This window comes from Acinonyx jubatus, chromosome E1, assembly GCF_027475565.1.
Source record: "Acinonyx jubatus isolate Ajub_Pintada_27869175 chromosome E1, VMU_Ajub_asm_v1.0, whole genome shotgun sequence".
Classification (NCBI taxonomy): domain Eukaryota; kingdom Metazoa; phylum Chordata; class Mammalia; order Carnivora; family Felidae; genus Acinonyx; species Acinonyx jubatus.
Genome location: NC_069397.1, coordinates 41,475,007 through 41,945,213, shown reverse-complemented (window position 1 = coordinate 41,945,213; position 470,207 = coordinate 41,475,007). Strand labels below are relative to the sequence as shown.

The 470,207-nt window shown below is 45.9% G+C and overlaps 13 protein-coding genes, 3 long non-coding RNA genes and 1 pseudogene across 54 annotated transcripts; 7 read left to right on the top strand and 10 right to left on the bottom strand.

Moving 5' to 3' along the window:
* The first annotated feature begins 7,981 nt into the window (after positions 1 to 7,981).
* Positions 7,982 to 46,634, top strand: GJC1 (gap junction protein gamma 1). Of its 5 annotated transcripts, XM_053211750.1 has the most exons (4): positions 32,882 to 33,404; positions 34,635 to 34,711; positions 39,763 to 39,838; positions 40,796 to 46,634. In XM_053211750.1, the coding sequence occupies exon 4, from the start codon at positions 40,816 to 40,818 to the stop codon at positions 42,004 to 42,006; it is 1,191 nt and encodes a 396-aa protein (XP_053067725.1). In that variant the 5' UTR covers positions 32,882 to 33,404; positions 34,635 to 34,711; positions 39,763 to 39,838; positions 40,796 to 40,815; the 3' UTR covers positions 42,007 to 46,634. The 5 variants fall into 5 exon arrangements, with proteins under 5 accessions (XP_014942073.3, XP_026904628.2, XP_014942075.3 ...); XM_015086587.3 differs by lacking the exons at positions 32,882 to 33,404; positions 34,635 to 34,711 and adding an exon at positions 7,982 to 8,172; XM_027048827.2 differs by lacking the exons at positions 32,882 to 33,404; positions 34,635 to 34,711 and adding an exon at positions 8,532 to 8,730.
* A 13,394-nt stretch (positions 46,635 to 60,028) lies between these two features.
* On the bottom strand, positions 60,029 to 80,738 carry ADAM11 (ADAM metallopeptidase domain 11). 6 transcript variants are annotated; one of them, XM_027048857.2, is made up of 27 exons: positions 80,553 to 80,735; positions 79,930 to 80,105; positions 71,342 to 71,418; positions 71,072 to 71,138; positions 69,977 to 70,062; positions 69,812 to 69,887; positions 69,345 to 69,411; positions 69,209 to 69,276; positions 68,777 to 68,851; positions 68,625 to 68,696; positions 68,248 to 68,414; positions 67,627 to 67,711; positions 67,418 to 67,508; positions 67,234 to 67,285; positions 66,632 to 66,731; positions 66,465 to 66,536; positions 66,259 to 66,351; positions 65,780 to 65,860; positions 65,209 to 65,259; positions 65,030 to 65,093; positions 64,715 to 64,814; positions 64,371 to 64,490; positions 64,109 to 64,277; positions 63,903 to 64,017; positions 63,725 to 63,815; positions 63,087 to 63,104; positions 62,397 to 62,565 (listed from the first exon to the last, which is right to left on the bottom strand). In XM_027048857.2, exons 1-27 carry the CDS (start codon positions 80,617 to 80,619, stop codon positions 62,550 to 62,552), a joined length of 2,316 nt encoding a protein of 771 aa, XP_026904658.1. In that variant the 5' UTR covers positions 80,620 to 80,735; the 3' UTR covers positions 62,397 to 62,549. The 6 variants fall into 6 exon arrangements, with proteins under 6 accessions (XP_026904656.1, XP_026904659.1, XP_026904658.1 ...); XM_027048855.2 differs by lacking the exon at positions 64,109 to 64,277 and having other exon boundaries at positions 60,029 to 62,565; positions 80,553 to 80,738; XM_027048856.2 differs by having other exon boundaries at positions 62,422 to 63,104.
* A 5,571-nt stretch (positions 80,739 to 86,309) lies between these two features.
* Positions 86,310 to 118,895, bottom strand: DBF4B (DBF4 zinc finger B). Its single transcript, XM_053212756.1, is given in 15 exon segments — positions 86,310 to 87,407; positions 87,410 to 87,522; positions 87,524 to 88,192; positions 88,998 to 89,122; positions 89,249 to 89,357; positions 92,097 to 92,209; positions 94,742 to 94,791; positions 96,239 to 96,272; positions 97,929 to 98,005; positions 100,316 to 100,403; positions 101,173 to 101,223; positions 101,841 to 102,026; positions 105,246 to 105,400; positions 117,824 to 117,889; positions 118,374 to 118,895. Coding segments are annotated over 15 exon segments (1,956 nt in total). The 5' UTR covers positions 118,396 to 118,895; the 3' UTR covers positions 86,310 to 87,309.
* Positions 118,896 to 129,719: 10,824 nt separating this feature from the next.
* On the bottom strand, positions 129,720 to 141,251 carry LOC106989533 (uncharacterized). The gene is made up of 3 exons (XR_008294421.1): positions 141,095 to 141,251; positions 140,245 to 140,542; positions 129,720 to 134,902 (listed from the first exon to the last, which is right to left on the bottom strand). It is a non-coding gene; the product is annotated as an uncharacterized LOC106989533 (long non-coding RNA).
* Positions 141,252 to 141,260: 9 nt separating this feature from the next.
* Positions 141,261 to 152,194, top strand: CCDC43 (coiled-coil domain containing 43). Of its 2 annotated transcripts, XM_015088023.3 has the most exons (5): positions 141,266 to 141,518; positions 145,700 to 145,787; positions 147,362 to 147,497; positions 148,966 to 149,024; positions 150,585 to 152,194. In XM_015088023.3, the coding sequence occupies exons 1-5, from the start codon at positions 141,315 to 141,317 to the stop codon at positions 150,770 to 150,772; spliced, it is 675 nt and encodes a 224-aa protein (XP_014943509.1). In that variant the 5' UTR covers positions 141,266 to 141,314; the 3' UTR covers positions 150,773 to 152,194. The 2 variants fall into 2 exon arrangements, with proteins under 2 accessions (XP_014943510.1, XP_014943509.1); XM_015088024.3 differs by lacking the exon at positions 148,966 to 149,024 and having other exon boundaries at positions 141,261 to 141,518.
* A 1,294-nt stretch (positions 152,195 to 153,488) lies between these two features.
* MEIOC (meiosis specific with coiled-coil domain) lies at positions 153,489 to 170,276 on the bottom strand. 4 transcript variants are annotated; one of them, XM_053212751.1, is made up of 8 exons: positions 170,121 to 170,276; positions 169,348 to 169,482; positions 165,679 to 165,836; positions 162,691 to 162,795; positions 159,903 to 161,775; positions 159,234 to 159,368; positions 155,670 to 155,850; positions 153,489 to 155,246 (listed from the first exon to the last, which is right to left on the bottom strand). In XM_053212751.1, the coding sequence occupies exons 1-8, from the start codon at positions 170,124 to 170,126 to the stop codon at positions 155,017 to 155,019; spliced, it is 2,823 nt and encodes a 940-aa protein (XP_053068726.1). In that variant the 5' UTR covers positions 170,127 to 170,276; the 3' UTR covers positions 153,489 to 155,016. The 4 variants fall into 4 exon arrangements, with proteins under 4 accessions (XP_053068726.1, XP_026904769.1, XP_053068728.1 ...); XM_027048968.2 differs by having other exon boundaries at positions 170,061 to 170,215; XM_053212753.1 differs by lacking the exon at positions 169,348 to 169,482 and having other exon boundaries at positions 170,121 to 170,228.
* Positions 170,277 to 170,507: 231 nt separating this feature from the next.
* LOC113596292 (uncharacterized) lies at positions 170,508 to 270,620 on the top strand. Of its 8 annotated transcripts, none has more exons than XR_008294224.1 (4): positions 170,508 to 170,847; positions 178,083 to 178,211; positions 259,922 to 260,131; positions 269,889 to 270,620. It is a non-coding gene; the product is annotated as an uncharacterized LOC113596292 (long non-coding RNA). The 8 variants fall into 8 exon arrangements; XR_008294223.1 differs by having other exon boundaries at positions 269,883 to 270,620; XR_008294225.1 differs by lacking the exons at positions 259,922 to 260,131; positions 269,889 to 270,620 and adding exons at positions 222,063 to 222,341; positions 223,630 to 223,856.
* LOC113596311 (uncharacterized) lies at positions 181,915 to 182,039 on the bottom strand (annotated as a pseudogene).
* Positions 209,378 to 223,576, bottom strand: LOC128313467 (uncharacterized). Its single transcript, XR_008294230.1, has 3 exons — positions 223,438 to 223,576; positions 214,121 to 214,306; positions 209,378 to 211,759 (listed from the first exon to the last, which is right to left on the bottom strand). It is a non-coding gene; the product is annotated as an uncharacterized LOC128313467 (long non-coding RNA).
* Positions 238,134 to 240,399, bottom strand: FZD2 (frizzled class receptor 2). The gene has a single exon (XM_015071470.3). The coding sequence runs from the start codon at positions 239,950 to 239,952 to the stop codon at positions 238,255 to 238,257; it is 1,698 nt and encodes a 565-aa protein (XP_014926956.2). The 5' UTR covers positions 239,953 to 240,399; the 3' UTR covers positions 238,134 to 238,254.
* Positions 247,810 to 281,734, bottom strand: LOC128313466 (uncharacterized). Of its 3 annotated transcripts, none has more exons than XR_008294222.1 (7): positions 280,103 to 281,734; positions 273,815 to 273,986; positions 257,028 to 257,113; positions 256,619 to 256,707; positions 255,832 to 255,862; positions 251,302 to 251,626; positions 247,810 to 249,309 (listed from the first exon to the last, which is right to left on the bottom strand). XR_008294222.1 is itself a non-coding variant. In XM_053212210.1 (6 exons), the coding sequence occupies exons 1-6, from the start codon at positions 280,143 to 280,145 to the stop codon at positions 249,119 to 249,121; spliced, it is 612 nt and encodes a 203-aa protein (XP_053068185.1). In that variant the 5' UTR covers positions 280,146 to 280,324; the 3' UTR covers positions 247,810 to 249,118. The 3 variants fall into 3 exon arrangements, 1 of the variants encoding a protein (XP_053068185.1); XR_008294221.1 differs by lacking the exons at positions 247,810 to 249,309; positions 251,302 to 251,626 and adding exons at positions 252,966 to 253,582; positions 254,657 to 254,784 and having other exon boundaries at positions 280,103 to 280,322; XM_053212210.1 differs by lacking the exon at positions 251,302 to 251,626 and having other exon boundaries at positions 280,103 to 280,324.
* On the top strand, positions 280,350 to 380,702 carry GPATCH8 (G-patch domain containing 8). 8 transcript variants are annotated; one of them, XM_053212205.1, is made up of 11 exons: positions 280,443 to 280,506; positions 306,463 to 306,537; positions 307,545 to 307,579; positions 312,552 to 312,569; positions 314,899 to 314,971; positions 334,246 to 334,290; positions 336,365 to 336,432; positions 338,642 to 338,728; positions 356,298 to 356,441; positions 370,586 to 370,716; positions 374,448 to 380,702. In XM_053212205.1, exons 7-11 carry the CDS (start codon positions 336,406 to 336,408, stop codon positions 378,334 to 378,336), a joined length of 4,278 nt encoding a protein of 1,425 aa, XP_053068180.1. In that variant the 5' UTR covers positions 280,443 to 280,506; positions 306,463 to 306,537; positions 307,545 to 307,579; positions 312,552 to 312,569; positions 314,899 to 314,971; positions 334,246 to 334,290; positions 336,365 to 336,405; the 3' UTR covers positions 378,337 to 380,702. The 8 variants fall into 8 exon arrangements, with proteins under 8 accessions (XP_026904724.1, XP_053068180.1, XP_053068178.1 ...); XM_053212203.1 differs by lacking the exon at positions 334,246 to 334,290; XM_053212204.1 differs by lacking the exon at positions 307,545 to 307,579 and having other exon boundaries at positions 280,453 to 280,506.
* Positions 380,703 to 385,630: 4,928 nt separating this feature from the next.
* ITGA2B (integrin subunit alpha 2b) lies at positions 385,631 to 399,934 on the top strand. Its single transcript, XM_015071538.3, has 30 exons — positions 385,631 to 385,946; positions 387,491 to 387,612; positions 387,701 to 387,798; positions 387,912 to 388,077; positions 388,353 to 388,402; positions 388,478 to 388,523; positions 388,617 to 388,745; positions 389,121 to 389,168; positions 389,323 to 389,366; positions 389,513 to 389,566; positions 389,702 to 389,754; positions 389,949 to 390,160; positions 392,870 to 393,052; positions 393,302 to 393,347; positions 393,447 to 393,551; positions 393,635 to 393,690; positions 393,784 to 393,935; positions 394,080 to 394,205; positions 394,598 to 394,665; positions 394,815 to 394,962; positions 395,950 to 396,042; positions 396,311 to 396,390; positions 396,752 to 396,832; positions 396,954 to 397,050; positions 397,154 to 397,306; positions 397,429 to 397,554; positions 398,027 to 398,140; positions 398,374 to 398,475; positions 398,690 to 398,806; positions 399,746 to 399,934. The coding sequence occupies exons 1-30, from the start codon at positions 385,759 to 385,761 to the stop codon at positions 399,800 to 399,802; spliced, it is 3,114 nt and encodes a 1,037-aa protein (XP_014927024.2). The 5' UTR covers positions 385,631 to 385,758; the 3' UTR covers positions 399,803 to 399,934.
* A 2,147-nt stretch (positions 399,935 to 402,081) lies between these two features.
* Positions 402,082 to 413,081, top strand: FAM171A2 (family with sequence similarity 171 member A2). Of its 2 annotated transcripts, none has more exons than XM_053212209.1 (8): positions 402,082 to 402,509; positions 406,636 to 406,863; positions 407,097 to 407,189; positions 409,638 to 409,796; positions 409,881 to 410,060; positions 410,176 to 410,292; positions 410,414 to 410,540; positions 411,072 to 413,080. In XM_053212209.1, the coding sequence occupies exons 2-8, from the start codon at positions 406,719 to 406,721 to the stop codon at positions 412,552 to 412,554; spliced, it is 2,304 nt and encodes a 767-aa protein (XP_053068184.1). In that variant the 5' UTR covers positions 402,082 to 402,509; positions 406,636 to 406,718; the 3' UTR covers positions 412,555 to 413,080. The 2 variants fall into 2 exon arrangements, with proteins under 2 accessions (XP_053068184.1, XP_026904790.1); XM_027048989.2 differs by lacking the exon at positions 402,082 to 402,509 and adding an exon at positions 403,083 to 403,336 and having other exon boundaries at positions 411,072 to 413,081.
* A 104-nt stretch (positions 413,082 to 413,185) lies between these two features.
* Positions 413,186 to 420,339, bottom strand: GRN (granulin precursor). Of its 2 annotated transcripts, none has more exons than XM_027048990.2 (13): positions 420,186 to 420,339; positions 417,106 to 417,250; positions 416,855 to 416,980; positions 416,662 to 416,746; positions 416,063 to 416,175; positions 415,831 to 415,966; positions 415,616 to 415,728; positions 415,281 to 415,404; positions 414,903 to 415,000; positions 414,567 to 414,812; positions 414,085 to 414,318; positions 413,764 to 413,994; positions 413,186 to 413,667 (listed from the first exon to the last, which is right to left on the bottom strand). In XM_027048990.2, the coding sequence occupies exons 2-13, from the start codon at positions 417,241 to 417,243 to the stop codon at positions 413,530 to 413,532; spliced, it is 1,782 nt and encodes a 593-aa protein (XP_026904791.1). In that variant the 5' UTR covers positions 417,244 to 417,250; positions 420,186 to 420,339; the 3' UTR covers positions 413,186 to 413,529. The 2 variants fall into 2 exon arrangements, with proteins under 2 accessions (XP_026904791.1, XP_026904792.1); XM_027048991.2 differs by having other exon boundaries at positions 415,616 to 415,710.
* Positions 420,340 to 436,771: 16,432 nt separating this feature from the next.
* Positions 436,772 to 441,174, top strand: SLC25A39 (solute carrier family 25 member 39). 4 transcript variants are annotated; one of them, XM_027049004.2, is made up of 12 exons: positions 436,772 to 436,929; positions 437,788 to 437,887; positions 438,022 to 438,081; positions 438,207 to 438,251; positions 438,508 to 438,617; positions 438,951 to 439,018; positions 439,162 to 439,286; positions 439,468 to 439,641; positions 439,984 to 440,093; positions 440,320 to 440,401; positions 440,481 to 440,561; positions 440,654 to 441,174. In XM_027049004.2, exons 2-12 carry the CDS (start codon positions 437,803 to 437,805, stop codon positions 440,767 to 440,769), a joined length of 1,056 nt encoding a protein of 351 aa, XP_026904805.1. In that variant the 5' UTR covers positions 436,772 to 436,929; positions 437,788 to 437,802; the 3' UTR covers positions 440,770 to 441,174. The 4 variants fall into 4 exon arrangements, with proteins under 4 accessions (XP_026904805.1, XP_026904804.1, XP_014927021.1 ...); XM_027049003.2 differs by having other exon boundaries at positions 438,484 to 438,617; XM_015071535.3 differs by lacking the exon at positions 436,772 to 436,929 and adding an exon at positions 436,993 to 437,686 and having other exon boundaries at positions 438,484 to 438,617.
* A 648-nt stretch (positions 441,175 to 441,822) lies between these two features.
* On the bottom strand, positions 441,823 to 451,240 carry RUNDC3A (RUN domain containing 3A). 5 transcript variants are annotated; one of them, XM_053211820.1, is made up of 11 exons: positions 450,987 to 451,240; positions 447,210 to 447,325; positions 446,693 to 446,829; positions 446,419 to 446,504; positions 445,375 to 445,464; positions 445,194 to 445,274; positions 444,884 to 445,049; positions 444,620 to 444,777; positions 443,730 to 443,867; positions 443,487 to 443,593; positions 441,823 to 442,451 (listed from the first exon to the last, which is right to left on the bottom strand). In XM_053211820.1, the coding sequence occupies exons 1-11, from the start codon at positions 451,091 to 451,093 to the stop codon at positions 442,309 to 442,311; spliced, it is 1,329 nt and encodes a 442-aa protein (XP_053067795.1). In that variant the 5' UTR covers positions 451,094 to 451,240; the 3' UTR covers positions 441,823 to 442,308. The 5 variants fall into 5 exon arrangements, with proteins under 5 accessions (XP_053067795.1, XP_026904798.1, XP_026904797.1 ...); XM_027048997.2 differs by having other exon boundaries at positions 446,693 to 446,826; positions 450,987 to 451,239; XM_027048996.2 differs by having other exon boundaries at positions 446,693 to 446,841; positions 450,987 to 451,238.
* Between the last annotated feature and the right edge of the window lie 18,967 nt (positions 451,241 to 470,207).

Genomic DNA, 470,207 nt, shown 5'->3' with positions numbered 1-470,207 from the left:
TCATGAACAAAGTGGGCTGTAAATAAAATGCCCCAATTGTGGGAGGCAGGCCCTCTGGTCTTGGTCTTGATCCTTTTCAAGGATGCTTTCTGGATCAGGGAGATTCATCCAATTTGTAACCATTAGGACTACCTCGCATCTCCAGGGATCCTTGTACTACAGGTGGGGGACGGGGGCATGGGGAGAGGGGGGATGATGTTCACTAGGGACAGAGGTGACAAGTGGCCAGGCTTACCACCTATTCTGTTTGAGGTATTTACTTTTCAGACCTTTCAAATGTTCTATACAGTAGGGAAGGAACTGAGCTTCGGAGAGGCTAAATGATCTCCAAGGTGCACAGCTAGTAAATGGCAGTGTCAGCATCTGAATGTAGGTCTGACTGGTTCCAGAGTTTGTACTCCTAGCCTACTTCCCAGGGGCTGGCTAAGCAGAAACCCTCTCCATTGAGGCTGAAGCTTAGGAGTGCTAATCAATCTCAGCATCCTGGATTCGGAGAAGAGGAAAGTACCTTCTTGCTAAGCAGGAGTGAAAAGATTGACGTACGCTACGGAGAATCCCACTCTATCCCAGTGCTTTGTTCTTACCCTAGATACTCAGCCCCATGTGCCTGTCCTAAAGGGGCTTTACAGCACAGAAAATCCGTCCAGCAGCTGATGTCTTTCTTTTCTCTCTCCAGCACTCACTGCTCTAGGAAGAGACCCAGGGTCACAGCAGCTCCCCAGAGCCTTCACATATCCCCAGCGTCCATGGGAACTCTCCTCCCAGTCATTCACACACACTCTCCCAGGCTGCCTCTCCTGGTCCCAAGAGTGACCTGAATTCTCAAGAGATGGATGGTCTAGGCCAGAGGTAGGGGGATGGAAATGCCTGGATGACACAGAGCAAGAATCAGAATCAACCCCAAGCCCTTTGTAGAACAGGGGCCAAGCTGTAGAGGGCAAAGTTCAATTTAATTGAGAAGTTCTCCCTTCTTGTTGGGATTCTGTTGATGCTCCTACAGCATCTCAGCCCAGAATTGAGAAAATAATAATAGACATAGTTGCCATGGTTCTCTGAGCACCTATGGGGCAAGAAGTGTGCTAATTGCTTTAAGGAGGTTATTTTATTTCATCCTCACAACTCTGTAAGGTAGGTACTGCTATTCCCCTTTCACAGATGAAAAACTGAGGCTTGGGTTAAATGTCCCACTCCAGGTCACAATAAGTGACAGAAAAAAGAACCAGACTTCTAACTGTTCCTAAAATCAAATCTCACTGTTCTGGACGAATGGGAGGACTATTAAGCAGAGGGAAAGTCTTGAAATAGAAGAAATAAAATTGCTTTTTACTCCTGAGAGCACACAGTAACCAAAACTTCAAGGAACAGATTTCTGTAGAGTCCTGCTTCAGTAAACAGATAAGATAAATTATAACATTTTTGTTAATAGGCCAAGTCTTCAATAATTATTGCTATTTAAGCATTTCTCCATAGTCATTTATGTCGTAGGCCTTTTTTTTTCTTCCAGGTCACATCACACCCCGAGACATTCTAATTTCGAGGGGTCTCAATTGAGTGATGTGGACAGACTTAACGAATCCGGAGTGTAGGCCAGAGTCAGAGTCAGACGTGGGGTCAGTTAGCTGCTTGGCCACTCTGAATATTTGGTCTTCTATCACTCAACCTCTTGAGTCTGTGTCGTCATCTGTAGAACGGAGGTAGCATCTCCCCAAATGGTTAGAATTTCCCTCCATGCTGCCTGCTCCTCTTCCTCCCAAATGAGCAAGTGTCAGGAAACGGGTAGAGGCTGGGGGAGAAGTGGAAAGTCTCTGACAACAGATAGAAAGGTTACCACGTTCTGGGTGGTCCAAATTCAGCACACCCCTGTCCCTCTCCAACCTCCTTTCTCTGGCTTCCCCACCCTAACAGGAAGCTTTGGGCTCATTCTCCCCATTCTGTTGGGAGGAGGGGTGGCCAGGACTTGAAGCTCTATACAATCTAAGGCACCGCTGTGCTATATATAGCTCCAGGGAGCTGAGGGCCAGGACAGGGGAGAGAGGGCCAGCAGCTCTTTTGCCTTGAGCTAAGGAGTGCTGTGAGGGAGGAGATGCTGAAGAATGAACTGGATAAGGAACAGAAGATCTGAGTTGGGCCTGGAATGGGGAGGACCCAGGCTGAAGGGCTGGAGGAATCACAGGAGAGAAAACACTAGGCCATATATAGTAGTGTCTCAGGGACTTGAGGTGCAAAGAGTGGGGGGAACAGAAACAGGCTGGGGCAGTGGAAGTTTCCAGACAACATGGCTAGACTGAGGCACCCTCTAGAAAGTGCCCGGGGTAGAGAGGGTAAGACATCCTCCCCCTAAAAGCAGGCACGGGGTTCCAAGGACACCCCAAGAGTCATGGGCCTGGGGCCAGGAAAGTGCCTTTGGTACCACTTATCTTTCTGGAAGACTATGCACGTATTTAAAAAGCTCCGGGGAGCTCCTAGCTGGCTCAGTCAGGGTCTTGAGTTCAATCCGCATTTTGGGTATGGGGCCTGCTTACAAAGGTAAAATAGGGGCGCCTGGGTGGCTCGGTCAGTTAAGCCTCCACCTCTTGTTTACTGCTCAAGGTCGTGTTCTCACGGTACTGAGATGGAACCCGGGTCAAGCTCCACACGCTGAGCCTGGAGCCTGCTCCAAATGCTCTCTCTGCCCTTCCTCTGCACGCATGCTCTCTTCTCTCTCAAAATAAATAAACAAATAAATAAAATGTTTTTTTTTTTTTAAAGGTAAAATCTTAAAAAGCTCCTAAGAGGGTGGATATAGCGACTGGAAGGCTGCATCTGACTGTAGTGAGGCTGACATAGAATCACATCTTGTGAAGGACCAATTTGGAGCTGTGTATTTACACACACCTGTCTCAGATGACAAATGGATGCTCCAGAGATGGGAAACATTTTGCTAAGATCCTTATGTTGCATGCTTTTGAATACCCAAATTACCTGGCTTCCTCTAAAGAACACTGTGGGAAGGAGCTAATGCCTTTTGGAGCCTACAAGGATTACGCACTTTACATATTTTACTTAATCCTCACAACAATCCCAACAGATGGATCTCATCCCCATTTAACAGATGAAGAAACCACGGCTCAGAGAGCAAGTAAATGACTGACCCATCCAACCAATAAGTTAACCACTATAGACCACTTTCCAGTGGAAAACTAACATATCAAGGAATAATGTGACTTCATGTACAGTTCTCTCTCTCTCTTTTCTTTTTTTTTTTAACACTTATTCATTTTTGAGAGACAGAAAGCACGAGCAGGGGAGGGGCAGAGTGTGAGGGACACAGAATCGGAAGCAGGCTCCTGGCTCTGAGCTGTCAACACAGAGCCCTATGTGGGGTTCAGACTCACAGACCCCGTGGGATCATGACCTGAGCTCAAGTTGGACGTTTAATCGACTGAGCCACCGGGGTGCCCCCCTCTTTCTCTTTTTTTTCAATGTTTATTTTTGAGAGAGAAGGCGACAGAAGATCCAAAGTGTCCTCCGCACGAACAGCAGCAAGCCCAATGCAGGCCTTGAACTCGCAAACGGAGAGATTGTGATCTGAGCCAAAGTCGGACGGACATTCAACCAACTGTGCCACCCAGGTGCCCCCATGTACATTTCACCATCACATTCTCCCACCATCTTAGAAATAAGAGTAAACAAGTGCAAACAGCTGGGCAGAGCGAACTTGCAGAAATTCAATGACTGTGCAGCTACCCCACTCCTTCTCACCAACACAGAGAGTGTTGGGCATCCAAAAGTCCTTGCCTGGTGGATGGTACCAGAACGGGACCTCTCCCACCTTCCCCCTCTCTCCTCCCTCCCCCAGCTCCTGCACACTTCACTTATTCTTCATTTGCAAGTAAATTGACCTTAATTTAAAATTCTGCATTAATACCCAGGAACTGCTAACTGGGCTCAGGGAACCAGCGGTGGGGGTCTCATCTGATGTGGGTAACAAAGGCAGAAGGAAATGGCAGATAAAATTAAATTTCCTTATAACCTGTAGCCCGTTGACAAATAACTTGAGGCTGGCAGGGTAAAACATTTCTCCAGGAACTCCCTACTATCTTAACGTTAATGCTTTGCTTGAGGGAAAAACAACCTTAGCTTGACAAAACCGTACCTCTCTGAGCCTTTGCTCCCATCCCCCAGGACACGAGAATCTACTTGAGTTTACTGGCCAAGTGGGGACCCTGGAAAATGTGTAATGGAAATAGTGACACACTGCAGTCTTCAAGTTGACCCTACGGTTCCCAAACCACAGAGCCCCAGGGTGACTCTCAAGTTTTCAGACTGGATTTTGATCCTTTCCTGCCTGGGCCCCATGTGAATAAAAAGTGATGCGGTTCTCACAGCACCCGACTCCATTCCTCTCTGCCAGAGGCTTGAAAACCAGACCCATTTCCCTGTTTGAAGCTTGAGGCTTTTTTTCCTTCCCTCCAGTAGCCTGCCTTTTTGTGCTAGCCATGGCAAGCTTTCAATCACTCACTCTTCATTCTGCATATACTTGCTAAGCACCTACTATGTGCTGAGCTCTGGTCCAGAAACTGAGAGGCAGGCAGTGGTCCTGCCCTCAGAAAACTCACATTCTAATAGCTGCCCTGGTTTGCTCCAGACCCTGGTGACTCCCTGGATCAGAGATCCCCTTGATGTGGGAAACAAAGACAAATGAAAAATTAAATTTCCTTACTGCCTACAGCCCATTGACAAGGCCTTGAACAGTCAGTGACCTTCCTCTAGGGGCTCAGCTGCCTCGATGATGACACTTTGCTAAGGGCAAAAGGGAATCTTAGCTTAACATCCCCCCACCCCCACCCCAGGATCCTGTAGGTCTACTTTAACATATAAAAATTCCTTTGGGGGGCAACTGGGTGGCTCAGTCGGTTAGTGTCTCACTTTGGCTCAGGTCATGATCTCATGTTTCATGAGTTTGAGCCCCGCATCAGGCTCTGTGCTGACAGCTCAGAGCCTCGAGCCTGCTTTGGATTCTGTGTCTCCCTCTCTTTCTGCCTCTCCCCCACTTGCACTCTGTGTGTGTGTGTGTGTGCGCGCGTGTGTGTGTGTGTGTCTCAAAAATAATTAAGCATTAAAAAAGAAATTAAAAGTTCCTTTGGAAACTTCCTTTATCTCTACTCCCCCGCCTCCTGCCACCAAGATATATGTTAGCAATCATAGTCCAACCTTATGGCCCCCTGATATACATCTGAAGGGTTTCATGACTGAGGTTTTAAGAAACAGTAATAAATGACCATTTCCTAACAGCAGTTAGCCCCTCAAGGTCCTGGAAAACTTGTTTCCAAAATACCTTAGAGAGTTACTCTATCCCTAACTGCCTCCCAACCTGAAGGTATATAATCAGTTACCTGTCACAACCCCAGTGCAGCTCTTTCTGCCCACAGTCCTGTCCCGTGCTTTAATAAAATCACCATTTTGCACTGAAGACCTCTCAAGAATTCTTTCTTGGCTATCGGCTTCAAACCCCAACACTTCAAACCACATCACTTTGGCTCGGGTTTCTGGCCTCAGTTTCCCACCTATAACTGAATTAAGAGATGTTACTAGCTGGCAAAGTGATAGAAGAGAGAAGCATTTTATTTCTGTTTTGTTTTGTTTTGTTTTCTAACTGTCCAGAGGTAAAACAGCTTAGCTTCCTTGGGTCTCATTATTTCCATCTTTAAAAGGTTTCTCTACCAGAAGAGACAGGGCTACAGGTTTGGTAGTAAGGTAACAAATATAGAAACGGTATTGTTCTGGGGCGCCTGGGTGGTTCAGTCAGTTGAGCATCCGACTTCAGCTCAGGTCATGATCTCACAGTTCATGAGTTCGAGCCCCGGGTCGGGCTCTGTGCTGACAGCTCAGAGCCTGGACCCTGCTTCAGGTTCTGTATCTCCCTCTCTCCCTCTCCGCTCCTCCCCTGCTCACATGCTGTCTCTCTCTCAAAAAGAAAGAAAGAAAGGAAGGAAGAAAGGGTATTGTCCCAAATCTCCATGAAGAATGGGCAATGCTAAAAGGTAGGAAGCCTTCCTCAGCAGTTTCATCCATGAATTTATAGGATAATAATACCTAATGAACATTTAATGTATATTATTTATACACAGTATATAATACATGCTTATTCATATATTATTTTATATACAATATATACATATATAAGTGTTTTTATGTTCATTCATTTATTTTGAGAGAGAGAGAGAGAGCGAGTGAGCAAGCAGGGGAGAAGCAGAGAATCTCACGTAGGCTCTGCATTGCCACACAGAGCCCGACACCAAAATCAAGACTTGGACGTTAACTGGATAAGCCACACAGTGCCCCTATAATCAAATGTCTTAACACACTTTATAAATGTATAAATGTTTTTTATGTTTATTTATTTATTTGAGAGAGAGAGAGAGAGAGAGAGAGAGAGAGAGAGAGAGAGGCAGAGAGAGAGAGGGAGAGAGAGAATCCCAAACAGGCTCCGAGCTGTCAGTGCAGAGCCAGACTCGAGGCTCAATTTCACAAAATGTGAGATCCTGACCTCAGCCAAAATCAACAGTTGGACGCTTAACTGACTGAGCCACCTAGGTGCCCCATATTTTAATATAGCACTTTAAAGGTTATTATTGAAGTCTTACTATGCCACGAAGAAGTGCACTATCAAATGTATACGGCTCAGATGTGAACACTGAACACATTTGTGCATTTAGCATCCTGATCTAGAACAGGACCAGTCCCCCCAGAAGCTCCCTCATGCTCCCGGGTGCCTATCCTTCCCCCAAGGTAACCACTATCCTTACTCCTACCAGCACAGAATACTTTGGGCTGTTTCTGAACTTTATATAAATGGAAAGTTTTGTGAGATTCCTCTATCTCGTGTGTGATTGTAGATTGTTCATTCTTATTGTCGCATAAGGGATCATTGTGTGAATATAACATTTTATCTATCCTTTGTACAGTTGTTGGACACTTGGGCTGGTTTCCAGCACAAATAGTGCTGCTATGAATACTTTAATACATGTATCTGGGCAAACGTTTGTACATATTTCTGTGGAATTCCCATGGAACTGCAAAATCATAGTGTATTCATATGTTCAGCTTTAGCAGATAATTGCCATTTTCCAAAGCAATTTGTTCCAATGTATAGTGGCACTAGCAGGATGTTAGTTTTAATATTTCAATCAGCTTATACAGTGATGTCTGTTGCGTTTAGTTTGACATTTTCTTTTATCGTATTTTCCTATATTTACAGGGTCTTTACACTTGTCATTTTAAAAACATTTGTAGAGAGGTAATGTGGTAAGGAAGGGGCCTGGGGACGACTGAGGCATGGAAAGTGGAGGCAGAGGGCAGGGCAGGGTGGGGAGGAGAACTTAAATACAGAGGCCAAGCAGGTAATGAAATGGACTCAAGCAGTTAAGTTGAAATAAACAAATATTACTCAGAAGTAGCTGCCCAATGAACCTAGAGGCTCAAAGGGAGCAATTTTTTTCTTTCACTAGAGAGAAGCCAAAAATCTGGATTTAAAATTTTTGGCAGTTAAATCATACTTTCAGAAAACGTGCTGGCCAAACAACTTTGGTCAGTGGGCCAGATGCCCAGCCCTCTGGACCAGCCGTTAGTTCCGGCCTGGCTTGAGAGGTGGGAACGTTTGACCTGTAACAAGTCACCTCATTTGTTAGAGCTTCATCTCCTCTCTGGTCAAAAGGGTAAAATGGAAGCCTATCCTTTTGTACAGTGACGGTCAAAGGAGATAATTCAGGAGTACAGGAGTCGTCGAACACTATACAAAGTACTCTCCTTCGTACGCCTTCGGTCGTCACGCATGGACTCGCTGTCCTTAAAGCATTTGAATTTTCAGATTCCTTGGAGCAAGTTTAAGACTGGAGATTCCCATGCAAATCTCCCGAAGGTCCTTTGAATGGGATCCTGCTGGGATGCAAGGGGTTAAGAGGAAATGGCCTATTAGGGTCTTGCTAATCTGAGAAGTCCAGGACCTCAAAAGTATCCAGAGCGCCACTAAAAGCCACGACGCAGAGCTAGGATGGTAAACCCGACGAGGGCCCGGAGGAGCAGAACCTAGAACGGGGCATCAGCATCCTGATGTGTCACACTGGACCCAGGCCTCGGCGGAGCGCACGGAAGACAACTCCCCAGCTCGCAGGACCAACCTAAAATGCCCAGGTAAGGCGTGTCCTCACGGCGCCGTTAGTAGCCCGCCCAAGTGAGGCACTGCGCGCCGGGGGACTGCCGTCCCGAGAACCAAGCGGGAGGAATGAATTGTGCGGGAGGCGAGGTCTGCGCCCACCCGGGTCCGGACTCCACGCGGGTGGCACCCACACGCTCTGCACCTCCGGGACCGCCCGGGAGCGCGCGAGGGCCCGACCGCAGAAAGTTGGGACGCTCGCGCCGCCGCCCGCGCGCTCCGGGGCGCCCCCTCCCACCCGAGCGCCACGTGCCGCGCGCCCCCTGCTCCCAGGCCGCGGCGGGACGCCCCCGCCCCCACCGCGGCGCGTAGTGCGCAGGCGCCTCCCCGCGGGTCCGGGCGGCGGGAGCGGGAGGCGGCGGCGGGAGCGGGTTCGGCCTCGGCTGGAGACTGAGGCGAGGGCGGCGGCGGCGAGAGTTGGAGGAGAGGCGCGGGTGGCGGCGAAGGCGATGGCGACGCGGGGCACATGAGGCGGCGGCCGGCGGGACGGGCCGAGGCCCGGCGGAGGAGGCGGCTCCGGGGGAACACGCCGCCCGGTGAGGGGCGGCCGCAGGGCCGGCTGAGAAGCGGGCAAGGGGCGGGGCCGGGGGGGGGGCGGGAGAACTTGTGGGGAGGCCGGAGAAGGGGCGGGGGGGGGACGCGGGGGATGGGGGTCCCGGGAAGAGTGCGGTGGGAGGGGGTGCTGCCGAGACTTCCCGCCGATCCCGGAGGGGCGTCTGCCCCGCGGCCCGCCGCTGCCCCCGTCGCGCCCTCCCCCTTTGTCCCTGGGCGCGCGGTTCCCAAATTGGGAGGGAAACGGCCCGGGGGTGGGCCAGGGCGGCGGCGGCCGCGTCGGGCGGGCGGGGAGCCTGGAGGACCCCGGGCACGCACTTGGGCGGCGCTCGGCGGTGCTCGCAACTCCTCGGGGCGGTTAGGGGCGCAGGGCCGCGCCGGGGCCGCCCCTAGCCGCCGGGGCGCTTCGCGGGCTGGTCTTTGTCTCCCGACGCTCGGTGCCTGACATCTCTTCGGGCGGCGTGCGGTTCGTTTGACTCTCCTCTTAACACCGCTGCCGGGACTCCTGCCTCCCATCAGTGTTTCAGACAGGATTTAGTTCGAGGGCTGGAAGGAGGGAAACGGGGGGCGGGGGGAAATGGCGCTGTCGCCTCTTGATGAACATGTTTCCTTTACCTAAAATGATTTTTTTCCACTTTGTGAAACTTTGGACGACTTGTTTTGTTTTCCCCTCGATCTCCAGATTCAAAATTAAGAGAAGGCGCTAAAGCTGTGATTGTGGCCAATTGTGTGGTTGGTGGCTGCGTTTGGAGCTGAGTTGAAAGGATTTACGTGAATGTGTGGTTTAGAATTTGCGTTTTCTCCCTCTTCCCCTGCGATTGTTTCAAAGAGTGGGATTAGTTTTTCTTTGCGAAGCGGGCGAGTTTGGATTATCATTTGAAGGAGTATTTGTTGATTGAGAACCTGCAGTGGTACCGATTTCATTGTGCTCACGCTTTATTTTGTTAGCCTGAAGACTGCACTTTGTGGAATCGAGTAAATCGAGTTAGAATAAGTTCTGAATTAGCCTTATCTTGTGCCTGAGTAGTCCAAAATTATTATACGTTCCTGTTGTGTATACTTTCAAGTGAGTATATGTGAAAGCTCTTTAAAAATCAGGTTGTATAAATGAAAGGGATTTTAATTCTGATAAACGGAGAACAGTATATCTCAAATACATCACATATGTGTAGAAAAGGGGTTCAATAATGTAATTTAGGGATCAAATTCTTTACCCCCTAAAGAGAGTTTAGGTATTCAGATTAAGAATGCGGAAAATTAAAAATAAATAAATAAATAAATAAATAAATAAAATTTAAAAAAAGCATTCAGAAAAATAAGCTTAATTCCAGAGCTCCTGACTAAATACACTGTGAATTGTGGTTCGTTTCCTGGAGTTTTTGTTGGTTTTATTTTTTGGAATTTAGTATAGTATATTACAGTTGCTTTGGATTTCTTAAGTGCTATATAATGGGAGAATTCAAGAAACATGAACTGACTCTTCTGGGTAAAATGTAATAAGCTGTGGTAAACAAATGTGCATCATTGTGTTGGCCAGGTCTTTGTGAGCAGAGTGTTGTAAGCAAAAGACATTTTGAAGAGAATACATAGGAGCTATATGGAAGTTCTCTCTTCTTCACTTGTCCTGATTTGTAATGGTTTAATATTATATATACTACTTGTCTTAAACTGTTGTGCACTTTTCCAAAGCATTGCAGACATCCTTTCTAAAAGTCAACGCTTTTAGCTTCTTTAGAGGTTGTGTGACTTCAGAATTGGTTTTCCATCTGTGCTAGACCACAGTTCTCTGAAAAAGGAGCAGAGGACCCAGTACCTTTCTAGTCAGTTAACGAAGGTAGAATTGACTTTTAGTCTTCAATCCGAAGGATTTAAGAAATTAACATATCTTCAACATAACAATTTGACTTAAATACTGTTACCCCTTAACTTTTTTGTCCTTCTTTTAATTATTCGTATAAATTAGCCAAAGGGAAGGGATGGAGGGTCTGCCTCTGATTAGCCACACACCTCCCACTTTAGCTCCAGGCTCTCCTGTCAATTCAGTAATTGGGATTCTAGAATACAAAATACGTAATTAAAATCCGGAGTATCATTCTCTTAGCAAATGGATGGTTTGTTCCATGCCTAATTCAATGCAGAGATGAGTTCCAAAAAGCTGGGTTTTTTTTTTTTATTTGAAGTTTGTTCACATTTCAAAATAAATGAGAGGTGTTCCCTTTTTTAAATTATTATGAGTCTGAATAGTTAGTGCAACTGGAAGCATACTTATTTTTTTCTGAATTGGTGCTTTTTTTTTTACTTGCAAATGTATTTATTTATTTTTATTAATTGATGCTTTGCTTGTAGCATAGAAACGTGCGGCTCCTATCAGAAATATTGGATAGAAATTTAGGCAAAGAGGGGTGCCTCAGTGGCTCAGTCTGTTGAGTGTCCTACTTCGTCTCAGGTCATGATCTCACAGTTCGCGGGTTCGAGCCCCATGTCGGGCTCTGTGCTGACAGCTCAGAGCCTGGAGCCCGCTTCAGATGTTATGTCTCTCCCTCTCTTCCCCTCCCCTGCTGATGCTCATTCTCACTTTGTCTCTCAACAGTAAATAAAAATGTTAAAAATTAAAAAAAAAATTTAGGCAAAGAAAAATGGGATTACGTTTTTTGTAGACCATTTGTTTGAGAATACATATGATAACAGATCTTAGCTGATACCATTAACCTGAAACTTAACAGTTCTGAACTGTTATCAGCTAAGTGCCAACAATTTTCATACATACTACTGCAACTGATGAGTTTAGTTTTTGTGGAAGTAAGGATCTATTAAGTCTGAGCATTGCTGTTTTCTACAGGTCTTTAGAATGAATGACTAGAGGGGCGCCTGGGTGGCTCAGTCAGTTAAGCATCTGACTTTGGCTCAGGTCATGATCTCACAGTTTGTGAGTTCGAGCCTCACGTTGAGCTCTGTGCTGACAGCTCAGAGCCTGGAGCCTGCTTCAGTTCTGTGTCTCCCCCTCTCTCTGCCCCTCCCCTGCTCACGCTCTATGTCTCAGTAATAAATAAATGTTAAAAAAATTATTAGAATGGATGACTAGACAGGCAATACTGGCTGGCATGTGGTGGTAGTACATTCTTGAGTCTCGCCAACATTGCAGGAGTTGACTGCCCTCAAGTTTGATATTTAGACCTATATGTGTAATGTGTTGCCCAAAGCAGTTTTTTTCCCCTAGGGATGAGATCTCTTTGCAGATAGCATTTTATTTCTGAAGAAAAGAAGTGTTCTGTGGAATGAGTAGAGCCCTCAGTTAAAGCTGGTTTTTTTGAAGCTGTAGTGCATGTAGCACCAGCACAATTTGGACAAAAGTACTCTGGTGGCCATTCATTCTTCTAGTGAACTTCTTTTTTTCTTCTTTCATTCAAGTATTTATGTTAGGCACTGAATTAGGTGCTGAAGATGAATACTATGTGGATTTTGCTCTCAGAATGTTTATATTTTGAGCACTTTGAATTTAACATGCTGAAAGGTTTAGCAGTTTGGAAATTATCTAAAATCTTTGGAACAAAAGAAACGTATAGGATTTTGGAGTAAGTTTTTTTATTTTTTTCTTTTATAGAAATGGAATAAACTTCACACATCCTCATTACCTTCTAATCTCTAACTCATTCAAGACTCATATACTTACAGAGATTATTTTCATCTACATCTTTGTATGATTTATCAGTTTTGACTGAATTTATTGTTACTTAACAGTGTTACAACATTCCTTTTGGGAATGTTCAGAATAAAGTAGATCTGGACTTCTATTTTTATGGAATTCCCTTTGACTCATTCTTGGACCTCAGATTCCTAATTGCCCATTTCAGAATAGGTGTTTATTTGGATTCAGAAATGTCCTTTCTGAAGTACTCTTTTCTCTTGGGTTCTGATTTTCCCTCCTTGCTCTCTGGCTATTCAGGTTTTCGCCCCATCCTCTTCTACCAGATCTTTAATTGATGGTTTCTCTCAAGTCTCAATCCTCTAATCTAATCTGTTCTGTGGCTTCAGTTACTCCCAGATTTTTGCCTGTAGTTCAAACTTATTTTCTGATCCCAGCTGCCTGCTCAACGTCTCCACTTAACCACTCTCAGAGGTACTTTGAATTGAGTTGCCCAGACTGACCTGTTGATCTTGGCTCCAAAGCTAGATCTTCATTGTACCATTTCATTAAATGGCTCTATCAACAACTTACTGAGGCGCAACTCTTTCGATTTCTCTTTACTTTTAGTCTCCCCATCCTAGTCTAGGCAGGCCACCTTGTCCTAAGACTGTTAGAGTCAATTATAAATGGTCTTTCCTCATTCACTCTTGTTTTTAAAGGGGGTCAGTAATATGGGATATTAATACAGAAAAAGTAGTAAGTAATACTACAGTAAATACTTACCCACCTTGCAGCTTAGGAAATAAAACATTACCACTACAGTTGGTGTCTTCTGTGTTTCCTTACCTGCTTGCATCTTCCTTCTTCCAGCCTCCATTGTGGGCCTCCTTACCAGAGATAATCACCAGTTGAATTTATTGTTCCTTTGCATTTCTTTATACTGTTACTACATATAGTATGTAACCTAAGCAGTATATCCTCATCTACTCTTCTCACAGCAGTTAGAATTATCTTTATAAAACAAATTTAGTCAAGTCACTTACCTGAAAACTTCTGTTTTCCCTTTAATCTTCATTTAACCAGATGTGATCTGGCCTTGCCTACTTCTCCACCATCGTTTCTTTGTACTTTTTTGTTATGAATGGTCTAGCTTGCTGACTTTTTCCCCCCCTGTTCCTTAAAGGTTCAAAGCTGACCCAAGGACTTTGTACATGCTGTAGCTAATTCTTCTGCCTGGAAAGCAGCTCCTCAGTTCTTCAGAATATGCTTAAATATCAATTTGGGGATAAATCTTTTCTGATAATCCTAGATTTGTGTAGGGAACTCAATGTACTCTGCACGTCTCTTTTATAGGATTTATCACAGTTTTAATTAATTATTTGTATGATGCCTGTTTCACCATTAGACTCTTCTGTATATTCCATAAAATCAGACGTAATAATCTAGGGGCGCCTGGGTGGCTCAGTTGGTTAAGCGTCCGACTTTGGCTCTGGGCTGATGGCTCAGAGCCTGGAGCCTGCTTCCGATTCTGTGCCTCCCTCTCTCTTTGCCCCTCCCCCGTTCATGCTCTGTCTCTCTCTGTCTCAAAAATAAAATAAAAACCTTAAAAAAAAAAATTAAAAAAAAAAAGAAGTAATAATCTATCTTGGGTAGCCCAGTATCACAACACCTAACTTATAGCTTATAGTTCATTTCTGTATTCAACAATTATTTGAGTGCTTTCTAATTTCTTTTTTAATTATAATTGCTAACTGTAGTAAAGTAACTTCTAACAAAGCTCTTGTTCTTCTAATTAGAAGCCTCATTATTGTATGTTGTTTTTTGCATTATTAGTCTAATAGGCCAATATAGTGCTAGTTCCTTGGTAAAACTTACTTTTGTAAACTTACTAATAGCCATGGCCTGAGCAATCTTCAGCAGTTTTATTTATCTGTTTGTTTATTAATATAATTTATTGTCATAATTTAGCAGTTTTAATAGACCAAAAATACAGTGGTCACTAATGGTATAATGTACACAAAGGGAGCTCTTGCCTCCCCAGAAAATAATCCTAGCCGGTTTAGGCAGACTGTCAGATGTAATAAAGAACTTGAAGATTAGTTTTTTTCTTTGACATCCTATACCTAGTTCTGATTTTCATTTCTTCCTGGGCCAAGGGTCAGTATAATTAATGTCCCAAGACACTAGGACAGTTCTACATTAAGGCCAATGTCAACAGTTTTATACTTGAGAATTTCACTTTGTTGACTTTTTTTGGAGTAGGTAGTACATTATGTAGTATAAAATCTGAAAGGTATAAAAGGATTTGCAGTGAAAAGTAAGTCTTCTCTTCGTACTCACTCATTTTTTTTTTCTGCTGAAGCAATTATTATTTACCCTTTTTTTGTGAATTCTTCTAGAGGTACCCATACATTCAGTATGTCCCTACACACATACATAAATGGTAGCATACTATACACACTGTTCTTTAGCCTGCATCATTCACTAATGTATCTCAGTTTATTTCGTATCATTAGAAATAGAGCTGTCTCATACTTTTTGCCTACCAGATGTGCTGTAATGTCTTTACCCAGTCCCTTCCTGATAGACTTTTAAATTCTTTCCAGCACATTATCAGCAGTGCTGCAGTGAATATTCTTGTACATTATTTTGTATGTCTGTGAGTGTTATTTGTTAGATAAACATTGAGAATTAGCATTCTGGCTCAAAAAGTATGGGATTCATGTACCAGTTCACTCCACCACTTGTAGTAAAGCACAAAGAATGACTTTATACATCCTTCCTTGACAATAACCTGCTAGCAATTCTTATCTCTTTCCAGTTGGATAAATATAAAATGATATATTGGTGTAGTTTTAATTTGTGAATCTTTAATTACAAGTGATATTAAATGTCTTCTCATGTTATTAAAAACCATTAATATGTTTCTGAGACCTCCATATCCATTGCATATTTTTCTTTTTTTTTTTTTTTTAATGTTTATTTTTATTTTTGAGAGACCGAGTGCAAGGAGGGGAGGAGAAGAGAGAGAGGGAGACACAGAATCAGAAGCAGGCTCCAAGCTCCGAGCTGTCAGCATGGAGCCCCATGCGGGGCTTGAACCCATGAACCGTGAGATCATGACCTGAGCCGAAGTCGGATGCTCAACCTACTGAGCCACCCAGGCGCCCCATTGCATATTTTTCTATTGAATGGTCTTTTTATTATTGATCTGTTAGAATTCTTTATGTGTTAGAGAAATTAACCTTTTACTCAGAATTGCAAATCATTTTAATTATTCAGTATATCTTTTTTTTTTAAGTGTATTTGTTTTGAGAGAAAGAATCCCAGGCAGGCTCTGCAGTTGTCAGCGTGCACTTATCAGCATGGAGCCTGATGTGGGGCTTGAACTCTTGAACCCGTGAGAGCAAGAACTAAGCTGAAGTCAGGAGTCTGACGCTTAACTGACTGAGCCACCCAGGTGCCCTACCTTTCAGTATATTTTTTGAGTTGTTTACAGTATTTTTTTTTTCCAAAAATTATACTTTGTATAATTGAATTTGTCATTTCTTTCATTTGACCTCTAGGTTTTATATCATTTTAGAAGTCTTCTCTACTCAGTTAAGAAAAAAATAGGGGCGCCTGGGTGGCTCCGTTGGTTAAGCGTCCAACTTCGGTTCATGTCATGATCTCGCGGTCCGTGAGTTCGAGCCCCACGTCGGGCTCTGTGCTGACCGCTCAGAACCTGGAGCCTGTTTCAGATTCTGTGTCTCCCTCTCTCTCTGACCCTCCCCCGTTCATGCTCTGTCTCTCTGTCTCAAAAATAAATAAACGTTAAAAAAAAAAAAATTAAAAGAAAAAAATGGCCATGGCTTTGTCTAACTTTGAGTGTTTTGTTTTTAATTTTAGATCCTTGATTCATCTGGAATTTAAAGATCCAACTTCTAGGGGTGCCTGGGTGGCTCAGTTGGTTAAGCGTCCGACTTCAGCTCAGGTCATGATCTCACGGTTTGTGGGTCAGTCCCCGTGTTGGGCTCTGTGCTGATGGCTTGGAACCTGGACCCTGCTTCACATTCTGTGTCTCCCTCTCTCTGCCCCTGCCCTGCTCGTGCGCTCTCTCTCTCAAAGATAAATAAATACACAAAAAAAGTTTAAAAAAATAAAGGTCAAACTTCTAATTTTTTTCAGATAGCTACCCATAGTAATTCATTATAATTTATTGAATATTCCATCATTTTTCCATTTGTTTGAAATGTCACCTTATCATACATTAAATGTCCAGATGTATTTTGATCTTCTGGACTTTCTATTCTGTTACATTCATTCTATTGATCTGTTGATCTTTTTGCCAATTTCACCTTTTAAATTATTAGAACTTTATAATGCATATCTAGAGAAGCTTGTATGCTCTCCTTACTCTTTCAGAAAGTTCTCTACCATTCTTACTATTTGTTTTTAACATTAAATTTATTTATTCATTCATTCATTTAAGTTTATTTTATACAGTAGTAATCTAGGGGCGCTTGGGTGGCTCAGTCAGTTGAGCGTCCAACTCTTGATTTCAGCTCAGGTCATGATCCCAGGGTTGTGGGATGGAGCCCTGCATCTGCCTCTGCACTGAGCCTGGGGCCTGCTTTGGATTCTCTCTTTCCCTGTGCCCCACTCCCCTGCTCATGTGCACTCTATCTCAAAAAAATAGTAAATTAAAAAATAATAATAATAAAGTAATCTCTACACCCAGTGTGGAGCTTGAACTCACAATCCCCAGATCAAGAATCTCATGCTCCTCCAACTGAGCCAGCCAGGTGCCCTTTCATGTTAATTTAGAATCAGTTTGTCTGGTTCCTAAGAAATCCTTTTGGCATTGTATTTTAGATTACATTACATTTTAGATCAATTTAGGGAGAACTAATATCTTAAGATGGCTTTTGTATCCAAGAACATGGAATGTTTTGTCTTAAGAATTTAAGTTTTTGGTGTTCCTTGGCAGTAATTTTTAAGTGTTCTTCATTTAAAATCTGTGTTTCTTGTTAGTCTTTTCCTAAGTATTTCACCTATTTGTTGCTATTTTATTATTTAATACTTTTTAAAGTTTATTTTTATTTATTTTGAGAGGGAAAATAGCAAGCAGGGGAGGGGCAGAGAGAGACGGAGACAGAATCCCAAGCAGGCTCTGTGCTGCCAGCACAGAACTCAGTACAAAGCCCAGTGTGGGGCTACAACTCAGGAACTGTGAGTCTAACTGCAAGATCATGACCTGATCCGAAGTCAAGAGTCAGATGCTTAACCTACTGAGCCACCCAGGCACCCCCTTTTTTTTTCCTTAATTTTTATTCATTTATTTATTTTTAATATTTATTTTTGAGAGAGATAGAGACGGAGTGTGAGTGGGAGAGCGGCAGAGAGAGAGGGAGACACAGAATCCAAAGCAGGCTCCAGGCCTGAGCTGTCAGCACAGAGCCCGACTCGGGGCTCAAACTCATGAACCACAAGGTCATGACCTGGCTGAAGTCAGACACTTAACCAACTGAGCCACCCAGGCTCCCCTCTTTGTTGCTGTTTTATTTATTTATTTATTTATTAAAAAATATTTTTTTTAATGTTTATTTATTTTTGAGACAGGGAGAGACAGCATGACGGGGGAGGGTCAGGGAGAGAGGGAGACACAAGAATCTGAAACAGGCTCCAGGCTCTGAGCTGTCAGCACAGAGCCTGACGCAGGGCTCGAACTCACGGACCGCGAGATCATGACCTGAGCCGAAGTCGGATGCTTTAACCGACTGAGCCACCCAGGTGCCCCTCTTTGTTGCTGTTTTAAATGAGACTTTTCTTCAGTTATATTTATATTGCTTGTATATTATAATCAGCTTTTTCAGTGACTTTATGCGTGGTCTGAAAATAAAATTAAACAGTACACCCACATAGTATAGCAAAAAGATCATTAGGTCCCAAGTTGTATTCTAGGCTTTGCAGCTTATTAGTTGTGTGATCTTAAGCACATTATCCTGATCTTTAATATCCTCTTAGGTAAAATAAGGATATAGTCTCATACTCAGATATCAAACAATGGGCCACTGCAGAATTATTGAAAGATAACCTTAGAATCCATGCAGGTATTATCTGTGAACTATATAAATAGTGTCTTACAAATATATATGACCTTTTCAAATGTATATATAAATAATATTATAAATAAATTACAAGTTTATTTTAAAACTTTAACAGTTTATAGTAAAGTTTTATCTTTTTGTGTTTTTTCCAAAATCAGAAACTATATGTATCGCCACTATTATATAGGGCTCTAGAAACTCTTGTAATTACTACATAAAGTCTCTCAGACCCTAAAAATGAGGGGCTACTGGCCTAGCTGATCTGTAACATTTCTTTTAACACTAATAGTGTGTGAGCCTATGTAACTGTAACTTAAAATGTTTTTAAGTTAACTTAAAACTTTTAATGTTTATTTTAATTTTGAGAGAGAGAGAGAGAGAGAGAGAGAGAGAGAGAATTGAAGCAGGCTCCAGGCTCCAAGCTGTTAGCACATAGCCCAACCTGAGCCAAAGTCGGAGGCTCAATGGACTGAGCCACCCAGGCGCCCCAAGATAATGATTTTTAAGCTTAAATGTCAAAAGTGTGTTCCTGGGATCTTTCTCTCTCTCCCTCTTTTAAAAAAAAAATTGTTTTTTAATGTTTATTTTTGAGAGAGAGAGACAGAGTGTGGGGGGTGGGGGGGAGAGAAGGAGACACAAAATTTAAAGCAGGCTCCAGGCTCCGAGCTGTCAGCACAGAGCCTGATGCAGGGCTTTAACTCATGAACTGTGAGATCATGACCTGAGCTGAAGTTGGACGCTCAACTGACTGAGCCACCCAGGTGCCCCTCCCTCTTTTTTTAATAAAAATTTTATTTTTAAGTAATCTCTGCAGCCAACATGGGATTCAAACTCCCAACCCCGAGATCAAGAATTGCATGCTCTTCTAACTGAGCCAGCCAGGCACCCCTTAGGATCTCTTTTTAATAGACCTGAAGAGTAGCCTGTCTAGATTTGTATAGAAAATGCTTTCATGAGAAAAGACATATAATACTTTCTGAAAGGGGTTTTATTGTTCATGTGTCTAACTCGACTAGCTTGCTTTGACCTTACATTCTAGTTCAGTAGTAGATGTTCATGTTATTCAGAGTAAAAGCTTTGTATATATTTATTGTATGTTGAGCAGGTCAAGCAGATGTGCACTTCTCAGATTGACTTAGGAAAGTTTTTCTTTGAGGTTGGACAAATTGTTAGGAATTGGGAGAGTGTCTCAGAGTGTCTCAGTTCTATTGAATTGTGTATCTGAAGCCATTGTATCCTTTTATTCTTGAACTCAGAAAAGAAGAGGATGGAAAAATGTGTTTATGATTTGAGGTATATCCTGGGAAGGAAACTATATATGCATAGCTTGCAAAGCATTCTACTGAATAGATTTATTTTGGCTACCAGTTAATTATGGTTACTAGTTCAATGAGAAATTTAAATCAGGCTTAGTATTTATTTATTTGTTTGTTTATTTATTTATTTATTTATTTATTTAGAGAAAGAGAGAGAATCCCATGTGGGCTCCGTACAGACAGTGCAGAAGTGCAGAGCCTGATGTGGGTCTTGAACCCACAAACTGTGAGATTATATCCTGAGCTGAAACGCTGAACTGACTGAGTCACTCAGGTGCCTGAGAATATTTTTAAAGTAAGCTCTTTGCGTAACATGGCACTCGAACTCACTACTACCTGGAGATCAAGAATAGCACACTCCATAGACTGAGCCAGCCAGGTGCTCCCTGCCCTGCCCTTAGCATTTTATTTATTTGTTTGTTTTTTAAGGTGATTTATTTGTTTTTTAAGGTGAATCCCAAGCAGGCTCCATACTGTCAGCATGGGCCTGACACATGTCAGGTTTTTAAGGTGATTTGTTTGTTTTTTAAGGTGTTTAAGGTGATTTGTTTGTTTTTTAAGGTGAATCCCAAGTAGGCTCCACACTGTCAGCGTGGGCCTGACACATGTCTTGAACCCATGAATGGCGAGATCATGATCTGAGCTGAAACCAAGAGCCTAACGCTTAACTGACTGAGCCACCCAGGCACCCCAGAAAATGCTCTTTAAAAAAAAAAAAAAAGTTTAATTTTTTGAGAGAGAGCAAGCCAGGAAGGAGCAGAGAGAGAGAGACAGAAACCCCAAGCAGGCTCCATGCCGTCAGCGCAGAGCCTCATGTGGGCTTGAACCATGAGCCATGAGATTGTGACCTGAGCTCAACCAACTGAGCCACCCAGGCACACCCCTACATGCCCTGGAAAATGCTTTTAATAGAAGTTTGTTTCCTACTGGGGTCTTAGAGCTTACTTTTTTTTTAAAAAAAAAGTTTATTTTCTACTGTTTTTTATTTATTTTGCCTCAAAACTGTCATTTTTTTCCTTTGTGGTTTGAAATTACGTAAATATCAGCATGGTTTCTCAAAGTAAGGAAATGGAGATGAGATCAGTGCTCAGAATAGTGATCTTTTAAGATTCCAGTTTAGCTAATCTTCAAAGCGTTAAAGTAACATGATTTTGGTTTAAATAATTTACCTAGTGTAGTATATTAACATTTAGTATTTTCTCTCGGAAGAAATGTCCTTTGGGTTTGTACTGACTATTATGGGCATATTCTTGTCCCAATAGAAGAATCCTTGATACAAAGTAGAGAAAATTAAGTAGAGTGATTAGGACAGGAAGTAAGAGTTTTATAACATATTCACATGTCAAATAAACATTTAATAGAACTCACTTATAATGGAGACTGGTAAGTTTTTGGTGGCTACTTTAATAATCATTTTCTAAAATAAAGGTGTCTCTTTCCAAATACTCAGTCTCAGATACTCAATAACCAGCAGGTAGCAATTATAACTATATATTTCAAGGGAATGTTGGATATGTTAATTTTCTCTGTTGCTTCTGGACCATTTTATAGTGAGTTTCTAAAGGAATGAGAGGAGCAACAGTATGATAGTAAGCTGCTATATAAGCCATCATGTCAGAATACTACTCTTTTGGGGCACCTGGCTCACTCAGGGTGGTGAGTTTGGGCCCCATGTTGGGTGTAGAGATTGCTTAAATAAATAAACTTAAAATCTTAAAAAATATACTACCATCTTGTGATACAGTCTTACAAATTAAGAATTACCCTCTAGACTCTCTTTTACTCTGGAGTAGAATTTTATATAAGTTCTGTCTTGGACCCCTGTATACGGGGGTGGGTAGTAACTGTATCAATGGCTCTATGAGATCGTTATACTTTTCTGTGATCTATCCATTACTTAATTAGGTCTTTATGAATGTATGCAAAATGAAATTTGTACCCGACCTACTTTTTAAATTTCCCTCAAGGCTTTTGTTGCATAGGAAAGCTTTGCCAACTCCATTATTACATGTTTATTGTAGAAAATACTGAAAAAGCAAATTGAAGAGAAATCGTTCATAGGCCATTGTTAATGTTGGTGTATTTCCTTTCAAGCATATTATGTTACTGGAGGTTTTTTGTTTTTTGTCTCTTTACTACATGTGAACATTTTCCCATATAATGAAATATTCTATTTATTTTAAAAAGTTTATTTATTTTGAGAGAGAGAGAGAGAGCGTTCATGCACGTGAGCCTGGGAGGGGCAGAGAGAGAGAGGGAGAGAGAGAATCCGGAGTAGGCTTCATGCTTTTCAGCAGAGCCTGATGTGGGACTCCATCTAACAAACCACAAGATCATGACCTCAACCAAAATCAAGAGTCGGATGCTTAACTGATTGAGCCACCCATGTGCCCCTGGAATACTCTTTGTAAACGGGTCACAAATTGTCAGGGTATATATATTCAGCTATAAGATATCTGGCTCAATATTATTTAAGTTTCTTTTTTTTTTTCTATTGCTAGCATGAAAGAAAAGGAGACAAGAGTGTAAATTGATACAACTCCCTTTGGAAAAGTACTAACTTATTGAAGCTGACATAACAATTTTGCTTCTAGGTATTCAACAGGAATTCATACATATATTCACCAGAAGACCTATACGGAATGTTCATAGTAGCATTATTCATAATATCCTCAAACTGGAAACTGCTCAAATACCCATCAGCAGTGGAATGAATAAATTTGTGATATAGTCACACAATGGCAATATAATAAAGCAAAGAGAATGAACAGACTGGAGCTAAATGCAGCAGGATTGGTGACTCTCAACAGATGCTGAACAAAAGCAGTCAGGCACAAAAGAGTATATTCTTTATGATTCTGATACAAGAGAGTCCATTTTGTAGGATTCCATTTATATTATATTAAGCTCAAGAACAGGGTAAACCAGTGGGTCTCAGTGTGGTGTAACATTGTTCCCCAAGGGGCACTTGGCAGTGTCTGGAGGCATCTTTGGTTGCCACAACTGGAAGAGACCAGGGTTGCTTCAGAGCACCCTACAGTGCACACGACTGTCTCATAACAAAGACCTATCCCTGGGCTAAAGTACTCTGTACTGTTAAAGGTAAGGGTGGCGGTTTCCCTTGGGTAGGAAGGGTGTGATTGTTTTTGATTTTAGTGCTGGTTACGTAGGTGTATTCAGTTTGTGAAAGTTCATTGAGCTGCATGCTTCTGTTTATCTTCCTGTAGGTATTTTACACTTCAATCAAAAATTTGTATGAAAATCAGACTTCACATAAAAATCCAGGTCAAAGACATCTTGTTTTCATTTTTTAACCTTTATTTATTTTTGAGAGACAGTGCGAGCAGGGGAGGGGCATAGAGAGAGGGAGACAGAAACCAAAGCAGGCTCCAGGCCCTGAGTGGTCAGCACAGAGTCCAATGTGGGGCTCGATCTCATGAACTGCGAGATCATGTTCTGAGCCAAAGTCAGACGCTTAACCAACTGAGCCACTCAGGCACCCCTCGAAGACTTCTTTTGAAAGATAGGACAGTCTGATAACTCCCATAGTTGTAGCTAATAAGCAGTAGGCACCCCCCCACCCCACCCCCTGCCCCACACCCTTTGGTTGGTGCCTGTTTTCCAGGCCCCATTTTCTTGTTTCAGTTACTTGTATCCCCTCACTGGTATCTTAAACAGCTTGAGTGAGATAGAATTCATACACACCATACAGTTTACCTATTTGAAATGTACAATTCAAAAATTTTATTATATTCACAGGGTTGTGTAGCCATCACCACAATTTAATTTTAGAATATTTTCATTCCTCCAAAAAGAAACCTCATACTTACTAGCAGTCACTCCCTCCCCCCACCCCACCCCACCATCTCTTTCAGGTCTAGGCAACCGCTAGTCTTAGTTTTTGTCTTTAAATAATTGTATGCATTTGAATTTTGTGGTCTCTTTTCTAAAACAGGATTTATAGTAGTTATGCAGTATTTCATCATGAAGTTATGTCATAAATTGTATAAAATTTATCTTATATTGGGCACTTATTTAAGATAAATTACTAGATGTGGAATTACTGATCAAAGGATATAAACATTTTTAAATTCCTGATAAATATTAACCACAGTGCCTTCTGGAAAGGTTGTATCAGACTGCCCTCACCATCAGTGGATGATGGTATTTTTTTGCAAATTTTATGTTGTCATATTGGACAACATGTAGTTATACGCAGTCATATTGGAAATGTTACACGTTTTTTATTTTGTCTTAGACATGTTCATTCTCCTAGACTGATGATTATTCAGACAGTTGATTTGACCTAAACTCAGGCTGTTTTGGACAAGTGTACCAATATTGTCCTTTTTTACGTGAAGACAGTACCACTTAGGATGTGAATGAATGCATTATCCCAGGTTCCCCTTACTTCTCCAGCTGGTTCCTGAAGGTTCTTACATTTAAATAGAGTGGCTTTTTGCCAGCACAAATTGACACTTCAGCCCATAGTGATGTACTTTGTTTCCTTGTTGGTTAATAGAGCCAAGATTTCAAACTACTTACGACTAGGTTTTATAATTTGACTCACAATAAATTAAATTTTGTGTTTCTCCAATAACGTCCATAGCCAAGACCTCTTTTGAAAACAAGTTGTTTGTATGTTTGTAATACATAGATTACTGTTTGCTAGTGAGCTGCCATGATGCTTTTGCTTAGAAATTGTCACTAGCTAGTTATTAAACCTCTATTATCGCTCATGCAGAATTAACTTCCACTTAAAGCATTCCAGTTAAACAAAACTTCATTGTAAACCCTTTAATTGATGCCTTGTCTCTGCACATAAAGCAGTCTCATTCAGGAGTGTGAGTCACTAGCACGATTCTTAGTGGATTGCTCAGCTCATGATCTGGGATGCCCAGATAGTTAATACTTTAGAATCATGGTGAGTCAATATTACATTTTTTTAGTTTTATTCAACCATAAATTTTCTGGGGGGATGACTGTTTGGGAAATGCCTTTTTGAAAATTTGACATCTTGTCATTGTTTCATTTCACTGCAGTTACTTCTTTCCTGCTCCTTAGAGTTCTGAATGCCACATAATTTGTTGGTTGTTTTATGAATTTTATTCTGCCTGAGGTTATTTTCATCAAATGTTAATAGCAAGACCTTAGAAATCATCTGATATTCTCCACTTATTTCACAAATGAAAAAAAAAAAAACGGGGTGGGGTGGGGAGAAATTATCCTGAAGTGCCTGTTAGAATCTCTTACCTCCAAGTTCAGTGCTTGCTCTGTCTTGTTGTCATAAAATTCAAGGTTAGGAATCACTATTCTAGAATATTAGTTTTAGTTCATCCTGGACTTTGTTTTTATTAAGACACATGTTTTTTTTCAATATATGAAATTTATTGTCAAATTGGTTTCCATACAACACCCAGTGCTCATCCCAAAAGGAAGACACATTTTTTTAATGTTTATTTTTGAGAGAGTCAGAGACAGAGTGTGAGTGGTCATGATCTCACAGTTCGTGGGTTCAAGCCCCACGTTGGGCTCTGTGTAGACAGCTTGGAGCCTGCTTCACATTCTGTGTCTCCCTCTGTCTTTCTCTGCCCCTCCCCCACTCACATTCATATTCTCTCTCTCTCTCTCTCAACAATAAATAATAAAAAAATGTTTTTCATTTATTAAGGATTTGAGAGAGCTGGCTGACTCCCTATATGCCCAGAGGGCCAGAGACCAACCCCACTGGGGCAAGTCTCCAAGAGACTCCTGCTGGCATTAGATCACACTGCGGCTGGGCCCAGGACCCAGAAGCTGGGACCCCTGAAAGTTGGTAGCTCTCTCTTGCTCAGTCCTGCTCTCCCCAGAGCAGACTTTGCCAGATCCTTCCTGCTCTCCGTGGAATTACTCTTGATGGTGCATCTCACCAGCAGAGCACACACAGATCACAGGCCTGACCCTCAGTTTGGAGGAACTCTGAGAAAATGAGTTGGGTTTCTTTTTATTTTAATTTTTTTTAATGTTTGTTTATTTTTGAGAGACAGAGTACAAGTGGGGGAGGGGCAGAGAGAGAGGGAGACAACAGAATCTGAAGCAGGCTGCAGACACTGAGCTGTCAGCACAGAGCCCAGTGCCGGGCTCGAACTCATGAATTGTGAGATCATGACATGAGCCGAATTTGGATGGTTAAGCAACTGAGCCACCCAGGCGCCCCTGTTTTTAATTTTTAAAAGAAACTAAGATTTTAAAATCTGGTTTGTAATAGGCTTGGGGTTGGGGTGTTTTTTGTTTTTTAATTAGAGGGAGATTAAAACTTGGCTCTGACCCATTTGGACTTTGTTGTTGCATTTGTAAAACATTTAGAATTTAGCACTACTTACTTGAAAATTTTTAATTTCCTGTTTATTATAGTTTCGTTTAGATTAAAAATTGACAAGGGACAAGTTATTGGGTTTTTTTGTTGTTGATTTGGAACCCTTGGGAGCTTTTTTTACATGAGTCTATTCCAAAGATATATATGAAAGTGGTATTTTTGGATTAACTTTTTGTGGCCAACGTTATAGTAAAGAGCTTGCAATGGAAAAAATGAATCAGATAAACTGAAAAGTAAAGCATTTCCCTGTAGTGTCACTACACTATAAAATATGTTGAAAGTTAACAGATGATTTTAGTTTGCTTCTTCTAGTTCTCTGTTGTTTAGCATATATAACTGTATAGTAAATATCTCTTGAATACAACTGTAGTTTTTAAAACGTGTTTGTAAATATCCTACAAACTACTACATTGCAAGCTTATTGATGATAGATAAGTACCAATTGCATGAATGAATTTTAGTCTAAAACTTTTTTATCCTTTTGTGGTATTAACATAAAATTGATCATTTTAACCGTTTTCTAAAGTGTATAACTTTGGGGCACCTGGGTGGCTCAGTTGGTTAAGCGTCTGACTTCAGCTCAGGTCATGATCTCTGGTTCATGAGTTTGAGCCCCACATCAGGCTCACTGCTGTCTGCACAGAACCTGCTTCAGATCCTGTCTCCCCCTCTGTCTGCCCCTCCCCCATTCATGCTCTCCCCCTCTCTCTCAAAAATAAATGAACATTAAAAATATATTTAAAAAAAGAATTAAAAATAAAAAAATTAAAAAATATGTGTATAGCTTTGGTGCATTAAGTAAATTTATATCGTTGTATGACCATCTCCCGAACTTTTGAATCTTCCCGGCAGAAACTGTACCCATTAAACACTAGTTCCCTGTTCCTCTCAGCCCCTGGCAATCACCATTTTATTTTCTGTTTCTATGAATTTGACTATTGTAGGTACCTCATGTAAGTAGAATCATGTAACATTTGTCTTTTGTGACTGACTTCTTTCACTTAACATAATGTTGTCAAGGTTCATCCATGTGTCAGAATTTCCTTCCTTTCGAGGCTGAAAAATATTCCATTGTATATTACAAAATGTCACGTTTTGTTTAGTCATCTGTCAGTGGACAGTTGGGTTGCTTCTACCTTTTTTGGCTCTTGTGAATAATTCTACAGTGAACACGAGTATACAAAATCTCTTGGCATCTCTGCTTTTGTTTCTTTCACTATATACCCAGGAGAATTGCTAGATCATAAGGTAATTGTATATTTAATATTTTGAGGAAACTGTAACCGAACTGTTTTCTGTAACAACTGCACCATTTTAGATTCCCAGCAGCAGTGCTCAACAAGGATCCAGTTTCTCCATGGCTTTGTTGACATTTGTTCTTCTCTTTTCTTTTCTTTTTTGGTAATAGCCATCTTGATGGGTGTGATGTGGTATCTCATGGTTTTTGTTTGAATTTCCCTAGTGATTGTGATAGTCTAAAACTTCTTATAATTTAAACTCTTATTAACCCAGACTTTGTTTCTTAAAAAATATATTGAAATCATTGGTGAGGAAATGAGGGAACCAGATTCTCATACTCTGATAGTGGAAATATAAATAAATAGGTACCAGCTTTTTGGAAGGGTAATTTGGTAATACAAATCAAAAGCTTTAGAATTTTTGGAGAGCTAGAGGGCAAAGAAATTGACCTTTTTTTGTAAACATGCAAAAATATCTTTCGCAATGTACAACTGTTCACCAGCAATTCTTTTAGAAATGGGTGTGTGTACCAAGTTGAGTATTACAACAGACCACTATAAACAACCTACATATTCAACCATAGAAGCTTGGTTAGATTCTGATTCGGTAGGTCTGGGAGTGGGAGTTGGGTAAATAGAATGTGAGAATGAGCGTTTTCAACACGCGCTCTGGGTAATTCTGATGAAGGTGGTCTGTGGACCACATGTGAGGTTCCTTTATTCATCACTACTTACATGCTTTAATTTGAGGTTCCATGGTATGCTAAGACTCTCTTGCAAACTGGTCTTTGACTTCCCTGTTCAGCCTTCTCTATGGCTACTTCCCAAACATCCTTCATCATATTCTAGTCTAAGAGGCTTCTTTTTTTTTTTTTTTTAACTTTTATTTATTTTTGAGAGACAGCATGAATGAGGGAGGAGCAGAGAGAGAGGGAGACACAGAATCCAAAGCAAGCTTCAGACTCTGAGCTGTCAGCACAGAGCCTGATGTGAGGCTTGAACCCATTAACTATGAGATCATAACCTGAGCCAAAGTTGGATGCTCAACCAACTGAGCCACCCAGGTGCTCCTGACATTATTTTTTTCAAGGTTCATCCATGTTGTGTAACATTTTTAAGGGGAATTTGTTGGGGGGGGGTGGTTGCCATGGAATGTCTGCTTGTGTCCCTTGCCCCTCTCCTTTTGGATTGTTGGGTGTTTTGGGGGGTAGGTTTTTGTTGTTTTTGTTCTTGGAACTCTTTATATAGTAGAGAGATTAGGTCTCTACCTAGGAAAGAGTTACCAAGGGGGTACCTGGCTGGCATGCCTAGTAACTGAGTTAGCCAGGCACCCCAGGGGGGACATTTCATTAAGGAAGTGACTTTTGAGCAGACTTGAATGAGAAAGTCCTGCCAGTATTGATGCCAGCGTTCCAAGCAGTGAAAATAGCAAGTGCAAGTGCAGAAGTCTTGGGACAAAAGCATGGCATATTTGTCTTTTCTTTTCTTTTTCTTTTTTTGATGTTTACTTATTTTGAGAGAAGGAGAAAGAGAATCCCAAGCAGGCTCCACCCTGTCAGAGCAGAACCAGTTGCCAGCTCGAACCCATGAGTCCTAAGATCGTGATGACCTGAGCCAAAATCAAGAGTCAGACGTTTAACCGACTGAGCCACCTTTTTAAAAATTGTTTATATATTTTGTTTATTTATTTCTGCACTGTCGGTGCAGAGCCCGACTTGGGACTTGATCTTACAAACTGTGGGATCATGAACTGAGCCAAGATCAATAGTCTGATGCTTAACTGACCCACTTAGGTGCCCCCACTTTTTTTTCTTTTTTCTTTTTTTAAGAATATATATTTACTTATTTTTAGAGAGGGGGGACAGGCAGAGAGAGAGAAAGCATGGCATATTTGGTGCAGTCTGAGGAACAGTGAGGATACAGGTATTTCTGAGTCAGAATGAGCAAGAGGGAGGATGGAAGGAGATGAGACCAGGAAGTGAACTGTGGTCATATGGGCATGTTGTAGACTGTGGTAAAGATTTTTGATTTTATTCCAATAGAGTTTTGAGCAGGAGAGGGACATGATCTGCCTTACTTTTTAAGAGCTTTATTGGGGTTACTTTTTGGAGAATAGATTTGAGAGGGATAAGAGCATAAACTAGGAAACCAGTTAGAAGATTTTGCTTTTACAGTAATCCTGGTTAGAAATGAAGGTGGCTTGGGGTGCCTGGGTGGCTCAGTTGGTTGAACGTCCGACTTCGGCTCAGGTCATGATCTCACAGTCTGTGAGTTCGAGCCCAGCGTCGGGCTCTGTGCTGATAGCTCAGAGCCTGAAGCCTGCTTTGGATTCTGTGTCACCCTCTCTCTCTGCTCCTCCCCTGCTCACGCTCTCTCTCTGTCTCAAAAATGAATAAAAACATTAAAAAAAAAATGAAGGTGGCTTGAATCAGAGTGGTAGTAGTGGAGGTGGTAAGGAGTGGTTGGAAGGATCTGCCAATGGTTTGGCTAGGAGTGAGGCTGACTTGAAGGTTTTTGACTAGAGGAACCACATGAATAGTGGAGCCATTTACTTAGATTTGGAAAACTGAAAATGGAGTAGGTCTTCGGAGGATGGGAGGATTGTGGTATGAGAAATGTGGGGCCTATTAGACATCCAGGAGATGTAGAGTAGCAGTTGAATTTCAGGCCTAAAGTTCAAGGGAAATGTTGAAGCAAATGGGACATCATTTACAAGTTGAATTCTGGCTGGAGGAACCTGCAAAGAACACTGAAAAAGATAGGGTAACAAGATAGGATAAAAATCAGGACATGTATTTAGAAGTTTAGAAAAGGAGAAGTGACACTGAAATAGGAACTGAAAAATAAGAGCCAGAAGAGTATGGTATCAGGGAAGCCAAGTGGAAAAAAAAAAGTATTTTGGAGAGGAAGGAGTAATCAGGTATATCAAATACAGCTTAGGAGTGCCTGGGTGGCTCAGTCGGTTAAGCATTTGACTCTTGATTTCGGCTCAGGTCATGATCTCATGGTTCTTGAGTTTGAGCCTTGAATCAGGCTCTCTGCTGTCAGCACAGAGCCGGCTTTGGATCCTCTGTGTCCCTCCCCCGCTTGCTCACATGCTCTCTCTCTCTAAAATATTTTTAGAAATTTAATTTTTTTTTTATCTTTATTTATTTTTGAGAGAGAGAGAGCGTGAGCAGGGGAGGAATAGAGAAGGAGACACAGAATCCGAAGCAGGCTCCAGGCTCTGAGCTGTCAGCACAGAGCCTGACACGGGGCTCAAACCCACGAGCTGTGAGATCATGACCTGAGCTGAAGTTGGACGCTTAACCGACTGAGCCACACAGGCACCCCTATTCTTAGAAATTTAACAGAAACAAATTAAACATTTAAAAAATATATATAGCTTAAAAGGTTGAATAAGAATTGACCATTGAATTTGGCACTGTGGAAGTTATCATTGGCAAGTAGTTTTGGTAGATTGGTGGTATCTAGGCTTATTGATATGTGTACTGTTCCATCACATAGATGTTACCATAGTTTATTCACCACTCATCATCAGTTATTAGCCATTTAGGTAGTTTTCAATTCTTAAGGTATTTTACATATGCAGATTCAGATGGGCATGCTGTATTTGAGAGCATTGTGAAGTAATTTATAAATCAATGCCTTATTGGATATTGGAGTTAAGAAAATACTGCATAGCAAAAATAAAAGACTTTGAGTTAAACTAGCCTGTTTGAACCAACCTGTGCCAGTAGCTGACTTTGTCTACATTACTCAAGTTTCATGAACCTGATTCTTATCTAAAAGATAAGATTTTATGAGGATTAAAATAAATGAGCACTTTGTATGCTTCCTAGCACATGTGTGTTCAGTAATCCTAAATTGTGTCTTGTTCTTTTTTTTTAAGTTTATTTATTTTAATGTTTATTTTTGAGAGAGAGAAAGCGTGGTTGTATTTTATGCAAGCGAGGGAGGGGCAGAGAGAGAGAGAGGGAGACAGGATCTGAAGCAGGCTCAGTGCGCTGAGAGCAGAGAGCCATATTCTGGGCTCTCACTCACAAACCATGAGTTCATGACCTGAGCTGAAGTCGAATGTTTAACCGACTGAGCCACGTGAGTGCCCCAAGTTTGTTTATTTTTGAGAGAGCATGAGTGGGTGAGGGGCAGAGAGAGAATCCCATGCAGGGTCTGAGCTGTCAGTGCAGCACCTGACACGGGGCTTGATCTCACAAACCATGAGATCATGACCTGAGCTGAAATCAAGAGTCAGGCGCTTAACCCACTGAACCACCGAGGCACCTCTTGTTGTTTGTCTTACAGGGAAAATAAAACTTTCTGAATAAAACTTTCTGAAAAAAAGTGTTAGTAATTGGTCTTGGAAATGTAAGGTGTATTTTGAGGGTGGAGAAGAGGAAAACAGTTCTTTTGGGTCATTCCTATGGAGATTTTTCGGTGATAAGAGAGAGAATAGGGGAAGATAGTCAATTTGAGTGATTATCCAATTTAATTCTATTGTGATCAGAGCACATACTTTGTATGATTTGAATAATTTTAAATGTATTGCAGCTTTGATAATGGCCTAGAATATGGTCTATCTCAGTACGAGTTCTCTGTGTCCTTGAAAAAATTGTGAGTTCTTTTGCTGTTGGGTGGAGCGTACTCTAAATGTCAGTGGTTTTGTGGTTTAGTGGTTGATAGTAAGTAGTATTTGTTTTTTATATGCTTACTGTTTATTCTGTGAGTTATTGAGTGAGCGGTGTTGAAATCTCCAACTATTAATTGTGGGTTTGTCGATTGTTCTTAATTCTATCAGTTTTTGCTTCCTCTCTTGAGGCTCTGTTAATATGTGTATAAACGTGAATTTTTATGTTGTATTGATGAATTGACCCCTTTATCATTGTAAAAGGACCTTTATTTGAGGCTATTCATTGCTCTGAAATAAACTTTTTCTGGTAATACATAGTTACTTCTCCTTCTTAATTAAATTTTTAAATAAAGTTTATTTATGTATATAAAGAATAGGTGGGGGAGGGGTAGAGAGAATCCCAAGCAGGCTCCACACTGCTAGCACAGAGCCCAATGTGGGGCTCAATCTCCTGAACCGTGAGATCATGACCTGAGCCACCCAGGGGCCCCTCCTCTTTTTTTTTTAAAAAACATGTTCATTTGAGAGAGAAAGTGAGCAAGCAGGGGAAAGGCAGAGAGACAGGGAGAGAGAATCCTAAGAAGGCTTTGCCTGTCAGCACAGAGCATGACATGGGGCTCAATCCCACAAATCTTGAGATCATGACCTGAGCTGAAATTAAAAGACACTCCTTCCTTTTCTTTCTTTCTTTCTTTCTTTCTTTCTTTCTTTCTTTCTTTCTTTCTTTCTTTCTTTCTTTCTTTCTTTCTTTCTTTCTTTCTTTCTTTCTCCCTCCCTCCCTCCCTCCCTTCCTTTCTTTCTTTCCTTTCTTTTCCTTCCTTCCTTCCTTCCTATTTATTTTTGAGAGAGACAAAGAATGTGAGTGGGTTAGGAGCAGAGAGAAAGGGAGACACAGAATCTGAAGCAGGCTCCAGGCTCTGAGCTGTCAGCACAGAGCCCGACATGGGCCTTGAACTCACGAGCTGTGAGATCATGACCTGAGCTGAAGTCAAATGCCCAATGGACTGAGCCACCCAGGTGCCCCTCCTCCTTTCTTTTGATTACTGTTAACATGTTACATCTTTCTCCATAGTTTTGCATTTAATCTCTTTGTGGCTTTATACCTAAAGTGGATTTCTGTGTAGGCAGCATATAGTTAGATCTTGTTTATTTAGTCTGACAATTTCTGCCATTTATTTATTTATTTGTTTGTTTGTTTATTTATTTTAATGTTTATTCATTTTTGAGAGAGAAAGAGAAACAGAGCATGAGCGCAGGAAGGCCAGAGAGAGAGGGAGACACAGAATTTGAAGGAGGCTCCAGGCTCTGAGCTGTCAGCACAGAGCCCAGTGCAAGGCTTGAACTCATGAACTGCGAGATCATGACCTGAACCAAAGTCAGGCACTTAACCAACTGAGCCATCCAGGTGCCCCAATTTCTGCCTTTTAATTGAATATTTAGCCTGTTTACATTTAATGTGATTGTTGATGTCATAGGGTTTAAATCCCCTGTCCTCCTATTTATTCTGTCTCATTTATTTTTATGATTGCATAGTATGTCCTTCATTGGTTTATTAGCTGTAACATTGTTTTGTTATTTTAATAGTTGATTTTGGGTTTACTACAGCCATCTTTTAAGTTATTACAGTCTACTTTCAATATTAAATCACTTCTTGTATTATATGATAACCTTACAACAGTATATTTCCATTTCCTTTCTCTCTGCTTTTTGTGATATTGTTTTTACTTCTATTGTTTTACTACTTTTACTTCTATGTAAAAGAAGTGTGATAATAAATATAAATTCCAGGGGCTCCTGGCTGGTGCAGTTGGTGGAGTATGGGACTTTTGATCTTGGGGTTGTTAGTTCAAGCCCCACATTGGGTGTGGAGATGACTTAAAAATAATTTTTTTTAAGAAAGAAAGATCACTCCTACAATAATTAGTTGTTGCCACTTTTACTTTAAACAGCCAGTTATCTTAAAAATTTTTTTTTTGTTTTTAATACAGCACATGTAAGCAAGGGAGGGGGCAGAGAGAGAGAGAGAGAGAATAAGAATCTCAAGCGGGCTCCAGACTCTATCCCACAACCCTGAGATCATGACCTGAGCCGAAATCAAGAGCTGGATGCTCTTGTCGGGAGACAACTAGGGAGAAAGCAAATGGTTTTCTGAAAGGTGTTGAACAGAGATTAAAAACAAAAACTTTGAAGTGAAAATTCCTAATTTCTAGTCCAGTGTTTTACCTGACACCTCACTCCATACAACAGCCCGTTTTCTGCTTAAACTGTCCTGTGAACCAAGCAAGGTTCATTGCCTCATGAGGCTGCTTATTCTTTTTATGGACAGGCTGATGCAGTGGGAATTTATTTTCTAGGAGAAAAAAGTGGAGAGATTGTAATAAGTATAAAGCAGGTCCCATAGGAATGCATTTATTCATCTGTTTGTCAAACATTTATTTAACACTTAAAATGTGCCAGTTATTGCTAGAAGCTAGGGAAGCAGAGGTGAAAGACACAACATCTAGGGGCTCCCGGTCTGATGCAGTAACAAACCCAAAAGTTGCAGCAGCTTTGGGAGTAATGGTGCTTGCCTTGAGGTCTGGCACAGCTCTTAGCTCCGCATACGTCCACCATTTGACTGTCTCCCATTGTACAGGACACTGGCACATCAGACCTGGTGTCTACTGAATGGAGTTTATACCAACTTCTCTTGTCCCTATTCTCAATGCCCGAGTAAGTAATTAAACTTGTAAACTTATTAAATAAGTAATTAAACCATTTCTGTTGGAGATACCACTTTTCTAGTTTTATTCTTCCTTCCCAACTGCCAAGAAACCTGAGTTCTTTTTGTTTGACTTTGAGTTCATTCTGCACATAAGATCTTAAACTCTGAAATTTCCCCTTTTGATCTTTGTGAATTTTTTTATTAAAAAATTTTTTTAATGTTTATTTTTGAGAGAAAGACAGAGCACGAGCAGGGGAAGGGCACAGAGAGAGAGAGAGAGAGAGAGAGAGAGAGAGAGAGAGAGAATTTGAAGCAGGCTCCAGGCTCTGAGCTGTCAGCAGAGAGCCCAACACAGAGCTCGAACTCAAAAACCGTGAGATCATGATCTGAGCCAAAGTCGGACACGACACTTAACTGACTGAGCCACCCAGGCACCCTGATCTTTGTGAATTTATTCTGATCCCATGGATTGAGCCACCCCGGTGCCTCAACCACTTTAATAACTGTATGATCTTAGGCAATTTTGTAACCTTTCTAGATCTCATTTCTTCATCTTTAGAAGGGATCTAATCATGTGATCTACCTCCTGGGATAATCCAAATAATATGCTTTGTATTTAATCTTCAAAAATCCTATGAGTTTTGTTCTACAGAAAAATGTGGTAAACTTTGGATCCTGTTAGGGTATAACTGTAGAAAACTTCAAATACAAAGAATTTGGGAGGGAATTATGTAATTTATTACCATGTTTATGCCAACTAATTTTTAAAATTCTGTTTTCTAGTACAAGACAAGGTAGATTTGTAACCTTAGTTATTTGGAAAACTGACTAAAAATAACACATTTGGTTTGTGTCCAATAAATGTTATATAAGCAAACATTTTTTTTCAGTGTGTGTTATTTTGTTTGTGTGAATCCTTTTGAATTATGGGCTACCATGAATTGTAGTATTCTTTACTTAAAAAGTCATCCTAGAAGGAATAGTTTTTCCACCTTTGAGTCTATTCAAGAAATTGACTGATGTGACTATATAGAAACAAAATTTGAGGGACACCTAGGTGGCTCAGTCAGTTAAGCTTCAGACTCTTGATTTTGGCTCAGGTCATGATCTCAACAATTTGTGAGATAGAGCCCCACATCAGGCTCCGTGCTAACAGCTGAGAACCTGCTTGGAATTCTCTCCCCACCTCCCTCTCTGCCTCTTCCCTGTTCGCATTCTCCTTCTCTCTCAAAATAAATAAACGTTTAAAAAAAATAAAAATTAAAGGAAGACAATAAAGTGAAGTGTTATGTTAAATGCCAAATGATTAATGTCTATACTATATTAAAATATATTCTGCATGGGGTGCCTGGGTGGCTCAGTTAAGCATTCGACTTCATCTCAGGTCATGATCTCACGGCTCCTGAGTTCAAGCCCTGCGTTGGGCTGTGTGCTGACAGCTTGGAGCCTGGAAGCCTGCTTTGGATTCTGTGTCTCCCTCTCTCTTTCTCTGTCAAAAATAAACATTAAAAAAATTTTTTTAATAAAAAAAGAATATATTCTACAAATACATGGGCAAAAGGCTAGAAATAGTCCATGAAGTGGGGAAGGATATGGGGGAAGTATGTCTTGGTATATTAAAAACATAAATTGGGGGCGCCTGGGTGGCTCAGTTGGTTAAGCATCCGACTTCAGCTCAGGTCACGATCTCACGGTCCGTGAGTTCGAGCCCTGCCCTGCGTCGGGCTCTGGGCTGATGGCTCAGAGCCTGGAGCCTGCTTCTGATTCTGTGTCTCCCTCTCTCTCTGACCCTCCCCCGTTCATGCTCTGTCTCTCTCTGTCTCAAAAATAAATAAACATTAAAAAAAATTTTTTTTTAAATAAAAAAGAAAACATAAATTGAGGGGCGCTTGGCTGGTAGACTGTGCGACTCTTGATCTTGGGGTTGTAAGTTTGAGCCTCATGTTGGGAAAGAGATTACTTAAAAAATCTTTAAGAAAAACGCACAGTGGCGCCTGGCAGGTTCAGTCGCTTAAGCGTCTGACTTTGTCTCAGGTCAGGTCATGATCTCACGGTTCGTGGGTTTGAGCCCTGCCTGGGGTTCTCTGTCTCCCTCTCTCTCTGCCCCTCCCCTGTTCATGATCTCTCTGTCTCTCAAAAATAGATATTTTAAAAAAAAAATTTTTTTCAAGTTGGATGACAGTGCAAAGCAAGAGCCATGCAGATTTACATTTCCTGTGACCTAATAATACTGCTTCCTAGAATTTGTCTATAGATAAATTCAACCAAAGCATAAAGAATATATTTTTTCAGGAGGATAAGTACATATGTACATGTAAATCAATTGGGCTTTCTTAGAAAAAAACATTTAACAGTTTGCCATCCCCCTCCTGTTGTGCTCCCATGTGCTCCACTCGTGCTCCACTCATCCTGTGCTCCCATGGCACTTGCTTTTAAAAGATGAAGTATGGAAATGATTTTTATGTTTCCATGAGAGCCATTCACAGAGTAATTGCATACACTCACTCCCCATTCTGTATTCATGTCTGTTTGCTGAAAAAGGGAAGTCAGAGAAGATTATGTCCTGAATTTTAGGTTTCTGATAGCAGAGCAAAAAATGGTTCAGAAGAAAGGGAACTGTAGTGGAACATTTCTAAAGAAAGAAAATTTCCCATTACCCATTTTATGAGATGCTGGAGTTAAGTTACTAAACACATCACATATACTGAAGGTATGGGTACAGGGTGCTGTGGCATTTGTGATTGCCCTTGGGAAGCCAGGTTCTTAGGGTTCAACATTTTCTAAGTCTAGACTGTATCTTAACCAGTATACAGTGCCTACTTCTATATGTGTATAAGTTGCTGCTTTATAAGCTCTGAAGGACATAGGACTAATTCCTCCTCTCCCCAGAAAAGGTAGATTATTATATGAGATGCTGAACCGTTGAGAACTGTTTCATCACATTAATTGCTAAAAAGATACTTGTCTTTGGTATGGAGAGAGGTGTAGGGGAGGAGTTTTCTAACAGTTACACTGTGATTTTGACTAATTGGAGTAAATCGAACTTCAGGCTTTAGGGAAAATGCTTTAGATGTGGTGTTTGGAAAAATCTGAGTCTGAACTTGGGGGTGTGAATCATTACAGGAGTTGTTAGAAACTTGACTATGTCACCATTTAAAGATTGCATATTACTCTTGTGGTTTTATAACTTGTATTCAGTGAGAGAAGTGGTAAAATGCTTGTGTGGTCAGATTCTGCATGTCATCTTGATACTTCCATGTTCTGTAGGTGCCTGTACTGTCTTTTTTTTTTTTAAGTTTATTTATTTTAATAGTGCAGAGAAGGGGCGGAATGAGAGGGAGAGAGAGAATCCCAAGCAGGCTCTTCACTGTTAGCACAGAGACCTACTTGGGACTCAGACCCACAAACCATGAGATCATGACCCGAGCTGAAACCAAGAGTCAGACACTCAACCGACTGAGCCACCCAGGCACCCCTTTTCTTAGTTTTTCATTGACGTTTTGGAAAATTTTCCAGGTTTTTTTTCCCAATATCTTACCCCCATCACCACCAGTTTTTCTTATTAAATTACTACGAACACATAACACTTAGAGATTGTTTTAAATTTATTAAATTAAATGATAGCAAATGAACAAAGTTGGCACCTTATGGATGACTCCTGGCCATGACTATTCAAAGTTGGCAGAACTTGATAATAAGTAATAATTTGGGGGCTCCTGAGTGGTTCAGTTGGTTAATAAGCGTCTGAGTTCGGCTCAGGGCATGATCTCATGGTTCGTGAATTGCAGCCACACATTAGGCATTACGCTGGCAGGGCAGAGCCTGCTTGGGATTCTCTTTCTGCCTCTCTCTGCTCCTTCCCCACTTGTGCTTTCTTTCTCTCTCCCAAATAAACTTTAACACAAACACACACACACACACAAACACACACACACACTAATTTGTCCTGGTTTTATTTTGCGAGACAGAGTATGTATGAGAGGGGGAGGCACAGAGAGAGGGAGAGACAGAATCCTAAGCAGGCTGCACACTTTCAGCACAGAGAGCCCCAGTGGGGCTTCAACTCACGAGCCGTGAGATCATGACCTGAGCCGAAGTCACACACTTAACCGACTGAGCCACTCAGGTGCTCCCCGCAAGATTTTATTTTTAAGTAATCTCTACACCCAGTGTAGGGCTTGAACCCAAAACCCTGAGATCAAGAGTCACATGCTCCACTGAGTCAGCCAGGCACCCCGGTGTTATTATTTTTTTAAAATCACAGTACAGATGCAGGTGTTTTCTTTCCGTGAGCAGTTTCTTTGTGTGAAGCTGTAAATCACCTCCAGTGTATTCAAGTGTCCCAGTGACTGAGAGCCAGCTGTTGGGTGTTTTAACTAAACAGCTTGCTCATTGTTGGCCATTCAAATCCCAGTGAGAGGTATTAGCTGCTCCAGGGAATAGAACGGGAATAGAGCATCCAGGGTGAAGATTTTCGCAAGGCCTTTAGTGACCCAGCTTAAATTTGTTGAGATTTTTCTGCTTTGGCTTTTTCCTATAGGTGCCAGAGTTGATCTGCTTCAGATTTTCATGAATGACTCATCTTCCTGTCGTGTTTTCTTTTCTTTCTTTAAAAAAAATTTTTTTTAGTGTTAGTTTATTATTGAGAGAGAGAAGGAGCATGAGCATGGGAGGGGCAGAGAGAGAGGGAGACACAGAATCTGAAGCAGGCTCCAGGCTCTGTGCACAGAGCCTGATGTGGGGCTCGAACTCACAAACCACGAGATCATGACCTGAGCCAAAGTCGGACGCTTAACCAACTGAGCCACCCAGGCACTCCATCCTGTCGTATTTTCTTAGACTACAATAACTTAATCTTTGGGTCACTTTAAACATAGTTTCTCCTATCACATGTATTGGGAGGAATATACGGAGGTATTCAAACTCAAGCATGTTTCTTCCTCATGCTGATTAATTCCTCTGCTCCATAGAAAACTTATTTCTTCCTGAAAATGGCATTTTAATGATTATTTTCTGTAGGAGGAAGCTTGTGACCTTCACTTGTCTTTTTTCCTTCCAGAGGGAATCTGGAAAAGTTATAAGCAAAACATCATTTCTCTAAGAAAATTCTGGATAACAGAAGTTCTGAGTAACAGGTAAAGTATATTTAAACTTCTTGGATGCTGATGATCACCTATAATCTACAAAAGTAAACTGGGAGTGGGAAGAAGAGAAGAAGGAGAGAGAAGTGTGCTTTGTGTCAGGGGTTGCATTAGGAATTGTATATACATCATCTCATTTAGATGATTGTTACCCAGATGCTGGGTGTATAGATCTAAGAATCTCAGAATAAAACTGCCCTTCAAAATGCTGTTTTGAATGGATTTGCCTATGGATTGGATTTAATGTCCTCACACCACAGTTTGCAAACGTAAATCTACCATAGACCAAATACAGCGGTACACAGAATCCTGGAATCTGCTATCCTGTGCAGTCTAGCCAGTTCCTAGTCTTCCTAGTTCCTTTCTGTCTTTTGTTTTAGTTCTTGATCATTGCCAGTTATTTGCAGCTGTATCATCTCCTTGATTCTTTTTAATACTTTGTCACCAGGTCCAAAATTTAAATTTCCTAATAAGGTACCTCTTCACAATGGGGTCCAACCCAAGTGTCCCCATTATGTTCTTGGTGAGAGTCTTACCATGACTGGAAAGAATAGCTACACCTCTCACACTGTTTTCTTATTTATATCTCACAGAGAAGTTTATGAAATAATAGTATGCATAAAGAATCTAGTATGCTGGGTCTGAGAAACACATCTCAGATGTTAGCTACCATTTTACCTTTGGAACTAGGGAAGACATGAAAGCTAACCAGACTTCTAGGATTCTGTAGGTCCAAAGATGTGCTCATAGACTGAGGTGAATTGTCCTTCCTGGGGGTAGTAGAGAGTGAGATGCTCTTTATTCTAATTAGCACTCTGGCATGAGCCTTGAAGTTAGATTTCAAGTATTCAAAAAAGTAGTTCCTAGAGATACCATCAAAAAATTAAGTTGTTCAGATTTTTGTATTTGTTGATTTTCCTTTGACATTTTTCATTTTTCCATTTTTATCAGGGCAAACCAATTCCATCACCATGAGTTGGAGCTTCCTGACTCGCCTGCTAGAGGAGATCCACAACCATTCCACATTCGTGGGGAAGATCTGGCTCACTGTACTGATTGTCTTCCGGATTGTCCTTACAGCTGTAGGAGGAGAATCCATCTATTATGATGAGCAAAGCAAATTTGTGTGCAACACGGAGCAGCCAGGCTGTGAGAATGTCTGCTATGACGCCTTTGCACCCCTCTCCCATGTGCGGTTCTGGGTATTCCAGATCATTTTGGTGGCAACCCCCTCGGTGATGTACCTGGGCTACGCCATTCATAAGATTGCCAAGATGGAGCATGGCGAAGCAGACAAGAAAACAGCTCAGAGCAAACCCTATGCAATGCGTTGGAAACAGCACCGGGCTCTGGAAGAAACAGAAGAGGACCATGAGGAGGATCCCATGATGTATCCGGAAATGGAATTGGAAAGTGAAAAAGAAAATAAAGAGCAGAACCAACCTAAACCCAAGCACGATGGCCGCCGGCGGATTCGGGAGGACGGGCTTATGAAAATCTACGTGCTGCAGTTGCTGGCAAGGACCGTGTTTGAGGTGGGTTTTCTGATAGGGCAGTATTTTCTGTATGGCTTCCAAGTCCACCCATTTTATGTGTGCAGCAGACTTCCTTGCCCTCATAAGATAGACTGCTTTATTTCGAGACCCACTGAAAAGACCATCTTCCTTCTGATAATGTATGGTGTTACAGGCCTTTGCCTATTGCTTAACATCTGGGAGATGCTTCATTTAGGGTTTGGGACAATTCGAGACTCACTAAACAGTAAAAGGAGGGAACTGGAAGATCCGGGTGCTTATAATTATCCCTTCACTTGGAATACACCATCTGCTCCCCCTGGCTATAACATTGCCGTCAAACCAGATCAAATCCAGTACACCGAACTGTCCAACGCTAAGATTGCCTACAAGCAAAACAAGGCCAACATCGCCCAGGAACAACAGTACGGCAGCCATGAGGAGAACCTCCCAGCTGACCTGGAGACTCTGCAGCGGGAGATCAAAATGGCTCAGGAGCGCTTGGATCTAGCAATCCAGGCCTACAGTCACCAAAACAACCCTCATGGTCCCCGGGAAAAAAAAGCCAAAGTGGGGTCCAAAGCTGGGTCCAACAAGAGCAGTGCCAGTAGCAAATCAGGGGATGGAAAGACCTCCGTCTGGATTTAATCTTGGCTGGGATTAAAACTTGTGCTCTTCCATAGTCCGTGGTAAGCAGCGGCTCACTGAATAATGGCCTCCGTTGAGTAAACATTTGGCTCTGGTTATCTTCAGGGATGCTGTTGGCTCATGATCCACGCTCAGGGGACTCTGAAAGCGGGGCTGGGACAAGGGGGAGAAAAGGGGAAACACCGTGTTCGTGGGCACATATTTCAGCAATAATACTGTTACAGAACTTTACATTTGTGTCTTCCAGATCTGGAAAAAAAACAGATATATTTAAATCATTCTTGTTGAAAAGTTTTTGTATGTACAGTATTATGGTACATTTTTTTAGTATGAGTACTTTTTTTTGTATTTGTATATTGGACCGCTGTAGTTACACTTTTATATTAAAGGGAAAAAAATCCTTAAGGTAATGCCTATTAGGCCAGTGTTACTACTTTGTTCAGCAAATTCCACCCTGGGTTTAAAGTTTTAATAGATGCTACACCTAATAAAAGTGCCTCTCGTGTTGCAGGGAAGATTTCGGATATGTCAGGAGCCGGAGGAGGAAGCATCAATTTTCAATCTTGGAAAGAAAGTCCACAGTAGAAGGAGGCTGAGATCTTTTCTTCTTTACTTAAGAAATCTTTGAATCTCATTCACCTACCCAAACCTATATCCAATCTTTGAAAACCTGTTTGTATTTTCAAAGGATATAAGTGATTAACTGCAGGATTCGTTTAATTATCAAGCATTGCCAGCATATGCCTCGATGGTGTGCACATAATTTAAGTTCTCCCAAAAGGCTGATACACAAAAGTGTCCTCAGTCTGGTAGCAGCTTGGAGACCCTGACCAGAGGTGTTACTAAGATTCCTCTATTGCAAAGCCATGCCTGGAAAATGAGCCCTGCTACAATGTTTAGTTGTGGACCTATTTGATTTGCCTTAAATCTCTATCCAGAAACCTGCCTTTCTGGTTTCTTAAGAAACCAGTGGTGGATATTTTCTTTGGATGTTAACATTAGAAATAAAAAAAATTCTCTTCTCGGCTAAAAATACTCAGAGCCATTTGTATTGCCTGTGGCAGAAGGCCTAAATCCAAATTCCTTATTTTTTTTGTAATTTGCTGCGTAACTTTTATAATTTCTGTACTTCTGCCAATGTAGATTTCTTTCTGTATAGAAGACCAGTCAGAATGGGGATTCTATCTGTAAATAGACCTAAAGAGAATTTCAGAATTTATTCCCTCAAGGCATATCTATTTGTTAATGACAAGCATTGATGTTCACATAACACTTACAATTTGCAGTATTTTATTGGTATTTTCAGTCCTGTATTCTTTGGGAGAGCTTCGCTCTCCCAGCCCATTCACATCGTTTGTCTTCCAGTTTATGAGCTTGTAAGCAAGAGCTTGGTAAGGATGTAAAGGAAGGGGCCTTTGTTTCCCATGGAGCTTTTGGGTTTGAGTGTCTAACTGTTTTCTAATAGAAAGCAAGCCACCTCTGACTTTGAAATTGCAAAAGTATTATTTTTTAGGTCTTAATTTTAAAATGTCCATTCTTTATTATTTAGGAGAATCCTGGAACAGCACCCTTTGGGCATTTCTTTTTCATTTCTTTCTTTGTTCTACTCAGAAAATTTCAGCTTATCTTCTAGCCATGCATTAACTTTTTTTGCCCTTTTTTTTTTCTTAATCTATAAATTTTAGCCTAGAGAAGCTCCTTATAATCTCTAAACACCTTAATCAGAAAGTAAACTCAGGAGAGACTGAAGGGGAATTTCAGAAAACGATAGACCTGACATGTCTTGGATCATTAGCAGACTCGTGCAGTTTCCTTCATACCAAGTGTTTTATAAAGAAATTCAAGTGCTTATTAGAAAACAGGCAAGCTTTTAAACACCTAAGCTTATTTAAGATGAAGATCTATCAGTCCCCTCTGGTGTCACTAGAGATTCAAGGAAATTTCTTAACCAAAGGACAGAAGATACATACACACTCAATGCACATCTACACAGAGCCTGAAGGAGACAGTGGCTTCGCCAGAGGAAAGGCTGGGGGCTCGAGAGTGACAGAGAGGAAAGGAGTCAAGCAGAAATGCCAGGCAAAAACGTGTGATGCCAGAAGCGTCTACTTAGTTCCTACAAACAGTGCCCTCGGTGTTTCCTCTTGGCTTGTTCCGATGAAAATGTTATTTTGTGTCTGGTTAATTCTTCCAGTATCTTAAAGTATATAGAAAAATATTCTAAGTCACTTCACATGTGCAAGTCTACACTCTCACCAAAGTTTTAGCTATGACATAGAGTTCCCAACTCTCACTGCTTTCTTGGTACATTTCTTCAGCCTTTGAACCATGGGAGTTTGCCAAAGCCATTTCCCCATAATGGCATGTTATGGACCTCCATTAGGAAAATGGCCCTATCAGTGTCTAGCTTAGCCCATGAATTGGGTCTACATCGGATCTATAAAAATATCATTCTGTTTATTCTGGAACTTACAGGTATTAGTATAAAAAGCCTGTCCGCAGGTTTTTTTTTCCCCTATCAAAATTGTATTCCTTGGAATTGCCATAAAGTCATGTCTGTCCTATGACATTTGCTTCTCTAAATAGTTGAGTGCTTAGTCCTTCCATCTACTAGAACCAGGATATGGTCAATATGTTTATATTTCTTAATATACTATTGGATCTATTCCAATGCGTTTTTTGCTCATTTGTGTTAAAATGTGTTACCAGGAGAGATTTATAAAACAGGCTTTTTTCTTAACTCAAATTTGAAGGGAGAATTAGATAACATTTTCTCCTAAAGAAGTCTTAATGTTCACTTTGTGGCTTCATCTTTGCCTTATGACTTAGTTTTTCCTGTTTCTATACTTGCTCATTGAAAGCCACAAATATGTTATCTCATTTGAAGTCCCGTTTTTCTGGGGATTTTCCTTGACTAATCTGCAAAAAACTACTTTTGATAAAAATGAACTTTGTGATCTAAAATGGTTTTCACAGCCCTGACAACTCCCACATATCTGTCTTTTACAAGGACACCTATGTCTTTAAAGAGAAAAAAAAGTCCTCATTCGGTACCGTAACTCTGTCATTTCTTAATGGTGTAAAATTAAGCAGTTCACCTGACTTTCCCAAGTTTCAGGAGCTACTTCTTGGAAGTGTTATGAAGTAGTTAGAGCCTATGGTAAAAGGTATTCAAAGACCAACTATTTATTGGTCATGTGTCTGAACTTGGGTCTTCAAGAAAAAAATAGTTGACAAAACTACACAATGGCAGTAGTAAACCATCCTCCAGTGCTCTTGATCACAGGAGTTGGTGATGGCTTAAAACACTTGGCTTTAAGCAGTTTATACCAAGAATGGACTTAAATGTCATTCCCGTTAGTCATACTGATGCTTTACCCTTTCAGCTTATAAATGTCCATGCTTTATTCCTTCTGTCTCATTTAGGAGACCGTATACCTCTAACATCTACAGTTTATGATAAATTTTTGGCCAGCTAGCTTGCAGTAAAGGCAAGTATGTTATACTTGAACCTAGTTTAAGAAATGCCTTTTTATAAAGGAAGGGTCTTTCTTGACTGAAAGGGACCTGAAAGTCAAAGATACACAGTTGTGGGTCATTTTGATTGGAAGATTCCAGGTATTAGGTTAATTGTATCTGTATAAAATCATGTAATCTCATGAAGAGACTTACCACCTGAAAATAAGAAAGCCCCAGCGCCTCTACAGGGTAGAGTTTGGAAATAAAAGTTACATTCTGGCCACACATCATGGAGAAATTAAAAGATTTTATTTGTTGCCCCTAATGCAATTGTGTTGTTTTTAATAATAACGTTAAGTGAGTTTGGTTCATGCACATTCCACCTTAATAGTCATACTTTTTAGAAAGAGGCAATACAGGGGTGCCTGGGTGCCTCAGTCAGTTGAGTCTCCGACTTCGGCTCAAGTCATGATCTCACAGTCTCTGAGTTCGAGCCCCAGGTCGGGCTCTGTGCTGACAGGTCAGAGTCTGGAGCCTGCTTCTAATTTTGCATCTCCCTCTCTGCCCCTCCCCTGCTCATACTCTGTCTCTCTCTCCCTTTCAATAATAAAAAAAAAATTTTTTTTAAAGAGACAATCCATAGTATTCTAAAATCCAGGAGTCCAAACAAAAGAAAGTCTTACTCCCATGCAAAGTCCCTACAGAAATAAAAGGAGTAAGTGTTTTACATTTCAAGGTTGGCTTGTTGAACCAGCAAAGACATTGGCTATTTGCTTCCAAGATTGGAAATTTTTCTTTATTGTACTTTCCAATTGTGTTTTCTTTAATAAAGCTCTTACAGAAGTCTCTACCTCAGGCTCTAAGTATTAGATACAGTTAGCATATTGATACTGAAAAACTTAGCTAGGACTTCTAGCTTTTTAAGATAATTGAAATATAATTTTCAACTGTTAACCAGCAATCTAATGTCATGTGTGGTTTGGATGTTGTATGAACAGCTAAGGAATTACCATTCTAGTGCCAAAGATCACTCATTGCTAATTTTGTTCTGTACAGTTCATGTAAAACTTTTATGGTGGGGACAGACTTCTGTGCTCGGGGCCTTGTCTCTAGGAAGATTTGTCAGTTCCAAATGTTTTGTGAGTTCCAAATACAGTTTAGAAGATTCATTTGTGGTCTGTGCATCTTTTCCCAAACTTGAGAACTCGGCTGCCAGTAAATGTCATATTGAGGATTTTACCCCATTCTTTGCGTAAAATAGTACCTGATGGCTTAATGGTTTGTACAGAAAACCTGATATGAAAATCTCTCCTAGTACATTCACCTGTAAACTGATCTCAGTGGGAATGCATGAGCAGAAAAACTTCCAAGCAGGTGACTTGGGCTCAAAACATGCCCTTGTTCATAGCTGAGTTACACAACTCCTGATTACTGTGGCTACACGGATTGGCATATTACTGGCATCCTAAATCTGGGAAGGGGATGTGGCCTTGTGTAAGAGGAGTGGGGGGGTCTGGAGGCTAAGCACAGAAACTGGGAACACAGCCTGTCTCGCTCCCTGTAGTTCTCAGGGCCTTTTCTCCAAAAGGGGGGCCTTCTGAGAGGGATGTTCCCTGCAGACCCACACTGGTCTTGGTATGGCTAACGTGCCTTTTGGGCAGGAAGTGTGGGAGGGGGTTAGGAGAGGGTAGCATTTATTGCAAAAGTGCCCTGTGTTCACCCCACCCTGGGCCCGGACACAGAAGGCTGGCTGGTAGGTCACGCAAAGAGCGCACCCTCAGCAGCAGAGTGTAAACTGGTCAGCCAGCCATATTTGGTAATAAACTTGTGAGCCGTTCCAAGCTGTTGGAGCAGTGAAGGCACCCTGTTAGTTTTGAAAGTGGATTCTTTGGCAGATTGGCCATCAGAACAGAGACTAACACCTGGAAAAGGTGTCCTCCCTCCTCAAAGTTAAAAATCTTTGCTGTGTGGAGTTTAAAACTATTTCTAAGACTTCTGTGAATCTTAAAGTACAATATTTTTAAGGTTTCTCGCCTTTAGTTACCCCAGATTGGAAGCCTATCCCCCACGGGCGTGAAGACTGTTAGAGGTTGAGGCAGAGTGGAGAACAGATCCGGGCCTGCACCCTTGACTCCTTTCCCGGAGGAGTGGGCGGCAGCTGCTGGTGGGGAAGGCAGCGTTGCGGATCTTTGCTGGGTGGACCTTGCTGTACCTGCCGTGTTTTTTCCAGATGTGACCATTGAGCTGCCTGTGTAAGAAGAGACAGGAATGCCTGTTAAAATGTTGGTTCCTTGGACCCTTCTCAGGTCTGCACATTCAGAACTAAGTTCCCTAGGTGATTCTTAAGACATTTTTTATTAAGGTATAATTTACATGTAAAATTAACCCTTTTTGTTTAGTAGTTACCAATGCATACAGTTGAGTAGCCTCCCCCAGAAGACACAGAACACTTGCTTCACCCAACAATTTTCCACATGTAATATCACATATTAAGTTTTGAGAACGACTTGGCTTAGGGAAAAGAAAAACTTGAGGAGGCGCCTGGGTAGCTTAGTCAGTTAAGTGTCCGACTTCAGCTCAGATCATGGTCTCGTGGTTTGTGAGTTCGAGCCCCCTGTCTGGTTTTGTGCCGACAGTTTGGAGCCTGCTTCTGATTCTGTGTCTCCCAGTCTCTGCCCCTCCCCCGCTCGCACTCGGTCTCTAAATAAATAAATAAGCAAAGAAACGTTTAAAAAAGAATGGGCCAGGAGAAAAAGGGGAAGAGGGATTATTTTGAATGATCTCTGTTTCACAGAGGTTTAGACCCTGGCATAGCACAGGAGTATCTTCTCTGACAGCCCAGAATGACTGATGGCAGCCTGGGGGGAGGGCTGTAGAGGGATGGGCAGAATAATCCAGAAGTGATGTGCAGGGGGTGGGTGCCGGGAAGCATGCGGTCCTTGACTAACTGTGTGTACGGGAGTTTTCAAACCACGATCCAGTGTGGATTCAGGACTTCCGTTCCAAGACTGTGACCAGTCCTGCGTAAAGAGAAGTATCTCACCTTCTATGTCAGTGAGTTGGTGTCATTACTGAGAAACTTCTCCGCCCTACATCCAATGACATCTTTGAGGAAATCAGAAAGAGGAAGTGACTCAGAAGTGGAAAGTAAGAAAAAGAGAAGATGACATGGTGACAAGCATTTGCCAGCCACTGGTTTTCTGCTGCCCTCTCAATCCTGAGGAGGTAGCACAGCATTTCCTTGCCCTGCCCTTGACACGCCAGGCCTGTTTTCAACTAGACTCAGGGACTGTGAAAGAAAACCTAAGGAAGCCCCCTGCTAGAGCCTCGAGGAAAAGCTGACCGGATTCCCTCTTTACCCTCGGCCGAACCTTCCACAAGTATCCTTGTCTGCTCTGCTTTCCAGGGCCATCACAGAGGGCATGGCTGGCTGACAGCCTCAAACCCCAGGCAAGGCAGAACCGAGCAACTGTTCATAACCGATTTCCGCGCACAGCCAGTGACCTGAATGGGACCTGACCATGGGGAAAAATGATACAGAACTAGATCGCTTTTTTTTCCCCTCAATTTTATTTTTAGTTTCTGTAGCCCTGTGAAAGTGAAATTTTATCTTTGCACTGGGAACATTAAAAAGCACTGACAGGGAGCCCCTTTGGCCTGGCCCATTTTTCTGAAAGCACGTTGCAGCTGTGGCTTGTGCCCAGCAGGCAGACTGATGTTCGATCCTGTACCCAGGTGCTGTTGACAGCGTTGACAGGCGCAGAATGGTCTGCGCGAGGATTTGGGCTCCTCGAGGTGCTTTTAAAGGCAAAATCCTGGAAATAGGGTTGAACGCAAATGGTCAGCGGATTGTTTACTTCACGTTCCAACGGGAAAATGATCGTGGACAGAGGTCTGTGGCACACTCGGCCCCCCCGTCTCGATTATAGACCGGCTTGTGATTATGCTGTTTGATTCCAGTGGCCTGCTTTTTGGGGCTTGTTGGCCGAGAAGGAGAGCGTGTGGGGTGGGGACCTCTTTTTCTTTTATGTATCTCTTAAAGCGGTGAGTGGCCATTCAAGCCAGCTCTGGAGATAGCTGGGAGGAGGAAGGGCCCAGCTTCCAGCATGGGGCATGGGGGGGGGTGTTGTGTGGTCAGGAGGAATGTGAAACGCCAGAGCACAGCTAAGAACCGTCGGAGAAGGCTGTGAATAGATCAGCATAAGTTGGCCTGGAATAGATGCCCATTCCCTTTGATTTAGGATTGCCAGATAAAATACAGGATGCCTGGTTAAATTTGAAGTTCAGATCAACAGTGAATCATTTTTTTTATGTATTATATCTTATATATGGGAAATGCTGATATATTAAAAATTATTGGGGGGCACCCGGGTGGCTCAGTCGGTTGAGCATCTGACTTTGGCTCAGGTCATGATCTCATGGTTTGTGGGTTCGAACCACACATCAGGCTCTGCGATGACAGCTTGAAGCCTGGAGCTTGCTTCAGACTGTCTCTCTCTCTCTGCCCCTCCCCCTGCTTGTGCTCTCACTCTCTCTCTCTCAAAAATAAATAAACATTAAAAAAATCATTTGTTGCTTATCCCAAATTCAAATTTAACTGAGCATCCTGTATTTTTATTTGCTAAAACTAGTAACCCTACCTTGATTGGACTCAGATGTAGATTCTGAGACCTCGTAACAGAGAGAAGATAGAAAAGGCTTTAGTCAACTATTAGAAAAACGATGAGCATAAACTATGTGCTGAGTCTGAGCCACTTCGTGCAGAAAGATAAGAAATCATGCTCCCGGTACGGAATGCGTTTTGGTCTTCCCTGTTTATAGCCACTCTGCTCTAATGCGAACCGTTTTTTGGTTCTATAATTTTATCCGTAGCAATTTAAATAGCCATGTCAACCCAAACTCAGGCCAGCAGCCAGCCTGCTTTTTTAAAAACTCATTATCAACCCCACTGCTGGGTCTATCCAAAAGAGTTGAAAGGAGAACCTTAAGGAGATGTTTACACACCCACGTTCATTTCATCATTGTTCACAATATCCAGGAGATGAAAACAGCTCACATGTCTATCGGCAGGTAAATGGATAAAGAAAATACGGTATGGGAGTGCCTGGGTGGCTCAGTCGGTTGGGCGTCTGACTTTGGCTCAGGTCATGATCTCGCGGTTTGTGGGTTCGGGCCCTGCATCGGGCTCTCTGCTGACAGCTCGGAGCCTGGAGCCCGCTTTGGATTCTGTGTCTCCCTCTCTCTCTGCCCCTCCCCCTCCCCCACTCACACTCTGTCTCTGTCTCTCTCAAAAATAAACCTTAATTTTTTTTTAATTAATAAATAAAAATAAACTACAAATGCCATGAGGCACCTGAGTGGCTCACTCAAACATCCAACTTTGGCTCAGGTCACAGTCTCATGGTTCGTAAGTTTGAACCCCCGCATCAGGCTCCTCTCTGGGGGGAGCCTGTTGAGATTCTCTCTCTTCCTCTCTCTCTCTGTCCCCCCAACTCACGCCTTCTTTCCCAAAAATAAATAGGCTTTAAAAAAATAAATAAATACAAATACCATTGCCTGCTGGGTTTTTTTCTTCCTTTGCTTTGTTGGTTATTCTAGTTTAATGACATTTTTTTTTCTGTTTATAAAGGTCATTACATGCCGTTTATGAAAGACTTGGAAAATTCAGAAACAAAGAGAAAACAAAATACATCAATAATTGCCCCATCCCTAAAAAGTCATTCTTAACATTGTCTCTTGTTAAAAGCACACATGCATTTATTCACCTTCAAACACATAAAAGTGTGTGGGGCATAAAAATAGCCCACAACCTCCCTACTCAGATAATCCTTGCTGACACTTAAAGGTGATATACACGCACATCTTTAAAAATTAACATTACCACCCCTAGTGCCTCGGGCATGGAGTGGCCTTCCGCAGTCTCCCCTGTGCCCGGGGGGCCTAGCGTCCCCGTCCCCACCACCCGGAATCACGTGCTGTGACCCGTGAGTGGTCCCCGCCAAGGTTTCCACCAGCCCACAAGTGACAGCATGGCAGCCATGCTCCAGCTGCTCGCTCATGCTCACCCGCGACTATCACTGGCACCCCCGGGGTTCCGCCTCCAGTAACAGCTCCCGAACAAGGGCAGAGCGTCCCTGGGAAGCCATCACTGATGGGCAAGCTTCTCTTTTCGGGAAGTCCACCCTCCTGTCCGTGGCCACCGTGTTGGAGTCCCCAGAACGGTGGGCCCACCTTCCCGGGGGCCAGCGTGGGAGATGGGGGCGGCGGGGGGGCAGCCTCTCCAGCTGCACGATCGCCTGTGACTTGGCTGTGGAAAGCCATGAAGAAGCAGCCCGGTGGCCAGCCTGGCCAAGCCAACAGCAGGCCCCAGACCTGCGTGGCCACCGCCAGCCAGCAAGCGAACTCGGGAGGTTGGGAGGGGAGGCTGGAAGGGGGAGCCACCACTCAGCGTCAATCACGGGAACAACCGTCGGTTACAGACCCAAGATTAGAACCCTCCACAGAGAGAACCACCAGGCACAGACCCCACCAGGGGAAGGCGTGCCCTGCGGCCTGTACAGGAAACCCACCGCCCCTGCAGCTTGGCCATTGAGACACCTCCTCGCCCTGAACCCCTGCTTTCCTGCAGACTTTCCTTCAAAACCACCCTCCCAACTTCCTCTTCTCCAGGCTTCAGGAGGCTCTAGGTGCATCAGAACCCCTCCGCTTACCGCGGACTACAGGCTGCAGCAAGCAGAAGCCGCAGGGTTCTTTTCTATCAAAAGTGCAGAACCCCAAAAAGGAAGTTGAGAGAACCCCACTCTTTACCGTCCAAACTGCGTGCAAGGCTTCCTGACTTTCTGACACCCTGTAACCGTGTACCTGGCCCCAAGTGGCCAATAAACTCTAGGCAGCCAGTAAATTAAAATGACCAAAATGTATTAAATGAATGAAAAATAAACATCCCTGTCCCAGCAGTGTTTCTCCCCACGGGTAACCACTGGTCCATTTTTGTGAATTCTCCCACGGTGTTTTCCTGGGCACATAGCAGCTGACATGTCAGGTGCCCGCCCACAAGCACTCCTGCATTGTGGTTTTCATTTACATCTGGGAGTGTTTCTCATGCACGCACTTGTAGACCTACCTCGCTGTTTAAAAAAAAAAAATTTAACGTTTATTTATTTTGGGGAGAGAGAGGGAGACACAGAATCCAAGGCAAGATCCAGGCTCCGAGCTGTCAGCACAGAGCCCAATGCGGGGCTCGAACCAACGAACTGTGAGATCGTGACCTGAGCCGAAGTCGGATGCTTAACCAACTGACTCACCCAGGAGCCCCTGTACCTCGCTGTTTAAATGACCACTGGGCTGGATGGCACAGCTGTGGATGCCTTCAGCTTCCCATTTCCAGCTACCAGTAACGTGGCGTCACCTGCCTCCATGTTGTCAAGAGAACAAAGAGCGATCACTTCACAGAAGTGAATTTGCAGCACTTACCAAAAGGAAAAGACCACACAGATCCTTAACCCTGGGTTCTCAGCAGTCTCTCCAAGCATAATTTCTACTGTCTACATGTAGTAAGTTCTTTGAACAAGGATTGACATGCAGTTTCTGGTACCTTCCTAAAAACTAAAAGCTCTATTAGAGGCAGCTGGTTGGCTGAGTCCGTTAAGTGTCTGACTCTTGATTTGGGCTCAGGTCATGATCTCACAGTTTGTGGGATCGAGCCCCGTGTCGGGCTTTGTGCTGACAACGTGGAGCCTGCTTCAGATTCTTTCTCTTCCTCTCTCTCAAAAAGGAAAAAAAATTAAAAATAAATAAAAGCTATCTTACATTTAATTCAAAGAACTTTCTCAGGGGCGCCTGGCGGGCTCAATTGGTGAAGCCTGCGACTCTTGATCTTGGGGTTGTGAGTTTGAGCCCCACGCTGGGTGTAGAGATTTCTTAAAAATAAAATCCTAGGGGGACACCTGGCTGGCTCATTGGGCTAAGGGTCCGACTTTGGCTCAGGTCATGATCTGACAGTTTGTGAGTTTGAGCCCCGAATCAGGCTCTGTGCTGGTGGTACTGAACCTGCTTGGGATTCTCTCTCCCTCTCTCTCTGCCCCTCCTCCACTCACGCATGCATGTTCTCTGTCTCTCTCTCAAAATAAATAAACTTTAAAAAAAATCTTAAAAAATAGCATAACTTTCTCACATTTCAGGTCTACAGATTTAGGCCAAATCCTGGTAAGATAAAGGCCAATAAATACACATTCCTGATGTGTCTGATCAAAGCACAGTTGCTACTTGCACAGAAATAAGATTTCCTCATCAACGAAGGAGACAGACCCACGGCTCCAGCCCTTCTGGGCACACTGTGCAAGGTATTCTCTGTTTCTGGGCAGCACACTTAGGAGATACGAGGGCAGGTTGGGGGTGCCCAGAAGGCAGCGGTGGGACAGGGCGGACAGGGAGGAGCACTTGAATTCGAAGGATCTGGAGCCTGAGGAAGAGAAGACTTGCCTGGGGTCGCTCCCAAGGTGTTCATGTACTTAAAGGACTGTCCTAGGAAGAGGACACCAGTGCGGAGAGATTGGAGGGAGGCCGAACTTGGTTACAGCTTAAGCTTTCAGGTAAAGAATCTGTTGCTGGGGGCGCCTGGGTGGCTCAGTCGGTTAAGTGTCTGACTTTGGCTCAGGTCACGATCTCATGATTTGCGAGTTCGAGCCCCGCGTTGGACTCTGTGCTGACAGCTCAGAGCCTGGATCCTGCTTCGGATTCTGTGTCTCCCTCCCTCTCTGCCCCTCTTCCACTTGCACTCTCTCTCTCAAAAATAGATAAACATTTTTTAAAAAGAATCTGTTAGTTTTTGAAGTGTTCCATGTGAATTCCAGTTCAGGAATCTATACAGGCCAAATTGGGGGTCTGGCAGGAGGAGGCGGTTGGGACGTCGGACAGATACTCTCTTGGGTCCCGTGGTCTCCAGATTCTGCAATTCTATCTGAATAAGCAGGATTTCGGTCTCCATCCCCTTTGCGATAACAACGGTTATTAGATTTTTTTTTCCTCACATCTTTCTTCTTTCCCCTTAAGCTCCTGGAGATGCTGGGCAAGTATTTTAGCAAATAAGCCCTATAAACCTTTGACATTTATGAAAGACTCGGAAAGGGGAAAAATGCAGAAAAGTCCTTCGAAGGGAGCGATTGGTCCTTGTGTCAGGCGGCAGACTTGGCCCTCAAGGCTCCGCTGCCCCCACTCTGGGCCACAGGGATGGCACAGGGTGTCATTTGTCCTCACCAACGAGGACGTGTTGAGTGTTCCTGTGCAGAGGCTCTGGGGAAGACATGAGGAGAGTCCTGGGTGGCAGAAAATAGGACCTTTCCATAAAAGCAACAGTGTCAGATGAATTTTCTAGAAACATAGTGAATTCAAGGGGGTGTGTCCGCTAAGGCTGGGTTTCCTTATCTGTGAAGTGGGGCTGGTGACGGCGCTGCCCTATTTGGTGAGTGATGGTCGCGGGAGATGCTGTGCCCACGGGGGGCCCTCGGCTGGGGCTCTGACTTCGAAGGTTCGTAGAAGAGCGGGGGGGGCCTGGTGCTGGAAGCAGGCTGTTTCTGACGATCCATCTAGAGAAACTAAGAGGGAAGCTGGGTGGGGACAGGAAGGATTTGCAAGTAGACTCTTCTAATTCTCTTTTAAAAGCAGCAAGTCAGTTCTTCTTTCTATTGTGCATTGGGAAAGAAATTTCTGCTATGACCACATGCCATGGGGTATGTCTCAAATGAAACCGTTTTGCTCCCACATCCCAAAGGTCGCTCAAATTCCAGCTTAAACTCCAGTTAAACAAGCACAGTGGTGAGCCAGCCTGGCTTTTCAGGTCCAATTTTATGTTTCCCCTCTTTCTCCTAGCCCAACACACAACCAGCCAGCCTGCTGTGGTCTGTGGATGGTCCTCCTTTTTTTCATTCAACAAACATCTGTTGAGCACCAGGAATGTTGCGTGTGACTGTGAAAGGCAGACCCAGCCCCCCCTTCATGGAGCTGATGTGGGGGACCATTCAGGCCAGCAGGCTGAATGTGGATTGAGGACGTAGACCTAGGGAGGGCTTGAGAGCCTGCAGGGGAGACATGCAACCCAGGCTGGCCTTCTGGAGCAAGCCACGTAGAGCTAAAGGTTGAATAGGAATTAGCCAGATAGGGGCACCTGGCTGGTTCAGTCGGAAGAACATTCGACTATTGATCTCAGGGCTGTGAGTTTGAGCCCCATGTTGGGTGTAGAGATGATTTAAAAAAAATTTTTTTTTTAATTAAAAAAAAAAGGAATTAGATAAAGTGGGTGATGAAGTCGTAAATGGGGAAAAGGTCCAAGGGCAAAAATTTTCAAGCAACCAAAAGCCATTGGAGCCGAGAGGGGAAGGTGACCCTGAAATGAGCTGTAGAGGCAAGGAGGGGCAAACGCGTGATCCAGAGCTCCAGGGGTGAGGCAGAACTGGAGAGGGCAGGGCCAGAGAAGTGGAGGTGGCCGTTGCCGGGATCCAGATGTTGAGGTGGAGAAACAGATGCATTTGGAGTTGGGAACCTCCGCCGTTTGCTCGAAGATCTGGATGGACGGTGAGGAAGCAGGGCAGTGGGAGCAGGGGTTTCTATCAACAAGTGTGGTTGTGAAGATGTGAGGCCCGTGGCGGGGGCCGGTTTTGGTGGCCGTGGTTTTGTTTTTAAGGACAGAAAGGTGTTGGGTTATGGGAAGAAGGAGTAGAAGTTATCAGAAGAGAGGATTGGTGAATGGCAGAATGATGTCCTAAGAAGATTGGAGGGGAGGGGGCTCACAGAGGAGTTGATGCTTCCGGGGAAGGACCCAAGAACAACAGTAAGGATGCGAGTGGCGGGCAGTGGGGAGGGGAGCGGCGCAGCTGGGTGGCTCAGGTGGTTGCCTCCAACTCTTGGTTTCAGCTCAGGTCATGATCTTGCAGTTTCGTGAGTTCAAGCCCCTCATCCGGCTCTGTGTGGACACTGCAGAGCCTGCTTGGGATTCTCTCTCCTCTCTCCACCCCTCCCCAACTCACGCCGCCTCTCTCTCTAAATAAACTTAAAAAAAGAATGCAAGTGGGGTGCTGGCAAGACCTTAAGAGGGGTGTTCAGATTAAGTGTGAAGTAGGAGGAGAATGCGGGGCAGGGGAGCATTTTGTGATGAGCAAAGGAGGAAAAATGGTGGGGAGAGGGAGAAGCAGCCACCAGGTGAGGGCAGGTGCACCTGCGCCATTGCTGTGAGCGCCCAGTTGAGGCTGGAGACCACCGTTTTGCACTGGTGCCAGTCTGAACAATCTGGGGGCTCGCTCTCCCCATACGATCAGTCCTGCTCGCAGCACCCCACACCTGTGCTTCAATCCTCAGGATGACTTTCAGACCGGAGGAGTGACAGGTGACAAAACGGAGTTTCCTGGGACGAGCTTTGTAGGGTCTGCCCTCAGCGGAAACACTAGAGCGTGTTCCCTGAGGTGGCGAGGTGGTGGCCCCATATTTGCAGAGGCAGCCAGGATCAGGCTCAACCCGGAGGCAGCTCCTGGGTCAGGCGAGCAGACAGTGAGTTTATTTTTAAACCCAAGTGGGCACTACAGCTGCCAGGGAGAAGCAGACAGCTCTTGGGGAGAATAGAGATTGGCATCTGGTCAGACACTCGTCAGGACGCCTGCAGGCTGCCAAGCGGGCAGGGGTTCAAACTGTCTGAAGGCCAGGACTGTGCATGAGGGGCCAGGGTGGGGGTGAGGGGAGCAGCAGTTAATGCTTCGGAGCCCAACGAAGCATCGCCCAAGAAGGCAGAGGGGGCTCAAGGCCTGAGCCCCGAGGCCCGGGCTGCCCCCCAAGGCAGTTTGGGGCCAGTGAGTATAGAGAATACAGCTGTCATCCCTGAACTTGGGGGCTGAGTCAGACTTGGTCTCAATTCTTAATTCATGGTCAGATGGACCACGTGAATGGGGAGAGCAGAGGGCAGGCGAGCATCAGGGGCATTGTGTCAGCCGTCTGGAGGACCAGGTGGTACCTTGTCCCCTTACAGCTGACCTGGAGGGCTGTGTGTGACCGAGTGGAAGGCTCTCGTGGGGCTCTGCGTGGACGATGTTATCCGTGGCTTCACAGCCTCGTCAATCTCATAGAGCAGGGAGACACTTCTCTCCCGAAGGGTCAGGTGACGACGGGCCCCCGCTGATTCCCACGTCATTGCAAGGGCTTCCCGGGCGCGCTCTGGGACTTGTCACCAGGGATGGTCTTTAGGCTGTAAGACCTTAGACCTCTTACACAATAGCCATAGCTGAGGCCCAGCCCCGACAACGCTTGTTTCCTGCCTTTTCTTTCAACACCAGAAGGCCTGAAGGGCCCCCATGGAGGCTGGAGCCCGGCCAGCGGTGCAGAGGGTTTCAGGGGCTGGTGGGAGGACCTCGGGGATCTGTGTGCGGGTGGGATGCAGCTCTTACTCCCTTACTACCTCTGTGGCTTCTCAAGAAATGAGAATGGAACTCCAGCTTCAAAGCCCAGAAGTTGATGCTCAGCCGCTGCTGGACAGCCCTTTGCCTGAGAAGCGCTTTGGGCCAGAGGAGGCTTCCTGGGCATTGAGCCTCCGGGCCGGGGCTGCCCCTGGCTTCCGCTGTGCTTCTGAAAGGGTGATAGAAATCCCACACTCCCTGCGGCACGTTCCCCAGGGCCGGAACCGCTTCCAGGGCCGGAAGCATCTAGCTCTCTCACTCTAGATGAAGTTAAAATTCCCTAATCCTTCCAAGGTCATCCTGCCCTCGTTCATTTCCCCTCTTCTGGCCTTGCCTTCTTTCAGTTTCCTGGGTTTAGAGAGTGATACTTAGTAATTCTCGTCTAGACCTGTGCCATCCAGCATGGTAGCCGCCGGCCGCAGGTGGCTTTGGGGCACTTGCAGTGTGGCTAGTGTGGCCTTAGGTCCAAAATACACTCCTGATTTCAAAGACTTAGTACAAACAACAACAACAACAGAACAATGTAACATCTCAATGATCATTTTATGTCGATTACATGTTGAAATGAGAATATTTTGGACATATTGGATTTGCTTCGTAGTATTAATATTCATTTTACCTACTTCTTTTTTTAATGAGGTTACTAAAAAATTTAAAGACACATACGTAGCTAGCCTTCCTGGGCCGCCCATTTTATTCTATTGGACATCACTGGTCTAGACACTGGGATGAGCTATAATCAATGTATAGTCATTCCTTCGACTCAACGAACACACTCTGAGCACCTCCAAAGTGCAGGGTGGGCTTAGTGACCCCGGCTGTCCATCGTGGCCACCTTCAACTCAGGAGGGCACCAAGGAGGCCCACACACAGAACTGGGAACTGAAATCTGAACCCATGATCCATCCAGAACAGAATGAACATCCTGTCCATTCTGAACAGGTGAGTGCCGGGTTCGGGGGGGTGACTCAGAGACAGTCTGGGGTGGTAATCCTATCAAGGGATTTTCGACTTTTGAAAAAACATGTACCTGGGAATTCTCACAATAGTGGCCTTTACAGCAAGTTTTGACCTTCTGGTCCCCCTCCACAGTCTTTAGGAAACACTCTGCCAGAACCGCCTGTGACATGTTCTGAAACCAAAGTAAGTACTTTTCCAGACTATCTGTTTCCAGATCTGATATTCCATTCCAGCCCATGGAGCCTTCCACCACGGCAGATAGGAGGTATGCAGGCAGCAGAGGGCAGCAGAGGGCTGGGGCTCCCTCCCTAGAGTTCCCATGGCCAGCCATCCTCGTGCACCTCTGGGCACTCACACAGGTGACTTCTCAAGCTCCGGGGTTCGGCCTGAGGCTGAGAAGCAGATGTCGAGAGTGACTGAGCGCTGACCTTCACGAGTCACCAGTAACAAGCCTCACCCATGCCCTCTTCCAGAAGCCGCATCTTTCACTACCTGAAGGGTCAGCCGTGTGATGCCTCAGAGTCTGAAGGTCAGGACAGACCGAGAAACAAGAAGGGAGTGGACATGAGGAAGGAGAGTGGAGAGGCAGCAGCAGGAATGAAGAAAAGTTAAAAAGAAGGTTTCCCACCCAGAGCAGACAGGGCAAGTCTAGAGGCAGGCAGTGACTGGTGGGTTTGAGAGGGATTCCCGCTGGGCTGCCTGGTCAGCTAGGGTGAAGAGATGGGGCGTAGAGTGTTCCCGAAATCCTGGGGGGACTCAGATGTCACCACAGGGTGGGGACCAGGAACCGGGGCTGGCGCTGCCCTGAATCCTACTCTCTCTGCTTGTGAGCTGCGGTGGTCCTGGGACACCTGCCCTTTCGGCAGTGGGGGGCTAGGCTTCTGGGGCTGCTCATTGTCTCCAAGCTCACGACCGCTGCTGCTATTTCCTGCTCCCATGACCTCTACAGTATCTTGGCATCTTACGTTGCCTTCATTCCCTGCCCCTGCCTGGCATCTTATCTTTCCCCTGAATAAGCAGGACCTCCAGAGCCAGACACCTCCAGGCCCAAAGCCTCTAAAGGGGAAGATGGGAAGATAGGTTCCTGTGGGGTGGGAGGGGCTCGAAGCCTTGGCCTTGCTCAGTCCCTCTCTGGCATGGTGGGGGAGTGGCAGCGGTGAGAGACAGCAAACTCTGCAGGCTGAAGAGCAGGTGCCCCAGGACCAGATTAGCGGTTTTATCCACCTTTCTGGAATCTCTTCGGAGGCAAGAGAGGCTTCTCTGACCTTAACCATAAAAGGGAAGCTGGGTCTCCTGCCTTTGGGTAAGAGGCTTCCTATTCACCTCCGCTTCTGCTTTGCCGAAGCCAGAGGAAGGCAGTTATCTTTGCTGGGAGAGCCGAGGAAGCGGAAGGGCTGGCCCTCCACCCAGTCTGCGCCTATTTCCTGGCCGGGAATGGAAAACTACACCCCCTCGCCCGGGTCTCCCAGCGCCTGGTCCTGGGTGCTCACTTCCTCCCCTCAGTGGCCCAGTCATCATGTTCCCTCTGGGGCCAGGGAAGGGTCCCGAGTCACAGTGAGGTCATTTACAGAAAAAGAGACACAGGTTGGTGTGAGCTCCATGGAAGCCCCAGGACATGATCTTTAATTGATGTTCCTGTCCCTGCCTCCCCACCCCGAGCCCCAGATGACATATTTACAGGATGCTGTATGGAGCCAGTTCCAGGCCCAGGCCAGGGCAGCCTCCACTCCTCCCTGGGTGCTGCCGGGGTGGGCCCGGCCCGGGTGGGGCGGGAGGATGCAGACGGCTGGGAGCCAGGTGGACTGGTCGCAGGAGGTCTTGAGTCCTCCACATCCCCACGCCCACTCCCGTGTGTGCGCACACACAGGCATGTCTGCGTGTGTAGAGGTATTCACACTTGTGCAGAGATGTGGATCCAAATGCTTGTGCCAGATGCATCGCTGGCTATGTGCACACGCATACCACCAGAGTGTCTTCCGGTACCGGTACGGCAGCAGCGGTGCAAACCCCAGCCCTTCCCCTCCTGCTTGTGGGGCTGGTGGAGCAGGACTGGCCAGAGGGTGCCCCGCCCCCCCTTCTCTTGGGCAGTGCCAGCTGGACCGCAGTATTGAGGACCCCACCGTAGCCACATCCGGCCACCCAAAAGGGTGTCAATGGGTCTCAGTCCCCAGTTTGCCCTGAGGGGTGTGCAGATAAACAGGGAGCCATTTCCTCCTCACAGATGCCCCAGAAACAGAGGGACTATAACAGCTCAAAGGCCCTGGGGTGTTCAGAAACCCCTGCTGTGTCTGGGTGGGGTATTCCTGGGGAGAGGGGCTCTGCTCATTTGTGGCTTTCATCCCATAAGGTAGCTTGATCCCCATCTTGCCCTTGCCAGCTGGTTTTTAGCAGTCGAGCCAAGGCTTCACTGTCCCATGGGTCTTGAGGGAAGGCCATGCATGGGCAGGACTGAGTTCATGGGAGGGCTGAGGAATCCCGCCCAGCCTCGGCCTCTCAGGCTCGGCTGCAGTGGGAATCGGAGGACGTAATGGGGAGAACAACTGTAAACTTACTACTCAGCCCTGGAATGGGGGTAAGGAGCAGAATGAGTTTGACAGGGCCTTGAGGACTTTTCTAGAAGCTGAGGATCATATAGGAGACCTGCCTTTTCTTACCTCCTCTTGGACATTGCAGGCAAAAGCCCTCACCCTCCAGTCACAGGGCCACCCCTGGCTTTTCCTGCTTGGGAGAATCCTCCCTGGGAAGATGGCCCAGCCTGGGACCTCTAGGCCACAAGGGGGGGTGGGGGGGGCACCTAAACCCTGAGTCAGCCCCGGAATCACCCTTCTTGAAAGGGGGAAGGTGCCTTTTTAGTTCAGGGACTGTATTTTCTAGACCCCCAAATACATGCGTCCTGGCAGGGACAGCAGGATGGTCACTTTGAAATTGTAGACAATCTGGGACATGTGGTCGTCGCACCCATGACTTAGGCCTTGGGCACAGAACAGGCAGCTTTGGTTTGAATCAGCGCTCATTCTGCTCTCCAAGCTCCGCAGGGCTGGGCCGAGGGGCAAGCAAGGACGCCCTACCCCTGCATGGCTTGGGGACAGCTATGTTCAATGAGAGGATTCCAGGTGTGATCATCCAGGTAAAGGGCCCCAGGGAAGGGCCAGGCCTCAGTTCCTCTGGTCCCTCCTGGAAATGTCAAAATATCCCAACTTCCCTCGCCCCAGCACCCCCAAAGTTACATTCATCAGTTAAGATTCAGTTTAAAAAAAGTGTAGGTGTCAGCCCCCTCCCCCTAAGTCCCAGAGAGCTAAAACCCTGGTCCCAGCTGCCTGGTTTTGAGGAAGGGCCTTCCCAGGCCATGCCCACTGGGGGGAGGGCATCCCTCTAGCCCCCCCTCCCACCTTGAGCTGTGGCAGTCCGTGATGATGGAAGCTACATTCACACAGGGAGAGTTGGTGTACAAGGCCAAAGCCGCATGAGGTGGGGTGAGGGACCATGAGGGAAAGGCCCCAGGCCTGGTCCACCCTGGTGATGTGAAGGACGAGGCCACACCCCCCCACCCAAACCCCCATGGGACCAGGAATTGAAGGGCTTGGGCCCGGAAGACATTTGCATGGTGCCTCCCTCCGTGGCTGGGCGGGGGCAGCCTCGTGGTTCAGGGCGGAGACGGTGGGCGCCAGGCTCGGAGGGAGGGGGTGGCACTTAGGCCCCTCCGGACCTGGAACGGAGAGGGGGCATCAGGGGAGGATGTGAGGCAGGGCCCAGAGGGAGAGCCCCTGAGCCAGGCCCTAGGAGGTCAGTGCTGGGCCCTAGAGGCGGCAAGTCACAGGCTGGCCAGGGAGGGGATCTGGTGGGAAGTTCAGACAGCGGTGACATGGAAGACAAAACAGATGGGACGCAGAGGTAGCTCCTCTCCCCGGGGATGGGGACTACAGGGGACACAGCTCCAGGGCCCACCTGGGCAGGGGTGATGTGGCCATTGGAAGGGCAGGAGTAAATGGACCAAGGCCTGGGAGGGCAGGTGGGCAGGAGGAAGGGGCAAGGGCAGGTTGAGGGCTTTCTTTCCGGAGCGGGGCTCTCCCACCCCTGTAGTGACAGCAGTGACAGCAGGGGTGGGGAATCAGCCCCTGGCTCCCCCATCGACAGAATGTGAGGTGACGAATGAGATGGAGGAGACAGGCACAGCGGGAGGGATGACGTGGCCGGTGTCACACTGCCCCCTGCTGGGTCGGGTCGTACCTTCCCCGGCGGATGTTTCTTCAGGAGCCAAGGAGAGGACAGGCAGAGAGGGAAAGAAAAGGAGCCATCTGTGACCTTGCCCTTCTCTCAGAGAGGGCCTTTCTGGCTCCCATGAGACCCCTTGCCCCAGAGATTAGCCAGGGTCCCTAGGACCTGGTCACTAAAGATAGGCCTAGAGAGAGAGATACCTGGGTTTGAGTCCTGATTCTGCAACTAACGTACCACATGACCCTGGGCCTCAGGTCCCTCCTCTGTACCTTGAAGGGGTGAGACCAGCTCCAGGGTCCGACTCAGATGCTCACAGAACACTGTAGGCTAGGTGGGGACTAGGGGCCTAGGGACAGAGGACACAGCCCTGTTTTAGGCAGCCCCTGCTAAGCTCCACTCCATGGCCGTGCTGAGACGTACTGAGGGCCAGTCTTCTTTTGCAAGAGAAGCTAGAAATCAGGACTGTTAATGTAAACCTCTTGGTTTTTTTAAATGTGAGCAAAACAAGACCCTGTGGCTGGCTCAGACTCTGGCTTATTAGCTAACTTCTCAGAAAGGCCCCCTCAGCTCCAACACTCTGGGATTCCAATATCCACCCTCCACACACAATGAACACCTAGTGGTGTGGGGGGCGCATGTGTGTCTCTTACTTAAATCCCCAGCCCGTGCCGCCCAGGACGATGGCTGCAACCAGGACAGCCCCCGCGATGGAGCCGATGATGATGTTGGTACCGCTGGGACCTGGGGAGGAGGGCAGGGCTCGGTTGGCAGGGACAGGCGCGGAGAAGGGGAGAGACAGAGCCCCATCCCGGCCAGCTGCAGTCTCACCCTTATATCTCTCCGTCTCCCCCGTGGGTGGAGACGTGGGCAGGGGGTTGTGAATGCTGCAGTCTTTTCCTGTCCAGTCGGGCTGACAGATGCACTTCCCTTCGTTGCTGCAGACCTGGAGGTGGGGTGGGGCCAACAGACGTGAGTGGGGCTCTGTCTCGCCCGTCGTGAGCTCCTCCCACCATCCCCAGCCTCCAGGCACGCACTCCGTGGTGGGAGCAGATCCGGCGTTCCCCGCTGCCGGGGCAAGTGCTGAAGTTGAAGGCAGAGGCAGGCAGGCAGCGATGATCCAGGCACAGCATGTTGGGCCCACAGGCTGTGCCATCCTCCACGTAACTCAGGTCGGAGCCGTCAGCCAGCTGGACGTGGCCACCCCTGGGGGAGCCGGCATGGCCAGCCTCAGCCCTTGTCCCCCACCCCCATCACGGCTGCAGTCTGCCCTTCCCCAGACCGGGTCCCAGCCCAAACCTGCAGTCCAGCTCCTTGCCCTGGTGGTAGAAGGTGACACTGTTGATGTCCCCCCCTAGATCTCCCAGTCGAGGAGCTCCAGAGATGTTCACACAGAGGAGGAAGCCACAGAGCACGTCCCTGTTGGGGCAGCATGGAGACAGTGAGCCCCAAGTCTGACCTTCAACCCAACTACTACTACTATTACTTCTGAACTCGAATCTGCCTTCTCCCCACCGCCTAATTTTTCACATATTCTCTGTTGGGACTCATAGGCTCATCCTAGAACCTTCTGTCCCACCTCTGACAAAAACCCTCCCCAGCCCCAGAGCTGGGGAGGCCAACCAGGAGCCTTGGCAACTCACTGTTTATTGCACTGGACCCAGCCTGACCCCTTGCGTCCACAGTTCCCACGCTCTGTCCCCTCCACGTTCAGCTTCTCATAGCAGAAGCGATCAGCAGCCGCTGTAAGGAGATGATGCCAAGCGTCACCCACTCGCCCGGGGACCTCAGGCCTGCATCTCCAACACTCTGGCCTGATCCCCAGTCCAGCTGGGTTCCTGAGATCCTGGAGAGCCACGCACTCGTAAGAGGGTATTTTTAGCGAGAACTTGCCCCTCCTCAGCCTCTTGATTCTGGGTCCTCCAGAGACCCTCTCCCACTCCCAGCCAAAGACTCACCGTGGCCCCAAAGGGCTTGGCACTGCCGGTCCCGGGTTTTGCAGCGACCTCCATAGCAGCGGCCCTAAGGAAAAACAGGAGACAAGGGACTGAGACACGGAGTGGTCAGAATGGATACAAGACAAGAGACTGTACTGAGCCGGAGGCCCTGAGGAGGAGGAGCCCCCACCCCATCATACCTGTTCGTGATCACAGTAGTAACCATCCAGCTTGTGCAGGTTAGGGGGACACTGTGGAGAGAGGTGCTGGACTGAGAGCCGAGGGATGAAGGGGTGCCAAATGCGCCCCTCGTGGGGCTCATAGTTCAGTGCTCTTTCATGTCAAGGACAAGAGGTCTGGCTCAGAACTCAGGCTACGACGACGCAGACTGGCAAATCCCATAGCCTCTCCCTGTATCCTGTACCTACTTCACAGAGCTGGGAGAACTAAATGGAACTAAGTACGTGGCACGTAATAAGGACTTAAGAGATGTTAACTAATATTATTACACACTTTGATCCCGAGTACACACCAGGCACCGTGCCAGGCCCTGGGAACCCCAGCCAGACTATACTGATACAATGACTGAAGAAACAAAACCAGGAGGCATGAAGAACCGGTTTCTCAGTCGAGGAAACTGAGGCTGACCAGCGGTAGCGACACCAGCAACGGAGGGAAGAGCCTCAGAGACACGTAGCTCCGCGGAGCCAAAGCAATAGGGATAGGGGTTGCCTCGCCCATGGTCCCTCAGGGCGGCTGGGCCGGACGAACCTGGCTCGAGTCCCCGGTGCAGGTCTCCGCGATGTCGCACTCGTTCACCGCCTCTCGACAGGACACACCCCGCGGCTCGTACTGGGAAAGGGATCCTGGCTCAGTCCAGAACCGCCGACTCCCCGCCCGCCTTTCTCGAGGCCCCTCACTCATCTCGGCAACTCCTCGCCCGCCCCTCGGCCCCTCCCGGCCCACTCAGCACCGCCCCCAGGCCCGCTCACGGTTCCGCCCCTCCCACCACCTCCGGATAGGTGCCTCGCCCCGTTCCTCGTAGCCCCGCCTTTAACAGGCCCTTTGGGGGGCGCACGCCCCGCCCCTCTCCCGCTCCATTGGCGCTTTCTTTGCGTCAAGTCCCGCCCCACACTTACTCCGCCTCCGGCGGCTCCTCCTCCCTAAGCACCGCCCCTTATCGGGAAGTCCGCAGCCCCCATCCCTCCTAGGTGTGCTTCCGTCCCGCCCTGACGGTAGTTGCCCCTTACCTTGCAGCGGCGACAGCAGAGCCCGTCGCTGCACATGGCGTCGTGAGTCAGGGTGCATTTCTTGCAGCAATTCCCGCCCGCACGGCTGCACTCCTGAGGGACGCGGGGACAAGGGCAGGGAGGTGGGCAAGTCCTGAACCTCCCCACCCAGACGTTCTCTGGCGCGCGCCCCTGTCACCCACCTGGAGCCCTCACTCGTCTCTCACCTGCACCGAGCCACAGTCGCACTCCTCTCCCGCCTCCACGAAGCCGTTTCCACACTCAGGCGGGTCCAGGAGCTGGACGGGGGAGGGGTGTCGGGAGTCTGGCCGGGACCCTGTCCAAACCTCGTTCCCACGTCCCCCACCCCTACCCCCACCCCAGGGGCTAGTACCTTGAGAGGCTTGTTGAAGAGACAGCTCCCGCCTCCTTCCTGCAGAAACTGGTTGTATTCGTCGATGCTGCAGCGCGAGAACTTGCGGGGCAGGTAGAATCTGGGCAGGGGTAAGGGACGGAGCCGCTGAGTCCAGGCCCACTCTCTCGCCCCTTCTCAAGATTGGGGATGGGGTGCATAAGGGTAGTAGGTCACCATCTCGAGGAGCCTGAGGATCTGTGTGTCCGGAGACTGCGTAATAATCCTCCTGCCACCAAGCAGAAGTGGGCAGGGGACGTTGCTCCTGTCTCCCACCCCGCTCCAAACCTCAGGACTCAGCAGTTGGGAGGTTGGAGCGCTAAGGCGGAAAGGTGCCTCCAAATGAGGCTTTGGCGGCACCCAGTGGCGACAGCGCGCACTACAGCCTAGCAGTTTTTGTGTCCAGCTAGGGAATGTGGGTCTCCTGGTGCAGGGTCCTCAGAAAACTGAAAACTGAGGTTATTGAAATCCTAAGAGGTCCCAATAGCTGGGCCTCCCGAGGCCACTGGGTCCAGACTACCACCCACTGGGTCCAGATTTTCCCTCGCCCAAGACCCTCCCCTAGTTTGTCCCTAAGAACTCACCCAGTGTCCTCCATGATGCAGCCCAGCCAGTTGTCCGGGCATTTGCAGTCCCCTGAGGAGTAAGCCAAGTGGATATAAGGGAGGGTGGAGGACTGCCCCCCTCCCATGGACACTCTCTTCACTTCTAGAGCTGCTGGGAGTGGGTCTAGGCTGGTTGTGGGGCCACATGGGTCTTCATTGATACCTGCTGAGCTCCGGTGTTTATTCCACATCATGCCCAGGTTCTGTCCCAGCGTTTGGGCCAGGGTCACTGCCATGGCCCCCATGTTGTCGTACTTGAGGTGAGGAAGATGGAACACAAAGATGTCTACATCTGTCCAAAGGCACAGGGCTCATGCCCTTCACAGTCCCTGTCTTCAACCCCCACCCCCAGCCATGCCCCACACTGCTTACCTCATTCACACCCCCACCCCTGGATAGCGAGCAGATGCCCCCCACGTAGGCGGCCCCACTACTGGTGCTCTGGAAAGTTCTGCCCCTGGAAGGGAGAGGATTGTCATGAGAACCGCCTGCCTTGCCTATGGCGCCTTCCCCAGGCTGTGAAGGGGAGGCTGGGGAGCCTCCTACACTAGAGCCCTTCTTTGGGGAGGTGAGCACTGCCTTTCCTGTCAGCCTGTGTGACCTCAGGCAAGCCCCTTCCTCTCTCTGTTTGTCCGTAAGTCAAATGAGAGGCTCCTATAAGATCATCTCTAATCATAAGGAGTTTTATCAGATTTTTTTCTTCTTTAGGGCATTGGGTCCTTGAGGAAGGAATGCTGGGACAGTTTGAAAAGAGAAGAGGGGACAAAAGGGAGATGACAGGCAGAGGAAGATCGCTGGGGGGCAGGGAAAACGGGCATCAGCCTAAGATGTAAGGGACATTGTCCAGCCTGTGACAAGTGGCTGGGGGCTGGTGCAAGGCGAGCCCAGTGCCCGGGCCCTGCAAGGGCACCTGACGCAGAGCAGGTGTTCAGCAACCCTGTGCACTGCAGCAACCATGAGAGGCTGACAGGATGTGGGGGCTGCAGGACTCACGAGAAGAGATGGGTGGCATCACTGGGCTCAGGCAGGCCCTCCCGCCGATAGACCATGAGCCGAGCTAAGGTCTCCAGGAGGTCATCTTGCACCTGGATCTTGTCCCCGTCGGCCCACGTTTCCATGGCAACCAGCACGATGCGGGTATTGAGCTGCTCCTTGTACATCTGGGCTCAGAGGGGAGAAGATGAGGGTGGGGCTGGAGGGCAGGAGAGTGTCGGGGGGGGGGGGGACAGGGCTGGGGGAGGGCCTCAGTCTGTCTCTCCCTATCCGAGGCTGACAGGGCCCCCACCCCCCAAGCTCACCCAAAGCCTGTGTGTGGTGGGGCATTGGGGCAGGGGCGACAGAGGAGTGGGAAGGGAAGAGAGGCGGCTCACCACATCCGCCAGGTTCACAACGGACTTGGCAAAGTTGCTGGTGAGGACCACCGACTGGCGCATCTGCTCAAACTGGGAGGAAAGAGAGTGGGTGGAGGCCCAGGCTGCTTCGTGCCCCCCTCCCAGAGTTGCCCCCAGGCTGGGGATCTTACCAGCTGGTGGTCGTTGACCACGATCAGCTCCACGTACTTGGTCTCACTGTGCACAGTAGGGTGGCCCCGGCGGACCTGGGGGGTGGGTGGGCACTTGGAATCAGTCCCCTCCATGCCCAGTGTCAGGGCCAAGCCATGGACAGGCTCGAGGGTGCTGAACTCCAGTCAGGGACAATGCCAGTCCCCCACTGGTGGGGATCCCCTCTCTCCCCAGCCTTGGTATGAGGACAGGCAGTCTCAGTTTGTCCATAGTGTGGACAGGTGTAGACACGGGTGTTAGGAGATGGGGTGGGGGCTTCCTCCCGGGCATGGTTCCCTGGCCCCCAGCCACATCAGTCTGAGCCCTCCTTTGCCCCAGTCCTGGATGGGGTGTCCTGCTCTGGACCGCAGCCTGAGGTCTCTGCAGCCCGAGGTCTGTGCGGGCCCCCGTACCTGCCTTTTCCTTCTCAGCCTCGGCCGGTTCACAGGAGCAGAATGAGCAGGGGCAGCAAATAGGCAGCCTGGGGGAAGGGGTCAGGTGAGGGGGGCACAGCCGGCCCCCTCCCCAGCCCCGCTTTCCCTCCCTTACCTGGTTCCCTGCATCCGAGGGGGGCTGGGAGGAGAGGGGTCCGGTAAATGAGGTGGGGAAGGGGTCCCTGCAATGAGGGGGAATTAGTTCTTGGGGGGCTGACCAGGTCTGCTCTGAGTCCAGCTGGGGAGGGACAGCTCCAGCCCTTCCCCCCACCCCACCCCAGGGTGACCCAGAACTGGCCAGAGCTCCCATGTCGGATCTGATCTCCCAGATGCTCAGATTCCGGGGTCAAGACCTGGGGTCGCCCTGAGAGATAGGGGCAAAGGACACTGGAGCCCAAAGGGAGGTTACTTGAGGGACAGAGGGGACATTGGAGCTGAGGGCACAGGGGGATGGAACCAGAGCTGGGGTGACTGAGGAGGGCAGGAAGGCTGAGGTTACCAAGGGAGGAGGCAGCGACAGCCATTGGGACAAGCCATCGGGATGTGCGTAGGAGGGCTGTCAGAGGACTGTGAGGGGCTCACCTGGGGGGGTTCCTGAGGCCTGGCCATCTCGCGGGGCTCCACGATGTAGGTGAAGTTCCCGTCCGAGAAGACCCCACTGCGGAGAGAGAGGTGCAGCTCCCCACCATGCATCCCCAGGCCGGCGCTGGAGGCTCTTCCCGCCGCCCAGCCCCTCCCCATACTCACTGCAGCCCCTGGCAGGTGGAGAGGGCGGCAAAGGAGTGGGGGTTCCCGCGGAGCTTCCCCTGGTAGTAGCAGTGGTCTCCGGCCCCCTGGAGGAGCAGGAGGTGAGCAGACATGCCCCCTGCCCTGGCAGGAGAGGTCAGGGCCACCAAAGCTGCTCGGTGCGCAGGTGGCTGCGGTTCCTGGGGGTCCTGCTTCCCCTCCGGGTGTGCTCCTAATTGGCTGTTTCGCCTGGACAAGTTCCTAGCCCTCTCCTTTCCCAGTTCCTAGCCTCCTTCACCTCACCTACAAGATGAGGAAGCTGGACTACATCAGTGGCTCTCAACCATCTGGTGCACGGTTCACAGATTCCTCCAAGAGCTAGTGCTCGTGTGCCAGGCACTGTTCTGAGCACTTACCACAGATGAGCTCACTTGATCAGATGAAAGCTGTGGACCCCCCACCCCGCCCCCCAGCGCACACACACGCAACTGCACACACAGTGCGTTCTCGGACACCACTGCCTCCGTGGACCCCCTCTGGACACGGTCTGTGGCTGAGGAACCGTGAGCAGCCTGTGTCCACTTGGCTGGGGCTCTTGGGTCAGAGGGGCCAGCACCCCCTCCCTGCTCCTGCAGAATTGTGCTCCAGTTACTGAACTGGCTGGTTGAGGGGTGCGGGGCTGGGGGTGGGGAGGAAGGAGGCTATTTATAGACACTCATTCATCTTTGCTCAGGCCCCTGGGCTTCTGGGGCTGGGACCCTGGTGTCCCAGGCAGCCAGGAATTCCCAAGGCCTTGGTGCTGAGCAAGAAGGGCATTTCCCCAACTGTCCCCTCCTAGAAGAGTCTGGGGGGCATGGAGCAGGGAGGGTCCCTGAAAGCCTTGATGTCAGGTAGAGAGGCTGGCTGGGAGTCAGACCTTGGGAACTGGGTGAAGGGAGTCCGGGCTCCATGCCATTCGCCATGGTGACTCAGACTCTGGGAGCCTCCGTGGTGGGGACAGATGGAGGACCCCAAAGGGGCTGGGCCCACCTGAGTATAGGTGTACCTCGGATCCCATCTCCAGGGACCACCTGTCTCTTCGTCCCACCTCCCCTGCCCCCTTCCCAAGGCACTCACAGTGCTGTGCTGAGTTGTCCCCTCCCGGCTAAAATGGCGCTCCACATACTGTGAGGAGAGGAGGTGACTGAAACAGACAGAAGGGGTGGGAGGAAGGAGGGGGGGTCACCGCTGGGGTTGGGTCAGGCTTGGGTCCTGCCCCAGTTCAAATTCAGGCCACAGGACCCAGCCCTGCCCCCACCCCCACCCCCCCCCACCCCAGCCGCATCTAGGCTGTGCTTTTGCCCACCCGCCTTTTGCCCTTTCTCCCCGGCTCCCGGCCACACTCACTGGTTCAGCTCCAGGTCCAGAGTGAAATTGGAGTTGAAGGCTGGGATGACGAAACTCACCTGGGCCAGGTGGACAGGCTGGGGGTGGGGAGAGGGCAGAGGGGAGTCAACCTGAGGAATCCCAGAATAGGGAGTAGCACTGGGGAGGAAGGGATGGCCCAGCCCAGCAGCTGACGGGACCATTGATTTGGGTGGGAGATGCTTTGTACAAGCTCATCTTCCTCCAAGACCCTGTGCCTTTCCTGGGAGCAGGGACAGGAGAACGCACCCCTGGGTACAGCCCAACCCACCCTCTGGGCCCGGGGCACTGTGAGCAGCACAGGGGGCAGGGGCCAGCCCATCCACCTGGTGTAGGTGCCTCCTGGGGCCAGTCTACCCAAGCAGTGGGGATGGAAGGCAGCTCAGCCCGCCCACTGCTTCACACCACCCTCCCCCCATTGGCAGCCCCCCCCTCCTCACGTGGACTAAAGGGAAGTCCCCAGAAGTACCATGGGAAAGGGGCAAGCCGGAGATGGGGTGCAGTGTGATCCTTGGGCTCTGTAAATCAGGCCCCTCCCTTCCTGTATCCCGGCCCCAGCCTCAATTTACGGAGGAGGCCTCGGACTCTGCAGACAGGGTGGCGTGGGTGAGAATTGGAAGCTGGGGTGATGGGAAGATGCCATCCTGTCAGGAGGGAAGAACTTGGCTCCTCTACCCCCAAGTCCATTGCCCTCTGCCTTGCCCAAAGCAGCTCATCTTTAATATTTCAATCCCGTGGTTAATTTTTAAACACGGAAGTTTTCCTGATAAATTTTTCAGAGGGGCCTTTGCAGTGGGAGGCTCCAGGTTGTCATGGCAACATACCAGGCCTGAGCAAGATGGCTGCCCTTCCAGGTCTGGGCGCCCAGCTCCTGTGGGGAGTGAGGACTCCAGGCCTGAAGCTAGTGTGCCTGGAGGAACAGTGACCTCAAGAGAAGAAGGGGCACGAGAGTCTGGACTCAGGGGATGAGTTGGCCTTCTGGGCTCTCATGTCCCCACACCAAGCATCAGGTCTCACAAAGACCTGGAAGCACAGCAAGGGCCCCAGAAGGACTGGAGAGCCTTCTTCACCCCCATATTCATTTAAGACTGAAATCCAGATCCCCAGGTGAGGGTCCCAGCACTGGGCCATGCAGATGTGAGGCTTTTCTCTGCTGCCTTTCTTTTGTGGGGAGCAGGCTGCAGGATACAAGGGAGCCCCAAGGTCACAGAATCTCATTGCCTGGTCCTACCTGGCTTCCTCATCAATCACTTAGATTCCTCATTTTTATTGAGCATTTATTATGTGCCAGGCACTGTTCTAAATACTTTGCAAGTATTATCATATCTGATCTTCATAATAAGCCAGTGGGATGGATGCCACTGTTATCCTCATCTGACAGATGGGGAAACCAAAGCACAGAGAGGCTAACATGTTCAAAGTCACGCAGCTAAGAAGTCATGGAGCTGCGATTCAAGCCTACAGAAACAGTTTCCAAGGCCTCCTCACCCCAAAGATAAGATAAGGTAAGACAGAAATGGCCTAGCATCCATGAGAGGTCATGGGGGGAGGGGGGGTGAAGGCGCAGAGCCTAGGTAGACAGCCCTCTGAGCGCCAAGGACACTGACTTGCCCCATTCCAGGCCAACTGGAGCTCCAAGCTCCATCCCAAGCCCTTAGAGTGTCGATCAGAATTGAAATAGAAAGTCAAGGACAAGGAGTCACTGTTTTCCCGGCCTTGGCCTGGCCCAGCCCATCTCTGCTTCCTCCGTGCCCCTGGGCCTCTACCCTTCCCACCCACCCCCTCGGCCCTCCTTCTCCCCTCCTGGGCTTGGTCTATCTCTGCCTTTCCCACCTGTCCCTGCCTAGACTACTTCTGCCCTTCCCTGCCCTTAAGTCTGTACCTCCTTGTTCTTTCTGTCCCTGACAGAAAGCCCCTGTTGGCCACCCAGAGGTGCAGACTGTTCAGGCTCCTTGCCCTGAGTCCACTCTCTCAGGCTGTGCAGCTTCAGGGATGATCCAGCAGCCTCTCTGAGCCTCAGATCTCCCCAACGAAAATGGTAAGATGAGCCCAGATGCAAGCTGTGAGGTTGGCTTTGGGTGGTGGGGGTTGTCCTGGGCCTGGAGAATTCTGGCAGGGTCGGCCCTGGTGCTAGCAGGATCTCCCCCACACAGGAAGTCAGCAAGCTAACCATCTGGCCTCCCCCATCTCTGTGCAGACCAAGCTGACCCCCACTCTGGGGAAAGCCCAGACTGTTGGAAGAGCAGACACTAGGTCCCTTTTGTCCCCACCATTTCCTGCAGCCTCTTCTTTCCCCACCCGGTAAGGCCCAACCTGGGCTGGACTGCCCCTGCCCCAGCAGGGCACAGGGCACGGGGGCCAATGAGAGCCAGAGCAGCTCTTGGGGCTGGGGGCTGGGCCCAGGAAGGGCTGGGGGAGCCATCAAGGGTGGTAGAGGAAGAGGAGGGAAACCAGATAGCTGGGCAGGGGGTTCATGGGGACACTCCCTGTCTGCAGTTAGAGAAAGAACAGGCAAACCCACCTCGGTCCCCAGGACCTCTGTTCTCCAGTCACCTGGGGTGGGGGCTGCTGCTGGCACCAGAGTCCTAATACCCCCTCCCCCCAGCCAAGTTTTAGGCCCGAGTTCTATCAAAGCCAAACTGCTCCTTGCTTGGTCTGCCTCCTGCCCCTGACCTGCCCCCGACCTCGCCCATCATCCCTCAGTCCCTCCCTCAGGAGCCCCTTCTGTCCCCCTCCACCCACCCCACCTACCCGCCCTCCTCTGTGCCCAGCTCAGCGCTGCTGGTGACTGGCCGGCTGGGCCTCGACCCCGTGCCCTGCTCTTGCCTCCGGCTCTCACGTGCCCTGGCTCATTTGATCTCAACTCGCCCGGGTCATCTGGTGCTCATTTTACAAATGGCAGGCCAAGGCTCAGGGAGAGACACTTGGAGGTGACTGGCCCAGGGCCATGCTGGGGAGGTGTGGGGTCAGATCTCACCCTGGGGCTGCAGTTCATGTCTGCCATGGCAGCTGGGGCCACCTGGTTTCAGTGACTGTGCCCTCCCTAAAGCTCCCTTGTCACCAGCCCGTTCACCCCCCTAGGCATTGTCTTATGCTCCGTGTCAGGCTCACCTAGATGTGGGGTGCAGAAAGAAGGAGGCAAAAATCCCACTGAAGTCCCAGAATCACAAATACAGATGCCAGGCCCCCACCCTAGACCTACAGAATCACTGGCTCGGGAAGGGGGAGACTGAGGATCTGGAGGATTCTCGGATGCTCCAGAAAATCCGAGTGTCCAAGCACTGCCCCTCAAACTGTCACCCCAAATATCTCCTCCCAAACTTCCATCTCCTCCCATGACTTTCTCCTCCCCACTATGTCTACAATGCCAGCACTGCCCAACCCACAGGGGGCTGTGGCCCCCACTACTCCTGGACCTTTAAGCACACAGTTCTGGACGTCTATTTCTCTGATCACTGATTCAAATTCTTGCACGGTGACTTTTAGTCCCCAGAAGCACAGGCTGTGCCTACCTTTTTCCCTGCCCAGTGGGCTCAACAGTCACGTTGAATGGAAAGGCATCAGAAGGCCTGAGCCTCAGTTTCTCCATTGGTAAAATGAGTTTGTCATGGAGCTCAGATGGAAGCCCTTTTTAATATGTTATTATCACAAGGATTAGTAATAATTGAAAAATGGAGTGTACATGTTCCAGCTAAACAGGGCTTTGAGGACTAGATGAACCACATGGGCTGGGTGGTGGCAGATGGCAAGAAGCCAGAGAGGCAGGGAGAAATCCCCTCCCCACAATAGTAACCCCCCCACCCCCCCACCCCACGATGTGCTGAGGCTCTATTGATCCACAGGACAGCGGGAATCCCAGACCGTGAGAACGGTTGAAAATTTTCTGATAATGGGATTTGACCTAAATTTTTGATGACAGTCACTTCCTTAGAGGGTCATTAGTCCCTCTGGGGACAGACTCTGGGCAACTGGGTCCCTGTAGGCAGCCAGGAGGGGTAATCAGGCAAGGCCAAGCCCACAGGCCAGTCTGGCCGGGGAGAACTCAAGACTCCTGCCACATTGTCCCCACCCTCCACCAGCACCACCTGGAGCCTGACAGGTAACCCCCAAATGCCCTGGCTTCTGTCTCAGACACCAGCCTTCAAGCTGGTGCCAGCTGCCCAGCACCCTGCCCCTGACACGCAGGAGCGAGGGCAGGCCTTACAGATGTTAAACACCTGCTCTCGCCAAATCCCAGGCAGGACATCTGACAAACATCAACTCCTCGAATCCTCCACGCAGCCTGGCAAAGGAGAGACAACTATCAGCCCCATCTTATGGATGAGGGGGGTGGGATTCAGAAGGCAGCAGTGGCTGACCCCGGTCACTCAGTCAAAAGCAGTGGGGCCAGGAGCCACCAAGGCTGTCCTCCCCAAAGCCTTTCAGACCCAAGCTTAACCTCCTGCGTGAATGATCTCTCTTCGCAGCCCTCACCCTTCCAGACCAAGCTGGGCTCAGCTCAAGTCCCAGAGGCAGCTTCTGGCCACCAGCCCCCTCCCAGGAACCGTCTCCTGCCTCCAATCCCAGGACAGAGCTGTGACCTTGGCTGCATGGCCATAACCCCAGTGGGGTACTAGGGCTCCTGGCACAGACCCGGTGGCTCCCTGCAATGACTGCCATCTAGCAAGGGCAGGGGACTGAGCCTTGCTGAAGTGACCCCCTCCAGCAAGAAAACACAAACACTGAAACACACACCCTCAGCAGAGGGCTTCCAGGGTAGCATTTCCAGTAAATGCTGGTCTGGACAGCTTTCACAGGAGCTCAGCCCAGTGACTAGGATCCCCCCTCCTCCAGCTGGCTCTGATAAGTCTATCTCCTAGGCCTGGAGGCTGGAATTTCTCCACCCCCATCCTGTTTGCTTCCCCCACATCCTGCCCTTTTCTTGGTTCTGAAGGAGTCTGGGTTTCCCCAGGGGGCAGGCATGACCCACACAGCAGCTCTGTGTGGTTTAGAAGAGTCCCTTCGGAACACATGTAGCCTCATGAGCCCACAGATTTCAGTCTACTTGTTGGGGCACCCTTGTGCAGTGAACAACCAGCCCAACTGTACACGGTGGCCCTGCTTATTCTTTTGCCTCATCCTTCAGCTTCAGGCTCCCTGTGACCACAGGTTTCTGCACTTCCAGAAGCTCCCCCACCTCTCTGGGCCTCAGGCCCAGCTTTCTTCCAAACTGGACAGAAGTGAGGTGTTGAGATCAGTGGCAAAGAGGGCAAAGGGACCCCTGTGGCCCTCTTCACTATACCCCTGAGAGAGAGGCAGGCCGGCCCAAGTGTATCAATCTTGACTCTGCTACTTAAGTGCTGTGTGACTTGGGCTTGTTATTTCACTTCTCTGTGCCTGTCTCCCCCCACCTGTAAAATGGGAATAGCGACAGCCCCATCTCCTAGGGCTGTGATGAGCATTACATAAAATCAATATATCTAAAGGCATAACAGTGTCTGCCCCAGTAAGGGCCCAGCAATTGTAATATCTCTAGCTTCTAAAGTCCTTCCTGGCTACCTTCTCTCTCCCCCACAATCCCCCACAAAAACCAGGAGCCCTCAGCACACAAAACCCTTTCCTATCGCCACCTTCTGGAGGTGAGTGATGCTGAGATTGATGTTATCATGAATCATCCTGGTTTTAGGGCTCAGGGAGCTAGGCCTCAGACAGGTGATATGACCGGCCCGAGGCCAGAGCAGGTGAGCACACAAAGCCCCATCATCCTCACCCTGCTGGCCAGCGTGTGCCCTCAGACTCGCCACATGACCTGCAGCAAATAGAGATCTTGCTGCTGGCTCAACACCTTTCTCAGCCTGAGTTTCCAAACCAACGCAATAATTTCGGACTCAGTCCAGCAGCGCCAGGGTGTGGCACTTCCTGCTGGGACATGGGCTCAGTGCTGCATGGGCTCCATCATCAGCCCCGTACATGCCGAGGCCAGAAGTGCTTCAGGGAGAAATGCCAGGTGGGAGGTAGAGGGCTGCAAAGTGTCCTTCCAGTCAGGGGGAAATATTTTGGACACGTGGGATTGCCCCTGTGCCGAACTTGAGAGTCCTTGTGGTGGGAAGTACCGGGTCTGGGAGAGAATCACTCCACTGCTTAAAGATCTGGTTGACTTTGAGGGGCGCCTGGGTGGCTCAGTCGGTTAAGTGTCCAACTCTTTTTTTTTTTTTTTTAACTTTTTAAATGTTTGTTTATTTTTGAAGGAGAGAGACAGAGCATGAGCGGGGGAGGGGCAGAGAGAGAGGGAGACACAGAATCCGAAGCGGGCTCCAGGCTCTGGGTCGTCAGCACAGAGCCCGATGTGGGGCTCGAACCCACGAGCTGTGACATCATGACCTGAGCTGAAGTCGGACGCCCAACCGACTGAGCCACCCAGGCGCCCCAAGTGTCCAACTCTTAATTTTAGCTCAGGTCATGACCCCAGGGTCGTGGGATCAAGTCCTGCATCATGCTCTGTGCTGAACATGGAGCCTGCTTGGGATGCTTTCCCTCTCCATCTCTCTCTGCCCATTCTCCGCTTGCGCTACCTTGCTCTCTCCCTCTCTCTCTCTTTCAAAATAAATAAATAAACATAAAAATAAAAAAGATCTGGGTACCTGGGTGGATCAATCTGTTGGGCATCTGACTTCGGCTCAGGTCATGATCTCACAGCTTGTGAGTTCAAGCCCGCATCGGGCTCTGTGCTGATGGCTCAGAGCCTGGACCCCGCTTCGGATTCTGTGTCTCCCTCTCTCTCTGCCCCTCCCCCGCTCGTGCTCTGTCTGTCTCTCTCTCAAAAATAAACAAACATTAAAAAAATTAAAAAAAAAGATCTGATTGAGCAAGTTACTCAACTTCTCTGAGCCTCAGTTTGCTCATCTGTAAAATGGGCAGGCAAAAGTTACCTGCCTTATAGAGTTGTGAGAATTCCACCCCAGGGGAGACTGAGGTACAGATAAGGCAGGGCTATGACTACGTCCCCTGGGGAGGCTGCAGGGAGGTCTCTGGGAAGGCTCAATGCTAGAGAGACCCCCATTGGAGGTGACCACAGCCCCATAGATCCACAGAACCCTCCACTCCTAACCTCACCCCCTCAGACACCCTGTTGGGCATATTCAGACTTGGTCACTCACACACATATCACAAATGCACACATGCCACCCACTCAGCCAGCAGAACGACACCCAAAGAGACTCCCCTGTCGCCTGCATACCCAGTAGTCAGGCTGAGCAGTCAACTCCTAGCCAACACAGGCTTGGGTGCACAGTTCTCAGATGGGGGTGACATCAAGGATGAAAGCTGGACCAGGGACAAAACCCAGCCAGGATACCCCATCCCTGGCCTTGGAACCATCCCTGCGGCCCACCCCCCGGGAGCCTGGGCAGACACTGAAGGCAGCCTCCAACCCCTTCTCTTTCACCCCTGCTCCACCCCCACTCCACCCCACCCCCACCCAGGCCTGCCTGCTCAGGACCATTAACCACCCTCTTCCTCACTGCCTTGAGTGATGGTCCATCTATTATGCATGCTGCCTTCCTGCTCTATTCCATTTCCCGAGTATCCCCCCACCCCCCCCCCCCCCCACAAACCCCTCCACCTCCCCTAAGGGCTTTTAACCAAGTACATTAGGCAGGGCCAGATGCCAGTCTGACAGATGTCTGTAATGCTAGCCTCCGTTTCCCTCCTTCCTCCCTCTGCCCAGCCCAATTTACCTCCCACCACTCCCAGCTGCCAAACTTCCCAGACCGCGGTTGTACCCCTCCTCTGAATCTCTCCTCTACACCTCCTAATTCCGCCAGGCCTTTGCCATCCTGCCCTCCGCCGCCCCCAGTTGGCCTGGCTAACTTTCCGCTTCCAGCTCCTGGAGAGCCAAGCCGTGCTGAATGAATATTCCATCTGGGTAATTATTATTCACATGATATTAATTAATTATTAATTGCAATTAATCTCCTTCATTCCTAACTTTCCTCTGGGAGGCAGGAGGGGCCTGGCAGCTGAAAGGGACAGAGGGCGGGTGGAGCTGGCATTTGTGGGTGAGCTTAGGACCTCCAAGCCTTTTCCCAAGGCCCCACCCTCGGGCGAGGACAGGAAAGAGAATGACAAGCCTATCAGTGCACAGAGGGGAAACTGAGGCAGGATCAAGCACTGAGCTGTTCCAAGAAAGCCCACTGAGGGTGGCTGTGATGAGAAACAGGAGCCCTAATCCTTGATGGAGCTCTTAGCTGCTTCTCCCTGCCCCCTACTGCCTTGCCCAAGCCCAATTTGGTGTAGAACCACTTGCTTTGGCAGGAGAGGAGTGGGGGCTGGTGGAACCCTGACCCAAGGCTGGACTGTACCCTGGGCATTCCAGGGTCCACGGAGGACAGGGGATCCCCATGATGATTGGAGGGGGCCTGGAGTGAGGCAGGTGGGTGCTCCCCACTAGTGGGCTCCAGCACCCATTATACAGAAGGAGAAGCTGCGGGAGCCGGCTTCTTGGGGAGGTGCCCAAACCCTGGCTGCCTGGTGGTCTTCCCTGGGTTCCAGGCCTGCTCCAGACCCCTGGCCTCACACCCAGGGCCACTCACCGGGCCCCCTGGTGGCTCCTGGCGGACCCTGGTGTCCAACTGCTGCTTTCGGACCTCTCCTCCGGAGCTCTCCCCCACCAGACGACTGGGCTCTGTGACCTCAGGGGCTTCCGGACTCCCCAACTGGGGTGAGACCCGCCAGTGCAGAGCTCCGACAGGACCCCGGGTCCCAAGACCTGAGGAGACAAGGCCATAGCTGCAGGCGGATGCCCACTGAGGGGCAGGAGACTTGGGACTGGGGTGAGCACACTTCATCCCCCACTCTGGTGTGCCCCTTGGAGCTGGGCGGATCTGGTCCCCTGCAGAGGAAGAGCCTGATGGGGAGGGGGCCAGGAGCTTTCCTCCCGCCCGCCTGTCACGACTGCCCCCCCTCACCCGCAGAGACCTGCAGAGTCCGTTGGCCGGCGGCAGGGGGCTGGCCGCGGTGGGGCGGGCCAGATGGGGACAGGTGGGTGCACGCGCCCTCCGTCCCCCTTTCCCGTCCCCCCCGCTCCCCCCCCCCCCCCGCGATCGGACAGGCTGTCACCCCGAGCACTGCAGGAAAATGTGGCTGCAGCAGAAAGCGCCGCAAAACCCGGGGCGGGGGCAGGGAGGGCGAGGGGGCCGGGGCCGGGGGCACTCACCGGGCGGGGGGAGCAGCGGCAGCAGCAGCAGCAGCGCCGCGAACGCCCAGCGCCGCAGCCGCCTCATGGCTCGCTCATAATCCTCCGGCTCCGGGGGCTGCGGCTGCGAGCGGCGCGGCGAGGGCGGGAGGAGGCGCGGGCGGGAGGCGCGGCTGCGGGAGCCGCGGGCGGGGGCGCCGGCCGGGCGGGGGGCGAGGCTGGCGGCGGCGGCGGCGGCGGCTGCGGGGCGGGCGCCCGGCTCAGCTCGCTCCGGCCGCGGCCATCCCGGCTGGGCGGCGGGCCGGGTTAAGAGCCGAGCGGCGAGCACGTGAGCCCAGGGCCCGCCCCCGCCCCCCGGGCTCCCCCGCCCCCGCCCCCCCCCCTCACCCCAGCCGGCCAGGGCCGGGGCCGGGGCCGCCGCGACGGGAGGACAAAAGAGGCGCCGCCCGGAGACCGGCCCTCCCGCGGCTCCTCGGGGCCCTCGGCAGGTGCACGGCGGGGCGCGCCCGTCCCGGTCTCGCGGCCCCTGTCTTGGCCATCCCTCGCTCCGAGGACCTCAGGGTTTGTAGGGGGGAAAGGCGGGAAACAGAGGGACGCCAGGCTCTGACCCCGAGGCGGCCAGTCTGGGGGACCACACGGTCGGGGGTCGGGGGCGTGTCTTTCCGGCTCAGGTTCGCCCCTCCGGCGTGGTACCCAGGAAGGGGTTTCCCTGGACCCAGACACGAGGTCCCCGGTCGAAGGCTGTTAGCGCTGGGAAGTTTAGAGAACCAGCGACGGGACCGAAGGGATCTCTCACCCACCCACAGGAGAGCAGGTCACTGCAGAGTCGTCCCACACCCTGGGTCCAGACACCTTTCCATCCTCCTGCCTCCAGGAGGGCTTTGGGGATTGCAGTCACCAGAGCCACCAGCAAGGGCTGGTCTACTAACTCTGGGCTCCTGAATCCCTCACACAGGATACCTCAATTCTATCCCCTAAATATATAAAATAGCCAGGTCATTTACATGCTGTTAGCATACCTCATTCCTGCCCCTCCCTTGCCAGCCCAAATCTTTGAGGAGAAGACACCTCTGGAAACACCCACCCTCTGTCTTCCACTCTTTGGCCAGACAAGGTTACCCTGTCTGCAAACCTACCTGACCTTCCAACCTTTTCTCCCACTGAGCCCCCTAGTGCTCTTGGGCTGCTGGGTAAGATGGACCCCCACCCATACGGGGGGGCTGGGATCTCTGATTTCAGCTAGGGATCTCAAGAGCCTGAGACCTGAGATGGATGGGGGTGTGGTAGGGCTCGGGCACTGCTGGTGAGGTCCCACCATGACCTTGTGCTCAAGACCAGAGCATCCTCAAACCTACACTGGGAGGCCACAGGTAACTGCAGAGTGGAGTGGAGGCAAGGAATCCCTTCCTGGGTCCTCTGCTTCCCTAGGGACCCAGGGACTCTGCCTGGGATGGGGGAGCTGTTTCTGGCTCCTGACTGCACCCCCCCCCCCCCAGCTCTATTTTAGGCCCAGGAGAGGTGAGAAGGCAATTTCCTGGGAGGTGCTGACATCAATGCTGGGAACGGGGTGACTACCCCCAACAACCACCTACCACTCCAGACCCAGATACTCGGCAAGGCTGAGCCGATTGGTCCTTCACTCTGGAGACATCTTGGAAACCTCTTTCAGGGTGTAGGGGCTCCCAGGAATGAGGACCTACTATGTGATATTCCTTAGGAACTCAGTCAGGAAGGAGAGAGTGTTTTCGTTTCACAGGTGGGGAACCCGAGACTCCAAGAAAGAGGTACCCATGTGAGCTTCCCAAAGTCCAAGAGCTGGCAGTGAGTGGCCATTTATCCCACCTTCCACTCTCTGACTCCTCCAGACACCAGTGTTTGTCTTGTCCCACCAGTTCCAGGGCCACATCAGTGAGCCCCAATCTTGTGTGCCTCCCAGAATAGGTGGGGTTTGTCATTGCACAGTGGAGGGCACTGGGTCTGGGGGAGTCTGGATCCCCTCCCCCAGCATGACCAAGACCACACAGCATGCTCAGTCTGTGGCCTGGGCCTGGTCGAGGCACATTGCTACCATTTTCTGTGGCTCTGGTTCCTTGAGGTTCCTGTTGAGAGTTCTTCCTGGCCCCCAAACTGGCTCTTCTCTGGTGGCATTCTGAGCCAGCTCCCATGGTAGCTCAATTATATGGCCCCATGACCCCCAACAGCCCCCTTTTCTCCCTGGGTGGGTCGCTTCAAGCAGGCTCAGCTGGTATCTTGACCCTCCCTTGAGCGCACCTCACTCTCGAGGCTGAGGTCCCACCTTCCCGCTCCTGTGACTCCTGTGTTGCTTCTGCTACAAGCTTCACACCTCTCCCACACAGCAGCCTGCCTGTTTCTCTCACCCACCTTCTCTCCTGAGGTCAAGAGCTGTGGAGGTAGCATCTCTTCACACCAGGGGCTCCCTGGGAGAATCCTTACCCCAGTACACAGCTATGGAGGGCTACTTTGGTCCCTTCTGCCCATTGCTTGTTTGCTCCAGGAGGAGGACGGGACTCTGGAAATCAGAGACTGGTGGTCACTATTCTGTCTTGATGGCCACCCTCTGGTTCACTCTTGCTGAGGGAGCTGTTAGGCTCTGGTCCCCACCCCCAGCCCTCCTTCAGGAGCCCTTACCACCGAGAGGCCTGGGGCCTCCTTCCCTGAAGTCCTGCCCTCCAGCCAGTTCTTCCCTCAAATTTTCCTGCACAGGGGCCAAGCTGGGCTGATGTGGGGCCAAGATGTAGTCCCAGCAGCTGCAGGTAAGGGAGGGGTGTCTGCTGCCCTTGGCCCCTCTCCTTCCCTCTGCCCAAAAACTCTATCCTGGAAGACATGGTGGGTGGGAATTCCTGCCAACGGAGTCTATCCAGGCCCCATGCCCAGGCTTCGAGGCCTGCCGCAGAGGCCACGCCAGGCGAGGGCAGGGTGGGGCCACGTGAAGAGCAGGACTTAGGGCTTCAGGCAACCAGCCGATGTCCCAGTCCTGGTTAAGGGCTATGTGACCTTGAGCAGGTCTCCCGGCCTCCCCAAGCTGGTTTCCTCATCTGTGAAATGGGGGTTAGAATGCCCCTTCGCGACAGTGTTGCAGGGGGTAAATGAGTGGCTGGCGTCAAATCCTCAGAGCAGCACCTGGTGTACAGAAATGCTCCCTCGATCTGGGCTCACACCATCCATGTGGCCCTGAAGGTGCCATGGAGAAAAACAGCTTCCTGGCCCTTGTCCTAGACCCAAGGGACTCCTTTGTGGCTTGGGGTCTTGGGGCCCTCTACCCTGCACATGGAGAGACTGCCTTTGACAGGATGCTGAGGGGTGGGGAGCAGAGAAAACGCCCAGACCATCAGGACCAGAAAGTCCTTCTGCTTCCTCCCAGATCCCAGCCCAGTGCCCTGTCCTTCCCACTGGGAAAGAACCACTCTCCTCACCTGATGAGATCTTTCCCGAGGGAAGTCTAGTGCTCCTTCCTCCCTCTCAGTTGTCCTTGAGAACCCTTCCTGCAATCTCAAGCTCAGGGAGGAATTGGAGGAGCCTGGGATCCCAGGGGCATCCATCCTTTGAGAGGTTTGTAGGGCACAAATATAGTCATGCTCCCGAGGGCCCAATATGCCGGGGTTGGGGGGTGTGGCATATACCCCACTCCCCTTTCTCCCCCTCACATGGGATTTCTCGGGTTGTGGAGAACCAGTTGTTGGAAAAGTGGGGGCGGGCCTGGGGACAGGGCGTCTCACAGAACCCCTTAGCAGCTTCACCCACAAGTACACAAGGAGATAGGGCCATAGGTCATGAGGTGGGAGATTAGTGAAAATGAGCTCTGTTGAAAGGTCCAAAAGAGAGGCCTCACGGGTACATGCTGCAGAGGGGAGGGGAGGATAAAAAGTTAGTTTGTTGAATGTTTATAACATCATAACCAGATTTAATTCTTGTGACTTCCTAGTAAGGCAGAAACTACCATTATCTCTGTTTTTCAGCTTAAGAAAACAGCATCTCAGAAGCCTTGCCCCAGGTCAGAGTTAAGGGAAGGACTGGGAAGTGAACTCAGGCCTGTGTGACTTACACTATAGGATTCTCAGAGTATGGAATCTGGACCTTGAATCATAGGGCATCCTTGCTGTTGTCGAGGGGGATTCCAGGTCAGTGTCAGAGAGCAGCCTCAGGGCCGGAGTGCCCACGGTGGCCAGACAAGGGACCAGCCTGGCTGGTCTGGGGACAGGAGGTGTCAGAGACCAGGGAGATAGGGTGGCTGTAAGGAGAGGATGGGCATCAGGGAGAGTGACCAGGAGGACCTCAGCCTGATGGGAGAAGCTGAGGTAGAGGGCACCAGGAGAGGCGCAGGACAAAGGGGAAGGGGAGCCGGTCTCGGAAGGAGGAACAAGTCTTTGGGTAAGTAGGTCTGTGGTGGTGGCAAGGACAGAGGGATCTAAGGGAGCCGGTGGCCATCAGGGCATTTTATTATTGGAAAGGACTTTTGAAGGTCATGTCATCTAAGCCCCTCACTGAAAGATGAGGAAACGGAGGCCCAGATTAATAAAGGGACCCCCCAAAGACACACCGAGTCAGGGTGTGGCTAGATTCCCTGCCTTCCCACCTTGCACAGGTGGAGAGTAGAATTCAGAAAAGGAGTCTGGGTGGAGCTTTCTCCACCCAGGTCACATCTGTGAAGGTGTGCAGAGGTGAGGACAAAGGTCCCCCAGGCCCAGGTTGGGGAAGCAGGGGTGTTAGAGGGCTGGTTAGGGCTCTAGGAGCTGACTCAGGGCAGACATTTGAGGTCTGTGCTGAATGAGGCTGGTACAAGAGGGCAAGGCTGGGGGAGGGGAGGACCAGGCTAGAGTGGGGTCGAGCAGGGGAGCCAGGTTTCAAGGCGGAAAAGGAGAAAGTGAATCTGCCTTTGAGAATTATCAGGTTATGTGGTGACCTTGGAAGGGACAAGCCCAGTGGAGTGCTTCAGGCAGAGCCTCCGCGGGTTTGGAAGGGCAAGAAGGTGCAGACATGGAGGCAGTGGCTGTAGACCGCAGGAAGGAGCTGGAGAACAGTGGGGGGAGCCTGCTGAATCAATGCAAGTGTTTTCCAGGATGGAGTTTTAGGGCAGAGGGAAGAGATGGCAAACCCAAGAAAAGGAATTTGATGAGGCTGGCTGGGTGTAGAGCAGGGACAGTGACAGGAAGGAAGGACACTGCTTCCTTTGTAGGAGTTGGATGTGGAAAGGGGATCAGGAGCAAGGAGAAGCAATGCCTGTGGAGTCTGAGTCAAGGTCATCTGTGGAGGAGTGGAAGGGGTTTGAACAGTCCCCATGCCAAGGAGCCACTGAGGGCAGCACCCATCTGTCCAGCCTCAGGTCTCCTGGGGCCCCCTTTAGCAGCAGAGCCAAATGAGTGACCAGAGACTGGACAGATGCCGCGTGACCTCCCCTCGGCCCTCAGAGGCTGTGACATACGCTCTCCCACTTGCAGGGGGCTCCTATCTGGCCATCCACTTACTCTGTCCACATCTGCTGGGCTTGAGTCCTGCTTTGGGTCACTGGAGGGCACATCAAGGCCTGACACACTGCATTCCAGCCCTATCCCTTTGCTATTTGTTATTAACAAATTTATTTACAGTTCCTGAACCAAGATTAATTGTGAAATTTAACAGGAATGGCATAAAAAGGCCAAACATGACCTCTATGAGGGTTGTACACACAGTTGCTCTATTTCCAAACTAACAACTCAGGTCCTCACCCACAGCGAGGCCCCCCTTTCTTCCTCCAAAATGAGACACAGAATAGCACCAGGCTTCTTGTAGCTTCAACATTTAAAGAAACAAACACACAGACGCAGAGAAGGGTGAGAAGAACCACAGCACAAAATGTAAAAAAAAAAAAAAAAAAGTGGCCAAAGAATCAATAGCAAACCCATCTCGTCTCCAGATTAATGGCTTGGCTGAAAGAAATGGGGGGAGGTCCTTGGGGAAGGAGGGAGAGAAGAGGGTGATGCAGAAGTTGGCAGGTGAATCCCGACCCTGGAACAGCAGAAATGGCAGAGGGCAGCCAGGGAAGAGCAGAGGGGTCCCCAGAGGGGGCTCTGGCCATATCCTGGGCTCAGGAGAAAGGTCATTTCAGCGCCAGGCTCCCACCAAATGCAGGGGGGCGAGGGAGCTCTGGAGGTGCTGCAGCCCAGCCCCTCCTCTGCTTCGTATGTTCCTGAGGATCTGTGTGCACAAGCGTGGGGGGCTGGGGGAGGGGACAAACAGGCATTTCAGAAAGCAGGAGAGCCACATGCTCCTGGGAAAGGAGGCTGGGGTGGGGGTGGGGAACACCAAAACTCGGCTCTGCAAGAGGCAAGTACCTTCAGAGGGACAGGAAGCCAGGCCAGGGCTCCTGCCGTTCTAGATGCTTTGTGGTCCCTCCCTATGCCAACCTTGCCTCTGCCTCCTGGTGTGGCAGCTGGCAGGGATGAGCAAGCCCATCAGATTGCTGCCTGGTCAGGGAGCTGGCTGGAGGAAGGGGTAGAGGGCAGCCCCCAGCCCAGACTCTCTTGGTCCTAACCTAAGACCCAGTGAGTGGGACGACTGGCTCTGTAGAGCCTACAGAGCTTGGCCATGACAACTGCTGTTCTCTTGGACTTCAAAGGCCAGGCCAGCGGCTCTTCTGGCTCTGGTGGGGAGGCCCTGAGGTGCTGTCCTCCCTGTGCTTGGTCTGGCCCCTGCTGGCTGTGCAGCACTCAGCAGAGTATAACTTCTGTGTATCTGGCCCTCAAGTAGAGAGCTACTGCGTGCCCCCAGGAGACTCATGGTATCAGTTCTCTGCTGGCACTGGGCTAGGGCTGAGACAGGGAGGCTGGGAGGCCCAGAACCATTGGGAGCAGCTGGCTCCCCCGCTGGCTGAGAGCAGGGGACAGAGGTAGACGGGCTCTCTGCGGGTCTTCCTGCAGGCTGCACGTCAGCTGCTGAGTGCAGGTGGGCTGACAGCTGGCCTGGAGCCACAGGGCAGCTAGGGGGCTGGTCAGCCAGGGCCAGGGGCGGCACACTCAGAATCCTCAGATCCCAGGGGGCTGTCCTCCCCTGGCCAAGGGGGCTGTGTGGCCCAGCACTCTGCTGGCCCATCTGTGGGGAGGGGGAGGCAGGTCTGTGGGTGGCACCAGGGGAGGAGAGGGGCCAGAGGCCTGTGCTCACAATCAGGAGGGGGAAGGAAGAGGGGGTGCCCGCCACTGGCTGTCCTGGCGCCACAAGGGCTGGTGGCTCTTGGAACAAAGAATGAGGCCTGTGGCCGGGAGACCCCTGACCTCTTTTCAGGATTGCCACTGGGGAGCCGAATCTTCCGCTTGTGGCCAAAAAGTGCGACATCCGAGCCAGAGAGTTCTGTAGAACCAGAGCTTGTCAAGAGGCTCTGGTGTGCAGGGCTCCTGGACACTGGTGTCTCTGGGGGGTCTGCAATGACATCAACTGACCCTCCCAGCTCCTGGCAGCTTGCTACTGGTCCCAGCATCTCACCAGCCCCCACAGGTTCATCGGTTGCCTTCATGCTGCCCACTGTCCCATCCTGCTCTGGAGTGCCTGGGGCCTGATGCTCATCTTCCTCTTTCATCCTGGGAGATGCTGCCCTGGGATGGCAGGGCTGGCTAGGAGGCGGAGTCTCAGGACACAGCAGGTCACGATCTGAACACGGGGAGCCTGGCTGCCTGCGGGACAGAAACATTGGGCCTCAGGGCTCAACTCCAGAGCAGGTGGCAAGTTGGGATCTTTCTGGGTCAGGGCTGAGGGCAGGGTGTGGGTGGGGCATGCATGGCACTACCCTTCTCAGTTTTAGCATGAAGAGAGTGGCCCGCTCTAGGGCTCTGTGAGAGGCTTGCTCTCGGGCTGCCCCTGCAGTAGCGGCCAGTGCTGTCTGCATCTCTTTTGGCTCTGTGGCCTGTGGTCAGGGCTGGCCAGAGGAACAGGTTAGAGGCTGTTCCATTTAATAATTCCACAGCAGAGGCTGTGCCCTTTGGCGGCTGGAGAATGCAGCACAGAGCCTGGCTCTCCAAGCTGAGCCCGGGGAGATGAAGACTTGGGTCAAGAGGAAAGAAGCCACAGCAAGCTGGTGGCAGCAGAGAAAGCTGGGCTGGAGATCCCCCTGCAATCCTTTCTGGGGGTAACTTACAGAGAGGCTGAAAGATACTGCATCTTACCTGTCTGGGAGGAACCCAGGAATCCCCCTCGCTACTTTTAGAAGGCCACACAGGGACATCAGCAGGCACATGCCAGGAGCAGCCACTGCTGAGCTGCCCTCCCTACCCACACAACCATGGCGATGGCTATGCATCAGGATGGGAGCCATGTGCTGATCTGGACCAGTCCCCATCAGCTGAAGCCACAAATGGAGGGCTTCCAACCGCCACCAATCCCTGGTCCTGTTTGGCTCCTTCCCCTCTGGAGTGGGCAGCAGCAGGACGGTGAGGACACGGCAGTGCCCACCATGCCAGCAGGGCCGCTCATGGTGCTCACCTGGGGAGGCTGGCCTGCGAGGGGGTGTCAGCAAAGCTGTGGCCGAGCTGGGCAATGACCCGATCGACTTCTGCATACGGGTGGGCTTCTAGGGCAAAGCCCCGGTGCTGGGCGCTCTGGAGATGCTGCCCGGGGTGAGAGGGGCACAGGGCATTAGTCAAGGCCAGGGTGAGATGCGAGTGGGGTGGAGGCAGGTAGGAAAAGCGTGGTCAGAGCAGCCTGGGAGCAGCTGCTTGGCAGGGAAGGCTCACCGCGTGGAGCTCTTCAAAGGCCTCTTGACAGCACTCACAGAAGCCCTTCCTTCTCCTGGGTGGGGTGCGGGTGGCCAATCGCCGGCTTGGCTCTCGGTCCTTGGGTTCTCTTGAGGAAAGCATTGGGTGGGGGTGGGGGAAAGCAGTCACTGTTGGGGCCCTTGGAGGGAAGGACCAGAACAGTTAGGCAGACCTGCCTACACTTGGCACTTCCCATCCAGGCAACGAGGAAGGCGAGACCTCTCAGAGGGGTCCCTGTCCGGTCCCTGCCCACACATCTCAAACCATAGGTGAGGGCATGTGCCAGCGGCAGCAAAAAGGCCTCCTAGGGCAGTTCCAGCCTGACACTCAAACCCACGCTCATCTGACCTGCAGAATCAAAGGGCCTCAGTGGTAGTGAGGGCACCATACTGCCCCCAACCTCCTCCACCCTGAATGTCCCCTTCCCCTGCTTCAGGTGGCTTCCTCCCTCACACTGGCTTGTTCCTTGCATGGATGCCACCTTCGTTGAGGACTTTCCAATCTCTTTCTCAAACGTGTCTTCTCGTCTGAATTTCAGGCCCATCTTTCTAGTGGCTGCTTGGCTGTATGAGCAAGCTCAACCAAGTCCAAAACAGCCCTCTCTGAGGACTTTCTAAGCACGATGCAAAATGTAGAAAACATGGGAAAAAGCTGATAAATTCAACTATATGCAATCTAAAAAAATGTTTGCATGGCAGAAAATGTAAATAAAAGATAAATCACAAACTGGGGGAGGGGGAGGTGTATTTATAACTAATAGGGCTCATTTCCCTAATACATGAAGGGCTCTTTACAAATCAATAAGTGATCAATAACCGAAAAGAAAAATGGGCAAAAGATATAAAGAAGGTTCATATGAAAAGAGTCAAACGATCAAACATATGAACCTACTTAACCTTATTCATAATGAGAAAAATGAAAATGAAAATTACACTAAGATACAGTTTTTAAACTATCAGACTGGCAGAGGTCAGGACATCGGACAGCGCACTGTACCAGCCAAGGCAAGAGGGGAGATGGGCTCAGGGCCAGGGCGTGAGAGCACACACTGGCATCACCCCCACGAAGAGCAATTTGGCTGCATTTATCAACATTATAAATGCAGGTACCCTTTGACCCAGCACCTCCGCTTTTAGGAATTTATTCTACAAATTCACTCTGCGTAAGACTATTCACTATAGCATTATTTATAATAGCAAAAGCCTGGAAATAATCTAAGCATCCATCAGTAAGAGACTGGTTAAATAAAATACTGTAAGACCACACAATGGAAGACACTGAAGCCACAGAAGAGAATGAGGATGCTTTCTAGGGACCAACAGGAAATTAATCTAGAGTACATCGGTGGGGGGGCGCCTGGGTGGCTCAGTTGGTTGAGCCTCCGACTTCAGCTCAGGTCATGATCTCACAGTTCTTGAAGTTAAAGTCCCACATTGGGCTCACTGCTATCAGTGCAGCAGAGTTGGTTTCAGATCCTCTGTCCCCCCGACTCTCTCAAAAATAAATAAATCATTGGGATGCCTGGGTGGCTCAGTCAGTTAAGCGTCAGACTTCAGGTTAGGTCATGATCTTGTGCTCCGTGAGTTCGAGCCCTGCATCAGGCTCTGTGCTGACAGCTCAGGGCCTGAGGCCTGCTACAGATTGTCTCCCTCTCTCTCTGTCCCTCCCCCACTCATGCTCTGTCTCTCTCTGTGTCTTGAAAATGAATAAACGTTACAAAATATATATTTAAAAAAATCATTAAAAAATGAGGATGCTTTCTAGGGACCAATAGGAAATTAATCTAGAGTACATCAGTGGGGGGCGCCTGGGTGGCTCAGTTGGTTAAGCATCCGACTTTGGCTCAGGTCATGATCTCATGGTTTGTGAGTTCGAGCTCCATGTCGGGCTCTGTGCTGACAACTCAGAGCATGGAGCCTGTTTCAGATTCTGTGTCTCCCTCTCTCTCTGCCCTTTCCCCACTCACGATCTGTGTCTGTCTCAAAAATAAATAAACATTAAAAAAAAAAAGAATACATCAAGTGGAAAAAGCTAGAAACAGCCCAATGTTATGCTACTCTTTATATAAGAGAAAAGGATGCATAAACTACGTCTGGACACAGACTCACACTATGGAGATTAGAGGGCAGGTGTGGAATACAGACTTTTCATTTTAAACCCTCTGTAACTTCTGAATTTGGAACTAAAATACAATAATTTAAAAATGAAAAATATTAAACATTTCCTCCCACAGATTTTCTCCAGCTCGCCCCTTCTGCCCCCGCCCCTGGGCCACTCTCTCCCTGTAGTCCTCCCTGCTGCATTCTGCTCAGTGAAGGTTCACATTCTCACACAACTGCGGAGGAAGAACACCCACAGCCTATGAACCACTCTGGGCCACACAATGCGGTAGGTCCCCAGATTCCTTGCCCCTTAGTTATTCCTGATGTTTAGCCCCAAAGGCCTCCAGCTCTGATGTGCATAAAAATCACCTGGGAGCTCACAGGAATGCAGTTTTGGGGGATTCATCATCAGAGACTGTGATTCTGTAGGTGTGGAGTATGAGAACCTGCCTTTTTAATGGGACCCCAGGGGACTCTGATAAAGATGGTCTGTAGACCTGTTAGAAACCAGTCTACTGCCCTCTGGACACAAGTCAAATTCTTCAGTAGGGACGGAAAGCACCAAGTAAAACGGATGAAGACTCCTAGGGTCTGGGCTAAGTTCCCAGAATAGACTTTGCCTAAGGAGCGAACACATGGCCATTCCCAAATCAGACCAGCAGGCTCTGGAGGGGGAAGGACCTTGCCTGCAACCAGCCCTTGGTACTCAGACAAGAAAGACCCACCTGGTATGATGCGAGCTGCCCAGGGTCATCGGGGCTTCAAAAGGGCTTGCATCTTTGGGTCCCAGAAAAGAAATTTCAGGAAAGGATTTAAACTGATGGTGGAAAGGACGAAACTTCCTGAAACACAGAAAACTTCCATTTTGACTACAGTGGGGCAAGGATAGGATGAGGAAAGCAGCCAGTCCCAACCCCTAGAATTCCAATCCTGATAAAACGGCCACTCCCCTGCACAGGGTTTTCGGTTCTAGAACCAAACCCTCACCAGCCTTCTGGTTAGATGAATATTTATGCTCTCCCGGTCTACTCATCAAAGCCCAGTTTACCTCGCTGCCTCATCTGAGCTAACGGGAACAAGTGGTTCTTAGCCCATTTTTACACAAGAGGAAACGGAGCCCAAAAGGTTCTGTGACTTGCCCAAGGGCTCATGACTGGTGAGTGGTCAAGACCAGGCAACAGGGCATGTCTCCCAACTAGTGATCTATCTCTCTACTTTGCTTCCTGACCCTGAACCACCTTTAAGGGGGCGCCTGGCTGGCTCAGTCAGTGGCGCATGCGACTCTTGATCTTGGGGTTGGGAGTTTGAGCCCCACATTGGGTGTGGAGATTATTTAAAAATAAAGTATTTAAAAAATAAATAAAACAAACCATGTTTGAGGACTCTAGCCTGACAGACCTAAATGGAGGAAGGTTTAAACCAGAACAGTGATTTTCCTATTCCAAGAAGAGGAACATTTTTGCTCTGGGCTGCTCCTTTGTACCACCCGAGTGGAGGTATTCTGAATGGGAAAGAGAAGCACAGTGAAGGTTCTGGGTAGTCAGATCTATACTGAGTTGTTTTGGTGGTTTGCCTAAAGTTGCTCATGTTCCAGAAACTTTCAGAACCAGATCTGGGGATCTGTGGATACTCAGCAAAGCCTGCTCATAGAACTTGCAGGCTTGGAAACCATGTTTGGTTGAAACAGTGGGCACTCCAGGAGAGAGTGCAGGCCATGGGTTCCCTGGGCAGGGCATGGTGGGAGCCCTGTGGCCCACAGGGTCTTCTTGGATCCTTAAGAAGAAGGAGGTGCACTTCACCACCCCAGTACCCCTCTTTCTTCCTCCTCAATGTTTTGTTTCTGCTTAGAAGGTTGCAAAGTTGAGGTGGGTGAAGCTACAAGGCTTCAGAAGAGCGCATAAACAGAACCACAAGAAACCTCATCTCCACTCCTGCCTGTGATGCCAGGGGCACACAAACACGTGGACACCATTCCAGTAAGTGATGTCGCCTGTGCCACGTGCAGTGAGACGCTGAGGCACTGGTGGCGTCTCTTATGCCGCTGTGTATGAGTCATCGCTACTTGTATTTAACTGGTAGTGAAGGGGCTGAGTTTGGGAAGTACCCCCCGCCCGCAACTGGAACTGAAGGAGAGAGCACCTCATTACCTTTCTGTGTTCCCTCCGCTAATTTTTGGGTCACCAAAGCCAATTCTGTACTGTGGTCAGGTACAGAGAAGGAAATCTAGGTCCAGCTGGAGGGTAGGCAGGCATGCCAGGCTCCCAGCACCAGGTCTTTTAGCTGCCCTGCCTGAGGCTTAGGGACCCAGAAAGCTCTGGTCCTGGGAGTCTCTGCTAGGTTCACATGAGCTTTTTCTTTAAAAATAAAAAAACAAAAAAATCTTTAGGGGCACCTGGGTGGCTCAGTTGGGTAAGTGTCCGACTTCGACTCAGGTCATGATCCTATGGTTCGTGGGTTCAAGGCTCAAATTGGGCTTTGTGCTGACAGCTCAGAGCTTGGAGCCTGCTTTGGATTCTGTGTCTCCCTCTCCCTAAGAAAAACCTCTGAGATAATTATAGATTCGCAGGTTTTTGATCTAGTGCTTATCGAAGAGTCAGTAATAACCAAGGTGACTAACAGCTCATAGATTATAACCAATGTGACCCTCCTGCTCTAGGTAAGAAGGGGCCATACTGGTGGACATTTAGGGCTGAGTGAAAAGGACACCAGGCAGGACATCTAGATTCTGGCCTCGGGCTAAGATTCATTGGCAAAATGGCCGTATACAAGTCCCTTAATTTCTCTGACCTTGATTTCCCCACTAGGAAAAGGGTAGAGTCTCCTCATGCCAGTCTTTCTCCTCATGAGAGAGCAGCTGTCAGAAAAGGGTTTTGCACAGCCAACCAGAAAGGCTTCCAGTACAGGGTGGTTTGACAAGGGAGTCTCCAACACCACCCCAAGAGCCCTGGCTTTGGTCACGAGGACCATACTGGCACTGTCCTGGGCCAGCAACAATTCGGTATTAAGCATCAGTGTATGCCACAGGGAAACGAGGAGCAGTAATGAGCCTGGATGGGACATCATGTGCTCATAAAAGCAGAGCATTAGAAAGAGGTAATTCACACACAGGGTCACTAACCTCTGACTCATGACCAAGAGGAGTGCCACCTGTGCAATGCCACCTTCAGAGGCTCCTCCTGGTCTGTGGGAGACTTCTCCATGACAGGGGGAGAAAGCAGTTTCTGGGGAAGACGAAGGTGCAGGGCTGAGGGGCTCCATGACCCCCACGTCAGCTTGGGGCCCCTGAGCACCTCTCCTCTGTGAGGGCCTGGTGGGTCTGAGGGGAGGGAAAGGGGAGAGGCCCCCCCACCCCCCAGCCAACCACCACTACTTGCCTGCTGTCATCTTCAATTTTGAGGAATGGTGCCTTCAGTCTGGCCACTGGAAAGAAAAAGCACACACGTCAGCCATCTGTGGGCTCCGATGCAGGGCCCACACCACACACACACAGGAAACGCTAGAGAGGTAAGGCTCTGCCAAGGTTTAAGAGTTGCTCAGAGCAGGAGCCTACGCCACCCCGAGGCACACCTTTCCATTTGGCTGAGGCAGGACACCCATTCCCATCTCCTCCGGCCTCTACCCTGGGAGAGAGAATTCCCCCACTGGGGAGAGGCCGCAGGGTGCCCCGAGCCCCAAAGCAGGGTACAGGACCCTCCCGTGTGTGGATTCTGGAGGCTGTGAGCCGCAGGTCAGAAACCTGGCTGCGGGGCAGAACCCAGCCCCAGCTGGTTTCTGCTTAAAGCCCTGGGTCCTTCCCTGACCTTTCCTCTTGGGAGTCTCAGAATCCTGAGGGGCCCGAGAACACTCTCAGGCAGAACACTCCCGGAGGATCCTGGGTTTTCTGGGGGAAAGCTGGGAGGAAGAGAGCTAAAGAGTGTTTAGGGATCACAGCAGAGGGCAGTAAAAAAAACGTATCAAGGGTGAAATCTTGTTCCTGAATGAACAGGGCAAAGGGGTGCTGGGAAGACAAATTTGCTCAGTTAATCAGGAGATTCATCCTCTACTAGCTAATTATTCACACAGTTTCTAAAACCTCTTAGGTATTAAGAACCACCTCTACTTCCCACAGTGACCAAAGCCCTGTCAGAGATAACAGCCCCAGACCCCATCCAGAGGCTGGCGCCTCCCAGCTCGCAGACCCACTCCAGGCTCCACCAGCGCCCAAGCAAAAAGCAGCCTCACTCCTCACATGGCAGCAGCTCCCATTAATTACTTTTTGGGGGCGATTTCTTGTCTTTCTAATTAACTCAGACAGTGATTAAAATCAATTCCCCCACAGATTTCCTTGAATTTTGAACATGAGAGGTGCCAAGTGACTTTTCTTAGCTCCTGCTTGTGCACGAATAAATGCCACTTAAAGAGCATCTTTGGGAGAAACATCCAGGGGGAGAAACTCTCTTGCGGTCCAAGAGGGGCTGGGAGCCGGGCTGTCAATCTGCCTGTTTGTCAATTTCAGGGAGTTTGGCATTTGGGAAAGTGGTAGGCAGCTGTCAAACTGCCCACCCCAAACTGCTCTTGAATCAGAAGGAAAAGGAAGCCGAACTTCAGTTAATGCCCAGAATGGGCAGGGGATGTAGGAGCCAGAGCGGCCGCGTGGGGTCTTGGCGCCAAGGAAAAGCCCCGGCTGGGCAGCCCTGGACTTGCTCATGGATACCCCTCTCTTGCCCTCCTGTCTGCAAAGCTCAGGCCCTGGAAACACAACAGGGCAACACAACCTGGACTCGCTTCCTGCCGCAGAAAAGTGAGCAGATGCTGCCACAGAGGGAGCCGTGGGGAAGCGTTTAGGAGGGAGGGACTGCAATTAGATGAGGAAAGCTACCACACTGACCTTTCCGCGTTCTTGACTCTGCTGGACACGTTCCCTAAATGGAAAGGGAAAATAGGTTAAGGATGCGAGGGAGCTAGAGGGTCGAGGAAGAGGGCCTGGTGAACCCAGTCGCTGTGAGTCTGCCCCACTTTGCTTCCTGCTATGGGCTGGGCCCTGAGCGGAGCCAACTTGACAGGATGGCTCCCTCTGCCTCCCCAGGGACATGAGGAGCGGTGAGTGCGGTGTGTGCATCTCAGTGGCAGCTGACTTTGTGGAGGAAATGCAGGACAGTGAAGAGCAAGAGCCACAGAAGCCCCAGGCCTGGGCACCAAGTGGAGCTGTGCCACCCGGGGTGTGACAAGCACCTCCCTACCTGGCCGATGTGGCACAAATGCAAACAAAGTAGATAATAGACTGATGCAGAGCAGGTGCTCACTAAATGGCAGCTTGCATTTCCTAGGCACTGCTGGCATCCCAGATCAGCTTACAGGACAAGTGTAAAGAGACTGCCTCTTGCCTTCCTGTGCCCTGTCTTGTGTATTAGGACTCTCTTGGTCAAGACCAACGTTTAGGCCAAGGTCAAACTAATATTACAAACTAAATGGAAAAATGTAAGAAAGCAGGTAGAATTGGGGTGGGGGCGGGCAGGAGAGATCTAGTGGGTCCATGACTGTCTGTGCCTCTGGGCCCAGTGAGATTAGGATTCTCTAGGCCACACCTCCAGGGCAAACATGACCCAAAGCAGCTTCCGTATTTCCTCAAACATCAGCAGACTGCACCCAGAACTCACTCTGGAAGATCCCTAAGTATCTACAAAATAGATTATTAAGTGAACAAAGCAAAGTAAAAATACTGTGCATTTGCATAAGGGGGGGGGGGGGACTTTGACCTATCTGTTTGTACATGCACGGATCCTGGAAGGAAACCTGAAAAACTGTTTGCACTGTTTATCTCAGGGAGGGAGCTTGGTGGCTGGGGAAGAGAAGTCGCAGGGGAGAGAGACTCATTGCATAACCTTTTGAATTGTGAACAATGAAAATCTATTTAATAGCAGCAGCAAAACCCCGAAGACTCCCAGACCAGAGGGTGTGGAGCGAGGGGAGCTGAGGCAGAGGTTCCATCTGGTATGGCTGTGGTCTACTACCACTGTTGGTCCTATTCCTGGGTGCCAGGCCCTGGATGAACCTGCAAGGCTTAATCCTTTCTCAGATTTAGACTGGATGAAGACACCGTGACTTTAAAAATCAGCCTGGGTTTTGGTGTGTGGTACACACAGTTCCAACTCCAGCAAAGGAAGGAAAAGCCAAATAAGAATTTGGAAGGTGACAGCTATTTCAAACCACAACATCCCCTGCCCCCACCCATGCAATCTGCAGGCTCATCCCTGGCCAAGAGCTGTCCCCGGAACAGCAGCCTGGCCAGCAGGCCATGATCATTTATGTTTTATCTAGGCCAGGACTACCCACAGGCAGTCCCCGGCCTAGGCCATGGTGAATGCCTCAGTATACCACGGGAGATCTGTAGGTAACACAGGGAAGAGGGAACAGGGCAATGCGAGGCTGTGGACATCAAGGGTGTGCTGAGAGGCTGCACTTCTTGTACATGATCCAGGATGGCCCACAGCTGCACGGGGCACTGATTTACCAAAGTTGTCACAGACTTCACTGTTTACAAACCATCTATTTCCTTTCAGTTCAGCAGGATGACTTACCTCTGGCTTCTTCTTTGGCCCCTGTTTCTTCACACGCAAGGCGTCAAGAGACAGCTGTTGCACGTGCATCATCATTTCTGTGGAAGAAACAGAGGGCTGTGGCCAGACTGCCACTCCTCATCTCCCCAGCATGGCCCTTTCCTGGGGCCAGGGACTATACTTTTCACTGGCCTGGCCCACTGGATCACACCAGCCTTGCCTGCCACCTTCTGGCTATGTGTCACCTCTGCACCTGCTGATAATAAAAGAAAGGGCTGGGTCCTCTATCCTGGGAAAAGTACCTAAGCTGGCCCCACTCTGTTTTGTAGTAGTGAACACAACTCTTGAACAGGAGGTGCCTTATGGCTCACAAGGGCTTTAATGTACCACTAAAGAGCTGCTTCCATTGGGGGGAGACCAGTCATGCGACTTACTCAGATGTATGGCAGACCCAGCAGGAGCTTCCCTAACACACTGGAAGGCAGGAAATTAGACCACGTCAGAAATGGCTGATTTTCTAGTGACAATGGAGCCCCCCACATCCCAGACCAGGACCTTCCTGATCAGTTTTCTATTGCCCTGGCAGATCTTGGGCTGGATCGGGTTCAGCCCCCTACAATGCATTAGAGAAAACCCTAGACTCAAGGTGGAGCTGCGTGTGAGAGTCAGTCACTGCCAGCCGATTCTTTTTTTTTTTTTTTAAGTTTATTTATTTGGGGGCACCTGGGTGGCTCAGTTGGTTAAGCATCCGACTCTTGTTTTCAGCTCAGGTCATGATCTCATGGTTCATGGGTTTGAGCCCCGCATCGGGCTCTGTGCTGACAACATAGAGCCTGCTTGGGATTCTCTCTCTCCCAATCTCTCCTTGCCCCTCCCCCGCTCGTGCTATCTCAAAATAAATAAAAACTTAAAAAATAAAAAATAAAGTTTATTTATTGACACAGAGAGAGTCTGCACATGTTGTGTGTGCCAGCAAGCATGAGCAGGGGAGGTGGGGGAGAGGGAGGGAGAGGGATAGAGAGGGTGAGACAGAGAGAGAGAGAGAGGGTGAGAGGGGGAGGGGGAGAGAGAGAGAGAGAGAGAGAGAGAGAGAGAGAGAGAGAGAGAGTGTGATATGATCCCAAGCAGGCTCTGTGCTGTCAGTGCAGAGCCCAATGTGCGGTGCTTGATCTCAGGAACCATGAGATGATGACCTGGGATGAGTTGCTTAACCAACTGAGCCACTCAAGTTGCCCCTAGGATAGCTATTCTAATGTAAATTTATTACAGCCTGCAAACAGGTGGTTACAGCGAGGAAACCCTACATAAATACGAAAAAAGTTTCTTTTTTTTTTTTTAATTTTTTTTAACGTTTATTTATTTTTGAGACAGAGAGAGACAGAACATGAATGGGGGAGGGTCAGAGAGAGGGAGACACAGAATCTGAAACAGGCTCCAGGCTCTGAGCTGTCAGCACAGAGCCCGACGTGGGGCTCAAACTCACGGACCGCGAAATCATGACCTGAGCCGAAGTCAGCCGCTTAACCGACTGAGCCACCCAGGCGCCCCACGAAAAAAGTTTAAGATTTTATTAAAAAAAAAAAATGTTTTTAGTTAAAATTTTGTATAAAAATAATTTTAAGAAATTAGAGGTTATGCCAAATGTGGGCCTCGAACTCACACCCCCAAGATCAAAGAGTTGCATGCCCTACCCACCGAGCCAGAGAGGCTCCCCGAAAGCACATGAAATTTAGTCAGGTCAAACTAGGTTGGAATGTGGGCCACACCCCTCACTTCTTTTTTATATGACTATTTTTTTTTTTAACGTTTATTTATTTTTTTGAGACAGAGACAGAGCATGAACGGGGGAGGGGCAGAGAGAGAGGGAGACACAGAATCTGAAACAGGCTCTAGGCTCCGAGCTGTTGGCACAGAGCCTGACGCGGAGCTCGAACTCGCAGACCGTGAGATCATGACCTGAGCTGAAGTCGGACACTCAGGCGCCCCACACACCCCTCACTTCTGATGAAACTATGGGTAATTTATTTAACATCTAAGGCTCAATTACCTCATCTGTACAATGGACAAATGACTGCAGTGGGGACTGACTTGAGCTCATTCCTAGCACAGAGTCACAGCTGGTAAGTGGTTGTGGCTACCAGGAGGGTTTCCGGTTTGTGAAAAGGGTCATCACACCAGCTTGAGGAGAGCTGTAGGGCGTTCCACAAAGCAGCACCGTCCTAGGTGCTAGGACCGAGCACCTGCTAGGACTACTGCTGGTCTCCACACCCCCCACCGCTGGGGGGCCACATGATGAGTGGGTACATTCAGCTTTCAGCTAGCTCATACTGGCTGACATCCCTCTAAAAGCGGATGTTCCCAGTCAGTCACCAACACCCCTCTGCAGAAGCCCTGGGCAGAAACGGTACCGTCCACATGCAGGATCCTCACTCCCCAGGAGCGGGCACTGGTCAGGAGACTGTTGCCGCTCCCACCACCTCCTCCGCTGCTGCTCCCCTGGGAAGACAAAGCAGTCAGGCAGGAGCAAGAGACTCCCCAAGGCCTGAGCGGCTCCGAGGCACCCCGTGAAGAGACGTTATGGGAGAGTCTACCCCAGTCCCCTGAAAGACCCTCTCCTCCACAAGCGCTGGCCACAGCGGGAGGCGGGGGCTGCTGCTCCAGGCACTTGTGACCAGGAAGCAGCACAGGCTTCCCAGAGAGCTGTCAGGACGGCCTCTTGGAGGAAAGCTCTCACAATAAATACTGGCGACCGACCGACCATCACCATCATCAAGCAGGAAGCTGTGCTGGCCTCAGGCCGTTCCTGCCCTGCTGCCCCAGGACGGCACACAGCCTTCCCCCGCCACAGCCTGCACCCCCTTCTCGATGCCACTTTACCCACTGTGCTCCCGAGATCACCTGAACTCCTCCCCCCGCTGCTTCACTTTCATGGCTCTGGGTCCCACAAAAGGGACAAACTGCTAAAAGATGCACAAAGTCCGGCTTATGTGCAGCGCGGCATCCCCTCCAAGGTGCTCGTGCTAGGCTCTGGTGTTGGAAGGATTAGGGAGTCAAATCTGGGCTCTACCCCCGCCACCCTGGGCGACCCTGGACAAATCACTGAACTTCTCTGAGCTCTACTTCCTCATTTGTAAGAAGAAAAGAAGGACGGTACGTCTCACAGGTTGTGCGTTCTGTGTCAGTACTTCAGAAGCCCCTCCTAAGAAAGGTTAGATCCTCCCCTGTGCCAGAGAAGTCCACCTGCAGCCCGCCCCCCTCCGCTCACCTGGTTTCTGATGGCTTTCTGCAGTAGCTCCTTCCCTCTGCTCAAAGGCACCTGACAGGAAGAGAAGGGCAATGAGGTACACTGTGCAGCCCACCTGTGCACAAACAGATGTTCACACAGGTGCTGGTGAGGGCTTGGGAGTCATGTGTCTTGGAAAGCTGGGAGCATTGACAGCTGAGGAGCAGCAGAAACAGAAGCCTAGAGAACCTTTTGGAGGTAAAGGTAAAGCCACACACAGTCCCGGGTCACCCACAGGTAGCTGCAGCTTGGACCCAGGTGGAGAAGCGCATTCTGAATTTACCCAAGGCCAAAGTGTCACCAGTACTCTCAGACCTCTCTTTACAAGTCTCCACACCCCCAGCAGACAGGTCTGAGCCAATTTCAACACGCCCTCTCTGGTTTACAGAGGACCTTCCTATTGTTTTTGACCCTCTGACTCTGAAGTCCCTTAAAAAGTGAAATGTATCACAGAAGGGACAGCGTGGGGATAACCAGTTGCGAAGGTTTTTAGATCTAGAGCTATGATAAAATATTTTCAGTCTCTGAATTCAAATGAGAGGTTAAATTAATCCAGATGGAACTAAAGCCAGAGACCGCCCACAACAGCTCACCGAGGCCTATTTCCGTTGCTCAGAAAACACACCTTTCCTACCTGACGAGGTTCTTACCGAGTCTGTGGGTTTCTGTGGAGGCCGGGGGTGGCCGCACTTCGGATGGGCTGTGGACGGTGTCTGCACCTTGACCTCGCTGGGACTGGGGCAGCCTCTGTGGTCTGTCGCACTGCTCTCTGCCTTCACTTCCCTGCGGCTGGACACGATGTAACTTACTTCTTTGCTCAGAAAACCCTCAATTACCTGAAAGCAGATCACAGAGGTGGCTGAAAACCAGAAGGCAGATGTAGAATTATCGATTCTGAGAGGTTGGGGAAGGAAATCTCGGCTGCCAGAAGTTTCAGAATCAATGTCCTTAAATAGACCAAGTGCAGTTTTGTACCGAGCCCTCAAGAAGACATCATCCTGAAACATAATAGGGTTTATATATATAATACAGGTTTTGTCTCCAGAACTGCTGCTCCTGACCCAGCAGCAGAAGGCCACAGGCTCTGTGGTTTGACCAGATTGAGTCTGCACAGAGAAAGAGCACACTGGCGGGGCCCAACAGGATTAAAAGTAGCTGGTTAAGCCATGGCATTCCTGTGAAGATACTCGGGGGCATCCAGACACCACGCCTGTGATCCTGACCACACTACCAAAAATAGGAACAAAAACATGAAACAAGACAAGAGTTTGGCTGCTACTGAGCTGCACAGGTATCTGCTCATCCTACCTGTAAGCTCCTTGTTGGCACTGAGAGGGTCTGACTCATCTTTGTATCCCAAGGGCCCAACACAGTGCCTGAAGCACAAGGACACTCAACTCATATTTGTGGGGAGAAGAAAAGATGGAAATAAGCAGTGGCGAGGTGGCTAATGCTTAGTGACCCACTCGCCAGGGAAAAATCCCTGCCACGAAGCATGTGCTGATTTCTGGGGGGTCAGAACTCCCACTATGGCTGACTGCAAGCTACTGACATGATGTTACTGAACGTGGAACTGGAAAGAGATGCTAACAACTGGCTCCACCTCCAGCACACCACTAAAAGTCAGGATGAATGATGGCCCTCTCTGAAGGGTGGACTGGATGAGAAACTTAGCACTGAGCTTAAAACAAAACAAAAACAAAACAAAAAAACCAACAACTGTTTAAGTCCCTCAAAAAGCTAAACACGGTCTACCAACGTCTACCACAGCAATTCTGCTTCTAGGAACGCCCCCCAAAGAACTGGAAACAAGGACTTGAACAGATACTTGTACATCCTTGCTCACCGCAGCATTATTTATAATAGCCAAAAAATGCAAATAACTCAAGTGACCAACAGATGATAGACAAAATGTGATGTGTACATACAACAAAATATTGCTCAGTCATGACATGAAGTGAAGATACACACTACAACATGGATGAGCCTGGAAAAGATTACGCTAAGTGAAAGGCGGCAGACACAAAAGAATGACTATCTGTGAGTCCACTGACAGGTCTCTAGAATAGGCAAATTCACAGAGACAGACGGGGGATTGGACAGGGGTTGCAGAAAAGGGAAGTGGGAAGTTCTTGCTTACTGGTTACAGAGTGTCTGTCTGGGGTGATAAAAGTTGTGGAAACAGTGGTTACGGCAGCCCAGCTGCGTGAATGTAATTAATGCTGAAAACTGTACATTTACAAAGGATTAAAATGGCACATCTTATGCTGTGTACGTTTTATCACAAAAAGAATCTTTAAAGTTATGGCTTGAATGAGAGTACCTATGTTCTGTAATATGGCAAAAACAAATGGTGGGGGGGGGGGGGAGGAGGACAATGACTGTCCTATATAAATGCGGCCGATGGTTCGATGGCTGCATGTGGTTCCCACTCCAGTCTGCCTACTCTTCTGCAATGTGACGGCTATTCCTATCAGGAGGCAGAGCCCCCTCTTCCATCGCCTTCAATCAGACTCCTCTGGAACAATACAATGTAATGAAACGTGTTCCAGAGCCTGAGTCTCAAGAGGTCATGTAGCTTCTCCCTTCACCTTCTTAGAAAGCTACCATGACACCGCCGTGTCAACAGGCTGGTCTAGCTTACTGTATACACATATGATGTTACGCGTATATACAACATATGTAAGAAGCCTCTCAAACGACACCTGAGAAGCCATAGAGAGGCAGCCAGCACCAACTCCCAGATGTGTGAGGTCAACTCCATCCTTCCAGCCAAGCTGACCCTCCACCCAAATGCAGCTGTAGGCGGGAGCCTTGATGAAACCAACAGAGAAACCACCCAGCTGCTCCACAGAGTAGTAAGAAATAACTTGTTTTAAGCTCCAGTTCTGGGGTGGTTTTTTCACACAGCACAGGCTAAATGATAGAAGGGACTAAAAGTTCAAAAGGTAATTTGGGGCCAGTTTGGGTGTATAATCAACACTTGGTACATTCCCCATTGCCAAGCTTCTATATTCCTGAGCTTCTGTTCATTTGACAGAAAAGAGCCTCTGCATTCCAAGCTTATTCAAGTCATTTCCCTAGTTGCCCGCCTCTTTGGAGCCGAGCACTATCATCCCATTTTCGAAACTCGAGAGTTCCCCATGTCAACCCCTTACTAAAAGTGCCACACGGCACACAGATGGCTTAAAAATATTTTAAAGGACTCAAATACGGCAAATGCTTCTTATGGGAAGTTTTTCACCAGTGTTATGTAAAAGAGTTAAAATTTAGAAATAATCTCAATGTCCACAGAGTAACCATTAGGTAAATTAATAATCCACTCGAAATATATTCTCATTACAAATAACATGAGGGACAATAACGATAGCAAAGTGCTAATGCTTTAAGGTTATGGGCAAAACGTTGGTAATCAAAAATGTATTCATGATCACATAGCTACACAGAAAATAAACATAAAAAAAAAAAAAAGAATAGAGACAGAAGTAGAGGAGTGGTTACCCAGGTTGGGTGTATTGAGGAGAAATGGGGAGTGACCGACAACGGGTATGGCTTTCTTTTTTGGGGTGATGAAAAGGTTCTAAAATTGTGTATTCACACAGCTTGCATATCTCTGTGAATACACCAAAAACCATTGAGTTGTACATTTTAAATGGGTGAACTGTATGGTATATGGATTACATCTCAAGAAAGCGGTGAAAAAAGGGGCACCTGGGTGCTAAGCCTTCAACTCTTGATTTCAGCTCAAGACATGACCTCACAGTTCGTGAGTTCGAGCCCTGCATTGGGCTCCATGCTGACAGTGGGGAGCCTACTTGGGATTCTCTGTCTCCCTCTCTCTCCACCCTTCCACTGCTCGCTCTCTACCTCTCTCTCTCAAAATAAATAAATAGATATTAAAAAAGAAAAATAATAATAAAATGAAGCTGTGAAAACTAAGAGTCCAGAAGCGAAGATATCAAATACCTAGAAGTCACAGATACAATCCCTCTCCAGCTCCTGCCCGATAACCCACAAAGGCACATGATATCACAAGTCACAAGCAGGTTACATACCCCACCCAGCTGCTGGATGGCCCCCGTCAAAAACTGGAGACTCTTGCCAGCAGGCAGATCCAGATAAAAGGACTTTCCAGAGAAGGGCTGCCTCCCAGCATCTGCAGAGCTCATCCGGCATTTTTCCAGACAACTGGAAACTTCCAGTTGAGCCCCTAGGAAAGAACAAAAGGGAACAAAGTGAGAAGCATGGGCTGAGAGTCACGCAAGCCGAACAACGCTCAACGACAGCCTCTGTGGCATGCCCCCGCTAGACCCTGGGCACATAAAGATGAACCTGGGACTGGCGTTCATTCCTACCTTCATGAAGCCCAGATGTGAAGGGATCAGAACCCTGGTACGTGGATGGCAAGAACCTAAAATGGTGCAGCCACTTGAGGAAATAGTTTAGCAGCTTCTCAAAATGCTAACCATAAAGTTAACATGCAACCCTGCAATCCCACTCTTAGGCATAAACCCAGGAGAAACGAAACTGTATGTCCAGATAAAAACATGTATAAGAATGTTCATAGTAGCATTATTCATTCAGCCAATAGGAAATAATTCAAGTGTAAATAAAATAATAAGCAAAATGTGGTGTATCCATTCAACGGAATATTATTGGGCCAATAAAAAAACAAACAAACAAAAAAAAACGAGCCACTGACAAATGCTACAACCAGGATGAATCTCATACACATGCTAAGTCAGAAAAGCCAGATACAAAGACCACATATTATATGATTGCATTTATATGAAATGTTCAGAAAAGGAAAAGATACAGAAATAGAAATTGGATTAGTGGTTGCTTAAGACCGAGGGTGGGAATAACAAGTGACTGAAAATGGGCATGAGGCTCTCTTTGGGGTAATGAAAATATTCTAAAATTAAATTGTATTAGATGTACAACTCTGTAAAGTAACTAAAAATCACTGAAAGCATACAACAAATGAATTTTATAGTGGGTAAGTTACACCTCAATAAAGCTAAAAAAAAAAAAAATCCAAAAAACAAAAAACCCAACCCTTCAGTGAATATAATCTTGAGATTTGTGCATTTCTTTGTATATAAAAGAGAAAAACCTATAAATACATATGGGATTCTGATCAATGAAATGCATGCTATATTATTTAGAGAGAAAGGTACTGTCTACAAATCCCTTGAAATGTATCAAAAATATAATGAATAGAAATCCATCATGATAGGGGCGGCTGGGTGGCTCAGTTGGTTGAGTATCAGGTTCAGCTCAGGTCATGATCTCATGATCTCATGATCTTGAGACCCACAACAGGTTTGATGCTGTCAGTGCAGAGCCTGCTTTGGATCATCTGTTCCCCTCTCTCTCAAAAATAAACATTAAAAGAAATCCATCATGATAAAATAAATATATTAAAATGTCAATGATAAAATCTAAATGGTGTGTATATGAATGCTCAATGTAAAAGTCTTTAGACTTTGTTGCAGGATTGAAAACTTTCATAAAAAATCCTTAACGCTTGAAGAGATAGGAGTGCCTGGGTGGCTCAGCTGGTTAAGTGTCCGACTCTTGGTTTTGGCTCAGGTCACGATCTCACGATTTCGTGAGTTCCAGCCCCGCATCAGGCTCTGCGCTGATGGTGCACAGCTCACTCGAGATTCTCTCTCTCCCTCTCTCTGCCCTTCCCCCACTCACACTATCTCTGTCTCTCTCAAATAAAACTTAAAATAAAAACCCGAAACTTGAAGAGATAAAAAGGATTCAAGAGAATGTGACAACCACTGAAGCAAAGAACTTCTAATATACAGATGAGAGTCCCTGAAGACAAAAAATACAACAAAAATCCCCAAATACTAAAATCATAGTTCCCTGAAATAAAAAAATGTTTTGAACTAACAAATTCGAAGAGTTTATCACATAGTTGAAAAAATGGACCCAGAACAGCAAACACCATGATATAGTTAATAAAACTGCTGGATTTTACATGAGGGGTTTGAGGCGCCTGGGTGGCTCAGTCAGTTAAGCATCTGACTCTTGATTTCTGCTCAGGTCAAAATTTCATAGTTCGTGAGTTCGAGCCCCCCATTGGGCTCTGTGCTGATAGTGCGGAGCCTGCTTGGGATTCTCTCTCTCCCTCTCTCTCAAGGTATATAAATAAACTTTGAAAAAACTGGGTCATTGACTTGGCCGTTTAGAAAGTAAAAAATAGGGGCGCCTGGGTGGCTCAGTCGGGTAAGCTTCTGACTTCAGCTCAGGTCATGATCTTGCGGTTTGTGAGTTCGAACCTCGCATCAGGGTCTGTGCTGACAGCTTGGAGCCTGGAGCCTACTTCTGATTCTGTGTCTCCCTCTCTCTCTGCCCCTCCCCCGCTTATGCTCCGTCTCTCAAAAATGAATAAATGTAAAAAAAAAAAATTAGAAAGTAAAAAATAAATAAATGAGGGGTTTGGAACAGGTATTTTTATAAATCTCCTAAAACTCCTTGACTCCATAAATTCCTGCATCGCTCCTTGCTACTGCCCAGTCAGACTCATTTGCACCTCCTCAGTATCTTTCTTCTTCTGAGTTCCACATTACTTATCATCTTTCCTCCTAGTATTTTTCAGCTTCATATTCTTGTTTACTCCTTCAGGATGAACCCCTGGACTCCCCATCAGACTGGGAACTATTTAGGGAAGAGATGTTGACTTACATATCAGCATTATTCCCCCCAAACCAGAGCCTGCTCTCCCATCCTCAGCTGGCACCTGACCTTCAGGCACTTACCTTCTGGCCCCCTAAATCTCTCCCTGAAAGCCCTAGTTCAGAGACAGAAAATACTGGAAAGTCACCTTGACATTTCACAGAAGAGACCTTGTTGTGAGTCCCTGCTCTGCTTCTTACTAGCTGTGTAACTCTAGGCAAGTCACAATCTCACTTCATGTCTTTGAATCTCTATTTCTTCACTTCTGAAAGAGTGATAATAATTAGTACCCACCCCCTTTGGACAGTCCATATGCAGTAAATCAAATATTGTAAATTGTGTCACATAATCGTATTGAGGGGATATTTAAAAACTTAACAGGCATTGTGATAATATGGATGAATTATATAGAATATGAATCATACCTCAATAAAAAACTATCGTTAAACAATTTTTAGGGGTGCCTGGGTGTCTCAGTCAGTTAAGTGTCCGACTTCGGCTCTGGTCATGATTTTGCGATCTGTGGGTTCGAGCCCCTGTGTCAGGCTCTATGCTGACAGCTCAGAGCCTGGAGCCTGCTTTGGATTTTGTGTCTCCCTCTGTCTCTCCCCCTTCCTTGCTCACTCTCTATCTCTGAAAAATAAATAAATGTTAAAAAAAATTTTTTTTTTTAATTTGATATTTGTGGGGCACCTGGGTGGCTTTGTTGGTTAAGTGTCCAACTTTGGCTCAGGTCATGATCTCACGGCTCGGGAGTTTGGAGTCCCACCTCAAGCTCTCTGTTGTCATCTCAGAGCCCACTTCGGATCCTCTGTCTCCTTCTCTCTCTGCACCCCTCCTAAACTAGCACACACTCTCTCTCTCAAAAATAAACATTAAAAAAAATAATACAGGAGCGCCTGGGTGGCTCAGTCTGTTAAGCATCCAGCTTTGGCTCAGGTTGTGATCTCACAGTTCGTGGGTTCAAGCCGAATGTCAGACTCTGTGCTGACAGTGAGGAGCCTGGAGCCTGTTTCAGACTCTGTGTCTCCCTCTCTCTCTCTGCCCTTTCCCAGCTGACACTTTGTCTCGCTGTGTCTCGCTCTCTCTCAAAAATAAATACAAAAAAAAAAAAAAAAAAAGTCCTCCAGAGTAATTTATTGCATTCAGTTGATCATACACAGTGTAAATACAACACTGCATTTTACAGATCACCTTGACTGCTTTGCGTAGATGCCCTTTTTTTCTGAAGTTAATGTGAACTTTCTATTGTTAATTCAATAGTTCATGATTTTTTGGTAAAAGAATCAGAAAGGCTTTTATTTATTCAACTTTTGTGCTATAATCTGTTGGTCAATATTTTTTACTAAACATTTCTGTGATATGCAATTTTAATTCTGGCAGTGAGTTTGGAAAGTTAGTTTAATTCTTACTGCCTGTGTTTTCTAAAATGACAAATATCTTCTAAATGTCTATTTGTTTTTAATATGATTTTATTTATGAAAAAAAATTTTTAATGTTTTTAAATTTATTTTTGTGAGAGGGAGAGACAGATGTGAGCAGGGGAGGGGCAGAGAGAGACAGAAGCACAGAATATGAAGCAGGCTCCAGGCTCTGAGCCTGACACGGGGCTGGAACTCGTGGACTGCAAGATTATGACCTGAGCCAAAGTCAGCTGCTGAACCTACTGAGCCACCCGGGTGCCCCTATTATAATTTTATTTTATTTTATTTGTTATTTTTTTCCCTATAATAATTTTAAATAAGACACTCATGTCAATTTTTATTAGGTATATCATTCTTTTAAAATATTTGTTTTGAGCTACAAGAATAGGCATGCTTCAGTAAAGATCATTTATGATCAGAGTAAAAAAATAAATAAATAAACAAACCTCGGTATTTGTATAGTTTCAAGACTATTATAAAGGTAAAATGGTAACTTATGATTGAAGAAACCTTCCAGACACCACTTTAATCAAATGATCAAGTTAACGTGGCCAGTGATGAGCCTTAGCCACTCATGTGCCTTCTGACACCACATCCTACAAAGGGCACAACATCACTTCTCTGTCAAAAATGCACAACCTAGATCCAACCATAGGGACATAGTGAACAAACTCAAATTGAGGGGCATTCTGTCCTTCTGAAGTACCAAAGTCATGAACAACAAATAAAGAAGACCTCCTCCCAAATAGAAGGGAGGCTAAGGAGATATGACAACTCAAAGCAGGGCGTGATTCTGGATTGGATCATAAACCAGAAAAAAAGATGCCAGGAAACAACTAGTAGAATCTGAATAAGATTTATAGATTAACTAATATTTTATCAATATTATAATTTCCTGAGTTTTCAAATTGTACTATGGTTACATAAGATGTAAGTATTTGGAAGAAGCTGGGCTAGGAGTATACAGGAACCCCCTGTTTTTGAAATTTCTAAGTCTGAACTTTCTTTAAAGTGAAGAATGAACAGGGAAAAAACCAAACTCTAAATAGATGGGAGTTAAATCTTGTAACACAGTGTGAGCTGCTAGCTCAGGTGGAGGGACTCTTCCAGAAGGTATCGAGAGGAGATAAAGAAATGGAGAGGACAGAAATAGAAGTGTAAGCAACATCACAGAGGGGCTGCAAAGGGAAAGAAAAAAAGAATGGAGAGAAGAAAACATTTGAAGAAGCAACGGTCTAGGCTTCTGAATAAATATGGAGGAGGAATATGAGAACTTTTGTTCTCTCCTTAAATCCTACTAAAAATGACAAAAAAAAAAAAAGGAATAAAAATGGACAAAGACACTGGCAAGATGACAAGAGACAAGAGATGCCAGTAAACTGTGGAAGCTGGAAAGCAGATGGATGAGTGGAAAACAGGCAGGAGACCAGAGAAAGTGGCATCTAAGGCCAACGAGAAGCAAGCTGGAGCTGAAAGGCCCTGAAACTGGAGGGACCAGAAGAGAATGCTGGAGTGAAATGGGGGGCTGAAAAAGTTATCTGGAAGCCTTTCAAAGGAACGGCTAGATACCCAGAACCTTCCCCTACCCTGGCAGAAGACTACAGCAATGGTGGGGTACCTAGATGGCTGTCAGTAGAGCTTGTGACTCTTGATCTCAGAGTCGTGAGTTCAAGCCTCACGTTGAACAAGGAATCCATAAATAAATAAATAAATAAATAAATAAATAAATAAATAAATAAATACAAACTACAGCAGTGGTTCTTCACTGAGGGAGATTTTGCCCCCAGGGGAAATTTGACAATGTCTGGAAATATTTTTGGTTGTTAGGGGGTATGCTCCTAGCCGATAGAAGCCAGGAATGCTGCTTAACATTGTATAAGCCACAGGACAACCCCCTGCAACAGAATTATCTCATCCTAAGCATCAATAATGCTGAGAATGAAAAATCCCTGGACTAGAGGAAACTGAGCACAGGTGAGAGCAGGGATAAAGTCCCAATGAAAACACAGAAGATTAAGAGGATATCCACATGATGAATGGTGAGACCTGTAGACCTCATCCCCTAATGAACTCCCAGAATGCGGACAACCACACTTATAACCCGCAATGTGATAGTAGTAGGAAGTGACCCCTTGGAAGGTAGTTAGGTTTAGGTGAGATCATGAAGTGTAGCTCCCCTAAGGGGACTGGTGTCCTTACAAGAAGAGAGACCAGAGCGCGTGCTCTCTCTCTCCATCCATGAGGGCACAAAGAAGAGCTCATGTGAACCACATAGTGAGGTGGCAGTCATGTGCAAGGCTAGAAGCGAGCCCTTACCAAGAACACAAATCTACTGGTATCTTGATCTTGGGACTACCAGCCTCTGGTAATATGAGAAATAAATGTGTTTAAGCCACTCAGTCTACCATGTTTTGTTATAGCAGCCTGAAATACAGGATATCCCCCAAGGGGTGTCTGGGTGGCTCAGTCGGTTAAGCATCTGGGCTCAGGTCATGATCTCATGGTTTGTGAGATTGAGCCCTGAAGTTGGGTTCTGCGCTGACAGTGCGGAGCTTGCTTGGGATCCTCTCTCTGCCCCTCCCCATGCTGGCACACTCTCTCTCTCTCAAAATAAATAAGTAAACATTAAAAAAAAAAAAAGGACAGGGGCACCTGGCTGGCTCAGTTAGTCACACGTCTGACTTCGCTCAGGTCATGATCTCATGGTTCATGAGTTTGAGCTCCCCCCCACATGGGGCTCTGTGCTGACGGCTCAGAGCCTGGAGCCTGCTTCGGATTCTGTGTCCCCCCTCTTTCTCTCTGCGCCTCCTCTGCTTGTGTACTCTCTCACGCTCTCAAAAATAAACTAAAAAAAAAAAAGACACCCCCCCCCAAATTGCCAGGTTCCAGCATGATTACCTACAATGAAATCTACCAACTGATAACCCCCTTCCAATTGGCATTTCATTGCCTCACTTTTAATTTTTTTTTTTCAACGTTTATTTATTTTGGGGACAGAGAGAGACAGAGCATGAACGGGGGAGGGGCAGAGAGAGAGGGAGACACAGAATCGGAAACAGGCTCCAGGCTCTGAGCCATCAGCCCAGAGCCTGACGCGGGGCTCGAACTCACGGACCGCGAGATCGTGACCTGGCTGAAGTTGGACGCTTAACCGACTGCGCCACCCAGGCGCCCCGCATTGCCTCACTTTTAAATATGAATGGGTAATCAAAGATCAGATATTTAAAGAAAGCTTCTAACAAGAAATCTAACTACCAAACAGAAAAAAGACTTAGAGGAAATAGAGACAATACAGGAAAGCAGAAGAAACCTGAGACAATACAGGAAAGCAGAAGAAACCTAAAAACAATACCCTATATATCCTTGGAGAGATAAAGGAATACATTGCGTTCCATAAACACATGGACAAGTATAAAAAAGGAAGCACAAGAAAAACTTTTGGGGTGCCTGGGTGGCTCAGTTGGTTGAGCATCCAACTTCAGCTCAGGTCATGATCTCATGGTCTGTGAGTTCGAGTCCCGCATCGGGGCTCTGTGATGACAGCTCAGAGCCTGGAGCCTGCTTCAGATTCTGTGTCTCCCTCTCTCTCTGCCCCTCCCCCACTCATGCTCTGTCTCTCTCTCTCTCTCTCTCTCTCTCTCTGTCAAAAATAAATAAACATTTAAAAAAAAGAAAAGAAAAACTTTTTAGAAATGTATAATATGAAAAAAAAAAAAAGAAAGAAATGTTGCAGAATGAAAAGGAGTTTCCAGAATGAAAGTTTCCACCGAGTACCAGCTCCATGAATGAAAAAAGTCCCCCATCAGGGCACACTGTCAAGAAATTTCAGGACATTAAGGAGAAAGAGGAAAAAACAAAACAAAACAAAACAAAACCCCACAAAACACAGGATTTTGGCTTCATTTCAGGTAATACTGGAGACCAGTAATTTAAAAGCCTTCCTAATACAGGGGTTCAGTGGGTTAAGCGTGACTTGATTTCCACTTAGGTTATGATCTCACAGTTCCTGAGATCGAGCCCTGAGTTTGGCTCTGCATTGACAGTGAGTGTGCAGCCTGCTTGGGATTTTCTTTCTGCCCCTCCTTGCCACATGCTCTCTTTCTCTCTGTTAAAATAAATAAACATTAAAAACAAAACAAAAAAAGCCTTTCCAATACAAAATATCTAAAAATACCAGTTAAAATATAAATACAAATCCCACCTAACTGCTAAGTTCACAAAATCATTAAGTAAGATTCCACAAATGACCCCAAATAATGAGAAAACTGAAAACCACAGTGGGGAAAGCCAATGCTGACTGCCCTGAGGGAGTTTGTGGGCTTAAAAGCAAAGGGTTTGGGACTGATGAGCCTGACACGCCCAGGAGATCAGGAGATAAGGTCTTGCACCTGCCTAGAGTGAGGAGTTAGAATTGAGAAATCCCACATGGATCTAGGAGAAAAGGTAAATCAGAAAATAATCCATCCACCAAGAGACCTTTTAAAAGGAATACTTTCTTAGCCTGGCTCTGCAAGAAAAATGTCTTCTCTGAGAATTCATAACCATATGTCTCCCAAGAATTTGGAATTCAAATTCACATTACTTATGTGGTCTAAGAATCCACTACCATCACCATCAAACAGAGAAATTAACATAAAAAGTAATCCCAGCTCCTAACACCTTTGGCATACTTTCAAGTAACTAAATGCAAATCAATTCTAGAGGCACAGCTTAGCTCAGGGTTCCCAAAATTTCCTCATATAAAGCATCATCAAACATTAACTCACCCTCCAACATTATAAAACACATGAAGGAAACAAACCACTGTGGGTAAGAATCAGCAGAAATAAAGAGCAAAATTAGATCCCCAACAGCTTCGAATAGAAGCTTTTAGAGTCACTGTAGACCATAAAATAATTAAATTATTAAATGTTTTATTTCACTAAAATAAGTATTTAAAATGCTGGGAGAAAATAAATGTCAAGTTAGAATTTATATCTGACTGGGCAATTATTCAAGAATGAGGGCAAAATAAAGACATTTTTCAAACAAAGAAAATCCATTTATTCCCCAACCACTTCTTACTGAAGGACTTCGCAGAGGTGTACTTTGGGATGAAGGAAGCTAGACCCACAAGGACTGAAATGCCAAAAATTTGCCAAAAATATGTATAAATCTAAACAATCACTGTATAAAACAATAATGATAATAATGACTAATTTGGAAGTAAAAAAGACACACAATAATCATATTGCTGCTAGATGGCAATAATGCTATAGATGGGGACAGGGATGGTTCAGAGACAGACCAGTCTAGGCCTTTGTTGTGTCAGGAGGAAGGTAGAAATATTCACAGAATCAGACTTCGCCCTACACTACAAACTACAAGTGGAAAGTGGCTGAATCACTATATTGTACATATGAAACAACAGAATACTGCATGTAAATTATACTGGAATTAAAAATTACAACAGGGCACCTGGGTGGCTCAGTCAGTTAAGCGTCTGACTCTGATTTTGGATGAGGTCACGATCTCATGGTCATGAGATTGAGCCTCGAGTTGGGCTCCAAGCTGGGTGTGGAGCCTGCTTAAGATTCCCTCCACGGGGCGCCTAGGTGGCTCAGTCAGTTAAACGTCCACGTCCGACTTCGGCTCAGGTCATGATCTCACAGTTTGTGAGTTCAAACCTCACTTGGGCTCTGTGCTGACAGCTCAGAGCCTGGAGCTGCTCCCGATTCTGTGTCTCCTTCTCTCTGCCCATCCCCTGCTCACACTCTGTCTCTCTCTCAAAAATAAATAAAAAACGTTAAAAAAAAAAAAAAAAAAGATTCTCTCTCTCCCTCTTCCTCTGCCCCTCCCCGTCCAAAATAAAAAATTAAAGAAAACAAAAAGATTGTACACTTAAAAGAAAAAAGTGGAATATGTCTTCAAAATTCTGGGGAAAAATTATTTGCAGCCTAGAACTATTTAACCAGCTGAACTATCATTCAAATATAAGTTAACATAAAGAATTGTAAGACCTGCAGGTCTTGAAAAATTTGTCTAGTACCCTTTCTCAGGAAGCTATACTAGAAGGGGTACTCTATCAAGATGAGGAAGTAAATGTAGAGAGAAAAACATAGGAATTTATGATAGAGGGGATCCTACACAGGAAAAACCAAGGGAAATCCCCAGAACGATGAAGGGAGTTTCTAGGATGAAATCAGTGCAACAAGCCTAGCGCTCAGCTGGACCAGACTAGAGTACTAAGATAAATGGTTTCAGAAGGTATGTTCTCCAGACAAAGAAGAAACTGATGGATTCTCAGATGAGCGTGAAAATACTGAGGGAAGGCTTATACTTCTGGTAAGAGTCTGAACATGAATTAGGGATCATACATAGAAAATGAAGCATATTGGGGCTCAGTCAGTTAAGCCAGTCAGTCCAACTTTGGCTCAGGTCATAATCTCACGGCTCGTGGGTTCGAGGCCCCACGTCAGGCTCTGTGCTGACTGCTCAGAGCCTGGAACCAGCCTGCTCTGGATTCTGTGTCTCTGTCCTCTCTCTCTCTCTGTCCCTCCCCTGTTCTGTCTCTCTCTCAAAAATAAACACACATTAAAAAAAAAAGAAAAGAAAAGAAAAGAAAAGAAAATGAAGCATATTTCCTAGTTTACTACATGGGTCATCTGTGAATAAACATAATCACCATCCTGCAAATAAATAAATGACCAATCAAAGATGACTACATATGCACTAGGAGGAAGAGAGGAGGAAAATGTGTGTGTTTGTGTGTGCTAAGTGGGGAGACAGAAAAAAAATCTTTATTTTCCATACTAGGAAGTCAACAGATATAATTTAAGTTAAAAACAACAAAAGCAGGGGCACCTGGCTGGTTGGGTTGGAAGAGCATTCAACTCTTGATTTTGGGGTTGTGAGTTCAAGCCCCATGTTGTGTGTAGAGATTACTTAAAAATAAAATCTTAAAGGGCGCATGGATGGCTCAGTCGGTTAAGCGTCTGACTTCGGCTCAGGTCATGCTCTTACAGTTCGTGGGTTCGAGCCCCGCATCAGGCTCTGTGCTGACAGCTTGGAGCCTGGCGCCTGCTTCGGATTCCGTGTCTCCCTCTCTCTCTGTTTCTCCCCTGCTCACACTCTGTCTCTCTCTCAAAATAAATAAAGATTAAGAAAAAATTGTTTTTTAAATATTAAAAAAGAAAACAAAGGCAGTATGGGCATGCTATTTAGAAATAATTAGGTAAATATTGGAAGAAATAGCTGTAAGAGCTGTAAACAATGGCACTCTAGAGAGTAGGAAACAGGAGGCGGGGGGGGGCAGGTGTGTGAGAGGCAGAGACATAGACATAGACCTAGCCTCTTAAAATTATGAAACCATAAAACTATAATAAAAATTTTTTAAAACCCTTCAAATTTCATAGTCATATTACAGTGCATTTTAAGAACAAATATGAAGATAATCATCTAAAATCTTCTAATGAAAAAAAGTAGGCCAAGGGGGCACCTGGGTGGCTCAGTTGGTTAAGCATCTGACTCTTGATTTTGGCTTAGGTCATGATCTCGGGTTCATGAGTTCAAGTCCCACGTTGGGCTCTGTGCTGACAATGCAGAGCCTGCTTGGGATTCTCTCTCTCAAAAATAAAAAAGAAACATTAAAAAGAAAAAGAAAAAAAGCAGATCACTTACAAAGAAACAAGAATCAGACCTACATCAATTATCAACAACACCTTTTTTTGAGAGAGAGAGAGAATGCGTGCAAGTGGGGCAGAGAGAGAAAGAGAGAGAGAGAGAGAGAGAGAGAGAGAGAGGGAGAAAAGATCTGAAAGAGATTGTGCGCTGACAGCAGAGAGCCCCATGTGGGGCTGGAACTCACAAACGGTGAGATCATGACATGAGCTGAAGTCGGGTGCTTAACCTGCTGAGCCACCTGGGCACCCCAACAACATCTACTTTTTGCAGGAAGAAAATACTGAAGGAAAAAAACTTTGACTCAAGAATTTAACATGAAGAAGAAATCAAGATATTCTCAGGCACACAAGCTTCAGAAAGTTTATCACATAAAGCCCCCTTTTGAAAACACTCTTGGAGAAAGTCCTCCAGCAAACAAAGAGTAAATAACTTAGTAAAGTGTATTGCTGTTTCAAAGGCAACCAAAGCTTGTATCTCTAACAATCCAGAACTAAAACTAGAAGAAACTAGGGGAGGGGAAGGAAGTGACGGAAGTGAGTATGGCTGCAATACTTGTCTATTTCGGTGGGTTTATGGTAAAAATAACCATGAATATGAGCTTAATAAGGTACTCTATCCTGACTCTCCATCTGCTCATCTTGTTAGTAATATCAGACTGAAAGCTCTTATTTGACCTTTACCACGAATTCCTAAGTGATTCATGCCATCACTCCATATACACACACTCAGAGCCACTAAGTAATTAGGAAACCTCAATAGCGCTAACAATTCTCGACCATGATTTTCATTCCAAAAGACTTGGTGCAGGAGTACCAACTTCGACCTCGCATCCCTAGTTCTGACCTGTTACCTACCTACGATAGGAGCCCGGAGCCTACTCTCAGCCATAGAACTCTGCAGCTCTGAGAATTTGCCGTCACCTGAGAAAGGACAAAACAGCATCAGAACCACCTTCATTAGCCTTCGACCTTCTACTACCCTCTCCCCCAACCCCCACCCCCGGCCTCCCAATTCCTGCAAACCCCCCAGCGCGGCTCTCGGGGAAGGGGGGGGGGGGGCGGAAAGGAAGACTCAACTCCATCACAATCCGTATCCCATCTCACCTCCCGTGTCTCTTGTCCTTCAATCCCGCCACCCCCTCTAGAACTCTGCGCCTTCACTCCCATGGCCTCTTGGCCACCCCTTTTGTATTTCAATCCCTGTGCTTCCCTCCAGGCTCTTGTCCCCTCAGTCCCAACTTGCCACCTTTAGACCTCTACCTCCTCAACGCCAGTAAGCCCTTCTTCTCGGCTCCTCTACGCTCCTCAGCTTCTGCCCCTATCAGCTCCCCAATTCCTGTGCACCTTCCCGATCTCTTATCCTCTCTACACTCGTTTAACCCCTTCCTTCCACCTTCCTTCTTACCCCATCTTCCCCTTCCCGGCATCCGTACTCTTTCCTGGCTCCCTCCTCAAGGTCTCCGTAGTGTATTCGCGGGCTCCATGAGCTTTTTCAAACGACCGAGTGGCCGTGGCCTCTCCGCAAGTACACGACCAGTCTCCAGGCGCCCTGGGCCGCGGCTCGGGTTTAAATTTCCTGTCGGCCCCGCCCCTAATACAGCGTAATAGCTGCGAGGGTCTGCCCTACGGTGGCCCTGCGAGGTCAATGTTAACCTCAGCAAAACCTCCCTTCTCCCTTCCTATTCCGGCCGGCGTTCTCCATCCGTCCCTTCCCTTCATTTCTTGGCTTTTCATTGGGTGGAGATACTCTGCGCCTTAACAGACAGGAAGTTGAGGACTAGTGGTAGCCTAGTTTTCATGATTCTTCACACTGAGCTGGTTTGAAATTCCTAGGAGTTCGATAATAACAAAATAGGCCTATCACGGAGCATTTACAAAAAAATTTCACATACACATCATTTCATCTTCACATCTTTGTTTCCCTCCCTTTTCTCCACTTACCCACCCAACAAAAAAAATTCTCAAAAGAGGTGTCTCCTCATTTGTTCAGCTCATGTAATTAGTGTGACCCTCACCTCTCTACTAAAACTGTACTTGTCTAGGTCAACTGTAACTTCCACGTTCCCAAATCCTATGGTCACTTTGCTGTACTCAACTGATCCAACTTCTAGAACATTAAAGGAGACTATTCCCTCCTTCCTGAGCCAGTTTCTTCATTTTGCTCCTTTTTCTACGAGCCTGCACCTTCCCTTAATGGCTCCACAATCTCCTTTGCTGAATCTGAAGCCATTGTTCCACCTATAATGTTGCAGCATGCCAAGGCTTTAGCCCTTAGTCCTATTCTCTTCCATATTAGCACTTTCTTCCCAGGAGGCCTCATTCAACTCCATGGCTTTACAATCAGTTCTGTGCTAATGCCTGCAGAACTTCTACATCTGGTTCGGATCTCTCCCTTGATTTCCAGACTTCTATATTCAAGTGGATACTGGACATTTCTGCTTGTATGTCTAATGGACACCTCCGGCTCAACACATTCAAAACAGAACATTTCTTTCACTGTCCCACGCTTCAAAAAACCCCAGGTATTCTTCTCCATCTCAGTAAATGTCACATAATCCACTCAGTTGTTCAAGACAAAAACCTAGAGGTTATCCTACTTCAGCTTATCCCCACTCCCACTCTAGAAACAAATTCTACCAACTCCGAAGTACATCTTGCATCAGACCACCTCTACCATCTTAGTTCAAGCCACAATACCTTCTTGCCCGAAGCACTGTGTCAATTTTTAACACAACTTCTACTTTTTCTTTTTTTTTTTTTTTAAAGTAAACTCTATCCCCAATGTGGGGCTCAAACTCATGATTCTGGATCAAGAGTTGCATGCTCTACTGACTAAGCCAGCCAGGCACCCCAACACTATTTTTACTCGAGTAGCTTCCTACATCCACCCCAAATAATCCATTCTCTAAGCACTATATTATTTATATATACGTGTGTGTGTGTGTGTGTGTGTGTGTGTGTATACACACACACTTTTTTCCCTTCCAGTGGGGCCCCTCCCTACACTAGACTATACATAACAGCTCTGATGAACTAAAGCTTGGCCATGTGACTCGCTTTGGCTGATGAAAAAAGAAAAAAAATGACATCACTTTCAAGCACAAGTTTTAAGAGACAGGATCATTTACCAAGTTCTTTTATCCCATCACGATGACAGGCAATGTCCTAGCTAGAAGCTGACCTGTCGGCTTGAGTTCCTGAGTAAAGATGACAGGTAACAGAACCAGGGGCAACCCCAAATAGATTTGTAGCATAAGCAAGAAATAAACCTTTATTATTTTAAGCTACTGAGATTTTGATATCATTTGTTACTATATCATATCAAATCCAAGGTTCCCAAAGTGTAGCACAGTCCTTTCAGAAGGATCCATGAAGTCAAAACTATTTTGGTAATAACACAGAAACATTATTTTCCATTTTTCATTCTCATTCTCTCATGAATGTTTAGTGGAGTATGCAGAAGCAAAAGTAAGAATCTAACACTCTTCTGTTTAAAATATTAGAAACAATGCCATTCTTCTAATTATTTTTGTTTTGGAAAATATTTTTTCATTAAAAGTGCATTATTTAAGTTAACACATAATGGACTTATTCTTAAATGGACAATATATTTTTAAAGTTTTTCCTTACTGAGAGAAAGAGACAGAACGTGAGCAGTGGAGAGGAGGAGCCAGGGAGGGAGGGAGGCAGAGACAGAGAGAGAGAGAGAGAGAGAGAGAGAGAATGAATTCCAAGCAGGCTCCACACTGCCAGCATAAGCCCAACGCAGAGCTCGAACTCCCAAACCATGAGATCATGACCTGAGCTGAAATCTAGAGTTGGACATTTAACTGACTGAGCCACCCAGATGCCCCTAAATGAACAGTATTTTTATATTTTTAATTTTAATTTTTAAAATTTTTTTTTGAGAGAGAACTAGAGCGTGAGTGGGGGAGGGTCAGAGATAAGGTCAGATCCACACAATCTGAAACAGAATCCAGGCCCTGAGCTGTGAGCACAGAGCCCAACGCGGAGCTTGAACTGGGGAACTGTGAGATCATGACCTGAGCTGAAGTTGAACCCACTGAGCCACCCAGGTGCCCCAATCAACAATATTTTTAAACTTTAATTTCTAATGTGGTAAATATCACAGATTTTATTTTCTAAATATATATTCAAATATATAAGATCTTTCTATGTATAAATTAAAAATCTTAATGTTTATTTATTTTTGAAAGAGAGAGAGACAGAGACAGAGAGACAGTGAGAGAGCACAGGCTGGGAAGGGCAAAGAGTGAGGGAGACAGGGATCCAAAGCGGGCTCTGAGCCGATAGTGGAGAGCCTGATAGGACACGGGGCTCGCAACTGACAAACTACGAGATCATGAACTGAGTTGAAGTGGGACACTTAGCTGACTGAATCACCCCAATTTATAAATTTAAATTGAAAAATACCCCCATTTGTGGTGTCTCTCTCAATTGGATAGGGGCCCCCAAATGTGGGGCATTCTGATAGGGTGAGGGCCGGGGGCACAGGCAGTGGAAGGATTCACCCTAGGCAGAACAAAGGAGAAAATTTATTAAATACACTACAAGGGAGCGGTGGGCAAGACAGCAGAGGAGAGGCTGTTGGTAACGAGGCAGTGGCTGGAGGCGGTTTTTTTTTTTTTTTAATTTTTTTTTTTCAACGTTTATTTATTTTTGGGACAGAGAGAGACAGAGCATGAATGGGGGAGGGGCAGAGAGGGAGGGAGAATCGGAAACAGGCTCCAGGCTCTGAGCCATCAGCCCAGAGCCCGACGCGGGGCTCGAACTCACGGACCGCGAGATCGTGACCTGGCTGAAGTCGGACGCTTAACCGACTGCGCCACCCAGGCGCCCCTGGAGGCGGTTTTTAAAGAGAGGAGGTGAAGAGGTATGAAGACCTGTGGAATTTTCCCTTTTTTGGTAACTGTGCCTGCTTGTAAATAGCCCATTGGTTAGTTAGGGCCTATGGATATTTTGAGGTGGGTAGCCTGCTGGGCCTCTCTGTATTCAGCCAGAGAGCTGGGGTCACCCTGGGCTCTTCTACCTTACTCAGGTTTCCATCGTTCAAGCCTGTTGCCTAAAACCGGCCTCTACAACATTGTGGTGGCCAGTCTCCCCAGATGGCCTGTAAGGATATTCAATTCCTGGTAGTCGTGACCACATCAAACAGGGTGAGTTACCATTAGAGGAAATAATGATGTGCAACTTCTGAGACGGGGTCATAAAAAGTATTTCAACATCCATATTGCTGTTTCTTAGATCACCTGCTCTGAGGGAAGCCAGCAATCATGGCTTGAGAACACTCAAGTATGCTGTGGAGAGGCTCTTGTGGAGACAGAGGAATGGAGGCTTCCTGCGAACAGCAGCACCCCCTACTGTGATGGAGCCATCTCGCAAGGAGATGGCTTCTTCAGCCTTAGCTAAGCTTTCGATGACTGCAACCCCACAAGAGATCCCAAGTCAGAAAAGCCCAACCAAGCTGCTCCCAGGTTCCAGGCCCACAGACAACCCAGAGACAATCAGTGTCTGGCGTTGTTTTAAGTCATATTTTGGGGTGACACAGCAACAGATAACTGATAAATGCATAAAAAAAGCTGTTTGGAATCCTCAATTTTTAGAAAAGAAAATAGGGGGCTGAAACCAAAGCAAACCAATTTCAGAATTGCGAACCTAGCTTATCCTGACTGACAAATAAAGCCAGTCAAACTATCCTCCCTTTCCAACCCACCCAACGGCTTTCCCTCTTTGCTCCCCTGACCAAACTTACCTGTGTCTTTTAAAAAATTTTTTTCTTAATGTTTATTTTTGTGAGAGACAGAGAGAGACTAAGCGTGAGCAGGGGAGGGGCAGAGAGAGAGGGAGACACAGAATTCCCAGCAGGCTCCAGGCTCCGAGCTGTCAGCACAGAGCCTGACACAGGGCTCGAACCTGTGAATCGGGAGATCGTGACCTGAGCCAAGGTCAGCTGCTTAACCCACTGAGCCACCCAGGCCCCCCCAACTTCCCAGTGTCTTGAATGAGCCAAACTTGTTGCTGCCTTAGGGCCTTTGCACTAACAGCTCCATTTCCCATTTCTTCTTTTTCCTTCTAGGCATCAGATTGAATCTCACTTTTTCATATGGGACTGCGGAGACCATCCAACCTAACAGCAGCTCCCCCATTCCTTGCCGGGTGTGCCACTTTGGCTTATTTTGTTCACAGCACTTAACACTCTCAGAAAGTATCTTATCTGTTTACCGGTTTGTTGTCTATATTTCCCCAGCCAGAATGCAAGACAACAAAGTGAAGGACCTTTCCTGTTTCCCTCACTGCTCTTTGCCCAAAATGAAGAACCTGGTGGGTGCTTACTAAATATTTGTTGCACGAATTGAATGACTGAATCTCTCTGATCTTTAGCTTTTTCATTTCTAAAAGGAAGATAACATTATCTAACAGAAAATGGGGTTTTAATTTTTTTTAAGTTTATTATTTTGAGACAGAAAGAGAGAGAGAGAAAGTGTACACACGTGAGCAGAGGAGGGACAGAGAGAGGGAGATAGAAAATCCCAAGCAGGCTCCATGCTGTCAGCACAGAGCCTGACATGGGGCTCGATCTCCCAAATTGTGGGATCATGACCTGAGCCCAAATCAAGAGTCCCACTGAGCCACCCAGCCACCCCCAGAGTGAGGTTTTGAATATTAAACATGCATTTAGTGCAAAGTCAGTGACCAGAAAAAGGTACCTTTTACTATCTGGCAGAAAATATTTTGAGATAGTACTTCAAAATCTTCTTTCTCAGCATTTTTCTTGATTCCTGAAGGAAAGTGCTTAAAGTGAAAAAAAAAACCATTCAGCTCATCATAGAACAAGGACCTCCCAATATCTAAAACACTTGCATAAATAGATCTAGAAAAGAACAACCACCCAATTGAAAATGGGGAAGGGAACATTCATAGGAAAATAAATACAAAGAGCATTCCAATATGCTCAATCTCACTTAAAATAAGGGAAATGCAAATGAAATCTACACTGAAATGCCATTTTTCATTTAACAGACTGGCAAAGATCAATTTTGCTAGATAGTGCCAAACTTCCTTGCATTGGGGCTGTACCAGCCTCCTATGTAAGGCAATTTGGCCCTCCCTAGCACAATTACAGATGTACGTCTTTCCACCTGGCAATCTCATTTTTAGGAGTTACTCTACAGACACACATACTCACACATATGTGCTAGGACTTACATAATATCTACTGCAGCACTGCAGTATCTACCAGTTATATATGGTGTTTATCAGAGGAATGCCTATAAAATGATGACACAGAAAAGGAACGCAGATATATTTAATTACTCTATTTTATAAATACATAGGTAGCTCTTATACCATGATATTCAAGTGCTTTAAAATTAATTTATTTATTTTGAGAGAGAGAGAGAGAGTGCACAAGCACGGGCAGGGGAGAGGCAGAGAGAGAAGGGGAAAGACAGAATCTCAAGCAGGCTCATACTGTCTGCGCAGAGCCTGACTGTGTGATGGGGCCACTCCTGTGAACTGTGAGATCGTGAACTAAGCGGAAGCCAAGAGTCTGACCCTCAACCCAGGGGCCCCCAAAGTGCCTTAAAAATAGTAATTACTTTAATCCTCCTAAAAACCTGGTGAGGTGAGTAGTTAACAATGCCTGTTTTGTACATGGGAACACTGAGGTTATAACTTGCTTGAGGTCACACAGCCAGAAAGTGTTAGGGCTGGGATTTGAACCCAGGCAGTTTGACTAGAGAGGCCATTCTCTTTTTTTTTTTTTAATTTTTTTTAACATTTATTTATTTTTGAGACAGAGAGAGACAGAGCATGAACAGGGGAGGGTCAGAGAGAGAGGGAGACACAGAATCGGAAGCAGGCTCCAGGCTCTGAGCCATCAGCCCAGAGCCCGACTCTGGGCTTGAACTCATGGAGGGCGAGATCATGACCTGAGCTGAAGTCGGACGCTTAACCGACTGAGCCACCCAGGCACCCCAGTGGCCATGCTCTTAACACGGCTCTGTGCTGCCTCTCAATGTCCGGCAATATGAAGAAAGAAAACTGACACAGCAATATTAAAATCTGTTAAAACACACACACACACACACACACACACACACACACACACACATTTAATGTTTATTTTTGTGAGAGACAGAGAGAGAGAGACAGAGAGAGAGACAGAGAGAGAGAGAGAGTGGGGTACGGGGTAGGGTTAGAGAGACAAGGAGACACAGAATCTAAAGCAGGTTCCAGGCTCTGAGCTGTTAGCACAGAACCCCATGTGGGGCTCCAATCGACAAATTCCAAGATCATGACCTGAGCCGAAGCTGGACGCTTAACTGACTGAACCACCTAGGCACACAAAACAGATTTTAAGAGATAAAAGAATTATTAGGGATACAGGTATCATTGCTTGATGATAAACAATTCACTAGGAACTAGGTAAAACCTAGCATTCACATGAATCTAACAAACAGAGCCTCAAAATACTTAAGGCAGAAATACAAGGGAAGACTGAAATCTACATATATCGTAGGACATTTTAACAGATTTTTACCCCGAAAAGACAGATGAAACAAAAATAAAATAAAATTTGTAACATATAAAAGATTAAATGATATGACAAACTTTAATATACAAATATTAGAAAATAAATATGATTTTCAAGTACACACGGAGGAGTATAAGAATAGACTTACATTATGCCACTAATGTATCAACGAATACCAAAAAAATCAACATCATATAGAACATCTCCTATGACCATATTATAATTAAGTTAGAAATCAATAAAAAGGGGCACCTGGGTGGCTGAGACAGGTAAGCAGTCAACTTCAGCTCAGGTCATGGTCTCATGGTTCCTGAGTTTGAGCCCACTCTAGCTGCCTGCACAGAGCCCCCTTCGGATCCTCTGTCCCCTTTTCTCTCTACCCCTCCCCCACTCATGCTCTGTCTCTCTCTCTCTCTCTCTCTCAAAAATAAACAGTAAAAAAAATCAATAAAGAAAAAAATTTTAAGGGAGTAAAACCAAATGCATACCCCTGGAAATTAAAACCATACTTCCAAATAATTCATGATAGGAGAGTAAAACAATGAGGAAATGCAATATATTGAGAACTGCCAACAGTTAAAAACTATGTATCAGGAAAACTTGTTTCAGTCAGTAGAGTGTGAGACTCCTGATCTCAGCCCCATGTTGGGTGTAGAGCTTACCTAAAAACAAAACAAAAACCAAAGGAACAAACAAAAACAAAAACACTACATATCAAAAGCTGTTTAAGAAGTTGTAAAATTCAGCTAAAGTAACTAGAGGCAAATGTATGACCGTAAATGGATATGCTGTTAGAAAATAAGACAGAATGAAAATGAATCAGCTAACTGTTCACCTTGAGAAGTCAGAACATGAAGAACGAGTACACTCAAAATTCCCAGTGGTCAGAAAGAATAAAGAATAGAAAATGATGAAATAGAAAAAAAAAAAGAAAAATAGACTCTTACAAATCAGTATGGAAAAGGCAATCCAACAGAAAAGTCTACAAGAGCTATAAATAGGCAATTCAAAAATGAGGAAAATTTAATGCATAATAAACATATAAAAATGCTCAAACTCACTAGTAATTAGGAAAATGCAAATTAAACAGATGCCATTTCACACCCTTTTGACTGGAAAAATTATGACAAAACCAAGTTTTAACAAAAATGTGAGGAGGAGGGGGGCAGGGGCACTCAGTTGGTTAAGCATCTGGCTCTTGATTTTGGCTCAGGTGGTGATCTTGTGGTTTGGGAGTTCAAGCCCTGCGTCGGGCTCTGTGCTGACAGCTCAGAGCCTGCTTGGGATTCTGTCTCTCTTTCTGCCCCATCCCCTGCACTTTCTCTGTCCCTCTCAAAAATAAATAAATACACATTAAAAAAAATTTTTTTTAAAACCTACTGTGTGAAACACTATACTAAATTCTTTTTTTAAAAAAGTAAGGAAAAGGGTGGGAATATAACCTGGAACAAAACCTTAGGAGAGCAATTTCAAGACATCAAATATGGTATGTGCCGTTCAACCCAGCAATTGTTTCTAGGTATATCCTAGTCTCCAGAGAGAGGTGTGTACCCCCTCAGCACAAGATAATCACAGAGCTGCTGGAAGGAAACATTAGAATTAAATTTATTTAAAAAGTTTTGTAATGTTTGTTTTTAAGAGAGAGAGAGATAGAGCGCGCATGAGTGGGGAGAAGCAGAGACAGAGACACAGAGTCCAAAGCAGGCTACAGGCTCCGAGCATTCAGCACAGAGCCCGATGCGGGGCTCGACCTCACAAACAGCGAGATCATGACCTGAGCCGAAGTCAGACGCTTAACCAAATGAGCCACCCAGGTGCCCCTAAATTTATTTTTTAGCTAAAAGAATAAACATAAGTAAGCTTTGCTAACCTATTGTAAATCGATTGACACTGGTGCCCTCCCCGGGGCCTTTCTTGTCACACACCTTGGTTATGTAGTAAGTCAGGTGAGTTACCTGGGGAAGGGGAAGTGGAAGCTTCATATCTGGAGGGGTATTGTGTGTTTTCTTTCAGCTCTGTGGTGTGTTTGTGTGTTCGTATTCTATGTAGTTTACATATGACCAGATAGATGGATTAAACATTAAAACATAATCCAGATTATGCTATCTGGATTTGATTTTCCTAACCCTCCAAAGTAGACACAGGATTTAACAAAATTGGTTCAAAGGAGCAAGATTTAGATTACTCACAAGTGAATGCTCCAAGTACAAACACTCAGGTTCAATGAAAATCCAACCAGCATTGAGAGGGAGGCAGCTGGCCAACAAGTGAAAAAAATCACTGAAGTTCAAGAGAAATTCTTGCCAGTAATGAATCCTTAGCACTACTGAACTGTACAGTCAAAAACGGTTAAGGTGGTGGGGCACCTGGGCGTCCGACTTCAGCTCAGGTCATGATCTCACGGTTCATGGGTTCGAGCCACACGTCAGGCTCTGTGCTGACAGCTCAAGCCTGGAGCCTGCTTCCGATTCTGTGTCTCCCTCTCTCTCTGCCCCTGCCCTGCTCGCACTCTGTCTCTCTCTCTCTCTCTCAAAAATAAATAAACATAAAAAAAAAAAAAAAGAAAAGAAAAGAAAAAAAGAAGTGGGCAAAGTAATGAAGCATATGCAACCTTATTTTGACTACAGATTTTTGCAATATGTAAGATATTTGTAATATGTTATTTAGTTCTTTTTTTTTTTTTTTAAGTAATCTCTATTCCCAATGTGGGGCTCAAACTCACGACTCTGAGATCAAGAGTGGCATGCTCTATGGACTGAGCCAGTCAGGAGCCCCTTCCTTCGCTTTTCAATCCCCCCTTTTATATGTTTTATGTCTTATCATGGACACACTAATTTGTTATAGTGGTTCACATATATAATTCATAAATAAACACACATTCATACATTAGAAATGCATGGTGAATTATTTTTACTTCTAAGAGTATGTGGCAAAAATGTTTGATGCTTACTGGCCTACTGAAACTTTCCCACAAACATACAAGGAGACATTTATAAGATGTGAATTGGAGCACTATTTGGAAAACTGGGAAATAATCTAAATGCCTGTCAACAAAGGAATGGATCAACTAGATATATTCAAGCAGCGGAATACTATACAGTGGCTTAAATGAATGGATAAGAGCTGTATGTATCAACATGGGTAAATATTTTAAAGATTTTAGTTTTAAGTAATCTCTACACCCTGAGACCAAGAGTCACATGTTCCACCGACTGAGCCAGCCAGGTGCCCAACATGCATAAATATTTTAAACAGTTTTATGTGAAAAAAAGCACACTGTAGAATGAAAAGTCCAACATGCAAAACAATGTCACATTCTGTTTATGGATACATATATATGTATGGATACATACATACACACACATACATACACAGTATATCATACTGTGTAAGATATACTATGTTTCAAAACATTCAAGAGGAAGATAAACACCAAATTCAGGAATAGTGGTTACCTCTGGGGAGGAAAGGAAGAAAATGAGATTGGAGGAAGTATTCAAGTAGGATTTCTTTTTTTTTTCTTTTTTAAATGTTTGTTTATTTTGAGAGAGAGAGGGCACTGGCATGCTCAGTTGGGGGGGGGAGAGAGAGAGAGAGAGAGAGAGAGAGAGAGAGAGAGAGAGAGAGAGAATCCCAAGAGAAAGAGGGACAGAATCCCAAACAGGTTCCAAGCTCAGTCTGGAGCCCACAGTGTGGAACCTGATGCAGGGCTGGATCCCACAACAGTGAGACCATGACCCAAGGCAATATCAAGAGTGGGACACTCAACCAACTGAGCCACCCAGGCACCCCTATTTCTTTAAAAACAAATGCAAGGTAAATAAATATAACAAATAGCTCATAATTTTAAAACAAGATGTTTTGAAACTAGTCTCCCAGTGTTCTCTTCCTCAGTGACAACCACCCTCCCACCCCTTGTGTATATTTCCAGAGCTATTTTATGCACATGCACGGATACATATGTGTATGTATTCTCTGTACCCCACCTTCTTTCAAACACAAATGGAAGCAAACATCACATACTGTTCTGAGCCTCACTTTTGTCTTTAACAATCTATCTTGAGTTTTGTTACCTGTCAGGACATAAAGAGCTTCCTCCATTTTTACAGCTGTCCAGTACTCCTTTCTGTAGCTTGAGCCAGTCTCCCAGTAACAGAATGGAGACTATTTCTGTCCTTTCACTGCAATAAGTATCACCGTAATGAATATCCCTGAAAATATGTCATTGTGCACACATCTACATATTATAATAAGTTCCCAGAAGGAGAATGCTGGATCTTTTCAAATTGCCCTCCAACAAGACTGTACTGATTTACTTCCAGCTTCAACGTTTTCCAGTGCCTGCTACCCAATCACAGATCAACACAGCATATTATCAGACTTTCTGTAAAGTTTTTTTTTTTTTTTTTTTTTTTTTTTGAGAGCGAGGGCCAGAGGGGGAAGGGTGGAGGGAGAGAGAATCTCAAGCAGGCTCCACACTCACAGAGAACAAGGTGGGATGGTCCCACCACCTTGGGATCATAACCTGAGTAGAAATCAAGAGTCAGACACTTCACAGAGGACTGAGCCACCCAGGCGCCCAGCCCCAAGACTTTTTGATCTGAGAGGCAAACATGGTAACTCATCGCCAAATTTAATTTGCATATTTTAAAAATTATGCATCAGCATCTTTTTATAGTGAAAAACGTTGTATTGATGTTTCCTATAAATTGTCGTTTGTCCATTTGTAAATTTTTTTTAACTATGAGCAAGAACTTTTGTAATAACATGGCCAATAAGGATTTTTTAAAATTTTTATTTTAATGTTTATTTACTTTTAAGAGAGAGAGAGAGAGAGGGACAAAGGCGTTATTGGGGAGGGGCAGAGAGGAAGACACGGAATCTGAAGCAGGCTTCAGGCTCTGAGCTGTCAGCACAGGGACCGACATGGGGCTGGAACTCATGGACTGTGAGATCATGACCTGAGCCGAAAGTCGGATGCTCAACCGACTGAGACACCCAGGCACCCCAGGATTTTTTTTATAATGGAGGGTCTGAGCAGCCTTCACTCAGTTTTGTGATAAGCTCGTGATGCCTTCAAAAACTTTTGTGCGTAGCACCGATATCAGTTTCCTGATTTCGATATTGTACTATAATTATATAGTACCACTGGGGGAAAGCGGAAGAAGGGGCACAGGTCTCTTTGTACTTTTTTTGCAACTTCTCATGATGTCTGTAAGTATTTCAAAATAAAAAGTTAAAAAAAAAAAAGCTAACAAAACCTCATGGTACTTTTCTGGTTGGGGGCTCTGTACTGACCTCACGCTATGATCCTTGAGTCATGATGGCTCCCAAGTTGGCCAACTGACAAGCACTACCTGCAAGTTAGCCACTGGGTTAGAAGGTGTATGAGGGGACACGTGACTGGCTTGATTGGTGGAGCATGCGACTCTTGATCTCAGGGTTGTAAGTTTGAGCCCCATGTTGGGTATAGAGAGTACTTAAAAATAAAATCTTTAAAAAAAAAAGGTGTATTTGAGGACTGAAACAGGGGCAAGTCTTTGGGGGAGGACTTTGGCTTTTGACTGCATTACCGTCACATTCTAAGCACACAGCAGTCATGGAGATAATATTCACACTATCTTGTATTTCCTAGCTTTACAGTGTTCCATGCCCATCCATTTACATTATCTCAATAATATGGGAACTCTCTCAAGAGATCCTTTGCAAAGTATAGAAGTTCACCTTTCTTTGTGCTGTCACTCCCTGAGAATCTTCTATCTGAACTGTGTTGCTCAAGCTATACATAAATCTCTGGAGGTCCCTAACAAACTTTTGCACACAGTTCCCTTCATCGGGGTCTGCTCTCTTTCTCTTCTAGTCTTTTTGCCTAAAGAACTTTTATTCATGGGATATCTGGATGGCTCAGGCGGTTAAGCATCCGACTTCGGCTCAGGTCATGATCTCATGATCCATGGGTTTGAGCCCCGCGTGGGGCTCTGTGCTGACAGCTCAGAGCCTGGAGCCTGCTTCGGATTCTGTGTCTCCCTCTCTATCTGCCCCTCCCCTGCTCGCGTGCTGTCTCCCTCTGTCTCTCAAAAATAAGTAAAATGTTAAAAAAAATCTATAAAAAATAAAAATTAAAAAATTATAAAAAAGAACTTTGATTCATTCTCTAAATAAAGTACAAGTACCATCTCCACTAGGCAGCCCCCATCTCCACAGCTCTAACCCCACTGCAACAGGACTTAATCTTCTGTGCGCCTTACTACAACCTCCATTGGACAAGTCTCCATTAAAACGTTTATCTTGCTATATTGTCATTAAACATGCCTGTTCCCACCAGACTGAAGATCCTTTGAGAGCAGAGATTTTGTGACGTTTATCTTTGCATTTTCGGTGCTAGCAGCAATGCATGCTGTAGATAATAAATATTTAGTGAATGCAGGAGTCAGGCCAGTGACCTACCAGCCTCTCTGCAGTTTAGGAAAAGCCAACCCAGGTTCTTGGGTAATTCCTTTCAGCCCAGAGCCAGGTGTTTTGCAGAGTCAGCTGAAGCTCTCGTTGTTATGTATGAGCCCTTGCCTCTAGTTAGGCTTCCCATAGTTGTGGGCCTCTCTGCCTCAGTTTCCTTACCTTTAATACAGGGACATTAAAACCACCTCTTCACACATACTTAGCTCTTAGCACAGTGCCTGGAAAAGAGTAGAGAAGTCTCTTCAAAGATATGCATTTAAGTGTTGAATGAACGAGTAAAAAATGACTTGAGGTTGCCCGGTCATTTATTGAGCACCTACTGCATCCAGTACTACGTTAAGTGCAGCATGCTAAGTACAGAGAAGCAACTGCAGCACACTGGAGTGGTCTTAACACAGACTGCAGGGAACCACGGAAGGTTTCCTGGAGCTTGAGTTTTGATACTAGAGGCGCTTGGAAAGGCAAAGGTGGTGCTAGTCGATAGTGAGGACAGGTATTGTTGTTACAGAACCAGGTGGAATGCTGGTGGAAAAACCAAGCAGCACTTGGAGATCTTGGCGGATTGGAGATTTATTTAACACCGGCGGACTGAGAGAGACCGTTTCTCCAAAGGTCTGAGCCCTGAATGCAGATGGGAAGGGTAATTTATAGTGTCATCTTCTGCACTGGTGGCACGGCTTTCGCATGCGTGGCAAACAGGGCAGAAGTACCCAGAAGAGAAGTTTCTAAGCTAGGAACTAGAGCTTGTTTTAGTCCCGTCGGCCATCTTATGGTGCAGAACTTTACTTATTTTCCCAACATTCCCCCCTTTGATGCCTTAAAAAAAATTTTTTTAAATGTTTATTTATTAAGAGACAGAGTCAGACAGAGCATGAGCAGGGGAGGGGCAGAGAGGAGGAGACACAGAATCCAAAGCAGGCTCCAGGCTCGGAGCTGTTAGCATAGAGCCCGGCACGGGGCTCGAACTCACAAACCGCGAGATCATGACCTAAGCCAAAGTCGGGTGCTTAACCAATGGAGCCACCCAGGCGCCCCCCTCCCTCCACCTTTGATTCCTTTTTAAAAATCTTTCATTAAGCATCACCTTTTAGCTCTAGGGGTTGGTACCCTGGAGGGCTAAGATACGTGCTGCAGTTTGGCAACAGTGTTTTCAATAAAATTACCAAGGTACTTAGTATACAGGAGCTGATGGTCACAAGTAAAATTATGGAAAGTAGGGGCCCTGCCACGGCAGGGAGCCAGGATGCCCAGTCTGTGAGATCCCATCCTCTCCACTGACTGATATTTTCCTGTTGTCTACGTTGAATTCTTTCCTTGAGTTCCTTAATCTTAGTCGTGACTATTCCTGACTGGTTTATAAAATAGCAACATTCCTCCCCCAGAAAGATACAAGTCCCTCCTTTTTCTGAAATGAGGAGGTCGAGGGCTCACCTATTTTGGAGGGACACTGCTGCCAGGGAGTTTATTTGGCTTTGTAAGGTTACCAGGGAGTCTGCTACCCGTTCCATGTCTTCATTTAGTTCTCGATAGTTTGTGGTATAGCCTTACGGATGAACCTATGCCTCCTATTCCAGTTCCTATTCCCTTGCAATTCCTGCTTCTATCAGGACGGGTAGGAGGACTGCCCGTTTAGCCCGGGACTTGGGGCTAAAGGCTGTTAGGAACTGATCTTCAGTGTATACAGTTATCTCTGGAACTAGGAAGACGGAATAGCACATCTGAGTCCAGTTGGCCTTCAAGCATCAGTAGGCCGAATTGCAGCACAGATAGAATACCCCAGGGGTTGAGCATAGGGTTGTATTCTTTTTTAAGGTTGTATTTCTCCCACATAGGGAAGTGCCGTTCATACCTTCAGGGACCGTACAAGTTAGATTATCAGCATTCGTGAGAAGGACCCCAGTGGCCAAGGGTCCAATCAAGACAAGTGGTGTTGGTTGTGAGATTGTCAGGAGCTTCCCAGGCCAAGGCGATAGGAGTGGCTAAGTAAGTCCTGAGAGGCCTCCTGAGAGGCAAGCACATCCAGCAGGTTTGGGTGTGGTTATTCACTTTGTGAAGGACTTATAGTGTTGGCCCAGCGTTGGGAGCTGGGAATTGGTAAGCACTTAATTAAGGGCTTAAAGGTTTAAACCCTGGTAGGATGCTGGGGAGTGGTTGCCTTTACAGCTTGTATTAGCCTGGTCCAGGTATTCTTTATGACCTTTTGAAGGGCCCTATCTTGCACTCCTCCCCCGTCCGATGTCCCTAGTTGGGGAAGATATGTATAGCAGACTCGCTTTCCTTTCTGGAGACTCTGTTTGTTACATGGGCTTCTGCTATTTTGGGTTATTTCTACGGTCCAAAACTTACGTGCTTGGGCATCTGGCGACTGGCAGAGGGTGGGTGTCTTTCCCTTATAACAATCTTTGTGGAGGGAGGTGAGGGAGCTGAATACCCTTGCATTCCTGATACCATGGGCTACTGTCCTTATTGTCTTATAACAATCCTGGGGGCAAGGTGGGTATGTGGCAGTCGTGAGGGTGAGAGAGGTTAACATAATATACAGGCAATACTTAATAGTCCTCCCATTCAGAGGAGGTATGTGAGACCCAACATTCATCTTTTGTCCAGTTTGCTGATGCAGTCTCTATTAGCCCAACAGCAAGAAGCAAGATCAGGGCTATGATACCAGTAAGGGGTAAGGGCTGGGAGAGTTGCATCCAAACCCCTAGGCTCGGTCCACACGTTGATTCCTCAAGCTTCTGCCGTGCGCAGGCCAGCCAGCTTCCGGGGTGTGGCTGGAGCAGGGCTGGAGACCTCAGGGGACAGTGTTTTTTTGAGGGTCAGTTTAAGCAGGTTGATTGGATCTGGATCACTGTACCAGGTTGAGGGTTCCTCTGAGTTGGCCTTCTTAACTCTGGAGTGATGGACCCATGGGGTGATACCTGAAACTTTAAGGGCTGTAGGAGTTAGAATAACGGTATGGGGCCCAGTCCACAGTGGTTTAAGAGGTTCCCTCTTCCAATCTTTGACCCATACAGAGTCCCGTGGCAGAAAGGGATGAGCGGGGGTCCCTAAAGAAATTGGAGCCCTCTCTATGGTGTATCTTTGTAACTTATTTAGGACTGCCCCCAAGGCCTGAAGCTGTTCCCTTATTTCCTTATCTCCAATCTGGTGTTGGTCTCCTGGGAGTTTTCCTAAACGTGGGGGAGGCCGCCCATATAGTAACTTGAAGGGGGGAGAATTCCAGTGCCCCAGACATGCATCGGGCACGCAAGAGGGCCAGTGGCAGTAAATATGGCCATGGGAGATTAGTTTCCTGATGGAACTTAACCAGGGCTTCCTTGAGGGTGCGATTCATCTGCTCTACCTTTCCTGAGCACTGGGGTTGGTAAGCAGTGTACAGTTTCCAGGTAATGTTGAGGGACCTGATCATGGTTTGTATAATGTCTGCCACAAATGCAGGTCCGTTGTCACCACTGCCCTATGGTTAAGGGCAGACCAAACCGAGGCACAACTTCCCATAGGAGAGCTTTGGCCACCTCACGACTTCATTCCGTCCTGGTCAGGAAGGCTTTGACCCATCCTGAACATGTGCAGATTATTACAAGATAACTGAATCCTCTATTTGGTTGTCTATCTGTGAAGTCCACCTCCAAGTCTTTGAAAGGGGCGGCCCCCATCCTTTGTATGCCAGGTGGGGGCCATGGGGCAGACCAGGCATTGTTTTTGGCACATGTGACACATCATTCACTGACAGCTCGGCATAATGCCAGCAGCTGGCTGCATAGTAGTTCTTTTTGAGGAGGGCCTCTAGTGCAGTTTTTCCCAGGTGCGTGAGTTGGTGATATTCCTTGACTAGGTGTTTTCCCACAGATGACAGGACAAAGATGCGCCCGTTTGGCATGACCCACCATCCCTTTTTGCTTAGTGTGCCCCCTTCTGTCGAGGCCCAACTTCTTTCCTCTTGTGTAAAGGAGCAGAAAGGCCTCCCTTGGGGGTACGAGAGTCATAGTGTAGATGGGAGCTTCGCCTGGGTCATCACAGGCAACCGCTCTGGGTGCTTTGTCGGCCAGGCAATTTCCTTGAGTTACGGCGTTGTTTTCTTTCTGGTGTCCCTTGCAGTGCAGGATAGCTACCTTGTCTGGCAGCCATACAGCCTTGAGAAGGTTAGTATTTCTTCCTCGTTTTTAATAGTTCTTCCTGCAGCAGTAAGGAGGCCTCTTTCCTTACATATGGCCCCGTGTACATGCACAGTAGCAAAGGCATACCGAGAGTCAGTATAGATGTTGACTCGTTTGTCTTTGCTAAAGATGAGGGCTCGGGTCAGGGCGTACAGTTCAGCTTGTTGTGCCCACCATCCTTCTGGCAATGCCTTGGCTTCTAAAACTACAGTAGTTGTGGTTACTGCGTATCCTGCTTTTCGCGTGCCCTCTTGTAAATAGCTGCTCCCATCGCTAAACAGGGTGATATCTGGGCTTGTTATAGCCTGGTCTCGGAGGTCCAGGTGGCTAGTATAGACGTCATCTATTACTTCGGAACAGTCATCGTCAGGTTCCCCTTCTTCCGTGGGGAGGAAAGTGGCTGGATTCAGTGTCCTCACTATTTCGAGAGTGACCCTTGGGTTTTCGGAGAGATGCCCTTGATATTGTGTCAGCCAAGAGTTGGAGAGGAAACGATATCCTTGGTGTTCATGAGGGACGTGACCACGTGCAGCACCTTAACATTAAGTGTTTGTCCCAGGGTGAGTTTGTCCACCTCCTTGATGAGCAGGACTGTGGCTGCTAGTGCCCTAAGACACGGTGGCCATCCTGTGGCCACAGAATCAAGCTTTCTCGACAAGTAGGCTACTGGCCGTTGCCAGGGCCCTATGTTCTGAGAACTCCAAGGGCTATTTTGTCTTTTTCGCATATGAAGAGGTTAAAAGGTCTTCCTATGTCAGGTAAACCCAGGGCTGGAGCTCGTCCCAGAGCCGACTTTACTTCTGCGAAAGTGGCCCTCGCTTCCTCAGTCCAGGTGGGGAGCTCCCGCTATGGCTCTCCCAATTGGTCAAAGGGGCCTCACTATGGCTGAGAATTCAGAAATTCAAATGCGACAGAACCCTGCAGCTCCTAAGAATTCACACAAGCCTCGTTTTGTTTGGGGCTGTGGTAACGTGATAACCTTTTTCCTTTCCTGTTCTAGTTCTCTTTTTCCTTTTGTGAGGAGGAAGCCTAAGTATCGGACCTGCTGTTGACAAATCTGTGCCTTTTTCCAAGAGGCCCAGTACCCCGAGTTGGACAGGAGCTGCAGGAGAGCCTTTGTGCCTCTTGCACAGTTCTCTTGGGTGTTGTTGGCAAGGAGGAGATCATCTACATATTGGAGGAGGACACATCCTATGGTTTCCCTCGGAAAGTTGGCGAGGTCTGCAGTCAGTGCATCCCCAAAAAGAGTGGGAGAGTTCTTGAAGCCTTGGGGAAGTTTCCAGGTCAGCTGCATCTGGTGGCCTGTAACGGGTTCAGTCCATTCAAAGGCAAACAGTGGTTGACTTTGAGGAGCCAGGCGGAGGCAGAAGAAAGCATCCTTTAGGTCGAGGCATGTAAACCATCTGGCTGACCCTGGAACTTGGCTGAGGCTGTACGGGTTCAGGGCCACTGGGTGTAAGGAAAGTCACTTTGTTAATGGCCCTCAAATCCTGTACTGGCCGGTATCCTTCTCCTGGCTTCTTGACTGGCAAGAGTGGGGTATTCCAAGCCAATTGGTGTTCAATTAGAATACCTGTTTCTTTGAGCTTGATCAGGTGCTCCTGTATGCCCATTCTAGCCTCGAGTGGAAGGGGATATTGCCTTTGTCTTTGGGGTTGGGCTCCAGGGATCAGATCAACGATGGGGGCCCAGTTCCGGGCCAATCCAGGCAGGTTATCTTTGGCCCATACAGAGGGGAATGCAAGCCTGAATTCTGATGGACTACAGGGTTGGGCCTGGGCACAGACGTCTCCACTCCTCTTCCCTTGGCATGGTCATTGCCAGGACCAGGGTTTCCCTCTGCCTCAGGTTTAATTGGAGGCTCAGTGTGTCCAGTGGGTTCAAAAGTTATTTGGGCCCCAAGTGTGGAGAGCAGATCTCGGCCCAGGAGGGGAATCAGGAAGTCAGGCAAGTAGAGGAACTCCTGCCAGACCTTGTGGCCCCACGTTCACATTGTCGAGCCTGACAGAAAGTTGTTGTATTGCCCGCATCCCAGTAGCCCCAAGTATGGTTGCTGTCTTTTGGCTGAAAGGGGCTACCGGGGAAGTGATAACTGAATGTTCAGCCCCAGTGTCAACCATGAAAGTTATTGTTTGGCCCCCTACTTTCATTTTGACCGTGGGCTCATGGGGGCCAAGACAGAAAGAGCCCGGTCTCCTTCAGTCTGATTCTAGCTCAGCCAGACCAATGAGGTTCCCATCTCGGGGTTGCTCTCAATATTGGCTGGGTTTTGGGAGCCCCTTCTGATTCGGGCATTCATTCTTCCAGTGTCCCTTTTCCTTGCAGTAGGCACATTGGTCTTTGCTAAGGGGGCTCTGGCCTTTCCCCCTTTTGGTGGTTTCCGTTTCTTTCAGTGCTGCTGCGAGAAGGGTGGCCCTCTTCTTTAGTCTTTTTTCAGCTTCTCTCTCAGCTGTGACCTCCCTGTTCATGAAACTTTATTGGTGACCTCTATCAACTGAGTGATATTCATTCTGGCAAAGCCCTCTAACTTTTGGAATTTTCTCCTGATGTCTAGGACAGCCTGTGCCACAAAGGAGGTATTTACCATTTGTTGACTTTCTGGTGCCTCGGGATCAAACAGGGTGTATACACGGTATGCCTCACACAGTCTTTCATGGTAGTCTCCGGGAGACTCCCCAGGCTGTTGTGTGACCGATGTTATTTTAGTCACGTTCATGGGCTTTTTGGCTCCAGCTCAAATTCCCTGAAGGAGATCCTCTTGGTACCAATGGATGTGAGCCTGTCCTTCTTCTGTGGTGAAGTCCCATGTCAGGCACGGCAGCTCAAGCCCAGGCAGCAGGGTCATTGATGCCTGGCAGTGCATGGTGTTCTAGGTACTGTCGCGTTTCCCTCATCCTCCTCCTTCTTTCTTCTGTATTAAACAGGGTACGGAGTAACTGTTGGCAATTTTCCCAAGTCGGTCGGTGGGTCTGGAAGAGGGACTCCATCAAGTCGACCACTGCTTGTGGCTTTTCAGAGTATGATGCAGTGCTATGCTTCCAATTAAGAAGGTCGGTTATAGAGAAGGACTGATAATACACCATGGAACGGCTGGGCTGGACTGTTCCGTCCTCATTCTGTCTTTCAGGTTCTCTTGTCTCCCTTACTGGCATTTGGAGGGCGTCAGGTCTGGTCTGGGTTGCAATCTGGCTGCTGGCCCTGGTGAGAGAGGGTTCTCCAGGTCTGGGGGTAAGGAGAGATGGATGGCAGATCCGGGCTAGAGGAGAGATCGACGGAGGAGGAGTTTTAAGCCCCAGGGCAAGGTGGGGGGCAGGGGGTGGAGAGTTATAAGGTGGCGGAAAGACAAGGCCTTCCTCTGGGTCCCCCGCAAATACCGGGGGAGCGGTGGGCTGCTTCTTTGGTTCTCCAGGTGAGGCAGCTAAAACCCTTTGCCTGACTCTGCTTGTTATGGATGAATCGCACCCAAGGTGGGAGATTTCAGGCAATTTCAAGCCAGGAGTCGATATATGGAAATTGGTCAGGGTGACCTGGGTTCCCAGTGACTATTAGCCAAACCCGCTACACCTGTGCATCTAATGTCCCTTCTGGGGGCCATCCTACATTGAACGTGGGCCATTCTAGTTCACCAAAGGTTCTTAGCTTCCTGGGTATCATTTTCATCCCATAGTCGCCTGAGAATCCCTTTTAAAGAATCCCTTAAAGTTTTTAAGCAGGACCTCAAGAATCTTGGGCTTACTGTTTTGACCCCATTACTAATCCCTTTCTCGTGTTCGGTGTTGCAGAGACAGACAAAAAAGGGGTTATCCCCTCAGATGAGAGGACCAAACAGCTGCTCCACTGGTTGCGGTCTGGAGGGAAACTTTAGGTAAGGCTTGGCCGTGGTGGGCTCAGCTTTGTGACTTTCGATGGGAGTCTAATTCGATGCCGCCCTGGACTGATGCCTTTCACCAAGACACCACTCAGACTCCGGAGACTCTTGGGGACCTTAAGGGTGCCCATCTGTGGAGCCACAAATTCGAACCGACGGGCAAGCCTGGCTGAGCTGCACATTCACACACACATATACCAGAGGCTATTACATTCTCTCCCACAGAATTTTTTACCTGTGAGACCACTGAGGTCCCCGGGGAGTGATCAGGTCTCCCTTCCAGCCTTTTGAATGGCCCTGACTGGGTTGGGGCCCCAGCCTTACTGGTTCCGACATCGGGTCCAGGTCCTCACCTACCAGGTCTCTCTGAGTACCGCAGGAAAGACGGAGCAGGGCCAGCCTGGGCGACTGAGGGTACTGCCGAAAATCAGGCAGGGCTCCCCTTCTCCTCTGCGATTCCTCGCTCCGTCACCGTCACCGCCTCGCCCATCTCCCAAACCTGTGGCAACAGTGGGCCAGCGCAGTTGGGTTTCCTGGTCAGGGAACCAACCAAATATGTTCGGAACCAGGCTGGAACGCTGGCGGAAAAACCAAGCGGCACTCCAAGGCACTCCAAGCGGAGATCCTGGTGGATTGGAGATTTATTTAACACCTGCAGGCTCAAAGGAGACAGTTTCTCCAAAGATCTGAGCCCCAAATGCAGGCGGGAAGGGTAATTTATAGCGTCATTTTCCACGTTGGTGGTGGCTTTCCCGCGCTGCAAACAGGGCAGGAAGAGCCTAGGAAAAGGAGTCTCCAAACTAGGAACTAGAGCTTGTTTTAGTCCCGTCGCCATCTTATGGTGCAGAACTTTACTTATTTTCCCAACACTCTGAACAGAGTCAGCAGGTTCCCTATTGAAAGCTGTGTGGGAATGCGCGGCGTAGTATCTACCGAGGCGCGCGGAAGGGCAGCTCGGTGAGATGCACCGAAGCGCTGGAATCGAAATTGAATCCCAGCCCCCTTCCTAGCCGCGTGACTTTAGCCAAGTTACCGAACCTCTCAGAACTTCCCCAGCTGTAAAAAAGTCTGTTAAGAATACTCACCTGCCAGGGTTTCCGAGCGATGACGTAACCATGCGGTCGCCAACTGGCGCTGTATTTAGAAGGTGCAAAATGCCCTAGCCGGTCTCTACTGGTCGATTGGCTCTACGCCCGACGGGCCGGGGAGTGTGTTACCTCTAGGGGCATGCGCAGTACGCCCGCGGCGCGGCCCGTCAGGCACTGCGGTAGGCGCCCTGGAGGCTGGCAGGACCCTGACCCCAAGATGGCGGCGCCCAGCGAAGTGGCCGCGGCTGCCTCCGGCGAGAATGATGGCGGGGGCAGCGGCTTTGGGTCGTGGCTGGACGGACGGTTGGAGGCGCTGGGAGTGGACCGAGCCGTTTACGGCGCCTACATCCTGGGTGTCCTGCAGGAGGAGGAGGAAGAGGAGAGGCTGGATGCTCTGCAGGGGATCCTCTCTGCTTTCTTGGTGAGAAGCCGGGACTCGTTCCTTTAGCTTCCTGGCGGCCCCTGTCAGTACTTCGTACCCCCTTTCCCATACCTTGTGTCCCAGAGGATTAGTGGTATCCCATGGGAGAGGAATATTCTGAGCTCTGGGACGCGGGGGAAGGGGGTTGCTCACCAACCAGGGTTTTGGGAAGCCAGAAGGTTGCAGGTGCATAGAGAAGAGTGGCTTTCCTTTTTTCCTGGGGACACGGCCCTCTTGGATCCCCGTGGGTGAGCTGAGTGAGTCTTCTTCCGAAGGCACTGAAATGCCTAAATGAGAATTTTATCATAGACGCCTAACGACCAATTTCATTCCCATCCGTTGACAGTGTTCAGAGAGAGGAGTAAAGTGCTCTGGGATGTCTGTGGTCTTTAAGAGACAGTGCCCAGTGCTATCCCATGACAAAAGCCTGCAGGAAGTACCTTCTCAGTTCCTATCTTGGAGGTAGGAGTTCAAAAAAGGTAAGCTGGAGGTAGAAGTCTAGGTATAGGTGTAGGCCTAGGCCAAACTGAAGCAAATATTGTGCTTGATCTTTTACAGTATTTAGAAATGCAGTGACCATCCATGTTTGCTGGGGGAGGTGGCAAATAAAGTCAGAGTTTTATCATTCCAGCTTTTAGTATATGTGCTGCCAAAGCGACCATTAAGGTCAGAGTTTTAAGGGAGGGAGAGAAGCTTGGTATTCTTCTTTTTCTGCTTCTTCTTCTTCTTTTTTTTTTGGTACCCAGCTTCTTAAAAGCAGATTCAAGAATTGAGATGTGTACTTTAATCTGTGTTTAAGTAGTAAATCACCAGATTGTCCACTTTTCCAACCTGACCATTCTGCTGCCTTCATCTCCATTTACACTTACTTGGTGGAAACACAGTTTGATGACTGGGCATAGGGTTGATATATAATACTAGTGCAGCTGTCTCAGGTTCTCCTGGCACGGTGCCCCATTTAGTCCCGAAGTCTGCTCTGGTGAGATTGACCTATGAATGGGAAAGTTTTAACACTGCTTGTGATACATCTTACAAGTTTGGTGGGGATAGAGCGCCGTAGTAAATTCTTTTCCTGGACCCTGATGACATAGCAGGTTGGTGGGGGGAAGAGTGTAAGGCAAGCAATTTAAGTTAGTTTTTATTTCCAGTTGGGAAGTTTCTAAAGACTCCGTGAAAAAGAGGTTGAAGTAACTTGGGTACTCATTGGTACTAGCTCCTTGACCTCTTCTTTTCATGGTGTCGTTATTTGGAACTGCACATCTGCTGATGAAGGCAAGCATGAATTTGCCTTAGACTATTAGCAGTCCCTTGGTAGAAGTGAGAAGAGTTATCTAGAACCATATTTTCTCTATATTTGCTTCTTGTTTACATGAACTACAGAAGACAGACATTTTTAAGGGTGGTTTCTCGCTCTCTCTGCCTGATTCACACACCATTCTTAATTTTCTCTTGATTTTCGCAAGCCCTTCTATATAGGAAATTGCCTTGGGAAGAACTGGCCAGGAAGTATATGGTGAGGCAGGGGTCCTGTACACGAAACACCTGAGAAGGAACTTTAAAGAGCAGCAAGGACAATGAACATGGTATACATCAAATGTATAATTCACGGTGTTGCTTGCTTTTTGTCAGTCAGGCTGTATCTAAAAGACCCTGACTATTGTACCAAATCCCTTTCTAGGAAAAACAAAAGGCATAGCTAAATCAGCTACCAGATTGGGCTCGGATTCAATATTAGGAATTAAGAAGTTTGTCAGCAGCAACTTGAGTTAAGATTCAAAGACAGTGTATATTGTCAGGAGCAAATAGCAGTTAATAATAAAAGCTTTCTATTATCATTTTTAAAATTCCTTCCAGTAGCATTTATATTGATTGATTGATTCATCAAGTTTTTATTGATGGATTACTCTCTACCAGGCATTGCCCTAAGTGCTTGGGGTACCTTAGGGAACAAAAGAGAAATCCCTGTCACCCCTTATGGGGTGACATTCTAGCAGGGAAAAAAAAAAAGCAGTAAATTATATAGTATGCTAGAAAATAGTAAGTACTGGGAAAAAAGGAACATTATAAGAGAATCAGAAGTGGAATGGAGGGGTGAGTTGTAATTTTAAGTAGGATTATTGCATTAATGGGGGTAGTAACACTTTAGGGCAGCTATTTATATACTAGCCTTCTAAATTGTCAGTGTCTTGAGACCAGAGACTGTTTCTCACTCATTTCTTATCACTTATCTTAGTGCCTTCAACATGGCAGACAGTATCTGGATAAATAAATGAACAAATGGATGAATGAACTACTTTGGTCTGGGTGAACCCTAGGAGAATGAACCACCTCATCCTCCAAGAGCATCTTTTCTCTTATGCTTCGCCACTCCTTTTCCTTCTTTTTCTTCTTCTTCCTTTACTTTTCCTGCTGGGGTTCCTTGAATTAAAGAAAGAAACTGTGGACCAAAGAAGTTTTGTATGTTTGGCATGAGTGCCAAAAAGGACACAGGGTAGAGGATATAATCCTTTGTTGGGTGGAAAGTAAGGAAATCCAAAATAGGGTTGGCTGCCTGGCTTATTCAGTAGAGCGTGTATCTCATGATCTCAGGGTTGTGAGTTCGAGCCCCACGTTGGGTATAGAGATTACTTTTATTTTATTTTATTTTATTTTATTTTAAATTTTTTTAACGTTTATTTATTTTTGAGACAGAGAGAGACAGAGCACGAACAGGGGAGGGGCAGAGAGAGAGGGAGACAAAGAATCTGAAACAGGCTCCAGGCTCTGAGCTGTCAGCACAGAGCCCGACGCGGGGCTCGAACTCACGTGAGATCATGACCGGAGCCGAAGTCAGACGCTTAACCGACCAAGCCACCCAGGCGCCCCTAGAGATTACTTTTAAAAAACCAGTAAAATCTTAAAAAAAAGTCTGTGTTCTATCTCTCCTCGCTTTCTTTGAGAGATGGTATAATATAATGGTTGAGAACATGGGCTCAGAGCTAGACTGCTGGGTTCAAATCCTTTTTAATCCACTTATTACTTAATGACCTTGGGCAAGTTACTTAACCTCTAGGCCTTGGTTTCCACATCCATAAACTGAGAATAGTACTTATATCTTGGGATTGTTTTAAGAATTAAGAGTTCTTGGGGCGCCTGGGTGGCGCAGTCGGTTAAGCGTCCGACTTCAGCCAGGTCACGATCTCGCGGTCCGTGAGTTCGAGCCCCGCGTCAGGCTCTGGGCTGATGGCTCGGAGCCTGGAGCCTGTTTCCGATTCTGTGTCTCCCTCTCTCTCTGCCCCTCCCCCGTTCATGCTCTGTCTCTCTCTGTCCCAAAAATAAAAATAAACGTTGAAAAAAAAAAAAAAGAATTAAGAGTTCTTATGTGAAGTATTTAGAACAGTGCCTGGCACATGCTAAGCACTTAGTAAATGTGAACTCTGACAGCTCATTTTGAAGAGTGGAGCATGAAGATGGTGAAGCAGCCATAATGAAAATGGAGGGAAATACCTATATCTGTTGAAATGCCTATTCTTTGCCAAGCAGGGTAGGGACTTCGTACACATTGTCTTTCATCTTTCCTAAAATCCTGGGAAGATGTGAAGCTCAGAAAGTTAAGAATCTTGTTCATAGATCTGGGTTTGAATTTAAGTATGTCTGACACCAAAGCCAACATCCTTTTTCTTATATCATGGTAAGGAAGATTGATTGGCATGTGTGTGGACGATACGTGTGTTTGTGTAAAGTGAACAAAAGGATGGTTGGATAGGAGACCATCTACTCATTTATCACCTAAAGAGGTGGGGTCAGCTCAGCAAGGTCACGGATACGTTCCAGCTCGAAAGTGGATGAACCTTGGAGAATGTACTGAGTTGAGTGTAGCAGCCAAGAAAGATTTCACGGCTTTGATTCAGGCAACAGGTTTTTGCTCCAAAAGTATGAGGAAGACTGTCCTGAATTATTGGGAATCCTTTCCCCTGGTGCCTGGCAGGATGGAGTGGGTGCTTTTGACCTAGCAGGTGTGGATTCTCAGACACAGGATTACTTCTGTTTCCAGAGCCTCAAAACAGAAACATGCTTTTTGTTCTGTGGCCCCCAGATCCTCCCCGTGACTTCTCCTCACCAGCAGGCAAGCTGTGCCCTGTGCATGGGCTTTGTTCAGGCTGAGGGCCTCGGGAAATTAACTGGTCTATTTCTCCAACTAGGAGGAAGATTCTCTTCTTCACATCTGCAAGGAGATTGTGGAACGATGGTCGGAAAGTCAGAATGTTGTCACCAAAGTGAAAAAAGAAGGTAGAGTTGGGAGTTTGTCTAAACTGCAGTGCCTTTTCCAATGACCTTTACTGTACAGCTGTTAGAGGATTTTGAGTTTTTGCTATTTTCTACGCATTTTGCCTAAGATAATTTAAGCTGGCAAACACCCAGCAGCTTACTGGAACTTTTTAGCTGGATGTTGGTTTCCTTTTCTTTTTTACAGTTTTCCATTCCACCTGACCATAGTCCCCTCCATTGTGGCTTTTGCTTTCTTCCTCTTCATCCTCTTTCTACTGTCCCTTGTAGATTTTCATGGCAGGTATGGGGCCAACTATATTTTCCCACCTCCTACCTTTTCCGTATTCTCATTTCATAACAGTTGTGGTTGATGTTTTGCTTTATTCAGCTAAATTTGTCACCCCTGGAAATGAAAGAGAAGTGGGTTAATATACTCACCATTAGTATGACAGATTAACTGCAGAAAACTGAAATCCTAGAAGCCAAACTTGAATCTATTCTAAACTACACATTGGTTCCCAGTCTTGGCTGTACATTAGAATCACTTGATATACTTTAAAACGTGCCAGTGCTAGGGCCATACCATGGACTAGTTGTAGAAACGTCTTTGGGGTTGGGGCTCAGGTATTGGCATTTTTTAAAAAGCTGCACCAGATGATTCTAGTGTGAGTCCAGGCATAAAAACCACTACTGGACACCACTGCCCCCTTTCTTTGAGAATGGATAACTTAGTTGACTTTATTTTAAAATAATCTATGGCGTTGCCTGGGTGGCTCAGTCGGTTGAGTGTCCAACTTCAGCTCAGGTCATGATCTCGTGGTTCGAGAGTTCCAGCCCTGCCTTGGGCTCGCTGCTGTTAGCACAGAGCCTGCTTCATATCCTCTGTCCCTCTTTCTGCCCCTGCCGTGCTCATGCATGCTGTCTCTCTCAAAAATAAACGTTTAAAAAAATTACATATTTCACCTGGCATCATCATCATTATGAAAGGGACCAGCAGAAGTTGATTCTAGATTCCTTCTTATGTTTCTGGTTTGAGAGGAGAGAAAGTTGCATGCTTGAAGCCAAATTTTCTATGGTTCTAATGCAGTGCTTTTCAACTTTTTTTTTTTTTTTAATGTGTACTTATTTTCGAGAGAGAGAGCTCGCAAGCAAGGGGAGGGGCAGAGAGAGAGAGAGACAGAGGATCCAAAGCAGGCTCTGCACAGTCAGCGCAGAGTCCGATGTGGGGCTTGAACTCCTCAACCATGAGATCATGACCTGAGCCAAAGTCAGATGCTTAACCGACTGAGCCACCCAGGCGCCCTGACTTTTTTTTTTTTTTTTTTGGTAAAGCAGCAAAACTCCAATTTATAAAACAGGTTAAAGCAGGGCTGCTCTGATTGAAGATAGATACAAGACCTAAAGCCTAGCCTGCAGGGCCTTTTCTTTCCTTTCTCTTTGGCCCCTGAGGCACCTCCTTTGAACCCCAGGGCCCTAAAGAGTCAGCAGATGCCATTGCCTTGCCTGCAAGCACTGCCTGGGTGGACTGGTGGTTCGGTGAGCTTGTTTTCTCCTACATACAACCTTGTTGTCCCTCCCTTCCCTTCCCCTCCCAGATGAGGTACAGGCCATTGCCACCCTAATTGAGAAGCAGGCACAGATTGTGGTGAAGCCCAGGATGGTGTCAGAAGAAGAGAAACAGAGAAAAGCTGCCCTCCTGGCCCAGTATGCTGATGTGACAGATGAAGAAGAATATCCTTTTTGGAGTCTTGGGTCCATCCCCTGAGGCTCAAGTCAGACATGTTTGCTGGTTTGCAGTGAGCTTTGGGAAGTTGCCAATCTCTCCGTGTAGTTTAATTTTTCTCTCTGAAATGGCATTGATCTCTGGCCCTTCGTGGGTGTGAGAATTGATATTGGGATAGTTGGAAACTTCAGTGTGAAAGAAATAATGCCTTAATAATGGACTGTTTATATTGTATTTCCAGAAACTAAGATGCAGCTGTATGTTTATATTTGTATAATACCTTTCTGCCTAGTACAGTGTCATACGTATAACCAGTCTTTATATTCGTTTCCCAGTTGATGAGGGAACGGAGACAGTGAGAGTGGAATGTGTAATCAGAGATATGCATAGATTTAGTGGCAAAACCAGGACTAGAATACAGATCATTTTGGATGAAGGATTCCCAAATTTGGGGCAGTTTCATTTGAATCTCATTATTTTTTTTAATACTCCAGCGACCACATAATTGAAAGATCACATCCCCAAATCTGGAATTTGGGCACCGTGCCAAAGGCAGTTGCCCTTGACCAGAGACAGGCTTGGTTCCCTTTGAGTTTGAAATTGTTTAGGAGATGCTTAGCTTCCAGAGCCTGCTTGACTGGAGTATGTGGTGCCTTATGTGGTGGACATGATACCGGAAATGTTAGTTGTCTCGTCACGAGCTTAGGAAATAATTGTTAGGCTCTTTTGGGCCAACTTGTTCTTCTCCTGATGTTTTTATTGCCAGGGTCAGCAGAGCTAGGGTTCCAATGACACAGTCTCATTTCCTGGGCTAGAAAAGAACAATGTTTTAAGCAGTGGTTCCCCTGGAGAACTTGTTAAAATCCAGGTTGCTGGGCCCCACTCCCCAGTTTCTGATTTAGTAGGTCCAGTGTGGGGCCCAAGAATGTGCTTTCCTAACAAGTTGCCAGGAAGATCTGGGAACCATGCTTTGAGAAGCACTGTTTTGGTTTGTTTTGTTTTTAAGTTTATTTTTTTTATTTTGAGAGAGAGAGGGAGAGGAAAAGAGAGAATCCCAAGCAGGCTCTGTGTGGACAGCACAGAGCCCAATGAGGGGGCTCAAACCCACGAACCGTGAGTTCATGACCTGAGCCAAAATTAAGAGTTGGACGCCTGACTGAGCCACCCAGGTGCCCCTGAGAAGCACTGTTTTAGAAGTCATCTCGCCATCCCCTGGCTTCCAAGTCCTGGGCCAGTCCACCCAGACCAGGCTAAGTTTCTTTTCAGCTGCCAGGAGATAAGGATCTTACAGTAGCTCTGAATAATTTCCCCCTCGTTGAGATTTTTAAAGATGACTCTCCTGGGGTTACCACCACATCCCTGACAGTTTTTCTTCAGCATGCTTTTCCTACCCATCACTTCGTCGAATGTTTTCTGATGTTGGGTTGGGATGTGCTAGCCTTTGTTTTCCATCGGACTTTCCTTGACATCACTCACCGAAGCAGATGAGAAGGATGATTCAGGCGCCACCACAATGAACATTGGTTCTGATAAATGTATCCTTCTCTGTGTCCATCCCCAAGTGTTTCTCCATCAAATACTCTTGAGGAACAGTTTTTATTTTGCTGTCATTGCTGGGGCCTCCCTTTTACCAATAGGAACTCATGTCAGGCCAGCGTGTGAGCCCCATTCCTAGGACAACCATAAATGGTCACTCTTAACAAGAACTTTTCCCGAAGAAAACATGTTCACCTGTATTGTGAAGGGAGGAAGGATTTCTTAAGAATTTCTAAGGGAAAATAAGAATCAATACACCCTGTGTATAGCACTGGGATCCCCAGTGATGGAAGCAAACTAAAATAAGATTAAAATGTGACTTTGTCCTCAAAGACTTTATAATTTGTCAGAAAGAGAACACAAACACTGAATACTTTTGAGCTAAAATTACGGACAGGTGGAAACAAGTGCTGAGGAACGTCCCAAAAGAATCACTTATGAGAAGTTTCTACATTTAGAATCCACTGTTTTTTGTTTGTGTGTTTGTTTGTTTGTTTTTTTAAGAACCCACCTTCTTAAAGACAAGTATGGTGGATTATCACAGAAGAGGAAGACTGAGTTATTTTAAAGCACTAAAGCAATAAAAGTTATGTTTTAAGAGTAGGAAGGAGCTTGTTTGGTAGTAACAGGGGTTTGTTCTTTTTCTGAGCTTTTTGTTTTTTGGTTTTTTTTGTTTGTTTGTTTGTTTTAGTAATCTCTACACTCAGCATGGGGTTTGAACCCACAATCCTGAGATCAAGAGTCAAACGCTCTTCCGACTGAGCCAGCCAGCCACCCCAGGTTGTATTTTTAAAGTCCTAAGAAATGAGGGGTAAAGTTTTTGGCTAGGTATTTTCTAACTGGTTAAACTTATTTTGTATCTTCTATAAATTCAGAGTTTGTGGTTATTAGGACATAGTTTTTGCTTAAGCTTCAGTGGTGTAGGGAAAAAAGCAAATTGATAAAGTTTAGTAAGGTTAAACAACTTATTTACCTCTTTTCAAGCATCTTTTTTCAATGTTTATTAATTTTAGAAAGAGAGAGAAACAGAGACAGAGCATGAGTGGGGGAGGGGGAGAGAGAGAGGGAGACACAGAATCCGAAGCAGGCTCCAGGCTCTGAGCTGTTAGCACAGAGCCTGATGTGGGGCTCAAACCACAAACCACGAGATCATGACCTGAGCCGAAGTCAGATGCTTAACTGACTGAGCCAGCCATTTTTAATAGTGCTAAGTACATAAAAATTTTGCCAGTTACATTGATATTCTTGTTGACTGAAAGTAGCCTAGATACTTCAACAATAGTCTGCCATGATCTAAGTGCTTATTCTGGAATGAAATTTCATTTTCATAAAATATTTTAACATTTAAATTTAGATAAGTCTGAGGTTTTTATTCTGAGGATTAATTTTAAACGTTTGTAATGGTAGTTTCAGGATTTCCCATTAGACCAAAGATAAATTATCATAAGGAGTTTTCTTGTAAAGATTAGGAACATGTAGAGGGAGGACAGCAAGAATAAGGAAAGAGCAGTAGTTGAGGCCTGTGTGACCTGTACCCTAATCCCTTAACTCATCTGTAGCTCTGTTCCGAAACACCAATGTGGAAGATGTCCTCAATGCCCGAAAACTGGAACGAGACTCACTTCGGGATGAGTCCCAAAGGAAGAAGGAACAGGACAAGCTGCAGAGGGAGAGGGACAAACTAGCCAAGCAGGAGCGCAAGGAAAAGGAAAAGAAAAGGACACAAAGAGGGGAGCGGAAGCGATAACCTTGGTCCACTCTGTTCTTTCTCCTCATGGACTTGATCAAAGGGAGAGCTGATTGTGCACATGTGTATTTAAGAGAAATGAGAGAACATTGCAGAGTGCTTTTGTCCCTTTTGTTTACATGGTCAAAAGGAAAATCACAAACACTTCTAATTACAAAATGTGCCATGTCTGTGTGGTGTGGGTAATCAGATTATTGTAGTTGATGTCTGTACCAAAGATCTGGAATGGCGGCAACTTTTATATTTTAATCTTGAAGTTCTGGCTCCTTTTGGCTACTTAAAAAGTCTTCCCTTACCTAGGATCGATAACAGAAATATTCAGAAAGCTGACAGTTACAGTTTTCATCCTAAAGGAGCAGAATCATGACGACTCCTTTCCTGAGATGAAATGTGGGAGCATAAAGTACTTTGAAAGTACTATTTACCCCTAAATGTATTGTTTTATGGATGAAATAGAAAACTAATGAAGAGCCCTACCTGGGTCTAGATATTATGTTAACATGGCAATGACCTATGAAAATGGAAGAAATTATGTGGTGGATGTTCTAGATTTGAGGGGAAAACAATTTTTTTTAAGTTTCACTTATGGGAGGAAAAGGAGTATCTTTTTAAGTGTAGTCACATATTTTTTTCCTCATAAAGGCTGCAGTTTTGAAGAAGGATGTGTATTGGGTGGAAGGAGATCATTGTTAGCTAGATTCATTTTTTATAATCATGTGTCCTCTTGAGCACTAGCAGAGATTTTAATCCTGATGTGCCCTAAAACATGAGTATAAAGACCTGATAATTACAGGTTGAGACAAACTGCAGGAACCATGCATTTAAGGAACAAACACTGGAAATCTCTGCGAACACAAAGATATTTAGGAGTGTACGCTGTGGGTGCTCAACAAATTTATTGAATGAATGGAGAAACCAGGAGAGTCAAAAGTGAGCGGGAACTCTGTTTCTACTTTGGTCACAAGCCACATTCAGTTGTAAATACGGCCTTTCTCTACTTCAGGCAGTGGACTGTCAAGAAGCCTGAAGGGAGGCATCTCCCTGACAAGACAAAGTAGGTATTTTATACCTGAGGTTGGCAAACTACTGCAGACAAGCAAATTTGGCCCAGTCTGTTTTTATATAATGCGAGTCAACAGTGAATATTGCATTCTTAAAGTGTTGTAAAAGAAGAAACATGTGATAAAACTTTAGGCCTGTGAAGCCTAAAATATTTACTGTCTGGTCCTTCAGAGAAAATGTTTGCTGACCTCTGTTTTGTACTATTAACTATGAGGTTAACAAAAATTTTTACCTTTGTGCAGAAGGTAAAAAGAAGCATGGTTAAGGAAAAGATATGTCACCTCTATACACTCCTATAAGCGTGGCATTGCATTTTAAAAAAGTAACCACCTTTTAAAAAAAATAAACTATTTAAATCACTGTTTTCTGATTTATCCTGATTCCTTCCAGCTATCCATGGAAATGAATTGTGTGAATAGTCACTTAGGAATGTGATGAATTTTGCTCTGTATTTTATTTTGTTTAGTCCAATATGCTCTTTTAATAGTAGAACCTTTTCCTAGAATCAAATTCTCTGCCTCAGTTTTCTTTTCTGTGAGGTTAGGTATTAGGAGATCAGAAAGATTACTGTGTTTTTTTGTTAAGTCAGTAAATTGACTTTGAAAGCCTTGGAAGTACTTTGGGAGTTTTAGTCCTCTGTGGCAGCAGCAATAGGCTGTGGCTACAGATAGGGTATGAGGGAGCCAACTTTATTAACCCTTATTTTGGATTTTTGGTTTATTCTCACTTTGATTTTGGTCTCTGCAGCAGAGTCAGGCTATATCCATGAATCCCTGAAGAGTACTTGCAATTATGTATTTTCTATTATGTATTCTACAGTTAGGCATATCCTGAGCTAATGTTTAAGAAAAAAGGATCAGCTCCCTAGACTTTGAGTAAGGTTAGCCACTTACTTCAGGTGCTGAGAAATCCTTTATGTCTAAAATGTTCAATATTGCAAAGGGCAAATTTTAAACAACTGTATCTTTTATAGTGTGATTGACATTTTAAGCCAAAATCAGAATTTCAGTCATAACATTAATTCCCAACCCTCTAAAACTTTATAAAGTAGCGGATGGTTCAAGTGGAAGGACACTGATATAATTCAAGGTAATTTTCAACCACTTTTGTATAAATTGCTTTATTAAAAGAAATGGAGTACACCAAATTCTTTTGGATGAGAAATAATGGGAACATCAGTTTCATTACAGATTATGTGTGATGTTAATTTTATGTTCTTATAGATTGTAATTCAGAAGTACTATATATAAGAACCATCCATTAGAGAGTATACCTATAGAAGGGGATAACCAACTAATTTGAGAATTATCTGCAGGGTGATGTGATTAACAAAATTTCAAATAATTTTTGTTTGGTTTTTATGAATAGACTAGTGTTTCATTTCTGACAACGGTCATGTAAAAACTTATCCAGAATTTTTATTTTGGTTTGCCTGGATTAGTATAAAGGCAAAGCAAAAATTTCATCTTTGAAGGAGGGGAGGTTCAATGCAAGGATATCTGAATGGCATTGCTTTGTCTACCAATATTCTTGTTGATGAAATATAAAACTCGGCTCCAGTTCTTGTCAGTGAAATGAAATTTGACTGGTTTTATGACCTTTGTGATACTTAAGGTTAGAAACTAACACAGAGATGTAAAAAAATGAAACCAAATATTTTCAACAAAGTAATTTATTAATTTTTTCCTGAGAGACTAAATTCAGTACAGTATTTGTTTTCATAACATCCAACATGTCTTATGTCAAACTTAACCACTTTCCATGCAGTGACTGTGGTGGGGTGATCTATTTTATTTGACTACCCTCAATGTAATTCATTTGGGTAGTTCTAAAGCATATCAGTGATCAAAATGTTTCTCCTTACAGTTACTCCTGCATTCTCAATCAGTTTCTTCCGCACATCATCTAAAGAAAATTTATGTGGTGTGATTACACTCTTTAATACCAGGATTTCTAAAACTAGGAAAAACACCATTTAAAACATCAGTGTTTCCAGTCAAGGATAGTTCAATTAAATTTCATCAGTACATTATATTATAGTTTAACTCATGCTAGAAATGTTAAAACCCAAGATCTTCTGAGTCACATAATACCAACATTTCATATTAATGAATAAATTACTTGGGTTTCATACAAAGATATTAAGTGATGAGAAACAGAAAAAGCCAAGCTTTCAAGAGCTCTTTTAAAAAAATACAGAAGCTAACTAATGAACACAACTACACAAAATATACACTAACCAATTGCAAACTAAACTAAAGATTAACCTTAAAAAAGTATATTTTAGAACTTAATGATACCCTCATAAAATGCTCATAAGGGTATTATTACCTCATAGGGGTATTAAAACAATAGTCATTATTTTAGTTACTGTGCATCAAGTCTAAAAGATCCAGATAAAGGAAATGTTTTGTTTTTGATTGAATTTAAATACTTTAAAACTGGAAATATTTAATAATTGATAGTATAATTAAATTTTAAAGAATATACGCAAATGATTTGAACAGGTTTTATATTCAGTAACTTGCATGGTTTTTACACTGGCACTTTTATCACTAATTTAGGAGAATCAGATGCATTTCCCTCCATATACGCAGGCACTAAGATTTCAAATTTATAAATATGGTAGTATTTTTAAATATTAAATTTTTACATGAATATTGGGTTCATCCTTGTTTTCCTTGGTTTCCTAGGTATTATCCAGTTTTGTAAGGAAAACACAGTTATATCACAATCAAAACTTGTCTTGGTTACTAGACTGTAGCCATAATTGGGTTACAGTCACTTAGATTCATTATTTGGAATTATACTTACTAAGGCAGAGCTAAATGAAACTTATCTTCTAGAACAATTTCACATTTGCATTTACCTGCACTGCAAATGGGCTTAAGCAATAGTTTAGCTGTTAGGAAATATTTAATTAACTTAAACTTGTTATCTGTGACTACTCAGAACTCCCTAGAGTAGTCAACTTTCTCTCTGAGTTCACCTTAAACTATTGTATCTGATCCATTCCAAATAGAAGATTTTTGAATAGAAGTTAAACTTCATTAAGGTACTAACTTTAAATCTGGAAGAAAATTAATGTACTGAAGTTTTCAAGTTTGACAAGTTCATTAAAATTTTTTAGCATGTCTTGATACATTTACTTATCAGCTTTTTACTCTTCTGCTGGCATTTCCTTAATGTTTGTTTGCTTCACCTCTCTGGTTCATTGGATTGCTATTATTTATGTTTTCATGGACTTTATCTTCACAGTTTACTGTATCTTGTAAAGCCTTTTCCACATCTGTTTGGCCAGCTGTACTGGCTGTTTTTGGCAAGGTCATCTGAAGTGCACACCACAGGGTAGTGCGTGCTTTCCGAGTAGCCACACACATCTCTTTAATTGCTGAAGCAAGGGCAAAAACATCTGTAAAGAAAACACTCAGTGTCAGTTCATATTAGATACCTTTTATGTATCCTTTAACTCTTAAAAAGCCCAATGCTGTGCTATTAAATGATCAAACATTATTATTTTCATAAGAGACAGGTGGCTATTGACTGAGTTAACTATTTGACTTAATATCAAAAAGTGTTGATACTGTTTCTGACTTGTGTGACAATGACTATGCTTTGGGGAGAACACAGACTTTGACAGAGTTGTAATTAAATGGGTAAAATTAACCAAACTGACCAAAGTACTTATGGAGTAAATTATGTGGGCATGATTTACCAATTTACCTTTAGCTAAGTGTAAATTTTGGAAATCCAACCTTTAAACTCAGAATCTGATTTTAACAACATTCAAATTATCTCACTGCCTTATCAACAGAATATGCATTAACACTTATACCTCTGTCATCTTGGCATCTAGGAACTCCTTGCCTTTGCCGATTTGAAGCATTAACAATTTCATCCTTTCTACGTGACTGTACAATGTGAACGGACTCCAAGTGTCTATCAAGAGCAGTAGAGATATTGGCATGAAGGGGAGAGCTTCGAAGACGTTCCATTTTGCCTAGTAGAGTCACAACCTGAGGGAAACATTTTAAATTTTGATAAGGCATGTAACCACATTGCTCTGTCTTTAAGAACAAATTTTCAATGAAGGAGAACAGAGATGAGAGCAGTAATATTCATCAAATAAATACTTGAATGCCTACTGTGTACTGACACCATGCTGGGGAAAATAAAGATGTTAAGGCAGTCTTTTGTACCTACTTGTTTCGGTAATCAGTTACTGGGAATAAACAGTTAAAAAATCAAACATTTAAACATTTCCATGTTTAGCTGACAGGGTGTGTAAATTTAAGATGTAATATTGTTTTTGGCAAATAAGAGAACAGCCTGCAAATAAAACATTTTTAGGAGGTAGTGTAATCTAAAGGGAAAAACATTGAGCTAAAAAGGGAGAAGTCCTAGACTGATTAATCCTGACCTTGGCAAGTCCTTTCTGGGCTTTCAATATTCTCCTTTTGAAAATCAGAAATATTCAGGTCATACTAGTGGTAGTTTTAAGGAATCCCTAATCCAGTAGGATCAGTAAGGGGAGTACAATTCATAGTTGCATATACCTATATCTCAAATTCTAAACTTGAAAGGTGTATGGAAAGAGAACTTTTTCAATAATTAGGATTTGAACATCAAATAAATATAGTCATTGCCTTTGGGAACTAAATGATTTAAAATTCACAGAAGACCTTGGTGTTCAGTGACTGGGGAGAGTAGAAAAATATCTCTCAATGAAGAAGCTAATGGCACCTGAATGAATGCCTCTAACCTCACGCTCATTTCAAGTTTCTTTGGAGTAATGCCACTTTGGGTCTATGGAGAAAACATAAGTACACAGTTATTAAATATTTTCCTCCCAATTACAGAACCCACCAGGATCTTTGAGGAGGAAACAAAACAACAAAAGAAAAAAAAGGAAAAATCGCATAGAAAAACTCCAGTGAGCTACTAATTACACATTTTTTTCTAACTATGTATTTTTAAAATAAGAATCATTTAAATAAATGGTAAGTGTAAATAAATTTGCACAGGTGATTTTTAATAAAAAAGGTGGTTCTTTTCAGAATTGTATAAAACCTGCAAACCAGAAAATAGTACATGTAAAAATATTTTTGCCCTTTGTGATCATCGGTCTAATGTTGCTAAATATAAAAAAAATTTTTTTTAATGTTTATTTATTTTTGAGAGACAGAGAGCATGAGCAGGGGAGGGGAGGGGCAGAGAAAGAGGAAGACCCAGGATCCAAAGCAGGTTCCAAGTTCTGAGCTTTCAGCACAGAGCCCGACACGGGGCTCGAACTCACAGACTATGAGATCATGACCTGAACCAAAGTCGGATGCTTAACCGAATGAGCCATGCAGGTGCCCCTAATGTTGCTAAATATAGATAAATTATTACAACAGCTATAAACATAACCTAAATTAATGTGAAGCATAAGCAAAGCTGAAAAAGTTTATTTAAAGTTTGCAATTCCTTGATTAATTGCCTAGAAATGTGTTGCTGAGAAAAAGGACTTTTAACTTGGAATGGTTTTTTTAATTTAAAAAAAAATTTTTTTTTAACGTTTATTTATTTTTGAGACAGAGAGAGACAGAGCATGAACAGGGGAGGGGCAGAGAGAGAGGGAGACACAGAATCTGAAACAGGCTCCAGGCTCTGAGCTGTCAGCACAGAGCCCGACGCAGGGCTCGAACTCACGGACCGTGAGATCATGACCTGAGCCGAAGTCAGATGCTTAACCGACCAAGCCACCCAGGCGCCCCTAACTTGGAATGGTTTTAAGAAAAAGTAATAAAAGATTGAAGTTTTTATTAACATCTGGCTGTAACCCATGTTGGTATCTGACTATAATACTGATAAATCCATTGTAAGAATTTACAAATTTGATAAAAGAATTTCAACCGACCAACTGAAAGCTAGGTAAAAATCACTCTTTTCCATTGAAGTAATTCATATCTATATTTTAAAGACAGCAAAGTAGATGAAACTGATGTTCCAACAGACTCTGCTATGTTGATTTTTCTGGTTCCTAAAATGGCTTTTATTCAATCATAGAAGCAAGCTGTCTTCACTGCGTGCTTTTTCCCAGGAATTTGTTTTTGTTTTTGTTTTTGTTTTAAGTAATGTCTATGCTCAGTGTGGGGCTCAAACCTATGACTTTCAGATCAAGAGTCAAGTGCTCCTCCAACTAAGCCAGCCAGGCGCCCCTCCCAGGAATCTTTTATCATATTTGAAAAACAGTGTAAGTTTTTAAAAGAGGAAGGTCAAAAAAGAAAAACTTTACCCTACTGTATTAAATTCTAGAAAATTCTGAAATTTCAAAGGAGGTAATAGAAATAATCATTTGTTAAATTACAAAATGACCTAACGTCAGGATTCTTTACATTTGAAGTGATATACTACTTTTCTAAAACAAAGCTATTTTATAAATTTATGCATACCTACATTCTTCAGTATTTTTTCAGTTTATCAGTATTTAATACATTGTTGGATACACTTAATGTTTGTTGAATAACTCAAGTGTGCAGGGTTAAGAAAACAGTAATTCCCTGTTAATGTCCCATTTTGTATAATGCAAATACAGCTTGTTCATCTAGCTAGAAAACAAATGGGGTTTTTTTTTTGGTTTTGTTTTGTTAGAGAAATGGGACTTTATAAATAATATTCAAAATTATTTTTGTCTTAAAATTCTGTTGAGAGTTAGCTGTATTGCTGATATAGATTTCTTAAAGAGAAACCATTTAAATTCCTAAGCCTACTTTTTTTTAATGTTCATTTTTTTATTTTGAGAGAGAGAGAGAGAGAGAGAGAGAGCGCAGGGAAAGGGGCAGAGAGAGAATCCCAAGCAGGCTCTATGCTGTCAGTGCAGAGCCTGATGCGTGGCTTGATCCCATGAACTGTGAGATCATGACCTAAGGGGAAATCAAGAGTTGAACCCTTAATCAACTGAGCCACCCAGGTGCATCTACTAAACCTACTTTTAAAAGGATTGAGGGGTGCCTGGGTGGCTCAGTTGGTTAAGCGTCCGACTTCTGCTCAGGTCATGATCTTGCGCTCCATGAGTTCGAGCCCCGTGTGGGGCTCTGTGCTGACAGCTCAGAGCCTGGAGCCTGTTTCAGATTCTGTGTCTCCCTCTCTCTCTCTGTCTTTTCCCCATTCATGCTATGTCTCTCTGTCTCAAAAATAAATAAACGTTAAAAAAAATTTTTAAAGGATTGAGGGGGTGCTATTTCTCCTTTCCTGACTATTAATCATAGTTGTAGGACCAAGCATGGAAAAGATAATTATTTCAGAGAATTATGCATAAATGTGATTTAAAAATCATTCAGAACTCTGACTTGCTGAAATGTTTTAAAATTTTATCAAGCAATGAAATAATCCATCATTGGATGTTTTTACAGCTTACTCTGGCTTGTTCTCGAAGTTCGTCCACAATTAAGCGATCAACTCGAGATGGGTTGGAGGTCAGCCTTGGAATTGGAGTGTTGTTAGTACTGGATACTTTTTTTCCTGGGTAATTCTTGGCCAGGGCCAATTCAGTCTGTAAAAAATTATATAATTTTTAGATGCTGAGTTTTCTAAATATGATTCAGTTATGAGTGACATTTCTCATAGGCCTAATAAATAAATTGAAAATGAGTACTTTAAAATTGTTTCAGTATCAAACAGAACAAATGCAAACCACTGTATTTTCTATATTTAATGCATATAAAATACCTGCAAGTCTCCCTGCACCCCATGTGGGACTTGAACTTATAAAACTGGTATCAAGAGTCACATGCTCTTCCAACAAAGCCAGCCAGGAGCCCCAAAAGTAGTAAACTTTTGGCTCATTAAGGAAAAAGTCTACTTCACAGGCAAAAAACCCCCCAACTTTATATAAATAACAATTTTTTAAGCCTCACATTTTTTTAGTTATGTCAGCTAATTCCTTATAATCATGGACTTAAATACTGCACATTATGGAAGAATTCAGCTTAGAAATAAGGCCAAGTACTCTTGAACTACACTAACAAAATGAAGATAGGCAGAGAGAACATCCCAAGTTACTCCTAAATGGACAGATTTGTATTACCTTTTTTCTCTCCTTTTCTAATGCTCTCCATTGTTCATAGCACTCTTCTAGTCGAATATGAAGTTCACTGGCTGGTCCACTACGGGTTTTAATTGGTCTTTGAAATCCAAAAGTTGGCACGAAACCAGAAAACGAATTATCACCATACATCATATCATTAAAATAAGGGTACAAATGGCTTAAGTCATCGTAAGAAAACATATCATAAGAATCCAACAGTGGAACAACTGAATGGCCAAATGGGTGAGTGGATCTTAGGGGAAACCCATTTGAACCAACTTGTTGAAAACTCTGATTATGCCTTAAATCTCCCATCATATAATTATTAGAAAAGCATGATGCCTGTGTGCGATTCACACGGCTATTAATATTGTTGTCTCCACTTCCCTGTCTGTGGCTATTAAAATGACCCTGTGACTCCAACAGATCTTGATACGTATTTTGAGATAAGCCATCTAAGTGCTTTGGACCTTCCTCAGCATCATAATGTCCACTCTGAGACTTAGCTTGAAAATTGTGTTTGTTTACATTTTCAATGATCCCATACTGCTGAGTTGCATAGTTATCACAAAATCCATTTGGCTGCTTTATTTTTTTATCAGTAACTGATTCAAAGAGATTTTCTTCTCCAGTCTTTGTCAGTCCTTCCATGTGATTGACAGATTGAATTCTTTCTGCACCATTGTAACTGAAATCAAAACTAGAAAATGCTGAAGGATTTTCTTGGCAATACTTCTGAAATAAACTGCTATTTGGGGTTAAATTTGTGGATGATAGTTGGGGGAAATCTGAAGAATGGTTAGAACCTTTAGAAGCTACACTTAAGTGACTATTTAATTTCATCAAGTTACCTTGATTTCGATAAGGAATAGGAGTGTTATTTTTTGTTTGGACATTCATCCAAGTTGGTCTGTTTAACCTGATACCTCCTGACGGTGTTGCTGAGTTCGATAATAAATTTACAGATTTAAAATACTCAGAATTTGAGGGGTCAGGTTTAGTAAATTGTTGTTTTTCTGTGACATTAGCAAAATCATTATTAGCTGGACAACCCGCATGAGGTTTTAGTCCATATTCTGATTTTAAGCCAAAATCAGCAGTGAATGTTGCTTCATTTGCCAACTGTTTTTCTGTCAGATGTGGTGTGGTTTTTGGAAATGTGAAATTCTGCTGGTCAGCTATTGTCTCTTCCATTTTTTTCTGATTTGCTGGTTTAACCTGAAATAACTTTGTGTAGGTGTCTGCTTCTATCGTTGGTGTTTCAGGTGTGCCATTGGCTAATTTTTTACTATCCTGGACATTAAAATTTGAACACTTATTAAGCTTAACCTTATTAGGATGAACATATTCTGGGTATCTACAATAATCTGTGTTTTCACTGTATCTATTAAATTGAGAAAGAAACATCTCTGCCCTTTTTTGCTGTAATGGTGCTTCAAGACCTTTAGCACATATTTTCTCTCTTCCATAAGGGTAAGTATCAATTCCTGATTCTTTCATGAGGTCAGACAGACCAGTCTGTGATGTAAAACAGTTTTTGATAAGTGGAAAATCTTGGAATGTTGTCTTAGCTGTATCATTTGTCTGGATATTGTAACAATTAGAATGATCACTTCGTGAGGGGTACATCCATTGTTCTTCAAGGTCTAACCCAGTAAATCCATGATAAAGTTCATCTATTTTTTGCTGTGGTGTTAGATTACTATTATGCAGGTATTGCTTTTCCACTGCTGACACAGATTCACCACTATAAAAAGCTTGCTGAGAGATGGCTGTATCTATTGGCCTTTTGGTTTCTGTTAAGAGGTCATGGTGATCTGCAAATCTGCTTGTGTTCACTGGCCAAACTGACTTTAAATTGGAGGAGCAGGTCCTAGAACAAGTAAATATATTTAATTACAACTCAGATTTTAAATGACTTTATTTTCTCAGTGGACAAGGTAGAACAGGTTCTCAAAACATTTATATTGCCTCACTTCCCCATTATCTAATCCTTTCTAACCTTGCCTTATAAATTACCATTACATCCAAATAATTTTCTATCACTTGAAATGTGCCACATACTACATTAATATGCATTTTTTATCTTAATATGTCTTCAGTATACTTTCCCAAGAGGCATCAACTGAGGCCTGAGGCTGGGGACTACATGGTCTTGCATGAATTGTTTATCTACAGTAAGCAGAAAACAAAATAAGTTTTTCCTTTAATTAGGTTATTATAGAATACAAAAATGTTGTTGACCACATTTTTTTAAATTAAAAAGATGTACTTTGATAAAACTATTACTAAAATTAAAATATTTTAATTGGTTACATGTGTGCTGCATAGTTCCCTATTTATGAAGTACCGCATTTGGGTAATATGGCCTCCATCCCCGAAAAATCAATCAAAGTGTATTTAAAAAATTTTTACCATAAGAACAAAGTCCATACGTATTTCTGCATACCATCAATGATAGTTTTATTCTTTAGGATAGATGTATAAAAGCTCTTTGGAATTTGTACTCTTTAAGCCAAACTTTAGAACTCAAGGGAAATAGCTCTGAATTATGCAAGAATAACTTTCCAAAGGAGAGTTCTTAATAGCAAATTAAAGTCTGAAACTTCCAATTGTATGGCAAGTACCTCAGCAAAGTCAAGGCTGCTAGAAACAAATATTTGAATTAAGATGTCTATTGTCAGATGATCCCCTATTAAGTAAAAATAAAAGCTAATAAATACAGTAATCTAGTATGTGTGAATTTAAAAGCTTACTATATACCATATAGCTTATATAATATACTAACCCCTCAGCAAAATATGGCTGTGACTTGTCTTGTTCTTCCAAAATGTTAGACACAAGTCCATATAAGTCTGTTTCACTGCCATAGTCATTTCTTTCCGTTTGAATCCTAAAAATAAATGAATATCACATGTAAATTATTTTCCTCATACTGAAATTCAATATATTGATTTCTATTTCCAGACTTCTTATACCATTATTTTTCTATAAAATATCTGGATTGAATTTATCCCATCATTTCAAATAAAGAGGCAACAGAAACTCAAGAATATTTTCCACTTTAGGGGAGCCTACGTGGCTCAGTCAGTTGAGCGTCTGACTCTTGATTTCTGCTTGGGTTATGATCTTACAGTGGGTTTGGGCCCCATGTTGGACTATGTGCTGGTGGTATGGAGCATGCTTGTGATTCTCTCTCTCTGCACCTCCCACTTTTTTTTTTTTTTTAAAGAATATTTTCCACTTTAGCATAGTGCCTATGGTACATGTTTCTCCATTTCAAATCCTATGTCTAGTTTGCAATGTATGCTTAACTCTTGTTTCTCCCAAACACATGCTATTCATTTTAAGTTCCAAGATATAAATCTCTGACTTACGATGTTTTAGACACACTTGGCACCACGGCTGCTTCTAAAAGCATATCTGGTCCCATTATGTTATTCCGTCCACACTTGCTCAGTTTTTTCATTTGTGATTTGGAAACCATATGAATCTGCTACTCTATTTTTGTGACTCTTTAGACCAAATGTTGGATTTAAAAAGTGAAATGTGATATGGTCATCCTAGATACCACAGCAATATTACAGTTGTCACTTAAATCTAACAGATTTGTTGGCTATCCCTAAATCCTTACTAAAGTAACTGGAGCTCTATGTATCTGAAATCCCACCTTGTGACTAATGCTCTCTAAATAATACAAAATGTAAAAACCACAAGGAGATGGAAAATTAGTGCCTATCTATTAATGTCCTGTCTATTTAATGTCCTATCTATTTCAACTAATCTGTTCCTAGAAGTAATATGTTGCTTTAAGTTATAGCTTCTTATTTTCTCGTACTTTATTTCTAACATTTCATAGTGTTAGGACATCTTAGAAATAAAAATACCTTTATATTTGCATAATACTCAAATAGTTCATTGATCTTCATAACATAAGATGGGCAGGTATTAGTAATCATTCAGCTATTGAAGAACGATCATTTGAGATCTTAAGAAACTTGTATTTTACAAGTGTATGTGATTTGTCATACTGTACACCTGCTGAACAAATGGTCTGCCTACAAGTCTAATGCTTTTTCTACTATATCGTGTTGTTTCAAAAAGATTGGATAAGTTTTTTGATATAATAATATATTAGTATATCTCTAAAATAATTCAATGTAATATATACTAAACTACTAATACTTGTTATTGGGAACTGTTAAGGGTTAAGGTGAACTTCCACTTTTTTTTATGATTTCTGTAAAGTCTGAATTTTTTCAATGAACATATATCAACTGAAAAAATATTTTTGTAGAATTATATATTATATAGTCTTTCTAATAAGATCACTATTATACAGAACTCACCAAAATTTCCAAAATTTTAACTTTTTTTAAACTAATCTCTGTACCCAACATGAGGCTCAAACTCATGACCCCAAGATCAAGAGTCACATGCTTCACTGACTGAGCCAGCCAGACACCCCAATTTTTAACATTTTAAAAACATTTTTTAATTAGTAAGATTTTTAAGGAGGGTGCCCGGCAGGCTCAGTTGGTAGAGCATATGACTCTTGATCTCGGGGTCATGAGTTTGAGCCCCACGTTGGGTATAGAGTTTAAAAAGAAGCTTAAAAAAAAAAAAAAGAACATATAAGATTTTAAAAATAATTATTGTCCAATTAAACTAAAGCTGTATCAGCCTCTATCAACTGCTCCCTTATACATAATTAAAATAAAGGTAGATGTTACTTCTTTAGACTTCTCTTTCCAACAGGCTCCCATAATATCCTATACTTCTTTTTAAACCTCACTATACTTGTGCCCAGCAAGTCGTCACTGTCGTCGTTGTCATTATCATCATCATCATCATCCTCTTTATTGTAAGAGCTATAAGTTGGAGATAATATTTGCCGTGTTAATTGTAATATCCCTAGTATGAGAGATCTGGCAGAGTTAGGCCTCTAATATTAATGGAATTAAAAAGTAACTAGAGGGGCGCCTGGGTGGCTCAGTCGGTTAAACGGCCGACTTCCGCTCAGGTCATGATCTCGCGGTCTGCAGGTTCGAGCCCCACGTCGGCTCTGTGCTGACAGCTCAGAGCCTGGAGCCTCTTTCAGATTCTGTGTCTCCCTCTCTCTGACGCTCCCCTGTTCATGCTCTGTCTCTCCCTGTCTCAAAAATAAATAAAACATTAAAAAAAATTTTTTTAAATAACTAGAAGGGTCTGGGTGGCACAGTCGGTTGGGCGTCATGCTCTTGATTTCATCTCAGGTTATGATGTTGCAGTTTGTGAGATCAAGGCCCTCACTGGGCTCCATGCTGACAACATGGAGCCTGCTTGGGATTCTCTCTCCCTCTCTCTCTGCCCCTTCCCTGCTCGCTCCTTCTCTCTCTCTCTCCCAAAAATCAATCAGTCAATCAATCAATCTTATGTTTGATAAAATCCTGCTTGCTCTACACTTGTGAAGGAAATAATTACTGAAAATTTAGATTAAATTGGATGAAAAATAGATCTAAAAATAACCCATGTATATAAGTCATCTTTAGAAAGAGGAACTTAAGATTTACTCACTAAGGGTTGCCTCTAATGAATAAACAAAAAGTAATGAGCTAAAAATTACAACACAGAACTGCCCAGTATAGGGTTTCTAAAAGTTTGATAAACATAATATTGTAATGCCATAACATTAAAATGCTGATGTAAGGAATAAAGAGCTAATACAACTGGGTTCCCATGTAATCAAACTTTAAAAGTTTTCATTTAGCCTGAAAAATATAATTTATTAATTTACCTGTTCTTTACATTGATCTGAGAATTAGAAGGCTGTTTAGTATCATCTCCATAAGTAGACCATGGTGCATAGAAAAGTGAAGAATCTATAGAACTTGAATATTCTGCTGATGAAGAAAGTGGAGTATAGGTCTGCCTTAGATCAACACTGTCTTCACTCTGAAAATTTAAAGACATGTTTGCACATCAAACACATCAAAATTACACAGAATATTAGTGAAATAATGAGATACGAGAGGAAATAACACATGCGTAGGAATTGGGAGACTTAAAATCTAGACTAAGCCACTTAAACTTACTTTCCACTAGGGGTTCATGAATGTTTTCTGTAAATGGCCACAATAAGTATTTTAGGGTTTGCTGGCTGGTGAGGTCTCTGTCAAAACTTCTCAACTCTGCTGTTCTAGCACCAAAGCAAACCATAGACAATATGTAAAGGGCATAGCTATGTTCCAATAAAATTTTGTTTACAAAATCAGGCACTCAGCAGATTTGATCAGTATTTGTTGCTTATCCCTGATATGAAATACCCACAATTACTGCACTTATAATTTTTTTTAACAGATGAGTGTTATGTAGACACTAGCAGTGTTATTTTCAAGAAATCATTTACAAAATTCAGTCTTAATGCCCCTAATCTGTGGGGGGAAAAAAGGTGAATGTACATTTATTCATATGGAATTTGCAAAGAAATTCTACATAAAATTATATTCAGTCAACCTTGTGACAAGAGTACTGTGCTATAAAAACAAGGAAACTGAGGCTACAAGTTATTGAGCTGATAGGTGACAAAACTAAACCCAAACTCAAGGCCTTCTTACTCCTACTGTAGGAACTTTTAAAGAATATCTTTTAATTTTCAGCCTAGTTTCTATTTCTAAGAGATATTATAAAAATGATGATATATAAAATTTTATGTCTTCAGAAATTTAAAAGCTATTACTATAATTAGAAGAAAAAATATAAGCTCATTTTTCTTTTTCTTCTTTCTTCACTCAGATCGAAGTATCAACACTCACTAGGTGTCATTTTTCTTTTTTTGTGAATGGTTCTATAATTTCAGTAAATAAGGTAAAAGTTTGAGTTTTAAGATTTTATTCACTTAAAATACTGCCTCTTAGGGCATCTGAGTGGCTCAGCTGGTTAAACGTCTGACTCTGGATTTTGGCTCAGGTCATGATCTCACAATTGTGGGATCAAGGCCCATGATGGCCTCTGCCCTGAGCTTGGAGCCTAGTTAAGATTCTCTCTCTTTCCCTCTGCCCCTCTCCTTGCTCACATGCATGCTCTCTCTCTCTCAAAAATAAGCAAATAAACAAATAAAATACTGCCTCTTTTCAAGAGGGATTGATATGCAGTGACAATAATTTTAAATACTTAAAATAGAATGAATTTAAATAATAAAGATTAAACTTATTTAGATGTATTTTATTCTGAAAATGCTTCTTTAAAGAGGTCTGAAAGTATACATTCACATATTTTAACTCTCCAAATGAAATCTGAGATGTAATAACTATAAATATCTAGACACAGTAGAAATAGTATTTTCTTATAAATACAGAGGAAATATAATCCTAGATAAAAATATTTTCTAATTGCTTTTACAAAATTTACATAGAGAAGACATATTAGATCAAAGTATTCTTAAATTTTTGTTCTTCATAGACATAATTGAAATACAACTCTTTAAACACTAAGTTTCTGGGGCACCTGGGTGGCTCAGTTGGTTAAGCGTCTGACTTTGGCTCGGGTCATGATCTCACGGTTAGTGAGTTCGGGCCCCACGTTGGGCTCTGCTGACAGCTTGGAGCCTGGAACCTGCTTTGGATTCTGTGTCTCCCTCTCTGTCTCTGCCCCTCCCCTGCTCACGCTGTTGCTGTCTCTCCCTGTCTCTCTCTCTCTCTCTCTCTCTCTCTCTCAAAAATAAACATTAAAAAAAATTTAAACACTATGCCAACAAAGTATTTACTATACCAATAAAATATGAAAATTAATATCTTCCAATCACCAATCTTTAAAAATGTCAAATACTGGGGCGCCTGGGTGGCGCAGTCGGTTAAGCGTCCGACTTCAGCCAGGTCACGATCTCGCGGTCCGGGAGTTGGAGCCCCGCGTCAGGCTCTGGGCTGATGGCTCGGAGCCTGGAGCCTGTTTCCGATTCTGTGTCTCCCTCTCTCTCTGCCCCTCCCCCGTTCATGTTCTGTCTCTCTCTGTCCCAAAAATAAATTTAAAAACGTTGAAAAAAAATGTCAAATACTTTACAACCATTTGTTTAAATTGCGGTTATGACTGCTATTTGAAAACTACGTTATAACTGTCTTGTATATACATGTATATACATATAATGCTGACTATTCTGAAACTGGGGAAACTGAGGAACCGAAATAATTTTGCTGTGTCACTAAAAACTACTTTCCAGAATTTCTTAGCTAGCAATAACTTTTGCAAAGGCTTTTATCTTTGGAATCATTCATAATTTTATTCCTTTAGTTCTGAAATTTTTATCATAGACCCACCTTAACTCTCTTTTAGTGTGAAACATCCAAAGTGACATAAGTAATTGTTCATCTTTTTGAGATAGTGACTTAAAAGAAGTATTTTCAGATTATGTAATATCAAAAATATCAAACAAGATACACAGTATTTGAAACTAAATGCATTTTAGGAGTATTCTTTCAAGTTTGTTTTACATTTTAAAGTAAGAGTTGAGTATTAGCAATAAATCCGTTTATAAGATTGATTTCAATTTCATATTCTAGGATAAAACAAACAGCTAAAATAAAACATAATTATATTTTAAATATCTGGGAATTAAATTAAAACATTTATGGGAATGTTTTAAACATTTATGGGAATTAAATTCCCAAATGCTTGGGTTTGGCATAATAATTAGTTTAGATAACTGCAAAATGTATCACTTATATACCCTGAATGTACTTGATTGAAATTAAATTCACGTAAATTCTAGTAGCTGTGAAAACAATATGGAGAGCAGTGGAATGCTGGTCTTGGCAGGAAAAAGACCTAGGGTCCATTTAGGCTTTGTCACTTAAGACATGAATCAAGCTGAGCCTCAGCTTCTCAGTCTGTATAGCAGGTGTAATATTATACAAAGTTGTAGGATTAAATAAAATTATTTATTTTGGGCTATTGTTATAATTCAAAGTATAACAATATCAACACTGATGTCCTGGATAAATAATTTCAAATGAAAATGACTTACACTACCTAAAGCCTGGTTTAATATGATTAATAAAACTAAATGTTTTAGATGCAGTAAAAGGTAGCATGTAATCCAAGACCCTGTTAAAGCCAGAAAGCGAAGCAGTGAAGAAAAACTTCACCTTCAAATTAACAAAGGTATGTTTGTGCCGACTTGCACTAAATGTTGCAGCAACAACTATTTTACGGTCTTACTAAGTATGGATTTTCTTACATTTCTGAGGACAAAATGAAAACAAGAATAATGTAAGATCTTGTTTTCAAAGCAAAGTATGGAACTGCGCAGACTCTGTACTGAAATTATTACCGGCTTTTAAACAGAAAGAAAGAATGTTCTTGGCTTTCTGGTCCTAAACTTGGGAGCAATTTCAACACCTTATATGAATGGGCTCCGGGAAACGAGTTTGATTTAGGGAAGAAAAAAAAAATCCTCTAACAAAGGATGGACCTGCGATTTGTAGCAATCATAGAAGGACGTGGAGCCGGTCAGCATCACGCTGTTGAACACGTCCGTTAGCCTACCGCTGGGGTCGGCACCGAGGTTCCAGCAGCGATTCGCGCTTCCACGGAACGCTACCTTGGGCTGCACGAAACGGACAGGGAGGAAGCGGGAGAGGCATCACGCAGTGCAAAGGCAGGACCGAAACGACGGACGGCTGGGGCACCGCCGTTGTTCTCGCCACTCCACTCGGAATCCTCTCTGAGAACACCGATCCCGATCCCGGGGCCGGTGCCTCTGTCCCCGGGCTTCCCTCTCTGCCTTCGGGCCGCCTGCGGGCCGCCCGCAAAGGCGTGGCCCCCGACGGCCGTGACAGACCCACGCCGCCGGCCATTGCCTCAGCGCCGCCGCCGCCCGACGCGGAGGAGATGGCCGTAGCCCCGGCGTCGCGGCCACCGCGGCCCGGCCCGCCCGTCCTATCAGCCCGCGTCGCGCCCCCCAACCCGAGCCCGGCCCCGACCGAAGCGCCCCCCGCCCGCACCGGCGCCTCGACCGGACGGGGCGTCCCGTCGGGGATCCTCCCCGACGACCTGCACTCTCCAGCACGGCCGCGGACTCCTCAGAGAACCGCGTCTGGGAACGCTCCCGCTCTCCGCCTCTCCTCACCGTAGCCATCCTCCAAGCTCGACCGCCCCCGGACCCTGACCGTCCCCACCGTTTACCTCAAGTCCCTCCCTCAGGCCTGGGGGGCTAGAGGGCGGGCAGGTGACTCCGCCTCTCACCTCCATGGAGCCCCCCAGCCCCTCCTGGACTAGGTACAGCTCCTGGGGTACGGGGGTGAGGGGGGGGCGTCGAAGCCCGGCTCCCTCAGCCCGCACCCCGCCGCTGCCGCTGCTGTCGCCGCCGCCCCGGGCGCTGCCTGGAGCCAGTCTGTGGGTGAGGGGACCGGAGTGGGGAGGGAGGAGCGGGAGGAGAGGCCGTTACATTGCCTACCCCTGCTCGAGACCCGGCACGCGACCCTGCACCAGCCCGCCCCGCCCCCTCCCTCCTAGGAGGCCCGCCCCTCGCTTCGCACCCTCTCATTGGCCCGCTGCCCAGCCAATAGGCAACCGCCTCCAGGGCCTGTTACCCCCTCCGCCCCTCCACCCAGACAAAGCCTAGAAGGGGCCGTTAACTGACCTCGCTCTCCCGCAGCTTCTGAATCTTTCCCGCTCAAAGTAAACCTGTTCGGGATTGGCTCTGATTGGCAAGCAACAGCTCTATGATTGGCTCATAGGGCAGCGGAGGGGCGGGGCGTGGAAGGTAAGGAAAGAGAGCAGGCCTACCCCGTGGGAGAAGCGGTGGAGGTGGTCGGAAGATTTGAGAAGTCGCTCAGCAACTGGCTGATAATCTAAACCTATCGCTGCGCACCTTGTGCCAACATTTCATTTTTGGCCCTTGGGCCCTTCCCTAACTCCCAGAGTCCTTTGGAACAGCCAAGAGAATAATAGACGTGCCCGTTTACAGAAGGTGAGGAACCCGTATGGAGTTGGGTGTTGTGGGGACACCCCCTTCCCGAGGCCAGAGCTGCCCTCTGTTCTAGGACCCAGGCTACAATCGGGGTGAAGGCGTTTTGGTCTTAACGTAACTCCTGAACATATTTCACTCTGACTTGCGCCAGACAGGCCATTTACGTGGGCAGTCTCATTTGGAGATATGATAGTCTCAGAGAAATGCTAAATGTTGTGTGCGTTGAAATATGGAAGATGAGAAACCTAGAGGCTGCGAACACCTTTAAGGTGCTTATATTTAAAATCAAAACCTGAGAAGCGCTCACTAAGGTGAAAGATGTTCTTTTAATTCAGGAACAAACGGAAATAGTACAGGGGGATAAGTTTTATTGCGCATATTGTCCCAATAGTTATTTTGGATCTCTACCCAGCTTTGATTTAAGAAAGCAGACCAGGAGAGCTGCCTGGGTGTCCATTGAGAGTTGGACTCCATTTCGGCTCAGGTCATGATCCCAGGGTGGCCCTGGGATCCAGCCCCCAAGAGGGTTCTGTGCTGAGCATGGAGCCTGCTTAAGAATCCCTCTCTCTCTCTCTCTGCCCCTCTCCCCCATTTGTGCATTCTCTCTCTCTCTCCCTAAAATATAATAAAAATTATATGTATGGGTGTGTGTGTGTATTCTTGTTTTACTTATTTTGAGATAGAGTGTGTGAGTTGGGAGGGGCAGAGAGAGGAGGAGGGAGAGAGAATCCTGCACTATTAGTGCAGAGCTGGATGTGAGGCTTGAGCCCACAAACCGTGACATCATGACTTTTTTTTTTTTTAACGTTTATTTATTTTTAGACAGAGAGAGACAGAGCATGAACAGGGGAGGGGCAGAGAGAGAGAGAGAGGGAGACACAGAATCTGAAACAGGCTCCAGGCTCTGAGCTGTCAGCACAGAGCCCGGCAGGGCTCGAACCCACAGACCGCGAGATCATGACCTGGGCCGAAGTCGGACGCTTAACCGACCGAGCCACCCAGGTGCCCCATCGTGACATCATGACTTGAGCTGAAGTCCACCGCTTCATAAACTGAGCCACCTAGGCATCCCTAATAAAAAAAAAATGAAAGAAAGAAAGAAAGAAAGAAAGAAAGAAAGAAAGAAAGAAAGAAAGAAAGAAAGAAAGAAAGAAAGAAAAAGAAAAGCAAGCAAGCTGATCAGGTGAAGTGGCTGTACCAATTAAATTTCTTTCCGTACTTCACCCTTAAAGTGGCTGATGTGCAGCTCATTCTCCCCTTTCATTGACAGCATTCTGTACCCTCTCCCTCCCCCATTGTACCCAAAAGAATTTTGAACAAGTATGAAACCTCTTATATATCTTCATTATTGTAGTAAGATATACATAAAATTTACCATTGTAATCATTTTTTAGTGGACAATTCAGTGGCATTAAGTACATTCCTAGTGTGCAGCCATCACTGCTATCCATTTCCAGATAATTCTCACTATCTCAAACAGAAACTCTGCACTCGATAAACAATAACTCCCCATTTCCTCTCCCGTCAACCCCTGATAACCTCAATTCTAATTTCTGTCACTTGGATTTTGCCTCTTCTAGGTACCTCACCTAGGTGGAATCATACAATATTTGTCCCTTTGTGACTCTTATTCATTAGCAAATGTCAAGGTTCATCAGTGTTCTTGCATGTGTGAGAACTTCATTCCTTTTTATAGCTGAGTAATATTCCACTGTACATGTATACCACATATTGTTCATCCATTTATCAGTTAATGGATACTTGGGATTTTTCTCTTTTTCACTATTGTGAATAATGCCGCTATGAACATTAGTGTATAAGTATCTGATTTCTTGTTTTTTTAATTCTTTTGGGTATTGGGGTGCCTGGGTGGCTCAGTCCATTGAGCATGTGACTCTTGATTTCGGCTCAAGTCATGATCCCCAGTTAGTGAGCTCGAGCCCACGTTGGGCTCTGTGCTGACAGCTCGGAGCACGCTTGGGGTCCTCTCTCTCCCTCTCTCTCTGCCCCTCCGCCACTCATGCTCACTCTCTCTGTCTCTCTCAAAAATAAATAAATAAACATTAAAAAAAAACCTCAAAGGTTATAGGAAAATTTAACATTCCGTTGAACACAAGTGAATACATTATTAAAAGAACACTTTGGTTATGAAGCAGTGCAAGTATTTAGTATGTAAGTAGTTCTTTATTTCAGCTCTTGTATTTCTTTTTTAGAAGGTCTCATTCTTAAAAATTTTTTTTCAATGTTTATTTTTGAGAGAGAGAGAGAGACAGGGCATGAGTGGGGGAGGAGCAGAGAGAGAGGGAGACGCAGAATCTGAAACAGGCTCCAGGCTCTGAGCTGTCAGCACAGAGCTCGATAAGGGGCTCGAACTCACCAGCCGTAAGATCATGACCTCAGTCGAATTTGGACACTTAACCGACTAAGCCACACAGGCACCCCTAGAAGGTCTCATTCTTAATGTATGTGTTGGGGGGGATGGATTTCACAATCATACCCAAAGATATATACAAACCTCAGATTAAAATGAGGAGTTAGAAATACCTACATAATTGTTTTATGTATTCTCTGCCGTCATCTGAATTTAGTTTTTTGGGGGAATGGTGACCTTCTTTCTCCATTTATTGAATGTTCCTATATAGGAGCAACCATAAAAGAATTTTATGTCATAAAATTGATTACATTTTGATAACCTTGGTCCATCTCAGAATGATGGTGCCCTCAAGTAAACTCCTTTTTTTCCTTGTTATTTTGGGATATTTAAGTGAATATGAACTTATGATTGGATTTTTAAAAAATATTTAAGAACGTTCTTTGATATAACTGGAAACGTTTTAAACCTATTCCATCCTTAAAAATTAGTGCAGAATGCACACTTCATCAAAATATGCAAGGTTGGGTGTTTTTGTTTTATAACTGGAAGACAATGTACAATGTGGTACTCTTCAGTTACATTAGTGAAGCCCTTTTTATACTTTTACACATACTTAAACATTTTGTTTTGTAACAAAAATAATCAGTTTCATTGAAAAAAGTCAGTCTGCCCCCTAGAAATGTTTTGAGTGATAAAATAAATAGGATTTCATTATTCTCCCAACTAAAACTTCAAGTTCAAATAACATACATATTTTTGAAAGTTCAAGGTGTATCAGGGGCACAGTCTCAATGCCAAAGAGAACTCTGAATTAATTCTTCATAGAAAGCAATCATATAATTGCAAGTCAGTATATAATTAATTATATATCACTGCAGGATTATTGTTTATGCTCACATCTGTATTAAATGAATTGCTTTTCCAGTTTCCTAGTGGACTAGTGGTCCAATGACTTAAATGGACTGCAAATCTACCTCAGTTCAAACCATGCAATTCTTTATAGGCTTCTCTGACTTGAGGGGTTAAATTATCTAAATTATACCTTTGAAAATTAACTGGGCTTCCATATGTGGTTTCTCAACCTCAACAGGTTGTGGGAAGAGTGAAAATTTATTAAGGAAACTTCACTCAAAACTGGAGTTGGGAAAACATGAAGGGCAAGCTTTCACACATGTACGACCATTCCTCCCAGCTTGCCTAGTGCAGCAGGAGGGAAGATTTTCTCTCAGCCCAACAACAGCAAGCTACCCTCACCTGCAGCCAATGAGAGGCTGTCACCACTTCCAGCTCTCATTTTCCTCCAATGAACTTTTGTTCAAAGCATCCCTCCCAACTTCCTCCTTAGCTCTATGAAGGACCACTCTCACTTTGTTCTCAGGACTTGCTTGTGGTTTGCCAGAGTTTGCTTGTCCTGAATTGCAGTTTTCCTGCTATTCCTGAAAAAACTCTTTTGTTGGCTGAATGGCTTACCTTTTTCTTTTAAAAAGGATGACAGAAGCCTTACAAAAGGCTCCTTATCAGAGCTATTTGAAACTACTCCCTTTTTTAATTACTCAAATTAGTGTTTTTCTGTTTCTCTAGCATTATATTTATAGCTTCTTCATATATATATATATATATATATTGAACTAGAGTTTTCACTATGAAAAGTTCTGAATATCTGTCTCACTGCCCTCCAGAACTGAGTTTCTATTTCTCAGTGTTTGATTGGAACCAAACATTAGATGAGGTTCATAGAAGAGTGCCACCAGAAAAAGACATCTTTTAAAGCTGTCTTTATAAATTTCCTTTAGGCCTTTAAATTTCTCCTGAATTTAAGGGATCCCCAGACCATATAAGGGTCTTCTGACACAATGAGCCAGAAAACAGCTCCTTAAAGAAAATTAAGATCCAGAGTTTTAATTTAGGCTACAGAGTTCAAGAAGTTATGAAGGGGTCTATTTTTAAAGTTCTAGCAAAGCTTTGTGTGTTGTGATGTACCACGGCAAGTAAGCTTGCTTCCCAATGGTAATTAAGTTAAAAGAACATTTATGGAAAAGAAAAAAAAAGGGGGAACCTGGGTGGCTCAGTCGGTTAAGCGTCCGGCTTCGGCTCAGGTCATGATCTCATGGTCTGTGAGTTCGAGCCCCGTATTCGGCCCTGTGCTGACAGCTCAGAGCCTGGAGCCTGCCTTGGATTCTGTGTTTCCCTCTCTCTCTGCCCTTCCCCTGCTCATGCTCTGTCTCTCTCTGTCTCAAAAATAAAAAAAAAAAAAGAATATTCATGAAAACTGTGGTTTCCAAATTGGATGATTATATACCCTTAAGGTGGGAAAAAATTCTGTATTTATAGAATCTTTCTGAAAACTCACAGCTCACCTTATTGTTGCAATCTTTAAGCAGCACAAATTTCTATATTATTTCATCTATCTTATATTCTATTTGAGCAGCCTTAAGATACTGTGAGAGCACCTACCTATAGGTTCAGTCTGAAAACTGGGTTGTTTTAGAAATCATTGTGTTAAATAATGAGACTGCATCTTTTTCAAGTTGTCAGAGCCTGGAGATAGCTGTTCCACTGCAAGAGATTTTAAAACCTGGTTTAGGTTCTGAGCTGGCCCCTGATCAGGCAGGGTTCTCCAGGCTGTCGATCCCTAGGGTACCTACAAAGTTGAAACCTGGAAAAGCTACTTCCTTGACTCTTGGAGAGCAGAGTATGGGAGGTTTACCCAAGGTCTTTACCTCTGATCTGGAGTCCTACTGCTTGTCTGGCCTGATGATCTGGTGCTTGCTCCCTCCTGCTCTTTTTTTTTTTTATAATAGACTTAATTTTTAGATGAGTTTTAGGCTCACAACAACACTGAATGGAAAGTACAGAGAGTTCTCATATACTCCCTGCCCCACACATGCACAACCTTCCCCATTATCAGTAAGTATTCAGCACCAGAGGGGTACATTTGTTACAGTTGATGAATTGACACATCACTATCAGTCAAAATCCATAGTTTACATAAGGGTTCATGTTTAGTGTTGTACATTCTGTGGGTTTTGACAAATGTATGATAATGTGTATCTACCATAATAGTATCATACAGAAAAATTTCACTGCCCTAAAAATCCTCTGTGCTCCACTTACTCATCCATCCCTTCCTCCTAACCCCTCGTGACCACTGATGTTTTTCCTGTCTTCATATTTTGCCTTTTTCAGAATGTCATATACTTAGAATTATTCAATATGTAGCCTTTTTAGATTGGCTTCTTTCTCTTAGTAATATGCATGTAAGTTTCCTCCATGTCTTTTCGTGGCTTGATAGCTCATTTCTTTTTAGCCCTGCATAAATATTTCATGTCTGGATGTAGCACAATTTATACATTCACCTACTTAAGGACATTTTAGTTGCTTCTAAGTTCTGGCAATTGCGAATAAAGCTGCTGTAAACACCCATGTGCTGTTTTTCGTGTACACATGTCTTCAACGCATTTGAATAAATATCAAGGAGCATGATTGCTGGATTATACAGCAAAAGTATGTTTTGTTTTGTAAGAAACAACCAAACTGTCTTCCAAAGTGGCTGTGCCATTTTGCATTCCCACCAGCAATGAACAGGAGTTCCCGTTGCTCCATTATCCTCACCAGCATTTGGTGTTTGTTAGTGTTTTTAGTTTTGGCCATTCTAATAGGTATGTAATGATATCTCATTGTTTTACATTTGTTTACCTCTTGTACATATTCCTGGCTCCTAATTGTTTCTCTTCTTTTTCCTACTGCTCAGCTTCTAGACAAGTAGTTCTCACATCTGGTCCCCAGATCAACACCACCACCACCACCTAGGAACTTGTTAAAAATGGAGTTTGGGGGCCTTGCTCAAACCTACTGAATGAAAACTCTATATTTTAACAGCCCTCCAAGTGATTCTGAGGTAAGCTAAAATTTGAAGACACTGTTCTAGACCTGCACTGTTCAACATGATAACCTCCAAAAATGTAGTTATTGAGCTCTTGGGATATGGCTAGAATGAATTATGATGTCCTCTAAGTGTATAATGCACCCCAGATTTTGAAAACTTAGTATGAAAAAAGAAAAAGCAAGATACCTTATTGGTAATTTTTATATCAACAACATTGACATTAAAATACTTTGGATATATTGGGTGAAATAAAATACATTATTAAAATTAATTTCCCCTGCTTTTTTTTTGGTTTTGACAGAGGGTTACTAGAAATTTTTGAGTTATATTTGTAGCTCTCATTGTATTTCTGTTAGCATTACTCTAGACTGTGAGTCAGTGAACTACAACCTGTGGGCTACATCTGGCCTACTGCCTGTTTTTATATGGCCCATGAGTTAAGAATGGTTTTAAATTTTTAAACAATTGAAAGTAAATTTTCAAGAATTATCACAAAAGAATGATATTCCATGACATGTGAAAATTTTATGAAATTTAAGTTTTATTGTCCATAAATAAAGTTTTATTGGACTGTGGGCACACTCATTTATTTTTGTATTGTCTATGGTTGCTGTTCCTCTAGTTTCTCATTTATTTTTGTATTGTCTATGGTTGCTGTTCCTCTAGTTTCTGCTGGCAGAAAACTAGCTGTGGCAAGAGCCCTATGGCCTACAAGTCTAAAGTATTTACTATCTGGTGCTTTGTAGAAAATATTTGCTAAGCTCTGTTCTAGACTGTCAGCTTCCACATGCTGTCTAGGAGAGGACCCTGCTTTTAACTTGCCCCTATTCTTTGTTCCCAACCTTTGCTTACCTTTTAGGCCCAACTCCTTGACCCTTACAACCCGAATCTCAGTGGTATTTTGGGGCTGCAAGATTTGATCTATGCATTTTTCAGGCTACAAACAGGTAGACCAGTAATGTTCTTGCCTTCCAGAACTGCACAAGGAACTATGGACCCAGCAAAAGGAACAGAGAGATGCTCAGTAGCTTCTTTCTCCAAATGCGGGGCCTTCCTTCTTAAGGACGAGAGAACGTCAGATTGATAGCTCCACCAAACTGAGAGGTAAGCCTATGATTTAGGGCTGGCCCCTTTCTTTAATAACTCAGCAACACCTCTTGAATTAAAACTCTCACTCTCTCTGTGCAGCTTATGCCTACTCTCAGCCAGTGTATTTGGCTTCTGCAGCACCTTGTTCTGCCAGATATATTGTGGAAATTATTATGATGGTTTTTTCCACTCCAGTGAAGCAGACGTCTGGATCCCTTTGTGAGCCTCTTGATCCTTATTCCTTACCACCCCCACCAATATGCAACCAAAGTCTTGTTGGCTCAATGAATCTATATGGTCTCATTTTATAGAATCCCCAAAGAAGAGAAATATGGCTGTGTTTTCCAGAATGTTAATTGATAACAGTTCTTGGCAACAGTACTCTTCCTGGCTTTCCCTCTTTAACCTACTCCTTCCACCCATAATAATAGCATCATTCCTGAGTAGATTGGCACCAGTCTGGAGTTTCTCTCTCTCTCTCTCTCTCTGTCTCTCTCTGTCTCTTTCTCACCTCTCTCTCTCCCTCTCTCTTTCTGTCTCTCCTCTCTTCCCCCAGCCCCACCCATAGGCCCTTCATTCCTTTTTTCCTTGCTCTACTGATTATACCTGGACTATTTAACTTTCTAATATGAGCTGGTTTGTTGCACACTCTCTGAAAATTGTAATGATGTGAATATTAATAATTAGAAGAGGCCTCACTGAGAGGTGTTATTCCCGATTTCAACCATACTTCATTGTCAAAGTTAAGGAGAGGTCTTGCATCTCTGTTCACTTAAGAACTGTCTCCTCTACTCAGTTATCTTTAGATTCTGTAGTTGAGTCGAGTTTAGACTCTGGGCTGCGAGTGGGAAGAGGCAGGAACTGTTTCACGTAGGTAAACCCTACACAAATCTGGCTTTTCCTGTCTAGCTCATCTTAAATATGGGGCATCAAGAGGGAAATCTATCAGGAGGTTTCTGTTGGAAAGTAAGCTGGGGGATCAAGTGGCCTAGTGTTTTATTCCAGCTTTTCTCCAGATGATCTCCAGATTTCTGGCCTTTACCTTCTCTGGGCTTCAATTTCCTCATCTGTAAAATAAAGGGTGTGATAAATCACCCTGTAACATTCCTTCCAACTCTAAATTGTTCTGGTTCAAAATGTTGAAAATTTCAAGTTAGTATAACCATAGAATTAAAGTTGTTTTTTTTTTTTAATCTAGAAGTGCTCTTGGGGATCATTTGACCCAATCCTTAGGCGTCCAGATGAGGCTCAGAGAAGCACAAATCACAGAGCTGGTGGTGCCAGAGCTGACTCTAGAACTCCCATTTCCTTCAAAGGATTGCCTCTTGGAGAAAGGGACATTAACAAGATCACAGGCACTTTGTTTTCAACTCTTGGTCTGTAGTAAGGCATCATCTTATAATTATCTGCTCATGTAATCATCATCATAATCATTGATCACTGAGAGAATTTGCTACTACCCAGGATAGTGCTGTTGTCTTTTGGAAATAATCAGTAAAATGTGGGGCAGGTGGGACCACCTTAGTACTGTTTTTTTAAAGAGATAAAATTTAAGTTTTTTGAAACCAAAGTTGGTGAATATTTTATTTGCAGAAACTTTCATATTTTACCTAGATGTTTTGGCATCATGTAGATCAGATTCCCTGACTAGTAAGGTATTTCCTCATAAATTTAGAAGCAACCATCCTGGGGTAGCCCCAGTTTCTTTGGTAGGAAGGAGAATATAATATACAATAATGTTTTTTTTCCCTGTATATATATATATATATATATATATATATATATATATATATATATATATATGCTTTATAAGTAGCATATTCTCCAGGAAAATAAAAAGTGGCTTCTTAACATACAAATTCCAGGGACCTTTGGAATAAGACACCAGTTTTGTATGTGTGGCAATAGCCATACAAATTTTGGTAATCAAACAAATTTAGGGAACTATGTTCTGGGCCAATGATCTTATTCTGATCTACCACTATGATTCTTTTTGTGTCATAAGCAACCTGACTGGCTCCAAACATCAGTTGAATAGTTTTGTTTTGTTTTGTTTTGTTTTTAATCTCTGCCAGTGGCTCTCACACTTTAGCCTACCTCAGAATTTCCTAGAGGACATACTAAGAAACAAAATGGTGCAACCCCCAGCGTCTCTGATTAAATAGATCTGGGGTGTGGTCCCATAATTTGCATATTTAAACAAGTCCAGGGGTGATGCTGATGCCTCTGGTCTCAGGACTATACTTTGAGAACTACTGTTCTACCTATGCCTTTTGGCCAAGAGCTTGCAGGTGAATACTGATTGGTGAATTCAGTGCACAATGCAGGTGATGGTGAGTTTGGCTGGTGTTATGTTTGGTCCCTGTAAGCCAGACCAAGAACAACTTTACTATCCTGTTATCACATTAAATGCTAACTCAGCTGAGATCAGGGGTTCCAAGAGCTTTTGACAGGGAAACTTGAGATTACCTGGGCCATCCCCTGTCTTTGTGCAGAAAATATATTATTTCCCTCCTACTCCAAGACTCAGAGAGGTGATTTACCTTGTCCATGATTACATAGCTGTTAACTGCAGTACCAACACTAGAACCTTGACCTCCAGCCTCCCCAAGCTTTTCATGACAATGAAATTAACATTGATAGCGACTGCTTCCCTTTTGCTTTCAGAACAATCTTCTCAGCAAATGTCTACCTGATTTCAAATGGACATTTTCCAGTGGTCATTTGGCCGAAAGGATTAGAACTTTCCATTCATGTCATTGCTCTTCAACCACATGTGTCCTCATAATGCCAGCCAGCTATTTTTCAGTATGTTCAAAGTGTAAGATGAGAGAGTGTGGACATAGCCATGCAAATTTATCTATACTTTTAGAAAACAGGCATATGTTTCACTAAATATTATCATCATATTGAAAAGACAAACTGTTAGGTAATTTACTCCCGCTGGTCTGAATATGAAAAGCTAGGGAATATCCTGATGGAACTTGCTCATCTGGTAGTACAGGCAATAAAGATTTTGATCCTATAGATTCCAACTTCAATTATGCAGCAACATTGTTGGCTGGAAATGAAAGACCAGACTTCTTAGCCTCCTGTCTATCCCTAGCATTTCTTCTACCTTCTACATCTTAAAGAGTGAGACGCCTGGCTTCCTGCAGCCCTTCCAATTAAGAGGGATAGATCATGAAATATTCTCTCCTCACAGCAGGTCAGTCATGGTAACTACATAACCAGAAATGAACGATTTCATAACTGTGATGTTGATAAATTTTTAAGCAGCTCTCTCTGCAACCTCCACTCCTGAGAAGAGATGGCATAGCTTTGAGTCTGAACAGCGTTGGGGGGAAGAGAGATGGAAAGCAGAACTAAAGACTTCATATGTGGGGACAGTATGGTTAAGAGTGGAATCTCCTACCCATTTTTTTGTCTTTGTTTTTAGATTTTGGAGATCATGCTTTTTTATTTTATTTTATTTTATTTTATTTTATTTTATTTTATTATTTTTTTTTAATGTTTATTTATTATTGAGACACAGAGCATGAGCAGGGGAGGCGTAGAGAGGGGGGAGACACAGAATCTGAAGTAGGCTCCAGGCTCTGAGCTGTCAGCACAGAGCCTGACACTGGGCTCGAACTCAAAACTGCAAGGTCATGACCTGAGCCAAAGTCGGTTGCCTAACCAACTGAGCCACCCAGGTGCCCCATACTTTTTATTTTATTATTTTTTTCCCAGCAAGTTCTCAAAAAATCAGTGAACAATTCTGAGTCCAGAATTGTTTCTCTCCATGGAGCTCTTCAGTAAAAGGTGAAAGATTTTATGCAATCTGAAGAGAAACCAGAGTATGGAGATCCTACTTTTTAAAAAAATCTTTTATGTTTATTTATATTTTTGAGAGAGAGAGAGAGACAAAGTGCAAGCAGGGGATGGGGAGAGAGAGAAGGAGACACAGAATCTGAAGCAGGCTCCGGGCTGTGAGCTGTCACCACAGAGCCCAACATGGGGCTCGAACTCACAAGCCATAAGATCATGACCTGAGCTAAAGTCAGCCACTCAACTGACTGAGCCACCCAGGCACCCTTGGAGGGCCTACTTTCTAACACAGTATGAACCAGTGGTGAGAACCTTAACGCTAATGCTCACAAGAGCCATTGGAAAGCGCTAAGCCCTGAGTATGACTCTGAAACAATTTTTCCTATAAACGATTGGGGCTTCTCCCCCTTCCCCCCATTAAATGTATGTGCATATAATATGCAAAAAAAAACCTATTTGACTTCAGAAACCTAGTTAGATTTACTAGAACACAAATCACAATCTCTTGAACTGAAAATCAAAGTCAGTTATTTGGTATTATGTGGACTAGACTGGTATTGAAATTTTCCACTTTTTTTTTTCTTTTTAAGGAGAACATTCTCTTTTCTCTTCCCCATGGTTTTACCCTCCTTCATTGTCCCTGAAACTTTTCCACTTTTTAACGGGTTGTGTTGATATTTTATTGACGTACCTACCTAGGTTTATTTTTGTGAGTGCAGTAAATTCTACCAATCATGGAGCTGTTTCGGTGATTGTACAGATAAAATCCCTGAATAAACAGTACTTGGAGGGAACTTGTGTGACCTGGTTTTGTCTGGTCATCTGTATGGTTATTGCATTTTTTGTGATTTAGGAGAAAGGAGGATTCCATCTGATAAACTCTGGTGGGGAACTATGATCTGTACTAGTCAGAGATGCTACATGATCTTCAAGGGCTAAGGGGATTGTGGTGATGTGGTTTACAGGTCCCCTCACTGGATATTAAGAGTAAACCCTGCCTGGCGAGTTCAGCTGTTTCTGTTTACCCAGTACTCCCAGCCTCACACACAAACCCCCCCATCTTGATTATTTATTTCTTGTTGTTGGAGCTTTCTTTTGGGGCTTTAGGAAAATGTCATACGTTGAGGGAAGGGGTGTTGCATGGGTCATGACTTTGACATATTCTTTGGCCAGTGCACAATCAGAAAACACTTTCAGGAATTCCTCATGCTGGGAGCAGTTACTAAAAAAAACTTAACTAAAAAAACATACATTTTATGTTAATTTTCACTTCTTCTGTAAATATTTTTTTCCACTTTGCAAGGATAACAACTGCTTGTGGAGAGATTAAACAATATAGAATAGGTTAAAGAAAAAGAGAAAAAGCCCCTAGGAATCGCATCATACTCTCAAAGCCTTTAGTCTCTCTCTTCCATGTATATGTGTATACTCATGCATGAGCATAATGGAAAGCACATGCCATACTAATTTTCCTCCCCACAGCACAAATAGAAACAATGGGGCATGATTTAATATGGTAGTGGTAAATATTATCTCCATGAAATGGTGCTTTAGTTTTAGCAAGATCTTTAGTTTTAGGTTCTGTCCTGACAGTTGTGAAATTATAGTTACATAGATAAGTTCATGCACTACCACATTCATGTACATCTTTGTGTGTGTGTTTTATTACATTTAAGATGGTTATAAAAAATTCCCCCCCCTTTGGGCTTCTGGTTATTACGTTGTTTTTTTTGGAAAATACTATAAAAGAGATGGGGATACATTGTGATGTACATCTGCCATTTTCACCAGACAATATTTGATGGAGATCTTTCTATCTGTAGACTTAGAAGAAGATTATATATATATATATATATATATATATACATACGTATGTATATATATATATACATACGTATGTATATATATATATATACACATACAGTATATATTATATATACATTATATAATAGTATATATGATATATATTCCTTTGAAATATTCTCTTATGCAAATTCTCTATAATTTATAATTAATTCTCAAATTTGTTTTATTTGATTATAAAAGTAATATACACTTGCTTTAAAACATTTGAAAACACTACAGAAATGTGCAAAATAAAATGTAAGTTTCTTCCCCCTAGTTTCTTCACTCCCTTCTAAGAGTATCTACTATTAATAGTTTGGTATGTATCCTTCCAGACATTTTTTTTTTTTTGAGAGAGAGAGAGAGAAGTCACGTGTGTGAGCTAGGAAGAGGCAGAGGGAAAGGGAAAGAGAAAATCCTAAGTAGGCTCCACGCCCAGAACAGAACCCAACTTAAGGCTTGATCCCACAACCATGAGATCATGACCTGAGCCAAAATCAAGAGTTAGACGCTTAACCAACTGAACCACCCAGGCACCCTATTCCGGACTTTTTTACTTTTGATACAAACAAAAGTAAATAATATGGGTTTGTTTTTTTTTTTTTTTTTTTTTTTTTTTTTTTTTTTTCAAAAAATGAGGTGATACTATAGTATAATGTGATTCTGCAACTTACTATTTTCAACCAACAATATATCATGAGACATTATCAAAGTATTTTCTTTCTTTCTTTCTTTCTTTCTTTCTTTCTTTCTTTCTTTCATTTATTTATTTTGAGAGAGAATGAGCATGAGCAGGGGATGGGCAGAGAGAGAGGGAGAGAGAGAATTCCAAACAGGCTTCATGCTGTCAGCGTGAGCTTTGAACCCACAGACTGTGAGATCATGACCTGAGACAAAATCCAGAGTCAGATGCTTAACCAGCTAAGCCAGCGAGGCACCCCAAAGTGTGTATTTTTTTTAATGACTGCAGAATAATTCAGTAGTATGGACCTATCTTCTATTGATTAACATTCTGGATTCCACCCCCCCCCCAATTTTTACCTATTATTTTTGTTCACTTGTCTTATAAAGATTATGTTCATTTAAATTTTTTTAGCATTTATTTATTTTTGAGAGACAGAGAGAGACAGAGCATGAGCAGGGGAGAGGCAGAGAGAGAGGGAGACACAGAATCCAGAGCATACTCCAGGCTCCAAGCCATCAGCACAGAGCCCGACATGGGGCTCAAACTCACGAACGGCAAGATTATGACCTGAGCCGAAGTCAGACACTTAACCGACTGAGCCACCCAGGCGCTTTGAAGATTAAGTTCACTTAATATGTTGATACATGAGACAAAATGCCCTCCAGGAAAGTTACACCATTTTATATCTTTACCAAAAGTGCAGAGAGGATCTATTATCTGGGTATCATATATTTCTTCTTTTATTAATTTGGTAAAGAATAAATATAATCTCCTTGTTCATTTTATTTGTATTTCTTTAATTACTAATTAAGTTAAATATCTTCTTATGTCTATTGACCATTCAGCTTTTCTTTTTTTTTACAAGTATTTTTTTTAAGTTTATGTATTTTGAGAGAGAGTGTGTGTGTGTGTGTGTGTGTGTGTGTGTGAGCAGGGGAGGGGCAGAGAGAGAGAGAGAGAGAGAGAGAGAATACCAAGCAGCACAGAACCTGATGCAGGGCTCCATCTCATGAACTGTGAGATTATGACCTGAGCCAAAACCAAGAGTCAGACGCTTAACCAACTAAGCCACCCATATACCCTTCAGCTTTTCTTTTATATACTATCCATTCTTATGCTCATTTTCAATAGAAGTAATTGACTTTCTCTTTTTAACTTGTAAAAGTACTTCGTGTATTGGAGAAATTAGTTATCTGTCATAAGAGTTGCCAATATTTTCCCAACTTATTTGTCATTCAACCTTGTTTATAGTAACTTTTGCCATACAGAATGTACAGAAGTTGCTTCTGTTTGTATGTTTTATGTGTGGAGTCAAATTTATCAATCTTTTCCTTTTTGGTTCAAGGGCTTCATGTCAAGCCTGTAAAAATCCCTCATCACCCCAGGATTATACAAAGTACTACCATATTTTCTTTCTCGTACTCTCCTGCTTCCATTCTTCTACATTTAATTCTTTAATCCATCTGGAATCCATTTTGGTATGAACTGTGAGGTATGGGTCCAACTTAATTTTTTTCCCAAAATAGTTAGCCACTCATTCCAACAGCCTTTATTGAACAGTCCATCTTGCCCCCACTGATTTTAACTAATTTTTTTAAACATGTATTTATTGTTGAGAGACAGAGAGCAAGCAGGGGTAGGGCAGAGAGAGAGGGAGACACAGAATCTGAAGCAGGCTCCAGGCTCTGAGCTGTCAGCACAGAGCCCAACGCGGGCCTTGAACTCACCAGCTGTGAGATCATGACCTAAGCCAAAGTTGGATGCTTAACCGACTGAGCCACCCAGGTGCCCCTTAACTGTCTAATTTAGTGTACACTAATTTTCCAAACACACTTGAGTCTACTTTTGGACTCCATTGTGTTCCCTCGATCTGTCATCTGTTCCTGTGCCAATAACACAATGTTTTAATTTCTGTAGCTTAAAGATATTTTCTTATATCTGGTAGGACTACTCCTTTAAAAAATATTTTTATTTCCACAAGTTTTTTTATTTTTATTTTTTGTTTTAGACAGAGAGAGCAAGCGGGAGAGAGGGGCAAAGAGAGAGAGAGAGAGAGCCCCAATGCAGGGCTTGATCCCATGACCCCGGGATCATGACCCAAGCTGAAATCAAGAGTTGGACACTCAACTGACTGAGCCACCCAGGCACCCCTCCACAAGTTTTTAAATTGAGGTGAAATTCATGTAATATAAAGTTAACCTTTTTTTTTTTTTTAATTTAAAGTAGGATTAACACTTAGCATGGACCCCAACGTGAGGCTTCATCTCAAGACCCTGAGCTGAAATCAAGAGTTGGATGCTTAACCAACTGAACCACCTAGGTGCCCCAAGTTAACCATTTTAAAGTGGACAATTCAGGGGCATTTAGTACATTCACATTGTTGTGCAACCATCGCTTCTATCTGGTTCCAAACATTTTAATTACCCTAAGAGGGAAACTTCATACCCACGAAACAAGTTTTTCCCCACCCCACCCCCACCACACACACAAATTTTTAACACAAAAAATTAAACTTATATTATAAAATCCCAGGCTTCAAGTCACTAGATTCTACTCCTGAAATCATTATTGCAATATATGCTAAATAACTTGGATGTAAATGAAAAAAAAAAAAATCCCAGGTTTTAGATCCACCATGTGTTAAGGAAGCTTAAAAATCCAAGTCCAAGTTCAGAATTATAGAGAAGCCTTTCCTTTCATTTATTTTATTTTATTTTATTTATTTTTTGAGAGAGAGGGGGCACAAGGGAGTGAGGGGCAGGGAGAGAGAGAGAGGGAGAGAGAGAGAGAGAGAGAGAGAGAGAGAGAGAGAGAGAGAGAGAAGCAGGGCTCACCCACAGTGGGGCTCATGTTTTTTTACCCAAAGTTGGGCTTGTGCTCACCCAATGTGGGACTCAAACTCACAAACTGCGAGATCATGACCTGAGCTGAAGTCAGATGCTTAATGACTTAGCCACCCAGGTGCCTGAGAAGCCTTTCGTGATTAAGGAATGCCTCTGTATCCCCCAAGCTTACTTCTACGTCCCCAGTAGCCCAAGACTCAGCTCGGATTCTTTTAGTCTACTGCTAAATTGCTTTGTGATTTTTCTTAAGCATCTGTGACTTGTGTTACGTCTCCTCAACCACCTTGTAAACCTGCTACTTTTTTTCCCTCCAGTCCACCCTCATAGCATCTGGCACTAGCTTTACACAGTCACGGTCTCATTAAAATATTGTTGATTGATTGTTATCAAAACTTCCATATTGGATTTAGTGGGGTGTCAGGAGACTGCATGGTGCATGATTTAAATGGGAATTAAGAGGGAATTCAACATACAGCATTTTACTTGCAGATAATATACTACTAGCTGCCATTTATTAAGTGCCTATTAATTGTCCTGTCATACACATTAACTCACTGAAAAATTCTTACAACAATCTTCTGGGGTGGAGGTTTTCTGATGATATTCACTGAGATGAAATAATTTGCTTAAAGTCCCTGGGTTTAATGTCGGATCTACACTTTGAACCCAGGTTAGGGTTCTACCCTGCACCTTCTACCGTGCTTCATTGTGTCCATATAGTCTCTCCATCAAGGGCTACCCATCACATTATCCCAATGAATGTTTTTACATTCATTGTTTGTTTTTTTTTAATGTTTATTTATTTCTGAGAGAGAGACAGAGCATGAGCATGAGCATGAGCAAGGAAGGGGCAGAGACAGATGGAGACACAGAACCCAAGACAGGCTCCTGGCTCTGAGCTGTCAGCACAAAGCCTGATGTGGGGCTTGAACTCACGAGCCATGAGATCATGACCTGAGCTGAAGTCGGAGGCTTAACCGACCGAGCCACCCAGGCGCCCCTACATTCATTGTGATAGTCAGGTTTGTCTTGAAGGAATGTGCTTGTCTCACAACCTTACTTCATGCCCTGGCCAAGCTATCAAGGATCAAGTTCATTTCTTGCTTTATTATGTTCTGTGTTCTGGATGGAGTCCCATGCTGGCTGGCCCAGGTGTTAAAACTGTCACCTTGGCTGGAGCTGGAGCTGGTATGTGGAGTCAAAGCCAGGCACAGCAACCACCAGAGGGATGGGAGACATCATTTTCCTAAAGGGAGGAATCCTGGGAGCTTCATCTCTTCTCAGTCATCCCATATGTAGCATCTCCCTCTTTTCTTCTAGAAAAATGTATGAAGTTTGGGGATGTCAGAGAGCACTTTGGAGAAATTTAGTGTAAACGAATCAGAAATATATGGATTGGCTTTCCCGCAGAGGAGACTCACATTTTAAAGTAGAAAGGAAAATATATGAGACAAAGACTAGGTGGGCTTCTGAGTATGGCAGGGTGGGGTTGGGGTATTTCAGCAAATTCCAAGAAGTGGGCCATACCAGCCCAACCTGCCCTTCACAGTTGCAGAAAGACAGCCAGCTCTGGGACGTGTAGTCCTGGATGTGTGTTCTCAGAGGACAGAGGCCCTACATATGGAAGTGAGAGGCACGGGTTCAGGATGCAGTAATGCCACTTTGGCAGCTCTTGCGACCTTTGTGATTGGACAATATCATCACTTGGTCCTGGTAAATTTCTTCATCTGTTTAAAAGAAGCAGGGGGTTATTTAATGATAGCATCTTTCCCACCTGCTTGTGTGGTTTTGTGACATGTTTCCAATTTGCTATAAACTAGTAAGCCATTATCATCATTTAGATGCATACTAAAGACTTTAGAGAGATAATAAGTGATGATAATGAACAAATTAGGTCAAGTGGACTGACAGTTTTTAAAATGGCTATGAGACTTCTTCAGGGCGCCTGGGTGGCTCAGTCGTTTAAGCGTCTGACTCTTGATCTCAGCTCAGGGCATGAGCTCATGATTTGTGAGATCGAGCCCCACACTGGGCTCTGTGCTCACAGTGCAGAGCTTACTTAGGATTCTCTCTCTCTCCCTCTCTCAAAATAAGGAAATAAACGTTAAAGATTAAAAAAAAAAAGACTTCTCCTTCAAGGGATGTTAGATGAGAACTAACATGAATAACTGTATGTTTATACAGATGACCCCTTTTCAGCCTGGATTTCTGACATACATTCATTTAGTAATAACAGGATCCAGTTCCCCGTGCTGAGTATAAGTGTGCTCTGGGGGATGGGGGGATGGGTGGAGCATGGGGACTAAAAACCCTTAATGCTGGAAGGAAACTTAGGAATCATTAATTCCTATTTCCTCATTTTTCAGATAAGCAAAATGAGGCCCAGAGAGACAAGGTAATTTGCCTGAGACCACTCAGCTAAGGCTGAGCTGGGGCTCAACCTCAGCTTTTGGTTCTTGCATTCTAGTGATTTGATAAAATAGTAAATGATAGTGAACTAATTGAAGAACGCTTTGAAAACATTGTCAAATAGGTCACTTTGCACCCGTTTTTCTTCTGTCCTCAGGGAATGCAGAGATGGCTGATGCCTGATTGGTAAGGTAGGGAAGAATTGGCTCCCACAAAATCCACATCAGACCTCTTTAAAACTTCCAGGTGTCTTGCTTGCATGGAGAGGTTTCTCAGATCTCAAGCTCATCTGCAGTGAGCCACAGACCTGGGAGCTCCAAATGTCTCTTCCCTATCCTCCTCCTAGCCTTCTCACCCCAGGAGACAAGCAGGCTGATTTCATTCCCAAAGGAATGACTAAGTGATCATTGGACTCAGACCAGCATAGGGAGAAATAGTAGGAATATGTTCATGGTTGTTTCTGTAAGCCTCAGAAACATCCTTGGCCAGGCAAAAGATAGGATGATAATGGAACAACCATCATCAAGTTATAAGAAACACACATCCTGAAATGGGTCTGGTTCTAGTTGGGAAACGGAGACCCCTTGACTTGTAATGGTTTTGGCTGCATTTTTGCTGCTCTTTTCTGACGCTTAAGGTTCAGCCCTATGCCTGGTGCCTCACTGGTTGCTTTCCAGTTTCCCAGCCTGGGTTCCTGCTCCCTGACATTTGATTTCTCAGACTATATTTGCTTTGTCTATCTACCCACACTATGCTACCTGCTTTTTCCTTTCTGCCCTAGGACCCCTAGATTTGACCTCTTGCTTGTTTAACCCATGGTTCGTTCCTTCCATCCTTTACTCTCTACTCAGGATTTGAGTTTTTGTCCCCACAACTTACTCAGCTGCCTTCTCTGCCTGCCCCTAACTCTGACCCCTTCTACTATGGAAACTTGTTACTACTCCATTTCTGGGGTGACTCTTCCCTGCCACATCCTCATCTTACATTCCCCATGCCCAAACCCCAAACTGACAAGAACGTGGGACAGCTATTTGCCAGGTACTTTGCCGTCATTATCATCCCCCACAGCCATGTGGTGTCCTTACTCGGATGTGGCTGCAGGACATTGCCCATCTCTTCTGGCCTGTGTGCCCTCCACAATAGCAAATCATCAACAGCAGACTTGGAGACCAGTTGCTTTGAGTGCAACAAAGCTCCTCAGTCCTCCCAACTCTCCTAGATCCAGTGCTTGGCATGGGGGAAAACAGAACCAGGTTGATTCTTCTCCCTAGCCATCCACAGTGGCACCAAAAGGAGAAAAGGCATATCAAGCCATGTTGTACATTTGGATCAATTAATTAAATGCCCCCCCCCCCCATGACCCTCTTTGCCTTGCAGAAGCGGAATGTTTCAATGTCAAGATGTCTGAGCGACGCCTGGGTGGCTCAGTCAGTTACGTGTCCAACTCTTGGTCTCAGCTCAGTTCTTGATCTCAGGGTTTTGAGTTCCACCTCTGCATTGGGCTCCATGTTGGGCGTGGAGCCTCCTTTTTAAAAAAAATTTTTTTAACATTTATTCATTTTGGAGAGTGAGAGAGACAGAGCATGAGCGGGGGAGGGGCAGAGAGAGAGGAAGACACAGAATCTGAAGCAGGCTCCAGGCTCCGAGCTGTCGGCACAGAGCCCGACACGGGGCTTGAACTCACGGACGGCGAGATCATGACCGGAGCCGAAGTCGGACGCTCAACCGACTGAGCCACCCAGGCGCCCCGGAGCCTCCTTTTTTAACAAGTTGAAAAAGATGTGTGTGACAGGGCACCAGCTAGAGGGTTATTGTCAGAATCTGAGATGTAAGGACCAGAACCTGAACTGGAGACATGGCCCTTGTGTAAACATGACAAGAAAGTAAGAGACAGATATGAGACATTTTCATGAAAAAGAGCAACAGAACTTGGAGACTACATGGATGTAAGGGATAGAGAGAAGGATCGGTCAATGCCAAGGCCATTGTTGGAATTAACCAGGTTAAGGTATCTCCAGCTGCATGGCCCCCTGAGCACCTGCAACCAACTGGTTTAAAACCTAACAGTTTTCATCTCCAAGCCAGTTCTTCCTGTTTCTCCCCATTCGATTCAGTGGATCTAGCACTCCCTTAGCTCTCCACATTTGAAATTCTGAAAGGTCTTTGACTCCATCCACAAGGTCTTCCTGAAATCCAGTATATCACAAATCCTGCTGATGTTCCCCTTATAATGTTTCTTAAAGTCCACCCCATCTTTTTATTCTGAGTGCTCCCACCCTGAGTTAGGGTCTCAGAGTTTCCAGCCAGGAATATTGCCTCAGTTCTACCTTCTGTCTCCCTGCTTCAATCCATGCCACACTCAGCTGCCACATCATCTTTCCAAAACACCACTTGAAACATGCTACCTTCACTGCAAAAAATATGCCCGTGACTTCTGTTGTGTGGGAAATCAGCTTACTGCAATGGTAGCTTCCCAAGTTCATGACCAAGTGAGCTATCTCTAAGGTCGCAAAATAGAAAGGATGCATAGATTGAGTTGAAATGCTCAAATCGTATGGTTTATTAAGTCAAATTAAAACACATAGCAAGAAACAAGGGGAAGGAGAGGGATGGGACTACTTTATCAACTTAGGGTAGTGTACAAGCAGGGTGGAAGGAACACACTACCTGAATTTTGGGGTATGCAGTGTCTATATATTCTGTATCTCTCTGTGCTGCATCAGGCTTCTCTGTTGAAATTATAAGGACCAGAGTCCTTATAATTCAAGCTAGGGGACCCACAGAATGAAAGTGCACTGGGGGCCAATGGCAAACATATGAACAAGCATGCGGGGCCATAGCTGTAACTTGCTATTTAGCCTCCTGAGCAGCCATGAGTATATTTGTATATCTCAGCAGAGTAGACAGGGAACATACCAGAGTAGATGTCACCAAAGTGTCATATTAAAACCTCATGTGGGGCACCTGGGGGGCTCAGTCAGTTAAGCATCCGACTCAATCTCAGCTCAGGTCTTGATCTCAGGGCCATGAGTTCAAGCCCCATGTTGGGCTCCATGCTGGGCATGAAGCCTACTTAAAAACAAAAACAAAAAAACACCTTATGAACATCGAGTCCTCATGTACATATAGTCTATCCTGAATATTATTGCCTTTGGTATATTTAGTGCCTTATGTATCTTATGCATGTTTAGGATGTCATAACTATTTAGTAACTTTTATGCATTTAGTGTCCCATGACTATTTAATACGCAAGCATCTTGTGAATATTAGTCATCTCTTAGTCCTACCACACATGCTCTACTTGACCTCGGCCTAGGTCTAACAAACATGTTGCTTACTAGCTACTCACCTATACTTAAAACATCTTAAAATGTTTCGCTCATGTTTTAAAAACTACCTACTTATTTCTCTTCTATAACAGGATTGAATAACCTCAAATCGTATCCCCACCTTCCCTTTGCCCACAGTGCTGTAAACTCCTGGTTCACCCCCGCTGCCCCAAATCTGCTCCTCCTTCAGACTTTCCCATCTCCAAAATGGCACTTCCAGACCTCAGGGTGAACCTTGACAAACACTCTCCTTACCCTCTTCATAAGCAGTTTGTCCTCAAGACCTCACCTCTCTACTCCTGAGACACACTTCCACCCCCATCCAAGCTGTCACCAGCCTTCTTCTGAGGCAACTGCAGTTCGCTGCTGCTGCTTCCACTCTTAGCCACCTCAGTCCTGTCCCACACAGCGTCGCAGACTGATCTTTTTCAGAAGTCAATTGGATCATGTCACTCTCCTGCTTAAAACCAGTCACCAATTCCTCATTGCCCTGAGGGTCAAGTCCGAAGTTCTTAATGTGGTGTCTGTGGACCTGTGAGATGTGGCTTGTGCCACTCCCCAGCCTCACCTCGGCACCCTCTCCCTTCCCAAGGCTCCTCCACATGATCTCTAGTTTCTTCCTTTGGGCCTTCATATTTTCTATTACTTTTACCGGGAATGCCCCTCTTGCTCGGGATTCTGTCTCCCTCACACACACACAAACCAGTGCTACTTATTTTTCAGGCTTCGGCTTAAACGTGACTTACTCGGAGAGGCTGACCTCCCAGTCTATTGAGGGCCTGCATTGTTCTGTCTCATAACACCCTCTCGTTTTGTTTCCTTCATAGCACTTATTCGGCTGTGGATTTATTTAAAAGCTGCCTGGCTTCCAAGCCATAAAGTCTCATTAGGGCAGGGATCTGTTCCGTTCACAGTAGCCCAGCCAGCGCTTAGCACAATACCTCACACATAGTAAACACTCACTAAATAGTAGTTGAATGAGTGAAGGAATGTGAGTAAAATGTGGATTTCCTTAGCCTCATGTCGCCAACTTTAGTCCCTTTCCGTGGATTTTGTGGCCAGAGTTCTGGGTTTGAATGTTGACTTTCCATTTAGGAAGCATGACTGTTAGTGAGTTACTTAACCTCCTTGATTCTCAACATTTCTCATGTATAGAATAGGGAGAGAGATGCGCACTTCACAAGCTGCAGTGAGGACCCAGTAAGATGAGGTCGGGGAGAGCCTTGGCGTGGCGACTGACCCCAGTGCGGGCGCTCAGTCAGCACTTGTGCGGTCACTCCTTTCTCGTCCTGCACCCCTGCACCGTTACTCTGCTCTCCATCAGGCCGCACTTCCTTCTTCTCAACTTTATTAGGTCCCAGAAGGTCTCACTCACATGTCTTCGGGGAGCCTCCTTCAGCAGTTCAGCCCTTGGTGGGTGCTCATTCCTCAAACCGTTCACCTGCTCATTTCCAGTCCTTGGAACGTATAAATGGTGACCTTTGTTGGTTTTGTTTTTAAATCTTCCATGTGTCCTGTTTCTCCAACTAGACTCCAAGCCCTTTGGCCACAGGATTCCCATCTCAGGCTTCTTGTCTCCCTCACAGTACCTGACTCAGTGCCTTACAAAGAGATGCTCAACTCCATGTTTGTGAGTGCCCTCAGGGTATCAGGCACTGTGGTAGTTTTCACATTCATTGTCGCCTAACTTCATCTTCCGTGAGAACCCACCAGGTAAGTATTACTATGTCTGTTGGGAAAACAGAGGCTCAAAGTATAGTAATCTGCCTTAGGGCACCCAGTGAGCAGAGAGCAGTCTGTTAACTCTGTGTGTTTGCTTGATAGCCTGGCACATCACAGACGATTGATAAATAGTTGTTAGTGCACTTCCCACCACACCATATTGCCTGTCTCGGGAAGTATTTATTCACGCTGAGGATGGTCATTATCATGTTCTCACTTCCTCCCTACCAAGAACTTGGCTGAAAATCCCCTGTCCTTGAGCCTCTCCACTAAAGCCCTCCCAGTGTCCTGTACCCCAAGTTCACACTCAGTTTCCTATTTGTGCTACATCTCGTTGCTAAATTCTCATAGACCCTGACCCGGCCCACCTCTTGTCTCCCCACAAGCCCTGTTCTCCATATCTTTCCCCCAAGAAAGCTTTTCTTCCTCATGGCCCTCCCTTCTCCCATCCCCCTTCCAGTCCAATTTTACTTCCGGTTGCAGGGATTAAGAAACACACCCCCACCTGGAAATGCCCTCTGAACTAGAGCACTTATGTCCAGGAGATGTCTAAGGTTCTTTAGAGGGAGAATTATTACTACTCATTAGTTGGATAGCTTGAACGAGGCACATCTCCTCTCATAGCCTCAATTTCCTCACATATAAAATGGTAAGACTCGCTCACATTTATCAAGCACCTACAAAAGGGACATAAGCATTGGATATATTAGAAGTCAATAATAGCAGATGCTTACTCAGCACTTTTTGTGTGCAAATGCTTCACATGTATTTACTCACTTAATCCTCACAACAACCCTACAAGAATGTTGTTTTTTTTAATATTTATTTATTTTTGAGAGAGAGAGCGGGGGAGGAACACAGAGAGAGGGAAACAGAAGATCTGAAGTGGGTGCCATGTTGACAGCAGAGAGCCCAAAGCAGGGATGGAACTCACTGTGAGATCACTGCCTGAGTCCGAGTTAGATGCTTAACCGGCTGAGCCACCCAGGCACCCTGAGAATGTTATTATTAACACTATTTGACAGACAAAAAATGGAGGTCTCCAATTTAAGTAATTTTCCCTAGATCACCCAAGCCAGTGGGTGGTTAAACGGGGCTTCCAAGTGCAGCAGTTCTGGCTGGGGAGTCCTTGTCTTAACCACTGCCCTATACTACCTCTTATTTCCTCATAAAACGAGAGGGGCTAGTTAAAAAATAATCCCCTAGATTTTTATAGCTCTTTTCCAATCCCAAAGCACTGTTCATACTCCATACCCTATTTGATCTTCAAAACAACCCTAGAGGTAGATATTATCAGAGCAGTTTATGGGGTAAGAGCTGAGACTTACTAAGAGGGTCATGTGTCCAAGGGCACACAGCAGGGTGAGGGCAGAGTCAGGACTCGAACCCAGGACCGCTCATTCCCAGCGCCTCTCCCGCTACATCTCTGATGCCACTGTCCTTTCTGAGTCTCCTCTGGCTCCAATATTGTACACTATCCTTTCCTCTCTCTTTTTTTTTTTTAAAAAGAAACCCCAGTGTTCCTCAAAGAATCCCCTGCCCTGTCACCCCCACACCTTCTCTGCGCAGTGCGTGCTCACAGACAGCACCAGGGGGTGCTATAGACTAGCACACAGGGACGTGCTGCCCTGGGAGCCCCTGCTGGAGGAAACAACCAGAAGCTTCCCTGACTGTTCCTTTCTTTTTAATTTGTTTATATTTTAAAAAAAAAAAAAAGTTTTTTTGTAAGCACTACTTGTACATAGTACAAAATTTTAAAGGTAAAAATGAGTATACAAGGTACCTGCTCCCCAGTTACCCAGCTCATCATCCTGGGGGGCAAACCCAAGAAGTTTTCTAGTGTTTCTTTCTAGAGATAGTCTGTGCTTATGTAAGCAAATATGTATTCTTCTTCCCACACAAATGATAGCATACAAACATGCACGCGTTGTTTTTTACTGCTCATGCAAATGGTACCATACTATGCACACTATTTTTCCTGTAGCTTCTGGGGGTAATTTATGTAGCAGATCAGTCCTCGTCATAATTCATAATACCTGTATTGAATTGAATGGATAAACCATAATCAATTTAACCAGATCCCTATTATTTTCTATCTTGTACCATTACAAGCAAAGCTGCAGATAAATACACTGTACGTAGGTCACTTTGCACATGTGCGTATCTGCAGGATAAGTTCGCAGAAATGAGATTGCTTGCCTCAATACAAATTACACACATTTGTAATGCTGATCAATACTGCTAAATTGCCTTGCATAGAAGCTGCCTGTTTATGGCTGCATCAGCAGGGCATTGGAGGGTATGTTTCCTACACCCTCACTAACACAGAATCTTATCAAGACTTCTGATCTTTGCCTTTCCCATAGGTGAAAGATGGTTTCACCACGGTTATAATTACATTTCTCTTGAAATGAGGATTCCCTGACCTCTGGGATTCATTCATGCAATCTGTAATTAATTAGCAGGTGTCTCCCATGTGCCAGGCACCATGTTGGGGCATCTTCTCCTCCCGCTGTCCCTGGTCTGACTTTCACAGTCTTTTCTGCCTGTCCCATGCTGGCCTGCCTTATCATGCCTCCCAAGCAGCCATTTTCCTTGCTTGGCCATCCTCACCAGGTCAAGCAGGGGCGACCTCACTTGACCTCTTCTTTAGAGGCTTAAGAGTGAGGAGAATGTGGTTTCTTGCCTTTTCTCTGTTCTCAAGACTAATTCCTGTAACCCAATTAAGCAAAGCTGAGAGGTGGGGACGTGTCTTAAGGTCAGAATTAGCCCTGAGACCTGGGGCTTCACAAACCATCCAGTCCAATGGGTCAGTCACTGCTTCAGTTTTCCCATCCTTCCCCTCTAGGTGTGAGGAAGATGAACAAAGAGCAGGTACCTGGACACTTGTCTGCGTTCAGGGGTGTTATTTGCTCAATGAGTGGCCGGTTGAAACTTCCTCAGATTAGATGTCAGCTAAACATAAATGCATCTATGAGCAGTACTATTTAGATGAAAGTGGGGAAGAAAAAGATGTTAGGATCGGTGTTCTTTTCTACATGGGAAACCTCTGAACCGTTTCTCAACTCCCCCTTTTTTTGCAGTCCCAGAGCACTTGACCCTGTGATGCACTTAACCCTGTTACCGTTTAGCTGCTCCTTTACTTGCTTTCTCCATAAGGCTATATATGAATCAGCTTAGGGCTGGCGTCTTTGTTCATCTTTGTATCTGTCCTCTGAATAAAGATGGAATCAAGACATGGGACTTTTGAATGAATATCTTTCTGCCCTCCAATACCCAAGCATGGCGTCTGTATGAAGGCCCGCATCATTCTCTAGTAGCTGAGCTAACGGGACCTCTACCTCTAGTTCATCCCACGCACGACTGCTGGAGTTTCTCTCCTAAAGCACACTGGTAATCCAGTCACTTGTGGAGGTTCCCTGTGGCCTACTAAATGAAGTGCAAATTCCTTAGCTTGGAATTTAGGGGCCCCCATGGTGATATGGCTCTGGTCTACCTTTCCAGTCCTTTCCACTACCTCATGCTCCAATCAAACTGAATTACTCAATGCTTCTCAAGTGCGCCTACATTCCATCCCTGTGCTTCTGCCCCTGCAGGGCCTCCTGTGCCTAGAACACCTTCCTCTTTGCTCCCCTTCCATCACTTATGCCTGCTTCAATCTCTCTCTCTCTGTCTCTCCCCCCACCCCACCCTTTGTTTAAAAAGTAAGGGTAATAAGTTTCTAGAAAGAAGATAAATTTACATATCCTTCTGGGTCCTTTCCAAATGTAATTGGCCCCAAAGACTCCTGTTCAGATCCCCCAGATTTCCAGCTCAGCTCCTCAGTAGGGCTTTGTTGTTTATATTTCTCTCATAACTCATGTCTGCTGACATCCTCATTCCTGCCGCACCTCAAACTGAAGACTGGAAAGCAGAGACTGTGTGACCCATCTTTGGGTCACCTACAGTTGGTCAATGTTTGTTAGAGAGCAGGCTTTCCTTGACGTGTGGCCTGTTTTCTTTCCTACTTTGAGTTTGAGAAATGAGAAGAGTTTGGGACCCATTTCCACAACCGCTGCAGCCATCCCTGTAGACCCTCTTCTGAAAGGGATCTTAAAGCAGAGCCACCCCAATAAAGTGAGGAAATCCTATCAGCCCTACAGAGAACAACAGGACCCTGTGCCTACGGCTTGGGAGAATAGTGTCCTGTTTGCCCTTTTTCGGAGTGAAGGGAGCGTGGTGACTATGTCTGATGGAAGGAGGAGCATTTGTTCACTTTGAGTTCTTGGAAGGAGAAATGGAAAGCCATCTCTCTCCTTCCCCTGAGGCAGACAGGCACAGATGCTTCTCTCTTAAAAGGCCTGTCAGCAATGTTGGGTGGTGATGTGTGCACTGGCAAGGCCACAAGAAGTCAACCTGGTCCTTCTCCAGGGCTTTCTTATGGTGCCTTCTTCAGAGGACAGAGTGGTACCTCAGAGTTTGAGCACGAGTTTTGGTTCATACTCCACCATTCAATGGCTTGACCAGGTCCCTCAGTCTCTCTCGGCCTAAAAATAGCAATAGCTTTACCTTTACCTTCCACATGGACTGTTCTGAGCACCAAAAGAAAAAATGTACATGAGAGCATTTTGCAAATTATACGTATTTTTAAGTTTATTTATTTTTGAGAGAGAGCATGCACGTGCACAAGTGGGGAAGGGACAGAGAGGGAAGGGGACAGAGGATCCAAAGCAGGCTGATAGCAGAGAGCCCGATGCGGGGCGCAAACTCACGAACTGTGAGAGCATGACCTGAGCCAAAGTTGGACGCTTAACCAACTGAGTCACCCAGGCGCCCCTGTAAATTTTATTTTCAAAATGTTATTTATATCCTGCCTTGCTGTGCGATGGGTTTACAGAGGCTTACAAGATACAGAAGATGCAAAGTAGCATAAATTAAAGATGAGAGTTAAAAGCAGAAGAAAAAAAAGAGTGAAGATGTAATAATAAGCCCTAAATGAGGTTAAATGCATACTTAGTTTGCTCTGGGTGGGTCTCAACGTTGTTGGGAAACTGTACGGTGTTCTCTGAATCAGTGGAAGGGGTCACTTGGATGGTGGTGTTCCAGGGTGTCCAATATGGAGGTTGAAGGCTTCGTAGTAGGGCTGACAAATTCTGGACGGGCCTTGGATCTCCATGAGTGGGGACTTGTCCCAACCTCACCCTCTGCATAGGTCCCATTGCTTTAATCCCAGATTCACTCAAACCTGGAGGCAGCCGGGTCCTTCTAAACATCTTATCCTAATCCCTATTCACCCCACACAACCAGCATTACCTCCCTGTGGGGACAGAGTTACCTACTGCTGACTCACTCATTTAAAAAAAACCCACAAACCAGTTTTATTGATATATATAATATACATATCACAAAGTTCACACTTTTAAAGTGTACAGTTTAGGGCACCTGGGTAGCTCAGTTGGTTGTTTGTTTGACTCTTGATTTCAGCTCAGGTCATGATCTCACGGTTCATGAGTTCAAGCCCTGCATTGGGCTCCCAGGCTGATGGTGCGCAATCTGCTTGGGGTTCGTCTCCCCCTCTCTCTGCCCCTCCTCTGCTCGCTCTCTCTCTCTCCCTCTCATAATAAGGAAATAAACATTAAAAAAAACATAAAGTATACCGTTCAGTGGTTTTTACTATACAGACACTCTTAACCTCTTGTAGTAAATGCCGTGCCCGTCTGGTCTACTTTGCCACACTAGACCTCAGTTTCTTTTCCTGCTCTCCCTCTGCCCTAATTCTTAACTCTCTGAGTCAGGACTCAAATTCTGGAAAAGGTGCCCCATAATTCCAGCATTTCCCACCTCGGGCCCATCTCTTTGGCTGGGTGCCCTTATTAGGTCTGCTGTACCAAAAGTAAACTGGCTCTGGGGATGGTGGGGAGTACACAGAAAAGCCGCCAGCATGATCTCCACGTTTTGCAAGATTGAGGAACGCCCAGGAAGAATCCAGGCGGCAAGAGGTTGTGGGCAAGACCAGCCCAGGGAGCTGCAGCACTTGACAGATCACATTGTTAGACCGTGACTCACTCCCGCCGCAGTCTGGAAAACTGAACCTCTCAGCCTGGCCTTCAAAGGAGGGCCGCTCGGACTGAGGGCCGCTCTGAGCAATCCTCTGAGGGCCAGGTTGGACAAGCAGAGTTGGGACCTGTTAATTCCAGAACTGGACTGTTTCACACTCCTTGCCCCCACATTGGAAATACCATGTTAAAAATCCTATGTTAAAAAATCAAATGTTGAGGGGCACCTGGGTGGCTCAGTCAGTTAAGCATCCAACTCTTGATTTTGGCTCAGGTCATGATCTCACCGTTCCTGAGTTCGAGCCCCACATTGGGCTCTGTTCTGACAGCGCTGAGCCTGCTTGGGATTCTCTCTCCACCCCTCACCCCCTCGTGTGTGTGTGTGTGTGTGTGTGTGTGTGTGTGGTCTCTCTCTCTCAAAATAAAGAAATAAGAACTTAAAAAGAAAAAGAGTAAACTTGTTCCTTTCCACAGGCTGAGGAGGGGGTACCCAGTGAAGACCCTCTGCCCTTCTAGCACAGCACACAGTCCCGCTCTCCTCACATGCCACGGCTGGGACCTGACTGGAATGTTGAGAGCATGACCCGGAACTCCCTGTCTGATGGGGGAGACAAAGTTTGGTCTCTAGGAACCCACGTCCCATAGAGGAACTTTTGACTAAAACAGTTAAATATTATTTCATAGAGAGTGTGTTCCCAACTGCAAATCCTACAGAGTGCTGAAGCCACAGAGAGGGGACTGGGGTCATGTCAAGTGTCTTTCTGAAGCTCCTTCCTTAAAGCCCTTGTGGGAACCATCACATATATGTGGGCATGATTTCTTTCTTTGTTTTTTTTTAAGGTTTTATTTTTAAGTAATCTCTACACCCAACATGGGGCCCGAACCCACCACCCCAAGATCAAGAGTCTCAGGCTCTTCCCACTGAGCCAGCCAGGTGCCCCTGTGGTCACAATTTCTAACACTCCTCCATACAAAGCTATGTGGAGAGAGTGTCCATTGCCCAAGGAAGTTAAGGCTGGGCTGGATTAGGGGAAACTGCCTTTGGGTTAGGAAACAGGAAAGACCCCCAATTCAGTGGCCTTTCCACCGCTCCAAGCCACTGTCTTTGACATGAGGAACACAGGGACTGGACGTGTTGGAGTGTGGGCTATGCAGTCAAGTAGGACAGCTACTAGATGGTGAGAGCCGCTCCATCTAATCAGGGAATGGGGATGAAGAAGTAGAACCAGGTTTCTCAAAACAGTATTTTCTCTTCTATGGGAATAGCCAGTGCATCTGGAGAAGACAAGGACAGCTTCCTATTTTAGGGGGAGGTCGGATGGTTGGGAGACCATCCCATAGCCAGTAAGAACACCTGCGTGGTCACTTTCCCCAGCTACACAAGTTCTTGGCCCCACTCACATTCTATAAGGTGGTCACTGGTACTACCTCCATTTTCTAAGTGAGGCTCTGAGAAGTGAGACCACTGGCAGCCGGCTCACTGCAGATTTGGGACCGGAGCCCAGGTCTGATCACAAGTCTGGTGGTTGTTCCACTATGCTGCGTTGTCCACCTTATGAGGCTGGTGTCTAGGGTCATTATTGATTCCAAGGTCGCCACTGTAGGCCCCTATTCTTGACCCAAGCCAGTGCCCTATTCATTATTTTGGGCAAAGTTGGAAAGGCTCATACTCAGGGCGTATAAACCCCTGGCCCCTTTCCCAGGCTCGCCAAGCTGTTCTTAGTCAAGATGTTCTTAGGCTTAGTTTTGCACCCCCTCCAGCCCCCACCCACACCCTTCTAGCCCCAGCTGACTTGGAAGCAGGGAGAAAGACACAAGGCCAGAAGTCTTTTGTTATCCAACGATGGAGAAATGGCTGAAATCCCGGCATCTCCCCCAGAAGACAGAGGCAGCTCTGGATTTCCTGTTGCTCCCAACACGGGCCAGATAATTGGAGACAGATTTTTGGGCTTGGGTTGGGAGGTGAAGCTTAAAGTATAGTCATCGGGCCTCCTGTGAGTCCATGTGCGCGAGCTACTTTGTTGGGGTTTCTTTGTTGGTACTGTGTGTGTGTGTGTGTGTGTGTGTGTGCGCGCTTGTGTTTGAGACAGTATGTGTGTATATCTAAATGTGTACATATGTGTTTGTGTGATCTGCCTGTTTCCCTTGTACTTCTTTGTTAGTGTACTGGACCTTGCATGTGTGTATCTGTGTAAGAAAGTGTGTAAGTGTGTGTCTGGGTCTCTGTGAGTGGCTGCCTTGTTTTATTTTCCTTTGTGAGAGTCAGCCTAGCCTGGGGAGACCTCAGTAGTTCTTTTTGGATCTTATTACTCAAGACTTAGCGATTAAATGTAAAACAGTAATTAAGATTAAAAAAAAAAAAGGCAGGAAGGCAGATGGCCTTCAGCAAGAGGCTATGAAGGATAGAAACAGCCGGAGGACAGTCAGAGGAAAGAGCAAAGGGGAATCTTCTTACAGGGCAGAGGGTCTCTTTTCAGGGGTACAGATAAGCCCCAGTTCCCCCCATCTGTCTAATGGAGAAAGGCATCACATACCAGAACAGCTCTGCTTTCTCTGCACTTGCAAGGTTGGGCAAGGGAGGGAGCTGCTATTACCTTCCTGTCTGAATCAAGCCCCTTTCGTCTAAGCCTCTCTATGCACATTCACAAATGTAGGTTCTTTTTGCTACAAATGAGATACAGTCCAGTTGGGACGCAGCCTAAATCATAACAGCAGTTATGGCCGGTCATGATATACCTGCTGCAGGCTCCACCCCTGGGCTGGGCACTTCACACACATTTGGTATCAACAGTTTAATGTATGTATGTATGTATGTATGTATGTATATAACACTACTTATGAGCTGAGAATTGTTTTTTGCAGAGGAAATGACCTTATGGTAGAGCAAGGACTTTAACCCCCCCCCATGTGTCCCCCAAGTGGTAATTTATTTGCTCACTCACCAAACGTACTTCCTAGCTACCTTCATCAGACACTATGCCAGATATCAGAGGGGACGCAGAGATGGACAAGTCATAGTTCCTGCCCTCACAGAGGCCACCCTCTAAGGAGAAAATCAATGATGCTCCGAGCAGTGCCAATGTCAGTGCCAGAGCAAGGTGGCTGTTGCAGGGCTGAGGACTTTTCAGATGGGGGCAGGATTCATTCCCAGAATGAGCTGTTCCTTATAGAGACATTGGAAATAAGGACTAGCTGGGGAGAAGACATGCTGGAAATGAAGGGCAGTGGATGTGTGCTCTGGGGGCTTGTGTGGGAAGAGATGAGGAGGACAAGGCCTGACTGTGCTCTTCATAGCCCCGCATTCGCTGGGTGGACTTGGTGTCCTTAGATGGTCCAGCCCCTCTGGCGGGAGGAAGGAGGAAACTGGGGAACATGCACACAGCTATGCCTCTCGGGACTGGTTTCTGAGGTTCCCAGGTGGCTGGTTGGGGGGGCGGGGAGGGAGCACACAGGGAGGGTAGAGTCCCCTACTAGCTCCTGGTGGCCTGATCAATTCCCTAGTGCAGCCGCCTCAGCAGGCAGCCAGCGTTCCCGGCCTAAATCGCTTCCAGTTTGTTTAGTCAAAACCCTTGGCCCCGACATCAAAGTCATTTGGAGTTTCTGGGGGTTGTTGTTCTTAGAGGGTGTTTATTTCGGAGATGGTTCTCTGTCACCGACTGTGCCTTGGGGGGGGGGGGGCGGGGACGGGAGGGGCTGCTAGGGCCTTTGGGTCTCAGAGACATCAGGTTGCCTGGGGGAGAGTGACAGGACAGTTTCCATAGCAGTTGCCCCCAGGACACTATCTCTCCTATGCCTGCCTCTACCTGGTGCAGAAAGAGAGGCTGCTTCTTCCCTGTCCAGGGCCCCACAGAGGAGCCTCCATTCCCGTCAAATTTGTGCCAGACATTTTAGTCTGGGCTTCCAGGGGTCAAGTCTAGGCCACATCCCCCCTCTGCCCATACCAGCCCTCATCTTAGAACCCATGGGCTCACTCCAAGCACACAACTCTCCACTGTCCACCTCACCATCCTCTCCTCAGAAGAGCCTTCCCCGCCTTGCTTTTCTTTCTTTCTTTTTTAAGTTTATTTATTTATTTATTTATTTAGAGACAAAGACAGCATGAGCAGGGGAGGGGCAGAGAGAGAGACAGAGGGACAATCCCAAGCAGGTTTTGCACTGTCAGCACAGAGCCCAACGTGGGGCTCGAACCCACAAAACCATGAGATCATGACCTGAGCCGAAACTAAGAGTTGGATGCTTAACCAACTGAGCCACCCAGGTGCCCCTGCTTTTCTTTTCTAAGGTTTTTTTGGTTTTTGTTTTGTTTTGAGATGGGGAGGGGAGCAGCATGAGCAGGGGAGAGGCAGAGAGAGAGAGGGAGAAAGAAAATTCCAAGCAGGTTTGCTCTGTCAGCACACAGAGCCTGGAGGCCGACACAGGACTCGATCTCACAAACCAAGAGATCATGCCCTGAGCCAAAATCAAAGAGTCACTCAACCAACTGAGCCACCCAGGCACCTCACCCCCTTTTCTTTTAATCTGATTGGCTGAATGTGCACCCAGCTATTTGAACTTACACTGGGCTCCATTTGGCTCTGGAATCTGCACCTTTCTTACTTCTGAATTCCTGCAGGTTCTAGTTGGTCCCCTTTTTCTGTGACTTGTTCCTCAGTGCCTAGCACAGGTGTGCACCCAGAGAAGAGGAGATACTCTCTATCCAGGCGAGCTTGCTCCATAGGGGCTCTTAGCAAGCGTGCAGACCCCATGGCCTGGGTGGGGGCAGAGCTCCCAGGAGTCTCCCAAGGAAAAAAAAATCTGCACCAGGTGAAGTGGAAACCAACTCCAGGGCTTAGCCATTCGCTAGGGCAGGAACAAAGGAAGCAAAGAAACACAGGGAAGAGGAGAGAGAGAGCTGGGGAGAGAGGCATGAGAACAGGTAACAGGCCCAAGTCTTCAGTAACCAGTTGTTAAACACAAAAGTTTCCAAGCATGATCTATAAGGACAAGTCTACTCTGAGTTGACTACCTTCTTTCCTAGGGGGTTCCTAGGGGCCAGAGGGGTCTCTAGACTCTCCCCAGTTTCTGTTCTCCCTCCACCACCTCAGCTGCCTCTGTTTTCTCCTCCTATCATTTTCTTGGGCTGTGCCCTTCCTGCTTTCTTAACTTCCCATCTGCTCTCTCAATGCTCCCAGACAAAGGGAACCTGAGTGCGCCAGTGGCCAGTTTTCTCCCATTGGCTAATAATTTACAGTTGCTTGCTAAAAAACAGAACAGTAGCCTGGCTGGGAGAGAGGGAGGTAAGACTAGGAGTGGACTTAGCAATCACCTCTGCTGTGGGATGATGGGAAGGGCTGAGTCTGAATCTCCTGCACTTTTGCACACACTGGTGAGCCAAGAGCAAGGTCTTTACAGGGAACCCCTGTCTAGAAACTTGGCCAAGCATAGATAGGCGAGCTCCCTGCTCCGTGACATTCCCACAGGGAGCCTAATTGAGGGTAATCCAGAATGCCCGGACACAGGCTCCCTATCCTCAAACCAATGTCTTCAGTCCCCTAAGGAGCTTGTCTCCTAATTACGGGGGGGTGGGGGGGAGGGTGCAGTTTTGAACCACTCTCCCAGGGTGGCCCCTTGGCTCAGTCATACAGCAGGTGCCTCCCTTTTCACCCCAACCCCTCACTCTGTACCCACCCCCAACTTAGCAGGCTGTTCATTAGTTAATAATGTTAATGTGGCTGCAGCTAGTGATTAAAACCATTGGTTTGACTGAGACTTAGCGATCAACATCCCTGGCATAGTTGCTAATCCCTCGGAAATATGTGTTTAATAATCATAGGGGAGGAGGTCAGGGTGGGTGGTCCTGGGAGCTGGGATCCAGTGTCTCCTATTCCCCCAGCCCTCCGTTCCCATGGTTTCTCACAGGCAGGCACTCCGGGATGTGTCCTAGCAGGGGAGCCACTTGGGAAGACTGGCCAACTCTGCAGCAGATGGAGGCGGTGCCTGGTGCACAGCTGCCTCTGTGAGCGGGGCAGAGATGGGCTTGTGCCAAGGGTGTGGCTGGCATGGCTCAATGAAGTGCCCAGGGTCAAGAGGCTTTAGCCACGTGGAAGGATTAAATCTGAGTCCTGTACTGCTCACTCCTATGCCAAATGCCCAGGGAGGAACCACGGGTTCCAGGAATCACCTCCCCAAAGCAGCTCAGGCGGAGGCTTCCTCGGTCTCTCCCAGTCAGAAAAGCCTCGAGTCAGGATTCCATGTCCATTGCCTTAGGCTTCTCAGGCCTCCTGATCATCCCATTCAATTGTTTAATTTATGTAAGGCCTTTAATAATACATAATTATAATTGTTATATTAACAATATAATAGGCACATAAAAATGTAAACTATTAATATATTATGTGCAAGAATATAATTATTATGGTTAACATTTTATTTACTGCCTACTTTGTCAGGCCCTTTATATATATTACCTCTTATGTTCATAACACCCTGCCAAGCAGGCCTTATTATCCTGTTTTATATATGAGAAATCTGAGACTCAGAGTGGTTAACTTGCTCAGGGTCATATAGCTAATAAGGGGCAGGGCCAGCATCAACCCTAAGTCTTTGGCTAACTTCACACCCATTCTTTCCCAAGCCTAACACTATAAGGAACTGGAAAAATAAAATAATACACTGACAGTGCTATTGAAACACTTACAGGGGGAACCTGGATGGCTCAGCCAGTTAAGTGTCCGACTCCTTATTTTGGCTCAGGTCATGATCTCACGGCTCATGAGATCAAGCCCTGCTTCTGGTTCTTCACTAAGCATGGAGCCTGCCTGGGATTCTCTCTCCCCCTCTCTCCACCCCTCTCCCCTGCTCTGCACGGTCTCTCTCTCACGCGTGTGAAATTAAATAAATAAACAACAAAAAAGGAAAACACTGATGGCGCACCTGGGTGGCTCAGTCAGTTAAGCGTCTGACTTCGGCTCAGGTCATGATCTCACAGTCTGTGAGTTGGAGCCCCATGTTGGGCTCTGTGCTGACAGCTCAGGGCCTGGAGGGTGCTTCAGGTTCTGTATCTCCCTCTCTCTCTCTCTGCCCCTCCCCTGCTCACACTCTGTGTGTGTGTGAGTGTGTGTGTGTGTGTGTGTGTGTCTCAAAAACAAATATTTTTTAAAAAGAAAAGAAGAGAAAAACACTGATAACACAGTTCCCAGGACATGGTACATGAGCGCGTGTGCACACACACTAAAAGTTAGATTATGGCACAAAATAGCTTTTGGAGGGCTGATGCAGGCAGTGTGGGTGAGGGCCCACAGACTGGTACTGGCAGTAAAAGTCACAGTTTGGAGGAGGGAGAGGCCACCAAGGGCAGTAGGGATCACTGAAGACTATGGAGAGAAGAGAGGCATTTAATGGATGGGCAGGCGTCCGTGGCGGGAGGAGCAGGAGAAAGGTACACAGGGTGGAAATTCAATGGCAGCAAATAGATCAGACTGGTCTACACCGCGCTGGTAACTTCTATCCTTACATTCACCATCCCTGTAAGCAGGCCTGCCCCTAACATTTGCGGGGCATGGGACAAGAGTACAAATAAAAGCCCACAAACAAAATTTCTAAATATTTAAGAGGTACAAATCAAGTGAACAAATGTAAATAAGATAGATCCTATCCTCTTACCTTGACAAATACACTTTCATAATGACTTTGGAGTTTTGCACTGGAACAGGGTGGGGCCACTCCACCTCTCACCTACCCACCTTGTTTCCACCAGCAATTCCTTTCTGCTCTGCTCTGGCAGGGACACCTCCGTGGCCCATGTGTGCAAGCCCTACTCACACCCACAAACAGCCAACCCTTGACAACCCCTCAGGTCTGAGGGTACGTGCACTTGAGCTCCGCCTGCCCAAGGTTGAGGGGGCAGGGAGTCTAGGGTCACTTAGATGGGGAATTTGGGGGGTGCCTGGGTGGCTCAGTCGGTTGAGCGGCCGACTTCGGCTCAGGTCACGATTTCTTGGTCTGTGAGTTCGAGCCCCGCGTCGGGCTCTGTGCTGACAGCTCGGAGCCTGGAGCCTGTTTCGGATTCTGTGTCTCCCTCTCTCTGACCCTCCCCCGTTCATGCTCTGTCTCTCTCTGTCTCAAAAAAAGTAAATAAACGTTAAAAAAAAAAAAAAAGATGGGGAATTTGGGAAATCAGGGAAGCCCTCAGTTCAGGTGCAAAATTTAAGGAACACCAAAAAATTCAGTAATAAATAATATTTTAACACAATATTTAAAAAATCAAATTAAATGCAAAATATTCATAGTAAAATATCAAAATTTTAAATAAAGACAGGGTCAACAACAACTGTTTTTGTTGTTACTACTGTTTGGGCTTTTGGTTTTTGTCTTTCCCTTCCTTCCTGCCTGCCTTCCTTCCTTCCTCCCTTCCTCCCTTCCCCCTTCCCTCCTTCCTTTCATTCTTTCTCTTTCTCTCTCTCTCTCTTTCCTCCTTCTTTGCCTCCTTCCTCCCTTCCTTCCCTCCTTCCCTCCCTCTTTCTTTGTTTCTTTCTTTCTTTCTTTCTTTCTCTCTCTCTTTCTTTCTTTCTTTCTTTCTTTCTTTCTTTCTTTCTTTCTTTCTTTCTTTCTTTCTTTCTTTCTTTCTTCTGCCTCAGATATCAGTATGGTTTCACACAGCACTGGGCCAGGAACCCAGGGCATGGTCTAGAAGGAGTGTGGAGGGGACCATGCAGGTTCAGGGGAGACGCATCCCATGGACTTTGTGCTGTGGAGTCTCAGCACTGGGTACCCTCTTGCCTAGAGCCTAAGGGTGATATGTACTGTGAGTTCCTGACCAGCAGCTAGCAGAGGATCTGACATTTAGTAGGCCCTCAGTAAATGCTTCTTGAATAAGCTTGAATAACTTCTTAAATAACTTTTCTGAATTGTCACAGTTATATTCATTACAAGGTTACTGAGTGAGCTGGGTTATAGTCACTCTCAATACAGTATCCCTGTTATCTGGCATGTTGGCTGGGTCAGGGACACGAGTGAGGGAACAGAGGCAAGGAACCTGTCAAGACTTAGAGAAGACTGACCTAGGATCCTAGAACAGTTTTGGGCAGCAGGAGGCAAGGCTGTGGTTGAAGAGAGTGAGCTCCAAAAAGAGGAGATCCAGGGGAGACGGTGGCCAGGAGTCTCAGAGCCTTGGCCGGAGCAGAGTTCTGAAGATGGCGAGGTGGGGTGGTGGTGGAATAGAGACTTCGGTGGGGGAAGTGGGGTGAGGGAAGAGTGGACTCCGGGAGAACCAAGGAGCAGGCCAGGGAGTGAACAAGAGTGGGATGCAGGGAAGGTAACTATGGAGCCTGGCAGGAAGAACACAGGGTCTGGAAGGAGTGGCCGGTGTTGTGTGTTTCTGCACAGTGAATAGGGGCCTGAGAAGGGGGGAGTAGAAGCCCCAGAGTGGGGATCCCAGAAGCCAAGAACAGGTCAGTTCCTCAAGAAAGGTTCTGGGCAGCCCCCTCCTCCCTTCCCGGACTCGGGTTACACACTGATGTTTCCTATTTCAGGCCCTAAGCCCTCCACCACGTCCTCCCTCCCCCTTGCCACTCCCCCCTCCCATTCCCCAGGGAGGGACAAACACACTTGATATATGAAGTGTTTCCACCTCGACTCTTGGGAATCCCACAAAGGCTTCAGTGTGTGGCGGCCCCTCCTCCCTTTCCACTCCCAGCCCCTCCGCTCCCTCTGTCTGGGAGTCTGGGAATGCCTCTTTTTGGGGTGGAGGGAGGCGGCAGAGAGCAGGAGGACAAGCAATGGGTGTGGAGGATTCTCATCCTCTCCAGCCATGCCCCCCATAGCAGGCGGGCGTGGGTGAGTGTTGGGGGTGCCCGCTGATGATCCCTGGTTTCTTCGGCTTCTCACCAGGGCCAGGCTCCAGAGGTGAAAGTGGTGGGGGTGGTAAGGGGTGGGGGGCTTGGCTTCTACATTTGCCTCTTTGCCCACCTTGCCTGCCTCACTCACTTGCTGCCGAAGCCCCCTCCCACTGGTCAGGGGAGTGTTGCACACCCCGCTCTCCTCCACACAGGAAACCAAAGGAGAAAGAAGGCATATTCAAATGCACTCCAGGTGCCAGGCATTGTGCCAGGCCATTGTACCATAGTCATCTCAGCTCCTTCCGGGCAGCTTCTGAGGTAAGACAAGTGACGTTGGAGGCAGTATGTCACGGTGTTCAAGACCATGGACTTAGGCGGCAGGCAGACCTGGGACCAAATCCCAACTCTTGGCCTCATGAGCGGGGCACGTTTCTATACCCCCAAAGTTTCAGTTCCCCATCCCTAAAGGAAGAGTAGAAGGCTTTCACAAGCTAGTTACAAGCGTTAAATAGCAGGGGCTCCTGGCTGGCTCGGTCAGTGGAGCATGCAACTCTTGATCTCTGGGTTGGGAGTTCAAGCCCCACACTGGGGGTGAAGTTTACTTGAAAAAAAAAAAGAAATATTAACTAAGATATTGTGCATGAAGTACCTGGCGAGTGGAATGTAGTAGATGCTGACTGGTAGGGGGCGGAGCAGCCCCTGAGCTTTTCACTCCCCAGCAAGTCTCCTTTTGGAGGGCAGGAGCTCTGGGCCCTATGGAGTGGGCTTGGACCCCGCAAAACGAGGCTAGGCAGGGGATATGGTGTGCAGGAGAGAACTCCCTTCCAATTCCTAGGAGCACCCTTTGGAAGTACAGATGGCACTCTTGACTCCAAGAGAGCCTGAAGTTGGGGCGCCTGGGTGGCTCAGTCAGTTGAGTGTCTGACTTTGGCTCAGGTCACGATCTCTCGGTCTGTGAGTTCGAGCCCCACGTCGGGCTCTGTGCTGACAGCTCGGAGCCTGGAGCCTGCTTCGGATTCTGTGTCTCCTTCTCTCTCTGCCCCTCCTCTGCTCACGCTCTGTCTCTCTCTCTCTGAAAAATGAATAAACATTAAAAAGAAAAAAAAAAAAGAGCCTGAAGTCAGGGACCTTGAGGACACAGACGTCCCACCTCCCATCCCCAGGCAGTGTGTGGGGGGGAACCCCCCAACACAGTGGGTGGTCTCTCTGGCACTCCTCCTCTGACTCGGGGAGAAGCTGCCGCTGGCCCTGGGCCACACCAGCCACTCACAAGGGCCAGTCACACCACATGTGTCCAACACTCGCGTCTTCCCCACACAGCGTCACAACAAAGAGTGGAAATGGGCACACGTGGGGGTTTGGAATAATGTTTCACACGTGAATGAGTGAGCTTATGTGCCGAGCACAGGTACGAGACACCCATGTGGGGCGGGGGCGGGGGGGGCGGTAAGCTTTGGGTACCTGTACATTGCATCTTATCTACATGTGAGGGGGTGCCTGTGTACATACACATTTGTGCTCACACAACTCCTAGACTCACCCTGGGGTCCCTGGGGGCATGTGTGCACCATGTGCCAGGTTGTGTGTGTGTGTGTGTGTGTGTGTGTGTGTGTGTCCACGTGTGTGACTGCATGTCAGACAAACTCCCTGGAGCTGGGGCTCTGCGGGAAGGGTCAGACAGCAGTCTGAGACACTTTTCATGTGTCAGGCAAATCAGGCTCCCCTTTCAGGAAGCCTTCCCAAGGAAAATAAACTAGCCCAGCTCCTGGGGCAGACGGGGAGGGAGCTGGGGATCGGGAAAGAGAGAAGGGATGACTGAGCGTGGAGGAGGAGGTCACAAAGCAAGGCAGTCAAATGACACCCCTCTGGCTCCACGCTTGACCCTATTCTGATCTCTGGAAATTGTCTTCTTTTCACTTTGTCCTGGGAGAGGTTTGTCCTCTTTCTCCTCTTCACATCCTTTTTTTCTCTTGTCTGTCTCTCCTGCCCTCCTTTCTTTTCTCTATAAGTTTATTTATTTACTTTGAGAGAGCGAGCAAGTGAGCACGTGAGTGTGCATGCACACGCATGCACAGCGAGGAAGGGGCAGAGAGAGAGAGAGAGGGAGACAGAGAGGGAGAGAGAATCCCAAGCAGGCTCCATGCTGCCAGTGCAGAGCCCTTCGAGGGACTCCATCCCAGGAACCAAACCCCAAACCGTGAGATCATGACCTGAGCCCAAATCAAGTCTGAGGCTTAGCTGGTTGAGCCACCCAGGTGCCCCTCCCCCTGTTTTCTTCTCTCCCTTCTCTTTCATCTGCTCTTCTCCAATTTCTCCCTCTCCCTCCCATCTCCTACTACTCTGGCTGCCAGCCAGTCACCTCTGCTTCTCTCTCACCTCTACAGAAGGGACCAAAACTATGGTGTACCAATGAGAACAAGTGGTCAGAAAATCCCCATCAGGAGCAGTACAGGTGTAGCAGTCGTTGGAGGGTTTTTTGTTGTTTTGTTTTGTTTTGTTTATATGGACTGTTTTCAACTTTTGTCTTTGGGTGCCAGATTGGCTGCAAAGTTCTCTGGCTGTTGCCTTCAGCTATGGAGGGGATCTTTTATTTGTCAACTGACTAACTGACTGCATCATTAACCACATGTTTATTAAGTACGCTGTTAGTGCCAGGCACTGTTGTCGGCCCTAGAGCTACAACAGTGGGCAATAAGCAGAAGAAGCAAAGGGACTCTGCCTCACAGAAATTTCACACTGATAGGGAAGTCAGAAATTAAAGGGACACACATAACGTAAAATTAAAACAACCTTGAGGGTTACAGACAGAGGAATACGCATATATATACGTGTTGTGACAACCTCTAAAGGGGGAAATGACATGATCAGAAAGATGGGGAGGATTTGCTAAGGAAGTGATTAGCCTAGATTTGTAGAAAAAGTAAAAGTTAACCAGGCTAAGGAGTGGAAGGGATTGTGAAGTGAGACAGATTATTGGACTGTAGTAGGCAAAGGGAACTGCATGTGCAAAGGCCCTGAGGCCAGAGGGAGGAGAGGGAGTTAGGTCAATTTGTGCAATTGAACTAAGGCCTGTGTGGTGAGGAGGGGGAACTTGAATGGAGCTGGGGCAATAGCCTGTACAAATCATGCACGCTCTCTTAGGCTATGTTGAGGATCATTCATCTTGACAAAATGCCAAAATGCTTTGTAAGTATCATGTATTTTGTAACTTTTTTAAGTTGAGAAAGTATAAATTCATTAAGACTTTTAAATGAGTATATATTTTTTCATACAACAGCATCCATACATATTTGAAAAACATTAACACACAGACCTGGTGGGAAAATTCTACTCTACAGGTGATGCTTGGTCCACATATGGAATCCTCCGGGACCCCCAGGTTGAAGGTCACTGTGCTGGGGAAGAGAAGCAAGGAAGGGATAGAGACTCACCCCAGTACGTTGCCAGGCCTAGGTTCAATAGAAGAAGGCAGGCTGAGCCCAGCTCTACTCCTGGAGAGTCTGACCTTGGCCTCTGCCACCCCCACCATGTGCTTCGCCACTAACAGCTGAGCTGGCTTGTGCTTGATGGGTGGAGGGGCAGGCAGGCGGGCAGGGGATGGGAGAAGGATGAGACAGCTGAGGAAGAAAGAGAAAAAAGGAGTAGTATCCTACTCGAAGCGTGGCCTTGGACCTGGAGCGTCAGCACTACCTGGGAACTTGCAGGAACTTCAAATTCTCAGCCCCCACTCTAGATCTACTGAATCAAAATCTCTGAAGTGAGGTGGACTTCATGGCATTATGTTTTAACAAGTAACTCCTAGACACTGTTAAAGTTTCAGAACCAGTGATACAGAGGGCATCACTGGTGGGGGGTACTCGGCTGAATCAGTGAAAACAGGACTTGAGTCTTCCATTCAGCCATCCAGCCACCGTCTATTGCTGGGTACTCCATGTGACCCAGGAGCTTTTCCTGTAAGTCTTTCTGATGGAAAGGTGCTGAGACGGAAATAACACAGCTCCCTCAGGCCTAGTCCCGGCTCTCAGCTCTCCCGGGTCACTGTCTGACCTCTTGTTCTGGGGTGGAGAGTACCGCCCCCCTCCATCATGGCCCACATGTGTAGGGTGAGGGAGGGGAAGTGTCTCAGGAGGGATGTCAGGCCAGGCTTCCTGGCAGACCCAGCTGTCCTTTCCAATCCACACTGCCCCCCACCTCCCAGCTCCTTCCCAAGGAGCACGCCCAGCAGCTGCAGGAACCACCCAGCCTGGCCCAACTCTAGCCCCAGTGTCCCCCAGCTCCGGGGAAGTAGAGTTCAACCTGTTCTTCCCTGATGGGCCCTCCTAGACCTCTGCAAAGGGACCCAGACCCACCACAGCTGGAATCTAGGACATCCCTGGAACCCTTCTCTCCTTCCCCACAAATCTCCCCTACTTGAGGGTATTGGGAAAAGTTGCCACAAGCCATGTCCTCACCCCTGTGCCCCCTGCCTGAGCCCCAAACCCAGCTGTCAGCTCCTCAGGTCACAGCCCACCCCCACTGAACGCCATCCCACACTGTGGGTGGGATCTCATCTCCACACAGGCCAAGCAGCTGGCTGGACCACCTGCCTCAGGAGAGACCAAATGGAAGGCCGAGAGGAAGGGCAGGGGTGGGGGAGGCTCTGAGGGAGAGGAAGCAGGGGTGAGAGGGCTGGGGCCAGGAAGTCTAGTATGTTAAAGCTGAAAGGGATATTAGGGATCAGCTAGTGCAGCCTGGACATTTCACACCCCTCCCCAAGACGGGAGAGATAGTTGGGGCATCCCTACAGAGAAACGTGCTCTCCCCCAACTGACTGTAGTCTACTTTATTGTTTACCCTCTTCCTCCAGGAGCTTCCTAGAGCGAACTCCATATTTCTTCTCCCCTATCATTCATTCTACTACTCCTGACTGCCCATAACTGGTACTTGGTTCATTAGCTTGTCTCATAGTCGCCCCATATCCATAATTTTTTGTATCATAGATGGAGATCCATCAGCAGACTGGAGGTTTCCTAAGGACAAAGGCTATATCTCTCGTCTAGATGTTCCTGGAGAACAAATGATGTCTCCCTTTCACTAGAACACAAGTTTCCTGAGAGCAGGGGCTGTATCCCGTCTTAGACTAGGGTTCCCCAAAGGCAGGAACTGAGCCTCCAGAATTTTGTGGGCCTCCTACTCACCTCTCTGATTCTGTTCCACAGAGATAGCCCTTGTTTAGTTCCTTAGACATGTGGCCTGGAACCTAACTGCAGTGAGCCCCTTGGACAGGAGTACTCACTTCAGAGGCTATCTATGCCTGAAATGGCCGGTGCCATTTGGAGCCATTGGGGCCAACACTTTGCAGGCATGACCTGGGAATTCTCAGACAACTGTTCCCATTCCTTGCCCATCCCAAGATCCTAAATTTTTGTCAGAGTAATTACAAGGCTTGGTGTTCTATGGTTCCTGTCCCAGCAGCCCTCCTGGGAAGTTCTCTGACGTTTTGAAGGGAGCTCTACCTGAGCTAGAGACCCTGTGAACTCAGGGACTGTTGTGGGGTTGGGGGTGAGAGGAGAGGCCTTCCTTCCTCCTGTTTGCAGAGGCTTCTGGGGATGGCTGAGGCAGATGACCCCTCTCCAAAGCTCCCAAGGCCCCAGCCCTTTATTGACTTTCCCTCTCCCATTTGCCCCATTCCCTCCTCACCATCTCCCAGGATGAAATTCAGCAAAGGCACCAAGCTAACCCTCTCTCTCAAAAAAAAAAAAAAGGGGGGGTGGCTACCCTGAGTAGCTCAGCCTGTTAAGTGTCAGACTTTGGCTCTGATCATGATCTCATGATTTGAGCCCCGCATCGGGCTCTCTGCTATCGGCATGAGCCTGCTTGGGATCCTCTGTCTCTCTCTCTCTCTCTCTCTCTCTCTCTCAAATGAATAAACGTTAAAAAAAAAAAAAAAAAAAAGCTTCCCCAAAAATAAAGCTAACCTTCTCTATCGAATTGGTCATAGAGCCTTCCTCCTTGGCCCTCAAAGGGGTTTCTGGGATTTCTGTCATAGCTCCCAACCTACCAAAGTCCTAGTTCATTCTGGAACTTTCTGGTATTATCACCCTGAGCATCCAGCAGCCCCAGCCCCAGCTGGAGATGTGCCAGCAAGTACAATGAGACCTCAGTTCTGTCTCAGAGGATCCTGCCACGGCCTCTTTCCACACTGTGCTGGGCATATAGTGTACAGGGCACCTTCATACATGTTATCCTAAGAACACACCTGTGATGGGCTGGCTAGCACTGCTTCCTCTTCCAGTCTCCATGACACAGGGTTAGAGCTTGCCACATTACACTCTATCCGTGTATATGATAACCCCACACCACCCCATACTATTAAGGATGAGCTTCTAACGGTCAATGTCCTTATTCACTTTTAAGGCCCTGGTCACTAGCAGAATATGTGGCATATAGTAGCCATTAAGTTTGTGGGATGGATGGATGGATACAGAGACAAAGGAACATGATCTGTACAACAACCCTATAAGACACATAGGACCGACCCTATCCCAATAAAGGAAGCAAGGCTCCGAGGAGCTAAGAAATGTATCCCAGGCCCCACAGTTAGTCCGTAGAACTGGGACCCCAGGCCAGGCCCTTTGTTTCAGTTTCAGTGCACCACCCTATCCGCAGTGCTAGCTTGGAACTAAACCCAGGCCCCCAGACTCCCTACACCCGGAGCACTGTGTGTGGCTGCACAGGTCACACACTGCACCACTCCCAGAGGTGCTCTTCACGTTACTAAATGGCCACTCCTGGAGCTGCTGCAGGATGTGGCCCCCGTGGCTGCCTCCCCACTCACTGCTCAGCCCTCTTTGTGCACACACTCAAATACTTAAGCCAACAGGAATTCATGACCTCCTTCTCTTCTCCTGCTGTAAGAGTGCCTGCCAGCAAGGAGCTTCTGGGGGGCAGGTGAGGATCCCTGAGGAGTACACAGCACCCCCTCCCAGCACCACCGTGTGCCTCCCGCCTCCCCAGGTAGGAGCACTTCTGTGGAACCTCACCGCGTCCCCCACCCCCCACAGGCCCCTTACCTGTGCCCACACCCACCCCTCCACACTCGCCTCCCCACACACATGTGCACCATGCCAGCCAGGCACAGGGCCCCAGATCTCCAAGCTCCTGATGGAGTCTCAACCAAGCAGGGGGCTGAGGGCTGGGGGCCGCCTCCTGCAGCAGAGCCCCGTCCCCCTCCACTCGTGTGCAGGGCCCTGGCCCCTCCCGGGGAACAAGGCTGGGATTAATAAGCGGCGCGGCTCCCTCCCCTAATGGGCTCCAGCTGCACAAACATTCCCAGAATTCAGAGCCTGCTCTGTCTGGGGCGGCCCAGGCCTCAGCTCCAGCATTCCTGGCCCCCTCCCCCTCCCAAGCCTGGGACAGCTGCTCCGGAACTCCGGCAACTGGCTGGGGATCGAATCCCAATCTGGCTTTTCCAGAGGTGGGGGGTATTGGAATGACTGGGGGTGGGGTGGAGTGGGGAGCAGAGGAGGAGGGAAGAGGTGAACAACTCTGAAGGGACGTCTCAGTTCCCGCCCTACCCGCCCCTCCCCCTCGGCTCTGTGGCCCGCCCCTCCCCCAGCACTGCTTACCCTCTTAGCAGTAGGTACCAGGGGCCCAGCTCAGACTTACCTAATTTGTCTCACCAGGCGGTGCCCTTGGCTGGCAATGCCCAGGAGGAGGTGACAGGACAGAGCTGGGAGGAAAGATAAACATCTCCCCTTGTGTTTTAAGAGATCCAGCTGTGTCTCAGATGGAATCTATGGCCTGGCAGGAGCTTCATTCAAACAGATTCTTATCAAGACGGGGAGAGGGGGGTAGCAAAGGGAGCAGAAAGAAGAAGGAAAGTGGGGTCCTCACCCTCCTGTTATCCTCTCAGGGAGGGACATTTAGGGACCCAGAGGCAGGAGTTCTAAGTACATAAAGATGTGCCACGTTGATGACAGCTCTGAACCTGTCTTCTCTTTCCCATCTCTGGATCAAGGGCCAGAACGGGTCATTCAGCTGTCCTTACCCAGGTGCCACCAGTTTAGCTAGTTTGTGGGACACCAAGGGCTGAGGCCAGGTGAGGAGTCTTGTGACTTGACTTTGTGCCAAGGTCCATCTGACTGGGGGGACTGGTGGAAAGCATAGGTGACCCTAAAGGAGGTGTGTGACTGTCCATGTGTGCATGTGTATCGATGCCCAAGCCTGAGCAGCTGTGTTAAGTGGCGCCGCTTGACATGTTCGGAGTGCACACACCTCATCTGCCTTCTGTATGTCCCACATCCATTAGGACAAGCTGCCTGCTAGCCACCCCCTCCCCTATTGGGAGTGTCCCTACGTGGGGCATGTGCTGGAGAGAGGCTGAGAAGAGAAGGAATAGTATAAAGGAAAGGGAGGTCAGAGAGGGGAGAGCCCTGCGGGAGGCTGTGTAAGCAACAGAGGGCACCAATTTGGGAGTTGAGAAATGTGGGTGCTGGCCTCACCTCTGCCATGAACCAGTTGGGGCGTTTGGACAAGTCACTTCCCTGACCTGGGCCTTAGTTTCCTTATCTTGAATATGGGAAAGTTAGACTAGAGTGTCTTCTGAGTTCCTTCTTAGATTCCACTGTCACTAGAACTGGGTTTGGGGCTACAGGGAAGATGCCCATCTCCTCAGACCTGTGGAGAAATGGGCTCTGGGCAGGCCACCAAGAGCAGTCAACAGGAACTGCATGGAGGGTACCCAAGTCTCCCTGGAGAGGCAATCCAGAGGAGGGGAGTGATGGCAGGCTCTCCCAACTGGCATTTCTTGGCGGCAGTCCCGTGTGAGGGCAGAGAAGGGCCACTGAGACAGGGAGCATGGGGTCAGTCACCCTCTCGCCCTCATGCAGCAAATATACACGTCCCCTCTCCTGCTGAGGAACATAGACCTCTCTAGGTCTTTGTCCCCACACCCGCTTGTGTCACATCACCTGCTTCCTCCTGGGCCCAGCCATTTCTCCATGGAGGCACAGACAGATGGCTCTCTGACAACGTTGAAGCCCCTTAACTCATTACTGTACATGAGTCGGAAGGAGTGCGGTGAGACCTTCTTGCATAAATGGAGAAACTGAAGGCCTCTGGTTAGAACAGGAAGTTAGGAATTGAACCCCATTTAGGATTCTCTCCAAGTGAGCCTCATTAGTCATTCGTCTGGCATTTAGTGAACAACTATACTTTACAGTTAGCCCTGCATTAGAAAATGAGGAATACAAAAAAATAACATTTCTCCCTGGGGTATGATGTTAGAAAAAACAAATTCCTCCTCCCTCCCCCCCCACTGCCGAAACAAAGATAGAATTGGAACCAACCCTAGGTTGACCCAAGGAAACAGTAATCAACATGCAGTTGGGTTTCAGAGCTGTTGATGTGGGCACTGGAGAAACAGTAGACCAAGACACCTGAACCTTCTAGGTGGAAGATTATAAAGCTGAATTATAAAGCTGCAGGTGTTTCACAGGGACACTGAGGATTTTAAGAATGAAAAGAAGGAAAGACCATGGATACAGAACTTCTACCCTCTCTCCCCCATCCCTCCCTACTTCTTTCAGTTATCTATTGGGTGACAATCCATCCCAAACTTAGTGGCTTAAACCAACAGCAATCTTTTATGTTATTCTGCAGTTTGGGCAGGGTTTGGTGTGGACGGCTTGCCTCCGCTCCCTGCAGTGTTGGCCGGGTGGGCAGGGGGGGGGGGGAGTTCAGCTGGGCCTGGAGCATCTGAGGTGGCCTTACTAATGTGTCTGGCGCCTCTGCTAACGTGGCAGGGAGAGATGGGGGTGCTTCTCTTTCCTGCCTAGTCTCTCATCCTCCAGAGTGTCTCTCTCCCTCTCTGAGTAGCCTCTTTCTCTCCTGCAGCGTGCTTACGCTTCACATGGTGGCTGGCTTCCGAGACGCCAAAGTGGAAACTGTGGCGGGCCTCCTAAAACCTACACCTGAACTGTCAGGACATCAGTTTTACTGCATCCTATTGATCAAGGCAAGTCAAAGGCCACCCAGATTCAAGGAGAGTGAAAACTAGATGAAAGGCTCCGAATGGAGAAGGCATTTCTTTGCAGACCGTCCACCACATTCCCCTCCCTGTGCTCCCCTTTGTTCCCCCGGCTCACTGAAAGGCACTGTCCTCCTCCCTGGGCTGTCATCCTTCACCCCTGCTTCTAATCTGTGCCCAAGTGCTGTTGTTTCTGCTTCCTAAGCACCTTTCAAATCATTCCCACCACCGCTACTGTCCTCTCTTACCTAGAATGTGCAATAGCTTCCTAGAAGTTCTCCATTTTCCACTCTTGCTTCATTACCATGTTGCTTTCCACACTGCAGACAGAGAGATCACCTATGGGGGGCTGGTAAAGTGGGGGACGGACGAGCCAGGGAGACCTGTGCTTCATGATACACCTTTTGGTACCATGTGCGTACCATTCCAAAAACTAAAATGCCTTTAAAAAGAAAATTTTTTTAATGTTTATTTATTTTGAGAGAGAGAGAGAGAGAGAGAGAGAGAGAGAAAGAAAGCATGAGCTGGGGATGGGCAGAGAGAGAGGGAGACACAGAATCCCAAGTAGGCTCCAGGCTCTGAGCTGTTAACACAGACCCCGATGCGGGGCTTGAACTCACGAACCATAAGATCTTGACCTGAGCCAAAGCTGGACGCTCAACCCACTGAGCCACCCAGGTGCCCCTAAAATGCCTTTTAAAAATGGATTCAGGGGGCGCCTAGCTGGCTCAGCCAATAGAGCGTGGAATTCTTAGTCTCAAGGTCATGGGTTTGAGCCCCACATGGGTATAGAGATTACTTAAATAAATAAAACTGAAAAACAAACAAACTTTAAAAAAAAGAACTGGATGGGGGTTGCATGTGTGGCTCAGTCGGTTAAGCGTCCAACTTCGGCTCAGGTCATGATCTCACAGTTTATGAGTTTGAGCCCCTCATGAGGTTCCACACTGACAGTGTGGAGCCTGCTTGCGATTCTCTCTCTCCTTCTCTCTCTCTGCCCCTCCCCTGCTGGTGCACTCTCTTCCTCTCTCTCAAATAAATAAACTTAAAAAATTTTTTTAATAAATAAAAATTAAAAGAACTGAAAGGCTTTTAAAAAATCGGTTCAAAGTCAAATTTATTAATAGACAAAAGAAACCAAATCCTCACGGTGTCATTTTTCTTCTGAAAACCCCTCAGTGACGGCCCACAACACCTTCAAGTTTAGATTCCTTAGCAGAGCTCACAAAGCCCTTCAGCATCTGCCCCACCTAGCCCCCACAGCCTCACCCCTTCCCACTTTGCACTCTGCGCTCCAGCTGAGCGGAACATCTCTGACCTTCCTGCAGTTCCTTGAAAGCACCATTTCCTCTTTTGCCTTGCAGGTTTTACACAGGCGGCTGCTCACAACACTCTATTCATCATTCAGGTCTCCGCTTAGATATTGTTTCCTCCAGGAAGTCTTCCGTGGTCCATAAAGTTGGGGTTTGACGCCTCTTCTGTGAATTCCCATAGCACCCTAGACTTGACTAGCACTGTGCTCATCACGCTGTGTTGTAATTACCTGGGGTTTCAGCTCGCCCTCCCACTAGAACATACCCTTCCAAAGGAACAGGAACCAAATCTGCATTGCTCACTGCTGCTTCCCTAGCACCTTTGCAAAGGTACTTTCTACATACTGATGGAAGAAAGGAAGGGAAGAAGGGAAGAAGAAAGAAGAGGAGAGGGAAAGAGAAGGATAGGAAGTTGGTTTAAAAGCTGGAACAGCGGGGCACCTGGGTGGCTCAGTCGGTTAAGCGTCCGACTTCAGCTCAGGTCACGATCTCGCGGTCCGTGAGTTCGAGCCCCGCGTCAGGCTCTGGGCTGATGGCTCAGAGCCTGGAGCCTGTTTCCGATTCTGTGTCTCCCTCTCTCTCTGCCCCTCCCCCATTCATGCTGTGTCTCTCTCTGTCTCAAAAATAAATAAATGTTAAAAAAAAAAAAAAAAGCTGGAACAGCTCAAGATAAGACCAGGATTCAACTATGCGGATGGACCTCATAGCCATTAGATACAAACAAGGGAATATTATATTATTTCATTGCTAGAAGTTCTTGAACAGACACAAGTAATTGATTGTGATAGAAGTCAGAATAGTGGTTGCCTCTAGAGCAGAACTCACTGGAAGAAAGTGTCCTATATCTTAAATAGTGTTTATGTGAGTGTTGACACACGTAAAAATTCATTAATCTATACTTAACATGCACTTTGTGCATTTCACTCTAGGTTATATCTCAGTAAGAAAATAGAAAGGGAAGGAAGGGAGGGAGGGAGGAGAAAAGTGAGGAAGGAATAATGTGGGCAGATAGTCACATAAATTGCCTAGTTGGTAACAGTGATAAAGGAGTTATCATCTAGGATTATGATACAGAAGTGGGATCTGGGATCTGGGCAGAAAAAGGTGTGTGTGTGTGTGTGTGTGTGTGTGTGTGTGTGTGTGTACACATTATGTGCTTGCAAGTGAGGAGCCTGGTTTCCACTGAAGGGAGGAAAGTAATCCAAAAAATGTTCCTATCTCTTCTTCACACATCTATCTGTGCCCTCTCTCTCCAAAGCCTCCAGTGGTTTTTTATAACTACAGCATAAAGTCCGGGCTCCTTGACCTGGCATTAAAACATTCCACTATCTGCCCCCTGCCTACCTCCGCTTCTAGACTTCTCTCTTTTGCCTGGTGCCTCTCTCCCCAAATCTACCATACTTTGCTGCTCTCATGCACTCCTTACCTGTGTCGGGTCACCAATCCATTGAGAGGTCGGCTATCATTGCCCTTTGCTTGTGACACTCCTACTCACCGTCATGGGATTCACTGCTCCTCCATCTTTCCTTTCATGGCACTTTGCTTGTAGCCAAATAGCATGTAACTTGACCTCTTGCAGATCACAGCTATTTATACATATGTTTCTCTTCTTGTCCAGAATGTCTCACATGGGTGTAGGCAGGCCGCCATCCCTCAGATTGATTGACTGATAAACCCTCCAGAAGGCAGGGACAAGATCAGTGCTCAAACCTACAGCTCAAGCTCTCAACTCCTGTCTGAATGTCAGAACCACATCTCCAAATGCTTACCGGATATCTTCTGCTTGAAGTAAATGCGTTCAAAACTGAGTTTATTACCTTCTTGTAATAAACAGAGAAAATCATGCTCACCAAGTATTCTATGTGCTCCCCTCTACTTTCCAAACTTCTGTAGTTAGGAGAGGCCATAAGACTGGTTCTGGCCAATGAAATGTGCATGGAAGCAACGTACATCATGTCTGGGCTGGGGTAATAAAAAGCCCTGTACACAATTCTCTAGTATCTCTCTCTCCTCCTGTCATGTAACTGAGGACGTGACTAAAGGAGCCATGTGTTGTAGGTGGTGTGGCTACAAGATGGTGGAGCTTGGATCCCTGAGTGACTGTATGGAGTGGAGACCCCTGTGGACCACATAGGACCTATAGTATGAGTGAGAAAACAAAACAAATCTTTGTTTTGTTAAGCCAATGAGATTTCAAAGTTATTAATTACTGCAGCATAATCTACATGATCCTAACAGATTCTCTACTCTCCAATCTGCATGTTATCTTTATTCCTTCCATTGGTGAGTGATGGCTCACCCATCCAATTATCCCAGCTGGTAACTTCAAGCTGCTTCCTCCTTCACTTTCCTTTCGATTTGACAGACAGTGCTTGGGCTAGGCCTCATCTGACCCCTCTCTTGGATCAGAATCAGCATCCTGCCTGATTTCTCTGACTTTAGACTCCTCTTTCCCGCCATCCTCCTTATTGCCTCCAGAGTTCTCTTTCTAAAACACAAATCTGATCACAGTACTCACTGAGCTTAAACACCTCTACCTGTTATTTCCTGTAGGATAAAAACCAAAAATCTGAGGCTGGCACCAAGTACCTTGATTAGTCAACCAACCTTGCCAGTCTCCCCTGCCACCTAGTACTCTTAAGATCTAGCCACATTGGGAGCGTCTGGGTGGCTAAGTCAGTTGAGTGTCCGACTTTGGCTCAGGTCATGATCTCATGGTTCATGAGTTTGAGCCCCACATAGGGCTCACTGGTGTTAGTACAGAGCCCACTTCGGATCTTCTGTCCCCCTCTCTCTGCCTCTCTCTCTCTCTCAAAAAAAAAAAAAAAAAAATCCAGCCACATGGGATGACCAGTGAGTCCCCAAACATACTAGGCTTTCTTGGCCTCTCAGTACAGGTAAATGTAGATCCCACTACCTGGAAAGCTCTTCCTTCCCTTGTCTTCCTGGAAAATTCCCACCCCTTTTTCAAAAACCCAAATTAAATGTACTCTCAATAAAGCCAGGCAGAATTATTTTTATCCCTCTTTTGTGTTGCTCAGAAACTCCGGACCTTCCTCTATTTGCATTTATCACTAAATTTTAAGAATCCATTTACAAGTTCGCCTCTCCCACTAGGCTGGAATTTGTATTCCTAGGGGCAAAGCAGGTAGAAGTGTATTCAAAGAATGAGTGAATAAGTAGATGGATCAAGGAAAGAATTCTTTTATATCTGTCTCTTACTGTTTACATCATTTGTACCCTAGAATTTCCTCAATGTGCAGTACATTGGTTATCTACTGCTGTGTAAAAAAAAAAAATTACCCAAAAACTAAGTATTTTTATTTAAAAAAAATTTTTTTAAGTGATTTTAATGTTTATTTTTGAGAGACAGAGACAGAGTGTGAGTGGGGAAGGGTCAGAGAGAGGGAGACACAGAACCTGAAGCAAGCTTCAGGCTCTGAGCTATCAGCACAGAGTCTGACGTGGGGCTCAAACTCACGGACTGCAAGATCATGACCTGAGCCAAAGTCGGACACTTAACCGACTGAGCCACCCAGGTGCCCCAATTTAAAAAAATTTTTTTAATGTTTATTTATTTATTTTGAGAGAGAGAGAGAGAGCACACACACATGCTCATGTGCAAGTGGAGGAGGGGCAGAGAGAGAGTGAGAGAGAATCCCAAGCAGGCTCCACACTGTCAGATGGAGCCTGACACAGGGCTCAATCCCACAAACGGTGAGATCAAGACCTGAGCCAAAATGAAGACGGGGACGCTTAACCAACTGAGCCACCCAGGCGCCTCTAAAACTAAGTATTTTTTTTAAAGATTTTTGGGGGTGCCTGGGTGGCTCAGTCTTAATTAAGCATCTGACTTCGGCTCAGGTCATGATCTCGCGGTTGGTGGGTTCAAGCCCTGCATCGGGCTCTGTGCTGACAGCTCAGAGCCTGGAGCCTGCTTCAGATTCTCTGTCTCCCTCTCTCTCTACCTCTCCCTCGCTCATGCTCCGTCTCTCTCTCTCAAAAATAACATTAAAAAAAATAAAGGTTTTTACAAAATGTTTATTTATATTGAGAGAGAGAGGGAGGGGCACAGAGAGAGGGAAGGAGAGAGAATATCCCAAGCAGGCTCCATACAGTCAGCCCAGAGCCCGACGCAGGCGGGGCTTGATCTCTTCAACCGTGAGATCATGATCTGAGCTGAAATCAAAAGTCAGATGCTTAACCGACTAAGCCACCCAGGGGCCCCTAGAACTAAGTATTTTTAAACAACAGGCATTTATTATCTTGCAGTTTCTGTGGGTCATAACGGCGAGCACAGCTTAGGTGGGTGCTTTTGGCTCAACAAATCTCGCGAGGCTGCGGTCAACTGCCAGCTGGGGTTGGGGTCTCATCCAAAGACTTGACTAGAACAGAGTGGGGGAAAGGGAATCCGCTTCCAAGCTCACTGACATGGGTGTTGGCAGGCTTCAATCCCTTACCACGCAGGGAGGAGATTACATAAAGACGTGAACACCAGGAAGCAGGGATCACTGGGGGCCAACCCAGAAGCTGCCTACCACATGCAGTCATGCAGTTTTTCTACTTTAAACGACATGAGGAAAAGAGAAGGACCAGAGAAATTCCTAGTGCAGGATCTTGAGCCAGCCTAATACCTTTGAAAGCAAAAATCCTAACCCCTGAGAGGGAGTCAACAAAAATTTTACCTAGCTCTGACGAAAACGGATGTATATGTGTGTATGCACACACCCAGGCATTTGTGTACCCAGAAGTCCTGAGAGAAAGCTAGTCATTTTTACACATGTACAGTAAATGGCAGAGATTGAAATCAAGGACTTTGTATGGTGACCCTGAGACAGAAGGCAGGTATGGTGGTCCAGAAGGAAGGGCAGGTTGAGATAGAAGAATGTCCCATTCTGCTTTTCCCCCTAGACTGAGAGTCAGCAAACGTAGGATCTGGACTTGACGTGGTGCAAAGAGACTGTGGGATCCCAGGGCTATTCGTTTAACCCTCCTGTTGCTCCACTTCTTTATCTGTAAAATAAAGGGGTTCGGTCATATGATTTTTTTAAAGATTCTTTTGTATTTTTTTTTTAGTGATCTCTAACACCCAACATGGGGCTTGAACTTAAAACCCCAAGATCAAGAGTCACATACTCCTCCAACTGAGCCAGGTGCCCCTAAATATTTTTATTTTATTTATTTATTTTTAAGATTTTATTTTTAAGTCATCTCTACACCCAGTGTAGGGCCCAAACTTACAACAGTGACATCAAGAGTTGCGTGCTCCACTGACTGAGCCAGCAAGGCACCCCCGGTCATGTGATCTTGAAGAGCCTTTTAATCTCTATTATTCTACAGTATAAAGTAGAGGTTAATAGCATGAGCTCTGGTGTCAGACTACCTGAGTTCAGGTCTAAGTGATCACACTTACAAGCTGTTACCTTGAAAAAATTACTTAACTGCTCTGGTTTCCAGCCCATTCTTAGGAATAAATGAATTAATGCCTGTCAAATACTTAGAACAATGTCAGATACATAGCAAGTACTTAATTAACTGAATTATTACTATCCATTTGTTTCAGTTCTCTAGTGCTGCATAACAAAGTACCCCAAAACTGAGTAGCTTAAAAGAACACCCATTTTATTATATCCCATAATTTTATGGGTCAAGAATTTGGATAAGGCTTGCTTGGGTGTTTCTCCTGTTCCACAGGCATCGTTGAGGATATTTAGTGATATTCAGCTGCTAGGTGGGCTGGTCTGGAGGATTTAAGATGGTTTCACTCACCTGTCTAGTGTGTCAGTAGGGATGGCTGAAAGGCTGGGCTCAGCTAGAAATATTAACCAGAGCACCTCCATGTGGCCTCTCTAGCATGGTGGTCTCTGGAAAGCCTGACTTCTTAGATGGCAGCTCAGGAATCCTGAGGGTGAGGGTTCCCATGAACAGGCTGAAGCTACATGGGTCTTCGTGACCCAGCCTGGGATGTCATGTAGCATCACTTCCACCATAGTCAACTGGTCAAAGCAGCCCATATTCAAGGTGAGGAGACACAGACTCCACCTCTCAATAGGAGAGCCAAATAATCTGAAGTTATGTATTATAGCCACCTCACTTTCTGACCCCCAAGGAAGTTTCTCATATGAATCCTACAGGGATGTCAATGGACCAACCTATCCCTCTTTCTCTGTCAAGGAATTCGGATTATCTCTCCCTTCAAGGCAACAATTCACACTCCTCCCTAGAGATATGCATGTATACACTCACACATGTATAGCCATACACGCACGCACACACACACACACACACACACACACAGTCACACAGGTCTGGTACATGTAGCCAAGGCTGCCTCCATTTGTAGCCATGTCTTAGGTCAGGGAGACCCCAAGTCCTGCCCTACAGTTCTTTACCAGGAAGTTCACTGATTATTCCTACTCCTATTGGTGTGAAAGAGGGCATTAGTAGGGATGGAGTCCAGTCATTGATTAGAAAGAGACCATGTGTGTGTATCTGTGAGTGTGTGTGTGTGTGTGTGTGTGTGTGTGTGTACATGGCTCTTGCTTCTGATTGGCTCAAGTCAGTAAAGAAATGAGATCTGCTGTTGAGAACAGGCAGGCGTGGCTCAGATGTGTGTGTCAGGGCCAAGCTAGCGTGAGATTGAATTTTGCTGGGGCTCAACCCAAATCCTCACTTAGATCAGCCCTGCCACTCTCCTCTACACTCATCCGATGTTCCAGGCACGCTTTACTTCTCACTGTTCCCTGACTACGCCATGTTCTTCCATGGCTTTGCCCATGGGGTTCCTTTTGCACAGAAAGCCCTTGTCTTTTTCCCACCAGCCACAGTGTCTGTCTTTTGTATCACATGGTATTGTGATCATCTGCTTATATGGCCACTTTCTTCAAGAGCAGAGACCATGCTCCATTCTTCACTGTACCCCCATGCCTGGCAAAGAATAGTTTTCAACACTGGTTGAACCAACGGCTGAATACCCAGCTATTGCTCCCAGATTCAGCAACTATTCCTCCTCCACATCTGTGTGCTGCCTGATTCCACCCCAACTCCCTGAGCCCCTATGAGAAGGGGTGAAGGTCTCAAAAGCTAGGGTGGAAAGTTGGGGCTGGATTCTTGAGGCCCTAGAGAGACTCTGCAAAGTCTCAGAAAACAGGAAAGGACATGGCGCTGAGCTGTAGAGGTGTGGCCAGCAGACCCAGAGGCACTCACATTCCTAGTGGGAAAAGCCAGAGAATCCTGCAAGGTTTTTCCAGTGTGGAAGAGGATGTCTTAAAGTTTTCAAGCCTCAGTTGAAATAGTCCGTAAACACACCTGGTTCTGCTGGGTTAAGTGTTAGGGTCTGTAGGGAATACTCAGACCTGGACCTGAGCCAGCACCTTCCTGGAAGATGATTCTGGCTGCTGAGGTGGGGGCAGGTGCAGCTGAGAAAAGAGGTCCCCTGGACCAGTGCTCCTTACACTTGAATGTGCAAACAAATCCCCAGGGAATCTTGTTAAACTGCAGCTTCTGATTCGGTAAGTATGAGGTCAGATCCAAGACTCTGCTTTTCTAACAAGCTCCCAGGTGTTGGCACTGCTAGGGGGCAGGGGGGTGGGTAGAAAGCAGATGGAATCACACTTTGAGTAACAAAGACCTAGAAAACTGGCATTAAGATCCAGACATTGAGGGCTCAGGCCTTAGAAGGAGAGGCCACCATCAGCAATGTTACAAAAATGTTCAAGAGATGATGCAGGAGATGATATAGTATAAAGTCAGCCTGACCTTTATCTGGTATAGGTGCCAACCTTTACATTCTTTGAGTCGCTGACCATGACAGACATCACTAGTGGATTCCAGCACTATCTCCCATTAAACCAAGAGGAAGCCTCAGAATCCATCTTAACACAGTACTCCTGGGTAGCCACTACCAACGCATTACAGCTGGCATGAGAAATGACCCCATTTGCTATTTCTGGTATTGTGGTTAAAAGTCTGACTGCCTGCGCTCTTCTTGGGCTGGCTAGATGCCCTCTGAACAGCTGTTTCCACGAAATTCAGTTGCTTTAATATGCTGTAATTTGAGGTAAAGACAGCACTCATTTCGTAGTTCTTTTGAACATCAGATGCTATTATGAATGTATAGTGCTTAGCACAGTGTCTAGCACATAGAATGTCCCCTGTAAATGATGGCTACCACAAGGAGGCTGAAAGGATTGGCTGCATAATTGGGGGAGATGCGAGTGGTGAGGCGGGAGAGGAAAGTAAGGGAGAGAAGCCAGAGAGCTAAGAGTGGCGAAGGTTAGGTGGACAAAGGCTGTGCCAACCCTGGGAGGGCTGGGAGATTCCTAGCTCTCTCTGGATGGAAATGGGCCCCCTCCTGGCACAAAAGCTGTTTGATCAGAAGGGTTGCATGGCTCAGGTCATCTTGAGGTATCTGAGTTCAGAACTTCTTGTCAAGGAGGGGCGCCTGGGTGGCTCAGTCGGTTAAGCGGCCGACTTCGGCTCAGGTCATGATCTCGAGGTCCGTGGGTTCGAGCCCCGCGTCGGGCTCTGTGCTGACGGCTCAGAGCCTGGAGCCTGTTTCAGATTCTGTGTCTCCCTCTTTCTCTGACCCTCCCCTGTTCGTGCTCTCTGTCTCAAAAATAAATAAATGTTAAAAAAAAAAAAAAAAGAACTTCTTGTCAAGGAAAATCGTGAAAGACTTTGAAATGGTTAAAAAGATTACTGGGGGGGGGGGGGGTTGGCGAAGACTACTGCATGTCCTTGCAGGTTATCTTTGAGTTTTATTGTCTTTCAGTTATTTTACAACTCCGGCAACTGTAATCATGGACACTATTTTTGTCCATAAAATGTAAACAGTGTCTGGTGAAGATGTAACTGATATTACCCAGTGAATATTGCCCAGTTTTACATTAAGCAAATTTATTCCAACATTCTTTTTAAGTTTGCTTGTTGTTTGTTTAGAGCGGGCACAAACAGGGGAGGGGCAGAGAGGAGAGACAGAACCCCAAGCAGGCTTTGCGCCATCAACACAGAGCCTGATGCAGGGCTCGAACTCAGGAACGGTGAGATCATGTGAAATCATGACCTGAGCCAGATGCTTAACCAACTGAGCCCCCCCCGAGGTGCCCCAACACTGTCTTTTTTAACACTTTTATTTTTAAGTACTCTCTACACCCACCGTGGGGCTTGAACTCATGTCCCCGAGATCAAGAGTCACACACTCTTCTGACTGAGCCAGCCAGGCGCCCCTGTTTCAGTGTTCTTGATGGCCTAGATATCTTTCGGTTCTTTGGATTCTCCTGAACATCTTGCTGATTACTTCATTAATTGATGAGTCAAATGGAAATTTTGATGTATTTATTGTATCTTTGTATAAGAGTAATGATTCTGTCTGGTAAAAAAAAAAATTTTTTTCAGCATTCTCATTAGCAGTGAAGATTGAGCAAGAGGCTTCCAGGACCCTCTGTCCTAGACAAGTTTTCTCATGTGCTCCAAACAACACATTACACATGTTAAGTTTATAAGGGATTATGTCCAATTTCATTACTTGTTTTATACTATCCAAATAGATACATCATGATTTGATATTTGAACACGGACACATTCTCAAACGCTTATTTAGAGAGCTTGCTTAACAAAACATTAAAAACTCAGAAGCACCACAAAAGTACCATCTATTCATTCATTCGCTTAAACTAGATGGTTGTCTCCATGTGGGCAGGGACTGAATTTGTGCCTCTCTAGAGCTTAGCAAGTTCCTGAACTTGTGGTAAGCACTGAACACCCGAAATACTAACTACTGAGCCAATGCAATGAACGAATAAGCTTAACTAGCATTTATTAAGCACTTGCTCTGTGCCAGGCACTGCTTTAAACATTGTACTTGAATTAGTTTATTTAATTCTCCAACCAGTCTTGCAATGTAAGTATTATTACTATTCCCATTTACAGATAATGTACAGAGAGGTCAACACCTAGCAAGGGGCTAAGCCAGATTCAGGCCCAAGGAGACTGGCTCCGGAGCCTGATGTTGGACACCCGCTATGTGCCAGGCATATTGCTAGGCTCAGGGAGAGAGAGAAAAGACTAAACACAGGCTCTCCTTCAAAGAGGTCATAGTCAAGAAAGGAATGACAAACAATACTGTGATGTGCTGTGACCATTGAGAACACAGTGTGGGGACAGGATTGGCCAGGGGTATGGCTGGCTGCAGAGGGGCCACCTGACCTCAGGGACATTCTGAGTCAACAGTAGTTAATATGTAAAGCTAGGAAAAGGGAAAGGCATTCAGGCCACAGGAACAGTACATGCAAAATCACGGGGCATGGTTGGTCTGAAAACACAAGAGTTCCAGAGGATGGCACATAGGAGTGCAGGGGAGGACAGTGGGAAGTGAGACTGGAGAGCTAAGAGCCAGATCCAGACCTTGGAAAGCCTTCTGAGCTGAGTTGCTGAGGGAGGGAGGGGTTGGGACACTCTTTGGAGGCCTTGTAGGATTTTAACCAAAAGACATTAAACCCAGTACACAGAATTCCCTTCAAGCCACATCCCACCCCAGAGAGTTCCCTAGGAGACCTAGACCAGTTGGGAAATGCAATAGGACTGTGGGTCACACCCAGTGCCACCTGGGAGCAGTGGCTGGGAGTACTCCCTCCCTCACACCCACAACTCCTGCTGCTGTGCTCACCCCCACACACAGCATGGCCACTTCAGGCCCACTCCCTGTCACATTCCCCCTAGAGGGTGAGGCCAGAGAGATGAGAATTAAGCACCCTCCCTTCTTACATCCCTTCCTTGCCCACCCTCTGACTCCACTATCCTAAGCAGCTGCAGAGCCCGGCACACCGTAGGCCCCAGTCAGAGGAAGAACGGGAGACTGGCGCTTCCTGGGGGGGCCAGGGCTCTGGGCTGTACCCTCCCCTCCCAGCGGGCTGAGGCTGGTGATTAGCTGGGTTAATTATATCCAAGCCATTTCCGATTGGCACAAGCCCACCCACCCACAGAGCCTGCCCAGAAGGCGTGCAGGCCGGGCCGAGGGTCGCAATGCCAGGGCACCAGCGACCCTGGGAGGGGGTCCTGACCCTTGCAATGGCCAAAAGGAGGGTGGTTGTCCTCCCAGCTCCAGGACCTCCTGCCCTCCCCTCACCCCAGGCCTCCTTCTCAACACTTCCTACCCCATCCTCCCTTTTGCATGTCCCCGCACAAATCCCTTTCCTGCCCCTCCTCCTCCAGGTTTGGAATGAAATCATGGGGCTCTGAGTTCCGCACGAGGCCCCTACATAAACACTCTGATTGGGGCTAATTATAAGGGCCAGGTTGGGAGGCTGGAGCCTTCAGAAAGCTTGGCTCTCAAACAAAGGGCCCAGGGCTCAGCCCTCAGCCCAGGCCGGCCCCTCCCCAGGCTTCATTAGGAATAAGGAGGGTCCTGGGCCACAGGCAGTCCTCTCTGAACTCAATCAATAGTTTCTGGGCTTGTTCCATGTCCCAAGTCCCATCTTGTCCTTTCTCCAGGCATCAAATCCGGGCCCTGCCCAGATGGTTTGGAAAGGCTGCAAGCCTGCAGTGGAAGGCAAGGCAGCTGGGGAGGGGTTCTCAGGCAGTGAGGCTGGGGATGGGGCAGAGCGGGGGGGGGGGGGGGGGGGGGGGGGAGGGGGGGGGTAAGGGGGGGCAGGGGGGGGAGGCGCAGGGGAAGCCAGCTGTGACAGCCCTAGCCCTAATTAGCCGGCTTCAAAGCTGGCTGGAGAGAGAGCCCGCCTGCGTGTGTGCCCTGCTCACTCAGGCGGGTAAGACATTTCTGTCCTAATCAGAGGAGAGGCTGGGAGAAAAACACTGCCCACCACCCCCAGGAGCCTCTAGACTGTGAGCTCGAACCCAGAGTCAGGTGCAAAACCTGGGAGCACAGGAAATCATTCTGTTTTGTTAAAATTATCAGCAACAATAGAGTAAAAAGCCCTGAAGAAATGCACATCCTTTGATCTAACGATTCTTTTAGGAATTAGCCTAAGTATCAGGGAGATGCTACAACTTATTGAACTTTTATGTGCTGGCTTTGTGTATACCATCTGATAAAATCTTCATGGCAAGTTGCCAGACAGGTACAGCCACCTTTTTACAGATGAGGACAGGGGCTCAGAGGTTAGGAGACTTCCACAGGGCTCATAGCTGGCGATGTCTCATGCCAGAGCCTGTACTCTCTATCATGATCTGCCTGTGTGTCTCTTTTTTGCCTGCTTTTCTCCCTCTACAACAAAGGTATTTACACACTCATTCCACTCTGCTGCACTTGATAATTTGTTACCTTCCAGAGAGGCAGGAATGAGGGAATAATCTGGTTTGGGGGTGTTTCTGGTTTTGTAGACCTGATGGTTTTCCCTCCTGAACTCCGCCCCCCCCCCCCACCTTTCCATAACATAAGTGATTAGACACTTGAGGGAATACCAGAGTTCCCCCAAGAAGGTGAAGGATGCCCACTGGAGAAGTGGAGATACCCAGTCATCAGGACTAGAAAATGTCTAAACCAGGAATTGGAAAACTAGCTTGGGGATGGGGCGATGGAGGGGGGCACAGAGAGTTCACCAGCCACCTAAAGTTACATGCAAAATTGTTTGTTCACTAGAGTCTGCCCATCTTCTCCCAGGAAAAGCTCCAAAGATTTTTTAGGTTCTCAGATGGGTCAGTGGCCCCAGTTTAAAATTCATTTTGAGGAAAGGAAGGGGAGTCCAGAGAAAGAAGGGACCATCTACAGTGAGCAGGTAGATGATCAAAGGCACGATGCCTCTGATATAGCAGAATCTGGGCTCAGCTTCCCCAGACATGGGCCCCATGGCACCCTGGGATGGCATCTCCCCACTTCTGGAATCCAGCCCAGATCTAGGGCCCCAACACCCTATAATACAGAAGTCATCAGCCCCAGATCCTAGTGATCTTCATTCTCTGGGGATGTTCAGAAGAATTTTGTCTTGGAAAACTTTACTGTCCTCTTCTGCGGCTAGTTCTTAAAGGACAATGAGTTTGTAACTAATAGAACCATCTTTAGGAGGGGAGGCTGGGAGCAGGTGTGGAAAAGCCAAAGTCTGATCCACGATCGAGGAGTCTGGAGGAGAAATGCCCTGAACCTAGAGAGCCTGTTGCTCCTTTGTGGGATGGAGTGAGGGTGGGAGAGCAGGTAGAAAGCAGCTGCGTCTGTGATGTGACTGGCCTCAGGTGAAAGGTCTTCCTTTGGGCCCTTGACCCTCCACCAGACAAAGCCTCTCTCTTCCAGAGGGAGGCCTCAACCCACTTACAACTACTCATAGGGTGGCCCAGAACTCTGCAAAAGCAGACCTCTGAGCCCATGTGTTTAACTGTGTTTTCCAATCAAGGCAGTGGAGACCCCTCTCCAGATATGGCAGTGAGTTCAGGTAATCTGCCTTTGGGTCTCTGCTCCAGGCACGGTCTCTCCTAAATTCCCTGCACTTGGGGGTAACACTTCCCTTCCTCTGAGAGCTGATTCATTAAAGCAAGGAGAGCAGCCAAGTGGGACATTCCCCACTACTTTCCATAAGGTAATTAGCCCTTGCCCCCCTCCCTGGCCTTTGGGGAAGGGGAGGGTATCTAGAACTGTCCTGTCCAAAGGAGGCCATTATCATCTACCCTGTCCCCCGTCCCCCCCCCCCATAAAACCTATTTTTTCCACTTTCTTGGGCCCTCTTCTGCGTTGGCAGGAGACTTTCAGGGAAGGGGGTTAAGAACAGTCTTTACCAAAATTCCCTCTCTCTCACCCCCACTCAGGGAAGGAAAAGAGATCATTGCTGTTAGGCCACCAAGTGTTCCTGCTATCAGCGTGAGGGTCCACTGACAAATGCACCCAAAGCACTAAGAGCTGGGCTCCTGGGCCTTGGGGGGTGGGGGGTGGGGTGGGATGCAGGATGGGCTCTTACCCAAATCTTCAAGAGACCAGTTCTCCTCTTTCCACTGGGTTCCATCTCAGCCGCTGCAACCCCCCTCCCTTTCACCATTCTTTCCAGGAGAGGCACTCACAATTTGTAATTTAACTCTTTCCTGCAGCCCTTGCAGGGTTCCTTTAGAATTTTGCAGCAAACGGAGCTCCGGGAGTGACTCCCCTGCCTGCTTCTTTGATAGTTGAGAGAATCTCATGTTGGGCCTTCACACACATCATCATTTGAGAAAGAGTTACTTTTAACATATAAGGTTGACCACCCGCACAAACCATTTGGGGGAAGGTTATATATTTTGGGAAGGGGGCTCTGCTGAAATCCCCAGGCTTCATACAATTCCAAACAAAGCCCAACATACGACTTCAATTACCACCAAACATTTCCAGATCCCCTCCCCCAACATAAACTAACACACACAAACACATGGAAGTAGGGGTTCTAACTTACTTTCTCCCTTGTCCCAAAGACTGCCAACAAAGGGTGGTAAGGCACCATTTCCCCCATCATCATTTAGCTAAAAAAAACAAGGTCTGGGGGCAGGGAACCTCTTCTCCACCCCACCCCCAACCAAGTAGGCCAAGGGGAGAGGGAAAGAGGGGGTGTGGTTTGGTTAAACTAATAAAATGTTACAACCCTGTTAAATACAATTAAAGGGCTAGATCTCTAGAAGATAATTAAATGCGCTTTATTATGATTAGTAGCTTTTAATTTGCACTATTATCAAGAAACAGGCGATGGTGAAAAACTGAGTTATGTGGCATAGTTGTTCCACCCTACCCTTTGGTCTTCAATCCTTTGGAATTAAAATTCTAAAATATTCCAAATAGTTGAGGGAAATGATGTGTATTGGATACGGCAATTCTCTTACCAGCGTCAAAAATACTTTAAGAAAAGTGTTGCCTTTTATTTTGGGGGGTTTAGGGGGAAGATAAGAAACATCTGTTGTAAACATTCTATCAATCTTGTGATATAGAATGTCATGTAAACACTCAACCCCACCCCCACAGCACAAAGAGCCTGCCCAGAGCCTCCTTCCAAAGCAAAGATACCCACCTTTCCCTACCCGGCCTTTCTGGACAAGTTTGAAAAGAAACGTCTTTTGTTAAAGGAAAACTAAAAATCCCACCAGTCCATCAGTCCCCTCCCTCCAACCCAACCCATTTTTATTGCTTTTGGGGAGGAAAATTGAGGCAAAACAAAAAAACAAAAAAAACCAAACCCCACACAGAACACACAAGCCAACCCGCAAACTTCTAATCTCAGTGCGAGAGAAGATATTCGGTTTGGGGGAGTTGGGGGGGGGGTGCCGCGGAAGGAGCCGACTACAGGGGAGACGGGGGAGAGACGCAAGGGCATCTCCAAACGGTTGACTTTTGCGAACTAATGCTCCCCCTGAAAATGGAGGCAGTCAGGATTGATACTCCAGGTAGCAGCGGGGTGGGGTGGGGTGGGGTGGGGTGGGGTGGGGTGGGGGTGAGGGGTCGGGAGTGGTTTTGTTTCAAAACACTTTTCACAAAGCACTACAAAGCACTTTCTGCCCACTCCAAGCGCCTGGGGGCAGCCAGCTGAAAAGAAGTAAAGTCAAAGAGGAGAAAGATCTTCCGGCTTGCAGGGGAGCAGGCCACAGGGGTGAGGAGCATTCCACACCCCATCTCGCCCTATCCATCCCCACCGTCCCACTGGCGGGTTTGGGTTCCCCCCACCCCCCACGTCTTCATCTCTTTTAGGAGTGCTCCAAAGATGGAGTGAAGGGGACAGGGCACGTGGGGAGAGAAAGGGAAAGGGAATAAAACCAGAAGAATCCGAGTCTTGTTCAAAAATACCCAACAGCTTCCACAGGCCCAGCGTCAGCGAGAAGGCTCACGTATTTGGCTTTGGGAGTTGAATGTAACCAACTTCCAACTCCTCGCGGCAAACACCTCTTCCAGCAGGCCCAGCCCTGCCAAAACCCACAACACTAACCCAAGTAGGAGATGGTGTTTGCAAGGGCACTGAAGAAAGGCGAGGGCCCCCTTAAACGCCTCCCTCCTTTCATTCCTCAGCCCTGGCGCCCCTTGCTGCTCCTTCTCCGCGCCCCCCCCCCGCCCGTTTTTCTTTTAAATAGAAAATATATAATTAAATTTACAGACTATTTACAGTTTTAATTACAAACCTGATGGGGGTGTTGAACAGAGAATTCTCTTTAAAAAGCAACCTAAAAAAGAAATGGTTTCGATTGTTCTTTATTTAAAAAAATAAAATAAGGAGTCTGTAGGAGGCCCCCCCCCGGGCAGAAGCAAGCGCGGCGCGGGTGGCCTGGGGACGCGCGGCGGCGTAGGGACACCCCCTCACACGGTGGTCTCGCCGTGCCGGCTGTTGGTGAGACGGGTGTAGAACTTCCTCCACGAGTGCAGCGTCTTGCCGGACCAGATCCAGAAGCCCGACGTGATGCCCACGATGAGCGTCATGAGGTATTTGATCATGTAGACGGTGAAGTCGGGTGACATGCGCGGCGTGTAGTGCGCCGGGCACGGGATGGCCAGGCTCTTGCAGTGCTGGCTCACCCACGAGCGCTCCCAGTGCTCTCGAAAGGCCTGCTCGTAGAAGTAGCAGGCGATGACGATGGTCGCAGGCACGGTGTAGAGCACCGAGAAGACGCCGATGCGCACCATGAGCCGCTCCAGCTTCTCCGTCTTGGTGCCGTCGTGCTTCATGATGGTACGGATGCGGAAGAGTGACACGAAACCAGCCAGGAGAAAGGACGTGCCTATGAACAGGTACACGAAGAGCGGCGCCAGCACGAAGCCCCGCAGCGGGTCCAGGCTGTTGAGGCCCACGAAACACACGCCGCTCAGCAGGTCGCCGTCAATCTGGCCCATGGCCAGGATAGTGATGGTCTTGACCGCCGGCACGGCCCACGCGGCCAGGTGGAAGTACTGGGAGTTGGCCTCGATGGCCTCGTGGCCCCACTTCATGCCCGCCGCCAGGAACCAGGTGAGAGACAGGATGACCCACCAGATGGAACTGGCCATACTGAAGAAGTACAGCATCATAAAGAGGATGGTGCAGCCCTCCTTCTTGGTGCCCTGCACCACTGTGCGGTAGCCGTCCTCGGAAAAGCGCTCGTTACACACGACGCGCTCCTGGAGCACGAAGCCCGCGATGTAGGCCACCGAGACCATAGTGTAGCAGCCGGACAGAAAGATGATGGGTCGCTCCGGGTAGCGGAAGCGCTGCATGTCTACCAGGTAGGTAGTGACGGTGAAGAAGGTGGAGGCGCAGCACAGCACCGACCAGGTGAGGATCCAGAGGCGCGCGAAGCGCGTCTCCTCCTGAGAGAAGAACATGGAGCCGTCGGGCCGCGCCGGCTCACAGGGCGCCGCGCAGTCGCGCTCGCCCAGAAACTTGTAGCTGAGATAGGATGGCACCTTGAGGACGCGCGGGCAGTGGAAAGGGTGCTCCAGCGTGGCGTAGCGCGGGGGCGAGCCGCCGCCGCCCGGGCCGCCCGGGGTGCCCCCGGCACCCGGCTGCAGGCCAGGCGGAGGCGCGGTAGTGAGCAGCGCGGGCGTGCCGTCTTCGGAGTGGTTTTGGCCCACGCAGATCTGCTCCGCGCCGTGGCGCGGAAAGTGCTCGCAGCGCAGGCGCTCGGGCCACTGGAAACCGAACTTGTTCATGAGCGCCTCACAGCCCTGGCGCGCGCGCTCGCAGATGGAGCGGCACGGCGGGATGGCCTGCTCCAGCACGGTGCACACGGGTGCGTACATGGAGCACAAGAAGAAGCGCAGTTCGGGGGAGCACTGCACCTTCACCAACGGGTAGAACTGGTGCACCTCCAGGCCCGCGTCCTCCTGGTTCGTATGGCCCAGAAGGTTGGGCATGATGGTCTGGTTGTAGGCGATGTCCGTGCACAGCGGGATGGAGATGGGCTGGCAGAAGCCGTGGTCTGGGATGGAGATGCCCTTCTCCCCGTGGAACTGGGCCGGCCCGGCGGCGGGCAGCAGCAGCAGCGGCAGCAGCAGGCGGGGCAGGGCGCTGCGGGGCCGCATGCTGGCCGCCGCCCCCCACTCGGCTCCCGGGCGCCCCCCCGCCCCCGCCCCCAGTCCCGAGACCGCGCGCCTTCCCAGCCGCCGCCGCCGCCGCCTCGCTGCCGCCTCCCGCGCCTCTTTGCAAAGTTTGCTGGCGGCTGCAGAGTTGGGGAGGCCGGGCGGGGGAGGGGGGCGGCGCGCCTGCCGGCTCGCTCGCCGCGGTCCGACTGAGCCGCCGGAGACACCGCGCGCTGCTTGCCCTCTCTCCTCTTCTTCCTCCTCCTCTCGCCTCTCCCCTCCCTTCTCCGCCCAGAGACTCCTTTGTGCCTTCCTCCAGCCCTCACCTCGGCCTCTCCGATCCCAATTAGTCGGTTTCAAGGGGGCCCCCGCCAGCGGCCCCGCCCTCCTCTCAGCCCCCCAAAAAAGGGATCCTTGAAACCGCCCCGTCGAGCGCTAAGCACCATCCCAAAATGTGCTCTCGGCCAATCAGATTTAAACTCCAGGACCAGCCCCGAGGGCTGGATTGGTCGACCACAACATAATGAGATCAGAAACCAGATGCCAACAAAACTTCCCCCCCCCTCTTTTTGCTTTTTAAAGAGACAAGCTATTATTATATTAAGGGCTGTTTGCCCAGCACGGGATTTCTCCGGAGTCGCGGCGGCGAGATTCGGAGACACACATTCTCCAGAACTGCGGCAGACTCAAGCCACTCAGCCCTGGATCATTCTTCTTCTGGGGGGCCAAGGCGGTCTCCGGCGTAGGGCCACTTTAAATCCTTACCTCCGCCCCTGCTCCTAGAACCCCACCTATTCCAGTCCAATTTTTCAAATCAACTGAAAAATCTCAAGTTTAAAGTGTTTAACAAGAGAGAGAAAAACTTAAGAAACTAGCAGTTCACAAAGACTTTTCTCTCAACCCCGTCTCAAGGAATCCAGACAAAAGTTTCTCTTCACGCCTTACGTAGACCCCAAGGAGTTTGCCTTGCCCCTCCCCCCCTTAAACACACTCTTCAATAACCCTCTGAAAAATGAGAGCCTGTCTCTTTAAGAGGCTCTTAAAGGGGCCTGGACTCCGGGGCGTAATTGCCCCGTAGCGAGCACAAAGGAGCCCATTATGGTTCTTTGTGTTCGGTGGCACCTCAAAGTGAGAAAACTCAGGAACTTAGAGGCCCAGAGCTGGAGGATTGGGGCGGGGGTTGAAGGGGGCGAGGTGAAGGAGAATGGCCCAGAGCTCCGGCTTCTCCCTCCTCCTTCTTCCGAGGCAAATCTTAATTATGCAAAGTAAAGTTTAGTTGCCATAACGAGGAGGTCTTAATCGAAAGTTAATGGTGGGGGGTGGGGGGTGACGGGCAGTTCTGAGTGAGGAGATGACTCTCTTAGACCGTTTGGGGGAATTTTCCTCCTTTCTCCCTACCTCTGCCTCCGCCCCCCTGAAAGCTTCCAGATACAGCCTCCTGGGAGAGAGGGAGCTTTACCCAAACCTTAAGCGATTCCACACTAGAAAGAGGTGGCGTGTGTGGCGAGAGAGAAGCTGGGGCGGAGGGGGGGTGGCGTTGTGGAGGGTTACCCACCCCTCCCCCCATCTCTCACCTGGTTGGGGATGTGTAGTAGGCTAGAAGGGTTCCTACTAGTTTAGCAAGGTCTTTTTTTTCTCCTTCTAGGATGTTAAATTTGGGAAGAGGTTTGGGGGGGAGGATGGGGGGATTTGCATGTAAATCTCCAGGGCCTGATGCTGGATGATGGATCAATTATTTCTGTTGTCTCTCCGGAGGGAAAGGCGGGGCCGGGGGGGGGGGGTGGCATTTAAAAAGAAGAAAGAAAATTGAGTTTTGGAAACCCTTTTGCTTCTCAGTACAAACCAAATCCTCCCAGCCTGGCGAGCTGTTTCCTGCTCCGTTCTAGAAAAGGATTGCTTTAAAAACAACAACAAAAGAAATTTGAGAGACGGAAAGAAGAAAGGAATAGGTGGGCAGAAGAAAAAAAATTCTAAGTAGATACATACAACACATCCAGGTCTGACAGGATTCTTTTTTTTTTTTTTTCTGGATTGAATGATAAACAGATTTTCAAGTTATTTACAACATAAAAGTGTTCCTTATCGGACCCTGGAGAAGTTGCCTTTTCGCTACTTTAGGAAGAATATTTTCCTTCAGAATCAGAGGCATGCACCTTCACTCTCCATTCCATTTCCAGTCCCCCCCCCACCCCCCACCCCAAGACCACTTGGTCGCAGAGCTGGCTGGGGAGGGGACAGTTGTACTCTAGGAGGCCGGAGCCACGCCTGAGGCGCTGCTCCTTCGGATCTCCCCTCCAGTGTACATCCCAGCACATCTCCAGAGCTGGGACCAAGCCTGTGAGCAGAGCAGTGAAAACAAAAATGAGTTAAGACAGGTTCCTACTCTCCACTCAGGAAGCTCACCGTCTGATAGGAAATTGAGAGTAAATCTCCAATAGAAACGCGGCATCTTCAATTTCCTTCCACGACAAACTTGTTTTCCTGCCCTAGGGCCAGTTTTGAGTGACAGTTATCCCTTCCCCAGCCGCCCCCACAAAGGGGGAGCTGGAGGTGGAAAAAAGAAATAATAGACATAAAAAATGTCTATTATTTACCCAGAAAACCAGTCATCCCTTCAACACACTTTTATCGAATCTTCTAATTTCAAACCACTGTGGGAGGTGTTGTAGGCAACACAGGAGGAAATGGCAGCAGCCCTTTGCCCTTCAAGAGTTTATGGCGTCTCGAAGGAAGAGTGATTCTACTAAGACCTTACATGTAGCTAGCATTTTTCCATGAAATAAGAAATCGCGACAATTCATGATTACTCTTGCCTTTCACGTGAAGGTCTGGAGTGTGAACAGGACCAGAACCTGTATCTTCAGATTTCGGGTGTATCCACAGCACTCTCCCGTCTACCCACGGGTCTATCCGTACAGCACTTACTATATACAAACGTTTACACAAAGCCACCTTTCAACTACAGATTTGTAACTAAAAGAAATTAATAGATTCTCTCAGTTTAAACACTATATGATGTCATTTGATAGATACAGCACTTAGTTCTGATTGCTTTTTAATTAGCTTGAGCGTTGACCTGGACCTGATCCCTAACTCAGATAGTCATTTTACTTTTTTGAACCTTAGTTTCCCCATCTGCAAAGTGGGAATGAGTCAACAGATTTTTAAAACATGAGACTACACATCCAAAGCAATTTCAGGATGACAAGAATACATTTTGTAATCATTAAGAACCTTTCGGGGCGCCTGGGTGGCTCAGTCGGTTAAGCGGCCGACTTGGGCTCAGGTCACGATCTCGCGGTCCGTGAGTTCGAGTCCCGCATCGGGCTCTGGGCTGATGGCTCAGAGCCTGGAGCCTGTTTCCGATTCTGTGTCTCCCTCTCTCTCTGCCCCTCCCCCGTTCATGCTCTGTCTCTCTCTGTCCCAAAAATAAATAAACGTTGAAAAAAAAAAATTAAAAAAAAAAAAAAAGAACCTTTCAAAACAAGAAGTTACATGAATTAAATGTTTATTCAGCAAACATCCTTGGAGACACAGGGTAACTGCTACCATTTATTGAGCTCCTACTGAGCACTGCACATACATTATGTGTATCCCTACAAAGTAGGTATTGCATTCTTTTTATGGATGAAGAATCTACAATTAAAAATAAAATAATTGGGGCACCTGGGTGGCTCAGTCGGTTAAGGGTCAGACTTCAGTTTAGGTCATGATTTCATGGTTGATGGGGTCAAGCCCTGCTTTGGGGTCTGTGCTGACAGCTCGGAGCCCGGAGCCTGCTTTGGATTCTGTCTGTCTGTCTGTCTGTCTCTCTCTCTGCCCCTCCCCGGCTTGTGCTTTGTCCCTCTCTCAAAAATAAGTATTAAAAATTTTTTTTAATTATTAAAAAATAAAATAAAATAATTAGTTAATTAAAGATGAAGAATCTGACCTTAGGTGAGATTTGACAACTTTCTCAAGGTCCCACAGTAAGTGTCAGAGCTGAGATTTAGATCCAGGCCTTCTTGGCTCTTAAAGCTGGCTACTGTCTCCTACACCACACAGCCCCTAACGTGTATAAGAATTGTGTGCTTTTATGCACTTAACAACTATGTATGAGAAACGACAACTCTGTATTGGTCACCAGGCCCAACCCCTGTTCCTGTGGAGCTTCCATTCTAGTGGTCAGCACTCACATTTATCACATAGTCTCTTACATGGATGCAAAATTGCCACAGGATTCACTGCTATGGAGGGAAAGTCTATGCTGGGATAGCACAATGGAGGAGGGAATCTGAGTTGGGGAGGGCAGTGGAGGACTGTGTAATTGTGGGGAGGATTAAATAGGATGAGGTAAAGACAGCCCAGATCTGCAGGGCCTTGCAGACCATACGTAAGGTGCTAGGTGTAGAAATGTGAACCCACCATCTCCAGGCAGGGATAGGCATTGCAAACAGAGGGAATGGCGTGTCCAAGAGCGTGGTGGAGGACATGGCAGGAGCACAAGTATGCACATATTTTGGCCCTGTTAGAGCCCTGTGTACATCTGTGTGCATCACATCTGGGAGAGTGATGGCAAAGGAGATAAGCAGGGACCTTAGATATTGTGCACCCAATCTGGACTCCTGCCGATGGAGATGCTCTGAAGTGTGGGGAAGGGAGACAGTCACGCTTAAGCTTTAGATAGTGCATTTGGGGAGCCCTGGGCAACATGACTTGGCTGAGTCAGGGATACCAGTTAGGAATAGATTGCAAAGTCCAGGCAAGAGATGGTGAGGGCATCATTTGGACCGAAGCGGTGTCGTTGGAGAGAAGTAAGGGAGGAGGCCCACCAAGGTTTCTGACCTAGATGCCCTGATGTCGTTAAGGAGGCTAGGAAATGCAGGGACCGGGTGGATAATGAGCACAGTCGAGCCAGTCCAAGCTGATGGTCCAAGGGAAGGTGTCCAGAACGCAGGTGGATATTCTAAGTCAGGGCCCAGGAGGGAGCTCTGGGCTAGGTTTAGATCTGGTGGCTGTGGCCTATGATTGTGGCTGTGAGAGTAGTTGAGATCACCTAGGGGAGGCAGATTGGATGGGAAGACCGACATTTCGGAGATGCCAACGTTGAGGACCATGGGCTGAGGAGGAGGGAGACTGAGAAGGAGTGGTGGGGCCAGAAGAGAGATTCCAGCCAACATGTGAATGTCACAGATTTGTTTCTTCTGAGCCTGAGAGCCTCAAGTCAGAATTTTTGTTTCCCTTGTTTCAGTTGTGACAATGAAATGAGGTAGAGCATGACACTAACTTGACCTGATGCTAGGCTACAAGCTTGAAAAATAATAGCGATTGTTCTTAATTCAACAAATTATTGAGCACCTACTGTATGTAAAGCAGCCGACGTCTGTAGAGACCTATGCTCCAGCTTCAGGAAACTTCGAGTCTAGGGGGCAACAGTCTGCCACCTGCTGCTGAGAGGGACTGCTGTTCAGCCCTGAGGAACATTCTGGTTGGTCTTGGGCTCCTCCTGTAGGCCGGGAGCCTAAGTGTCCCCAGTGCACAGTGCCAGTGCCACTTCTCCAAATCTTGAGGCACTGCTGTGCCTCAATCGTCTCTCCACCTACAAATCTGATATCTGGAATGATTGTTGAGTGCCCCCGCTGCAATGACACCGTGCACCCCGTTTCGCGGGATGGTCTGCTAGAGCAGAAATCTCAGCCTGATGGGAGAATAGAGCACGTAGCCAGTGGAAAGGCAAGAAACCTGGTCTGGGGCTCAGAATGTCTGGGCTGCAGCCCACATCTGCTGAGTGACCTTGGGTAGGTCACCTTTCCTTCCTTAGCTTCAGCTCCCTCATCTGTATAAAGGGATCATAAAAACATTTCTTGATTTTACCTTTGGGCCAGATATGGGGAGCTGTGGGAATAGTATGTTCGGATCATGGAAACTGCCCTCGCTCGAAAGGCTTGTGTGTTACAGATAAGTGAAAGACCGCCAGTTGGCAACATCCAACACACCGCAGGCCTGCTCAGAGCACAGGGATCTTCTCTCAGCTAAGGAAACCTTAGCTCATCGGCCCTGGTAAGGTTAGGCATCTTTTCCTTGTTTCCTCAATCCTGTTTAGGAGGGAAGGGCTGAGGAAGAGAACACAATTTTAGATACTTTGAATCCTCAACGGTTTTATTCTCTAAGCAAAAATACTCCCGATGGGGAAAACAGGTTTGAGCTATCAGAGTCTACTTGGCCACCCCTCCCCCAACCCACAAAGTATTTGTCTCTGCTGTGCAAGAATCTTCCTTTTCTTCCTTTCTCCCAGAGTCTGGCCACCAAGACCTGGAATCCACCTTCAGGTGAGACGCCAAATTTCCTCTTCCAGAACTTTGTTCTCCATTGAGCTCTCAGGGAACCAGCCCTTAGAAATGGGCCTCAGAAAAAATCAGGCCTAGGACTCCCAGAGCCCCCCATTCCCTGCCCACTTGGAGGTCCCCTTTTGGGGTACTTCACCCCACCCCCTGCCAATTTCCAAGGCTGCTCCAGGCTCTGGGGACAGAGGAGGAGGGCGACGTGGCAGAGTATAGCTGTTATGCCCTTTATCTCTCTAGCACCCTTCCCCAAGGTCTCTGGATGGCAAAATGGGCCATAAAGGATTAAACAGATATAACAGATGATCTATCAATTAAGGACTTTAATTCGCCCAGGCCTAGGCCAAGCAAGAGTAAGGTGCCGGCGGCTGCTCAGAGCAGACTGGGGAAAATGAAGCTGAAAAATCAGTGCTGAGTTTGGTTAGTGCGGTTCTTGGGGGAGACTCTGCCTTCTCGGTCCAGGAAATAAGTGTCTCTGGGAATGAATGAGTCAGATATTTTGTCTCCTGGAACCTTCTAGAACCTAATGCCAAAAGGAGAGGAATGGGAGTGCCTGCATCATAGACTTGTGGATGTGGAGGAGTCAGTCATCAGGGGTGATGGGGGTGGGGGATGCTCATGTGGGGAAGGATGACCAAGATAGGTTTGCTTCCCAGGTGGGGTTTCCTCTTGTTCCCATAGGGCACACGTTTCTGTTACTGGCTACACCCCATCTCCTAACTTCCTCTATCTTTTCCCTCTCATTCTTCCTTTCTTTTCACTCTCCCTTGCCCCCTTCACTTCTCCCAGAATTTCTCTCATTTTCCTCCAGGCTGGGCCACCTCACCCCCTCCCCCTTCTCTTTCCTGTAACTTAAGCTGTAGTTGGGAGTTGGAGGAGCTGGGCTGGTTTGAAAGGAGGCCCCACTGCTTTTCAGGGAGGAATTGAAACCGTGGAGCTGGGGGTGAGGGGGTGAGGGGAGGCAGAGGGGGAGGGGGCGGCTTGAGAAATCAAAGCGGCTGCAGCTCCATCTGGGAAACCAACTTTGATTTACTAGCAAGGACCTGGCTCTCTAACACCCCCCCCCCCCTTTCCCTGGACTTTGCTTTGTGGTGATAACTGGGGGCTGGGAAGTCTGACTCCCTCCCCCAGCCTGAAAGCCTGTGCTTCTCCTGGGAGAACCAGCCCAAGGAGGAAGGCCCAGGGGACCCTGGCTAAATAGGGCTGCTGAAGCTTCTAAAGGGGGCCCTGTGTGTCAGGAGCTGGGTGTGGAAGGGTGCCCCCGGGGAGGAAGGAGGAAATGTCCTCAGTGCAGGCTGTGAGCCCCACAGACTTGGCCCCGCTCTGGCTCGAAGTGACACTCTCCCCAGAGATGGGGCGCTGGGCTGGGGGCGCTGCCAGGAGAAGGCCAGGTCTTCTTCATGTCTGTGGCCTTGCCCTCTGAACTGGCTGGGGGTGGGGGTGGGGGAGGGGCTGGGGCCTGGGAGTGGCGAGTAAGAACCAGGAAAAGAAAATGAGAAAGAAAGGGAAAATCTATTTTAATAGATTGTTTTGTGTTGAAATTCAGTGTGGGTTATGGACAACACTGGCTTCGAGTGGGGACTCCAGGCCACTCTGGATGGCAGGGCCAGCCAGCTCTCTCCTCCCTCTCCTGTCCCCTGTTTCTGTTTCAGCTTGCTCCTTTTCTGTCAAATCCTTGAACCCCCCAGGGTTTAAGGCACTGTCTGACCTCTGCTATCAAAATAGGGTCCCAAAGGTCCTGAACACCAGTGCCGGGGGCTGCAGGGAGAACCCAGTGAGCCACAGCTCCAAGAGATGCTTGTGCTTGTCACTGACTGACCACCTAGTTCTTCCTGGGTGGTTTTTTTCGGGGGTGGGGGATGCGTTAAATCCCTAGACTCCTGGGTTCCAGCAGAGCCCCCTGCCCCTGCACTCCCACTATCACTGGTACTTTTCAGGGTTCAAGCATCCGGTCTTTAGAACTAGCTCTCAGGAAGGAGAAGAAGGCGCTAACTGGGCTAACTGTGCCCCAGACAAATGGAACCTTTTCAGAGCTCACTGTACTATGTGGAATTGCCCATCAGAGCTCCTGTCCCAGGACAATGTTCCTAAAAGCCTAGGGTCCACATGCATCAGAATCACAGAAGAAGGGGCACTGGGGCAGGATTTTCCTATTAGAAATACAGATTCCCGGGTCCCGCCGCTGATCAGAATTGATAATCCCCAAGTGATTCTTATGCACACGCCAGAGCTTCCTGCTTTCCAGAGCCCTCAATTAGCTTTCAGAGCCTTGCTTCATCTTGGCAGCTGCCCAGTCTTGCCCCGTCCCCCACTCCAAACTCATTCAACAAGCTTTCAAACTCTAACCCCAACGTAGCTTTCCAGCATTAACTTCTACCCCCACTGCCCCAGTGTGTGGACAAGATGGACCGGCCCCCAGCATCCATTCCCACCTCCTTCTAGTACCTTCCAGCACTTGCAGAGGTTGGAAAGCCAAGAAACTCATCTCTTAGCTTTCCTCGCAGCTAAAGGTCTGGATGCAAAGTGCATTGTTCGGGACTTGAAAGTTGGGAGGGTGATGAGACCGCGTTCTTGTTGCTCTGCTATTTCTGCTGGCAGGCCAGCCCCTGGAGATGGGGTCTTCCTGCGGCAGCATCCACAGTGTTCAGTGTCTGGGACGGTGGTGGAAGCCTGGCACCGATTCCTGTGGAGCTTTGGGGCTGCATCCATGATATTAGTTCCAGCCGTAGCCTCTTCATTCTCCCTCCCCCCCGACTGCGGCAGAGGTAGGGGCTCCTACTGGACCATCGTTTCTGGGGCTTCATTATAAAGTCCTGCTTTTCCAGTCCATCTAACAATTTGGTAGGCACCTATTTCCCCGTGGTCTTCGTCTGCTTGGACGCCAAAACCAAATGCCATAGACCAAATGGCTTAAACAACAGAAATTTATTGTCTTTGTTCTGAAGGTCCCAGATCAGGTTGCCACATGGTTGCGTTCTAATGAGGTCTCTCCTCTGGCTTGCAGGTGGCTGTTTTCTCCCTGTGTTCACAAGGCCTTTCTCTGTCAAGAGAGAAAATTTAAACTTAATTACCTCCTGAAAGCTCTGTCTCTAAATATATTCACACTGAGGGTTAGGGCATCAACATACGAATGAGGGGACACAGGTCGGTTCATAGCACCTTCTACATAAAGCACCTAGGGGCGCCAGGGTTGCTCAGTAGGTTGAGCATCTTTTCTTTTTAATTTTTTTTAATGTTTATTTACTTTTGACAGAGAGAGAGAGAGACAAGAGCATGAGCAGGGGAGGGGCAGAGAGAGAGGGAGACACAGAATCCAAAGCAGGCTCCAGGCTCTGAGCTGTCAGCACAGAGCCCGACGCGGGGCTCGAACTCACAGATCTCGAGATCATGACCTGAACCGAAGTCGGATGTTCAACCGACTGAGCCACCCAGGCGCCCCTAGGTTGAGCATCTTGATGAGGTTTTGGGGTGATGACGGGGGGGCGTCCGGAGCCGAAGGCCAAGAAACAATTCTTGAAGACGTCTTTGGTGCAAAAAGGTGATTTTATTAAAGCTCGGGGACAGGACCCATGGGCAGAAAGAGCCGTGCTGGTGTTGTGAGGGGTGACTTGTTGTATACCCTCAGGTTGTTAGGCTGGGTCCCTCAAGGTTAGAGACACCGTAAGTCTCTAAGGAATTTTGGAAGCAAGGTTTCTAGGACCTTGAGGGTCTAGCTGTTGTAAGGAAGATGCCATTTATTACCGTTCAGTAAAACCTCAGTCATGAGACCCTTCAGACGTATATCAGGGCGCCATAAGCTTGGAGTATGATTGCCAGCATATATCTTGGGGGAGTTGAGATAAAGGAAGTTTCCAGAGGAATTTTTATATGTTGATGTAGACCTACAGGATCCTGGGGGAGGGGGTTCAGGATAATGTTAAGCCAAAATTCCCTTTTGCCCTTGCCCGTAGCGAAGTGTCATCATTGAGGCAGCTGAACTCCTAGAGGGAGGTCTCTCTGCCTGTTTCAAGGACTCGTCAGGGGCTGTAGGCAGTAAGGGAATTTAATTTTTCCATTACCTTTGTTTCCCACATCACCATGGCAAGCACTCCAACCCCCTTCCATCTTGATGAGGGTGATATTGGGGCTCTAGAAAACAGAGTCTATAGGTTTCTGGAGATTAGGCTATGGATAAGGTTGCCTTTTTCTTACTGTTTACTAAATGATCTGTAAACTGAAGGAGACTCCTGTCCTGCACGACCGTGATCTCTATCAGTCAACCATTTGCTATCTTTCCTTGCTCCTGTTCTTGGGCAGCCAGGGGTGTCCCACATATGACACACATCCCACGGGGCAGGGGTGGGGGTGGAGGTGCTGTTAGACTGTGCTTTGCCCTCAGCTTGCTCCAGGCTCCCTCATCAGTCTGACTCTTGATTTCGCTCAGGTCATGGTCTCATGGTTCATGAGTTCCACCCCACCTTGGGCTTTGCACTGACTGGGCAGAGCCTGCTTCGGATTCTCGGTCCCTCTCTTTCCCTGCCCTTCCCCCACTCATTCTCCCTCTCCCTCTCTCTCAAAAATAAATAAACATTAAAAAAAAAAAACCCTCCTAAAATGGTCTTTGTTTCTTGCACCAAATCCTGCCTTCACCTATGAACTAGACAGAACAGCTGGAACTTTCATACTCTAAGTACTTGCTCCACTGGTTCCACCCTTGTAAATCCTTTAAGATCCCTTCCTGTAGCACTTCTCTGGGTGACTGTTTATCTTGTGGCATTTAGCACTTGGTATGTCTGACTACCCCCAACTCACAATAAGACAGTCTCTTGAGGGCAGAGACTGTATCTTAGTTTTTGTGCATACCCTAGTGCTTATAAGAGGTGGCATATAATAGGTGTTCAGTAAACATCTGTTAAGTGAATCGATGCCCTCTATAAATAGGACAGGGACTGAAGAACTCCCTAAGGTGGGCAGTTGAGAGATCCAAGCATCCTGCCTGGACACCAGTCCAATGCCCATAACCCTGACTGCTTTGCCCATCTCTGGAACCCACATTTAGGGAGGCAAGAAGCTAAGCTCTGAGGAGAAGTAAGCAAGCCAGGTTTCTAGGTCCAGGTTTCCATCCTCCAGTTTTGGCAAGATTATCCAATTTCTTGAAGCCATACTGAATTGTAAATATGTTCCCCGATCTGAGAAGTGAAGGTAAAAAACAAATTTGATATAATGGTGGGAACCCATGAAGCGGCCCCGGGGAGACCAAAGTGCTCAGGTCCTGGCCTTGGTACTTACTACCTCTCTGGCCTTCAGTGAATCATTTTGCTTCTCTGAGTGTCAGTTTCTCTATCTGCAGAACGGGTACAATAAATCTGCATTGTTCCCTTGAGGCGAGGATTGAACAAGAAAATGGATCTGTATTGACAGCTGCTTTGGGAAAGGAAGTTTAGGGTGGTACATGCTATTTTGTAACCTGGAAGCAAATGTCAAACATAGATCACCCAGAGAGGCCTGAACACAAGCACATGAGACAGACTTACTCATGGGGCAGCATGCTTGGGGCCGAGCACTGGACTCCACAGGCGGAGAGAGGAGGTTTGAATCTCAGCTCTCTACTTCATTACTACCTTCCCTGGACAGGCCACTTGAGCTTTCTGGAGCTCAGACTCTTCATCGGAAAGAGAGGGGTGTGAATCTGCTCTCTCAAAGGGTTGGGAGGACCAGTCATAAGTGAGCAGTACCTTCACCCAATGGACACTCAATACAAGTCTTTAGTATTTGTTTTCCTCCTCTCCCTAGATGAGGTAGAGGTGGCCAGGAGGAGAAAAATTGGGGCAGGTGTCAGACTCCTAAGACCTCAGGGGTTTGGGAGGCTTCCTCCATGGCTGGGTCACCTCTGAGTAACCCGTGAGGAATTCTGTGGCCTAAGATCTGGCAGTAGGGACACATACTGGAGGGACACATACACTAATGCTGGATTCGGCAAAAAACCTACAGCAGATTTCAGTTTGGGGGACAAAGTAACAAGTCTTCTTTGAGGCTGGTTCTGACTCAGTCACTCTCCAGGCATCCCTCTTTTGATACTCTCCCCAGCTCTTCCGGAGGGTGAGCACCCCAAAAGGCAAGAAACTCATTAGGAAGCAAAGAAAGAGATCAGACCTCAGCTGAACTCTCCTCTGAATGTCTCCTTTTGTTGGGAGGGGCACTAATGTGGAGGCAGCTTGAGGGAGGGGGGACCCCAAGGATGGAATTGGGAGGGGCAGGTCCTACCTTGTGGATGGGGGTCATTGGGAGGAGAAACAAACACTTCCCTCCTCTCTCCAGGAAGCTTCCCTTCCCCGCAGCTGGTGCCCCAAGGATTCCCCCCGCTCCACCCCAGGCCCTTCCCTTAGAGAGAGCCTGCTGAGCCTGGAATGAGAAGAATCTGAACTACAAACAGACCTCCCAGAGGCACCCCCAACTCTCCCCTAACCACTTCAAGCCAGCGAAAGCCTGGCTTCCTTGAGTGGGAGGCTGACTGAGAAGCAGGGCTGGGGTTTGGGCTACAGGGAGGGGCTGAGGTGGTGGTGGTGGGGGGGGCAGGGGGACTCTTTCTGGAGAGGGAGAGGAGGGAAGGGTTGAGGGCAGGGGAGGGACTAGGCTATATAAGGACTATATTTTCCAAACCAAAAATCAGAATTGGTAAGAGTATACTTGCAAGGGCCATGGGATTGCGGGGGGGGGGGGGGGGGGGTAGGGATTGAAGTCAAGCCTGTCCCAGAATAATGCAAATTCTGAGGCCCCCACTCCAGTCATCCAAATATAACGCTGGAGGAGAGAAAAAAAAAACCCCAGTCTGTCCCCTCCCCCCAAAGCTCTTCCCCTCGCTTGGCCTGTGTCTCTGCTTATCTGATACAGCAGGTTATGGTGAGCCAGGGAGGGTCTTTAGGCTCTCCAGGGACGAGGTTCTCTCAATCCTTAGTCTGGGCTGCAAACTGAGTCCGCGGAGGCTGTAAATGAACTTGGAGAAGTGGAGGGCAGAGGCTAGAATCAGAGGAAAGATGGAGGGACCAGCCAAAAGGACCAAAGGCAGAGGGGCCTCTCCTGTCTGCCACACTTCCCCAGACCCTGGCCTCCTGCCCGCTGTCCCCCTAGCATTCCTACCCTCACCTGGACCCAGCCTGGGGCTTTGACGTGAGTTAGCAGGGGCTGTCCGTGTCCATGGATGCCCAGACAGTGCATCAGATGGGGCGAACCCCCTAGGAGGTGACCAGGGAGGAGAGGCTGCTGGAGCTGGAAGCTGCCTTAGGCACGATGACCTCTTTGCAGGGGCGCTCTCTCCAGCTTGTATAACACAGCTCCTGCCAAGGTTGGTATAGAAAGGCACAGAGCCCACAGCGGGCTGGGGAAGGCCGCTGAAAAGGCAGCTTAAGGGCTTCCTGCTGGGTGAGAGGGATTAGGGGCCTGTGGGGAGGGAGCCAGGCAGCAAGAAAGGCACTGGCCCAAAGCCAGAGCCCCTTGGCTGGAGGCCCTCTGGGATGAGGATCCCCAGGGTGTCTAGCGGGCTGGGGTCAGCGCTCTCCACCTGGATGAGGTGCTGGGAGAATAGGGATTCAGCCAGGGCAACATACTGGGATGAGGAGGTTCCACGGAGCCCCCAAAAGGAAGGGAGGAAGGAAGGTTAGCCAACACTCCTGGATGAACTAGCACACTTTTAGTCAGAAGGGGGAAGGAGGGACCGAATGGACTACCCAGCTATTTTGTCCCTTGTCCCCTCCTGGGCTGCCTCCCACATGCAAGGTTTCATCTCAGAGGCTCCCAAGCTAGGAGGGGACAGCTCTCTGCTTCTCAGGACCTCCAATGTGGAAGAGAATGAAGGGGCCCCACATGGTCCGAAGTTCCCACAGGAGCATGGATTTAGGGGAAGAGCCCAGGAGGGGCTCTTGTCACCTAGAGACCCTGGGCAGAGGCCTGGATGGGGACAGCTAGGGCTGGTCTCACCCTGGCCCTGGGCTCCACTGTCTAATGTGTGAGTTGGGATCTTGGAGGCCACACTGTGTGGGGGAAAAGACCTGTTCCACTTGTGCTTCTTGTCCGAGAGCTGACACATGCATTCTGGAAACTGTAAAGTGCTATATAAATGTGAAGTACCCAGACCCCATCACCCCTGGAGTGTGTGTGTGTGTGTGTAAAAGGATGGATGTTCCCAGGAAGGGGTGGGAACACATCGAGAACTGGGGACTGCCAAGCCAGGTGCTTTGCATGTCTATAACCTCAAAAGAACTTTAAGAACATTGTATTATTGTTGCCCCCATTTTATAGATGAGAATACTGAGGCTTATAAGGTAATGCAATTTCACATCCTAGTTTATAGAAGTTTATAAAATGGTGCATCCAAATTAGAAGGCAAGATTCTCTGGTCTTTAAAAGGTTACCTGGCCCCAGGGTTCCTACGTTTAGAGGATTTCTTCAGAGGTTTGGATCCTTCTCCTCCCTGGTTGGGCTCAGGCTTAGATCCCCAAGACCTTTCCCACTCCCACTCCAGAACAAGACCTTGAGAAGGCTGGAAAAGGGGATGAAGTCTGAAACAGGGCCCAGCTGACCAGATAAGGTACACGTGGCTACCAGGGCTATTTTCTGGGAAGGGGCTCCCGCAATGGGTACTTCAAGCTCAGGGCATCCCTGGATCAGAGCTGCCCTGTCTCCCAACTCAGCTGGGCCAGCCCCCTTCTTTGTGCTCGGTTTTTTCCCACAGCCCCGCAAGGGGGGTGCTGGGATCCCAGGCCCACCCCCTCCTGCTGGGCAGCACCCCATCAAGCCCCACCATAAAAAGCTCGGCCGTGGAGGAGGAGGGGGTGTCCTTACTCAGAGAAGCCATCGGTGCCCTTCTCCCTTTCTGGGGAACAAGAAGCTTGCTAATGGCTTGGGCCCCTTCCCCAGCCCCTGGCCCCAGCCCTGGCTCCCCCAGACAAAAAGCTGCTTTACATGAGAAGAGCAGGCTGGCCTGGCCTTCCCCGGGCACTCAAAGAGGCGGTAGCCCCTGACAGCCGAGAGACTGCCCCTTCCCCCACTCCGAGGCCTCGTTTAGTTGCAATTAGCAATTCTTTGCAACCCACGGGGCTGAGGGGGGACGAGCCCCTCACCTCCCAAACCCGGCCTCCACGCCTGGGCTCCCTTCCCCTCCTCCCTCCCCACCAGTCTCCTCCTCACTGCCCCACCCCCAGCTCACGGCTAGTCTGTGGGCTTCCTTAGAGTTCCAAGGAACCCAGCAACCAGAGGGGCGCCTCGGGGCGGGACAGGGTTTGCGAGGGCTGGAGGACCCCTTCCTCAACCCACACGGCCCCTTGCCTCCTCTCTTCCCACTTGCCACCCCTCTCCGAGTCAGGCTTAACTCTTGGATCAGTACGAGGGGTGAGAGATGGAAGGAAGAGATTTTAGGACCGGGAGAGTGTGAGCTGGTGGCGTAGGGCACAGGGTGCTGAGGGAGGGGAGGAGGCCCTGGCTCCAGGAAAGTCTTCCTTGGTTGACCTGACCCTTGACACTGCAGTGGGCTCCCCCTTTCACTCAGGGCACCGCCGTGTAGGGCTGGGAGCCCAGAGCCTGGACTCACTTCCAGCCAGGCAGTGGGAAGATGGTGCCATCTGGAAAATGAAAGGGGAGAAAAAGAATTTCAGGGCCCTTTTCTAGGCTCACACAAATCCACTGCTTGGTGTCCGGTCCTGTGAAGGGTGGGGTTGGGGTACGAGTGAGGGAATGGGGGGAGAGAGATCTCCAAGCCTTTTAGCCCCATTAGTAGTTTCTTCCAGGGTAACTACTTCCTGCCCAAGTCTCTGGTAGTCTCTTCCTGACGCCACCAGGGGGAGCCCTAGGCACAGTGGGCGCTCCAGACTGGGGAGAGGTGGTGATGTTGTCCTGCTGGGTCTGCACTAGAAGGCCTGTCCTTCCCTGAATCTACAGGACCTTTCCTCCTCCTTGGATGGAGAGTGAGAATCCCTGGAAGAGAAGACTGATCCTCTACGGGAATTCTGCTTCCGGCTTTAAAGAGTATGTGGAGGGTGGGACAAGATACCAATATTGTGGTTCAGATGGTGATCAAGGGACAAGGCCAGGTAAAGGGACTGAGGCTCCCCTGGGGTTCTCAGCTCTCAGTGCAGCTGCTTTGGAGGAGTCCAGGATTTCTGGCTGGTGTGGTCTTTTAGAGGTCTCCAGGATTTAAGAAAGCAATAGGACAGGGGTGACTTAGACGCAGAGCCCAAGGTTTGCAGCAGAGATGAGCTGGGTTGTTTTGGGGCTCCTCCATTTTAAGTACTGATATTACACCACCCACACAAATGTGTGGGGAGGGCATGGTTTAGGCTTGGGAAATAAGAAAGAAAAATCTGGCCCCTTTTACCAACCTTCAGTGGACTCTCAAAACTCCTATCCTTGGAGCCTGGTCTCGCATCACAACCAGGGAGGAGACTGTAGACAGAGGCGCCAGGTGGTTCTAGGGAAGGAATCACTTAGGATTATTTCCTGTGGAATTTGCACGTAGGCCCCTTTCCCATTCGAATCCCCCAACTTCTGTTTGCGGCAGGGGGTGGGGGGGTGGGGGAGAGTGCCCCATAAATGAAGAAGAGATGTGAGTTCCCGCTCAGAGCTGAAGGGCCCAAAGGAGTAAACAGACCAAAAGATAGGAAAGCTGGGTCCTTGCCCCCAGGGGAGGAAGGCAGGGTCAGCCCCTCCAGAATCTGTCCAGGAGATTCACTGGGAGGCCTGAAATCCAGATTCCTCAGAAGGGCTGGGGGAGGTGAAACGTCGGGACACCTGGGATCTTGCCTCTTCTTGCTGCTGAGGTGCTTGGGTCTCTGGACCTGAGAAGCCTGTGAGGTCCTCCTGGCCACCCACTGCCCCTGGGAGGAGGAAAACATTTAAGGGAGGTCAAGTGTTGGGATCTCTGGGCAGGAAGCCTTTGCGAGCCAAGCCGGAGGCAGGAAATGCTCCCCAAGAGTTATCCTCCCACAGCGACCTCCTCTGAGGAGTCGGGTCACTGCACTCCCCTGGGGGAGCAGCAAGGCGGAGGGTGGCAGACCTGCCATTCGCTGCCCCGCCCCCTTCCTCCCCCCACCCTGCCAGAGCCTCCCTGCTGGCCATTTCCCCAGTCCCCACAGGCCCTCCTCAGCTTTCAGTTTTTGGAGCTCCATGCTGCCAAGAATCTTGGCCCCACAAAGCCCCTCCCCACCCCCACCCCCAAGTCGGAGGTCCACTGGCCTTGGCTCCCCCAGGAGCACTAGATGTCCCAGCCTCCCTGGTGGACTTGGGGTTCCCTCTGCTTTGCTGCTTTGGCACTTGCTGTCCCCACTGCTTCTCTCTGCGAGGTGGAATCCTGCACACCTCTGGAATTGTCACTCTGTGCTGGAAGCCTCCCTGGGTTCCTATACCACCTTAATCTCCCTTCTCAGAACACACACCGCGTTTTCGCTTGGTTTTGAATTATTTGAGATCTTGTCTGTCTTTCCACTGGGCTGAGAGATCTTATAACTCTGCCCTACAGAAACAGAAAGTGAGCTGGCTATACCATTTGAAGTGTTCTTGTAACTGTGTTAAAAAGTAAAAGAAGGACGCCTGGGTGGCTCAGTCAGTTAAGTCTCCGACTGACCCAGGTTATGATCTCACAGTTCGTGGGTTCGAGCCCCAAGTTGGGCTCTGTGTGGACAGCTCAGAGCCTGGAGCCTGCTTCAGATTCTGTGTCTCCTGTTCTCTCAGTCCCTCCCTGGCTCTTGCTCTCTCTTTCTCTCTCAAAAATCAATAAACATTAAAAAAAAAAAAAGTAGAAACAGGTGATGTTAATTTTGATATATTTTATTTAGCTCAATATATAAAAAAATCACTTCTATATGTAATCCATATAATAATTTTTGTAAAATATTTATTTATTTATTTAGAGACAGAGACAGAGACAGGGAGCACATGAGCAGGGAAAGCACAGAGAGAGAGAGGGAGAGAGAGAATCCCAAGCAGGCTTCATACTGTCAGCTCAGAGCCCAACACGGGACTCAAACTCATGAACCGTGAGATCATGATCTGAGCCCAAATCAAGAGTCGGATGCTTAACTGACCGAGCCACCCAAGCACCCCTCGATATAATTATTAATCCTATATTGTATATATGTATTTTTTTTTCAAAGTAAGTCTTTGGAATTCAGTGTGTATTTTACACTTATAGCACATCTCAATTTAGATGAGTCGTGTGCTCAGTAGTCATGCGGTTAGTGTTACCATATTGGACAGTGAAGCTCTAATCAGAGATGGAACCCCATGTCTGTACTAAAAGTAGAGATAGCATGTTGTTTAAGAAGCCCAGTTGTTTGAACCAGACTTCTTGGTTGAATATTGGCTCAGCCACTAGCTGTGTGACCTTAGACCAGTCCCTTAACCATTCTGTGCCTTAATTGTCTCATCTGTAAAATGGGCCTAACAAGCCTTATAGGTTATTGTGAAGAGTATGTAAGTGCTTAGGACAACATGTGGCACATAGTAGTATTTGCTCAATCAAGGCTGGCTGTCTGGATCTCTGCATGATGAGAACCTTGGCCCCAAACAATTGTTAGCTGAGAGACTGAATGAAAGAAATAGTCCTTTGCCCTGCAGCAGAATGAAGCAGAAGAAGCTGGTTGGGGTGAGTGAGTTTTGTTTGGAGAAATTGGAACAGGACTGGAGAAGAGAAGGCTGTGGGTGGCTGGCAGAAGGCCCTTCAGAGGGCCAGACGGAGGTTTATAACTGTGCTGCCATGGAATTTGGAAACAGTAACAGAGCAGCATAAGGCCGATATGATTCATTGCTGAAATGAAGCTTCTGGGGTTCTAAGAAGGGAGGTCTAGAGCTCTGAAGCCTTCAAAGAGCAGGGTGAGCTTTAGAAAACCAGCCAGCAATGGGTGATGGGGAGTTTGCTGAGTACTTGGAGAAAGGGACTAGTTAGGGCAACTAGTCAGGCCCACCCCTCCTGCAGGTACCCTCCCTCCCTGGCGTCTGGCCTCTAGAAGGCAGCAGTTAACGGCTGCGGGCTGCATTTTGAGGCCACAGCGCCCTCTGCTGGATTTGGGGGACCTGGGGCAGCAGCAAGAGTAAATGGTACTGGAATTTAGGGGAAGGGGTGACAAAACGCTGTGCGCGCCAAGTTCTGTACCAGATAGAGTCCTTCCTGATCCCCAGATACCCCCCAGGAGATCACACAATCGGAATCCCTTGACGAGGACGGAGGAAGTTTATGGAAAATGATCAACTTCTGGGACACCTGAGGGGGCTCAGTCGGTTGAGCGTCCCACTTTGGCTCAGGTCATAATCTCGAGGTTTGTGAGTTCAAGCCCCACATCCGGCTGCTGTCAGCCTGTAGCCCGGACCCCGCTTCCCATCCTCTGTCCCCCTCTCTCTTCCCCTCCCCGCTTGCGCTCTTTAAAAAATAAATAAACATTAAAAAAGAGAGAGAGAGAGAGAGAGAGAGAGAGCAACTTCTGAACCTCTGAATTGTAAGTGTCCGTCCTTTATTTGCTCAGTTGGTATAAATGTATACTATATTAATTTCTAGGTCTGGGAGTTAGAGGCAAGTAATAGTAATAGTAATAATAGTATAATAATAATAATAATAACAATAATAATAATAATAGAGGCAAATAATAGTAATCATCACAATAAAATTAATAATAATAATATTGCTTTTGCAGCTAATGCTTATATAGCCCTACTATGTGCCAGGTGCTATTCTTTGACACAGCTGACAGACAGCGGAGCCAGACGGAACTGAGCAGCATAAGGCTCACCATAAGTCTGACACCAGTGTGTTTACTGAAACTCCATGAGATCTACTGCTTCTCAGAAATAATCAAGACTAGTTTTCTCCTTTATGTGAGATATAGTGAGGCCAAGCGCTTCAGGTACCTGGACGTTTCTCTTTTGGTTTCTGATTCTTTGACGACTGCTAAATAATTTTGGAGAAATTTGAGTTAACATTTATTGATTTGTTGTGCACTAAATGTATGCCAACCACTGTGCTAAGCCCACTGTTGGATTATCTCACTGAAGCCCCACAATAGCCCTATGAGGTGACTACTGTTATTTCCCCCCTTTTACAGATGGGGAAGTGTATTAGTTTTCTATTGCTATAAAACAAATCGCGTCAGGGGTGCCTGGCTGGCTTAGTCAGTAGAGCATCTGACTCTTGATCTCGGGGTTGTGAGTTCAAGCCCCACATTGGGTGTGGAGATTTCTTAAAAACAAAATCTTACCATTTTAACAACAACAACAAAAAAACCCCTGCAAACCTCATGGCTTAAAACAACACACATTTAGGGGCGCCTGTGTGGCTCAGTTGGTTGAGCATCTGACTTCGGCTCAAGTCATGATCTCGCAGTTGACGAGTTTGAGCCCCGCACCAGGCTCTGTGCTGACAGCTCAGAGCCTGGAGCCTGCTTCAGATTCTGTGTCTCTCCGTGCCTCTCTCTCTGCCCCTTCCCCGCTCATGCTCTGTCTCTCGCTGTCTCAAAAATAAACACTAAACAACAACAACACACACTTATTATCTTATAGTTCCTATGGGTTAGAAGTCCAGACATGGTTTATTGGGCCAAGGTCTCACAAGACAGCAGTCAAGATGTCTGCTGAATTGTTTTCTCATCTGGAAGTTTCACTGGAGAAGAGCCTGTTTCCAAATTCGATCAGATTGTTGGCAAAATTCATTTCCTCCAGGGTACAGTATCGAGGGGCCCGCTTCTTGCTGGCTGCTGGCTGCAAGCCACATGGGCTTTCCCAATGTATCAGTCAGTGTCTTCCAGAGAAATAGCACCAGTAGGATGTGTGTGTGTATGTATGTGCGTGTGTGTGTATAAAGGCATTTATTCCAAGAAATTGGCTTACATAATTGTGGGGGCTGGCAAGTCTGAAATCCATAGGACAGACTGGCAAACTAGAAACTCTCAGACGGGAGCTGATGCTGTAGTCTTGATGCAGAATTTCTTCTTTATTCCTCAGGAAAACTGGTTTCATTTTTAAGGATTTTCAACTGATTGGATGAAGCCCACCCAAATTACCGAGGTTAATCTTTACTTAAAGTCAACTGCTTGTTGGTATTAACCGCACCTACAATTTACCTCCATAGCAACACCTAGATATGCATGTGATTGAGTAACTGGGGACTATGGAGCCTAACCAAGCTGACACATAACACTCACCATCACACCTAACGTGACTGCTTGCTTCACCAAGCCAGCAAAGAGCGTGGGTTGGCTAACAAGAAGTCATTTTGTATGATGTAATCAACCACGGGAGTGACATCTCATCCCCTTTGCCATATTCTATAAAGTAAGAAGCAAGTCTTGGGTTCTGTCCACGATTAAGGGAAGAGGATCACACAAGGGTGTGAACACGAGGAGGTGATCTTAGAATCTGTCCACCATGGAAGCTAAGTCTCACCGAGGTTAGGGGAAAGGCCCAGCATAAGGCAGTGGTAAAGCTGGTGGCCTGTAAACCAGAAGCTACCCTGCTCTGCTCTTTGCTGGTTCCGTTTCCATGTGCTAGCCCAGACGTTGTGCCCGGGTTCCTAGCTTTGCCACATACTCTTTCCACAAAGAACTTGGCCTCTCGTATGTTTAACCATCACATACAGGCTGAGGATGCCAAATCTGGGCCTCCCGGCTCCAGACTGTCTGATTCTCATCTGCCTGTATTTCCACTTGGGTGTCGGCATGTCTCAAACAGTGTGGTGGAAAGACCCTGGTCTGGTCTCAGCCTTGGCTCAGCCGCCAGCTCTTTGAGGACGCTGGCAAATCCCTGGACCTCTGCCTCTCAGTTTCCTGGACTCCTCCCTTCTCACACCCCCAATTACTCTCTCTCCATTTACTGTCTCTCTCACATCTGGCCACCATGCTCCAGCCTCACTGCCTTTCAGTGAAAACCCTGGAGAGGCTCTCTGCTTCCACCATCTCCTTCCAATCCATTATGCTCAGCAGCTGGCATGATCACGTCCTGTCCTGAAAACTTTTCAATGACTTTCCCCCGCTCTTGGCATCAACAGTGAGCTCCTCAGTCTGACCTACCAGTCCCTGGGTGGTAGGCTCTGGTTCGTATCTCCACCCCCTTTCCTGGCCACACAGTTCCACGAAAGCAGAGACTATGCAGCCCTGTGGCCCCAGCACCTAGCTAATCACAGCTAGGTGATAAATTACAGAAATTATGTATCAAAGAGTAGGGTGAATCAGGCAACCCTTAAGGTTCTGTTTGTGATTCTTTTCTTCTTCTTCTTCTTCTTTTTTAAGTTTATTTATTTTGAGAGAGACAGAGAATGAGAGAGAGAGAGAGAGAGAGAGAAAGCTAGGGAGGAGCAGAGAAAGAGGGGGACAGAGGATTCAAAGCGGGCTCTGTGCTTACAGTAGAGAGGCTGATGCGGGGCTCGAACTCATGAATCGAACCATAAGATCATGACCTGAGCTGAAACCAAGAGTCGGACACTTAACTGACTGAGCCACCCAAGGGCCCCTGTTTGTGATTCTTCTAATCTGTCTGCTTTGTCGAATAACACTAATCTCAAGTAGCCAGGTGTTACTGTAAATAGATTTTACTGGATCCCCAAAGGGGCCACACTAGGCCTTATTGCCATTTCTGTGACTTTGTTTCTATTCTTTTAGTGATGACGCTACAAATTACATCTTATATTTACATATAGGGCATGTTGTTTGGGCCCGTCTCCTGAAAGTTTCAGTGTGCATCAAAGTCTGAAGTTAATCAATACCTTTAAAAAAATTTTTTTTTTAATGTTTATTCATTTTTGAGGGACAGAGACAGAGCATGAGCGGGGAAGGGGCAGAGAGAGGGAGACACAGAATCCGAAGCAGGCTCCAGGCTCCGAGCTGTCAGCACAGAGCTCGATGCGGGGCTCGAACTCATGAACTGTGAGATCATGACCTGAGCTGAAGTCGGATGCTCAACAGACTGAGCCACCCAGGCATCCCTAATCAATACCGTTACTTACCTTTCTCCTGGACCGTGGAATACTTTAATTTCATTTATCATTTATGTTGCACATATATATATTTTTAAATTTACATCCAAGTTAGTTAGCATACAGTGCAACAACGATTTCAGGAGTAGATTCCTTAAGCTCCTTACCCATTTAGCCCATCCCCCCTCCCACAACCTCTCCAGTAACCCTCTGTTTGTTCTCTATATTTCAGAGTCTCTTCTGTTTTGTCCCCCTCCCTGTTTTTATACTATTTTTGCTTCCCTTCCCTTATGTTCATCTGTTTTGTATCTTAAATTCCTCATAGGAGTGAAGTCATATGATATTTGTCTTTCTCTGACTAATTTCACTTAGCATGACACCCTCTAGTTCCATCTATGTAGCTGCAAAGTGCAAGATTTCATTCTTTTTGGTTGCCGAGTAATACTCCCTTGTATATATATACCACATCTTCTTTATCCATTCACCCGTCGATGGACATTTGGGCTCTTTCCATACTTTGGCTATTGTCGACAGTGCTGCTATAAACATTGGGGTGCATGTGCCCCTTTGAAACAGCACACCTGTGTCCCTGGGGTAAATACCTAGTAGTGCAACGGATGGGTCGTAGGATAGTTCTATTTTTAATTTTTTGAGGACCCTCCATACTCTTTTTTCCAGAGTGGCTGCACCAGTTTGCATTCCCACCAGCAGCACAAAAGGGATCCTCTTTCTCCACATCCTTGCCAACATCTGTTGTTGCCTGAGTTGTTAATTTTAGCCATTCTGACTGGTGGAAGGTGGTATCTCATTTGTACTTCCCTGTATTTAATTTGTATTTCCCTGATGATTTATTTTTTTATTTTTTAAAAGATTTTATTTTTAAGTAATCTCTACACCCAACGTGGCGCTCAAACTTATAACCCCAAGATCAAGAGTGGCATGCTCTACCGACTGAGCCAGCCAGGCCCCCTATGTTGTACATTTTAAATTCTCCTTTTTAACCTCACTGGGCATTAGTATTATTGTTTACCCCGTCAATGCTTTTTTCGATTATGTACATATCTTTTCACTTTTTTAAGATTTTTATTTTTTTATTGAGATATCATTCACCCCTTAATTAATTAATTAATTAATTTTTTGAGAGACTGCACACAAGTGGGGGAGGGGCAGAGAGAGGGGGAGACACAGAATCCGAAGCAGGCTCCAGGTTGCAAGCTGTCAGCACAGAGCCCAACGTGGGGCTTGGACCCAAGAACCTTGATATCATGACCTGAGCTGAAGTCAGACACTTAACCGACTGACACACTGAGAAGCCCCTCATTCACCATTTTAAATGTGCAACTCAGTGGTTTTTAGCATATTCACACAATTGTACAACCGTCACTGCTATCTAGTTCCATAATATTTTTGTCTCCCCAAAATGAAATCCTGTACTCCTTAGCAGTCATTCCCCACTCTTTTCTTCTTGTAGACCCTGGCAACCACTAACCTACCTTCTGTCTGTCTCTGTGGATTTGCCGGAATCACATAATATGTGGCCTTTTGTGTTTGGCTTCTTTCATTGAATATAATGTTGTTAAGATTCATCCACGTCACAACATGTATCAATACTTAATTCTTTTTGTAACCGATTCCATTGTATGGACAGACCACTATTTGGTTACGAATTCATCAGCTTATGGACATTTGGGTTTTCACTTTTTGGTTATTATGAAAAATGCCGCGATGAACGTTCATGTGCAAGTCTTCACTCCTTGCATCTCGGACCTTCCATGTTTGATCACTTCTGTCTGAATTGCATCCTTTAGAATTTCCTTCTGTGAAGCTCTGCTAATGGCAAATTTTCTTAGTTTTTGCTTGTTTGAAAATTTACTCTTGATCTCTCGGTCAGAAGTTACTTATTTTTTTTTTTTTAAGTAATCTCTATGCCCAATGTGGGGCTCGAACTCAGGACCCCAAGATCAAAAGTCGTGTGCTCCAACTGAGCCGGCCAGGTGCCCTAGAAATTATTTTCTTTCAGCATGTTCAAGGTATCATTCCACTGTCTTTTAGTTTCCATTACTGCTGGTGAGAAGGCTGCTCTTAAGATTTTCTTTCTTTCTTTGTCATTCTAAAGTTTCACTGTGATATATCTACATGTGCATTCTATTTTATTTGCTCTGCTTGGGATTCTCTGGGCTTTCAGGACTTGTGGATTGATGCCTCATCAGTATTGGAAAATTCTTTGGCATTATCTTTCAAATCTCGCCCTTGCCACATTCTCTTGTCATTTCCTTCTAGAACTCAGATCAAGTTTTGTTAAACATTTTCAATGTATCCTCCAAGTCTCTCAACATCTTTTCTCATTTCGCCCCTCTTTTCTGCATTCTGGGTCACTTCTGCTCCATATTCTAATGCCTTTCTGGGATCCCACTCTCTCTTAGGCTTTGCCATGGAAATTTATAACTCTCTTGTCATATATTTGTGCTATTGTTAAGGAGATTTAAAAAATATTTTATAAAGCATTTGCAGTTGCTTTCAGTGGGAAGGTTGGTCTGAATAACTTAGCCCATCATTACTAGAAATGGAAGTCCCACTGGCCTCTTTATTCCCTCCACTTGGTATACGTTCTCCCTTCCCTGCTGACTCAAACTGGAGCCATTCCCCAAAGACGGCCTCCAGTTCCATGTCTTCCAGCAGCCCCGTTCTTTCCTGTCCCCTTAGAGCCTTCTTACCCCACAGCCAGAAGTGATTGTCTCCCATTCAGTGGCAGCACCTTGGGGCTTCTCCTGAATTGTTTACTTATCAGATAAATTTATGGATTGATTTATGTCTCCTACACTAGATGACTGGCTCAGGAAATGCAGGAATTGCCCCACCACAGGCTCCAGATCCTGGCAAATCAGGGTGTGTAGTGGGGATGGGAGAAATTCAGGTTCAGAAGGTTTGAGGTAGTTTCTGATTCTGACCAGGCATCTGGGGGTGCATTCTAAGACTCCTCCTTCCATGGAGCACGTGGGTGGCTCACTTGGTTAAGCCTCCAACTCTTGGTTTCAGATCAAGTCACCATCTCACAGTTCCTGAGTTCGAGCCGCTTGCTTCGGGCTCCGCGCTGCCTGTGGAGAGTCTGCTTGGGTCTCTCTCTCTCTCCCTCTCTCTCTCTCTCTCCAAATAAATAAATAAACTTAAAAAAAAAAGGACTCCTCCTACTAACTGCTTCATTAAACCCCTGTTGGCCCTTACACATCTCCTCCTCAGAGTTGGAGATTGATTGGAGAGGGAGCCTGGGGTCTGGAAACCAGGATCTGAGATCAACTTGGGGGGGGCCAGGAAACTCGAAGGTGACTGCATTCTCTCAGCATGTCAGTAGGTGGCAGCACACACATACTCATTTGCAGCCCTAGTAGCTGCTTGCACACTTCCGGGCCCACCGGGACCTAACTGGGCACTAGGAGTGTGACTGCCCTAAGTTGGACATAACTTAAGTGCCAAAACAGGATACGGTAAAGAACGTCCCCTCCAAACCTCTCCCTGTTCCCTCTCCCCTTGGGTCCCCAGCTACAGCGATACCCACCACACTCCAGTCCAGTGTTTCCTGCCTGCTTAGTCTTTGCCCTTGCTGTACCTTCTGAAAGGCTCTCCCTTTCAATCAGCTCTTCTAACCATTCCCAGCTCAAAAAAAGTTTTCTGAATTGGTTACAATTATCTTAAACTTTATATATGACAACGAGAGCCAAGGAATGTATGAGAAAGAACAGAGTGAGGAAGGACTTGTGTGTGACTACCACAGTAGTGGTAGTCTTGGTAGGAAGGACTACCAAGTGTGAGAAGAGACCAGGAAGGCTCTGTAATTAAATCGATACTGCATTGATATGGGAGTAGACAAATCGATCAGAAGATCAGAACGGAATAAGGAATCCAAAAATAAGTCCCACAATATATGAAATTCTAATATATAACATAGGGGGTGGTTTAGTTGATTGGGAAAAATATAAAAATGATTTCCCAATAGCATGCTTTCCAAATGGAAGAAAATAAAATAAGAGTTTCATCCTATATACAACAATGAGGCTTAGGTGGATTAAAATTTTAAATGTAAACAATAAATTCATCTCACAGCTAGTAGATAAGTTCTGGAGATCTAATGCACAATATAGTTATTATAGTAAGTGGTACTGTATTATAAACTTCAAAGTTGCTAAAAGAATAAATCTTAACTGTTCTCAACTCAAAGAAATGATAAGTATGTGATACGATAAGGTGTTAGCTAACATTGCTGTAGTAATCATATTGCATACATAAATGTATCAAAGCAACACATTGAATGCCTTAAATGGCATGTCTGTTATATCTCAGAAACATCATAAAATCTTGTATGAAAATCTAGGAGTCTGCATGCATGATGTAGAGTGAGAAAATATTGGGGCCCCTGGGTGGCTCAGTCAGTTAAGCATCTGACTTCATCTCAGGTCACAATCTCACAGTTCATGGGTTCGAGCTTCACATCAAGCTCTGTGCTGACAGCTCAGAGCCTGGAGCCTGCTTCAGATTCTGTCTCCCTCTCTCTCTGCCCCTCCCCAGCCCACTTGCACTCTCTCTCTCTAAAATAAATAAACATTTAAAAAATTTTTTTAAAAAGAGTGAGAAAATATTAACCAAGATTGAAAAACCTGGAAGCTGTAATAGAAAAAAACAAATGGGGTGCCTGGGTGGCTGTCTGTTAAGCGCCAACTCTTGATATCAGCTCAGGTCATGATCTCACAGTCTGTGGGTTCGAGTCCCACATCATTGGGCTCTGCGCTGATGGCACAGAGCCTGCTTGGGATTCTGTCTCTTCTCTCTGCTCCTATCCCACTTGTGCACATGTGTGCATGCTCTCTCTCTCTCTCAAAATAAATAAATAAACTTAACAAAGAAAAAAGAAAAAAAATAAATTGACTATGTAAAAGTTAAAAAGGAATCGTTTTGCAATTATATGTATAGCAAATCACCATGTCATATACCTTAAAATTATACAGTGTTATGTGTCAATGATATCTCAATAAAGCTGGAAAAAAGTTAAAATGGTTTGGGGATGGGAAAATAGAACATAAGCACAGTTGTTAGGTAAACGGTAGATTTACTTATTTTTTTCTTTTTTAATAAATATTTTTATTTGTCATTACTTTTGAGAGAGAGAGAGCGCGCGTGCAAGTGGGGGAGGAGCAGAGAGAGAGACACACAGGATCCGAAGCAGGCTCTAGGCTCTGAGCTGTCAGCACAGAGCCTGATGCAGGACTTGAACTCGATAACTATGAGATCATGACCTGAGCCGAAGTCGGATGCTTAACCAACTGAGCCACCCAGGCGCCCTGGTAAATGGTAGATTTAGAAAAAAAATTGTAACACAAATGGCAAATCATGGGTTAATAGTTCCACTATGCAAAAAGATTTTACAAATTGACAAGAAAAAGACAAACAACCCCATAGAAAAGTGGCAAGGCCAAGAATAGGTAATTCATGGAAAAACAGTAATTTTTAAAAGACTCAGATTCACAAGTACACAGGGAAATGAAACATTAAGTAACAATAAGTTGTCACTTTGTACCCACCACACTGACCAAAATTAAAGGGAGCAAAGACACTTCCTGGCAGGAATATGCAGAAAGGTGCACTCTTGGGTATTATTGGACACTATTGAATGAAGGAGGTGGTGCAGCTTCCCTGGAAAATAACCCAGCAACATTTATTAAAATAAAAAAAAAAAAACAACCCTCCTTTAACTGAGCAATCCCAGCCTTGGGAATTTGCCCCATGGAAACAGGACCACCCATACATAGGAAGGAGAATACAAAGATGATCAATGTAGCATTAGTTGCAAAGACAGTGGTAACAATGAATGCCCATCAGTGAATGGTTGAATAAATGTCCATCAGCAAATGGTTGAGCAAATGGTGACATGGCCATACAATGGCATATTATGCAGTCTTTAAAACAAAAAAAATGAGAGCCGTTTCAATAGTCTTGGAGAACTTTTCACAAGGTATTATTGAGTAAGATAAGCAAGGTGCAGGTGTGAATAATAAGATACTGTTTCTTTAAAACTAACAACAACAAGGGGTGCCTGGGTGGCTGAATCAGGGTTGAGCATCTGACTCTTGATTTCAGCTCAGGTCATGATCCCAAGGTTGTGAGACTGACCCTCATGTCGAGCCCCATATCGGCCCCACTTCCGGCTCCATGCTTAGCATGGAGCCTGCTTACGATTCTCTTTCCCAGTTCCTGAGTGGCTCAGTCGGTTAAGTGTTCGACTTCAGCTCATGTCAGGATCTCACATTTCCTGAGTTTCAGCCCCGAATTGGGCTCTCTGCTGTTAGTGTGGAGCACACTTCAGATCTTCTGTCCCCCTCTCTCCCTGCCCCTCCCCTCCACTCTCTCTCTCTCTCAAAACTAAATAAATATTTTAAAAAATGATTCTTCTCCCTCTCCCCCACTTGTGCACGTGCTTTCACTCTAAAATACAATTTTTAAATTTTGGAGACTGTGGGGGTGTTATCGCCATGTTCCTGTCTGTGGTCACCTAATCTTAGCGGATCCCTACAAGTAGTTACTTGAGTGACAACCCATGGCATACTTCATGACTTACGTATTTATTACAGAGATTTATATGAACTTTGCATAAGAAAGATAATAAATTGATACTTTCTTTTCTCTTTCAACCTTTCCTCTCCGAGAAAAAGTTGCCAAGAGCAAGTCACAAACCATTCTGGTAGAAATGCTGAGCCAAGCTGGGACGGGTTACTTCCTCAACATTAAGAGAAGCCGACTCTGGGAGAAACTGACTCTCCTACGTTATGATCTGATTGTGAAAACAAAAGTCCTCTTTGTGGAACAGAAAAACATACACTCCCTCTAAACAATGGATTGAAAATGAATTTGATTTATAAATGAGAAGACTGAGGGCGGGATACTGATTCAGAAATTCTGCAGCGTGTAATAGAAGAAATGGCAGGGAACCACTGCCTCCTGTGATTTGAAGGCCACTGTGAAGGAAAACAATGTACTGAAAGTTTTTCATATTAGGACATAGATCATTGCATGACATTCATTTATCTTTCTGGATATTTTCATAGCCCTTAATAAAAAATATTAAAATAAAAAAAGGAAATAAAACACAATTTTTAAAAATTGCTTTAAGGGACCCCGGGTGGCTCAGTCGGTTAAGCCTCCGACTCTTGGTTTCGCTCGAGTCATGATCTCGTGGTATTGTGCGTTCGAGGCCTGCATGGGGCTCTGTGCTGACAGCTCAGAGCCTGCTTGGGATTCTTTTTCCCTCTCTGCCTCTTTCCTGCTCCGGGGCATGCAGGCTCCCTCTGTGTCTATCTCTCAAAATAAATAAGTAAACTTAAAAAAATAAAACCACACCAAACTTGTGTGCATTAAAAAATTTTTATGCTGATATGTGGAAAAAATAAGCAAAAATAAAGAGAAAAAAGAGGAAAAAATCTAGTTCAGATCTTCCATGTTCTTTCACATCATCCCCTGTAAAGGAGAGTTGGCCTCTTCAGAGTTGCACCCTGAACCCACACTGTGCCCCTTACAGGCTCCTTCCTATCCCTATACCTGACTGGTGGACATTGACAATTACATCTACTATCTGTCTCCTTCAATGTCTGGTTGGTCCTGGGGGTCACAGATCATTCTTACTAAATGTCCTAGCATGGTAATCCCCAGGTTAAATATTCAAGAAGTCTCACTAAGTGATTGTTTTGTCACTCAGCCTGAAGAATCTGCAGAAGGAAAGAGGATGCCTTGGCCCCTTTCCTTGAAGAAATTCTTAGAACAGTTGGCCTCAAATATTCATGAGCATCAGAATCATGTTTTGGCAGGTGGGTGTGGTATTTTGATTTGGCAGAACTGGGGTGGGGCACTGGAATCTGCATTTTTAACAAGCACTCCCGTGTTATTCTGACCCCATTTTGAGAATCTCCTCTAAAGTCAAGATCTGCATAGACAATTGATTTCATTTCCATTTAAATTCTCAGAGACATCTCAGACTTAGCAGGTCTAAAGTGCAACTCTTGGCCTGCTTAGTTGGTGGAGTGTGTGACTCTTGATCTTGAGGTTGTGGGTTTGAGCCCCACATGGGTGTAGAGATTACTTAAAAATAAAGTCTTAAAAAAAAAAGTAAAGTGCAACTCTTGATACCCTCCCAAATTTTTCCACCACCCACACAACCTTCCCCATCTCAGCAAATGATTCCACATTCCACCTAGTTACTCACACCAGGAATCTTGAAGTCATTTGTTTTTTTATTTTATTTTATTTTATTTTATTTTATTTTATTTTAGGGAGAGAAAGAGCACGGAAGCAAGGGAAGGAGCAAAGGGAGAGAGAGACAATCTTTTTTAAAAAATATTTGTTTCATTTTGAGAGAGAGAGAGAGCCCGTGCACATGAGCACAGGGAAGGAGCAGAAAGAGACGGAGAGAGAAAATCCCAAACAGTCTTTGCACTGACACAGCATGGAACCTGACCCAGGGCTCAAACTCAGGACCATGAGATCATGACCTGAGCTGAAGTCAAGAATAAGACGCTTAACTGACTGATTCACCCAGGCATCCCATCACTCTCTCTTTTTAAAAGTTTATTTATTTATTTTGAGAGAGAGAGAGAGCACACTCTCATGCATGCTCGAATGAGTGGGGGAGGGGCAGAGAGAGAAGGAGAGAGAGTATCCTAAGCAGGTTCCGCACCATCAGCACAGAGCCTGATTTGGGGCTCAAACTCACCAACTGTGAGATCATGATCTGAGCCGAACTCAAGAGCTGGACGCTTAACTGACTGATTCACCCAGGTGCCCCCCCACCCTGCCCCGCCACCCTCTCCCTTTTAAAGTAAGCTCGATATCCAGTGTGGGGCTTGAACTCATGACCCCTGAGATCAGAGTCAAATGAGTCACATGCCCTACCAACTGAGCCAGCCAGGCACCCCTGAGGGATCTCTTGGAAATGTAAACAGGGTCACGTTGCTCCTCTTCTTCAAATCTATCAAAGCTTTCCCTCTGTGCAGAGTCCAGCTCCTCGCTGTGACTTCACGGCCCTCCTTGGTGAGTGGTTCCTGCCTCTCTTTCCACTTCACTTCTAAATCCTTTTCCCTACCCCTTATGGTCCCTCTGACCTGGACTGGCTACAGAACATGCAGGGCCCAGTGGAAAGTGAAAATGCAGAGCACTTGCTCAAAAGTTATTAAGAATTTCAAGATGTAACAGTTACACCAAGAATGGAGCATCAACCCGAGGGTGGAGCCTTTCCGAGTACAGAGCTTTGTGCTACAGGCCCTGCCTCTGCCTGGAACTGTCTGCCCCAGTTTATAATACCCAGCTCTCAGCTCAAATGTCACCTCTTCAGAATTGTCCGCTGAATTTAAAGTAACCTCACCCAGTTCCTCTCAATCATATCACATCACTGGGTATTATGATCTTTTCTGCACGTGGCCCTATCTGAAATGATCTCATTTGTTTACTTGTATATTTTCTGTGTCTCCCTGCTTCCCTCCGCGCCCCCCCCCCCACACCAGAAAAAAGAAACTCAATGAAGGACCTTTCCCGCCATGTCACTTCTGTATCTCCAACACCCAGAGCAGGGCTGCTTCAAGACTAGGCACATGATAAATGTTCAGTGAATAAAACAAACGACTATGCTGAAGAATGCACTCCAGGAAGCTGGTGAAGCGTACTGGCCATCTACCACAGGGGCATCCTACAGCCAGCAGCGTTTTTGCTTTTGTTTTTTATTATTTTTTTTAAAGATTAAAAAAAATGTTCATTAAGTAAACTTTACTCCCACCGTGGGGCTCGAACTCACAATCCCAAGACCAAGAGTCGCATGCTTCACTGACTGAGCCAGCCAGGTGCCCCTATTTTTTTTTTTTTTTTAATTTGAGTCGCATTTGAATTCCTTCAGGCATCCTTCCCACTGTCTTTTTTTTTTTTTTTTAATGTTTATTTTTTGAGACAGAGAGAGAAAGAGCACAAGCGAGGGAGGGGCAGAGAGAGAGGGAGACACAGAATCTGAAGAGGTTCCAGGCTCTGAGCTGTCAGCATGGAGCCTGAAGCTGGGCTTGAATTCACGAACCATCAGTTCATGACCTGAGCTCAAGTGGGATGCTTAACCAACTGAGCCACCCAGGTGCCCCTTCCCACTGTCTTAAATTCTATCCCAATTTACACACTTCAGTTCCTGTCTTTTCTGTGGTTGAGCAGGGATGAACACATCACTTTCAAATCTTTTTAGTTATGTGACCAAGAACAAATTACTTGATGTCTCTGAACCTTTCCTCTTCATCTGCCCAATGAGGACAATTGTTCTATCAGCTATTTGAATTGAGATTAAAGGAAATAACACCCATACATTGCATGTAAACACTAAAATGTATATAAGTGCTGCTGTTACGAGTTTAAGAGAGGCAGTGGTGAAATGGGAAGGACACGGCATTCTGGTTCTAGCTCTTCACCTACTACATGTATGACCTTGGCCATGTGACACTACCTGCCTTAGCCTCCGTGTCGTCTCCCACAAAATGGCTGTGTAAGCAGTGACAGCTATGTTACAGTATTGTTGGGATTATCAGAGAAGGTTCAAGAAGAAAGTAGGAGTTACTCTTACCTTTCCCTGAAAGAGCAGTGGGAAGGAGCCATTGGAAGAGCCCCGGGACAGTCCCTCGTGTAGCCAGCAGGGGTCTGCTCTCCCTCACATTGTACCCAGGACTCCTTGGGAGACACAGCTGGGTCCACAGGGCCCAAAGAGAGGCAGCTCTTGGTTTCACCATCCCAAATGCCTGTCTCCATAATGAGAAAGGAACAGAAATCTGATTTCACAGATAAGCAAGGCACCTCCCCCAACCATGCAAAAACAAACAAATAAATAAAATAGCTACCCTTTGTGCCTTCCAAAGTGTGCGGGTTCCAGCTGATGGAGTTCAGGACATGCAACCCCCAGATATGGCACTGTGACATGTTGAATGTTTCAAGCTGAAGAAATTTAAGGAATCATAGATGCAGAAAGGGCTTTCTAACTCCCTGAAGCATGTCAGAAAACTGTCATGTGAGAAGTGCTCTCTCTATATCTGGAGAGAAGAAGCACCCTTATCTCTGAAGACTGAGGGATACAGGGAGGAATCTGAATGAACAGGCCTTGCTACATTTCTCCCAGTTTACTATATTGTTCTATCCTATCTTTCTACAGTTGGGTCCTCATTTCCTTATGAAGGCTCCCGTGTCACTTAAAACTTATACTAAATAAATCTGTATGCTTTTCTCTTATTAGTCTGTCTTTGGTTACAGGAGTTCCAGTGGAGAACTAAAAAGGTAGAGAAAAAGGTATTCTCCCTCTCCTACACAGCCTCTATCATTACTTACTGACCCTACACTCTTGCAGGCTGGGGCTTCATAGATCAGTCCCACTTTTGCTGCTTGGCTACCAGGAGTCTGACCTTGGGTGAGGGTGGGATTGGGGAGGTCTGGAGGAAAGGAGGGCCTTCTAAGACTGTCCCAGCTCCTTCCTCCTTTGCCTTCAGTGCCCCGCCCTTTTCCTGTTCCCATCAGCTTCAGCCTTCACAGTGCCGGCCTTTCCCTATGCTGGTTCCCACTGGACAAATGTCTAGTTTGGCATCTGGGAGTAGAGGTTTAGAGGTGGGACTCTTGACCCAGGCAGACCCAATTTGAATCCAGACTCCACCTCTTACTAGGAGTTTGACCTTGGGTAAATTCATAGAAGCCTCAGTTTCCTTACTTGGGAAATAGGAAAAAACCTAATCATAGTACCTACTTCATAGGGTGGCTGTGAGCACCAAATGAGATAATGCATGTGGAGTTATTAGCTTGCTGCAAGCACGGCACATAGTAAGCCCCACCCCAAAGGCTGCTAAATAGGGATAAACTTTCAAAATATCTAACAACTGTTCTCCTTGGCCAAGTAGAGAAAAATCCGAGGGGCTGCTGGGTGGCTCAGTCGGTAAAGTGTCTGACTCTTGATTTCGGCTCAGGTCATGATCTCACAGTTCATGGGATTGAGCCCCGAGTAGTGCTCTGTACTGACAGCATGGAGCCTGCTTGGGATTCTCTCTCTCCCTCTCTAACCTCTCCCCTGCCCACAAACATCCTCTCTCTCTCTCAAAATAAATAAATAAACATTAAAAAAAATCTGAGTTATGTGATACTCTTTTCTATGTTGTCTTATCCCTGCAAGAAGTGAAAGAATAGAGAATTGGCTGGTATGGACCTTTTTTTCAATCACTAAATTGAATTTTTGGTTTTAATTGAAGTAATATTATTTCCATAGGCTAAAAAGTCAAACTATTCTGCATGACTTTTTATGAAAAAAGTCATCTCACCACTCATTATTATTTGGAGGCAGCTGCTTTCAACTCTTTTAGCTCTTTCTTCCTTATTTTTAATCATGCCTCTGTCCAATATTTCTTCATTCTAAATAATATGCTCATACTAATATTTCTTGATTTTTTTCAAATGTAGACATTACCTATTGAGTTCCCATTATGGAAGAAGACTTATATCTCCCAAACTAGCCCCCTTTCCTTTCCTATACCCTCACTATATACTTTTGTTAAACATTTTTATTAGATCAATATTCAGGTTTTTTTTGTTTTTTTGTTTTTTTTTAGAGAAAGAGAGGGTGCAAGTGAGCAAGGGGCAGAAAGAGAGAGAAAAGTGGGGCTCAAGCTCACTTGAAGTGGGGCTCCTGCTCACCAGAAGCAGGGTGCAAGCTCACCCAAGCAGGGCTCGAGCTCATCAGATGTGGAACTTGAACTCATGAACTGGGAGATCATGACCTGAGCTGAAGTCAGATGCTTAACAAATGAGCCAGCAGGCGCCCAATATTCAGTTTTTATATTACTGTGATTGTAGGTATTTTTCACAGTTAAACCATGTTACAGAGTAGAATTACTATCTTTAAATTTTTTCCTTATAGGGGGTGCCTGACTGGCTCAGTCGGTGGAGTGTGTGACTCTTGATCTTGGGGTTGTGAGTTCAAGCCTCATGTTGGTGTGAAGATTGCTTAAAAAAATAAAACCTTAAAAAATTCTTTTTCCTTATAATATTTTCCCTTGAAGTTTTTTGTCTGTCTTTCTTTCTTTCTTTCTTTTCTTTTTCTTTCCATGGTTTTCTATATTCTTGTCACTGACTTCCCCTGTATACACTTTGGAGAAATGAAAATGTCCCTTTCAGATCCACTAGTATCCCAGCAATATTCTTTCTGGCTTGCCCCTTCTTGGGGCCTCTGTCCTCCTGTGTCCTCTTATTTTCATCTGGATTGTGTGTTTTTAGGCCTGCTGCACACTAGTCATCCTGGAATGTCTCCACATGGTTACCCTGGGAATCCTTTTGCTTCTTCCTCAGGCTGGATTTGATTTCTGGACCTCAAGTCTCCCTCTTTATTGTTTTACTCCTTTGTTTTGCTGTAGAACTTCCCTTAGTGTCTTCCAGAGAAAGAGTCCGTGGAAAATAGATTTTTTTTTTTTTTTGAGAGCTTGCAGGTTGAAAAATGTCATTTTCCCCTTTTACAGTTGAGTAATGATTTGGGTGGATAAAGATTTTTTTTCTTTCCTTCTTTTTTGGGGATAGGTGGGTGGGTGGATATAGATCTCTAGGTTCAAACTCTCCTCTCAGAATTTCTAGGGAATTACTCCTTAGTTTGGTGTTTTCGAGAGATCCAAGATCATTCCAATTCCCAATCCTTCATTTGTGACCTATTTTTCTTCTTTGGAAAGCTGTAAGACCTTCTCTTTATCCCATGTGTCCTGAAATTTCACAACGCTGTACCAGGCAGCAAGCTATTTTTCCATCCATTGTGCTGGGCCCTCTCAACTTGGACATTCAGGCTCTTAGAACCAGAAAATGTTATTTCTTCAATATGTTCTTCCTTCCTTTTTTCCCCCATTCTTTCTGGAAATTCTGCTATTCAGATGCTGGACTGACACTTACATTTTCTTCTCTGTTCTTTCCTATTTTTCTTCTCACCTACTCAAAAAATCTTTCTTTAGTGCCTATTATGGGTCATTCATTATTCTAGGTGCTAGGGATATAGAAGGGAATAGAACTGGAAAAAAAAAAAACACATCTGCTCTAATGGAGTTTACATTAAATATTAGAAAGTGTAACTACTATGGAGAAAAATAAAATTAGGGAAAGAGACCGGGACGTTCAGAATACTAAGCTCCGTGATTTTAAATAGGGTTATCAGGGAAGATCTTACTGAGAAACTAACATTTGAATAAAGCCCAGAGGATGAGGAGACAAACCACATGGATAAGTTATCTTGGGAAGAATGAGGCAAAAGGAACAACATATACATTAGCCCCTAAGTAGGGCAGACTGAGGCAGGAACAGGTCTGGAGGATCAAGGTATAGCCAAGAAGCCAGTGTGCCCAGAGAGGAGGGGCAGAGAGGAATGACGTCTGAGAGGTGAGGTGATAGTGGTCAATGACAGGGAAAGCCACTGAATGGTTTCAGCAGAGGACTAATGTGCTCCAATTGACCTTGTAACCTTATCACCATGCTCCTTGGAAGACGGTAGGGGGTCAGGGTGGAGGCAGACACTTAGTTGCTATTGCAATGATGAGGGAGAAAGTAAAGATGGCTTGGACCAGGATGTCTTTTTATTGTTTTCTGGGAGATTTCTGCAATTATTTCCTAACTCTTCTATTGAATCTTTCATTTCTGCTTAAAACATTTTAACTTTCAAAAGTTATTTCTTAATCTCTGAATATTCTTTTTTTCTCTTTTTGGCATCTGATGCTTCCTGATGTGGTCCCTTATTTCCTGGGGTAATATTATATTTCTGTGGCTATTGATTGCCATTCTTTTGATGGTTTCTTTTATTATTTCCATTATCTCTGGTCCCTCTGAATCCCCCTTCCTGTTTTTTGTTTTGCTTTGGGGTGGGGGTGTCTCTGTCTTACAGGTTCCCTTCAATGTCTGGTTATCTTTGGCTATCCATTCATACATAAGAGCTAAGTGGAAGCTCTGTGTGGATGGGGCTTCTGGAATGATGGACTTCTCTGCAGGATATCTGGGCTGGAACATGACCTTTATATGTTGGGGAGACCCCACTCCTACTCCCATTTTTTCCACCAAGTCTGACCACAATGTTAGCTTCTACCAACTCTTCTCACTTTCGGCATGGTACTTCTTTCCTTATCTGTGCCAGATATGTTAAAGTCTCTTTGTTCAGTCTTTCCGGAGGACAAAGGAATTTATAGAGTCCGTTTCCTAAACTGCCTTGTAACCAGTCCTGTTTTCAACTCTCTCATCTTGGTACCTGGTGATTCCAATTCCTGAACCTTTCTGGTACACCCCAGCGTTAGTCAACTAGTTTCCTTGGCTTCTCCACTCCAGTAATTTGTTTCTTCTATTCTACTAAAGCCATTTCCATTTAAATTTGTTTCTTCTATTCTACTAAAGCTATTTCCATTTAGCTATGCTTTCCAGCTTCCAAAATCTTTTCTTTTCTTTTTTTTTTTAAATCTTTTCTTTTTTAAAAGATTTTATTTTTAAGTAACCTCTACACCCAATGGGGGCTCAAACTTACAACCCCGTGATCAAGAGTTGCATACTCTACACACTGAGCCTGTCAGGAACCCCTCCAGCTTCCAAACTGTTGTTTACATCTCTTGCCTGCTGTTGTTCCTTCTTCAGGCCTCCTTGTCCATGTGAGTTTCCTGCCCTTCTCATCCTCTTATTGTCATTTTAGTGGGGTTGGGAGAGAGAGAAGGGGTGTATCTGATTCAACCTGCAACATTTTAACCCGCTAGTCTCTCTACAACATTTACATTCTGTGTTCTGCCTCTCCTTAGATAGAGAGTTCTTTTCATAGCTTAAAATTGTAATTTGCTCAAACTGGGGTTGGGTGAGGCACAGGGTAACAAAGGAATGGAAGATACACATCCTTCTTCCAAAAACTTATATTCCACTTGACTCTCTCAGGGTCGGGAAGGGCTATTTTCCATTTTATGATTTCTGTCAACTACTCTTTTCAAAAGCAGGGAAGTTTTCATGTCTCTCGTACATTTTGTGTATTTTGGCTAAGGGAGCTGGAGGCTGGGTGGGGTCCTCAGGAAAGCCATAGGATGGGAAAACCTGATTCATAACCCACACAAAGTCATTGCCGGTCATGGGCAGTAGAGATTACCAAATTTAATTTCCTTATTTTATAAAAAGGAAACTGAAACCCAGAGAGCTTTAGTTGATTTTGATCAACTTTGGTCTCCTTAAAAAATATTTAATCTCTTAAAAATGCCAACTCTTGGGGCACCTGGGCGGCTCACTTGGTTGAGCATCCAACTCTTGGTTTCAGCTCAGGTCATGATCTCACAGTGTCATGATCTCACAGTTCATGGGATTGAGCCTCAAATCTGGCTCCAAGATAACCGCACAGAGCCTGCTTGGGGTTCTCTCTCTGTCCCTCCCCTGCTAGCCTGCACTTTCTTTCTCTCGTTCTGTCAATATAAACAAATAAACATTAAGAAAAACAAGTAAACTCTTAACAGTTAACGGGCCTTTAGGTCTAACTTTTCCTTCCCTTTGCTCCAAGCCTGCGGTCGCCTTGCTGTTCCTAAAGGTCAAAGGTCATTTTCGAGGTCTCTGAAATGCACTGTACCTTGTTTTATTTTTTGTAGCACTCGTTAATATTTAAAATTATGTAAATATTTTACTATTTATCTGATTTTCTCCACTGGAACTTAAGTCCTATGAGAGAAGGGCTCATTCCTGTCTCGTTAGCCGCTTAACCCTCAGAGCAAACCAGGATTTGAAAGGAGCTAGTCTGGTTCCAGATCTGCGCTTTCAACCACGATATTACGTTGCTATTCAGTGAATAAAGCTGAGGATGAGCTTCTACACACACATGGAAACAAGAGGGTAAGAAAATATATCTCACGCGTAGAAGCGAGCAGGTGGAAAACATCCGGACCCAAGCGCATTGTGCCCCCGTGACCTTTCTCTCCGGAAGCGCTTGCTGCTCTCGGGCGCGAACGCGCACGCGCGGCCGCCGGGGTCGCTCTGGGCCGCGAGAGTGGAGGGGACTTAAGGGAAGGTTCCGCCTCCAGGGCCGAAAGGCGCCTGCGCTGGAGGGGCTCCCTTCTGGACGCGACTTCTCGTTTCCTCCCTCCCTGCCTGCGCGCGCCGGGTGGGCGTGGGAGGAGGCGGGGAACTGGGGAGGCGAGCGAGGGGGCGGGTGTCGCGGGAGGGAAGGAGCGAACCCGAGCGCTTCGTCCTGAGAGGAGCGAAGGCGGCAAAATGGCGGACCGCTTCTCCCGCTTCAACGAGGACCGAGACTTTCAGGTAAACACGGGCGTCGCCGAGCATCCGGGAAGGCGCTGGCCGAGCCGGGACCTCCTCACCCCCCGCTCCCAGCTCTTTTCCTTCAGGCTCCGCTCCGGATTACGAACCGGCTCGCTCTGCTCCCGCCTCCCAATTCTTCAGGGGGCCTCCCAGCTTGAGGCGAGGCCGCGTCTGCTCTCACTTCTTATTCTCTTATCTGTTAAACTTAGGCCGCGGGTTTGCGGCTTCGGCCTGCTTGGGCGGGTTTCGGAAGCCCGACCGCACACTGGGGTCTGTGCTCCCCTCGGGTCCGCCCGGCCTGCGGAGGCGACGGGCGGGCTCCTGGGGGGAAAAGAGGGGTGGGTTGGGAGGGCTTCGGGCGGGTGTTGCTGAGACTACCGCTTCCGAACCCCTGGGTTTTGCTCGCTCGGCTCTTCTTGGGGTCGTCCTTCGTCCATCCTCACTAGGGTGAATCCCTTTCATTGTCTTTTCATTTCTTCCCATGGAAAAGGGTGCTTTAGTTACCAGACGCCTTCTTGGTTGGTCAAACATTGAGATTTCTCCGGGCGTGAACGTTGTTGTTGTTGTTATTAGGCCGTTAGTTTTGCTTGGCAAGCCGTAAGTTGTAGGACTGTGGTCGACGTAAGGTTGGCCCCCACCTACCTCGAAAGATTTTTAAGAAGCGTAATGATCATGGACTTCCTAAGCGTTTGATAACTAGCGCCACAAGCTGCCTTTTTCTTTCTTTAGTTGCAAATGTTGTAAGGAAAAATGTCCTCGTGATAGCAGGCATTATTGAGCAAAAAATAAAGGCCAAATTGGAAGAACTCGTCTTTCGGGTGTTTAAAATACCTTCCAGTTGAGCATTGTTACCGCAGAAATCTCGGCCACTAAAAGGGATTTACTAGAGATTGCCTATTTCTAGGGTAAAGTACATCCTTGGAGTCTCAAAGAAACCACTGCATTACTACCGCATATCCTGGCAACAGCAATTTGGGTCAGGGGATGAACATCAGAACTCAAGTTTTTATCCCGCTGCAGATCTTTCTCTGAATATCAACATGGGATACTCTAGATACGTTTCAGAAAGCGATTTGAAGGGTTTGCATTCCCCGAAATGATTGGGTTGGTTAATAAACAGGTAAAGCAATTAAACCAACACTGTTAAACAGACTAGTGCATAGAACGCTTGTGAGAAGTTTTGCAGCAGTAAGGGATCTGGGGGCTGTTAAAAAGCCTTGTAATCATGCGCCTGCTGTGTAGCTGCAGCACAGGACTGGATCTCAAGGTGTTTAAGAATATAATGCAGGGCCAGGGAAGTTGAAGCAGTTCCTGTATAACCATTTGATTCCTGAGAAAGATTGTTTTTTAGTGAGAACTATAAAACGCGTGTAGGCTGAAAGATGCGTGGGCTTTATTGGTAATTTTTAAAGAGACATGTCGTTAAACTAAAATCCTCAAGTGCTTTTTCAGAGGAGAGAATTTCAAGGTGACCTAATAAAATTGAAAATAGATAATATGGACAATTAAGTTTTGAGGGAAAATGGCTGTCAACCCCTGAAGTTCAGCAGGCTTAAACAAAGAGCATTTGCAGAGCCCTGAAAGAAGAATTTGAAAACCGGATAGCAGATTATGAGTGCTGTCACTTGAAAAAAATGAGAAAGCCTCTACCTTTCAAGTAAGAGTTCTTTCTCTTAGGCTTTGGTTGGGTTTATGTAAAACCTGGTTGCTAGTCCTTGGAGGATAGTACGTTTATTTGAAGTTTGTTTCCTGCTTGTATGTTGGAATAACCAACTCCTGCAGTATTGGGTCAGCCAGGAAAATGTTGGTTTTTAAAAATTCAGATGTCCTAATATTAAGGGTAAAATAGGGTATTGGGAATGAAAACCTTTTAGACAATTATAAGATGTTACAACTTCTGTAAATTATTGTACTACATTTCTAAAAAGCATCCATTTAAAAATACTTAAATGTGGCACCTGCGTGGCTCAGTCTGTTGTGTCTGACTGCTGATTTCTACTCAGGTCATGGTCCCAAAGTAATGGGTTCAAGCCCAGCGTCAGGCTCCATGCTGAGCATGGAGTCTGCTTAAGATTCTTTCTCTCCCTCTGCGCCTCTTTGCTGCTCTCTTCTTTCTCTAAAGTAGAAAAAAATACATAATAAAAATACTTAAAGTAGTAATTTTCTGGATATTATGGTAAAAGGAAAAATAAAAATTGGTTTTCATCAATATGGTCTTTCAATTAAAGTTACTGAGAGGAAGTGTAATAGCATGCTTCTGAATATAGTATATCTGAAACAAATTTCAGGGTTGGGTTATTCAAAATTAAATGTGGCCTCCTTTTAAGGTTTTAAGTGATAAATGAGGTGAAGGCATTGAATACAGTTGAAAACAAATCCCAAGTAGGTTTCCAAACAAAGTGCATAGATCCTGTTGCTTTAAACAGATCTTCTTACAGCACGAGAAAATTTTCTGTGCTGTCTTCTCTGGTAAGTTCTAGATGAGTATCATTTTCTTTGCCTTTAATTTGGCAAGATAATTTAGAAGTATAAAATTAGACTCTTTGCCAATTTATCATCAAGTGCAAATTTTGAAGAGTTTGTGGTATCTTGAACTTAGTATTGAGTCAGAAGTGGGTTCACTTATTTGTAAACACCTGAAGTTTAAAGGTGTTTTGTATAATACGGTGAGGAGCTTAATTAACTGTGGTATGCCACCTGGAGCACTTATGACTAGAAGGGGTAATCATTATCAGGGACATTTAAACATTTTCAGTAAGTTCATTTTATTTATTTATTTTTGTTTTTTAAAAGCTTATTTATTTTGAGAGAGTCAGAGAGAGTGTGCACGAGTAAGCAGGTGAGGGGCAGAGAGAGAGAGGGAGAGAGAGAATCCCAGGCAGGCTCTACGCTGATGGGGGCAGGGGGAGGCTTGAACCCACGAACTGTGAGATCATGACCTGAGCTAAAATCCAGAGTCTGGTGCTTAACTGACTGAGCCACCCAGGTGCCCCTCGATAATTTCATTTTAATAATAAACAGGTATTACTCTACAGGCTTTATGTGTATTATTAGCTAATAATCTTCACAATAACCCTATGAGGTAGGTACTATTAATGCCCATTTTCAAATGAAGCAGTTAAGGCACAGAGAATTAAATAGCTGGCCAACCACATATAGTGGATAAATGGCAGAGCCTAGATTCACACTCTGGCTCTTAGACTCTTGAACCTGTGCTCATAATCATTGTGTCTACTGGTAATTACATATTTTCTGTATCTGTAATTGAGTCATCAAATATGGAGGATAAACTTCTAGGTCACAAAGAGTAAGTGAGCTTTTAGAGAGATTACACAAGTACTTTTTACTGTGTTCTCTTTTGTCCAGATCTGTTTCTTGGTCTCTCAAGGACTTCTAAGGAGACTTCTGACAGTGATGAGTTATACTCTCATAGAGGATATATTAACGTAGTTTAGGCATTCTTTTGTGTAGTCTTTTTAAGTGATACTTTTTAATCTTTGGAAATCTTTGTGATTTAGGCTGATGTATTTATTTTTTTTAATGTTAAGTTTTGACTACGGCTTTAAGAATCTGACCTCAATTTCTGAATGAGACATGACTTCTGCCTACACTTACCAGGTTAAGGCATATTTGTTCACAGTTTGAAATGTTAACACAAACTAATGGAAAATATATAGTATAATTTAAGATATAGATGTATTCAGTACTTTGGATTACAGGTTCTCTAAAGAAAGTTTTGTTTGTACAGTGATGTGCAACCATAAGGTGTTAAGATCTGCTCAACATTTAGTGGTTGTGCAGCTATTAATGGTGACACTGCTGAATGCTATGAGGAAATATTTTCTTTAGTTTGTGTTCTTGCAGAGGACTGGTGATTTAAAGTAGCCTCTCGTTACTTTTTGTTCTAAATATATTCTGCATTAGATTTCTTTTTTTTTAAAAATTCATTTAATGTTTATTATTGAGAGACAGAGACAGAGCGTGAGCAAGGGAGGGGCAGAGAGAGAGAGAGAGAGACAGACAGACAGACAGAAAGAATCTGAAGCAGGCTCCAGGCTCTGAGCTGTCAGCACAGAGCCCGACACGGGGCTCGAACTCACAAACTGCGAGATCATGACCTGAGCCGAAGTTGGACACTTAACCGACTGCGCCACCCAGGTGTCCCTCTGTATTAGGTTTCTAGTGAAAAGGAGCTATGATAATAGATAGTTGAGTAATAAAAGAATGAGAGAAGTATCTTAAAGTTCATAATAGAAATAAAATTACCCAAGGATTTTCTATAATCTATGTAAGTAATCATAGTGGTAAATAGCAATAAATCATGTATTACTTTTATGTAGCATGTTTGTAGGATTCTTCTAGGTGTTTCACATGATACCAGGATGTGGCCTTCACTTAATTCTGAAGTTGACCATTAAGTGAGGAGGTTAAAGTTTTAAAGTACTTAGGGCACAGAAGCATGTAAGTATATTTTCTGTGGTGGTGTCTTGTAAAAAAGTTTGCATTCTAATGCAGATATGGCAGAGACATGGGCAGGTGTTCTAATCTCTGTTTTCTAGGTCTTCCATCATCTGGAAGAGATGCCACTAGCTATGAGAATGAATGTCTGCTTTGCTTGGGATACTGAAACTTATGCAAAATTATTACTGTTCCCTTTCTCAACATATTATGTGATAGGTGGAAAGGATTGGAACCAAGGCTGTACCAGTTTCAAAATACTGATGATAAATTGGCATGGTTATTAGCAAATGCAAAATTATTGGTTAGTATATTCTCAGGGGATCAAGAATTACCATGTCAGGTCAGCTTAAGGGAAAGCTCTCTGGTGGTGATTTGAAGGATACAGGGTATATATTCAAGATAAAAGGTATTTGAAAAGGGATATTTTAAGGAAAAAAAAATCACAGAGAAAGACATTTATGAGTTTCATTGAAGGGAGAATGGGTTTGACAAGAATTGTGATCACAGGGTTTTGTGTGATGGTATGCTTATTTGTTTTAAAAGTAGGCATGGGAGACGAAGAAGAAACAGATCTAGAGGAATATAGTATCAGGCTGATGATTTACAGGGCTGTTCTAGTACCATGAACATAGAAAAACAGGTGTGTTGTGTTCTTTTATCCTATACGTATCACACAGTTCTCATTAGCGTACTACAGAGGGATTCTTTTATCATGTTTTATCAAGTCTTTATGATAAATTATATAACCAGGGTGCTTGGTGGCTCAGTCATTTAAGCATCTGACTCTTGATTTCAGCTCAGGTCATGATCTCAAGGTTCCTAGGTTCCAGCCCACTGACGGTGCAGAGCCTGTTTGGAATTCTCTCTCTGCTCCTCTGCTCTCTCTGCTCCTCTCTCTCTGCTCGTGTGTGCATGCTCACTCTCTCCCAAAATAAATAAACTTAAAAAAATACTATAAATTACATAACCAGAACTAAAAACTGTGACTTAAAAATTTTTAAAGATCTATATCATTAATTATCCTGATTCTGCTGCTTTGTAGCTGAGACACATTTCCATGTCCTTTCCATCTGTTTGGGTACATGATAAAATGAAAAAAAGGACAGTGTTTTCTTGGCAAGATTTCCATTTTCTGGGGCACCTGGCTGACTCATTTGGTGGAGCGTGCAACTCTTGATCTCAGTGGTGACTTCAAGCCCCACGTTGAGCGTGGAGTCTGGTTAAAAAAAGAAAAGGAATAGAAGTTCATGAGATCTTGAATTATGTATTTGAAACCCATGTAGAGATTTCATCTTTTTTCTTATGACTTGATAAATTTCTAATATTTTATTAGTGAGAATGGGTTCCAACTTGAGGTTAACATCCTGTTCTTGAATTCTGTTAAAATTCCTTCCCTGAAAACTGCTTGGTACTTTTGCTTGTGTGTCTGGCATTATATCTCTTTTTCATATTAGCATTGCCATTTAGCATTAAGTGAAAGCTGACTCATGTTTAATTACCAGAGGAATTACAAATGAGCACCACAAATACTGAAAGAAGTCATTGATTTGATATTGCAGCAAATACCAGAAGATGTTGTAATGATTTTCCAGTTATAAAAAGTGAATTGTCTGTTTAACTGTAGAAGTCTAACTGAATGTGCTTAATGCATTGTATTAGTCAATGCAAAAGTTTAAATATATCCAGCTGAAAGAATGTATTGTATTGTCATGCTTATACTAAATGATTTCTTTGGGATTTAACAAATGCATTTGGTATCTTATACTTAATATAGGAATTTATGGAAGGAAAAGCAGCTAAAGTTGCTTTGGCATTGTACATAGGTTATAGCATGTATTATTTTATTTATTTTTTTATTAAAAAAATTTTTTTAGTTATGTATTTTGAGAGAGCACAAGAGCTTGATCCGGGGAGAGGCAGGGAGAGGGGGAGAAGAAGAACCCCAAGCAGTCACCACAGAGCCTCATGCGGGGCTTGAACTCATGAACTGTGAGATTATGACTTGAGCCAGTCAAGAGTCTTGACGCTTAATTGAGTGAGCCACCCAGGTGCCCCTAGCACCTAATATTTTAGTAAGTGCCATAGCTAGTAAGAATTTAAAACTAGGGCCAAAATAGTAGTTTTCTGTTATTTGCCTTAATTTTTTTAAATATTTATTTATTTTGAGAGAGAGAGAGGTAGAGAGAGGAAGAGAATCTCAAGCAGGCGCGACAGTCAGTGCAGGGCTGATGCAGGGCTGGATCTCATGAGCCAGGAGATCATGACTTTAGCCGAAATTAAGCAGCCATCCAGGCATCCCTGCTTAATTTTTATTTTTACCAACAGTGTTAAGGTAAGACATAGGAGGTTAAGACATATCTTGAGTTGTGTGTCTTCATAATATTAATTTGGTCTCATCTCAGGGTGCCTGGGTGGCTCAGTTGGTTGAGAGTCCCACTTTGGCTCATGTCATGATCTCGCGGTCTGTGAGTTCGAGCCCCGCGTCGGGCTCTGTGCTGACAGCTCAGGGCCTGGAACCTGCTTCGGATTCTGTGTCTCCCTCTCTCTCTGACCCTCCCCCACTCATGCTCTGTCTCTCTCTGTCTCAAAAATAAATAAACGTTAAAAAAAATAAAAAAAAATAATTTGGTCTCATCTCATGAAATTCCAATTATTTATCATCCTTCTCTGACAGTTACATTGATTTCAAAGAGGAATTTGAATTTTCTGTCTGCTTTATGGAATTGAAATACAAAATAGCTCTTCAGATTTAAAGTTGTAATAGAAAACATCATTGATCATGTTCTGTGACTATTTTGTTTTTTTTAATGTTTATGTACTCTTGAGAGAGAGAGAGAGAGCATGAGGAGTGGGTAGAGACGCGTGCGCACACGCACACACACACACACACACAGAATCTGAAGCAGGTTCTAGACTCTGAACTGTCAGCACAGAGCCTGAAGGCACTTCAACTCTGGAACAGCAAGATCATGACCAGGGCAGAAGTCGGACGATTAACTGACTGAGCCACCCAGGCGCCCCTTGTGACTGCTATTTTAAATAATGATCATTGGAGAAATCAGTACTCCTGTGTTTTGTTTTGGGTAACCTTTTTCCAGTGTTGATTAGGGAGGAGAGGCTTACTTTTTCACCCGTTTTGTAGGTAGTACTGATCAAAAATCAAGAAATTAATTTGATGTTTTAGATCTGGACTATACAAGAAGCTAAAGTTGATGCTTACGGGGGCAACTGGGTGGCTCAGTCGGTTAAGTGACTGACTTCGGTTCAGGTCATGATCTCACGGTTTGTGGGTTCGAGCCCCATATCAGTCTCTGTGCTGACAGCTCAGAGCCTGGAGCCTGCTTCGGATTCTGTGTCTCCCTCTCTCTCTCAAAAATAAACATTAAAAAAATTTAAAACTGATGCTTGTGGATTATATGCTGTAGTGTCAGTAATTTCCCTTGTTATGAGTAAACCTAGAAGTAAAATTATGAGATATCTTAAAAGGAGCAAGAGTGGTTGAAAATTTAATTGGTTTAATAACTACTTTAGGGTATCATCTACACAAGAGATACCGAAGGGTATGTTTACCTTCAGAATATTTTCTAGTATATACTTATTTTTAAGAAGGTTGTTAATAAAATAATATTTGAATAGTGGCTGTGCTAAAGAGTATGTGTATATTTGTGGAAGAAGCTTTGTTAATAAGTGGTGGTTTTCAAGGAACTTTTGTTCCAGATTGAGAGATAATAAAGAAAATAATATTTATTACTCATAAGACCAGCATGATTATCAGATGAATAGTATACTAAATAAATACAAAACTCAAAGTAAATGACAGAACCCTTAAAGTGGGATAGTTGGGCATGCCTTTATGAAGAAATTAGCATTTAAGCTATATCTTGAAAGATAGGATTGCATCTTTGCAACGAAAAGAATGGGAGGGATTCAGTTGGAGAAAACAGCCAGGGCAAAAGTTTGGAAGTGGAATAAGCAGAATTGTTGGTGTGTGTGTGTGTGTGTGTGTGTGTGTGTGTGTGTGTGTGTGTGTTTGCGTGTGTGTTTGTTTTTGTTTTTGTTTTCACAGTGATTAAACTATTGAGCATAGGGAAAAAAGTAAAAGCTAAGGCTACAACAGCAAGTTTTATTTTAATGTTCTATGCTGGAATATTCTACCTATTTAAGATGTTTAAATGGGGGATAGAGATCAAAACAGTTTTTCTTATTTGAAGATTAATTCAGTTACAGTGGTGTTAGATGTGCTATACATACAGTTAAAGCTGTGATAACCAGTCTCCATTAACCAGAGTTAATGTGGGGGGGGGGGCAAGAGAGGGGTTATAATGACTGATTTTAAGCTTAGTAGGGGGATAAGTAAGGACTTTTGGGGTGAAGGGAAAAGTTGGATCAATGGATTGTAAACTGATGGGATTTAAAAATTGTTGGAGAGATGGGAGGTGGGTGGAGGATGGGGAAAATATAAAAAGCATTAAGAATATACTTACCCTGATGAGCACTGAGTAATGTACAGACTTGTTGAATCCTTGTACACCTGAAACGAATATAATATATGTTAATTACACTTTAACAAAACAAAAAAGAATTTTTGGAGTAGAGGTACTGGAGTGAATGAGTGGGAAAGACAGAACGTTCTGGTTGGGAGAGCACAGTGTTTGAAATAGAGATTATGGAAGGGTTGAGATTATTGGTAATGACTGTGAGAATGAAATGGCTAAAGTAGTTTGGAGGACAAGATCATAGGAAACGAAGTTAGGGAAGTAAGACACCAGAGTTTTGTAAAATCATCTAACCTGGATGTTAGAATGGTAATATTGTGTAGTTATATACTGCATGGTTTAATAAGTGCCCTCATACACACTCTTATGTAATTCTTTTGGCAACTCAGGTAGATGAGGTAGAAATTCTGTTTTGGAGATGATGAAACAGAGGTCCAGATATTTTAAGTATTTTGCCTAATACAGAGCTGGATTTTGAACTTTAATCTTCTGATTCTTTTGGTAGTATTCTTTCTGCTGTGTAATATAGATTGGCCACTTTTTGAGACGAGTGTTGGTATTGTCTACAGTACACAAAGCATTGTTTTGTTTTGTTTTTAAATATCTTTTTAATGTTTATTTTTGAGAGAGACAGAGACAGAATGCGAGTGGGTTAGGGGCAGAGAGAAAGGGAGATACAGAATCAGAAGCAGGCTCCAGGCTCCTAGCTGTCGGCACAGAGCCCGACGTGGGACTCAAACTCACGAGGTGTGAGATCATGACCTGAGCCAAAGTTGGATGCTCAACTGACAGAGCCACCCAGGTGCACCGGCATTGTTTCTTTTTAATACAAGGTAGCATTTTCTACCAGTTAACTGGTAGGAAATAGTTGGTATGTTTATCATTAAATATTATATTTTTTTTCTGGAAACATCTTGGTGTTATAAACTTAATTTGGTTATTTATGACTTCTTGCTGGCCTATTCACTGTGTATATAGGTCTACCAGACAATTCCATTTCCCAAACATTTATTGAGTGACCATGTGTTAGCATCATAAAGAATAAGAAACGAGATAAGAAGAATAGATGGGGAAAGAGAATGGTACTTTTACTGGATACTGTCAAATTAGGGTACTATAAACTTATCCTTGACCACTACACCATCAAAAGTTGACTGCTTTGATATCTAGTGATGGTACTATCAGCTGCTATTTGTTGGGTACTTATTACATTCCAGGCCCTGGGCCAAGGCATTTTAGAGATATTTATGTAATCTTAAGTAACCTTTTAAACCAGGTGGTGGTATCTCTATCTTTTTACAGGTGAGAGAACTGAGGATCAGAGAAATCGAGACCATATAGTTAGAAAACTCAAATTTGAACATTGAATGCTCCTAAGATACAGTTTTTTTCTCTTGTTTCTGATTTCTCAAGTATCTGATTCAAACTCACTAACTTATGTTTTAAGACTCTTTTTTTTTTTTAATTTTAACATTTAAAAAAAGTTTTTGTTTATTTTGAGAGAGAGAGAGGGAGAGAGAGAATCCCAAATAGTGTAGAGCCAGATGTGGGGCTTGAATTTAGAAACCTTGAGATTATGACCTGAGCCAAAATCAAGAGTTGGACACTTGGGGCATCTGGGTGACAAGGTTGGTTAAGTGTCCGACTCTTGATATGAGTTCAGGTCATGATCTCACGGTACTGAGGATTTAGCCCCATGTCAGGCTCTGTGCTTACAGTACAGAGCCTGGAGCCACCCAGGTGCCCCAGGTGTATATCTTCTTTTCCCTTCTTTGTCCTGCCATCCTACAGTTTCTGTTGTTATCTGGACATGCTAGGCTCTTTTATTATTCTTGTTTTTGCATATACTCTAACCTGCCTGGAATTCCTACTGCTGTACTCAATTTTGTACTCAATTTTGGTGTCACCTCTGACATATTCCTTAGGCAGAGTTAGTTACTCCATTTTCTGTGCTCCCACAACACTTTCGTAATATTTCAGTATTACATTTATTTGTAACAGTAGCAGCTAACAGTATACAGTGCTTCCTCTGTTGTGTGCACCATTATCTCATGTAATCTCCCACTAATGCAGGTCCTATTACCCCCATTTTATAATGAAAAACTTAGCCAGATCTCATGGCTGGCAAGTTGAAGAGGTAGCTTTCAGGTAGTTTTTGAACCAGTCGCAGCTTTTAATCACTGTGCTTTTATCTCTTCTGCTGTATACTTCTTATAATTTATTTTATCACACCAGACTTAGAATTCCTTGGGGCGCCTGGGTGGCTCAGTCGGTTGGGCATCGGACTTGGGCTCAGGTCATGATCTCGTGGTCCGTGAGTTCGAGCCCCATGTCAGGTTCTGTGCTGACAGCTCAGAGCCTGGAGCCTGCTTCAGATTCTGTGTCTCTCCCTCTCTCTCGGCCCCTCCCCCGCTCATGCTCTATCTCTCTCTGTCTCTCAAAAATAAACGTTAAAAAAGAATTTCTTGAATGCAAAGTCTTTGTTTTATTCATTTTTCTAGCATTGAGCCAGGGTATGGCACCTAAAAGTTGCTCAGATATTTGAATTAATGGTTAAGTAAAGTCAGGTATGTTAAGGAGAGGCTTAGTCTGAGAAGAATGTAGACTTGGGGATTTAGCTTCCTGCTGTGCTGTGGATTATCTAGGTTGAACTGTTATTTTCTGTGATATCTTATAGAGCCAGTTGAGGGATATTTCAGGTATGGAGGCTGTATTATGGTCATTTATAGTTTCACTTTATTACATATTGTATATAACCACACCAATCATCTTTTAATTGTGAGTTTCCTTTTCTGTGACACATTGTACGTATACTTGTTTTTCTGTGGACTAGGGCAGAAATTCTTTCAAACTTCTGAAAAGAGATCTATCATACCAGCCAGTGGTAAAAGAAATAATATATGTTACTGTGGGTCCCAGATGAATTGTTTAACTATTGTCTCCCTATCTTTTTGAATGCCTCAAGAATTGTTTGTTGTATTTTCATGCATTTCTGAAAAACCCCTATGGGTTTTTTTTTTTTTTAAGTTGGTAATTTTTCTTTGTTGTGCTTTTTTTTTTTTTGGAAACCATTTCTTTCTTGTTCTAGTTGAATTATCCAGAAAATTTGATATGTCAAACAGGTGTGCATGTATTTTTAGACTAGTATATGATATGCTCATACCCTTGACCCAGTGTAATATGTTTTCAAGTTCTTAGTTGTTTGCTGAGATTGCTAGCCAATTAGCTTTCCTACCAAATTATGTAGAATTAAGTTTAATAAATGAATTTTTCTCTGGGTATTGACTGGTCTCAACAGTGCTTTAAAATAATTATAATTTTGTTCCTCTTTAAACCTCACAATCTATGTAGTAATGCTATAGTGTAATAATGTGGATTTTACAGCTGAGGAAACCAGCCTAGGCCTGGACAGAGGTTTAGTAATATGTCCAAGGTGATACAGCTAGCAGATGGTTGTGATTTGATTTCTGGTGTCTCTGATATCAGACAGATCTTTGGTTTTATAATTGCATACTGGAAGCCATTGTACATTAGACTGTATGATTATGAAAACAATACTAAAGAATTGGGCGTTTTGAGGAGTTGACCACAATGATGTTTCTGTCGACTAAGTGGAAATAAACTTTAAGTATACTAATAAAATGATACAGTAATTCCCTAGAATGTTCATTTCCTTTTGGATAGGGTTTTTCCTCCTAAGACATTTTTATTCTGAATTGTTTAGGATAATAGAATTAGTTTTTTTGGAATGAATAGAGAGGGGGACGGGGATGATGTCTCTTATTTATTTGGTGACAGAGGAGGACTGGTTGTGTTCATAGATGGAATATGAAGCTATCCTGTATGGCTCTGTCTGCTAAACATACCATTTTTTGTCCATGGTAGGTAAAATCAGCATCATTATGTGTTTTGAAATTAGAAGGTCCAAATTATGAACAAGTATGTTGCTTGAGTTGTAAGGTCGGGCTATGATTAATATTTCCTCTTAGTGGCATTAGATTATCTCTAAGAGAATAATAAGTACAGTACAACAGATAAGTTTTGCTTGGGGACATTTGAAGCAGAGAGAGACAGGAATGTCTATAATATGCAGCCTAATAACCAGAGCCAGGTGCTAAAAGATAGGGCTAGCATTGAGTGGTAGAATATACTGCCAAAGATAAAACTACTTTAAACTTGGCTCATACCTAGTTTACATGGGAAAAGTCAGACAGGATTTAAAACTTTAGTTTGCATAATCCTTGTGTTAAATAATTGATTCATCAGAGATCTTGGATCCAGTGACTTTGACTATGAGTAATATTTTTTCATTAGTTTTTTGGGGGAAATTGTGTTAAATTTTAATAGTCATTGTCAGATGGAAGAGAATATCACCTCTTTATGCCTGAAATATTGTGTTTTGTTATTTGAGATTGTGATGTTTATTGTGATGTAAACAATTTTTTTAATGTTTATTTTTTGAGAGAGACGGCAAGAGTGAGCATGCATGAGTGGGGGAAGGGCAGGGAGAGAGGGAGAGAGAGGGTCCAAAGCGGACTCCATGCTGACAGCAGAGAGCCTGATGTGGAGCTCGAACCCATAGAACCATGGGATCATGACCTGAGCCGAAGTTGGATACTTAATCAACTGAGCCACCCAGGTTCCCCTGTTTGTTGTGATTTTTAAAGAATTGTCCTGATAATTTCCTCTTCTCTAGTTTTAATTTTCCCTATGGGATTGTATAAATTCCAAAATAGCACTGGTTAGCAAATAACAAGTTTCCACTTATATGGATAAATTTAGGGCAGTCCCTGTCTCTATTTATATTTAAATGATCATCACAGCTAAATTTGTAATAGAGAAGTTTCCACATTTGTCCTGTGCTTGGAAGCAGAATCCTTGACCTATAAGGAACTAGAGCTACTGTGTATTTTAATGACCTGCAAGTCAGCCAGGTTCTATTCATTTATTATTAGATCTACCACAAGTTGAAGCTTTTTTTTTTTTAATTTTTTTTTTTACCATTTATTTATTTTTGGGACAGAGAGAGACAGAGCATGAACGGGGGAGGGGCAGAGACAGAGGGAGACACAGAATCGGAAGCAGGCTCCAAGCTCCCAGCCATCAGCCCAGAGCCCGACGTGGGGCTGGAACTCACAAACCGCAAGATCGTGACCTGAGCTGAAGTCGGACGCTTAACCGACTGAGCCACCCAGGCGCCCCTGAAGCTTTTTTTTGAGAGAGAGGCAGTTGAAGGAAAGTCTGTTGGGTATATGTATACATCTGTGTACATTTTAACATCTTTTTTTTCTTTAAAGTGAAATTGCTTCTGAGGTGCCGGGGTGGCCTCTGTCTCCCTCTCTTTCTCTGCACCTATCCCTCTTGCACTGTCTCTCTGAAAAATATATAAACATTAAATTTTTTTTAATTTTTTAAATTTATTTTTTTAGATGTTTATTTTTGAGACAGGGAGAGACAGAACATGAGTGGTGGAGGGTCAGAGAGAGAGGGAGACACAGAATCTGAAGCAGGCTCCAGGCTCTGAGCTGTCAGCCCAGCGCGGGGCTCGAACTCACAAACTGCAAGATCATGACCTGAGCCGAAGTCCAGCACTCAACCGACTGAGCCACCCAGGCGCCCCTAAAAATTTTTTTAAAAAGTGAAATTGCTTCTAGTCCGATCCTTTTGAACTTAAATTTCTTTTATTTATTTAAGATTTTATTTTTAAGTAATCTCTACACTCACGTGGGGCTTGAACTCACAACCCTGAGACCAAGAGTCGCATGCTCTACTGACTGAGCCAGCCAGGCACCCCTGAACTTAAATTTCTGATCACCATAAATGAAAAACTCTATTTCAACTACGAAAGCACATAATACGTAGAAAGGAAGAGTTGATTTAGGCATTGGAATAAGTGTTTCAAGCAGTCATTAAAAGTAAATTTTAGGGGGCGCCTGGGTGGCTCAGTTGGTTGAGCATCCGACTTTGGCTCAGGTCACGCTCTCATGGTTTATGAGTTCGAGCCCCCACATGAGGCTCTCTGTTGTCAGCACAGAGCCCACTTTGGATCCTCTGTCCCCCTCTCTCTGTACCTCCCCTGCTCATGCTCTCTCTTGAAAAAGCAAACATTAAAAAAAAAAAAAGAAAGTAAATTTTAGGAATATTGTAACATAGTGATCTGTGATTTTTCACTAGGATAACTATGTTGTGGTTTATGTCTTTTGTCCTGGCATATTTAGTCTCAACACTCCTTTTTACTCTCAAAGTGCCCTGGTTTGCCTGATAACATTTTGTGATCATCTTAATTCTGATGGGGTTTGAGAAGTCTAAAGGAGATTTTGAAAGTAGGGTAAAGCAGAAGAAATACTTCTCTTAAAATCCCTGTTGAGGCCTTCACATAATCAAAGGCCATATTGACTATTTTTGGAAAGAATGATTTTTTTTTTTTTAAGTTTATTTTTGAGAGAGAGAGCATGAGCACAAGTGGGGGAAGGGCAGAAGGAGAGGGAGGAGGAGAGAGAATCCCAAGCAGGCTCTGCACTGTCCGCACAGAGCCCATTGCGAGCCTCAAATTCACAAACTGTGAGATCATGACCTGAGCTGATGTCAGAGTTGGGTGCTTGGGGTGCCTGGGTGGCTCAGTTGGTTAAGCCCCAACTTCAGTTCAGGTCATGATCTTGGGGTTCATGAGTTTGAGCCACATGTTGGGCTCTCTGCTGACAGCTTAGAGCCTGGAGCCTACATCAGAATTTGTGTGTGTGTGTGTGTGTGTGTGTGTGTGTGTGTGTGTGTGTGTCTGTCTGTCTCTCTCTCTGCCCTTCCCCTGCTTGAACCCTCTCTCTCTCTCTCTCTCAAAAATAAATAAAAACATTAAAACGTTAAAAAGTCGGATGGTTAACCAACTGAGCCACCCAGGTGCCCCTCTTTTTCTTTTTCTTTTTTTTTTCTTTTTCTTTTTTGCTTTTGCTTTTGCTTTTCTTTCTTTTTTTTTTTTAAACGTAAACTCTACCCCTAACATGGGGCTTGAACTCAAGACCCTGAGAACAGGAGTTGCATGCTGATGGGGTGCCTGGGTGGCTCAGTTGATTAAGCCTCTGACTTTTTTTTTTTTTTTTATATTTATTTATTTTGAGAGAAAGAGATAGAGTACAAGCTGGGGGAGGGGCAGACAGAGAGGAAGAGAATATCCCAGCAGGCTCTGCACTGCCAGCCCAGAGCCCGGTGTGGGGCTCATGAACCATGAGATATGTGACCTGAGCCGAAATCAAGAGTCATACTCTTAACTGACTGAGCCACCCAGGTGCCCCAAGCCTCCATCAACTCTTGATCTCATCTCTGGTCTTAATCTCAAGGTTGTGAATTAAAGCTCTGCGTTGGGCTCCGTGCTGGAGTGAAGCCTACTTTAAAAAAAAAGCCTAAGTCTTAAGTTCATCAAGATGACTTGAAAAAAAATTGAGGGGGTGGGGGGTGGGACGGAGGGGAGGGTGGGTGATGGGTATTGAGGAGGGCACCTTTTGGAATGAACACTGGGTGTTGTATGGAAACCAATTTGACAATAAGCTTCATATATTGAAAAAAAAAAAGAAAAAAGTTGGGCACGAACAGGGAAAGAAGCAGGAAATAAAATATTTATTACTGTTATCATAATCATCACCACCACCACCACCGTTACTATTATTACTATATATTTAAACCCTTGGGGGTTTAAAGTCAATTTTATATTCCTTCCTCTCCCCCCCTCCCTTTTTTTGCTTTTCTAGTACAACATTTAAAAGGGACAAATGGATTCAAAGTGAAAAGTAAACCACTTAATTTTCTCAAAGACAACCACTATTTCCAATTACATGTGGGTTCTTTTAGACATACATAATACGTATACATACAGGCATTCTCCACTCTTCTCCTTCCCCAAAGGGTAGCATGTAAACACATCTTTTGGCACTTTGACATTTTTTTCTCTTAATGGTAATATGCTGAGATTATTGCATAACTAAAAAAGGTTTTTGTTTTTTATTTTTAAGCAAGGTTTTTTTTTATGTTTATTTTTGAGAGAAAGCGAGAGCAAGGGGGAGGGGCAGAGAGAGAGGGAGACAGAATCCAAAGTGGACTCTGTGCCAACAGCAGAGAGCCTGATGTGGGGCTAGAACTTATGAACCGCGAGATCATAAAATCTGAGCCGAAGTTGGATGCTTAACCGAGTGAGCCACCCAGGTGCCCCTATTTTGAGCATTAAGTTTTATTTGTTTTAAAAAAATGTTTATTTTTGAGAACGAGAGGGAGAAAGAGCGCATGCGTGAGTGAGGGGCATAGAGTGGGACAAAGGATCCTAAGCAGGCTCTGTGCTGACAGTAGTGAGCCTGATAAGGGGCTGGAACTCACAAACCAGAGATCATGATCTGAGCTGAAGTTCGATGCTTAACCTGACTGAGCCATCCAGGCATCCCAAGCATTAAGTTTTAAATTTATGGAATAGTTGTAAATATAGAGTTTTAGATTACTACTCACTCAGCTTTCCCTACTACAATAGTTGTACAGTAACCATAATATAATTATCAAAACTAGAAAATTAACATTGGTACAGTAATATTAACTAAACCACAGTCCTTATTTGAATTTTACCACTTTTATCCACTAATGTTCTTTTTCTGTTGCAGGATACCACCCAGGAATTTGAATTGATTGCATTTAGTTTTTCTTCATCTCCTCTAATCTGTAACATTTCCTCAGTCTTTTCCATGTCTTTTGTGATAGGAAGCAGGTTTTGACTAACTGTTCTCTTTATGGAATATTGTTTCAGAATTATGGAGTCAAGGTTGTTTATTTTTAATCTTTTGAGTTTTGTATAGTATAATACATTGGCAGAAACATGGGACTAAGAAGATGCATATCACTAGGTTGCACACCTGAAACTAATGTAACATTGTGTTTCAACTATACTCAAATAAAAATAAAACAAAATTACATTTATGCCTACCATCTACTCCCCCACCCCCAAAGAATCAGAAGCCTTTAAGAATTAAGGACAATCTGTGTGTCAGTTTTCTTATTTGTGAGATAGGGAGGATTTAAAAAAAAAAAAAAAATCACCTAGGGTTGCCTGGGTGGCTCAGTCCGTAGAGCTTACAACTGTCTTCTTTGTTTTTTGTTTTTTTATTTTTTATTTCTTTAGTAGGCTTCATGGCTAAGCGTCTGACTCTTGATTTTGGCTCAGGTCATGATTTCATGGTTCACAAGATGAAGCCTCTCCCCCACTTGTGCACATGCTCGCATGCTCTTTATCTGTCTCTCTGTCAAAATAAATAAACATTTTTTTTAATCCCCTAAATTCAACTGATTGCCAAATCCTGTGCTATCTAATAAGTTTGTTGCGGTAAGGTTTCTGAAGATATTTTATAAAACTAAAAGAACCTACACATGTCTATGTATATGGGGTGGTATTAACCATTCTCAAAACTTTGTTTTAAATAAACATTTTAGGACAGTTTTAGCTTAAAGAAAGATCACTAAGATAGTACAGAATTCCCATAGATATGCACCCAGTTTCCCCTGTTATTAACATCTTACATTAGTGTGGCACATTTGTCACCATACTAATGGACTCATTGATACCTTATTATTAACTCAAGTCCATAACCTATATCCTTAGTACTCCCCTCATGTCCTTTTCTGTTCCAGGGTCCTATGTAGGATACCACATGACATTTAGTTGTCATGTCTCTTTAGACTCTTCTTGGCCGTGACAATTTCTAAAAACTTTTAAAGGGTAAAACTTTAATGTTGTAATTGCTATTAATTTGGGGTCTAATTTACTATTTCAGTTTATTGTAAGAACTTATATATGTTCTATAGCACAGAAGGACCCTATGTCTAATTTTTATTATATATTTGTTTGATTTTTAAAAATTTATTTGAGAGAGCGTGTGAACATGAGCTAGGGAGGAGCAAAGAGAGATACCTAAGCAGACTCCATGCTGTCAGCGCAGCGCAGTCGTGCTTGAGCCCACGAACTGTGGGACTATGACCTGAGATGAAATCAAGAGTCGGATGCTCAATGGACCGAGCCACCCAGGCACCCCAACTCTTCTTTCTTTAAGGAAGGAGCTATTTAGTCTTTAAGGCAATTTCCTCCAAATGTCTATTATCTTTGATCTTTTCCAATAGTTCTCCCTTTGTTTTCTGTATATTTGCCCCCCTTTATATCCTAATATTTATTATTTTTATTATTTTTTAAATTTACTTTTGAGATTGAGAGAGGGAGCACGTGTGGGGGCGGGGGGGGGGGGATAGGGGAAGAGAGAGAGGGAGACACAGAATCTGAAGCAGGGTCCAGACTCTGAGCTGTCAGTGCAGAGCCAGACACAGGGCAAACTCGTGAACTGAGATCATGACCTGAACCAAAGTCAGACACTTAACCAACTGAACCATCCAGGTGCCCCTATAAGCAGTTTTTATACTTTTCACATGTTGCTACTAATTGATTTGTTTATTGTGGCAAATCAAGCAGACACTCATAAATGTTAAGAAGTAATCTCTGTTCTGGATGCCTGGGTGGCCTAGTCGGTTAAGTGTCTGACTTCGGCTTGGGTCATGATCTCACGGTTTATGAATTCGAGCACAGAGCCTGCTTGGGATTTTCTGTCCCCTTCTTTCTTTGCCCTTTCCCCAATGGCACGCATGCTCGCTCTCTCGCTTTCTCTCTCGCTCTCTCTCATGCTGTCTCTCGCGCGCGCTCTCTCTCTCTCTCTCTCTCTCTCTCTCACACACACACACACACAATAAATAAATAAATAAATAAATAAATAAATAAATAAATAGAAAAAGTAATCTCAGTTCACTAATTTAGTTATGGTTGTGGAATATTTCTAGGCTGTTTAAAGTCAACTTCTATCACTAAAATAATATTTAAATTAAAACAATTAACTTTAGATGTTTGTTAGATGTTTCTTCAGATGTTTATCAGTTCCTATCACATTTTCAGAACACCACTCAGTTCTTGTCCACATAGTCTTACACAGTTGTAATTAGTGAACTACCTTTTTGATTTCTTCCTCCTTCCATTTAAACGTAACCTGTTTCTGCATAGTTTTAAAACTTTTATTGTAACTCCCTAATTGTTGTGTTAATAAAATAGAATTAAATTAAACTCTTCCTCTATTGGGCATTTGCTTCTAATTTTTTAAAAATATATTAGAGAAATGCTACAGTGAATATTATCTGCATTTAAAATTCGCAGAAGCTATGGAAAATGTGGTATCTGGAACCCTGTCTCCCAGTGTTCTTCCTCCTGCCTCTTCCTCCTGGAAAAAAAAAAAATCACAAAGTAGCATACCAGAAAGAACATGGACTTTGAAGTTAATAATGACTTTGGGTTTGGAATTTGGGCTTCTTTACTTACTATTTAAGTGAGTAGATTTTGTACTTACACCCCTGAATTCTTCATCTGAAAATGGAAATAATGATACCTACCTTGTTGGATCATTCAGAGGTTTGAGATCATGCCTGTGAAGCACACAGTTCCTGATACTTATTAATAGGTACTCAAAAGATAGCTGGTACAAATGTACTATTTAGCAAGACCATGGGAGTAAACTGTTAAAAATGAGTTCCTGAGTTCTTCTAAACAGTATCTAATTTAGACAGTGAATTAGTTATACCAGCAGAGTATTTGTATTTTTTAATGTACATATTTGTTGGTTTCATTGAAAAGATCATTTGGTTATCATTTTTAAATTTCTGAGTTCAAGATGGGAGCAAGGGAAGAGTGGGTGATGGGCATTGAGGAGGACACTTATTGGGATGAGCACAGGGTGTTGTATGGAAACCAATTTGTGAATAAATTATATTAAAAATTTCTGAGTTCACATAGTTTGGTGTCTTTCATGATTATTAATTTTTTCTATTTAAACTAATTAGTTTTTTAAAATTGAAATGTATTACAGTTGGGATTACATTGTGGATGATTAGTCGATGTCTTTTTTTTTTTTTTTTTTTTTTTTTTTTAATAGTCAACCTCTCAGCAGCAGAAGAGCAACTCTGGTGTCAATAACTGAGAAGACTGGCAAAAAAAAAAAAGGAGCTGAGCTTATAGCCTGTTATGTCTGATGTATAAGCTTTTTTTTTTTTTTTTCTTTTTCAAGCTTATTTATTTATTTGGGGGGAGGGAGGGAGAGAGGGGCAGAGAGAGAGAGAATCCCAGGCTCTGTCAGTGCAGAGCCTGACTTGGGGCTCAAACCCACGAACTGTGAGATTATGACCTGAGCTGAGACCAAGAGTCAGATGCTTAACTGACTTGAGTCACCCAAGTGCCCCTGATGTATAAGCTTTTTAAAAAAAGTTTCAAATATTCAGTTGGAAATCATGATTTCATTTTATGTTTATGCTTAAACATTTAAAATTAAAGTTAATATTTTTGAATCAACACTTTAAAATGTGTTAAACATTTTAAAATAAATTCATCAGAAATTTATTTTGAATGGCATTGATTAAGCATTCAAAGATAAATACAAAATGGTTGTGATTTCTATTAAATACAAAATATTTATGATTTCTATTAGAGTATTTGAGTATTAGGGAATTTAAGTATAAAATTCAAAAGGAAAAAACACGCAGTTAAAAACAGAGCCTCCCAGGGGCACTTGGGTGGCTCAGTAGTCGAGTGTCTGACTTCAGCTCAGGTCATGATCTCATGGTTCCTGAGTTCGAGCCCCACACATGGGGCTCTCTGCTGACAGCTCAGAGCCTGGAGCCTGCTTCAGATTCCGTGTCTCCCTCTCTCTCTGCCCCTCTTTATTTGTGCTCTTTCTCTCTCTCTCTCTCTCTCTCTCTCTCTCTCAAAAATAAACATTTAAAACAACAAAAGAGCCTCCTTCTCATCTCTTGTCTCTTAAGCACCCGGTTTTCTCAGAGTTCACCGCTAGTGTCAGCTTCTTATGTATTCTAGAGCTGTCTATGCATATTTTTTAGTTTATTTTTATTTAATAAGTCATACAGTAATATTGACTTCTATTTTGGTGTTTAGTTCTATAAATTTTAAAACATGTATAGATTCCTGTAACCATCACCATGTGTTTACACAATAGGATTTAAACTTTCTTAATGCTTAAAAAGGTATTTTTAAGGGGGGAGATGTAGAAATATTGGCTTTTTCCTTTTTTATTAAAAAAAAGTATGATTAAGATACAGGGTAATTCATTTTAGTGTACAGTTCTTCGAATTTTAACAAAATATAGCGTAGTCACCAGTGCAATAAGTATGTAGCTCCTGGCAGCCGCTGATCAGTTTTCTTTTCTCTGGTTTTGCCTATTCCAGAATGCCATATAAATGGAATTATACAATGACTTTTGAGTATGGCTTCTTTCACTTAGCGTAACGCGTTCGAAATGTTACTGCTTATTATATGAGTAGATACTTTTTATTGGTGAAGAATGGTTCATTGAATGGGTGGATCATAGTATTTTAATCTATTTCTCAGTTGAGGGACATTTGATTGGTTTCCATACATTCACAAGACAGGATTTTCTGTGAACACAGGTTTTCCTTCTATGTGGACAAATACCCGGGGACGGAATTGATGCATTGTTTGTTCAGTGTGTGTTTAATTTTATAAGAACCTGCCAAACTGTTTTCTGAAGTGTCTGTACATTTTACACCCCACCAACAACCTATGAGAGTTTCCATGCAATTTCTGCAGCACTTGTTAGTTGTTTTGTTTTTTTTGTTGTTGTTGTTTTAAGCTGTTTTAATAGAGGGGCAACTGCATGGTGCAGTTGCTTAAGTGTCTTACTCTTGATCTCAGCTCAGGTCATGATCTCACAGTTTGTGAGTCTCAGCCCCATGTCGGGCTCTGCACTGATGGCGCGGAGCCTGCGTGGGATTCTGTCTCTCCTCTCTGTCCCTCCCCAGCTTGTGTTCTCTCTTTCTCTCAAAATAAATAAATAAACTTAAAAAAAGAGCTATTTTAATAGATGTGTAGTGGTATTATCTTGTGGTTTTAGTTTGTATTTCCCTAGTAATGATGTTGAGTGTTTACTTGCCATCTAGGTGTCATCTTTGGTGAAGTCTGTTAAATCTTTGCCCACTTGAAAAATTGGGTTTTCTTATTACTGTGTTTAGAAAGTTTATTGTATATTTTAGAAATACAAATCCTTTATGAGATATGAGAGTTGTGAATACTTTCTCCCAGCCCAGGTTTTTTTGTTTGTTTGTTTGTTTGTTTGTTTTAATAAGTGTAGGCTGTGTGCCCAGTGTGGAGCCCACTTGGGGGGCTTGAACTCACAACCTTGAGGTCAAGACCTGAGCTGAGATCAAAAGTTGGACACTTAACTGACTGAACCACCCAGGCGCCTTGCAGCCCAGTTCTTCAATTTTTTTCTTTTATAGATTGTGCTTTTGGCAGTGTAGCTTAAGAAAGCTTTGTCTAGCCCAAGGTTACAAAGATTTTCTTCTATGTATTTCCTTCTAGAAAAGCTTGTAATTTTAGGTTTTATATTTAGGTCTGCGATACATTTTTTAAAAATATTTATTGTGTGCAGTATGGATTGAGGCTCTTTTCTTTCCTTTTTTTTTTTTTTTTTGCATATGGATACCGCATTCTATGCCATTTATTGAAAATGGTATTATTTCTCTATTGAATTGTCTTTGCATCTTTGTTGAATATCAGTTATTCATAAATATATGGGTCTTTTTCTGGACTCAAACTATATTATTAATCCTGTTTTGTATTGTGTGTGATAGATCCAGAATGATTTGACAACTTAGGCGGCTAGTTTTAGCAGTTTGTAAAGCATGGGGCACCTGGGTGGCTTAGTCACTTGAGCGTCTGACTCTTGATCTTGGCTCAGGTCTTGATTTCAGAGTTGTGAGTTTGAGCCCCGTGTCGGGTTCTGCAATGACAGCGTAGAGCCTGCTTGGGATCCTCTCTTTTTCTCTCTCTGCCCCTTCGTGCCCTCTCAAAAATAAGTAAATCAAGCAAACAAACAAACATGGTTGTCCTAAGTTTAATACTCTAAAGATTTACTTTCAAAATAGTATCCAGTTATTGTTGGTATTAACACCAATAGTGGTAGTGGTAGAAACAATTAAGTAATTGTTTCTAAACTTTTAAATGTTGCTTTAGAAGTTAAAATAAGAGGCAAGTGTTAAAGAGATTGTTGGACAAAATATTGGAGATTAAGAGAGACTTTTAGAGATTGTACCTGTTTTTCATTTTTAGTGTTTGTTGATGATTGCTTTTCCTCATTTTTAAAAAAAGTTTTATTTATTTTTTGACAGATAGAGACAGTGCCAATGTGGGAGGGGCAGAGAGGTGGGGGAGAGAGAGAATCCCAAGGAGGTTCTGTGCTATTAGCGCAGGGCCCAATGTGGGGCTTGAACCCACAAAACTGTGAGGTCATGACCTGAGCCAAAACCAAGTCAGATGCTTAACTGACTGAGCCACCCTGGCACCTCTGCTTTTCCTCATTCTTGGAATGCCCGCTCCTCCATTTTTAAGATTTGCTTTTTGTCTTTGGAAAACCTATTCCTGTCCTGTTACTCCTTTCTTCTTTTGGATATACTCTACTACACAATTTTATTTTTATCATTTTTATTGTGCTAAGATACATACAACGTACAAGTTACCATTTTAATTATTTTAAAGTATACAATTCAATGGCATTAAGTATATTAACAATGTTGTACAACCATTATCACCACCACTGTCTAATTGCAGAACTTTTTCATCACTACCACACAATTTTAGCACCTAATTGTTCTCTAATGTTTAGCCACCGAGTTAAGTTTTAGGGTTGTAAGAGGTAAACAATATTTAGTTCTTGTTCTTAAGGACTTTACAGTCTGATGAAGGAAATAAGTAACCTAGTAGTTTTGATACAGTGTGGCAAATTATGTTTAGGATCTCTATGGTTAAGATTTATTCAAGTAAAATTTTACCTTGAAAAAGTAAAATAACTTTTTGTTAACATTCAAGTTGTCCTACCACTCCACACATTGGATTAACATAGGCTAGACTGAAGTCTTTCCTCTTTTGATTTAGGTCAATTCAGGACTTACAAATCATCACGCCCTCTATTTTGTAACATAAAGGGAACCAGAAAGTTGGTATTCTGTTTTAAAGCCAAATTATGAGCTATTATTTGCTAATAGAGTAGGGAGATCAGAGAAAACCATGATTAGAGAGAACTTCCTAGTCGTCTCCTCCTATCCTCAGTTGAACTACTTTGACTTACTCTAGTTGCAGTGACTGCTTGCTTATGGTCAAATATGGCATTATACAGACATGTTTATCTCTCTTGGCAGATCATTTGAGGAATAGCTGTATTTAGAATACTGTGTCAAGAGATTGTGTTTTTAGATTCTTTGAAACTTGGGAGTTAGCAACTTGATTTAAAGTCCAATGTTTTAGCAGTTTTAATTTAAAAGCAATGTTACCACCATTGAACAGTATTATAACAGATTTTTATTTGCATTCTTCTATTATTATGATTTATCTTCTTTAGTGCAAGATTGTTTATGAAAAGCTAAAAAACATGGCTTTTTTTTGTTTGTTCATATATTTATTTTGAGAGAGAGAGCATGCACAGGAGGGGCAGAGACAGAGAATCCCAAGCAGGCTCCACAGTGTCAGTACAGAGCCCGACGTGGGGCTCAACTCACGAACAGTGAGATCATGACCTGAGCCAAAACCAAGAGTGACACTTAACCCACTGAGCCACCCAGGCATTTTTAAGATTCTGGAGTCTCCATGATATCATCAGTCAGATAAGGAGTTGATAATCCCAAATGGTTGATAGTGTTTTAGTTAGCAATTTCAATGTTTATCAAAGGGAGAATTCCTAGTACTAGGCCTAGACTTCTAATAAATTGGTTTTTTTATAGATTTAAAAAAGTCTGAAATTGTGGCACAGTTTTGATTGTCTACTGAAAAAGAATGAAAAGTTAAAAATAACCCCTAGCTGGATTAGATTATTCATATTTTGGCATTTATTACTTTTGAAAAATAACTGTAGTCTTGTTTTTTCAGGGTAATCACTTTGATCAGTATGAAGAAGGACATTTGGAAATTGAACAAGCATCACTTGACAAGCCTATAGAATCGGTAAGCCTATAGATCAGTGCTTAATTTTGGGTCATAGTTAGTTAGGTAGTGTTCGTGTGACACTTGATGTGAATGAATTTAAACTTAATAAGTTATAGTACAGTTTAGAGCTGTTTTCTTGCATGCCCTACAGTAATCAAATAGAATTTGGGATGTTATCTAATATTTAATATTTTGGGAAATCAGTCTGAAAGATCTAGAAACCACTTAGAATTTGATGGAAAATATCATTTTGGCCCATACTGATATTCTGTTAAAGATAGCAAGTTAAAGTTTAGTGTTTTTGTAAATTGAATAAAGGAGTAAAATGTATTTTGATCCTTTAAAAGCTACACCTTTCCTTGGCAGCACAATTACGTGTGAAATGTTCCATTAGGAATAGTTAAGGACTAATATATTTACCAGACACTTATGAAACATGATAAATTTGGTAGCTTAAGAGATGTCTGGTTTTTGTGAAAAGCTGATTCTTTCTATCCCTTTACATGACTTAGTTTTGGATATTGATATAAAGCAATAGAACAAGGAGATTTATTTTCCTGGCTCTTAATTTTTTAAAAAAACCTTAATTTTTGAACATCATTTTCATTTTGAAAAGCTCTTTATTTTTAAATTACACAGTGCATTGTTAAAATGTCTAAACTTGTCAGTATTGTCAGTATTTAATATTTGTGCTTAAGTATACATATTTAATTAGGGTCTCAGTGAGTTATTGGTAAACTTGAGTGAAAATGATCGAAGAGGAAGTCTTAATCTTAATAGCAGTGAAGACATCTCCCTTCTTCTTTAAGAAACACTAGCTTCTTCTCCTCCCTCAGGAAAATAAGACAGTTTAGAGAGCACAGACATTTTAACTTTAGCTTTTATTTTCAAAACTATAACATAGTAAAGGATCAACATATATTTATGTTCCTAATTAGGTTGGTGTTGTGTGTGTGTTTGTGTGTGTGTTTAGATGTTTACAGAAATTTACACAACTTGGGGTGTTCGACATTTTTCTTCCACAGCAGTTGGCCCATATTAGCTAAGCAGCCATGATCTGGTTTGTATTGCACGGTCTGCCTTTTTTTAATTTCTTCTCTAGGGTTTCTTTCTCCCCCACCTCCCCTTCTTATTTCTGTTCTTCTGGTCCAGTGAACACTGCATATAGTACCTTCTGTCTTAATGTGCTGGCATGATGCTAGACTTAGGCATGGCAGTAATTGATGACGCATGTGATAATGCTGCAGAGGGAGAATTCACATCTGATCTTGAGCTGAAAGCCCAATCTTGTATTTTGACTTGAGGATAAAATGCCAAGCCCACATTGCTAAGTTAAAAATCACTGAAGTTTGTGCCTTGTTCTATGTCATCTTGGGAATTACCACAAGGCAGAATTTTATAATGAAGTCTGTAGGCTGGCTAAGCTAGCATTTTGTACTTGAAAAATGATTTAATTTTTTCATTTTATTTAAATGTCTCTTTGGGTCATAGTTTAAGAACAGATAGTTGTCAGAAGCAAGACCCAAGTACCATATCTACAAGGTACATGATTAATGTTCTTAAATAAGCTATAAATCTGTGGGTACTCTGATTCAACAGTAGTAGGGAATTTAATTAGACTAAATTTGCAGCTTAGTATTCATTATTACTGTACTCAAAAGATTTTTAAAAAGCTCTAAAGTAAATAATATTTAACATTTTTAAAGCATTTTAGGGCTGTATTTTAAGGTTTTTGGAAAATTTATTCCTCCGGCATGTGAGACTAATGCTATTTTTCCTCTCACACTGTCCAGGATTTTTTCTAGCATATGTCATAGAAAGAATGCTATCAGAAGACCGTCTGAGTGATCATTGTTGAGGAATCTCAAAGAGGAGGAGTGGAATTGATAATATGCCTTATTTATTGAATCGTATTATCTTCTCCACTTAAAATAGTGAATGACATAGTGCTCAGACTGGATATTTAATTTTTTTAATAAATAAGTGTATGTTCAGAGATGTATATTAATAAATTATATCTCTAATGAAAATTTACTCCTGAAACATAAATAAATATTATTTGTGTTGTGGTAGTTTAGGTAATAGGAGGAGGAGCTTCATAGCCTACATTGCTTTAGGTAGAAGTGGGACACACAAGACAGGAAGGATTTTATTTCTCTTATGAATCACTTGGGAGCAAATTGAAAGTTTTTAAAGGTTTTAAGGAAACTTTTACTAAAACAATTGGCGTGAAAGTTGGTAGTGCGGTATCAATCTCCCCCTCCCCTCCAAAGGGAAGAACCCTATCATCTAAGGAATTCCCACCAAATAAATATATATTATATCACTGGCTGGCTATATTGAGCTCTCTTGTTCTTAGGGGGAAATGGCATTGCTTTTCACACATAGAAAGAGTCTCTGCTGAATTAAAATCTTTCTCTGCAGCAATATCTATTGAGAGGTGCTGACTGTTTTGCTACAGCATGCAACTCAAAAGTGGCTGGAAATATGCAGCTTTGGGAGTCTACAGATCACTGCAGGAGCTAAAGGTCTAGTCATTTTTTTTTTTTAAACAAAGGTAATCTGCAGCAGCTGGTAACCGTGGAAATCTCTGCACAGGTTTGTGCCAAGAAATATGCCTGTGTGAAGGGTTATTGTGAGTATAGGATTAAGGTCTTTTCCTTTGGTAATAGGGTAAATTTGTTGTAAACTGGCAAGATGGGGAATGAAATAACAAAGACTCAAGTACAAAGATTCAATAATGCATTATGCTTTAGTAAACTTCTGAAGCCTAGACTTGTTGGTGAGATAGATGATCCACATTTCAGTTTCAGTCAGGAAGTGTTGAAAACACCTCAAAATCCAGCATTTGTAAAGTATTTCATAATCTTTGTTGCAAAGTTTTATTTCCCCTGCTTTATTTCAGTCAACCAAATATCTTTCAATGAAATTTTTGGTCAAAAATAAAACTGTTCTAAGAAAATTATGAAAGAATTGCCAGACAACTTGATTATCTGAATTACAGAGAAGATGGAAAGTATTAATGTTTTCCCTTATTACAAAAAGAAAAACAACTTTATAGAACGTGAATTTTAAGTTACTGTTTCATGATTTTTTTAGGTCGCAGCCATTATATCCTCTACATTTTTTAACGACAAAGTATTTAGAAAGCAAACCTTAAGTCTAAAGCCAAAGCTCACTTTAGAATTCCACCATAGTTCGAAGAACTGTTTGGTCTGATTTATGATATATGGTTTTTTATGACCTTTGTCATACAATATGAGAGGTGAGATGGGGGCATGATTACAGCTATACAGAAGGCAAAACACCTACATCATAGTAAAATATGTTGTCACTGTTGCAGTTGGAAGTAAAACTACCCATCAGCCATTAGTTGGTCTTTGTTCTACCTGAATAAAATCCTGTCTTTATAGTTGTTAGGTTGACTGAGAGGTTTTTAAAAATTAATGTAAGTTTTCAAACTCCAGTTGCTGATGTTTACTTTGCTTCTCTTGGGATTTAGAAGTATATGTATAATTGAGTTCATGTTGCATATCTGTTTAGATCTGTGGACTCCACTAGTTCCAAACTGTAACTATAAGACTGCTGATTTGACATTTAGCAGTGACCATATGTGGACTGCACTATAAATAATGTGCTTCTTGGAGCTGAATGGTGTAGCATTACTATATGGCTTTTCTCTCTAGTCTTCATTGTGTCATCTGTAGTGAGCTATAGATTTTTTGTTTCGGGAATTTTTACAACTTGTTGTTTGCATGGGTTCACCTAGTAGCATTTGGTTTTTGCTTATAGAGTCTTTAATACACAATCAGCAAAGCTTACAATCCACTCAAGAGACCTACCATTTTTGTCACTGTTGAAAATGGGCAAATGGTGTAAATTGAATGTGGCTGTCAACTAAAACAAAATTCATTGTGGAGTTAATATTCATCCAGTCACTGACATCATTGTAATACAGTTTTCTCTGGAGACAGAATATTCTATTTCCTGCTATAAAAACTTGAATCAGCCTCATACAATAAAGTAAATTTTAATCTATGTTTTGGCAGGCTCCCATTGTACAGATTGGTGGTGCTATTGCCAAAATGATCATTGTTACTATGACAGAATACAGCTTTATAGAGCAGAGAAAACTTCTTGGGAAAATTTCTAGTTGATAGTTAATAAGTAACAATGTTGAGGAATGGCTGAAACAATAATGAGGCTTTTTTTGTTGTTGTTTTTGTTTTTTCTGGTATTGTGTTTTAGCATGTTGATAGTTTGTAATACTTACATTTCTTGCTTTCAAAGATTTTCCCATTTAAAAATTATATTTTCCTTTCTTACACATGTAAAAGAAGGGAACAGAGGGTAAAAATGTAGCATTTTAATTATATATTTAAGTTTAGAAATAGGAAAAAAAAAAAGGCCAATTGAGGTAATCTAGGTGTAAAAATGTTCGAGTTTTCAGCTCAGCTTTGTGGTTTGACCAGAATTAAAGAACTTCATGCCTAACCAAAGAAAATGCCACGCTGCCACCATTTTGGTCTTAAGAACATAGAGTAACAAATAGCTTGTGGGAACTCTGTGAATCAAGTGGAAAACTAGTTTGTTTGCCTGTTTCCCTTGGGCAAAGTTTAGTTGCTTTATCAATTAATTTAAAATTAGTATTTGTCTTGGGGCACCTGGCTTGTTCATGCTCTGTTGGTAGAGCGTGAGAATCTTGATCTTGGGATCGTGAGTTCAAGCCCCACTTTGGGAGTAGAGTCTACTTAAATAGGTAGGTAGGTAGGTAGGTAAGATGGGTAGAATTTCCCTGCAGTTCTTCCATGTGCATTTAATTTATAAACAGCCTGTCATTGTCATGCCCATTTATTAGTTATAAACCAGACAGTGTTAAAAAGTTTTTTTCAATTACTTACTTTTGGTTCTACGAAATTAAAATATAAAGTTTGAGGTTGAATTATATTTTAAAATAAAAAACAAAGGTTTTTTAGTTACGAGTATAGTGACTGAAATAGTAAATTGTTAAATAGTAAATTTACTTCAGAGGTAAATTTAGTTCTTGTTACCCTCATAATGTCTAGATTACCTGTTTGGGCTTTAAATTACTCCAATTTACTGTTATAAATAACATCCACGGGAATAATTTGCAAAATCACAACTCCAAACAGAGTAGATTATTATTTTCATAGGCTTATGAGTGACTCCCTTGTTCTTTCACAGTGACTGTTCAGTGAACGTTTTGATCATTTCAGGGATAGGCAAGGCTACTTTGTTGTACTTTGTTGTGAGGTATTTTGGTGTGCCTTCCCTTGTGTTACCCATCATCCCTAAGCCTATTGAATTTTTGACAAGTGTTTATAAAACTTTTTTTCTTTTTTTGGTAGGAAAAGGGACCATACTGAATACTAGCCCTTTCTGCAGAGTCACAGAGCTGCCTTTTTTCCTACAAAAGCAGGTAGTCTGGAATGATAGGAAAGGTCCAGATTTTCTGTTATTAGTCATTCACTTAATCTCTGAGGTTGGTGAGGGGAAGAGGTTCTGGGAGGTATGTCTGTTGTTTCTGTTGCCTTTGTTATAATCATAAGGACATAAAGTGGCATATTAATTTTAATACAGACTCTGACATTTCATTCCTTATCCATACTTAGGAAAGTAGAGTTAATTAAAGGACAGCTTTCATCTAAAGTTTGAAAAATGCCACTACCATTTTGTATCAGCTTGCTTTTTTTTTTTTTTTTTTTTTGAGAAGGTGACAGCTATCTTGAGTGGTTTTGTAAAAGTGGTGCTAATGTGTATAATCCTAAAGTTTCCTTTTTTCTTCCTCTCCCTTTAACATTTGCTTTTCCTTTCACTGTTGTCAGTCACAACACGCTGCTCTTGAATCTCTCAGCTGGTCTTGACTCGTGAATTTACTTATGCTTTCACTCTTCTTTAATAAATACATTAATTGCAAGCAGTGAATTGAAAACAAGACAAAAAAAAAAAAACGACCATTAGTGATTGGACAGTTTCTTACTTTGTGTTACATTTAACTGTTCTTTTGACAGCCCAGTTTTTAAAGCCAGGTTCGTATGGAAATGCTTTCACTCCACTTGCACTGCTTTTGGAAATAGCATACTGCTTCATCTGTCTGTTTATTTTAGTGCATTCATAATATAACACAGTCAGCATAATGTCTCATCTCCACTTAGCCAAAGATTGAATTTTCTTAAATAAAAAAAAGGGAGCAACAGTTTTTGTCAGCATGGTTTAATATCCTAAATCTTTGTGCCAAGTAGAGTTATAACATTAGCCTATTAAAAGATTAAATGATAATTTAGTCAACTATATAACCTTAGAGTCATTCTGCTATCCGTGTCCTATAGTTCTTCAGATGTAAGAGTTATGATATAAAGTAAGGATTTTATGTACAGGTAAGTTTATATTCATAATAGTATAATAAAGTCCTCTTTTTCATTTTCTGCTAACATTGCTTATAGTAAGACTTTATCATTTGTTTTTAAGTTTTTGTGATGTCTAGTAATATGGAAGTTACCGCCTCAGATTATACATAACCATGGCATTTTCTAATTCAGTTCCTGGGAAAAAGTAATTTCTAGTGACCTTTTGTTTCATTTATTTATTTTAGAGAGAGAGAGAGAGAGAGAGAGCGCACGCACAAGTGGGGGAGAGGGGCAGAGGGAAGAGAGGGAGAGAAAACCCCAAGCATGGAGCCCAATTCAGGGCTCTATCCCACGACCCTGGGATCATGATGACCTGAGCCAAAATCAAGAGTCACTCAACGGACTTTGCCACCTGGGCGCCCCTATATATGTTTAAAACAGTAGTATCTTTTGTTTTAGGAACAGATTATCTTCCTCCTCCTCCTCCTCCTCTCCTTCTTCTTCCTCTTCTTTTTTAGAAACAAATTTTCCATTATTGTTTGCCTCATTTTTGTTTTTAAAAAGGTATCTTGATCTTTATTCTGCCCTGATCAGTGAATAATCAGTTGCTCAGCTGAGTTTTCCAGTTTGCCTGCTGTCATAAACTTGTGGAAGGAAATTGTCCCCCCACCACCTCAAAACAGAACGTTGGAAGGCTTAACCTTCCTCTTATAACTTATTGTCAGAAAAGATAACAGTAAAATTGTTTTCTTCGATAATTCTAAAGAACATTTTATCACTGAATATGGAACTAGAAGATAAAAAGCAGTTTAATAGGAGATGTTTGGTTTTAAATAAGATTTATGGCTTTAGCTTTATAGATTGATTTCAGGAAATAATGAGATTATTTTCAAATGGTGATAACTAGGTTACTACTGTAAATTACATTTTAATACATACAGAAAACTTTGTGTTTATAATTTTAAAATGTTTCTCTTTGGAGGAGTATAGCAGCATTTTATCTGACGTAGTTAATGGTTATTTTAGTTTTGTCTTCATATTTCACAACATTTGTAAAAAGCGAATGGGACGAAGATATGCAGAGACTTCTAAGACCTTGAACCCTTAAAAGCTGACATTAATTGTTGTTTCTGGTGTCTTTATGTACAGTTTTCATTGAAATGCCTTTTCTGGTGTGCTCCTAGGAAGATGAGACATTATGTATATTGGTTTTTCCCCCTACATGCACTAATGGTTCTTTACTGTTAACTTATTGCTAGGCCTGTTTCATTCTAACATTTTAGCATTTTTGTTAGATTACATGTTGAAATGCATCACTCAGTCTGTGCTTGAGCTCATTTTATTTTTCTGTTTAATCAATTTAATTTCTTGTTTTACTAACCTCACTGTTTTTTCAGTTTAATATTGGCTGCATGCTAGTTAAATATTTATATTTTATATATATATACATATATATTAAAAAAACCAATCAAGTCTAGCCTGGATTTTGCTCTGATTGTGTTTTCATTTCTAGTGGTGGGGCAGTCTTACACTTACAACTTACTTTGTATCATGAAAGCCTGACACATAAGCAAAATAACTAAACACAATGTAGATTTTCTTTAAAACAAAAAAACAAAAAAACTTCAAGTGGTGCTGTCTAGGTGGTGGATATGATTGTATAAGTACCTTGATTTTATGCTTTTTAATGTTAGTTTTAAATTTCATAAATGTATTCTTCCCCCTTTTCCCCTTCCCCTTTTTCTCCTTTTTAAAGTGTTATGTACAAAAGTTGCCCAGCACACCATCAGAAAGGACCCTCACCCCTATGTTCTTCCCATATAAAATACTGGCCAGCATTTCTTTTTACATTAATGCCCCTTTTATTGGGCACATTTACCCTATTATTAGCACTTTTTTGCATGCATATATGTAGAATTATCTCTTGCTCATCATCTGTTTAAATGTCACTAGGAAGGGAAGAATATATTATTGGAATATTTTTGGTTTGTCTCTCTGTTCTGTCTGTCAGGATAATATTGGACATCGCTTACTCCAGAAACATGGGTGGAAGCTGGGCCAGGGATTGGGAAAATCTCTTCAGGGTAAGTTTTTTAAATGTACAAAAAGAAAGAAAGAAAGAAAACAATGTTTCTGATTTGATCTTATACCTGAATATATTTATTATCTTTTTAAGAAAAAAGTGTTTGGGCTTTCCCCCCCTGCCTTTTCTCCCCTAGAATAGTCTATATTTTTCCTGTAACTGTATTTTAAGTCACTATTAAGATCATAAGTTGCAAGAGTAAGCTGCTGTGTCATGAATACTTTCAGGTCAAACATATTGTGTGTGTATGGCTCAATTGGTTTTAATTTTTTTGATGGGGGTGTGTCACTTAGCAATATTGTATTGTGGCTTCAGTATTATAAAGGGAACCATTCAGTGGCAGAATTTAATTTTTGCCCTTCTGAATTCTCCCTGAAGCTGGTGATTGCCCTGGCTCTTTTTCTCTATGGTCAGAACCCATGTAGTAGTAGAGAGAAGAATTAACCCATATGAAATGTAAGATGAAAGCAGAGGATTGTTTCCTAGGGCTCTCTGAGCAGAGAGGTCATTTCTCAGGTTCATATTAGGCTCTGGAAAATATATGGCTTGAAGTTTCCATTGCATTCATTTTTCTTTTAACTATAGTAATCATTTGGGTAAAAACAAAATACTAATATTTCTGCTTTTGAGGCTCTGGAAAATATATGGTTTTGTTTCCATTGCGTTCATTTTTCTTTAATCATTCCAGTAAAAACAAAAATACTAATATTTCTGCTTTTGAGTTCTTGCTAGTTGGAAACCCAGCTTCATTTACCTTTTAGGTCCCTCATGTTCGAGAGCTACTTACTATTCTCGGTAGTGTTCTGTGAACACTGCCTCAGAAATGATGGAAATCATTGCACTTCTACTTCTGGTCACGGAGGGTCTCATATAAGGGGATCTTTGGGGGAGAGGTGTGCTTCTGTTGACTAATTCTTTGATTTTTGGAAATAGATTTCCACAATGGGAATGGGAATCTAGCCAATTCCAGTGTGTGTGTTAAAGGGGATAGGTCAGGGCGTTAAGCAGAATGTTCTAGTCTTTAAAAACGTTTGCTTTTTAAATGATAATTCTACAAGTTCTATTTAGTGGTGACACAAAGGAGATGCTTAATAAATATATTTCAAATTAGTATTTATTGATAAGCACTAACCTATTTTGGGGGGTAGGAAAAATATTTGATTATCTTTAAACTTGTTTTCTGGTGGCACAGGAACTCATTGCAGTTGATACAAAGAGCTGTCTATAATTAAGAGCCACTTATTTGTATGGTGTGGCCCATGGATTTGTAAGAGTCCAGAAGAAGGGTACGGGTAATCAGGACTGAAAGGATAAAATTTGCCCCAGTAGGTTATGTAGTTGTGAGTGTGGGGTTGAATTGAATGCAGGTGATTGCTCACAGGATGGTCTCAAGACTGCATTTGATCTTTCTCTATTATATTTACCCTCCTATTCAGAGATTCCCAGGAGCATTGTTGATTCTTTTTTTCTGTTCAGGCACACAAGGGAGTAGAATTTGGGGGCATTCCATAGGAGCTAGCAAATCTGTTTGAATCCCAGAAATTTTCATTTGTAAGCATCAGAGTTTTAAAGTACACCTAGCAAAGGAAGAGTGAGAAAGAGTGGCTTTAAGAAAGGAGAAGTAATTGGATACTCACTTGTTTTAGGGTGATGGAAAAATTTAATTTTATTTTAAGAATATTTAGTATATGTGCTGCCGAAGCGATCACTTAAGAATATTTAGAATTTTGGTTCTGTTTTTATCTTTGAGCTCTTTGAAAAGAGGAATTAGGTTTTATCCATATTTTAACTCCATCTCCATGGTGGCAGACATATAATAAGCATTCAATAACTCATAAGTCCTTTATTCATCTAAAATATAAGGGGAATTTGAAGCCCATCCCTTTTTTTTCTTTTCAATGGCGATAGAAAACACATAACATAAAATTACCATCTTAACCATTTTTAAGTGAACAGTTTAGTAGTGTTAACTAAATCCACATTGTTGTGTAAGGCCCATCTGTTTTGAATGGCTGGTACAGTATCTTTACTCTTGAAAAGAATGGAACCTTATTCTGTTGCCAACGTTAAAGGCCAAGTTTAATTGTCTTGTCAATGGCTCTTTATTTTTTTAGTGTTAGATTCATCAGTGTGCATGTTTCTCTTGCATAGTTCTTTCTGTAATACCCACATGATCTGACCTAGAATGTAGCTACATTTATGGCATGTTGAGGTCATTCATGACAGATTGTTTTCATTGTACCAAACCTTTGCTATAGATAACCACTGAAGAAAGTCCTCGTGATCTGATGAAAATGAAAATGCCTTTTTAGTATTTTATAGACTAGTCACTGCATGTAATTTCTGGGCTCATAGCTTTGTAAATCCTTTCAGTTCTCCTTTTTATTTGCTTTTAGGGCTCTAACATCTTTAACATGCAACCATCCACTAAAATTTAAGCCTCATCTCTTTAGATTTTTTTAATGTTTATAAATGATTTCAACCCATCCAAGGTTTTTACAAAGAATGTCAGTCCTTGGAGGCTACAGTGCAACTATCTTGTTATTATATAGATTGGGGAATAGGGTATGCTGACTCTAGAATGAGATTATCTGTGGCAGGATAGAAAATTGTACTTTGTAAATTGGGTTTATTTTTGTACTTGAATTTTATTTATTATTACCATTTATTCTCCCTTAGTATTAAAATATTTCAAAAGTTAGAAAAGAACTTTAAAAAGGACTTTTATTGTGTATGGCAGATAAGTGATTGCTAGTGGTTTAGGAAAAAAAAAAAAGACTTAGGGTTGCCTGGGTGGCTCAGTCAGTTGAGCATCCGACTTCGGGTCAGGTCATGGTCTCGTGGTTTGTGGATTCGAGCGCCACGTCAGGCTCTGCGTGGACGGCTCAGAGCATGGAGCCTCCTTTGGATTCTGTGTCTACCTCTCTTTTTCTCTCTGCCCCTCTCTCTCCCAAAAATAAATTTAAGAAAACATTAAAAAAATTGTTAAAAACAAAAAAAAGACTTGTAGTGGAAAAGATATGTTGATAAGGTGTCTGAAGGGAACAATACAAAGACCTGTTGATGAGAGATCTTATGGAGCATTGCTTATTATAGAGGCAGAAGATGTATTTAAATTGGAATAAAGCAACAGTGAATGATAGTTGTATTTTGTGGAAGTTGGATTAGATTTGGTTCTTGAAATTGTTTTATAACCTTCTAGCAGCTTTTCTTTTTTTTTTTTTAGGTTTTATTTTATTTTGAGAGAGAGAGTAAGCACAAGTGGGGGAGGGGCAGAGAAAGAGGAAGAGAGAATCCCAAGCAGGCTCTGCTCTGTCAGTGTGGACCCTGACGCGGGCTTGATCCCGTGAACTGTGAGATCATGATCCCAGCCGAGATCAAGAGTTGGATGTTTAACCAACTGAGCCACCCAGGTTCCCTGTGGCAGCTTTGAAATGAAATGTAGTTCAAAATCTTTATTTTGCCGTGAAATGTTTAGTCAGTAGGTGTAGCCTAGAAGTGGAGTACCTAAACTTTGTTACATTGTCTAGGTGCTTTTTGATGGTTTGGCTGCTTTTTTTTTTTTTTTTTTTTTTTTTTTTTTTAAATCATAAACAAAAGTTCAACCTGTGGGAAAAATGGATGGGGTCTGATACTCTTTCATATCTCACCCTGTCTAGAAGATTCAATCAATAACAGACATCCAACAAATATTTACTGAGCTATTCAGGCTGTAAATAAGCATAGCAAACCATGGACAAAGTAGGTAAGACATTGTCCTGTTCCCCAAGACTTGCAGGCTCCACACTGTCAGCATGGAGCCCAAGGTGGGGCTTGAACTCCCTAACCGTGAGATCATGACCTGAGCCAAAATCAAAAGTTGGGCGCTTAACTGACTGAGCTATCCAGGTATCCCAAGTCTTGCTTTTTTAAACTGCTGTAGACCTTTGAAGATTTCTTGAAGCCAGGGTCTACGTTTTATACTTTTATGTATTCTTTCCATACTTAGAATTAAGTATGTGATCAATCTGAATATATAATTGACAGATCACTCCCAAGTTCCTCGAAGGTAGGGATTTTTGTCTAGTTTTTTGTAAAAGTACTTGGTGTAGGATGTGAAGGAGGTGTGAGCAGCATTTAGAAATATAAGATACAGGGGCACCTGGGTGGCTCAGTCGGTTAAGCGTCCGACTTCAGCTCAGGTCACGATCTCGCGATCCGTGGGTTCGGGCCCCGCGTCGGGCTCTGGGCTGATGGCTCAGAGCCTGGAGCCTGCTTTTGATTCTGTGTCTCCCTCTCTCTCTGCCCCTCCCCTGTTCATGCTCTGTCTCTCTCTGTCTCAAAAAATAAATAAACGTTAAAAAAAAAATAAAATATAAGATACAGATAAGAGTTTGGCTCTGCCACTAACTTTAAGTAAAGGGACAAGTTACCATCACTGAATTTTTTTTGGTCCAATAAATGGGAATTAAAATCTCTGCTCATTTTCTCACAGTTAATGGGGATGAAGTAAATTAAGTGAAGTCACTTTATAAAAACTATAAAATGCTGTATAAATGCTTATTGCTATTAATATCTCTTGTGTATATTTAGATATTTTAAATTGGAGATAATCCATCTTTAGGCCTTTTTCCTTTTTTTTTTAAGTTTATTATTATTTTTACTTTTTAACGTTTATTCATTTTTGAGAGACAGAGCGTCAGTGGGGGAGTGGCAGAGAGAGAGAGGCAGACACAGAATCTGAAGCAGGCTCTGGGCTCTGAGCTGTCAGCACAGAGCCTGGCCTGGGGCTCGAACTCACAGACCAGAGCTGAAGTTGGACACTTAACCAACTGAGCCACCCAGGCGCCCCTGTTAATTTTTGTAAAGATGATTTTTTTTAAGTTTATTTTGGGGGAGAGAGCACAGTGGGGGAGGGGCAAAGAGAGAGAAGGAGACAGAGAGAATCTCAAGCAGACTCTGAACTGCCAGCACAGAGCCCGCTGCAGAGCTTGAACCCATGAACTGTGAGATCATGACCTGAGCCGAGTCAGACACTTAACCCGTCCAGCAGACTTTATTTTTAAGTAATCTGTCTACCCAACGTGGGGCTCAAACTCACAACCCTGAGATCAAGAGTCACAAGCTCCATCGACTGAGTCAACCAGGCACCCACCTTTAGGTCTTAATAAACCTAAATTTATGGTCATAAAAACCATAAACTCAGAAGCCCTGTCTTGTTGCTATTTCCCAGAATTTACAATATGGTTCTTATATGTGCTCACTCTGTGCTAGATAACTGACTCCTGGATCTGTGTTTTTAATGCTGTGTGCATTTTAGGGTCCCTAAACCCCTAATTTTCGTGTATTTTTCAATGATTCTGAGGTCTTTAGTTTTTGCCACTTCTGAGCCTAATTTACGATACCTAACAGTCCCAATCACTAAACTGTGGCATTGGGAAAACTGGATAGCAACTCAGAAACAAGAGGTTGGATCCACACTTTCATTTCTTACCCCAATATATATTCCAGATGAATAAAATATTTAAATGTTAAAAAAAATCTTAAGATCACTAGGGTGAGCAATGAGATAATTATTATTTTAAAAATAATGTTGATGGGGCGCCTGGGTGGCTCACTCGGTTAAACGTCTGATTCTTGATCTCAGCTCACGTCTTGATCTCAGGGTCATGAGTTCAAGCTATGTGTTGGGCTCTGTGCTGGGCATGAAGCCTACTTAAAAATAATAATAATAGGGGTGCCTGGGTGGCTCAGTTGGTTAAGTGTTCAACTTTTGGTTTTGGCTCAGGTCATGATCTCATGGCTTTGTGGGTTCGAGCCCCACGTTGAGCTCTGTGCTGGCAGCAAAGAGCCTGCTTGGGATTCCCTCTCTCCCTCTCTAGCTGCCCTTCCTCCACTCATGCTGTCTCTGCCCCTCTCAAAATAAATAAATAAACTTAAAAAATTAAAAAAAGAAATAATGTTGGAATGAGAACATCTTTTCTAGATTTAACTGCAAGCCCAGAAGTCTTTAAAAAGGATACATTTTACTATTTCATTGCAAATAAAAAAGAAAAAACAAGTAACAAACTGGGGGAAATATTTGCAATATCTCCTTATAGACAAAGGAAAAATTTCCTTCATGTGTTTATTACCTAAAAGAACTTACTACCTAAAGAGAAAAGGGGACATGATATGAACACTTTATAGAAAAATAATGCAAATGACCTTTAAGTGTATGAAAATATTTTCAGTCCTTCTTATAATAGAAATATTCTTTATCTAATTATTCATCTATGTATTTTTAGAAATATGCATTTGTAACCACAAATGCAGTTTTTCACTTTTGCTTTGGAAAGGTTAAAAAAAATTAGCCTGGTCATATTTTGGGAAAACAGGTATTTCCATCATAGCCAATGACAATATAAATTGGTAAACCACTGCAGAGAACAATTTGAATTACTTTAAGATTAAAATGCATGGTTCCTTGGGGCCAGCAATTCTAATTTTCTGTTCTTCGTTACTCTTTGAAATGCACAAAATAATGTATGATTGAGATTATTATTTCACGATAATTTAAGATTGGAAACAGTTGGCCATATTTTATTGATTCCAAGACATTTTTTGCATATTTTAATAAAGATAAAATCAGATGCATCTTCTTAATGGCATTATAGTTATAATTGGAAGCTTTTAAATTTTTTTGTGGCACATAAAATGTGTTTTATGGTTAATGACCATTTTGGATTTGAAGAAATAGACCACTGAAATTGTATAAAGGGAAACCATGCAGCTTTAAAATGATTGAAGTACATTAGTATGTATTCAGTATGTGTAGAACAATTTCCATGGTACCTTAAGTAGAAAAGGTACAGAACAGTGTGTGCTATATGTTAAAATTATCATTGGTGTTATATACATAGATATATATAGATTGTGTTATATACATATACATATATACATATGTGTGTGTATATGTGTGTGCATATATAGACCGATAGATACACGCCTCCTGCTTAAAATCAGTATTTTGTTTCCCAGATCAGATGATCTGTTTGAAAGCTTTACTTGAGCACCTATTTACATTATTTAAAATGAGTTACACGTCAACCCCTAACCAATTTTCAAAAACACAGCTGCCTATCTGTGAATTAAAAGAAAGTTGTTGGGATATAAAATACTTACACATTTCTTTTTTATTACAAAATAATTAATATGGTTGTTAACAAACAGTTGCTTTCTGTGTAGGAACATGTCTGTCCCTTTTGTTGATATGTAAGAAGCTTCTCCAAAGTTCTAGTGTATATGGAATGTATTTCTAGATTTCTCATGTGTCTTTTTCTTAAAAATATTGAATTAGATTTTTGAGAATGAAATATAAACATATTACTGTGCAAAACCTTTGATTGAAAAATATTGTGTCAAGAGCCATGAACTAAGGTATTCCACTGTGAAACTTTAAATGGGCACACTCTGGGATATGACTGTATGTTTGTATTTGCCTATATATTTGTTCGTATTTGCTTGACTATGCAGAAAAAAATCCTTGTAAAAGTAGATTCTGAAGGGAAACTGAATTACTTTTCACTGTATTCTCTCTTTTTTTTCAATGTTTATTTTTGAGAGAGAGAGAGAGAGAGCAAGTGGGAGAGGGGCAAAGAAAGAGGGAGACACAGAATCCAGAGCAGAAGCAGGCTCCAGGCTCTGAGCTGTCAGCACAGAGCCTGACATGGGGCTCAAACTCACGAACCGTGAGATCACGACCTGAGCTGAAGTCAGATGCTTAGCTGACTGAGCCACCCAGGTGCTTGGCTTTTTACTATATTCTTTTAAAATTTGATACAGTATACTCACATTGCTATTTAAAAATACAGAAAATTATTTTGAAAAAGAGTAGGCGGAATTAAAGCAGAGTAGAGCAGGGTGTGTTTCTTGGTTTTATATATATGTGCCAGCCATCCCCTTTGGCTTGCAGTTTCGGTTAGCAAATAAATGATGAATATAGTTGGGTAGGGCCTATATTACCTAGTAATAACAGTGTTATTACTACTTTTATGACTGAAGGAAAACTAGACTTGGATTGAATACAACAGAAATATGTAGTGTTATAATTTAGACTTTATTGTTAAATTAGAATGTTGATCTTTATTTATTTATTTTTTTAGTGTTTATTTATTTATTGTGGGGGCAGAGAGAGAGAATTCCGAACAGGCTCTGCACAATTTGCAAGGAGCTTGACGTGAGGCTTGATCCCATTAACAGTGAGATCATGATCTGAGCCAAAACCAGGAGTCAGATGCTTAACTGACGGAGCCACCGAGGTGCCCCAGAATGTTGACCTTTTAAAACTTCACTAACTTCCTAAGAAAAATCATTCTTTGATTGAGAAAAACGAGCTTTCCTTTATTTTATATTTTAAGTAAACTGTACCCCCAACGTGGGGCTCGAACTCATGACCCTGAGATCAAGAGTCATGTGCTCTTCTGACTGAGCCAGCCAGGCGCCTCCATAAATTTTCCTTTAATATTGTAATGATATAGGTAAATTTTATGGATAGGGTCTTTGTAAAATCTAAGTTGCTATCTTTCTACGTTAGTTTACTTTTGAAATTTATTTTCCTTTAGGAAAAGGAAATTACATTGAGTACACATTATATGCAAAACACTGATATAGAATCTAAATGTTTTGTATGTTGCACTTAATGATATAGGTATTAGTGTACTCATTTCATAAATGAAGAAACAGTTTTAGAAAGGGCATACAGCTAGAGTTTCTGCTATTCAAGTATAAGCACAACTTTGAAATCAGTGGTTTTTTATGTATACCTTTGCCTTTCTCAGAAAAAGCTGATAACTGAAAATAAGAGTAGTTGGGGGAGGACAGACATGTAGCTCCCCCAAATCACAAAGGTATGGATTGTCATACTTGAAGTGGGTCTAGCTGAAGGAGCCTGTAGCTGAATTACCTCTTTTTCCTGCTAATTAAATGATCTTCTCAATCTTTACACAGTTGCCAAAAGCAAGCATAATTTTTAGTAGTTCATGTATCACATTTAGTAAGATACAGATTCTATAGAACCTATGACCTTCTGAATGAAATTTCATTAATATAAACAAAAGAGGAAGCCCATTCAGTAAATAAAATTAGAATTGGCAGTCTGCAATAAGAGGTCTGGGTTTTAAGGCTAGACTAAAAAGGAAGAGGGATTAGGGAGAGAAGAGGAGATCATGAGCTCAGTTGCTGTATAGACTATTTGTCTCAGTATAGAGATTGTCACATTTAAAAGGTACATCATAAGACATTAAATATATGTTAAGTTTGTGGCAAAATAACAGGAGAAAAGTGGCAAGTTTTTCAAATGAATATTTGGAACAGATAAGTTACAGAAGTCTATTTTATCATTCGCATCCCCCCCTTTTTTTTTAAACTATGAAAAGATAGAGTGAACCAGTTACAGAAGCAGATTGGACATTATCAAGGAAGATTACTTTACTTTTTTTTAATGTAAAAAAAAATTCATTTTTGAGAGAGAGAGCATGAGTGGGAGAGGGGCAGAGAGAGGGAGACACACAAAATCCAAAGCAGGCTCCAGACTCTGAGCTGTCAGCACAGAGCCCGACACAGGGCTTGAACTTGGGTACTGCAAGATCATGACTTGAGCCAAACCTGAAGCTTAACCAACTGAGCCATCCAGCACCCCAAGGAAGATTACTTTTTTTTTTTTTTAAAGGAAGATTAAAAGAGGAACTGGTGAAGAATTACATGGAATTATTTGCACATTATTGAATACTTTGTTCAAGAAACCATATAATGAATATATATAATATTATAAAGACACTACCCTTACTCGCTAGAGTTTGCTGTTTATTTTCGGAGTTAAATGCGGGAAATCTTAAAGAGTAAATGCTGTAAGTCCTCAGAAGAAGGAATGACTAGGGAAGACTTCACTGTGAAGTCTTGAGGAAGGAGGAATGGATATTATTAAAGATAGGAAATACTTGTGTACACAAGGTGATTACAGTTGGCCAAGAGTAGGCATGACTGGTTGGAGTAGAGAATGCCCATAGAGCAGTGGATTTTTTACTTTTTTTTTTTTTTTTCTCTTTTAAAGAAGAACCTCTCCACATATTTTTTTGATGTTGAACCTTAATATATAAAGGCAGGGGTCACCTGGGTGGCTCAGTCAGTTAAGGGTCAGACTTCAGCTCAGGTCCTGATCTCACGGTTTGTGAGTTCAAGCCCCACATCAGGCTCTTCACTGACAGTGTGGAGTCTGCTTGGGATTCTCTCTTTCCCCTCTGTCTCTGCCCCTTCCCCCCGCCCCACCCCTATATAAATAAACTTTGAAAGGATAAAAGGGGGGGGGTAGATGACACAGTTGTTTTGGTTGAAGCAGAGTCCTGGGTCTCCAGAAGCAGTTTGGGAACCATAAGTAGAAGGCAGTGATAGGAAAGTGGTTTGAATAGGCACAAATCAAATACTTATTGAGTGTTTACCATGTGCCAAGCACTTAAATAGTTAATTCTTACAAGTCCGTGAAATAATTATTGTTATTTTCAGTGTGCAGGAGGAGAAACTGAGGCTTAGAGAAGCTTAGTAAGTTACCCAAGAATAAGCAACCGTAAACAACAGTATCAGAATTCAAACCTTGGTTTTTCACACTCTAAAACCTTGCTCTTAACCACCCACACTGAATGTGAGGCTTTAATACTATACCAATCTAGAACTTTATTTTGTAAACCAAAGGCAGTTTTTGATCAGAGGAGAGACTTTCATAGCAAAAAGAGATATTAAAGATAATTTTATCTAAAATTCATTTTACAGATGGAGGAATTTAGGCTTAGGATTCTAAAATGTCTTTGTAATAGTGCTGAAACCCAGCCCCAATTCTCTGATTTATGATCTAATTTTCTTCCCAGTATACCAGCCAGGATATTTGTGGCGGAATTTAAGTACTAGAATGTTCATGATATGTCTGAAGATGAATGGAAGACCGTTTAGAAAGTTGTCACGGCATAAGATGATGAGGACTTAGAGTGATAGCAATGAAGAAGATGTAGGTATGAAGGATGATAAAACATCAACCAAGAAGCACAGTGTACGGTTAGTTCATGCATGCATCTGACTAGCAAGCCCTTGTTCACTGGGTTTAGTGATACTCCTTTATAATAGCTACTAGCATTTTATTAAGTGTTCAATGAGTGCTTGCATATGGATTCTCTAATTTAAATGCTCTTTGAGGTAGATATTGTTCCTGTGTTTCAGATGAGAAAATTCACATTCTGGGCCATGCTTTACCCAAGACCTGGTAGTAAATAAGTGGTAGAATAATGGTGCCAAAAGTATGCTTTTAATCAGTATACTATAATGTACTTAAAGTCTATGTGGTGGCTCACTTCTCTGTTCTGGAGAGATACAGTGGTGGTGAGAAATGCAAGTATTACAGAATTGAAACATGTAGTGATTATTCTGGCCAAAAAAATTCACAGGTAGCTGTGAATGTGGTATTTTTTTCTTAGGGCACTTTAAGGGATGGTTGTTTATTGGTTTTTATAACTTCTGTCTTATTACTCTAATTTTCTCCCGTATTATTCATATTTCTCTCCTGTAGCACTTTTAATATTCTTATATAAATAGTGTTTTTGTGTCTCTTAGCCCTCGTTAGACTATAAACTTTTGAATGATAATAATTGTGCATTTACATGTTCTCTGTTTTCTTTTTTAATTCTGCATAAATTTATTGAATCCTTAGAATATGCCAGATTTGTACTAAGTCTTAAGAGTTCAAAGATGGGGTACCTGGGTGGCTTATTCAGTTAATCATCCAACTCTTGATTTTGGCTCAGGTCATGATCTCATGGCTGTGAGGTGGAGCCCCACATCAGGCTCTGTGCTAACAGCACAGAACCTGCTTGGGATTCTCTTCCTCCCTCCCTCCCGACCTCCCCCCCCCCACCTCTTCCCCACTCATGTGTGTTCTCTCTCTCTCAAAAAAAAAAAAACTTAAGTGTATTAGTGATTTGGGGTCTGAATTCATATAATACTGTTTATTTTTCTTTGTAGTCTTTTTTTCTTTTGAGAGAATGCACATGAGTGGGGGAGGGGCAGAGAAAGGGGGAGACAGGATCCAAAGCAGTTTCCTCGCTGCCAGCAGTGGGCCTGATGCGGGGCTTGAACTCCTGAACTGCAAGATCTTGACCTGAGCAGAAGCTGGACACTCAACTGACTGAACCACCCAGGTGCCCCTATTTTTTCTTTATAGTCTTATTCTTAGCCTGATTTTATATTGTTTCCTACTGCATTACTTATGAACTTCTTTGACTAGGTTAATTTGAATGATTAAAATGAAACTGGTTTATGTAGAAATTGGGTTACTTATTTAGGCAAGAAAGTGGAGTGTCCAAGAAACTTTTTAAATGAGCAATATAGAGCATACAGTGATGATGCTGTTTTTGTAAATAGACTAGTCCAACCAGGTAGACATACTTGAAATTATAAACATTCACTAGTGAACCAGTATTTGATAGATAGGAACTAAGAGGAAACAAAATTGCTTTCAATGCTATATGGATTCATAGAGTTTAGGACTGTAAAAAAAAATTTTTTTTCTAGGGATGCCCTAACATCTCTGGACTCTTAGCAGAGAGTCCAAAGGAAATAAGGGAGATTTTTGAGTAATTTCAATCTACTTGACATTCTGAATTCTTATATTCCATGCAGAGTTCATCTATTATAAATGGGACATACCATGGATTAATATCTTGCTATTCAGTACACATACATAGCCACTATTGTCTTCCTCCACATGCCAATAGATAGTAAAACATTTTGACAGTGTTTATTCAATTTTTCATAAGCTGAATAATTTATTAGATGATTTGAACTATATGTTTAATTTGGAGAAGTTCTTGCTAAAATTATGCTTCTTTAAATTTATACTTTTGGCTTGGATTTAATATTTGTGTAACATTGCTTTTCAAACTCAGTCTCATTTTGTTAACAGAATTATATGTGGGAAAGATTATTGGGTAATACTTGGGTTATTGGTCCTGGATAATCACTTTGTCCCATCTGTAAATAGGATTGTTTCATTATCACCAATTTGTATGTAAAACATTACATTTTTGTCACAGCTTCTATTTTAGAGCATCATTCATTTTATTTTGGAAGTGAAAGGAAAACAAATGATTTTAATTTTCTGAAGCCTTAAGGAGGTAAATGGTTTAGAGTCCAACAACATCCTACATGGTGATTTATGGTTTCCAAAGCTTCTTCTGTTTGTTATATCTTGATCTGCATACCGATCCTGAGACCTTAGGGGAGGCTGTGGAGACTCAGGCTCTGGTTGTCAAAGGTGACACAAATGCTTAGAAATGATCTCTTATTGGAGAACTGAGATTTTGTAGCCCAGCTTTTTTTGGGACTACCTAGAAAAATATAGAAAGAAAAAAATTAAAGATGAACTGGGGAGAAGGTAATGTGGAAAGTAAAGGAGGAGAAGTTTAAATGAAGGTGGAAAGTCTTTTTTGGGTTATTGAGTGATCCTGGAATAGTAAAAAATTCTCAGTGTAGTTATGGAAAAATAACCAATAGTAAGAGAATATAACTCCAATAGGGTGTTGGATTGTTGGATTATTAGAATGCCATAGGACTCGCTACTATCCACATAACTCTCCGAAATATTTTCTACTCAGATATTTTCCACTCCTTATAGCTTAAGAATTGAAGTGAGCTGTGGTGCCTGGTGGGCTCCATCAGAAGAGCATGTGACTCTTGATCTTGGGGTCATGAGTTTGAGCCCCACATTGGGTGTAGAGATTAAGTACTTAAATAAATAAACTTGAAGTGAGCCTTAGAGAATATTAAGTCTAACTCCTTAAACATGTAATGCCTGTTTCTCCCTGACTGCTAATGAGCGACAGTAGATAAAACAAATTGAACAAGCCTCTCATGAACAGTAATGCAAAATTCAAATATTTCTTTATAATAGCTTACATATCTTTTGAGATGTGGAAACCTGTATAATATGGCCGTGTGTTCTATTTGATAAAATAATTACATGATTACAAGACAGTAAATTACCAGTATTTTGTGCATTAAGCAGAAAGCACCATGATGACTAAATATATAGACCTGAACAAGTCCTAGACCCACTATGAACATGTTCATTCTTTTGAGTCAACAAATGCTTTTTAATTGAACACTGCTCTATCCCAGATCCTGTGTCAGTTATTCAGGATACAAACAGAAGTAAAACTCAGGGCACAGAAGTGTTACCTAATTTTTTTTTTTTTAATGTTTGTTTATTTTTGAGAGCGAGAATGAGAGAGAGTGAGCGCGAGCAGGGGAGGAGCAGAGAGAGAGAGGGAGACACAGAATCTGAAACAGGCTCCAGGCTCTGAGCTGTCAGCACAGAGCCTATCCCAGGGCTCAAAAACTCACAAGCTGTGAGATCATGACCTGAGCCGAAGTTGGGCACTCAACCAACTGAGCCAATCAGGCACCCTTAACCTTTTTTTTTTTTTTTTTTTTTTTTAAACTAAGGACCTAATATTCTTTCTCCCTCTTCCCCCTGAGCTCCATGTTTTGGGTTATTTTAACCTGAAATTGTATTTATTAAATTGATTTTCCCATTTAAAAAATTTGAATTGATCATAATGGTTAGCATGAAACAACCTTCAGTGAGTCAAGAGATTTTTAGCCCAAACAGGGGTGCCTGGGTGGCTCAGTCTGTTGAGTGTCCAACTCTTGACTTTGGCTCAGGGCATGATCTCACAGTTCGTGAGTTTGAGCCCTGAGTCCAGCTCTGTGCTGACAGTGAAGAGCCTGTTTGGGATTCTCTTTTCTCCACCCTCTCTCTGCCCCTTCCCCACTCACACTCACAGGTGCGTGCGCATGCTCTCCCTCCCTCCCTCCCTCCCTCCCTCTCCCTCTCTCTCTCTCTCTCTCTCTCTCTCTCTCTCTCTCTCTCTCAAAATAAGTAAACTTAAAAAAAAAAATTAGCAGAAGCAATCTTACCTGGAGTAAAAGTTTGATTTTCTTTAGAGAGGTGACTTTTTTTTTAATTGAAAGCATCTCACAGTTCCATTTATTAATCTTTTCTAAGGGCTTGTGTATCTCATGTCATCTGTGGATGACATGTCCTTTTCAGCTTTAACATTCTGATTCCATAAAACGTTTACTGAACCCTTTTTTTTTAAAATTTCTTTGTATTGTTTTTTATTTATTTTTGAGAGATCAAGCACTAGCAGAGGAAGGGCAGAGAAAGAGGGAGACACAGAATCCGAAGCAGGCTCCAGGCTCTAGGCTCTGAGCTGTCAGCACAGAGCCCTATGCAGGGCTCAGACTCACAAATTGTGAGATCATAACCTGAGCTGAAGTTGGATGCTTAACCCACTGAGCCACCCAAGCACCCCACCTAAAGCCTTTTGCCCTGTCTTTGTCCTCATTTACATTTTTTTTAATTATTAAAAAATAATAAATTTTTTACAATTTATTTTTGAGAGGTAGAGAGCAAGCAGGGGAGGGGCAGAGAGAGAGGGAAACACAGAATCCAAAGTAGGCTCCAGGCTCTGAGCTGTCAGCACAGAGCCCAATGCGGAGCTTGAACTTATGAATTGCGAGATCATGACCTGAGCTGAAGTCGGTCATTCAACCGAGACACCCAGGCGCCCTATGTCCTTGTTTAGTAACATTTAATAGTAATAGTAATTTTTATATTAATATATATTTATAATATCTTTTAATTATTAATGCTAAATTATTAATCACAGGGTATGTGATTAAAATTTAACTGCTTTATCTTGTAAAGCTAGCCCTGATACTTTGGTAAGATGAAAGGATGGGAATTCTTTTAGGTCACAGTTAAATTTCTGTGCTCTTAGAAAACATCTGTATTTGAAAATCAAAATAATCTGGTTGTTGTATAGATCACTAAACAGGCTATGGCAAGAATATAGTTAGTTTGGTAGTATTGGAGAATTTGAATTCTGTTGAGTAGGAAATCTTTTTTCCTTTTCTTTTTTTTAATGTTAAAGTCTATAGGAATAATATGCTTGATGTTTCCAGTTAATGTTTGCAGGGAGATGGCATATATCATATTAGAGTTTAAATGATGCTGAAAGTAATCATTCTTTTTATGATACCAAAGACTATTCTTTTCAGAAGAAATTTGCAAAAATGAAACTTTGGCTTGGAAATAGATATACCATTTTTTCTCTGTTTCTGAAAGCTGTATGTATCACTGTTTTAATAATGAAATTATATTTAAATACATTAACATAGCTTAGTATATAGAGTCCTTTTTTTTTTTTTAAGTGTATTTATTTTGAGAGAGAGAGAGAGACACAGAGAGAGAGAAAGCATGGGAGGGGCAGAAAGAGAGAATCCCAAGCAGGCTCCTCAGTGTCAGCTGTCAGCGCAGAGCCTGAGAACTAGGAGATCATGACCTGGGTTGAAACCAAGAGTCATACACTTAACTGACTGAGCCACTCAGGCACTCCTAGTGTCCTCTATTTTGAATAGTTTCGCAAATCAGAAAATATTTCATACATGTGTTTGAGTTGCTTAAAGTAAGAAAGATGTCAGGTTAGGTTCTTGGTCTTAATCAGTTTAATGGCCTTTTGGAAGTGAATATTGTGACTTTTGATGGCTTTTACTTATTTCTGCTTTATTAGGGTCAGTCTTTAAAAACAATTGTAGACATCTTAAGATAACTTAAGATATTTTTAAGCTTTTTCAGATATATACATTTAAACTTTTTCAGATATATATATAAATGTTCTGTTCCCAGCCCCCATGCCAGAAGTTTAAGTTGGTAAGATAATTTTGTTTAATTATAGGTAATTACTGGGGTTTAGGACTCTGTTGATCATTGCCATTTGCCCAGTGCCTTCCAACAGTGTAGTAGCAATTCAACAAATATTTGTAATGAATATTTGTTGTTGAATGAATCTTAGTAAGGGGAAAGACAGCAGAGAGAAATTGAGGTGTTCTTGTATCTGTTGACTATCCAGCCAGTGTTTTAATCACTTTGGAAGCTTCTTCATTTCTAATTTGTTTCTGTAGGGAAATCCTATATGTCTTCTGATTCTGAAGTGTGACTGATTACCAAATTATGGTTGTCCTTTAATATTTTCTTCTCAATTGTTCTATTCCTTGAGTTTTTCTCTTTAAAAATAGTGTTTCTCAAAAAAGTATTTCTCTTCAGTCCAGTTCTTTGGGCCAGTTTTGTAGATTAATATATCATTAACTATATTAAAATCAAAAGTGATTCATGAGGGATTATTCTCAGAAACAAGGTGGCTATAGTTAATCAGTGAATTTTTGTATTTGGCCTTATTCTCTTCTCTCTCTTTAGTTATGATAAGTCATAATAGCCTCACGTTTTTTAAACGTTTATTTGTTAGAGCATGAGTAAGGGAGGGGCAGAGAGAGAGAGGGGGGTAGAGAATCTGAAGCAAGCTTTATGCTCAGCACAGAGTCTGACACAGGGCTCGATCCCAGGACCCTGAGATCATGATCTCTGCCGAAATCAAGAGTCTGATGCTTAACCCAGGTGCACATTTTAGCAAGAGATGCTTGTATGCACATTTTAAAGTTTGATTTAGAAAATATGAATATCAATTTTTTCCCCATCATATGAATACATTAGTATTGGCATATTCTAGATCTGGTAGGGTTCCCCGCTGCCCCACTTCTCCATTTGGCTGGATCACAGAGTATTTATTGATCTTTGGCTGAGGAGGACAATTTCTTTTATAGAAAATATTTAGTGTTTTGATTGAAGTTGCCTCCTTTGGAGTGAAATAAGTAACAAAATGTTAATTTAATGAATCTTAAGAGAGATTTTCTCCTTTAAAAGAAACAAAGAGTAGGGAACCTGGATTTAGTTCAGTTTTTTAAATTTTATTTTTATTTTTTTAAACATTTTATTTTTAAGTAACCTCTACACCCAACATGGGGCAGGGACTTAAAACCCTGAGATCAAGAGTCACATGCTGTACTGACTCAACCAGCCAGTAGAACCCCTAGTTCAATTATTTTAAAAAAGAAGTTGAGTTTTCTAGAGAATATCCTATCAGCAAACATTTGGTTGCTACCTACCTTTTGAAAAGTCCTCACTATAAGTTGTTATTCAGGTGTTCCACAGTAGTGTCTTTATGATGGGATTTGTCATTAATCACGAATGAATGGAGAGGAGTTTTTCCTTGGTTTGGACCCTCTTTAATAATGGAAAGAAATTGCTGCTTGGCCCAGGCAATAAAGTCATCTTCAGACTGTTTTTTGTTTTGGGTGTTGTTGTTGTTGTTGTCACATATATGTATAGATATTTTTTATAAGCTCTACGCCCAGTGTGGGGCTTGAACTCATGACCCCAAGATCGAGTTGCATGCTCCACCGACTGAACCAGCCAGGCACCCCTGTATTTTTTTTAATTGAAGTGTAATGAACACACAGTGTTATATTACTTTCAGGTGTGCAGGATGATTCAGCAGTTAAGTGTAGTTCCCTGCTGTCACCAAACAATGTTCTAACAATACCTTCAGATTATTTTTGAAGCCAGACTGTTTGTTTTCTGTGATGAGTTACCTCTGAGGGGATTAATTGTAAATGTGACAGCCATCTTGATGCCACTTTCTGGAGTCCTGGTCTCCTTCAAAGCTGGGCTTTGTTGTATGCAAAAAGATGTTGGCAAGCCTGGGAACACTTCATTAAAAGGAAGCAAATTTCTGAGGAAATTTACTTGAAGAGTTTTATTCATTCATATCAGAACTCTAATGCACATAAGTTTTCTAAGCACTTAGTGTACAAGGTTATTTTCCAGACCTCTTATTTATTATATTTTTTTTAACAAGGTCTTGATGATTCCCCTCCCAACCCACAGATCCTCTTAGAGTTCTTTTACTGAAGGAAATGACTTGATCACTCTCCAGTTGATCTGTCTTTGATGTTATTTCTTCAAGAAGTCTGAAGTTGGGCCCTGAATACTGATTTACCAGAATGAATAGTTAAGTGAGAGATTGGAAGCTAGAGCGAGTTCTCACTGTAACATGCCCCCCTCCCCCCACCGCTCCCTGCATTATTAAAGAGGAGGTTGGACATATTCCCGAGTAACAGCGCAAAAATCTCACACCCTGGTCAGACCAATGTGAAAACAACTGCTGGAGCTGGAAGTGTCCTTCCTTCCTCTGTCTGCAGCTGAAATTGGGGGAGGGACAAACCAATAATTATTTTACCCCTCCTTATCTGCCTGCTAGAAGGCCTGTTTCCTGCCCTCATGGTTTCTGCCTAACAGATGGTGTTTCTTTTTTACAGCATTATGATCCTGGACTTGTTGTGGTGATGGTAAACTTAGCAGTGGTAATTTTTTATTTTCAGACTGAATTACTCCTTTTGTCATCAGTGCACCAATATGTTAGGCTTACTTTCTCTGTTGTAGCCTTCATCCTTCTGCTTGGTCTTTTTCATTTTCCTTTCCTTTCCTTATGCAACTTGTCTGATCCTTGTTCATTAAAGGGTAATGTTAAGAAGGGATGTATCTGTTTGTGTTAGAACTGCCAAAAAAATCAGTTAAAACATTAAATTCTAATACTGTCAAAAACTTGATTTCCCCACAATGTAATGGGCACTAGCACTTGCTACTGCAATTTATAAATAAATTAAAACAAACTTTGACTGCCTTAGGAGGCAAAAGTACTAATGCAGAGTTTATAAACAGGGGTTTACAGAGGTAATGAATTTGTACCAAAACTTTCTTGATTCTTGCAAAACAAATTCTGACAGACTGAAAAAACCAAAACAAAACAAAAAAAAGGAAATTTCTTTGACATTCTTTTCAATTCTTTCATTGGACCATTTGTGTATTTTACCAGTAAATCCCTGATTGAGACGTTATGAAAGTGATATTGCACCTAGGAAGTCATTTTTATAACCTGTCTTCAATTTGGTCCTTTTGCTAAAGATTGCAGTCACTGCTTATTTATTATACCATTGGGCATAAGGTAGTAATGCATTTTCATTTTGTTTAACTGGCAGTCTTTAACAGTATCTAAAAGAAGTCTGTATTTTAGAACTTTTTTCTCTTTTTTTTTCTGGCATGAAATGGTCTTTATTAACTTCAACTTTCACTGTTAATTATTCCTAATTATCTCCTTATTTATTGTTTGAAAACAATAATGAGATATTGGTGATAAGTAAACTTCTGAATTTGTTTTTCATTATGTTTTAAAGACAAAAATTACACACAAGTATGGAGCAACTGGATATGAGTGGTTGCCAGTCACTTAGAGAATAGTTTCTTCTTTTTTCTCCAGGACTCCAGTCATGAATATAGTATTTATTTATTTATTTATTTATTTATTTATTTATTTTTAATTGGTTTTGGTAATACCTCAGATTTAGCCTGACAAAACTCATCTTTTAGCCCAAAGGTATAATACATATGTGTGTATAACAACAACAAAAACACAAAAAAACAAAAAAACAATTGTTTACACCAGCCTGAGTGAAATGATGAGGGAAGTAAACATTGTGTTTTTTCACTAAAGGTGTGCAACGGATAAGGTAAGTAAGTCCTCTTTTCAGTGGGCTTACATCACAATAAAAAGCGCAAGTTGTGATGTAAAACAGCTGTGGTAGTAAAGTGCTTGTCTGCCCCATTTTGCTTTGTTTGGCTGGTTATGAGTGGATTAAATATACATTAAAAAAATCTCCAGCATAGATTGATTAGTTAAAAGTCAATTTTCTTCGCAACTAGTCCTTTTCACAGCTTACCAATTGCTATAGCCAGTGTTAAATCCACTCTGGAAAATGGGATCTCAGAGCACCAGTTTAAAAGTAAAATTTGTCTCTAAGGGCAACTAACTGTTGCTTTTTGTTTAAAAATTTTTCACAGCCCCAGTTAATTGTAAAACATCTTTTGAAAACAAAAAAACATTAAACATGCTGAGTTGCAGTTACCTAGTTGCAGGTTTCCTGTATCATGTTTGAAACAGTGCCCTTTTATTTAAGCATGTAATTTGAAGCATTTATTACTGGTTTTAAAAGTGTATGTGGGGGGATGTCAGTAGATAGTAAGAGTGAAATGATTCTTAATGGAAAGTTATTTGGGGGTCTTTTTAAAAAGCAATTTCTAAAGTTTTTGATTTTAAATCTCCTGGTGCCATTGCTTAGAAGTGCTTTGCATTATTTATTTGATTTTGCCATAGTAATCTGGAATTATTTCCAACTGGAACGTCAACCAAGGTGGTTAGTTGGGCTTAAACTGGGAGAGGTAGGTTTGGTCGTAAGCTGTGAGAATGGCTTGTGTTTGGTTCACTGTAGCTTTCTGGTCTCTGCACTCCAAGGCAAGATCTCTAACCACCCAAACCCAATGTATGAAGTGAACTGTTGGCTTAGCTTTGCCTCTTACCTTGATTATGTGTTCCTGTTACAGGGAGAACAGATCCCATTCCGATTGTCGTCAAATATGATGTCATGGGCATGGGTCGCATGGAAATGGAGGTAAATTGATCTCGTTAGTTTATTTTTTTTAATGTTGTATTTGTTGATATTCCAAATTCAGATGCTAATGCAAGAATACATTTATCACAGTACCCCAATGTTTATAGCAGCACTCTCAACAATAGCCAGATTATGGAAAGAGCCTAAATGTCCATCAACTGATGAATGGATAAAGAAATTGTGGTTTATATACACAGTGGAGTACTACGTGGCAATGAGAAAGAATGAAATATGGCCCTTTGTAGGAACGTGGATGGAACTGGAGAGTGTGATGCTAAGTGAAATAAGCCATACAGAGAAAGACAGATACCATATGGTTTCACTCTTATGTGGATCCTGAGAAACTTAACAGAAACCCATGGGGGAGGGGAAGGAAAAAAAAAAAGAGGTTAGAGTGGGAAAGAGCCAAAGCAATAAGAGACTCTTAAAAACTGAGAGCAAACTGAGGGCTGATGGGGGGTGGGAGGGAGAAGAGGGTGGGTGGTGGGTATTGAGGAGGGCACCTGTTGGGATGAGTACTAGGTGTTGTATGGAAACCAATTTGACAATGTATTTCATATATTAAAAAAAAAAAGAATACATTTATTAGAATGTAGTTTTAATATTTTTCTTTGGTCATTTAAAAATATATTGTACATTCTGGGGTGCCTGGGTGGCTCAGTTGGTCGAATGTCTGACTCTTGATTTCAGCTCAGATCATGATCCCAGAGTCACGGACTCAGTACTGAGCATGGAGCCTGCTTAAAATTCTCAGGGCACCTGGGTGGCTCAGTCTGTTAAACATCTGACTCTTGATTTCAGCTCAGGTCATGATCTCACAGTTACTGAGTTCAAGCCCCCGCATCAGGCTCCTTGCTGACGGTGTGGAGCCTGCTTGGGATTCTCTCTCTGCCCCTCCCCACTCACGTGTGCTTTCTCTCTCAAACTAAGTAAATAAACTTAAAATTTCTCATGGTACCTGGGTGGCTCAGTTGGTTAAGCGTCCGACTTCAGCTCAGGTCATGGTCTCACAGTTTGTGAGTTTGAACCTACATCAGGCTCCCTGCTGTCAATTCAGAGCCCGCTTGGATCCTCTGTCTCCCTCTCTCTCTGCCCCTCTCCCACTTGCACTCTTTCTCTCAAACATAAAAATAAACCTTTAAAAAATAAATAGAAATTCTCTCTCCCTCTGCCCCTCTCCTGCACTCATGTGTTCTCTCTAAAATAAAAAGTTAAAATATATATTTTTTTAAATTTTTTAAAAATTGATTTATTTTGAGAGAGAGACAGTACAGGTGGGGAAGGGACAGAGAGAGAGAGAGAGAGAGAGAGAGAGGGAGGAAACCCTAAGCAGGCTCTGGACTGGCAGTGCAGAGCCCGACGTGGGATTCGAACCCATGAAACTGCGAGGTCGTGACCTGAGCTAAAACCAAGATTCGGATGCTTACCCGACTGAACCACCCAGATGCCCCCCAAAATATATATATTTTTTACATTATCACCTACTGCTGCTTTTGAGGCAGGTAGATGACAGATAATTCCCCTATTTTAACAGAGGCATAAAGAAGTTGGATGTTGCGGTTTTGTTTTGTTTTGTTTGTTTTTTGTTTTTTTAGAAGAAAGCGCTTGCAAGCAAGGGAGAGGCAGAGGGAGAGGGAGGGAGAGAACCCCAAGCAAGCTCCATGCTCAGTACTGAGCCCTACGTAGGGCTCAATCTCATGTCCCAAGCTGAAATCATGCATTGGATGCCTAACTGACTGAGCCACCCGGGCGCTCCACGAAGCTGAATGTTTTGCCCAGGGTTGTACCCACAAGGCAAGATCAGACTTCAAACCCAGACCCTGGTGCTCATTTCATTAGCCGTTGTTGTTCAACTCTAAAAATGTTTGTTGTGATAGAAGCTTTGCCCATGTGTACAGCTGTCATCTGTGATACCTTCTTTTCATTGCCTAAAATCTTTTCTCCATTCATTCCTAATTCTTTGGCATTAAACGTTGAAGTAAAGTCTGTTATTATCAAAAATGTGCCTGTTGGGAACCACCAGCACAAAAGGATTAATTAGCTATTTTGCACACATATTTCTTGTGAGGTGACAATAAAGCAAGAGGTGGCTGAGTATAATATGAAGTTTTTAATTTTCATGCAATACTGTAGTTGTACAAATGACTTTTTAATAGTTAATTGGGGGGTTCTTTAGGAATGAAGACTAATTATATCTATTTTTGTGAAGCTTGATTATGCTGAAGATGCTACCGAACGGCGCCGTGTCCTAGAAGTAGAAAAAGAAGACACAGAAGAATTGAGACAGAAGTATAAGGTACTTAAATGAAGCCAGTCTTGCATGTTGGGTGCTCACACTGAAAGAGGTACTTGTTTTGGTGAAGAGGATCTCTTTTGATTACAGCATTTATTTGACATTTGGTGATGATTAGTAGTAGGCCTCAGGTTTCTGTTACTTGCCTATTTGTTGCCTTTGTAAAAACTATAGAGCTAATACTCTGTTGGGATGATTGCATTTGTATTTGAAAACACAGTGCCTGATACACAGGAGGTGGTAGTAGCAGTAAAAATTGTTATTTAAGATTCCTTTGGGAACTTGAAAGTATTGCTAAGCCTTTTATTTTTCAGCGGATTAGGTATTTTAAGAATAATAAATTGAGAACTTCAGTATTTTCCTTTTTAAAGGATTAGTTATAGAAAACTGCAGTTTAAACCATATTGTAAGTTAGCTTTCAAATAGACTGGCCAGGGAACATGCCTTTCACGATGTACTATGCCCAATCTCTACCCAAAAAATAGGTAAATTTGAAGATAAGAAACAAGTTAAGATTATTGGTCATGATCCTTAAAGTGGGAAGAGGGAAAAAGGATTTATTTTTAAAAATCTGTTCTACCATACAAATATATACAACACAAAAACTGACAACTGTAAGGAGAAATTTTATATTTACCACAATAGTGGGAGATTTTAATGTATCTCCTTCAGTAACTGATTTAAAAAGTAGGAGAAAAAAAAAATCAACAAAAGACATTTGAAAGATTTGAATAGTACATTAACAAATTTCACCTAATGGTTGGTATAGAACTATGAATCCACAATCACTGAAAATCAAAAATTTTGAACATACATGGAACATTTATTTAATCAAAATTTTCTACCATAATCTGTGTCATAAATAAAGTATCAACAATTTTGAAGAATTGAAATCAAGCAAGCCACAAGCAACCAAGTTTTAAAATAAAAGGTATGATTTAAAAAAAAACAAAACCAAACCCTGTTATATTTTGAGAAAATTATTAGTTTCCAGTCAGTGGAAGAAAAATTCACAGTGGTAACTGGAAAATATTTTGAACTGAAAGATACAAATACTGTATTGTACAATTTATAGAAGTAGCCTTAAGTAACATATTTTAATTTTTTTTAATTTTTGATGCATTTATTTACATATTGTTATAAATATGTGCTTCATTCACTAATTTACACACTCTTTTTTAATTTTATTTTTTTAGTTTATATCCAAATTAGTTAGCATATAGTGCAACAATGATTTCAGGAGTAGATTCCTTAGTGCCCCTTACCCATTTAGCCCATCCCCCCTCCTGTACCCCTTCCAGTAACCCTCTGTTTGTTCTCCATATTTATGAGTCTCTTATGTTTTGTCCCCCTCCGTTTTTATATTATTTTTGCTTCCCATCCCTTATGTTCCTCTGTTTTGTCTCTTTAAAGTCCTCATATGAGTGAAGTCATATATTTGTCTTTCTGTGACTAATTTCATTTAGCAGAATACCCTCCAGTTGCATCCACGCAGTTGCAAATGGCAAGATTTCATTCTTTTTGATTGCCGAGTAATACTCCAGTGTGTGTGTGTGTGTGTGTGTGTGTGTGTGTGTATATCTTCTTTATCCACATACCACATCTTCTTTATCCATTCAGCCATCGATGGACATTTGGGCTCTTTCCATACTTTGGCTGTTGTTGATAGTGCTGCTTATAAACATTGGGGTGCATGTGTCCCTTCGAAACAGCACACCTGTATCCCTTGGATAAATACCTAGTAGTGCAATTGGTAGGTCATAGGGTAGTTCTCTTTTTAGTTTTTTGAGGAACCTCCATACTGTTTTCCAGAGTGGCTGCAACAGCTTACATTCCCATTTAATTTTTTTTTAATGTTTATTTATTTTTGAGAGAGAGGGAGTATGTATTTTGAGAGAGAGGGAGGGGCAGAGAGAGAGGGAGACACACAGAATCTGAAGCAGATTCCAGGCTCTGAGCTGCAGCACAGAGCCCGATGCGGGGCTTGAACTCATGAACCATGAGATCATGACCTGAGCTGAAGTCGGTCACTTAATCAACTGAGCCACCCAGGTGCCCCCCTCAAGTAATTTTTTTTTTTTTAATTTTTTTTGACGTTTATTTATTTTTGAGACAGAGAGAGACAGAGCATGAACGGGGGAGGGGCAGAGAGAGAGGGAGACACAGAATCGGAAACAGGCTCCAGGCTCTGAGCCATCAGCCCAGAGCCTGACGCGGGGCTCGAACTCACGGACTGCGAGATCGTGACCTGAGCTGAAGTCAGACGCTCAACCAACTGAGCCACCCAGGCACCTCTCAAGTAATTGATAGCAAATATATATCCTTAAATGCTGTGTTAGAGAAAGCAAGAAATGAAGTAAATGTTTCTCTCAGGAAGTTAGAGAAAGAATAGCAAAGTAAACACAAAGAAATAATAAAAGATTAAGAGAACAAAAATGAAGCATAAAACAAAGCCAAAAGTTAGCTGTTTGATGTACTTGTGATATTAAGAAAGAAAAGAGCTTAGAAAACCAGTATCCATAATGAAAAAAGACATTATTGCAGATGTAGTAGGCAGCACTAAAAGATAAAAATATTATGAATAACTTTATTCCATTGAATGTAAAAATAAGATTTAAATGGACAAATTCCTAAGAAATAGAACTTGCTAAAGTATACTAAAAAAAAAGAAAAGAAAGAAAACTTCAGTAGTTCTGTACCTGTTATATAAATTGAATCTGTAGTAAAAAAGTCTTACCAGAAAGCCCAATTAACTTCACTTAGTGAATTCTGTCAAAATTCATATAGGAAGTCACTTCAGTCTTAACCAATAATTTCTAATCTTCCAGAGAATTGAAAATGAAGGAAAAACTCCCCGCTCATTCAGTGAGAGTCTAGTACCACCTTGATGCTAAATCCTGACAAGGATACTTACATGATATTCTGATTTATAATACAGATGCAAATCTTAAAACACGAGCAATTACCGAACCAATTTAGGATGTATCAGTTACGCCAGGAATGCAAAATTGATTTAATGTTAGAAATACAGTCAACCACATTAAGAGATAAAAGGAAAAAAACTGTATGATCATCTCAATAAATGTAAAAAAAAAAAAAGTATATAACATTCTTCATTCATGCATGATGAAAAGTCTTGTCCAAATTAATAAGAAAGACCCTTCCTTAACCAGATAGAATGCTTACAAAAACCATATAGGAAACATCATACAGTCTTTAATTGGTCTCAGAATATTAATACCTGACCTAGGTGCTCGTGCTGTGAATAGAAAGTGTAAATCCTTTAGGTCCACCAGTGAACTGGTCTGAAATTCCAATCTCTTATTTGTTTATATCCTGATAGATGGCGAGTTTCTTGATGCGTTTAAGAGACAGCAGGTAATGATAATAGTGAAATTTTTTTAGTTCCTGTTTCAAGGATGAAGACAGCTTTTTTTTAAAATTCTTACTTATTACTATTTTTTTTCTTAATGTTTATTTTTTGAAGGAGAGTTCACATGAGGGAGGGGTACAGAGAGAGGGGAGACACAGTATCTGAAGAGGCTCTAGGCTCTGAGCTGTCAGCACAGAGCCCGATGCAGGGCTTGAACTCATGAAACATGAGATCATGACCTGAGCCGAAGTCGGACACTTAACCAACTAAGCCACCCAGGCGCCCATATTTATTTATTTTTTTAAGTAATCTTTACACTCAACATGGGGCTTGAACTCCCAACCCCAAGATCAAGAGTTGCATGCTCTATGTTGGGTTCATGGGACAGTGCATACACTGGTGCTATTACTAATATGTTCTCTGCTTTTCTATATGTTTGAAGCATCTTATAATTAAAAACTAAAAATAAATAGATAAAAAGAATCAACATACATGGAATAAAAAAAAAAATTGCATGTTCTATCAGCTGAGCCAGCCAGGTGCCCCATGCAGAGAACTCTTCCTATTTCTGAACTTTTCGCAGGGAGAGCTTAATTAGCCTCTTACCATCAAGGTCCTGAGGCCTAATCTTCAAGCATCTAGGGATTTCTCTGTCTTGTTGAGCTCAGCTCTATGTTAAATTTTTTGTGTTTTGGGGTGTCTGGCTGGCTCAGTCGGTTAAGCATCCTACTTTTGGATCTTGACTCAGTTCTTGATCTCAGGGTCAGAAGTTCATGCCACGCATTGGGCTCCAAACTGGGCATAAAGCCTGCTTACAACGGGGGCGCCTGGGTGGCTCAGTCGGTTAAGCGTCTGACTTCAGCTCAGGTCACGATCTCGCGGTCCGTGAGTTCGAGCCCCGCGTCGGGCTCTGGGCTGATGGCTCGGAGCCTGGAGCCTGTTTCGGATTCTGTGTCTCCCTCTCTCTCTGACCCTCCCCCATTCATTCTCTGTCTCTCTCTGTCTCAAAAATAAATAAACGTTAAAAAAAAATTTTTAAAAGCCTACTTAAAATGAATGAATGAATGAATGAATAATTTTTTAATGTTTTGTTTTATCCAGAATTATAACATGGTGAAATCATCTTCAATCCCTTCCTTTTTTCCTTTCGTAGTCTCTTATCCCTACCCTTTTCTTTATGCACTAGTCAACCCTTTTCGACTGGCTTTAGCACTTTTCACTGAACCACTTTATTCAAGGCCACAAAACACCTGTTTTTGCTAAGTCCAGTAGACTTTTTCAAACTTGTATTACATATTTTTAAAAAAAATTTTTAATATTTATTTTTGAGAGAGAGGGGTGCAGAGTGGGAGCAGGGGAGGAGCAGAGAGAGAGGGAGACAGAGAATCTGAAACAGCCTCCAGGCTCCAAGCTGTCAGCACAGAGCCTGACGCAGGGCTCAAACCCATGAACCATGAGATCATGACCTGAACCAAAGTCGGACACTTAACCAACTGAGCCACCCAGATGCCCCCAAACTTGTATTCCATTTTGTTTCTTGGCAGCATTCAATACAATTGACCATTTTTTCCTCTTTAAAGCCTTTTCTTTTCTCGTTTTTGAAGATTTTATACTTTCCTAGATTCCTCCTTCCTATCTCCCTTACTGCTTCTATATAGATTCCTTTTTGGTCCCTTCTTTTCTGCCTGAACTTTAGATGTTAGAGTTCTTCATATTCAGACCTGGGCACTCTTTTTTCTTTCTAACACTGTCCTTAGGCACTGAATGGTTATGACATTATGTTTCATTATCTTTCATTTGGTTCTTTTTTCATCCTTTAGGTTCTTTTTGATCTTTAGGTGTTAGCTTAGAAATCTTCCCTCATCACCCAATTTAAATAAATCCTCCACTCTACCTCATTCTCTTGTAACACTCTCTTTTATCATTTATAATTATAAAATTTTGTTTGTTCACTTTCTTATAGTCTGTCTACAGTACTGGGCAGAAGGGGCCTTGAGGAGAGAGACTGTGTCTATTTGCCCGTTTATATACTGTATTCAACATAATGCCTGACACATAAGTAGTCAGTAAATACGAGTTGAATAAATAATTTCTTTGAAATAAGGGGAAAAGCCAGATTTATTTGGTATACTGTCCGAAATAGAAATATTCTAGGGGTGCCTGGGTGGTCAGTACATTAAGTGTCTGACTCTTGGTTTTGGCCCAGGTCATGATCTCACAGTTTCATGAGTTCAAGCCCCACATCAGGCTGTGCTGGCAGCACAGAGCCTCCTTGGGATTCTCCTTTCTCCCTCTCTCTCTGCCCCGCCCCATCTTGCACTGTCTCTGTCTCAAAATAAAGAAACTTAAAAAGAAGAAATATTCTAAAGACTACATTTTATGTATTGTTTTCAAGTAGAAGTCTTAGGCAGATGTATCTGATGGGAAGATCATATGTCTGAACCCTGGGATTTTGTCTTTTGGTTTTTTTTTAAGTTTATTTATTTATTTTGAGAGAGGGAGAGCGTGTGTTCGTGCACACGGGGAACGGGCAGAGAGAGAGGAAGAGGATCTGAAGCAGGCTCCTCACTGTGAGTGCAGAGCCTGACATGGGGACATGGGGCTCGAATTTACAAACCCTGAGATCATGACCTGAGCCAAAGTCAGATGCTTAACCAACTGAGCCACCCAGGTGCCCCTGAACCCTGGTTTTAAGGGAGGTTGAGAAAGTGAGTTTTCTGATTTCTATCTTGGGAAAACCAGCACTGATAAAGAAGGCTATCCACAAGTTGCTTAACAGCCAGACAACATGAAACTACCCAGGCTGCTTAGCAGAAATGATGCTGAATGATTGAATATGGCAAAAATTACAGTGTGCTATATGTTCACTTTGTAGTTTGAATAAATTTATCCAAACTAGTTCAATACTGACATTCCACAAAATACAGCAACCTTTTCTTGTTTACTGATTAAGTAGCTTATGTGAGAAATGGTAGATGATAGAACTGCCTTAAAAATGTATCCAGAAGATACGAAACTGAATAGAAGGCCAATGTCAGAAGGCTTTGAAATGAGACTTATCTTTAGATCTGTTAACTAGAGGAGCTACTAATTGTGAGACTAATATATCTACCCTTGCTGTAAAAGGCTAACAAGTAATCATTTGTCTTTTTTTTAATTTTACTTATTTTAAAGAGAGAGTGAGCGGGAGAGAGGGGCAGAGGGAGAGACAGTATCCCAACCAGGCTCCACTTTCAGTGCGGAGCCTGATAGAGGGTTAAATCCCATGACCGTGGGATTATGACCTGAGATGAAATAGAATCAGATGCTCAACTGAGTGAGCCCCCCAGATGCACCAGTAGTCATTTATCATTCCTTATCTATTATATATTCTTAAAGTAAGCTAGAGAAAAGAAAATATTAAAATCATAAGAAAGAGAACACAGGTGGCTCAGCCAGTTAAGTGTCCAACTTGGGCTCAGGTCATGATCTCATGGCTTGTGAGTTTGAGCCCCATGTCGGGCTCTGTGCTGACAGCTCAGAACTTGGAGCCTGCTTCGGATTCTGTGTCTCCCTCTCTCTCTGTCCCTCCCCTGCTCACTCTGTGTGTGTGTGTCTCTCTCTCTCTCTCAAAAATAAATAAACATTAAAAAAATTTTTTTTAAAGAAAGAGAAGATACATTTACTGTACTGTACTGTATCGGTACTATGAGTTGATGTTATCTGTTTACAAGATGAATAATCTGTCAGTACCTACCTCAGTATTGTCTTATATGACACACAATGTTGTAGCTGTTGTACTTATTATTAATACTGTAATCAAAAATAAAAAAGGTAGAGGAGCCTCGGTGGCTCAGTTGGTTAAGCATCTGACTCTTGATTTTCGCTCAGGTCATGATCTCATGGTTCATCAGTTCAAGCCCCACATTGGGCTCTGTGTTGACAGCATGGAGCCTGCTTTAGATTCTCTCTCTCCTCTTCCTCTGTCTCTGCCCTGTTCTGCTCACACTCTTGCTGTCTCTCAAAAATAAGCAAACATTTAAAAAATGAAAAGCTAACATGAAAAAGAAATTATAAGGATTCATGTATTGATAATGAAGAAGCAGTAGTATGATTGCTTTATGGTGGCCTAATCAGTGCAGTTACTTCACAGTAGCCTAGACTATACACTAATGAATGCTTATAAAATTTTTATGGCATACCACATGTTCATAATACATTACTGAAACATTGTTACATTAAAAAAAATATATATATTTCCCTGAGTTGATAGGTTGATACTCAGCTTCTCCAGTTATAAGAGAGCCATACAGTACATAATATAATTCTTTGAAAACAAAGTTATAAAATAGTTAAGAAAACCAACACATTATTACTTTCCATCAAGTGTTACTTACCTTATTCCTAAGTAAGGATAGGCTATCCACTTCCATACAGTCTTGCACAGGATGTCCTACATTATGAGTACTTGGGAAATGATGACATAAAAACGTCTCTCAGAATTCTTGTCATATAGTTACTAGATTTTCACACAAAGACAGTAACACACGTACACAGCAGATAAGTTTATTAACTATATGGCATGATGATTATATTACTGTTCATTAAGTGGAAGTGGATTATGATAAAGGTTTTCTTCATCTTCACATTGAGAAGGCTGAGGAGGAAGAAGAGGGGTTGGTCTTGTATCAAGGGTAGAAGGAGGTAGAAGGGGAGGTAGGAGAAGCTGGCACACTTAGTATAACTTTATGGAAATACGTCATTATTTCTTATTTATTTATTCATTCATTTATTTATTTATTTATTTTGCTTTTTCATTTTCAAAAAAATGTTTCTATTCATTGTCTTCCGCCATTTGCTTTAATTTCAGTGCCTGTGTCCTAGATGGGTCCATGTGGTAAAAGAAGTCAAAAGCAGTCTTGAATAATCAAAACCCTTCTTCCAGATAGATTACTGCCAACTTGTTCTCTGGCACTGCTGCTTCTACATTTTCTTCCTTATTGTCTGGCTCTGGTGTGGAAGCAGTTGTCTCCATTGAGTTGTCTTCTGTTAATCCCTCTGTTAGCTCTTGAATTTCTTCAAGATCCATATATTGCACCCTTCCCCACCACCATCACTTCCCCTCCCCCCCATTTACTATTTCTTCTGTGATTTCTGTGATTGGCTCTATTATAAATTCTGTGAAATCATGCACAACATCTGGACACAGTTTTCTCCGGCAGGAATTTATTGTTTGGAAATGTTATGGCTTTCGCGGCTTTTTCTGTAACAACAATGGCATCTTCAGTGGTGTAATCCTCCCAGACTTTCATATTCTCTCTTTTGGGGTTCTCTTTCATAGTGTTCACAATCCTTTCTGTAGTGTACTGTGTATAATAACCCCGTGATCTAGAGGCTGAATTAAAGACCTTGTGTTTGGGGGCAGAAAGACTACTTCAGTGCCTTTGCTGAATTCACCAGGTTCTGGGTGGCTGAGGGATTGTCCAGTATCAGAAGAACTTTAAAAGGCAGTCTGTACTGGCAAGGTACTTCCTGAGTTCAGGGACAAAGCACTGATGGAAGCAATCCAGAAAAAGCATTCTTCTTGTCCAAGCCTTCTTGTACAACCAAAAGACTGATAGCTGGTGTTTTTTTTTTCCCTTTAAGGCTAGGGGTTGGGGTAGGGGTGGAGGCGGAAGTTAGCTTTATAGGTAAGGGCAGTCCTGATCATAAACCCAACTGTATTTGCATAAAACAGTAGTGTTAGCCTCTCCCTTCCTTCCTTAAATCCTGGTGTTTGCTTCTCTTTCTTGCTAATAAATGTCATGTGTGGCATCGCATCCCCAGAGTAGGACACTTTTATCTGCATTAAAAACTTGTTCAGACAGATAACCTTTTTCCTCAGGGATTTTCTTAATGGCATCTGGGAACTTGTCTGCTGCATCCTGGTTGGAAGAAGCCGCTTTTCCTGTTATCCTGATAGGTTTTGGCCAGACCTCTTTATAAAATTATCCAACCATCTTTTGCCTGCATTAAATTCTCTAGCTTTAGATCCTTCATCTTTTGCTTTAAGTTGTCATATAATCACTTCACTGTTTTTTAACCGTATCAGAGTCCGTATGTATTCCTTTCTTATAGCAATCCTAAACACACAAAAGCTTCCTTTTCAATACGAGATTGAAAGGTTATGCACAAAAAGTGCAAGGTTTTTGCACCGGCTAATTCAGCTGCAGTGGCAGCTTCACAGGTTTCCTTTTTCTTTCTTTCTTTCTTTCTTTTTTTTTTTTTTAAATGGTCCTTACATTGGATTCATTTATCTTCAAATGTCAGGCAACCACTGTTGCTGATGTAAATCTATGGTATTTATCTAGCAGTTCACCTTTTTCTTGTAATGTCATGACTTTTTTCTGCTTGTGAGCATTTACAGCATCACTAGTGGCACTTTGTGTGGGTCCTGTGGTGTTATTCAAGGTTTACAGTATTGCACTAAACATGATGAAAAATACACAAGAACTAGGAGAGATCACTTTTTACTGCAGTACCCAATTTGCTAGAGAGATGAACTGCTCATGCAGAGATGATTAACATCACACAGCATTTTAAGTGGATATTCTCAACACTTGAGCTCACCCCAGCAGCAACAGGAGATAGCTGTGAAATTATTACAGTAGTACAGCATGTACTACAGTTCTTTATGCAGTTATGATTTAATACATCATCTTTACATTTGTTCACATTTCTCTCTGCCAGTGGTACCATTTAAGGTCTGTAAGTGTGTACATAAGTTTTGATAAATTTTAACTTTTTGTAATAGGTTTACATGTGTTTTATGGTAATAAATGATAAACTAGTATCTACAAGTGTTTTATGCATTAATGGCACACTGTTTTTTTCTTTGTTCTTTTTTTTTCTTTTTGGTATTTTTTAGACTATGTGGTTTATCTGCAAATTTTTTCAAATTGTTGCAGATCTCCAAAAACTTTCCAATATATTTATTGGAAAAAATCCTCATGTACATGGACCCATGCAGTTCAAATTCATTCAAAGATCAACTGTATTCAGCTTGTTTTGAGATGTCTTTTGATGTCTAGCTTTTAAATGGAACTGCTGAGGCAAATTGGACCACCTTTTTGGGTCAGTCCCACAGTTGTGAGCCAAAAAACCTCATTAAGACCAGTGGATAACCAGCATGTCTGTGTTGGCTTTTCAGATTAGCAGTGCAGCTTATTTGGAGAATAGCCTCTTAATATTTAATTCCATAACTGGCCACAGTCTCAAGTAATGCTTTTGCCTTAAAGTCTAAAAAAAAAGATGGGGCGCCTGGCTGGCTCAGTGAGTAGAGCATGTGACTCTTGATCTTGGGGTCAGGAGTTCAAGCCCCACATTGCTTGTAGAGATTACTTAGAAGAAAAAAAGTTAATTGAGTATTGATATAGTTGCTCCAGCTTTATTTTGGCTAGTATTTGCCCGACATATATCTTTTTCTGTCCTTTAACTTCCAACTTTCTGAGTTGTTTCTTGAGTTTGGGGATATCTCTTGTGATCAACATGTAGTTGGATTTTGTTTTTCTGGTGATTTTTTTTTAGTACATCTACATTTCTTTTTTCTTTTTCTTTTATTTCTTTCTTTTTCTTTCTTTCTTTTTTTTTTTAATGTTTATGTGTTTATTTTGAGAGAGGGAGAGAGAGAATCCCAAGCAGGCTCGATGCTGTCAGTATGGAACCTGAAATGGGGCTTGAACTCAACAAAACCATGAGATCATGACCTGAGCCAAGATGAAGAGTTGGACGTCTAACCAACTGAGCCACCCAGGAGTCCCAGTACCTTTACATTTCTTGTGATTTCTTATCTGCCTTTTTACTTTATATTTTGCTGATTTTTCTGTCCTGTCTTACCTTTATAAAATTGAAGTTTTCTTATTTTTTTCCCTTCACTATTTCTGTTCTTCTAATAATTACCCTTGGGAGTTTAAATTATGCTTAATTTAACAAAGTCTAAAGTTAACTCCATCTCATTAGAAGGACTCAAGAACATTTAAACTTTGAATGCCCTCTTCTGTTACATTTGGCTATATCAGCTAGCATTTTGCTTTTTATCCTTTTTCAGTCCTGCAAACTAGGTATTGTTTTTGTTATTATGTGTATATATGTGTGTGTATATATATGTATATATATTTATATAATTTTTGTTATAATATATTTTTTTGTTTTTGTTATATATTGTGTGTGTGTGTGTATATATATCATATATTTTTATTGCTTACCATTTACTTTCAGTATTTCAGACCTTTTTACTGGCATCATTTTCCTTTTTCCCTAAAGTATATTCTTAAGGAAACCGTGACATTCAGGTCCACAGTTAGAAACATGTTTAATACAGGGCTGCCTGGGTGGCTTGATTGGTTGAGTGTCTGACTCTTGATTTTGGCTCAGGTCATGATCACGGGGTCATGGAATCGAACCCTGCTTCGGGCTCTACACTCAGGGTGGAGCCTGCTTAAGATATTCTCTCTCACCCCACTAAAAAGGATAACTATAGACCAATTTCCCTAATGAACATGCATGCAAAAATCCTCAACAAGATACTAGCCAACCGGATCCAACAATACATTAAAAAAATTATTCACCACAACCAAGTGGGATTTATACCTAGGATGCAGGGCTGGTTCAATATCCGCAAAACAATCAACGTGATTCATCACATCCAATAAAAGAAAGGACAAAAACCATATGATCCTCTCAATAGATGCAGAGAAAGCATTTGACAAAACACAGCATCCTTTCTTGATAAAAACCCTCAAGAAAGTAGGGATAGAAGGATCATACCTCGAGATCATAAAAGCCGTATATGAACAACCCAACGCTAATATCATCCTCAACGGGGAAAACTGACAGCTTTCCCCCTATGGTCAGGAACAAGACAAGGATGTCCACTCTTGCCACTGTTATTCAACATAGTATTGGAAATCTTAGCCTCTGCAACCAGACAACACAAAGAAATGAAAGGCATCCAAATCGGCCAGAAGAAGGTCAAACTTCCACTCTTTGCAGATGACATGATACTCTATATGGAAAACCCAAAAGATTCCACCAAAAAACTGCTAGAACCGATTCATGAATTCAGCAAAGTTGCAGGATATACAATCAATGCACAGAAATGAGTTGCATTCCTATTCACCAACAATGAAGCAACAGAAAGAGAAATCAAGGAATCGATCCCATTTACAATTGCACCCAAAACCATAAAATACCTAGGAATAAATCTAACCAAAAGGTAGAAAGTCTATACACTGAAAACTATAGAAAGCTTCTGAAAGAAATTGAAGAAGACACAAAAAAATGGGAAAAGATTCCATGCTCCTGGATAGGAAGAACAAATATTGTTAAAATGTCAATAGTACCCAAAGCAATCTACATATTCAATGCAATCCCTACCTATCAAAATAACACCAGCAGTCTTCACAGAGCTAGAACAATCCTAAAATTTGTGTGGAACCAGAAAAGACCCTAAATAGCAAAAGCAATCTTGAAAAAGAAAACCAAAGCAGGAGGCATCACAATCCCAGACTTCAAGCTATACTACAAAGCTGGAATCATCAAGACAGTATGGTACTGGCATAAGAACAGACACTCAGATCAATGAACAGAGTAGAGAACCCAGAAATGGACCCACAAACGTATGGCCAACTAATCTTTGATAAGGCAGGAAAGAATATCCAATGAAATAAAGACAGTCTCTTCAGCAAGTGGTGCTGGAAAACTGGACAGCGACATGAAGAAGAATGAACCTGGACCACTTTCTTACACCATACACAAAAATAAACTCAAAATGGATGAAAGACCTAAATGTAAGATAGGAAGCCATCAGGATCCTCGAGGAGAAAGCGGGCAAAAACCTCTTTGATCTTGGCCGCAGCAACTTCTTACTCGACATGTCTCTGGAGGCAAGGGAAACAAAAGCAAAAATGAACTACTAGGACGTCGTCAGAATAAAAAGCTTCTGCACAGCGAAGGAAACAATCAGCAAAACTAAAAGGCAACTGACAGAATGGGAGAAGATATTTCTAAACGACATATCAGATAAAGGGTTAGTACCCAAAATCTACAAAGAACTTACCAAACTCAACCCCCAAAAAACAAATAATCCAGTGAAGAAATGGGCAAAAGACATGAATAGACACTTCTCCAAAGAAGACATCCAGATGGCCAACCGACACATGAAACAATGCTTAACATCACTCATCACGGAAATGCGTATCAAAACCCCAATGAGATACCACCTTACACCTGTCAGAATGGCTAACATTAACAACTCAGGCCACAACAGATGTTGGCGAGGATGCAGAGAAAGAGGATCTCTTTTTGCATTGTTGGTGCGAATGCAAGCTGGTGCAGCCACTCTGGAAAACAGTATGGAGGTTCCTCAAAAAACTAAAAATAGAACTACCCTACGACCCAGCAATTGCACTACTAGGTATTTATCCAAGGGATACAGGTGTGCTGTTTCAAAGGGACACACGCACCCCCATGTTTATAGCAGCACTATTAACAATAGCCAAAGTATGGAAAGAGCCCAAGTGTCCATCGGTGGATGAATGGATAAAGATGTGGTATACACATACAATGGAGTATTAGCAATCAAAAAGAGTGAAATCTTGCCATTTGCAACTACGTGGATGGAACTGGAGATAGTATTCTAAGCGAAATTAGTCAGAGAAAGACAAATATATGACTTCACTCATATGAGGACTTGAAGAGGCAAAACAGATGAATATAAGGGAAGGGAAACAAAAATAGTATAAAAACACGGAGGGGAACAAAACAGAAGAGACTCCTAAATATGGAGAACAAACAGAGAGTTACTGGAGGGGATGTGGAGGGGGGGTGAACTAAATAGGTAAGGGGCATTAAGGAATCAACTACTGAAATCATTGTTGCACTATATGCTAACTAATTTGGATGTAAATTTTAAAAAATAAAGTTAAAAAAACAATTCTCTCACTCCCTGTCCCCCCACTGTGACTCTTCCCTGCTCATGCTGTCTCCCTCTCTCAATAATTAAATGTGTTTAATATTGCAACCACTTACAACTGAAACAAAAGTTTTACAAGACAGAATTTACCCTTATGTGAACTATATTCTGTATTTTTCTGGTTTTTTGGGGTTTTTTCCTTTTCTGTGCCTGCTATAATTTACTAAACTAATGTCATGACTTACTGGTGAATTACAATCTATGATTTCAGAAATACTGCTTTATTAGGAAGGGTTTTTTTTTTTTTATTTAAAAAAAATCTTTTTATTCATTTTTGAGAGAGACAAGCGTGTGAGTAGGGGAGGAACAGAGAGGGAGACACAGAATCCGAAGCAGGTTCCAGGCTCTGAGCTGTCAGCACAGAGCCTGATGCAGGGCTCGAACTTGTGAATCGCGAGATCATGACCTGAGCTGAAGTCGGATGCCCAACTGACTGAGCCACCCAGGTGCCCCTAGGAAGGTTCTTTTTAATGAATCTCTTGGTGGTAAAACTTTTTTATCTGGAGATGCCTTAATTTAATCACTTCTGAAAAATAGGTCATTTGGTATACATGTGACATGTATTTTCTCTAATAAGCACACGGTCTTCTACTTTACATTGCTTTTGAGTCTGCTGTCAGTCTGATTGTGGGTAATCTAAGTTTTTTCTGGGTATCTTAGGATTTGATGGTCTTTAGTCCTTTTGTAGTTTCATTGCAGTGTATCTAGGTGCACATTTTTATTTAGCCTGTGTGGTATACTTTGTGCTTCCTGTATCTGTGGAGTTATGTCTTTAACTAGTTTGGAAAAATTCTCAGCCTTTATATCTTCAAATATTTTTCTCTCATCTATGCTATCCTGTTTTTCTGGGATTCCACTTGTACATGTGTAAATACTATATACTCTGTGGCTTCTAAACCTCTCTTGCATATTATCTGTCTCTGTACCTCATTCTAAGTAATTTCAAACTGACTTCTACCTCTTTTAGTTTACTACATCTTTTTTTTTTTAATTTTTTTTTTTAACGTTTATTTATTTTTGAGACAGAGAGAGAGCATGAACGGGGGAGGGGCAGAGACAGAGGGAGACACAGAATCGGAAGCAGGCTCCAGGCTCTGAGCCATCAGCCCAGAGCCTGACGCGGGGCTCGAACTCACGGACCGCGAGATCGTGACCTGAGCTGAAGTCAGACGCTTAACCGACTGAGCCACCCAGGCGCCCCTACTACATCTTTTTTAAATTGACATATAAATTGAATACTATAAAATTCATCTTTTTAAAGTGGCTTTTAGTATATTCCATAAGCTTGTACAACCATTGCTACAGTCTCATTCCAGAACATTTTCACTTCCCTACTGCATCTTTTTTGAGGTGTGTCTGGCCTGTTTTTTTCATCCATCCTCTAGGTAGCTGATTAATTTTTTGGTTTATTTTTTACGGTTCTTATTTGGTTCTTTCTGCAGTCTGCCTAGGTTTTTTTGTTTTGTTTATGTTTTGTTGTTTTATTTTGTTTTAAGTAGGCTTCATGCCCAACATGGGGCATGAACTCACTACCCTGAGATCAAGTCACATGCTCTACCGACTGAACTTGCAAAACCGCGAGATCAGGACCTGAGCAGAAACCAAGAGTCAGATGTTTAACCTACTGAGCCACCTAGGTGCCCCACTGAGAGGACTTTTTTTTTTTCCCTCTGCCAAGATGCAGAGGTCTTCAGTACTCTCCAGCCCACTCACAGGTTCTTTCATTTATTAATGAGGCTTCTGTGATCTATTCCCCCATCTTGCTCAAACCCCAAGTTCCTGTGTCACTACCCACATGTCCTAAGGAGAGCCTTTGCCCATCACAGCCTGATACCAATTTCAGTTATTTGATTTGTTTTATTTTCTATTGCCTCTTTTTTTTAACTTTTTTTTTTTTTTTAACATTTATTTATTTTTGAGAGAGAGAGAGACAGAGCATGACCAGGGGAGGGGCAGAGAGAGAGGGAGACACAGAATCCGAAGCAGGCTCCAGGCTCCAAGCTGTCAGCACAGAACCTGATGCGGGGCTTGAACTCACAAACTGCGAGATCATGACCTGAGCCGAAGTTGGACGCTTAACCGACTAAGCCACCCAGCCGCCCCTCTGTTGCCTCTTTTGAGGATATTTCTATGGTTCCTTACACTGCAGTACAAATTGTGTTTTTTATTTCTGGTTGTTTGGGGGGTTTTTTAGCCAGGGGTAGGAGTAGGGGATGCCACCATATGCTAAAAGGCAAAGTAAAAGTAAACTCTTTTTGGGGGTGTCTGGGTGGTTCAGTTGGTTAAGCATCCCACTTCATCTTAGGTCATGATCTTGAAGTTCATGGGTTCGAGCCCCGTGTTGACTCTGCTGACAGCTCAGAGCCTGGAGCCTGCTTCAGATTCTGTGTCTCCCTCTCTCTCTGCTCCTGCCCTGCTGTGCTCTCTCTCTCTCAAAAAATAAACATTCAAAAAATTTTGTTTGGGGGCGCCTGGGTGGCTCAGTCGGTTAAGCATCCGACTTCGGCTCAGGTCATGATCTTACAGTTCGTGAGTTCGAGCCCCGCGTCGGACTCTGTGCTGACAGCTCGGAGCCTGGAGCCTGCTTCGGATTCTGTGTCTCCCTCTCTCTCTGCCCCTCCCCTGTTCGTGCTCTGTCTCTCTCTGTCTCAAGAATAAATAAATAAAGAAGGTTCTTCTTATGTTAAAAAAAAAATTTTTTTGTTTGTTTCTCATTTCTGGTTGCTTGGGTTTTTTTTTGTTTTTTTTTTTAGCCAGAGGTAGGAGTAGGGGATGCCACCATAATGCCAAAAGGCAAAGTAAAATTAAACTCTTTCGGGGGGGGGGGGGGCACTGGGGTGGTTCAGTCAGTTACTCATCTGGTTTCGGGTCAAGTCATGATCTCATGGTTCCTGAGTTTGAGCCCCGCATCGGGCTCTGTGCTGACAGAGCTCAGAGCCTGGAACCGGCTTTGGATCCTCTTTCATCTCCCTTTCTCTGCCCCTCTCCTGCTCACGCTCTGTCTCTCTCTCTTTCTCAAAAATAAATAAACATGGAACTCTTTTTGAATGTTTATTTATTTGAAGACAACTATTAGTACACACAACTTACCCACCTAATTGCCACTTGTGTTCCATCTAGTTTTTGCTAGTACCGCTAAATAACCGTCTTTATACCATTCACTTAAAATTCTAAGTTCATTTTTTGTTTGTATTTTGTGGTTCTTACAGGATTATGTTGACAAAGAGAAGGCCATTGCCAAAGCACTGGAAGACCTCAGAGCCAACTTTTACTGTGAACTCTGTGATAAGCAATATCAGAAACATCAGGAATTTGACAACCACATCAACTCCTATGATCATGCACACAAGCAGGTGAGGAATAGTTGCTTGCTAGCAAAACAATACTTTATTTGTTAGAATTATTGAATTTTATAAATGTACCCCAAAAATCTTGGTGACTATGGTTTCTTATATCTGCCAGTCTTTATCTGAGGTCTATCTGACTTACTTTTTTTTCAGTGACAAGTCCTGACATAGACCTCCCTCTTCCAAGAATTTATGTAGAGAATTGTGAGCTTCATAAATGTTGCATAAAGTTTTTGGCTTTGATTATTTTCTGAATTTGTATTTAATTTGGTAGTTCAACTGAGGATCACTAGGAGTTTTATTTCCCTTTCTCTCTCTTTGTGAACATGTTAAACTTTGAATAGTTATCCCAGACTGTGGGTGCTTCATCTTCTATATACAGGAGTTCATGCTTTATTGGCTACTATTTCCTATCAGTAAGTTATTTTGTTATTTGGTATACCTTGGAAACTAGATAAATCTTGAGAAGGAAAAAGAATTAGATGCTGTACTAACTTTAACAAAAACCTCTGATGCTGCATGTTGAAGAGCTTGCTAAAAAGTGAATTATACTTTCTTTGCAGTCTTTTTTGCTTTCACTGACTTAGAAAATAAAATTGTACCTAACTAGATACTGGCATAAAGAAGGTGGCCCAGGGGGGATTTTAGAAGAAAGAAATGGATCTTTAAATTTCTGGCTTATTGAATAATTTTGAGCCATTTGATGTTGGGTGATTTTAGCAGAATTTACTAGGTCTTTGAAGGCATAATAGTTGTATTTGTTAAACTTGTAAGATTTATGAGCATTTCTGGAATGCTGTCTTAAGTGGATCTGTTGAACCAACTTTTTTTTTTTAATACCTTTGCTTCATCTTTCAACCAGCCATAAGATTTCAGTGCACAAGTAAAGAGCAAGCTTTAAGCTTTACTAGCACAAGGATAGTTTGTAAACTGTTACATTTTTTGCAACAATCTCTCTCATGTTTAACCACACCTAACCAATTTAAGATGCTTCCACTGATAGAATTGTATTCAAGACAGCTTTTGAACTTTTGATACACCTTTGGACATTGTGTATTATCAAGGTCTGCTTAATTTGAAGAAGAGAAATATAGAGAGGATATATATGGACAAGATATATACTGGAGTTACTTTACTTTTTCAAAGAAACATCTGTCAAGAAAGAGTTACAACAGCAAATATTGCTTATCCAGTAATTTTTCTGCCTTCTCAGTGTATACATAATTCAAATTTGGGGGTTATTTTTTATGGAATTGAGAAAGACTTGTAGCATCTAAACACACAACCACCTTTTTGGGCTCTAAAAATTTCTTCAATTAAGAATTGTCTATGGGGGACAAAATTGTCTGTGATGGGGTGCCTGGCTGGCTTAGTCGGTGGAGCATGTGACTCTTGATCTCAGGGTCGTGAGTTCAGGCCCCACGTTGGGCTTAAAGCGTACTTTAAAAAAAGAAAAAAAAAGGGTTGTCTGATAAATTAGGACTCCAGAAGAAACTTTAGGCACCAAAAGGACATTTAGAAAGGTTACATTTTTAGTTGATGAGAAGTCTCTTGAGTAAAGTTTCTATTAGAAAAAAAATAAACCAGGAAAAGTATAATTCAGACTTGAGCAATGTTTAGATTGCTTTTTAAGGGAAAATATTCTATCCAAGCAACAGAATTACAAATGAAATCTGAGCAGAAATGCAGAACTAGTGAAATTCACATCGACAGCATTAATGTGAGGGATGATAATGTTTTAGTGATGCTGCTTTCAACTTGAGAGTAGTAGTAATTGTTACAGCTCTGGTTCATTTGAATTTGACATGTCTGTTCTGTGCACCTTGGGATGACTTCATTCTCTCTCCATGTCTCTCTGTTGCAGTGGTTTTCCACATGGGGAGTTTTGTCCTCTAGGGAACACTTGACATTGTTGATTGCCACAATTAGGAAGATGGTGCTACTGGCATGTAGTGGGTAGAGGTGCTTCTAAATATCCTACAATGCACAGGAAAGCTCCTTGCAACACAGAATACCTGGCCCAAAATGTCAATAGTGCTGAGGTTGAGAAACCCTGTTCTATTAAGACTACTGAAAAACTTTCAAAGACATATGATATTGCAAAATCATTTGGCCTTTCCGTGGTACAAACAAATCACTGTCATTTTAAGTCCCTAGTTATGTTATAAACATTTGTAAAGTGCTCATTTAGATGATCCCAAATACTCATATTTTTTAGATTATCATTTCATTTAAAAATGAAAATACAAAATTAAGGGTTTCTTATAAGGAACTTATGGACTACCTTTCTCCATTAACATAGAAAAATGTCTGCAGTCCTTGGTCTGGGAAGAAATCTTTAGCTGGTATGGTTAATGAATGCATGTGAGCCTGTTTCTTCACCATGCTCAAAAGCCCATCTTAGGCATTAAAAAAAGAATGAATGTAGTGTGAGTTTGTTGTTTTCTTTGGTTTTGGCGGAGTGTTCTGTATTTGGTTGAAACATAGGCTTTTTCATCTTTCTTTATACTGCCCTCTTAGTGCAGATAGAGGAGAATCTTGAAACAATGCTATAAATATATAAACAAAAAAGTGCATGCACAGTACTAAATTTTTTTATAGTTCTCTTCCCTTTAGTTAGAATTTCTAAAGAGCCTTTAATTGCCGTTGGTACAACACAGCTAAATAACCCCTAAGAGGAGCTATGTCCTGTTTTTCATTCCTCTTTGATGGACATGAACTTACCATACAAATGGAGCTACCATTTTCCAAATTCATGCTCTAAAATCATAAAGACACCCTGTCTTGTCTTCCAGGAAGGCACACAGGATTATTATGAATCTGAGATAATAGGTAAGTACATTCAACCCCTATATTAGTAATCCCTAGTTTGCATCTTCCATCAAATTTTTACTATTAAAATTTCCAGAGAAATAATCTATCCTGTTAGTGGTAAAACTAGTAGTATAGACAGGATTCTGAACACGCCCTTATCTTTATTAAGCACAAATAATCTCTCAAAAAAGGGCTGTGTGGTCACCCACGTTTTGTGGTGATTTTGGGGGGTTGTTATCATGTGCCTCTCCCTATTCACTTGTTTTTCTCAAAATTTCCAAGATTTTTGTGAAGAAAGTCACTAACCTGCAAATATGAAGACCCAGCTTTTTTAAAGATGAAAAAGCTAATTAGACATTTTGGCTCTTTTCAGCAGTTTAACTCTCATTTTAAGGTGATAATTTCAATACATTTTGAAGGGTAGTCCTCTCCATTCTTCAAAAGCTAGCCCAATCTGTGATTCCTTTTTATGTAAGTTAGTCCTAGTATGCCTCAGAGCTTAATAAACATTAGTATCCATCTTCTATCCCTCTTGGCTTAATTACAGTACAGTTAAGGTTACTTTGAAACTAAACATTTTTCGTCTCTACCTCCTTGCATCTTTGATTATTTTGCATAGCTAAAAACATGTCTACTAGTGGATATGATCATGGAAACCATTTTCTTGAGCTTTTCAGAGGGCCTAAATTTCAAACTACGAAGAACATTGTTTCCCAGAAGTCAATTTGTAGCAACACAGTAATAATAGTACCTTATTTTAACACTGGTTTTTTTGTTATTGTTTTGCTTTCTTTGGTGCCTTGCTACCTAGTCAGGATTCTCCCAGTCTTACTCTCTTTTATTTGTGCCACTAAGGGTCCTCTTCACCAGCCTCCAATACATAAACCAGAGGTCACAAATTGTCCCACAGATGTATTTTGTCTGGTCTTTGTATTGTTAGATTTTTCCCATTTAATTTTGATTGGTTCTCTGTCTTTTAAAAATGAGATTTTATATAATTCAGGCTTTGTCTTATCTTGAAAAATTGAAATACCTGAGAACATTGGGCCTCCATTTCAACATAACAGTTGGCTAAAGCTGAATAGTTGCTATCTCTTTAGAAAGTCACATGCTCACTCTTCAATTAGATGTCTCTTACATCAACCTGTGTGATTCACTATATTAACTGCCAAATCCTTCTAAACATTTGAGTTTGTGACCCAGGCCCAGACCTTCCTTTTCTCTCCATACACACGGCTCTAATTGACAGTGGAGAAGCAGCACATTGAAAAGCTGCCTCCTTATTCATCTTTAAGTGTTGGGTCCAACTTCTTTGCAATTTCAAAGCCATCTGCAGTAGTCGCGTCCAGTTTATCAAAATCTGGTACATATAAATTAGCAGCTTTAAGAAATTGTTTTTAGAAAGAATCAGTGTCTTGGTCAGAGGAAAGAATGCTTTCAACCTGCTAAAATAGCTTCAGTGTGAAAACCCCTTTTACGTTTCTTGAAAAGACTGAAGTTTCATTTAATACCAAGGTCTGTTTCAACAGTAAAAATAGTGGTTTTATGAGCTTTAAATAGCTGAACTAAAACAGATGAAGCCTATAGTAAGTACCCCTCGATGACTGCTCTGTTCTGAATTGTACACGATGGGATCTGTGACTGCGTGATTTAGTTAACTCTGTCTAAACTGTTACAATTATTTTGGGGCAGTATTGCTTACTTTTCGTTGACTGTTGTGTATATCTGGTATTACCAAGGAATAGAAGGCTTAGTTTTCCTCATGACTCAGAAATGAAATAGGTTCTGTGTTGAAGTATTTTCTGAGAAATTCCTTGGTGATGGAAGGAATGATCATCTTTGGACTTCACATGGCCTTCATTCAGATTTGGACTGGCCACTCTCCACTTGGAGTTGCACTGCTTACTGTTGTAGTTTTGCCCCTCAAGATATTCTACTGTATTTGCTCCTCTGTGTGCTTGGCACACGGGGCATCAGGACAATAAGCACATCAAAACCAGTTGGACCTCTGGCAAGCCACTACAGGTTTGAGGAGCTTCAGACTGGGTTCCCTTTCTTCAGTGCTACTTTGATACTCATTGCAAGGGAAACACAAATGGAAATGTTTAAAAGGCAATAAAAAGTAAATAAGAGAGAAATAATTTTAGGGCTAAAATACAAAAGAAACTGAACTCTTCTAAAAGAAGTGTAACCACAGGGGTGCCTGGCCAGGTCAGCCAGTGGAGCATGTACCTCTTGATCTCAGTGTTGTGAGTTCAAGCCCCACATTGGGGCGTAGAACTTACTTTGAAAATAATAATAATAATAATAATAATAGAAGCGAAACCACTTAGATACTACTGAAGATAATCTACACATATAATCTATATTTCATGTGTTTCTGGAGTGTTTATCCTTAGAAAACTGTAAATTGATTATTATAAACAGGTGAAATAGATTAGGAAAGCCGTAAAGTATTTATGAATCCCAAAGCTTTGTAGATGTTGACTTAAACAGCATAATTAGCTTCTGAAGAGATTATGCCTGGAGAAGCAAAGCAGATATGAAGAGGAATGCATCCTAAGAACTTGAGACATTGTAGTTTTATTTTAGTAACCTGTAGCAGAAAGATCAAAGTTTGTTACTGCTGTGTGTGTTATTTTCTTTGGAACTGTTTTGCTTAATAAAAGAATGACATTATTTGGCTAGTCCTCCAAAAACTGAGCATGTTTTGAGTCTGTACACTTGTTGAATCTTATGTACTCACCGTCTCTGCTCTTGTTGGGAATAGACTTCTTAAATCCAGCTATCACAATCTAGTTAACCTTAGAAAATTCTTGTTTCTGTTTAGGGAAACCATCTGCTTTTGTGAGCAGGCAGGGGTAACCCTAAACAGACCCTTTGGGAACTTCATTTGCTGGTAAACTCTGTATTCTCTTCCTGGGAATTTCTAACTCTGTTCTTCATTTTGATACACATTCCCAATATGAATTAAAATGATTCTACCTTATATTCTGCAGTTTTCAACCTGTTTTCTGGCCCTGCACGTTTACATTTATTACAGTGATACATTGTGGTGGAGATTCATATATGAGGCTGTATGTTCTGTTGGAGTCTGAAAAGGTAAAGCAACCTAAGAAATAATGATAGTCTGTGAGTGACAGTCCTGAAAAGAGAGCTCTGAACTGAGATGCTGCTATTGCATTTGCTTTAGGCCTAAGCAGTTCTTATGAATTATGCTCCTTTAAACTTTACAAAGAGGTGAAACCTTTGCCTCCAGATATGATTTTGAGGGCTATATAGTTGTATCTATTTTTTTTTAAGTTTTGATTCATTTATGTTGAGAGGAAGAGCAAATGCGAGCAGGGGAGGGACAGAGAAAGAGGGAGAGAGAGAATCCCAAGCAGGCTCCACACTGTCAGAGCAGAACCCAGTGTAGAGCTTGAACTCATGAACTGTGAGAACATGACTGGAGCCGAAATCAAGAGGTGGATGTTTAACCAACTGAGCCACCCAGGCACCCCTATATAGTTATATTTAAAACTCATTATCCACAAAACCACAGTAGTTTACCACTTCACACATATTAGGATGGCCAAAGTTAAAAAGACATCATAACATATGTTGGAGAGGAGATGGAAAAACTGGATTACTCCTACATTGCTAGTGGAATTGTAAAATGGTGTAGCCACTCTGGGAAACAGTTTGGCAGTTCCTCAAAATGTTAAATATAGAGTTACCATATGACCAGTGTATACCCTTGAAAAATGAAAATGTGTCCACACAAAAATTTGCATAAGATTGTTCATAGCAGTGTTATTAATAGTACCCCAGAAGTGGAAACAGTGCATATATCCAACAACTGATGAATGGACAAACAAAATGTGGTATATCCATACCATGGAATGTTATTTAGCAATAAAAAGGAATGACTTAGTGATAAACACAACATGCACAAGTCTTGAAAATATTATGCGAAGTGAAAGAAACCAGTCGCAAAGACCCCCATATTGCATGATTTTATTTACATGGAAAGTCTAGAATAATATCTATAGAGAACATATATTAGGTTTCCAGGGACTGTGTAGAAAGGAGTAATAGGGAGTGACTGCTCATGAGCATGGAGTTTCTTTAGAGGGTAATGGAAATGTTCTAACTAAAATTAGTAGTGATGATTGCATAGCTCTGATAAACCCACCAAATTTTACACTTTAAATGGGTGAATTTTATGCTATGTGAATTGTATCTCAATAAAATTATTTTTTTAATCTCATCCAGCTTAAATTTTGGTGATGGTGACTGTATGTACATATACATACATGTATGTGAAAAAAACATGTTACAGCAGGCACAGCTTGGTACTGTAAAAATATACCACACTTTGAAGGCTTTTTGCTGACTTCTGAAAATACCAAAGCAAGTATTTAACAATAATTTTATGACGTATTAATTTGATATTCACCAAATGATAAGTATTGTCATAAATGACTAATTAGGACTACTCTTAGCAAAAAGAATGACTACTTCTGTATTTCCCTCTGATTTTTTTCAGTATCTATAGTCGGCATTAATGTTTAGTTTTCTCTGTTACTGAATAAAATTTATTTTCATCACTTACTGATAAACATGTGCTGAAAAGAAAGACTTTACATCCAATGTCCAGTAACTTGGTTTCCTTAACCATTCAACTGTAATCTTCCTTCCCTGAGTAGTTGAATGCTGAGGCTTTCTGTGTTCTTTCCTGGTACTTTTCCTTCTTCACCACATGGTGATGTTCTGGATGGTCTTATTCAGAAGCATCAAACACCAAGACTTGCACCCAGGTAACCTGGCCACGTAATAGCTAGAGCGTGATTACTCCAGTTTGGGAAGGGAGAGGAGATTAATGTTGTGTTGTGAAAGAGAGGCAGGAAATGGTGGGGAGAAGAGGCTATGGATTTGGGGTATGCAGGATTGTTGACATAGGGGAAAGAAAGTGGTTGAGGTTCAGAGAAAGCCGAATTAGGGACACCTGGCTGGCTCACTTGGTGGAGCGTGCAACTCTTGATCTTGGGGTTGTGAGTTTGAGCCCCATATGGGTGTGGAGATTTACTTTAAAAAAAAAAAAAAAAAGGTCGATTATACTTAGAAAAAGAGATTGCAGTACAGTTTCTTTACTATTCCCTGTCACTGTTCATTATCAACAGATAATACATGAAGTATTTAGATGTGTTCCTTCTCCCGATTTATTTTAAAACTGAAATAAGTTATTGAGCATCTCTTGTGCCATAGACAACTGTATGTGCATTGCAGGGTTAGTTACAAAGACTAAACTTTAGTCTCTGTTCTGGGAGAGGAGCGTTGTTGTTGGTGAGAAGAAACTGTGGACAGTCTTTTGACCCTACAGAGACAAAATCAGGTTTTCTCTTGAGAGTTCAGTAAATATTAGAACATAGGATTGTTAGTGGCAGTAGGAAATACTCTGCCTGTTTTTTGATGTCTGAAATTCCCTTCATCTGGAAATAATAGCATGTTTCTTTAAATTGAGATAAAAGATTTAAAATACTTGAGAAAAAGAATAATCAGATTTATTCCTAGTAGAATATACCAAAATATAAACTTCTAGCATCAGGTTTTGTTAGAAAAGAGTAGTACCAAAAGATAACAAATATTTTATTAATTCAAAAGCTTATTTTGTTATTAGGGAAAATTATGTGCAGATGTATCTTTGTCTCATTCATTCCCAGGTCAAACGCCATGCCACTCCTTGCTAGTCACACTCCACATTATTGATAGTGTGGGCAAATTTATCACTCACATTAAAAATCTGGGAAGATTTACCAGATTCTCAATTCTCTGGTTTAATTTGTTCAGAGTTGGGTAGTGGTGCAGGAGTTTGCAGAGTTGGGTAATCGTGGAGTAGATATTTTGCTGCCAACACAGTGCTATTTAAGCTGTGTTTTAAGAACTGGAATGTCCGGGGGCGCCTGGGTGGCTCAGTCGGTTACGTGTCCAACTTCGGCTCAGGTCATGATCTCGTGGTTTGTGAGTTCAAGCCCCGAGTCAGGCTCTGTGCTGATGGCTCAGAGCCTGGAGCCTGTTTCAGATTCTGTGTCTCCTTCTCTCTCTGCCCCTGCCGCGTTCATGCTCTGTCTCTGTCTCAAAAATAAATAAACGTTAAAAAAAAATTAAAAAAAAAAAAGAACTGGAATGTCCTTTACATTGAAGTGGTCTTTAGCACAAAGAACATGGTTATGTGGGTGGGTATTTCAAGCGCTGGATTACTTCTTAAGGTCTCTCCCTATATTGGTCTTTGGGAAATTTAATGGAAACTACAGCTACCATGTGATTGAGAATCAGTGAGAAAGAAATGGCCACTGTGTTCTATGCCACAAATGTATATGCTTTTTTGGAAACATGCCATTGGTTTTTCAGAACAGGATCTTCAAACCCTTTGATTTTGAATGGGGTTCAGTCTCCTTTACCTTGAATGAAGTTCTGCCCAGCTGAAAAATGTATTATATGACTTGTTACTAATAAGCTTCAATAGTTCAGTGAAGAAACAAATTTACTAGCAATACTTCAGAAGGCATAATTTATAATTTTCAGAGACAAGGACAATAGTAGCTTTGGAGTTAGCTTAAATGATTAATTATATCCACTCAGATCAGACTGTATCCCAGTTTGGAGTAGTCTAACTTGAATTTTTATGTATGGAATGGAATTTGCTTGGCCTTTGAAAAGTTTTTGGATTGATGACACGTCAATAAATATTTTTCCTTGCATAAGCTCTGTCTCTTCATTTAAAAAAAATTGGGGGAGGGGGCACCTAGGTGGCTCAGTCGGTTGAGTGTCCGACTTCAGCTCAGGTCATGATCTCACAGTCTGTGAGTTCGAGTCCCGCATTGGGGCTCTGTGATGACAGCGCAGAGCCTGGAGCCTGCTTTGGACTCTGTGTCTCCCCTGTCTCTCTGCCTCTTCCCTGCTCATGCTCTGTCTCACTCTCTCTCTAAAAATAATAATAATAATAATAATAATAAACATGAAAAGAAAACTTTTTTTTTTTAACATTTATTTATTTTTGAGAGACAGAGACACAGAGAATGAGTCAGGGAGGGGCAGGGAGAGAGGGAGACACAATCCGAAGCAGGCTCCAGGCCCTGAGCTGTCAGCACAGAGCCCGATGTGGGGCCAGAACCCACGAACCATGCAATCATGACCTGAGGTGAAGTCGGACATTAAACCGACTGAGCCAGCCAGGCACCCCGAGCTCTGTCTCTTCTTTGACAGGCAGGTATGTTGCTCCTCTGTTCTCACCTTGAAGAAGTTACCTGAAGTTGTGTTCCTCTTTAGAATTTAAGAGGAAAGTAAAAGTACAGGACACAGAATTTCATATGAGCATTTAGTTGCAAATGAGCCAGGCTTTTCCATGGACTAAAATAACCAACTCTGGAAAACCTGACTCTGAATTAGGGACTTTTGCCTTTATAAAAATTACTTTTTAGGAGCACCTGGGTGGCTCAGTCTGTTAAGTGTCCAGCTCTTGGTTTCAGCCCAGGTCATGATCTCACGACTTCCTGGGTTCGAGCGCCACATCAGGCTCTATGCTGGCAGCATGGAGCCTGCTTGGGATTCCCTCCCTCCCTCCCTCCCTCCCTCTCTCTCTCTCTCTCCCCCCCTCCCTTCCTCCCTCCCTCCCCCCCTTCCCCTGCTTGTGCTGTCCCTGTTTCTCTCAAAATAAATGAACTTAAATTTTTTAAATTACTTTTTACATAGGAAATTGAGAACTTTCTGATATCCTTTTGGCCATTTGACCTAATTCTTTTTTTTTTTTTTTTTTTTTTTTTAAGTAATCTCCACACCTAACATAGGGCTCAAACTCATGACCCTGACATCAAGAGTGGTATGCTGTACCAACTGAGCCATCCAGGCACCCATGGCCTAATTCTGTCCAGAAGTAAGGGGCTTAACATTTTAGGCTTTTTGATTCTCTGAAGAATGAGACTTCTTGCTGGATGAGAGTAATAGCTAGGAAAACCATATATCTCATATAACTTGACTATGTCCCTAATAGAGATAGGAAAATAATTATCAAACTTTTCTACAAGTGGTAAAGAATTTATTTGGGGAAAAATCAAGGATCCAGTGTTTCAGCCAAATTACTCACCAAGCATTTCCCAGATGCTTTCTGTAGACTTAACTACTGTTCTGTGCACTACGGTGTTGATTACAAAGATCAGCTACGTGAGCCCCACATTGAGTGTAGAGATTGTTTTTAAAATAAAAATTTTTAAAGGAGGGGCTCAGCTGATAAAGAATGTGACTCTTCATCTCGAGGTTGTGAATTCAAGCCCCACATTGGGTGTGGAGATTACTTAAAAAATAAATAAAAGTGAAGTTTAAAAAAAGAGCAGCTACAGTCTCTGCCCCAAATAAAAGAACAGAGACAATATTGAACTTTTTTTATTTATGTTTGAGAGAGAGGGAGAGAGTGTGAGCAGGGTGGGGTGGGCAGAGAGAGAGAGGAAGACACAGAATCAAAAGCAGGTTCCAGGCTCTGAGCTATCAGCCCAGAGCCCAATATGGGGCTCAAACTCACAAACTGCGAGATCATGACCTGAGCTGAAGTCGGATGCTTAACCAACTGAGCCACCCAGTTGCCCCAGTATTGAACAATTTTGATACATAAAGTGCTTTCTATTTATTTTGACACTTAACCTCATAAACCTGCTAGAATGGCCCTATTTTTCTCATGGGGGAAACGAGCTCATAGGGATGAAATCATCACTTGCTTGGTAATTAATGGATTTGAACACAAGTCTTTCTGACTCAAACTTTACACATACTGCTTTTCTGAAAGGCAAGAATAAGTATAGACAGAGCAAAGTATGATGGTTGCTAGATGAGTACTTAACAAAATACTAAGTTCAGAAAGAAGAAAAAAATTTTATGAGGTATCAGTAAAGACTTTGGAGGGGGATTTAGTCTGACCTTGGGTAGAATCTGTTTTTATCATCAAAATACCCTCACCTGAAAGACCTCAAACATACATTTTGGGTTTGGGAGAGTTGCCAAGCCCTATCTCTAAGGTTTGGGTTAGAACTCTGGGGTTCCCAATTTTACATTTGAGACTTTAAAGTTTGTAAAGGTGATTTAGGAATGTTTGCTACACTCTGTTTGGTGTATAGCTTCACCTAGAATGGGGCTGCACTCAGATTTGTTTTACTGACCTCATCCCATTTTCATCCTTCCCTACCTCCAATTATGTTATGGTAAGAATTTGAGATACAGCGTCTTCAGGATGATGTGGACATAGTCTTATCCCTTCAACTTCAAGGTTGCACCAAGTGGTTGCTGAATGATTGGAAAGCCTAACCTCTGTCTGATTTAGCTTGGAAACTCTAGGCTTTGATAAAATGCTCATTCTTCTAGAAAGTATCCTGTAGTTTGGGAAATAACTCCTAAAACTAATCAAATATTTGTAGGAAGGAAGGAAATGACCAGGCACTGGGAAATTTTGCAGGCCTATGGGGTGGCTGGAGTGAAGATGGCAGATATGAGAAAAACATATGTTCTATTTAAATTTTGGCTAGAGCGCCTGGTAAATGTTTGGGGCAGAAAAAAACTAAGCTTGTAGCCTGAAATAATGATACCATAGTCCTGACAGGCTCTTTCTGTCTCATTCTCCTTGAAAGGAAGAAATTGGAATTCATATTTATTCAAGATAGTTGATCCACCGTCTTGAAGTGGTTTTTATAAAATTCTTAATTCTGGATAGCCAGCTTTAGGAAAACATTTTGCCAGCTGTTGGTTACTTGAACATTCCCAAAATAAAGGTAAATGAAAATAAGATAGACGGTTCCTAGGTAGCAGTGGTCTTTCCTGAAGTTCTGTTAACTATTTTTCCTGAATGTAGACAGGTCCATGTATCCGGAGAGATTATTACTGTGTCAGTCTCTGTGTATGTACACATATATGTGTTGTACAGGTGCTTCCCTCTCCCCCACCCTTTTAGAGTTGATGGCTTTGTCCCTGATTGTTCAGTATAATAGTTTGCAGATTCACTAAGAGAGCCTGTGTAGTAATGCTTGCTTTATTTTTTTTTTCTCTTCCACTCTTGTTTTATTTTTACTTTTTTTTCTTTGTGATGTGACATTTTCAGCTGATGTATTGAAAGCAAATCCTTCTAATTTGGGAGCCCAGATCACAAGAGTGAGTTTTTCTACTAGTGTCTTTAGCTGTATATCTTTTTTTGTGTGTGTCTTTCCACCCTTTTCCCTTCCCAATTCAAAAATATTCAAAACACATTTCATAAATATTAGATATGAAAATTCCTCTGTCTGTTGAACATCATGCCCTTCCACAAAGCAATGTCCACTTTATATCGGGTCAAATTCCTTTTCCTAATGCTATTGTAAAAGCATAGGCTAATGTATGTGTTTTGTTTTGGTTTGTTTTTTATATTATCTAGTGTGTTGGAAATAATTTTAGTTCTGTCTTCATTGCAGATATGTCTGGACTTTGTCACCAGTGTGTCATCAGCACTGTTCTTTTTTGGTTGTTGTTGTTTTGTTTTGTTTTAAGGAAAATTATATACTAGTTTCTGAGAATAAAAGATTCATTCTTTTATCAGGATTTTAAGTAATAAATCCTTTGACTTATCTCTGTTCTCTCCTCATCCCCTGGATGTTCCTCTCAGGGCCATGAAGGAATGGAAAAGCTATACATATTACTCTCTAATTTCAGCAGACTGACCAGAGGCAAGTGGTCAGACTGGTGAGCTCTGAACATGCTAGCATTGGAAGATGGTTTGTGTGATAGTCACAGGAAAACTTCATGCTGAAAAGAAATAGCACCTTTTTATGGTGAAATAAAAGTATGCTTTCTATTTGTTTTGATTCACATAACCTCCCCATGTAAGCTGTACATTGCTTTTTAAGATCTTACTCCTGGGTAATTTTCTGTACTAGCCTAACCCCTTTCTGTTCTCTTTGGCTTGTGTTATTACAATTTATCTCATATTCTGTTTGTTTAGTTTTGCATCCTGGAGGAGCAGGTGATTAAATAGTCCCTTTTTTTTCCTCCTAATGTTCTAAAATGTGCTTGTTGTATCTGAAAACATTTAATTTTGCCCAGTAAAGTAAATGGTATGCTGTCCTAATTAGAAAATGCAGGTACTCCAAGTGTTTTATCCAAAGTAATCTGCCATTGTGGTTTCAGTTACTGAGAGTATTAAACAGTGTGTTCTATGCTAGCACTATAACCATTGATTGAGGGTAAATATTCTAAAGGCCTTGTTTTCAGGATCCCCAAATTATTCTAAATCACCCACCCTCTGTTCCCTTTGTTTTTGTTTGTTGTTGTTGTTGTTACACCAGAGATTGAAAGATCTCAAGCAGAGAGAGTTTGCTCGAAATGTCTCTTCAAGATCCCGCAAAGATGAGAAGAAACAGGAAAAAGCCCTTCGGCGGCTCCATGAATTGGCTGAGCAAAGGAAACAAGCTGAATGGTGAGGATATGTTCCTTTATTTTCTTTTTTTTTTTCTCTCGAGTTTTTATTTTTATTTATTTTTTTGAGAGAGCACGACAGGGAGGGACAGAGAGAGAGGGAGACAATCCCAAGCAGGCTCTGCACTGTCAGCACAGAGCCCTCTGTGGGGCTCAGACTCAACGAACTGTGAGATCATAACCAGAGCTAAAAGTCACGAGTCAGATACTTAACTGACTGAGCCACTCAGGCACCCTGAGGATATTTTCTCCCAGAGGGTTCTACAGATAGTTATAATCCTTAAGATTTTAGATTATAATTTAAGATTTAAGAATTATAACCCTTGGGGTACCTGGGTGGCTCAGTTGGTTAAGCATCTGACTCTTGATTTCAACTCAGGTCATGATCTCACAGTTGTGAGATCAAGCCCCTTGTGGGACTCTGTGCTAGGCATGGAGCCTGCTTAAGATTCTCTCTCTCCTTCTCCCTCTGCCCCTCCCTCCTGCTCACTCTTCCTGTCAAAAAAATAAAAAAGGAATTACAATACTAATTAGTGTATCTTTCTTTCAAACTGAAAGCATATCTGTAATTAGAGTGTAATATACTGATGAGGAATATGCACTTCTGAGGCCCTATCCTACCTTCTGTCTGACCTTAGTTATCTAAGCTCTATGCCTCAGTTTCCTTATCTGTAAAATGGAGATGATAATAGTAACAATTTACCTCTTACAGTTGTGAGGAGTGATTATCTTTTCATCAAAAGTGCATTATAGGGGAGCCTGGGTGGCTCTGTCAGTTAAGTGTCCAACTCTTGATTTCAGCTCAGGTCATGATCTCATAGTTGTGAAATCAAGCCTCACATTAGGCTCCACACTGGGCATGGAGCCTGCTTAAAATTCTCTTTCTCCCTCTGCCCCTCTCCCCTGCTCATGTTCATTCTCTCTCTCTCTCTCTCTCTCTCTCTCTCTCTCTCTCTCTCTCTCTCTCTCAAAAAAAAAGAAAAAAAAAAAAGGCCTTAGAGTGCCATGCCATAGAAGATGCTCAGTAAATCGATAAATTCTACAAATATTTACCATTTTTCAGCATTCTTCTGTAGAAAAGCACATATATTACAGTATTCTGTTTTATAGCTAAAAAGTACTGGCGCAAAGATTCAAGTGTTATAACTTCCTTTTAAGTACTATACAGTTAGTAATAACCACTAAAACCTAAGTATTCTATCCATTTATTTCTCTGCAGGTTCCTACCTTCTTGAGTGTTCTTTTTAATATTCCTTCATGGTTCTTGATGATTAGCAACTTGGGAGCTGGTATTTAGCCTTAGGTGGAATTTACCCCACCTGGGGCAGAATTTCCAAGCAACTAGACTTTGGGGACCCAAAGCATCTGAGGATTCATGCAGTATGTGCCCTGATCAGAAAGACTTAGGCCCCCATGTTTGTTTGTTTCCAAGTTTATTTATTTTGAGAGCACAAGCAGGGGAGGAGCAGAGAGAAGGCAGACAGAATCCAAGCAGGCTTCGCACTGTCAGCGCAGAGTGCGATGTGGGGCTGAACTCATGAACCATGAGATCATGACCTGAGCCAAGATCAAGAGTCAGACGCTTAACCGACTGTGCCACCTAGGTGCCCCCCATGTTTGTTTTTAATGGCTGTTCAGGATCAAAGGAAGTAACTGGTTACAGTAGAAAGAAACTATGACTATGTTTTTTGGTTTTTTTTTTTTTAACGTTTATTTATTTTTGAGACAGAGAGAGACACAGCATGAACGGGGGAGGGGCAGAGAGAGAGGGAGACACAGAATCGGAAGCAGGCTCCAGGCTCTGAGCCATCAGCCCAGAGCCCGACGCGGGGCTCGAACCCGTGGACCGCGAGATCGTGATCTGAGCTGAAGTCGGGCGCTCAACCGACTGAGCCACCCAGGCGCCCCTGACTATGGTTTTTAAAAGTTTACAGCCAAGTTGGGGCCACAGATACCAAGTTCCTGGACTTACTAGGTTCATTTTGTCTCTGGATCCTTTTTTTACTTACTTCTCTGAGTGTTTTGGAAAAAGAAGGAAGGGAGAGAACACATAGTATAAGCTGTGAAACAGAATTAACTGCTGAGCTCTAATGTTGAGTTAAACTGCCTATAAACTGGTTCTGATTCCTTCTTTGGGCAGCTTTTTATATAGTAACATGTTACTCTTGGGCATATCACAAAGCTATCTTCTCAAAAAGTATATACCAGGTCATTTTCTAATTTAGGACATATTTTAATACATGTTTTTCTTCAGAAGTGTCTTGGTAGTTGTCAGTTTCATAAGCAAACAGTTAAAAGATGACCAAGTAATCTCTTGGGAGAATAAAAGAAGGTTTGACCAATCATCAGGTATTTCATTGTCCCAGAATTAATAATGCATGACCCCATCATATGTATTATTGAATTAACATGGTAAAGAGTAAGCAAAAGAACAAAATAAGATCCCTTCTTATTCACCTAGAGGGTCTCTTTGCCATGAGGTAGGTTTCATGGCACAGCGTGTCTCTTGCTATCTAAATCTTTTGGGTTCCTGTCTTTCATTAGCAAGAGTTTTTAGAGAACAAGGGATAACATATCATCCAAATATATGTAGTCCCTGAATTTAGGATAGCTTGTAGCTAGGGATCAGATAACAAGACTTCATCTAAATAGATACCTGATAAGTTTACCTTAAGTTTGGCTTGAAAGGTACCTCAAGTGTATAGTCCACACACTGTAAAAATTTCAGACATGACATGAGTTTAAACACTGGCTTTGAGGCTTCTCTGTGTTCCTTTTTTCAGAGCTGAGAAAGTGTTTGGTAGCATCATGATCATTGTACAGAATGTCCAGAAATCAAAAAACCAAAGCAAATGCCAGATATACTAACCAGAGACTATCATAGAGTAACACAGTGGAAGTTTCTGACTGTGATAAACTCAGAAAATATCCACATTTTAAAAAGTAAAATTTGAGGAGCAACTGAGTGGCTCAGTCGGTTAAGCGTCCAGTCTTGATCTTGGCTCAGGTCATGTGGGTCCTAGCCTCGAATCAGGCTCTGTGCTGACAGTGTGGAGCCTTCTTGGAATTCTCTCTCCTCTTTCTGCCCCTGCCCCACTCAATGCTCATCTTTCTCTCAAAATAAATGAATATACTTTAAAAAAAAAAAAAGTATAATTTGAAAACACAGAGGAAATTTAGAGGGGTTTTTGAGCTGAATGAAATACAATCTTTGTGAATAGATGTTCAGCCACCCATTTGATGGCATACTGATGGGTGGGATGATTCAGTAAGAAATGAGAACAGGAGTGCCTGGCTGGCTCAGTCAGAAGAGCACACAACGCTTGATCTTCAAGCCCCACATTGGGTGTAGAGATTACCTAACAAAATAAATAAACTTAAAAAAGAAATGAGAACAAATACAGGATGGGTCAGCTGTACCAGGTGGTAATGACAGACTATTTGAATTGTGTAATAAAGCTTTACTTTTTAAATTCTAGACAGCTTAGGAAGAGATAGTATTAACCAGCTGGCCCTGGAAGTACAGCTAATCAGTATGTTAACAGTATGAGACTTTGCCTAAACCCACTGAGCAAGTATCTCTTTTTGGCACAGGGCTAGGAAATGACCACCACGCAGTGTCTTCGGGTCCAACCTGCAGTGAATGGTGGAACATGAGAGAGAAGTGTTATATAAGAAGTATGAAGTGTATACCTCTAACCTTTTTTGTTATTTTTCTAAACCCTTGTGCAGTGCACCTGGAAGCGGTCCCATGTTCAGACCAACCACAGTGGCTGTAGATGAAGAAGGTGGAGATGATGATAAAGATGAATCAGCTACAAACAGTGGCACAAGTGCCACAGCCACTTGTGGCCTGGGATCTGAATTCTCCACAGATAAAGGAGGCCCTTTCACTGCAATACAAAGCACTAATACCTCTGGACTGGCACAGGCTCCTGGGTTAGCCTCCCAAGGCATCAGCTTTGGCATTAAGAATAATCCAGGAACTCCACTGCAGAAATTGGGAGTGTCATTTTCCTTTGCCAAGAAGGCTCCTGTCAAACTCGAATCAATAGCGTCAGTGTTCAAGGACCACGCAGAGGAAGGACCCTCTGAAGATGGAGCCAAAGCGGATGAGAAAGGTTCTGACCAAGGATTGCAGAAGATGGGAGAATCTGATGGTAGCAGTAATCTTGATGGTAAAAAAGAGGATGAAGACCCTCAGGATGGAGGGTCCCTAGCCTCAACATTATCTAAGTTAAAAAGAATGAAGCGAGAAGAAGGAGCTGGGGCTGCGGAGCCAGAGTATTACCACTACATTCCCCCAGCACACTGCAAAGTAAAACCAAATTTCCCCTTCCTACTCTTTATGAGAGCCAGTGAACAGATGGAAGGTGATAATAGTATGCACCCAAAGAATGCCCTAGAGAGCAAAAAAAGCAGTTCTCCCAAGCCTAAAGGCTGTATCAAGGTGATAGCAAGCCAAGGAGCAGAAAAGACAGTTGATGAAGTCTCTGAGCAACAGACAGAAACCAGTGCCGCAGAGGCCTCAGAGCCTGGAAGCAAAGCTGAGACAAAGAATACCTCAGGAGGGGATGTAAGTGAGCAGAGTTTAGAGAGTCCATGTCAGAAGGCTTCAGAGAATCAAATATGTGAGTCTAACCCCTCTAAAGAAACCTCTCAGATCACCCCAGCAGGGAAAGAAAGCCAGGAGGGACCCAAACATCCTACTGGTCCCTTCTTTCCAGTTTTGAGCAAAGATGAAAGCACTGCCCTCCAGTGGCCATCAGAACTCTTAATTTTTACCAAGGCAGAACCCTCCATTTCATACAGTTGTAACCCTTTATACTTTGACTTTAAACTTTCAAGGAACAAAGATGCCAGAGCTAAAGGGACCGAAAAACCAAAGGACATAGGAGGCTCCTCAAAGGACCATCTCCAGGGCCTTGATGCTGGTGAGCCAAATAAAAGCAAAGAGGGTGGAGAGAATGTAGAACATTCCTCAGGAGGCAGAATGGATGCACCTGCTTCTGGGTCTGCCTGTAGCAGTCTGAACAAGCAAGAACCTGGAGGCAGCCATGGGTCAGAGACAGAGGACACAGGGAGAAGCCTTCCTAGCAAGAAAGAAAGATCTGGGAAGTCCCACCGACACAAAAAGAAAAAGAAGCACAAAAAATCCAGCAAACACAAACGGAAACATAAGGCTGACCCAGAAGAGAAAAGCTCTAAGACAGAGTCTGGGGAGAAGTCTAAGAAGCGCAAGAAACGAAAACGAAAGAAGAACAAGTCATCAGCCCCCGCGGATTCTGAACGGGGACCCAAACCAGAACCCCCTGGGAGTGGTAGCCCTGCACCACCAAGACGACGGCGGCGAGCTCAAGATGACTCCCAGCGGAGATCCCTCCCAGCTGAAGAAGGGAGCAGCGGCAAGAAGGACGAAGGTGGAGGTGGTGGCAGCTCCCAGGATCACGGTGGGAAGAAACACAAAGGTGAGCCTCTAACTTCATCCTGCCAGCGAAGAGCTGGCACCAAACGGAGCAGCCGGTCCAGCCATCGAAGTCGACCCAGTAGTGGAGATGAAGATAGTGACGATGCTTCGTCACACCGGCTACACCAGAAGTCTCCGTCCCAGTACAGTGAGGAGGAGGAAGAGGAGGAAGACTCAGGCAGTGAGCATTCCCGGAGCCGTTCCCGGTCGGGCCGGCGCCATTCCTCACACCGTTCCTCCCGGCGTTCTTACTCAAGTAGCTCCGATGCTTCTTCAGACCAGAGCTGCTACAGCAGACAGCGCAGTTACTCTGACGACAGCTACAGTGACTATAGTGACCGATCTCGAAGGCACTCCAAGCGCTCCCATGACTCTGACGACTCAGACTATGCCAGCTCCAAACACCGGTCCAAACGGCACAAGTACTCCTCTTCTGATGACGACTATAGCCTCAGTTGCAGCCAGTCCCGAAGCCGGTCTCGGAGTCATACCAGGGAGCGCTCAAGGTCCCGGGGCCGCAGCCGCAGCAGCAGCTGTAGTCGCAGCCGGAGCAAACGGAGAAGCCGCAGCACCACGGCCCACAGCTGGCAGCGGAGCCGAAGCTATAGCCGTGACCGCAGCCGCAGCACCAGGAGCCCTTCCCAGCGATCAGGTTCCAGGAAGGGATCATGGGGTCACGAAAGCCCTGAGGAGAGGCGTTCTGGTCGTCGAGACTTCATCCGCTCTAAAATCTACCGCTCCCAGTCTCCCCACTATTTCCGATCAGGCCGGGGAGAAGGTCCTGGGAAGAAAGATGACAGCAGAGGAGACGATGGTAAAGGGACAGGCCCGCCCTCCCAGAACAGCAACATTGGTGCCGGAAGGGGGTCAGAAGGTGACTGCAGCCCCGAAGACAAGAACTCCGTTACTGCCAAACTGCTCCTGGAGAAGATTCAGTCAAGGAAAGTGGAGAAGAAACCCAGTGTGAGTGAGGAGGTGCTGGCCACCCCTGTTAAAGCTGGGCTCAAGCTCAAGGACCCCCCACAAGGTTATTTTGGGCCCAAGCTCCCCCCATCTCTTGGCAATAAGCCTGTTCTTCCATTGATAGGGAAGCTCCCAGCTACCCGAAAGCCGAACAGCAAGAAATGTGAAGAGTCTGGCTTAGAAAGGGGGGAAGAGCAAGAACAGTCAGAGACAGAAGAAGGGCCTCCAGGGAGTAGTGATGCCCCATTTGGACATCAGTTCCCCTCAGAGGAAACAGCTGGCCCCTTATCAGACCCACTCCCAGAAGAGCCAAAGTCTGAAGAAGTTACTGCTGATCACCCTGTTGCTCCACTAGGCACCCCAGTGCACTCTGACTGCTATCCTGGGGACCCCACCATCTCCCATAACTACCTCCCTGACCCCAGCGATGGGGACACCCTAGAGTCCTTGGATAGTGGCAGTCAGCCAGGCCCTGTGGAATCCAGCTTGCTGCCTATAGCGCCAGACCTTGAGCACTTCCCCAGTTACGCACCTCCCAGTGGGGATCCTAGTATTGAGTCAGCTGATGGGGCTGAGGATGCTTCCCTGGCCCCCCTAGAGAGCCAGCCCATCACCTTCACCCCTGAGGAGATGGAGAAGTACAGCAAGCTCCAGCAGGCTGCACAACAGCACATCCAGCAGCAGCTTCTAGCCAAGCAAGTAAAGGCCTTTCCAGCCTCGGCTGCCCTGGCCCCAGCCACTCCAGCCCTGCAGCCTATCCACATTCAGCAGCCAGCCACAGCCTCTGCCACCTCAATCACAACTGTTCAGCATGCCATCCTGCAACATCATGCGGCGGCAGCTGCCGCCGCCATCGGAATTCACCCCCACCCTCATCCCCAGCCACTCGCCCAAGTGCATCATATTCCCCAGCCCCACCTGACCCCCATTTCCTTGTCCCACCTCACTCACTCAATCATCCCTGGCCATCCGGCCACCTTTCTCGCTAGCCATCCCATCCACATCATTCCCGCCTCAGCCATTCATCCTGGGCCCTTCACCTTCCATCCTGTCCCACATGCTGCCCTCTACCCTACCCTGCTTGCTCCGCGGCCTGCTGCAGCAGCTGCCACCGCCCTCCACCTTCACCCACTACTTCACCCCATCTTCTCAGGTCAGGACCTGCAGCACCCGCCTAGCCATGGCACATGAGTTGGGGGATGGGAGCCCAGGTAGGGCCAGGGAAGGTGACCCATATATCTTCCCTCGGGGGTGTTGAGCCATTAATACCAGCAAGTAGAAGCTGGGATGGGCAGTGTCTGACAGCCAAAGAATCGAGTTTTGGCTTGCAGGGGTGGTTTTAGATTTGAGGTTTGCTTTGGGTTTACTATCAGGGATTTTTTTTCCCTTCCCCCCTTTCTGTTTGTCCCTCCTTCTCCTGTGTTTCTAAGCTAGGGAACACCAGTAAGTGCTACCCACCCCTCTGCGGCAACATCTCCAAACTGTCAAGTTTGGATATTCCTCTCTTCCCTCTACTTTTTATCCTCCACTCTTCCCTTCTGTAAATTTTAAAACATTTTTTCCTCTCTGGCCGGAGGTTTGTCTATCTGGTCCTGCCCTCTCAGTGTCTTTGACCATCCCTTGGTGACCTTATGCTATCCCGGGTGAGGTGGAAAGGGAGTCTGACCTGGAACCAGATGCTACTCAGGCTGTTATTCAATCAGTCCACTTCCCACACAAACAGAAAGCCACACATTTGGCACTGTTGTCCTCATATCCCTCATCCCAGAAGAGGTATCTGCATATCCCAGAAAAGAAGATCCTATCATGAATAGAAGCTATGCGGAACATAGAGTCGCCCGTGTGCTTCCCCAGAGAGGAGCTCATGTGTCTGAAGGGTGTATTTTCTTCTGTCATGTTGATGTTTCCTTCTTAATTTATAGGATTTTTTTTTAATGTAAAAAATTGCACTGAACTCTATAAACGTAAATGCTGCTTTTTGTAGCTCATATTAAAAAAAAAAAAGGTTCCATATTTGTAGTATACTGCAATAATATTTTTTACATCCAGCTCTTTAAGTGATCCTTGTTCTGGTGGCTTTGTGTAAATATGTTTGCCCTAGTTGAACTAAGAAACTTTAAAGGTTATAAAATGAAAACAAAAAATAAAGTATCTGTTTTCTGCTAGATGCAAAAATGACTAAGCATGTATATTTTATCAAGCTCATGTATTTTTTGAAGTTATGAACTATAAAAATGTTAAAACAAAAAAAGAACAATTGTTTAACATTTTTTGCTGGGACAGAACGTTTAGTTAATTTGCAGTAAGTGGTGCCCCCAGCACTGGGATTTGGTTGTTTTTTGTTTGTTTTTTTTTCAACTAATGGGCAGCAGTCAGCTGGGGGTGTCAGAGGGGTCTTCAGTTATGACATCTCCCTCATGTGCTTTGCAGTTTTATACAGAGAAACAGGTGAGCCCACAGAGGAGGAGAGAGAAATTTGAGAGCTTTGTTCTCTGGAAGCAGGGAGATTCAGAGTGATTGTCTGGGGGATTTCCTGGGTTTTCTGGGGACCTTGTTCCGGGCAGTCCATTTGCCTTCCTAGTACTTAGCCCCCCTCTGACAGTTTTTGTTGTTGTTTTTGTTGTTGTTTTTTGTTTTGTTTTGTTTTTAATGTGCCTTCTGGGTTGGCTAGAAACAGAAGTAGAAGTAGACTTGAGGATGATAAGAGTTGGGACAGTTTCTTCCCCTCTTGTTGGGAGGTGAGCATATTTATAGATACTGCAGATTATTTTGCTTCCTAGTTTCCATGCCTTCTGCCCAGCTTAGTTTAAGCAGTGAAGATTTTTTTTTTTCCTTTTCTCCCATGACACCTACCAGAGGAAGTGCCACCTTCATTCCTCTTCTTCCTCTTGCCTTTCATCAGGGCTCTCAGACCTAATTCACGTACTGGCCCAAAGGTGTTTATATTGCAGGTCTCATCTTTGGTGTAGTTAGCAGTTCTCTATCTGGCATTTCCCTACCCATTCCTGTGGCTGGAATTGGTTGGGTGGTTACCGGACAGGAAAAATCAAACCCTACTCACTTGGGCCAAGGCTCTGGGTTCTGCCTTTCTTCTCAGATTCCCAAAAGAAAAAGGTTTTGAGTTTATGAGAAGCAAGTGCTGGGCAAACAAGGCTCCTGCCTGAGCCTCCTACCTGTTCAGTGCTCCTCCTCTGATTCAGAAGCATCACTTTGGATAACTAGCACTGGAAAAATGAAATCATCTGTTTGAAGTGAAGGGACTCATTTTTCTTTGCTTTCAGCCCATGTAAATATTTAAATAATACAGTATTAACATTTTTGTGCTGCTTCCCATTAGCTTGTAGATTGAGCCATACTCTGGCTGCCTCTCTACCTTCCTGGGGGCAGTTTTCTTTAACTTTCAGAATAGTGATTTTAAAACTTAAAAAACAGAATAACCTATCCTTACTTACAAACATTACAGATTGTATTTAACTTTATCACATATGATAGAGATATATATGCTGTAAAATTAGGGAAAGGAACTTTCTAATAAACCAATGATTTGTGGAAACTTAGCAGAGTCTGTCGTGATTGTTACCCCATCCACTCAAGTTGGGAAGGGATGGAGTTGTGGGTTACAAATAATACCTTGTTTGAAGTGATCAAGGAATAGAGTCTTGTGAACGAGTTACTTATGATGTTTGGAATTGAGCTTCTCAAGACAGGCTGCCCACGTAGCAGCAGATTGTGCTGTAGGAGGAAATAATAGTGGTTAATTTTCTTTTAGTCTTAGGTGGATGTCTTGGAATATGCACCTCGTTTCCACACTTTCCCATGAGAATTGTCTTCTATGTCTACTTTTTTGCTCAGTTGAAATACAATCTCTGTGTAGTAGAATGTGTGGCATGTAGGTGCTCACTAAACGCCATTGGAATTTCTGGCTTCAATTTTCAGGATTTGGAATGCACTTCAGGGGCAGTGGGATTACAAGTCATCTGCCTGGACTTTGCCTTCCTGATGGAGTTTTGTATACCCGAACCAGTCTTGAGTTATTCTTCTTAACCTCATAATAATAACAATGCTTCAGAGCTGCGTAGTAAAAGGAAATGTGCCCTGATTGTTACAGCAGATAAAAACCTCTATCTACTCTTCTGTATCAAAAAAATGACAAAAGGCAGAGGAAGTTTAGTTTCAAAAGCTAACCATAGATTTGTAATGATAAATTGAGATTCCTCTCTCTTCCTCAGACTTTCAGGAAGGAGGAGTACAAAGTCTGTTTCTTTCCTAATCTCTCGTGCAGCTGTGTTCTCCCTAGACAAAAGACAAGCTATTCAATTTGAACCTTGGGTTGGATGCTCAGATCTTCCTACCTTCCTAACTGAGCAAAATCCCTGCCCAGAAAGAAGGAGTGTTACAAAGTGAAAGTGAAGGACACCTGGGTGGCTCAGTCAGTTGAGTGTCTGGACAACTCTTGATTTCGGCTCGGGTCATGATCCTGGTTAGAGTTCGAGCCCCACATTGGGCTTGTTTGCGCTGAGGGCACAGAACCTGCTTGGGATTCTTTCCCTCTCTCTCTCTGCCCCTCCCCCCTACTCATCCTCATGCATGTGCTCTTTCAAAATCAATTTTAAATTTTTTAATTGAAAAAAGTGACTTTCTGAGCAGGCAAGGTGTGCCTACTGGCCTGTAGAGAGTGCTATGTGAGGGCATGTGCAGCCGATTCCAATAAGGGTTCTTTCAACCACCTGCCTCAGCCACCTGTACTTGCAACCTGGAAGTACTCCCCTTTCTACACCCTGATGACTAAATCAGGCCTTGTTGACCTTCCCATTCTTATTTGTCAGAAATACCTTCACCTCCCCCCACCCCCTTATCAGCTCATGTCTGAATTATTGCAGCATATTTCTGGCTGGGCTCAGAGTCCTATGCAAGCTTACTGGGTTTTCAGAATCTGTGTTGGGTTCATTTTATGTACTGCTTCCCAGTAAAATGCTAAGCTTGGAGAGGACACAGACTGATTTCTATACCTCCTTTTTTTTTTAATCCCTTAGAATGTTTTACATAGAGTTGAACGCATAGTAAACATTTTTACTATATGTTGAAAAATAGGAACAAAAAATACTGAGGATTATGCAAGGATTAAACAAGGAAGCATCAAAGATAATGAAGGATTTTTCTCTATATATCCTCCATGTCACCTACCTCAGTGCCAGGCACATAGAAGTTCAGTCATTGTTGACTGAAGCCTTAACAGAACGCTGGATTCACTGAGGAATTCTAGGACTCAGGGCTGGTGGGATGGGAAAGTGGGAGCAGTGTGTCAGCACTCTGCCTATTATCTCAGAAGGGAGATCAACCCAGCTCTGACCCCAAAGGAACCCCCGTGAGAAACAATTCTTGAATACCAAACTCTTTCGTTCCCAAATCTGATCCTTCACCTATTTCTAGTTGTAGCTGATGGTACAACTGTCCTGACAGCCATGCACCAAAGCTGTAAATTACTTTTGACACCTCCCTACCCCAGTGTTACTGATTGTGTAACCTCTGCTCTCTCTTTTGTTCCTATCATCAGTATCCTGGTTCAGACCTCACCACCTTTAACCAAAAGGATTGCAGTGGCCACCCATCTATCTGACCTTCCCGCTAAGTCCTGCGTTTCTCAGTTCCTTCTATCCACAGCCAGTGTAATCATCCAAAAGGGAGCACAATTGGTCAATGTATCTCTTATTCCCTGACTTTAAAAATCTTTGGTTCTCCATCTCCTACAGATTAAAAATTCAAATTCCTTGAGGCATTCAAGGACCTTCAGTGATTTGATCCTAGCCTTCCATTTCATTCTCGTGCCTCAGTCCTCCCCTTTGAGCACCATACATTGAGTCGACTATTTGCCTTTCCCTATAATTGACCTCTATGGTCTGCAGCTCTCTTTTCTCATGTTATTTCCTGTGCCTACAAAACCCTCATTCTCAGACAAAAGGCACCACGGTGTACTGGTTAAGAACACGCAATAAAAAAGGGGGGCAGGGGGGGCACCTGGGTGACCCAGTCGGTTAGGTGTCCGACCTCGGCTCAGGTCATGATCTCACGGTTAGTGGGTTCAAGCCCTGCATCAGGCTCTGTGCTGACAGCTCAGAGCCTGGAGCTGCTTCAGATTCTGTCTCCCTCTTTCTCTGTCCCTCCCCCACTCGTGCTCTCAAAAGTGAATTAGGTGTTAAAAAAAAAAAAAGATTTTAAGACTGATGGATTCAAGCCAAACATGTTTGAATCCTTGTTTTGCCACCCTTTGGCCATATAAATTTGGGCAATTTACCTAAAACTCTACCACGGTTTTTGCATCTATAAAATGTGCATAACAGGGGCGCCTGGGTAGCTCAGTCGGTTAAGCATCCGACTTCGGCTCAGGTCATGATCTCGCGGTCTGTGGGTTCGAGCCCCGCGTCGGGCTCTGTGCTGACAGCTCAGAGCCTGGAGCCTGTTTCAGATTCTGTGTCTCCCTCTTTCTCTGACCCTTCCCTGTTCGTGCTCTCTCTCTGTCTCAAAAATAAATGTTAAAAAAAAATTTTTTTTTAATGTGCATACCAGTACTTATTTCATAGGGTTGTTATGAGCAGCAAAGATATAAACGACTTCAGTTAGGCATAATGTTAGTCTACCCTTTCAATGCATTCTTTACTGTCCCTCTGCTGCAGTTATGTGTGTTCGTGTCCTAATTCTGGACTAAGTTCTTTAACGATCCCTGACAGTTATCTTTGTATCCCTCATAACTCAGTGCCTTGAGCAGAATAAATACCCATTAAAGACTTCAGTGGGATGTGACAATATTGAGCTATGCAGTCAGTATACCACAGTAATGTAATACCATTTGGTTGAAGACCAGAAGAGGGTAGAAGGTAAGTATAGGACAGGGTTAAGTATTCATTCTAGCAAATGTATGCCTATCGTGAGCTTAGCACTGGGGATTCAGCAGTGAAGAAGATCCAGACTAAAGTTCAAGGAGGTTCCTCAGGGCGCCTGGGTGGCTCAGTCGGTTAAGCGTCCGACTTCAGCTCCGGTCATGATCTCATGGTTCGTGGGTTCGAGCCCTGCGTCGGGCTCTGTGCTGACAGCTCAGAGCCTGGAGCCTTTTTTGGATTCTGTGTCTCCCTCTCTCTCTGACCCTCCCCTGTTCATGCTCTGTCTCTCTCTGTCTCAAAAATAAATAAACGTTAAAAAAAATTTTTTTAAGTTCAAGGAGCTTCTAATCTAGTAAGGGAGAGGACTTCGAGTTGTGGGCCAAGGTGGTGAATTACAAGGGGAAGGGAGGAGCTGGAAGCATGGCACAGGATAGTTGGGCAGGATAAGATAGATGGTGGTTAAGTTTGATTAGAAAATATAGAGCAAAAGGAGGACGTGGCAGTCTTCCTTTACCCCTAGCAGATCTTTTGAATTTCCCTCCTGAGAGCCTGCTTTTTTGGGGAAGACCTACAGTGCCAATAAGACTTGGCACTACTCTTCCTGTCATCCAGAGAAAATTGCCTTGCCTTTCTGCTCAAAATATTCCTTCTCTCCACTGTGTGGCTCCATGTTTGCATCTTCCCTCCTCAGTGCATGCTTCCATTCAGTCTGTCTGTCAACGACACATACTACACGTTAGGCTCTCGGCTAGGCCCTGGGGCTGCAAAAAGGAACCTTGTTCTCAAGGGAGTCATGGACACAATCCAGTGAATGGACCATGACTAAACAGTGTGATCAGTGCTGTTCCCATGTGTGCCAACTCCAGGGTGCCAGCCTGAGGAGTTGAGGGAGGCGTCCCCTAGGCAGGGAGCCCACTAGAATCAAGTCTTGATTGGACAAGAGCTCTGTCACCCAAGAAAGAGGGAGGGTCTGCCTTCAAATGAATAGCTGGCATATAGTCCCAGAGCCTGTGAGCCAGAATATCCTGGACTCCACTCTTTCCCCATCTCCTTTCCCCTTTGGCCAAGATCCATTGGCCACACATTTCGCCAGCACCAGCTGCACCGCTGTGGCCACATTAAGATGTGGCCTGAGATGGAGGGAGAGTGAAGAAGCTTGCTACACCAATATGGCTGACCAAAGCTCTGGAAGCAGGAAGTGGGTAAGTGCCTTATCCAAAAGGATACAAAAACCTCAGTTCTTATCAGGAGACAGCAGCTTCCTTCCTCCTTCCTCCACCTCTGACCAAGTCACACTGGGCGATTACAATGTAGACAGTTGTGGGGGATGGGGGAGGAAGGGCTGTAAAACAGTTAGAATGGAGGCGTATGGATCAGTTAGTTCATGATTACCCCAAGCAGATAGGAATGGTGGCTCAGACTAGAATGGTGGTAGTGCAAATGTGAAGACTCAAGAGACATAGTTGAGAGGCAGAACCAACAGGACTTGGTGATAAACTACTCTCAGGAAAAGGGAGGAGTCATGGCTTTCAGCCATTAGCATCCACCCCCAGGGTGGCTTCACCCCCTTTCTGGCAATCCAAGAAACCATATGTATCCAGGGCTTATAGCCCTTTCCTCTGCCCACTGCTCAGCAAGTGAGTTCCAGTTTGATAAGAAAGGCTTTCCGGTGGTAGAGACTGAAAGGAAGAGGAAGAAGCTAGCCCATTCCTGCCTAGGAGGTGGTGGGAGAAGGAAGATGGCCAGAGCTGTGTGTCCACTTCATGCCCTCTGGCTTCTGGAGTGGGTGCAGCTGTTCTTGGGACCCGATGCTGTCCCTCCAGCCTGGGCCTTGAACCTGGACCCAGTGCAGCTCACCTTCTACACAGGCCCCAATGGCAGCCACTTTGGGTTTTCACTGGACTTCTACAAGGACAGCCGTGGGAGGTGAGCCCGGGAGAAGTTTGGGTGTTGGGAAAGAGAAGGATTCTGTGCCCCCCTCACTGCTTCTGTGAACCTCAAGCTCCCCATTTGTGATAGAGGTTGAGCAAAGCGATTTCTAGGCTCTATTCAGACTGAGTTCTTTTTAGGAATACTGGCAGAACTGGCTCAGGTAAGGGTGTCAGGGAGGGGCACCAAAGGGGAGGTGGGCACCAAAACTACAGCAAGAACAAAGGCAAAATTTGATGCCTTAATTTTCCCGCCAAGGGTCAGTTGTATGACCTACTCCACCCTCACCCCTTAAAATACATTTATTAAATTGACTTGCAAAACCGCGAAATTGTCTACCCACTCCACCTTGCTTTTCTACTCTATCCACCCCCATCCCCATCAAAAGTATAGATATTTTGAAAAGAAACAATAGAGCATTAATGGTTGGAATTAATCAGCTGCAAAATCAGACTTCCAAGATTAGAGTCCTGGTTCCTTGTCTTTATAGTCACTACCCTGCACTAGTTACTTATTGTGTGTAGTAGATGCTGTGATGCTCACCTTCGGGGAGTGGGGATGGCAGATGGCCTTCAAGTATCTGCCTCTTGGGGAATTTTCTCTGCTGAAGAGTCACCTCCCCCAAAGTCAAGTCCCCTTTCCAATGTGGCCTATAACCAATGACTGATCATGAGGAGTGTGGAAGGAGGAGAGAGGTGTAAGGGTCCGATGTTCTCACCTCAACTTGGGATGGTTCTGAAGGGTCCTTGTAGCTCCAGAGCTCCCAGGGTGCTGGCCCGTGACTGTCACTGGGCCTGAATCTGCATTTGACTCCTTTCTCTTCCCATTCTTGCTTCTTTCCCTTTGTTTCTACAGATATTGGCTTCATAGGTATTACTTAATAAACATCCTACGAGATGAAAGAAAAAAATTAATACTTTTTTTTTTTAGTACTTGTTATGTGTTATTTGGCTGGCACCATGCAGAAATGTCCCTCATACATTTATTTCATTTACTTCTCCTGACATTGATTGGTAGTTATTGTCCCCAGTTTATACATGATAGAGCTATTATTTGAACCTAGATCTACTAAGGTCCTCAGCAATATCAGTACCTCACTTTAGAGGTGCCCAGTAGCCTCCCTAATTCTTCACCATTGAAACTACTTCTCAGGTAAAGGTCTTAAGCTCTAGGGGGCATGGAAATCCCTGGCTTTCGGTGTGGGGTGTAGAGGTGGGGTATATGGAGTTCGGATGATGTGCAAAGCTTAGGAGGTGTTTTTCAGGAAGGATAACAAACTCCTCATATTCAAATCAAACCAAACGGTTATAGTACCAGATTTACCTTTAACTCACTAGGTTACTTTAGGCACGTGATTTCTCCCACTGGGAGGCAGTTTGGCCATGAAAGGTTGGGCTCCACGGTCTGTGATATCTCGTTGAGGAAAGATGACCCAGTGCCCTCCAAGGCACACAGCCCTTCCAGGTAGTGCTCTCAACGCAGGTGCCGGGGCGTGTGGTGCCCGGGAATCCGCGCCACACTCACCCAGCTTTCCATCGCAGCGTGGCCATCGTGGTGGGCGCCCCGAGGACCCGGGGCCGCAGCCAGGAGGAGACGGGCGGCGTGTTCCTGTGCCCCTGGAGGACCGAGGGCGGCCAGTGCACCTCGCTGCCCTTCGACCTCAGTGAGTCCTACTCAAGGAGGCAGAGGGAGGGGTTACAGGGAGCGTGGACAGCCGAGCTTCAGCGCCCCATCCTTCTTGCGCCCTCCAGATGATGAGACCCGACACGTAGGCTTCCAAACCTTCCAAACTTTCAAGGCCGGGCAAGGACTGGGGGCGTCGGTCGTCAGCTGGAACAACAACATTGTGGTGGGCGCCGCGGAACGGGGCACAGAGAGCAGTCGTGGGCAGGGACACGTGGTGGGGGGCGGGGGGGAATCCGAATCCCGCCCGTTCCCCACTCTCCTGTGCCCCTGCTCCAGGCCTGCGCCCCCTGGCAACACTGGAACGCCCTAGAAAAGACAGAGGAGGCTGAGAAGACGCCCGTAGGTGGCTGCTTCGTGGCTCAGCTCCAAACCGGCTACCGCGCGGAGTACTCGCCCTGTCGGGCTAACACCATGAGCCGGGGTTACGTGACAAATCCCTTTAGTGAGTTCAGCTCTCCGTTTTGTCTCCGTTCCCTCACGGCCACCTAGCTCCCTCCTTCACCTGATACCTCCCAAGCGCCCTCCAAGCCCGGCTTTCAGTCCGGCATCCCCGTGGGCCCAACTCCTGGGCCCAGCTTCTAGCCCCGCCCCGCCTGGCTCAGACTCAAGGCCACGCCTCCATATTAACCCCGTGGCCCCGCCCCTACCCCGCCCCAAGCGCCCACGCACAATTCTTGACCCGCCCCCTCGCTGACCCCTCCTCTTTGCCTTCTCCAGCCGAAGACAAGCGCTACTGCGAAGCGGGCTTCAGCTCCGCGGTCACTCAGGCGAGTAGGGAGCATAAGCGGCGTGGGGGCAGCTCCCAAACAGAGCCCCTCTCACCTCCGGGGTTTCCCTTTCAGGCTGGAGAGCTGGTGCTTGGGGCCCCTGGCGGCTATTTTTTCTTAGGTACGTGCCCATCCGTACACCTCCCTCCCTCCTCTTGGCCTGGGGAGACCCCAGTCGTCGCAGCCCCCACACCCGCTGTCCCTCGCGCCCTAGGTCTCCTGGCGCGAGCTCCTATTGCCGATATCGTCTCGAGTTACCGCCCAGGCACCCTCTTGTGGAACGTGCCCGCCCAGCGCTTCTCCGCAGACTACAACAACCCAGTGTACTTCGACGGCTACCGGGGTAATCCTGGCCCCTCCCTTCTAGACTTCTCATCCCTCTAAGTATCACCGCCCCCTCCGCCGGTCAGGTCCTGCCCCTGCGGGAGCGCCCTCAGTCCAACCCCCCTGGCCAACTCCAACCCCAGAGGCATCGAAGGCGCCTCCACTCTCTGCTCCCACAGTTTCCCCGCCGACCGCCCAACTCCCATATGCCCCACCTCGCCTTCCCCGCCCTGGATTCGCTGGGCCGCCTAGGGCAGGTCTTGGCCTCTCGATGGCCTCAGTTTTCCCATCTACGCGATGCAGGGTTTGGGTCTCTGGGTCCCCTTCTTCCTCGCCCTTGGCCCCTCTCCCTGCTTCACCCTCCCAGAAAGAATAATTCGTGCCGTGTCTTCAGGGTACTCGGTGGCCGTGGGCGAGTTCGACGGGGATAGCAACACTACAGGCAAGAAATCCATTTAGGGGCAAAGGTTGGGGAGCCCAGCCCGGGGAGGAGCACCTCCACTCCCCGCCACGAAATCTCCCCTGGGTGGCAGAATGGCGGGCGGGAGGTGGGTAGGTTGCAAGGACCTCATTAACTGGGGTCCGGCTCTCCCTAGAGTATGTATTAGGCGCCCCCACCTGGAGCTGGACCCTGGGAGCGGTGAGTGCCCCTTGTCCCGCCACCGGCATCCCAAAGCTCTCGGCCCCATTCCTCAGCCTCACAAGCCCCCTACGCCCCCCTCCCCCCGCCCTTTCTGCCCTGGAGCGGGAGCAAGAATGATGAGCGCCTGGGCGTTGTCCGTGCAGGTGGAAATTTTGAACTCGTACCACCAGACGCTGCACCGGCTGCACGGAGAGCAGGTGGAAACCGGTCCCGGTGGGGTGGCGGACGCTGGGGAACTGGAACCCTAGAATATTCCGCGGAGCGTGGAGGGCAGTGTTAAGAGAAGGTGCCGGCCTGGGGGCAGGAATTAAGTAAGCCTCGTCTTCCTGCAGATGGCTTCGTATTTCGGGCACTCGGTGGCCGTCACTGATGTCAACGGGGACGGGTGAGGGGCGCCCCATCCCTACGGACTTGAGTCCCCTATTACCAGAGAGGTTGACTGCTCTCGGTCCCCTCCTTTCCTCGCCCGTTCCCATGTGACCACCGAGGGGCGCGGAAGGGCGAGAATGAGCGAGATTTGGCCCAGGCCCGCAGCATCCCTCTCACCCACCCCCACGGAACCGCCCGTCTGGCCTGCAGGAGGCACGACCTGCTGGTGGGCGCGCCACTGTACATGGAGAGCCGCGCTGACCGCAAACTGGCCGAGGTGGGGCGTGTGTACTTGTTCCTGCAGCCTCGCGGTCACCACCCACTGGGCGCCCCCAGCGTTCTGCTGACGGGCACACAGCTCTACGGGAGATTCGGCTCCGCCATCGCGCCTCTGGGCGACCTCGATCGGGACGGCTACAACGGTAAGGGAAGAAAGGTGCCCCACTTGCTGCAGAGGGGTTAACAGCTGCAACAAAAACTGTGGGTTTAAGAGTTGAAAGAGATCAGTTAGGATTTGTTTGCATTGGTCTAGGCAAGAGATGGTGAGCACTTGGGTGTGGATTTCGGCAGTGGAGTTAGAGACAGGGGTGACTTCACAGATATCCAGAACCTGGACTTTTGGGACTTGATGGGTGACTGGATGTGGAGCTAAGAGAGAGCGAGTCATTGGTGGAGAGGGGTATTGGTGCCTTCACTGCCTGGAACTCAGACCAAGCAGCAGGTCTGGGAAGGTGAAGTGGGGGGCAGAGATCAGCAGCTCAGCGCTGGGCCTGTTTGACCTTGAAGGGCTTGGGAGCAGTAGGCAGACTTCCAGAGAACAGTTGGGTTCCCCATTCCCACCAGAGCGGTCTGAGTGAGAGACAGAGGCCTGGGGAGGCTGGATGAGGTCCTGGGCACCTGTGAAGTGAGAAGAAGCAGAGGACAAAGCCCTGGGGAGCAAGAGCATTTAGGGGACTCCCAGATGAAGTGAGTCTGGAAAGGAGACAAAGGAGTGTCCAGAGAAGTAGTAGATCCAGGAGGTCTGATGGCCCAGAACTCAAAGGAAGAGAGCCCTTTGAGCAGGAGGAAGGGGATCGGTGATTTCAGATGCTGCTGAAAGGCATACTTAGATGGAGCTGGAGAAGTATCCATGGACTTTAGCAAGAAGGTCATTGGTGACAGCGGTAAGAACTGATTCAGGGCCGGGTAGAGACAAAAGTCAGAATGCCAGGGGGCAAGGTATGAATGGAAGTGAAGAATTGGAGGCAGCCAGTGTAGACAGCTCTTTCAGTTTGTGAAAGGAAAAGAGAGAGAGAGAGAGAGAGAGAAAAGAAAAGAAAAGAAAGAAAAGAAAAGAAAAGAAAAGAAAAGAAAAGAAAAGAAAAGAAAAGAAAAGAAAAGAAAAGAAAAAGGAGAGTCCTGAAAGGAGATGAGGGTCAAGGGAAGGCTATTTTAATTTCAAAGCATATGGAGTAGGTTGAATGTGGAGGGAATGATCTTGTGGGGACACAGGGTGGGGAGGGAAGTGAGCTGGAGGAGGGTCCCTATGATGGGTCACAGAGAAGACCGGGCTGAGATGTTTAGCCTGGTGGCAGGGTAAAGGAAGGCAGAAAAGCGGGTTTGGACTGAGAGCACAACAGTTGGGCTGCTTCTCTTTGTGAAGGAAGTGGGGGCTGGGAACTTGACAGAATGAAGAAGGTTTGAAATAGGCGCTGAGCAAAGTGGGGGAAGGGGCTGAGCAGTGCCCCCTCGGAACAGTTGGGCAGTACCTCCATCTCCACCTTCCTGGTGGTCAAGAATCCCTGGGGCCCAATCTGGTGAGGTCTGGCCAGGTTTGCTGAGGACTGGCAGTGGGGCAAGATGGCTGAGGATATGACAAGGGTGATCGAATGGTCGGAAGGAAGTAAAGAAAGGAAGGTGCTAAAGATCAAGAGAGAATGGAGGCCCAGAGTCTGGGCATGAGACTGTGGTCAGAGTGGTCTTATATGGATGAATTCTGTGTAACTCAATCAGAAAAATCAATAGAAAAAAAAAAAAAGAAAAATCAATAGGTTTTTTAAAGTTTATTTATTTTGAGACAGAGAAAGCATGGGAGGAAAAGAGAGGGAGAGAGTGAGGGAGAGCGTGAGGGGGGAGGGGCAGAGAGAGAGAGAGTGTGTGTGTGTGAGAGAGAGAGAGAGAGAGAGAGAGAGAGAATCCCAAGCAGGCTCTGCACTTTCAGTGCAAAGCCTGATGCCAGGCTCGAACTCACAAATCGTGAGATCATGACCTGAGCCCAAGTAGGACCCACTGAGCCACCCGGGCACCCCAATCAATAGATTTTTAAAAGAAAAAAAAAAAAGCTGCATAGAAAACAAAGTCAGAAGACAAAGGAAAGACAGTTACAACATATATATAAAAGATCTTAATTCTTGTCACATGTAAAGAACTCCTACAAATTAATAAGATTATGATGATTAACAAATACATCTTCAAGAGTGATCTTACAAGTTCTTAGTGATGACAAGCCCATAGTGTGGCTCTGAGTTTGCATGGTGGAATTGAAATGGGGTGAAGGTCCCTAGGGGAAGAGGGAGCCATTTCTTCATTGGTCTTGATTATTTACTCTTCTGGGACTCAGTTTTTCCATCTAAAATTAGAATAATAATGCCTGGGGTGCCTGGGTGGCTTGGTTAGTTAAGCATCCAACTCTTGATTTTGGCTCAGGTCATGATCCCATGATTCGTGGGTTCAAGCCCCCCATCAGGCTGTGTGCTGACAGCTCGGAGCCTGCTTGGGATTCTCTCTCTCTCCCTCTCTTTCTGCCCCTCCCCTGCTTGTTTGTGCTCTTTCTCTCCCTCTCAAAATAAATAAACAAACCTAAAAAAATGGGAATAATAATGCCTAATTCAGGATTAAATGAAATCATGTCAATAAATTTTCTCAATAGCTATCAAAGGCTGCTACTGTGTTTATAATAATCCTAGTTGATGGGTCTCTTTTGTACTCACTCATAAACTCCTGGAGGGGCAGGACAACTGCTTCCTTGCACCAGACTTTTGTATCCCTCTCACGGTCTCCTGCCGTCTGCCCAGAGAAGGAGCTCAGGGCTGCCTGGATAAGAAACAAAAATTGCAAAAAATTGTAACAAACAGCCCCTCCCTTTCTTCCAGATGTCGCAGTGGCCGCCCCCTATGGGGGTCCCAGTGGTCGGGGCCAAGTGCTGGTGTTCCTGGGTCAGAGTGAGGGGCTTAGCTCACGCCCCTCCCAGATCCTGGACAGCCCCTTCCCCACAGGCTCTGGCTTCGGCTTCTCCCTGCGAGGTGGCACAGACATCGATGACAACGGATACCCAGGTGCCCCTGGAATGCCTCCGGCTAGCCAGGAAGGGCCCTTGGGCATTAGCTGGACATGCTGAAAAATACAGTCAGGGGCCTGTGCCCCACTGAGCGTCTGACCCCTCTGTGGGGCTGAGAGGCCAGGGGAGGCCAGGCGAGGCCAGGCCAAAACTCAGTGGAGGCAGTGGTGTGGGAAACTCTGGGAAAGAGGTGATGAGCACCCTTGCCCCCTCTAACTGCTGATTCTGACCCCTCCAATATCTATAGACCTACTGGTAGGAGCTTATGGGGCTAACCAGGTGGCTGTGTACAGGTGAGTGCTGGCTCTAGGGGCGTGGTGGCGGAGGGCCCACACCATCAGAGGATACCAGTTCAGGAGGGGATAATGGCCAGCATGCCCCCATCCCACCAGAGCTCAGCCAGTGGTGATGGCCAATGTGCAGCTGCTGGTGCAAGATTCACTGAATCCTGCTGTGAAGAACTGTGTCCTGCCCCAGACCCAGACACCAGTGAGCTGGTGAGGAGACGGAGGGCAGGGCCCAGGCAAGGTCTGGGACCTTGAGGGATCCTAGCCCCTGAGCCCAACTCACATCTTTGCAGCTTTAACATCCAGATGTGTGTAGGAGTCACTGGGCACAGCATTCCTCAGAAGCTGCGTGAGTGTCGTGGTGGGGACAGGAGGGAGGTGGTCCTGGGCACCCCTGGAGGTTGGCCAGGGAGACTCTGACCCTCCCCGCTCGCCCTGCCAGCCCTACACGCTGAGCTGCAGCTGGACCGGCAGAAGCCTCGCCAGGGCCGGCGGGTGCTACTGCTGAATTCTCAACAGGCGGGCACCACCCTGCATCTGGACCTGGGCGGGAGGCACAGCCCCATCTGCCACTCCACCATGGCCTTCCTCCGGGTACGCCAGGCTGGGGATGGGCCGGTCTGGGTGCGCCAGCCTGTTCGTCCAGCCCCGGGGCACGGGCTGAGCGCTGTGGGTACGGGGGTGGTCAGTGGGACATGTATAGCAGGGTGCACAGTCTGACTCTTGTCCCCTCCCTAGGATGAGGCTGACTTCCGGGACAAGCTGAGCCCCATCGTGCTCAGCTTCAATGTGTCCCTGCAGCCCGAGAAGGACGGAATACCCCCCGAGCTCGTGCTTCACGGGGACACCCATGTCCAGCAGCAGGTGGGGGTGGGCGGGAGCAGGCAAGGGAGGTGCAGGACCCCTGCTCAGGGTTAGGGTTAGTGTCGAAGTCATAATGTGAACCCCACAATCTTGACGTCACCTCTCATCTGTGCTGTCACGCCAAACCCTAATGAAAAACCTCCAAATCTCAAAATTCCCTAAACCCCGACACAGGTCCCAAGTGTTGTTGATGTTACCTCTAAACACTGACAAACACATGAACCTTGATGTCACCATCCTGACATCGTCCCAAACCCTGATGCAAATCCCCAAGCCCTGACGTCAGCTCCAAACTCCTTTTCATTCTTGGACCTAATTCCCTAGGTTCCGATGTGACCCTCAAACTTCCCACACCCCCAGCTCACCCACACATCTTGACATGCCTCTTTTAGACCCGCATCATCCTGGACTGCGGAGAGGATGATCTGTGTGTGCCCCAGCTCCAGCTCACCGCCAACGTGTGAGGAGGCCGTCTGCCCCGTGACACCCCTTCGCCCCCCCCCTGGGGGGCCTGATACTCTGTCCTCACCCCTTCCCGGATCCTGGGCCTGGACCAAGCCTCCTCTGCTTTTTTTTTTTTTTTTTTTGGTAACTCCTTTGTCCTCACAGGATGGGCTCCCCACTCCTCATTGGAGCTGACAATGTGCTGAAGCTACAGATGGATGCAGTCAATGAGGGAGAGGGGGCCTACGAGGCCGAGCTGGTTGTGCGCCTGCCCCCAGGTGCCCACTACATGAGGGCCATCGGCAACATTGAGGTGAGGCCCCACCCAGGGGCATTGCTGGGGACCTGGGAGGTGCAAGAGCCTTGACTCTCATTTTACACCTGAGACCCCCCCCCTCCACTTCTCTTGTGCATTGCTGTAAAACTGATTTTTTTTTTTTTTTTTTTTTTTTTTGCTAATGGCATAAAATCCAAGGGCTCTATTATAAAACGCAAACCCCAAATGGCTCAGGTACGAAATGTTAGCAGAAACTTCTGTTAACATTTGGTGGATTTCCTTTCAGTCTTTTTTCTTAGCATCCACAGACACTTAACATGGGCATATATTTATTTTTTATTTTGTTGATGTAGTTTCTAACAATGGAAGCATCCTGTATGTAATGTTTTTGTATTTTTATTTCCCAAAATTTCATTAAAAATAATAAGTTGCCCAGGGTGCCTGGCTCATTCAGTTAAGCGACCAACTCTTGATTTGCGCTCAGGTCATGATCTCATGGTTCATGAGTATGAGCCCTGCATCAGGCTCTATGCTGACTGTGCAGAGCCTGCTTGTGATTCTCTTTCTGCCTCTCCCTCTCTCTCTCTCAAAAATAAAATAAGTAAACTTAAAAAAAAATGATCAGGCGCAGGGCGCCTGGGTGGCTCAGTCGGATAGGTGTCTGACTTCGGCTCGGGTCATGATGTCATGGTTCGTGAGTTCGAGCCCCGCATCAGGCTCTGTGCTGACAGCTTAGAGCCTGAAGCCAGCTTCAGATTCTGTGTCTCACTCTCTCTGTCCTTCCCTCACTTGTGCTCTCTCTTTCTCTCTCTCAAAAGTAAATAAACATTAATAAAATTTTAAAAAAATGATCAGGTGCTACTGTGAGACACAAGGAAGAACGTGACAGTCCCTCAGACTCCCACCCCAAGGCACCCCTCTCTGCACCCTTGCACACAAGTTTCTTCCAGACTTTCCAAGGGAGCTTAAATATATATGGGATGCTCTGCAACCATCTTCTTTCTTGAAACTACCTTCCTGAAGGGCTTTGAGAGACTCATCTGTAACCAGAAGAAAGAGAATGAGACCAAGGTGGTGCTGTGTGAGCTGGGCAACCCAATGAAGAAAAATGCCCGGGTGAGGCACAAGTCGTGGGTGCTTGGTCTGCTCCACCAGAGGCTCATACACAGCCGAGCTTTAGGGGCTGGGTTTGGAGTCATATAGCCCCGGGCTGGAATCCTGGGCCTCACACTCCCTGCGTTCTTGGGTGAGTGACTTTCCCTCTCTGAGTGGGCTTCTGAGATAACAATGGTGACTTGGAGGATGGAAACTGGAGGCCACATTCAGGACAAGGCTGCCCGGAGTGGGCATTTGGGCCGTGACTTTGGCCCTCCCTCTCTCTCAGATAGGAATCACGATGTTGGTGAGCGTGGGGGACCTGGAAGAGGCTGGGGAGCATGTGTCCTTCTGGCTGCAGATCAGAAGGTATGGGCAGGGGAGCATTCCTACCCACCACCCTTCCCCTATCTGATCCCGATGCAGAGACCCTGAGATGCTCCCTTCCCCTATCTGATCCCGATGCAGAGACCCTGAGATGCTCTCCTTCCAGAGGGTCTTTTGGGATGCCTGCTCTTCAGACATCCTTGTTCCCTTTCTTCCCCCAGAGACTTGTTTCTGAGTCTTGGAGCTCTAGAGGAAGTTCTTACCCAGGTCTAACTTCAGTGTGGCATGCTGCCTGTGGAGTTAGCGCTTCCTGAAGCTTCTGAAATTCTGGCCCCGTCCAGAGAGTTCTGATGTTCACTGGGCTGGTGTCCCTGACATGCTTCTCCTGTCCCCTCCCCTCCAGCAAGAATAGCCAGAATCCAAACAGCGAGGCTGTGCTGCTGGATGTACCAGTCCGGGCAAAGGCCCACATGGAACTGCGAGGGTGAGACCAGGGGTAGATCAGGGAGATGGTGGGCAGGACCCGAAGGTTCAGAGGGCCTGGGGGGAAGCCCTACAGGCAAGTCAGGTGCTCAAGCTCACCCTGGGGGCTTGGGCCCCTGCAGGAACTCCTTTCCAGCCTCCTTGCTGATGGTGGCGGAAGAAGGCAACAGGGAGAACAACTCGGACAGCTGGGGCCCCAAAGTTGAGCACACCTATGAGGTACCAAGGACCACCTGGGACCCAGGCTGGGGTGGGGGGTACCCAGGAGCTACGCACTCACTAGGTGCTGAGCTACCTAACATCTGCCATCACCACCCACCAGCTCCATAACAATGGCCCCAGCACTGTAAGTGGCCTCCACCTCAGCCTTAGCTTTCCCAGCCAGTCCCAGCCCTCTGACCTGCTCTACATCTTGGATATACAGCCTCAGGGGGGGCTTCAATGCTCCCCACAGCCGGCTCCTAACCCCCTCAAGGTGAGAGCCTGGGTGGAAGAAACAGCTATGGGTGAGGCCCCAGCCCAGCAACCAGGGCCCCTCTGGGAGGGTGGGGAGATGATCGGTGCTCGGGACCGACTGGCTGCTCTTTGCCTCCCCAGCTGGACTGGGGGCTGCCTACCCCCAGCCCTTCCCCCATTTACACGGGGCATCACAAGCGGGACCGCAGACAGGCCCTCCTGCCAGGGTCCAACCAGCCCTCCAGGCTTCAGGATCCAGTTCACCTGGTGAGCAAGCTCTGTGGTCTGCAGCTGGGGCTTCTTCCCTGGGGCCCAGGGGACAGAGGCTCTGGGAAGCAGGGAGAGCGGCTGGCAGTGTGATGTGGGCCTTGGGTGTGCCACCTTGGTCCCACGGAACACTCCAAATGAATATGAAGGGTTGAGCTGGTCTTGTGTCTGGGCTGGGTGGGAATATTTGAATTTTCAAAGGTTCCTGGTACATTAAAGAAAATGGAGAAATGCCAAAGCAGAGTTACAAAAATTCTGGGTATTGAACACTATATGATGACCCACTTCTCGGCCCTTCCTCGCATTTCTGGAACGATGTGAGCAACCCCATTTAGAGACAACGTCAGACGCTTGAATCTGAGGCCCTTCCTGAGAGGGAGCCCGGAGCTCCCTGCCCCCCTGCCCCTTCCTGTTGTTGGGTCCTTGGGGTGAGGGGTCAGAGGGGCTGGGAACTAATGACTCATCCCCTTAGAGCTGCGACTCAGTGCCCTGTACAGTGGTGCAGTGTGAGCTACAGGAGATGGCACGAGGGCAGCGGGCCATGGTCACGGTGCTGGCCTTCCTGTGGCTGCCCAGCCTCCAGCAGGTGGGGGCAGATGCTGGAGGGCGGGGCTTTCTGGCGGTGGGGACCAAGTTTGTTCTGGGGAGAGATAGGGCATGAGGGGGGGGGCGGTGGTGAAGAGAGAGGGAAGGCAAGGCTTATTTTTGAGGAGCCAAGCTTAGGCCAAGGGCAGGACTCCAAGGTAGCGGGGAGGCTGGGGCCAGGACTCCTACAACCAATAGACTCATGTAAATGGCTTTCACCCCCACCCCATTCAGAGGCCACTGGATCAGTTCGTGCTAAAGTCAAAAGCTTGGTTCAATGTCTCCTCCCTTCCTTACTCTGTGCCCGCCCTCAGCCTGCCCAGTGGAGAAGTTACGGTGAGTATAGACCCATGGTGGCAGGGGACAGGAGCCCTGCAGGACCCACTGTCTTCCCAAGTGTCTGCACCCTGCAGGATGGGGGCGGGACACCCCTGGGTCCGAGGGGTGGCACAGGTAGGTGGCTGGCTCAGAGATGCGCATCCCACAAGTTTGAGTCTTTGGGAAAGACAGGTGTCAGGGTGACTGAGAAGACACGTGGGTTTGCCCTCAGGTCGAGACGCAGCTGCTTCGTGTCTTGGAGGAGAGAGACATTCCAATCTGGTGGGTGCTGTTAGGCGTATTGGGCGGCCTGCTGTTGCTCACGGTCCTGGTCCTGGCCATGTGGAAGGTAAGTCCTGAAGGGAGAGTGGGGTCCCCAGGAGGGCACACAGTTGGCCCTGCCCTACCTCACAGGGAGGCAGAGAGAGATGGTGACTTAGGGTCCATTCACATCTCTACCATTAGAGTCTCATTCTCCAGAGGACCTCTTCCAGGGCACAGACCTCTGGGAGAGGTGGCCCCTGAAATTCTAAGGCCTTTTCAGTCTGTTCCCCACTGACAGGAAGAGTCACAGGGAGTGAGTCCTGCCTTCAGGAATTCCCTGGCTACTGAGGAAGACAGGGCTCACCTCCTCCTGACTCTGTCCTTCCCCCTGACTGAGGTGGGAGACCCGGGAGGCCCTGGTGGGTCACTTCCTCCTCTGTACCAGGAGCGCTGTTCTCAAACTCGCTCAAGTGTTCAAGCGCTGGGAAGTCATGGTACTTTTAGGGAAAATCATGCGTTAAGACTTAAAATCATCAAATACATATTGTGTGCTAGAGTCACAGAGAGATACACAATCGCCAATATTTAAGAAAAAGTCAAGAGTGGGGGTGCCTGGGTGGCTCAGTCAGTTGAGTGTCTGACTCTTGATTTCAGCTCAGGTCATGAGGTCACAGTTTGTGGGAATGAGCCCCATGTCAGGCTCTGAGCTAACAGCGCAGAGCCTTCTTGAGATTCTCTCTCTCTCTCTCTCTCTCTCTCTCTCTCTCTGCCTGCCCCCCTCAAAATAAATAAATAAATGTTAAAAGAAAGGATAAAAAGTCAAGGGAAAAAAACAAAAAAGCAACTTGTTACATGTATTCTCTCTGAGTGGGAATGGCGGCCGTGTTGGCAGTGGGATCCGATTCTGTGCTGGTCCAGGGACAGGACCTCGTGTCTGGCTGCTTTCTAGAATTCTTCCTCAACTGCTGCTCTGGGGCCCACCCATCATCTTTACACCCTGTCCCCGGCCCTTGTGCGCCCCCAGGTTGGCTTCTTCAAGCGTGTTCGGCCACCACTAGAAGAAGATGAAGAGGAGGAGTGAAGGGGCCGCGTCGCTGTGTCCTGGGAGCATCCTGGGAGGAAGGCGGCAGGCGTGCCCGCCCCTCCCCTTCTTCAGGGTGCACCCCCAGCTCTATGGGTTGGAGCTGTCCCCTAGACACCCGATATTCTCCCCTCCAGTGAGAGCTGGCCACTCCCTTCCCTGCTGGCAAATAAAGAGGCTGAGCCCCAACCCCCAGCACGCTGTCTCCTCTTGGCTCAGTGAAGAGAAGGGCACCGGGCATGAGGTGATGTTTGGAGTGAGGGGCTGGGGCTGGCAGAAGGGTGAGTGGAGAGTGTCTCTGCCAGGCAAAGGTGGCATATTATCATCTTTGGGGAGTGCCTGGAAGTGGAGAGTGGGGTGGAACAGGGGAGAAAGGGTGACAGAGCTTCCAGGTGATACTGGAGAAAGATGGGATGTCTGGGTGGCGTGGAAATTGGGGGCATCGGAGAAGGCAGGCTGGTCTCTGGTGGACAGCTTTAAACAGTATTTTTTTTTTTTTTTTTGAGGGATAAGCCTCAAGTTGACCTGAGATTGGGAACATAACATGCTCTTCCCACTCCTGTTAAAAGAAAAGAAAGAAAAGAAAAGAAAAGAAAAGAAAAGAAAAGAAAAGAAAAGAAAAGAAAAGAAAAGAAAAGAAAAGAAAGAAAAGAAAAGAAAAAAAAGAAAGCTTTTAAAGCCATGTTCAGATTGAGGAGGGGCAGGGGAGGCTGACTAAACCCTCAGCCTGAGGAAGGCAGCATCACACCAGGGAGAGGAGATTAGGCATTGCTGTCCAGCTACCCTTCCTCCCCATCAAGGAGAAGGCTCTTCAGTTAGGAAAGAGGCCCGGGGCAAGGAGTTCACGGGCCTAGGAATGGAAGATAGCTCTCCCTCCGCCCGCTGAGACTGGAATCCAGGGATAGCTGTCAGGGTCCACCAGGAGTCCTGAGAAACATGTTGATTTATGGGTTCAATAAATATTTATTGAGTGCCTACCATGTGCCCAGTGCTCTCCCAGTGCTGAGATGGGGGAATGAACAAAACAAAGTACCTGCCCTTTTGGAATTTACATTCAACCCGGGGTAAAGAGGAAACAAGTAAATAAATGTATGGTCAGTGGTGGTCAGTGCTGGGAGTAAAAATAAAGGTAAAGAGATTGTGATAGAATTCTGTGGGAGAGGGCTGCCATTTTAGGTAGAGTGGTCAGGGAAGGCCTCTCCGATGAGGTGAGGAGAGAGATGGATGAAAGAGACAATGGCTGCACAGGAATAACATGTTTTGGACAGAAAGAGCAGCCAGTGAAAAGGCCCTGAGGTGGGAGCAAGCTTGATGTGTTTAAGTAAAAGCAAGGAGGCCCATGGATTGGAGGCAGGCATGGGTCCAGTTGAGGTCAGGGCTGGGGAGCAGGCAGGCAGCATCTTTCAGCCATGGGTAGGACTTTGGACTAGATGCTAAGTGTTGGGGGAAGCCATTGATGAACAGACTTACTTCACAGGAACTTCTGGTATTTGATTTTACCCAAATAGGTAAAGGTAAATGTTGAAAAGAAAACAATTTGACATCCATGCATGGCAAGTTCCAGAACAGGTTTTTAGTTGGGTGACTGTGACTGCTTAGGAAAAGATTAAGCTGCTGTGATCCTTCAACACCAGCCAGACTCCCTCTCCACTCCACCACTGCAACTGGATGGGCCCAGACAGTTTATCTTGATCCAGCAAAGCGTTTGGCAAGACAGAAATGTGAGCTGGATTTAAAACTGAAGAATTTTGATAAAGCTGAAGAAGATCTCTAGAAGGTTGTTCCTTCTACAAGCTCCATCCTGGTTCTGAGCTGCCTGGTATTGTCATGAGACCCCTGAAAGGAGGCAGGGAAGCTGCTCTCCACCCCGCAGGTGGCTGCTGGCTGTGAGGGAGCCCCAGCACAATGGGTGACTGAAGCCCATTCAAGGCAGCCTTGACAGATTGTAAAGTTGGGTGGAAACCAACAAGATGAAACTCACCAGGGACGAATGCTAAATCCTGTGTTGAGGTTGTGAAAAATTGGTTACATAAGAAGACTGGGAAATCTGGTTAGATGGAAATTTCTGAGAAAGAGGGAGGAAGGGGGAGAGGGAGAGACAAAAGGAGGGAAACAAGAAAAGAAAAAGAAAAAAAGAATGAAAGAAGAGAAGGGAGAGAAGGTAGGAGGAAGGGAGGAAGGAAGGAAGGGAGGAAGGAAGGAAGGAAGGAAGGAAGGAAGGAAGGAAGGAAGGAAGGAAGGAAGAAGGAAGGGAGGGAGGGAGGAGGAAGGAAAAAAGAATCTGGTATCACAAACTCATAACAAGGTTCTTTAAGTCAGAGGATCAACTAGGAGACCCAGTGAGGAGAGAATCCTGTTGTCCTCTGGGGGACAATGTCCTTGCTCTAAGTATCCAATCCCTTTTGGGACACCACACTGTGAGAAGGAGAAGGTGAAAATCAGAGAAAACCAAGAGAGGGATACCAGATTAGTGAGGATTTGGCCACCCAGAAACTACATAATGATGACAACCAGAAGCTGGAAAAAAAGAGAGCTTGGCTGTGAGGCTAGGGAAGGCTTCAAATGTGAGGTTCAAATGTAGCTAAGGAAGAAGGAAAAGACTGCCATACATGAACCAGTGGTGATTCCCAGAGAGAAACTGCTTGCACCTCTAGAAGAAATTCCTAAGCATTATGACTGCCCAACGGTGGATCTTATCTGAGTGGAGGTGAGCTTCCACTTCACCCTGGGCCAACAATAGCACCATTATCGCGCCCTTCCTCGTCAAGCATATGCTAGATCCTTTATATCATTATCTCAATTAATCATAACAACAGCCACACGAGGTAGAGATTATTACAATTCTCACTTTAAAGGAAGGCTGAGGACCAGAGGCGAAGTAACTTGCTCATGGCTCAACAGGCAGAAGCTAGAGACCAGGACTGACTGATTCCCATTGCGTGGGTGTTTGTGCAGGTAGAACTGGGCAGTTTCTACACTTTTTGGAAACACTCGTGACGGTCTCACCTCTTTGAGTGTGTGGTGAGCCTTTCTCCCTCCCAAATTTTGCACCAAATTTCAAGGGCTCTGGACCTCCAAGAACCCGGGTGATTGGACCCTCTTCGTTGCACTCCCTTGCAGCTCTGGGTCTGGGAGCGCGGGGTCGGGGCTGCAGGGTGAGCGGAGGGCGGGCAGGGCGGGCGGGCGGCGTGCGGAGCTGGGCGGTGAGGGGGCGGTGCCCCAGGCCCGCGGGGTGGGGCGCCGCCTGCAGGGGGCGCTGGCGGCGGCTCCGGGCGGAGACAATCGTGCTGAGCGGCCGCCGCAGCCAGAGCGGGAGCCCGAGCGGCGCGGCGCGGCGCAGAGCTGGGGCTGAGCGGGGCCGGCCGAGCGGGGCCGGGCGGGAGCCATGGGCCGCTAGGGCCCCGCCGAGCCCCGCGATGCCGCCGCCGAGTGGCCCCAGCGTCCTCGCGCGGCTGCTGCCGCTGCTGGGGCTGCTGCTCGGCGGCGCCTCCCGGGCTCCCGGCAAGTCGCCGCCGGAGCCCCCCAGCCCGCAGGGTGAGTCTCGGCCAGGAGGGGCAGCGATCGCGGGCCTGCGCCCCCTCCATCGGGCCCCCGCCCGCCAGCCCCCTCTTCGCGGCGCTCGTGAATTGGGGGGGTACTCTGTTCCGTGGGTTTGGGTGGGGGGAGCCAGGCGACTTCGGGTCGGCGCTTACGGGGGAGAGGAGGAAGGGAGAGGGAGACTGCCAGGGCGGGGGTCTCGGGGAGACACAATGGGGAGAGCGGGGGTCCCCAGGCTCCGCGCCGCCTCCCCCTCTCGCCTTGTTTTTCTCTCTCCTGGTCCGCGAGGCGCTGCTGCCTGAGCCATTGTCTACCGAAGACACCCGCCCAGGGGCGGGCTGGGGCGGGCGCCCGCTCTGCAGCCCCCTGCGGGTTCCTCGCTCCTGACGCGGGCTGGGTGGGGGCGCCAGCATCGGCTGCCACCTTGGACCCGGACGGGGGCTGGGCGCCTGGAGCTGGGTTGGAAGGGGGGAGGGGAGAAGGGGGAGTGGGTGAGGCGGTGGGCGGATTGACTGCTCGAATGGGGTTCTTCGCTCTGGAGCCTGACAGCCCCCGGCCGGCCCCCCAGGTTCAGAATTGGGGATGTACCAAAGAAACGCTGTCAAACCTTGAGGGGGGAGGGCATGCAGTTTGGGGGGATCTGGAAAAAGGGGTACGCGGTGATTCCCAGCCAAAGCGCATGGCAGGGCTGTGGTGGCGGAGCCATGCTGAGCTGGCTAGCTGGCTGTGGGCTGTGCCGGCTAGGAGGGCAGGTGCCTGGGTTCCCGTCCAGCAGGCCTCCGGCCCACTCCTATCCCCAGCCCTCCCCCAGGTCACCCCTCCTCATCTAACCTCTCCATCGCGGTGGAGGAGAGCCTCCCGGCGCCTCACGGGCCCAGGTGGGTGTGTGAGGTGGGGGGTGGGGTGGTCTCCTGCAGCGGGAGAGGGTGGGAGAGCTAGACCACGACTCCCTACCGACGCCTGGGTTCTCCGGGCCTCGCCCACTCCAGCCCTGCGCCCACCTTCCAGCCTCCTGCCCCACCACCCCAGCTACTGTTCCCTCTATCGCCTCTGGGCCCCGTCCCTGCCCGAAACGGTGCTCTCCATTTCTCATCTCCCCACCAAGGAGCTGACAGGAAAAACGGGGGGTGGGGGGGGCGTCTGGATGAGGGAAGTGGGGTCCGGATGAAGGCAGGGGGTCGGATTTCCTCCTGGAATGAGGCAGGGCTGAAGCCTGGAGAGGCGGATACTGTATGGAATGCCAAGCTTGAGAAATGGGGAAGGCTCACCTCTGGCCTCAGTCTTCCCTGCTCTCTGCGGGAGGAGAGGAGGGTTTGATGGATAGGAAGGGGCCCTGGCTTCTCAAGAAGCCTCTCCTTCAAGTCCTGTACCCCAGGGGAGGGGGCCCAGGGCATTGGCTGGAATAGAGCCAGGATAGAGGGCTCTCCCAGGCCACTGGCTGAGAGCCCAGGTTGAGGGGAAGCGGGAAGAGAATCTGCTAGGCACCTGCCCACCCCTTCCCACCAATGTCTCCTTCAGGCCTACCCACCCACCCCCGTCGTGTTCCTTGGGCCCCTTCCCCTCATCTGAGGCTCTGGCCCTTAGAACCCAAAGCATTCCCTCAAATGACCATATTCCAGACTCCTGGGTCCCTTCTTCCCAGCTGCTCTATCCAGCTGCTCCTAGCCGGGGGTAGGGGTGGGGAGTAGCCAAGCCCCTCTGGCTTCTCAGAATTCCTCCTGAGTGGTAGTGGAGGAGGGGCAGGGAAACTGTCAGCTCCTGGGAAAAGCAGAGTAGGCAAGAGTCAAGTGTGTGCACCCACCCTGCCAAGTTGGGCTTTGGCCTGGGAGGGGTGAGGGAGGTGGGTTCAGGAGAACAGCTGGATGGGATGCCAGGGCCAGGCGTGTCGCTGGCCTTGGGGTTGGAAGCCTGAGATAAGACACCTGTCACTGTTGAGTGTCAGGCTCCACCCATGAGTGCCCCTTACCTCCCCATGCCCTGCTGCCCCGAGCTTCCAGGGCACTTGGACTCTCCTAGGTTGGACTCTCCAGCACCTAACCCACTCCCCACCCATCTTCTGGGCCCTGCAATGAGGCCTCTGTACCTTTCTAGGTATGGAAACCTCCTCCCATTATTAGCAGCAAGGTAGGGGTGAGGTATGTTCTTGAGGGAGGGACCTTGTTGAGTGGAGAGAGGTAGATGGTAATACGGATCAGAGAGGCTGCCTGGGGAGTCCATGACGACAACTCCAGGCCTGGTCCCTACCGGTCACTCTGTCTGAGCTCAGGACACCTGCAGGCCCACCCTGGACAAGCTGTCCTGGGTCCAGGGGCAGAGGTGGCTGGAAAGCAAAAAACTTGGACTTCCCTTCTCAGCCCTCTCCACACCAGTTTCCCTTGGGCCTGGGTCAGCCCCCCCCCCAGATCTCTTTCCCCTTGCCAGGGCCCCAGCTCTCTGCCCATCTCCTGGGAGGAATGAGGGCGTTGCCATGGTGACTGACTTGTAGCTGACCAGTTGGGAGGGGGCAGGCAGTACTTGTGAGGGGGAGGGGTTAGGGAGGTACTCGGTTGGGCTTAGGGCTTGGGGTGAGTCCCTAAATCTGAAAGGAAACAAGCTTGTGCAAAGGATTCTGGGAAGAGAATGAATGAGGGGAATGACCAGCTCCCTAGTGTCCCCTTTCTCAGCTTTCTCTTCAGAACCAAAACTCTGACCCAGCCTCCCTCCCTCCCCTTCTCATTGGCTGAATCTTGGTCTCTCTCCTCTCCATCTGCAGACCCTTGGTCTTCTGCTTAGTCCTCCTTTCTCAGCCCTCATCCCTCTCCCCTCCCTGACACGTGCCCCATAGGGTCCAGTGGTTAAGAATTTGGGTCTAGAGTCATACTTCCAGGTGTGGATCCCAGGTCTCCCGTTAACTGCAATGCAAGTGTCTAAACTTTGAGTCTCAGCCTCTTAATCTGTAAAATGGACTAAGAACATATTTGATGGAATCTAATACATCATTGACCGTAAGATGCACCATTATTTCATGTGCCAGTAAGAAAAGAAAAAATGCTGCCAATTGTAATTATGACATCATCAATCATAGGCATAATCTGAGTTCAGAAATGTTAAAATGTGGAAAAAGTGCATGTGTTAGCACCCCCTACCTCACAGGCTGGTGTGAGGTTTAAATGAGGGCCCTACCAATGCCGACTCTTAGGAAACCTTGTCTCACCTGGACCCCAAAGCTGCTTCTAACCCACAGCCCCCTCCTCTGATCTTGGGGCTCCCTCCAGTTCTTTTTCCCCCCGTTCCTCCTCACTCTCCTCACCCCACAGAGATCCTGATCAAGGTGCAGGTGTATGTGAGCGGGGAGCTGGTGCCCTTGGCCCGGGCCTCAGTGGATGTGTTTGGGAACCGGATGCTGCTTGCCGCTGGCACCACGGACTCCGAGGGCGTGGCCATACTGCCCCTCAGCTACCGTTTGGGCACCTGGGTGCTGGTCACTGCTGCTCGCCCTGGCTTTCTCACCAACTCTGTGCCCTGGCGTGTTGACAAGCTGCCCTGTGAGTGCAGGGGCAGGTGGAGGGGGGGTGGGCAGCAGCTGACCCCATCAGCCCCTTCCCAAAATAGTCCCCGGGGGTGGAGGGGGCAGACTTTCCAGCAGCTGCTGCCCGGGCAGGGGTACACAGAGGGGGCTGAAGGAAGATGAAGTCACTGGGATTCAGATGGAAGGAGTGCCCGGCCTTGGGGTTTGGGGGGAGCTTTCTCTGGTGCTGACTGGCCACCCCTCCCACAGTGTATGCATCAGTCAGCCTCTACCTGCTTCCCGAGCGGCCGGCCACCCTCATCCTCTATGAGGACCTGGTGCACATCCTCTTGGGCTCTCCTGGTAAGGCTCCTCTTTCCCCCCTACCTCATACCAGCTCCTCTTCCTCCCCCCCTGACCTGGGTGTAGAGAGCTCCACTCTTCCACAGATTAGCTGGATGCCCTTGAGCAAGTCCCTTAACCTCTCTGAGCCTTAGTTTGTTCCTCTGTAAGATGTGGATATTGATAGTATCTATGTGATCAGATTGAAGTAAGGATTAAATATCATCAAACATGCAAAAAAAAAAAAAAAACCAGCACAGAAGGTGGTCAATAAATGTTTATTACTATTGGGGCTTCTCGTGATTTCTATTCTCCCTCTACTCCTACTATTAGAATCCCCACTCCCTGCCACCTGTTTCACTGGTGGATCTACATGTACTTCTTGTGCACCTACTGGGTGCTTGGTTATGTTAGAAGGCTGCGAGGGGGTCATTCCATAGCTATTGGACAACTGTCAAGTGCAAGGCCTGGAGAAATCCCACAGTGGTACCTGTCTACTCACGGCTTCAGTCTCTGTGCTGCGCCAGGCATTGTGTCTGGTGCTGGGGAACAATGGGAAGAAAGAACCCGCTCCCTGCCTTGTGGAGTTCACAGACAAGTAGGAAGACAAACAGATCCCTGCGAACCCTGAACTAATTACAAAGCAGGTAGAGCCATGGAGTAGAGGGCAGCCGCCCTTAGTATTGAGACAACTCTACCCTGTGAGTGTAGCAGGGCAAGAGAATTTGGGGACGGGAGCTATGGACCATGTGGGCTTGGGAGTTGAAGGGGGAGCAAGGAGGCGCCCTCACTGGAGAGGAATCCAGATGCAGGGGCAGAAGTGGACAGTGAGGGTGCAGGGAATGCTCTGGTCTGGCTCTGCAGGTGGCGTGCCTGGTGCAGACTGGTTGATCTGGCTCGTACCAGGGAGCCACAGTGGATTTTGGAGACAGAGGACACCCACCCCCACCCCCTCCAATTTATATTCTTAGCTTGTGCCCTTGTTCCCAAGTTACTTGTTTGCTTACCTTCATTTCCCTGGTCCTGAACCAGAGGCTCCTAAAAACTGTCTTTGGAGGTTTGTAAAATGCACACAAGGGGCATCTGGCTGGCTCAGTCGGTAGAGCATGCAACTCTCGATCTCAAGGTTGTGAGTTCAAGCCCATGTTGGGTGTGGAGTCTACTTTAAAAAATAATTAAAAAATAACAAAATGCCAAATTATCTCTTTGTTGCCCCCTAGTTTACAGCCCTCCCATGGCTCCCACTGCTTTCAAAGTCAAGCCTCAAGTCCTTCACAAAGCTGACTGTGCCCTGTGGGGCCTACGTGCCACTCAGTCACCTGGGGTCCCCAGCCAGCACACTGCCCCATGCCTCTGGGCCTTTCTCTTGTCCGTTTTCCTGGAGCCCCCTTTATATCCTATTTCCTGGTGGAGTCTTACTCACCACGCAAGACTCCACAGGACCTACCCCAGCTGGGTGGGCCGAGTGGCCTTTGTACCGTATTTTAATAGCAAGGTATGATGTTAAGGGGCTGAGAAGTTGGGCTGGCACCAGGCTTCCTGGGCTTCAGTTAGGCTCCAGGATTGTGACCTTGGGCAAGTCACTAAACTTCTCCTGCCTCCATTTCTGCATGTATACAACAGGGTTGATAATGAAAGCACCTACTTCAGGGGCTGTTGTACTAATCATAGGGGTTAACACTGATTAGAACAGTGTCCAGTATATCTTAAAGCTTAATAAGTGTTAGCGACGACCACACTGTACTGGAATTGTTTATACGCCCCCTCCACCCCAAAACAGGCAGGCAGACAGACAGACGCGCGCGCGTGCACACACACACACACACACACACACACGACCTAAGCTGTGTAATGTAGTGGTCAGTAGCCACATGTGGCTCTTTAAATAGATTAAAAATTCATTAAATTAAAAAAAATGAAAAATGAATCCAGTTTCTCAGTCACACTAGCCACCTTTCAAGTGCTTAATAGCCATGTGTCTCTAATGGGGACTGTAATGGGCAGCACAGAGAACATTTCCATCCAACACAGCAGAAAGTTCTAATGGGTACCAAAATGGACAGTGCTGCACAAGACTGTGAACTTGAAGGCAGGGAATTGCGGATTGTGTTTTATTCAACTTTGTATCTCTAGCACCTAGCACAGTGTTGCCACACAGTAGTCAATAGTAACTGTTTGAGGACCTGAACCTCAGCATTTTATGGGTTAATGAGGAAATAGTGTTTCAGAGAGAGCAAGTAACTCGCTCAGGGTCACACAGCTAGGACTAGATTTCAGGTCCGTGTCCTTTTTCCTTTCCAGGTTAACGTTCTATGAATGCCCAGTTCTCTCCCCAAGTCACAACCCTCCCTGACCTTCCCAAGTGGCCTGACCCAATAGCTCCCTTCTCCTCGGATACTTGCTTTCTGCTCTGGTCCCTGGGGAACCTTGTCCCTGGCCAATCCACAGGAGGCCCCCCTCTCCATCCAGGTGCCCGCTCCCAGCCGTGGGTGCAGTTCCAGCGCCGGGCTGCCCGCCTGCCGGTCAGCTCTACCTACAGCCAGCTCTGGGCCTCGCTCACACCCGCCAGCACCCAGCAGGAAATGCGTGCTTTCCCTGCCTTCCTGGGCACCGAGGCCTCCAGCTCAGGTATGCTGGGTGTCAGCATGGAAGGGATGTCCTCCTCCCATCAGGACTCACCCCTCAGCCCTTGTGTCTCCTTCCCCCACCCAGGCAATGGCTCCTGGCTGGAGCTGATGCCGCTGGCTGCTGTCAGCGTGCACCTACTAACAGGCAACGGAACAGAAGTGCCACTCTCAGGCCCCATTCACCTGTCCCTGCCCGTGCCCTCCGAGCCTCGTGCCCTTACGGCGGGCACCAGCATTCCAGCCTGGAGGTTCGACCCCAAGAGTGGTGAGTGCCTCAAGGGGTGCAGCCGCTGGAGTTTGGGGAAAGAAAGTGGGACTTAGCTGGGGCAGGGCGGGGGTGGGGAGTGGCATTGAGTTTCATGAAACTCCCGTCTCTCCAGGGCTGTGGGTACGCAACGGCACTGGTGTGATCCGGAAGGAAGGCCGGCAGCTCTACTGGACTTTCATTTCCCCCCAGCTGGGGTACTGGGCAGCTGCCATGGCTTCCCCCACCACTGGTGAGAGATGGGGGGACAGTGGGGACAGGGGGCAGTGGGGGAAGGGGAGGTTGGGAGCATAGACTCCTGAAAGGCAGGAAGGGCGTCCATGCCTGGAATGCTAAGCCCTTGCTTGGCACAGGACTGGTCACCATCACATCAGGCATCCAGGACATCGGCACCTACCACACCATCTTTCTGCTCACCATCCTGGCAGCGCTGGCCCTGCTGGTGCTCATTCTGCTGTGTCTGCTCATCTACTACTGCCGGTGAGTGCCTCCCAATCCCCCAACCTCCCCTCATCCCATGCGGACAGAAGCCTGCTCTGTGCCTAGTGTTGGGCTGGGCGCTTGGGCCCCAAAGATGCATAAAATACAATTCCAGTCTTCAAGGCACTGACAGGAAAGGACCGCCAGTGCACATGCACAGACCTGAGAGACTGGTGGCTGAAGAGACGTGGGGGGGGGGGGGGGGGAGGGGAGGGGAGGAGGCAGGACCCACAGGCCAGGCCCCTCCAAAGGGAGGCCTCAGGCTAGACGTGGCCCTGGTTGGCTTACGTGCTCCCCCAAGGTTCCCACAGCGCCTCCTACAAGCGAAGGACACCCACAGACACCCAAGCTCTTTCCACAGACCTCTCCCCAGGCCCACCTGGGTTCCCCAGCATTTCTCCTGAGTCTCAGGCATTCTCCCCACCCCTCCAACTATATTCAACCCTCGCCTTGCAAATATGGGGTGAGGGAGCAGCTCAGGCTCCCAACGCTTTCCTGAGGTCCTGAGGTCCCGCCCCCAATACCTTCCAGGAGACGCTGCCTGAAGCCGAGGCAACAGCACCGCAAGCTGCAGCTGTCCGGGCCCTCTGATGGTAACAAACGAGACCAGGCCACCTCGATGTCCCAGCTCCACCTCATTTGTGGGGGACCCTTGGAGCCCGCCTCGTCGGGAGACCCTGAGGCTCCGCCCCCAGGCCCCCTGCATTCGGCCTTCTCCAGCTCTCGGGACTTGGCCGCCTCCCGGGACGACTTCTTCCGCGCCAAGCCGCGCTCCGCCAGCCGCCCGGCAGCCGAGCCTGGGGGCGCCCGCGGGGGCGAGGGCGCGGGGCTCAAGGGCGCCCGCTCCGTCGAGGGTCCCGGCGGGCTGGAGCCAGGCCTAGAGGAGTACCGGCGGGGGGGCTCGGCGACCCCCGCCTTCCTGCAGGAGCCGCCCTCTCCGCCGCCGCCCTTCGAGCACTACCTGGGTCACAAGGGAGCAGCCGAGAGCAAGCCCCCCGACTTCCTCCTGTCGCAGTCGGTGGACCAGCTGGCGCGGCCGCCGTCGCTCAGCCAGGCCGGGCAGCTCATCTTCTGCGGCTCCATCGACCACCTCAAGGACAGCGTCTACCGCAACGTCATGCCCACCCTGGTGATTCCCGCGCACTACGTACGCCTCGGCGGCGAGGCGGGCGCAGCGGGGGCGGGCGACGAGCCAGCCCCGCCCGAGGGCACGGGCCCCGGCCCCGCGCGCCCTTTCCCCCCGCCCGACCCCCAGCGCCCGCTGATGCAGGGCCACTCGAGCGCGGGCGGCGAGGGCGGCGGGGGCGGCGGCGGCGGCGAGGGCTGGGGGGGCGGGCGCTCGGCGCCGGTCAGTGGCTCGGTCACCATCCCGGTGCTGTTCAACGAGTCCACCATGGCGCAGCTCAACGGGGAGCTGCAGGCGCTGACCGAGAAGAAGCTGCTCGAACTGGGCGTGAAGCCTCACCCGCGCGCCTGGTTTGTGTCCCTGGACGGGCGCTCCAACTCGCAAGTGCGCCACTCCTACATCGACCTGCAGGCGGGCGGGGGCGGTCGCAGCACCGACGCCAGCCTGGACTCGGGCGTCGACGTCCACGAGGCGCGGCCTGCGCGCCGGCGGCCCCTGCGCGAGGAGCGGGAGCGGACCCCGTCCGCCGCCCCGCCGCCACCCCCGCCGCCGCCGCCGCCTCCCGCGCCCCCGCGCCTGGCGCTCAGCGAGGACACGGAGCCGAGCAGCAGCGAGAGCCGCACGGGCCTCTGCTCCCCCGAGGACAACTCGCTGACGCCGCTGCTGGACGAAGTGGCGGCGCCCGAGGGCCGGGCGGCCACGGTACCCCGGGGTCGGGGCCGCAGCCGCGGGGACAGTTCCCGCAGCAGCGCCAGCGAGCTGCGGCGCGACTCGCTCACCAGCCCGGAGGACGAGCTGGGGGCGGAGGTGGGCGACGAGGCGGGCGACAAGAAGAGCCCTTGGCAGCGCCGGGAGGAGCGGCCGCTTATGGTGTTCAACGTCAAGTAGCGGCTCCGCCCGGGCCGGCCCCGCCTCCGCCCCCGCCCCTTCCACCCGGGCCCGCCCCCAGGGTGCGTGCCCCCGGGGCCCGCGGGGGCCCTCGCTCTTAGTCTTCAGTCCCCCTCCTGGAGAGGTGCCCGGGGGCCTGCGGAGCTGTCCAGTGGTATGTACTGGGTAATGTTTCGGGAGGGACCCGTGTCGACCTCCGACCGGGAGGTGGGAGGGGTCCAGACTCCCATTGGGAGGTGCTGGGGAAGGAGGGCTGGGTGGGGGGAAGCAGTGCCTGTATAAACGTGGCTGTACATAGAAAGATCTATTGTGGGAAAGCAGGAGGGGCAACCGGCCTCAGCAGCTAGTGTGAGGGCTGGGAAGGGAGGGGGCCTTCTCTGTGGACCCCAGGGAGGGGAGGGGATGCTGCTTGCTGACTAGCCCACCTCTGGGCTACGAGGTCACAGGGCTGGTGGCGGGGGCGGCTCTGGGGACTAGGGGATAATGTGATGGGATTGCTGTGGGTAACGGCAAATATAAAACTGGTGAGATTAACTCCGTGTGGGTCTTTCTGTGGGGTTGGGGAATATGGACAGGGGATGGGGGCCCTTGCTCATGGTGGGGCAGGCAGGGTGGCCAAAATCAGACACTATTAAGAAAGTGTACAAACTTTACTGCAGCGCGCGCACACGTACACACACACACAGACACACACACACACAAACACACACCTGTGGATAGGGAAGAGCACCTGGCCACAGGGTTCATGGAAACTGGGGGAGGGGATGGCAGCTTGTAACATGGCTTTCGCCACAGCCCTCCCCGAGACAGGGAAGGCCTTAGATTGAGGCCCCACCTCCCATGATGGGCGGGGGACTCAGAATCGGGGAATCGGGAGAATCTGGTGGGGGAGAGGTGCTGGGGAGGCCTGAGCAGTGGGTACTCTCTGAGCAGGGTCCCGAGGGCTGCAGAGTGTCTTCAGTCCTCAGTCTCTCCTCACAGCAGCTGTCTCGGGGCTGGGTCCTTCAAGGGCATGTCCCAGCTCAGGCTCTTCCTGCGCAGACACTTGATTCCCTTGGCCCCACATCGGAAGCCAGCAGGGCAGCAGTGACGCTGATCTGCACAACAGATTCCCTGGACGGCCAGAGGGGGGAGTCAGACTTGGACACAGCAGGACCCAGCTCCCGTGGATACCCAGCCCCGTGGGGGCAGGAGGGGGCTGGCACTGACCTGGCGATAGGGACAGCAAGCCCAGCCCCCTCGGCTATCTCGGCAGCAGGTCTGGTTATTGTGGCAAAAGTGCCGGGCCCCACATTCCACGTTCCCCACACCCACGTGAGGGCCACGGGCCAGGCGGGCAGCAAGGTGGGCAGAGTCTGCCTCCTTCTCACAGGATCGGGCCTTCACGTTGCAGGTGTACCCAGCCGGACAGCAGTGCTGGCGGTCCTCACAGCACACGGCCTGGGAGGGACAGAGTGGCGTTAAAGGCTCTCCCCCCTCTCCCCAGGAGGGCTCCGCTCCCCTGTCCGAGGCAGGCGGGAGGGCACTCACGTGAGGCAACTGGCAGCAGGCCCAGCCCCCACTCAAGCTTGGGCAGCAGGTCTGCCCCACTGGGCAGCTGGTGTGCTGGTCACAGCCCATGTCTCTGCGGTGAGACAGGGAAGCCCGGCGGGCAGGCATCTTCTCCAATCCAGTCACCACCTTGTTCCCCCTCTGACACTGCCCCCCAGCCAAGCACGTGTAGCCATGGGGGCAGCAGTGCTGGTGGTCTGAGCAGCAGACAGCCTGTAGGGGGGTAAGGGGAGTGGCAGATAAGGATGGTCTAGGAAGCTACTATGTGGGACGGGAAGCCCCCTGCCTACCCGGACTCCCTCTCCTACTCCCAGCTCCTCCGGCTGGGACACAGTCTCAGAGAGCTGGTGTGCCACCTGCGGGCCAGACAGGCGACAGAAGAACAAAGCCAACAGGAGTCTACCCGCCCAGGCCAAGACACTGTCCCCCCTGCACCCCAAGCTATCCCCCTACCCACACACCTCTGGGGCAGGACAGCAGCCCCACTCCCCAGACGTGAGTCGACAGCAGGTATTGAAGGAGGGACAGCTAGTGATGTTATCACAAGGGACATCGTTCTCCACGGCTTGGGGTTTCGGCAGGCGGAGGTGGGCTAGGGCCTGCATCATCCAGGGCACCTGCTGGGCCCCCTGTTCACAGGTACCCTTTGCTGTGTCACATTTGAAGCCAGCCGGGCAGCAGTGTACGTGGTCCTCACAGCACACAGCCTAGGGCAGATGGACAGGGGACGGTGGGCACCGGGGCCTAGCTGGCTGCCACCTTCTGCTCAGTCCAGCCCACCCACTACTCCCGGGTACCTGGGCAAAAGGGCAGCAGCCCCAGGCCCCCGACTGTAGGCGGCAGCAGGTGTAGCCGTCTGGGCAGCTCACCTCCATGTCACACTTCACCTCCTGCACTGTGACGAATGCAAGGAGAACAGGTCAGCAGTGGCACTGGGAACCCTTGGGGTACCCAACCCTTTGCTGGCTCCGTAGCTAGAACCAGATGCCGAGGATGGGGAGTACATTTAGGATCACAGCAGTGATCCTAAGGCAACAGCCAGTGTGGAGGAAGAGGCCTGTACCTGCCCTGTGGCCATCAGCCCCCCCACCCCCGTATCTGTTGCTGGAACAATTTGGTGGAGAGCTCCTGCGCATGGTGCAGGCGGAATGGGGTCTGTGGCCAGACTCTGGTACCTGCGTGCGCCGGCAGCTTGGTGAGGAGGTCTGTAGCGTTCTCCTTGGAGAGGCACTTGCTCTGGACCAAGTCACACACAGTGTCCTGGGGACAACAGTGCAGGTGGTCCGAGCAGCAGACGGCCTGGGTGGGGGTGGGAGAAGGTCTTTGTGACGTGGAGTCTCCGTCAGCTCGGGGAGCAGCCAGGAGACAGCGGACGCTGCCTCAGTCTCCCACTAGGGGGTGGCATGCGTCCTGAGCGGCCAGGCTCCCAACAGCCTGCCGGCCGGCCCCACCCCCTGGAGTGCTTAGGTGTCCAGGCCAGGTGGCTGTGGGCACACAGCCCCTCACTCACATTAGGTATTGGGCAGCAGCCATACTTCCCACTAGGCAGCTCACAGCAGGTAGAACCATCAGGGCACTGGGACTGTGCATCGGGGCACAGGACCACTGAAAGGGGAGAGAGGCCTGTGGGCAGCCAAGGCGGTGGGGAACTTCTCCCCAGCTGGGAGCCAGATGAGGCCTTGCCCCACTTCCAACCCCCAACCCGATGCTCTCCCATCCCCTAACCTGCCCGGTTACTCCTCTGTGCAGGAATCTTCTTTGCCAGGGGGTGGGTCCCTGTGGCCGTGAGGCAGCGGGCATGAGCCAGGTCACAAGAGGTACCATGGGGACAGCAGTGCACCTTGTCTTCGCAGCAAGAAGCCTGACAAGAGATGGTTCTGATTCTGTCTTGGCTCCCTCCAGTCCCCTGCTCTGCCCCTACTGCTCCCCGCCGCCCCCCATCTTCCCAAGCCTGTACCTGGGGCATGGGGCAGCATCCCCAGGAGCCATCTAGCATAGTGCAGCACGTGGAGGAGTTGGGGCATTCGAACCGGCCATCAGGGCACTGGATGGCACCCAAGGGGTTGGTATCTGTGGACAGGATGACCCAGGATTCCGCCAACCCAGTCAGTGGAAGCCATTATCCCATCACTGAAGGAGTGGCTGGCACCAGGGCCTGCAGGCTTGGGGGTGGGGGGTGGGGACTAGGGGGCCAGCACTGGGGCTGGGTGTTCTCCCAGGCACTCCTAACCCACTCTCCTCACAAGCCACTCATTGCCTCAGCAACACGGCACAGGGCAGGGGCATCCACTGCCTGCGTTGGCCTTAAACCAGCCCAGCTTGGCGTCTCTCCACCCTCACAATGCCTGGCCCTGGGCCTGGAGGCTGGCATTGTCTCCTGCCCCTTCCTAGCCTAGTGTGCCCTTCTGTCCAGAGCAAAGGCGTTGCTTAGTACAGATGCCACAGGAATGAGGGCACAAGGTCAGGAATCAGGTCACCCAGATGGCTGGGTTCCTGGGCAGTCCAGCCTCCACAGACCACCCATCTGCCCACCCTCCACCTCCACCCCTGCCGCACCTGGTCTTCGGAAGCAGGACTGCCCGTCAGCGCTGCAGTGGTAGCCCCGTGGGCAGCAGTGGCGGCCGTCACCGCACGACACAGCCTGCGGGACAGAGATGCCTGCGTTGGCGAGGACTTTTTACCTGGGGTGAGTGGAGGAAACGTCTGTATGCAGACTTGAGCCCCTCTTTTGGGCTAATAGCACCCTCACCTCTGGGAATGGGCAGCAGCTAGAGGTCCCCGAGATGGTGAGGAGGCAGGAGTAGCCAGGAGAGCAATGGGCATCTACCTGGCAGGGTCTGCCCAGATGCCTGCTCAGCGCTGTGGGCCCCTTGCCCTGGAAAGTGAAGAGGAGGCGATAAACTGAAGGACCCAAGCTCGGCCCTCTCCTCTAGCCAAGCTAAGATGACCCTTTGGGAAATCCCAGGCTGCCAGCTCTCACCTGGGCAGAAGGGCACTCACCAGAACAGGACTGCAGCAGCTATAGCCGACTCCTCCTGGGTCCAGGCAGCAGGCCACAGGGCAGAACTGACCATCTGGGCACTGTGTTCCAGCTACCAGCCCTGCCACTAAGGCCACCCAGCTCACCAAAGTCCACATGGTCTGCCTGCAAAATACCAAGAGGCATCTGGCAACTGGCTTGAGCCCAGGTGACCCTTGATTCTGGGGCCAGTCCAGCCCAGGCAGGATACTGTCTGAGCTTCTCCAACAATTCGTTATCCAGGAGGGAAAAAAGATGTGCGCCCTATATGTGTCCTGTGTATGTGTCACACGTGCACCAGCACACGTACAGCGATGAGCATGAATACTGATGCAGGTACATGTGTCAGCCTGTGTCCCCTGGGGCACCCGGGTGGCTCAGTCAGTTGAGTGTCCGACTTTGGCTCAGGTCATGACATTGCGATTTGTGAGCTCGAGCCCTGCGTCGGGCTCCGTGCTGACAGCTCAGAGCCTGGAGCCTGCTTTGGATTCTGTGTCTCCCTCTCTCTCCGCCCCTCCCCCACTCACACTCTGTCTCTCTCAAAAATAAAAACATTAAAAAAACAAAACCTGTGTCCCCCAAACGTGGCCAGATGCCTCAGTCTCTGTGGGTAAGTGTGTAAAGATGTAGGTGTGTGGGGGCTTAGTCGGTAGGGCATACGACTCTTGATCTCAGAGATGCAGGTTCGAGCCCCATGTTGGCTGTAGAGATTACATAAAAAAATAAATAAAGTCTTAGGAAAAAAAATGCAAGCATATGAAAGGAAAATTTGGGGATCTGATCTGTAGCGACATGGGTCACCTCCAGGGGGTGAGGAGGTGTCAGTAGTCATGGGAAGACTGAGCTGGGGAGCAAAGAGGGAGTCCCCCCTTGAAGAAAAGCAAGGGTTCCACTTCCCCAGCCAGACCCTCCAGATGCCTCCTTGTCTGATGCTGTGGTCACACCTGCCAAGGCCTGTTGGGGGCAAGGGAGGGGTGTCACATGATGATATGGGAAACCAATGAGTTGAGAAAGTTGTGAAACGGGAAGTGTGGTAGCCAGTGTAATCTGAGCTGCCTTCCCCAGAGGCCACACCTGCCCACTGACTGTCTCCACCCCACCCAGGGAAGGGGATGCACAGACTGGGCCAGCCTTTGAGACACCTGTGTTCTAAGGGGCCACACAACACCACTGGACCCTTTCAGGCTCCTCAAACATACCACTTCCAATCCCTGCCTCTCCCCCTACCCCAAAGCCGAAACTCAGCAGTTTGTGGAGAGGACCCCATGTGCCCACCCAGCTGCAACAGTGGAAAAAAAACGATCATCGATCTCTGTGGGGCCTTTCACTTCCTTAATGACTTTTCCCCAAGCTCAGCCAGCCCTGCTAGGTCAATGGGATGGGCCCAAGAGATGTTACCCTGCCTAGAGGAGCAAAAACAGTAATGTTTGTTGACCCTCTCGTGCACCAGTTACACTATATTATTTTCTTTCTTCTTTGAAACCACCATCCAAAGTAGTAATTATTTCCTTTACTTTTCAAAGGAGGAAACTGAGGCTCAGAAATGTTTAGTAACATGCCCATGTCATATATCAAGTCATGGAGATGACAGGCTTTGATGGCTCCAAAGCATACTGGACCTGGGTTTGTTTCACAAAGTGGCACCATGGACAGTGCCCAGGAATGGACCCCCCCCCCCCCACTCCCACCCCCAATCCCAGGAGACTAGAGGCCTGGGGTCCAAGCAGAGGAGGGAGACAAGCATTTTCTGAGCAGGAGGACAAGACAAAACAGAAACGACAAGTGCAGGGGCTGCCTGGATACTGCACTTGAGTGCTAGTCCTAGAATTGCCACCACTGATTGTGAGAGCCTCAAAAGTAGCTTCCTGCCTTTGGGCCTCAGCTTCCCCATGAGTCTGTGAGTGGACATTGCACGCTATGGGTGGCAAGGACTTACACTCGCCCAGTCACTGGCACCCTCTCTCCCTCACCTGGCTTTCCTCGGTGCCCCATTCCCAGTTCAAAGACCATTTCCAGGAGGCCATTGTCTGGCTGATCCTGGACCTTGGCCCCTTTCACCCTCTCACCAACACCCACAGCTCCCAGGCAAGGCATCCATAGCTGGTCCCACCTGCTTCCTGGGAGTCCAACCTCAACCCCTCATAGGCCGTCCCACTACCCTGGCTTAAGCCAAAAGGGGTGCTGTCTGCACAGATCTCAGACCATTGAACACCCTAGTGATTTATTTACACATACTTTCTGTCCTTGGTATCCTAAGGTTAGGGAATATAGCGAATGCTTCTAGTGAATACAAATGTACAGACGCGCGTACACACTCAGGATCAGGGATGGGGGAAGAAGGGGCCTAACTCGTCTCAGTAGGGTTCTGAATGGCAGCCTCTCTCACCCCCAGCCCACAGTAGAGAGGGAGGACAGGAGCCTGCCTCTTCAAACCCCCAGCTCTGCCATCTTCCACTAGGTGGCAGCCCCCAACTCCGAGCGTCAGGAGAGAGATTCCCAAAAGGTGAGGGAACCCAACTGCGAGCGAGCAGGAAAAGTGGCCGAGAGAGGCGGAAGTTAGCTGGTTCCACCCCGCTCCAGAGGAAGTAAGGGAGAGTCAGACACAACCCAGGGGTTCAGTCACCATTCCCAAGTCCATGCTATCTTTGAAGGAACCAGGGTCTCCAGCCCACTCGCAGCTCTCTGAGCTCCCGGACCAGGGGCCGACGCCTCTCTCATTCCCAGGCGCCCAGGGGCCACCCACCAACACCACCACCAGCACCGGGACGCGGCCGGAGCCGGCTCAAGAACAGAGTGGCCCCAGCTTTGGGGGAAAGGGCTGCAGCTCCCGAGGATGCTGGAGAGGGAGAGAGCCCCATTCTCACGTGGGTCACTGCAGTCACTGCTTACTCCCACCCCCTAAAACTGTCTCCAGTGCATCGGAAATCCCCAAAGGAGTTTCTCTAAGCCAGTCTTCTCTTGCCTCCCGGCTGAAACTCTGGAGGAATCCCAAGCCTCTCGTCCGCTTGGCCGAACCCCTGGGAAGAAGCAAGCGAGAGATCTGCGCGGCCGCCCTTCTTACCTGCGACTCGCTCCGCGCTCTCTGGGTAGCCGCGGCCGGGAAGCTCCCGGACTTGGGCCTGGCAGCGCGATGGCCCGCCCACCTCAATTTCCATTGGCCAGGTGTCCTGAATGTCGGGCTTCTACTGGCTATTGGTCGATGTAGAGGCGGGGCCAGCCTGAAAAGCTGTGCTGCTTTCTTACTCAATTCTCTTTCCCCCCCTCCCTACGTCTCTCTTCCCACCCTCCCCCACTTTTTTGCGGGATCATGTGATTGGACAATCATGTGACGTCCGGGCCCGGCCCGGCAGGGTTGCGGGCGCCTGGTAGAGTTTGCCCCAAGGTGGGACAGTGCCTGTCTGAAGACATTGACCAACAAGGGAGCTACCCCTTACACAGTGCGTTCAAGGACGTTTACGGGATGTCAGCTTCTGGATTAGGGACGTTCGTGCACCTGTTTCTATTCTGTTCCACAAACTCATTAAATGCTGGGCAGCCAGGCCCCAAAGGAGTTGAAAGAGAGTTGGGAGGGCAAGGATGAACAGCTCTCAGTCCCCTTCCTTAGGGCGCTGGCAGCGGGGTGTGAGTGGGTGGAGAAGGTGAGACAGGCTCACGTTAGATCTAACGTAAAATGCAAAGTCGTGTGCCAGGTGTTACAGATGTGTGTAGGGAAGAGGTGATAGGCTGGCTCTCGGCAGGGAGGAAAAGATTTAATTCCACCTTAAGGGCACCTTTTTGAGCTGAATCTGGGAGGATTTTAACTGGCAGGTGGGGAGGGGTTGGAGGAGTGCCTAGACAGGGGTGCGGGGGTGGGGGTGGGGGGAGAGCTTTAGGAAACCAGATGGGAAGAGCAGCCTTGGGCAGGGATTAAATGCCCAGTTCAACGTTGTGGGCTCGAGGAGCTGTTGGGTGCCTGGCACAAGGCTGGGCTGGGGGTGGGTGCATAGTAGAAATGGATTCCTTGTTTGAGTCAGCCCTGCCTTCCAGGAACTGACATGGCCCGTGAGGAGAGAAGTGGACCACACGGAACAGATTAGCCAGCAAAAAAAGCCAGGCGCCCAGTGCCAAAGGCCCCGGCTCAGGCCGAGGCGGTTGATAGATGCACCAGGGGAGAGGAGAGGCCCAGAGAAAGCCTCGTTCCAGGCCTGGGAGGAAGGGCCATGTTTGGTTATACAGAGTGGGGCACTGCAGGGTAAACAGCTTGAGCTGAGTGCGAGGCAGGGAGAGGGGACAAACAGCCCAACTTAGGGGTGGTGGCAGTCTGCCGTGGGGGAGTGGCAGGGTGGAGGGATTGTGTAGCAGCCGTGCTCAGCCTGGGGCTAGAGGTCTGGGGAACGTTGGAGGCTCCTGCTGAGAATCAAGACTACTCTTTGCCTGCTCTGGCTTTTGTGCAGTTTCCTCCCTGTATATCCTGAGGCAAAGGAGTATAGCTCACGCTTCCATTAACAAAGCGCGTGCACGCACACTTTTCATGAAATGTTAGGCCACTCAATCAATGAGCCTCTTAATCACAACTGCACAGAACCATGTAAAAAATAAACGCGGGAGGAAAAAAAAATAGAGTGATTGAAACGAGTCTCACGAAAAATATCCTTAAAGGAGCGATTTGCACACCAGGGACATTTGGCAGTGTGCGGAGATATTCTGGGTTGTTACAACAAGGGGGAGGTGCTCCTGGCATCTGGTAGGCGGAGGCCAGGGATGCTGCTAAACATCTTCTAATGCAAAGGATGACACCCATCACAAAGATTATTCTGCCTGAAATATTAGTAGTGTTGAGGTTGAGAAACCCTCTCAAAAGGATCATAAACCGTCTCCATGAAAGAGCTCAAAGTTTTCTTCACACAGCTTCTTTTGTTTTATTTTTTATATGTATATGTATACATATATGCACATACACATACACACACACATACGTGGGGCTCTACAGCACCCTAAGATCAAGAGTTTCATGCTCTACCAACTAAGCCAGCCAGGTGCCCCACTTATCTCATATATTTTTAATACATGTTACCCGACTTCCCAGAAACAGTAGATGACAGAAATACCAGGGGATGTGTGCACGGAAGTTTCTAGAAGGAGTCACTTGGAGTTGAGCACAGATTAAAAGCATTCAACAGAAACAAAATGCAAAAGACAGACTGAAGGACTTAGAAGCTTAACATCCTGGAGACACTGGGTGTAGGGGCAAACGGTCCTGGATAAGTCGGTGTGCCCTGTGGGCATCACTCTCAAAGGAGAAGGTAATTAATAATCAACGTATGAGTCCAAGCTTTAGAAAAATCTGAATCACATGCAGTTATTTTGATTACTATGGCAAAGAAATGTGAAATATATTTACTATAAACAAAATGCATTTACTTGTTAAAATGGGTGCGGTGAAATTCCACTTCAGTGGATAGAGTACAGTTCCCCCCAAAAGTGCAGAACATCTTTCACGTTCTTCAAGAAATACTCCAGTGTCTTTAAGCCCTCCAATTTAGGAATCTCTCTCCCTCTGCTTTTTGCTTTTAAGGAGGGTGCATCATTTTTTGAACAGGGAAGACTGAAAAGAAGCAACTGAAAAGAAACTTCCAGAGTCACAAAGAGATATGACATCAAAGGGTCCATCCCCATTTGTCCCATTCCCTGAGCCCTCCCAGGCCCCTTTGGCCAGACTTTGTGATTTTTAATTTTGAGAAAATCAATTGAGGGGCGCCTGGGTGGCTCAGTCGGTTAAGCGTCCGACTTCAGCTCAGGTCACGATCTCGCGGTCCGTGAGTTCGAGCCCCGCGTCGGGCTCTGGGCTGATGGCTCAGAGCCTGGAGCCTGCTTCCGATTCTGTGTCTCCCTCTCTCTCTGACCCTTCCCTGTTCATGCTCTGTCTCTCTCTGTCTCAAAAATAAATAAACTTAAAAAATTTTTTTAAAAAATCAATTGACTGTAAATGTGAGGGTTTATTTGTGGACTCTCAATTCTATTCCATTGATCTATACATCTGACCTCATGCCAATACACATTGTCTTGATTACTACAGTTTTGTAGCAAGTTTTGAAATTGGAAAAAGCGGGGGTCTTCCAACTTCTTTTTCAAAATTGTTTTGGCTATTCTGGGTCCCTCAAATTTCTATGTGAATTTTAGAATCTGTTTCTGTTCTGACAGCTGAGATTTTGATAGGCAATGCACTGAATCTATAGGTCAATTTGGGCTGCATTGCCAACATAATATTTACTAAGTCTTCCTATTCATGAACATGGGATGGCTTTATGTTCCCACTGTAGATGCTACATAGTTTACTTAACCAGTCTCATTTAAGGGACCTTTGTGTGTTTCCATTTTTTTGCAGTTACAAATAATTATGCAATAAATATGTGTGAACATGTTTCCGAGTGCTCAAATGGAGGTTGAATCCCTAAAAGTAATATTGCTAGGTAAAGGATGTGAAATGTTGCTGCCAGATTGCTTTAATTCTTTTCCTGCTTACACTCCCAGTCACACTATTTGAGGGAACTTATTTTTCAGATACTCACCAACACTGAATATGCCAGTTTAAATTTTTTTTAACGTTTATTTATTTTTGAGACAGAGAGAGACAGAGCATGAACGGGGGAGGGGCAGAGAGAGAGGGAGACACAGAATCGGAAGCAGGCTCCAGGCTCTGGGCCATCAGCCCAGAGCCCGATGCGGGGCTCGAACTCACGGACCGCGAGATCGTGACCTGAGCTGAAGTCAGACGCTTAACCGACTGAGCCACCCAGGCGCCCCTGAATATGCCAGTTTAAAAGATGTTTTGCCAGGCACCTGGGTGGCTCAGTCAGTTAAGCATCTGACCCTTGATTTTGGCTCAGGTCATGATCTCATTCACGGTTTGTGAGCTTGAGCCCAGCATTGGGCTCTGTGCTGACAGTGCAGAGCCGGCTTGGGATTCTCTGTCTCCCTTTCTCTCTGCCCCTCCACTGCTTGCTCTCTCTCTCTCTCTCTCTCTCAAAGTAAATAAATAAACGTTAAAAAAAGATGTTTTGCCAATCTAATGACAAAAGATATTCCATGGTTGTTTTATCTGCATTTTCTTGATCTCTAGGGAAGCTGAGCATTTTTTTCATATGCTTATTCTGCATATGTATTTCTTCTGTGAATTGCCTGTTCTTATTTGTATTAGGTTCTCCAGAGAAACAGAACCGATTGATGTGTATATAGAAAGAGATTTAATATAAATTTATATAGAATTGACTCACGTGATTATGGAAGCGAAAAGTCCAAAATCTGAAGTGTGGGCCAGCACTGGAGAATTTCTCCTTGTTTGGAAAGGACAGTTTTTTGTGTTCTATTCAGGCCCTCAACTGATTGGATGAGGCCCACTCACATTATGGAGGGCAACTGGCTTTAGCCAAAATCTATCAATTTCAATGTGAATCCCACCCCAAAACATCCACCAAGTTGACACATAAAACTAACCATCACATTATTCTTTATTTTTCTTCAGTGTTTGTCTTTTTCCTGTTGAACTGTGGGAGCTCTTTATGTATTCTGGGTATTTTATATGTTGCAGATATCTACTCTCAATCCGTCATTTGTCTTTTATCCTTGTTTGTGGTTTTTTTTTCTAATGTTTGTTTTTTTTTGAGAGAGAGAGAGAGAGCAGGGGAAGGGAAGAGGGGGGCGGTGACAGAGGATCCGAAGTGAGCTCTGCGCTGACAGTAGAAAGCCCGAAGTGGGGCTTGAACTCACGGACTGTGAGATCATGATCTGAGCTGAAGTCGAACATTTAACTGACTGAGACACCCAGGCACCCCGGTTTATGTTTTCTTTTGTGGTCACAAGTTGTGTCTTTGTTATGTCATCGGAAATCTAGTGATCGGTCTTTTCCTGTGTGGCTTCTGCCTTTCCCCTTTCCTCTTGTTTAAGAAGTTATAGATATGTTCTATAAATATGGTCTGTTTCTATTCTTACTACAGCCCCAGCTGGATGACCTCAGGTGCTAGTGTTGAGGCACCGAAGGTGACAGGAGGTTCCACTGAGAAGTCTGGCATGGAGAGGTCCCTGGATGTATCTCCCTGGTGAAGAGGTTCCTCCAGGCCAGGCCCATGGCTGTTTTCAGAGGCAATGGTCTGATTAAAGGACTGGGCGGCTTCCCTCTCTTTCCTTCCTTCCAGTTCTCTCAGTCTCTCCCTGATTCTTCCAATCACCCTGCAGGATTTTCTTCATTTAGAGTTACTGTTCTGCCCCCACAGAAGAGCCACAAGGGCCCCAGGGATGGGGCCTTTCACCCCCAAGCTCTTGAGTTGCCAGATAAAACATAAGATTCCCAGTTAAATTTGAATCTCAGAGTAGAAATGAAAATTTTTTATTAAAAAACATTCTTTTTTAGGGGCACCTGGGTGGCTCAGTCGGTTGAGCGTCCGACTTCGGCTCGGGTCATGATCTCGCTGTCCGTGAGTTCGAGCCCCGCGTCGGGCTCTGTGCTGACAGCTCAGAGCCTGAAGCCTGTTTCAGATTCTGTGTCTCCCTCTCTCCCTGGCCCTCCCCCCTCATGCTCTCTCTCTCTCACTCTCTCTGCAAAAATAAACTTTAAAAAAAGAAAAAAATTAAACAAAAATTTTTTTTATGTTTATTTGTTTTTGAGAGAGAGAGAGAGACCGAGTGTGAGTGAGGGAGGGGCAGAGAGAGAAGGAGACACAGACTCTGAAACAGGCTCCAGGCTCCAAGCTGTCAGCACAGAGCCCAACCCGGGGCTTGAACTTGCAGCCCACGAGATCACGACCTGAGCCGAAGTCGGACACTTCACCGACTGAGCCACCCAGGTGACCCAGAAATTTTTTTTAGTATAAGTACATCTCATGCAATATTTGAGACATACTTACACTTAAAAAAAATAATCACTGTGTGTCTGAAATTCAAGTTTAACTGGGCATCTTACATTTTTATTTGCCAGATCTGGCAGCCCTGAAGATTAAGTTTGGAGTGAGGGCACAGAAACAGCCTCTCCTCCCTCACACCTACTCCTTCCCCTTCCTGCCTGAGTCACCTTGGGGTGAGCAGTTGTTGGCGCCTGCCCTCATCATCAGGCACCTGACTGGTGAGCCTATGGAACTCTGCTAGGCCCTGCAGGCTTCTGGATAGTGTGGGGGAGGGGACCTGGGACCGGGTCAGTGGCCAGGCCAGAGGCTGTGGCAGGATGTTTGGCAACAGAGCTACTGGAGGAAATCAGGAGACACGGGTTCCTGTCCCAGCATAGGCATAGGCTGTAACTTGCCCAGTGCCAGTGGGCAGGTCACTTTCTTTGTTGCTGTGTTTTAATCAGTTACTATGTTTTTAAAGTAATCTCTACATCCAACTTTGAGCTCGAACTCATGACCCCAAAGTCAAGAGTTGCACGCTCCACCGACTGAACCAGCCAGGCGCCCCAAATCAATTATTATTTTTAGCAAAAAGTAACATGCATATAAATGTTAACCAAATGGTAGCACAAAACGGTCCTCTTGTCCTGTTTCTTTTCCTGCCCCAGACATCCACTTTCAAACCCTTTAAGTTTCTTCTGTGAGTTTCCCTTGCATTTCTTTTTTTTTAAATGTTAGTTTATTTTGAGACAGAGAGAGAGAGCACGCGCCTAAGCGAGCATGAGTGGGGGAGGAGCAGAGAGAGAGAGAGAGAGAGAGAGAGAGAGAATCCCAAGCAGGCTCAATGCTGTTAGCACAGAGCCTGACTTGGGGCTCAATCCCACGTACGGAAAAATCACGACTTGAGCTGAAACCAAGAATCGGAGGATTAATTGAGCCACCCAGTCCCCCACCCCACCCCCGTATTTCTAAATCAGTGTGCATTTGGGAATTCTTGCTTCGCCTCTGGGCTCAGTGTAGCCATCTGAGCAGTGAGTGAGCACTGCCCTGCTCCCTGTCCACTGCGAGATCCCAAGTCTACAGGGAGCTGTGACGGCCCCACTGACCCTGGGGAGAGTGATGCTAGGTGGTACCCTCAAATCCAGTTGTGGGGTGGATGCAGGATGGGTGGGGGGAGGGGAGGGATGAATGGGGGAGGGGAAGGCCGGTAGAGGAAGTGGATTCCTTAGCTTTGCAGAGGCCCTGGCTGGAGGGGCCTTCGGGGATCTGGGGATCGGGGATCCTCTAGCCCATGTTCTCGATGCCAGCTACCCTTTGGAATCAGCTGGGGAGCTTTAGCAGCTGCAGATGGCTGAGGTCTGAGACCCGCTTATCCTGCTCAGCCCCCTTTTTATGGAACGAGGAACCTGGAACTCGGCGAGGAAACTATTCTCCACTTCTTCTTCCTCTTACGAACTGCGTGACTTATAAGCCTGGCCACAGAGTCCTGATGTGCACATTGCAGACTCTGAGACTGAGGCAGTTCCCCCCATCAGAGTCAAGTAATGCCTGCAGAGCGCTCAGTGCGCAGCCTGAACCAAGTACGCGCTCAGTTAATAGAGCTGCCCCCATTGTGGGGGTTCTTCCCCTTGGGCCCTCCTATCGCACCGCCACCCCCACCCCCACTTTAGCTTGGGAGACTGTCGCCTGCCCCTCAGCCCACCTCACTCTCTCCTCCCTAGTCCTGGCCCCCCCCACCCCGGGGTTTCTCGTCCCAGAAACACACCTGGTTCTCCACCAGGGCTGCACCCCATCTCATCCTGCTGGCCCAGTGTCTGGAACTCCATCCCCCCCCTCCCCCCCCACCGCCCGGGGCAGCTGGTCCTGACTCCTGTGCAATCACGAGATTGAAAACCATCAGGTTCCCTCAGCCAGACAAGGGCAGAGGTGGCCAAAGAAGAATCAGTCCCTCCGAGATGGGGTCAGGGTGGGACATGACACGGGAGAGGATGGGCTGACTTCTCTTCTCCTATCCAGATGTGGAAGCCAGCATCTGCCTCCTACAGGAGAGGAGGGGCACATTCCTGGGTTAAAGTTTCGGTTTTGTATATCCTGAGAGCATGGTATGTTCTGGAGGTGAACTTCCAGGGCAAGGACTGGTCCCGGGAGTCTACAGGAAGCCAGAGTGGCCTCTGGGACAGGCGGGTGGCCGGTGCCAGGGGACAAGAGTCAACTCTTTCCTGGAAATCAGGACAATGGGTTGGGATCTGAGCAGCGGCGGGCGGGAACTTGTCACCGTCTGCTGATCTCGGGTTACAGCTCTGCCTCCTGCCTGTGGGGTGACTTTGGCTTACTTCTTTGACCCTAAATGTGAAATGGACTAACTGTAGTTACCCAGTAGGGAGTTCAGGAGGATCAAATGTGTTAACACGTCCATGTAAAGGGCCAGGCACACAGTTGTTCCTCAATAAATTGTCATTTCCTTCTCCATCATCCCTATGTTCGAAAGAATTTGGACAACCAAACTGCATTTATCTAGGACCAAAGAATTCATTTTTCTGTTAAATTTTACAAAATCAGGGGCACCTGGGTGGCTCAGTCAGTTACACGTCCAACTTCGGCTCAATCATGATCTCACAGTTCATGAGTTTGAGCCCCATGTCAGGCTCTGTGCTGACAGCTCAGAACTTGGAGCCTGCTTCAGATTCTGTGTCTCCCTCTCTCTCGCCCCCTCCCCTGCTCGCTCTCTCTCTCTCACTCCAAAAAATAAACATTAAAAAAAATTTTTTTTTTTAATTTACAAAGTCAGTGATGTAAAATCTGACCCCACTAGGGTGAAAAAATTTAAAAATGCAGCCAAAGCCAAGAGAGGGGCTCAGGTCCTTCAAACCCTTCCCCAGCTCCCCTGGGCCCACATGTAAAGATGTCCAGTCTCTGCCCTGGGAGGGGGTGGACCGTGAGCTGCAAGGCTTGAGAGAAGCTGGGCCCCGTTGGTGGTCCGGTCACTGTCATGCCACTCAAGGTACGTGGAGTACCCTTCCCACCCTGTGCCTTTTTCTGAACTTGAGAATCCCCCGGGGGCAGCTGTGCTGGGTGCACGGCTGATGGCCTCCAGGAGCTGGAGCCCAGAGTTTGTCAAGGGCAGCAACTGAACAGGTTGGGTGGTGGACATGGAAGGGCAGTTTGGGTTGTTGACTCATTGACTAGAGCTGGGAGGATAATGAGCTTAGAGACCCGGGGGCAGAGTGGAGCCCAGAAGAATCAGGACAGTGTTTTGAATGCCTGTATCCCATCACTGAGTTCTTATAACAACACTGCAGAGTGGTATCTCCATTTCACAGATACATGACACGCGAAGGGCCTTGTCCAGGGTCACCCAGTCCCAAGTGGTGGGGTCCGTGCTGAGTCTAAGTCAATCAGAGCTTTTGCCCATAGCACCAGGCTCTAATGGATGTTAATACCAGCTCAGCCCAGTCCTCCCTCCCAGTCCTTCCAGCCCACTGAGCGCTGCTGGCCCTTCTCCAGGCAGACACCATAGAGGCCAAGAAGTACCTGCTTAAAGTCACTTGGACAGGTCACTTCATTCCTCCAAGATTCAGTTTCCTCATCTGTAAAATGGGTCCACAATAACCCCGACATGTGAGATTCATGTCATGTGAGGTTCAACAAGAATGATGGGTTTGAAGAGGCCTTGTAAACTGCCACATTAAAAATGGGAGGAATTCTTTTTAGGACATCAGAGGGGTTCCTCTTGTTAATCTGATGATCTAGCTCTGAAGCACCAGGCCAGGGCCTAGGTGAGGAAACCGCTCTCCCCAAACAGCTCAGAGAGGTCAAGTCACAGTCATCTCCAGGAGCCTGAGGAGGGGCAGAGAGGAGGCGGCTGCAAGGAAGGAAGGCGGGAGGGTGGAAGGAGCCGCCCATCCCCAACCCCAGCACCCTTTCCTGGTAACAAATCCCTTTTACACATTTCATCTGTCTTAGCCACTCAGGAGTCCTGGGAGGGAAGTAGGGCCCGGAATATTATTCTATTATAAAGGTGAACAAGCCCAGGCCCAGAACGGAGACAAATTCTTCCAACAAGTTAGCAGAGAAATCTGTACTCAAGTGCCCTTCAGGGGACTTTCATTCAATCTTGTATGTTAGGATGGTCGCTGGTGTACTTGATTTCAGTGTTTTAAGAAAGCAGTTCCTGTAGGGGCGCCTGGGTGGCTCAGCCGGGTGAGCGTCCAACTTTGGCTCAGGTCATGATCTCACGGTTTGTGAGTTTGAGCCCTGCTCCGGGCTCTGTGCTGACAGCTCAGAGCCTGGACCCTGTTTCAGATTCTGTGTCTCCCTCTCTCTCTGCCCCTCCCCCACTCACACTTTCTGTCTCTTTGTCTCAAAAAATGAATAAACATAAAAAAAAATTTTTTTAAAGACAGTGGATCCTGCTAACGTTCTATCGAGTTTCACACAACCTCTATCGAGGTTCTGTACAAGCTTCTCTTTTCATCTTTAACATAACCGCGCGAGGTAGGTACAGTTATTACCCCTGTCTTACAGTGAAGAAAGAAAGACTCAGATGTTAAGCAACTTTACTGGGGTCATGTCGTTGGGAAGGGGTGAAGTCAGAAACTGAATCCACGGCTGATCCAGGGCCTGTGTTTGTAACTATCACAATATTCTTTCCATGGAAGTTACTGCGACATCCCTGCCCCCTACCTGGGCACTTCCTTTCATCCCAACCTGCTCCACCTTCCCTCGGTCCTCACCCGGGGTCAGTCTCCATCGGTGCTCCTGACCCCCTAGTTGTCCCTTTCTTTGGACCATCTCTGGCCCTCTCTATCACGTGACTTGATGTATTGCCCTCAGGAGTTACTCACTGTCTGCAATGGTCTTAGTTTACTCATTTGTGGGGCGCCTGGGTGGCTTGGTCGGTTGGGCGTCCGACTTCGGCTCAGGTCATGATCTCACGGTCCTGAGTTCGAGCCCCGTGTCGGGCTCTGTGCTGACAGCTCAGAGCCTGGAGCCTGTTTCGGATTCTGTGTCTCCCTCTCTCTCTGCCCCTCCCCTGTTCATGCTCTGTCTCTCTCTGTCTCAAAAATAAATAAACGTTAAAAAAAAATTTTTTTTTAATAAAAAAAAATTTAAAAAAAATTTACTCATTTGTTTGTATCTCCTGCACCAGAAAGTGTGAGCAGGGACTTGACTTTATGTGACTTGGTCCCTGCTGTATCCCAGTGCCTACAACACTAGCTGGCAAGAAACAAATACACAAAAATAGCTAAAAAGAAAAAAAGAGAGAAAGAAACAATAAATAAAAAATTTTAAAAAGGAGATACACACAGTCAGCCCTTTGGTCCAGGCCCCTCTGGGACGGCTCCGCCTCCGTTTGGGCTCAGCTCTGGCGTGGCCACTCTGGTCTGGTAGCCAATGTACCCTAGATAGCATTCGTCACACTGAGAGGCAGCACATGCGGCCCCCAGAAGGCGATGATACCACATGAGGCCGGATCGTGCTTGGTAAGCTCTCAGGGTCCTTTCTGAGGTTCTCGGTAGAAACAGATCCAAAGCCTGCTTTTGGTAATATATGTTTTGCACCCTCCTTTAACAAATTTTCAGAAATGAAATTCATAGATAATACCATTTTTCCTAGGCACGGTGTCGTTAGAAATGTATATAAAGTTCAAAGTGGAATACAGAGGAAAAACAAATAATTAGAAACAAATAATTGAGAATAAAATAATACACGTTTCTGCGTGTGAAAGCTCAGGCTTGACTCCATGAGAGAACAGAAGCTTGTAAATGCACAGGAATCCCTGGCAATGAATCACTGGCAACTGTAAATGGAGACTCAGTGCTGGAGTGTCGTGTTAGCAACTCAGCTCACACGGGCCAGGTGGCCAAGGAGACAAGATTTTCTGAAATGGTGAATTACCCTTGATAAAGTTCTAATGGAGACAAATAAACGTTAAAGTGATTTTATATAGCCAAATCTTCTGTAGGATTGCAGGGTAGTTTTATTCCTGGAAAACTCAATATATTTTAAAAGCATTTACAAAAGGGGCTCCTGGGTGGCTCAGTCGGTTGAGCATCCGACTCCGGCTCAGGTCGTGATCTTGCGGTCTGTGAGTTTGAGCCCCGCGTTGGGCTCTGTGCCGACAGCTCAGAGCCTGGAGCCTATTTTGGATTCTGTGTCTCCCTCTCTCTCTGACCCTCCCCCCTTCATGCTCTGTCTCTCTCTGTCTCAAAAAAAAAATAAATAAACGTTAAAAAAATAAAAAATAAAGCATTTACAAAAGATGTGGGTGAAATAGGGCTGGCCTCTAGGTCAGATAATTATGAATGTGTTTCTAATGTATGTGGGTGGCCAGAAAGACAAAGGAAGATTGAGTGGTGTGCAGGACAATTCCTGGTTGCGTCAGGATATCCTTCCTACACTTTATAGGACATTTAGCGTCTCCCTCCTACCTTCTATCAAACTCCAGGAGCCCCAGTCTTGTGATAACTACAAACGGCTTCATAAATTCACAAGATGTCCCCTAGGGGGCGGTAGCGCTCAGGACGAGAACAACTACCCAATACATTCTCCAGCCCACCTTTTTAATTTAACTCTGTCTCTGAGCTGAGCAGGAGAGAGCCTGTCCCTAAGAGCTCTGGGAGTCGGGCTGGGATAGGGGTGGAGGGAGGCAATTCTGGAGGGTCTGTCAGGACCCTTTCCCTCTGGGGCCATTTCCTCAGACTACACCTAGGGTCCCTTCAATGAAGCCTTGGGTGTCCAGAAACTCCCCAACTCACCCTCTCAGGCATGGGTGCTGGAGACGGCAGTGGTGGGGGACCAAGAGGTGTTGTGAACAGATGCCTTTTCCCAGGTGGGTTGATCCTAGCTATTACGAGTATCTTTTTAACCTCCCAAAAAAAAAAAAAAAAAATACAGCTTTGGGACACCTGGGTGGCTCGGTTAAGTGTCCGACTTCAGCTCAGGTCATGATCTCACAGTTTGTGAGTTTGAACCTACATCAGGCTCCCTGCTGTCAATTCAGAGCCCGCTTTGGATCCTCTGTCACCCTTTCTCTCTGCCCTTCCCCCACACGTGCTCGCATTCTCAAAAAAAGATAACAGTTAAAAAAAAATAGATACTGTTAAAAAATTTTTAAAAAGAAGGCAGCTTTGGTGCTTTCTGGCCCTTTAAGTATTTCAGAGGGAGAAATCCCTTTCCCCACCAACTTTTTGTTTTGAAAACTTCAAAAACTTCAGAAAAAGTGCCTGAATGGTACAATGAGGACCCATATGCCCTTCGCCTTGATTCACTGGTTCTTCCCATTCTGCTACATTGGTTTTATCTCTCTTTATTCTTGCTGAGCCGTTTGAGACTACATTGCAGATGTTCACCCCTAAACACTTCAGCGTGTGTTTCCTAAGAACAAGGGCATTTTCCTACGAAACCACAGCACGGTTAGCACACTCAAGAAATTTAACACCGATGAGGTAATATCTACTATACGGGCCTTACTCAAATTTCTCCGATTGGCCCAATATAGTTTTCTGCAACTCACCCACCCCTTCCTGCCCTCAAGGTCCAATCAAAAATCTGACTTGGCATTTAGCGCTGAGCCTGGAGTTTGGATTTCTCTCCAGCTCAGTGGGCCTGCAACTGTGGGCCCAGCCTCCAGGAAGACAGCTCCAGGTGGAGACAGGTGCTGGCTGTGAGCTCATAGGTGCTGGTGGGGTCCATGGGAAGGACATAAGCATGACTTAGGCCCCACAAATGTCTTCCCAGATGCTGGGGGGTGGGGGTGGGGGGGTGGAGTGCAAGCTTGGGGGGTGTGTGGCACTGTCCCCCTGCAGGGCTTGTATGGAAGAATTCAATCTCACAATAAACTACCTTCTGTTGATGTCACTCCCCCAGGGCCAGGCAAGGACTTACTGTTCAGTCCCCACAACAGCTCCTAGGGCTGTTTTCGTTCCTTTTATGATTGAAAGGAGTTTCTGTTTCTCCATCTGAAGAGGAGGCTGGTGATGGCCATGTGGGGCCACATGCTGCCTCTGGAAGGATTACTGGGTGTGTGGTCAGTGTGAACTGTGGCCAAGTCAGCCGGGACAATGGCTGCTTCCTCCTCAGGTCTCTGGGCAGGTGAGTCTAGCCAGGGCCCCAGAGCTTCATGGGCATCTCAAGGCTCCTGATCCGCCCTGCAGCTGCCACGACCATCCTTGGGAGATGCACCCAGTAGCTTGAGTGGTGCCTCATTGCCCCCGGATAAGCCCTCCCACCTGTCCAGACTGCTGCCACTGCACTGGGCTTTGCTCACACCAGTGATGTCCCAAGGTTTTCTCCGGCTCAAAGCATTTACCGGTGGGGGAAGGCAGGGACCGTGATCTGATCAACTCAGGGATCCTGTCAGGAGCCACAGAACCATTTGTCAACTCTTCAAAGAGCTTTCACAGATGTGACTTTAGCTAGGAGTCTGTAAGGCAGGACGAATGACATCATTGTTATTTTCAGATGAAGAAACTGAGGCATAGCGATAAATCTCACAGGCCTCCTCTTGCAAGAAGAAAACCAGAAATGGAATGCAAGCCCCTTATTCTACTGTGGGTGGAAACTGAGGCTCAGAGATCACCAGGTTTGGTTCTGACTGCTACTTTGCAGCTGTATGACTTTGGCTCTGGGAAAGGAGGTGTTTCAGGAATTATTACTATCTGTGTCTGCATTTGGAGGCAGAGGTAGGATCAGAACTTGGATTCTCTAAAGGCTCTTTCTAGAACATTCTATGCCACAGGTCCTGGGGATGGGCAATCAATAATAATAGTCATTGAGTGCTTGCCACAGGATAGGCAAGGGTCTAAGTATTTCACAGCTATTAACTTATCAACTTACTATTAACTTACTAAATCCTCACATAGTGTATTATGAGGTGGGTGCATTATTATCCCCATCAGCTCATTTTATAAAGGGGAAAGCTAAGGCACAGAGGCTTTAAGATATTTGCTAGAGGTGGCGCTGGCCCCTGCCTCCCACATGCTCGATCTTGAGGCACAAGCTGCATTTCTTGGATTTCTTGAGCCCAAGGCCTGAGTAGATAAAACCTCCAACAGGTGAGCAGGTCACTGCAGGGAGCAGAGAAACTTGGTTCTGAACGGGGTGGGGTGAGAGCTCCTCTGGACTCAGGCAATTGGGGATTTGAATTCTGGCTCTTTCATTTGAGTGACCTTGGTGTGATTGTGACCTCTCCCGCCTCCATTTTCTTATTTGCAAAATGGGAGATTGCTGAGAGAAATCTTGGTTCTACTCCACGGTAGGAGCCATTACACACAAGGCCCTCAGTTTCTTCCTCTGTATCATGGGAGAGTAATCTCTTGGCTGGAAACGTGTTTGGGTAAACCGTAACTTGGAGGCTGTGAAAGACCTTAATAGAAGCTTGGTTCTCGCCTTCACATACAGTTTATAAAATGATTTTGTGTAATTTCAGACCTCCTCTTTACGGGGGGGGGGGGGGGGGGGGGGTTGGGAATGTAAAGGCACCTTCTCCCCTGCCCTTTCGACCAGCGGCCACTTCACCGGTTACAGTTTGCACTCTCCCGCTCCTAAATGTGGGCTTTCAAGCCTCTCGGAGCCCCAAAGCCAGTTTCAGGGAAAGCTGATGGTTGGCCCCTTCGAATCCACGTGCTAACCTCGCGTGCGCTGGCTGGCTGGGCGGCTTCAGGTCCGAGAAGCTGGTGACGTCAAACTCACGGACTGCCCTTCTTAAAGGCGCAGGTTTGCACTCCGTGTTCATTTTTCTGTGTTCGGACAAATAATTACGACTGCACAAAAGTTTTAAAGGCAAGGCAGGTGGTTGAGGGGGTCTCAGGTGCGGGGCTTGCAGGGGAGATACGTGTCTCTCTGAGAAGCGGGATCAGAGACTTCAGCGCAGGATTTAAGCCTACCTGTCACCCAGTGCGGCACCCCCCAGTGCAGGGGGAAAGTACCTGGAAGGCACTTAACTTGGAGCCCCAGTTTCCTCTTCTGTCAAAAGGGCCCAAATAATAATACACTTCTAAAAACTTGGGGACTTAGAAAAAATAACGTGACAGTAGCCAACGCAAAAATGCCTGTCCCCTTCTTTCCTACTCAACCCTTTCATTGTGCGAAGGAGGAACCCGAGACCCGGAGTGGTGGTGTAACTTGCCCAAGGTCACACACGGTGGTGGGATGCAGCCTAAATGGAGTCCGGCGGACCCTGTGTTTCCTGGCTCCCGGGCCAGCCTTTTCTCTGTCCAGCCTGCGTGATCCGAGTCACAGCTCTTCTAACCCCAGCGCCCACGCGCACGGTACCCAGCAGTTGGGCAAAAGGTTGTGGAGCAGCGCCTCAGTCGATTATCTGTAAAATAGGAATAATGCTAATTTCTGTTCCGTAGGTCATCACTAAGTTGGAAAACTCCGCAGGGAGCCCGGCGGGTAAATATATGCCATCACTATCTGATCGCCCCGTGGCTTTGGAAGAACTGATTCAAATCCCTGCCGGCTCCGCAGATGAGGACACCGAGGAAGAGCGGGAGAGCGCGTTACCCACGCTGGTCTGGAAGTTAAGGGAAGAGCTGGGACTCCCCGGGCAGCGCTCGGCCAGCGTACTGGTGGGATGGAGTTTGTAAGACCACGCTGTTAAGTGCGGTGCTGCCTCCGTCACGCTCGACGTGGAGACCCCGCGCTCTTGGGGCGCTGGTCCGGCGGAGAACCTGCGGCGCACCCTCCCTTGGCTGGGGGACTGGGGCGCTGCGGGTCCTAGAACCTCTGCGGGTGGGCGGGGCCGGCGGCACTCCGGGCGTGCGGCAGGTCGGCCGGCGGGGGGCGGGGCCTCGCGGCGCGGTCCGGAGGCGGGGCGGGCTCTGCTGCTTTTCAAGTCGGCCTTGGTACGGGTCGAGCGCGCGCGGACCCTGCACCGGCCGCGGAGCCGCCATGGGCCCGCTGGGCCCTGGGCGCCGCGCAGCGCGAGCACCGGCCTGGAGCCAGGTGGGCGGAGCTGGACCGGGGTTGAGGGCCCGGCTCGGGGCGGGGGTGGAGGTGGGCCTTCCGAGGTCCCGGGGAGCCCGAGCTGGGCTGGGGGCCTGGAGTCGTGAGCGGTCGGGCCGACCTGCTCGGTCCCACCGGGTGTCCGCTGAGCGCGGGACCGGCGTGCCCGAGAAACAAGGAGAGATCCTGTCTCCCCAAACCTACTTTCCGCCCTCTCGGCCGAACAACCCCGCCTCTGTCTTGGGAAGAGAGCAGAGAGATTGTCCTTCCCATCTAGGCCTGGGGACTGGCCCTTCCGGCCTCGGGGGGAGGGTGCGGGGGAGGGCCTGGAACCTCGCCTGCAGTCCCGAGAGAGCGGACGGTCCTTTCGTGACCATCAGATTTGTTTACACGTTTCCCTCATTGCTCGGCCCCACCTTTCAGGCCCGGTGACTCGGAGCTCCCAAGTGCCTGCCTCGAGAGGCAGGGGCTTTGGGGATCGGCTCAGAAGTTTTGATCTTTGGGTCCCCAGGGCCAAACCAGGTGCCTGCCCCGAGGAGGGGGCACGGTAATTCCGTGTTGCTTAGATGAGGGAATGGCAGTGGGCCATTATTGCCTCTTAACCAGTGAGTAACTCCCCAGGCTTCCCTCCTAACTACTCCCACAGTGACCTTGGTCAGGTCACCCTACCTCAGTGAATCTCTGTTTCTCAGTTGACAAAGTAGAGCTGACAACTGCTTTAAAAGGTTATCGTGAGGATCGTTTGAATTCATGTTAAGTGAGTGAATTGGGATGAAGGGCTGGGTCAAATCCCTTTCTTCCCTTCCCACTGACTCGTGTTTTGTGAGTTGGGACTCCAGTTGACTGTTTGTTTTTCAGAATTGAAGCTACAAGATGGCTGACCAGAACCCTGGGGGCATTAGCCCCCTCCAACAAATGGTGGCCTCAGGCACCGGGGCTGTGGTCACCTCCCTCTTCAGTAAGATCTGGGGAGGTGGGGTGGGGGCAGCTGGGGACTAGGGCAGACCAAAGATTGGAGGGGACCTGGTCCTGGAGGAGGGGTCAGGGTTGGGGTCCTTAAGGAGACTTCAGACCTGCTGTCTTCCCCCCCAGTGACACCCCTGGACGTGGTGAAGGTACGCTTGCAGTCTCAGCGCCCCTCCGTGGCCGGTGGTGAGTGCCCGACCCTGGAGCCAATATGGGGTGGTGCCTGGGTAAAACAAGGGTCTTCCAGGGATGGGGTCCCTGGAGCGGGTGGGGGGGGTTCTCCTGACTTAAGGGACTGCCTTGTATTTTAGAGCTGATGTCTTCCTCCAGACTCTGGAGCCTCCCCTACGCCAAATGTGAGTTCCCCAAGCCACAGGGAGCTTGTGAAGGTCCAGGGGAGGGAGTGTCCCCAGGGGACCCGAGAGCTCCACAGCCCTAGCACACACTTCCAGGTCCTGTTAGCGAGCCCTCTGTCAGGAATGTCCACCCAGGGACCACGCCTCTGCTGGCCCTCTAGGGATGGGGGCTCACCACCTCCCTGCAGGGTTCCAGAGGATAGTCATCCTAACACCCCCTCCCCTTTCCCAGTGCCCTCCTCTCTCCGATCCACAGGGAAGTGCCTCCTGTACTGCAATGGTGTCCTGGAGCCCCTGTACTTGTGCCCAAATGGTGCCCGCTGTGCCACCTGGTTCCAGGACCCCACGCGTTTTACGGGCACCTTGGTGAGTTGTGCCCTCAACCGTGTCTCTAGGCATTCCTGAGGGCTTTGCATTGGTCACGCTGCAGACTCAGAAAAGAATGAGCGACGCAAAGCAAGTAGGGGTGGCCGGTTCAGTTTGGGAAGGGCTTCCCTGAGGAGGTATCGTCGCTATGAGGTTTTGAAGGGTGGGCAAGAGTTCACTTGGGTGATTGAGTGTGTGGGGGCCTGAGCGACTACCGCCAGGACTCTGGGCAGTGGGCAGAGGTGAGGGCATCAGGCTGGGGCCAAGTATGGGTTAGCCCCCTCATGGAGCTTCTTCACCTTCCTCCTTGCGGACTGGTGTCTGCTTGGCCAGGATGCCTTTGTGAAGATCGTGAGACATGAAGGCACTAGGACCCTGTGGAGCGGCCTCCCAGCCACCTTGTGAGTATCCCAGCTTGTGTATTTGCTTTTCCTTCCTGGACTCCTCTGACCCATTCCTCTCCTGTTGGCTGACTGGGGCAGGGGAGGCCTGGGAGGTTTGGGAGGTTTTGGGAGTCCCAGCTAACCTCTGTTCACACTCCCAGGGTTATGACTGTGCCGGCCACTGCCATCTACTTCACCGCCTATGACCAACTCAAGGCCTTCCTTTGTGGTCAAGCCCTGACTTCCGACCTCTACGCACCTATGGTGGCTGGCGCACTAGCCCGCTGTGAGCACAGCCTTGGGCCCTTGATCTCTCTCTCTGACCCCCACCTGCGCTTGAGTCCGGTTCTGGCTTCCAGCTCCAATGTCTGGCAGCTTAGGGGTAGAGGGATCTCTTGGGCCCCCAGATCCTGGGACAGGTTGCTGTTGGGCCCTGTGAGCTGACCTCTCCCCACTATTCCCCCTAGTGGGAACCGTGACTGTGATCAGCCCCCTGGAGCTGGTGCGGACAAAGCTGCAGGCTCAGCACGTGTCATACCGGGAGCTGGGTGCCTGTGTCCGAGCTGCCATGGCTCAGGGCGGCTGGCGCTCGCTGTGGCTGGGCTGGGGCCCCACTGCCCTTCGGGATGTGCCCTTTTCAGGTAGGAATCAGGGGTGCAGGGGCTGGGGTAACGGAGCCTTTGGATGACTCACAAGAGTTCTGCAGTTAAATCCCAGTTGTGCTATTACTGACTTTGAAGTCACCTGACTTCTCTGGGCTTTGGATATCTCATCTGTGCAATGGGGCCAGCAGGCAGGGTATTCACCCAGGTTTTCAGAAGTAAATTTCTGCAGAGGGCCCGTTACAGAAACTGGCACGTAATGAGCAGTCTTGGTTACCAGGAGGGAGGGCTTGTCACATTGTGCGGCAGTGGAAAATGGGAGGTCTGGGGCCACCCTGCTGCCCTCTCCAACTCTAATGAGCGTATCCTTGCGCCCCCAAGCCCTGTACTGGTTCAACTATGAGCTGGTGAAGAGCTGGTTGAGCGGGCTCAGGCCAAAAGACCAGACATCCGTGGGCATCAGCTTTGTGGCTGGCGGCATCTCAGGGACGGTGAGTTGATCGGACAGGGAGTGAGGCCAGTGGATGTGTCCTTGGGAGGCCTGAGGGTTGTTGGAGGTGCTCAAGAGAAGAGTGCTCGTGTAGCAGCAGGTGGCTGCCTGTTGAGGAGCAAGCTCACCCTCCCTGGTGAAATCCTAGTTAAGGTTGGCAGACCCTGGCTGGATGCGGGGGGTGGGGGTCCTGGGAATGGAGACCAGCTCTCTCCCTACCCCACCAGGTGGCGGCCATCCTGACTCTACCCTTTGACGTGGTGAAGACGCAACGCCAGGTCGCACTGGGAGCGGTGGAGGCTGTGAGAGGTGAAGGTTCTGGCTGGTGTGGGGCCAGGCAGGTGGGGGCCCAAGCGGGGTCTTACTGGGCTGTGCCTTACGTTTGCAGTGACGCCCCCACACGCCGACTCCACCTGGCTGCTGCTGCGGAGGATCCGGGCTGAGTCTGGCACCAGGGGACTCTTTGCAGGTGAGTGTCTGTGTGTGTTTGTCCAAACTTGGAAGGATTGGGCCCCTCCCAGGACCCTGACCTCTGACCCTAATCTCCATCTCCCATTGCAGGCTTTCTCCCAAGGATCATCAAGGCTGCCCCCTCCTGTGCCATCATGATCAGCACTTACGAGTTTGGCAAAAGCTTCTTCCAGAGGCTCAACAGAGAACAGCCTCTGGGCTCTTAAAAGGAGCCAGGGGACAAGGACCCTATCTCTTCCATGGATGGGGGTGGGGCAGAAGGAGACTGAGCCAAGTGCCTTGTCCTCAGCACTGAGGGGAGGAGCCTCATTTCCCTTCCCTCTCAACTATGAGCTCCAGGGGTTGGGGCTACCCCTCTAGGTCTGCCAAGGCCCCCCTAAAACAGCTTTCTTCCTGCTGTTCCTCATTCCCAAGCCCCAAGGATAATCACTTTTCCAGCCCCCCGCCCCGACCAAGTTCAAGACCAAATCTGATAACTGCCCCCTCCCTTCCCACCATTTCCCTGTGTTTGCTGTAGCTGGGTCTGCTTCTGGGAGCCACAAAACCCTGGGCCTGGTGTAGTCTGCACCCTTCCCTGTTAATTCCTTGAGTCTAAAGATGATGAACTTCTCTCCAGTGCCTGTGAGTGCAGGGGGGTCGGGGTGGGGAGGGAACTGGGACTTGGTGAGTGATTTGCACAGAGGGGGCCTGGAAGGGACCTTGACAGCGGCTTATACTGCCCAGGTGGTACCCATATAAAGCACCCCCTTCCTTATTTAGTGAGAGCTGGGTCAGTGCAAGGACCCAGAGTTGGGGGTGACAGGTAGTGTTAGGGCCAGGGTAGAAGGTGGTGCAACTTCTCCCCAAGGGCACACTTCAGTGACAACAGAGGAGGGAGGTTGCTTCTTTGGGTCTGCAACTCTGGGCCAAAGCTGAATTGCTCAGGGTGCTGGAAAGAGAATAGGGCCCTGCCAGGGCTTGCCTCCTCCACCTGCCCCCAGGATGTTCAGTGTCTTCTCTGCTTGGGGCTAAGCAAGTTATTGAGAGTATTAGGCTGAATGGGGCATTTACGTGTCTGCTGGGGAAAGGCCTAACATTTAGGACCCTTCTCAGGAAAGCCACCTACTCCTGGCATTCTTCTGACAGGTCTGCTCCCGTGGGGCACGCACCCATTCTGTCTGGTCTAGCATCACCTTCGTTATGGGCCCGGCACCGGCTCTATCAGATTATGCCACCTCAGGACAGTGTCCAGTCCCAGCCCCCCCACAGACAAAGTTGCCCTCAGTCTTCTGGTTTTTATTTGCCTGATCCCCTCAGAGCCCCTGCCCTGGGGACTGGGAAGGGAGGGACTCCAGGGAATACACAAGGACAGACTGAAGAGGCATGGGAGGTGGGGGTGCTGAGGCTGGGCCACCAGCTCCTGAGGAGGGTGGTGGGGATGAGCGAAGAAGAGTCCAGTGGGAAGCCAGCCAGGCGTCAGGGTCACCAGAAGAATGGAACAAACTTTCCCAAGGATTCCCTGTGGCCGCGGTGCCCCTGTAGCCTGGCCCAACCGACTCCCCTTTGCAGCTCCTGCTCCCTTGGGCAGAAAGCTAAAACTGGCGAGAAGCAAAGGGTGCCTTTCGCAAGAGACCCATGGCTGGGTGGGCAGCGTTTCCTGGAAAAGTGGCCTGGACTGGGGGACTCTGAGGAAAGGCGGCAGGTGTCTGTGCCCCTGGCCAGGATGGGGGTGGGGGGGCTGGCGTTGGTGCTGCCCACACCGCTCCTCAGCTGGGGCTCAGTGCTGGGCTGCCCTCAGGACTGTCGCTCACCAGGCACTCGTTGGATTTGAAGCTCGCCAGGGACTTGCAGCTGGGGATGGAGGCCAGGGAGCCGCAGAGGCCCAGCATGGAGGGCGTGGGGTCCTTCCCTGGGGAGAGAGGGCAGGTGAGGCCAAGCCAACTGGTCTGCCTGTGTGTGAGTTGGGGAGGGGGGTACAGGCGAAGGCAGTGGAGGGGCAGCCCTCAGGTGAACCCCCCCTCCCCCAGGAATTTTTCCTCATCTCTGGAGCATTTGCCATTTTCAGTTAAACCTTGATAAGCATCTGCCCATGCCATGCACAGTGCCAGGGACACTGTATTGTAATCGTCAGTTTATGTCTCTGTCTCCCCCTGAGGTTCATCCTCTCTGTCTGTTTATTAAACACACGGTGAGCACTTGTTCCGTTCCAAGCACTGGGGATACAGAGAACGGACGAGACACGGTCCCTGCCCTCACGGAGCTCACAGTCTGGTGGGGAGACAGACACACGGACAATCACAAACACAGTGTGGCAGGGTTCCACGTCCATAGCCTGCCTTGTCTCAAAGAAGATCTAAAATCATCCAGTACAGTGTGGTTTTTAGAAAGAAAAGGCAGAGTTCCAGGCACCGGGAAAACTAGGGCGGGGAACCAAGGTGAAGCCAGGGGAGGGCAACACAAAATGCATGCGTTGAAGTCCTGGACATTCGCTTGAAGAGAGCCACTAATTTGGCTCTGAGCTTCCTGGCAGCCAAAGAAAAGGGGGAAACAATGGTCAGGCAAGCGGTTCGCAGAGTGCATGAGATAAGAGCAAATCAGTTAGGCAAAGAATTCCCCAAGAATTTGTGAGCCCCTTGAGGATGTCATCATGCCAAAAAGCCATTGAGCCCTCACCATATGCCAACGTGGGTGGTTATTTTAATCAGCATCCCCATTTTACAGATGGGAAGTGCTCAGGTGAAGTGACTGACCGAGCTGGCAGGGGAGGAGGCACAGCTAGTTTGCCCTAGGGTCTGCCCAACACCCCCAAACCAAACTTAATTGCTGTGCTAAGCTCTCTGGAAGGGCTGAATGAAAGAGGGAATTGGCCAGGGCCAATTCCATAGGCCCCAAGGCCTGGCCTCAGCCCTTCTTGGAAGAGTTGGGTGCTGGATCGGGGGCTCACCGATGGGGCCCCAGGGCTCCTCATCCCGTTTGCCCTCTCCCAGGCGCTGGGAGTCCGAGCTCAGACTGGCTTCAGCTGACAGTGGCTCCGTGCTCATGAAACTGTGTCTGTGGCAGAGCAGAGGGCTGGTGTGCAGGCAGAGGCCTACAGCCCCTTCCCCCCCCCCCCCCCCCGCCCTCCCAGTGCCCCTCTTCCCAGTAAGGGCCAGCACTTGGGCCCAAGCCGAGCCTGGCTGAGGCTTACCTCCGGTAGAGCTTGGGGTTGTTGGCACCCTCTGCCCCATTGAGCGTTCCTAGTGACGGCCATTGGTTGACCAGGGGAGTAGTGAGCTCTTTGGAACCCTGGGCCAGGGGAACGTGGTCACCGGGGATCAGACCTGTCCTGGGATGGGGAGGAGGGGTCAGGACTGGCTAGGAGAGGGAGCAGAAGTGGGGGGGGGGGGGCGAGCTCAGAAAGAGGTGGTGGTGGGATTAGGAATGAAACCTGGGTAGCAGAAATGGGGATAGAATGTTGAGGATCAGTAGGGCAGATCCTGGGAGTCAGTGGAAGGTACTGGGGGTTAGAGAGGTGACGGGGATTTGGTGTGCTCCTACTGGGGGATGGAGGAGACAATGGGGTGTTTGTGGGACTCAAGTCAGTGTGGAGTGGATAGAGAACAGAGTGGGAATCCTGAAGGTTAATGGGGTATCTTGGGGACTCCTGCTGGGAGGTCACAGGGTAATGAAAAGGTCTAGGGGGGAGCTATTGGGGATGAGTAGCAGTGAAGTCAGTGGTCACCGTGGGGATGATGGTCAGTGGTTGCGGATCAGAGGGCTGTTGAGCAGAGGGAATAACGGGATCGTGTTGAAGGTTGCTAAGTAACATTTGAGGCCCCTATCAGTAATGTTGGAGTCCCAGGAGTAATGTTCTATAACCATGCTAGCTGACGGATGAAGTGGGGCGCCCAGGATCTTACGTTGAGAGTAATTTAGTTCGCTGGGGACGGGGGCCTGGGGTGGAGGAGGTGAGGGGATCAGTGGTTTGATGCTGGCGGTTGGTTGCACTAGATGCTGTTATCAAGGAAGGTGACGTTAGACTCTGGGGGCGATGTGGTCGGGGTGGCCGGGACGGGGAAGGGCGGCGGCGGCGCTCACAGCTGCTCCTGCAGCTCCAGGATCACGCCTTCCAACTCCCGCTTCTCGCGCTGGTTCTGCGCCGCCGCCTCCTCCAGCTGCAGCTGCAGCCGCCGGTTCTCCGCCTCCAGGTCCTTCAGCTGCGACTCGCGCAGGCGCACCAGCTCCTCCAGGTAGCCCTGCGGGGCGCCGGCTCAGCCCGGGCCGCGGGACGCGGGGGGAGGGTCCCAGCGGCCGCCCGCCCCCCTTCCCCCAGCCCGCAGCCCCCGCCGCGGCATCACGCACCTTCTGCGCGTAGACGATGCGGAACTTCTGTTCCATCTTGTGCCATTTGCTGTACCAGCTGTCCTCGTCGGTGACGAGCGGCAGGTACGGGTGCTCGGGCGAGTTGTCCTCGCTGGTACTGCTCTCGGCGCTGTGCCGCTCCTCCTCGTCCGTCAGGTAGTCATAGCTTGGGGGAAGGAGCGGTGGGCACGGCCCGCTCTGCCCGCCCGGGCTTCCCTTGCCGGCCCCCTGGGGCGGAGGGACCCGGATGCCGGCGCAGCCTGCCCCCTGCCCGCCGTCCCCCACCCATCACAGCAGTCCTGCTGCTCACCTCTGGGTGAACTTTAGGTAGGGTGTGTAATCGATGACCACGGGGGTCTTCCCGTCCAGCACTTCGCCCTTTAGGCAGAAGCTGGGGGCAGAGGAACCACAAGGTTGGGGGCGGGTAGGAGGAGATGGGAATGTGGGCGTTCGCGGCTAAACTCCCTCCGCCACTTCCATCCAGACCCCACCTGAAGTCTATGGCGCTCAGTCCGATCAGCATCCCGGTGAGGACGGTGGCTTCCTCCCGAAGCATGATGGCTCCCGAGTCATAGAAACGTCTGCGGGGCGGGGGAGCGAGGGACTGATGGTGCAGCGTCCTCCCGCGGGGGTGGGGGGTGGGGCACCCCTCAGGACTTCTCTTGTTAGCTTACTACAGACCTTTCCTAGAGGAAGGAGGGGTCTCTTTCCTGCTCACCTCTCAGGTGTGGATCTGGTCTCTCCCTCAGAGTGGGAGAGTCTCCCACCTGTGTCTGTGTCTCCCACCTATTAGAACGTGTGTTCCCTGAGAATACTTTCCTCCATCCTCTGAACTACCGCTTTCCCGCAAAGCATGGAGTCATCCAGAACGGTAAAATCAGGAAACCAGTTCTAATCATTAGTGCTTGGCATACAGCAGGTGCTCAAAAATATGGTGTAAACTCTGACATGTGAGGACAGACTAGAGATAGAATGGAGTGAAAACATTGGGTTGTATGTGACCACTGGGTTGGTGGGGAGAGAGACATGACCCTGACCATACTCAGCTTCAAGCACAAATTCTGCCTGTGACCCCTGCCCCTGAGACCCATTCTCTCTGCAAACCCACGGTGCAGGGACTGAGGCTCGGCACACTGGGACTCTGTGGTCCATGGGTAGCAAGTACAGACTGCTGCCACTGTTTGCGGAGTAGGTAGGGCTCTGTGTTATAGGTCATGGAACAAGGTTAACATAGTTGAGGCTTGTTCAGAGGTGTGTCTAAGGTTAGGGCTGTGCATGAGGTCAGTGCTGCCGGATGGTGGAGAATAATTAATCTGACTTGGAAGAGATGGTGGTGGTGCTAAAGGTGTGTTCCAGGAGGGCAGGCACAGTGGCAGAGGATAGTCTGGGAGAGGGAAACTGGCACGCTAGCAGTGCATGCTGGGAGTTGTAGTCCAGGTACTGAAGGTTGCTCTAAGAATTGAAGGATCAAGTATGTTTAGGCAGTGAACGTGCACACTGGGATCTGTGGTCCGAGCTGACTGAGAGGGTCTGACCTGGTGGTCCGGGTGTCCCGCAGAGCTGTGGTGATGTATTCCGACATTCGCTTCTCCATCAGTGCCACTCGGATCCATGCCCGGCCCTGGAAAGCACACTCACCTTTATTTGTTGCCCTGAAGGGACCCATGAGTGTACTATTGGGTCTAGACCTCCTGTGGCTCTTCTACCCAGTGCCTGTAGGCAGGGGTGAGGAACAAGGAGCAGGCAATCCCCCCTGTATTCCCCTGCAACCAACAGCTGCCCTCGCCCTGCCCATCACAGGCCCCTCACCTTGGCTCGGGCTGTGCTGATGTTTTCCATGTTCTCAATGCTGCTCACACAATTGTTGGGCACTTTGCTGCAGGCCAACCGGATATAGTCCCAGAAGCCCCGCTGCCCGTCTGAGCTGAACCAGCTCACCGGACCTGCTGGGGCACAGGCTGAGCCAGGGCAGGGAGGGGGCTCAGCAAAACCAGGGAGTTTGTACAGGGTCCATGTAATGGGGTATACACATGCATAAGTATAAGCAGCCACGCCCACACATGGTGCCTCCCCCAAACATATGTGCACACACATGCATGTACACAAAGGGCTCGCTAGCATATAACTGCACGCCCATTGTTTGGGCTTGTGGGCACCCACTCAAGTGGCCAGAAGACCCCATCCCCTCTTCCCAGCTCTGTGCATGGCCCAGAGTCAATGATGGGGTTCAGAAAGCCGCAGGGGAGATCAGAGTGGGTGGCTGGGAGCTAAAGGCTGGGAGTTAGGAGGGCTGGACAACAGGGGACAGGGAGCTGGGCCCGCCCACCTTTGAAACGGTGGCTGAGGATCTGCTCTAAGATGGCTGCAAAATTCACAAACTCCTCGGATGAGTCATCGATGGGTTCTGCTGTATACTTCTCCAGCAGCGTTTTCACAGAGAACCTGGTGAGGGGTGGGAGAGGGGGAAGTGGGGGGTCCAGTGAGACAACAGGGTAATGGCAGTAGAGGAGGGGTGTTAGGCAAAGAGAGGGAGACAAGGACAGACAAGAGGTCATGAAGAGCATGGGTGTGATGGGAAAGGGAAAGAAGGTGAAATATGGAGGGATACACAGTGACCACAGAGGTGCTGTGACCTGGGAGTGATAGAGTGGCAGGTGGGAGACTGATTGACATATAGGTGATAGGAGAGGTGACAGCTAGAGAAAGGAAACTTCAGGAATAAAGTATGAGAGGGGATAGAACAGGTAAGAAGATGAGACACCCGGAGTCAGGGGTCTTTCCCAGAGCCCCTTCCTTCTTGCCCATCCTTTGGAGTTGCATTTTCTATGTGTGTGGGTCAGAGGTCAGCTAGGAGTTAGAAGTGGGTTTGTACCCCTGCCCTGTGCTGTCTTCTGCTACTGCTGGAACAAACTTCAGTCCCTTCTGGGGGCGGCGGGGGGTCACCTGTGCCAGGACATGTGAGTTGGCACTGAGCACATGGAGCGTGGGCATGCAAGGGTGGCCAGGTGGGCTTTTAGCCTACGGATGCCCCCCTTTCCCCTTCTCCTTCCTAGCCTGGTCGCCCACACACCAGCTGCCCAGAACCAGGCGGTACAGAGCTGGGCTGGGGCGTTCTGTGTCTGTGTGTGTGTGTGTGTGTGTGTGTGTGTGTGTGTGCAGGTTGTGGGTCTGACACACATTGGGTGTGTGTGTGCGGGACATTGGCAGCAGATCTCTGGAAGGGGTCTTAGAGGTCCAGATACCTGGCTTCTCAGAGAGGAAGGGAATCAAGGGAAGCCAACAGGGCTGAGAAACTGGAGCCCAGCAGCCCCCGTCCTTCTCTGCAATCCTGCTCAGAGCCTCCGCTACCTCTGCAATCCCTACCCCTGCAATCTGCACCTGCCATCCCTGCACTGGGATGGGGCAGGAATGAGGACACAGCTTCCAACATCCCATTATTACCCTATTGTGGGTAGCAGAGCAAGAGTGGGTGTTGGGGGATATGGGGGCTGCTTGGAACTGCCCTTCCCCCCCTAAGCTTATCAAGCCCTGTAATGTGTCAAGCACTGTAGTTTGCATGTATTAACTCATCCATCTTTACAACAGCTCTGGGAGGTAGGTCCTCTTACTATCATCATTCCCATTTAACAGATAAGGTAATTGAAGATTCAAGAGGTGGACTGATCTGTTCAGAGTCACACAGCTAGTGAGGAGTCAGGTAAGTGTGTCTGATTCCAAAGCGCTTGCTCTTTCTGCTACATCTTGTGGCCTCCTGGTGGCCATCACGATTCCCAAGGCCTGGGAGCAGCCCCTGCCTCCTCTGCCTTCCACTCTGCAAGCTCCAGCCCTTACGCACTGTCCTCTGAGGCTCTCAGACCAATGGCAGAACTGAGCCAAAGGCCCTCCCTCCCTCTCTTTGGGCTTAGAGCTGGTCTGGCCTGAAATCAGAGCCAGGTCAGTGTTGGGGTCGTAGTAGATGGAAGCAGCCTGATGCACTCAAATCCTGTTTCCAGGTGATATCCATGTGGCCTTGGATGGGTCATTTAATCTCTCTGAGGGCCAAACAGGAATAATAGAGTACCTGCCTCGGGCTCCAGGAAGGACTGGGAGAAGGTAAGTGTGATAGGCCATGGGGCAGGGGTGGCGAGGAGCAGGGCCATTAATGGTAAGGTCGACCCTGCTGGAAGGAGCGTGTGTTTAGGGCATTAGCTGGGCTTCATTATGCAGCACGCTTCACCCCCCGTGATATTTTCTGGTCATCTGGGTCAGCCCTCAGTGGGGGCCTGGGGCTCGTTTCAGTGTGGCAGCCATCTGCCATCTATCCTCAGGGGTGTCGCCGAACTGGTCATTGCCCCCGGGAGCCCCATGGTGTGTTCCTTGTTAGGAGGTGCAGTGGCTGCTGCAGGTTACCATGGAGACGGGGAGGCCAGGGCCCGGGGGAGCCCTTGGCCTGCTAAAGGGAACTGTTCTGGGAGCTGGAGGCGAACCACATGACAGTGATGAGGTGGCAGGGACCTGAGGGGTTTCTAAGTCTTTGTCATGCCCCCAACCCCCTCCAAAACTCTGTCCCTCACTCCCCAGCTCTAAGCCCACTTCCGAACCTCCAGAACCTCTGCTTCTCCAGCCTAGGCCAAAGGGAGATTCCCCGCACCCCCCCCCCTTTCCCCATGCACTCAAGAGGCTCAGTTGTCCTAGCAGGCAAAGGAAAGAAGAAAAACCTTCTTCTCAGAGACAGGAAGGGTACCATCAGGAGAGGGCTATTTTCATGTGCCAGGCCTGTGGTCCTACATAAATTATGCCATAACTATTCCTTGGTGTGGCTGTTACATTGACAGTGGGGATGATGAGGCACCCAAGGCCCAGAATGGTTGGGAGACTTCCCATGGTTGTACAGCAAATAACTGATGAAGTCAGAGCTTGAACCTAGGACCCTCTGGTCCCAAAGGCAGAAACCTTTGTTTTATACCATAGTGGCAGGGGTTGAGAGGTGAGGGTGGAGGCAGCAGCCTGCACTTTGGGCTGGGGCAGATGCAGTGTGGTTGGGTGTGTGCTCAGGAACCTGGAAGGAGCTATGGCGGGCACATCAGGTGAGCTATCAGCACATCAGGTGAGTGCTGATTCCTGGGGGGAAGGAGCAGGGCCAAGGCCTGTGTGTAGGCAAGGTGGGGGCGGCAAGGCAGGACAGCTGAGCCCGGCACTTGGAGTGCCTGCCCTCAGAGGTGGCATGGGGGGTGGGGAGGTTGCAGATGGAGAAGGCAGCTGGTGGGGGGTTCCTAGAGGGAGAGATGAGAGCAGGTGAGGCTGAGGGACAGTGGCTGGGCAACTGGCCGCTCCTGGCTCAGGGCAGGGCAGTGAGGGTGAGTCACTGCAGGGCTGAGGTGGGAAGGTTCATTTCCTGGGCCCCCCAAAAGCAGATGAATCTTCCCAACACTGCGACAGCCCCACCCTCAGGGACACATCTGCCCTCCCAGTCTCCTCCCTGGAACCCAGGAGACCCAGGCTTCTGTGGTCAGACCCCCCCCTCCTTCCCACGACAGGCACAGCGTCCCTCACCCTTCACTGGGTGGATTCAGGGGCTTTGCCCACACCCCTAGTTGATCCTGCCACAGGCTGCAGCTGCCCAGAGATGGAGGAGGGCACCATCTCTGCTCCCGGATTTAAGCCTGGGAAATCTCCCAGGAAAGCCCCACCCCTGAGAGGCCAGGGTGTCAGGGGTGGGAGTGAGGGTATGCTTGGAGGGCGTTCAGGCCGCTACCTGTCAGTTCTTCTCTGCCCACCTCGCCCCCGCCCCCAGCAAGGGAGCCAGCCATCCCCACCCCTCCCCCTCACACACAATGTCACTTCCTGGTTTTCACAGGAAGCTGCAGTGCCAATTAAACACCCCTCACCCCCAGGCCCCGGACTGGGCATAGGCCTGACTTGGCCTAGAAGGATAGGGACCAGACCTCCAAACCCCCTCCTGGTCTGGGCCTGAGAGGAACAGTGGACGCGCTCCTCTTAACTCTGTGCTTCATCCCTTTTCCTCTGTGGCTGCTGTGCACCCTCCCGGCAGGCACGCTCGGTCCGTATTTCCGCAGCCCGCCCCGACGCCTCTCCCTGACCACCCCCCGCCAGCGGCGCCCACCTGCACACGGTGATCAGGTTCCTACGCTCCACGGCCACATTGCGGGAAGACGCTTTCTTGGAGGACAGCCCCAGAGCCATGGTGGTCTGGACAAAGCTCGCTTCCATCCAGATGTGCGGCCACTGCTGCCGCCACCAGCTGCCCCCCACCCCGCCTGGAGCCCCGGCCCCCCCCCGCCGGATCACGGCTGGGCCCTCTGCCCGCCGGGGCCCCTCGATCCCTGCTCGGTCATCCCCCTGCCGCTGCTCCCGGTGCCCGGCCCCCTGGCACCCTCCCCCGGCGGCGATTCCAGAGCAAAACAAGGCCGGAGGGAGCTCTCCGAGGTGCTGAGCCGGGCCCGTCACCCCCCTCCCTTAGACGCCCGCCCCCCTCGGCTGGTGACGTCAGGGCCCTCAGGCCCCGCCCCTGGCAGGCCGGGCACCAATCCGCAGAGGACGCAGAATTTGGGGGTGGGGGGGGGAGAGGGCTGGGGCAGAGGGGGGGTGGAGGGCGTCCCCGGAAGAAGCAGCGATTGGAAGGAAGAAGAGGGGGTATCTGGCCTGTTGTCCATTCCCACACTCAGGGCCCGGGACCCCTCTCCTCGCATCTCTGAGTTCCAACGACTGAACTCCCTGGTTTCTGAGCTGTGATCGGTGGTGTCTCAGTTTTCCTCCTGCTGCCGGGGAAAGGAGGTCCTCACTTCCCATACCCTCATCGCAGCCCCGTCCCACACCCAATCAGTATCTTCGTTCTCAAGGAGGCAGGGATCAGGTCTGCCTCCAGAGAGCGCAGGTGGCCCTATGCGGTAACCTAGGAGGCCAAGGAGCAGTCGGAGAGACTGTGTATCTGGTGTTTGGCTTGTCAGCACCGGCCGATGGATTCAACGGCTCCTAGGGTGGGGGATGGGAATCCAGAATAAGCCGTAGGAGCCTAGCGGCTTGAACCACTCAGGACTGTGAGACTAGACTGGCAGCTAAGGGCCAAGGCACTGCTCTCTCTCTCTCTCTCTCTCTCTCTCTCTCTCTCTCTCTCTCTCGGAGTCCTACTACACCCTCACACCATCCCAGGGCAACTGGCTTGAGGGTTAACCCCCTGGCTATCAGCATTGCTGCATGGTGCCATCAACTCACTCTGCAAGGCTAAGAGAGCCCCCAAAGCTGATCACATCTTTTAGGGTAAAGTGAAACAAATGGATGCATTGCCTGGCTTTCCTGTCACCCTCTGCCTCCCAGTTGTTCTCTCATCCCTGCTTGCTCCTGCTCCATTCCTCTACTCAACCTGTTCTCCTTCACACTCCAAAATCTCCAGCTCCCACAGAAATCCTTCTGTGTTAAGGTGGGGTACACCCAATTTTCCCATTTGGCTTTAGGAATGTCCATCCTAGGGCTCAGCTTATGTGTATTCACCAACTGTCCACCTCCTGGATTTACTCCACTTTACTAGTATATGGTCATATGTCCCCACACGGATTCACATGTGCACCAACATCTGAATATGATCAGCAGGCAGGGACCCTCTGTTAGCACAAACAGAGGAGGAGGAGATTTAAAAAAAAAAAAAAAGGCCTATGCAAGCTCACAACCCCGGTCTCACTCCCTGGGCACTCCCAGCAAAGGTCTCATGTCTACTCAACCTCAGCCTCAATTCTTGGCTTCCAGGAAGGACCTCAGACTTGGTCTTTTGTTTCTCCTTTGCCGTTTCCCTCTTCCCTCACTTCTAGAAGGCCCTCTTATTATCCTTCTGCCTCCAGCTAGATAGCCAAGGCCAATCATGATATTCTTTTGTTTTTCAGTTGCAGGGTATGTCATGTGAACAAAAAAGCATGTAAAACACATAGGTGCAGTTTAAAGAATATTTACAAAACAAACACCTGTGTCATTTCCTTAAAGATCAAGAAATAGAAAGTTGTCAAGAACCCAGGATTTCCCAAACACACACAGATCTTCTCTTCATCCATCCCCCCAAGGGACAACCACTATCCTGACTTTTGTGATAATCATTTCCTTGCTTTTCTTTATAGTTTTATCACCTATATGTCGATCAATAAATATATAGTTTAATGTTTCTTTATTAAAAGAAAATTTGTTATTTGTCTATTCTTTCTCCATTATTTTCCTCGTATATGATTCCAATACATGTCAATACGACACTTTATCTATTCTGTCACTGAGGGTAATTTTGTGTATCTGAAAGGGCTTAGTAAGAAAAATGGAAACCACATTATGTATTTCAGATAGAAGGGATTTAATACAGGGAATTGGTTACACAGGAGTTAGAAGACTAAAACCGAAAAGAGAAAGAGAACACTGGGACGACATGGAACTCGTAACCAAATGAGGCAGCGAGGGCTGAGGGAACAAAAGAGGTGGGATTGCTACACCCAAAGAGACCACAGGTAGGGCCCTACTGAGTTGGGGCTCAGATTCAGGCAAAGTCACCAGCAGGCTGCTGCTTATTCCTCAGAGGAGCTGTTTACAAAGCTGGTTCTTGGCGTGCAGAATGAAGCTGAAGGCTGGAGCCAACTTCCAACGACAGAGCAACTCTGAAAAAAAACCAGAAATATGGGGAGATAGTTCCTTCTTTCTTCCTCCTACCTTCCATCTCTCTGTAGTGTCTCTTATTAGCAGAACCTAACAGAAAGCCAATTAGTAACGGAGACTGGGAAACAAGTTTGCAGAGTCAGATGCACTCAAATCAGACAGCAGAGACACAAATAATGGATTTAGAGCAGAAAGGCAAGAAATGAATAACTGACATCAGTCTGCCTCTCTACCTGCTCAACATTTATATACATCTTTTTTTCTTTAAGTTTACTTTTATTTATTTTGAGAGAGAGCTAGGAGCAAGCAGGGGGTGGGATGGGCAGAGAAAGCGGGAGACAGAATCCCAAGCAGGCTCTGCGATGTCAGCGCAGAGCCCCATGCAGGGCTCAAATTTGTGAACCAAACCATGAGATCATGGCCTGAGCTGAAACCAAGAGTTAGATGCTTAGCCACCCTGGCGCCCCTGTACACATCTTTCTATACGTATTTGAACAGTAACAGGGGTGACTGGGTAGCTGTCAGTTAAGCATCTGACTCTTCGTTTCATCTCAGGTCATGATCTCATGGTTGGTGAGTTCGTGCCCTGTATCAGGCTTTTCACTGACAGCTCAGAGCCTGCTTGGGATCCTCTCTCTCTCTCTCTCTCTCTCACTTTCTCTCTCCCTCCCCCACTCACTCACTCACTCTCTCCCCCTCCCCACTCTCTCTCTCTCTCACTCAAATAAATAAACTTTAAAAAAAATGAACAGTATGGGGTGCCTGGGTGGCTTAGTCAGTTAAGCATCTGACTTCAGCTCAGGTCATGATCTCACGGTTCATGGGTTTGAGCCCCGCATCAGGCTCTGTGCTGACAGCTCAGAGCCTGGAGCCTGCTTTGGATTCTGTGTCTCCCTCTCTCAAAAATAAATAAACATTAAAAAAGAAACTTAAAAAAATGAACAGTAATGAACTTCATATGTTTGCCTCGCAAGATGCAGTTGTCCTTTGTACCAATGAAGATGGTCTGGTTCCCACTCCCAAAAGTGGAGCTGCAAAGTCACTACGGTAACAGTAGCCACTTCTGGGTGATGCTAATACCTCACCTAGTTCAGCCACATTTCCTCTAGAGGATTCTGTAACCTAAAGGCTAAATTATGAAGTTCATTATCAACAAAAAACCGCCTATAAAATAATAAGGGAAAGAAAGGAGGGGAGAGATTAATGTGTAGAGATTAATATGTAGATTAATATGTCTTTATTACATACGTAATACTATGTATTATTAATATGTATTAATAATACAAAACAAGCAAGAAAGAAAATACCTATGGCTTCTACAATCCTTATTCCTGTAACTGTTACAAGTTTACCTTTATAACCCTCCTCTTCCATTACTCATTTCATTTTCACTTTGCCTGTAGCCATAACCTCAGCTTGTTAATTGTTTTTGTTTTTTTTTTAACCAGGTCAAGTGACCAAGCCTTCATTCTTGATGATTCTAAATCTTCAGAATTGAGTTCCTGCATTTTTTCTTTAACTGTTGCTATTGGACATGGAAGAAAGGAAAGGCACACCAGAGAATCCCATGGGTCCTAGGCATAGTCTTCCCTACCTTCATTGCATAGCTGCAACCCAATATCCCTTGGAATTTGGGATAGTCACCCCATAGTAACCTTCTGTGCTCTGAGCCCAGGTGAGCCTCGATCTCCAGTTTAGTGGACCCACTGTTGTATCTGGTGAAAGGATTCCTCCCTAGGTGTAGTAAATGTTGTCAGTGCTCCTCCCACATTCGCTCAGCTCTTGGGTACACTGGAAGAGCTGCCAACTGCCAAAAAAAACTGCAACTCTTTCCCCAAGGGCTCTCTCTGGCCACTGGAGCCTGCTCTACTCCAACAAACACTGGGCAGGCTGAAAGTTCTGGGGAATTATACTTCCATCCAGAGCAACCCTGAGGAAATAACTGATGGGGATTGGTGAATAGATACCCCAGCTCCCTCAGCCCTCACTTGGGATGGTCCTGAGGCTCACATTATTATTGGTTCCCTGAGTGTCCCAACAGGATTTTAAGCTCTAGCTGGTCACACTCTTAATATACATATTTTCTAATGTTAGAAAGAGAGAAGACGAGAGTGAGGGAGAGGAGCAGAGAGAGAGAGAGAGAGAGAGAGAGAGAGAGAGAGAATCTCACGCAGGCTCCTCGCTTAGCACAGAGCCCAATGCAGGGTTCGATCCCACGACCCTGGAATCATGACCTGAGCCAAAATCAGGAGTTGGACACTCAACCGAGCCATCCAGGTGCTCGTAGTTGTTCACACTCTTAACTTTCTTGAGGGCGTGCCCTTATTAGCCTCCTCTCCTTCCCCATGTTGCTTTCTCACTTGCTTCCTGGTGGTTCTTAGCATCATTTCTCAAATAAAAACTTGCCTTTGAATCCGTTCCCTAGGTTCTACTTCTAGGGCAACTCCCCAAAATACAGCTGGTATTTTAAGTGGTCCTAGGAAGCAGGTTCTCAGGATAGGATTCTGGAATTGTATTATGCACCATCCATATGGCAACAAGGGTTACTTTGCTGAGGTAAGTGGAGTCCTTAGATCCACTAGAGTGCTGCACATCATGATTTCTTTCCCCTTGGTGAATACAGGGTGCACGGCCTGTGAATATCTCTAGTATTTGAGACGTAGGAGGGAAGTGGTCATCATAAGGATGGCCGATTTGGCCGGTTGTTGTTAAATGACATCAAAGTGCTAAAAGACAAAAATGAGAGACTCACATCAGCCGACTATCAACTCAGGGTTCAGGGTGAGAGCAGGAAGGCCTCTATGGCAGCATTTAAGGAAACTCTCATCTGCAGCCTGTGCAGGGAAGACTGTGCTGAAAATCGATCCCATAATCTGATTGTGAGAATAGCAGAATTATGTCTTTAAAGACGCAACAAGTCAGGCCCCTGAGATCTGGTATGGGATCATCTGTCCTGGGACCCTCAGATTTTTTCCCTGAACCCTTTGGGGCAGCAGAAGTGGCCTCTCCTTGCCTGCATACTGTGCAAAGTCCACATCTGAGGCAGATGCCCCATAAGATGATACCTACCCTCTTCAAGATCTGATTTTGACTCCCTCCATGATTCTAAAAAAAAATTTTTTAACATTTATTCATTTTTGAGAGTGAGAGAGACAGAGCATGAGCGGGGGAGGGGCAGAGAGAGAGGGAGACACAGAATCAGAGGCAGGCTCCCGGCTGTCAGCACAGAGCCTGACATGGGGCTCAAACTCGTGGACTGTGAGATCATGACCTGAGCTGAAGTCGGACGCTTAACCGGGGCTCCAACTCTTGGACTGTGAAATCATGACCTGAGCCGAAGTCGGACGCTTAACCGACTGAGCTACCCAGGGACCCCCCACGGTTCTAGACCCATAACTTCGGTTAAGTGTCACCATGCACCAAGCGGGGAAGTACTATCCCAGCGACGACAAGAAAGGGATTATTCATCAGAAGACTGCAGGATCTGACTGGCTAACATGTTGCAGAAATTGGGAGAACGTGCCTCTACTTACCCCATGAGAGTGCTGGACGGGGGCCAGGGGGTGGAATATAAATAAGTCTGAATAACGGAGAGTTTATTGATCTGGGATACTCTCCCAGAGCCGAGGAGTTAACATTTTAAAGGCTTGGCAAGGACATCTGAAGCCAGTTGCAAGATGCTACTGGCATAGATCTTCAAAGTTTAGGAAAATCTACGCATTACGGCACATGAGGTGGAGAGGCCGGAACTGAGTGGCAGAATACTGGGGAGGGGGGGTCAAAGGCAGAGAGGTGGGCACACCAGAATGAAACTATAATTATATGTGATCAGGGAACCCTCCAGCCCGCTGTATTCTTCATGGAGGCCCAGAGATACTTCTTCAATAAAGTGATAAGAAACGGGCTAGATGTTAGGGGACACTGGCACTCTTTACAACCCAGTAGTGGTTCTGCTCTGCAAGTGAAAGTCAGTGGTAGCAGAAGCTGCTGTGGAAGGGGGCTTCCCAGAGTCAATGTGTACGACGGGAGCCCAGAACAGAGGCCAGGCGATGGCACTTAATCAGCAGGGTCAAGGTGGACCCTGTAATGGGCAGAAAGGCCAAAACGGTCACCTGGGACCTATTGCGAGAGAGAGAGAGAGAGCACAAGAAGGGAGAGGGGCAGAAGGAAAGAGAGAATCTTAAGCAGGGTCCTCACTCGGCTTGGAGCCTGATCCAGGGCTCGATCCAGCAACCCTGGGATTATGACTTGAGCCAAAATCAGGAGTCAGGCACTAAACTGACTGAGCCACCCAGGCGCCCCACTTTGAACATTTTTTAAATGAGTTGTCTGTCTTTGTGCGATTGACTTTTAAGCCGATTCTACTGATTTGCTGAAAATTTCTATACGCTGAATTAATTAACCTGTAGCTTCTTTTGGATTTTCTTGATACACAATTAGGTCATTTGCAAAAACAGGTTTGTCTTTTCCTCACCAAATAACAAGCATCCTTGTTCTGTTTTTGGCCTCAGAAGGAAAGATTTCAATATTAAGTGTGATGTTTGCTACAAGTTTTTTGTAGGTATCTCTTATCAGGTTACAGAAGTTCCCTTCTATTTTAGTTTGCTCAAAGTGTTCATCATTAATGGGTGACAAAATTTTATCAAATGCTTTTTCTGTTTCTGAGATGAATATTTGGTTTTTACTCTGTCTTTATGTTCATGTGGAGGGTTACATAAATTGATTTTTTCTAATGTGATCAAATTCCATTTCTAGGATGAGCCAATTTGGTCATGGTATATTACCTTTTTTATATATATTATTGGCTTTAGTTTGCTAAATGTTTTATTCATTTAGGCTTTTAAAATTTATGTTCATGCGTGAGATTGACCTATTATTTCCCTCCCTTGTACTATCCACGCCAGGTTTGGGTATTAAGATTATGCTGTTAAATGAGTTAAGACATGCCACCTTATTTTTTATGCTTCATGACATAATTTGTGAATCTTTGGAAGCATTTGCTTTGTGAATATGTGACTGAATTTAGTGATGAAGCTATCTGGTCATGGAACTATCTTTGCTGATTCAATTTCTTTAATCGTTGTGCATCATTTGGGTATTCTATTTATTCTTTTTTTTTTGTCTTAGTTTTTTTATTTTGACTTTGCCAACTGGTTCTCCATTATTATTATTATTATTATATTATTATTATTTTAATTTTTTTAATGTTTATTTATTCTTGAGACAGAGACAGAGCATGAATAGGGGAGGGGCAGAGAGAGAGGGAGACACAGAATCTGAAACAGGCTCCAGGCTCTGAGCTGTCAGCACAGAGCCCAACGCGGGGCTTGAACCCATGAACTGTGAGATCATGACCTGAGCTGAAGTCAGACGCTTAACTGACTGAGCCACTCAGGCGCCCCAATTCATCCCTTATTGTTGCTGATGGGGATTGGTGGATAAATACAGTGGATAAAATGTAGTATCCCACTGTATAGATATAACACAATTTATTTGTCCATTTACTTACTGATGGATATCAGGATTGTTTCGATTCTGTTTACTATTTCGGCGAAAGCTAGGACAAATGGTATTGTATAAATTTTCAATACTTGTAATCAAATATTTTCATTTCTCTTGGGTATATACCTGAAAGTGGACTTGCTAGATCACATGGTAAGTATATGTTTGACTTCATAAGAAATTTCCAAAGTGGTGGTACCATTTTACATCCCCATCACCAATGTATGAGAGAGCTACTTGCTTCTTATAGTAGACAACATTCAGTATATTTATTCTGTTTAATTTTAGCCACTCCGGTGGGTGTGCGGTGGGACCCCAATATGGTTCTTCTTTACTGAGGTGGAATTTACATACGGCAAAATGTTTAGATGTCAAGCATGGCATTCACTAATTTAGTAGATACGTGCACTCATGTATCCCACATAGCAGTTAGGGAACAGAACATTTCCACAACTCCAAGGACATTCTCCGGTGCTTCGTCCTAGTCAGACTCCTCAGAAGCAACCACTGACCCGATTTCTAGAACCATAGATTCGTTTTGCCTACTCTAAACCTTTATAGAAGTGGAATCACACAATAAATACTCTTTGGCACTGGCTGTTTTTCGTTCAGCACGATGTTTTTGAGATTCGCTGATGTTGAAACGTCTGTAACTATTTACTTTTATCGATGAGATAAGAAGTATATCACAGTTTGTTCATTCTCCCGTTGATAGACATTTGAGCTGTTTGTAGTGTTTGGCTATTATGAAGAAAACTTCCAAGAACATTCTCATCCAAGATATATTTCAGATCTCTGGGATAAATATCTAGGATTGATTAAATGAATCATAGGATAAGTATATGGTTAACTTTTAAAGAAACCGCCAAGCCGATTTCCAAAGTGGTTGTGCAATTTGTACGATATATAAAAGTGTAAGATTTCCAACGCTCCACCCCCTTTCCAACACTCAGTGCTGTTGATCTCTGCATTTTATTTTTTTTTTAATTTTTTAGGTTTATTTATTTATTTTGAGAGAGAGCACAAGCAGAGAGAGAGAGCACAAGCAGGGGAGGGGCAGAGAGAGGGAGAGACAGAATCCCAACTGGGGCTCGAACTCATGAATTGTGAGATCACGACCTTGGGCTGAGATAAAGAGCCGGGTGCTTAACCTACTGCACCACCCAGGCACCCCTGTTGATCTGTGCATTTTAGCCATTTAACTGGGTAGGTAGTGGTATCTCCTTGTGGACTTAATTTTTTTTTTTTTTTCATTTCTCTAATGACTAATGATGTTGAGCTTTTCTTTTTTTTTTTTAATTTTTTTAACGTTTTTATTTATTTTTTGAGACAGAGAGAGACAGAGCATGAATGGGGGAGGGGCAAAGAGAGAAGGAGACACAGAATCGGAAGCAGGCTCCAGGCTCTGAGCCATCAGCCCAGAGCCCGACGCGGGGCTCGAACTCACGGACCGTGAGATCGTGACCTGATCCGAAGTCGGATGCTTAACCAACTGAGCCACCCAGGCGCCCCGATGTTGAGCCTTTCAACGAGCTTATTAGCCATTTGTGTGTGTGTGTGTGTGTGTGTGTGATGTGTCTGTTCAAGTCTTTTGCAAATTTTTTTCATTGAGTTTTTTCATTGTTTGCCTGGTTTCATCATTGAGTTGTAGGAATTTTTTACATAGTCTAGATGCAAGCCTTTTGTCAGATATGTACGTTGCAAACATTTTCTCTCAGACCATGACTTACTGCATTACTCAAGGTGCTGAGTTTTATTTCCCAAAATGCTGGACTTGGTCCTATCGGGCAATTAACTTACTCATGAGAAACTCAATTCTTTTGAAGCTTATTTTTAAGGTGTTAGGGGAGGTCTAAATGTGCCTTTACTCTAACGCTACAGTAGCCCTACTACCAAGGTGTCTGTTACCTTTCTAGAGCCTCTCCTGAGTGCCCTGGGTGTTTTAACAAGGATTCTCCACTCTGGGTGGCCGGAACTTAGCTACGTCCTCGCCTTCTGTAATCTCTGGCAAGTCTTTCGCTTATAGCCTGCCACTGCCTCTCTCAGATGGGTGGAATTTCACCCTCACATACGTGGCTTAGTATTCAACGGCAGTCTCAGGGACACTCTGATGCATATTTCTGGAGCTCTTTCTATACATAGCTCCTTTATCTGTAATATTCCATTTTGCAAATTCCAGTTGTGAAAGCCTCCCTAACCTCTGACCTCTTGTCTCAACCCCGGCAAACCCCGCTGCTTTGGGACAACTTCCTGGCACTGATGAGGCCGTGCCTCCGGGCAGAAACTGGGACAAGCATGGGGCTTACTTTGTTTGTTCCCCTCGTCTTAGAGATTTCAGCCCTGCACCGCCCATCGTCAATGTCTACAACGGTTGTTTCATACGTCTCGTCTAGTTTTCTAGTCGTTTACAGCAAGACAGCCAGTCCAGTCCTTGCACCTCCATCATGATGAGGTAGAATTCCCTTTTGGCTTCTGGAGAGGGTATAAGTCATAGTTTTCTAAGACTCTGCCCATTTTATTGAAAATTTTAAATTCTTGGCATAAAATAAATTTATCCATAATATACTCTTATTTTTATTTTATTTTTCTTAAGTTTATTTTTTTAAGTTTTTATTTTGAGAGAGAGAGAGAGAGCATGCGAGCGGAGCAAGGACAGAGAGAGAGGGGGACAGAGGACCTGACGTGGACTCTGCACTGACAGCAGCAAGCCCCATGCGGGGCTCAAACTCATGAACTGTGAGATCGTGACCTGAGCTGAAGTTGGCCGCTCCACTGACTCAGCCACTCAGGCGCCCCCTCTAATTTGTAATGTCCTTAAAACTGGTAGTGAAGTTCACCTTTTCATTTACTTCTTAAAGTTTCTTTATTTTAAGTGATCTCTACACCCAACGTGGGGCTGAACTCACAACCCGGAGAACGAGTCACATGCTCTTGCGACTGAGCCAGCCAGGCGCCCAATCACCTTTTCATTCCTGACGTTTGCCGAACGAGATCTTTGTTTTCATAAGTCACACTAGAGATTTTTAAATTTTATTAATCTTTTAAAAGAAGTAACTTTGTTGTTATTGATTCTATGATACTTTATTTTGTGTTTTATGTATTTTTACTCTTACTTTTTCCTACTTTTTTTTTTTTTTAATAGTCAACTTAGTTAACATACCGCGTAGTCTTGGCTTCAGGAGTAGAACCTAGTGATTTGTCTCTTATATATAACATCCAGTGCTCCTCCTGAAAATTGCCCTCCTTAATGCCCGTCACCCATTTAACCCACCCACCCTACCCACCCCCTCCAGCAACCTTCAGTTTGTTCTCTATTTTTAAGAGTCTCTTGGGGCACCTGGGTGGCTCAGGGGTTTGGGCATCCGACTTTGGCTCAGGTCACGATCTCACAGGTTCGTGGGTTCGAGCCCCGTGTCGGGCTCTGTGCTGACAGCTCAGAGCCTGGAGCCTGCTTCAGATTCTGAGTCTCCCTCTCTCTCTGCCCCTCTCCTGCTTGTTCTCTCTCTCTCTCTCTCTTTCTTAAAAATAAATAAATAAAAACTTAAAAAAAAAGTCTCTTATGGTTTACCTCCCTCTCTGTTTTAAAAAAAATTTTTTTTAATGTTTATTTTATTTTTGAGAGAGACGGAGCATGATCAGGGGAGGGGCAGAGAGAGAGGGAGACACAGAATCCAAAACAGGTTCCAGGCTGCAAACTGTCAGCACAGAACCCGACGCGGTCTCCAACTCAAGAACCGTGAGATCATGACCTGAGCTGAAGCCGGACACTTAACCGACTGAGCCACCCAGGCGCCCCAGGTTGTTCATTTTCTTATTGTTGAATTTTATGACTTCTTTGCATATTTTCGATAATAGTCCATTATCAGATGTATCTTTTGCAAGTATTTTCTCCCAGTCTGTGGCTTGTCTTCTCGTTCTCTTGGCATTGTCTTTCATTCGGTTCAAAACTTTTAAAACTTTTTATAATTTCCATTTTGGTTTCTTCTTTAACCCTTGGGAACCAGGAGGGCAGATAGTCAGAGACATACAGAGATGTATAAACATATATGTCTCTCTGTGTACATATGTATGTATATATATGTTTATATATTTATAAATATATTTTAGACATGTATAGATAAATGTTTATTAGTAAATAATAATAATAAGTTATAATAAATAAATAGATAATAAATAATAAATTGCTTTATTGCCAAGAAATTGGCTTACTCAGTTGAGGGGGTGCTGATTAGCAAGTCCAAAGTCTACAGGACAAGTGTTGACACTTCAGTCCACGGGTAGAATTTCTTCGTCATCAGGGAACCCTTACTTTTGCTCCATAAGGCCTTTCAACTGATTGGATGAGGACCATCCATATTATCTTTTACTTAAAGTCAACAGACTGTAGATGTTAATCACATATAAAAATACCCTCAGAGAACACCTAGATTCGTGTTTGATTGAATGACTGAGCCCTGTAGACTAGTCAAGTTGGCATGTAGAATGAACCCATCACCCTGCTTTATCGGCCTCTGTCTGATGTTTCTCTCATGATGAGACCTGAGGTTATGAGTTGCAGGAAGGGAGATCACGGAGTCCCAGATTCATCCCACCATATCAAGTGTGCATACTGTTAACATAACTAACGATGGATAATGTTGATCCTGCTCCCTGGCTGAGGTAGCATTTATCAGGTTATTCCACTGTAAAGTTATACGTGTCCCTCCCCACACACACACTTTCCAAACTGTACTCTTTTGAAGGGAGTCACTAGGCATAGCCTACCCTTGAGTAGTGGAGGGGGGTATCAATATGTAGTCTTTAGAATTCGTCTGTATAGGAGATTTATCTCTTCTCCTCCATTTATTAATTTATTCAATCATTTAAATATATCAATATGGACTCATGGATATTTAGTTTCTACTTTAGGTTATAATCCAATTCTACTTTATTTATTTATTTTGCTCAAATTGTTCTCGCTTTGGCCATTGGGAGCTGCATGGTCCGTGTTTTCCCGTCTTCTTACCTTCACCTTTCAGCATTCACAATCCACAAGTGTTTATTGACGTCTACTGTGTGCCATGCCCTACGCTAGTCATTCACGATCTACATGTGGTTTAGTACATAAGTGGAGAGAAGGAACAGGAAGAAGGACACTCGAAGTTAGAACTGTGAGATTTGAACAGGAGTAAGGAGCGATAGGCTCCGATTTGGGCTTTAGAAAGGTCGTCAGTTACGGGGAAGCCAATGAATGGCTCCTTGGTGATTGGCCAGAGAAGGTGGAAGTTTTGCAGTTACTGCCAGGTTTCTGGCTTGAGCTATGGGTGGATGGGGGGGTGTCACTGGCTGACAGAGGGCAACTTGGAAGAGGACCAAGTTACAAGAGTGTGCACAGTGAAAAGAGACGATAGGAAAGACAGACTTTGGGGAGCACTGACATGGGAGGAGGTGATAGAAGGAAGGTGAACCAGCCTAGAAGATAGAGAAGAAACCATCAAAGGAATAGGGGAGGGGAACTGAAAGCAGATATTTCCAAGAAGGGAGAGAGGCTGCACATGTCAAATGCTACAGAGAGGTCCAGCTGGGGAGCTGGAAAGTGTCCAGTAGATTTAGCAACTAATTGGTTATTAGTGGAAAGGGGAGACAGGGAAGAGGCTGGACAGTCTTGGGCAGAGGAGGGAACAAGAGGCAAGGAAGAGGAGTTGAGCTGTGAGGGGAGGAGAGCAACAGGGCAATCATGGTCGGGTCAAGAGAAGATTGGTTATTTTAATGGGATAGGCTTGAGTGCATTTAGGGCTGTAGGGAAGGAGCCAGTGTGTGCGTTGGGAGAAGTGGGCACGCAGTGAGGGAGGACGACGGAAGTGGTGGGGACCAGGTGGAGGGCTCAGGAGAGGTAGGGAGTCACTAGGAGCAGCCTGGGCCCCCTGGAGGGCAGGCGGTGTCACTACAGACAAGTTTACAGGCGTCGGGGTATAGGAGAGGCTGTTTACCAAATTCTTTAAAGTCCAGGGGCCTTTACTGATGGAGAGAAATCCTCACTACTTTGCGAACTTGGTTTCATGTCCCTTTTACTAACTTTCTGAATCTACCTAGTGATACTGCTTTAAGCAATCAACATCTCTAATTAATTTGCCCAGCACATTCACCCCAATTGGGAATTTGACAAACTAAATTTCTCTAAACATTTTAAACTTGAGTTGCCTTTTGACAATGACAGTAAAAAAATAAGTGGGGCGCCTGGGTGGCTCAGTCTGTCGAGCGTCGGCTCAGGTCACGATCTCGCGGTCCGTGGCTTCCAGCCCCGCGTCGGGCTCTGTGCTGAGAGCTCGGAGCCCGGAGCCTGCTTCGGATTCTGTGTCTCCCTCTCTCTCTTGCCCCTTCCCCACTCACACTCTCTCCGTGTCTCAAAAATAGATGATAAATAAATAAATAATTTAAAAAATTAAAAAAAAATAAAATTGCTTCCAAACATACTATGTCTGGTTACCAGGCAAACCGAGGCTTCTTTGCAATGGTTATTTTCCAATGATCTAAAGTCTCTCTTTCTTTCTTTCTTTTTTATTTTTTTCATGTTTATTTTGTTTGAGAAAGAGACAGAGCACGAACGGGGGAGGCGCAGTGAGAGAGGGAGACACAGAATCCGAAGCAGGCTCCGAGCTTAGGCTCCGAGCTGTCAGCACAGAGCCCGACGACGCGGGGCTCAGACTCGCCACCAACGAGCTCACGACCTGAGCTGTAGTCGGACACTCAACCGACTGAGCCACCCAGGCGCCCCTAAAGTCTGTCTTTAAAGTACAAAATGAGGAGAGGGAACTTAAAGCCACTGCGTGGAGGCATCTCTCATGTCCTTGCTTATTTTTTGCTCTCATTTTCTGCCCCTTTGATCACACACAAGCATGGATGGCCACTGGGGCAGAGGCCTGTCCCCGGCCAGAAGCACATTCTGACTCTCTGGACTTCCTGTTCATGTTGCCCCGCCTCCTTTGCACACCTGGCTTGTTTCAGGCTCGCCTAATTACCCTTACTTGCCTGGTGCTCAAACCACGCCTGCCCAGCAGAAGGGCTTCTCGGCACTGCCCTGAATGTATTCCTGCTTCTTCAGGACATGAAAGCCGCTATCATCCTGGGATTCTGATTCCCTTTCCTCTGCGACATCGCAGGAGGGAATCCCTGCTCATCCTGAGGTTTAGAGGCCAAAATGATGTGACTTAGTGCCTGCAAGGCTCCTCCTGTGGGTTCTGGGCTGCTGCCTTTGCACCGTCCCAGGATGGGGGAGGGGGGTTACTCTCTCCCAGACTTGAAGGCCCCGGGACCCTCAGCATGGGTTTCAGGCTTCTGTATCTCCAAGTACCTAGCATGGTGCCCCATACATTAGTTGGGCAAAATAAATGTTATGGACCTACTCCTTGGATGAATAAAGGAACTAACGCCCCATCTTTTCAGAGCTGAGGCTTAGGAAACCCTATTTCATCCAGCTATCCAAAAGATAAACTGAGGCATAGACTGGAAACCCTTCCCCCATCCTCCTCCTCCTGCCAGTATCAGACCTAGTATTTTTTCTCCCAAGTCTCCCAGCTGTCAATACTGGATTCTGAGATAGGGGCCTGGGCCCTGCAGACAGGCTCCCTACTCCCCACCCCACCCTACCCCACCCAGGGCCCCTTCTGCACCACTGGCCAGGCCCAAGTTGAAATCAACCAGTGTTGGGGCAGGCCTGAGGCTCTGGGTCCTGATTGGCTGCTCCAAGGCTTATTCAAAAAGAAACAAAGCACAGTCAACAGGGAGAACTTGGACTTGGGGACTCCTTGTCCTTCTCCAAGCTCAAGAAGGGACAGTTGAGTTACTAAACTGAATCTGCTGGAGCCTGTTGGCCTCGCCACCCAGGGAGACGGAGCACATGGGAGAAATAGAGGGTTCTGAAACATCCCCCACGAGGTCTTTCCAGAGCTCAGCCTCGCTGTTGGGATTGGAGGTGGGCAGCTCTAAGTCTCCTGACTGGGACAGTCTACAGACGAGGAGAAGCTAGGGTTGGGGGTTTGGGGACCCAGAGGCCTTGCTCCCCTCCTTCTCCACCAGCCAGGCCTTTGGGCATCTACCCTCACCTGCTGGGAGTGTCACATCTCAGGGTCCCGCTGATGGAGGCCTCCCCTCAAGGGATCCCTGTGCTGACTAGGGTTTTCCCCTAACCGTGGCAATAGCTACTAATCATCAAACGTGACCGTGTGTGCCTGGAGCTATGTACAGGGCCTCCTGTACAATACCTCACACTACCTGCACAGTGTTATGGGCGAATGTTATGGGTAAAGACTATGAGACTTGGAAGACATCTGGGAACTTACTCAAGGTCACACAGCTAGTAAGAGCAGATACAGTTGGTTTGACTCCAAAGCCTTTGGCTGAACCACAACGCCCCTGAACACACACACACACACACACACACACACGCACACACACACGGTGGGGGACACACCCATAGGCCCAGGCCCTGAGACAGACCCTGCCATCAGCTGTCAGGCGGAGGCGCCAAACATCTGGCTCAGCAGATAGGAGGGGTGAGAAGAGAGGAAGCTGTTTCTGGAGGGAGGAGCCATCTGCCATCTGTCAAGTCAGGCCTGGCCCTCTCCCGGAGGAAATGTCCCCTCCTCCAGGAAGGGTGGTGAGAGAAGGGGCCCCCACGGGCTGGGAGGGGAGGTCCAGACTGACAGGGAGCCCCCCTCCCTGCTTCCCTGAGGAGGGGTGAGTCAGCCACAGAGACCCCAGGGGATGCTTGTGAAAGACAAGTCAGGGGCAAGACCTGAATGGCAGAGGGAGGGTGCCCTGCCCCTACCTCCTGCCCAGCTCAGGTGCACCAGCAGCTGTCTCCCCACTGGAGCCACGGACACGCACTAAACAGGAGCAGATTCCTGCGCATCATCCCTCTCCCCTCCCCTCCTTCCCTTCCTTCCCCCCTCATCGCCCTGCCCAGGCCCAGCCCAAGAAGTGTGGAGCTCCAGCCAATGCTGGCTGTTGAGGTTTCACGTGGAATCACGACTGCAGCGACACGTATGTTATCCTCACTTTATTTAAAAAATTTTTTTATGTTTATTTATTTATTTTGAGACAGAGAGAGACAGAGCATGAGTGAGGGAGGAAGAGAGAGAGGGAGACGAGACACAGAATCCGAAGCAGGCTCCAGGCTCCGAGCTGTCAGCACAGAGCCCGACGCGGGGCTCGAACCCACGAACCGTGAGATCATGACCTGAGCCGAAGTCGACGCCCAACCGACTGAGCCACCCAGGCACCCCTATCCGCACCTTATTTTAAAATAAAGGGCCCAGGGGAGGGTGACTGGGGAAGACCATGCTTAATGCTGGGGTTCCTCTCACACAGTGCAAGTTGCCCTGGGGACCACAGATGGAGCCTTCCAGATGTGGCATCCTGCTGCCTTGGCTCCTGGCATCAGGGGCCCTCTGAGCCCAGAGGGATAGTGCCTGGAGCTGACCCTCCCCCTCCCGCTCCCCCCCTTCCCCCCCAAACCTCCCTGACCTGCAAAAGAAGCTGTTCCATGCTTCTGATATTTCAAAGGGTCAGGCATGGAAAGCAGGGAGGAGGGACAGGCAGCTTCCCAGCGGTGGTTGGTCGCCTGATATTGCATGCTCAGCCTCCATGCCACCTTGTTCTGAGCTCTGACTGGGGGCAGGCCCACCCTGAAAGCAGAGGGTGACCAGGTCACAAGGAAGCCCTTGGGAAGGGGAAGAATAGTGTGATGGAGGTCCCTCCAAAGGGGAGGTGACTAGACTGGAGAGGACTGAGCTCAATTTTTGTTTAAGTTTATTCATTTTGAGAGAGTGAGAAAGCAGGGGAGGGAGAGAGAGAGAGAGAGAGAGAGAGAGAGAGAGAGAGAATCCCAAGCAGGCTTCACACGGTCAGCGCAGAGCCTGACACGGGGCTCGAACTCACGAACTCTGAGATCACGACAGATCACGATCGGAGCCAAAATCAAGAGTCAGATGCTTAACCGACTGAGCCACCCAGGTGCTCTGGGACTGAGCTCAATTTTAAACATTTAACCAGGGGAAGGGAGAGTGCAGAGACCTGGACTAGTAGGGCGGGACCTGGGACCAAGAGCAAGTTCAAAGCCAGGAGGCCCGGTCAGGAGGTCAGCAGAAACTGGGTCAGAAGGAGGAATTTGGACTTTATCCTGAGGCCGCCCGCCAGGAGCTCCAGGAGCGGCTGGAAGTAGGGTAGGGAGTGCAGGGTCAGTGGGCCCCTGGCGCCGCGCGTGGCTCACTGTGTGTGCCCTGGCCCCATAGCCCTTCGGGAAGGAAGAGGGATCCTGCTCTTCATACTTCCTCCGCCCATGCAAGGCTCCCATCATCCCGGGCAGGTCGCCTGGGCCCTAAGTAGGCAGGGGCAGGGAGAGGGGTTGTCTTTAGCTGTGAATCCGGGCAGTCAGAACCGAGGGGCAGGCCTTCAGGCCTCTGTAAGCCTATGGGCTTCTGCAGCCCTGCCTGAGCCTGAGGGACCCACCTGCGTCTGGCTCCCTGAGGCGGCTTGATCTTGAACTCTCACTGACTGAGAAGAGCCATTTCCTTGAAGGTTTTCCCTCCCCGTCCCCATCCCAAGCATTGTGCCCTGGCTGCCTGCATGGGAACCCAGTTCCAGCTCCACAGCTTATGAGCTGTGTGACCTCTGGGAAGTTACCTCACCTCTCTGTGCCTCACTTTGTTTAAGTATTGTGAGGATTAACAAAGAACAGCCTGTAAGACAGCCACCTTATTGAGGGTGGTCTTCGTGCCTTGTGATTAAGTCTTTTTGTATGGCTGAGGAAGCAGAGGGTCAGAGGTTGCTGGTTAATAGGCAAGAGATGAGGTGGAAAGGGCCTAGATTTTAGCCTCCAGCCATGGGCTGGGGTTTGTCCCAAGATTAAACTCTTCCTCATTCCAAAGCCCTTTGGTCTCAGGGACTTGTGAGCCATCCTATAGCTTCTCTCTCCACCTGTGAGCTGTGCTTTACCCCTGGGGACAGAGCTAGACCATGGGGTTGGTGTTAGATGAGACAGTACCAAAAAAGATGATTTGGACCAGGGCCCACCAGGTTGGGAAATGGAAGAGGTCAGCCCTACAGGGGACAGGGACGGCACTATCAGCATTCTGCACCAGAGGGTCCTACTTGTCTTGAAAGAAGCCTCCTCCTTGAAGCCTTCCCTGACCACTTTGCAATCTTATCAGAGAATTCCTGG

Bases quoted from the DNA above. Each gene is read 5' to 3' on its own strand.
- GJC1 (XM_015086587.3), top strand. From the start codon at position 40,816: ATGAGTTGGAGCTTCCTGACTCGCCTGCTAGAGGAGATCCACAACCAT.
- ADAM11 (XM_027048855.2), bottom strand. From the start codon at position 80,619: ATGAGGCGGCTGCGGCGCTGGGCGTTCGCGGCGCTGCTGCTGCTGCTG. The intron at 69,888-69,976 runs GTGAGTATGGGG...CTCTCTCCGCAG, and splicing joins TCCACCTGCCAGGGGCTGCA to TGGGGTCTTCTCGGACGGGA. The intron at 68,697-68,776 runs GTAAGATCCCCA...CTTTCCTCCCAG, and splicing joins TGGTCAACGACCACCAGCTG to TTTGAGCAGATGCGCCAGTC.
- CCDC43 (XM_015088023.3), top strand. From the start codon at position 141,315: ATGGCGGCGCCCAGCGAAGTGGCCGCGGCTGCCTCCGGCGAGAATGAT. The intron at 147,498-148,965 runs ATATCCTTTTTG...GACATCACTCAC, and splicing joins GATGTGACAGATGAAGAAGA to CGAAGCAGATGAGAAGGATG. The intron at 149,025-150,584 runs GTATCCTTCTCT...ACTCATCTGTAG, and splicing joins GAACATTGGTTCTGATAAAT to CTCTGTTCCGAAACACCAAT.
- MEIOC (XM_027048968.2), bottom strand. From the start codon at position 170,126: ATGGAGGTGAGAGGCGGAGTCACCTGCCCGCCCTCTAGCCCCCCAGGC. The intron at 162,796-165,678 runs GTAAATTAATAA...ATTTATTTTTAG, and splicing joins CAGATCAATGTAAAGAACAG to GATTCAAACGGAAAGAAATG. The intron at 159,369-159,902 runs GTAATACAAATC...AATTTTTTACAG, and splicing joins TAGAAAAGGAGAGAAAAAAG to ACTGAATTGGCCCTGGCCAA.
- FZD2 (XM_015071470.3), bottom strand. From the start codon at position 239,952: ATGCGGCCCCGCAGCGCCCTGCCCCGCCTGCTGCTGCCGCTGCTGCTG.
- LOC128313466 (XM_053212210.1), bottom strand. From the start codon at position 280,145: ATGCGCTTGGGTCCGGATGTTTTCCACCTGCTCGCTTCTACGC. The intron at 273,987-280,102 runs GTGAGATATATT...TTATGGAGACAG, and splicing joins CCACCTGCTCGCTTCTACGC to GCATTTGGGATGGTGAAACC. The intron at 257,114-273,814 runs GTAAGAGTAACT...TCCTCCTCCCAG, and splicing joins CACTGCTCTTTCAGGGAAAG to GGGCAGTGGGTGGCCAGGAG.
- GPATCH8 (XM_027048923.2), top strand. From the start codon at position 280,462: ATGGCGGACCGCTTCTCCCGCTTCAACGAGGACCGAGACTTTCAG. The intron at 306,538-314,898 runs GTAAGCCTATAG...TCTGTCTGTCAG, and splicing joins TTGACAAGCCTATAGAATCG to GATAATATTGGACATCGCTT. The intron at 314,972-336,364 runs GTAAGTTTTTTA...TTCCTGTTACAG, and splicing joins ATTGGGAAAATCTCTTCAGG to GGAGAACAGATCCCATTCCG.
- ITGA2B (XM_015071538.3), top strand. From the start codon at position 385,759: ATGGCCAGAGCTGTGTGTCCACTTCATGCCCTCTGGCTTCTGGAGTGG. The intron at 393,053-393,301 runs GTGCCCCTGGAA...CAATATCTATAG, and splicing joins CGATGACAACGGATACCCAG to ACCTACTGGTAGGAGCTTAT. The intron at 393,936-394,079 runs GTACGCCAGGCT...TCCCCTCCCTAG, and splicing joins CCACCATGGCCTTCCTCCGG to GATGAGGCTGACTTCCGGGA.
- FAM171A2 (XM_027048989.2), top strand. From the start codon at position 403,219: ATGCCGCCGCCGAGTGGCCCCAGCGTCCTCGCGCGGCTGCTGCCGCTG. The intron at 406,864-407,096 runs GTGAGTGCAGGG...CCCCTCCCACAG, and splicing joins GCGTGTTGACAAGCTGCCCT to TGTATGCATCAGTCAGCCTC. The intron at 407,190-409,637 runs GTAAGGCTCCTC...CTCTCCATCCAG, and splicing joins CATCCTCTTGGGCTCTCCTG to GTGCCCGCTCCCAGCCGTGG.
- GRN (XM_027048990.2), bottom strand. From the start codon at position 417,243: ATGTGGACTTTGGTGAGCTGGGTGGCCTTAGTGGCAGGGCTGGTAGCT. The intron at 415,729-415,830 runs GTTAGGGGATGG...GGCTGCCCACAG, and splicing joins ACAGAGGAGTAACCGGGCAG to GCCTCTCTCCCCTTTCAGTG. The intron at 413,668-413,763 runs GTCAGTGCCAGC...CTGGCCGTCCAG, and splicing joins CTTGCTGTCCCTATCGCCAG to GGAATCTGTTGTGCAGATCA.
- SLC25A39 (XM_027049003.2), top strand. From the start codon at position 437,803: ATGGCTGACCAGAACCCTGGGGGCATTAGCCCCCTCCAACAAATGGTG. The intron at 437,888-438,021 runs GTAAGATCTGGG...CTTCCCCCCCAG, and splicing joins TGTGGTCACCTCCCTCTTCA to TGACACCCCTGGACGTGGTG. The intron at 438,252-438,483 runs GTGAGTTCCCCA...CCCCTTTCCCAG, and splicing joins GAGCCTCCCCTACGCCAAAT to TGCCCTCCTCTCTCCGATCC.
- RUNDC3A (XM_027048996.2), bottom strand. From the start codon at position 451,093: ATGGAAGCGAGCTTTGTCCAGACCACCATGGCTCTGGGGCTGTCCTCC. The intron at 446,842-447,209 runs GTGGGCGGGCCC...GCCCTGGCTCAG, and splicing joins CCTCAGCCACCGTTTCAAAG to CCTGTGCCCCAGCAGGTCCG. The intron at 445,465-446,418 runs GTCAGACCCTCT...CCCGCCCCGCAG, and splicing joins CGGGACACCCGGACCACCAG to ACGTTTCTATGACTCGGGAG.